The sequence below is a fragment of the Heloderma suspectum genome, chromosome 5, assembly GCF_057233095.1.
Source record: "Heloderma suspectum isolate Gila_16-S chromosome 5, 16-S_ref, whole genome shotgun sequence".
In the NCBI taxonomy this organism is placed as follows: domain Eukaryota; kingdom Metazoa; phylum Chordata; class Lepidosauria; order Squamata; family Helodermatidae; genus Heloderma; species Heloderma suspectum.
This window is the reverse complement of record NC_139462.1, coordinates 33,568,563-34,145,278: the sequence shown is the minus strand read 5'-3', so window position 1 is coordinate 34,145,278 and position 576,716 is coordinate 33,568,563. Positions and strand designations below refer to the sequence as shown.

The 576,716-nt window shown below is 44.5% G+C and overlaps 2 protein-coding genes and 1 non-coding gene across 4 annotated transcripts; 1 reads left to right on the top strand and 2 right to left on the bottom strand.

Annotated features, from left to right (window-relative positions):
- Positions 1–48,641: 48,641 nt before the first annotated feature.
- On the top strand, positions 48,642–91,437 carry SLC39A8 (solute carrier family 39 member 8). The gene is made up of 8 exons (XM_084855722.1): positions 48,642–49,079; positions 62,236–62,401; positions 66,376–66,545; positions 68,010–68,132; positions 69,201–69,368; positions 75,957–76,164; positions 76,529–76,713; positions 87,947–91,437. Exons 1-8 carry the CDS (start codon positions 48,843–48,845, stop codon positions 88,094–88,096), a joined length of 1,407 nt encoding a protein of 468 aa, XP_084711848.1. The 5' UTR covers positions 48,642–48,842; the 3' UTR covers positions 88,097–91,437.
- Positions 56,292–56,432, bottom strand: LOC146343759 (small nucleolar RNA SNORA79). The gene has a single exon (XR_014792742.1). It is a non-coding gene; the product is annotated as a small nucleolar RNA SNORA79 (small nucleolar RNA).
- A 60,671-nt stretch (positions 91,438–152,108) lies between the features above and the next one.
- Positions 152,109–429,535, bottom strand: BANK1 (B cell scaffold protein with ankyrin repeats 1). Of its 2 annotated transcripts, XM_084855721.1 has the most exons (17): positions 429,329–429,535; positions 378,807–379,205; positions 329,511–329,644; positions 326,662–326,800; positions 323,959–324,101; positions 316,492–316,618; positions 305,723–305,919; positions 212,249–212,354; positions 204,480–204,794; positions 194,332–194,589; positions 182,600–182,668; positions 169,342–169,520; positions 163,304–163,367; positions 161,600–161,629; positions 159,603–159,673; positions 156,105–156,160; positions 152,109–153,871 (listed from the first exon to the last, which is right to left on the bottom strand). In XM_084855721.1, the coding sequence occupies exons 1-16, from the start codon at positions 429,366–429,368 to the stop codon at positions 156,149–156,151; spliced, it is 2,283 nt and encodes a 760-aa protein (XP_084711847.1). In that variant the 5' UTR covers positions 429,369–429,535; the 3' UTR covers positions 152,109–153,871; positions 156,105–156,148. The 2 variants fall into 2 exon arrangements, with proteins under 2 accessions (XP_084711847.1, XP_084711846.1); XM_084855720.1 differs by lacking the exons at positions 152,109–153,871; positions 156,105–156,160; positions 159,603–159,673; ... (1 more) ...; positions 163,304–163,367; positions 169,342–169,520 and adding an exon at positions 174,195–176,278 and having other exon boundaries at positions 429,329–429,527.
- Between the last annotated feature and the right edge of the window lie 147,181 nt (positions 429,536–576,716).

Below are 576,716 nucleotides of genomic sequence, written 5' to 3'. Positions count from 1 at the left end.
TGTCTACATGTTTATTGGCACTCTTAAGAACTCTAAAAGGTTAGTGAGGCAGGACTTAACTTTGCAGAAGCCATGTTGATTCTTTTTCAGCAGGGCTTGTCCTTCTATATGCTTACTAATTTTATCTTTAATTATGCTTTCAACCAATTTACCCAGAACAGATGTTAAGCTAACTGGCCTATAATTTCCTGGATCCCTCCTGGATCCCTTTTTAAACATCGGTGTTACATTGATGTTAATATTAAATGAGTTTAAGATTGCAGCGTCTGAGTAGGAGCAGTTACTAGCTGAAGCAGGACGTTTTATGATTTTGCCTAGAGGCTTTGGAATGAGCTCTCCCCAATGTACATATTTGTGACACCATGATTCTTTTTTGGGGGGTAGTGGGGAGCGTATGGCTTACTTGTTCTAACAAGCATTTTAATGTTCTAGCTGTCGCTCTGCTGTTTTAAATTTATGGCTGCTGCAGATGGTTTCAAATGTTTTACTTCCTGATTTTCTTGTGGTTGTTTCCTTAAAAGAATTACGTATTGCTGTTTATATTGATTGCCTTGAACAAATGGAATGAAGTGGGATATACATTTGTGAACGAATAAACAAACAAATAATGAATGAATAGAGGTGATGGGCTGAAGTATGGATCTGATTTCCACATTAACGTTTCTTCTGGTTTTCTCTCTTTCCCCTCTCACACAAGTGTAATGTCATAGAATCTACAGTTTGAAGGCACCTTGGAACAGTAGAAGCTGGTGGTCCGATGTCGGTGGGGCGGTGAATCCACTCTGGGTTTCAGGCAGAACTCTAAAGGAACTATCCAAGGTGTGGAAGCCCCTTAGAGTTCTGACTGGTTCTGACTGAAACCTGGAGCAGATTCACTGCCCCACTGACATTGGAGCCACCAGCCTCCACTGCCTTGGAGGTCACCTGGTCCTGGTCCAACTCCCTGCTCAGTGCTGGAATCTTGCAAGTACAGCATTCCTGACAGATGGCTACTCAGCTTCTGCTTAATTACCTTGAGAGAAGGAGAGCCCAGCACTTCCTGAGACAGTCTGGTCCAATGTCAAACATACTTATCATTAGGAGGTTTCTCCTAGAATTTATCCAAAATTTGCTTCCTTGAAGGATCTATCCCTTGATTCTAGTCCTGCCTTTGGAGCAACAAAGAACAAGTCTGTCCCATCTTCTGTGTGACAGCCCTTCAGATATTTGAACACTGCTCTCATGTCTCCCCTTAATCTTCTGTTCTCCAGGCTAAACATACCCAGCTCTTTCCAATGTTCCCGACAGGGCTTGGTTCTCAGATCCGCTATCCTGGTTGCCTTCCTCTATGAGTTCTACAAGCATGGGGTCACCATTGAAAAAGGCTGTGTTTCTTGGGCCCGCCAGGTGTTTCATTGGTGACCTCAGAGTACGGGCAGTTTGGAACACGTGAAGTTGATCCTTCAGATAACGTGGTCCCAAACCATTTAAAGCTTTAACAGTTAGCGCCAGCACTTTAATTGGGCTCAGAAATGTGCCGGCAAGGAGTGCTGATGGCGCAGTATAGATGTAATAGGATCTGACTGCCTTGTACCCACTAGCAGAGGTGGGCAACCTCAGGCCCGGGAGCCAAATCCAGCCCTCCTGGGGTCCAAATCCATCTTTCTGAGTTTCCCAGATGGTCACTCCTCTTCCCCTGGCCACATCCCCTGTAGATCACTTGGTGGTTTTCCAGTGTTGGCATGGCCTTCCCCTCATTGTAAAAGGTTGAGCTGCATCTCCCTATGCTTACTTACCAGCAGTAAGAGCTTTAGGGCACAATCCTATGCCTGTTAAGACATGGGAACCCCTACAATTCGTGGCTGGGGCATGCTGGGAGTTGTCAGACATTTTTCTGTCTAGACATGTATAGGATTGCGCCCTGATGTGAAAACATGCTGGAATTTTTTGGGTTTTTGGCCCTGCCCCTTTGGCCCTAGTCACCACTGGAATGCGCCCCCCAAGCGCTTCTCTGACACTGAATTTGGCCCTTGGGCTGAAAGAGGCCCCCCACCCCTGGGATAGCACTTGGGTGGCCGTGTGTGCACCGGCTGAAGTCTCTGAACTGTCTTTAAAGGAAGCCCCGTGTAGATTAGTGAGGGGTAGGGTTAGTGAGGGGAAAGACCCTTGGCTTGTTTAGCCCCATGTAGATTAATGATGAAAGACCCTTGGTTAGCCCTGTGTAGATAATGAGGGATAGATTAGTGAGGGGTAGGATTAGTGAGGGGTAGATTAGTGAGGGGAAAGACCCTTGGCTTGATTAGCCCTGTGTAGATTAGTGAGGAAAGACCCTTGGTTAGCCCCGTGTAGATTATTGAGGGGGTAGATTACTGAGGGGTAGGATTAGTGAGGGGAAAGATCCTTGGCTTGATTAGCCCCATGTAGATTAGTGAGGAAAGACCCTTGGTTAGCCCTGTGTAGATTAATGATCGGTAGGATTAGTGAGGGGTAGATTAGTGAAGGGATTGTGAGGGGTAGGATTCGTGGGTGGTAGGATTAGTGAGGGGTAGGATTAGTGACGGGAAAGATCCTTGCCTTGATCAGCCCCATGTAGATTAGTGAGGAAAGACCCTTGGTTAGCCCTGTGTAGATTAGTGATGGGTAGGATTAGTGAGGGCTAGATTAGTGAAGGGATTAGGGGTAGATTAGTGAAGGGATTAGGGGTAGATTAGTGAAGGGATTGTGAGGGGTAGGATTAGTGGGAGGTAGGCTTAGTGAGGATAAGTGAGGGGTAGGATTACTGATGAGTAGATTAGTGAGGTGAAAGACCCTTGGCTTGATTAGCCCTGTGTAGATTAGTGAGGAAAGATCCTTGGTTAGCCCCGTGTAGATTATTGAGGGGGTAGATTACTGAGGGGTAGATTAGTGAGGATAAGTGAGGGGTAGGATTAGTGAGGGGTAGGATTAGTGAGGGGTAGGATCCTTGGCTTGATTAGCCCTCTGTAGATTAGTGAGGAAAGACCCTTGGTTAGCCCTGTGTAGATTAGTGATGGGTAGGATTAGTGAGGGGTAGATTAGTAAAGGGATTAGTGAGGGGTAGATTAGTGAAGGGATTGTGAGGGGTAGGATGGTGAGGAGTAGGATTAGTGAGGGTAGGTTAGTGAGGGGAAAGACCCTTGGCTTGATTAGCCCTGTGTAGATTAGTGAAGGGTAGGATCAGTGAAGGGAAAGATCCTTGGCTTGATTTGGAATGGAATTGAGTAATACTGTTTCCCCCAAAATGGGAAATAATCCCACCCCACCCCACCCCGAAGCCATTCTAGCTTCAGTCCTTTTGTACTTCTCATTGGAGTGCAACAACTGGGCTGCACCTTCCCACCCCAATGCCCCTATAAACCCGACCACTTCCCACAGCTTTCTGCTGCCTCTTCATTTCTCCCCAACCTTACCTGGCGATAGCAACAATAAATTGGTTGTTACGCACTGGGAGCAGGATCCTGGGCACGAAGAAAATAGATGGACAATAATATGGCTTGGTATAAGGCAGTTTGCTATGTTGCTGGGGATTTATGGGAAATGTAGTTCATGGGGAATGTCCTGGTAGGGACATCAGTATCCATGGGAATGACATCTCCTACATGCCCTTGAGCCCGGGATGCTGCTGTGAACCTGATGTTTCTAGGACAGGGGTGGGTAGAAAGCAGATTTGCTGAAGTTTTGGACTTCAGCTCCCAGTTCAAACAACTGTAGGTCTACCTTCTGGCCACACCCTTTTCTAGGGCATCAAGATCCACTGGTACTACATCTCCCACATGTCCTTGAGCCCGGGATGCTGCTGTGATCCTGATATTTCTTGGACATCAAGATCCACTGGAACTATGAGCATTTCTACACAAGGCTTTTATTGCATACTTGTGACTGGTCACTCATGGAAGTTTGCAGTCCTTTAGATGACATTGTCAACCTCCAGTGGTTTTTAAACTTTATCCCGCTTTTAAAAATATTAAAAATAATGCACTATTTAAATGTAAATCAACTTTAATGGCCGTGTGTAATTGTGTAGTTCTGCTATAACCACAGCCTGGGAAGAAAAAGCGAAGTGTACTGATTGGGGTGGAGGAGAAAATCACAACTGACCCCTTTCCCCGCCCTACCCCTCCTCCAGCATATCTGCCTGTTGACCTGGGCTGGGAGGAGAGTTTTCTTGGCTGGGCTACGAGAGGCTCAAAGCCAGCAGAGCTGACAGGGAGAGGAAGAAGACAGCGACCCCCCCATGTAAGCAGCTGACAGCAACTTTAGGAAGTGCCACGCTACTTTGCAGAGAGAGAGAGAGAGAGAGAGAGAGAGAGAGAGAGACTTGGATCCATCAGGAGATCGCTTTCTTGCTCTTCGCCCCAGAGGCTATGGAGAATTTGCAGCCTGTGTCAGCCTGTGTAAGGAGCCGATCTTTAATCCCGCATAGAATCCGGAAGCAGAAGCCTCAGTAAACTGCGGAATAAAAAGCCTAGTGTGGTGAAGCCCTGTATCTCCAGTGTACAATTGTGCCTGGAATGCTGCAGCAATATCACCACATCTAATAGTGGCACTGCAGCAAGGTTTCCCAGTTGTTACTGCTGCAGCTATCTGCTACGTTTGGATGGGAAAAAGGAAAGGGGCAGTTTCATCAGGGAGTGCTAGTTGTGAGTCAAGCCTGAATTTCAAAGGGGCTTTGGGCCTGACTCATAATGGTTTCAGGGAGCTTCAAACTGGATTCCCACCCACCCCAGTTCTTAGCTTTGATGCCTTCACTAAGTGAGATCACCCATGTGAATAACCTAGAAAGGGAGAAGCAGCAGCTGCTGCAGAAAACAAAGGCACCAAACAGGATTAAAATAGTATAATGTAAGTATAAGGTAAGTGGGGTCTTTTTTGGGTGGGGTGAATTTCTACACTCAGTAAAACATAGAGGAACAATAGACTGACTGTGCAAACTTAAACTTCAATTTAAAAAGGCCAGAACAAAAACTACAAAGGTTACTGAAAAAATGCATGCATATATAAGATATAAAAAAATCATAATAGAATACACCAAGGTAATGTCCAGTGATCAAACATCACATTAAAACAAGTTTAAAACATCACAATCACAATATATGAATGAAGAAAGATAGAGAAGATTACTTATTGTAAACAAACCAACATGCCTTTCAGAAAGACAGTAGGAAAGGCAGTGGCCATATGAGTGCCAGTGTGGTGTAGTGGCCAGAGTGTTGGACTGGGAGCTGGGAGATCTGGGTTCTAGTCCGCACTCGGCCATGGAAGCTCACTGGGTGACTTTGGACCAGTCACAGACTCTCAGCCCAACCTACCTTACGGGTTTGTTGTTGTGAGGATAAAATGGAGGAGGGGGAGGATTATGTATTCCGCCTTCTGTTCCTTAAAGAGGAAAAAAGGCAGGATGTAAAGGTAATAAACAAACAAACAAAACTTCTGCATAGAAGGACAGATACCAGTGTGATATGTAACTGCTGTTTGGAATTGTCTGTTGGAAGAGTCTTGACTCAGACTTGGCAGGTTTAAGCAGAAGAGCATTTATAGTATTTTTTTAACTGAATGAAGTTTTGCCCTGATAATCAGAGACTGTACAATCTGGATTAAGTCTGCTTAATCTTTAATTTGCCACTGAAGAAGATTGTAGAGTCTAAACATGTTTGGCATTCATTTATATCCGTCTGTTTAGATTGTGCATGTTGGCGTATTTACAATAAGTAATCTTCTCTGTCTTTCTTCATGTATATATTGTAATTGCCAGTGTGGCAATCCACACTGGCAATCGCAGTATGGTGTAGTGGTCAGAGTGTTGGACTGGGGCTTGGGAACATAAAAACATAAGAAGAGCCGTGCTGGATCAAATCCAAGTCCATCTAGTCCAACATTCTCTCTACTCAGTGGCCAACCAGCTGCCTATGGGAAACCCACAAGAAGGACATGAATGCAACAGCACCCTCCCACCCACATTCCCTGGCAACTGGTGTACATAGGCATACTGGAGGTAGCATATAGCTATCAGGAGTACTAGCCATTGGTAACCTTATCCTCCATGAATTCATCCAAGTGGATTTCTACCCACCAAAATGGCTCGTGTTTACCCCAAAATTAAAACTGGAGAATATTTGGCACATGTCTACTTTCCTTGAACTTTACATATGCTTTCCCCAAGTCTTTAAGGAAGCCTGTTTTGAGGAAGAGCTGAGTATTCTAGCAACAACCATTTTTATATTCAAAATTTGTTAGATAAAAAACAAACACCTCGTCAAAATACAGCCAATAAGTTCTATCTTTGAAAGCAAAAGGAGAAGGGGACGGCAGAGGATGAGATGGATAGATAGCATCACCGATGCAATGAATATGGACTTGAGCACACTCCGGGAGAGAGCGGAGGACAGGAAGGCCTGGCGTGCTATGGTCCATGGGGTCACGAAGAGTCGGACACCACTGAACGACTGAACAACAACAACAAAGTTCTATCTTTGTCAATTATACAGCATTGCCTCCTTGTAATCACAATAAACTTTAAGAATGGTTGGTCTGTCAGCAATATCTAAAGACCTATAGGAACTGCCAATCTGTGCCTACATCATCTTTGGCATATCCTTGCTTTTCTCCACTGTGATTCCCTTCCCATGTGAAAACCAATTCAGGCTATTAAAGCATGGAAATTATTTCAAGATCAAACACAGCCATGCTTTTATTTCCCATTCTGTTGCTCTGTCAGCATCTTTGGTATTATAGCTAACAGCAACTGCCGCCTCCTCTGTTGAAATATTTTTATCTAGGTCACCTTAGTCCCTGAATATACATGCTCTGAGAATACAGCTTTATTTCTATCCTGGGCAAAGACTGCCATCTAGCGTTCAGTTGCACAGATGCCATGCTGGAAATGTTGTTGTTGTTGTTGTTGTTGTTCAGTCGTTAAGTCGTGTCCGACTCTTCGTGACCCCATGGTCCATAGCACGCCAGGCCTTCCTGTCCTCCGCTCTCTCCCGGAGTGTGCTCAAGTTCATATTCATTGCATCGGTGATGCTATCCAGCCATCTCATCCTCTGCCGTCCCCTTCTCCTTTTGCCTTCAATCTTTCCCAGCATCAGGGTCTTTTCCAGTGAGTTTTCTCTTCGCATTAGGTGGCCAAAATATTTCAGCTTCAGTATCTGTCCTTCCAATGCATCAAAATAGCTTCTGGCATTTGGGATCACACTCGGCTTGGCTGAAAGCAGCATCAAGTTTTCATCAGATATCCAGCTGTTTGGGGCAATGTTCAGGAGTGCAGTGCTCGCTTGTTGTCAAGTGACAATGCTGGCAGGGGCACATTCAGTGTCAGCATGTGCTTGCATCATCCTGTGTTGATAAGGGCTCATGGAAGCTGCAAAGCTAGCTCATGAAAATGTAACAGGAGACCTAAAAAGTGAGACCTAAAAAGATGTGCTACAACTAGGGATTTATGGGGCATGCTGGGAGTTGTAGGGCTTTTTTTTCTGTCTAAACATGCATAGAATTGTACCCCTAGTGAAAGCAAATGGAACCAACTTCAAGATACAAGAGTTCTAAGAACAGACAAAACATATCACAACCCTGTTATGAACTTCACTGCCTCAAATTACAAGGGCAATTTGTTGAATGGAATGTTGTTGTTTGTTTTTACCAGTAGACCTCAGAGAGAAATGAGACAGCCTTTATTTTATTTATAGTATTTCTATACCACCTTTCTAGACCAATCATGGTACTTTACAAAAGGTGCAAAACAGAAAACCTGCTATCAAATAAAAACATTGTAAAAAGCAGTAAAAACAACATTAGAAACCATAACTATTTTAAAAGTCAAGTTAAAAATAATATGTCTTGACCCCCTTCCTGAACATAGAGACCAGAAGATATTAACAAAGCAGGAGGTAATCTTAGATGCTGCTCAAGGTCAGAAAAGAAAAGTTAATTGGAACCATATTGGGTAGGTTTACCTAGTAGATGGAGGGGATGAACTCTCAGAGAATAAGTGCCAGCTTCTGGTGGTATAAAATCCTCTTCTTCCAATGAAGGAAGTTCCATAGAATGTCCATTTCAACTAGTGTTGTGCCGAAAATTTCTCCCACATTTTTTTCGACCATTCTCATTCAATTTGATAGAAGAGAAATTGCTTTCGAAAAGAAAGTCAGTGGTGAAGAAATTTCAGAGAAATTATCATGGATTGGGTTTGGGTTTCTTGGGCTTATACTTAGGAGGTGGCTGAGGAGTGAGCACAAGTGTCCTGTTTTTCATTGTACAATCATCTCTCTGGTCGCCTGTAGCCTCCTCAGCTTCCTACACTTCAATCAAAGGCCAGTTTAAGGCACCATGAGGTAATTCCTCCCATAGGGCGTTTTCACATGAGGATGTGCAGGCAGCCCGGAAGGCTACCTGTGATTAAGTAACCTCAAAAACACCACAAAAATAAATTATAGAACATCCTGAATGAGGCAGAACAATGGAAGCCTCTTTCATGAGGGGAGAAAACTTTCAAGAAATTGGAGGAGGAATTTTGGCCGAGCAGTAACTCCACCTCCACCCTAGAACTAGACACAACACTACCCCCACCTGCATTGCGGTGGATGCAAATTGGGGGCCAGCCTGCCAAGACAGCTGATGCTGCTGCAGCACGAAACCTCACGAAACCTTTACCAAAAAAGAAAGAACTGTGCTACACCCCCTGCCAATGTGGAGCCCTACGTGAGAGAAACTGATGAGAATTTCTCCTCCTTCTGGACAAATTTGGTGAAATTGTCTCCCAGATTTCTCTGCCCACAAGTAAGGTGGAGAATTTCAAGAGGCCATTTGTGCACAGCTGTAATTTCAATTGCTACAAATTGTACCAAAGCATTAGATGAATTCAATTTCATAGCTGATAATTACATTTCATAGCTGGAGAATGTATTCAGAAGCTTTTTTAGTTGCCCTTTGCTTACAGCTTAGAACAGGAGTGCAGAACCTCTTTCAGCCTGCGGGCCAAATTCCATTTCAGAGAAGCTATAGGGGGCCACATTCCAGTGGTGTGGAATGTGCAAAGGCAAAGGGGGCAGGGCCAAAATACAAAAAATACCAGCATATTTTAGTTTAAAGCTCTTCCTGCCTTGATTTCTGAATGGGGAAAAAGCTTTGCAAAAGCCAGGAAACCACCAAACCATCAGTGATTGTGAAAAATGGGATGGGGACAGCGGCCTTCTGAAGAATTCTGGAGGGACAGATTGGGACCTCTGAAGGGTCGTTTCAGGCCCTTTGGTTTAGAAGTTGTATTGGGTCTGTAGGGGGTTATTGGTGGCTTAAAACTCATACTTTAAGTCAGGAAGCCCAAATATCGGATAGTGGCTCCAAGAAGTGCTACTTATACAAGATCAGTAGGCAAGCGGTGGTGTAAGACAGATCACTTTGAGATCATTTGGGCCTCTTTTCCTGGAATGCTTTGCTCCCCACGGGCATATTAAGACATTACATTACAGTGTAATGTGTGAATGGGACAACTTTCATTCCCTTGCCCTTTACAAAGCATTGGCACAAAGACTTTATAACCAGAAGTCCCAGTTCACCCTCTGGTATCAGGTGTGAGTCACTGGTAAAAGTGTTACAGGGCAAATCTTGTTGTAAACACATGGACTTCTGACCCAGCAGAGGTCCACCTGGTTTCCATAATTATGAGCTAAGAATAGCATATTTTTTATCGAAAAAAGTAACTAATTAATGTATTAATTGATTGATATGTCAGCTATGTATGATGCAAGAGGAGTCCTTTTTGCTGTTAGTCCTGCTGGTAGCTATGATCTGTTACCAGAAACCTGGTGGATTGTCCTAGCTGGGAGATGTGGGTATCCAGACTCCAAATTCTTACAAATTGAATGAAGTAGAATATGGGCCTTCACACTCATAGCCCAATGTATGTAGGCCTGGACCTCATGCAAATTCTAATTTTGCGGTGCACAGATTGCATGTCCCAAACTGATCCATATAAGCCTCTACACAGCATAATGTCAACCACACAAACATTAGAGGGTCCCTCAAGCAGTGCAGGTGACGGTGGAAGCCACAGTAATCTGATACAATCCCCCACCATGCAGGCAACCAAACATCTGCAGGGGGCTTATCTCTCTACAGAACCCATCTCAGAGAAATGTTGTGCGGGTAAAATGGATAACCCTACATATGCTGCCCTGAGGGACCTGGAGATACAATTGCAATAAATACGCATTTCTTTATCATGCCCTGTACAGCAAGTTCACATAAGGAAAATGAACTCCATTATGCCATTATAAATAGTTGGCTACTTTCATTTTCCCAGTGGAAAAAACATTACGAAATAGTTGGCTACCTTCCTTTTCCAAGTGGCAAGTGTTTAGCTGGCAAAGGTATTGTCCAAGAAAAAAGATAACATGAAAGAATTGGAATAGGGAAGAAAACGCTGCAGACTTCTACAGTTGGGTGATAAAGGGCAAGAAAATTATAGGGTTTAATAACCACCTGCCTGCTGAGTCTCTTGCCCTCATCTTCACTTCACTATGTCAGTAACAGACAATTAGCACTTCTCATGTTATCTTAAAGGTGTGTTTTTCTGCACCACTAGCTTCCAAGTACCCCCTTACTTTGAGTGATGTGGTAAGCCAGCCAGGATATTTAAAAACCATGATTCTCGTCATGCTTAAATATTGTTTCCATTACATGTATTTCAGTGAGGAGCAGAGAATTGCCTCATCATTGCCAGGGATTTAGACCATGATGAATGTTACCAAAGATTACCTTTAATCACAGAGTTGCATTTTTCTCCTGCTACTTTATAAAGCTCATAAAACCTTGTTTGCCTCAGTAAACACATGAATCCATAAGTGATGCAAAATTCGCAGCATTCAACATTTGCATTAGCTTTATGATGATGGTCAAACTCTATGCATGGTGGGGAACTGGAATCATGCTGGCCAACCCTAGGCTAGCATCAAGGGTAGGCATGGTTGGGCACTTGCCAAGGGCCCACACCCCAGCAGGGTCCCCCTGACAAGAGCCCCTTGGAGTTGCTCCACCACTGCAACCTTCTTGTTCACCTGCCTCTCATTCTGGCCCAGGCAATGATGGTGGTGAGAAGGAGGAGCAGGAGAGGCCACTGCCCATTTGTTCACTGGCTCTCTGCCTGTCAAGCAAGCAAATGGTACCAATGATGAGAAAGATGATGAGGAGCAATAGCAGCTGGTGACAACGGTAGTGAGAAGATGGACTCACAGAGGGGGCGGCATTGAGATGTCTTGCCTGAGGGCCCTCAAAAAACTGGAATTGTCACTGGGCCCAGGCTTCAGCAGTATGTGAACCGAGAACTACCAGAAGTACAAGCTGGGTTTCGAAGAGGCAGAGGAACTAGAGATCAAATCGCCAACATTCGCTGGATCATGGAGAAAGCAAGAGAATTCCAGAAAAATGTCTATTTCTGCTTCATTGACTACGCTAAAGCCTTTGATTGTGTGGATCACAACAAACTGTGGCAAATTCTTAAAGTGATGGGAGTACCAGGCCACCTTACCTGTCTCCTGAGAAACCTGTATGAGGGACAAGAAGCAACAGTAAGAACCGGACATGGAACAACCGATTGGTTCAAAATTGGGAAAGGAGTACGACAAGGCTGTATATTGTTGCCCTGCTTATTTAACTTATATGCAGAGTACATCATGAGAAACGCTGGGTTGGATGAATCACAAGTCGGAATTAAGATTGCCGGGAGAATTATCAACAACCTCAGATACGCAGACAATACCACCCTAATGGCAGAAAGCGAAGAGGAACTAAAGAGCCTCTTGTTGAGGGTGAAAGTGGAGAGTGCAAAAGCTGGTTTGAAACTCAACATTAAAAAAACAAAGGTCATGGCATCCGGCCCTATCACTTCCTGGCATATAGAAGGGGAAGAAATGGAAGCAGTGACAGATTTTATTTTCTTGGGCTTGAAGATCACTGCAGACGGTGACTATAGCCATGACGTTAAAAGACGCTTGCTCCTTGAGAGGAAAGCTATGGCAAACCTAGACAGCATAGTAAGAAGCAGAGACATCACCTTGCCGACAAAGGTTCGTATAATCAAAGCTATGATTTCCCCAGTAGTAACGTATGGCTGTGAGAGCTGGACTATACGGAAGACTGAGCGCCGAAGAATTGATGCTTTCAAACTGTGGTGCTGGAGAAGACTCTTATGAGTCCCCTGGACTGCAAGGAGGTCAAATCAGTCCATCCTAAAGGAAATCAACCCTGAGTGCTCATTGGAAGGACAGATACTGAAGCTGAAGCTCCAATATTTTGGCCACCTAATGCAAAGAGAAAACTCCCTGGAAAAGACCCTGATGCTGGGAAAGACTGAAGGCAAAAGAAGGGGACGGCAGAGGATGAGATGGCTAGATGGCATCACGGATGCAATGAATATGAACTTGAGCACGCTCCGGGAGAGAGTGCAGGACAGGAAGGCCTGGTGTGCTATGGTCCATGGGGTCACGAAGACTGAACAACAACCACTACCCCTCAGAACACCCACCCCATCCTGCCTTCATGTATTTGAGATGTTTTCATAGAGGCCAAAAGCCCAAATGGGGTCTACCCATGTTGGTTTCTTTTTCATATGGAAATATAATACATACTATAAACAATATAACATTCATACAAAAGACAAACATCTACATTATTTAACATTACTGCAAGGTATCATTCTAGATAGCTAGTATGTTATTAAACATCTGAGAAAGCAAAACAATTAAACAGTTTGTCAAAAATTAGTAAACTTTACCTCTTGGTCAGACTACAACAAGGGAAAACCATTAATATCTGTCAATATCCAAGTTGTATCTAGCCCTCATAAAGACAATAAAAGGGTGCCAGGGAAAAACAGGCCGTCTTTTGCCTACCATCTCTTAAACAAACATATTCAGTTAGCTTAGGGAGCAATCCTATGCATGTTTAGACAAAGAAAAGGCCTACAACTCCCAGCATGCCCCACCTTGCAATGCTGGCTGGGGCATGCTGGGAGTTGTAGGCCTTTTTTTCTGTCTAAACATGCATAGGATTGCACCCTTAGTCATCTCTGCAATCTTCCAAACTCTACACAACCATTCTTTCAACGTGGGGATAACATTACTCCTCCAGTTTCTGGCAACCAAAATCCTAGGCCGTGTTTCCACGACAACAGAAGGAGAAGCTAATGGAGGAGTACTGGATTTTTAAAAAAAGGAATCGGCTTTGCTGTGAGCAGGGTTCCACCAGCAGATTCTCCGGACCAGTCAGAATAGCTTCACAAGACATATTTCCTGGTGGGGTTGGGCTGAACGTCATCTGACTGGCAGGGGCTGCTCAACCAGTAAGGGAGGCTCCCCCCCCCCCATTTCTCCTTTCCCCTGAAAGTCCAGATGGACCTGCATTGCAGGAACAAGCCTCACTGAGCACAATATGAGTTACTTCTGAGTAGACACACATATGCTGGTGCTGGGAAAGAGGCGGCGCGGGGCGGGGGGAGAGAACACAAAGATGGAAACCAGCCCCCATTTAAACCCGCAGGACCTCATTGACCACAATGGGAGTTACTTCTGAGGAGACAGTAATGGTTGTGTTGTGGGAAAGAGAGCAGTAAATACAAAGACAGAAATGAGCCCCACTGTAACCTACGGGATATCTATAACAAAGCTGTGAAGTACTTACTTTCCAAAAATAATTAATTAAAGGGCATTCCCACCAAATATGCATAAAATTAGCTTTTGTCATTTCTTCATTGCAGAATGGGTTCCTGGGCAAATATGAACAAAAGAAGGCAGCTTAGATTTATCAAGCAGCAGCGGTGTGTGGTTGGGAAGCCACTATTTTAACATTTTCACAATGCCCAGGTGCTACACTACATCAGGGCATTGTGGGAATGTTACAGTGGTGAGTGGCTTGCAGGCACTGGCCACAACTGCAGGCAGTGCTGTGGCTGCTCGCCACTGCTGTTTGTTGCTGCTGCTGCTGCTGCTGCTGGTTGTGAAGCTGGGGGGGGGGGGGAGCTCAGCCAGTGTCAGAATTGGGCCACAGGGCCAATAGAGGGCACTTTGCTGGGGTGGTGGTGTTCACGCCCAGTCCTGGCCTTGATACTAAAAGGAATATGAATTCTGCATTGAAGGGCCCACCACAGCAAAGGCCCACCCAGTGGTAGGCTTGCCAAAGAACAGAGGGTGTCTCACTTCCTATCTTGTAGTCGCGGAAGATAGAACAATATACTGCCTGCATGTTTAAGTTTCCACTTTTCTCTGTGATGCACAGGAGAAGCAGTTGGGCTCCCCATCACTTGGAGGACCTGACATGAGCACAACTAGCTGCTCCTTCAGACTTTTGCGGAACATGTGGGGGGTGAAAGGGGCAGAGCTGGCTGAGTGTGTGGCATCAGGGTCAGAGCCAGGGTGTGTGGTTCCCTTTCCCCTCCACAAAGGAAGGCTAATGCCAGCATAGGGCTAGAATTGATAATGGATTAATTATCTATTGATAATGGATTAATAATCAAATATTAACTATTATTGGTAATAATTAATTATTATTGATAATTAATTGATAATTGATCAATTATGCCAGCATAGGGCTAGAATTGATTACAGATATGATTTTATACTTTGGAGGCAATATGTCATCTTTTACAGAGGACCATCCTCTATTTGAAGAGCTCTCCTGTCCAGTTCCATTTTAAAGATAAAGAACCATAAGAACGGTTACCCATCAATACATAGCACCTGGACAGCAGGCTGAACAGCAGGCCCACAGCTCACCGTCTTCCACACCATGATGAGATGTACTGTATTTCTATTTAAATTATAATAATTATTTCTAAATTTGCATCTATACATATGAATTAGCCTATTATGCAAATCTGTACCCTATTTTGTCCTCTATTTTTGTGATACGTTTCCTTTTTTTGGATGAGGCTTAAGTGGCCACCTTACCCAAAATTATACTGTTGGAATTCTGGTTGGGTGAACAGGAGTGGATTTTTGTGTGGAAGGACTATGAGCTCAGCTGAGTTCTGGTACTCAGAACAAATGGCTGGGCTCAGAATTCATTAATCCAATGTATTTGCCTTTGCTCCTGCCTCCAGATGGTGGATCTTGGGGTTCTAATGAAAAACAAAGTATATCACACAAGCCCAAAGTCTGCCAAGCCCCGCTCTAAAATATAGGTCTTTCTATCCATCTCAGCCTCCCCCAACCTGGTGTCTGCCATATATTTTGGACTACACACCCAGGGTCCCTGACCATTGGCCATACTGGCTGTGGCTGATGGGAGTTGAAGTCCACAACATCTGGAGAGCACCAGGTTGGGGAAGTCTGATCTAACTTTTGGGAAACTTCCTCTTTCCAGCGTGTCTGCAAGTGCTGCAAACCACTAAAGTTGCAAAGAGGCGTTCCTAGCCCAGCATCACAACCCCAAAGTTGGCAGAATATTGGCAAGTTCAAATACACATGAAGTTCTCATGCAGCCACATTTGAATCTGCACATTGAGTTCCAGAGGTGAAAGGTGTGCCTTACCAGCCCTACCTCCTCCTTCCCTGCATTTGAGACAACAGATTTAACCAGCTGAGGGTGCTTCCAGAGGAGGTGTTTATTGTGCAATCACCGTGCCTCATCCACAGAATGTTGTGGTGGGAGGATCTTGCATTTGTATTCTCCCATGTTTTCTGACCACTTCTTTCAACTTTTTTTTCTCACCATAGAAAATCCACTAAGGAGGGGAAAATGGGTTAGCTACACAATGCATTTTGCAGGGTGATGCTAGGAGCCCTTCATCTGGAAGCAATATGTCAAATAATAATTTCATGCTTCTCCATATGAGTTAATTAGTTAAGGGAGAGAAAGCCACAAGTCTCAAGATTTCCACACCCTGAACCTAGTGCCAGTTCCAGGACATGGGGAGTTTTAATATCATTGCCAGGAAATTCTTGGATTTCTTCCATGTCTAACCTTGTTGAAGGTAAATACCTTGGTGAAGCTGCCTCTATTGAGCAAGAGCTGCACACTGAGAGTTATTTCTTCACTGAGGAAATTCCTTCCACTTGGAAAGAATTGATATACTGCTTCCTTTATCTGAAATAAACTTTACTGGAAATCGTGGTGCACTCTGCGCCAGCCCTGAGCATGCAATCAGTCTACCCCCTGTTATCCAGTAAGTAGGGATGTGTGACAGTACCTTTGGACCTTTAGCACAGCAGAGGACGAGAAACTGGCGAGCAGATAATTTGCACTCTCTTCAAGGGCCAAAGCAGATGTAATAAACAGGATAAGTTAATTAATGCATCTCCATTCTTTTAAAAACTTTTTTGAGGAGAGGGGATTGGGGAAACTGGATTGGGGCCATGTTTTAGGGGAAGGGGGGTTGGGAACACATAGGCCTGCTGTTGCTCCCGAATTTGGTGGCGGCAAATGCTTTTTTGTGGGGGGAAATGGTATGTATAGTGCTACAAGGGTAAAATTTAGCTTGTTTGCAACCGATTTATTTACTTTTTTTCAGGGAGGCCCCTAGACTTATTGCAGTTGCACACCCCTGGTTTAACCTTTTCTCTTGCACTGTTTTCCCAATGAAAATCACATGCACACACACTTCTCTTTGACCTGTTAAGAAGAACACACATGTAGATGAATTTTTTTCCTAATGGAGCAAATTGCCGCTTTAGGGTGACAATTTTCATTGGAGAATCAGGGCATAGAATCATAGAATAGTAGGGTTGGAAGGGGCCTACAAGGCCATCAAGTCCAACCCCCTGCTTAATGCAGGAATCCAAGTCAGAGCATCCCTGACAGATGGCTGTCCAGCCTCATCTTGAATGCCTCCAGTGTGGGAGAGTCCACCACCTCCCTAGGTAATTGGTTCCATTGTCGTATTGCTCTAACAGTCAGGAAGTTTTTCTTGATGTTCAGCTGGAATCTGGCTTCCTGTAAATTGAGCCCATTATGCTGTGCCCTGCATTCTGGGATGATCGAGAAGAGATCCTGGCCTTCCTCTCTGTGACAACCTTTCAAGTACTTGAACAGCACTATCGTATCTCCCCTCAGTCGTCTCTTCTCAAGGCTAAACATGCCCAGTTCTTTCAGTCTCTCCTCATAGGGCTTTGTTTCCAGTCCCCTGATCATTTCTGTTGCCCTCCTCTGAACCCTCTCCAGTTTGTCTGCATCCTTCTTAAAATGTGGTGCCCAGAACTGGACACAGTATTCCAGATGAGGCCTAACCAGTGCTGAGTAGAGGGGAACTAGTACTTCCTGGGATTTGGAAGGTATGCTTCTATGAATGCAGCCCAAAAGAGCATTTGCCTTTTTTGCAGCCACATCACATTGTTGGCTCATATTCAGCTTGTGATTGGAAAGGGCAGTTGGAAAGAGTTACCCCTCTCCCACACACCACGGTCCTTATCTAGATTGCACCCTCTCCCATGACTGCTACTTGCAAATGCTTAAAGGGAACAGACCTGCATCCACATAGCTCCATCATCTTGTCAACTTTGCTCATGTGCGCGGACACAAGAATGTCATTTAGAATGGGCTGTACAGAGCATAGGAAATGTGCAATAGGGGCGGAGGCCTAGGATGCTGTCTTATACCGAGACAGAGCACTGGTCCATCTACCTAGCTATTCTCTTCACTGACTGGCCATGGCTCTGCAGGATTTCAGGCAGGGGTTCTTTCCCAGCCCTACCTGGAAATGCAGGAGGACCTTTGGCATGTAAAGTATGAGCTCTGCCACTGAGCTATGGCTCTGCCCATTAATAGGGCCTGTACATCAGGGCTGGCTTGCTGTAAGCCACCAGCAAGAGCCCTTAAAAAGTGCTTTGCATTCTTTCACTAAGAAAGAAAGAAAGAAAGAGAGAGAGAGAGAGAGAGAGAGAGAGGAGGAGGAAGAGGAGGAGGAGCAAGAAGCATTTACATACCATAGGAGGAAAGTCTGTGTCTGCGGGATTTTCCCTGTCACAAACACAGCCTGCTTGAGTGTGACACAAAAAAAACATTTCAGAGAATTGAGAGGTGATAAAAAGGGGTGCTATTTTAAGTCCCCCTGCCTGCTCAGTTCTAGCTGCAAACTAAGGCTGCATTTCCATATACACTTACTCAGGAATAAGTCCCATTAAATTCAGTGGGACTTACTTCTGAGTAAGCAGGCATACGGTCATGCTGCAAGCTACATGTTGTATTCTGCTTGATATATGAGTTTTCAGGAAGCTTTTTGATCCAGAATCCGTTCAAACAAATGATTCCATCCAAGTCATCTGTATTCATGAGCCTGAAGTTAGTTACTAGTTCCCAATTCCTTATTTGAAAGTTTAAAACACAGTTTGAAAGGGGCAGATTCCTGGTCATGGAGATGTACGATATAAAGGCCATGATGCAGATTTTATATATTATTATTTATTTATTACATTTTTATCCTGTCTTTCTTCCAGTGAGCTCAGAGCAACATATTTTATCCTCAGAACAACCCTGTGAGGTAGGAAAGGCTGTGAGACAATACCTGGTCCAAGGGCACCCAGTGAGGTTAATGGCTGAGTAGGAACTGGCACCCAGGTACCTCTGGCTCAGAACTGAGCTTCGAAATAACTATTTTGGGGAAATAGTGTAGTTACTTTTGAGCTGGTTTCTGAGCCTGGCTGGGGGAGTTCTCATCACTGATACCAATATTGGTACAGATAGCAAAGGTATACCTCTTTAACACAGGAAAAAGCAAATGTGATAGATTTCAAAAGTTTGGAAAACACTGTTCTAGATGGAATGACGAATTTGGGATTTTCTCTCACAACTTACAAAATCATCTCACTGGAAGGCAAATAAATGAAGTACAGCTGGAGTCTAGCTTGACTAAGATACTCATGCCTTCTGGTAAATCTAATTACATTTTAACAAAGGTTAAGCTAGGCCAGCATTAGATCACTGTCAGACTAAACAACCATGCAGAAGTAAAGGATAGCACTGTTTGTTTGCCAGCAGGTTATTATGACATCGTTTCCCACAATGCATTTTTCCTCTTGGGTCATGATGATGGTAGACCTAGCTCAATCCTTTAAACTGTCCATTCACATATCCATATATACATATAATCAAGGGCATTATTTTACTAAATGGTATACCTGAGATTCAAGGGCTAAACATGGGTGGCTACCAATGATGTGTTGTCATGCAGTCGCTAAGACTGCAAAGGGTGATCTGGGAAGCCTTTTGTCCAAATGCTATTATCTCAGTCATCAATTCCCTAAGTGGCCTTAGGCAAACCACTTTTTCTAGGGGTGTTTCCAGACAGAAGGCTCCTAGTACTACCCATCAAAAAGTATCTTGCAGCCCTTTTGCAGCCCTTCTGTCTTTTCTTCTCTAGCAGACTTTTCCTGGTAAGTAAAAAGATGGAAGAAGCAGTGGGAAAATACGTGAGGGTTACACATTGAAGACAATGTCATCTGCACCCATCTGCTGTAAGTTTCCATGAATGAGGCACAATAAAAGCCTTGTCAGGAAGCACCCTTAGCCTCAGCTCCCTGTCTGCAAAATGGGGATAATCATATCTGTCTAACTTAATGGTCAAGAGAGATAATACATAGCATGCAACTATATATCAAATATCCTTTGCCTAATTACAGGTGCACAAGCGGGGGATCTTTACAAGAAACACAGTGTGTGGAAAGATGGGCTTCTCTCTTCTCTCCCCAGTGTTACTGAAACCAGCTTCACATACCCTACACAGATAGAATGCTTACAAAAAAAGAAATCCCCGTTGGCACCAACGGAGACTTTTTACCTAAGCACATGGGGTGTGTGAACTTGGCTCTGATTGCTCTGGGAAAGAAGAGAGAGGTCTCTCTTCCCCACACACTGCATTTCTTCTAATGATCCCTCCATCTCATGCATCGAATTAGGTAAAGAAAAACTTGATATGTAACTGCATGCTGCATATCAAGAGAACATCTCGTTTGGCCCTGAGATATGAATGTGAAGTGTTTGTAATCTTCTAAAGCTCTATGCTAAAGCACCACCGTTTAAGTGTCTAAACTGCAGAAGAGAATATTATGATAAAAAGAATCCCATCGCTACACAAAGTGCAAACAAGATTCTAGCATGAAGGATTGGTCAGACAAGGTTTTTTTTTTTTTCAGGTGTCAATTCACCTGAAAGTAGATCTGACAGATAAGTTTCCTATCTATCTATCTATCTATCTATCTATCTATCTATCTATCTATCTATCAATCATATATCCTACTTGTATACCACTTGATATCCTAAGATCTCTAAGCAGTTTACAGAAAAAAATACATACAATACAATATAAAAACCAATGTAAAAGCAGTAAAATGTTTAAAAAATAATTTAAAAATCACAACAAGAACAGTAGAACAGAGCAGTGCATAATCAATTACAAGTTGACTATGTAATTGCATGGTCCTCTCTTCTCACACTTAGGCTGCAATCCTCTACCTTGGGTGACACCTCCTCTGTTGTCATTGAGAATGGGGGTCTCGGGGAAGGAGGGTGTCATTCTGAGGAAGAGGAAAATGATCCCTTAGAAGGGACCCATTCCTTTGAAGATGAGAAAATATCATCTCACACTGAAGATGTGTCTCCGGGGGAGGGGGGCTTGTGGTAGTGGGAGATTCGATCATTAGACACATAGACATCTGGGTTTGTGATGGGTGTGTAGACTGCACTGCCTGCCTGGAGTGAAAGTTGCAGATATCATGCACTGTCTAGATAGCCTAGTAGACAGCGCTGGGGTGGAGTCAGTTGTCGTGGCCCATGTTGGTACCAATGATGTGAGGAAATGTAGTCATTAGGTCCTGGAAGCCAAATTTAGGCTTCTAGATAGGAGATTGAAATCCAGGACCACCAAGGTGGCTTTCTGTGAAATGCTACCTGTTCCACATGCAGCTAGACAGGCTAACCTGAGGAGTCTCAATGTGTGGATGAGACGTTGGTGCAGGGAGGAGGGGTTCAGATTTGTTAGGCACTGGGAAACATTTTGGGACAAGCTGGGCCTGTACGAGAGGCATGGGCTCCACTTGAACCAAAATGGAACAAGACTGCTGGCACTAAACATAAAAAAGGTGACAGAGCAGCTTTTTAACTAAACCCTGGGGGAAAGCTGACAGAAGCTGGGAAGCATCTGGTTTGGGTCAAATCATACCTAGGGGATGAAAATGAAAATGTTTTTGATATAGTGGAACATGATAGCCAGTCAAAGAGGCCTAAGTGCCATAGCAAAAGATGCACACGCCAGAGACATCTGGGGAGGGACAACGTGTATAGATATTTCTATGCAAATGTCAGAAGCCTCCAAGCCAAAACGGGAGATTTGGAGTGCTTGGTTTTAAAGGAGAACCTGGATAGTGTGGGCATTACTGAAATCTGGTGGAATGGAGAGAACCCGTGGGATACGGTCATCTCTGAATATAAACTCTACATGAAGGATAGGGAAGGGTGTACTGGGGGAGGTGTTGCTCTGTATGTCAAAGAGGGCATAGTGTCAAGCAGACTAGAACACCTAAAAAAGGGGTAGACTCTTCCACAGAAGCACTGTGGCTGATAATAACGGGCTCCAAAACTAATCTAGTGCTAGGAATGTGCTATTGCCCCCCAGACTAGAATGCTCAGAGTGACCTTGAGATGGAAAACAAAATCAGGGATGCCTCCAAATGAGGAAGTGTTGTAATAATGGGTGACTTCAATTACCCCTACATTGACTGGATAAATGTATGTTCCAGTCTTGAGAAAGAGGTTAAATTTCCCTAAATGACTGTGCCCTAGAACAGTTGGTCATGGAACTGACTAGAGGGTAGGTGACCCTGGATTTAATCCTAAGTGGTGTCGCCCAGGACCTAGTACAAGATGTATATGTTGCTGAACCAATTGGAAAGAGTGACCACAGTGCTATTAGATTTAATATACATTTAAGTGGAGAATTGCCCAGGAAGTCCAATACAGTCACATTTGAGTTAGAAAGAGGAAGCTTCTCTAAAATGAGGGAACTGGTAAAAAGGAACTATGGGGGAGTCAAGAGGGTTAAATCTTTTCAAAATGCTTGGAGGTTATTCAAAACCACAACCATAGAAGCTCAACTAAAATGTATACCGCATTTTAGGAAAGGTAGCTGCAATATTCACTGTAGGTGGGGGAAAATGCGTTTTCCCAGCAGCAATATATTGTTCCCTGTTGTAATGCGAAATATTTTGGAGTGTCTGGCCTTGACTGGGCAATTAAGACCCATTACCTCCACAAGTCTTGATCCTGGTGGAAATGAAAACTGTTAGAACTGGTTTGCTGATATGGACTGATGCAGCTGCCTGCAATTTTGGACTCTGCTGTGGGGACTGTCATGATGAGTGACTGCACTTCAACATTTACCACTACACCACAGTCATGGCTATGTGCCACATCATGGCTATGTGCAACCTCCAGATCAGTGCCTGCTCCAAGATTTTGAAGGGCCCTTGGGCAAGACACCCTCAATGGGTCCCCTCCCTCAGTAAGTCTACCTTCTCACCACCATTGCCATCAACTGCTATCGCTCATCATCTTTCTTATAATTGCTACCACTTATCTGCTTGACAGGCATTGAGCAAGGAGGCCGTGGCATCTACTGCTCATCCTTCTCACCACCGCCATTGTCTGCACTAGAGCGAGAGGCAAGTGAACAAGCAGGTTGCAATGGTGAAGAGGAGGAGCAGCTCCAAGGGGGCTCTTGTTAGTGGGCCCCTGCTGAAGTGTGGGCCCCTGGCAAGTGCCCAACCATGCCTACCCTTGATGCTGGCCCTGCTCCAGATTTAGAGGCAAAATTTTTCTAAATACCAGTTGCTGGAGAATAACAGTGGGAGAGAGCGATTGCCTTTGAGCCATCTTTCTGGTCTTCCTGGAGGCAACCTACAAAAAAGCCCTTTCAAGCTGTATTTGTTTTGCTGTTTAAATGAGCAGCATTTGTTTGCAGATCTTTGTTTCAAGTGAAATCAGTGGAAGGATACTTGCTGAGAACTTCAGGCTATACCTGAGCTTCCTGTCAGTGGCAGGATGTTGGGGCAGATACCCAGGGCTCCCCTCAGCAGAATGAGCAGGAAGGTATCCAAGCACAGCAAGTCTGACGTAACACATTTTGAAGTAATATCCCCAGAAGACCATAAGTTAGAGTCTAAATGATCTAACTACCCTACTGGTTCCCATGGAGATATTTCATTTTCATTTCATTTATTACATTTCTATACTGCCCAATAGCCAAAGCTCTCTGGGTAGTTTACTAGATATTCAGCTTGTGAATTCAGTTTGGATCACAATTTTATGGTGGGCAAATATGTAGAACATGACCCTACCCTTTAAGCAGTGGAGGCTGGTGGCTCTGATGTCAGTGGGGCGTGAATCCACTCCAGGTTTTGGTCAGAACCAGTCAGAACTCTAAAGGAGGTATCCAAGGTGCTTTGTTTATTCCTGTTTATTTGTTTATTCCTTCATTTATTCCTAAACAAAACAAAACAAAACACCAGAACCTGCATTCTTACCTGGCTCCTGTTATCAGAGATGTATATCGCCAGTATTAATTTATGCCTTGTAGTTCTGGTTTTGCCAGCCTGTCATCAGCATTAATATGGATTGCATGCAAGATCCCTATAGGGACTGGTTCTTTAGCCATTAACCATTTTTTCCTGCCGTATATGCCAGGGTACGCCAATGAAGAGACTGGGAACTTTTCAAGTTGCTCCTGAAAATAAGTGTACCGATTTTGCATAATTTTCAGTGTTTTTGCTCAAGAGATATGATGCAACAGTGAGCACAGCTGAAAGCTCAGCAGAATATCTAGATGTATATTCTGCCTTTCCTCTGAGGACCTCACAACAGTATACATGGTTATTGTTCGTTCCATTTTATATTCACAACAACCCTGTGACATAGGTTAAGCCGATAGTGTGTGGCCCACGGTTACCCAGTGTGGTTCATGACTGACTGGGGATTGAATCTGGATCTCTAGTCCTACTCCATTACTCTAACCATTGCTCCACATGGGCTCTGATGTCTGCTGTGTTGAATTATTGTTGTTTTTAGTTTTCGAATCCATGTTGGCCACTCTGAGAGGCTACTGCCTGAAAAAAGAGAGGAGATACGACATTTTCTAAATAAAATGAATGAAGGCGTGGATGAATTCTTACCTGGGTATAGATAAAGGTTTGGGATCATTATCCTTTATTGCAGGGGTGGGCACTGTAGGACGGCCATGTGTCCTACTTTAAAAAGGCAGTCTTCTATTTGAAGTAGGGATGTACGAAAGTCACTTACCTTTCAACGAGATTTGATTCGAGGTGGGGGGGAGGTGCTCCGTCCCTCCCCCCGAAATTCTGGCTGGGGGGGGGAGGCACTCCGTCCCTCCCCCCCCGAATCCTGGCCAGCCGGGTCCGCAAATGGCGGTGGCCATAGCCGCTGCTGTTTGCGTCCCTGCAGTCAGCCGTGATAGGCTACGTAAATGTTTATGTAGCCTATCATGGCTGAGTAAAACAAAAAACAAAAAAATGCGCGTACGCAAATGGCGGTGCCCATGGGCGCTGCCATTTGCGTTCCTTATTTTGGCATGTCTAGTCTACGTAAACATTTACGTAGACTATGGCAAAAATAAGGGGAACGCAAATAGTATAGACGCTACGCTATTTGCGTTCCCCTTATTTTCGCTGTAGTCTACGTAAATGTTTACGTAGACTAGATGTGCCAAAATAAGGAATGCAAATGCATACACATACGCATTTGCATACGCGCGTTTTGTTTTGTTTTTACTCAGCCGTGATAGGCTACGTAAACATTTACGTAGCCTATCACGGTATTTTTTAAAAAGCTAGCCATGATAGGCTACGTAAATCTTTACGTAGCCTATCACGTTTTTGTTTTTTTTTACTGGAAATGGCGGAGGCAGCAGCCAGTCGGAATACTGGCCGCCGCAGCTGCCGCCGCTGAACCGCCGCCGAACCGCTGCTGGAGCCGCCACTGCCAGGAAGATTCGCCCAAGGTAAGTCCCCTCCCGGGGGGGGCGGGAGGGCAGACTGTTTCGCCACCGATTTCGGGGGGCCGAATGCACTGGCATTCGGCCTCCCCGAGATTCATGGCAAAATTCTCTGACATCCCTAATTCGAAGGCATCCTCTTTTTGAAGGGCTGTCCATTCCAAGTCCAGTTTAAAGACAAAGAGCCCTAAGAAGGGAGAGCAGAGCTCTTGAGGTTGCTGTCAGGGTGGACACTGAGCCCATAGAATCCCAGAGTAGTTCTGATTCTGAGGAAGAGCAGCTGTTCCTGGGAGAGGAGCGCGTTCATCCTTCCCAGGGCCAACAGCTGGCAGGGATTCCTCCCACCGGCATTTCTAGCATAGATAGCAGTCCCGGAAGTGAGAGAGCGCGGGAAGCAGACTTGCTGGACACGCGACGCCGACGCAGGGAGCGGCGCCAAATGGAGGGCGCGGAAAGGAGGCGTAGTGCCTGGTTGGCGCGCAAACAACGGTTGCGCCAAGAGGATCCAAGGGAAAAGGGGAGGGACTCTCCCTAGCCCATAACTTCAGGGTCTGCCAGTGATTCTCCTTCAAATGGGGACCAACTGTTCCAGCGTAGGGCATAGGTACTCTGCTGCTCATATCTAGTTGCTAACAGTAGAGTTGTTAAGTTGTAAAAGAGGAATAAAGCTTTGAAAAGAATCCCTTTGTCTGTGTCTGGACTTGGCTACTGGATTAGACTGAGAGAGGCCTCCAAGGAGCCCTTGACAGTTGCCCATCAACAGTTAGCACCTTGGCAGCAGATAGAGCAGGCACACAGATCACCTGGTCAGAGTCTTCCCCACTATGATGAGATATATTGCATTTCTATTTAAATTACAGTAATTGTTTCTAAATTTTCAACTGTAATTATGAATTAGAACACGCACATTTTATTGAAATCCATGTCCTCTTTCCCCTCCTCATTTTGATGATGGATTTTCTCTTTTTTGGCAGTGTGTAAGTGGCTACCCTAATGGGCAGACCTGAGGCTTGTGGGATCTACTTTGTTTTTGTCTTCCAAGAACCCTCAACTGGATTCTAATGCAAAAAGACATACACTTAGAATTAAAGAATTCTGAGCCCAGGAATTTGTTTTGAGTACCAGAACTGAATGGAGCTCACAATTCTTCCACACACAAAACCACTCCTGGTTACCCCCAAGCTTTCTTCAGCATTATCATAGGGTGTGGGGTCATTTTGAGCATCTCTACAACAGCCTAAAATCCCACATTTAAAATGGGGATTTCTGCTTCCATTTTAAATGCAGGATCATGACGAACTCCCTTTACACGCGCTTCCTCCCCCACTTTCCCATTATCTGAGTCTTCCATATGTTTCTTATACAGCTGCTAGATGGCACTGTGGTCTAGCTCCTCTTATTGTGCGTTTCCTTTTTTCATGAGGGAACTCAAGCGCTGTAATTTGATAGCTCGTTATCCCTGATCTTTAAAAAAAACCCCGGAATAAAGGTCATTTAGTGAGGGAGACGCCCAGGAGGTTGATGACATCATCTAAAGGACCTGCAAACTTCAACTTCTGGCTGGGACCGATGTCGCTCTGGCAGCTTCCCACGGGTCTCCGTGGGAGCTTTCTCAAACAGCTTTTTAAAAGGTTGAGAAACCTTTTCATCTCCCCCCTGGAATTGAAAGGGGGGCAAGGCAGTAGCCCTGGACAACATCTTGGGGAAAAGTAACCCCCACAAGATAGTGGGGGGGCTGGATTCCAAGATTATCTTCCCAGAGCTTTACCTACGCAAAAAGCTGTACTGAGACTCCTATTCTATAGGAGAAAACAGGGCCGACATGGTCCATAATAATATATGCTTTAAGAAATATCAACAACCTCTGAGGGATGATTTAAGAAACGTTAACAATATTTGAGAACGTCTGAGGACTTGTAAGATCTGTTTGAGAGAAACATGTCTGCGCTGAGGAGAAGAAAGGAGCTGGCATCTACTCCCCCCGCATCCTCTGTGTCAAAAGTGTCAAAAACAGAAGATATAGGGGAATTATTTATGCTGATAAAGACTTTATCTTCACAATTTATGGAACAAGTCAAAAGGTTGGATTTAATCCAAAATTCCATCACCGCCTTGCAAGGAGCTGTAGATTTAATTAATGCGTCACAGCAAAAAATGGAGACAAAAATTAATGAGCTTGAAGACCGAGTGGCAGGAAATGAAACTACGACACAAATTTGTTTTAAAAATATCTCTGATAGAATCTCTCAGCTGGAGGCCTTTGCGAAAAGATCCAATGTACGTATTATTTGGATTAAAAATCTGCCTAATGATGTAAAATTGCCTATTTTTGTGGATAAACTTTTGCATGAGATACTCCCTATTCCATCTGATTATTTACTTGAGACTGAGCAGGCATTTTGTGTGCCAAATGCTAAAGGGCCTAATTACATGATCATAGCTCAATTTGCAAAAGTCTCCACAAAGAATTATATCCTGTGTTTGGCAAGGGAGGCTGGACGCCTTTCCTGGAAACAAGATAAAGTTATGTTACTTCCAGACTACATCAAAGAGGTGGGGAATAAAAGAAGGCAATTTATCAAAGCAAAGAATATGGCAAAACAAATGAACTTATAATATTACTCAAAATATCCTGCTACACTTTGTATTGTGTCTGAAGGTCAGATGAAGAAGTTTCTAAATCATGAAATGGCGGAGGCATGGCTTAACGTAAAAATGCGTGAGAATTCTGTTACAACCCCATGAACGGGAATCTTTAAACAAGTTTTGTTAACTGTTTGTGGTTACTCTACATGATACAGGCTAATTCAGAAGATAAATGATTATATTTATATTGGTTTACTCTCATCTTTTTTTCTTGCTTTTCTTTATATTTTTTATTTTAAAATAGGTAATATATCTAGTATAAAATATATTACTGATGGTTGAAGGTTTATATTAAGTTTTATTATATATATATATATATATATATATATATAACTAATAATATAGGCTTTGGGGAATGAACTGTTTCTTTGATATAAGATTGATGATATGATATAGAAATGTAAGGCTGTTTATTAAACTGTAAGATTGTTAAGGTTATAGTTTTTAAAATAGAATGGCATCGGAGGCCGGGGGGTGTTGGAGTTTAAACTCAATTCTTTAAGAGGGAGGGAGAGGGAGAGGGGGAGGGGAGGGAAAGGGAGGGGATTTTTCTTTTTTGTTCACTTCCTTTCCTCCTCCCTTTTCCCTTTTTTTTCTCTCCCCCCCCCTCTTTTTCCTTCTCTCTTTGTTATTGTGGTGTCCTCATCAGAATATTGTACTGTTGGGAAATTGAAGTATTGATTAGGTTGATGGTAATTTTGGTATTGTTTATTTCATTTATAAAAATATATTCAAAAAAATAAATAAAGGACCTGCAAACTTCCATGAGTAACCAATTTCAATAGCAGGATAAAAACTCTGTGTGAAGAAGCCCTTTGTCACTGCCATTGTTAAAGAGTTGGGAGTCAGAAATCCTTGCCAATCTACTGCAGATCACCCAGAGATCCATCAGAGATCCAGATCTACCTTCGGTCCACTCCTTCTCTATTGCATGTGAAACCTTAGTGATGACCCACTGCAATCAATGACACTTTGTTCCCAAGCACTGTGCTTAGAGTGGTTTACAAAATAAGTAAGGTACAGTTCTTCCAAGGTATTTATGTTTGTTCAGGTGATAAAGACCTAGTGTGTTTCTATGGATATAGTAAGGTCAGAACGAACCCTTCTCTATTGTATTGAATCAATTTCCCACCTTATCTCTACTTTCTTCTGTTTGTTAATTAAACTGTAGCAAGAAACTGCAGCAAAATGAATCTTTGTATACATATGTTTACTTATCCAGTGACCATTTTCTTCCTGTATTTGATGTTTAGTGGAACGTATTAGCCCGTTAAAACACTTTTTATGCCAAAGAGAGATGCTGAAAAAAGTTAATTCAGGGTGCAGTCCTATGTATTTAGACAGGAAAATGTCTTACAATTCTTAGTATGCACCAGAATCCTGGGAGTTGTTGGACTTTTTTTCTGTCTAAACATGTATAGGATTGCACCCTAAGTGTTATATGCACAAGCCTTGGGCTCATGTGCTCTCCCTGCGTTCTCCTCTGGCTGCGAGAAGATTGGCAGCTTTTGCTGCCATTTCCAACTAACCATGTTACAAATTTCATCCAAACCAAAAAGTATGATTAGTCTTAACTAGAGTAGAAAATAAAAACAAATGACAAATCAGTTGGGATATATGCTTTTCAAAGGATACAGAACCCCAAATTAAACAGGCACATTAAAATCTGTGAAAAACCCTGACCTTACCTAACACATTTATTATGGTAGAAGTTTTCATGAGACAGAACTCACTTTGTCAGACTCATGAAGTGGTCACCTAAGGGCTCAACTAGCATGCATATATATATGGTGACCATATATATACACACACAAGAGAAAAGGAGAAGAAAAAAATGTCATATAACATTTGGGCCATATAGAGGCCCAAAGAGAGATAGCTGTAGGAGCATCACAGTATACACAAGAATACAGAATCCAATGAAATTAATAAGATCCAGTCAATGTGGGTGTGTGACCCACTCCCAGCTAGCAGTCACTGATGATAAATAGGCTCACAGCAAGCTCAAGCTGTTCTGAAACATGATTTTTAGGGAAGTATAATGATTTTGTATCATTTGTCAGTGTTCTTGCTCAAGATATATGATGCATCAGTGGGCATAGCTGAAAGCTCAGCATATCTAGATTTATTAGCTGACGCTCTAGTATGATAGAATCATTTTTGTTGTTTATGTGGTCAGTCGCTTCCGACTCTTCGTGACTTCATGGACCAACCCATGCCAGAGCTTCCTGTTGGCCGTCGCCACCCCCAGCTCCCCCAGTGATAGAATGATCGAATCATAGAATAGTAGGGTTGGAAGGGGCCTACAAGGCCATCGAGTCCAACTCCCTGCTCAATGCAGGAATCCAAGTCAGAGCATCCCTGACAGATGGCTGTCCAGCCTCGTCTTGAATGCCTCCAGCGTGGGAGAGCCCACCACCTCCCTAGGACATCGGTTCCATTGTCGTATTGCTCTAACAGTCAGGAAGTTTTTCCTGATGCTCAGCCGGAATCTGGCTTCCTGTCACTTGAGCCCCTGATTCCGTGTCCTGCACTCTGGGAGGATCGAGAAGAGATCCTGGCCTTCCTCTCTGCGACAACCTTTCAAGTACTTGAAGAGGGCTATCATGTCTCCCCTCAGTCTTCTCTTCTCAAGGCTAAACATGCCCAGTTCTTTCGGTCTCTCTTAAGAGTGTGTGTGTGTGTGTGTGTGGATATGCATGACAATCAGGAAGAAGAAACCATTTGTCAGTGTACTGTAGTCTTTGCATTGGTATCAAGGGTAGGCATGGTCAGGCCCACTGACAAGACACCCCCCCCCCCCGCCCCGGAATTGCTTCTCTTCAGCATAGCAACCTGCTTGTTCAACTGCCTCTTGCTCTGGCTAAGACAATGGTGGTGGTGAGAAGGAGGGGGAGTAGGTGCCGCTGGCTCTCTGCCTGTCAAACAAGTAAGTGGTAGCAATGATGAAAAAGAGGATGAGGAGCAAGACCAGCTGGCGACAAGGGCAGTGAGAAGATGGACTCACAGATGGAGGGGGCCTATTGAGAGTGTCTTGCTCAAGGGCCCTCAAAGACTGGAGCCAGCACTGCTTTCATTGAGAGGGTATACCTGTATGTACACCTGTATGTACGCCGTACCATTTCACGCTGTAGATAGGGCTCCACGTGATGCAATGCTTCCCTATATACAGTGAGGGCCAGAAATATTGGAACAAGGATAACTGTTTTGGCACTTGGCCTCTGTACGCCACCACATTGAAGTTGAAAGGAAACACACCCAGATGGGAGCGAAGTCAGGACTTTCAGCTGTAATTCAAGGGGTGTGACAAAAGTGGGGCACTAACCATTCAGGAAGGACAGCCAGTGGCATACACACACACCCATCGTTGGTGGCTCATAAGTAATGGAATGAATGGCTGACAAGCAGCTGCATGGCCAGGTGGGGCCTGTTTCCTGGGTACCTCATGACCAATCAAGCAGATAAAAGGCCTGGAGGTGGTTCTGAGTGTTACATTTGCATTTGGTAGCAATGCACTGGAACTCCCAACATGAGGTCCAAAGAGGTGTCCGTGCGAGTGAAGGAGGCCATCATTAGGCTGAGGAAACAACATAAACCCATCAGAGAGACAGCAAAAACAATGGGAGTGGCCAATACTACAGTTTGGAACATCCTGAAAAAGAAGGAATTAACTGGCAAGCTCAGCAACAGCAAAAGGCCTGGCAGACCACGGAAGACAACTAAAGCGGGTGACCGCAGAATTCTGCTCATGGTGAAGAGGAACCCTTTCACAACATCTAGCCAGGTCAAGAATGCTCTTGCGGAGGTAGGCATGTCATTGTCAACATCTACAGTCAAGAGACGGCTTTATGAATGTAAATACAGAGGCTTCACAACAAGGTGCAAACTACTGGTAACGCCCAAGAACAGACAGGCCAGATTAGCCTTTGCCAGCAAACACCTAAAAAAGCCTGCCCAGTTCTGGAATAAGATTCTTTGGACTGATGAAACCAACATTAACTTGGATCAGAATGATGGGAAGAGAAAAGTATGCAGAAGGAAAGGAACAGCTCATGATCCAAAGCATACTACATCATCTGTCAAACGTGGTAGAGGCAGTGTTATGGCATGGGCATGTATGGCTGCCAATGGAACCAGGTCACTGGTGTTTATTGATGACCAGATTGCTGATAAAAGCAGCAGGATAAATTCTGAAGTGTATAGGGCTATACTTTCTGCTCAAATTCAGCCGAATGCTTCCAAACTGATAGGACGCCGCTTCATATTGCAGATGGATAATGACCCAAAACATACAGCAAAAGCTACCCAAGAGTTTCTCAAGGCAAAAAAGTGGGATGTTCTTCACTGGCCAAGTCAGTCACCTGATCTCAACCCAATAGAGCATGCTTTTCACTTACTGAAGACAAGACTAAAGGCAGAAAGACCCACAAACAAGCAGCAGCTGAAGGCAGTTGCAGTAAAGGCCTGAAAAAGCATCTTGAGGGAGGAAACTCAGCATTTGGTCATATCCATGGGGTCCAGACTTCAGGCAGTCATTGACTGCAAAGGATTTTCATCCAGGTATTAAAGGCGATCCTTAAGTTTGAAATGATGTTGGTTTGTTATGTTGGTTCCATTACTTATGAGCCACCAACGATGGGTGTGTGTGTGCCACTGGCTGTCCTTCCTGAATGGTTAGTGCCCCACTTTTGTCAAACCCCTTGAATTACAGCTGAAAGTCTGGAGGCGCTCCTATCTTAAGGAGCGCCTCCAGCAACAACAGACAGGCCGCTTAACAAGATCAGCCTCAGATGGCCTTCTCTCTGTCCCATCAGCCAGGACAGCTAGACTGGTGGGGACGAAGGAGAGGGCCTTTTCTGTGGTGGCCCCCACTCTGTGGAACTCCCTCCCTAGGGAACTCCGTCATGCCCCTTCTTTAATGAGCTTCTATCGTGCATTAAAAATGTGGTTGTTCAGGCAGACATTTGGGGTGGATTAGGGTATTTTAAAAAAAAATTTATGGTAGAATTTTATTGTTTTAAATTGTTTTATGGTGTGTTGTACATCGCCCGGAGTGGCTGGGTGACCAGCCAGATGGGCGATTAATAAATTTAATAAAATAAATAAATAAAGTCCTGACTTCGCTCCCATCTGGGTGTGTTTCCTTTCAACTTCAATGTGGTGGTACACGGAGGCCAACTGCCAAAACAGTTATCTTTGTTCCAATATTTCTGGCCCTGACTGTATAGAAAAAGAGATTTTGACACATAGAAAGCTAGCATGTTAGGGAGAAAGCTAGGTTAGGATCTTCTGCCTGAAATCTAGTATTCTATGTAAAAGGATTTTTTTTAAAAAATGTGGTACAGCATTCAGTTCAGTGAGATCGCACCTGCTGCAGTCTGAACTGGTATAGTCCAAACACAGGTTTACCAACTCACTGAGTGCAAGGTCTTTGGTTCAAGACTTTGCAAATCACCAAACTAAAGATGATTTGTTTTCAAATGTCAAATATTTCCAGTTTTCATTTGTTAGGAGTGCCATTAAAAAAAATCATAAGATACCATGAATGGCTGAAGTTGAAATAATTTATATTCTCAGACAATGTTTGATACCCACAAATCTTCTCCTGTGTTGTTGGGGATGGGGTGTGTTTAATTCTCATTTATTACTTAAGATATTTTGGACCAGTTTCCACAAATTCTGTTTTAGAAAGGTGCCTTCATGTGTATTTGAATGCATCAGTTAAACATTTTCTATTGTAAATGATTGACAGGGAGACAGAGAATGCTACAATATGTGTTTCTGGGGAAGGGGGAGGTGAAGCTAAAACTTGTTTCAACTTCAGTACAGCTGAAATCTAGAGCAGGCCTTTTACTATGTTACATCAAGTAAATGGCTTGGGACCCAGACTGCTCTGTATCAGAGGAGGGAGTCAAAAGAGACAGAAGATGTGAGGGACTAGTTTTATGCGTCAAGAGGAGCTCTTGAAGTTGAAGTAACTATCTCACTAGACCAGCCTTCCCTAACATGGTGCCTTCCAGATGTTTTGGACTTCAGCTCCCATCAGCCCCAGCCAGCATGGCCAGTACTCAGGAATCCTGAGAGTTGTGGCCCAAAACATCTGGAAAGCACCAGGTTGGTTAAGGCAGCACTAGAATCTTGCAGGAAAGAGGTGCCACAGTGAACAGCAACACCTCTTTTCTCTGCTGCTGAGGATGTAGCCATGAACCCATCCTCTTCCTGATTACTCTACTGGAACCACTTCGAGATCAGGAGGGCACCTCTTTGTTGGACCACTAAATTCAGGGGCAGAAGGAGACCCCAGCCCTGTCTGAGTACCTTGGAACAGAGAACAGCCCCTTTAATCCCAAACCATTTTCCTCAAAGGAGGCAGGGCTTGGTTCACACAGCTCTCTCCAAGGCTACTTAGGATCACTGTTGGCTCCAGTCCAGTTCTGGGGCATCATTTCATGTTCCCTGGTTGTCCGTTGGTCTTGTCATGAACTGCTAGTAAGCCCCTGTAGGCTTTGTCATGGAACTGGGGGTAATGATGATCCTAATAAGTTTGAAAAGGAGCCAGGCGTTGGGCTGGATCAAATTAAATTCTTCTCTGGATCACTCCCATATATGTGATGAAGAGCAGAGGTGAGAATGCATCTTCCCGCCACCAGTGCATCTGTCCTGTCTCTGATGTCCCTGGATATCCATGCTTGGGCATAATGTTTGAAAAGTTATACACATGGAAAATCAACACATGTGGTCCAAGATTTCACATTCAACATCCTACGTAAAATACAGGAGTTGGTCATGTGATCTAGGCATACAGGCACTGGGTTTTACCCATGTATGCCTGTTTTAACATTATGGCCACATGTGTCAGAACTGCCCCAGGTGGACAGGAAAGATGGGTGAACTTCTGCTGTCCACCACGCATAAGCGAGTGATATCAATATTGGCAACCTGGTTCATTGCCTTGGTGGATGAAACTAATGGTTTGCTGATTGAGAAAGCAGAATAAAATAGAGCAGCCTTCCCCAACTTGGCACTGCATCTCCCAGTATCCTTACCCATCAGCCATGCTGGCTGGGGATGATGGGAGTTGTAGTCCAAAATCATCTGAGGGCACCAGGTTGGGGAAAGCTGGTCTCTTCTCTTCTACTTTCTACATCACAGTAGCCATGATTTAGAGAAAAATTCAAGAAAGTTTAAAATCCTTCCCCACCCCTTTTCCCCTGTTGGAACTTATCACAGTAGGGGTATGTGTGTGTATGTGTGGATTTCCTTCAGCAGTTGTTTACACATGAAGCTTGTAATTTCGCTTTCTTTGTCTATCTAAATCTTTCATTAAATATATTCTGATCTGGCGTGAAGAATTTTGTTCCTTCCTAGTTTTTCTATAGATACATTGTGATGTGTTCATTCATGGGATGGTGAACAGTGTGCAATTTAGAAATGTTTTAATGCCTGAAGGCCATGCAGACAAAGAAGCCAGATCGGTAAGGGGACATCGAGGTTTGCCAGCAATCCTTAAACATGTATCGGAAGTGTTAGGCTGAGTTCTTATAATTGGGTTTCTGAAAATTTTCATCAGGCTGGAAATGATTGTGTTTACTTGCATTCTACCTATAACTGTATTAGTTTGTAATATCTTGTGATAAAGAGGCTAATCAGGCCTTCTCTTAGCACAAATGTGTCTAGTTAATAACTGCTCACACCAGAACAACAGAAAATGCCTTTCCATGCCAGGAAAAAGAGAAAGACTGATTGAATGCATGGTGGAGATGTTAACTAGAAAACAGCAAGCATTGTCGAAATACAAATCAGGGGACATGAGACAGAATTTCTGCCCTGATAAGGTAGCTATCATTTTGGCATTTCCCTCCCCCAAGGCAGCTTTCCCACATCAGGTCAGAAGTTACTCAGCATTGTGACCATGCTTAATTATCTGCTGACACATGGTCCAGGGAAGTGCTAACAAATGAGTTTGGTGGAATATGAATGCTCCTACATCTGTGCAAGGTACTGCAGAAATACAATGGTGGGTATGATGACTTAGCAGGCATAATAAGGAAGCTACATTATTAAAATTAAGCTTTTGATGCTTAAATATTCAGCAAAGTTCAGATTCCCTATTATGGCTGCTGAGTCATAACTACTATTTCTCCCTCCCCCCCCCGCTTTTTTTAAAATGAAGATGCTTATACGGGAACTTCTGCCACTCTTGATTCAGCCTTTTAGTTTTGGTGGAAAATATTCATCGCCTAGTGAAAGAAAATAAGTGCTGCATGTATTGAAGTTACACTGGCCCTAGACAGAGCTAATGCCTAATCATGGTTCAGTGTTCTATCTGAATACATAAACAATAGTTAAGGACTGGCCACCACAGACTATGGTAGGAAATCATGATTTAAAGTGAGATTTCTAACCATAGTTTCTCTTAACCATTTGTAAGCACGCCATCTGCACTGAGCAAACCATGGTTAATGGCATTTCCCTTTTTGGCATTTTTTGCATGGTGACATGCAGTTCTTGCTGCTGTCTCCCTATAAATACTCTCTGAAGACAGGATTTAGCTCAACAAGCTTAACCATTAATGGCTGTGTTAGTACATAATGCTAAGTCATGGTTTATATTAACCATGGTTTGCTGATTTAGCCATGAATTGTCTTGCAGACAAGCAAACTGTGGCTTGTTTCCCGTATTTCCAATTTGTTTCTCTCCTGCCAATTTTGCCAGCCTTCCGAGGGGTTTCATTTTCAGACTGCTCTTGCCGAGCACCTTTGTTTCAGGACAGACAGCATCACAAATAAGCCAGGGATCTGGCTCTGGGTTTAGACAATACGAAATGCCATTGTTTAAATAAGCCAGACATCGTACGGCAACAACAAACCATGGGTTCCATTTATGTTTTATATCTGGTTAATAAACTATGGTTTGTTTGCAGGGATAAGTTCATACATAATGACAAAACAGATTTCAACAAACCACACCATGACTTAGCGCAATGTGTGAACCAGGCCTTTGTTTCATTGTATATCTAGGACATTAACCAGGACTAAGGCAACAAACTGAGGTTAGGGTTAAGGATTATGTATGCACCAGGCCACTATCTCATTCACATGGGATAAAGAACTTTAAATTCTTTCCATTAAAACCTCATTGCGCCCTTCAGTATGGAGCTGTGTGGCTCCACAGGGGCTAATAATTGACAGTCCAAGCACAGCTGTGAAGATATTTTTTAGTCTGATTATGTTGAAGATTTGCATTAGAAACTCATGAAGGAATTATATTCACTGTAGCACGTGAGCAGAGTGGAGTCAGAGCTTGAAGCACATCTGCCCTGTTTTTCTATGTGGCCCCAGTTTTAGGTTAAATCTATTCGAAGGCCAAGGAGTTGCATTCACATCAAACGCATCTTACAGGTACAGTCATTTCAGAAACACTGTCCTATTTCCAGTTCACTCAATCAATCTTTAAAATGTTTAACCTTTAAAAAAGTAGTTCATGCAAATACTTTTTAAGGACTGCACAAGAGGACAGGATTTTATTCTTTTAAATATTGCATTTTATATTTTTAACTGTTTGTATTTTAGTCTTTTAATTGTTGTAATCCTCCCAGACAATGTTGTTTATTGGGCGGCTTAAACATATAATAAATAAATAAAATAAAGTCCATGGTCCGTTGAGGCCATCCTCATTCTAGAGCAGACTTCCCCAACCTGGTAACCTCCAAATGTGTTGGACAGAAATTCCCACTGCTCCCAGTCTGCATGGAACAATGGGATATTGGAAACAGGACTCTGTTTCTGAAAATACTGTACATGTAAGACATGTTTGTCATATAACTATTGTAGTGGAAAAGGTAATCTTAACTTTGGATAGAGAGGCAAAGACATCCAGCAATGCCTCTATTGTTTTTGAATTTTTTAGCTGCAACGTTAACAGGGCAATCCTACCAGGATAGGTGGCCACCTCCGAACTTGGAGGCGACTGCCTATCCAATGCAGGGCAGGAGAAGTGTGGAGGGGATCGTCCTCTCTGCACTTCAGCCACCCTGCATTTGCAGCTAGATAGCCAATTTCGGCTGTCGAGCTGCGGGAAGACAGAGCGGGAGAAGCGGCTGCCGGACGGCACATTCGATGTGTCGCACCAGCATTTCTGCCTTCCCTGCCCTGGAACGCCCCCAGGAACGCCCTGTTTTCACCGCTCTGTGCTCCTCTTCCAAGTACAGAGCATGGGGCCATTGTGAGCTGCCTGCGAGGCAGCGTGGGGGGCAGGAGAGGTTGGTCCTCAGGGAACTGACCTTGGAGCGCGGGCTCTGAGGTCAGTTCCAGGAAACCAGCGTATCCTATGGACATCTAGCCGCTGACTAGCAGCCATAGGATTGCTCCCTTAATCGATTAGTTAATTAATTTTATTTACAACATTTATATATTGTTCCACATCTAAATGACTCCAGAATGGTGAACAATAAAACATAAAAGGAATAAAACACCATATTTTTTTTAAAAAAAACCCCACACAAACCAAAACTGACTATCAATAAAAACCATGGCTGGTCAATCAAGGAAGGCGATCGTCTTTAGGTGTCTTTAGCAGGCACTGAAGGTGTCTTTAGCAGGCACTGAAAACAACACGATGCTGGTGTCTGCCTGACCTCCAGAGGCAGGGAGTTCCACAGAAGGGGAGCCACCACACTGAAGGCTCTACTCTAATCAGGCTCTAATCAGTTAGATCAATCAATTGAAAGGTTGTCATTGATTTTTGGAAAACCTTTTTACACTGCAATCCTCTGTATGTTGACTCAGAAATAAGGCTGATTGAGTTCAATGGGACTTACTCCCAAGAAAGAGTGTATAGTATTGCAGCCTTAGGGTGCAATCCTATGCATGTTTAGACAGAAAAAAAAAGTCCTACGACTCCCAGCATTCCCCAGCCAGCATAGCAGACTGGGGAATGTGGAAGTTGTAAGGCTTTTTTTCTGTCTAAACACGCATAGGATTGCACCCTTAATGAACTAAAAAAGTGTCCAATTTGGACCAAAGGTGGTTTTTTAAATAGCATTTCTAGTACAAGTGCTTCTAATGCAGTTTCATTCTAACAAAGATTTCTTGTGGATTTTAAAAATTCATTTGTGATTGCATGAGAAGAGGAAATGGGATGGTAAGTCTTTCTTGTGATACCCACCCAGAAAGAGGTGGAACTTGCTAAACTAGAAGCAGTGGTTGGCTGAAACCTGTTGCCTTAATGCTATTATGTTGTAAGCCAAGATTCCAAGAACTGTGTCACTGTTTATCTCTACATCTAAAAGGGACGCAGGTATGCCAATTCCCTTACAGATGATTAGTCCCATTTGCTTCCATGGGATACACACCTAATTATGTGCTGTTTTGGCACAGTATCACCAAGGGTGCTTCCAGACAAGGCCTTTATTGCAAAATTGCACTGCCTCATCCAGGGAATTTTACAGGAGCCCAAACATGGTCGTCTTCCACTTGTGAGCCTCCCATGTTTTCCCTCTACTTCTTACATCTTTTTTCTTACAGCAGAAAATCCATTAAGAGAAAAAACAGAATAGCTGCGCAATGTCTTCTAACTGGTAGCACTTCCTCTGTCTGGAAGTACTCCCAGAAAAAGGATTGTGCAATTGACTTCCGGCAGGGGTGGGGAACCTCAGGCCTGTGGCCAAATCCGGCCCTCCTGGGGTCCCAATTCAGCCTTACAGGGTTCCCCAGATACCCCTTTCCCCAGGCTCCACCTCTCCCCCCCAGGTAGACAAGGTTCCAGGCTAAGCAGGAAGTCTTTAATGCTTCCTGACCAGGAGGCCCCCATGGCTGGCCTGGGTAGGCAGAGATAGGCTGCAGCCTGAGAGTAAATCACTGCTAGGAAGGTATTCAAAGCTGCTGTTCTGATCACTGGGCTTGCTGTACCGAACACCAAAGATTCCTGGTTCTAGCCATCTTGGTTCTTAACAAACACCACAGTGACTCCAACATTAGGTCAATACACCCCAATGGAACACTATAGATTTAAATCTGAGTAGAGCCAGAAACACTTGCTAAGGTGGTAGGGTGGCCACTTACAAATCTCCAAATAAAGAGGCAATGCTTATTCCCCCCCCCCCCGCCACCAAGAGGACAAAAGAAGGCAGTGATTTGCATAAAATGCACATATGCTAATTTATATGTATAGAGGCACATTTAGAAAAGACTATTATCATTTAAATAGCAATTTTGTTTAACTCACTAAAGTGAGGAAGGCCGTGACCAGGTGACCAGTGTGCCTGCCTGTTTAGCCTGCCTGTCCAGGTGCTAAGAGTTGATGCACAACAGTTTTTATGGTTCTTTTCATTGGAATTAGACAGGGCAGCCTTTCAAATCAAGGATGGTTTCAAACAGAGGACAGTTCTCTGGCAGCCCTTCAGATGGATGACTGTCCTCTGTAAAAGAAGATACACGGTTATCCCAAAAGCCTGGAGCCCAACTCATGGTTCATCTTTCCAGGCAACTTCAGCTGCTACACATGCCAAATTACACATACGGGTTTCCCCGTAGAAGACCCTGGCAAACTCCTGGTTGCCCATGGTTCTTACATTTATGGTTCATTCTGTAGTAGCCAGATGCTGATGCTGACACATGGTTAAACCAATATGTAAGAAAGCAGCAAATCAGTCTTGTGCTATGCCAGAGTCTTATTGGTTTCAAGGAACATTGTTTATCACATTCACCATAGATTTAAGGGGAAAGAGGTAAAATTTCCAGATATTTTGGGCATGTACCATAGGCAGAATTTTTAAAATTGCTCCTTGGTGAGTGGATTGATCAGATAAGCTGCATACACATCACTCAGCCTACACGACTTCTTTGGCCTTATTTGCCGCTTCCTTTCAAATAACATGCAGCTTTAAAAAAAATCTCTTAGCCATGGGGGTGAGCGGGTGAGAGAGTATCAGTCTTTGAGGAAACACTTTAGCTAGCCCACCAAACAGAAGGATTTTCATTCTGAAGAGGATTGGAAAGAGAAAATAATTCCTGCTGGAATTGCCCAGGCATTGAACTTTTCAGCATTAGGCAAATACAAGCAGACTGCACCTCTACAGCAGCAAATAGCTCATTTATTTAATGAAATGTTTAAATAGCTTTCAGAGCCAGTTGCTGATCAAATGGGAGATAGTGGAAGTAGCTATTTGACAAATAACCATCTGAGGTTGTATTCTGTCAACCTAAGGGCCCAATTCATATGTTGAAAATGAGGTAGGATTCACGTTCACTTACCACAGAAATGTCCAATCCCCCAACACATTTATAAGTGGACATGCAATTTAAGGATGATACCTATACCAACTGGACCAGTCTGTTCTTGTGGCTTTCACAGAATCACAGCGTGCGCCAGCAGTCTTCTAGTTTGGCTCAGTTTAGCTCAGCCTTCCCCAACCTGGTGCCCTCCAGATGTGTTGGACTACAACCCCCAGCATTCCTGTCCATTGGCCATGCTGGCTGGAGTATGCTGGGAGGTGTTGTAGTCCAACACATCAGGGCCCCATCTACACAGAGCTGCTTTCCAACGCGTTCCATTTAAAAGCAGATTTTCAGGAAATCGAATCAGCTCCTTTTGCAGAGCCAGTAAAGTGGTGTATACATTGACAAACCCCCACTTTTATGGGCCAAATGGCTGCTGAAACAGCATTAGTTTGGGGTTGGGTGGGCGGAGTCCCGTGAGTAGAACGGAATGCCATCAACTGTGCAGGTGCAGTGCAGCGAATGAGCGGAGGCTTGCTTCTTGCCCCTCTCCCTGCTTTGGTGCTCACTGAAGTATAATTGAAGGCAATGAATTACTTCCAAGTAGACATGTAGGAGTAAGGGTAACTTGGGGGGCACTCACCTTTTACTCATGGAACTTCTGTGCAGGTTTGTTGGTCCAGAGATTCAAAGCAAAGGAATTCTCCTGACCCTTCTCTCTGACACAACTTTTTGTTCTGCCAATCAGTGCTCCCCTCTCCCCAAACCACACTGAAGCTGCCACGACGGGGAAAATCCATCACAAAATCAGTTTGCAAAAAAGCTGGATTTATGGCATGAAAAACTGCACTAGCTACAGAGAGGGGCTTGTATCATGTGCCACGATCGTCTGGGAGGCGAATTAGGACCCATGTAGATAGGTTCCTGGAGGGCACCGGTTTGGAGAATGCTAGTTTAATAGGTCAGCCAATAAATGTTTTTTAAAAGGTGGTTACAACAGGGATGGGGAATGTATGGCCCTCCAGAGGTTGTTGGGCTGCATCTTCCATCATCTCTCACGAGCATTAGCTATGCTAGTTAGGGCTGATGGGAGTTGCAGTCCACCAACATTGATTCATTACTTTTTTTAGCTCTCTGCTCAAGCCACGGCACGGCTCAATCCACTTTCATCAGGTTTGTAGATGCAACAGCAGAGTTCAATCAGACTTAGAATACAGGACCAGTGGTATACAGCTGTCCCTTCTTACAAAACATTCCTTGCTTGACATACAGGAGATTGAAAATTTCTGCTATTATCTGCTGTTATGGTACATCTGGACATTTTCAGGTACTCTGAAGATAATGGCTATAGTTGAAAAGAATCAATCCTGCTATGCAAGAATTCACAGCTTTTTCTATGGGGATGGGGTGGGTGTTTTTTTTTTACAGCAGCGGCAGCAGCAAACCTTAAGCCTTAGGAGCCGATTCCTCAAACATGCCGAGTCCAAAGGTAAATTACATGCCACACAAGTACATGTATGGAAGCCTGTGCCTGGAACCCCCATAGGCAAAAACATGGGTTGGGGGAAGGAGCAGTGGAAATGTTGCAGGTGGAAAACAGGATAAGCATTCCCTCTTCCAGCCGCTTCTTTGCTCCAAGTTGCCCCTTCCCCAAACTGCTTTTCCTTGGAAGAGGACATTGGGGTTTTGTTTCGTTACGTGTGCTTGTGTGCAAGATATAATTTCACCCTGAGAAGAAAGCCCTGAGTGCATTGACAGATCAGTTGTATGCACGCCCTCAAGGCCCACTCTGGCATTTAATTGCTGAACATATGCCTTAAAACTGCAGAACCAGTGCTGCAAAACACCGATTCCCAGCTCAGACTTGATTTTCCAGTGGACTGAAGGCTCATACCTGCGGTTTTGCATCTTGTACTGTATTCTGAGAAATCAGGATTGACTTTTAGCCAATTTATTAAACATAGGCACTTTTCACAAGAATCTGTGCACAAGTGACTGTAGTTATTTCCATGCAGATTCAAAGAATCTCCTTTGAAGTAATGACTTGCTAGAAATGGAGGATGATCTAAAGATAGAGCATTTAAACAAGAAGGGGAAATTGAATTTGCAGAGTTGCTGGCAGCTTAACTGGCGGCATATAGCACATGTTTAAAGAATGAGTGCAGTTCTTTGGCAATCCTCTCACTGTTGCCGTTCCATCTCTTAATCTCCACCTTCATATTTTGAGGCCAGCCCCAAAAATTAAACTGCTATCTTCCTATGGATAGAGGAGAGGGCTCGGGAAAGCAAACACCTGTGGGAATGGAAGAGAACTGGTCCTGTGTATCGGGCTGAAAACACTTCAGGATCCTTGTTTAGAAAGAAGGCAAATCAGTTATTTCTCAACACAGAGGCATAACCACACACTGCTTACTATGCAATATGAGGAAAGGTAGCAGCTGATGTAGCAGGAGGAATTATAATTATTCCCTTGCCTAGTTCATTCTAGTTCTGTCTTTGGGAAGAAAAAGGAGGCTAAAACCACAGCTGGGAGGGGCAAACTGTGGCCGATCTTTGACCCTAGAAATTGCACATGGCTTGGGCTATCTGCCAGCACACAGAGGCTGAACTGCAACCTGTGTTCCTCCCTCTACAAGCCTTTATCTGTGGAAGAAACACTGGGTATTCTGAAGGACTGCAGAAGTAATCGGTGATAGAAAGAGGTGAGTAGGCCAGTAGGGCATGCTTCCCAGCCACGTACAAAGAGAGAGAGTGGCGGAATGTACTGTGAAAGCAGGTGCGAAAAAGACTAGAAACCATACACAAGTATGTTTGTGAAAGAATGTAAGTAGCATAACAAAGTAACATGATCTGTGTTGGTGTATGACAAAAAGAGAGAGATTGAATTTTTAAGATATCCCTGCTGTGAAGAATATCCTGCACTTGGCAAGCTCCTGTTTGCTCTCTCCACACGTGAAATGGTTGAGCAGCTTGAGATATAGGAGCATGCAGGATTTTCAAAAAATTATTGAGGACAGAAGGAGCAGCTTGATCATGAAAAATAAGTATTAGATGCTGCACCATCATTTTCTTTTGCCTGAACCATCGAATTTCTGGCTGTTGTGCAGATGTTAAAAAAGACAGTCCGAAACCTTGCCAGGATCAATCCTAGGGAGATACGATGGTCTTGAGAACCTTGTATTTTAAAAATAGTTTTTGAGAGTATGGCTACAGGAGAGCTTTTGGCACACTTGGTCTGGCACTTTAGTGTTAAAACAGAGCTAAGGAAAACAACATCTATGGGGAGGTGGAAAATAACATGCTGGAGTTTCTACGTGCTGATGTTACCCATCCACCTAACATATAGATTGTGCTGTGTGTGCAGCAGCGCTGGATTTCCTGCATCTCGTGTGTGGCCAAGTTAGTGGGGGCTGTGTATATGACTGCCGCACAATTTGTAAGGATCAGGTACATTGATGAGCACATCTGGAATTTTAAAAATCAATGTGCCCATGCTCTAGTAACACAATTTAGAAAGAGGGTCAACAAAGCCAGCTCCACAGTGATCAGCGATGGCCCTGCTGTTTTCCTGGCAGATTCTTTCATATTTGCATGCTCAGATGTTGACATTTCTGAACAAGAGCAAACTATTGTTTACCATCTGAAATTGAAAAGCACAAGCTGTGCCCCTCTTGCTCATTAACCCTTCAGCGTGTTTTGCATTTTTTAAAATCAAGTTTTAAAGTCCACTTAGTGTTTTAGAAGCAATGGGAGGGGTAAAAATGTGCCCAGTTCCTTTTCCTCAAAGCATGTTAGAAGATAAAAAAGGATGTCTTAAAAGGATTCCTTGAGTGGGATACCTGTGTCTGTGTTTGAGAGGGTGCAGAGTATGAAAAAGAACCTGGCAGTGGTAGACCAAGGGGTGACTGCACAGGTTTTATGTTAGGGATTAGAAAAGGGACAGAAAACAAAATGGCTGGGCTGGTATTATAATGTGTTTATATAAATCCGTGGCGCAGTTGCATTTGGGTACAATTCTGCTTATCTCATGTAAAAAAGGATATTCTATCCCTGGAAAAGGTGCAGAAGGAACTACCAAAATGATCAAGGGATTATAGGACTTTCTATATGGAGAACGTCTAATGTGTTTGGTGCTTTTTTAGTTTAGGGAAAAAAATGACAAAGGGTAGGGGTGGAACACAATAGAGGTTTATAAAATTTTGAGTTTGGAGAAGGAAGATGGAAATGTTTTGAAACTGAATGGCAGTAGATCCAGGACAGATGAAAGAAAATACTACTTCATACAAGGACACATAATTACTTTATGGAATATGCATTCAAAATCTGTAGATAATGAACATGCCTGGGATGTGTGTGTGGAGAAGGCGGCACCACTCTGAGCTTCATGTGTTCATTACAACAAGACTTTCAAATGGATACACTTAGGTCAGGGGTGGACCCTCAACATGCATTCATTGTCCATTGATTTTGAAGGTCTGAAACGGCTAAGAAGATATGGTGATGGCTGCTTGTTTAGATGACTTTAAAAGGGGATTAGAGTAGAGGTGTGAAGGCTTGGGAAAAAACCTGGAACCCCCCCCCCCCGAAAAATTAGGAGAAAATCATTTCCTTCCAATATTCTTTTCCCCCAGGTTTTTTTCTTCTAGGCCTTCACAACTCTAGATTAAAGGCAAATGAATGGAAGATAGTCCAATCAGCAGCTTCTAGGTAAGATAACCTTTGTATTCGAAGACAGTATATATCTCTGAACAGCAGATGTTGTGAGCCAAGAGCAGTGGGCTTCCTGGAAGCGTCTGGCGGGCCACTGTTGAAAACTGGATGCTGGACTAGTGACCCACCAGGGCTCTTGTTCTGTTCTTATGGCGGGACTGCAGCTGTGTTATTTTTCCCCAGCAACCTGAAGCTTGGATGTACTTGATCCAGTGTTGCAGCTAGGTAATTTTAGACTCTGGACTTAATGGTCTTATGGAAGGCCCCTATAGACGGACACATCTATTACTTCAGTTATGGAGCACTCAACTGACATTTCTCTACCCCCCTCTTTCAACTGCCACTCCATGCTTTAAAACTGCTTCTACATTCCTGATATGTTGAAACAACAGCAGAACCATTCACCAACCCTGATTAAAAACAATAGTCATGCTGTCTTGCAATTTAAACTCACTTAAATCATAGCACCATCATGACCACAGAGATAAGATGGAGTTTGTTTCTGCACTTGCCACTCTGTGGGTGGTCATGTGGGGGCAGGGGAAGATGGGCTGTGGGGCCCTGGACTTTGGCCCCAAAGTTCAGTCCTAGCTACACCCCTGACTTGATCTATAAAGCAGGGATGACCTAGCTACACCAATAAGTGGCATGTAACTCTGGGCAACCCAAGCGTGCAGTTCAGAAAGGGGCAGCCAGAGATCAGGGAAATACCGTTAATGCAGGTGTGGTAACGACACCATCAAGACTCCATGGAACTGGGTCACCCTTGGTTTATAGATCAAGAACATCCTAGCTTCAGGATGTCAAGGAAGTTACACAGCTGCCATTCCACAAAGGAACAGAAAAGCCCTCCAGGATCAGGCTGCAAGTCCATTTAGTCCAGCTAAAAGGGAAGGTAGCTCAGTGGCAGAGCACCTGCTTTGCATCCAGAAGGTCCCAGCTTCAACCCTCAGCATCTCCAGGTAGAGCTGGGAAACAGCCCGTCTGGAAACCTGGAGAGCTGCCGCCGTTTGGCATAGACCAGGGATGGGCAACTATGGCCCTCCACATGTTTTGGCCTACTACCCCCATCAGCCCTAGCCAACATAGCCAAGAATTGTAGGCAAAAACATCTGGGGAGCCACAAGTTGCTTAGCCTTGGTGTAGACAATATTGGATTAGATTGACCAATGCTCTGACTGATATTGTCGTTGTTTATTCGGTCAGTCGCTTCCGACTCTTCGTGACTCCATGGACCAGCCCACGCCAGAGCTTCCTGTCGGCCGTTGCCACCCCCAGCTCCCCCAAGGTCGAGTCCGTCACCTCCAGAATATCATCCATCCATCTTGCCCTTGGTCGGCCCCTCTTCCTTTGGCCTTCCACTTTCCCTAGCATCAGCATCTTCTCCAGGGTATCCTGTCTTCTCATGATGTGGCCAAAGTACTCTGACTGATATAAGGCAGCCTAAAAATCTTTGCTACCACAAAATGTAGTGTTGACCACCAAGTGGGACGGCTTTAAAAGGCGATTAGACAGATTCATGGAGGAGAAGGCTATCCATGGCTACTAGTCCGGATGAGTCTATATTACCTCCAGTATCACAGACAGTATGCCTCTGCACACCAGCTGCTGGGGAACATGGGTGGGAGGGTGCTAATTTGCTTATGTCCTACTTGTGGGCTTCCTGTTGGCCACTGTGGGAATAGAAGGCTGGACTAGATAGGCCTCTGGCCTGATCCAGCAGGGCTCTTCTTATGTTACCTTTTTATGTGTTCCTAGCATCCCTTTGCCCCACGGTGGCCCACTAGACACCGGCAGGAAGCCCACAAGCAGGACATGAAAGCCATCGCCTTCCTCTGCTGTTGGCCCTTATCTATTATTCAGAGATAGACTGCCTTTGAATATAGATGTTTAATTTAGCTAGCTTGCTTTAAAGCTGCCGGTAAGAGTGATCCTCCATTAAGCTGCAATCCAATGCATGCACAGCTGAGAGTAAGTGGTATTTGAACTCAACTGGGCATGCTTTTGAGGAGACCTGTATAGGACTGCACAGTTAGTCATCTCTTTTATTCAAAAACCCTTAGATAGAAACATTTTATAAAGAATAAACATTGGTCTTAAAGCAACAGTATTACAGTATGTTCTTTAGGATCATTTGAAACATCACAATTTGAGCAAGCTTTCCATTTCATCAGAACTCTTCTTCAGGCTGCATGTTGAACAGAAACAAACAAAAAAGGGAGGAGGGAAAGGATGTTGGTGAGCTTGATGTAACTATCCGTTCTCTCTCCCCATCCTCCTTTTTGTTTTTTTGCTTCACATCTAGCCCAGGGATACAGAACCTCTTTCACCCTGAGAGCCTAATTCCATTTCGGAGAAGCTTTCGGGGTCACATGGTGGGTGGGGCTGAAAGCGCCCCCCCAATACCAAAAAGCACCAGCATATTTCAGTTTTAAAAATTTACTGCCAGTAACTATGCCTTAGGAGAAGCATTTCAACCTTTCAGAACGGGGAAATCCCCTGCAAAATCTAGGAAACCATGACATGATCGGTGGTTGGGGCAAAGGGTCATGATGGGGCACCCTCCTGGGGCCTGGCTTTGGCCCCAGGGGTGAGGTTCTGCACCCCTGATCTAGCCTAAAGAAGAAGAGTCCTGCTGAGCTTGAAAGCTTGCCTACTGCTCTGTCGGGCCCCAATACGTCCCCATCAAGGTAGCGCACTACGATTACTTTTGGATTTTCTTTGTCTTTTCGTCTGATGAGCCAAGGCAGCTACCCGGAGTTTTGTGCGTGTCTCCTTCTCCTAGCAAAAGAACTGGGAAACTCCACCCCAGATCGCGGCAGCTGCCCTGTCGAGCCTTCCTCCCCATTACCAGTCCCGCTTGCCCTAATCTGCCCATTTGCCTTCCCTCTGTTGCTATCGCAGGAGGAGGCTGCGCGCTTCTGGCACCCCGTTGCCTCTGGGGAAGACGCTCTCTCCCGCGCAGCGCCGAACTTTCCCTGCCGGCTCCCGATCTGCGAAAGGTCCGCGGGAAGCGCCCCCAACCCTGCCCCTGCCCTGCCCCGGAGGGGAGGGAAGAATAAGCGCGATAGCGGCCCGCGCAAGGAGCCAGAGCGCCTGAGGACGCCGGAGGCAGCGGACCAGACTGCCTCGTCGACTCCCGCCTGCCAGGAAGGCCCAAGCGCGCCCGCACCCTCGGCTCTGGCTTAACTCTTTCGTGCCTCTCTTCGAAGCTCGTCGCCTCGTCGCCTCTTCTCGCTCCAGCGGCGGGCAGGCAGGCAGGCGGGCAGGCGAGCCGTCGAACACCTCGGATGTCTCCCCTCGGCATGGCTCGGGCGCTCCTGGCCGCCGCGTTCGCTCTGGGACTCGTTGCCGCGCTCGACCCCATCCGGGCCGACGCAGCCTTCGCTCGGGACGTCTTGGCCGCCTTCGGAGGCAACCGGAGCCTCTCCGCCGGGCACATCAACCAAATGCTGCAAAAGCTGGGAGCCGCGCACCGGCTGGGGGACGCGCTGGCCGGACCGGGGGACGCGCTGCGCTATAACCAGGTAGGCGAGCCACGTTTTTCATTCTGGCCTCCCCGCTTCCCGCAGCGCGTTAAACCTGCCGAGCCCTTGGCGTCTTGCTGGTGTTTTCTCTTCTTCCCAGTTTACAGAGAGGGGAACTGAGGCTGAGAGAGTGACTGGATTAATAACAAATAAAGATAGCCGCCCTGGTCCACGAGAAAGAAAGAATACGGCCGAAATCCACATTCTTTATTAGGACCAACCGACATGCCCGAGAGCGTGTACAAGGTTTCACGTTTTCCAAGTTGGGGAAAATATCCCTTTGGCAGAGATTTTGGATTCCATCTTTTTTGAATCCACCGAAAATGTCTTTGGCAGAGATTCTGGAATCCACCTTTTTGAGGTCAGAAAAAGTCTTGGGGGAGTTTCACTGGGTCTGCAATTCGATTAAATACATATTAATCGATGAATGGTATAAGTTTTAGCAGGGTAATCTACCAATTAAATTTCCATGTCTCGCAACAATATTTCTGTAGTAGAACTAAGGCGTCTGTTTACAAATTCAAAGGCAAAGTGCAGCACAAATATAGATCAACTGTTTTAGTTGTTCAGGTAGTTCAGTGAATTAGCACAAGCTTATTACTTATTATTTGCAATATTGCTTGCATATCAGTTCTATGGTGATGGTGGTGGGGAGATTCTATGGTGGAGCGACTGCCATATCCAAAACCTTGCTGGCTTGTTGCAGCCAGGGACGAGAGGTGTGTGAAGTGGATCATTTTTTCTATTTTTCCCCCATTCATTTTCTTCTCCTGCCCCCCACCCCCGGATTGGAACAGGACAGAATTAGGTATGTCAGCTCTAGGGCCTGTTTTGTGGGCATATCAGGTAAACAAGGGGGTTACAGGATCATGTGGTTCTACGACCTCCCTGAGACCACCCACCACACCCCAGAACATCCCACCTCTGGTGGGACATTGCAGGCGGCAGACCTTTCTGCCACTGCATCAGGAGACCTCTGGTGCCAGAAGTGCTGCTGGCAGGCCTCCTCTTCTGACAGAGCAGCACTCCCCCCACATCAGGAGGGCCCTCAGTTGCCCACCCAGGGAGCATAGGCTTGTTTCCTGACTTCTTTTTTTTTTTAGATGGTGCACGTGTCCTAGAAGAAGAGGCATCACCTCCTGTCTGTGAAATAATGGAGAATTCTTCTTTTAAGATAGGGCTTGCCATCTGCAGTATTTCTAAGCAGTTGTATGAAAAATTATATATAAAACCTGCTGCAAAATTTATCGGATGCCCTGTTTTAGTTGATTAAGGGCACAATCCTAGGGATGTTTAGACAGAAAAAAGACCCAGCATGCTTAATGTTTTAAAAATTGATTCATCCAATCCAGCCTTCCCCAACCTGATGCTCTGCAGATGTTTTGGACTACAACTCCCATCATCCATTGCCATTTGCTGTGCTGGCAGGGGCTGATGGGTGTTGTCATCCCAAATGTCCAGAGGGCACCTGTTTGGGGAAGGCTGATCTGACCAATGAATCGATTAAAATTTGCAGCCTGAATTTTCACACCTAATGCTAAAAATGCCTTTGGGGTGTTTTCCAGCTGTTGGTGGACATATGTGTTAATGAGAGTGAGACAGTGGAACATTTTAAAATTGAATGGACTTTTTCTAGCCAAGGTGGGTTTTATATTATTACAGACCTAGTAAATGAAATGAAATGAAATTACAGGACAAGGAAATTATAGACCTAGGAAATAAAGAAGCACCTTGAATGCCGTGTGTGAAAAAGTACTTTATCCCCATATTCCACTTCTTAGGGCACAAACTCAAGACTTCTTATCACCCTCATGTCCTGCTTGTGGGCTTCCCAGAGGCATTTGTTTGGCCACTGTGGGAAACAAGGACTCTGGTCTAGATAGACCTGATCAAGAAGCGCCCTTCTTATGTTCTTATTGACATCTTGAGAATCAGCGAACTAAAATGGACAGGCATGGGCGAATTTAATTCAGGGGATCATTATATCTACTACTGTGGGCAAGAATCCCTTAGAAGAAATGGAGTAGCACTCATAGTCAACAAAAGGGTGGGAAAAGCAGTACTGGGGTACAATCTCAAAAACGATAGAATGATCTCAGTACAAATCCAAGGCAACCCATTCAACATCACAGTAGTTCAAGTCTATGCCCCAACCACTGAGGCCGAAGAAGCTGAGGTTGATCGGTTCTATGAAGACCTACAACACCTTCTAGAACTAACACCAAAAAAAGATGTCCTCTTCACCATAGGGGATTGGAATGCTAAAGTAGGAAGTCAAGAAATCACTGGGATAACAGGCAAGCATGGACTTGGTGTAAAAAATGAAGCAGGACAAAGGCTGTTAGAGTTTTGCCAAGAGAACACACTGATCATAATAAACACTCTTGTCCAACAGCACAAGAGGCGACTCTACACATGGACATCACCAGATGGTCAATATCGAAATCAGATGGATTATGTCCTTTGCAGCCAAAGATGGAGAAGCTCTATACAGTCAGTAAAAACAAGGCCTGGAGCTGACTGTGGCTCAGATCATGAGCTTCTTATTGCAAAATTTCAGCTTAAATTGAAGAACGTAGGGAAAACCACTGAAACATTCAGGTATGACCTAAATGATGAATCATACCATCATAAATCCCTTATGAATATACAGTGGAGGTGAGGAATAGATTTCAGGGATTAGACCTGATAGACAGAGTGCCTGAGGAACTATGGACGGAGGTCTGTAACATTGTTCAGGAGGCAGCAACGAAATCCATCCCAAAGAAAAAGAAATGCAAGAAAGCCAAGTGGCTGTCTGATGAGGCTTTACAAGTAGCTGAGGAAAGAAGGGAAGCGAAAAGCAAGGGAGAAAGGGGAAGATATACCCAACTGAATGCAGAGTTCCAGAGAATAGCAAGGAGAGACAAGAAGGCCTTCTTAAATGAACAATGCAAAGAAATCGAGGAAAACAACAGAATGGGAAAGACTAGAGATCTCTTCAAGAAAATTGGAGATCTCAAGGGAACGTTTTGTGCAAAGACGGGCATGATAAAGGACAAAGAAGGCAGGGACCTAACAGAAGCAGATGAGATTAAGAAGAGGTGGAAAGAATACACAGAAGAACTGTACAGGAAAGATCTTAATGTCCCTGATAGCTATGATAGTGCGGTCACTGAACTTGAGCCGGACATCCTCGAGAGTGAAGTCAAGTGGGCCTTAGGAAGCATTAGTAACAACAAAGCTAGCGGAGATGACAGTATTCCAGCTGAGCTATTTAAAATCCTAGAAGATGATGCTGTTGTGCTGCACTCAATATGCCAACAAATTTGGAACGCTCAACAGTGGCCACAAGACTGGAAAAGGTCAGTTTACATTCCAATTCCAAAGAAGGGCAACGCCAAAGAGTGTTCAGACTACTGCACAATTGCGCTCATTTCACATGCCAGCAAGGTGATGCTCAAAATCTTACAAGCTAGGCTTCAGCAGCATGTGAACCAAGAACTACCGGGAAGTACAAGCTGGGTTTCGAAGAGGCAGAGGAACTAGAGATCAAATTGCCAATATTCGCTGGATCATGGAGAAAGCAAGAGAATTCCAGAAAAACGTCTGCTTCATTGACTATGCTAAAGCCTTTGATTGTGTGGATCACAACAAACTGTGGCAAATTCTTAAAGAGATGGGAGTACCAGACCACCTTACCTGTCTCCTGAGAAACCTGTATGAGGGTCAAGAAGCAACAGTAAGATCCGGACATGGAACAACCGATTGGTTCAAAATTGGGAAAGGAGTACGACAAGGCTGTATATTGTCACCTTCCTTATTTAATTTATATGCAGAGTACATCATGAGAAACGTCGGGTTGGATGAATCACAGGTCAGAATTAAGATTGCTGGGATTGCATATCAACAACCTCCGATATGCAGACGACACCACCCTAATGGCAGAAAGTGAAGAGGATCTGAAGAGCCTCTTGTTGAGGGTGAAAGTGGAGACTGCAAAAGCTGGTTTGAAACTCAACACTGAAAAAACGAAGATCATGGCATCTGGCCCCATCATTTCCTGGCATATAGAATGGGAAGAAATGGAAGCAGTGACAGATTTTACTTTCTTGGGCTTGAAGATCACCGCAGTCGGTGACTGTAGCCATGAAATTAAAAGATGCTTGCTCCTTGGGAGGAAAGCTATGGGAAACCTAGACAGCATAGTAAGAAGCAGAGGCATCACCTTGCCAACAAAGGTCTGTATAATCAAAGCTATGGTTTTCCCAGTAGCAATGTATGGCTGTGAGAGCTGGACTATAAGGAAGACTGAGCGCCGAAGAATTGATGCTTTCTAACTGTGGTGCTGAAGAAGACTCTTACGAGTCCTCTGGACTGCAAGGAGGTCAAATCAGTCCATCCTAAAGGAAATCAACCCTGAGTGCTCATTGGAAGGACAGTTACTGAAGCTGAAGCTCAAATATTTTGGCCACCTAATGCGAAGAGAAAACTCTCTGGAAAAGACTCTGATGCTGGGAAAGATTGAAGGCAAAAGGAGAAGGGGACGGCAGGGGATGAGATGGCTAGATAGCATTACCGATGCAATGAATATGAACTCGAGCACACTCCGGGAGACGGCAGAGGATGAGATGGCTAGATAGCATCACCGATGCAATGAATATGAACTTGAGCACACTCCGGGAGAGAGCGGAGGACAGGAAGGCCTGGCGTGCTATGGTCCATGGGGTCACGAAATGTCAGACACGACTTAACGACTGAACAACAACAACAACAACAACAACAAAAGCACCTGTGAACCAGTTTGCCCATCTCATCTTTAGTGTGTTTAAAGGGTAGAATTCTACCCACTCCCATTTGAATGCATGTTAATGGGTAAAACACTGCATGTTTGAACAGCCCACTGTGATTTATTTAAGCCATGGTGGGCTGCAGTGTGAGCGGGTGGACATTTTGAATATTCAGTGCCCAGCCACAGCTTGTCATGTCGTGCAAACCCGGGGACCATGGATTATGTGAGAGTTAAACAATCCAGGGTTGTTTAATACCATGGTTCACACGACATGACAAGCTGTGGGTGAGCCATGAATATGGAAATCCCGCCTGTCACACGCTGCAGCCCACCGTGGTTTAAACAGCCCCCTGTGGGCTGTTTTGATCGTGTGAACCAGGTCACCATTAACCGAGTGCTGAATTGGGTAGAGGAGCTAGTCGTGTTACTACTGCTTTAGATCTATATAGCAGGGATGGGAGACCTCTTTTAGCCTGAGAGCCAAATTAAATTTTAGGGAAGTTCTCAGGGCTATATTCCAGTGAGGGGTGTGGCCAAAGGCAAAAACAGGCTGGACCAAAAATATATAAAAAATACGAGCATATTTTGGCTTAAAACTCATACTGCTAGTAACTAAGTCTTAGGAGAGGCATTTCAACCTTTTAGAAGGGGGAGAAAACTGCACAAAGCTGGGAAACTACTCAACAATAGGTGATCCAGGGAAAGGGGGTGGGGCCAAGGGAAGGGGGCATTGCCATCTGGGGAATGCTGGAGGGCCAGATTTGGCTCCTGGCCCTGTGGTTCCCCACCCCTGCTATATAGTATTGATAGTGTTCTAGGTACTGTATACTGCAGCTTTGCTCAACCTGAGGGCCTCCAGATGTTTTGGACTTCAACTCCCAGCAGCTCCAGCCAGAATGGGCAATGGTCAGAAATGCTGGGAGTTGTAGTCCAAAACATCTGGAGGGTACTATGTTGGGGAAGGCTGTTGCAGAACACAGCTATGACCAGGATTCCTTTGCTCTAGGGGGCTTGAAATGTACATTCTGCACCCTGGACATGGAAATGGGGCAAGAGGTCAGGGTCAGAGGCTAGTAGGGAGTTAGTAGTAGTGGAAGATGTACTCTGATCGTGCGTTATTATTATTATTATTATTATTATTAATAACAACAACAACAACATTTCTTTACCGCCCCATAGCCAAAGCTCTGTGGGCGGTTTACAGAAGTAGATGAAAGGTGCTGGTGTAAGTCCACGCTGTGTTCCAATGTGTACATTGTCGATTGTGGATGTGATGGGGTGTGACAGTGACCTTGAGCTCCTGTGAGCAAGGTCTGTTTGCATAGACACTGATATGTACAGGACCCAGGTAAGAGGTTCTGTGCATGGCAGAGGACAGCATGGGAGTCTTATTCTTGTTCTCGTGCCCTGCCTCCACACTGAGGCTTGGTGTGAACTGAACCTGCAGTTGGTCAGGAATCATAATGTTTAGAGCGGAAATGGAAGCCACAAAAAGTCTAAACTAACACGTTTCTGATGGCAAGAGCTTTTATAGGCATCATCAGATACACAGAGTGAACAACAAATAGTCTTGTTGAACCTTAAAGCTGCTTCCCCCAACATGGTGCCCTCCAGATGTGTTGGACTACAACTCCCAGCACTCCCCAGCCACTGAGGTCAGAGGGAAATGGCAGTAACATGTCAGTTAGAGTTTGAAGGTATGCAAAATAAGCGCAGTGGCCCTTTTGTAACATTAGTCATAGGTGAAAATGCAATTATCGTGTTATATATACCTTCAACTTGGGATAACATAATGCAACCTGATGAGTGGGCCAGAGTACAGAAAGCTTATTCCTGCTTTCCCATCTCCAGATGTTTTTGACTTCAAATCCCATCAGCCCCAGCCAGAATAGCCTATGCTCAGGAATGCTGGGAATTGTAGTTCAATACGTCTGCAGGGTGCCAAGTTGGGGAAGGCTGCCTTATGCCATAATACATTTGTATGTCTTTTAAGTGCCACCAGATGCATTGTTGTTTGTACTGCAATATAGACTTAACATGGCTGCTCTTCTGGAAATAAAGACTGTAGGTGTTGCTTTGGAAGGTGAGATTCAATGATAAAAGAATACATCCTCTCCCACACCCCGCCCTGAAAAACAAGTGTTACAATGGAGCCTTATATGTGTCAGCTCAAAAGTGAGTCCCACTGAGTTCAGTGGAGTTTACTCCTAGGTAAGTGATTATAGGACTACAGCCTTAGACATTTATAAATGTAAATTCAAGCCACCAGTGAAAAAAGCTCGACAAGCGTAGCTCAGTTTGTCCATGGAAGAACACTCATTTTGGCTCACATGCTCACATTCCAGGACCCACGTACCAGTTAAAAGATCCCAGTGAGGGAACAGTCGATATCTTCATACACTTCAGACTATGTTTTAAAAGCCTCATCTTTGTTCTTTTCAGGATATGTGACTTTGCAAAATTCAGTAGAGCCAACAGATGGTCAAACCATCTGAAGTCACCCTGAGTAAAGAAAGGCCAGCTTTAATATTCAATGACACAAAATCTCACTGTCCGAGACTTGTGACAGAAAGGAGCACATGCTGAAAGCAAACATGCCACACAATTTTCAATAAATTCAGTTCAGATAGCTCACACACTGGATCGTGCATGGTATGTTTACTTTCATTCAGACTGGCTTTCTGTTATTTTTGGCCAGGATTTAATTTAGATGAGGCTGCCAGAGGTCTGTGTGTATGTTGCAGAAACTTGGCTGGATAAAGCTTTGGGTTCAAATTCTTTGTTCTGAATGAGCCAGTACATCTTCAGTGCTAAACCAAACAGTGCTAAATATGGCTGATCTATGCTTGGGGGTGCTTCCAGGCGATGGCTCCTAGCACTACCAGTTGGAAGACATTGTGCAGCTCTTTGGTCTTTCATTCCTTATGGTAAGAAAAAAGGCAGAAGTGGTGGGAAAACATGGGAGGATTGGAAAAGGAAAATGACGACGTCTGGATTCCCTGTAAAATTCCATGAACAAAGCAGGATGATTGAGTGATGAAAGCTTCATCTGGTCATACCCTGGATCTCCCAACATGTTTTTTAACTGCATGAAGTTTTTTGGCTGGAGCAGTGGTGGTAGGAGGGGTGTCTAACCCCTCATCATCTCCCCCCCCCCCCGTTGCTGTTTGCCTCATGGGACAAAAGGTGCTGGTACCTATATTTTTCTACCATAGGGTAAACAACAGCTTGGAGGGGGTGGATTATGACTGAGGAAAGGTTAATACCCTCTTTCCCCTGCTCAGTGTGTGTGTGTGTGTGTGTGTGTGTGTGAAATCCATGGCTGCAATTCAGTAGAAAGAAAGAAAGAGGAAGGAAGGAAGGAAGGAAGGAAGGCGAAAGGAGAGAGAAATCCAGTCACGGATTTTCTATGTAATATGTAGTTAATTGCTATGCTAAAGACCAGAGAGTTGCAGTTGATGGAGGGGAGACAGGAGGGGAGAGAAGATCATGACCACAATATGATGTGTAAAAAATAATATCAAGTATTCTGTAACTCATGCATATGACCTGTGTATAGCAACGTATTCCATCTAATTTTCTCCTGTGACATAAAAGATGGTCTTTCATCTACTGAGAAAGAACTTCCCCCATATCTGAACTGAATCTTAAATAAAGGAAGTAAGAAAACTTCCATTTAGGGTGCTTACAGCATACCCCTATACATACCTACTTGGAAGCAAGTCCCATTGCGTTCAGTGGGGCTTATTCCCAGGGAAGGGTGTATAGCAGTCTTCCCCAACTTTGTGCCTTCCAGATCTATTGGATTACAACTCCCATTATCACCAGACAACATGGCCATTGGCTAGGGATAATGGGAGCTGTAGTCAAACACATCTGGATGGAACCAGGTTGGGGAAGGCTGGTGTATATAATTTCAGCTTTATTCCTTTTTAAAGTATTGCAGAAAGGCTAGGACTTTTATTAGCTTACTGCTCTTTCTTTACCTTTGTGATCTCCACTGAACTGAACATTCCCCCTTCCATACATTTTAGGTTGTAAACCAGCCCTTTCCAACCTAGTGCCCTTCAGATGTGTTGGACTCCAACTTCCATGAGTCCCAGCCAGCATGGTCAGTAGTCAAGAATCCTGGGACTTGTAGTCCAAAACATCTGGAGGGCACCAGGTGAGAAGATGCTGCTGTAAACCATTGTTTACATAACAGGCTATGCAGCATCTGTGAAGTACAGTGGCAAGTGATGGTATCAGTATTGCTGACTCAACACATATCACTTTACATAGAAGCCATATTCCACATTAAAAAGGGCGTAGCAAACATCAGAAGGTGAGTGGCGAAAGTCAGAGCTGACATATTATGAAATATTGCTACGTAGACATAGTTAAGCAAACCATTGCTTTTGGAAATAGTCACCAGATCCGTCATATAAACATCCACCCAGCTGAATAGCAACTATCACCAGGTGAACAAAAAAGAAAACTTACTGAAAGTTGTTTTTATGTGTGGGGACAAGCAGGCTAGTAACTTTCACAGACTTAAGCTTAATTTTGCCATGTAGCAGAAGGTGGTAGTAGAATGATGAGATGGTAAAGTGGACTGTACTACTTTAGATTGCTGGGGTCAGGGAAGAGGTTTGCCATTTTTCAGGTGGCAGCAGCAGCACTGGTGAGCAGAGAGAGAGGAGGACTCCAATCAGTGCCTGGAGGGAGCTGGCATTTAAATTTCCCACAGTGCCCTTAATGTAGCACTGCTCTGAGTCACTGTGGGAAATTAAAATGGCAGCTCCCAAACTAAGCCACACAGAGCAGGGCGGGCAATGTTAGGTGTCAGTGCTGGCGGGCCTGCCAGTAAACAGCAACCCTTGCTAGTGGGCATTTGTTGTAGGTCAGGGACGGTTCACGTAGCATTTTGCAGATGTGCTGCTGATGAAAAAACCCCCTAACGTTTCTGATATTTGTCAGCAGCGTACTTATACTGAACATTTTATTTGATTTATTGACCCTCCAGTATAAGTATGATCAAGTCGGCTCACGACAATAAAATAATACAAAACTTAAAGATTAAATCAGAAATAAAATTTGTAGCAGGAGATTTGGAAACCCCATGGCCTCCTCTTAGAGACCTGACAGGCGCCTACGGTGTAGGTGTTCTGGTTAGTTAAAACTGTACCTATTCATCCAGGCAGTTCCAGACACTGACCGGCTCTGTTGAGTTTTGGATATTTTGTTGTATGTTTATTATTATTTTCTTTATTGTATCATTTTTATTTTGTATACCACCTTGTTTATGCTGATGAAATGTGGTCTTTCATGGTGGGATGTGGTCTATAAATTAAATAATGAAATAATAACGTAAACCCATGATACATCCAAGCCTTCCATGAAACCACCAATGAAAGTATAAAAAAAATCAAGATCCACAGTTGGGCAATGCTTTTATTGGGACCAACCTAAATTGCAAAAAATCCACAAAAATATGAAAGGGTTTTTTTTTTGTGGTGGAATTTTTGTTGGTCCTAATAAAGGTATTGCCAAATTGCGGGTCTTAGATTTTCCCTCCTCATGGACGAGCACAGCTATCTTTGTGTTTTGTATGTGCAATGAAAGTATGCAAATCTGATACTGGCTCATCTGCCCCAGTGTGTAATATGATTGAAACACTGAGCAAAGGCTTTATCACAGTCCAGGGACATGATAATTGCTCCTTTGTTACTTTAAAAAAAAAATTGTGAGACTTCCGTGTCAACCTACAAATAGATTTATTGAGTATGTAAATTTCCTAGTGGTTGTGTTGAACAGAGGGGCATTTCACAGATCATATTGGAGCTATTTTATAAGTCTGAGGATTCATGAAAATGACTTAATTGTATCCCAACTTTTCTCGAAGGAGCTCAAGCTGACATTATTATCATTATTCTTCTATTTATATTCTACTTTTTTGTGTAAGTACACCCAGTGGTTAACAGAGCATAAACCATAAACCAACACAATTACAGTTTATACGTTTTAATTATATTTTTAAAAATATTTTATCCCACTTTTCCATAAAATGGTCAAGGCAGTTTATGATAATGTGATTTAAAACCATATCATCAGTCATGTAATATATTATCAATGTGGTTCAGTTGCATTGTCAAATAACTAATAACTAAACAGGACAGTAAAATGGCAGCAATGAGAATGGATGAAACAGAATGGACACCTTTAGTAGAACAGATTCCACCTCCCTTCTGCAGTCCCTCACATGACACCCCACTCCAGGGGGTTGAGGGACATTCTGGAGCAGATTTGGGGGATGTAGAGGGGGAGGAGATGGAGGGGAAGCCCCACTGTGCAGGTGGATGTTTGTTCATGGGATGTTGCCTGTCGCCCATTGAACATAATGATCTTAAAGCAGCAGACTGTTAAATGTTAAAAGCTTGCTGAAATAAAAGCTTTTTTTGCAACACATCTAACAACAGAGTAGAGGAAGCCAGATGCATATCTCCAGGGATCACCTTCCAGAGTTTTGGTGCTGCCAGCAAGGGCTGCTGTAATCTCCCCCGCAACCATGCACAAGCAGCCAGGTTGTGGCTCAGTCCATGAGCACCACCAGAAAGAGGTGAAGAGAAAGAAAGAGAGGGAAAGAGAATAACAGAGAATAGGGGAAAAAGGAAATGGAATAGAAAGAGGAAGGCAAACAGACAAGAAAGAAGGAAAGATTACAGTGAAAGAACAAAACAAAAAGAGCTAGTAAGGAAGGAAAGGAAAAGAAAAAAAGAAAGAAAGAATTTGAAGGTGCCTTGAGAAAAATGTTAGAGTGAGGATTTCCCCCTCCCTAAATGTACTAATTATCCTATTTGTACAGTTCAAGGTGATGAAACTTATAAACCCCTCATGGCTTAGGATCCAGGTACCTGAAGGAACACCTGCTTCTACATCAATCTGCCTGTAGACTGCTGATGTACTCCTCCAGGTGCCCCCACTAGCAGAGGTCAGGGAATGGTCTTGTACAATAATCGGATTTATATGGCTTCAAATTTTAAATATGAAACGATATGGTAGCCATATAAATTGTGAATATGTTAGCTTTAACATTAGAACAATGGAAACGGGAGTATTTTAAACTGACACCTCAGACTTACGCAGGTGACCTAAACCTGTTTCAAAGATTACACAATTACTGCTTGAACGCTTTAAAATTATACTGAATATATTTAGAAATTTCATAATAATAAACGTGTCGAGAGTCAGGTTTTACAGGAAGAGTCTTGTTCTGTTTACATAACGCTTCAGATTAAAAACCACCAAGAGTCTTCATGAAGTCTTATTTGACTTTCTATAAATAGTGCTGTTGAAGAAATGTATTTCTTCATCAATATTTTAGTGAAACTTTGTCTCCAGGAAAACGAAATACTCAAAAGGCCTATTGATGGAAAGAGCTCAGGCTTCCAACCACAGCTTTATGGTAAACACTTGAATTTGTGTAAAATATTTCAGAACAGTATGTGACTTTGCTTCCTTCTTACTCATGAGCTTTTGGATTGCCAGGTGGTCAACCTGGTGCCCTCCATATGTTTTGGACTACAACTCCCATAAGCCCCAGCCAGCATGGCCAATAGTCAGGGATTATGGGGGATGTAGTCCCAAACATATAGAGGGCACCAGGTTGACCATCCTAATGCAATCCATGTGCAGAAATAGTTTCAAGATCTACAGGGCCAGTTGTATGTACAAAAACATCTGCTGAGCACAGGAGAAAAAAAAAAAAGACTGCATCCAGCAGTGAAATTATCCATGTGTAATTTCATGACTTCATAGGAATCCTCAAGTGGCAATGATGTGCATGCAGCCTTCTGATGTTTCTATAGCTTTTTGGACTGGGGCAATGTACTTTAGCAGGTAATGGTCTTGTGAAAGCAGGAACAAAGCATGATAGGAGAACCTGCACTAACCATGTATTCTGGTACCTTGATTCTCCACATCTCCACGCATAAGGAAAGAAGGGCAGTGTAGACTGAGATCAGGTGAAGTCTGCCTTGTAAGCATGAGATGCACTGAAATCTATTGTTGGATGTCCAAAATATTTCCCAGGCTGCTCTTAAGGTTAGTTTTAACCTTAGCTAGGGCTAGTCTGTGGTTGGCATCTAACCAAGCCTCTGTGTCCTTCCAGTTTAATTCCCCTTTGTTTTTTTTTCCTTTGTGAAGGAAGAGGAGGATGAAGATGGATCTTCTCAACCTTAGTGAAGATCTATTTCCCCTAGATGCCCTCCCAAACACCATCTTACTTCATCCAGTCAATCTAGTTTTTCTTTGAAACATGAACCATCACAGTCTTTTGCAGTGAAATCTCTCTGCTACTGGCATCTTCATTTCCTTTCTCAACACAAGCTTCTCATTCTTTTTCAGTGCATGTCCGCTGAAGACATCTTTTCTCTGCATGGAATGTCAAACAACAGCAAGATAACAGAGTCTGGCTTCTCCACAATATGTCCTGCTGTCTTCCAACAGCTGATTTTCCACCCTTGTGAAAAATCCATATCCAAAGGAAATTCCAAACCATCAACCACAGAAGGTAGTTCTCATTAATACTGGTATAGCCATGAAATTAATTTTGTCCTGCTATGTATGTATTTTCATCATTCTGTGGATCAATATTGTTCTGTACAGTGGGGCCTCATGCTGTGGTTTTTCTGGTGGGCTACCAGCTTTCACCATTGAGTACTGTTGTATGGATCAGGGGACATAGGAAGCTGCCTTATACAAGGTCAGACTAATTATTATTTAGTCCAGTATCGTCTGCTCTGGATGGAAGTGGCTCCCAAGGGTCCCGGGGAGAGGCCTTTCCCTTCACTTGCTACCTAATCCTTTTAACTGGAGATGCCAAGGATTGGACCTGGGACCTTTTACTGCAAAGCAATCTGATGCCATTACAAGAGAGTGTGGCTGCTAATTCTGCAACATGCAGACACCTGGCTGCTGAGTGCTGCTGCATAGAGGAGGGGAACCTGATGCCATTGCAGGAGGACAGACATCAGGTTGCTGCAGAAGTGTTGGAGCTGCTACTTCAGCACCTGGCTTCTGAATGGATGGCATTGCCCAGCACAGGATCCTGACATAATAACCTATAAGAAGAGCCATGCTGAATCAGACCAGATACCTGTCTAATCTAGCATTCTGTTCCCACAGTGGCCAACCAGATGCCTACGAGAAGCCCACAATTGGGAGATGAGTACAATAGCACCCTTCCGCCTGTGTTCCCCAGCAGCTGGCATACAGAGGCATACTGCCTTCAATACTGGAAATAATATAGCCATCATGACTGGTAGCCACTGATGGCCTTATTGTTCATGGCAATCAAAGTTGGTGGCTGTCCATGTTGGTGGTCATCACTACATCTTGTGGTAGCAGATTGCATAGTTTAATTATGCACTGTGTGAAGAAGTACGTCCCTTTATCTGTCCTGAGTCTCCCACCATGCAGCTTTATGGGTGACCCCAGGTTCTAGTATTATGGGAGAGGGAGAAAAATGTCTTCCTGTACACTTTCTCCACACCATCATTTTGTACATCCCTATCATGTCTCCTCTTACTCTCCTTTTTTCTAAGCAAAACGGTCCCACACCCACTTTGGGCTCTGCTACCATTCAGCAGCTGCGTTCCTGCATGTTGCTGAAGGAGCAGCATCCATGTCTCCACTGTTGCTTCATGATACCTTCCTATAACGGCATTGTATCTCCTTCCTCTATGTCTTGGTGCTCAGTGGAAGAAGGAGTACTGCCACGTGAGCTGCCATAGGTTACAAGACAATCATGTCAAAAAATGAATTGTCCTTTGGATCAAACACTGAAGGCCCAGTCTCTTCAACTCAAGCAACCAGGTGCCTGTTAGGAAGGGGAAAGAAGCCTTAAAGCAGGCCATTAACAAAGAAATAGCCCAGAAGAAAATCTCGATGGGAGATCAATTTATGCCTTGAAACATGAATATTCCAGTTCATAGACTGGCAGCATCACACTGGAGCTTGCCATAGGGTAGAATTATGTCGCTATTGTTATGAACGCACGCTTTTTTAAAATTCTGTATTCATCCAGAATAATGATTCTGTATTCAGAATTACTAATGTGGTTTAGAATCGGTTCCTTATTTGTAATGATACATTGAAAGAAGTGGAGGTGGGGGACGGGGATCAACCCTAAATACAATGACGTGGTCAATGATCTTATGTTTCTCTCACACGAGGTGAAGTCATCTTACTGGCTAATAATACACCGGATTTGTTGTGGCTTGCTGAACTATAATTGGCCTGTAATCCTAATGCATGCTGGATCTTTTCTCGTGATTCACATCCACATAGATTTCCATTATGACAATGTTCTAATTTTGAAGTGCTGTGAATCTGTCCAAAATAACAGATTCACAGGCAAAAATGTCAACTGGACACAGGTATTCATGAATGGCAGTTGTTTTATTTTGCTGGTTGGCTCTGATTAAAGTTATTAGGGTAGTTATTGATTATAGTAGTTTTCCCCAGCCCAGCCTGGTGCCCTCCAGATATTTTGGGTGTCAATTTCCATCGGCCCCAGCCAGCATAGTCAATGGTCAGGAATGCTCGGAGTTGAAATCCAAAATAACTGGAGAGGACCAGGAAGGGGACAGCTACATTATAGTTTTTCAGAAAATCAATGGTAGTTTAATGAACACTGTAGTTGCTTGTGGGGACAATGGTCATTTCTTCCCTGTCTCTGCAAAATCTGTTTGACCAGTGACCGCAGGTGGGATAGGAAAAATGAACATGGGTGCAGAAATGTAAGGACAGTGCTACTACACTGCTTCCAATAGTCTGAAAAACTATTGTTTATCAGTATTAAATTTGGATTGCATTTATTAAATCATTCACTGGAGCATCCTGGCAGTGGAGACCCTTTAAAAAAAAAAATAGATCCCCAACACTACTTGCTGTAAACAACAAGCAAGTGGTTATTACATTTTGCTAGAAAATCTTTGCACACTTGCTCCTTTTAAAGAGGCATGCACTTCATATGCCATGGAGTCCTATGCATATTTACTTGGATGAAAATCCCATTGAATTAAATGGAGCTTACTCCTCAGTAACTGCATTTTCACTCAAATAGCGTCCACTGTATCTCATGCAATTTCATTATCTCTCATGACGTCTCATGGCATTTCCTCCTGGTTTTTCGTTCATCTTTTTGAGAGCCAAACTAATTATGTAGTCATGTAGTTTGTCCACCCATGATTAAATTTTCTTTAACTCCGGGGGGTGGGGGAGGGGGTGCTAGATTGGGACTGTGGCAAGGGTGTGTGTAGCTTTAACCCTTTTCTCCACTGTGGTCCTGATTGGATCCCCCCCCATGTCTGCAATTTGCAATAGCTGGACACCTCCTGTTGGTGGTGATGGGAGTTTTCTTTCCATTGGAAATAGCAGGCATGGGTGGGTGGGTAGGAGTCTGCTCAGGACTGTGCTGGGAGCAAAGGGTTAAAGCCTCCCTCCCGACATGATATGGTACTGATGGTTTGCCTTCCCCCACACCAGCTATTGGTGAAAGAAAAATAAACTACACAGGGGTAAACGGTGTGACCAGTATCATGTTTAGTTTGGCCCTCAGCTTCTGGGTTAAGTTGTCACCATATCTATGTGTTCTAGTTTGGTCACAGTTCTTCGAACATTGTGCTGCTTCTGATTGTCCTTAGACAAATTTAGCTCTTGGGAAATGTGGTGCAATGCATGATAGCATGTGGAAAGATTTTGCTTTATATTTTAATTTGAGGTAGAACATGATGCCCTATGGTCTTAGGGTGCAAAATGTGAATATGGCTTCAGTCACAAATGTAATCCCGTTAGTATCTTGTAATAGGTGTCCTGTATTGTTTAACGCATATAATGGGGCTGTTCCTATGGCTTATAATATGTTGTTTCTAGTTGAAATTGCTGCAATAAATCCTGTTATTTTGCAATGAGAGAACTATACCAAGGGGCTATTTCTGGTCTTTTCCAGTTAGCGCATTTTAAAATAATTGGCATAAACATCATTTCCTTATCCTGGTTTATGATGTTAGTATCTCAAATCAGTCAATCCTAAAGGAAACCAACCCTGAATGCTCATTGGAAGGACAGATACTGGAGCTGAAGCTCAAATATTTTGGCCACCTAACGCGAAGAGAAAACTCCCTGGAAAAGACCCTGATGCTGGGAAAGATTGAAGGCAAAAGGAGAAGGGGACGGCAGAGGATGAGATGGCTAGATAGCATCACCGATGCAATGAATATGAACTTGAGCACACTCTGGGAGAGAGCGGAGGACAGGAAGGCCTGGCATGCTATGGTCCATGGGGTCATGAAGAGTCGGACACGACTTAACGACTGAACAACAAATCTCTAGAATATTATGTTCCGATTTCAGCCATTCTGTAACTATAGCAGTGAACTTTTTCCTGTGAGATGAGTTCACTATCAAATGAATAAACCAACAAAAAGCACTGGGCTATTTTAACATATCTAATATTTTGACATTGTTTTTCTCTCTTTACAGTCTGGGGCTACGGTTTCCTAGCTGTGACTATAATCAACTTTGCTGCACTGCTTGGATTGGTTTTAACTCCTCTTTTAAAGAAGGACTATTTCCCAAAGATTTTAACCTACTTCGTGGGCTTGGCCATTGGAACCCTCTTTTCCAATGCAATTTTTCAGCTTATTCCAGAGGTAAGGAAGAAAGTGGTGAAGAGGGAAGAAAGGTGGTAGAACTGGGAATATGATCCTACTGTAAGCTTTCCCTTGAGCAAGGCTGAAATGCACATCACCAGAAGGTTGTTTTTGAGCTATTACAATCCTGTACTGATTCCCTGTCTCCCACCCTTTCTTCAGCCATGAGCTCATTCATTAGAGTGGGGCAGTCTTGTTTAGGGATGTACAGATTGTGTAAACTCTGTTCTGCCTGTGTTTTGTGGATTGTCAGGCACCTTTCATTCTGTTGTCTACCCATTGATGGAATCAGTCTTTGTTTCCGAATTTGCGCAAATGTGCATTTGCATGAATTCGCACATGCAAAAAATGCCTGAATCCCCCCCAAATGCGCATTTTCACACTTTAGCCTATGGGGGAAGTGCACATTTTTGGCCGTTTTTAAAAAAAAATCTGTATTTTTCTATGACGACATTTGCGCAAAATTCGGGAAAGTTAGAAAACCGATCTGCAAATCTGCGGAATCTGCCTGACAGGGGGAAAGCCAGTCTGCTGCGGAATCTGTAGGTCGGATTCATGGAAATCCAAATTCATTTGGTTCCATTGCAGATTTCTCCGACATCCCTATTCACTGTTGCCCTGTTTCAGAAAGATGAATGACCTACCTCACAGGTAGTTGAAGGATGAAAAAGCTAGAGATCGGAAGGCAATTCTGTAAGTTGTTGTATACCTGCTTGCAGTGCTAGAGTGAAGTTCCTGCAGTGCCAGGGAGTGGTTTCCAATGTGATGTATGGGCACAGAAGTTAGTACCCCTCATAAACATAGATCTAATGGTAGTGAGATGGGAAGGGCTGTATCTCAGTAACAGAGCAAATGGTTTGCATACAGAAGGTCTCAGGCTCAATCCCCAGCATCTCCAGGTAGGACTGGGAAAGACTGTTATCTGAAACCTTGCAATGCAGTATTGTCCGTTTAGACAATACTGAACTAAATGGTGTTGGTGTAAGGCAGCTTCCCTGCCCCTAAGATCTATAATAGCCAAGGCATGTTTTTTCTGGATTAAAACTGGATACACACTTTATATTTACATCGGAACTGGATTACTTTTAGGGTGGTGGAAAAATAAGAATTACCCTACCCCAGCACGGTTCTGCACAAGTCACCATTTTGAGCATGCTTTTCAAATACACCAATTCATGGGCGAATGTTCTGTCTCTGGCAGGATTGATCCAAAAGTAGCAAGTTCAGAGCAGTGTCCATGCAGATATAGAGGAGGCAGCCTCCTCTGTGGGTGAGCATTCTTAATCAGCCTCATAAGCTTTTACGTATCTTTATGCTTAGATGGGGCACAGGGTGAAATCAAGCTGAATGTATTGGACAGGTTTAATTAAAAGGTGGATAATTAGAAATCTGTTATATTGTTTTCCAAACAGGGCACATAACATTTGGGGTAACCTGGATTCACTGTTCAAGTTTTCTTTCTAGGCATTTGGATTCGATCCAAAAGTAGATAACTACATTGAAAAAGCAGTAGCTGTGTTTGGTGGCTTCTACATCCTCTTCTTTGTGGAAAGAGTTCTTAAAATGATACTGAAGACCTATAGTCAAGTGAGTAGGTAGCAGAACATGAAGTAAAAAGTTGTTCAGATTTTGGCTGTTTTTCACTGTTAATGATCAGTATGCTTTTTGAACTGGACAGAATTTAAGGCTTAGAACTGAGTCTAGGATTAAACCAAGAGCCAGAGCATACAATAGATCTCCGATCCAGCCTGATGTGTGGAGGAAGGGACTGAGTCCAAGCAACTCCTTCCTCCCAACTAGCATTCAGTCTACAATGTACACATGTACACAAAGGGATGGAACTTCTGAACATGCAGTGTATAGTTCAGTGGTTAGGCGAAAATCACATGTTTGATCTACCAAATTAAAGTAGTAAATCAACCATGTGATTTCCAGCTATGTGGAAATGTACATACAAAGCTGATATTTGGACAGGCTGTCCTCATAGCTTTGAGGCTCTACATGTGGAGACGGTATGTTGGGTGAACATGGAGGAGATGTGCTCACTTGCTTCTCTCCACGCATTGGGCCGGATTGGGGAAAATATATCTTCTGATCCGCCCCTGGCTGTTATTCAATTCTGTAATCATGTAGCTTCATAAATAGATGCAACAATAATATTTCAACATCTTTTCCAAGTATTTGAATCTGAGGCACTGTCTTTGAAGTAAATGAGCTAGCATTAACAAGTGGCAGTGGAGAATAAACTGGGTGCCAAAACAGTGATTCATGACAGGGGGTCTGGATTCTCTGACTGTTACCATGATCAAAAATTAGTCTTGGTTTTCAAGAGAGGGAGCCTTAATTCATTGCTAGAACACATGCTTTGTATGCAGAAGGGCCCAGATTTCGCACCCTGGCACTTCCAGTCAGGTAGCAGGTGATGTGAAACTCCTCAGATGAGACCCTATAAAGTTGTCAGCATTCAGAGTAAACAATACTGGCCTAGAGGGACAAATATTCTGACCTGGTACAAGGCAGCTTCCTGTGTATTTATATTTCGATTACAATAGCTAGCAAACATCTCTCCTATTGCACCATAATTTATTTGGGCAACTTTTCTTCCTCTGAAAACTGAATGCTGCTTCCTGTACTGTTTCATTTGGTTCTCTTTAGATGGGTCACAGCCACTTTGAACCTGAAGAACTGAAACCTCCCCAAAGTCTTCCTTGTCCTGCTGAATCATTCAAGCCCATTAATGGAGCAATATGCTACGCAAACCCAGCCGTTGCTGAGGCTAATGGAACTCTGAATTTCGATAATGTCAGTGTGATCTCTGGACAGGTATGAACAAACATAAATCTTGCCAGTTTGCTTGTTTGTTTGTTTATTCATTCATTCATTTCATTTCTTTACCGCCCAATAGCTGAAGCTCTCTGGGCAGTTCACAAAAATTAAAACCAAAAAGCACACAGTAAAACAATATAAAATATAAAAGCATTAAAACCGCAGTATAACAATACAACCAGAATAAAACCAGAATAAAACCTAGCAGCAATGCAGAGATTTAAAATATGGATTTAAAACAGCAAACCTAAAAGACTAGAATGCTAAAATGCCTGGGAAAATAAAAAGGTCTTCACCTGGTGCCGGAAGGAATACAATGTAGGTTCCAGGCAAACCTCACTAGGGAGCTCATTCCAGAGCCGGGGTGCCACAGCAGAAAAGGCCCTCTTCCTAGTAGCCACCCTCCTCACTTCCTTTGGCAGGGGCTCATGGAGGAGGATCACTGAGGATGATCTTAAGGTCCGGGCAGGCATATATGGGAGGAGGTGATCCTTCAGATAACCTGGTCCCAAGTCGTTAAGGGCTTTGAATGTTAATACCAGCACTTTGAATCAGGCCTGGAAATGGATTGGCAGCCAGTGCAGCTGGAAAAGTACTGGAGTAATATGAGCTCGCAGGCCAGTCCCTGTTAACTATCTTGCTGCCCTATTATGGAGTAGCTGAAGTTTCTGAACAGTTTTCAAAGACAGCCCCACGTATAACGCATTGCAGTAATCCAGACGAGAAGTTATCAGAGCATGGATAACTTGTCAGGAGCACCCTAGGTGCTTCTTTAAGTCCCCTCCGAGAGCCAACTCACGACACAGACGAAAGGGATTCTTTCCAAGGCTTTATTCCTTTACAACTTAATGACTCTTTCAGATGCTAATCACTAGCGACTAAGCAAGGAAAAGCACTGGGATAGTTAGCAGAGTAGCCTAAGCTCCGGGTAAGGCAGTTGGTCCCCGTTTGAAGAGGAAGGGCGGGAACAGTCTGAACTTATGGGCTATGGAGAGGTCCTCCCTCGTACCCGGGGATCCTCGGGACGCGACTCTTGTTTTAGCACCAAGCGGGCAGAGCGCCGCCTCTCGGCGCCCTCCATCAGGTGCCGCTCCCTCCATCTCCGTCGAGCGTCCATCAAGATCCCATCCACTGCTCTCTCACTGCTAGGGTCACTATCTCTCTCAGGAATGCAGGCAGGAGGAATCTCTCCCTGCCGCTGTGCCTGTGAGAGATGAGCGAGCTCCTCTCCCATTGGTGGTTGGTCCTCCTCAGAATCAGAACTACTCTGGGCTCTACGGGCTCAGTATCCACCCTGACATAACTGTAGCTGGGCTATCTCTGTCCAGATAAGGGCGTAGTTGGTATACCAGCCTAAGCTGGTATGTACCAGTTTATGAAAGCATATCCAAGCAAGGGATGAGAATTTAACCTTTGATATATTTTTGGTATCAGGTTTAAAATCAACTTTCAGCACATAGTTCACTCCAGCACTTCAAGAAGGTTGCATGTTTGCTAACAGCTGAGAACACATTACTACATATAAAACCTTTAGCACTAAAATGTAGGTTTAATTTATTCCTTCTTAAACTGATATTTGCTTTCTTATTAGCCTTTGGTAGTTTGCAGAAGTTCTGTCCTTTTGGACTTATAAAATGGTTGATATGAAGTGTCCAATTATTGACTTCCTACATATATAAATGTGGCCTTTCTGCACATTATCTTTCAGTAAACTAGCTTTATGGCCTAGCATACACTTGACAGGGAGGTGCAACCAATTCTGGCTCACAGAATACTGTCTGTATGACACATTGGGTTAGATCCATTGAAATCAATGGGACTGAGGTTAGTCATGTCCAATCCAGACCCATGGATTTCAGTGGGTCTTCTCTAAGTATGATAATGTCTGGATCCAATCCATTTTAGGTGGATTCAATCCATCTAAAAAAATACAATGTGTTCCTACCCTTACAGCATTTGTTCTGTCTAACAGAGAGTGTTTAATCTGGTTTCGAAAGAACTGTTTGTGTGAAGAATTGCCAAAGTAGAAACCTTTTGCATGCAGCAGTTCTCACCCTCATTTCTGTTCAGTGCCAAATTGGCTGCTTCTGCCTCCCCCTGTGGGGCTTCACTTGTTGATATAAGCCAGCTCTGAGCAGGGCCAGATCCAAAAGTGGGTGGGCCCTGGCAAATGCCCAACCATGCCTCTCTCTAGAAACAATTCTGGGCCTGACCTGTTTAATGAAACAGAGACTGCAGTGCAGTAACATTAGCAATAACTCATTTATTGTCTACAAACTTGAGAACAGTTCTAACAAATTTACTAGTGCAGGATTCTCTTCTTTGTGCTTCTGTCTTTCTTTTTTAGTTTAACTTTTCCAATTAAGGCACTGGCCCAGTTCTCATGTCATAACAACCTACCATTTTTTAAAATTGTGGGTTATTGTGCTGGTGCATACTGCCCAGTTGCTCCCGCTGCAAGTGGGAGTGGCTAAACAACCCAGATATGCCCTGTCCCTGGGTTGTTTAGTGTTGTGTCTGAACTCAGACCTCTGGTTTGTCTCTCCCCCGCCAAGCCAGAGAAACAACCCCAGAACAAGCCATGGGTTCTTTCTCTGGCTTGTTGTGAGATAGATGAGCCAGGGGTCTGGGTTTGGACACAATGCTAAAACAGCAGGAGCAATCAGACAGCATGCACTAGCATGCTATCTTGCTCATGACGACCCACAATTAAAAAAAAAATGTAGGAAGTTGTGATATGCAAACCAGGCCATTCTCCCACAATCTCTACTGTGGATCACATTTCACTACATGATAACAAAAATAACAAAGCGTCTTGTGGCAACTTAAAGATTAACAAATGTATTGTGGAAAAAGCTTTCATGGACTATAGCCCACTTCATCAGATGCATGGCGTATTGTGAGAGTTTCAGGATATTACACAGTACGTGTGGTGGTGAGATTCGTAATCAGCTAGGCCAGATGAGGAGTAATGACTGGGCTGTTTGGTGGTGGAGCTGGGCTGGGATATGGGAGAATATAGTATCTTCAGTGGCTCACAACAAGGGCACCAATGCATTGACCGTAGAGCCCCCAGTTTAAGTCCTGGCTAATCCTGATAGTATAACAATTGTGTTTATCTTTAGGGACTGTAGGTAGCCTCTCCCCCTGACTTTTAGGTGCCTGAGCTGTTTGTTCAGATCCCTGTCAATGTCTTACTTAGGCACGTACACGTACATTCCAGTCATAGCTGAAGCTCCAACCTTTAACACCTCTTGTCATGTTTACAAAAAAATCATACTTGCTTAATCAAGAAGATTGCAAATTTTAATAACAAGAAGGACAACAATGTACAACCCACCCCCTTGAAAAATCTTTAGTGTTAAGAAGTTTTGCGTCACCAGTCAGAGAAAGAGGCTTTGTGTTCTAACAAATTCTTACAGGGATCCTTTGCGGTGGTTACTTAGAGCTCAGAGAGGTCAAAAAGGGCCCCAGGAAGAAACTGAATGTGTAATGCAGCAATTAAGTGTATGAAGTCTTGTAAAGTCACTTTGATGAGGAATTAGCTGCTTTTTCTTTTGAACTGCATGTGCTCTCACTCTGTCAAGTTCCTTCAAACCTGCTTCTCTGGAAATTTCACTTCCACAGATAGTATCGCTCACATGGCTTGCTTTTGTAAAGAGCATGGTTTTATGATCCATTTTAAAAGTAACTTGGATACTACTGCTTTTCTTTAGAGAACTCTGTATACATTTAGACATTTGGTAAATAATTGGGAACTGTGTAAGGAATCTTAATAAATATGTTGCAGAGCTTTCTTTTTTGGGCCCAGAGGTGGTGGGGAAGTGGAGATATTTTGCTATATCTTTTTTATGTGAAGTGTCTTGGGTCCAATGTAGAAGAGTTGTTGGCTGCATACAGCACCATCAAAAAGCCCGTATTGGCATAGCCGTTACATGTTGTCAGCTTTAGTGCAGATCTCAAAAATACCATGAAAATTACATGAGGCTAGGACAACCAGATGCAAAGGAGAACAGGGTTCCTATAGCCTAATGGTCATGTAGAAGCAGGGATTTCAGCAATGGGAATACTATGGGGTTTTGCTCTATAGATGGAGGGCTTGGAGATTGGAGCCCATCATCTATCCTAAGCCCTGGCAGGCAGAGCAAGAGGAACGACAGAGGCATTTTTTCCTCCCATTCCTGCTTTTTATCCTATTTAGCTAGACAGGCCTCTGAGCCAGTCTAGCGGACTTACTTCTCGGTAGGCAGGGACAGGAATGGAGTGGCTCATGGTTCCAGCAGATCTGTGTCTTTCCTTACCCCTTCTCTCCCCATCCACCCTCTTTTCTCCCTCCCCAACCCTTTTCCAAGATCACAGTTGTGACCTTGGAATAGGAGCCACCATGGAACTTTCTGTAGCAGCTGGGAAGGGGGAGGGGGGTTTGGGGAAAATCCATGCTTAGATTTCACCCCCCACCCCCGCAATCCAGGTCATAGCTGTATCTATGGTCTCAGGTAGGGGGAACACACCATATCCTACTGTATGGTTCCCTGGACACCCTCCCAGGGTCCATAGGATTGCTCTGTGAGTCATGTACAGTGAGAAAAGGAGCACTTGCTATAATTCTCTGTTCAGCGGAATTATTAAAGGTACAGAAGCCCTGCCCTTATTTGCATCTGCTCACTCTAATGGAACTTCTTTTCAAAGCACTGTTATTTCCCTTCTTTAATGTCAGAAAAACAAATAAGCATTGCTCAAGGGAGCCTTCAGAATTTTTCCTGAGAACATCAATACATGCAGTGCAAATTAAAAGCAAAACAGGCCATCTAAATATTTTGTTTAGAGTTCAGAATAATTTATATGAGGCAGTCCTTTCCCAATGGGGTTGACATCTCTCCTTTAGGGATGTCTCTAAGGATAAATTTGAAAGATAAAACAGAACAATGCAGTTTGTGGAAATAATTCTGGAATAATTCAGATACTGGCAAAAGCATGTATATTCCTTCCTCTCGGACACAATTGGATACATAGTTTGTGTAGGAAGAATATGTTTCATTTATTTATTATATACCGGTGTTTTATTACTTCTTCCTTTTTCATTTCATATAAGCATCACTTTCACTTTTGCCATTCTGCAGTAGAAGCTGCAGGCAGTACTTTATGATGATTGTGATATCGCTCAGCCAAAGTATTACCACCTTTTATTTTTCTCAGAGGAATGTAGACTTGGCTGATGATTCTGTGACTTGAACTTCTGAGCACAGATAATGTATATTCAAACTTGTTATGCCAGAGATAAGAATCAGGCAACTGAAAGCTTTCACTTTGCTGAGTTATAATCCGCTTTGTATTCCCAGTTACCGAGACTCTAAATTTCGTTTATTGAGTAACATTTCCCCTAATGTTTCTTTGAGTAATTTGCTTCCTTGTCTAAAGTGACGGTCTTCTTTGTAATCAGAAGAAAATACTATGTTCATGTGGAACTGAAATGAAAAGGTCTGCTCAAACCACATTCTTCAACAGGATGGATCCAGATAGCTCTTTTCCACATTTTATTATTACATTTGTTTTCTGGTCTTGCCTCCATTTTAGTTATTACATTTGTAACAATGTAATATTTCTTATATTTCCACGTTATCTTTATGAAAACCATAGATTTGATCCAGATTTAGTCATACTTGGAGTAAACTCCTCAAAATCAGTGGGAGTTAAGTTAGGTAAAGGTGTCCCCAACCAGTTGTGTCCGACTCTAGGGTGCGGTGCTCATCCCCGTTTCTAAGCCGAAGAGCCAGCGCTGTCCGAAGACACTTCCGTGGTCATGTGGCCGGCATGACTGAACACCGAGGTGCACGGAACGCTGTTACCTTTCCCGCCAAGGCGGTACCTATTTATCTACTTGCAATTTCTTGCTTTCAAACTGCTAGGTTGGCAGAAGCTGGGACTGAAGACAGGAGCTCACTCCGTCACGCAGCACTCGTGTCTCGAACTGCTGACCTGCCGACCTTCCAGTCTGCAGTTCAGCGTCTTAACCACTAAGCCACCACGGCCCCACTGGAGTTAAGTTAGTCTTGACTAATTTAAGTCCCATTGCTTTCATGGATTTTAGAAGTATTATAAAATCTCAATCCAACCCCATGTGTTAGGCAGAGAGATAAGAACTGTCCCAAGCATCCCAATAAGCTTTGTGGCCAAGCAAGAATTTGAACCCAGATTTCCCTAGCACAAGTCTAACACTCTGTCCAACACTAGTTGTACTGACTTTGAAGTCAACATGCCATGGGAATCCATGAGAAACCAGGAAGCATCTGAAGGGATCAAAGACATTATGGACTCCTACAGCAACCACATTTGGATGCTGCTGTGCAGAGACTGCAAAAAAGAGCAATTATCGGAATCCACCCACAGAGTGACTTAGGTCTTATGCTCCTATGCTTCCTATACAGTATTTGCTCTTTGGAGGGAGGAAGAGAGAGAGAGCACTTTGGGCTCTGCAGCTTTATCTTTCTGTAATTTCAGCACTTCCTAAAATACATGGAAAAATGGAATTTGCTTCCTTGCAATCGCTTAAGGCTTCATGTAACTGGTATGTTTTTATTCCTGCAGAAGGAAGAAACCCAAAGCAGCTCGTGCAAATGTTTCAAAGGACCTTCACTGTCAGAGATCGGTACAATTGCCTGGATGATCACACTTAGCGATGCTCTGCATAACTTCATTGATGGGCTCGCTATTGGTGCTTCCTTTACATTGTCCCTGCTTCAGGGAATCAGCACATCTATAGCAATCTTGTGTGAAGAGTTTCCTCATGAACTGGGTAAGATGTTTCCCCATCAAATCCAGCTGTTAATACATTCATCTAAGATAGGGGTCAGCAGCCTGGTGCCCTCCAGATGTCTGGACTATAACTTCCATAAGCCCCAGCCAGAATGGCCATTGGTCAGGGATTATGGGGGTTGTAGTCCAAAACAGCTGGAGGTCACCAGGTTGCCTACTGCTGATCTATGAGATTTCTCATCATACAAGAGCTAACACCAAAATGTTCTGTAGCATTTATAGTTTTCTTCTTACAATATTTTATATGTATTTAAATTATCGCACGCACGTGTGTGTGTGTGTTTGGGGGTGGGGATATTCATACCTATATAACTTGCTAATGATTTCCCCTTTTTCTTCTTCAGGGGATTTTGTCATACTCCTTAATGCAGGAATGAACACACGGCAGGCTCTGTTTTTCAATTTCCTATCAGCATGCTCCTGCTATGTTGGACTCGCTTTTGGCATAGTAGTGGGCAATAACTTCGCTCCAAACATCATCTTTGCAATAGCTGGAGGCATGTTCCTATACATTTCCCTGGCAGATATGGTGAGATCCCACTACATCTTACATATATTTTATATAGAAACATTGTGTTTATAGGGTTGCATTTATAAGGAAATATATTTGTGAGAGGAAGATGGAGTGGAAATCATGGGGCATACATCACTTTGTTGTTATTGTTCAGTCATTAAGTCATGCCCGACTCTTCGTGACCCCATGGACCATAGCATGCCAGGCCTTCCTGTCCTGTGCTCTCTCCCGGAGCGTGCTCAAGTCCATATTCATTGCTGCGGTGATGCTATGTAGCCATCTCATCCTCTGCTGTCCCCTTCTCCTTTTGCCTTCAATCTTTCCCAGCATCAGGGTCTTTTCCAGTGAGTTTTCTCTTCGCATTAGGTGGCCAAAATATTTGAGCTTCAGCTTCAGTATCTGTCCTTCCAGTGAGCAGTCAGGGTTGATTTCCTTTAGGATGGACTGATTTGACCTCCTTGCAGTCCAGGGGACGCGTAAGAGTCTTCTTCAGCACCAGTATACATCACTAGTATACAACAAATTCAGTCTGGGAATCCATTTCTTATAATAAGAACATCCAGAATAGTACTTGGTGCCAGTTTGGTCTAGTGTTTGCACTTTAGCTGCATATTGTTTAAACTCCATTTGAAGTTGATCTAAATCCTGCTCACAAGATTTCAGTCTGAAACTCCAGTGGCATGATCCAAATATGAGTAGCATGTATGCAAGAGATAGGGCTTATATCAGAGGTAGGCAACCTTTTTTAGGCCTGTGGGGACATTCAGAAATTTGAAAAATTGTCCTGAGCACTGCCACAAAATGGCTGCCATGGGAGGTGTGGCTCGTCACAAAGAACAAAAAACCTGCCCAAAAAACTGAGTACAAGGCAGAGGTGAGGTCTGAGCCCCAAAGCCCTAAACAGTTCTATCCATCTAAAATTATTTCTAGGCTTAAACAAAATTATTTAAGGGTGGAACTCCCTCAAGGTGGTGAGGGTTCAACTCCTTTCAACCCACAGTTTTCAACACCAAAAGACAAACTCTTTCTCACCCCCATACCTGCTAGCCAACTCATTCTCCCCATATCTTTTTCTCTCTCACTCTGGATCCCCACCCAGACACGCTCTCTCTCTCTCTTCTCCCACCCCGTTAACATTTTTAAAGTTCTTTCGTTAAATTTTTTTGTTTTTAAGTAGCAGGTAAGGCTCAGTGGGCTCTAAGCAAAGTGTCTGGGGATGCACTGGTGCCCATGGGAACCACACTGCCCACCTCCTGGCTTACACCATAGCTTTTTTCCCAGTTCTTAGAACAACAACTCTCCCCACCAAGTCAATAAAATGCATTCTGAAGCTTTGCATATTTAAACAATTTTGGAGCAACGTGGTGGTGTGCATATATACGTGGAGCTTGTGGGATGAAAAAAGTGAAGGAAAAGGGTGTGTGTACATGCATCTAGTATAGGGGGGATTTGTGGAATATATCCCAAGAGCTTAATTTTGAAAACCCCACATACCACCACAACATCTAAACAGAAGATCAATGATAGAAAAGGATGGGTAGAAAAAAATCCAATTAATGTGATGGAGAAGACCCAATGCAATTATTTGTTCAGAGATGTAATCACCTCCAAATTAGAGGAGAGATGAACAGGCCACCACTAAGGTCACTGTGTACTCAATGAGTCCTGTGATATGTTAGTGTTTTCTTACGTTGGGTGTGATGAGGTAGGTATCTCTCAGGCTAAAGTGAAAATATAGCACTGTTGATACCTATTGGGAGCTGTCTCCACCAAGGGCAAAGGACAACCTAGGAAGCTACAGCTGTTCTCTCTGCCTCCTTTTTACCCTAGACTATATTTACACTAGTGGTCTAAGCTCAGTCCTCTGAGCTTAGCTGCAGTCCTCAGAGTAGATGGTGGTGGGGGGGACGGGACTGGATTTTCCCAGCAACAATATATTGTTGTGGGCTATTCCTGTTGTGATGCAAAGTATTTTTGGGTGGCTTGGTCTTGATTGGCCAATAAGACCCATTAGCTTTACAGAAGTCTCACAAAAGATATATCTAATACCCTCCCTCCCTCCCTCTCTCTCTCTCACATACACACAGACACACACACACACACACACACACACACCCCTGCATTTTTGGCCTCTCCTTGGGTGTGTAGCTATGGTGTAACTGTCGTGATGAGTGCCTGCACATCAAAATTTACCACTACACTACTGATTTACACCCCAGTTTTTAAGCCTATTGTGACACAATAGGTGATAGGTTTCTCTGTCTACCTTTCAAATCTCTCTGTCTTTAGGTTTCTAAACCGGAACCATTCATGCTGTGTCTGAACAAAATGTAAATAATCTGTGTGAATGGTCACTACAGAATCCTGCTTTTCTGCTGAATTCCACCCTGTTCCTCTCTATCTAGAAACAGGTAGGATTTGTTAGAACTCTTGCTTCTCTTTCTTTCAGCCTCACACTTCTGTCATTTATGAGCCAAACTACTTTATTCAGGATGAGTTTTGGCTATTGGGCGGTATAGAAATGTAATGAATGAATGAATGAATGAGGTGATAGAATTCTTGATTCAGAATGCAGGAAGGAGTGATTCATATTTTTGAACGCTTCCCCACGGAAAAAGAAAAGCTTTCTGCAGATAGTAAACTAGTACTCTATGGAGAAAGATTTAGTAAAGTCCTCTGCCTGGTGTCCTTGTCTGCTACATGTAGAGAGCTTTTTATAGGGAGGAGCATTCAAAAACATCATCTCCCATTTTCATTCTGAAGTGATACACAGGGCTGGTGTTAGAGGCTGGCATTGCTGGGCACCTGTCGAGGCTCACACCCCAGTAGGCCCATGACCAATTCCCTAGCTGTTGCTGTTTACCTGCCCTGTCTGAGCACGCAAGCAGTGATAAAAATGAGGAGATGAAGCACCATCCTTCACTCGTTTTCCAGTCTCTCTCTGGGTGATTGTATGGAGTGGGCGCAGAGGAAGAGGGCAGCAGTGACAGTGGTGAGGAGGACATGGGCTCACTCAGAGCGAGAGGGAGAGGAGGCCTACTGAGGATATTTTTCCCAAAGTCCTCTAAAAACTGGAGCCAGGACCAGTGGTACAGTCTTGTATTCTACTACCTCAGTTTTCAAGCTTATTATTCACATAAGGATGGCATAAGGTGTAGATCAGTGGCAGACAACTTGTGGCCTTCTAGATGCTCTGACTTGGATTCCTGCATTGAGCAGGGGGTTGGACTCGATGGCCTTGTAGGCCCCTTCCAACCCTACTATTCTATGATTCTATGTTTTGGCCTACAATTCCCATCAGCCCTAGCCATCATAGCCAATGGTGAGAGATGATGGGAGTTGTAGACCAAAACATCTGGAGAGCCACAAGTTGCCCACTCCTGGTGTAGATAGACTAGGCCTCAAAGACAATTTACTAAGGTCTACGATGTGGAGTCCAGTTTAAATTGGTCTATATGGTGGCTGCCACATGGAGTGGAAATCTGGGTTACCTGTGAATTCTCTTTCTATTTTTTCACCTCTCTATCTATCCACTAGTAGGCAGGTCCTTTGAAGGAAGGCTCTTCTAGGGGCTGCCAGATGATGATACACTTCCCACACCTTCCCTGAAGCCACTTATTGTGGTAGAATAATATCTGAATAGATGGATTGTTAAAATAGAAATTAAGCTTTAACAGCCTATGGCAAATGTCCACGAAGACACAAAAGAATAAATCAAGAAGGAGACTTCGCTCCAAATACTGAGGCATAACAGCAGAGTGCCCAACAAACATCCCAAGAGAGGGATAGCTCCAACACCCCGAAGCCACTTTTTGGTCTCAGCCTGAGTAAGAACAATGGGTTTGATCCAGACTTAGTCATACTTAGAATAACTAACTTATCCTATTGATTTCAGTGGGTCTAGTCTTTTTTCTTCTTTTCTCTTTATCACCGTCATTTAGACCTGTTCAAGTTAAAATATACAGACAGGTATACAAATATCAAGGCACAAGCTACAATTTGTTCAACTTAACGAACACAGTCAAACAACTTAGCTCTTGTTCGCATGGCTGTTAGAAAGAAATTAGCCACCTGTTCAGTGACATGTGGGATCTTATCCGAGAGACAGTTAATTACCAATCTTTCATCTGGATGGCCTGGGAAGTTGGTCAGAAGAGGATAAATTATGTGGCATCTCAAATCAGAGTAAAAATAAGAATATAAAAGTACATGTATCAAAGTTTCAGGGATTCCTGCTTTGCGTGGACACCATCTGTTTTGAAGTGGAATTTTCAGGCATCTGCCCTGGTGCGCTACTGTTGGTAGAACCTTTAGTCTTGTGAGTATAAATGCTCTACAAGCTTGTCTATTCCTAAGGGATGTCAAATAAGAAGGTGAGATACCATAACTGAGCAGAATCCCAGGGGCCATTGGAGAACAAGTTCTGTTAGCGAGAGAGTACAGATCCTGTCTTTCAGTATCATATAATCTCTGGATCAGAAGTTTGGAGGCTTGTTGCTCAAGCATTAGAAGGGATTCAAATGAAACACAAGTTGAGCTAATTTTATGTAAAATTATATGAGACCATTTTCTAGAATGTGAGTCTGCTAGCATAGAATATACTAAACTAGATGCTGGTGAAGAACACAGACATAACCAAAGTTTTAGTGCCTGGGCCCACGCTCTGGTTTCTACACAATTAGGTAACCCCAAAATAAGATGCAAGAAAAATGCTTGGACCTCTTCCAGAGCAGAATTTGTTGATTTGATCCATACAGGCATAAGGGTCTACTCTTAAGTATTATTAAGTCTGGATCCAGCTCAGTGATTCTGTAATGTATAAAGGGACAACCATGTGGCTACCTTGCATACTTCCGCAGATTCTCAAGGAGAATCAACATAGACACAATTTAAGCTGTAGTTCTATGCACATTTACTTGGGAGTAAGCCCCATTGAACTCAGTGGGACTAACCTCTGTGTAAACATGTGTAGAGTAAATGTGCTAATTGTGTACAATGAAGTTTTTAAATCTACCATAATTTACTGAGAACAAAGCTTCGTAGTTACCTCTTTGTCTGAACTGTGATTGTTGTGTTGATTGATTGATTCAGGTGAATACAACTGTCACAGGATGGAAGGCCTGGAATCTCAAACAAAAAAGAAAAGACCTTGAATCTCAAGGGAAAGATTAGCATGCTGAAGAAGGGGCTTGACTCAGCCTCATGAATCAAGAGAGAGGTTAATCGTTCCCTTCAAGAGGGGTAAACACTAAGGAGCAGAGAGTGCTTTTGAGCCTTAAAAAAAGCCAATGGGAGTGGGTGAGCCATAGCGACAGTGTTCAGAATCTCTCCAAGATGATGTCTTGGGTTCAAAATGGAACCTGACAGGCTTTGAGCGATGTAGATAGATGTTGCACACATCCCACCAGGGCTTCTTAGTGGCAAGGACTAGTTTGTCCAATAGATTCTTTGATCTTTAGGCAATTCTGTGCAAAGCTGATCTCTAGGCAAACCTCTGCTTTTGCTCATTTAAGAAAGGGCACTCTAAGGGCACTGGTTACATGAAATGTTGCATCAAAAACATCTAAAAGGTAGTGTGCAATTCAGAGCATGACTCCATTTGTATTCATCCTCCCACAAGCTGCTGTAAGAACAGCATTAAGCATCAGAAGCTTAGAACTCACTGTCTTGTAAGGACTAAAACAGACATTGTTTTAAATGTTTGTCTAGCAGTTGCATCTTGTTTTCAGTTTTTACTCTAGAATAGGGGCAAGGGCCCCATTTGGATTTTAGAAGTGCTCCAGCCCCCAGCCTTAGGGTCCTGATCCAGATGGGGGCCCTGTTCCTGTTCTAGAGTAAAAATGAAAAGAAGATGTAGTTGCTAGCGTAATATTTAAAGTATTTACAATAATATTTGTTTTGGCCCTAAGACTCCAGGGAAATATCTGAGATAGGTTTTACTGAACGGAGTTGCAGGGTTGGCTACCTAACATCCTAAACCCCCCACACTTGAGTATTGGAAGTATTTACATAGGAAATGTCAGCAGTTCTTACTGTCATCCTGCTAGGTAGCCCTGATTATCCCCTTAATCAAAATTGGGGATGGGGTAGAGATGCAGAAAGCCATTGAGATCACAATCCTATGCATGTTCAGACAGAAAAAAGTCCTACAACTCTGAGTGTTCCCCAGCCAGCCATGGGTGGCTGGGGAATGTGGGGAGTTGTAGTACTTTTTCCTGTCTAAACATGCATAGGATTGCACCCTGCATTGTCTAAGGCCCTTGGGCCCGCCTGAATGAGCTCTTGGCCATGAATGGCCTTGCAGCTCCATCTGCTGGATGCTGGTGGGCCTGGCAAGAGAACAACAACTTGCCCACCTTTCCCATACTGTCTGTAAAACCAGGGATGGGGGAGGCTTCTCCCCTAGCCAGGGGTGATGGATCTATGATCCCAGCCAATAGCATGGGACACGCACAAGTGGGGTATCTGTGGCAGGCTTCCATGTTGCTTTCTTTTGGTGCATTGAATCAGACAGCTATTCCCAACAGAGCACTACCAGCCAGGCCGAGACATCTTAGTCTTCATCCCATCGTAGTGGTTGGCCACAACTATAACACGACTGTTGACTGCATTCCCCAGTATCTTCTCATACTGCCCTCGATGGCCTGTGTTCAGTGGCAGGTTTGACAACACAGGTGAAGGGCGAGCAAGCACAGAGGCCGCTACCAGCATGATCACATTTGTCCAAGCCCTCATATGGTAGAGAGACCTGTTGGAGGAGGGAATGTGAGAAGGCAGGTAATACCTCTACCACTCAGGTTTGACCCTCTCTGTTGGTCATTATGGGACCACAGTAGGGAAGTACGGATTTTGTTAAATCCATTCTGTCTGTGTTTCATAGATTGTCAGGTGTCTTTCATTCCATCATCTGCTCATTGATGGAATCAGTTTTTTTTTAACTTAGAATTTCATTGTACTTGAGTTAATCCACATTTGTACTAATACACACTTGCACAAATGTGCTAATCTACATTAGTTAATGTAAAGCAGTGCGAATGCTCATTAACTAATGCAGACTAGCACGTTTGCATAAGCGTGCATTAGCTTATCTGAATTAGCACAAATCCCCCCCCCCCCAGTGAGAAACAGTCCACAAGTCTGCAGAATCAGTGTGGCTCGGAAAAAACAAATCTGCTGAGGAATCTGCAGATCTAATTCATAGAAATTTGAACTAATCTGAATCCGTTGCGGATTTCTCTGACAACCCAAGACCACACCATGGGCCCCAATGCTGAGTACATTCTCCAGTGAGGGGCAGGCCATGAATCCCAAATTCCATGAGCATTCAGAGAAAAAGATCTGAGGCTGTCGATGGTACTTTACCTCAATGAACCTGGTGGTCTGCCTAAGCTATAGCCTGAAACCCCCTGGCAGCAAGTGAAGCAGCCTCAAGGCCACCCAAACCAGTCTCTTGGTGCCCCATATATGACCCATGCGGTGGTGCCCCAAAGTAGATTTGAGGGTAATCTACACAGCATGGCAGGGACTGCAACCCCCACCTCATTCAACATGAGTTCCCCTTATAGGCCATAAGGTCATAGGGCGCTCTGCTTGCTAGGCCTACTCTCATCTCTAGTTCTAGAGGAGGAAGCAAGGACAACATGAATGGATAGCAGGAAAGGTGGGCCTTACGCCCAACGAGATGGGGAGATGGGGGCAGGGCCCAAATCTGGAGGAAGAAGTATCGAGAAAGTGGCACATTCTTACAGTCTGAGGACCTAAGTTGCCAGCATAGCACAAGGTTTCTTCCTTATGAAGAAGAAATATATAGACAGGCATTCAGATAAAAGGCTTGCTTTGTTGAGGGAACAATTTCTGAGAATAACGTGATGAACCATTTCTTACAGACATATATATTCCATAATATCAGAAAATCAAGAGTCACCTTTCCAAATTTTGCTTCATAGGTAATCAGATATGTGTCAGCTGCCTGGGGAGTGGCCATGGATCATTGGTAGGGCATTGGTGGTTCACAAGAGGGCAAGCTTAGCCTCACTGTATAGGACCATTTAGGCAGAGCTATTAGCTCAGTGGTAGAGTGCATGCTTTGCCTACAAAAGGTCCCTGGTTCAATCCCTGCTGTTGTGAGATAAGGCTGGGAAATACTCCTGTTTGAAATCCTGGGCAGGTGCTGCCAGTCAGTGAAGACAGTACTGAGCTAGGTGGACCAATGCTCTGACTTGTTACAAGGTAGCTTCCTAGGTCTTTTACTTCAGATAATAAAAAATATAAGAAGAGGGTACTTGGGGCAAATTTGAAGGTGTAGTGACTCCAGCCCAAATTCATGGATTCTGGATGCCTGTTGAGCCGTAGTTGGTTTTTAACTGCCCTGAACTCAGCTGTGGGTTATATCAGTTTAAGGTCATGTCAGTAACAGGTCAGCTTTATATTGTAAAATGACAGGCTGATATTAAGTATCGATCCATGTCTGACAAGGGCAAAGCCTCATCTGTGTTCTGCTGGGTGGAAAAGAGAACCTCCGGTGTTCGGACCACTGGGACGTGACAAGTAAAAAGAATGAGTTATTTTTAAATGACGTTTTTAAAATTTGTGGAGGTGTGGTATAATAATAATAATAATAATCCTGCCCTTTCCCTTTGATGAGGGACTGCATGTAAAGGGTTCACCATGCACCAAAAACCTCTACATCGAGCCAGGGTGCATAAATGGGCCTGAGAAAATGGTTTTGCTGTGGTGAAATTAGTACGTGAGCTTGAGGGTGAACCATATTAAGCATCTACAGGGCTTGAACTAGGAAGATCACAGGTTGGGGCTAGGTGGTATTTAATGATAAGTAGCACTAATTAAGGCTTAGGACCTTCTTCAGGTATAGAAAGGAACACCGATATACAACCTCTGTTTCTACAATTGGTAGGCAACATTAAACCTCTGGATTAGCCAGGCCTGGTATAAATACTAGGAGCCTGCCTGGTTGTTTGCCTTTGGCTAGTCAAGAATAACTTCTGTACTTAAGGCTCTAGCTTCTCAGCTTTGCTAGCTCTCATCTCAAGCCTCCAGTTCCAGCAATGACCCAGGGACCCTGAGTTGGAAAGGTTTCATGCTCTTCAAGCTAGATTTGGGTATAGCTGCCCATGGTCCTGATTTGCCTCTGATAAGAAGCATCATTGTGTTTTTGTTTTTTACTCACTGCATTGTTAAGATGGATATTTTATTATATAATGAAGATGCCTTAGTTCATCACTATTCTCAGCTTTGTTGAAGATACCATGATAGGAGATCACTGCAGCAAAGGCTGTCTTCTGCCTCCATGGATTTTATTACCCCAGTGATAGAAAACTTCATTTCCCCCATGAAAATTCAATTGTGTTAGGAAGATATATCCAGGGAGCCAGTTTTTGTACTATTTTGAAAATGTTGAACTTATTCCTACCTAATCCTTGATAAGCAGCCAGCGCAGCAATTTTGTTGATCTGTATTTGTCAGCACTTTGCAGAAGCTGAAGTTTCTTCAGTGTCTTTGAATTAATTTCCAAGGAGAGTGTGTTGAAATGATGAACTGCAAAGAAGTGGTAGGGATGTGTTTACCTGCCAGCCTAGAGGTGGCTTCTGTGGGGTTTTCATTAGTTTCTTTTGTGTGTGTAGTGTAGTGTGTAGTGTATCTAGAAAACTGCATTAGTCTTGGTCACAGAATACAAAATTTCTTATAGTTTCATTAGGTTCCTGTAAATTACAATTGTTGTTTTAAATACCATATTTCCAGTTTGCATGATTTGTTCGAAGAAATAAGACAGTGTAAAAAGTGTCAGGTATTATTTATTTAGATCAGGGATGGCTAACTTGTGGGCCTCCAGATGTTCTTGGACTGCAACTCCCATCAGCCCTAGCCAGCATAGTCAGAGATAAATGACGGGAGTTGCAATCCAACAACATCTGGAGGGCCACAGTTGCCCACATCTGATTTCCATATTGTTCTTTTTTTGTTGTCTAAGAGAGGTAGGTTAAAGATGGGAAAGCCAAGTGACCCAAAGCCAAAGAGCATCATGGTGCAGTTGGGGAGATGAATTTCTGTTGTTTATTTATTGGACTTGCAACCAAAGTAACCCCAATGGTTTGGTCTGGGTACCTCTGTGTGTGTGTGTGTGTGTGTGTATAAAAACATCAGCCAGTTGAAATGAAATAAATATTTGGATTCTGCAGTAGCCAGTGTAGAAGAGGAACTTCAGGACTCTGTAGCAGGGCAAGGAAGGGAAGGGGAGGGGAGAATTTTCATCCATGCTGGTAACAAGGAGAAGGTAGCGGAGGAAGCAGGAAGTGTCTCAGTCAGCAGTGTGTAAGCATGTTGGACCCCACTAATGTCAACAGCCTGTGAAAGTGCTACTAATCAGTCAGCAAACACAGGGCCAGCCCTGCCACTAGGCAAAGTGAAGTAGTTGCCTCAGGCAAATGCTGGGAAGCAGCAGCAAGGTGTTGGAGGAGAGAATTGTAAGCCATGGGGCCTGCCTTGCACCCACTAGGCTTGCTTGCTGCCTTCTGGTGTGGTGGAGGATGCTATCTCATTGTCAGTGCTGAAGGAAGATTCAACTGGCTTTTGTACATGGAATGGGAAGGGGTGCTACCTTGTCCTTCAACTCTGGCAGCAAATTGTTTTGGGCCGACCCTGAACAAACACATACTTGCGTGGTACAGACTGAAGAATCCCCTTTCTCCGTCCCTGCCTCCCGACAGTTCTGGTTAAGGGTGGGAATTCCACTCCCGCTTGATTGTTCCACCAAGGGGCCAGTGTTTCCTACCTGCAAACCACTTTAGTGGCTGCTGCCGCTAGGCCTGCACCTCCATGCTAGCTTGACCCTGCTCATTATAAGCCAACCCAGATAAAAAAGGTCTTAATACTTTCCCCACATTCCTCAGACTAGGAGTACAAATCACTGGGAAATTCACCTGCACAAGATGGACGTAAGTCCCCGAAACGAAGAAGAGAGGCTCAGAACTGAGTAGACAGCAGAAAATACAATTCCTGATATTCATTTCTTGGTGAAGTAATGACTTGGATGCAATATCCAGGCTGGGCATAGCCCCAAATCAGTGCTTTTCTAGTAGCTTAGAAACCAAACCCAATTGTAAAGAGTAATGCAAAATAAATCAATGAATGCATTAAAAAAACGATATGCTAATGTGACATGTTCTACCACCAGATGGCAACACCTACCTAAAAATGTTTCTCTCTCTTCCTCCTCCTTCCCCCACTCCAGTTCCCAGAGTTGAATGACATGTTGCGAGAGAAAGTAACTGGAAGGAAAACTGATCTTGCCTTTTTCCTGATCCAAAATGCTGGCTTGCTCACCGGCTTTACTGCAATATTGCTGATCACTCTGTATGCAGGAGAGATTGAACTGGAATAATGTGATAATGAAGATGTGTTAATGAAGACACTTAGTAAATTAAAAATGGAAGAACTCTTGCACTCCATAAAGGGACTTGGAAGTCATAAAGGATTTGGTGCAACACCCTATTTTCATCAACCACTTGAATCAAAAAACGTTGAGTCGCTAAATTAGTTCTAGGACAGTTTCCGTCAACTTCCACATGTTATAATAATCACTTTTGCAACATTCCAGTGATGACTTAAAAGGCATGGAAGCTCCAACACACGCGGGGAAATCCTTTGCCTGCAAACTGCACTATTAATTTCAATGGAGGCTGCACATCCATTCCCATGCATCACACAGGGCGCTGGATTGGGACCTTTTTATTTTTAATTGAGAAATCACCGTGGTGCCTGTACCATTGTAAACTATCCCAGCCCTGGAGCTGGTGTAGTTTATTTCCCTCCTGTTTGAATCAGTGGGCGGGGAACTTCTTTAAACTGTTCCTGAAAACAGGGTGGGTGAAAGAAAAAGGGAGCGGGGGGCGGGGGAAACCTCCACCTTGGATTCTCCTGCCCCAAAGGATTGCTCTGCGAGGCAGTAATCCTATACACACTTACCTTGGAGTAAGTCCCATTGATCTTAATAGGACTTCTGAAATAACAAATATAGGATTGCACAGTAAGCCATATTTATGTTAGCCTGAATCATGTGCCTTCTACCTAATACCACTTACGAAGTATTCACTGCCCTCTGTCCCCTACCCCTAGTCTGGGGCGATGTTGGGAGAACAAGGAGGGCTTTGGATCCTCAGGACCCAGAGCCTCTCCCAGCATACCTCCTTTCCCCACTGTCTGATGTCAGAGCTCCGCTGTCAGAGGACCACCAGCTGTGGATCTTGCCTGTGCAGCCTCATGGAAGAAGCTTACAAAGTTGGATAACCCCTCTCTGAGGGCGGACTTCTCTCTCTGCCCATGGAGAGGGAGATCAGAATCCTGTGGCCGCTGGACCATAGGATTGCAGCTTTAGTTGACAGGATCTCCTCCTCCTCCTCCTCCATCATCACTTTATTGAAACTGTGATACAAGCAAACAGTTTCAAAATAGGTTTAGTTTTTTCCCCCTTTAGGGGAAGTAAATTTAAAATTTTTTAACTTGCTTCAGCAAGTTTGCATAAATAATGCAAAGATTCCAATTACTAATTAACACTGGATTAATTATACCACTTACTGCTTTTGATTTTTCTCTTTCAAGGGATCTGTGGGCTTATTATGGGAACTGCATTTTTTAATAAGTGAAAAATCTGATGCTAAGATGTCAAGAATTTATTATACGTATGTGTAATGCCTAAAAGACCCTTGCCTTCTAAAAAGGAGGACAAAAACCAAACATTTTAAAAGCACAATAACCATTCAAAGCTTCTGATTTGATTTTGGTTGCAAGTGTAGGGCATAATCAACCAAACAATACTCATACACAATCTCTCTTCTCAAATTTTGAAAACGTCCTGTGACACATCCCATAGAAACGGATGGAACTGGAATAGCAGCAATGGTTAGGTGAGTTGCATGCCTAGATGTGCCCTACTGGCTGTGGAAGCTGCTCTCCCATAGCAATTATGCATTAACTTCCATGGGGAGTGCAAACTGGATGGGGGACATTACACATGTAAAAGTTCCATGTATTAGAGTGGTCATGTAGCCTGGACATTCAACCTCCATTAGGGTCATGAATTAAGGTTGCCAAAATCCAATATGCAGCCTTTTCAGAATGGGAACACGTAGCTGCCTTAGACATATTCCCACTTCTGTTGGTCCCTGTAGGCAAATATTATTTACTTCGGCTGGTAATGGCTCCAGCATACCCAGAAGGTGTCTTCACTAGCCCTGCTCCCTGAAAACATTTAACCCAAGGGCATTGAAGCTGAACTCTTTGGAGTGCAAAGCACATGCTCTACCATTATGGCCCTTGCATATAATATGTGCTTAGTTCTGATATGCAGATAAATTCTAACAAGAAGAATACAGTGTATTCTTGCATTCATTTCTACACACCTGATTCTACATTTTGTGGGATATGAATCCTTGCTATAATTTAGTTTATGCCAATTTTATATTACTTGCGCTCCAAAACCTGTGCCTATGGGATTTTTGCAACACCCCCCCCCCCCAATACAGTTAGCATGATACTACAGGCAGGAATAGGAAGAAGGAAAGATGTGTCATCTTTCTCTTTCATTCCTACTGCTGTTTGAATTAAGTGTGCAATATTTATTACAGAATTATGTATGTTTTCCATGGTACTAGGAAACGTTAACTACTTCATTGCCCTGAGGATATATGGTGCTCACATTTGTCTGTCTGCTTTTTGAGTTGATATTGGGCCAATCCTCATTTATTGTTAAAACGTTTCCTGTAGAGCAATTAGATGGGTTTATTGAACATTTAAATGGCTTCATAGTTCCTTCTGACATTCTTTTAAAAAGCCAAAATGATGGACAGATTTATTTTTAATTAAGTATTTCTCATACAGAACTTACACAAGATGGGTATGTGTATACAGCACCACCAGAATACAGCAAGGCTTTCAAATTACAAGTAATCTAACGGTGCAAATCTATATGCGTCTACCCAGAAGTTAGTTCAGTGAAACTTAGGGCTCAATCCTATGCATGTTTAGACAGAAAAAAGTCCTACAACTCCAGTGACTGTGGACTGGTGAGGATGTCACAGTGTTTTAGGAAGCCAGGAACAAGTGTCAGGCCAGCACACTTGCTCCTGCTCTCGCTTCTCTTTGCTACCAGTCCTGATCTGTTAGTTTCCTCCTCTAAAATGGGGAACTCTAGTTGAATGTGGGTTTACTGTCCAGGATCTTGGTTTGATTCTAGTTTAAGATCCTGGTTAGTAAAGCAACATTCAACTGGAATTCCCCATTTCAGATGTAATGGGGAACTCTCATTTAAACAGACCAAGATTGCAGTGCCAAAGCTGGCAGGGGAGGGAAGGAGAACGAGGGGGGACCCTGATGCTTGTTCCCGGCTTCCTAACACATGAAGTGCTTCCAGATGAGGCTTTTATAGTGCAATTGCCCTGCTTCACAACATTTTAGAGGGGGTCTGCATGTTGGCATCATCCACTTGTAACCCTCCTGTGTTTTTTCTACTGACTCCTCCATCTTTTCTCTTACCACAGAAAATCCATTCAGGTGGAAAAACCAGAATAGTTGCACAATGTTGATTGTTCTAATTAGTAGTGCTAGGATCCCTTCACCTGGAAGCACCAATAGGTTTGGAAGCCACGATTTTAATGTCTGGACTGGCCCTGTATGTGTTTATCATCGATGTGTGGAAACATAAAATCCTCAAAATATGTCATCTCAATCTGTGTTAGCTTGAGGTTTTTGAGGGCCCTTGGGCAAGATGCCCTTAGTGGGCCCCCCTCACTCAGTGAGTCTAACTTCTCACTGCCATTGTTACCAACAGAGATTGCTCCTCATCTTCTTTCTCATCATTGCTACCACTTGCTTGCTTGACAGGCAGAGAGCCAGTGAACATGTAGACATTGGCATCTCACCACCACCACCACCTCTGTCGTCCAGACCAGAGCAAGAGATGGGTGAACAAGGAGGTTGTAATGGTGAAGAGGAGTAACTCCAGGGGGCTCTTGTCAGTGGGCCCCTGCTGGGGTGTGAGCCCTTGGCAGGTGCCAAACCATGCCTAGTTTGACACCAGCCCTAATCTCAATCTTGTAGTCCACTGAGATTTCCTAACAGTTCAAAAGATTTTACTGTTTTTGTTCAGCGAGGCTCATAGCAGCTTAAGCAGGAGAACAATTTCAATCACCCCGGAAAAATCATTTGCGGGGGGGGGGGGAGGCTAAACACCCTCCAGAGCAACAGTTACTATCAAAACTGGAATATTTACCCCCAGCCCTGAGGCCGTTCTAAATTTTTTTAAAGTTGGGACACGCTACCATGGATCTCTCACTTCATGTTTGTTTTGGCCCTGAAGAAGCAGCCTTGAATCAGAAAATGCACTTTCCCATTGCAGTGTCATATGTCATAGTCAATTTATTTGCATACTACATTTTCCAGAATACGTTGTGCTCAAAGCGGCTCACACAACCAGTACAATCACCATAATTACAATATATTACAATACAACATTAACTCAATTACAGTTCATTTAAAACATATCAAAATTTAAAATAAGCATATAAATGAGCGTACTTTTGATGTCCTACAGTAGCTTAGATTTCCCCAATCTAGTGCCTTCCAGGTATGCTGGATTATAACTCCTATGATACCCAGCCAGCATCGCACTGGCCATGCTGGGTGAGGATGATGGGAGTTGTGGTCCCACACATCTTGGGGACATCAGGTTGGGGAAGGCTGCAGTAGCTGAATTAGGATAGTCTGTTTTCTAGCTAGAGAGAGAGTGGCAGTACGTGGCACCGTATCAATGGGGCCATGCATGAAGCACCTGGACACAACCAGCTGAACTGGAATAGTTACTCCAAGACTGCAGTTAATGTCAGCACCCAAAAGCGGAAGCCTAGGACCCACCTCCATTTCCTAGATAAGGGAGAAAGGCTGAGTTGGCCATGTGGCTGGAACCAACAGTTGCTTTGCCAGCTAATGACTCTCAGCCAGGAGAAAAGCTTTCCCCTCATGGCCCTGTCTCCCTGTGGGGACAGCAGGGTCTTTTCCCTTATTCACCTGGAATGTCATTTCCATACCCTAATAATACTCCATATCACTGGGTAAGTCCCAGTATTGAAGGCAACTTCCAAAATTCCTTCCTGTAGATCAGAGGTGGGGGACCTGTGGGCCTCCTGATGTTGTTGGACTGCAACTTCCATCAACCCCGGCTAGCATGGCTCATGATCAGGAATGATGGGAGTTGTAGTCAAACAATGTCTGGGGGGGCACAGTTTCCCCACCCTTGCTATAAGACTTATATGCCAATAAAAATTAGCAATGCTGCTGAATTTAGTAATTAGTTGGCTTGTTGGTCAAAACTTGTCCGTTCATAATGCTCACTTTTTTTTTTTTTAGCAACCCTGGATCAGTGTATTATCAATTTGGAATTAAGTTTGGAATTGAGTGTGAGGTTTAGAGCATGCGCAGTAAAATAGTACACAGATTCCCACCCCCCGCAATTTTCAGTCATTCTACCTCCTAGACATCCCCCAAACCAAAGGAAGTCTCCTTAGCTGCTTCCCTTGTCACGGCCATCACACCTCTGACTCTGCAGGATCCATCTTCATCCCAATAATTGGTGATGGTGAGTAAACATGACATGGCATCACAGAGACAGGCCACATGAAAACAACCAATGAGAAAGAGGGCATAACATGGTGACGCATAACATCATACTGCACTATGCGATTGCAAACTACAGCCCCCAAGATGCACCTTGGTATTGTGCATGTGCAAAAAATTGAATAGACGGAACAAGATTTTGTATTAAAGGACAATTCTTGTTTCAGCTCACCTGGACAAATGTGTTAGGTTTCAAGTCAATAACGAATTAACTCGGGGTAAGTTCACCCATCACTAGTAATAACTTCCCTGCCAGCATCTGGCTGGTGATGGGTTTTGGGACTCTGATCAGGACTGGAACACTGAACTTCAGAACCCTCAAGAGCATAAGAAAAGCTCCTACTGGATGAGACCACAGACCCATTTAGTCCAGCATCCTGTTTCCCAGAGTGGCCATCGAGATGCCTCTGTGAAGCCCAGAAGCAGGTCATGAATGCAATAGCCATCTTGTGCTGTTGCTCCCCCAGCAACTGGTATCCAGTGGTATACTGTCTCTGAACCTGGAAGTTCTACATAACCATCATGACTCATAGTCATTGATGATGGATGTCTTCTCCATGTATTTGTCTAATCCTCTCTTAAAGGATTAGCTTGTGGTCATCACTGCATCTATGGCAGCAAATTCCATGAGGTAATGATGCACTTTTTGGGTGATTAAAATTACAATACCAAAGGAAAGTGGAAAGGTAACTGTGGCTGACATCCACACCAACACCTATGGAACAATCTATAGAGCTGGTGCAGTGTGGTTGCGAAGAGGCTGAAATGCAGATGAGGCTGAACTGCAGTCCCCAGTTTCAATCTTACCTCTGCACTGAACTCACTAGGTGGCCTTAGGCAAGCTACTCTCTCTCAGCCTCAATCCACCCCCCACCCCCCGTTCAGTAGGAAAGATTAGAATAATAGTAACTTAACTCACAGGGTTGTGGTACAGATTGCAGTTAGATGATGCGTGTGAAGTGGTTTAAACACTTTAATGTGCTATACCATCCTTCCCCAACCTGGTGCATTCCAGATGTGTGGGACTGCAATTCTCATAATTCCCAGCCAACATGGCTGGGGAAGGCTGTGCTATACAAATGTTAAGTATTAACCAGTGGGGGCTGGTGACTCCAGTGTCAGTGGAGTGGTGAATCCACTCCAGCTTTCAGTCAGCACTCTATAGGAGCTATGCAAGATGTGAAGCTTGGAGAGCTCCTTTAGAGTTCTGTTTCTGACTGAAACCTGGAAAGGATTTACCCCCCCACAGACATCAGAGCCACCAGCCGTCACTGGTATTAACGCCTAACACTAACTGCCAACTTCTTTCCTATTCAATAAGTCTTGATAGTAACACAGAAGCCCTAACATCTGTAAATCAGATGTTGTTGTTTACCATGGCAATCCTGCTTTCCCCCTGGTATTTCCTGACCTGTACCTGCAAGACGCAGAATCCTTTCAGATCCTTGAGAGGCAGAGAGAAGCCTGTTGGACTTTGCAAGATCAATTAACAAGCATTAATAGTTCTGTAAAACTTTAATGAGTATTGAAACTCTAATCGCTACTGTGTTGATTATATTTTCAGAACTAAAGCTTAATTCTTGTGCATGTCCATAGGTACAGGAATGCTTAATAAGTAGCTGTGTGTGGAAGAATTCATGTTTGGGGTTTAATTTTTTATTAGAATCAGTGAGAAGTCCTTGAGTGGGTACAGGATGGAGCCCTAAACTTTTCTCCCTGGAGAATATTGACAGAGGTGGTGCAGAACCATTTTGTATTGATTCTCCATTTCAGCTGCACAGTGAAGTATGACCGTGTTTACAGCAATTAGTCTCTAATTGGTCCTCCTGAAGTCACAGCCCTTTCCTGATAAAATGAGTTATGGTAGGGAGGGGAGCAGTGATGTTGGAACATGACAAATGCTGCTTCTCTTCTGAATACAGAAGAAGTTGGATACATTGTTCCCATACATATCTAGATAATGAGGCTTCTTTAGCATAAAATTTATGTAAACGTATCTGTTAGGTGGCAGGATCTTACTGACACTGATACTTAAGATTCCCAAACTAAAGCCAATGGGTACAAAATGTGCAGGGACACAATTCTGTCTCACAAAGTGCTTCACAGGATCATGTGTGAATTACAGTTCGTTCTGAATTATGGTACCCTGATCTGCAAGTATATAAATCAAAGCAGAAAGAAACAAGGTCTTCCAGTAGAGATCAGATTCATATATCGTTCAGTTGTATAATATCTGTAGTGACATCATAAGTAGTCATTTGTTCCATGGGTTGTATGTATCCACACTTATTTAGAGTAGGCCCCATTGAAATCAATGGGACATAAGCTAGTCGTTAGTAACCTAAGTCCCATTAATTCCAACAGGTCTATTCTAAGTATGACGAAGTCTGGATACAACCCTATGGGATTAGCACAGGCTCATGGCTTTCCAGTCTGAGTCACGCTCACCATCCATCACTATTAGCATCTCACCCGGTTTTGACCCCTGCACAACAGTTGCCAAGACAGGAAGGAAGGAAGAAGTGGATTCCAAAATAATGCAAACGTCAGAAGCTCATGGACGACTGGTTAGCATGGGAAAGGGAATAATAATTGGAGCTGGCCTGGGCATAGGCAGCATAATCTTTGTGTTCCAGCAGGTGCTTAGAAAAATAGGATTTAATAGGACCCTGCTTATTAAAAAGTTCTTTGATTGTGCTGATAGATCGTGCAGTTTATATATGTGCAGGCTTCACATGAAGGTGGTTGAGAGCAGGGCCAGCAGGTTCAAGCTGTCCTGAGACACAGTTGGAGCAACATAGTTGGATGCATACAACCTGTGTTGTTCCAGCAACTCTCTGGACTGAGTCTGAGGCTTTTAAGCCTGAACTCACTTAGCCCCACCCAGGGCTCAGCAGCAGGTCACCAGAGGTATTCTGGATGAGGTCTTACTCATGTGGGGAGCCATGCTCACAAGTTGCCCTTCACTCATGAGGAACTCCTTATGAGTCTGGTTTCTTTGCACCCTCGAATGCATGCTTTGCTGACAAGAGGCTACATCTTTTGGTGCTCTCTAGCACTGAGTGATTGCTTGGCCTCCTCCTTTGACTCCATGGGTGCCTCAAGGGCCATTGTTGATGAAGAGAGCTGGTGCAGAGGGTGTGAGAGGTGCCAATGAGTTTGGCAGGCTGGGCAGAGTGCAATTTGGCTGGGAAACAAGTTGTGCACTCCCTGCATGCTTTGTTTCCTAGGAGAATCGCCGAGAATCCTGCGGCATGGCAACAGTGGGGGCCATGCCATGGAGGCAGGGGACCGAATGGGAACTGCAACCCCTCTCCAGTGAGCTGTACGTTGACCATCCTTGCTTTTATCCTGTTCCCTAGAAACCTATGACTGCAGGATTCAGTGGTGGCAACCCAGAGCTAGGCTGAGCTCAATGTGACCCAAACAATCAGCTGGTTGGCATGGAGGTCTGGGAGTACTAAGGCAGAGCTAATACCTGTTTCTGGTGTACTTGTTAGAGTGCTGGAGGGTGCTGTTGCACTCATGTCCTGCTTGTAGGTTTCCTGTGGGCAGCTGGTTGGCCACTGTGTGAACAGAATGCTGGACTAGATGGACCTTTGGTCTGATCCAGCATGGCTCTTGCTGTGTTTTTATGTAATTGTGGAAAACAGAGTCAAATCCCCCTTCAGCCACAAAACTCACTCGGTGACCTTGGGCCAGTCACTGTCTCTGAGCCTAACCTACCTCACAGGGTTGTTGCAAGGATAATATGTGGAAGGGGAGAGAGGGGGAGAACCATGAGTTCCTTGGAGGAAGGATGGGGTAATGTGTAGTTAAAAGCTATTGGCTAGAGTTCAATCAAAATAGTCCCCCTCCCCCAATTTAAATCTCTATATCTTCACATCCACAAAATATCTGTCTTAGATGTTCTCTAATTTCCAACATTTGATTTTGTTTTTAAGAGTTTATAACAGTTAACAGTTAATGAATCACCACATAACACAGCGGGCTGGTTCACACATAACGACAACCCACTTTTTTTTTTTTTAAGTGGTTTGTTTTGAATGACATAGTGCGTTAGGCTAAAACACTCATGGATTTTTTTGTCTGTGGTTTGTCTAGTGTTACATGCGAACCAGGAACTGTGGCTTGTCTCTCTCCCACCCACCTGTCCCCACCAACAAGCCAGAGAAATAACCCAAGAACAAGCCACATATTCTTTCTCTGGCCTGTTGGGGAAATGACAAGCCAGAGTTCCTGATTTGCAGCATGGCACACAACCCAAGGAGCAATTGGGCAGCCTATACCAGCATGCTGCCTCATTCCTGATAACCCACAATTAAAAAAAATTCTTATGTATGAACCAGGCCACAGAATCATGACATCATCAATAAAGTCACATGGGCCTTTACAGCCAATAGGATTAAACAGCAGTGTGGGCAAATGAAGCTCAGGAGTGTGAGCGTGAAGAAGGAAATTGGCACCAAGGAGAAGAGCATAGAAACAATATGAATATGTTGATAAGTGCAAAATCATCATCATCATCAGCGAAAGCGGAGTTGCTTTTACACACATGCATTAACATGTGCATGCACACACACACACACACACACACGTTTAACTCAGTTCTAATCCAGGTCTCAAGGAAGAAAAGAGTTTTACATGAGCCAACACTTCCTTTAATTCCACAATAATGGCTAAAATTTAATCATTTAATGAAATTAAACACCCAGAACTAATGTGGGGGATAATACAGTTATAACACTTCATAACACTTTGCATAATATGTGCATCTTTAATTAAAGCTAAACTGCCCAGAGCTATATCTTGGATTCCCTGTAATATTCACTAAAGCAGATGTAAAGGAAAAGAGAGTCCATTGCGATGAATATTTTCACATTAAATAAATAAATAAATAAATCCAATCTATGCCAAAACAAGGCACAGATTGGATTTCCGAAGCTTCCAGTGGGCTTCACTCCTTGGTATAGTTATTAAACCAAACCTCTGGCATGCCAGCCAAAGCTGGCTAGAGATGATATCAAGGTGGAGGTCTTGCTATGTTTTCCTTTGCAAGGAGGGGTCTAACAGTACCCCTAAGCTGAGCAGAACATGATGCTTTAGAGCAGAGGTGGGGAATCTGTGGCCCTCCAGATGTTGCTGTACTACAGTTCCCATCATTCCTGACCATTGGCCATGCTAGCTGGGGCTGCTGGAAGTCCAACAACATCTGGAAAGTTAAAGGTTTTCCCACCCTCTGCTTTAGAGAAAACATGGCCCCATCCCAAACAGGCCAGGCCAAATCAAATCCCTGCTCAGTTAGCTCGCTCAGTAAACAGCAGCACAATCATAATCCGCATTGAGCTTTGGTGTATTGGTCCTCATCCAGCCATTATCTATTCTAGACACCTGTTCAGAACATCTATAGCCTTAGGCCTCCTAAGCTAGATGTGATGCGCAGTTGACTTTATATTTCCACATCATTTGTTAAATGTTAACCCAAAACACCCATGCTTTTTCTTCTCATGGAGAGAAAAGCAGCCCAGGGGAACCATTTTGAGTGGAACAACTGTCAGAGGAGAAATGGTTACACAGCCCCGAGACCTTAGAGTGATCATATTTCCTCTCTAACAGAAGACAGTCCTTTATTTGAAGATGTCCTTTATTTGAAGGGTTGTCCAGACCAAGTCCAGTTCAAAGATAAATTAAGGGTGAAATCCTATGCATATTTAGATGGAGAAAAGGTCTACAACATCTAAACATGCATAGGATTGCGCCCTAAGAACCATAAGAAGTCAGCAGAGCAGGAGCCTTGAAGCTGCCCATCAAGAGTTATCACCTGGACAACAGACTGAGCAGGCACTCAGGTCACCTGGAGCTGATCAACATGGAAACGGGGTTTTTGAGGCAATTGTTTAAGTATGGATTTTCATGAAATCAGGTGAGCTCCTCCTGGCGCAAACGGTAGACAGGATTGTGGTGTATACATTTAAAAAATCTGTTTGCATGGGGAGAATGAGTATTTATTTATTTACAATATTTACATACCACTCCACATCAAAGATTTCCGAGTGGTGAACAACAAGATAAAAGAATAAAACCCTATAATTAAAAGAACATATTCACAACGTAATAAACCATGGCTGGTCACTCAGGGAAGGCCTCTTTTAAAGGGGCAGGCAGTGATTGAATGCAGGGTCGAAAAAGCATCCTTTCAAAGCAGCAGAGCTGACTCCCATGCCCAAGGCAATGAGTTACTTCCAGGTAGACGTAAGCCCCCGCCCCATACAACTCTTCCCTTCTGCAAATCAGCATCACTTCCACCAGCCCACGCTGAAGCCAGCTGAGGTCACATGGACTCCTAAACTGCACTGAAAATGCTGTGACAGGAAAACCCACCACAAGCAGAGTTTTAAAAAAAACAGATTTAGGGCAAGAAAAGTTGAATTAGCTATGGGGAGGGGCATACGTCATCTGACATGACTGACTTAGGATGGAGCAGAACTGGACTAAAAGTCTGGTACAGATGAGCCCTTGGTCACAATGTTCCCCACTATGGGGAGATATATACAGTATTCTTTATTTGAATTACAGTAATTATTTCAAAGTTTGCATCTAAATTAGGAAACGCACATTGTATGTAAATCCATGTCCTCTCTCCTCATCTTTTCTGACAATGCATAAGTGGCCAGAAAAGAAGCCTTGTATGCATCATGCCTTTATTTGCTCAAACGTGTAGGTTTTGGGGGCTTGCTTTTGATTTTAAAATGTCGGGAAAAAAAAAGATACATGTGCCCTGCCTAGTTTGGGCTTAGTTTTGCCTCTAGCTTTCACAGGAATAACAATCCTGGGGTTGATAGATAAGTACAGCACATAATCCCCAATCATGGTTGGGTTTACCCAAAGCAGAAACGGGGGGTTGAAGGCACCCCACACCTCACAAGCTTCCCCATGCAGACCAACGTATAAATCTGCTTGAACTTATGAGAGAGTTGCAAAGTTTTTTTTTCTTGCTTTAGGGAAGCTCTTTCTAATAAAGCTGGAGAGCCCCTAAACAATATTGGCTGTGTACATATAGGCCCCCTATTATAGGGGCAAAGACAATTTCAAGCACAAATTACTGGGACAGTTCCTTCTGAAAAAAAGGTATAATTACCAAGTAACATCATTCCCCTAATGTCATGGTAATTATCATAATTACTTTTATTTACATACACTCAAATGCTGTGCTAAATGCTGTAATTAATGTGAGGGCCACCTTTTGGTTTGTGACATGTGAAATGAGAGATGAGTCATGGACTGTTCTCTCCTAAAGCTACTCCTTTCTCTCAAGGCAGATGAATTATTTAGCTTGAGACTCAAGATGCTGCTGGCCAGCTCATTTCAGCTGCAGAAATAAGAGCAGAAGCTCAGCAAGAAGATGCACTATGGGGGAAATTGGAAATAATCTGGGGTTTGCTTGCAGCTAGGGTTTGTAGATATTCTGCCCTAAACTGCTCCTCCAGTCCACATGCATATGCATTTCCCTTTCTGGAACATTCTTTTGGCGTACTGATGGAGTTCTGCATGCCTGAGGCTTCTGCAGAACCCTAAAGCCTTTCAGTAGCATACGGCTGCACCATTAGAATGGGAATTTTAATCCCCCCTGTTTCCCCCCTTTCATAAGATCTCTGGTAGGGTTTAACTAAAGTAGTATAAAGTGAGAAGAATCTCACTTTATGTGATCTTAAAGCATGGGATTTTAAAGAAAAGAAGGAGAAAGGTTGGGATGGCATTTAATCTGTAACTTCTCTTCCTTTGCTTAAGGGCTACCGTTATTGAGGAATTTTGTGCCAAGGGATTTAAATGTGGATGAAGGTACTCACAATGTTCTAGCAAGATTGACTATAATGCGATTTGGCTCATTCTTCCCAAATGCAATACATCCTGGATGTTAGACGCTAATATGCACTCTTAGGATGTGAGTGCAATGTCTACAAGATACAAGGAGATGACTAACAGACAGTATGATGAAAGGCTATGGGGGGGTGGGCTGGGTGGGAATGCAGTGTATTTTTCCACTGGTTTGCATTGACTCTATTTTTTTTTTTAACACTAATGAGTAAATGATAGGGTTATTTTTTTACCCAAGAAAAACCTCCATGATACACTGTTGCAGTATCTGAGCATAGTTCATATCTACCTTGCATCACATTTTCATACAATAAAGGCTGGAGTTCAGCAATAATTTTAAAGAGAGCTGAATGGTAAGAGAGAGATATCCATCAATGCCCTTGAAATATGAGCCCATTTCTTTTGTTTCATTGGGTAGGATCCAATAGGAGCTGTGGGCTTGCGGCCTGATCCACCAGCCCTGGTCCATGTGCCCCCTGCCTCGCCAGCCCAGGTCCTCACATGGCTGAGATATAGTGCTTCCGGGGGCAAGCCCCATAGTGAATGAAAATGCTGGTTTCTGGAAGGGGTGCAACTTGCCCCTTCCAGGACCCAGTGTTTTTGCTCATGTCAGGGCTTGCCCCTGGAATATTATATCGTGGCCACATGCAGTAGGGGCTGAGCATGGACCTGGACTGGTGGGGCTGGCTGTATGTGCATGGCACCTGTTGGATACAGGTGTTTGCTTTTGACAAACAGATTTTACAGGTTTGGGAATGGACAGAGGACAGTTTAAGAAAGTCGGGAATGGTGTTATACAGCCATTATTTCTACTGTTGTAAATATTCATTTCTTTGTTTCCTGATCATTGGGGACAGCTCCGTAGTGGTAGAGCAGATGCTTTGCATGCAGAATGTCTGAGGTTCATTCACAGAAGTTTACACCGAGTCCAGAGGTCGCCTTCCACTCATAACCCTCCCATGTTCCCATGTTGCTTCTTCCATCTTTTTCCTTACCACAGAAAATCTCTTAAGAAAAAAAAGATGGAATTGCTGCATGATGCATTCTGACTTGTAGGGCTAGGAGCCCTCCATCAGGGAGCATCCCGAACCAGGGACACATTTTCCCATGCCACTAAAGGGGGTGATATAGTTCACTCTACACTGTTGTAAAGAATGTACCGAACAAGTAAATACAAGTTCTTGTTGCAAATACATGATGGTATCAGCCTGTTCGTGAGAGGTTAGAGATATAATGTTTGGCATCTCCAGTTAAAAGAAGCAAGTAAAGGGAAAGACCTATGCCCAAGATCCTTAAGAGATGCTGCCAGTCAGAGTAAATAATACTGGGAAAAATGGGCAAACCCAGTTCGGATGATCATATAATGACTTAATCAAATGAGTTAAGCTTTTTGCCTGCGTACATAGTCCAGAAGTCTCCAGTTAACCATAGTTTCCCAGTTTTATCTAAATTGCAGAGCTATGGTTATCAGCTTCGGAATAAGCCAGGTTTTATGTTGGTTGAAGAGTCTGGAGTGTTCTAAAGTTGGTAACCATAGTTTCCCAGTTCAGACAAAACAAGAAGTTCATTGGTTAATTGCTTAATTAACAGGAAGTCATAGTTAATTGGAGATTTCCACACTGCATTCATGTGCACAAAGAAGGGAGGAGGGAAGCTGTTGCATGTGCAGGCCCCAAACTCATCCATATCTTGGCTTATTAAGCTAAGATATGATCATTTGTATGCAGCCAGACTGACATGGTATAAAGCAGTTCTATGTTCTTCTGGTGCAAGAGGTCTTGCCCATTTTCAAAGCACTCTGCAAAAGCCTGCAGAGCCTGTTTCACCAAAGATGACAGTGAGATGGAAAAGTGCATGCCATGGATGCCATGAGCAACTCAGGTTATCTTCAGTTCTCTGGACAAACACGTCTGTAGATCCAGACTACGAAGAACTACAAGAACTGCACAACCTATTTGACAAGAGATGATAGTGGATGAGCATACAAGAAAAGCTCTCATATCTGTTTCAGCCCCAGCATATGAAAATGAAATTGAGGTGGAAATATTCAAGTCTTAGACATTAGGGGAAAGGGATGCACATGCTTTGCATGCAGAAGGTCCCAGGTTCAATCCCCAGAATATCCAGGTAGGGCTGGAAAATGTCCTGCCTGGAACTCCAAAGAGCTGCTGCCAGTCAGTGTCGGCAATACTGGGCTAGATGGACCAATGGCCTGACTTGGTATAAGGCAGCTTCCTAAGTTCCTAGATTAAAATCTAAGAAAACAGCAGCTGCACATTCAGCTCCCACCTTCTCCACCATAACACCTAGCAAAATGTAAACATACAGTAAAATAAAAATATTCTGTACTTCATTGCCCTTTCTGCTTCATTGAATCATAGACTCATAGAATAGTAGGGTTGGAAGGGGCCTACAAGGACATCGAGTCCAACCCCCTGCTGTTATCATTTTGCCATCCTTATTTAATAGCTGAACCACCATTTCTTTCCTCTGTCTTTTCTATGCACGTAGCTGAAGAAAGCCTTTTTGTTGCTTTTAGCATCCCTCGCTAACCTCAGCTCGTTCTCAGCTTTAGCCTTCCTGATGCCATCCCTGCAATTCTGTGCTACCTGCCTGTACTCTTCCTTAGTTGCTTGGCCTTCCTTCCACTTCCTGTATGTGTCCTTTTTTGTTTTCAGGTCACCTCTAAGCTTTTTGTGAAGCCACATTGGCTTCTTCTGTTGTCTTCCACCTTTTCTTCTTGCTGGAATTGTTTGTAATTGTGCCTTGAGAATTCCCTTTTTTTAAAGCTCCCACCCATCTTGGACTCCTTTTCTCATTAGAGTTGCTTGCCATGGAACCTTACTGATCATTGTTCTGAGTTTATTAAAATCAGCTTTCCTAAAATCCAGGGTACGTATTTGACTACACTCGGCTTTTGCTTCCCTTAGAACCAAGAACTCAAGTATAACATGGTTGCTTTCCCACAGACTTCCTGTAACTGCTACTTTATCCACTAAGTGATCTCTGTTGGTTAGGATCAAGTCAAGGATAGCCAATCCTCTAGTTTCTTCCTCTACTTTCCGTAGGAGGAAGTTATCTGCCACACCAGTCAGGAATTTCCTGGAGGGGCCATATTTTGCAGAGTTTGTCTCCCAACAAATATCGGGAAATTGAAGTCCCCCATTACTACTACATCATGCTGCCTTGAAACATTGGCTATTTGCTTTTCAAAAGTTTCATCCTCATCTTCTCCTTGATTGGGTGGCCGGTAGTAGACTCCGACCACCAGGTTCCTTTTATTCTTTGCTCCATTTATCCAGATGCTCTCGATGGGGCTACCAAGCTCATCCTCCTGTATTTCTGTGCAGAGATATGTATTTTTCACATACAGTGCAACCCCACCTCCCTTTCTATTCCTCCTGTTCTTTTTGAACAAGTTATATCCTTCAGTTGCTGTATTCCAGTCATGAGAGTCATCCCACCAAATCTCAGTTATACCTATGAAGTCATAATTTCCCTCCCGTATTAAGAGTTCAAGTTCATTCTGTTTGTTTCCCATACTCTGGGCATTAGTATATAGACATTTAAGACCATGTGCTTCATGGTCTGGCTTTCTTCCTACATGTGTCTGAAGACTATTATTGGGTGCTTTTAGAGTTGTTCTCTCCGCCGCGGTGCATGAGCCTTTGTCCATTGTTACCCTCAACTTTACATCTCCCTTCCCCATAGGATTCAGTTTAAAGCCCTCCTGATGAAGTTCTTCATGCTGTGGCCAAGCATTCTTCCCATCCTTTGTGAGGTGCAACCCCGTCCCTTGCCAACAGCCCATCTTCCAGGAAGTATAGGCCGTGGTCCCAGAATCCAAATCTCTCGCGCCAGCACCACCTTCGTAGCCAGTCATTCACCCAGAGTATTTTTCTTTCTCTTTCTATCCCTCTTCTAAGTACTGGAAGGATGGATGAGAAAACTATCGGCCCCAAAGTTCTTGAGTTTCTTTCCCAAAGCTTCAAAGTCTGATGTGATTTCTTCGTAGCTCCGCTTGGTGGTATCATTTGTTCCCACATGGATGAGAAGAAAGGGATACCTGTCAGTGGGCTTTATGAGTGTAGGCAACCCTTCAGTCACATCTCTAATCCATCCTCCTGGGAGACAACATACCTGGCGAGTCCATGGGTCTTCGCGACATACTTGGGTCTCGATCCCATGCAGCAAGGAGTCTCCCACTACTACTGTTCTTCTCTTCTTCTTGTTGTAGGCCTGGGTTTCATCGCCTCTGCTTGACTGACTTTCGGCCTCTTGCTCACTCTCATGCAGGTTCCCCTGTAATTCTTCCACTGCAGGCTGTCCTCCAGTCTCATCCTCTAGTACCTGGAATCGGTTCCATAGCTCCACTGCTTCCACTGGTGCAGAGTGGCATTTAGTTCTTCTTCTCCTAACTGTCACCCTTTTTCAAGGAGTATCCTCTACTGCATTTTTCTTCACCTCAGCATTTCCCACTTTTCCTCAGCTTGTTGTTGCTCTTCAGGCTTCTGGTATTCACTTTGCTGCTGTAGTTTCACCGTTCTGTCCAAGAACTCTTCATGTTCTCTTATTCCCCAGAGGGTTGACAGTTGCCACTCCAGTCCTCTTACTTTTTCTTCCAGCAGTGTGATCAACTTGCACTTGTTGCAGGTGTAGGCCATGTTGTTCTCAGGCAAGAAAACAAACATTGCACACACCTTGCAGGTCACCACCACTGGAGTCTTGTCCTTCCATAGCCTCTTTCCCTTTTTGTTAGGGATGGCGGAGAATTCTGCCATGGATTTCAGTGAGGCCGAATGCACTGGCATTCGGCCCCCCGAAATCTGTGGTGGAACAGCCTCCCACCCCCTGCCACCCCGCGGAATCCTCCCGGAACAAAACTTACCTGGGGGTCTGGCGGCAGCGGCTGGTCTTTTGGCTGGCTGCTGTGGCCTCCATTTGCATCCTGCCAAGCTGCCATGATAGGCTACATAAGTATTTACGTAGCCTATCACGGCAAAGAGCAGGGATGCAAACGGCAGCTGCTATGCCGTTTGCATCGCTGCTGTTTCCGTGATAGGCTATGTAAGTATTTACGTAGCCTATCACGGTAAAGGCAGCCACGCAAATGGTGGCCACTATGCCATTTGCGTGGCTGCCTTTACCGTGATAGGCTACATAAATATGTAGCCTATCACGGAAAGAGCAGCGGCGCAAACGGTGTAGCAGCCGCCGTTTGCGTCCCTGCTCTTTGTCGTGATAGGCTACGTAAATAATTACGTAGCCTATCACGGTAGCCTGGCTGGATGCAAATGACAGCTGCTATGGCATCCGCCATTTGCGTCCACAGCAGCCTGGCCACGGCCGGAACTCCAGCGGACGGCCCTGGCTGGCAGCTCCGTGGAGCCACTGTGGAACGGAGCTGGCCAGGGAGGATTCCGGGGGGAGGGTGCCTCCCCCCCACTGCGGAAGCCCCACAACGGAACAAGGTAAGGGATTCGTACATCCCTACTTTTTGTGTCTAGCTTTCTGATTGTTCTAGACTAGCCTGTGCCTGCTCCTCTACTCACTAGAGGTTAAAAGCAGAGTCCCACTGGTGTGGAAGTGTGTGTTACAAGAAAAATAATTTTAAAAAAATGTTAGGGGCCTCCCCCTTGACCTCCTCTGCCGAACTCCCCTGGCCAACTCCTGTTTGCTCCCCCTGTTCGCTTGCTCTGTTTGCTCGTTCTCTGGGAGCTTGCTTGCTTCTGTAGTCCCTGGACCAGCTGGTTTTATCATATGGTTTTATCATATCAGCGGCCGTTGCAGTGCAGACAATGCATGCTGTCATGATCTCAGGACACAGGTATCGTCTTATAGATGTTGCAGAGTGGGAAGGCTGCATCACATTTACTTCAGTCCTTGGAACAGTAGAAAAGAAAGAGGAAAGAAGAGAATAAAGTGGAAACCCTCCTATAGTTCTCCCCACCACCAGCAGACACACACACACACACACACACACACACTTCAACGACATTTTTCTCTATAAATCTCCCACAAAACAGCAATAAGGGCATTTGTGCTCTTACAACTTCCTAATAAATACAATATGTAAGGAGAACAAATAATTTAGACCTTCAAGATGATGTTTATTAGCTAACTTTAACTTTCAGCCAAGTATACCTTGCTGCAGTTTTCTTATTGTGCTACAGATACAGTGCATTTTCAATTAAGCCCTCTAGTGAGTCTGCAGGTTTTTAATTATTGTGTTTGGTAAGTCTTCACTGGAACTCAGTAAAAGCAAGTTGCAATAATAAGTTTTAATTTAGCCAATCTCTCATAAGATACCTATTAATGCAGCACCTGGCCCAGGCTTCTTGATTGGTAGCTAGACTACATACATGGCAGAGATGCTACCAAAATGCCACTCCTGTGTTGAGTTCTCTGCCTCTCTGCCAAAATATGTAGGAATTCTTACTCCAGGATGTGATGTCGTCATGTTGCAAGTGTTCCCATGTTGCCAATGGTTTTGAGCAGAGGTGGGGAAACTCACAATATGCTGACATCACATTGGGATACATATTTCAACATGTTCTACAGAGCAGAAGCAGGGAGAGAACAGGGGTGCTTTTTTCCTAGCATCTCCATCATAAGCATAATGTGTCATTCTAGCCCCAGTGACTCAGAACATAATCCACCAGGAGACTGACCTGCAGAAAACCATTGAACTGAATCAAGGTGGGTTTTTATCACTAATAGGGGCTGTGTGCAGCTCCCCTGCGTGTTAAACCATTGTTCTCAGTGAAGAACCTTCAGGCTCTGGACAGATTCCACCAACCCAGGCTAACCACTGGATCCTTCTGGACAGGAAGGAGTATAAAAGAAAAAAAAAGATTGTACATAACCTCCAATAAAAGCAGACCAAGGGCTCCTTCACACAGAGCTTTTATCCTGCTATTGAGATTGCTCACACATGGACGTTTGCAGGCCCTTTAGATGACATTATCAACCTCCAGGGCGTCTCCTGCACTTGTTGTTGTTCAGTCGATAAGTCGCGTCCGACTCTTCGTGACCTCATGGACCATAGCACACCAGGCCTTCCTGTCCTCCGCTCTCTCCCAGAGTGTGCTCAAGTTCATATTCATTGCATCAGTGATGCTATCTAGCCATCTCATCCTCTGCTGTCCCTTTCTCCTTTTGCCTTCCATCTTTCCCAGCATCAGGGTCTTTTCCAGGGAGTTTTCTCTTTGCATTAGGTGGCCAAAATATTTGAGCTTCAGCTTCAGTATCTGTCCTTCCAATGAGCAGTCAGGGTTGATTTCCTTTAGGATGGACTGATTTGACCTCCTTGCAGTCCAGGGGACTCGTAAGAGTCTTCTCCAGCACCACAGTTCGAAGGCATCAATTCTTTGGCGCTCAGACTTCCTTATAGTCCAGCTCTCACAGCCATCCGTTGCTACTGGGAAAACCATAGCTTTGATTATACGAATCTTTGTCGGCAAGGTGATATCTCTGCTTCTTACTATGCTGTCTAGGTTTGCCATAGCTTTCCTCTCAAGGAGCAAGCTTCTTTTAATTTCATGGCTACAGTCACCATCTGCAGTGATCTTGGAGCCCAAGAAAATAAAATCTGTCACTGCTTCCATTTCTTCCCCTTCCATATGCCAGGAAGTGATGGGGCCAGATGCCATGATCTTCATTTTTTTTAATGTTGAGTTTCAAACCAGCTTTTGCACTCTCCACTTTCACCCTCAACAAGACGCTCTTTAGAGCCTCTTCACTTTCTGCCAATAAGGTGGTATCGTCTGCGTATCTGAGGTTGTTGATAATTCTCCAAGCAATCTTAATTCCAACCTGTGATTCATCCAACCTGGCGTTTCTCATGATGTACTCTGCATATAAGTTAAATAAGCAGGGCGACAATATGCAGCCTTGTCGTACTCCTTTCCCAATTTTGAACCAATCAGTTGTTCCATGTCCGGTTCTTATTGTTGCTTCTTGTCCCTCATACAGGTTTCTCAGGAGTCAGGTAAGGTGGTCTGGTACTCCTATCTCTTTAAGAATTTGCCAGTTTGTTGTGATCCACACAATCAAAGGCTTTAGCATAGTCAATGGAGCAGAAATAGACGTTTTTCTGGAATTCTCTCACTTTCTCCATGATCCAGCAAATGCTGGCAATTTGATCTCTAGTTCCTCTGCCTCTTCGAAACCCAGTTTGTACTTCTGGTAGTTCTCGGTTCACATACTGCTGAAGTCTAGTTTGTAGGATTTTGAGCATAACCTTGGTGGCATATGAAATGAGCGCAATTGTACGGTAGTTTGAACACTCTTTGGCATTGAAATGTAAACTGACCTTTTCCAGTCTTGTGGCCACTGTTGAGTGTTCCAAATTTGTTGGCATATTGAGTGCAGCACTTTAACAGCACCATCTTTTAGGATTTTAAATAGCTCAGCTGGACTACTGTCATCTCTGCTAGCTTTGTTGTTAGTAATGCTTCCTAAGGCCCACTTGACTTCACTCTCGAGGATGTCTGGCTCAAGTTCAGTGACTGCACTATTCCCATTCTATAGTTTTCCTCAATTTCTTTGCATTGTTCATTTAAGAAGGCCTTCTTGTCTCTCCTTGCTATTCTCTGGAACTCTGCATTCAGTTGGCTATATCTTCCCCTTTCTCCCTTGCTTTTCGCTTCCCTTCTTTCCTCAGCTACTTGTAAAGCCTCATCAGACAGCCACTTGGCTTTCTTGCATTTCTTTTTCTTTGGGATAGATTTCGTTGCTGCCTAATGAACAATGTTACAGACCTCCATACATAGTTCCTCAGGCACTCTGTCTATCAGGTCTAATCCCTTAAATCTATTCGTCACCTCCACTGTATATTCATAAGGGACATGATTTAGGTCATACCTGAATGGTTTAGTGGTTTTCCCTACGCTCTTCAATTTAAGCCGAAATTTTGCAAGAAGCAGCTCATGATCTGAGCCACAGTCAGCTCCAGGTCTTGTTTTTACTGACTGTATGGAGCGTCTCCATCTTTGGCTGCAAAGTACATAATCAATCTGATTTCAATATTGACCATTTGGTGATGTCCATGTGTAGAGTCACCTCTTGTGCTGTTGGAAAAGCGTGTTTGCTATGATCAGCGTGTTCTCTTGGCAAAATTCTATTAGCCTTTGTCCTGCTTCATTTTGTACACCAAGGCCATGCTTGCCTGTTATCCCAGTGATTTCTTGACTTCCTACTTTAGCGTTCCAATCCCCTATGATGAAGAGGACATCTTTTTTTGGTGTTAGTTCTAGAAGGTGTTGTAGGTCGAAGAGAGCTTCGGCTATTGGGCGGTATAGAAATAAATAAATAAATAAATAAATAAAATAAATAAATAGGTCTTCATAGAACCAATCAACCTCAGCTTCTTCGGCCTCAGTGGTTGGGGCATAGACTTGAATTACTGTGATGTTTAATGGGTTGCCTTGGATTCGTACTGAGATCAGTCTATCATTTTTGAGATTGTACCCCAGTACCGCTTTTCCTGCCCTTTTGTTGACTATGAGTGCTACTCCATTTCTTCTAAGGGATTCTTGCCCACAGTAGTACATATAATGGTCACCTGAATTAAATTTGCCCATGCTTGTCCATTTTAGTTCACTGATTCCCAAGATGTCGATGTTCAATCTTGCCATCTCATATTTGACCACCTCCAGCTTACCTTGAGTCATTGATCTTCATTGAATTCGCTTCTGGACCAGGAAAATTAGTGCAGGTGGTATATGCTGCATACCCAGAAATGTCTATGTGTCTGGGTCAGGAGCTGAGCTTTACTAGCATTTAACTGTTGCTTACCATTTGCAAGATCAAGGGTGACACCTGAAGCACGATCATGGCATGAATAGGGAAGCTGGAGAGATCTACTGCAGACTCCAGTGAGGCCGGATTCCCAAGAATCTGACAGGGTCCACTCACCTCTGGATGCACCGGGGCTCTGAGGAAAGCTGTGGGGCCCAAGTGGCCTGGATTTCCCCATGGCAGCCCCCCCCAAACGGACATCGGGGGTTCACCCATCCCTAGGCATGAACCTGGACAATTAGGTCAGCAGCTAGTTTTGATGGAAAGGAGTGAAAACAAGGTTAAGGATGAGATCCCATCAGCAGCTTAGGAATCTGTTTGGAATGTAGAAGCTGGACTATAGTTGAGGGGAAAGTCAAGGTATAATCAAAGAGTTTGGTTTGATCAGAAGTAAAGCAGGAAAGCCCAAGAGAAAAGATGCAGACATAAAAGTGTCTGGATCAAAGTACAAGTGAGGAAAGAGATGCAGGGGCTGCATGCAGGCACAATGTTCAGGGAAGAGGTGTCAGCTGGGCTCAAGGACCAGGCAATGGACTTCATCCTGCCCTGGAAATATATACTAAGCAGCAGTCAACAGTGGATACTCACCTATTTTTGTGGTGCAAAGTGGTGGCATTACCATATCAGAGCACCCTGCCGGATCAAGCCTGCAGGCACAGTTTATACTGTACTCCCAGTAGCTTTCCAAGGGAGTTTCCTAGTTTAAGACATCCCCAAGAACTTGTATTGCAGTTCCAAATTTTTTAAATCCCAGTTCAATTTCCATTTGGCTTGGTCACCAGATGGACTGATGTCTTAAATATATTTAGAAAAATCCTTTATTTTCTAGTACTTGAAGATGTGACTACATTGGGCAACATTGTTATTTATCATTTATATAGTATTACCAGGTCTGCACGGCTATTCTGTGTAGAAGATCATTTTCATTCCCATTGTACAGACCAGGGAACTGAATTCAGATCTCTGCTTGAGTGAAGAAGTCCAATCTTCCAAATGGACTTCCTGCCCCCAAACACTAATACAGCATATCCAAAGGCAGATTCCAACTTTCAGTGAAGCACACTTTACAGTTGTTTCATGGGATTGGCTGTACACAGGAAACCTTACACCTCAGGGAGAAGGCTTCTAATCCAGTGTGTTCAGACATTTTGACTCAGTGGTGCTTTCAAACAAGTGATCCTCCATATGCATTCTAAGGTTCTACAGTCATATGGAGGATTTCACCACATGCCTCCATCAGTGGGGTTCATCACACGGGGGCAGAAATCCTCATCAATACTGGGGCTTTCTCCATCCGGTTTCATTGCGGGATTAGATTGGGCTCCTTTACACAGTTGTTTCTATATCATTATATTCCATTCCTTATCTTTTCACAGGGTGGCTACTTTTCCACGAGAAGGCATCACACATACTGGGGGCATCATGAAATTTCTCCCTGGTTCCTGCCCCTTTCCCTCCCCTTGCAGACTACTGTTGGTATGAGTGTGATTGACACACAATGTAGGTGGACAGCAACCTCCACCAAACTGCCTGAACCCCACCCCCGCCGGCACCGGCTTCCTGGGGAACCACTGGAATGCTGGCATACTGGCATGCTAGCCATTCTATGTTGTGGAGTAAGCAGCTGAAGTCAGGGGCAAAAGTCGGTGCATTGCATTTAGTCATGGCAGGGTGGTAAACTGGCAGGTCAGTATATCGACACACCCACCACCCTGATGTCACTGCTGTCATCATCATGACTGCTCCCCCAACAAATCAAAACAACCACCCACAGCTACACACACACAGAGGTTTCTTCATGCAATGAGAGAAAAACACGGTGAGGTCATGGCGCTCCTGTTGCATGCGCTGAAAAAATACTGCATTTTTTCCATTTGAGGATAATGCTGGGCAGGCAGGGGGAAATGGCAGAAAATCTCTGGAGGATTATGACGTGTAATGGACCTGCAGGCTTCCATGAGTGGCCAATCATGAATGTGTGATAAATTGCAAGTGGAGTGTTAGAACCTGTTGGGCCAAAGTACACAATTATGCAGTAGACCAGTGATCAGTTCTCCTGACATCTTTTTATTTCATTAAAAGTAGCTGCACTGGGTCAGATTTGGACTGGAGCCACGGTGCGTGGGAGGTGGGGTTTTTTTTAACCCTCTTCCCCTGCATCACTCACAGCTCCAATCCAGGGGGGCGTCTCCACGAGTGATTTACTCCGAGCTAGCTGTGTTTGGAGTAGGGATGTCGCGAACGTTAGTTTCCTACTTCGTGTCTGAAGATCGTCTCTCTGTTCGGCTCCCCGAACTGAGGTTCATGAACCCCTCCTTGCCCGCCCCTGCTCCGCTCCATTCAAGAGATTCCCACAAAGTCTTGGGCGCTATGGCGATCCAGTTCGCCAGCTCCCCCCAGCTCTTGCCGATCGTCTGTTTGGCGAACAGCTTCGGTGGCTATCCCTTCAGTTTTGTGCATTTGCCCTTCTTTTTTTCGCATTTGCCCCTGATGTGCGCATCTGCATATATGCACAATTTTGAAGCGGAAAAAAAAAAGCGCAGCTGCCAGGGCCCTTTTGATTTTGCGCATTCAATGAATTGAGAAATGACATAGCCACAGAGAGATCCAGAAAAAGATGAGAGCAAGCGACCCCCTTCCTACCTGAATGACGGTCGTTTCATTCAGATTGAAATGGGCCATTGCCCTCAATTTCTGAGAAACAATTAGAAAGTACTATTCTTTCACAGTGGCAAGTTGAGATAGCCACCACAAGGAGATGTGCTATTATGTTGCAAATCTCTCCTAAAACTTAGAATTTAACTCCAACATTTGAGAGAATATGTTCCCAAGCAGAACAAATGGAAAGAAAAAGATAGTTCCTTCATTTATAAATCAGATGAGAGCAAGCTAGCCCAAGAGGGAAATAAATAGTTTTACTGTGTGCTTTTTGGTTGTAATTTCTGTGAACGGTGGCCCAGACAGCTTTGGCTATTGGGCGAAATAGAAATGCAATACCCAAATAAATAGATAAATACATAAATAATAAAAGGGGAAGTGTGGTCTTGGTCTCTTGGTTGTGTGGTGTCATTTTGTGTGTTTGTGTTTTGGCTTGGCCGGGGTGACCACCGGGCTGTGAGAGAACCAAAAGGACCCCCCAAGAAATATGTCCATGATGGTGATACCACTGTCACACCAGCGGCAATTATATACTCTCTCTCTCTCTCTCTCTCTCTATATATATATATATATATATGGAAAAATGGGAAGTTCCTTTTCCAGCTGCCGCAGGCATGGTGCTATACCTATGTAATCCTTTTCACCTGCTCCTTGCCAGTCATGCAGACTGGAAATGAGCACAAACCTCATTTTCAGCAATTATGCTTCCGGTATCAGTGCTGGCGAAATGTGCACATACCTGATTTTAGGTATTTCTGCTTCTTGCATTTCTGTGTGACTGTTGCAGTGTGGAAGCCATCAGAACCCCCGCCCCCCAAAACAAAGGTCACCACATCTCATAGGAAACAGCTGGAAGACTTTCATGAGTAGGAAGAATTGCCGGGCAGGGCTGGAGTTTCTTATGGCCCACTGAATGTACAGTGCATTTTTAAAAAGATCCCCCTTTTCCCTCATTTTCTCATTATGATTTAACTAGAGCTGTACATTGTGTGAGTACCATTGTGTGAGGAATGTAACCAGCAACACATCCCAATATTGATAATAAAAGACAGAAATGTGCCTTTTCTGCACAGCAAGAATTACTTCAACCCTCCTACCTCTATGTTCTGAAAAGTATTCTCCTCGCCAATAACAAATAGTGAGATTGCTGCTGGAATGGGTCTTTGGGTACCATGGCATCTCACAAACATACACATACACTCACTGCAGGCTGCCCTCACTCCCATTCCCACCACTGCCCGCCCTCAGCCAGGGAAATCATAGGAGGCCTGGAATGTCTGCCTATCCAGGCTTAGGAGGCAGAAAATGGGAAACTTCCCTGAAAGGAAATCAGAATCTGTCATTCCCTGCAGGTGAGAGAGACCATTCCCTTCCTCCTTTTCCTCAGAGAAACAAGCAAGTCCCTCTGCTCTAGCCATGCCTGTGTCTCATTCAGAAGAACCCACTAACTAAAGCGGCTGATATACTTTCTGGCACAGGATAGGCAGTATCCTAGCAGGAAGGAAGCCAGATGATGCCCAAGGGGACAGAGCACCTGAACTTTCAATGGCTGAGTAGAAGGCGACTTTCAGCAGGTATAGGTGATCATGCAAGTAACACTGCTGAAATTCCCTCTTCCACACAACTATTAAAAGTGCAGGAGCCTTGCTCTGTTTTGCATATGGCCATGTTATCCTGTAGGGCATCTACACCTAGGGATGTTAGAGAATTCCACCACGGACTCCAGTGAGGCTGGATTCTTTAGAATCCGGCTCCCTGGAGTCCGTGGTGGAACAGAGCAATCCCCACCACCACCCCGCAAAACTTCCTCGGGACGGATCTTACCTGGTGTCGGCCGTCTGGTCCATCCGCTGCCCGTGGTCTGCGGCCGCAAATGGCTGCCCCGGTCTGCGGCCGCCATTTCTATCCCTACTTTAGCTACGCCATTTGTGTCCCTGCTCTTTTCATGATAGCCTACGTAAATATATATGTAGTCTATCATGGCTAATGCAGGGACGCAAATGGTGGCCGCTACGCCATTTGCGTCCCTGCGTTAGCCATGATAGGTTATGTATATATTTATGTAGCCTATCACGAAAAGTGCAGGGACGCAAATGGCATAGCGGCCGCCATTTGTGTCCCTGCTCTTTGCTGTGATAGGCTACGTAAATACTTACATAGCCTATCATGGCTAATGCAGGGATGCAAATGGCGGCTGCTATGGCAGCCGCCATTTGCGGCCGCAGCCTGGCAGCGGATGAAGGTCCGGCTGCGGGAGGCCCCGGCCAGCGGCTCTGTGGACTTGCTGCAGAGCGGAGCTGGCCAGGGAGGATTCTGGGGGGAGGGACGGATCGCCTCCCCCCCATTGCGGACAGCCCCACCTGGAACAAGGTAAGGGATTCATACATCCCTATCTACACCAAACTTAACATTCAACATACTTGTCAAAACTTTGGTACTTTTATATTAATCCACTACAGGTTTGCTAAAAACATTGTAACTAGCAAAGTACCTTATAGCTCTTTGAGACAAGTCTTTTCTCATGCAATCACCTTATTTAGGGAATTTCAGTGGGTACAGACAACTTCCTCTTCAACTTGGACCCTCCAGTGTTTTCCCACTGCATCTTCCATCTTTTTTTCTTTCCACAAAACGTTAATTCAGGAAGAAAAGACAGAATAGCTGCACAGTTTCTTTTGACTGGTTGTGCTAGGACAATTCCACGTGGAAGCACCTCTACATTCTCTTTGTAAGGAGGAACATAGATCGTTTTGCATGGTTAAATAGGTTTCTCTCCTCTGCTTATCATTCCCTCTATCCAGTGTTCAGGCTATGAGTATTGTTGCTTATTTAATTTCATTTATTATATTTCCATACCGCCCCATAGCCAAAGCTCTCTGGGCGGTTCACAAATGTAGCCAAAATGTTTTAATGACCAAAGTATCTTGCTCATTCCCTCTGTAGGGAAGATATATTGCACTGTTTGCAAAGCTAAATAGGTTTTGGTTCCCTACCTATGATTCCTTCTATGATTTGTTCAGGCTGTGAGCAATATAGCCAAAATTGCATCACCCAGGCACAAAAGGGAGGTACAAGCAGGCTTATCTGGAGGAACCCCACAGAAGGGACCCTTCTGAGGTTTGCAGAAGTATAGAAAATATTTAGGAAGAAAGAAATTTAACTGGGGGGCACCCCCACCCCAACAGCTTAATGAGGGCTGTACATGTTCAGTGGCCATGGCATGCTGACTGACTGTTTGTGGGGAGCAGAAAATGGGGGGGGGAGTGGGTACTATCCTAAACAGGGAGCATTTCATACTGCCACTTGTACAGATAGGATGGATGACAGCACTTAAGAGGTATTTTCCCAAGGAAGCCCAGCTGGGCTGTAGCCCTGGGGGCCTGCCCCTTTCAGGGATATTCCAGGCCCCTCCCTGAATCTTCAGCTTCCATTTTAAAATGTAAGCCTTGCTCTTTTAGTTATGGAGATATGTAGGGCGTCATAACTGCATTCAGTTATGATTGAATTAATAATATGGCTTAGCTAGAGTTTTAACCTAGCTCTCTATCTAACATTCAGTCATGTTTCTATAGCCTTTTTAGAGTGTACTGAGAAGATGGGCACCTCAGAACAGCCTTTTAGCTCAGGATGTACAAATATAATCATGATACCAGCATTTTGCCCTCTCTATCTGAAAAGATTTGTGCAAAATCAGGACTGTGTACAATGCATTCCTGAAAGAAGGAAGAGTACAGGGGACCTATAGCAGTGGTCCAGTTCAGGTTGCATATGCTGGGAAAATGTGTACTTTTCATCAGGGCCAGGACAAGATGTGGTTGCCTCAATAACTATTGGGCAAGCAATCACACATAGAATGTACCTGGACTGTTCAAGGTAAGTAGGAGAAGGGGAAATTAGTGCTGTTAATTAAGGAATGGGAAGAAGTTTCCAGTGTTCCCACAAAACAAAGGCCACCCACTGTTATGATAAGACACTCCTGTATTTGGTTGGTAGTACAATAGAGAGAGCTGAGAACACTATCCTACTGCAGCTAGAAGGTTTGATCCTGGGTTGGGAGGCAGCATGAAGCTCTTTGCACGGCATTTTCTCTCTAAAGTCAACATGCTCTGAGAGGCAGTGCTTCCAACTAGCTGTATTTTTACAAGGGGCAATTCCTCCATGTTTGCATGAAGAATACACTACACAATGGAGAGTGTGTATGTGTGTATGTGGGGACATGCTACTTGAACACATGAGACGACAAGCAATACCATAGCCATAACGCAGCCTGCACATATGCTAATTGCAGAATGGGGAAACCAAAAGGGACTGCAGTTGTGTGCAGTTGTGTACTTCAAGCAGAGATATTGCTTGGTAGGAATAGAAGAGGGAAAGGCACATCTTCCATTCAGACACTGCAGCATGCCTAAATAAGTCCCCCTCCCCCCTGCCCTTTCCACAGCCAGGCATATGAATGAATCTCTGACTGACCGTAGTCGGTAGACATTCAGTTATATCCCCAGACCCCAGGCAGTCAGCTAAAGAGAATGAATGAGGTACTGAATCACCTGCCCTGGCCTGTCCTTTATCATGGAAATGCATTCTTAAAACAAGGGAGAAGTGGTCAAAGCCGCCCTCCACCTGCTTCCACAGAAGCCTTACTCTTGCAAGGGGACTTTGACTTTTTCAAATCCTTCTTCTTTTGTTATTTATTACAGTTACATGCTGCCTTTTCCCCTCCTTAAAGAACCCAAGGCGGTGTACATAATCCTCTTCCTCTCCATTTTATCCTCACAACAACAACCCTGTGAGGTCAGTTGGGCTGAGTGTTTGTGACGGGCCCAAAGTGAGTTTCCATGGCTGAGTGGGGACTAGAAGTTCTAGAACCTGGGTCTCCCGACCGCTAGTCCAACATGGTCATCTCTCTCTCTGCATCAACATCATTTCTTCCAGAGACCAGCTTTTAATTTCAGAAAGTCTTATCCTAGCTAGCAGCCTTCTTTCCAGGAAACTCATTCTGATGATGGATGGAGCTACTGCTGCTTTTTCCTCTCTGAGCTCCCTCCAAATATCCCTGATTTACCATGGGTTTGCCCCATATAGCCCAGTCCAGTGCCTGTCCCAGTGAAGCCCTATCTGCCTCCTCAAAGGCTGTTAGAGAGAGCTTACCACATCACAGTGGCACATTTTCTGAGGTTTACAAAGACTCAAATAAGTTGCCTTCTGGGGGAATTAGCAAATGTAGCCTGAAGCCTACATGTACACACACAGAGAAGGAAAAGTAGGGGTGGAGAGGAAGCTACAATTTGTAAGAGCAGCATTCTCCAAACAAAAGCATAAAGCAATAAGCCCTCTTCTGCAGACAGGACAGGAGCTTGTGCGAAAAAAATTCCCATGTCTGCTAATCTGCTATAGCGGCACTGAAGTGACCAGACCCCAGCATATAATTGTGCATGTTCTCAGACAACAAAAGACTCAAGTGCCCAGCATTAGCAAAACAAAGGATGGGAGAGTAGTAGCAGGCAGAATCAATGAGTGAGTCATCATGCTAATGGCTTACAGAATGAAAAATGGTCAGATTCATTCACTACATGGAAAGATCATTGCTCAGTTGGGAAACACGGGGGCCTGCCCAACACACATCACCAGCTTATTCTTTTTGCTTGGGGGATGGGGTGTCTCTGTCAGCAGCAGGGCAGGATCTCAATACTGTATACAAATGTTGCGCAGATGTAGCTGAATATGCGCATTTCAGAGATTTTAAAGTGAGCAAATTCAAGGCTTTGTGTACGAACTTGCCCTTTTTTGCGCAAAAGGGTTTCTGAGTTAAAACAAAACAACCCCCCCCCCCGGCAAAGCCGTAAACGGTTCGTGGGATGATCGACGGTGACCACTGATCACTTGCATGCTTCGATGAAGGGGAGGAGAGGTGAGCAGCGGGGGGTTCTCACATCTCTAGGTTGGAGGTTGTTACGGATACATGATGTTGTGGCCATCCTGCAGCCACCCTGGAGCTTATTGTGGAAAAATGCAAAAACGGTTCTTTTTAGATTACTTTTAGTCTGATTGTTTTCCTTAATTTGGCTTGTCTGCACTTCTGTTGTGGCGTGCACCACCCTCTGCATTTACTCTGGCATGATAGTCCGGCCCACGGGCGTGTATTTTACCTGGCTGTGACCGCACTGACCCCAGTCAAGGGTTGTTTCCCCAGTGTTTTCCCCACCTGTGTTTCCCCGATGTTTCTGCCATTTCAAGGCTGTTTGTCAGAGTTCTGAGCTACCTCATAGCATTTACTTCACATTGCCTACCACTAAACTCTAGTGGCTATCACTGCAAACTATAAGTGTGCTCTGGGAAGCCTGTAACTTTTTTTTTTTTTAAGTAAGGCATTAAAGCGAAATAGTACTTTGGTACACAATACCTACACCCCCTATCTCACTATTGCGCATTTGTCCAGTAATACTTATACCCCTTATCTCACTATTGCACTATTATGCGATAGTGAGATAGGGGGTATAGGAATAGCTGGACAAATGCGTGATAGTGACATTCAAAACCCCTTTATAAGTGTGATTTGTTTAATTATTTCCTTTGGGGATGGGTGATTTCTTCCATCTCACTATGCCTCTATCACGCAATTGCTCCATCATGGAATTGTTCTATCATGGAGGGAGAAAGGAGAGCCTGGATGGGGAAGGGGAGCCTCTCTTGTTGGTTGAACAGCCCCCACCAGTCTGATGATGTTTACTCCAATCCCCCCACCTCACCCAGAAGTATGTTCTATGGAGCGACTTATACTAGTGTGGTGTACTTGCTCATGGAGCCCTGCACAGACCAAAGCACATCAAAGCGGATTCCTTGAAAAAAATCCGGGTAATCCTCCATTCACTTCTCCTTCTGTTGTTGTGGACAAACCCCGCAGGTCCTCCAAACCTGAATCTGTTGTTAGCTGCAAAGGGTGGGGTGGGGGATATACATATAGTACAGGAAGTAACCAGAGAGGAAAAAGAAAAGAATGGAATTCAGTATTCTACAAAAATACTTACAGAAGTGATACATTTCTTACTAATTACACAATTACTTTTATGTCTTGGATAAAAAATTAATTGGCATCCAAAAACATCTAGGAGTGAATTTACTTCATCATTTTGATTTGATTTGTCATTTATTTAAACCAAAGTTTCATAAAAAACCTTAAGCAATTCTTATACATGCAAATAATTAAAGAAATTGGATAATTAGGGGATACATTTACAACAACGATTTATTTAAACTTTCATCTTGCAAAAACTATACTGCCTGTAGTTTATCCCAACCTGTTTAATGATTTATGCTTTGGGACTAAATTAGCGTTGAGCTTTTAATATCCCAAACTCAAATTTACACTCAGAATTCAAAAGAAGACTGCAGATTGTAGCAGCAACTGATTGTTGAAGTCACCCACAGCAAGTCCCATGCAGTAAGTAGTAGTCCCAGATAAGGATGTGCTTTTCTACCCGCTTTCAAAAAATAAACAACACACTCACTCAGTTAACTAGGACTCAGATAAGCTCATGACACTGATGCAGCTGTGCGTTCACCTGAGTGTCACATACTGTGACTAAGCACAGAGTTTTCTTTTGCATCCATTGTAGATCATAAAATGTCAGAACAGTGGCTACATTGCCTCTGTTTTTGGAAATTCTGTTGGAACTAAATAGGCATGGCGGAGAATTCCGCCATGGATATCGGTGAGGCTGAATGCCAGTGCATTCGGCCCCTTGAAGTCCATGGCAGAACAAAGCCCCCCACCCTGCAAAATGGGCCCAGAACAGAGCACCTACCTGCTGCCTTCCACACTGCATTGCGAATGGCGGCCGCGTCTGCGGCCACCATTCGCTTCTTCCATATAGCAGTGATAGGCTATGTAAATACTTACATAGCCTATCACGGCTAACACAAGGACGCCATTTGCATCCCTGTGGAAGCCGTGATAGGCTACATAAGTATTTATGTAGCTTATCACAAAAACAAAAACAAAAACCAGTGAACGCAAATGGCAGCGGCTACGGTGGCCGCCATTTGCGTTCCCTTTTTTCGCCGTGATAGGCTATGTAAATATTTACATAGCCTATCACGGCAAAACAGAGGGGCGCAAATGGCATAGTGGCTGCCATTTGCACCCCTCTGTTTTGCCATAATAGGCTACGTAAATATTTACGTAGCCTATCACGGCGGAAAAAAAAGGGAGCGCAAATGGGGCAGCCGTAGCCACTGCCATTTGCATTCGCTGGTTGTTGTTTTTTTCGTGATAGACTACGTAAATATTTACGTAGCCTATCACGGGCCGGTGTAGGGACGCAAATGGCGTCCCCTACATAGGAGGCCATTTGCGTCCGCACCAGCCTGGCAGTGGCTGGAGGCCCCGCTGCAGGTTGGCCCTACCAGTGGCTCCGCAGCCTGGCCGCGGAGCGGAGCCAGCTGGGCAGGATTCCGGGGGGAGGAACAGATTGCCTCCCCCCACCTGTGGAACCCGGCGGAGCCAGGTAAGCGGGGTTTCGTACACCCCTAGAACTAAATACATGTTAAACAGATGCATAACTTGTTGCACAAGCAATGTAGCGTATATCTTTGTTGAGTTGACAAACTATCTAATGACTGATGCATAAAGAGAAAAATAACTGTATGAGGCATATAGTGCAGACAAATGTTTCCTCAGACTGCAAATTTTGGAACAAGAAATGCAAAGCAGTAAAACCATTTTTAAAACAAATTTTAATTGGATTTTCAATATCTAAGAATAACCACAACTACAAACAGAGAACAATTTTTAAGGGCAAGTTAAAACAAGGTAGAAGAATAGCTGGTTGTTACAGAGTGCATCATCAGCAGTAAAACATCCATCCAAGCCAGCTGTTGCAGTTCTCTGAAACCTGCACAGTCCGTAAAACCTATCCACCATTACTTTAGCCTTGTCAAAATTCAAGTTCTAAGTGACATGTTCAGATCAAAAGCAAGAATGGCAAACATCGCAAACCCACAACATCCAGGGATCCGTGAAGTTGCAGAATGACAATCTTTATAATAAGCTTTCACCAAAGGGAAGATTAAAGATGGGGCTGTTACTGGGTGGGGAAACAATGACAAATGAGAGATTTTTTTTTTAAAAAAGTAACCGGGATCTATAGAACTACAGATATGACATGAACTGGCACTTGGTCCTCACAAAGAATGCATTATTGTTGTAACCGCGATCTCAGCTTCTCAGAGATGGTTTTAATCAAGGGTCCAACCTGTAGGCGGCTGTTCATATGTCCCCAAGTACACCATATGAATCTGTGGTTGTATAACATGAAATGGATCCAAACAAACCGTACAAGACTTATAGCCAAGTCTTCACCATGTTTACTTATGGATGTATGAGCATCCCAATGTTCAACCTGAAAAGGTTCAAGTTTTTGCAGGTGCTTGATTTGTGTGCTCACAAAAGCTTGAGCCTTTTGCAAGCATCTGATTCAAGCACAGCATAGAAACACAGTACTTTCAGAGACCATCAAAATACTAAACCTCTGCATGTCTACTCAGAGGTAAGCATGGGCAGCATGTCTACCCACATGTAAGCCGGACAATTTCTGCATGTCTACTCAGAAGTAAGCAGGACAAGCTTCAGAAATAAGCAGGACTTAGGGAGCAATCCTATGGCTGCTAGTCAGCTGCTAGACAGCCATAGGATATGTCTTTATCTGGCAACCTGGTTTCTGGAGAATTGACCTTCCCCCCCTCTTGCGCTGCCTTGCAGGCAGCTCAGAATGGCCCTGCTCTCTGTGCACCGAAGAAAAGCGCAGAGTGGCGAAAACAGGGTGTTCCAGGGGGTGTTCTGGGGTGGGGAAGGTGGAAATGCGGGTAGGACACATCCTTTGTGTTGTCCGGCAGCCACTTCCCCTGCTCTGCCTTCCTGTGGCTAGACAGCCAAAATTGGCTGTCTAGCTGCAAATGCAGGGTGGCTGAAGCACAGAGTGGACGATCCCCTCTGCGCTTCTCCTGCCCTGCATTGGATAGGTGGCTGCCTATCCCCATAGGATTGCATCCTGAATCACTAAGCAGCTTTGTCACCAAGCCCCACCCCTTCTCCTCAACAGGGAAAACCAGTTATCTCTGATAAGCAGCTGGTTGAAAATAAGAGTTTTCTCTGCTGAGTGTTGAAAAAGGGAGCCCCTTTTCAGTGCTTAGTAGAGAAAAGCTGTTCTCTCCTATCAGCTGCTGATCAGAGGTGAGAGAGAGCTTTTTTTCTGCTGGGAAAGGGGACAAAGCCTTGGGAAGAAGCTGGTGGGCTGGAGGTTTGCCATCCCTGATTTATGTGATGTTCACAGTGTCTGTACTTAAAAATAAATTTCAGAAATTTCAGTGGGATTTATTTCCAAGTAAGCAGGCATAGGACCACAGTTTTACTTTGGAGTACCTCCCAACTCTCACTTGAATGAATATTTTATTTTGGTCCAAGACCAGCGCATAAATAATAACAAACATACAAAATTCATGCTGTCAGACCACATAACCACAAGACAACATGATTAAAAACATACAATCCCAATATAAAAAAATTATTACAATGTTAAAATAATGTTAAAATAATATTATTTTGTCAACACCTTCCAGCAAGTGATAGCAGCTGCACAAAAACTGGCCACCTTTGCTGTTACATGGGGATTCTGATAAGATAAAAAATATGATAAATAAGATAAAACAGATCTGCCAGGGATTTGTTGTAAAATCGGGATAATAAAAGTGCATCAAAGATCACAATACAAAGAACAATAAAACAAAATGTGTCCAACTATCTCCACTTCCCTCTTTCCCAAGGGCATAAGCGTTCTTGATATGGGACCCTTGTAAATCTGCCTTCCAAGAGTGCAGATGGCAAAACGTTGAATCTGGCCAATGTAAAAGCCTTTCTGAATTTGGGAATAATCAGATTTGACAAATAATTTGCAGGCAAGAGTGCCCTCCCATTGTCCCTAAAATCAGGGTATAATATGGCCAAACCTAAAAGCTTTTGCAATTCAATATCCCAAATTCGCTGACAGATAGTAACTTTGGCTTTTTCGTATCCAAGAGCTACAAGGGCATTAGGGGAGAATCCTAGATTTTGTAAGTTCTCATTCAATGTCCTTATCCATTTTGTCTGAAAGGCATCAATTAAAGTTAATGGGGCCAATCCCACAGGAAAGAAAATCATTTTCAATCAAAGATTTATCTTATAAACCCATGCACAACCTTCTACAGAAATTTGCCCTGCTTCTAATAATAAAATTACATTGGGCACACAACTTGGGACTCCAAATATGGCTCTCAAAAATTTAGTTTGTATGATTTCAAATGGGGCATAATTATCATAAGCACATATCTGCAAACCATACAGCATCTGAGCTATGGCCTTGGCTGTAAATACCTGAATGACTGATGGGATATGCTGTCCCTCTTTGGTTTAAAAAAAAGTGGAGGAGTGCTTTTACACTCCTCTGGGCATTATCTGTAGCACTGGTTATTTGAGTTCTCCAAGAACTGGATGAATGGAAGGTTACACCCAGATATCTGTACATTGCAACCTGTTCAATAGGTGCTCATTTATCTGCCATCTGTGTTTGATTCTTCTCTTGGTGAAGACCGCAACCTTAGACTTGGTGTAATTAATTATTAGGCATTCTTTTTTGCAACAGATATTGAGTGCTCTTAGGAGGCATCTCAAGCCAACACTTGTTAGCGACAAGAGTACTGCGTTATCTGCGTAAAAAAGTATGATAGAGATCTGCTTGCCCGCTTGGGAGGGTGGGAATTTATTTCAGCTAAATCTTTCACCAAGGAGTTAATATAAAAGTTAAACAGGGTAGGAGCTAGAATACACCCCTGTTTAACTCCATTAAAAGTTGGTATGGGTCCAGATAAATGACCCGCATGACTGCATCTTATCCTCACACAGGTGTTTTCATAAAGGCTGCGGATGAGTGCTAGCAGCCGCCAATCAATATTTGTGGCCTCAAATTTTTCCCATAATCTATCCCTTGAAATGAAGTCAAAAGCTGACTTAAAATCAATGAAGACTGCATATAGAGCCCCGCTGCTGGAAGAATATTTCTCAACAAGATGTTGACGAACCAATCCTTGATCAACCGTAGATCGCCCTGACCTAAAACCAGCCTGCTCGTCCTCCAGGATATTTCCTTGCTCAAGCCAGTTCTGCAATCTTTCATTAAGATGGCTGGCATATAATTTGCTGATAATACTTAGCAGGCTAATTGGTCTATAATTTGCAGGATCTGATATTTTCCCTTTTTTATAAATTGGGACAATAATAGCAAGCACCCAGTCCTCCGGGATACATGCTGAATGATCAATGAAGGTAAATAAAGCAGCTAACACTGGGGCCCACCACTCTATATTAGCCTTCAACAATTCAGATGGAATGCTATCACCCCCCGGGGCCTTACCAGATTTGAGCTTAGAGATAAGGTTAGTAATTTCTGACATAGAAACAGGCGGCCACTCAGGAAAACTGTTTACAGTCAGGGCCAGAAATATTGGAACAAGGATAACTGTTTTGGCAGTGGGCCTCTGTATACCACCACATTGAAGTTGAAAGGAAACACACCCAGATGGGAGCGAAGTCAGGACTTTCAGCTGTAATTCAAGGGGTTTGACAGAAGTGGGGCACTAACCATTCCGGAAGGACAGCCAGTGGCATACACCCACCCCCATCGTTGGTGGCTCATAAGTAATGGAACAACCCAACATCATTTCATACTTAAGGGTCGCCTTTAATACCTGGATGAAAATCCTTTGCAGTCAACGACTGCCTGAAGTTTGGAACCCATGGACATGACCAAATGCTGAATTTCCTGCCTTGAGATGCTTTGCCAGGCCTTTCCTGCAGCTGCCCTCAGCTGCTGCTTGTTTGTGGGTCTTTCTGCCTTCAGTCTTGTCTTCAGGAAGTGAAAAGCATACTCTATTGGGTTGAGATCAGGTGACTGACTTGGCCAGTGAAGAACATCCCACTTCTTTGCCTTGAGAAACTCTTGGGTAGCTTTTGCTGTATGTTTTGGGTCATTATCCATCTGCAATATGAAGCGGCGTCCTATCAGTTTGGAAGCATTCGGCTGAATCTGAGCAGAAAGTACAACCTTATGCGCTTCAGAATTCATCCTGCTGCTTTTATCAGTAGTCTGGTCATCAATAAACACCAGTGACCCGGTTCCATTGGCAGCCATAGATGCCCATGCCATAACATTGCCTCCACCATGTTTGACAGATGATGTGGTATGCTTTGGATCATGAGCTGTTCCTTTCCTTCTCCATACTTTTCTCTTCCCATCATTCTGGTAGAAGTTAATCTTGTTTTCATCAGTCCAAAGAATCTTATTCCAGAACTGGGCAGGCTTTTTTAGGTATTTGCTGGCAAAGGCTAATCTGGCCTGTCTGTTCTTGAGCATTACCAGTGGTTTGCACCTTGTTGTGACGCCTCTGTATTTACATTCATAAAGCCGTCTCTTGACTGTAGATGTTGACAATGACATGCCTACCTCCGCAAGAGCGTTCTTGACCTGGCTAGATGTTGTGAAAGGGTTCCTCTTCACCATGAGCAGAATTCTGCGGTCATCCACTTTAGTTGTCTTCCATGGTCTGCCAGGCCTTTTGCTGTTGCTGAGCTTGCCAGTTAATTCCTTCTTTTTCAGGATGTTCCAAACTGTTGTGTTGGCCACTCTCAATGTTTTTGCTATCTCTCTGATGGGTTTATTTTGTTTCCTCAGCCTAATGATGGCCTCCTTCACTCGCATGGACACCTCTTTGGACCTCATGTTGGGGGTTCCAGTGAACAGCTACCAAATGCAAATGTAACACTCAGAACCACCTCCAGGCCTTTTATCTGTTTGACTGGTCATGGGGTACCCAGGAAACAAGCCCCACCTGGCCATGCAGCTGCTTGTCAGCCATTCGTTCCGTTACTTATGAGCCACCAACGATGGGTGTGTGTGGGTGTATGCCACTGGCTGTCCTTCTTGAATGGTTAGTGCCCCACTTTTGTCAACCCCCTTGAATTACAGCTGAAAGTCCTGACTTCGCTCCCATCTGGGTGTGTTTCCTTTCAACTTCAATGTGGTGGTGTACAGAGGCCAACTGCCAAAACAGTTATCCTTGTTCCAATATTTCTGGCCCTGACTGTATATTAGTTTGTGTCACCTGTTGGCAGTATTGACCTCTTGCATAAATATTTCTAAAGTGAGATTCCCAGACATTAACTGGAATATGATAACCCAGACAAACTGTTGTATTCTGCCAGTCCTTAGAGACAATTCTCCAAAATATAGCTGTATCATTTGTTCTTGATGCTTTTATCAAACATTGCCATGTCTTTTTCTGGGCATGTTTCTTTTTTTTTCTTTAATTAAGATTTTATAACTCCTTTTTAACACAAACCACTCTGTTGGGAGTGTTGTCAAATTCAATTCTCTGTAGGCCCTATATTTTTTGGCTAAAGGTTTTTTCATGGCAATGCATTCCTGGTCAAACCAGGGTTTAGACTTATTGGTGAAGGCATATTGCTCTTGAGGTTTTTTTTTATAATTCAAGCAGTTTTGTAGGGAGAGAATCAGGTCCTGAAACAGATCAAGAACTGTTACCAAAGAGTTTGCTGCTAAAATGGCATTGCAAAATTGGATACTGCTGTCGGAGTACAATAGCTCTCTTATGACAGTATCAAGATTGGCAGACCACTTGATATGTGAAGCTCTTACTTCAGCCTCTAGATTTAACATTGGCTCCTGTTCCGCAAAAGCAATCTGGTTATTCAGATTTAAAGATAATACCAAGGGTAGATGGTCACTCTCGATGTGCTCTCCCACCTCATAGCTGGACACCAAATTTAACAAATTATAGGAAACTAAGAAATAATCAATTGTAGCACCCAAAGCAGATAAAAAAGTAAATTCACCTTTCCTATCACCCTCTACTCCGCCATTCAAAATAACTAAATCCAACCTGTTTACCATTTCCATAAGGCAAATCCCAGCATAACTGCATCTCGTGTCTTTGGATTGTCTAAGGTAATGGGTGCGCCTCCTCTATTTCAGGTGGTAATACATGAAAATGGGCAAAATGACGAGGACTTGTATTCTCAATCTGGACATTAAAGTCCCTTGCCACAATCACGGAGGCTTCTGGATACAAGATGGACATCATATTAATATACTCCTCCAATTTTGACCAATTATCCTTAGTTGATTGTTTTTGTTGTTGTGGGGGCAAATAGACATTTATTATCAGTAGCCCCATTGATATAAGATTAATTACTAAAGAGGTGGCAAGGTGAGACAGATGGACTAGTTTAGTAATGGAGGTTCTGAGTTTAGTGGGAACCAGCAAACTCAGACCCCCTTTAGAGCATCCTCCCATGTGACTAGATACTGCTTGGAGACAGTATACAGCCAAACCATTCAGATCTAACTCCTCCCTAGCCCAGGTCTCTTGCAGTAATAAAATATCAAATTTATTAATGAAATCTATGAAAGAAGAGTCTGATACTTTACTCAACCATCCCGCAATGTTCCAGGACAGAAGTCTTAACTGAGAATTAGGTTGGCACTGTGTTTGTAGTCCAGGGTAGGTGGCAATCTGAAATTCATGGTGGTGACCTTGCTTCTCATTCGGTTTTGGGGTTTTTTTGCATTCCCCTCTCAAAAGCCCCCATCTCCTCTTCCAAATATTTGATTTTGTCCATTGTGGGACTCAACCTGCTGACATTTGATATCACTGGACAGCCAGCATTTGTCTGTTAACAGGAATTGGTATCCTCTCAGACTTGGCCAATTCCTCATCTTCTAAAAATCTCATATCAGACCAGGTGGGAAACTTTGGAATTACAGAATTTTCGTTAGCTATTGTAGAAGCTAAGTCCCTCCTAGTACATTTTTGCTCGCTTTTATTTCCTATTGGATTAATCTCTGCTACAATAAGACAGTTCTGGGTACTCCTCTCCACCTCAGGGTTCTCCTGCGCAATTCCCTTCCTTCCCTTCAGGCTATTGTTTTGTTTTGCCAGGATAAGATCCTCTCCTACCCAGTGTACACCTTTTTTTATCAATAGACCCCTCTTGTTCTGCCTGCAAATCTATTAGATGTATTCTCAGAGCCTCCAAGATCCACACAATTTCATTTTGTGCTTCTAGAGGCAGGGCACCAAAGGAGTCTAGGAGCAGTTTTTCCTCACTGGTTAACAATTTCTTCCCCTCACCCAGCAATTGCCGATCTTCTTGGGTGTTAACTTCTTGAGTACTAATATTTGCAATGCACTTCGGCCCTTGAGTCTCGAGGTTTTTATAGCTGGAGGGGACCTCCTCAGTGGTGTCCAGATCAACTAGATCTTGAGTGCTACTAGCTTCCTCAGCTCCATTACCTTATATTCGTGTGTAAGAATAGCTAACTATAGCCAGTGGGGGTGCCTGGTTCTCAAAGAATCTTAAGACTGTTATCCCCTTTTCCAAGAATATACCCTTGCCATTATACAGTTTTGGCTAAACCTTGCTCTCGAAAGGTGACCACTGCACGAGCGCAAAACTAGTTGAAGTACAGATATTCCGCATATCCCAGATGGTAAACAAGCCTGGGAACGCCCTATCTAAGATTTGTAGGAGATGTAACTTACGTTCCTTCTGTGTTAAAAACCCTTTAGGTTTAGGGTAGTTGGATAAAACTCGCTTATTACAGTTCAGTACTAAATTCCAGTTCTTGTTATTTAAAGACTTCTTCTGGCATATTTTTATTCCTGACAGCATAGGTGACCATGGATCCTGTAAGTTAGAGTCCTCGTCCTGGGCAAGTATGGATGGATGGGGCTGTAGTGAGGACTCCTCTGCATTGTGAAGCTGGGGTCTGGTGTCATCATTTTTATTTTCTTTATTCTTAATTTCCATCTTAGTTGTCTGTTCTATTATCTGTTTGGAATTATTATCTAATAATTTAAAAAGTTTCTTAAAATCCATTTCCCTAAAACAAGCCCCCTTTACGTTTTTAATATTTTTACTTTTATTTAATTTATTGCTTTCCTTCTAACCACACTTTTGCATATCCTGCTTTTCCTCACTATTAGCTTATTTGCCTGTGATTTATATTTACTAGGCGTCGTCCCTTGACTCTCCTCTTTTAGTCTGGGGGCAGCCCTTTTAAAGGCTTCCACAAGTGTAGTCAGAAGTTTATTGCATTCAGACAGGAAGAGTTTAACATGTTCAATATCCTTCATTAATAAAAAGAGCCAGCCTCCAATTGGTAGGCTGTTGGCAAACCACCCTGCGATGAAAACGCCAGCGTAAGCGGTGTCCCTCTAGGGGTCAGTAATGACCCGGTGCTTGCACAGGAGGAACCTTTCCTTTCCTTACTCTGATTGGAGGACTCTTCCTGGTTTGTTTTTTCGTCACTGCGAGCGAACTTTGAGAGTTGTCTCAGCATCAGTTTGTGCAACTGATTATTGTTTACAGATGGCTGTATTAACTCATGTAATGCTCTATTCTCAGCAGCTGCCAATTCTAATGCAAGATTTACAGATGATGTGTCCTCTTTTAGATCTTGAATGCTGACTTTAAGACATACAGACCAGTCTAAGATGGAATTTGATGTGTGTAAAGCTTCATCATCCATCCCCTTGTCTTCCTCCCTTACTGGAAAGAATTGGATAATCTTTGTTTGATTTCTTCGGCTGTTTAAAGTAGGGATGTCAGAGAATTTCGCCACAAATCTTGGGGAGGTCGAATGCCAGCGCATTCGGCCCCCCGAAATCAGTGGCGAAACGGTCTGCCCCCCCTTGCCCCTCCCCCGGGACAGGACTTACCTTGGGCGAATCCTCCTGGTGGCGGCTCGGCGGCGGGTCTTCTGACCGGCTGCCGCCGCCACCATTTCCAAGTTTAAAAAAACAAAAACAAAAAAACGTGATAGGCTATGTAAAGATCTCCATAGCCTATCACGGCTAAATTTTAAAAAACACAGTGATAGGCTACGTAAATGTTTACGTAGCCTATCACGGCTGAGTAAAAAAACAAAACAAAAAACCATGTGTATGCAAATGGCGGCGCCCACGGGCGCCGCCATTTGCGTTCCTTATTTTGGCACGTGTAGTCTACGTAAACATTTATGTAGACTATGGCGAAAATAAGGGGAACGCAAATAGCATTGCATCTACTCTATTTGTGTTCCCCTTATTTTCTCCGTAGTCTACGTAAATGTTTACGTAGCCAACGTGCCAAAATAAGGAACGCAAATGGCGGCGCCCGTGGGCGCCGCCATTTGTGTACGTGCGGTTTTTTTTTTTTTTTACTCAGCCGTGATAGGCTACGTAAACATTTACGTAGCCTATCATGGCTGACTGCAGGGACTCAAACAGCGGTGGCTACGGCTGCCGCCATTTGCGCACCCGGCCAGCCAGGATTCGGGGGGGGGGAGGGACGGAGCGCCTCCCCCCCTGGCCAGAATTTCAGGAGGGAGGGACGGAGCACCCCCCCGGCCAGAATTTCGGGGGGAGGGACAGAGCGCCCCCCCGGCTAGAATTTTGGGGGGAGGGATGGAGCGCCTCCCCCCCCACCACGAATCAATTTTGTGAGAAGGTAAGTCACTTTCGTACATTCCTAGACTTTAAAGGGACACTCTCTATAGCAGTTATGATTCCCAAAGTTCTGTATGCCTTTCTGGTAAGCACCATTTCTTTAACTATTTCCAGTGTTAAATCCAAAGCTGATGTAAACAAATAACGATTGCTGTGAGACACCACCCCCACCTGCTTGCACTCTCCTTCCTCTCCCTTCCCCCATGAAGGAGAATTGTAAAACTCACACATGCAGGGGAGCTGCTGAATCACAAGGTTCACAAGGGAAGGCCTGCTCTCCATAAAGCACAGCAGGATTCTTCCTGGATTCCCAGCTTTGTCTCCTACACAGTTTGTATTTCCGGAACCAAAATCAGCACAGCCACAGTAGTAGCCTCCTTGTTCTCTGTCTGGGTGGCTACGGGTCTTGGCAAGGGCCCTGTGAGGCAGGCCACAGTATGTTCTAACGTAATACAGGGACCGCTGGAGAAGCCTCTTGACATAGCCTCCTGTGCTACATCAAGTGCAACACTGAGGCACTGTCTCTGGCAGCCCCGCCTTAAATACCTGGTGGGCAGGGACAGAGACAAACACAGACTCAGGATCCATGGGTGGAGCAGACTCCGGCCACTCCTTCCCCCCAGACTCCTGCCAAGCTCCTTCCCACAACTCTCACTTGTAATTCTAAAGTTTGTGGGCATATTGTTTATATATGATAGAATTATTAAATGGGCAATAGCCAGAATGAAATGAAACCTCCATGTTCAGAAGCAGAGAACATTTCAGTTCTCACCAGATGTTAGAAGCAAACAGTTGGATATGGGCATCAACTGCTGTTCCTGTTTGTGAGTTTCCAAAGCTGGTTGCTGGGGAAAGAGAATGCTGGGCTAGATGGACTTTGGTACAATCCTGCAAGCCAGTTTTTATTCAACCACACATAAGCCCTTTTCAGATGACAAATCTGCCCCAGCCCAATCTTTATTATGCATTCAACTAAGCCTGGTGGAGGAGTGGTAAATTTTCAAGTGCAGGTGCTCATCATGACAGCCCCCTTGGCCACACCCCCAAGGAGAATCCCAAAGTCCAGGCAGCTGTGTTGATCTGTATCAACAAACCAATTCTAGCAGTTTTCATCTCCAGCAGGAGCATGGGTCTTAAATGCCCACGCAAGACTAAGCCAGTGCAAAAATACTTTGCATTACAGCAGAGAACTGCTGTTTCCCATTGTTTCCCATTCCCCAAAATGTTCCCATTGTTCCTGGGAAAATTAATTTTCCCCAAGCTAGTGTGAGAATTGCAGCTAAGCTCAGAGGCAACAGGGAATTCTATGGGGCTGGATGATGTCAGTGCCCCTGCTAAGAAAAAAGTGTTGGTGCTGCATATCTGCAAGCCCTGGCTCCACTGCACGCACAGTCTGGAACCCTACTGCTTCAGTTCATTGCACTGAAATGAACTGAATGCATTTTTGAAACATTAAAATTGGAATATGATTTGCTTGTTACTCAGAATCTTGGCTGGAATGATCAGGCACCTGCCAAGGCCCACACGCCAGCCAAGGGGCCCACTACAGACCCCCAGAACTCTGACCCTGCTCTTCCTCTTTGCTATGACTACCTGCTCACCTGCCTTCTTGAAGTGTGCGAGCAGTGACAAGAGCGAGGAGAAGCAAGCAGCAACAGCCTCACCCTCTCCTTCTGGGCAGTGATGCCAATTGGACCCACAGGGAGAAGGTGCGTATGGGTCCTTGAAAGGCGTGTCTCCTTCATCCAGGGGAACATGTCATTTCCCACTGCTACCATCTAAAAATAACTTAACCGCAGAAATATAGCCACAGTAAACTTTGTTGATCCTTGTTACCTCACCAGATCATTATAGTCTGCTGTTGCAGAATCAAGAACACTTCTTAGCTCGCTATGTAAGTATTCACCAGATAAGGAAGTATGGCCTGGAGTAATATTAAGTAGTTACACAACCAGGACGAATGTCTGGCTGATACTGGTAAGTACCTGCAGGACCAGGATGGAGGTTCACTGAGCAAGGTAAGTGACTGCAGGACCAGGATGGAGGTTCACTGAGCAAGGTAAGTGACTGCAGGACCAGTCTAAATGTCTGCAGGTGATACAGGTAACTATTTGCAGGACCAGGATAAATATTCACTGAGAGAGATAAGTGGATAGAGGACCCAGATAAATAGCCATGGGTGAGATGGGTCAGAATGCAGGATCAGAATGTCTTTCTACATGTTGGAGTAAGCTGCTGGTGAGTAGTGGTAGAATCAGGATAACCAATTACTGAGTTTATTTCTTTCCGTGGGTATCTGACCCTTTGCTGCTCTCTGTGCTGGAAGGTCTCTCTTAGTAATCAGGCATCTGTTTCAGTTCTTTGTCTACAAGAGTCAGCAGGTGCCTTTCCAGGTTTACTATCTTCTGGTCTTTGTGCCTTTCGGTTTGCTCTGCCCAGCTCTTCCTTATTTGGCTCTCTCCCCCACCCCCCAGCATTCAGAGTTTTCTCCTTTGCTTCTGCCCCACATCTTGCACCTCTGAGTCCTTGTCCTGATTCCCTTATGTTCTGTTCAACTAGCTTTAACTGTTGTAGGCTCTTATTACTGGGTAACTGGTGAAACCTGTGGGCCTGCATGACAACCTGTGACTGCTCCTCACAGCAAGCCAATGAGCAGGTGTGACAGTGGCAACTCAAGGAGGTGGGCCTGCTCATCTTGCCTAAACTGGAGCCAACTCTGGTCAGAATGTACAGCTTAACACTGAGTATTTTTGAGATTTCTGTTTAGGAGTACATTTTCATTGTCACATAACATCAAGCTCCCGGATAACTAATGATTTTAGAATTCGGGAAGCCTAGCAAATCTGTGACAGCCAATTTCCAAGCATATCAGCTACTGATATGCAGTTTGTAGTACACAATATGCACCAGAAATCTGTAAATACAGTGAGAAAATGACAAATGAGGGACCTTACTTAAGAGGTACCATTGGAAGCAGTGGCAGCTGGTGTCCATTGGAGTTGGTGGGGCCGGTGGAGGACAGCAGAAGATCATGCGTGGCACTCGTCAGCTGCACGTTGGAGTAAATGTACCTGTTTGTTGGGGGATCTCTCTGCCACAAGTGGGTGGGAGACCGGTGGGGGGGGGTGCTGTCCCATTTGCCCCAAATATAGTTACCTCTGGTTGGAAGGATGGGAGAGATTTGTTTCATGTAACACTACAGTCTCAAATGCAACATGAAAAAAAAATTACTCAAGCAGTCATTGTTAGCATGCTTCATAATTTGCATGATACACCAAGTGTACAAAAATATGTATAATTGAAATGAAACTTCACAAACTTGCCAACACACTCATAGCAGTAATAAAACCACTTTGCTGCAAAATAGCATTCACAAAAAATGATTGATGGCTTCTTCATAATTAAACACATACTAAGCATTCAGTGTCCACCAAGACAATTATTCAAACTTCATAACAACACATAAAGAGAAAAACCTTTGTTAATGGGCCGTGACTATCCACAGACACTCCATTACTCAATTTTATCCCTTAATTTTCAACTAAAATGAAAACAATAAAACTTAAAACATTAAAGGCTTGCAAGCATTGAACAAGAGGATGGTTGAGCCAGAAAGATCTTCTCTAATGGGTTTCTGCCCATCACATTAGTAGATTCTGAGGGGGTTTGCCATGGAGGAAGAGGCCACCGCCACTTAAAAGTGAATCATAGAGCCATAGAATCATGAAATAATAGGGTTGGAAGGGGCCTACAAGACCATCAAGTCCAACCCCCTGCTCAATGCAGGAATCCAAGTGACCTAACAGATGGGGGGTGCTGGTGCTTATCTTTACTGTTGTCGGCAGCATGAGGTGGTGGCAGAGTCACCTAGAACAGGCACTGTGTAAGCATGGCTACCAACTAGCTAGGTAAGCCCAGTGCAGGAATAGTTTGAATGATTGGGCACCCCTAGCCAGTCCGTACAATTACACAGTGCTTACTCAGATGCCCCCTACCGCGATTTGAAGCCCCAAAGAGCCTCTGCCAGTCAGTGTAGACCATCCTTCCCCAATCTGCCCTTGAGATATTTTGGGCTTCAGCTCCCAGTAGCCCCAGCCAGTATGGTGAATGGCCAGGAATGCTGGTAGTTGATGTCTAAAACATCTGGAGGTACCAGGTTGGGGAATGTGCGTGTAGACAAGACTGTGCTAGATGGACCGATGGTTTGACTCAGTACAAGGCAGTTGAGTTTCCTATATTCCTGTGATGAAAAGCTGCAACTTCCTGTTCTTGCATCATCTGCAGTAAAGTGATGGGGCCACCTTCTACAGAGAGCTTCGGCTATTGGGCGGTATAGAAATGAAATAAATAAATAAATAAAATAAATACATGCCACACTCCCTTGCTAGCTGCTGCTGATTACCATCCTTTTTTTTAATGCTCCATTTCTAACATCTCCTTCTAGACTTAGAAATGATATCCCATGCTTGTAAACTTTACAAGCATGGGATAGCATAGCATTCCAAGGTCTTGCAATTACCTTCCCAATGTAATTCCCAAAGCCTGGACCACACCAGAGTAAGCAACATGGTGTCCGTGGGCACCAATGCACCACCTGGCACCTTTCTTAATGCTCGCCAAGATGCCCTACCCCTCAAACTTTTCCTTTTTTTAAATTAACACATTTTCTTACCAGGAACTGGGATTGCTGTTAAATCGGTTTCTGCTTGTTTAGTGTGTTGAGGCTCAGTCCCCACCTCTGCCTTGTACTCAGTCTTCTGGGCAGGTTACTTGTCCTTTGTTATGCCTCCCATGGCAGCCATTTTGTGGTGGTGCCCAGGACAGCTTCCTCAAATTGTCAAATGTGCCCATGGCCCAAAAGGTTTGCCTACCCCTGGACTACGTTGTAGAATACCTTTGGGAATATTGCAACCTCATCTCTGAGTTACTGGAAGGAGGCAATGTGGCAGTTCATGGGAGTTTTGACCACAGCTAGCCTTAGGATCTCTATAGCCTACAGTGTAGTTTCCTGTGATTTTTTTCCACTTTTTCTCCTCCCCTTCCTTCCCCACCCCCCAAACTCCACCATTGCTGAGAGCACATTTTGCCCGCTGAGAATGAATGGCAAAATGTGGGAGCCTTTTTCAGGTTGGACCTTCTATGAGGTTTGCATCCCTTGGTCCTTATTCTGCTCTTCTGAATCCAGGATGCTGTAGGTTTTTGAGGGATCTAACCAGTTTGAAACTATGGGTCCTGAAGTAGGGGTGGAGTTTGGACGAATTGCTTTTCCTCCAATCCTTGTTAATCCTAATTAATCACTTATTCAGAGACTCTAAAGCCCTATTCAAGCCTGCACTTGCATGTGGCTAGGGCTTACTGGGGTATGGAGGTGGGGGCATGCATGTAAGGCTGTCCCCAGTGTCCCACTGCCCCCAGCTATCAGTTAGACCTTTGTGCATTGAGTGTGAAAGTTTGAAGAGGGTCTGTAAGCACATTCAGCTGAACACATTTTATAGAGTTCCCATGATCAGAAACCTTGATAAGGCAGGGGTTTCTAGTATACTCTGTAAAACAGCAGAACCGAATCATTCTGCAGAGTTATGGAGAAGTAATAAATTGATTGAATTTGCCTTGGGAACAAAGAACCTTTTATTTTATTTTAATAACAAAGGAATCACAATATAGTTGTTCAGTCATGTCCGACTCTTCGTGACCCCATGGACCATAGCACGCCAGGCCTTCCTGTCCTCCGCTCTCTCCCGGAGCGTGCTCAAGTCCATATTCATTGCATCAGTGATGCTATCTAGCCATCTCATCCTCTGCTGTCCCCTTCTCCTTTTGCCTTCAGTCTTTCCCAGCATCAGGGTCTTTTCCAGAGAGTTTTCTCTTCGCATTAGGTGGCCAAAATATTTGAGCTTCAGCTTCAGTATCTGTCCTTCCAATGAGCACTCAGGGTTGATTTCCTTTAGGATGGACTGATTTGACCTCCTTGCAGTCCAGGGGACTCGTAAGAGTCTTCTCCAGCACCACAGTTCGAAGGCATCAATTCTTTGGCGCTCAGACTTCCTTATAGTCCAGCTCTCACAGCCATACGTTACTACTGGGATCACAATATAGACATCACCCTAAATCATAAAACAGTGAGTGCACCAGGCATGCAGCCTGTGCAATGTACAGTTTTCAGTAGGTGAAATCTGTCTGACTATTCTAGCTTCTTTGGATTTTTGTTAGGTTTTGGATTAGCTGCATGATCTTATTTAGCACATCCAGGGGCTGATTACTACTTCAAAGGAAAATAAATTTGTCAATGAAGTTGATGCAGTCTGTAACTGGGTGCAGTACTGAGGCCTCCTCCACAAAGAGCTTTTGAAAAGAGGCAGGTTATAGCCTCCAATTTTGCACTCCAAAGCTGACATTAGGGAAATAAAGGCCCCTTACTGGCTTATATAAAATTGCCTGTTATTTCTTGGCTAGCCTCAAAATGCTCACGATTCTCATATGGCTGCTTAACAGAGCAGAACTCTGTAGTCTGGACTTTCCAGTGGCTTTGTAAGGAGCACTTGAAAGAGACTCACTCACTGTATTTGTTGTTGTTATTGTAAATTTCTGCACTCAGCCACAGGAATCAAGCTTTTTAAAAATCTTGCTTTTGCAAAATACAATGCATGCAGACAGAATTTTAAAATATCAGGATTCCATATTATTGGTTCCAGGCTGGGGTTGCTTCCACATTAGCCCTTTTCTCTAGAATTGTCACCCTTTGTCTGCTTGATTATTGCAGAGAATGCAAATGATGTTGTTGCCAAGCTGTTATTGTATGTCATTCCTGATTTGTGGCAATGTTTTTTCCTGGCTTTGTATGGCATTGCAGCCTTCCATGTGTAGACTGGCAAAGTGCCATTGAATCCCTTGAACTTCTGCCATTGCTCAAACCTTGAAAAAATTCTTCTTTCACAAGTTACAGCTCTTGTCTTCAGAGCAAGAAGATTGACCTTCAAGGAACCATCCAACTCTATCATTCAATGTGGGTGGTACTGGTTGCCAGCTGGGCGCTTGTAACTTGGAATGGTAGCTTCAGTTGCATAATTCTGTTGCATAGATTCCATGAATCTATTAGTGAACAGACAAATCTGGGACTTAGGTCCACTACTCTGCCCCTGACAGCCATCCAGCTCCAAGAGAGCAGTCAAGCTGGAAGTAACCGCAGCATAGGATGCTATACCATAATCATGTTGCCTAAATAATGCATCTTTTAAGGGCATGTACAGCTGTAGTTTCCTGATATTTTGGAGGTTAGTGGAAATTTTGGTTGGAGTTTTTGGTATTTTCAATTTTGCGAGACCAATTTGATCTGCCGGCTTCAGTGGAATGGCAGTATTTGCAATTGAAACATTTGTTGGTATCCAGGTTCGGTCCTACTACCTTGGAGTCTCCTTCGCTATTGGAAATACTTATTGAAGCTGAGCAGATGTATTGACCTACAATTCATGTTCATAAACATTTATCAATGAATAAATATGACACAAGTGGTTTACAGCAGGAATGGAACAAGGAATTGGAACATCCTATTTTGCTTAATCAATGGACTGCCATTTTGGCATCTGTATCAGACATTTCAATGGATCTTTGATTATGCCTTAGTCAGCAAAAGCTCTTGTTTCAGGACGCCACAACATCTTTTTAGTAAAGGCTTGTCCAATTCGTTGGAGGTATAATGCAGTCAATGCTTCTTTTATTCATATTTTTTGGAAATGCCCAGTGGCCACCTCCTCTTGGGAGGAAGTTATTGTACAGATAAATTTGTATTGGAAAGCTCTTAATATTTAGTGATGTAAATTTTTTTTTTAAAACTACTTACCTGCTTCTTGGAATGTAACACATGGTCAGCGTAAATGGATTTCTCTCTCCCTTTTGGTTCCTAAAAGACTGATAATATGACATTGGAAGGATAAAAGCTCACTACCTATAATGCAGTGGACTGAAGACTTAACAACTCTAGCAACATTTGAAAGAGTGGTATATACGCGTAACTTGCAAATGGACTTATAGGTGGATATTTTGTCTGCTTTTACTGAGTTTATGTGTAACTCTTCCCCCCCCCTTTTTTCCTCAAATATTGTAATGTTAGAAACTGAGGATTTTGAACATGTTGTATTTTTATTTTTATTTCATTCTATTTTTTTTTTAGGTTTTGTAATGTTTTGTTTTGTAAAAATTCACAATAATGAATTTATTATTGTTATGGGCTTTCCATGTTTAATTTCACAATAAAATACAATAAAACAATATTTTAAAAGATACATAATTTAAAGCATAAAGACATTACAACTTCATAAACAATAAAACAATATACAGTCAGGGCCAGAAATATTAGAACAAGGATAACTGTTTTGGCAGGTGGCCTCTGTACACCACCACATTGAAGTTGAAAGGAAACACACCCAGATGGGAGCGAAGTCAAGACTTTCAGCTGTAATTCAAGGGGGTTGACAAAAGTGGGGCACTAACCATTCAGGAAGGACAGCCAGTGGCATACACACACCCCCATCGTTGGTGGCTCATAAGTAATGGAACCAATGGCTGACAAGCAGCTGCATGGCCAGGTGTGGCCTGTTTCCTGGGTACCCCATGACCAATCAAGCAGATAAAAGGCATGGAGATGGTTCTGAGTGTTAACATTTGCATTTGGTAGCTGTTCACTGGAACTCCCAATATGAGGTCCAAAGAGGTGTCCATGTGAGTGAAGGAGACCATCATTAGGCTGAGGAAACAAAATGAACCCATCAGAGAGATAGCAAAAACAGTGGGAATGGCCAACACAACAGTTTGGAACATCCTGAAAAGGAAGGAATTAGCTGGCAAGCTCAGCAACAGCAAAAGGCCTGGCAGACCACGGAAGACAACTAAAGTGGATGACTACAGAGTTCTGTTCATGGTGAAGTGGAACCCTTTCACAACATCTAGCCAGGTCAAGAACGCTCTTGCGGAGGTAGGCATGTCATTGTCAACATCTACAGTCAAGAGACGGCTTTATGAATGTAAATACAGAGGCATCACAACAAGGTGCAAACCACTGGTAATGCTCAAGAACAGACAGGCCAGATTAGCCTTTGCCAGCAAACACCTAAAAAAGCCTGCCCAGTTCTGGAATAAGATTCTTTGGACTGATGAAACCAACATTAACTTGGACCAGAATGATGGGAAGAGAAAAGTATGGAGAAGGAAAGGAACAGCTCATGATCCAAAGCATACCACATCATCTGTCAAACATGGTGGAGGCAGTGTTATGGCATGGGCATCTATGGCTGCCAATGGAACTGGGTCACTGGTGTTTATTGATGACCAGACTGCTTATAAAAGCAGCAGGATGAATTCTGAAGTGTATAGGGCTATACTTTCTGCTCAGATTCAACAGAATGCTTCCAAACTGATAGGACGCCGCTTCACATTGCAGATGGATAATGACCCAAAACATACAGCAAAAGCTACCCAAGAGTTTCTCAAGGCAAAGAAGTGGGATGTTCTTCACTGGCCAAGTCAGTCACCTGATCTCAACCCAATAGAGCATGCTTTTCACTTCCTGAAGACAAGACTGAAGGCAGAAAGACCCACAAACAAGCAGCAGCTGAGGGCAGCTGCAGGAAAGGCCTGGCAAAGCATCTCGAGGGAGGAAGCTCAGCATTTGGTCATGTTCATGGGTTCCAGACTTCAGGCAGTCATTGGCTGCAAAGGATTTTCATCCATGTATTAAAGGTGATCCTTAAGTTTGAAATGATGTTGGGTTGTTCCATTACTTATGAGCCACCAACGATGTGTGTGTGTGTGTGTGTGTGTGTGTGTGCGCGCCACTGGCTGTACTTCCGGAATGGTTAGTGCCCCACTTTTGTCAAACCCCTTGAATTACAGCTGAAAGTCCTGATTTTGCTCCCATCTGGGTGTGTTTCCTTTCAACTTCAATGTGGTGGTGCCAAAACAGTTATCCTTGTTCCAATATTTCTGGCCGTGACTGTATATGTCTACTACGTATAGGATGGCACTGTTAGAGTTGGAAGGGACCTCTCCTGACCAATTGTTGTTGTTCAGTCATTCAGTCATGTCCGACTCTTCGTGACCCCATGGACCATAGCACACCAGGCCTTCCTTTCCTCCGCTCTCTCCTGGGGTGTGCTCAGGTTCATATTCATTGCATCGGTGATGCTATCTAGCCATCTCATCCTCTGCCATCCCCTTCTCCTTTTGCCTTCAATCTTTCCCAGCATCAGGGTCTCTTCCAGTGAGTTTTCTCTTTGATGGCCATCCGACTCTGCTTAAATCTCTCCAGCAGAAGAGATCCCACCACCTCCTGGGTCAATGTCCTGGTTCACATGATCACTGCAGCTCAAGAAAGCCACAGCGGCTTGTTTAAGCCATGGCACTGCACGCTATTTGCCTAATTACCCACCCAGGTGCTGCTTGTTTTGTCATCCAAAGCCAGACAACATGGCTTGTTTGAGGGAGTAGCAACTCTTAAATAACCCATGGCCTGTTGTTGGGTTCAGGTGACACAAAAAGCCATGCCTAGCTGGGAAATCAGACAAATGGCACCTGGCGTACATTGTGGCTTAAACAAGCCCCTGTGGTTTGTTGAAGCTGCAGTGATCATGCAAACCAGGTCAGTCTGTTCCACTGTTGAACAACTCTCACTATTAGGGAGTTTCTCCTAATGTTTAGCCAAAATCGGCTTCCCTGCAGTTTTCACCTATTGCTTCTAGTCCTGCCCTCTGGAGCAACAGAGAATGGGCTTGTTTGCGGATCAAGCGGTGTGCAGCCATTTTTAATATTCAAGCCACAACTGCAGCTCGTCATGTCATCAGAACCCAGTGAGAGTGGATTGTTGGTGTTGTTAACGAACCAACCACACCCCTAAAACACCACGTGGGCTCTGGGTGGTTTGTTAATCATGCCAACAAGCCACTCCCATTGGGTTCAGACAACATGACACGTCATGGTTGTGGCTTGAATATTCAAAAGCTGCCCAGCATGTGCCAGCGTTCACCGGTACACGCTGCAACCTAACATGGCTTAAATAAGCCACAGTGGGCTGCAGTGATTGTGCGAACCGGGTCTTTAAGTATGGAACAAGTCTGCTCCATATTTAAAGACAGTTAATCATGTTTCTCTTTAATCCCTCTCCTTTCCCGGCAAACCATCTCCAGTTCTTTCAGCCATTCCTTATAGGACTTCGTTTCCAAACCCCTCACCAAGGAGTTTGGAAACGAAGTCCTATAAGGAATGGCTGCAGTGATCAGTGCATGATCACTGCAGCTTCAACAAGTCAGTTTGTCAGTGGCCTTCTTAAAATGGGGTGCCCAGAACTGTTTGGTTGGAGCCCTTCAGTGACAGTCCAGAATCCTGCAGCCAAACAGTCTGGCTCATTAGTTCAAACCAATTTGTGAAGGTCAGCCTAACCTGTGATCCTGCTTCTTCCTTGGGATCATGGCCATTTTTTAGAAAAGGTTTTTATGTAAAATTATAAATGCATCTAATAAACTTCTCTCAATCGACCAACAATTTTCTCTAGTTTTACGGTGAGTGTAGGTTGCAGAGTGTCCTACGTTTTATTTATTTATTTATTTATTTATTTCCTTTCTATACCGCCCAATAGCCGAAGCTCTCTGGGCGGTTCACAAAAATTAAAACCAAACAACACACAATAAAACAATTTAAAATATACAGAACATTAAAACCACAATATAACAATACAACCACAATAAAACCTAGCAGCAGTGCAGGAGTTTAAAATACAGATTTAAAACAGCAAAGATAAAAATTTAGAAAGCTAAAATGCTAAAATGCCTGGGAAAATAAAAAGGTCTTCACCTGGCGCCGAAAGGAATACAATGTAGGCGCCAGGCGAACCTCACTAGGGAGCTCATTCCAGAGCCGGGGTGCCACAGCAGAAAAAGCCCTCCTCCTAGTAGCCACCCGCCTCTCTTCCTTTGGCAGGGGCTCACGGAGAAGGGCCGCTAATGATGATCTTAAGGTCCGGGCAGGCACATATGGGAGGTGGCGATCCTTCAGGTAACCTGGCCCCAAGCCGTTAAGGGCTTTGAATGTTAACACCAGCACTTTGAATCGGGCCCGGAAATGGACTGGCAGCCAGTGCAGCTGGAAAAGTACTGGTGTAATATGAGCTCGCAGGCCAGTCCCTGTTAACAATCTTGCTGCCCTATTTTGGACCAGCTGAAGTTTCCGGACCATTTTCAAAGGCAGTCCCACATATAACGCATTGCAGTAATCCAGACGAGAAGTTATCAGAGCATGGATAACTGTAGCAAGGCTATCTCTGTCCAGATAAGGGCGTAGTTGGTATACCAGCCTAAGCTGATAAAAAGTGCTCCGTGCCACTGAGTTCACCTGTGCCTCAAGTGACAGTTCTGGATCCAAGAGCACCCCCAAACTACGAACCTGATCCTTTAGGGGGAGTGCAACCCCCTCCAGAACTATCACCTAGCCGGGCAGACGAACCACCCACTAACAGTACCTCCGTCTTGTCTGGATTGAGTTTCAGTTTATTGGCCCTCATCCAGTCCATTACCGTGCCCAGGCACTGGTTCAGAACAGCCACTGCCTCACCTGGTTTTGATGAGAAAGAGAGGTAGAGCTGGGTGTCATCTGCATATTGATGGCACCTCAGCTCACATTTTATTATTTTATAGCCACATTTGTACTCTGTCAAAAGGATCTTTTGTGCTCAGTTCCTCCAAAGTTGTAAATATGAAGCTGGTGCTGTTCTTCTCTTATCAGACTGGTTTGCGAAATAAATTTCTGCCAAACTGAGAAAAAGTTGTTTGCCTTTGTTTGTCCTTTAAGCCTATGTAACTGGTGGTGAGTCAGGTGTTGTGGGTTTTTTTTTGGCCAGGGTGATAAACCATAGCTTTTGATACCACATCTCTATTGATATATCAACCACATCTTTCCTGTGTCTTGCCAGCGCAAGTCTGGGTGTGACAAGAATAAATAAGCTGAACTCTTTATATGATAGATTTTCATTTCCCCCTTTAAAATGTTGGATTTTGTGAGCCCGTGGATCTTTTGAGATTGGTTGTTCTGTTACCATAGTTGTTTCTGGAGAAAAATTTTCCATGAAATATTTGACCCTTGAGCATGTCTGCCACCTATGATAATAAGTGCCTTTTTCAATACAGCCTCTCCAAGGTTCAGAGGGGCATGTGACTTCATTATGCAAGAAAATGTTACAAGTGTGGTATACCACCTTTTAGACTGCATAAATCTTTTATGTCACGCTGCTGCTCTGAGTTGCAAGGCAAGTTTGTTTGTTTGTTTAGGGGAGATGTCTTTCAGAAAACATTTTGGGCCCCACAGAAACTCCCATTTCTGCACCAAAAATGTTCACAAAAATGAAAATTCATCTTGGACTTGGATTTCTGAACTTGTTTAATTTTTTTTCTAGCTACTGCTTAGGATGTATGAACTCTACGTTCTGTTGCTGGTTTACTTTATTGTGGGTTGAAAAGTAGCAATACAGTTTGTGAATTCATGCATTAATCCAGTTTATTATTACTACTTCTCTGCTCCGCTCCCAAAGGGATTCCCTTGTGGGGGAGATCAGCAATGCTGAGGAATAAATGAGCCTGTTAAATGAAGGCAGTCACCTACAACCTACTCTGAAGATGTGGGATGTTCACTTCCATCGATCTCTTGGCTTGTACTGACATCTAATGAAGTAGCCTCAAGCCTACAGATGTTTCTGTCAAAGAGCTGATATAGTGTAGTGGCTAAAATTCTGATTTATTACATGTGTATCTTATCCTATCTTACTCATAAACTTTCCTGTGCCACAATAAGTCATTTCTGTGCCAGGGGAAAGCATCCTGTTCTATGGCTCCGCAAGAGAAGCTCATAATGGCTGTGGATCTTTAATGCTGCAATCTTAGTGTCTGGGAAGGTATCCCAAGGGCCATAGAATATGTTGGATCTCCCCTACGGAGGGTAGACTGAGAGCTCTGCTCTTGGAGGGGGAGATCTGACCTAGGAATCCCCTCCCAGCTGCCATGAAAACCACCAAGGCTTGTTCTGAAATTTCAGAAATCCATCAGAGAAGGGGAAAGGAGGCATGCGAAGCTGTTAATCTGCAGGATCCACAGCTCTCCCAGTCCTCAGACACATCCCCAAACCAGTAGCAAATCTATGCTGGCATAGATTAATTCCTTCCCATTGAAACCATTGCCGTAGATTAATTCCCTTGCATTGAAACCAATGACAGGGAATCAGTAAAAAAAAACTTGGCTGGAGATGGGGGGAAAGCAAAAATGCTTCTCTTCCCTCACTTCCACCCTGGTGGCATGAGCCTGGTGGGGCTTTGAATATGGCAGTTCATCCACTTTTAGATCTTCCAAACAAAGCAGGTAGGATTGTAAAGGTACTATTGCTGACATTTCAATTTCTTATCATTCAAATAAATTGCTTCTGTTTAAAGTTGTGCAAACTCTTTCTGGCTGCTTCTGTCCAGTATCATGTCTCCAGGTCTCTTCTCCTCCATCAGCAATATTCAGTGGTTGAAAGTGTTTTACTGTGTTAGGCTGCAGGTAGAGGGACCATGAGAAGCTGGTATGGCACTTCTGTAACTGGTCAGCTGCCCTTCTTAAGCCTCTGAGCAAGCTACTATCTGGCTTTTAATTTATTCTTTTAATTATTATTCCACACTGAGAAGTAAACATTGCATAATTTAGCAACGTTCTAAGAACTATAAACAAATTGCATGATTTTAAGTGTCTTTTGCATCGCTCCCAGGTTGTGCCAGGACAGGTGCCCCTATACCACTACACTGGTTGCGCCACAGAGCTCTTAGGCAAGTCACTATCTCTCATCTTCGCCTTTAAATGGCTGTAGTAAAAATTATTGAGGAAATATGTATGTGAAGCTTTTTCAGCACTGAAACAGTGCTCTATAAATATAATTATTATTGTATTTGTTAGAGTTTTAATAATATCACAGGGCACTATGTTATTTTTGCTACAACAGATTAACATTTGCCATTTTGTCTGGACTGTAGTGAGTTCTTACAGACTGCTTGAATTCTGCTGCTATGGCTAAATGCTGTATGAAACAACAATTGGGTTCATATGATCAAGGAGGAGGAAATAAGCCACGGTGGCTTATTTCCCCCTCCACATGTGCCTGTTGCGTGCCAGGGGGGATTTGCATAATTATCCTCGCCTGCACAGCTTGTTGTGTTGTGCGAACCCAGTGAGGGTGGCTTGCTGCCATGGGTAACAAGCCACCCAGGACCCATGGGCTGTTGTAGAGTTCTGGGTGGCTTGTTATTTACAGCAACATGCCGCCCTTGCTGGGTTCACATGACACGACAAGCTGTGCTTTCGAGGGTAATTATGCAAATCCTCCTGGCATGCATGGAGGGGGAAATAAGCCCCTGTGAGCTATTTCCCCCTCTGTGATCGTGCGTGCTGGCCCACAGACAGATGACCAAACATACATGAGGGATAGAGAGTGAGGTTGAGCTTGTGGGCCCTGCCTCCCTCCTCCCATGCACATTCATCATCATCACTTCCAACAAAGCCACAATGATACAAACTCTGTATACGTAGGCTCTGGATACACAATCAGAGACTCTGCGTTTTGCAGGGTTCCTGATTCTGTGGACACATGTACAGTTTTGTACATGCATATGCTGTATTCAGAAGTTATTCTGAATGTGTGTTGTGGAGCAGGACTTGCCAGTCATGATCATCCTTCCCCTACATGTGCTCAGGCATCACAGAAATGTTATCTGGACAGGGCTAAGGATGAGGGTCAATGACTGACTGAAAACAAGGAATTGCATGCCACAATAATATGTATGTTTTAACTCTGAAGTAAGTCCCGCTGTGTTCAATGGCTCTTACTGTCTTGTAACTGTGTTTAGGATTACAGCCTAAATTGGGCTGGGGACAATCTGGTGTTAGTGCTAGACTGGTTCAGCTTTGCTAAAGGTATGATTGGTAGAGTTGATTACACAACCAAATTGTTTTGAGATGGTTGGTTGAGTGGCTCCATGCAGCAGTAGGTTTCAAATTGTTCAATCAGAATAAAAAAATGCTGGAATGACTGGGAGAAGTGTTTGTCTCCTCTTTGGCAAGCTAGCAGCAGCCCTGATTTTGGAATCTGTCAGTGCAACTTCACTGTGAGAAGCAACCTTGAAGTTTGTCAAGCTGAATACTGGTCATGATACATTAAACGGGAGAATGATCAGTCTGTGTTATGGTGGCTCTCACAGTTGTTATTAATGCCCCCTCGAGGACTGTCAGTAACAAACTCATCACCTTGCTGCTGTTTCTGTCAAGGCAGAAACCTCCTTCCTGACATCCATCTTCAGAAGCATTGACGGTTTATATCAAGGTTTAGAGTCCAATAATAAAACAAATGCAGCTACCGAGCACAGGAAAAATAGACCATATCAAAACAATTGGATCAACTTTGAGCCATTCCACATTGCTTTATTGTAGACCAACTTTGCTTAGTAGTTGCCTAAATTTGAGGATTCCGGCCACACATTTTGGAGGTACATAGCACAAATGGTCAAGCAGCGCCTGGAGGCAGACAAAACTCCACTTTACAGTAAGAACTAGAACTGTACTGAATGATTGCCCATTTCAATTTTGGGAGCAAAAGTAGTGATTTTAATTCCCCTTAACTATTTCCACCCCAAACCAAAGAAAAAACTCGGTTAACTTTTTTCAGTCCCAATAGGTAAACACTTGTGCCCCCTTTTACTGCAGTGCCTGAAAGATTGTGTAATAGGGGGCTTTTATCAGTTCTACTGAGAGTCTTCATGAAAAGCACCCAATCTGGGGTTCAGCAACTACAAAGAATTTCACATGTATAACAATACAAATGCTGCAGCGTCAACATCTGTTGCTGTTGCAATTGCATTAAACAAGTAGCATTGGAAGAGGAGCCAGTACAAACGTTTCTGGGGCCCCAGAAACACAGATACTTGGCTAAACTTCCAGATTCTTCTTGGAAGAGAACAATAAGATGGTGGTGGTAACGTATAGGACACTATTTAACCAGTCTGGAAATAGTATAGCCCCATCAACTGACTGGGGATGCTACATACATAAGCTTAGAAGAGGATTGCCTCATGTGTGAAAGTAGAGGGGAGAGGCCTCTTCAAAGATGGCACCTGCCATTAACAGTTTTAAGAAGTAGTCATATTAAAAATGATCAACTTTTTTTTTTTAATGTCAATTTAGGGTATAATCCTATGCATATTTAGACAGAAAAAGTCCTACAACTCCCAGCATTTCCCAGCATGGCTGGCTGGGGAATGCTGGGACTTGTCAGATCTTTTTCACTGTCTAAACATGCATATGATTGAGCCCTAAAAAGCATTTTAACCAATTAAACTAACTGATGAATCAGTAAAGGTTGCAGCCCTAAGTAATAAGATATATGTTTTAAACTTCAAAAGCAGATAAAGACAAAGATCTTTCCTCTCATCTATCTATTGCTGAATTACAGAACATTTCTACAAATAATCTGAAAAAAAGTAACTGATGGAAATCTTCAAAATGCTAGAAGATCACCAATCACCAAGCTCACCAATTTCAGCTTGGTGAGTGAAGGATGGTAAATTTTTATTCATGCAGCTAGATACTTATTGACCCATGCATATCTGCTGGACGGTGTTCATATTTGTCGTCTAGTCAAAGAATAGAAAACATAGCATAGTATTTAATTAACCAACAAATGGCCTTGAATCACAGATTCAGAATATTGAACTGTTGACTGAGCTCTCTCTATGAACAGCATGTAAACAACCTGGAGGCCTCCTTCTCATGCTAATGAAACACTGTTTTTTCAATTAAAAAAACACAATTGGGGGCAAATGTCAGTAAAAACTCTTTCTTAGAAGCCTCTTCTCATCAAGGGGGGTAGGGAGAAGGCCAGTCCAATGAATAAATTCCTTGTGGCTAACAGTTCAGTCAGCTATGCAGTTGTAAAATTGCTTTTAAATTACTACCTGTTATATATTACAATCTTAGTTCATCTGCCTGGATTATCTTTTGTCCTGTATTTGAAAGGTGCTTTCACAGAGTCTAGAGACAACCCATGCTATCATAATTAAGGATATCTCCTGGTATTAGGGCAACTTTCCCCAACCTGGTGCCCTGCTCCAGGTGTCCTGGACTTGAAATCCTATGAGCCCCAGCCAGCATAGCCAATAGTCAGGAATCCTGGGAATTGTGGTCCCAAACATCTGGAGCGGATCAGGTTGGGGAAGGCCCTATCAGGGTGTTAAGAAATAATACACTGCAATGGCCCAGTAGGGTTTGGGCTTTGCGTTCAAGCCTCACATCAGCATGTGGTACCAGTGGCTAGCTGCCAGGCTCTAGCAAGTCTCCCACTGATTCCTTCCTTTGGCCTCCCTTTAAGCTTTTGCTTCCCCTGGCGCTCCAGTCAGCACCATGTGGCTGAGTCTGGGAGACATTTAAATTCCCCACAATGGCCTGGAGCAATACCACAGCAGAGGCATTGTGGGAAATTGAAACCATCAGCTCCTAGCTGGTGTTGCTCACTGCTACTGCCATGGCCAGGTTAACCCACCAGAGCTTACCAACATAGAAATGGTCCCAGCCATGTTTACATAATCACAATGGACTTCTGTCTGTTGATGTTGTCACCATCAATTTATGAGATTTAGGCTGCAATCCTATACTCCCTTACCTGGGATTAAGCCCCATTAAACTCAGTGGGACCTACTTCTGAGTTAGAATGCCCGTTTGTGCATTGCCCCGAACCCTCATAAAAGGACAAGAGAGGACAAGGATTTGTATAAAATTTGCATATGCTAATTTATATGTATAGATGCAAATTTAGAAGAAATGCTACAGTTTAAATAGAAATACAACACATTTTGCCATAGTGGGGAAGGCTGTGATCATGTGATTTGTTCAGCCTGCTGTCTAGCTGCTAACTTTTGGTGGGCAACTTCAAGTCTCCTGCTGTCCCTTCTTATGGTTCTTTCTATTTAAACCAGACTTGGACCTCTTCTGGACAGCCCTTCAAATAGCAGACACCTTGTGATAGAGGATTGTCCTCTGATAGCTCTTCAAATAGGGTACTGCCCTCTCTAAAGACATGTGACCACCCTGATATGGGTACCCATGTATAGGATTGCACCATAAGCTGATTAAGGTTGCAATCCTGAACATATATATCAGGAAGCAATTCTCACTGACTTCATTCTAAATCAACACACTTATGACTGGGCTGTTTATTTTAATATTAATATCCCACCTACTAATGATTCTCGAGGCAGTTGGTAGAATCTATTTGACTGGAGCAAACTGACTGCCCAGCTGTAGCGAATGCACAGAAAAAGTTACAGATGTGGTATGGAAAAAGAGTGATATCTGAAATGGATGTATTGGGTGCTGGAAGTAGAGACTGGCATATCCTGTACCTGTTGGACTTGGGGCTATGCACTGATTCTGCCTTAACGCTGTGTCTGCTGTACAAAGATTCAAGCAATGTGAATTTACAAGGTCTCTGTGTAATAGATAGGTGCTTTATCTGAGTTGTGTTTTCCTTGGGTAATACTAACTTCTGCCCTTCATGGGGTTTTCTCATGACCCATGTGTGTAACCAAGGCTGAAATCCCATGCAGCCTTACCTGGGAACAAGCCCCACTGAACACAGCACAACTTACTTCTGAGTAAATATTCATAGAATTGGGGCTGCGCCTGTAGAATATATCACTTTGTTTATCATTTACTCTGGGAATCATATTAAACAAACAGAAAACCAAATATGGTGTGTAAACATTGTATTTTGTAATCATGCTAATAGGTGCCGATAATTAGTGCTGATTTACATGCAAACGCAGTGTACAAAGATACAGTTGGATGGTTCTTAGGAGGGGAAATTGCTAGAATTAGAACATAATCATTCCTCTTGGTGAATGGGAGATATTCTTCGAGTATGCCACACGTTACAATTTTGAATAAACAACTGGGCAACAAAGTAACGCTTATGTGTGTGTGGGAGGAGAGACTTGAACACTCCTTCTCAGGTGGGGATGCTGCCCAGAGTGCAAAAGGCTGCCCACATGAGAAGGGGAAATGTTGAAGGCTTGGGGTGGCCATAGCTGACAGCCAACCTGCTCTGCGCCGTCAGGCTCTCTTTGATGAAGAGTTCTATCCCCACCTGAGAAGGGTGACAGACATCTGAAGGTGCAGATCAGGACAGCTGACCCAGTCCATGCCTTCAGGGGTCTTTCTGGGCTGTCTCCTACTTTGAGAAGGCCACTTCCTGCCTGAGACGGGAGAGCTTTCGAGACACAGACCAGATAAGCTAACAGCTGACCCAATCTGCAGTTTCAAAAGCATTCCTAAGACAGGAAGCTGCCCAGCATAGTTTAAGAAGGAGGAGCTTAGGAAGGGCTGCTACCTAGGGAGGTGGTGGGCTCTCCCACACTGGAGGCATTCAAAGCGAGGCTGGACAGCCATTTGTCAGGGATGCTCTGACCTGGATTCCTGCATTGAGCAGGGGGTTGGACTCGATGGCCTTGTAGGCCCCTTCCAACCCTACTATTCTATGCTTCTATGATTCTATACTAACACATGGAGGAGAGGTGAGGAGAGGAGAGGGATATTGGGGAGGGGGCTGGCTGGCTGAAGTTTAATTACCTCAGTGTGCTTCTTCTCCCCTCCCATGGTCTGCATGCAAGCACATAAATTTGCAGTCTGAATTCCCTTCTACTTGGGGTTTTGGGACCCACTTTGCTTTCTTTTAAAAAATAGTTTATGCATTTCTGCCAACCCCCATATTTTCCCTGAAGTATGCTGATTGCTCCCTCTTGCATGTGGGTGGTGCTGTTTTGGCTACATAAGCAACTGCACTTACCCCCTGAAGACTGGAAATAGAGGGGATGATTATGGTTGCTTTCCAATAGCATGAATGAACCCTAATTCAGTTTCTTTCATGGTTGCATATTTACTTGAAATATTTACATCCTTCTTCTTTGTAAAATCAGGGCAGCTTCATATTTACATCTATATGAAATCATTGAAAAATACACATAAAATAATAACAATAACAAACTTTTGTGGTCATTCTCAAGGCTGCTAATTTTTATTCATATATAACTTATTCGTCTTTAAAACATAAACAACATTGCAGTGTTGCATGTTTGAATGGCTAGACAAATGCCAATAATGACTCTTTAATGCACAGAGAAAGCTGGTGGGACATGACCAGGGCAAGGGCAGTCATATGAAATGTGCATGCATCTTCTAACCATTATAATTAGCTCAACTTGGAAATTCTCCAACAGCTTCTGAGTAATTGTCAAAGTAAAACCTGAACACAAACAGCATTTTTCTTTTTCGTTTTTGCCCATTAACTTGTTTTCAAAGTCTACTGAAACAAAGGCGAGAGGAGCACTTGAACAGGACACTTCCTTATCTAGTCTTCATGGCTCAACTTGGTCCTGCTGAGTTTGCTGAAACTGGATGATGTAGACTGATGGGTGGATGGTGCAGTAAGCAGGAAAAGATGTACAAAAAAAGCTGCACTGCAGGGAATAAAGAAAGAGATATATTACTGGACAAACGTTTAGCAGGAGTATATGGAGATAAAATGAAAGATTTGTTGAACATCAGAGATGTCAGTCCTATGTGCTGTACTTTTCAGATTCGAGGGCGTGAATACGTGAATAAAGTCCATAAGGGCTCTTCATGTGAACCTCCTCATATGTTCAATGAATGTGTAACGAGGAGAGCCCCATGTCCCCCCAGTGCTGATGTGCTCTCTAGCTATGGCCTTCCAGCAACCACACATTTGGCATTAGCATGAAAAGAATTCTACACATGAATGGCTCCTCCGCCTTTTGCAAACCCTGATTGGCCAAGGTTCCCAAGCGGATGGAGGAATCCTACCCACATGCAGCCCTTCTTGCTAATGCTGAATGATTGGCTGCTGGGGGATATGCCCAGAATGCATGTTGGCATTGGGGGTGTGGCCAGTGGATATGATAAACCAGCAGCTCAAAATTTGTGAGAAGGAGATAGGATGGCAGCGATGAACTAGGCACACAACTTCTAAAAGTGTGTCTGTGTATAATTTTCCCATATGCCATCAAGTCTAATAATTCATATATCTTGGGATGTTTACATGATTTTGCAATGAATGTAGAAAATAAATAATTAGAAAAGAAGGTGGAGATAGTAGAACTAATGATTAAAAATAACACCCCTTTAGCACAATATACAGTAGGGAAGAAGAAGCATCAACAAGCTAATTTAAAAAGCAGGTGAAATTCCTTCACTAGGGAATAATGAGATGCCCCAAGTAAAAAGGTTATACTAATTAAAAATACCTCTATTAAGTTCTGCTCTAGGTGAAGATATTGGTACCAAATTGTGTAAGGCTCGGTTTTTAAGTGACAGTTAATTAATCCTGTACTGATCTGATAGTTAAATAATGTTTCTTTCATTTTCCATAAACATATTCATACCTTTGAAATTTTGGAGGATGATACCAGTTAACCAGTTGCTGGGGTGAAAACAGAACCATACAAAAGGACACACACACACACGTTGTCTAGAAGCAACAAGCAATCTCTATTGAGTCATATAGGACTATTTTCCTGAAATGAATCAGATTATAGTGCACTGGCCATATGCAGTACTGTAGGTTTCACAATATATCATGTGATTATACTACATTGGTACTGCTACCAAGGAAACTTCCAGACAGAAGGGCTTGCAAGAGTTAGGAGGTTGCACTGAATAAATGGACCACAATTCACATGGTGACAGTGTCAATGGAAACTGCTATTGATCAGGCAGAGCAATCGTATAAAGACTGGACACATGCCACCACTATACTGGTGGAATTACCCACTGTATTCAATGTGTGTCCAGAGTCAGGAAGGGAAGAGGAAAAAATACCATAGGAAAACACAAGTCACCCAGCTATTCTCATACAAGATCTGTTTTAAAAGAACTTCATTGGCTCCCTATTAAATACTGAGCCATATTCAAGGTTATGTTATTGTCATACAACGCCCTAAATAACTTGGGACCCGGATATCTAGAAGACCATCTTCACTTATATATACCCAGCTGACCTTTATGATAATCAGAGGAGGCCTTGCTGGCCATTCCGAAATTAACGAAATGTCACCATGTAATACCTCAACGGTGGGCCTTCTTGGTAGTGGCATCCATCCTTTGGAAAACCCTCCCCATGCAGTTTGGAAGGCAGAAATATGGCATGTTCTGTGGGGTGTCAGGGGAACTAGAATAGGAGAGCTTTGCATCTGGCAGACTGAAAGCCTTCCAGATTCATTCACAGTATGCACCTTTTTTGCTATTACTGTTATTGCAGCAGCACTAAAGCAACAGAGGTTTTGGTGCCTGTGAGCCTCACATGCCTCATGGGATGGCTTGTGAGGGCAGACTTCCTTCTCTCCCCATGAACCTCTTTTTTTTCATGGGCAGAGAAGGAGATCTGCTATATGTTTTGGCTCCTGGAACACATTCCCAGCTACCATAGGATTGTGGCCTTAACAAATTGATATCCCCACCTTGCCAAGAGCTTTGAAACTGCTTACAGCAGATAGTCAAAATAAAGAAAACTACTGAATATTAATTTATCCCCCCCCCACAACAACTACAACAACTCTTTCTAAAAATTGGCGTATTACTGCCTTAAACATTTCAAATATTCAACCAACATTAAATAAAATGAATAAACCTAGCATAGGTAGCTGTACAATTTCCACACTGAAACTATGCTCTTACCTCTGTTCATTATCTGCAGGCATCTGCTCTTTCCCTGGCAGGTTTCAAAGCAGAGTCTGAAATGACACGTTCCATTTGTGAATGATGTTCAGGATCTGGCAAATTATGTCTTCCCCAGTGACTTATTATTGTACTGCTCTCTAAGTGAGGATGCCTTTGACAAGTGTATAGAAATGAGCTGGTCCAGAATGAGACGGCCAGACTGATTGCAGGGGGAATCAATATGGATCATGTCCCTCCAATGTGGAAACAACTTCGCTTCATTTTGGGAGTGTGTGAGTGTGGGGGTGGGACAAAAATCTTGGGCAAATTTCAGGGGGAGTGGCAAAATTTGGTCAATGGTGAAATTCACTGCTACTACTGGAGCTCCTTGCAGCAGCCACTGGCTAGACCACAGAGGAACGAACTGCAGCTCTTGGCCTAATTTCAAAAGCCCTCTGGATGTGATCCACGCAGACCTCTGGCATGTGCAATCTGTCCCTTCTCTGGCTGCCCGATGCATGGAAAGGAAGGAGGCAGAGAGAAAAGGTGGCAGAAAGAATAAAAGGAGTAACCTCCTATGTTTGCCTCTGGGCTTGCCCAATTTCTGGATTCGGTGCCACTCACTGACGGCATGTGGCCTCCAACAGATTGCCCACAAGAGAATGAGGCCCTTGACAGATACAATGTTGCCCACCGCAGGGCTAGATTCTGCCTGCCCCCCTGGGAAAGCTCCAGGGGGCTTCTTTAGGGAAAATGTTTCTCTAGACAGCAGATGCGGAGAGAAGCTCAGAAGTACAATGTATCTCCCCATGTTGTCACCCATGAATGTAATGGCAAAACGGGCAGGGGTGTTTTGGCTCAGCACTACTCCCAGTAGGTTCTGCAGTCCCAGTTCAAAGTGCTGTTTTTGAACTTGAAAGCCCTATATAGTCTGGGATATGGACTGCTTTTCCTATATGAATCTACCTATACACTTTGGTCATCTACACATACTCTACTCCATCTTCGCTTTCCATCAGAAGTGGGTGGTTGGGATCACTCGAGTTTTGTTGTGATGCTGTGCTACCTGCAGGTGCTTCTATTGACTTTTTGGGTTTTACTTTTAAAAATATGTTCTATTGGTTGCTACTGATGATAGTGTTACATTTTTTTTTGCATTTCTTGTAAGGTGGTTTGTGACCTATTTGGGTCAAAAAGTGAGAAATTCAGGTTTACCTTTGAAGGTCCACCACGTCATGGTTTTTTTTGAGGTTCGGTGCACTGTGTACATGCAACCTAAGACTTCTAAGACGTATGATGCCTATACACAGTTCATCTTGTTCTTTTCACTCTGAGGTGGAGAAGCTGTAGCCTTCCAGATGTTGTTGGACTACAACTCCCATCATTCCTGACCATTGCCCATGTTGGCTGGGGTTGATGAGAGTTTGAGTCCAATAACATATGAAGGGCCACAGGTTCACCTCCCCCCTTTTAGCTATGTACAGATTGTTTAGACACAGTGGCAAAAATGGACAGGTATGGAATACCTGAAAAAACATATGAAGCTGCCTTATTCTGAGTGAGATGATTGGATCAACTAGCCCACTAATTGTTCTGACTGGGACCAATTCTCCCTGACCTGAAATTCTTTTGAGTGAAGATGCTAGGGATTGAATTTGAGACTTTTTTGTATGTTCCCCTCCTTGAAGATTATAGACTTTCAGGAAAACATTTCACCCACATTCAGGAATTCATTGGGTGGCCTTAGGCAAGCCACTCTCTTGTCCTCAGCAATCCCATCTGTAATATGGAGATAAAAATACTGACCTTTATCACAAGGAGGTTATAATAAATACTGAAGGTTGATCACTCAAGGGCTAGAAGTGCTTAGTCCACCTGTCCCCATCCTGGTGTCCTTACAGATGTTTTGGACGACAATTCTCAGGATTCCTGACCATTGGCCATGCTGGCTGGGGCTGCTGGGAGCTGAAGTCCAAAACACCATGTTGGGGGAGACTGAGTTAGTACACTCCATCTCACTAGGGTTGACCCCTTTTTTGGCAGATCTTTTGTGCCTTTCATAGATGCATCGATGGGCAGAAACTCAACCATACAGCTTTTCCAAGGATGGCGAGGCTGTGAGGTTGAAAGCTCCCCCTACTGATTGCCTGCTTCTCACAGAGCTATCTGAAATGCAGGAGACCTGCCAGAAAAAGGTGGTAGCCCTCCTCCTTATGGATACAAAGACAGATGTCCCTTCCTATCATGGTGGGCTCAACAGATGATTAATGAACATGTGGAACAGAAATAAGATGCGAGCAAGGAGACAAAGCTCTGTGGATCTGTAGCCAGGCAATCAGGGTAGTGCTTGTAATCATTAAACTAACAATTTTTCAAAGGAACTCAGTGCTGTTCTGAAAGGCTTTTGGATGAAGCCGAGGAAGCAATTTGGACCCAGGGAGACATTTAGGGGCAAATTTAATTAAAACCAGATACACTTTATTGTCACAAGCCCCCACTGGGTTCAGCCAGCATCATTTGCAACACTTGGTTCATACAATCTGGAATTGCTCTGATGCAGTCAGCCACTTGGCTATGGATGGTACATTAAGGGCACAATCCTATGCATGTTTAGACAGAGAAAAGGCCTGTAACTCCCAGCATTCCCCAGCCAGCAAAGCCTTTTCTCTGTCTAAACATGCACAGGGAGGAGGCGGACTAAATTGTGGATCATGCATGAGGATGCTTATATACTCTCATTTCCCTGGATCTATGTGGGGCATCATCTTAGAAGGCTCTGACAATGATCTATACAAATTCTCTGTAAATCTGAAAAGAATCTTGTGTTTTCAACTGCATGCACAGAGATCTCTGCCCACTTGTTTGGGAACCCTCAAAAAGCAGGCTTCCTGAATGCATGGAGAAAAAACCCACCATGCGTATCACTGTATACAAGAGGGGCTTTTCTACTCGCTTCTAAAGGCTTTATACCAAAATAAATGTATATTTACATTTACATTTACATTTACATATTTACATTATCAAAGACTACAAATCACATTCCTTCACTCAACTTGAGAAAGCTTCTTCTTAAACATTAAACACTTCCTAAGAAATATGGTTATTGTGCAGGGCAAATGTAGTATGGCTACAGCTTCTTTTATTCAAATGTATGGGGCAGGGGCATATGAAGGGCAAAATCTTTATAACTGTTTTCATTGTTTTACATTAACGTATAGGAAGTAAATAGTGCATTTGAAAAAGTGTCAGGAAACAGGTAACTTCAGAAAAGGTATCAGAAAAGGAGGCTGGGCCCTGGGGCAGTGGGGTTAAACTTTTCAAATTTATGTTGAGATTTTGAGATCTGGCATCAGGATGGTATTTTCCATAGTTCCTAATTGATGGAAGGTCACTTATTATGTCATTGTTTATTAAATAATAACAGCTAAGAAGGCCAATGTTTCAAAACCAGTATTTCCAAAGTTAAACTTGAAAAAAGAAAGAAATTATAAACATTTTGGAAATATTTATACATACCTGCTTTGTAAATGGATGGGTGTAGAAAATGCCCTCAGCAGTAAGATTGTCTATTCCTCTTTTCATAGAAACTGTACAAATAAATAAATACCCGTAATTGTTTGTATCAAACCCATTCTTAGCAGTCTGGTATGGAGATCTTTGTTTTACAGTAGGCCATACAATCAAGATAGACACATGTTTTAAAGCCTTACACTACCTGAGCCCAGCTTACTTGAAGGAATGCATCCTCACCTATATCCTTGTGGATACACTGAGACCGTGTCTCCATGACAACAGAAGAAGCGAATTGAGGAGTACCAGATTTTTAAAAAGGAATCAGCTTTGCTGTGCTTTGGTTCATGCAGGGCTCCACGAGTGAGTGCTTCACACCAGTAGAAATCGCTTCACAGAACATACTTCCTGGTGGGGGTGGGGGTTGGAGTGAATGTCATCTGACTGGCAGGAGCTGCTCAACCAATACGAGATGCTTCCCCCCCCTTCCTCCTTTCCTAAAACTCCAGATGCACCTGCACTTCAGGAGCAAGCCTCATTGAGCACAACAGGAGTTACTTCTGAACAGACACACACATGCTTGTGCTGGGAAAGAGGGGGACACAGGGATGGGAAACCAGCCCACTTTCTAACTGCAGGATCTCTATAATGAAGGTGTGAAGTAGTTACTTCCTAAGGCAATAAACCAAGCCACGGAGAATCACAGGTTCGGTAAAGCACTTTACAGGCTTCAGGGAATCAGTGCTTTAAACCCTCTATTCAGTTCAGGGGGATCTCTGTAAATTCTGATGTGGGCATTCAGAGGGCAAGCCTCATTCAGCACAATGGGAGTTACTTCTGAGGAGACACTAATGGGTTTGTTGTGGGAAAGAGAGCAGTAAACACAAAGACAGGAAAGGAAACCAGCCCCCATTGAAACCCGATGCTGCTCAGGATCTCTATAATGAAGGGTTGAAGTAGCTACTTCCTATGGCAATAAAGCAAACAACAGAGAATTGGAGCCTTGAGATCACGCTTTACAGCATTTAGGGGATTGGGCTTTAAACTGTGCCATTTCAATTGAGGGGAAACTCTGTAAGTTCTGATGTGGGCATTCAGGGGATAAGCGTCATTGAGCACACTGGGAGTTACTTCAGAGTAGACACTAACTGGTTTGTGCTGGGAAACACAGGGACAGGGAACACCCCTTGACCAGGGTGATAGTGAAAGGCAAACCCTTAGGCAGGGCTAGCATACCCTAGTTCAATGCAGGGGTTGGGGCACACAGCAACTATACCAGGGAGAACCCGACTTGAAGAAAAGAATCAGACTTTAACCAGTCTCAGGAAATCTGGTTTTTCTGTGATAAGCTCCAGGATGGCTGCTGGATGGGCATGGTGTCATATATCCCTAACGACCTCCAAACACAGCCAGCTCAGAGTAAATCGCTCATGGAGACACCCCCTGAGATCTTCCCAAGAGGCTGTTTTGTGATATCTGAAGTTCAGTACTAGGGCCATGATAGCAGCATCTTACTTGTTGACTTCTCTGCCATGGATGGTTTCCCTTACCACCTCCCTCTCCACTTTTAGAAGGGACATACAAATTCTTCTTTTTAACAGAGTGTTTGATTTACCAGATAGCTATTGCCTGTGCAGTTCCCCTGAGGGTTTCCATCTTTTCTCTCTCTCAGCAATGACATACAGGAGTATTCCTGTTGTCATTTGCAAAGTGGGGGAAACAAATGTTTTTACAAAGAAAAGAAAAACCCATTCCTGCCACCTTTCCTAGTAGGCTCCCACCCCCTGAAAGTTTTTGCACCATTCCTAACATTGACCAGTGGTCTTTGGTGGGTCCTTTCACCTAACCAAACCAACTCATATGGGGTGGGTATAGAAAAATCTTTGGATCAGTGTTAAAATAAATAATATTATATTTCCATCTTGTAGATTGTTACTTCCTGATAAATTATTGGAAGGGGGGAGGTATGTAATTTTATGAAATTAAGCTGAAATGTGGCTTACCATCTGGTTGGTGAACAATGGTGATTTTGTCTGTAAAGAAGAAGAAAAATGCCAAACTATGGTTATGATGTCTGGTCATGAGGTGTTCTTTTCTTTTTTGGCTGAACCTTTCCTGATTTGCCAGTTGGTGTCTGTGTTCATGACGGATATATCTAGACTGTAAGATTAGGCCTTTGTGGTGGATTTGTCTATACTAGTGTTGCACTGAATTTTTGCAGAGTTCTATTTTAGGTGTGAAAATGTCTAATCCAGTTGTGGTGGTGAGGCTGGTGCTCTTCCACAGAAATACCAGCCACCCTTTGCAAAACATCACCTTTTGCACTGAAAAATGTAGAGCTCAGTTTCTCCCCAACTCTCAGCAAGCACTCTGGCAACTGAAGGGGAGGGATACAGGCAGGTTATGCTGTGAGTCACCTCTAAAATGGCAACTACCACTTTAAAGATGAACTGCATGGCTTCCCCTCTCTTGGGGCAGAGAGCTCCCTTCCACCCTTCTCAGTGCTGCTTATCACCCTCCTGCCAGATTTCTTGTTGCAGTAGCAGAGGAGAACATGGAAGTCACTATGTCTCCCCATTTACTGAGAGTTCCTTGTTCCTCCTCTTGTTGCAAGATGAAGCCAGCTGTGTCAGTGGATGCGTGGCTGGGTGATTGGAGGGCAACACTGAGAGAACACTGGGAGGGTGTTTTCATTCACAGGTGACTGTAGCACTTCCAGAATGGATCACTGTTCCAGTAACTCAGAGGCTTCTTTCAAGGGGCTCCTATGTGAACTGCTCCCTGATGAAAATGAGGCTGGTGGAACATGAGGTAGCTCATGCTAATCATCTTCTTAGATGCTGTTTTGTGTCCCACCTCTTAGAGAGGAGAGGTTGGTGGACACTCCTAACAGGGCCTTTTGTGTAGCAGCACCCTAGTTGTGTAACTTTATCCCCAGGGAGGTTAGGCCAACTCCTCCTTAGTATCCATTACACTGCTGGTGAAGATGATATTTCTCTGCTGGGCTTTTAATAGTTAATGCTGCTCTCCATTTTTATAATCAATTCCCAGTTTTAAAACGTGACTTAGGTTGTTGTATTTTTATAAATTTTCATCTTGGTATTTTTTACTGTAAATTGTCTTGAGCATTCATTGAGTGGAGGGGGAATCCCAAAATATTCTAGATAGATAGATAGATAGATAGATAGATAGAAGAATCACTTCTGTATTTATGTATTGGTCATCCCGCCTCCCCAAAATACTGAATAGCTATTTGAAACATGTTTCCTGATTCCATTGCCTAGAATGGACTTCCCCAACCTGGTGCCCTCTGGATGTTTTAAAATACAACACCCAGCATTCCTGACCATTTGCTGGCTGAGGCTGATGAGAGTTGAAGTCCAAAACATCTGGAGGGCACCAGATTTGGCAAGGCTGGCCTAGAATGTTAATATAAATGTTACAGTTAAAAATATGAAACAATTTGTGTTTCTCCATGGCAGGGGTGGACAACTTGGGGTGGTAGTGGTTCCGGGGGACATTTTTGCCCCCCAGATCCCCCCACAGGCCACACTTCATGGGACCTTGTGGGCCCCATAAAAAACTGCTTCAGTGCTGTAAACCTATAGAAGACTTTCTGCGGGCTTCACCAAGTTTTGGCTCAGGCATTATTTAATTCTATAGTTTCCTTCTTCAGCCTACTGAAATACTAGTTAAATGTAATTTACCATACAGGCTTTCCTCCTCCGGCCTTTTTCTGATAATAGAGTCTCTGAGCTGGCGTATTTTTTCCTTAAGTAAGAAAGAAACACACAAACAACAACAAAAATCAATAGCTGCAGTTGATTGTTAAAAATTATGATTGAGTCGCTGGAGGAGTGGAGCTTTTTAGCATTCTGCACACTTAAGCTTCTTAGTACAGAAAAGTCATGTTTAAAAGACATGGGAAAAAAACTCATTTTCTGAGGAGAATCCTTGTATTTAAGTATTTGAGATATGAGGAAAGTTTTCTGTAAGAGCAAATGAAACATCACCACTGCTGCCACCCACTCTCCAAGGCTAGAGGCAATTATTATCAGTCGTACAGAGAGATGACTTGATCCTCACTGTTTTAATCAGAAGGAAGTCTTTTATAGCTACAATGGGCAGGTAGGAAGAACCTATTCTGCCAGCTTTGTATGCCCTAATCACTGCAATTGCCTTACCTGAGTAAAAATCCTTACATATTGGATCGTACAATATACCCATGAAAAATGAAGGACCCTAGATAAACTTAAAAAGCATGGCAAAGCTTAGTCTGATATGAATGTGTTGTTTAAAGTTGAGAAGATGATCGAGAAGAGATCCTGGCCTTCTTCTCTGTGACAACCTTTCAAGTTGTCACAGAGAGGAAGGCCAGGATCTCTTCTCGATCATTCCAGAGTGCAGGACACGGAATGGGCTCAAGTTACAGGAAGCCAGATTCCAGCTGAACACCAGGAAAAACTTCCTGACTGTTAAGAGCAATACGACAATGGAACCAATTACCTAGGGAGGTGGTGGGCTCTCCCACACTGGAGGCATTCAAGATGAAGCTGGACAGCCATCTGTCAGGGATGCTCTGACTTGGACTCCTGCATTGAGCAGGGGGTTGGATGCGATGGCCTTGTAGGCCCCTTCCAACCCTACTATTCTATGATTCTGTGATTCTATGATTCTATGAAAAGACCTGTTTGGTGTGAACAGATCTTAATCTGTGGTTAATGTCATATGATCTTGTGTATGAAATGCTGGGGGAAGATTCTAATGATGATGTTGGTGAATAATAATAATAATAATAATAATAATAATAAGCAGCAGCATAGTGTTTCCGAGCGCTCAGGCTAAACAGGCCCAAATTAACAACATATGTATGCATCAGTCAAGTGCATTTTTCAAGTGCATATATTGTCTCCATTGACTAAAGCGTGTTTGTGCACACTTTTCAAATGTACACATTTTTTCATGTGCATTTTTCAAATGGATGCATTTTTTAAAAACAGATTTTTGTTGTTGAGCAAATCAAATTGCAAGCTTGGAAATGTATGGACTTCAGACCGTAGATTGTGTTCAAATCTGTGTTTGGTTTTGGGAGGTGCAAATTGGATAAATTTTGGTCAAAAATGAACTGAAACTAATTTCTCACCCATCCCTACTCTTCACATGCATTATCTAGTTGTAATCCTTACAACAACCATGGTAAGATCGGGATGTGGAATGTGTGGCTCACCAGATGTTGTTGGATCAAAACTCCCACCATCCCTCATCAGTGGCTATGCTGACTAGGGCTGATGGGAGTTGTGGTCCAACAACATCCGGAAGGCCACATGTCCCCCACTCCTGGTGTGATGCAAGTCAGGATCATTATCCCTCATACTGCAGATGTGGACTGAAACTGACAGCAGCTCACCTAAGGCCATCTAGTGAATTCATGGCAGACATTCATTTTGAACTGTGGATTTCTTTACTTAAAGTTCTTAGCCACTATGTCACACCAGCTCTGTAAAAAAATGTTTTTTTTTAAATTGTAGGCCTCAATTCAGCTAAAATTTGTCATGACCAGGTCCCATTGAAATCCATAGAGCAAGTTCATCTTGCCTAGCTGAAGTCCCATTGCTTTCAGTAGGACATATTATCTATGACTAACTTTAGCTAGATTGGGCCATACAATTTAAATGAATCTTAAGGGTGCTTTGGCTGATCTGGTACAGCGGCAGTTCTGGCACAGATGCTCACAGTTAAAATCTTGTCTCACTGTGAATGTTGCCCCCTGGCTAGTCACCCCCTCTGAGCCTCAATCCCCCCATCCTAGTCTACAATACAGAGATATCAATATTGACCTATCTTACAGTGCTGTCGACATATTACAGAGATAATGGGACTGTGCACGTGACACAATAGCCCACTGTTATTTAACCCACAGTGAAGCTGCAGCACATGTGGGGTTCATGTGGCCACCATTTTGAATATGAAACTCCCACTGGGGTGTTGTCATGTTACGCAAACCTGGCCAGCATGGGTTATGTGAGGGCTAAACAACCCTCACATAACATGTGGTATGTTTTGGGTTATGCGAGGGTTGTTTGATCCTCGCATAACCCACACTTGCCGGGTTCACAAGGTACAACTACTCCTGAGTGGTGGTTGCATATGCAAGCTGTGGCCTGTGGGGACTGCAGCTCATCCAATCCTGGTCAATGTATTTGTCACAGTCCTATATAAATGACATCTGAACTGGGAGGTTGTATCTAAGAGTTCCTCTGAAGCAGGATATGAAATCAGGATCTGATGCTGGTTTCATATCTTAGTTTGGAGGGAGCCCTTAAACCACAGTTTGGACATCACAGGGAACTGTGGTTTAAGAAACCAGGATATGTTTGCTAAAGCTGGGCGCACAAGGGGAGGAGCGAGGAAGGAATGTAACACATGGGTCTGATAAACCATGGAGATTGTGATGTCTGAACCAGGCCTAAGCAGTGGCTCTTCTTTGATGGATTTCCCCCCTGCCACTTCCTGTTTGGTATGGCTTTCACTGGGGGAAACAGCCAGCTGGGAGATTCCATGGAGTTGTGGGAGTTCCAAGGCACATGGAGTTCTGCAGCCAATGGCTTCCCAATTCTCTTCAGTAAAGGGACACATGAATAGTGGTGCTACCAGGGCAAGACTTTGGGACAGAAGTTCATGGCCCTACTGAGCAGAAAGGGGGAGTCTAAAGCCCCCCCCCACTATAAGACCATTACGTCCAGAGTCTAAAATTACCTAACTGCACCACTGCATACGAAGCTGCTAGTCTAATGAAGTGAAGTGAGACGCCATTTTCATAGGGTTCTATTTGTATATTAGAGTGTACACATAATGGTTTATATTGGAAGCGTCGACACTTGGCAAGCTTGGCAGTTATGCATGCACAGTTTTCTTGCAGTCACTTGTGGGGAGAGAAAGCTCCAGAAATTCAGGGAGAGTGTATGCAGAGCTTTTGTCCTCTATAGGTGACCACGAGAATAAGGTCATTAGGATTGCATACATGGAGTTAGAAATCCTAAGATATGTAGAACTATTCCCAAGACTCAGATAGAGAAGTGGTCGAGCTACATGCTTTGCATGCGGAAGATCCCAGTTTCAAACACTGACATCTCTAATTAAAAGGAACAAGTTGCAGGTGATGAGAAAGATCTGTGCCTGAGGTCCCAGAGAGCCGCTGCCACTCAGAATACAATACTGGGTTAGATGGACAAGTAATCTGACCAGATAGAAGGCAGCTTCCTATGTTACTCACCAGGGACAGCCCAAGACATTTTGCTGCCTGAGGCAAAAGACAAGATGGCAACTCTTCCCATTCCATGTATAAAAGCCGACTGGACTAGCAGATGAATCTGTCTTCAACCTGAATCTCCCATGGAGCTGATTGGTGAGAGATTCAGGACAGATAAAAGGAAGAACTTCTTCACACAATGCAGGTGACTGGCCACAGTGTGAACAGAATGCTGGACTAGATGGGCCCTTAGTCTGATCCAGCATGGATCTTCTTATGTTCAACACTTATGATGGGAAAGCATCCTTCACTACACGAAAAAAGGGCAGAAGACAACAGAAGAAGCTAATTTGGCTTCACAAACACCTTAGAGATGACCTGAAAACAAAAAAGGACACATACAGGAAGTGGAAGGAAGGCCAAGCTACAAAGGAAGAGTGCAGGCAGGTAGCACAAAATTGTAGGGATGGCATCAGGAAGTCTAAAGCTGAGAATGAACTGAGGTTAGCGAGGGATGCTAAAAGTAACAAAAAGGGTTTCTTCAGATACATGCATAGTAAAAGACAGAGGACAGAAATGGTGGTTCAGCTACTAAATAAGGATGGCAAAATGATAACAGATGACAAGGAAAAGGCAGAAGTGTTCAATTCCTACTTTGGCTCAGTCTTCTCCCAAAAGAGGGTCTATGAGCCCCCTGGCAAAGGCGAAGTACAGGCTGAAGGGGCAGGATTGCAGCTTGAGATCCATAGGCATATGGTCAAGGAACACCTAATTACTGTGAATGAGTTCAAATCTCCAGGGCTGGATGAACTGCACCCTAGAGTAATAAAGGAACTGGCAGAAGAACTCTCAGAACCGCTATTATCTTTGAGAAATCATGGAGGATGGGTGAAGTGCCAGATGGTTGGAAAGGGTAAAAAGGAAGAACCTGGGAACTACAGACCAGTCAGTCTGACATCAATCCCTGGGAAAATTCTGGAGCAGATGATAAAGCAATCCATCTGTAAGCACCTTGAAAATAATGCAGTGATTACTCGAAGCCAACATGGATTTGTCAAGAACAAATCCTGCCAGTCGAATCTGATCTCATTTTTTGATCAGGTAACTTCCCTTGTGGACTGTGGAAAACTGTGGACATAATATACTTCAACTTCAGCAAAGCTTTTGACCCATGATATCCTGATGAGCAAACTAGCTAAAAGTGGGCTAGATGAAACAACTATCAGGTGGATCCACAGTTGGCTACAGGATCAGACTCAAAGAGTGCTTATCAATGGGACCTTCTCAAACTGGGGAGCAGTAACGAGTGGGGTACCACAGGGCTCAGTCCTGGGCCCACTGCTCTTCAACATTTTTATTAATGATTTGGAGGAGGAACTGCAGGGAATGCTGATCAAATTTGAAACAAAATTCAAAGTGATCTTGATAGGCTGGAGTGCTGAGCAGAAAACAACAGAATAACATTTAATAGGGATAAATGCCAAGTTCTGCACCTAGGAAACAGAAACCAAATGCACAGTTACAAGATGGGGAATACCTGGCTCAAAAATACTACAAGCGAGGAGGATCTTGGAATCATTGTAGATCACAAGCTGAATATGAGCCAACCATGTGATGTGGCTGCAAAAAAAGGCAAATGCTATCTTGGGCTGCATTAATAGAAGTATAGCTCCCGGGAAGTACCAGTTGCCCTCTACTCAGCACTGGTTAGGCCTCATCTGGAGTATTGTGTCCAGTTCTGGGCACCACACTTTAGAAACGATGCAGACAAGCTGGAGAGGGTTCAGAGGAGGGCAACAAAGATGATCAGGGGACTGGAAACAAAGCCCTATGAAGAGAGACTGAAAGAACTGGGCATGTTTAGCCTTGAGAAGAGAAGACTGAGGGGAGATATGATAGCGCTCTTCAAGCACTTGAAAGGTCACAGAGAGAAAGGCCAGCATCTCTTCTCCATCATCCCAGAGTGCAGGACACAGAATAATGGGCTCAAGTTACAGGAAGCCAGATTCTGGCTGAACATTAGGAAGAACATCCTGACTGTTAGAGCAATATGACAATTACCTAGGGAGGAAGTGTGCTCTCCCACACTGGAGGCATTCAAGATGAAGCTGGACAGCCATCTGTCAGGGATGCTCTCTGACTTGGATTCCTGCATTGAGCAGGGAGTTGGACTTGATGGTCTTATAGGCCCCTTCCAACCCTACTACTCTATGATTCTATGTACCTGAAGGTAGCATGGCAGGCTGCATGGCACACAGGTCTCTCTTCCAACACCTAACTGCTGCCTCCCTGCATCTCCCACCTGAGGTGACTGCTTCATTCTGCCTTATGGTAGGGCTGGCCCTTTTACACACATATGCATATCCTACACAAGTTTGATTGAAAATGTACAACTCAGGTTGAGAAAAATGCAAAACCCATCCAAACTTTAGCCATATCTTGTTGAAAATAATGGCTAGCTCATAAGCACCCACACAAATCTATAAGAATTTTTACCTGCTGGTTGGCTTCTAATCCACTTCTATGATTCTGCCATTCCTTGAATTTCTCCACTGCTTCATCCATAGAAATTGTTCCCCTCTTCACCTGCTCCTGCAATAGGATTAGTTCTTCTTGTCCCAATGGGATGCTTGGCTTGACAGTAGCATATGTAGTCCTGTCATCATAAACTCTGTCTGCATGTAGCAAATGTAAACAATTAAGACAAAGTAAAAATCATGTTCTGAATTGTATCTATTTTAATAGAAACATAGATTCTAGAAATAGAGAAAATGGGAACCCCATGAGGAATTACTGAGCACTCTTTCTCCTACCTCTTCTATCTCATAAGCCACTCTGATGTTATGGCTTATGAGAACCAGTGTGGTGTAATGCATAGCATGCCAGATTAAGGCCAGAGAGACACAAGTTCAAATCCCCACTCAGCCACAAAGCATAGTTTTGGCCAGTTGCTATCTCTCAACCTACCCTACTCCCAGGGTTGTTGTGAGGAAGAAACCGGGAGGGGAAGCCATGTATGGTGCCTTGAATTCCTTGGTGGAAAGGTGCACTATAAATGAAGTAAATGAATCATAGAGTTGGAAGAAGTCATCTTGCAGGCCATCTAATCCAACCATCTGCTCAATGCAGGAAATTGAGAGCTAGAGCATTCTCAGCAGATGCCTGTCCAAACAGTGAGCATGCCCAAGTTCCTTCTAGATAATTGGTTCCATTGTTAAACTGCTCAGATGGTCAAGGGGTATCTCCTAATGTTCAACTGAAATCTACCCACCTGAATATAAGCCCATTAGATCTAGATCTGGGGCAGTGGAGAACAAGTCTTCTGTGTGCAGCCCTTCAGGTATTCAAAGAGCACTTTCATTTCCCCCCACCCTTGGTCTTCTCTTCTACAGGCTAAATGTAGCCAGTCCCTTCAACCATTCCTCAGAGGACTAGCTTTCCATGACCCTGGCCACCTTTGTTGGCTTCCTTGGAATCTGTTCCAAGTTGTCTTCATCAGCTTTCCCAACCTGGTATCTTCCAGATCTGTTAGACTACAACTCCCATCATCCCCAGACAGCACAGTACTGCCCTTGCAGTCTAACAAATCTGGGGGGCAGCAGGTTGGGGAAGGCTGGTATAGACATCTGGAGAGCGCCAGGTTAAAGAAGTCTTACACTATTCTTAAAATGCAGAGCATAGTAAGTAAGCCCAAATGGTAAAGGTCTCAGTGATGGGAGTGATGTTGTGGCTTATGGGAACCAGTGGCTCATGGGAACCAGAGCTTTACCCTGCCTCCTCAGAGCCATCAGCCTAGAGATCATTTAGCAAGTACCCTCACTCTTCACTGGTCAGCTACACTACAAACAGCCTTTATAGTACTATCACAGCTCTGCCCACACCCCAACTAAAAGATCAGTAAGTGGTGCACATTTCCCTGGGCCCTGCCTTCTCCTTGACCTGCTAAGTATAGTGGGGATGAATCTGGTTCCCAACTGGGATATCAATAAGGTTTAAGCTCCTGGATTAAATTCTTTTTTGATTAATGAGATGAATGTTGCCCACACAGAATAGCAAGAAGCCAATATCTAGCTGCAATGGAAGTGGTAGTAGTTAGTATCTCAGTATACAAAACATTTAGATTCATGGCCATTTGCCTGATTAATTTGCTCTCCATTAAATTTAGTTGTCATTTGAGTTTCCGTTGTGAGATAGCATTGTGCCATTAACTAATTATGAAACTCAAGAGAGAAGTACTGACACATGATATTAAGGCCAGGCACTTTGGTTTGCAAAACAAGGACAGGAAATGCAGCATTGCCAAGATAGCGTCTCGCAGTGACCGAACAGTGTGTAACTTGCACTTTCCCAAAGATAAGCACTGTGTTGTACTGGATTCTCTCTATACATTCAGCAGATTCAAGCCCAATTGGCAAGTCATATACAGCTGTACAGACAAGACGCTCCATGGCTCACAGCCATGCATGCTGCAAGATGGGAGATGGTCGTAGCAAGCAGTTTAGGAGTATGAACAAATGCACTGTTGTAGCCCTAAATGGTTTGGGTCCAAGGTACCCAAGGGGTCGCTTGCTTCCATATCGGTGTGCCTGCTTTCTAAGATCCACCGGAGAGGATTTATTTTTTTATTATTAAATTTATTAATTGCCCATCTGGCTGGTCACCCAGCCACTCTGGGCGATGTACAACATACAATAAAACAGTTTAAAACAATAAAATTCTACAATAAAAACATTTTCTAAAATACCCTAACCCACCCCAAATGCCTGCCTGAACAACCACGTTTTTAATGCATGACGGAAGCTCATTAAAGAGGGGGCATGACGGAGTTCCCTAGGGAGGGAGTTCCACAGAGTGGGGGCCACCACAGAAAAGGCCCTCTCCCTCGTCCCCACCAGTCTAGCTGTCATGGCTGATGGGACAGGGAGAAGGCCATCCGAGGCTGATCTTGTTAAGTGGCCTGTCTGGTGCTGCTGGAGGCGCTCCTTAAGATAGGCTGGGCCGCAACCATATAGGGTTTTAAAGGTCAAAACCAACACCTTGAATTTGGCCCGGAAAACAACTGGTAACCAGTGCAACTCCTTCAGCACTGGAGTGATGTGATCTCGCCGGCGGCTGCCTTTAATCAGTCGAGCCACCGCGTTCTGTACCAGCTGCAGCTTCCGAACCGTCTTCAGGGGTAACCCCACGTAGAGCGCATTACAGTAGTCTAAACGAGAGGAGACCAGGGCATGTACTACCGATGGGAGCAGGTGGTCGGGAAGGAAGGGGCACAGCCGCCGTATCAGATGGAGTTGATACAGCGCTGTCCGGCTCACAGCTGACACCTGAGCCTCCATGGACAGCTGGGAGTCCAAAATGACCCCCAGGCTGCGGACCTGGTCTTTCAAGGGTAGCCGTACCCCATTCAGCACCAGGTCAACATCCCCCAGCCTCCTCTTGTCTCCCACCAAAAGTACCTCGGTCTTGTCAGGGTTCAGCTTCAGCTTATTCCTCCCCATCCAGCCACTCACCGTCTCCAGACATTTGGACAGGGATTCTATGGCCAACCTTGGTGAAGATTTGAATGAGAGGTAGAGCTGCGTGTCATCCGCATATTGATGACACTGCACCCCAAACCTCCTGATGATAGCCCCCAGCGGCTTCACATAGATGTTAAATAGCATCGGGGAGAGGATGGAACCCTGTGGCACCCCACAAGTAAGTGGCCACGGGTCCGAAACCTCCTCTCCTAGTGCTACCCTGTGGTACCTGCCAGAGAGGAAGGACCGGAACCACCGCAATACAGTGTCTCCAATGCCCAACCCCTCCAGGCGGTCCAGGAGGATACCGTGGTCAACGGTATCAAAAGCCGCTGAGAGGTCAAGGAGAACAAGGAAGGAGCATTCACCCTTATCCAGAGCCCTCCTCATATCATCCACCAAGGCGACCAAGGCCGTTTCTGTCCCATGCCCAGGCCTGAAGCCTGACTGAAATGGGTCTAGATAATCAGTTTCTTCCAAGTGTGCCTTCAACTGCACCGCCACCACCCGCTCAATCACCTTGCCCAAAAATGGCAGATTTGAGACTGGGCGAAAGTTGTTCAGAACTTGAGGCTCCAAGGAGGGCTTCTTTAACAGCGGTCTTATCACTGCCTCCTTGAGGATCTTCTCTGTGTCCCATCTGTCTCTGAGGCATGACTGGGGAAAGGACTGTAGCGGTGGCAGAGCACATACTTTGCATGTAGAAGGTCTCAGGTTCAATCCCTGGTATCTCCATGTGGGGCTAGGAAAAAAGCCTTCCTGAAGACCTGGGCAGCTGCTGCCAGTCAGTGTTCATAACACTGGGCTAGATGGACTAATGTTCTGGTATAATGCAGCTTCCTATGTTCCTGTGTTTGGGATGCAAGAAAGGACATTGTCGGTAGCAGTGCCTCGATTGCAGAACAACTGACCTTGTGATATCCCTCTGGCACTCTCACTGTTTTTCATCAGCTGGTCAAAACTATTATTATTATTATTATTGCAGGTATTTGTCCTGCTCAGTTGACTATTTTTATGTGGCGAGCCCTCTTTTTCTTTTCTTTTTTTAGCATGCACCTGTCTTTATTTTATTGATTTATATTGTTGTTTGAATTTATTGGTTTTACTTCTTGTAAGCCACCCTGAAGGGAGGGACATAAGTTCCCTTAATAAATAAGGAATAAATGAACAGCCTCTTTTATTCAGGGCATGCGAATGGGTACTCTGCGACCATATCAGTAAGACAGTACACTCCCGACCCCTGAGGATAAGGGGATCCCTCCAGTTGTGCTCCATCATTGTTCTGCCATTCCAGTAGCCCTCGGGCTCTGATCCGCTCGCATACCAGTTGCTGAGGAACAAGAGTGGGAGGTCGCTATTGCACCCATGTCCTGTTCATGGCTTCCCTTTGGCATCTGGTTCGCCACTGCGTGAGCAGATTGCTGGACTACTAGATAGGATTTTGGTCTGATCCAGCATGGCTTTTTCTTATGTTCTTATGAAAATACCTAGTTCTGGAAGTGCTCTAGATTCATTTAAAGTGCCAGTGTAATTAACATTATCATGGGCAATTTACCAGTAGACAGGAACCTCATAGCATTAAGCTGGTGATTATTAACCCTGCCTAATTTCCTGTAGAAGAACATTGTACCTCCTCCTCCACCATGGTCACACGGTACTCTTAGGTTATCACTGGGCTTTCTGTGGTCCTTTGACCAACAATATATTCTTATTTGATCCTGATTTTACAGCTTTGTACCAATGCAAAGCAGCTTTAATTAACAGATACAGTTTCACTTTTTACGGCACCTAGTGGCTACACATAACACAATGCAATGGGGAATCTGGCCGGCATATTAAAAAATACATTCATTTCAGCAGGTGATTGATGTTTAGATATTATTTGAACATGTACAGCGATAATCTTGGACATGGGTACACCAGCAGTGCTAGCACAGATATTTAACAATCTCCTGGGAAAATGTTATAATAATGCTTGAAGGTTATAGTAAATTCACTGCTCATAAAAATTGAACAAACAGGCACATAGCAATTCTTTTTTCATTGATTAAGTAGGTATTAACAGGGCCTCAAATAACACATCCTATGCATGTTTACGCAGCAGTAATTCCCATTGTGCTGAGTGGGGCTTCTTCCTTGTTAGGAGAGCATAGGACTAAAGCCTTGATCCTAAGTTGTTGCCATAGTATTTATTTATTTATTTGATTTGGAGTCTGTTTTTTTTACCAAGAAAAATGGCACTCGAGGCAGGTTACAATCATAAATAAAACTTGATTAAAACAATCATAAAACAAATGCATTAAAACTAGGGCTGTGCAGGCCCCCCCGATCCGACTTGGAAGCTGCTTTGTGGCTTTGGAGGCGGGCCCGATTTGGCTCGGGCTGATTTGCCCTTTCCCAACCTGACTTGGCCCCGAGCCCAAAGCGGGATTTGGCCATCCGAATCCCACTCCAGCCCCCCCGATGCCCCCGCGCAAACCCCCAGCTCCTTACCTGGGCTGCTACCTCTGCGTCCTCCTCCTCTGATGCCGTTTTTGCCGCCTCTGCTCCACCACTACCACTATTGCTGCCACACCCACCGTCATCACCCCCCCCCAGCTTCTGAGCCCTGGATGAGCACTGGCTCTTTTGGGTGGGAGTCGCCATTTTTTAAAATGGCAACTCCCTGCAACAAGAGCCAGTGTACATCCAGGGCTCAGAAGCTGGCCGGGGCAGGTGGTGGTGATGATGGCAGCGGTGGCAGCGATAATGGCGGCGGAGGGCAGTGATGGAGACGACAGAAGCAGCAAGTGCTGTAAGTCACCTCAGGTAAGGAGCTGGAGACACTGGTGTGGCTGGACCGAGATGCTGAAGCTCCGAAGCACATCGAGTGCTTTGAAGAACCCTCAACCCACTCTGGGTTGCTTTGTGCCCCCTCTGCTTTGCCTCAGAAGGGGTCTGAAATGGCCCGAAGCAGCCCACTTTGACTGTTCGGGCCTCTGGCCAAAAGCAGTGCACAGCCCTAATTAAAACCCAGTTAAAAACACAACAGTAACAGAATAAAAACGGCATCCAACACCAAAGGCTTGCTTGAATAAGGCAGTCTGCTGGTGGAAGGACATCAGAGAAGGAGCAAACCTAGCATCCCTTGGCAGGGAGTTCCACAGCCTGGGAGCAGCCACTGAGAAGGCCCTCTTTTGCACTGCCACCAAGCACGCTTCTGAAGGCAGTGGTCTCAGAAGAAGGGTCTCTCCTGAAGATCTTAAGACCTGACCAGGCTTGTATGGGAGAAGGCAGTCTTTCAAGCAGCCTGGTTCCAAGCCATATAAGGCTTTATAGGTCATAAACTGCACCTTGAATTCTGTCCAGAAACAGACCTGTGGCCCGTGAAGCTGTTGTAACAAGGGAGTCACATGCTCCCTGTAAGTGGTCCTGGTCAACAGTCTGGCTGCAGCATTCTGGACCAGCTGAAATTTCTGAACAGTTTTTGAAGGCACTCCCACATAGAGAATATTGTTGTTGTTCAGTCGTTAAGTCGTGTCTGTCTCTTCGTGACCCCATGGACCATAGCACAGCAGGCCTTCCTGTCCTCCAATGGAGTGTGCTCAAGTTCATGTTCATTGCATTGGTGATGCTATCTAACCATCTCATCCTCTGCCGTCCCCTTCTCCTTTTGCCTCCAATCTTTCCCAGCATCAGGGTCTTTTCCAGTGAGTCTTCTCTTTGCATTAGGTGGCCAGAATATTTGAGCTTCAGCTTCAGTATCTGTCCTTCCAATGAACAGTCAGGGTTGATTTCCTTTAGGATTGACTGACTTGACCTCCTTGCAGTCCAGGGGACTCTTAAGAGTCTTTTCCAGCACCACAGTTCGAAAGCATCAATTCTTCGGCGCTCAGCCTTCCTTATAGTCCACCTCTCACGGCCATACGTTACAACTGGGAAAAACATAGTTTTGATTATACGAACCTTTATAGAGAATATTACAGTAGTTCAAATGGGATGTAACTAAGGTGTTATGTGTGTGTGTGCGTGTGCGCGTGTACTGTGGCTTAGTTATTGTTTTGAACCTTGGCAACTCCTGTAGAGTTGCAGCAGTGGGTGGAGCTTCTGCTAAGTTCTCTGTGTGATAAATAAAGGGCAGTTGTGTTTTGAGGCCTACTGAGTCTTACAGTCATTCCCTCTACCTATACAACAATTTGTGGTGACGAAGTTGGGATACTGAGAGCTATACAGACTGCAAGGACTGTGAATCCATTTACACAGCTAACTGGTAAGCAGTCAGCTAGGCCTACTTAAGAACTTGAGCAACTCGTGTGTGTTTTAAAAAAGAGAATTAAAATAAAAATGGCTGCTTTTGGACATATCAAAGACTATCAAATGTTAGTCAACCCGCTTCCTGGGATTCTTACGCAGAATGGCTTTCATTATATCTGGAAGCAAATAAGATAGCTAATGCTGAACAAAAGCGAGCTGTGCTCTTAAATGTTGGCGGGCCACAGATATTTGCCATAAGAAGATCCCTCATTGCTCCTGCCTCACCCAAAACAAAGACATTTGATGAACTTTTACGATTATTGAAGATACATTTCTCACCAAATCCTTTAGTTATTGTGCAGAGATTTAAATGTCACAAACGAATGCAGCAACCTGGAGAGGGCATTGCCACTTACAGTATATTGCAGAACGTCATCCTTCTCAACACTGAAACTTTGGAGATTTTCTAGAGGATATCTTGTCTGTGGGGTTTATGATGAAGCACTACAATGATGCTGCCTGTTTGAGCCAAACTGGACATTTGCAATGGCTCAAGAGAAGGCATTAGCCAATGAGACTGCACCACTATATATTACAGAACTCAAGAGAGATGCAGATGATGCAAATGCCATCTGGAGCAATCAGTCTGAGAATTCTGGCAGCAAGGTCAACAGAACACAAGAAATGCAACTCTCCATAAAATTTGCAGATAGGGCCTGGCTTACCTATTCCTGCTTAGGCTGTGGAGGACCACATCAGTGCTCTCTGCACAGATCCAAGGATGGTGAGTGCAGGTTTTGCAAGAAGAAGGGTCACCTTGAGTGAGTCTGCCATTCAAAATCTGTCAGCACAAGGCCAGGGAACTATAGCAAAGAGTCACTCCACCTAGCGTTTCATGGGGTTGATTATCCACAGGATGATGAAACTCAACTGCTATATCAGGTTCAGAACATAGCAAGGAACCTCATGATTCTGTGTTGTATGCAATAGTATTCATGAATGGAAGTGCAAAGTGGAAGTGGATTCAGGGACTGGGGTATCCATAATTAACAGAGACACCTTTAAACACATATTTTCTGGGACTCTTGCTCCAAAGTTGTCAAGTCCATCATGAATTCTGTGCGATTACAATGAAAAGAAGGCAGATATCATTAGATGCTGCACTGTAGATGTACAGAATGGCTCCTTCCAAGGGAAGCTTCCACTTCTAATTGTGGAGGGGCAGAGGAAAAACCTCTTGGGGAGAAACTGGTTCTCAAAATAGGGATTAGCGTTTACGGAATTCATGCGCTTACTACAGGTTGGCTTGCAGCAATTGTTAATAAATTCCCAAGGGTATTTTCTGAAGAATTGGGAGAATACAAAGGGAAGCCAGTGTCACTCCATCTGGATCCATCTATTGCACCAATTTGCATGAAAGCCAGGAATGTGCCTTTTGCATTGTGGAAAAAAAATTGAAGAAGAGCTTGAGCATCTCATCAAACAAGGTGCGCTAGAATCAGTTACACAGACCCAGTGGGCTACACCCATTGTGCCGGTATTAAAGCCTAATGGGAAGGTGAGACTGTGTGGGGATTACAAGTGCACTGTGAATAAGGCACTTAAGCAGCATCCATACCCACTGCCTGCTGTCAATCAACTCCTTGCTGTTCTTGGTGGAGAGAAGTTCTTTGCAAAATTTGATCTGGCCCAAGCATATCAACCGTTGGTCATCGATGATTCCACAGCAGATGCCCCCCAAATAATCACTCATTGAGGGACATTCTGCGTAAAGCATCTGCAATTCGGAATTTCTGTGGCCTCTGAACTGTTCCAACAATTCATGGAAATCCATATTCTAGAATTCTAGGTGTTGTGTCATATTTTTACAATGTTCTGCTCATGAGATCAAGAGCTTGCTGAACGACTTCAAGAAGTCCTACATCATTTTGACACATATATCCATGTAAAAAAAGAGAAATGTGCGAAATTAGAACCTGCAGCGTAAAATTTTGGGGCTATTATATTGATACTTCTGGCATTCACCCCACTGATGAAAAAATACATGCAATTCACGATGCACCTGGTCGAAAAACAAAGCAAGCACTTCAAGCCTTCTTAGGACTTCTCAATTTATACCATATGTTTCTTCCACAAAAGGCTACCATTGCTGAGCCACTGCATCATTTGCTGGGAAAGGAGTTCCATGGAAACGGACCAGTGGGCATAAGAATGCTTTCCAGAATGTCAAACACTTGTTGAGTTCAAATTCTGTTCTTGTACATTATGATGAAAAAACCCGCTAATCCTTACTACTGATGCTTCTTCTTACAGGTTGATGCTGTGGTAAGCCACAAATTTTCAGATGGTACAGAGGCACCAATAGCGTATTATTCAAGGACTATGTCATCCACTGAAAGGAACTTTGCACAAATTGACAGAGAAGCCTTGGCTGTTACTGCAGGAGTCAAAAAGTTCCACAACTATCTCTATGGCCATGCTTTTGAAATACTCATGGACCACAAGCCTCTTTTAGGAATCCTCTCTCCTGGGGCCAATCTAAACAGAAATGTTTTGTGAAATGCTTTGGGCAAAATCTGAATTTTTACATAATCAAATTAGCTCTTTCAATGGTACACACAGTGCTGTATTCCTCCGCTTTTGCGGTGTATACAGGAACTGAAGCCGCATTAGTTAGGGTGGGGTGGGCAAGTCCCTCCACAAGTAGAAATGAATGTCAGCAATGGCGTAGGTGCGGGGCAGCCAATGAGCAGAGGCTTGCTCCCCCTCCCTCACATGTTCAACGAAGTGCAATGGAGGACTTGCTTACGAGTAGACATGACAAACCCCACATACCCCACATACACACACACATTTATGAGGTGGGTGGACAGGCAAGCAGGCAGCTGCCACCACCTGGAGACTGAGCAGGAGCGCAAGAGGCGCTGAGAGCAGACAGTGCAGAGCCAGCAAGGAGGGGGAGTGACTAGCACATTGTCTTTAATGTATATTAACTGCCCAATCAACAGGCTTCCCCCCCCACACACACAACAAACATGGGCTCAATGAAGTGCTTCTGAGCACATGTTCATGAAAATCATCAACCCTGGCAATCACCCTGTCTTAGCTGCACAGCTTCAAATCAACAGGCATCCACTATTTCTCAGCTGTACTCCTTCGTAGCTGCAATTTCAAAACAGCAGCTTCCCCTCCCCACTCCCTATTCCCAAGCCCAGTGAGAGGCAGTGACTGAGCCAGTGTTTCTCAGCTGTGCTCCTTCATAGCTGTACAGTTTTAAAACAGCAGGGCTGGCAAAGTGGAACTGAAGGCAATGAGTTACTTCTGGGTAGACAGGTTTACCCCTCTGCTCTCATCATGCCCCTGCCCCATGCTACTTTCCCTTCTGCCAATCAACACTGCTTACACCAGCCTGCGCTGAAGCCAGCTGAGGTCACACGGACTCCCAAACAGCACTGAAGCCGCTGTGACAGGAAAATCCAACACAAAATGAGTTTGAAAAAGAGTCAGATTTAGGACAAGGAATGCCAGGCTAGCTATGGAGAGCAGCATGCGTCATCTGACACTATTGATTTGGGGGTGGAGTAGAACCAGAGTAAAAGCCCCATGTAGAGGGGGCAGCGCTGGAGCATGGTGCTCAATGCTTATGATTGTACATTTGTCTACAAACCAGGAAAGGCAATAGCTAATCCTGATGGATTAAGTCAGGTACCACTTCAAATTCCAGATTTTGTTGTACCTTCTCCACTGGAAGTCTACATGCTAGAAGCCCTTCCTGAGTCTGACCCACCTCTTCAGGCTGATCAGGTTGCTAGGCTGACTGCTTGAGATCCTGTACTCACTCATGTTTTAAACTGGGTATGGAGGGGTGGCCAAATGAGGATCTGCCAGGGGAATTTAAGCCATGCAAACATCGTCAGCATGAGATGTCTGCCCATAAGGGATGTCTGCTATTGTCAGGGTTGGATCTGAGCCATAGAGTCCCAAAGCAGTTCTGATTCTGAGGAGGAGATCGAGTCTGTGGGAGAGGCACCCCCTCAGGTTTCAGAGGCACAGCTGGAGGGGTAGCCCCCCCCGCTCACATTCCTGGGAGCAATACTGACCCTGGCATGGAAAGGGAGGAACAACTTGAGTTTTTAGATGCGAGGTGCAGGCACAGGCAGAAGCGAGAGATTGCGGGAGCCGAGCTGAGGTGCTCAGCCCGTTTGGCTTGAGGTCAGCAGCTTGCCCTGAGGCCCCACGGGAAAGGGGGAGAATTTCCCCTCCTACTCCTTAAGTTCAGTGAGTTGCCGCGCTTTTCTCCAAATGGAGACCAACTGATGTCCTAACCCTTAGAAATCCCTGGTAGGCTGTTCCTTTGTCTTTCCTCTGAGTCTCAGGCAATTAGCATCAGTAAGCCTCATTAGGTTGAAGGAAATAAAGCTTTGGAAAGCAGCCCTTTTGTCTGACTGTTGATTCTGGCTATTGGAGGGCTCAGAAGACTATAGGGGCATTCCTGAGAGCTATGGGGAAACTGTGTTGTTATTCCAGATAAGGGTTGTCAAACCATCTTAACCTCACTGCATGCAGCTCATCCAGGGATCGTTTGTATGAAAGCATTGGCCAAGAGCTATGTCTGATGGCCAGGTATCAACTCAGATATTGAAAAAACTGTAAATGAACGCAGTACTTGTCAAGCCACTAGGCACAATCCACCAAGAGCACCGATTTTTACATGGGAAGTGACCAAGAAGCCTTGGTCAAGAATCCATATTGATTTTGCAGGGCCATTTCAAGGAAAAAACGTCTTGGTTGTGGTAGATTCTTACTTGAAGTGGCTTGAAGTAGTCTTAGCACCATCACAAACAGCCACTGCAACAATCACAGCACTGCACCACTTATTTGCAACCCATGGGTTGCCTGATACTATAGTCTCAGACAATGGTACTGCTTTTACATCTGCTGAATTTAAAACATTTGTGGACAAGAACCTTATCTGGGCTGTCACCATTGCACCTCGTCATCCCCAAGCAAAAGCCAAGCTGGTGCAAACAAGAAAAGATACCCTAAAGCAGATTGCAGGAGGAGCTTGGCCAACACGCTTTGCCAGGTTTCTCATTGCTCAGCACTTCTTGTGCAACAACAAGAGTCAGTCCTGCAGAGTTACTTACGGGGCAGTGTCTAAAAACTTGCCTTGACTGTCTCCACCCAAATTTAGCTGAAGACTTACAAAGCAAATGGGAGCAAGCTCTGGATGCTGCTTTCTCAGCTCCTACTCTCCGTTCATTTGCCCCATAACATCAGGTGCTTGCTAGGAACTATGGTGCTGGACCAAGGTGGGTTCCTTCCTCTATCATTGAAGTCACTGGACCTCTGTCCTACAAACAAGGTCCAGTATGCAGATGGGTCAGTGTGGCGTCGCCATGTTGACCAGTTGAGAAGGCATTCTGGCCAGAGTGGGTTGTCATCAGCAGAGGTAGTTGCTGAAGATCTATCTGGAACTGATGTGTTTCTCTCACCGCCAGTTGAAGTGCCAGAGCCACTAAATGATGGGAGCAATACTCCTTCCTTACCTACCGCAGTTACTGAAAGAAAGTCATCTGAACAATCTACACCTTCTAGTTGAGTGCAGAGACCGTGCTGGGAAAGAGTACCTCCTCGTTGGTTGAAAGACTATAATAGCTAACGGGGGAGGAACTGTGGCTTAGTTATTGTTTTGAACCTTGGCAGCTCCTGTAGGGTTGGGAGTAGCAGCAGTGGGTGGAGCTTCTGCCAAGTTCTGCAGTTCTGTATGTGATAAATAAAGGACAGTTGTGTTTGAGGCCTGCTGAGTCTTACAGTCATTCCTTCTACCTATGCAACATAAGGCATGCGTGACTATGGCCAGATCAGACATTTCTGGGGCTTTATGATTTATACGCAAGAGTTAAGTCCAGAAATGAGCCAGTGTCCGGCCAGTGAACAGTCTTTCTGGTCCTTATAAAAACAAAACGCATTAAAAACAGCAGAATTGTTGAGTTCCATACCTGGTTTTCTGACAGCACACAGCAGCTTCTCATCACCAGCCTTTGTTTTGGTTGCCTTTTGCTGAAAAACTACAACAAACAGCAAATTAGGAAGCTAGTAATAGCACCAGAATAACAAGAAAGGCGATTATCTTTCAGAACTCCAGTGCAAGAGTATGTGAGGCCCTTGAAAATAGAATGCAAGGAGAAAGATCTCTCACAGTGCAAATTGGTATGCTTTTGGAATACCATGGCCTCCAGGGCCACAGTCTGCTGCCTGAATTCTAAGATCATCCTCAGAGGGCCTTCCTCACCTTCCCTCACCTTCTGAAGTGATGGGTAGTGACCTATGATATGGTTTTCTCCATGGTGGCCCTCCCAGCTCTAGAATACTTTCCCCAAGGATACTTGCCTGGTGCTGACTGATGTTTTCTCCGTGACAAGTGAAGACTTTTTACCTATATACTTGGGCCTTTCAGCATGGATTGTTTTAGATCTGTTTTATTGTTGCTCATTATCTCAGTGGGAAAGGGCAAGGGCAATGCAATGCAAAACAGGAAACAGAGGTTCAAGTCCCACCACAGGAAGAGGCACACAAAGCCGAACTATTTTCTTGTTCTCTAGGAGGCCATGTGTCCTATCTAAAAGAGGACAGTCCTCTGTTTGAGAGCTGCCAGAGGACTGTCCTCTACTTTGAAGCTGTCCTTATTTGAAGGGTCTGACGTAAAGATAAAGAACCATAAGAAGGAATTGCTGGGCCTTGAAGTAGCCCATCAGACAGCAGACTGAGCAAGACACAGGTCATCTGGTCACAATCTTCCACGCCATGGTAAGATGTACTGCATTTCTATTTAAAGTATAATGATTATTTCTAAATTTGCATCTATATCTGCAAATTAGTGTCCTCTTTTTGGCAGTTCACAAATGGCCACCCTAATGAGGACTGATGGGGGTAATAATTCTAGATGGAAAAAGCGAGACACAGCTGGACCAGAAGCTTGCCCCCCCCCCCCTAGTCTAGAAAGCAACACCCTAAGGGTCAAACTACACGTTATATTACTTATTTTTATTGAGAGCCACCTTGAGCTCCATTTTTTGGCAGAAAGGCAGGATATAAATAAATAAATAAATATACTCCCGAGTGAGCATCGCCCCCCCCCCATATCCAGGGGGGGGGCAGCTTTCCTCTTTGCACTGGCACAGCCCTGTCAGGTCTGGCTCTGCACTGTGGCAAGTCACAGGTGGGGGAAAAGCCTAGTTTTGCCCTAGCAGTGAGTATGACAAGTCTAGAGGCAGAAGGAGTGCTGAAGGTCCAGAGGAGCCAGATAGGAATCAGAAGGGACTGGGGCTGGTGGCCAGAAGGCCAAGCCACTGTTCACAAGTTGTTTAGACACACAAGCTGGCTTCGCCTCAAGTATTTCATCAGGTCTGCTGTGTGCTGATTCTGTCGCTGCTGGACAGTATGAACACTGGGGTCGGCGGGTGGGTGACTTGACTCCTTTCAGGCTGGAACTGCAGCGCTTGAGCTATAAGACCTAGCCTGCCTTGTCTTTCTGAAGAACTAGCAAATGGATCTGGCTTTGCATAGATTCAGACAGCCCTTATTTGGATACAGCGAAGCCTTCAAGCAAACGCACACACAGCGGTCAGAGTTGAACACACTGTGCCTGCCCCGTCTGAGCAACGCCATGCCCACTGGCTACCCTAGGCATGGCCCCTGCCATGGTGCACCCCTGTAGCCCCCTGAGGGAGGGGTCTGTCCACTCCCTTTCCCGGGCGGCGGGGCTGCCCCACAGCAAACTGTATGGACTGACTTCTCTCTGTGTGGACTACACTGGGAAGTCTGTCCCTAGCAGGCTTCAATCACATGGGTACATTTAAATGAATTTAAATTGATTATTGTGTTTTAAAAACACCATCACCCCAAAGAGCACACCGCTGGGGTCCCCTTAGTATGCATGCCAAAGTTTCAGGTGTCTAGGTTTTATGGTCTTGGTGCTACGGTGCTGATGGACAGGCAGACAGACACACAGACAGATCCTCTTTTATTATTGTAGATTGAATGCTGGTGGTGCACGAGGTAAGGCAACGCAGACTGGCTGCTTAAGACCCCAGTTTGAGACCAATCCCGGCGCCTTACAGAGCCCTCTTGTGCACTGCTGATACAAGAACTTTGCTACAAGATGGAAAGGATTTCTGACAGCATGGAGCCCTCTGATGGTGCTGGGGGCTTGAGACCAAGTCTATGCTGCCCAGTGGGTGGAAGTCATGGCCAGGATCATTCTTAACCACTAAGGACAAGAGAATTAATAGTGTGGCCTCTACTAACAAATCACCAGAAGTGGAAATAAATTGGGTTCAGGGCAGGGATACATTCAACAATGACCCTGATTAGGAAGTACTTTAATTGATAGGCCTGGGGAATTCTGCTGAGTTTTGCAATGCTGAAGCAATTAAAAAAAAATGGAATTAGTTCTGCAGTTGTTCAAAGTCAAATTGTTAGAACCGCTTTACATTCAGCATCTTGTTGGAAATGATTTCAGCTGGCAACAAACACTCTGAGTGGGCGAGGTAAGAGGAAATAAATTATTCACTTTTTGGAACTGAATTAGGAAGACGTGTAACAAAATTGCAATACAGCAGGCACAAGGGCAGATCAAGATTTTAGGAAAAATAATGAACAAACATTTTGCAGTTTATACAACAGTTCATAAGCCAGGAAATTCACATGGCCAAAGCAGAATGATGCACCATAGTGCATGAATCTGACTGCATTAAGGCTATCCTGGGGAGATACTGTGCAATCCATTAGAGCTAATGTAACATACGTTGGCTTCAATCTCTCAAACAAGTCGAGTTTCCCCCTCAGATTTCTCATACCACATTGATGCTGTTTTTCTTGATTTGGGCCCCTTCCCCCTCCCCCATGCTTTCTCACCCCAACCCATCTAAGGAGGTCTGAGTACAGAATCTGCACTTACTGAACTTAGGACTTACTGAACCTGGAACCTCGGGTGTAAATCAGAGGCACATCTAAGTGCATTGCTTTTAATGGTCATTTGTGCATTTACAGGTGCATTTGGATGCACAACCAGGAATAGAGTGGTATAGCTAGGGATTAGGGATGTCAGAGAATTCTGCCACGGACTCCAGTGGAGGAACAGACTCCCCCGGAGTCCGTGGAGGAATGGCCTCCCCGCCCGCCACCCCATGGAATCCTCCCAGGACAGAGCCTACCTGGTGGCGGATGTGGCGGTGGCTCTGGCGGTGGCTCCAGCTTGTCTTCCGGCCGCTGCCGGGCTGCTGCAGCTGCAAATGGCGGCCGTCGTAGCGGCCACCATTTGCGTGGCTGCCTTTTGCCATGACAGGCTACATAAATACTTACGTAGCCTATCACGGCAAAGAGCAGGGGCACAACTGGCGGCTGCTACGCCATTTGAACCCCTGTTCTTTGCCGTAATAGGCTACATAAATACTTACGTAGCCTATCATGGCTTGGCAGGGATGCAAATGGCGGCCGGCATAGTGGTCGCCATTTGCAGCCGCAGCAGCCTGGCAGCGGCCAGAATTCCGGCTGCAGCCGGCCCCAGCCAGCGGCTCCACGGAGTTGCTGCAGAACGGAGCTGGCTGGGGAAGATTCCAGGGGGAGGGATGGAGTGCCTCCCTCCCACCGCAGATGCCCCGGAATGGAGCCAGGTAAGGGTTTTGTACATCCCTACTAGGGATTCATAGGTACCCTGAAGTTCGACCTGAAAAAGGTTGTGCTTTTGCAAGCATCCAGTCCAAGCACTCACAAAAGGCTCATGGGCACTTGAAATACTCTTCTCTGCCTCCCCTTCCCTTGCGTGAACAACTTTCTTAGAGCCAGGGAAAGACAGTGGTGGAAATAACTGCAGGCCCTCCAAGAGTGCATTTCTATGCCAGATATGGGACCCAGCCTATGAGTCTCATCACCGTCATGGGAAAGTGATGCTAGTAGTGTCATTTTCCCACTGAGAATTACGGGACTTGTGGTCCCAATCCCATCCCAAGCTAGGGTGGCCACTTATGAATCACTGAAAAAGAGAAAATGCATCACCAAAAAAGAGGACAAAAGGGGGTAGTGATTTGCATAACATTTGCATATGCTAGTTTATGTGTATAGATGCACATTTAGAAATAATAATTTACTTTATATATAAATTCAGTACATCTCAAAGGTGAGGAAGACTGTGACCAGGTGAGCTGTGTGCCGCCCTGCCTGTGCAGCCTGCTGTCCAGGTGCGAACCGTTGATAGGCAACAGATCTTATTGTACTTGATTGTTAAACTGGAATTGGACAGGACAGCCCTTCAAATAGAGGTCAGTCCTCTGTAAAAGAGGACACCTGGTCACCCTATGAACCTGTAGTAAAAATGTAACCTAAAAGCCATTGTATGTGTCTTAAGCAGCACGTAGTATTGTAAGAGCTGCGCATGCCTAGAATGAGCAGACAGTAACCCTAAGATAAGGTTGCTAAGCAAACCGCTGGCAACCAATCAAAAGTAACACGCTGGCTGAGGAATGCAAGCTAAGTGATAAAACTGTAGCATGGGGGTTGCCCAGGGTCGACTCTACTTTTGAGCGTGAGCTCCTTTGTCGAACTGTTTGCAAACAATAAAATCGAGTTGGACCCAGCCTGAAGTTGACTCTCCTCTTTGGGGCAAATTGGACTAGCCTCCAGGGGGCGAAACTAGCATTTTGTGCAACAAACCCAGTACAGAAAATGTGCAACCAAGGCCCCAAGAGTGCTCACTGCTGCTGCTTTTCTTCTCGCTTTTCTCAAGGTGTGGTCCTTGGAGCAGGGGAGGCTGTGGCCTGTGCTTGAAGGTTTGGGGAAAGCAGGACTCTGCACAACTTCTGTACAGCAGCTTGCAAGCAGGGCTGTGCTAGCCTTGAATCTACGCCCCTCATCTGCAGAGCTTACAGCGTCCCTAAATGTAGATATGAGATCTGAGTTCCATGGCTACAGCCATTCTGGGCCATTCCAGCAGGCTATAACAGAGGGAGATGAGAGCGAAAGCAGAGCCATTCCACCAGCCCTGCTGAAAGACTGCTTCATTTCCCCCCTCTTCCCTACCCATCTGTTTTTTCTTGTGTGCTGTTTCTTTTTAGATTGTAGGCCTGTGGGCAGGGAACCACCATCTTGTTTAAATTATTGTTTTGTAAGGTGCTCCAGGAGTCTTTTTGGCTAAGGAGCAGGATAAAAAGACTTTAAATACAATCAATAAATACAATAAATACAATAAATAAATAAAGCTTATATATCCCAGGTGGTGTGCTCTGAGTGGCTGAGAGGATTAGTCAGAGGGCATCTCTACACCAGCCTAAAATCCTGCATTTAAAATGGGGCTTTCTGCTTCCGTTTTAAATGCAGGATCACGATGATGCCCTTTTTCACATGCTTCCTTTTCCCCCTCCCCTCCCCTCCCCTCCCCTCCCCCCTCCTTCTCCATATATCTGAGTCTTCCATAGGTTTCATTGATCTCGCTCCTCTCCTTGCCGCTTTTCCTCTTTTCATGGAGGGAACTCAAGCGGAACACAATGGGGTAATTTGATAGGTCATTATCTGTACTCTATTTTAAAAAGGAACAAAGGGCATTTAGTTCAGGAGACGCCCTGGCGGGTCACGGCATCATGTAAAGAGCCCGTAAACTTCCGTGAAGGAGCACTCTCAATTGCAGGATAAAAGTTCCGTGTGAAGAAAGCCAGAATCTTTTCCTAAGTTATCACTGTGGTGGGGGCAGAGAGAAGTCAAGTGGGGACAGTCATCCTGGGTTTTCCTTTGACCCTTTTGCAATTTGGGAGGGGCTGTAGCTCAGTAGTAGAGCACCTGCATGGCTGCACCTGCTTTGCATGCAGAAGGTCCCAGGTTCAATATCCGATATCTCCAGGTAGGGCTGGAAAAATTCCTGCCTGAAAAACCCTGGAGAGCCGGTGCCAGTCAGAGTTAAAAACACAGAACATAGGAGGTTGCCTTATACCGAGTCAGACCCTTGGTCCATCAAGCCCAGTATTGTCAACACTGACTGGCAGCAGCTCTCCAGGGTTATATACAGGAACCTTTCCTACTCCTACCTGGAGATGCCAGGGATCGAACCTGGGACCTCCTGCATGCAACGCATGTGCTCTACCACTGAGCCACGGCCCCTCCCAGTCTTGACAACACTGGGCTAGATGGACCAATGGCTTGACTCACTATAAGGCAGCTTCCTATGTTCCTTTCAGAGGGGTTGTGGCTCGGCGGTAGAGCAAATGCTTGTCATGCAGAAGTTCCCAGGTTCAGTCCTCAGCAGAGCTAGTAAAACTGCTGCCTGAAACCCTAGAGAGCCATTGCTGCCAGTCAGTGTTGACAGTACTGGGCTAGATGGACCCATGGTCTGACTCAGTATACAGCAGCTTCCTATGTTCCTAATTGCGATGGTAGTCCATCATCAAAGGTGGGAATGATCCCTGAGCTAGGGTAGGAGTCCTCCTGGAACCATTTTGATGCACTGTGCATCAGTACATCATCAGGCACCTGCTTCCCTAATGCGGGAGTGATGATCATGTACTTGATTCTGTACAGAAAACATTAATAATGGCATTTGGAATGACATCTTGAAAAGGAACATTTATGATGATTTTAGTAGATAATATAGAGAAACCAAAGCAGGAAAGAGCCATTGAGGCGACATTCAGAAACGTTAACTTTGGTGAATTCAGTTCATTCTCTCTGATCTTATTTTCTCGGCTTTAACCATCTAATGTAGGATGTTGAGGCAGCAAAAGGCTGATTTGCTCCATTGGAAGCACCACCTGTTATGACAAAAGCCCTCAAATATCATTGATGACATTATATGAGTCTTGTTGACTCGAAGGAAATGCTCGCTGTGAATGAAACGACATTACGGGGAATTGTGCTTCGACTGAGAATGTGCCTGTTATCAGGCCGTCAAAATCAAACTGCAGTTCCAGCAAGAACTCAGGCTAGTGCAGTCTTCCCCAACTTGGCACCTTCCAGATAAGTTGGACCACAACTCCCATCATTCCCAGCCAGCATGTGTGATGTTAAGACATATGGTTGCAAAGAACATTACATCCCAATAAATAAAGCTGAATACCGCATTAATCGGCCTGTGACTCAGAGGCTGGGAATAATCGTTCAAACAAGAGCTCTTAGTTTTCGCTGCTTATTTTAACAGTGCAGAAATGTTAGCCACTGGGTTCCTTCTGATATGAAGCCACTCTTGCACAGTGTAGCCCCCCCACTTTACCTCACTCATCACCACCACACTCTACATTTTTCTTGCCCCCTCTGTCTAGAAATCCTCTCCCTTCATGATTCCCATTTCTTACCCCACAGTGTCGTATCATCACCTCCTCCCACTTTAAGGCTGCAATCCTATGCAGGTTTAGGCAGAAAAAAGTCGTACAACTCCCAGCATGAGCTGGCTGGGGAATGCTGGGAGTTGTAGGGCTTTTTTTCTGGCTAAACCTGCATAGGATTGTACCCTTAAGATACAAGCGCAGTTAGAAACTGTCTGGAATAAGGGTGAAAGTAGAGGTGATACTGCAAGTGTGCAAATTCCTTTGATTGACTGATTTTTGCACAGCTAACTGTGTGTGTATGTGTGTATCTATCTTTTCTTCCTGACTGATTCCCCAATGCAAATCCCCTCTTGGAGCTGCTACTAGCCACGGAGGGGGAAACATACAGGCACCCATATTGGGTCTCCCCACCCCATTGGATAATAGCTCCAAGGTGATGTGGTGGAGTAATTTGCTTCCCCCAGCCCATGATGGTTTTTGCCAACAACAACGACATAGCAAAATAGATGTTGGGAGGTGCATTGATGCACCTCTGATGCCCTGTCTAGTTTGGCTGTAAAGCTGAAATTCTGTGCAACAGTTACTTGAGTGTACGCTCTATTTAGTGGGACTCACTCCGGAGTAAATATGCACATTCCACTGAAAGCAATGGCATTGAATTGCAAGTGACATTGTCTGTTGGTAAGCAGGGTGAATCAGACAAAAGGATGGAAGCACTCCCCACAGCTGGCAGGCTTCCTCATTGGCAATCAATCATAGCCAGGATGTCGATGAGTCACCAAGCACAGAGAGACTGAAGTGAGTCCCCTCAGGCCTAAGGCATTTCTCTAAGGTCAGAGTTGAGCAACAGAACCCATCACTGTAAGCAAAACACTGCACTTGTCTGTGGTTAAACTGTACTAACATCAGTCTCCAGGGCTGATGATCCTGTGCCAGTAATGAGCACAATCTTTTCACTATATGCGAGGAAACAAAATGCTCTCATGCATTTATTTAACAGTTATTCTGACATGGTGTAATTGGAGGCATATTGAAATAACCTGGTGCAGAATATTAAAAACTCAAGGAATGGGAAGGGAGCACTCAGAGAGAGAACGCCATCTGGAATGCAGAATCATTTGGCATTGCTGTGTGGTTTCACCTTGACGAAACATCCTTATATTGCAAAGTAGTTATCCAGTATACATTGCACAAAGATTGGCAGGTGAGGAGGGGGAAAGGAGTGTCAAACAACTATTTACTTAAGGGGACAGCATGTTTTGCAATGTATTCCAGTTCCCAGATAGGATGGCAAACTGAAATGACATTCGAAAAATCTCCTTCTGCAAAAAGAGCGTACGTGTGAACCTCCTCCGTTTCCTGAACTGAGGCATTCAGTCAACCATCATCATAGTTCTTTGCAAGAATGATAACCGAGGGATAATCATCCCTCCCCTCCCTCAGATTCACAGTTGTCTCCTTGTTAAATGAGAATCTGCTTACATGTCAGATGTTTCCACTGTGGTTCTTTAGTTTAAATGAGCTGGCAGTCTCCAACATATGATCCTTAACATTGTCTAGATGGTGCTTGCGGGATATCATGACAGTTAAAATTGTATTAAACTGATGTAATTACCCTTAGATGTGCTCATGGGCCCTTTTTACATGTAAAAAAAAGAGAAATATGATTCAGCTCACTTGTTTTCTCTCTACTTTGATGATCTCTCTGTTCTAGCAAGTTCAAGGATGTAATTGCCACTGAAGCCCATAAATGCCTGGATTCTTTCTACCACTGGTTATTCTGATTTCTGGGTGGATTCCTGTAGCTGGTCTCAAGAGGATCCCAAAGCCTCTATCTCTGCTGGGGCCTGGACCAAGAGCTGGTGTGTGCTCCTCACTGGCATTTCCACAGAGAAGTAGAGACCTGTCTTTGTTTGCCTCCATTTAAGGTAGGGGAAACCAGTAATGAATTGTTAAATACAACTTCCCCGGTTATCATATGAATATTTGAAGCTGCCTTTATCAGATAAGCCACTGATCCATCGAGCTCAGTATTATCTATGGTGACTGGGAGTGGCTCTCCTGCTACCTGAGATCCTTTAACTGGAGGTATATAAGGTGCTGGGGACTATTGCACTCATGCCCCCTCTGTGGGTTTCCCAGGTAGCTAGGGATGTACGAAAGTCCCTTACCTGAACCCGAAAGTTGATTCTCCATCCTTCCCCCTGAAATTCTGGCCAGGGGGGGAGGCGCCCCGTCCCTCCCCCCCCAAATTCTGGCCGGAGGGGAGGCACCCCATCCCTCCCGCCGCGAATCCGCCGCCGTTTGCGTCCCTGCAGTCAGCCATGATAGGCTACGTAAATGTTTACGTAGCCTATCACGGCTGAGTGAAAACCAAAAACACCCCCGTGCTTACGTACGCAAATGGCGGGGCCTATGGGCGCCGCCATTTGCGTTCCTTATTTTGGCATGTGTAGTCTACGTAAACATTTACGTAGACTATGGCAAAAATAAGGGGAACGCAAATAGCTACGTTCCCCTTACGTAGGGAACGTACGTAAATACGTTCCCTACGTAAATATTTACGTAGACTACATGTGCCAAAATAAGGAATGCAAATGGTGGCGCCCATGGGCTCCTCCATTTGTGTACGTGCGGTTTTTTTTCTTTCTTTCACTCAGCCGTGATAGGCTACGTAAACGTTTATGTAGCCTATCACGGAGTTTTTTAAAAATCTAGCCGTGATAGGCTACGTAAATCTTTACGTAGCCTATCACGTTTTTTTTTTTTAACTTGGAAATGGCGGTGGCGGCGGCAGCTGGTCGGAAGACCGGCCGCCGCAGCCGCCGCTGCTGAACCACCACCGGAGCCACCACCGCCAGGGACATTCACACAAGGTAAGTCCCGTCCCGGGGGGCGGGCGGGGGGGCAGACCGTTTCTCCACCAATTTCGGGGGGCTGAATGCGCTGGCATTCGGCCTCCCCGAGATTCGTGGAGCAATTCTCTGACATCCCTACAGGTAGCTGAGAGCCAGTGTGGTGTAGTGGTGAGAGTGTTGGACTGGGAGCTGGGAGATTTGGGATCTAGTCCTCACTCGGCCATGGATGCTCACTGGGTGACTTTTGGCCAGTCACAGACTCTCAGCCCAACCTACCTCATAGGGTTGTTGTGAGGATAAAATGGAGAGGAGGACCACCATGTAAGCCTCCTTGGGATCCTTGGTGGAAAAAAGGCAGGATATAAATGAAATAAATAAATAAATAAACCAACCAAACAAACAAACAAATGTTGGACTAGGTAGGCCTTTGGTCTGACCTCCTCTTGTGTTCTGATGAGTCAAAGGTAGCAGGTCCCAAGCTCCTTAGTTCCTCTTCCACTGAGGCAGCTCTCAGACAAGTGGAGTCCTATATAACTATCGCTCCAGATTTGTTTCCTCAATCTGAGAAATTCCTCTCAGTAAGTACCTATGCAAACCCCTTTCCATTCCCTCACCTCCTCTGGAACTGGACCAGTAGACTGACTTTGAACACATTGATTTAATTATTTCAGAAAATTTCTATGATGCTTTTCATTCCTTTAAAAAAAAGACTCAACTCAACATCCACGTCTGACCCTTGTTTACTTGTGCCAGAATGAAAGCCCACATCTGCAGCCAGTCTTGGAGCTTGACCAAGGCCTAACAAGATTCTTAACAGGATTGAATCTGGGATATTCTGCACGAGGAGCATGCAGAATATCCCACTACTGGGCCTCTAAGAAATGGGCCACCTCCCTGCAAAGTGCCCCAGAAGCGCATCCTTTTCCTTCTATACTTCATCAATCTATTGTGAACCGATACTTCGGAGATTATTCCATGTAAATCAACCACCACGTTTAATTTAATCATTTATCATTTAATCATTTTCTTGATTGATTCACTAATAACTCTTTATCCATGATCAAAGCCATATTATTTCAGCATGATCTCTATTGCATTTGTCTAAGAAAGGTGTCACCAAACATGAATGAGCAAAGAATGTCAGGATGAGGTTATAAAGTATGTATCTGAAAGACATTCATCAGATATTACGGCAGGGGTGGAAAATCTCAGGCTCATGAAGGTCCCAATCCAGCCCTCTGAGGCTTCCCACAGGGCCACATCCCCATTTTCTGGCCACACCCCTTTCATCTGACCGCCAATCATTTGGGTTTTTTCCAACTTTTGCACTCCTCCCATTGCAAAAGGCTGAAATGCCTCTCCTAGGGCTTTGTTACAGGCAGTAAGAGGATTAAGCTAAAATAATTCGGTATTTTTGGTATTTTGGCCCTTTTGCCCTTGGCCCTGCCCTCCACTGGAATGCAGCTCTTGAGAGTTTTTCTGGAACTGAATTTGGCCCTCTGGCTGAAAGCGGTTTCCCATCCCATTAAGGGAACCTTCTGAAGAATGAATGCCTACAAGCATTACCTTGTGCTATGTAAGGTGTATTCTCCTCTTTCGTAGGGGCCGACAAAGGACGAGGTGCAGGGGCTGGCGGCCGGTTCATAATAAAGGATCGACCATCTTTTCTTCGCTCTCTAATTGCATTAGCAAGAATCATATCATATACGCCATCATCCAACAGAGCAGAAGTGTATGGGTCTTCGACTTCATCATCTCCTTCTTCTACTTTCTGGTCTCCATCTGTCCCTTTGGTTTCCTTTTGGTCTTTCAGAGGTTGCCATGCTGCAAAACACATACAATGGCACCTTCATTATTTAGACTCCAAGGTGAATGAAAACATTGGCAGAATATAATGCTAATATAAATGTTTGTCAAAAAACAAAAAGCCCTCTGCAGATTGCATGTTGAGAAACACACACACAAATATATCATTCTGAATCTGGTGAGTCAAATTTGTGTTTATTCTCTTAAGGCCACTATCACCTTCAGTTTCTATTGGAGACCAAATGGGTTTTTAAAACAATACAAATTCATTGTACAGATGTGTTTTGAACACTCAAAAAGTGCAATATAAATGCTAAGTGCCATCATTATGGGTTCCCTCACCATTTTTGGTGGGTTTTTAAAAATTGTGTTGGCTCTACGTAGGGATGTCGCTGGGGAATCTCTGTTTATTCAACAGAATTCTGCAGCGTGTATAACTCAGTTTGTGTTTGTGAGCTGAGCTGCAGGCTTTCCCCTGAACTCTGGGAACTTTTTTGTACATTTTTTCCAGGTTCCACAATCTGCACAAATTTCTGAGCAATTTGTGCAAATTCGGCTGTAATTTGTGCAAATTGTAGAACCTGTGGGGGAAAATGTGCAAAATGCCTGGAAAATCCACCCACTAGCCTGACGCACTGCCAGCTGAGTTGGGCACCACAGCAGAATCCGGAATGAAGTCCAGGGTGCTGAACCTAGGAAAATTAATTGAATTCCACCCTCCAAATGGATTTTTCTGGCAGCCCTAGTTCTAAGTTGTGTAACTGAATTGTATATTTCACATCAGCCTGCCCTCACACTGAGGTCATTCCAGTGGTCTTCAGCTGGGTTGAGGTGGGTGATGACTCCTGAGAGGGCCTTCTTGGTAGTAGTGCTCTGCCTATGGAATGCGCTCTCCAGCGAGGCTCACCTCGTACCTACTAGGATGTACTTTGGGCACCAGGCAATGATCTTTCTGTTCTCCCAGGCCTTGTCATCTCTGACATGACTGTTTTAATGCTGCTATTTGCTACTGTTTTATTTTTGCATGTTGCTTGATTCTTTAGATTATTTTTAATAAACATTGTTTTAACGTTGGAAGCTGCCCTGGAAATATTTATATCATATTCAGAACTATAAATGCCCATTCTTTACATTCTGAGAGGGAAGCGTTGTTTAACATATGATGATCACACCAGTGATCAGGGGCATCATTATAGGAGGCCCACCTGGGCACAGGCCCCAGATCTTTTTTGAGCTGCGCTCCAGATCTTCTGAGCTATCCTAATTGCCATTTTTTTACATTTTCCCATTGACTTGCATTGGAAAACAGAAACGGCCATAACTTTTTGAATAGGTAAGATAAATACATGCAATTTAGAGACTTGGTAGCCCCCATGGAGCTGATTGAATCTGCCCAATTTCAGGCAGTTTGGTGTAGTGACTTTTGTGCTAGTCACAGGTAAAATATGCTATTTTCAAGAAAATCTGTCAAAGCAAAGAACTATAATTTTTTTGTACTTCCACATACATGCATAGAATTTGGGGAGCTGGCAGGCCGTATGGAGCTGACTGAACCTACCAAATTTCAGACAGTTAGGTCCAGTGGCTTTTGCGCTAGCCATGTGTAAAGTTTCCTTTTCTCAAAGTCTAAAACAAAAAGTAAAAACTGTCAAGCCATCCAGGGGATTAGAGATCCCAATCAGAAGGTGTTTAAGGTGACCATTAGGAGGTCACTATCCCTAATCTGTGGAGTAGGGTTTTTTTGAGGTGCAAAAAACTTCTCCTCCTACTTTTCTGTTCATACATGCCCAATGTTGTGAGCTTGCCTGCAATGAAATTTTGAAGAGGGAGAAGGAAGGGAAAGAAAGGGCTCCATGTGAAACAGTGGTATTTCACACCACATCTGTTTTTACTGCCCCAAACTGGAACCTTTGGCTTCTGCAGAAGTTTAGGAGCTTCAAGTACAGCAAAGGATCCAATCAGCCTCCACAAACTTATTTCTCCCCCTCCACTTTTATTTCTCCTAAACAGTTGTAGGACTCAAATAATTCCAAAGGGAGGGTTAAGACTATGTGGCGTCATGATCGAGAAACTGCTGGGTTTTTTAAATAGGGTCTACAGTCTTAAAAAAACTAGAAGAAGCCCTCAGCCACCTCACCTCATACAGTTAATTTAAGTATGTGCAATCCTTACAAACCCTCCACAGCGTCCTAAATTCCTCTGAAGTACTACCTCTCTGAAAGGAGCCGCTTGGCTTAGGGAAGTCTCTCTACCCCCCCAGCCCAGTACATTTCCAATCAACACTCTTCTTTTCTTCTTCCCTCCCCTCCCCTCCCCTCCCCTCCCCTATCCTGTTCTTTCTTTCTTTCTTTCTTTCTTTCCTTCTCTTCTTTATTCCACTCAGAGGATATCTTGGGAAATTCTTAGAGAGCATTCTCTTTGGTGGGCAAGAGAAGTTCTGAACTGTATTTGACTTTATACAAACAGGCAAGAGGGGTTGCTTTTCTCCTTCTCCTCACTCAAACCTTTGAGAAAAGTGGGTTCACATGGTTGCAGAGAAACAAATCTGGGGCTGTTTTGTTTGTCAGTTGCCATTATCCAGCAATAGGAAGGGCTGTACCTTGGTGGTAGAGCACATGCTTGGCCTGCAGACAGTCCCAGGTTCAATCCCCAGCATCTCCAGGTAGGGCTAGGAGAGAATCCTGCCTGAAACCCTGGAGAGCCACTGCTGCCAGTCAGTGTCGACAGTATTGGGCTAGATGGACCCAGGGTCTGACTCAGTATAAGGCAGCTTCCTATGTTCCTATGAACAGAAAGCTTTAATAAAAAATAGGAGTTTGGGGTTTGTTTTTTAATTGGGGGGGAGAGATAAATATTGCTAATTTATGCAATCCTATGTATGCCTCGAAATCAGATTGATTATGTCCTTTGCAGTCAAAGATGGAGAAGCTCTATACAGTCAGTAAAAACAAGACCTGGAGCTGACTGTGGCTCAGATCATGAGCTTCTTGTTGCAAAATTCAGCTTAAATTGAAGAACGTAGGGAAAACCACTAAACCATTCAGGTATGACCTAAATCATATCCCTTAGGAATATACAGTGGAGTTGAGGAATAGATTTAAGGGATTAGACCTGATAGACAGAGTGCCTGAGGAACTATGGACGGAGGTCTGTAACATTGTTCAGGAGGCAGCAACGAAATCCATCCCAAAGAAAAAGGAATGCAAGAAAGCCAAGTGGCTGTCTGATGAGGCTTTACAAGTAGCTGAAGAAAGAAGGGAAGCGAAAAGCAAGGGAGGAAGGGGAAGATATATCCAACTGAATGCAGAGTTCCAGAGAATAGCAAGGAGAGACAAGAAGGCCTTCTTAAATGAACAATGCAAAGAAATCGAGGAAAACAACAGAATGGGAAAGACTAGAGATCTCTTCAAGAAAATTGGAGATCTCAAGGGAACGTTTTGTGCCAAGACGGGCATGATAAAGGACAAAGAAGGCAGGGACCTAACAGAAGCAGATGAGATTAAGAAGAGGTGGAAAGAATACACAGAAGAACTATACAGGAAAGATCTGAATGTCCCCGATAGCCATGATAGTGCGGCCACTGAACTTGAGCCGGACATCCTCGAGAGTGAAGTCAAGTGGGCCTTAGGAAGCATTAGTAACAACAAAGCTAGCGGAGATTACAGTATTCCAGCTGAGCTACTTAAAATCCTAAAAGATGATGCTGTTAAAGTGCTGCATTCAATATGCCAACAAATTTGGAACACTCAACAATGGCCGCAAGACTGGAAAAGGTCAGTTTACATTCCAATTCCAAGGAAGGACAACGCCAAAGAGTGTTCAAACTACTGCACAATTGCTCTCATTTCACATGCCAGCAAGGTGATGCTCAAAATCCTACAAGCTAGGCTTCAGCAGTATGCGAACCGAGAACTACTGGAAGTACAAGCTGGGTTTCGAAGAGGCAGAGGAACTAGAGATCAAATCGCCAACGTTCGCTGGACCATGGAGAAAGCAAGAGAATTCCAGAAAAACGTCTATTTCTGCTTCATTGACTATGCTAAAGCCTTCGATTGTGTGGATCACAACAAACTGTGGCAAATTCTTAAAGTGATGGGAGTACCAGACCACCTTACCTGTCTTCTGAGAAACCTGTACGAGGGTCAAGAAGCAACAGTAAGAACCAGACATGGAACAACCGATTGGTTCAAAATTGGGAAAGGAGTACGACAAGGCTGCATATTGTCACCCTGCTTATTTAACTTATATGCAGAGTACATCATGAGAAACGCCGGGTTGGATGAATCACAGGTCGGAATTAAGATTGCCGGGAGAATTATCAACAACCTCAGATATGCAGACAATACCACCCTAATGGCAGAAAGCGAAGAGGATCTGAAGAGCCTCTTGTTGAGGGTGAAAGAGGAGAGTGCAAAAGCTGGTTTGAAACTCAACATTAAAAAAACGGAGATCATGGCATCTGGCCCCATCACTTCCTGGCATATAGAAGGGGAAGAAATGGCAGCAGTGACAGATTTTACTTTCTTGGGCTCCAAGATCACCGCAGACGGTGACTGTAGCCATGAAATTAAAAGACGCTTGCTCCTTGAGAGGAAAGCTATGGCAAACCTGGACAGCATAGTAAGAAGCAGAGACATCACCTTGCCGACAAAGGTCCGTCTAATCAAAGCTATGGTTTTCCCAGTAGTAATGTATGGCTGTGAGAGCTGGACTGTAAGGAAGGCTGAGCGCCGAAGAATTGATGCTTTCGAACTGTGATGCTGGAGAAGACTCTTACGAGTCCCCTGGACTGCAAGGAGGTCAAATCAGTCCATCCTAAAGGAAATCAACCCTGAGTGCTCATTGGAAGGACAGATACTGAAGCTGAAGCTGAAATATTTTGGCCACCTAATGCGAAGAGAAAATTCCCTGGAAAAGACCCTGATGCTGGGAAAGACTGAAGGCAAAAGGAGAAGGGGACGACAGAGGATGAGATGGCTAGATAGCATCACCGATGCAATGAATATGAACTTGAGCACACTCTGGGAGAGAGCGCAGGACAGGAAGGCCTGGCGTGCTATCATGGTCCACGGGGTCACGAAGAGTCGGACATGACTGAACAACAAATGTATGCCTACTGAGAAATCCCATTATGTTCAATGAGGCTTACCCTCAGGAAAGTGTGCATAGGATTCCAGCACAAGTTACTTTTGCAGGGTGGTTTGCACCTTAATGTTCTGCATGTTTATTCAGAAATAAGTCCTGAGTTGTGAGCATGGTACTGCAAGCTTAATACAGTGCCTACCCAATTCTGCCTAATGAATTGCCTACCCTTTCAGCTCAGTCCTATGCATGTTTTGTCATTTGTGGGTTTGGGGTGGCTTTTTTGTTGTTGTTGCATGAATTCTAGCTTCAGTGGTCAGGGAAAGGCACTTACTACATGCTCAGGATTTCTCTATAACTTAGCCCTAGTTTTGAAAACAGACTCATTGCCGGAATCCTGGTGAAGTCTTGGCACAAGTGAAGTTATGGGGAGGAAGATACAATGAGAGCTTGTGCAGAACAAGGAGGAGGTAGAGGAGAGTTGCACAAAACAAGAGATCTATTTTTATGAAGGCCACTCTTGCACAAAAACCCTTGTGGTTATCATTCTGAAATTTTGCAGACATGATCTCCTCTGATGGAATTTTTTATCCAAGTCTTCCAAGGAATAAAAATGTTATTGGCAGTTCCCTTTAAAAGAATATCAAAATATAAACCCTGCAACTATTATTCTGACTTTGGGCTGGTATAATCCCCTTCTAGGGGGCTACTATGCCTGAAATTATCATCCAGTTCTGACCAAGAGAAAAAAGTTGCAGTTTCCCCGCCGCTATTTTCCCATAGTAGTCAACAGGAAGCAAAAAGACTCATTTTTCCAAACATTGACTCAGGTTTGGTGCTGAGCTGAAGTGGACCGACTCCAAATTGGCCCGAGCAGAAGCAGGATGTTTCCCAAACCCTGAATCGGAGTCTGAGTTGAAGTGGGGTGGGGGGGATCAGTGCACTCTTTGTATGTATGTATGTATGTATGTAATCTATACACACATGCAAGCACACTGCATGCACACACCACACACACACACACACACACACACACATATTCGACATGAAAATTTGTGTTATGGGCCTTTGCTTAAAAGGATCTTTTAAGAACCTAGCAACGCCCCTGCCAGTGATGTTCACTTGGTCATAGTGCACAGGAAAATCCGTGTTCTGGCTCATGTGGAGAGCCTCTATGGATACATGAGGCTCTCCTCTTCCGATGGTCACCCTCCATGTGTGATAAATGTGATGAGGGAAAGAGGCAGGGCTGGAGAATTCTGTCTCCTCATGCATTTGCCCTATTCAGGCTTAGAATGCCTGAATAGGGCTAACATGTGGAGTGTTTCCACCAACAACTAAAGACATAACTGGTTTACCCAGGCATTTTTCTGGCTGCTAGCATTGCCAGCTACTCTTGATTATTTTAGTGAGATATTTTGTTGTTTTATTGATTAATTTTATTGTACTTATTATGGTTTTATTTTCTGAACTTATTTTTTTAAAAGAATGAAAAGCAGTATAACCCCCCATGAAATAAATAAACAAATTTTCTGAAAACCATATTTACAAACATCTGTTTAACTAACATCACCGACTTCAGTGCAGCCACTGAAGTTTTAAGATTTGTCTCATCTGAATTAGGATTGAAGTTTAAATGCCTACTTCATGTGAGAGAGTTTCTACACAGAAAGTGTAGTGTGGAGTGCTCCTGTCAACAACTTAAGACACATTTGTTTGCTTGGATGTTTCCCTGACCATCAGCACTGCCAGTTACCCCTGATTATTTTAAAGATATATTTTATTTTACTACTGTTTTATTGTTTTGTTGATTGGTTTTATGGTATTTTATCATGGTTTAATCTTGAGAACTGCTTTGGGATTTTTTTCTTAAAGAAATGAAAACCAGTATAGAAATATTCTGAAATACATAAATGAATAAATGTTTCCATGTAATAAATATCACAAATTTCATATGTAGATTGTGATGTGTTTATCAGTGATTTGTCATCCTCTGTACTTTCTGTTTTGGAGAATTTACTCCTAATTTGTGGTTTGCAATCTGAGGATAATACTGACCTACAGTACAGGGCTATTGTGGAGATGCCTGAGGGCCCCAGAAATTTTCTGAAGATGTCTGGGTGCTGACAACAGCAATTATTATTATTATTATTTAGATTGAGTTGCCTATGCAAATATTGTTAATGCAATTATTGGCAAAAAGTATTTCTCAGTCTAAATGCTACTAAGCCCCTGTGCTTGAGAGGAGCAATAGCAAGTTATCTGTCTCTCGGGTCAAGTGATGCCAGGCGATCTGTCACCTTCTTTAAACTCTTTTCTTTGGATCCAGCTGGCAGAATCAATGCTACATCCCATCCCCACTGTTTCCTCAGCTGCCATGCTCTAAGAAACATAACAAGCTGTTCTGTTGTTGTTGTTTTTGTCCTAGCTATATTAGCTTTTTGGTCTCTGAACTTGTATAGGGGACACTCATGCCACGGAGCCAGTGTGGTGTAGTGGTCAGAGTGTTGGACTGTGACTGAGGAGATCCGTGGCCATGAAGCTCACTGGGTGACTTTGGGCCAGTCACTGACTCTCAGCCTAACCTACCTCACAGGGTTGTTGTGAGGATAATATGGAGAGGAGGAGAACTACGTGAGCTGCCATGGATCCCTTGCAAGAGTGGGGAGGGGGGAAGTGGGGTATAAATGTAATAATAGTGAATAACTATTAAATCTGTGGGAGCCTGATTTAGAAATAGTTATTATAGAAGTATTTAAAGAAACACTTTATTTACTCAGGGATATTTCCTTTATTACAATTAATTAAAGCCACTTTAAAAAATCCATTGAATTAGATAAAAACAATTTCAGTATAACGTGTTTCATATGAGGAAAAAGCTGTTTTGTTGTTGTTGCTGTTACCCCAACTATGTTAGCTTTTTGGTTTCTCAACTTCCATAGGGGGCACTCATGCCACTGGTAAATGAATCTTTCCCTGGAAGGGGGCGGGCATGATTCTAGATTGCTTTTTAGCTATTCTTCTGCAGTACCTGCAGTAAACGGCTCTCCAAAGAATGTGGAAGGATGGCTCATTACAGTTTCTCTTTGAAAAGGAACGATCATCCCCTCCCAAAGATGAAACCAACCTAATACTTCATGGAAACACAGCACAATGAAACTGAAAGATTCATACAGAAAGTGCTTCAGAGGGATTCTGCTTCATCCCCAGGATTATTAACTGGCACTGCCTAGCGTTGTTGTGTGCGTCTGCTTATGGACAAATTCATGACGCAGTAGAATTATTCATGCGTGACATAGCCCTGCGCCAATTCAGCAAGCCATTCCAGACTTTTTCCAATAATTCTTTTGATCCCTTCTCCATTGGTGAAGGCAGCTCTTGTGGGAATGGTGGCATTTCCAAGACACAACCACACAAAAGGTGGTTTGGATTTCAGACTCCACCTTGGACTTCACAAGTGCTCCAACTTGCAGGAGAGTAGTGTGTTTATCATGTGAATCACAGCCCTCTTCATTTTTCAGCACACAAAAGAGCACTATTTTTGTGGCAACACATTGAGCTACACAACAAAGTTATATCGGTTTCATACCAGTTTAATCGCTATGGCTTCCCCCCACGAATCTTGGGAATTGTAGTCTGATGAGGATATTTGGCATTGCTTTGCTATCCATGGTGAGGAGTGGGGGCAACAGCATATCGTGTATTCACATCCACCTGGCTCACCTGCCCTGACAGTGCTGTACGTTTATGCAGGGATAGGCTGAGTCTGGATATGCTATTTGTGTAATATCCAATGTGCAGCAATTGACCATATGATTCAGGCCTATGTGTGTTAGAGTCTTTCGACATGAGACATTTATTGTGTGCTTGTGATTCCTCACTCACGCTAGTTTGTGGGTGCTTTACATGACATCCTCTTCCTCCAGGGCCTCTCCCATGCTTTGAAACCATTATAGCGGGCGGTTTTCTAATGAAGAAAGTTTGGTATTTCTGTGAATGGCAGCATGAAACCCTGGTGTAGTTGTGCAATTCTGCTATACCACAGAGCCACCTAGTGGTTGTGTAATGGAACATATAGAAAGGTGGAGAAAGAAACCCCCCAGGAAAAAAAAATTATAAAAGAGCTGACCTTGACCCCACAAAGAATCCGGAAGCACAAGCCTTGGTAAAATGGTGCAGCATAGGGACTATATTACACCTGTCCTGGAAGACCTGAACTGGTTGCCAACTGTTTTCCAGGGTCAGTTCAAGTTGCTGGTCTTAACCTTTAAGAATCTGGCTATCTAAGGGACTGCCTATCTCCCTGTGAACCTGCCCAAGTCCTAAGATCTGCAGATGAGGGCCTTTTGAAGGTACCATTTCCCATAGAGGTCTGTTTGTTGGGCACCCGTAAAAGGGCTTTATAAGAAGGCGTGAATAGGATTGCATTACAAACCAGGATGGCTCACTGACAGTACATTCAAATAATGCCTTGGTGCTGTGGGCAATGAGTAATGAACATGCATAGAGGATCTGACCCTTTGGGGGCCTAATTTCAATACATATAGTTTGCATCTTACGACTACGGGGCAGGAAAAGTCATGGAGGGAACTTTAATGCTCGGCCAAATATATTATTGACATTGCCCCCCTCCCCGCAACAACACTATGTGTGGTATGTCAGTACAATTCCCATGGGTGCCTGAAATAAGTCCCATTATATAAATTGATTGTGTGTTCCCCATGCCAATGCAAGGTCATCATCTGATTCTCTTGTTTTTTAAAAAAGCATCCCACAGGTCATGTAGATAAATGTGGTGCTACCATAAACATTTTGGAAGAATGTACCTGCAGACAAGTAGAGAAGCTCATTCTGTCTTGTGGTGGTAGATTGAATTCGGGGCGGTAAAGGTGGCCTAATGGCATAGCGGACATCTTTGCTGTTTGCCTTGGAGGTCTCCTTGGCGATGTTATCATATAACCGCTCACCATGCTTACCCACGTGAAGTGGATTTCCCTCTAATTTATTTCCTTCTTCTTTTGCTTCTTTCTCTACCACTCTTTCCTGTTCATCTTCTTTCCGCTTTGCCTCATCGTCTGTTCCTCCATTCTTCTGGATTTTCAAACAGGCTGCAGCAGGCTGTTCTCTTGTGCTTGGCCTGCCTGTTAATGTTGGGAGGATATATTATTTCATTTAAAATATGCCATCTGGAAGCATTTCATATTTCGCAGATTTCTGCAGAAGTAACAGCAGCACAGCTAATAAAACTTTCATGAACTAATACAGTGGAAAGCTGTCACATCTATAACTCCCGTGAAAGAACATCTAAAATATTTATTAAATGGATGGTGGAGGCTTTCATTAGATTCTGTAACTTCACTTTGCAACATATTCAGGCATGTGATAATGTTAGACTTTCTCCAAATGACCGTGGCCACACAGCACTGCACCTCCTCCCCACCCCACAGCAATTCCTCCCAGCTCAAAAGTCCCCAGTCTGAATCCGGTGCAGCACCTATGAAGAAGCTGAGGAAACAAGCCATAACTTATGCAACCCTACAGGTTTATTTTTAATAGACTGTGGCTTGCCAGCTTATCATTTGACATTACTTCATGTGGGATAAATATTGCCATTGGGAGAAGAAATGTAAACCTCCGCAAGTACTATACTGTACGGTAGGGATGTACAGATTTTGTTAAATCTGTTCTGTTTGTGATTTGCAGATTGTCAGGCATCTTTTGTTCTATGATCCACTCACTGATAGAATCAATTTTTTAAACCAGAATTTCAATCTACTTGCGCTAATTCGCATTAACACTATTTTGCAATAACTAATGCGCATTAGCACAAGTGCACATTACCACTAATGCAAATCAGTGCAAATCACCCCCCCCCCCAGTGAAAAAACGGTCTGCAAGTCCACAGAATCCGCATGACTGAGAAAAAGCCAGTCTACTGTGGAACTCACATGTTGGATACATGGAAATCTGAACTCATTTGAATCCATTGCAGATTTCTCTGACATCCATACTGTATGGGTTATATAACGTCCTGGTACTTTGCCATGTACACACCAATTGGGCTAGGCTGGGGAAAGGAGGTCCTATAGGCAAATTGCGTCCATATACTTTGTTCATTGTCTCTATTTATTGCTAAATAATATACCGTATGCATTTGTTTGTTTGCAGTTGTACTTAACAATGTCATTGTCCAGCCTTGCCCAACCTGGCACCCTCCAGGTGTATGCAAACTACAACTCCCATCATTCCCAGCCAGCATAGTCATGCTGACTGGGATGATGGGAGCTCTAGTCCAGCACATCTGGAGGTCATGGAATCATAGAATAGTAGGGTTGGAAGGGGCCTACAAGACCATCACATCCAACCCCCTGCTCAGTGCAGGAATTCAAGTCAGAGCATCCCTGACAGATGGCTGTCCAGCCTCGTCTTGAACGCCTCCAGTGTGGGACAGCCCACCACCTCCCTAGGTAATGGGTTCCATTGTCGTATTGCTCTACCAGTCAGGAAGTTTCTCCTGATGTTCAGCCGGAATCTGGCTTCCTGTAACTTGAGCCCATTATTCCGTGCCCTGCATTCTGGGATGACTGAGAAGAGATCCTGGCCTTCCTCTCTGTGACAACCTTTCAAGTACTTGAAGAGCACTATCCTATCTCCCCTCAGTCTTCTCAAGGCTAAACATGCCCAGTTCTTTCAGTCTCTCTTCATAGGGCTTTGTTTCCAGTCCCCTGATCATCTTTGTTGCGCTCCTCTGAACCCTCTCCAGCTTGTCTGCATTCTTCTTAAAGTGCGGTGCCCAGAACTGGACACAGTACTCCAGATGAGGCCTAACCAGTGATGAGTATAGGGGAATTAGTACTTCACGGGATTTGGAAGCTATGCTTCTATGAATGCAGCCCAAAATACCATTTGCCCTTTTTGCAGCCTCATCACATTGTTGGCTCATATTCAGCTTGTGGTCTACAATGATTCCAAGATCCTTCTCGTCTGTAGTTTTGTTGAGCCATGTATCCCCCATCTTGTAACTGTGCATTTGGTTTCTTTTTCCTAGGTGCAGAACTTGGCATTTATCCCTATTAAATGTCATTCTGTTGTTTTCTGCCCAGTGCTCCAGCCTATCAAGATCACCTTGAATTTTGTTTGTGTCTTCCAAAGTATTAGCTATCCCACTAGGGACAGTGGAGAATTTCTCCACGAATCTTCGGGAGGCTGAGTGCCGACGCATTCGGCCCGCGAAAGTGTTGGGGAAATTCTCCGCCGGCCCCCCGTCCCCCCCCGGGATGGGACTTACCTTCGGTGTATGTCCCTCTCGGCGGCGGGTCCTGGCGGCGCTTCGGCGGCGTTTCGGCGGGGGCGGGGGCCGGTCTCCCGACCGGATGCCGCCGCCACCATTACAAAATAAAAAACTACAGTAAAAAAAACAAACACACACCCGTGATAGGCTACGTGACGATTTACGTAGCCTATCCCGGCTAGATTTCCAAAGTCAGCTGTGATAGGCTACGTAAATTGTCACGTAGCCTATCACGGGTGACTTTGGAAAAAAAAAAAGCGCGTACGCAAATGGCGGCGCCCCATGGGGTATGCGTTCCTTGTTTGGACAGGGGTAGTCTACGTAAAGATTTACGTAGACTATGGCGAAAATAAGGGAACGCTATTTGCGTTGCCCTTATTTTCGCCGTAGTCTACGTAAATCTTTATGTAGACTAGACGTGCCAAAATAAGGAACGCAAATGGCGGCGCCCATGGGGCGCCCCCATTTGCGTACGCGCTTTTTTTTTTCCCCCCAAAGTCACCTGTGATAGGCTATGTGACGATTTACGTAGCCTATCACGGCTGACTTTGGAAATCTAGCCATGATAGGCTACGCAAATCGTTACGTAGCCTATCACGGGTGTGTGTGTGTGTGTTTTTACTTTTTTTTTTCGCGGCTGGGGAGACAGGGTGCTCCTCCCCGGCCTGAATTTCGCCGGCGAGGGATGGGGCGCCTCCCCCCCGGCCTGAATTTTGGCAGGGCGAGGCGGGGCGCTTCCCCCCCTCGCCTGAACTTCGGGGGGAGAACCGAAGCGCCTCCCCCCCACCACGAAGCAAGCTGCGGGACAAGGTAAGTCCCTTTCGTCCATCCCTATATCCCACCCAATTCTGTGTCATCTGCAATTAATAAATAAAATTATTTTTATTTATTAATTAATAAAATAAAAACCTGATAAGCATTCCCTGCACCTCCTCCTCCAAGTCATTAATAAAAATGTTGAAGAGCACTGGGCCCAGGACTGAGCCCTGCGGTACCCCGCTCGTTACCTCTCCCCAGTTTGAGAAGATTCCATCGATAAGCCCTCTTTGAGTCTGACTCTTTAGCCAACTGTGGATCCACCTGATAGTTGTTTCATCTAGCCCACTTTAAGTTAGTTTGCTCATCAGGATATCATGGGTCGAATGTTTTGCTGAAGTCGAAGTATATTATGTCCACAGCTTTCCCACAGTCCACAAGGGAGGTTACTTGATCAAGAAATGAGATCAGATTCATCTGGCAGGATTAGTTCTTGACAAATCTATGTTGGCTTTGAGGAATCCCTGCACTGTTTTCAAGGAGCTTACAGATGGGTTGCTTTATCATCTGCTCCAGAATTTTCCCAGGGACTGATGTCAGACTGACTGGTTTGTACTTCCCAAGTTCCTCCTTTTTACCCTTTTTGAAGATAGGGACCACATTAGCCCTCCTCCAGTCATCTGGCAGTTCACCCGTCCTCCATGATTTCTCAAAGGGAATAGACAGTGGCTCTGAGAGTTCTTCTGCCAATTCCTTTATTATTCTAGGGTGTAGTTCATCTGGCCCTGGAGATTTGAACTCATTCAAAGTAATTAGGTGTTCCTTGACCATATGCCTATCAATCTCAAGCTGCAATCCTGGCCCTTCAGCCTGTACTTCACCTTTGCCAGGGGGCTCATAGACCCTCTTTCGGGAGAAGACTGAGCCAAAGTAGGAATTGAGCACTTCTGCCTTTTTTTTGTCATTTGTTATCATTTTGCCATCCTTATTTAATAGCTGAACCACCATCTCTTTCCTCTGTCTTTTACTATGCACTGTCTTTTTACTATGACAAAGGCTTTTTGTTGCTTTTAGCATCCCTTGCTAACCTCAGCTAGGGGTGAACGAAAGTCACTTACCTTTTCTCACAGCTTTTTCGCGGTGGGGGGGAGCGCTTCGCTGCTCCCCCCGCGAAGTTCAGGCCGGGGGGGGGAGGCTTCCCGCCTCGCCCGGCTGAAATTCAGGCCGGGGGGGGAGGCTTCCCGCCTCGCCCGGCCGCGAACATGAAAGTAACAACAACAACAAAAAAGTCCCCTGATAGGCTACGTGACGATTCACGTAGCCTATCACGGCTAGATCTGGAAAGTCAGCCATGATAGGCTACGTGAATCGTCACGTAGCCTATCACGGGTGACTTTAAAAAAAAAAAAAGCGCGTACGCGAATGGCGGCCCCCATAGGGAGCCGCCATTCGCGTTCCTTATTTAGTTGCTGTAGTCTACGTCAATGTTTACGTAGACTACGGCGAAAATAAGGGCAACGCAAATAGCGTTGCCCTTATTTTCGCCGTAGTCTATGTAAACATTGACGTAGACTACAGCGACCAAATAAGGAAGGGGAATGGCGGCTCCCTATGGGGGCCGCCATTATCCGTACACACTTTTTTTTTTTAAAAAAAAGTCACCCGTGATAGGCTACGTGACGATTCACGTAGCCTATCACGGCTGACTTTGCAAATCTAGCCGTGATAGGCTACGTGAATCGTCACGTAGCCTATCAGGGGACGTGTTTTTTTTTTTTTTCTTTCATTGCAATGGCGGGGGCGGCAGCTGGTCGAAAGACCGGCTGCCGCTCCCGCCCCGCTCGAACACCGGACGAACCGCCAGCCGGACCCGCCGCCGGGAGGGACATTCAGGGAAGGTAAGTCCCGTCACGGGGGGGGTGCAGGGGGCGGGGGTGGTGCGGAGGATTTCTCCCCGAAACTTGTTCGGGGGGCCGAACACGTTGGCGCTCGGCCCCCCGAAGTTTCTTTAGCCTTCCTGATGCCATCCCTGCAATTCTGTGCTACCTGCCTGTACTCTTCCTTTGTTGCTTGGCCTTCTTTCCACTTCCTATATGTGTCCTTTTTTGTTTTCAGGTCATCTCTAAGCTTTTTGTGAAGCCATATTCACTTCTTCTTTGGTCTTCCACCTTTTTTTCTTGTTGGAATTGTTTGTAATTGTGCCTTTAGAATTTTCTTTTTTAAAATCTCTCACCCATCTTGGACTCCTTTTCTCCTTCGAGTCACTTGCCATGGGACCTTACTTATCACTCGGTTGAGGAAGGCTGGATTAGTTCATTGATAATTGAACTGCCCATATCTAAGGCAGTTGCTGGAAGTTCTGGGATGTGATCAATTCACCTGGTACTGACTCCATTTGAGTGAACTGGCTAACTATGAAAAATAGCAAAACCAAGGGCCATTCTAAGGCTGCAAGACACAATAGTTGGGGAGGAGAAGGTGAGAAAACGCAACTCTGGTAGGAAAGTGTCATGTCCTGTCTATGGAGGTCCTGGCTGTTCTCTTTCCATTGGAAGCATCTGGGCAGTTAGGAACCTGGGATGGTCCAAAGAAGGGACTGCTGTCAACCTTCTCTGGCTATTGAGCCAAAGATAAACCCCTACCTTGAATGATGCAGGTGTGTTTTGGTAGCTGTGAGCCACAGGCAGTCAAGAGATAGATGTCAACAAGCTTTAAATACTCAAAGCAGCTTCTATACCAAGGCTGAGGAATTGGTGGTCTTCCAGATGTTGTAGGACCCCAATTCCCATCAGCCCCACCCAGCATGGCAGTGATCAACTCCAACAGCACCTGGAACCTAGAGGTTCTCCAGCCCTATTCTAGAACAGCATTAGGTGCTGTTGTATGCAACTAGACCAACATTAGGAGCTGTATGCCCAGCCAGTGGCTACAACTGCTATTGACTGATTTTATTTATTTATTTATTTATTTATTTTTTTTTCATTTCATTTCATTTCATTTCTATACCGCCCAATAGCCGAAGCTCTCTGGGCAGTTCACAAAAATTAAAACCAAACGGCACACAATAAAACAATTTAAAAATAATAGAACATTAAAACCACAATATAACAATACAACCACAATAAAACCCAGCAGCAGTGCAGGAATTTAAAATACAGATTTAAAACAGCAAAGCTAAATGATGGATACTTTTGCCCTGATTTCTGGGAATCACATGCTCTGAATTGTCCAACTGATACTGGTGCACCTTCTCCTGTAGATCAGAGTCAAATAAGGAACTAGAGTCTTCAAGATGCCCTCTGAAGTTCCTGCATAATATACTATAGCAGCCTTTCCCAACCTACTGCCCCCCAGATGTGTTGAACTACAACACCCATATTTATTAATTTATTTACAATATTTATATACCGCTCCACATCAGAAGATTTTGGAGCAGTGAACAACATGGTAAAAGAATAAAACAGCAGGTTAAAAGAGTTAAAACATTTTTTAAACAGCCAAACCCAATAAAGTGGAATTTAAGAAACCACGGCTGGTCATGCGAGGAAGGCCTCTTGAAATAACGATATCTTCAGGAGGTGCCGGAAGGAACACAATGTTGGCACCTGCCTGACCTCTAAAGGCAGGGAATTCCACAGGAAGGGGGCCACCACACTGAAGGCTCTTTTCCTGGTAGACTCCAGCTGGGCCATAGGTCCATGTGGAACCACCAGGAACATGCCCTCTGATGACCTCAGTGACTGGGCAGGTTGGTAAAGAAGGAGGTGCTCTCTCAGGTATCCTGGTCCCAAGTTGTTTAGGGCTTTGTACACTAGTACTAATACCTTAAACCTGGCCCGGGAGTGAATAGGCAGCCAGTGCAGTTCCCTCAGCAGAGGAGTTACACGCCGAAAAGGGGCAGCTCCTGACAGCAGCCGAGCTGCTGCATTCTACACTAGCTCCAGCTTCTGGACCAGCCTTAAGGGCAGCCCCACATAGACCACTTTGCAGTAATTGAGTCTTGTGGTTACTAATGCCTGTACCATGGTGGTCAAGCTGTTCCTGTCCAGGAGAGGCTGTAGCTGGCGAACCAGCCGAAGCTGGTAAAAGGCACTCCAAGCCACCGTGACCACTTGGACCTCCAGCAACAGTGATGGATCTAGGAGTACCCCCAGACTACGGACCTGATTTTTCAGAGGGAGTGCAACCCCATCCAGAACAGGCATTGAGCCTAGATCCTGGACCTGGGAACCACTCACCCACAAGGCTTCCATTTTGTCAGGATTCAGCTTCAGTTTATTGGCCCTCATCCAGCCCATTACTGAGCCTAGGCACTGATCCAGGACTTGCACAGCCTCTCCTGATTCAGATGTCACAGGGAGATAGAGCTGCATGTCATCAGCATAATTCCCTGCTAGCATGACCAATGGTCATACGAATAACATGCTCTAAAATGACTAAAAGTTGGTAACAAATCATAACTCCTCCTCATGGGCATACACATCATGGCATATTCATATTGTTACTGCAGGAAGATCCAACAGGAGAATCAGAAATTTCAAAACTTACGAAGTCCATTGCAGTGGGATTCTGAGCTCAGCATGATCACATAAGTGTCATCTTCAGTCTCCACTTCTTCCTCCTGACCATCACTTTCATTATTGTCGTTATTTATCTGCGGGAGAAAAGATCAAGTTCAGAGCTCAATAGCAAGAGTATCTATAAAGATTTCAATGCAGACCGATCACAGATTTGGAGGCTGGAGCCAGCCAAGCACTTATTTCTGCATAAATGGTTTCCATCTGAGAATTCTGATTGTCCTTCTCTCTAGAAATGTCCACTTACATATTCCAATTCTAGAACAGAATTCAACATACAAAGGAACTGGAAGTAAAATATAAGAGCAGAAGCCCCCCTTTCCAGTTGACTCCATATAACAAGGCTGTAAATCAGGAGAATTGAAGTCCAGGCCCAGATCTGGCCCTCCTAGGTTCCCAATCCATCCCTCTGCAGTTTCCAGGGGGCCACACCTTCTTCCCTTGGCCCCATCTCTTTTTCCCTGGCCACTGAGTGTTGGGTGGTTTCCTGGTTTTTGCACATTTTTCCCATTCTAAAAGGTTGAGGTGCTTCTCCTAAGGTTTCGTTATCGGCAGTAACAGCTTTACAGCACAAGGGAGAAATATAAGAGTTTAAGGACACAATCCCATGGATATTCAGACAGTAGTAAGTCCTAGAACTCCCAGCATTCCCCAGGCAGCTTGGCTGCCTGGGAAATGCTGGGAGTTGTAGGACTTATTGCTGTCTAAACATGCATAGAATTTCTCCCTAAGAAACTTAAGCCCTACGTTCCCTTGGGCATGTGGCACTTAGATATGCTGTTCTTTGGCTCCTGGCCAATGCACTTGAATCTAACTGTCTTCACCCTGCACCAACATCTCTCCATGGCCAGAAACAATGGGTTGTATCCAACGCTGGCCATTCGCCAGCAGAACAGAAAATACTGGTGGAACAGGTTTTCCCTCCTCCCTGCAAGTCCTCCCCCCATCTGTTCCAGAGCGTTGGGGGACCCTCCAGGGCAGATTTGAGGAGCATGGGGGGTAAAGGGGGGAGGAAATCAAGATGACTTTTTGTTGCATGAGTGGAAGTCTGCTTGCATGACATTGGGTTTAACCCAGCGTTGGCAGAGGGCCATTCTGTACCACCATGTTTCTGATTTTAGGACCAAACTACATGTGATACAAGAGATCTGGGGCAGGAGATACAGTCATGGATCTCCTGACATTTTTTCTTTTAACTCAGTGCAGGCATGCTATGCCTGGGGTTTGGGGTAGCAGCAGTTTGGACAGGTGTGTGTGTTTTGGAAAATGGCATTGGCCGAAGGGTCAAGCATCCTCTCTCCTCTGCTACCTAGGCAAATTGGCTGCCACTCCATGGCTGCATTTGAGTAAAAGTAAAAGATTTGGGTGATCTCAGCTAAAATCCTGTACATACTCAGCTGGAAGTAAACCCCACTGACCTGAATAGGCCTCACTTCTGAGAAAATATGCATAGAATTGCACTACCAGTCATGGATTTCCCATGGCATAGGTAGTTTGGCTTTTAAAAATATGCTGTGCTCTGTTTTATACAATAGATTAGCACAGCTACTGCTCTGGCTTTGTGGCTCTCTTCTCCCACTTTCTGCTGCGCTAAAGCTGCAGCTATGGGAGGCGGGGCGGGGCAGGGCGGGGCAGTGGAAAAGACAGAGATACTCAGAGCATTCTAAATTAAAAAGAAAAACTCTGTGCCAAGGTATCCCAAAGTCTGTGCTAAGAAAGTTGAATTATTTTTGACCCATAGACTAAACTTGCATGTATTTGTCTATTTTGAATAATTTACTCTTGTCTCTGCTAGTTACCAGTAGCCATTCCAGCAGGCTGTACAGAGAGGGAGTGGAAAGGAGAAGTTGGGCCATTCCACCAGACCTGCTGAAAGACTCCTTAATTATTTTCCCTTCCCATCTCTTTCCCTTTCTGTGTTGTATCTTCTTAGATTGTAAGCTGGCAGGGCAGGGACTGTCTTGTTTTGCTGATTGCATGTAAGGCGCTCCAGTGGGATACAATTCTTTAAATAAATAAATAGCAGCGGTGGGGGAGAGGAGATGCTATGCAGGCACTGATGTCCTGCCCCCTAACCACCGAGAACTTTTCTATATGAGGCATTGTGTGCACATCATTCCCTACTCATTTTTTATGGGTTCTTTAGACAAGGTTGTGTTCCTCCAGTTTTACTTCTGTGTGTAAAGAGCACTTTTGGTGAGTTTGTTTTTAGAGCAGGGAAAATACAGTATTATTTGTAAAAGTGAACGAAAATGCTTTTTTTCACTGGTGTATTTGCACTATTCTGCTATATATGCCATCTAGAGGTTATGTAGCACAAAAGCAGGGAAGGAAATGCTCTTTTTGCAGTGCTCAGATATCAATTCTGCAATCAAACCAAAAGTAGATTCAGAGCATTAACAGCCTCTTGTACACAAGCCCTGACAATCCTAGCGAGCCCTCTCTGGCTTTTGACTTTTGACCAGCCATTCCCACATCTATTTTTCAGTCATAAGGTCTAGAAACTTGCTAATTTTCAACAAAAATAAAACATGAAAATGAAAACTTGGTCTCTCTGTGCCCAACAATAAATTACTGCCCTGGCTCTATTTGCATGGATCACTCTGCTGACACACCAACCAATAGGACAGAGCCCCACTGGACAAGTACGTGGCAAATTATTTTTCACATTCACATTGAATTTTCTGTCTTTTCAATGTTTGATCTAGGTTAGCATGGTTGGCAGTGCAATACAAATTGCATCACCTTTAGTTTTTCAGTTACACTCTGCAGAGACTCTGCAAGTGCCTTTTTTTGTCTTTTCCCGTTTAACAAGGTAGTGCATCGTGTATTGCCTGGCCAGTGGCCTTTGGTTTTCAAAGAGAAGACATTTTCAAGGCCAGAATTTAAGTAGCATGTGTTGTTCCTTCCCTCCCTCCCTTGGAAATTTGCCAAATCCCAAACATCTTTTAGACATGTTGTAAGATCTTTCCATTCAGGCTGGCCTTGGCTGTCAGACTTGGATACCTGTTTTGCTTTTGAGTTGCTCCACAGCATATGAGCACAATTCTTCCCCATGTAGACAAAAACACCTGAGAAGGATAACAGTGACTTGTTTTTCTTCCTGAACTCAGCACCAGGTCATTATGGGAAATGGGAAACCTGTTAGTGTGTTTCCCATATCCCTAACCCAGGGGCAGCAGAAGCTAGATCTCCTGCTTTGGATATCAACTCCCAGAAGCCTCTGCCAGAACGGCCAATGGCCAGGAATGCTGGGAGCTGACATCCAAACTATCTGGAGATCTACCTTCTCTGTGTCTGAGAGAATGTTGAGGGGTGATCCTGAAAGAGGGAGAAAAGTGAGACTGGAATGGGTGGATCTTGAATGTTCAGGTATGGAATGATTCTGAAAGAAAGAGAACTGTGGGTTCAAAGGACTGAGTTCATGTTTTGGGGCTCAGACCCCACCTCTGCCTTGCATTCAGGTTCTTGGACACATTACTTGTATTTTAGCCTCACCGGTTTGCCATTCTGTGAAATGGGCATTTTGTGAATGGGCATGCCCTTACTTGTCCTTTGCCATGCCTCTCACGGTGTCCATTTTGTGGTGGTGCCCACAACAGTGTCTCACACCGCCAAATGTGTCCATGGGCCCTAAAAGTTGCCTACCTCAGCCTTTCCCTACCTGATGCCCTCCAGATGTGTGAGACTACAACTCCTATGGCTGGCTGGGGAATTCTGGGAGTTGTAGTCCAACACATCTGGAAGGCACCAGGTTGGGGAAGGCTGTTCTATATGCTGTGTTCATGTGCCCTACTGTGATCAATCTTCCACTGATTTAAAAAGCTGTGAGAGGGCTTGTTCTGTTGGTTAAAGGTATATTAGGAAATCCTAATTGTCCTACAGTAGGTTATATCAAATATCAAAGTATACCTCAGCAGCTGCAGTGTGTGTGAACTGGCAGGCTGCACACTGCATGGTGATTTAGTATTATATGCCTATGTGTGAGAGACAAGATACATTTATTCCCCACTTAGATATTTAGTGTCTTTGGTTGATCAGTGTGTGCACTCAGCGGACAGTTGCACATCTGAACTCCAGCTGAAATCAGTAGGCAGGTAGGTGTAACTGTGGACAGTGGTGCAGATCAGTAGTTTTAGACCCTAGTCTTATGACGGGGGACCGGGGTTATGGGGGGGGTAGTGGTTTATTTATTCATTTATTTTATTGCATTTATATCCCACCTTTTCCCCTCTTACAAGGAACCCAAGGTGGCTTACATTATCCTCCTCCTCTCCATTTTATCCTCACAACAACAACCCTGTGAGGTAGGTTGGGCTGAGAGTCTGTGACAGGCCCAAAGTCACCCAGTGAGCTTCTATGGCCGAGTGGGGCCTAGAACCCGGGCCGTATCTCTTGGCTTCCAGTCCAGCACTCTAACCACTACACCATGCTGGCGGTTTAGGCATGCATTATGATGCATATGTATCACTTCAGTTGTGAAGCACACAATTAACATTTCTCTTCCCCCCCCCCGCCCTCACTGCCATTCCATGCTTTATAACACCTTTTACGTTCCTGATATATTAGAGGAAATGACAACAAAGAACAACCCCAGACAGTTTGCCAACCCATTTTTTTTTTAAAAAATAAATACTCTGAGTATGCACTGTTTGACATTTTTAACTCACTTAACTCATGGCACGGTCATGACTGCAGGAATAAAACCAAGTTTGCTTTTGCTGCCCTGATACAAAATGCATTTACTTTGGAATAAGCACCGTTTGGCTGTAGAAAAGGATAATACATTTGTCAAGTAAACATTATAAAATGAGCATCTGTAACCGTGCGCATGCCTGGTCTGCTGTCCCCTGACTATTTCGTGGATTTTTTAAAAATAAGAATAAAGGATGCTGCGGTAATCAGCGCCTGCCCGATGGGCCCCAGCATGCCCATGATGGCTGAGGTGCTGATGCCCTCAATGGCTCCCCTCCTTGAGTGAGTCTGCCTTCTCACCACCATTGTCACTAGTTGCGATTACTCCTCCCCTTTCTCATCACTGCTATTGCTTGCTTGACAGGCAGAGAGCCAGTGAGCAAGGAGGCTGTGCCATCTCCTCCTCCTCATTCTCACCATCACTGGGCCTGAGTGAGAGGCAAGTGAGCAAGCAGGTTGCAATGATGAAGAGAGAGAGAGAGCAGAGAGCCAGTGTGGTGTAGTGGCAAGAGTGTTGGACTGGGAGCCGGGAGATCCGGGTTCTAGGCCCCACTCGGTCATGGAAGCTCACTGGGTGACTTTGGGCCAGTCACAGACTCTCAGCCCAACCCACCTCACAGGGTTGTTATTGTGAGGATAAAATGGAGAGGAGGAGGATAATGTAAGCTGCCTTGGGTTCCTTGCAAGGGGAAAAAAGATGGGTATAAGTGCAATAAATAATAATAAATAAAGAGCAGGAGCAACTCCGGGAAGCTCTTGTCAGCGGGCAGGTACCCAACCATGCCTATCCTTGACGCCGACCCTGCCTACTTGCAGCAGTGACTGTGGACTAGATTGTAGCTCTTATTGTAGTCTAGAGTTGTAGACTCTACAGTGACTGTAGTCTAGATTGTAGTCTCTTATTCCTAAATTTAGGGCCAAACAGAACATAACGGTAAACGTGGAAATAAAACTTCATCAGGGTTTAAAAAAATGTAATAGCAGGTGTGTGTCCCCCGCCATTTTCATCAAATATTTGCAGTGTGTAGGAAGGGGAGGTTTAACCCTTCCATTACCAGCTGCAATCCTGATGAAAATTGCTCTGCCACAGCGCAGCTATTAGCCTTAGGGGGAGAAAGTCTCCCATTGTTTTAAAGCAAAGCAGCAGCTGGCTCTGCAATCTCACTCAGTCCATAAACAGAAGATTCTCCATATTAAGCTAGCAATTTCTCTCTGAGATTGCTTCTTGCTATTATTGGAAAATGTCATATCTGATGCAATATATACTACCAGACACCTCTACCTATTGTCTCTTAATTCCCTCATTTTCTCTTTTTTTAAAAAATTGGGGTCTAGTTCTGCATTCATTCTTACTCATGCCATGCACAAAACAAAACATAAAAAGAAATGAGTTCAAATGACAATTTGAAACATGCGCCCACCCACCCACCCACCCACCCACTCACACGCGCGCACACGCGCACACACACACACGCACACACACTGCATGGCAAACACACCTGAACAGACCCATGGCAATTTCTATTTTGCTGTAGTTTCTTGGAGAAATATTTAGCAGCTTTTTCTAGGTTTTGAATGTTTCCATGTAGAACAGGGCTGGGCAACTTTTCTGGGTGGCCAGGTGTCCTACTTTACAGAGGGCAGTCCTCTCTTGGAAGGTGTCCTCTGTTTGAAGAGGTGTCCAGTCCAACTCTGGTTTAAAGATAAAGAACCATAAGAAAAGAGAGCAGTGCGGGCCTTGAAGTTAGCACCTTGGCAGCAGACTGAGCAGGCGCCCAGGTCATCTGGCCAGTCTTCCCCATGATAGTGAGATGTATTGTTTTTCTATTAAAATTATAGTTATTGTTTCTATATTTTCATTTTTACATATAAATTAATATATGCAAATGTTATGTGAATTGGTGCTCTCTTTTTTAGTGATGCATTTCCTCTTTTTGGGCAATGCATAAATGGCCACTCTAGCAACTTGTGGCTCTCCAGATGTTTTGGCCCACACCTCCCGTCAGCCTGAGATAGCATAGCCAATGGTGTGGGATGATGGGAGTGGTAGGCCAAAATATATGGAGAGCCACACGTTGCCCACCTTTGTTGTAGAATACAGAGGCAGATATACAACGAAATGCAATAGAAATGTTACATGGCTGCTGTGTGTATGCACTGTTGTCAGACTGTTACATTCCACAGCAACATGGACAACATACCCACATGTGCATGAGCTTTAGACACCCATGTACATGGATCTGGAAACCCTGGTTTAATCAGGGCTCCTAGATGTGTGCGTACAGGTATTTAAAGACCTGTATGTCACCCAACCTGCAGCAGGAAAAACTGGTGTTCACACAGCAATCATGTTTGCTTCATGATGTGTATGCCTGTCTGTACTTCCTACAAGGTGATACCCAAAATTTAGGAGAAGTTGCTAAAAAGAGAAAGAGAAAACAAGGCATTTCATCAAGAAAACGCAGTAAAAGCAGTCATTGCCATGGGCCTTTTCTTGGCTTCTTCACTAATGTGACATCATCATCATCACAATTATTATGCAATTAAATCTCGTGCTTAATAATACACTTTTTAATACAGCTCACTAGGTATTTAATGGTTATTCAATATAAAGACCACTGTTAGCTAGTAATATAAATCTTGTCATTTAGCATCTTCTAGTGCACTTCTGTGACATTCCTTCTAGCAATTGAGCTGAAGGCAAAGAAGCCTCCTAAGATAGTGTCACTGATTGTTAATTAAAATCAGGTACAGATATTCAGCAATGTAAATTGGTCTTGATTCCCAGAAATGAACTGCATGGGGAAATTTATTGTAAAGAAGCAGCTGTCCACAATAAGCAGTAAGTGGGTTAGAAGATCCCTTGGGGATTTATCAAGTTGACAAGCAGCTACTCAGTCAGTACACAAGCATTAAGCAATTTCTACAAGGGTACAAGAATTGGTTTTATAAACACTCTGGGCATGTACATACTACAGACGCAAGCTGGTTTAAGAGTCATTCTCTCTCCCCTTGGAATTCTGCCCCCCTGTATTGGCCCCAGGAGCGTAGCCAAGTCATTTGTAGAGTTAGAGGGGCCTAGAGATCCATAATACTTGCTTAAGTTCATTATTGTTGCAATTCCCTTGCTAGTAAGCCTCTGAGCATGTGAAGATGAGTCAAAAGGCCAATAACAGCCTTCTCAGCACATTCCTTACTAATGGGTAGGAAGCCTTATCAGGCCGTGCCAGAGAAGTGAAGCTATGTGTTTATGCTGAGCTGCAGGAGGCTGTGCTTGAGAACCACACACTTCTAGTCTATGCTGGGAATGCTAGGGGTGCTTGCTAGTGTCATGATGCCTTATTGCTAACATGTATGGTATAAAACCCATTTGACCCAATGGCTCATAGTTCAGAGAAGCTGTCTGAGCCAACCATTGAGTCCGCCTGTGTGCTGCAAGTTACCCAATAAAGTACTCCTTGTAAGTAAACCTTTGAGTCTGATTTATCACTATCTTGACACCTCTAACCTAAGAGTTCAACGCCCACGGCCAGGGCAACACTGTCCCCTCTGTGGTTCTGTGAAGGGGCTAACAGTGCAATCCTGTACATGTCTATTCAGAACTAAGCCCCAATGAGTTCAATTGCACTTACTCCCAGGTAAATGAGTATAGGATTGCAGCCTCTAACAGACGTTTCAACAGCCTACCCCTAGCAAACTATAATTCTCAGTGCTCCTTGGGGGTGGGAGAGGGGGGAGAGCCATCACAGCTCAAGTTTTACAAAACTGATCCACGTTTCCAGTAAATGTAAGGCCTTTTGCTAAAGCTATGAAAATGAGTGCAGATGATCCAGCATCAGTGCCTGAGGAATGTCCTTGACTGTGAACTTTCCCAGAAACTTCAAAAGTGAGAAATTAGGTAAGTTAGCATTAAAATGCAAACTGAACAAATTTCTTCCCCATCTTTGCATGCATCACTGCATGTAGACCTGTTTCCATACATTGATTTCCCTTGCAAGATTGGGTTGAATATCACAAACAATGCTTTTTGTTTTAGGGCCAAACTAAACATTAGAATAAATGCACAGATGCCACTGTGTCTAGTTTCACCCTTTGCTCTAGGAAACATCTAGTAGAATTTGAATCGCATTGTGATCTCATGAGACTCCATTTCCCTCTCCTTGTTTCCCATTATTGGCTGATGATGGCAGAGTGTGGAGATATATCAGGGGCCAGTTTCTCTTTTGGACACAATAACATTCTGCAACATAGTGAGGGAGAATGTTGCATGTATTTAAATCTAATTGCTCTTTGGCAACCATATGAAAATGATGTCCAGATAAAGCACTGTAGTTGATTTCCAGAGAGGGGAAAACAGCATCTGCATAGCTCTTTTCCTGTTCTGCTTCATGGATGACATAAGCATCAAAACCATTCCCAATGTTCGCGCATATGCCCTCACACTGGCGCCAGCTTGTCTGGCAAAAGGGGGGGGCATTGCAGGCGGGTGGGGAGAGAAGAGGTGGCTCTGTGCCATTGGACACCCTCCAGTGGCACCACCAGGCAGGGGAGGGGCTGGCAGAGCCCTCTTAAGCTCTGCACCCCTCCCAACCGAAGCTCTCTCGCTCTCCCACCCTCCCTCAAGCAATGTGGGTTTATTACCTGTCGCCCTTTTGGAAGCCATGTAGGAATTTTTGTCTCACAGTTCAATTGGCCTTCTACTGTGAGTCTTTTTGCCTACTTCACACTGTTATTGGGGTGGGATGCGTCCTGTAGGTGAATACGGCCTAATCTCTCACAGGTCACATTTCGGTTAGTGGCTAGGACGGGCAAAAGCAGAAAGAGATCAGGGATGGTGCGCATCATGCAGAGGCACCTTATGGTGACAGGTGACGCCTGAGGCCTCCTGAACGGGTTGTGCGGCTCGGCGAGGGGATAAGGGTTGCCTGGGAGACCAACCCTCCTCACTCACCCAGGTGTTTGGGTGGCATCGGGAAGGGGTGACAGGGGAAGGTCTACCTCCCCCAGAAGGGGCAGTCCGGAGGGGTGGTGAGATCGACGCCACCTCTCAGGCTGGGTGTGTTTCCGCCCAAGAAGTGCCAGCTAGTCGCTGGCACAGTCAGGTGCCTGTCCTAGGTACCCCTTTGCAGATATTTTCAATCAATGTGGCTGAATTTTCAACCCAAACCTTGTTCTTCATCTCTTCTTTAACCCATCTCTCCTTGCAACCCCATTCTCAAGAATGACAGCAGTGGTAGGAAGGGTTATGAGCGCAGAAGAGAAATGTTTTCCCAATACTGCACAAAAAGACAAAATGAACAATTCTTTTTATAACATAATAGAATAATGGGGAGTGCTTCCTTGACCTTTTTGGAGTTGACTGCCTGATATTGATTGAAATGAGTTTGGCAGTTTTCAGCTAAGGAAGATAAAACATTGTTTGGCTTTCTTAACTCAGAGTAATGGGAACATTTTTTTTTTAGGAACAGTTAAAAGCCCTATTCCATTACCACAAAATGTGTGAGGAGTTTATGTGGCCGCAGAGATGTAGAACTACATTATTCTACCTTCCAGGCATCTGTCCCACCCCACCCCCACAATCTGAGCCTGCTACATATCGTATGTAATGCTGGAATGGAGTATATGGGGGATTTCCTCTCCCCAGCACTGCCACCACCTATGGGGAAACTACTCCTTCACCAGGCAGTCCCACCTAAGGGGTTTCTTATTTCCAGCAAATGCTTAAATTTCAGCACCTAAAGAAATCTCTGTCACTACAACTCAAGGTTCCCCCTTTTCTGCTGCCACCAATTCACTTAGAATATTTTTTTTAAAAAAAAAAACTCCTGGTAGCTGATACAAAAGGCTTAGGTGTAAGATGGGCACCAACACTAGAGACAACTATTAAACAAGTTAAATTATTAAAGGGATATTTTGTACATAAGGGATTATTAACATTTACTTTGGGGTTTTCATAAGACTGCTTAGTGACAATTCCTAAGGACTGAAGAGACACTGTTGCTGCTTCAAGCCTCTTAGAGAACAATTCTGTGGGCATTAGACACTGTTTTGACGGCCATAGGGTTTTTCATTTTTTGGACCTCGGTTTCCAGAAACCATGCCCTGCACCCCCTCGTAGCCAGTGCAGTTCTTTCCATGCCACTGTTGTCATCTCCATGCTCACCGAAGGAGCACAGAGAGGGCAAAAAGGGGGTGGTCCTGGGGGCGGGGCGGGGAGGAGACCATGGAAGCCGCTTTAGACAGTTTCCTGTCGGGTCTCCAGGCCCCTTCCCTCCCCCTCCCCGAAGCCACGGCTAGATGCATGAAAACGTGTGTCTAGCCACAAATGCAGGGTGGCTGGAGTATGGAAGAGAGGATCCCCTCTGTGCTCCAACTGCCCTGCGTAGGATAGTCGGTATCTCAACAGGATTGTACCCTTGATGACTTCTTTTACCCCAGGCTAAATTCCCTAAACCTCCACCCCAGCCAAATACACTCACAGCCAGATCCAGCTCTTGGGTAGAGTCATCCTCCGATACCGAAGCTCCTCCTGTTGTGCTACATGCTGCTTGGACAGTCCATCTGGGCTTTAATTGCCTGCTTGAGTAACCTTTTAGCAAGATCTTAGGGCAGCTTCCTGGGACAGCACAGTCACCTCCTCCCTACTCCTGATCTTACCAGCCATGTATGGTTACCCCACAGAGACTGAGTAGCTTGACTTCCAGGCCTTAGCTATTCACTGTCCCTTCAGCTTCCTCCTAGTCCTTCTAAAACATGCCACTGAGAGCCAGTGTAGTGTAGTGGTGAGAGTGACGGACTGGGAGCCGGGAGATCCGGGTTCTAGTCCCCACTTGGCCATGGAAGCTCATTGGGTGACTTTGGGCCAGTCACAGACTCTCAGCCCAACCTACCTCACAGGGTTGTTGTTGTGAGGATACAACGGTGAGGAGGAGGATAATGTAAGCCGCCTTGAGTTCCTTGCGAGAGGGAGAAAGGCGGGGTATAAATGCAATAAATAAATAAATAAATAAATCAACCAGCAGACCTTTCCCTTCACTTTCCACAGACTAACTCCAACCGTCAACTCCTTAACTATAATCTCCCAACTGCTGTTTTTCACCTAGCTAGAATCCCCAACCAATCAGAATCAAATCCATCTGATCCAGGCTCCATTTAACAATATTCAAAGGAATTATCTCCCTCTCCCTCTTCAGAACATCACTAAGTAACGTCTTCCCCGGGACCCCGGCCTTTGACAGTAACAAAGCAAGGCCCCAGGCCTATTCACATACATTGTAGCCTCACAGATGCCACACAAGGTAAACATTACATAACAACAACAGTTATATACAGAACATTTTTCACAGGGTATAAATGCATAGAGTTTGAAAAGCATTGGCCTGAACAACCATTAACATTCAGTTGGATGCCCATCAGTCGAATGCCAATATGGTAGATAAGTGCTCAATTGCCCAGGAAATGGTTCAGAATGAAACATATAGGCTTACATCCTAAGATACCTTAAGTATGTTCACAAAATGAAAGCTTCCTGTCCTCTTCTGCCTCCTGCTGCAACCTGTCCCCCCACCCATATTTTTTTTCTAAGTTGTCATTGTAGAGCATGCCTCACCACTCACTTACCTTCCATCACCAGAAGGTCCTCACAGCTGGGTTGACCTACACATAATTTTCACTTGAGTTCTTAGCACCCATACCTACACAAAAAGCCATGCAGCTAGTGTGGTAAATATACACTTTTATTCATTAAATATCTTGTATCTCTCTATGCTGTCACCTAGCAACCAGGCATGGTGGATCCAACCATTGTGTCTGCTCTCAATTCTGTGTTAATGTTGCTAATATAACACACACTCTACAATGTAAACTATTCATCAGAGAACTTGAGGAATCAGAGGCATGGAGTGCCTTCTACCAGGTCCAGCTACCCATGTTACCTTCTTCCTGTAGCTGATATAGGTGGTGGTTGGGCACTGCTTCTAGAACTTGCCTTTTCTCCCAGGATTGATATCCAATTACCTGTTTCAATCCAACCTGCAGTAGGCTGCAGTCACTGACTTTGGGGACAGCTCTTGTTGCTGCCCCTTAAGTGGACAAATGGGTGGACTCCTCTCTGCTGGAGACAGGTTCAAAGTTCAGAGAAAGGATCTATTGCAGGGGCACAGAACCCCTTGCAGCCTGAGGGCCAAATGCCATTTCTCTGGAGCTGCATTCCAGTGCTGGGTAGGGCTGAAGTATTCCCAGCATATTTTAGCTTAAAGCTCTTACTGCCAGCAATCAAGCCGTAGTAGAGGCATTTTAGAATGGGGAAAAACTGCACAAAGGTGGGAAACCACTGAACAATTGGTGGCTGGGAGAAAGCGGTGTGAGGCCAGGATAAGGGGCACTGTAAGGATTGGGCTCGGCACCTCTGCAGAAGCATCTTGAGAGAGAATGAGAACTGACTCAGAGTCTGATGGGGGAGGGGGCAAAGTAGTGGGGTAGTTACCAAGGTTTTAGGAGACATACCAGGGGCACAGGGGAAGAGAGGAATCTGTCCAGATGCCAATTAATAAGTTGGTTCAAAGCCAAACAGAAACTTCTCCATCTGTGGGAATACAAGATCCTAAGGGGGGCGGGGAGGAGTTGGGAGTGACAGATGCCAGAATCACACATCAGGTCAAGATAGAAGAGCAATTTTGAGTAGTAAGGTGTTCTACAAGGTTAACCCATCAAAATAGGACCCTAGGAGAAGACCTCCCCTGAGGACAGATATACAAAAGCCACTCAAGTTTCATACTGTGGGCTGGTGCCAGTTTCATGCAACTTTCATAGCAACAGTGCATCCATCAAAGAGATCCCCAGGTAGTCTAAGTAGTACTGTGCAAGCTAATTAGAGATCTTAACTATAGGCTGAGGAAGTCTGCAAACTGAAGCACTGTTGATCTGACTGCTTTGCATAACAAAAGCTATTCACTAAGATATTTACTTCTTTGTTTGACTGCAAATATGCCAGGCAGTTTGGCACTCAGCAGGCATGGCCTTCTGAGGAACCCCAGAGGGCCAGATCTGACCCCTGCGAGGGCCAGATTCCCCCCCCCAAAGTTCTCCATCCTTAATCTACTGGGAAATGGGAATCTAGCCATTTGCCTATGCAGCAGACAGATGGTACCAGTCTCTGTCAGGGTGGGGAGCACAGCTCATGACTGGTGGTGTGAGGTGACACCAGTGGCTGAGGATCAGTCCTAGCATTTGCTTCCCTATTCAGGAGAAGACAAATACTGGAAGCAATCTCCTGGTGCTTATTCCTTTCTTCCAGCACTCAATATGACTGTAGACTACTTTGAATCCCCACAATGCCTTCTTAACAGCAACAAGGTGGAAACTCACCACACTTGGGAGGAAACAGATGCTGACCACTTCAGGATTTAATCAGCTGTTTGGGCTCCTCCAGGCCAGAATTTCATAACACCTGTTCCAAATACAACTGAGGTAGATTAAGAATTGGCCCTCTGTTTATTTAAATAGCATGTGTGCTGGTTTCCAAGCAGGAGATATGAAGAGTCTCTTTGTAAAGCCATAATTGCTGTGTGTCTTAGATTGCTTTGAGTTGCCTCTTTTTGCTTGCAATTAAGAAAAAGTGGCACAGGTTGACAATCATTACTACGGTGGCAATATGTTGTCAGCTAGTAGTTTGACAATTGTGGTGATTTTGCCATCCTTTGCAGACCCCAGGATATCTGGTATGAGAAAGACTTTTACCCAGCGCCCCTCACAAAATGTTGGCTGTATTAGATGGAATACAGGTAATGTAAGGCATTTTCTCAATAAGTTCAGATGACTCCAGAAACCACCATGTGGTACCCTGGGAGAGACACTGGACTTGGCTTGGATCCTAACTTCTGTTCCATGAATGAAACAGTGTTCTGTTCATGGAATGGGGCCTCCCTCCCTCCCTCCCCCTTCCCTTTGAATTCTCTGAAAATCAGTTCCTGAGGAGACCATCTGGAATAGGATGGTATGTGACATGAGGAGTTGCAACAGGGAGGGGGAATTGCTGAAAGTTGAGCCTCCTCGATCCCTCTATGCAAACAGAAATGCTGGGACAACACCTTTGGATCTAGGGCTGTGTTTTTGTACATCTACATTTCTCCACGATCATATGTAAGACTAGGAAAGGATCCTGTCTGAAACAGAGCTGCTGCTAGTCACAGTCGACAATATCGGGCGAGGAACATAGGCAGCTGCCTCATACTGAGTCAGACCATTGTTTCATCTACCCCACTGTTGACACTGACTGGCAGCGGCTCTCTGGGGTTTCAGGCAAGAATTTTTCCAGCTCTACCTGGAGATGCTGGGATTGAACCTGGGATCTTCTGCATGCAAAGCCTGTGCTCTGCCACTGAGCCACAGGCCTTCCTGTGGACCAATGGACCAAGATGGACCTATGCTCTGATTTGGTATAAGACAGCTTAGTATGTCCCATATGTATTTCTTCCTCACATTTATATCCTGTTACCAACCTTCTCTATGAAGCTCTGGGTGGTATACATTGATGGGGATTATTCTTCACAGCAGCCTATGATTGTAAGCTGCCCCAAGGGCATCGGGCAGTTGGGCTGTAAATATATTTTGTAAATAAATAAACCTATGAGGTAGGCTAAGCTGAAGAAAGAGTAAATGGCCCAAAGTTACCCAGGAAGCTTCATGGCTCATATAGGGCCATGGCCCTACATCTCCTCGTCTAAAACCACCATCTTAACTACTACACCACACTGGTTACTGTGTGCTAGAGCAGGAATGGGCAACTTTTATCACTTTGAGGGCCACATGTGGTATTGGGTGGGCAGCTGAGGGCTGCACAAATGCACACACATGTATATATCCTGCTCCAGATTGCTGGGAAGAGGAAAGGCTCCCCCCCCCATGAAATTGCTTCCCCCACATCCCAGCACACTGTTCATGCTCATGGCTATGTGTGAGGAGGCTTTAACCGCACCCCCATCCAAGCAACATTCTGCTGGGGTGGGGTGGGGTCGAGGAATAGGGAGGCATTGACCTTGAAGAATCTTGAAGAAATGGCCACTATTATGAAGCCAGGTTGCTGTGGAACAGTTGTAATCTTCCATGGACATTCCATTTACTTCATAATATCTGTCACATTTTTTTTAAAGGCCTGTATGCACTTATATTCCTCATTCTGTAATCTCAGATGCAGGATGCCAACACATAAATAGAATGCAATTAGCATCCTGTAACCAGGCAAGCTGAAAAGGAAATGGTTTGAAGTTGTGCCACAGCAATACAGAAGCAAATAAGCTCATATTTAAGACGAATAACAGTGTTTTTAGCACCGATGATCATTTCAATCATTTTAACACTAGATTCTGAAGGAAAACCCTTAGTTGTAGCTGAGCCTCCTGATAGCCCGCAGTCATGACCTTCTGCAACATTATGTTCCTCCTGCAATCTCTAGTATAATTGCCTAAACCATATGGTTTCTTTTTTTTAAAACCAGGCTGCTGGAGATAACAAATATAGGAGTTTAGTTCCCTTTCTAAGGCAATCCATCACGAGCACACATAACTTGGTTGTTGCTGTTTTTGTTGTTGCTGTTATTGTTGCTAATGCCCTTAGCATATTATGTATTATTCTGCTTGCATCACAGATTTAAGTCTATTTCATGGCAATTTTTTAATTTGTGAGAGCAAGGGGTTATTTGGTTCACATTTGCCCTACCTGTCCTCTCATTAACATGGCAGGAAACGTGCTCTCGCATATGTTGACTATTCCCAGCTTTACTATTTAATATCATAGTAGGATACAGCATGTAAGAACATAAGAGCCATGATGGATCAGACCAAGGTCCATCTAATCCAGCATTTTGTTCACACAGCGGCCAACCAGCTGCCCATGGGAGACCCACAAGTGGGACATGACTGTGATAGCATGTTCTTTGTGTTCCCCAGCAATGGGTATACATATGCAAACCGCCTCTGATACTGGAGGTAGCATATAGCCACCAGGACTAGTAGCCATTGCTAGTCTTATCCTCCTTGAATGTGTCTAACCCCCTTTTAAAGCTATTCAGATTGGTGGCCATCATTCTGTCTTGTGAATTCCATTGCAAATTCTATAGTTTAACTATGATCTGGGAAGGAGTGGGGAAGTATATTAAAATGCAGCTAATTACTTCTTCATGGAGGGCTATGCAAGGGACAAGATTCCACCCATCCACAATACCTTAGCAGCCAATTCCCCCTCCCCCCATACACACACATTTGTTGAGATCTTCAACTGAGACCTTACTCCAGCTTTCCAAACCTGGTACCCTTGTCTTTGGCTATGCTGCCCAGGGATGATGGGAGTTGTAGTTCAACACATCTGGAGGGCTTCAGGTTGGGGAAGGCTGCCCCACTCTGTATCCCTCCTTCCCTCTATTGAACATTAGGTAAGTAAGTGAATATGCAGGACAGGCCTTTTGGGGGGGCCCTTGAACCCAGGCTGTGGAATTCCCCTAGCATTCAGGAACTTCATCTGGGCCACTCCTGGCATTTTTATGCTGCGTAAATGTTTTGTTTGTTTTAGGGGTCTTTTGCGGTCCAGTAAATTTGTTTGTCTGTTATGGACCTGTTTGTTTCTGCTGGATTTATTTGATCTCTCTGCTGTGGTAGTTATTCTTTTATGATTGCTTTTATTGTACTTGGTTAGGAACATAGGAAACTGCTGTATACTGATTCAGTTGTTTCTATGTATATCTGACATTCTTGGTTGCTAGCCATTTTGGATGTTTACTTCAAACAGAAAAGTGGAACAGAAAATAAAATAAAAAATCTTATATTCTCGCCCACCCATCTTTATAGGTGGATAGTCATCCTTTATGTACTTAAATAGGGGGTTGGATCCAAAGCTAAGACAGTTGAACTCAGTCCATACAGAAATCAGTGGGACCTAATTCATCATTAACTTGTCCCACTGATTTCAATGAGCACTAAGTTCACCTAACTTAGTCTTGATCCAACCCTTACAGTGCAATCCTCCGCACATCTGCTCAGAAGTAAATCCAACTGAGTTCAGTGGAACTTACTCCCCAGTTAGTGTGTGTAGGATTGCAACCTTAGCTTATTTCCCATTAGGGATGTGCGAACTCACCCTGGTCCGAGTTCTCCAGACTCCTGCCCAGCCCCTGCCCCCCCTCACCAGTCCCCGGACTGTGCTCGAGCCCCTTCCACTCTCGGCGAGCAGCCTGCACTCACCCCAGAGCCCTTGTCGAGCTCCGTGGTTGCCATTTCTAAAAAAACTTAAATCGTGATCGCAAAAATAAAAAAAGTGTTTTTGTATGAGCGAAAATGCTCATTTTTGTGAATGTGCATATTCTCATGTGTGAAATGCACATTTTTGCAAAGGCAACATTAGTGTGTATGAAAATGCACATTTTTCATAAGATACTGATTTTTGCGCATACACGAATATGCGCATTCACAAAATGTGCATTTTTGCATGTGCGCAAATTTGCACATTTTTGTGATCGCCATTTTATTTCTCAGAAAATGACGATGGCAAAGCTTTACAAGGCTGTGGGAGTGAGTGCAGGCCATTTGCCAAATGTGGGCAGGGGGCGAGCAGGGGTAGGGGCTTGGCAAGCAGGGCTTGGCAAGCAGGGCTTGGGGGTGTGGGCAGGAGCAGGTCTGCTGGATTCCCAGACTGAATAGGGCTCCTATGCCATCCCTATTTCCCATTCATTTAATGAAGACTCAGGGTGGGCAACAAAAGTAAAAATCTGCAAAACAGAGTAAGGTTTTATCTAATTCAATGGAATCTTACCTGCCCTGTCTTGACTTAACTCTGAGATTCAAAGGCCAATCCAAAGAGGGAGGCTCCCAAAGTTCTCTCAGCAGGGTTGGACTAAATTTGTGGGGGGAGAAAGTTCATCTAGGAATGAGTGATTGTCCTCCCACTCACCTTGAGAGTGATCTGGGCTTGAACTCTTGAAAAGCCCACCTGTGTCTCCTATTTCTCCTTCCCCTTCTTCAAGGCAACCTCCCCACATCCACATACTTAAGGAAAGGTGGCATAGAGTCTTTTTCTCCTAGGAGTCTGGGACTTAACTAGAAGTCCCAGGATCCCCGGCAGGGACAGATGCTGTGTGTTACATCTGAATCACACAGAATTTTAGATTAAAAGTTTGATAACGGGTTTTTTTTGGTCTTTTTTGTTTTTAAAGAAGTATAGTAAGCTCAATCTAGGCTTCAGCAGTTTTAAATTTCAATACATAACTTCAGTTCACGTTTCTACAGCCAAATGCTTGAAATGAGGTATAGCTTCTCATCCTATGTGGCCATCTGTTTTATTGTATAGCAATTCAAATAACTGCAGATGCTTTTGCACCATTCCCTTCAGAAACAATAAAGGAAAAAATAACCTGAAATTGGCAAATTGAATTTACAGTTATATACAGAAATGCTAATACTGGGGACCATTTTTATTAAGTTAGAGAGAGAGAAAGAGAGAGAGAGTCCTTTAGTCCCTATTTGAAATACAATACTTTTCCAATGTTTGTACCATTTTATAATTTGAACACCAAATACCAAGGGATTTTCTTGGAGCAAGTCTGCATTCAGTAATGAGAATTTTCCTTAGATTCATTTTAGCTCGCTTCATCTTTGACTACAATTCTTGTTTCTGTACTTCTCATACATCCACACTTCTCTCTGTAGAGGGAAATATGCTACTGCTGTTTAGGAGGCCATATAATCACTGCAAACTTTTCAGTACTTTGTTCAGCTCCATGGCAGCAGGTTATTTTCCAATCTAGATAGTGGTGTGTATGTGTGTGTGTGCGTGCGCGCGTGCTCAGTTTGTCACATCCATTTTTACTTGGCAGAAGCACAGTTATAACTTCAGCTGTTTTTTCTTTTGAAAGGTCAGCTCTAAGCAAATCAATTTAATAAGAAGCAAAAATCAAGCCATTGTTGAAATAGCCCATGTCACAATGAGCGTATTTCCTTCAAACAGAGATTTGGTCTCCATTTGGGAAAGACCGAGGCCTCAATCAGTGCTAATTAATCTGCCAGGGAGGGAAATACTACACTCAGAACTGCCATTATGAGGAGGTTCCCTTGTTCTCTGACAGAGTAGCATGGTGGCCCTAATTGTTATAGAAGGAGGTGGAGAAAGCTGGTATGTAGTTAGACATCCTGCCTTGCAATAGGAGCCTGGAATAGATGGTTTCCAGATCTCTTCCAACACCATGGGTCCCTTCACATAGAACAGGGGTGGGGAAACTTTGGCCATCCAGATGTTGATGGACTACAGCTCTCATCAGCCCTGACCATTGCCTAAACTGGCTAGGGCCTTTGGGAGTTGAAGTCCAACAACATTTCTGGATTGCCCTGATACTTGATGGACACTGCGGCTCTCTGGGCTTTGGTCTGCCCCACCCTTCTTTGCCTCCTGGTCAGAGGGGAAGTCAGGCCTAGGACTAGGCTGAACTTCTCTCCACCCCACCCTAATTTCATGTGACTGTACCTCAAGAGAATGCATTGCCATGATGAATTAGGAAAGGGCACAACTGTTGTGTGGCCAGGTCTGTTTACTAAAGAAGGACGGATGTACTGTTTCTCCTGTCACTCACAGAACCAAATAGCATACAATTAATGTTCTATGCAGGACTATGCAAATGTGATGTCATGCAATATTTATATTGAGCCCTGCAGTGGTGTGAAAAAAGTAAATGCCACCTCCTTTGGTAAACAAGCAAGAGCACAGTGCTCGTACAAGAAAAGTTACATTATTTAGTACATGAAGCTCAGTATATATGCTTACTTATATACAGTCAGAAGATGGCATATATGGAGCTTAGCACTATGGTGTTTAGACTGGAGTTTAGCACTGTGTTGCCTTTCAGTCAGCTCCCGCCTTGTGTATTACCTGTGTTGGTGAGCAAGCATTGGGCAGTGTGAGGACCCTGGTGCGAAAGGGGCAGGTTCCTTGGGCAAATCTGGGGAGGGGAGTATTCTCTCTAGGGGTCCCAGATTACATGGCCCAGCCACTTTTAAGAAGCAAAATGCCTTGGACCAGCCTTGAGATTCTCCCTCAAGAATATGTAATGTGCCTGAATGAAATTGTGTCCAAGCAGCCTAAAGCTATTGGAGCTATAGATACTGAGAGGAAATGACTATGTAATACTAAAAGGGAGTGCACATTTTAGCATTGTTTTAATTGTGCAGACCTAGGAGGACTATGTGTGATTGTACAAAACAAAATGCATGCCTTTGAGTGATGGGGATGAGGTGGGGAAGAGTCAGAAAACCTTTCTACCATTTCTTAATTTAAGAGTAAAAGATATAATACGAAAAGAAATACAATATAATATAAAGTCTATCTGTCTATCTGTCTGTCTATCTATCTATCTATCTATCTATCTATCTATCTATCTATCTATCATCTACCTATGGTCTCTTCCAGCATGGAATTTGGCCCTCAGAATGGAAGAGGTTCAGCACACAAGCTGCATTCTAAAGCAGGGGCTGCAAATTACCAAGAGCAGCTTGCTTTTGTTTGAAATCCATGCTGGCCTTAGAAATATTTTGGACATGATCCAGCAATTGTTTAGGTTGTAGTCATTGGATGCAAGTCTATTTAGCTCCATGGGACTAAACTCAAGTATTCCAGAGATGGGGAGAGCAATCTTATGGCCCCTAGACAGAGTCTGGGGGGCCATAGGATACTTTGGCTTCCTGGATCCGAGGGCAGAAACAGCACTCAGATGTTGGACCCAGCAGTCCAAGCTCCACTCCCCTCCCCCTCACAGCTGGCATGGAGACAACCACACCAGTTGCCTCTCTGAGGCAACTTTGGAGAAGACAGAAAGGGGGCGTTCCCATGGGTGGGGAGGGAGGGGACTGGGGAAAAGGGGATATGAGATATCCCCAGCCTTCCCCAGCCTCCTTCCCTTCCTCCCCCTCCTTGCCACCTCAGCTAGATGGGCGAATACACCCATCTAGTTAAAATGCTGAGTGGGGGAGCGCAGAGGTGAAAATCGCCTCCACTGCCCCTCCTGCTCTGCATTCGATGGCTGTAAGCCTCTGAGTTTGGAGGCTTATGGCCATCCCCATAGGATTGCACCCTAAGTTTGATAAACTATTATTAAAAAAAAAACTGAAGTGGATGAACTGAGATTTCCTTTGCGGATTTACTAAGAAAGAAATAATTGTTTCTAAGACAATTTTGATTTCAAATTTATTTTGTGATTTGTGAGTGATGTAGAACACAGTAAGATAGAAGGTGATCATATGAAGAGAAAAAACATACATTAATCAATAATGTTTTTTTAACTGAGTGTTGAAAGCTAAATTGAGTTGGGGAGGGCCAAAGAACCCACCCAGGAGGTGCCCAGAGTCTGAATCCATAATAGTTCACCAAAAAGTCAATTCCACCTGAGTATTTATTTCCCAAATCGCATTTACAGGTGGACAACACTCACTGCAAGCATTTTGCTTCCTGGGGTATATCCCAGGCAGGGAAATACTGTAAAGGCAATGTAGGAAGATGCCTTTGAAAGAAGATCCACTGTCAAAATTCACTGCTGGACATGACCTTGGCTCACCCTCCCCGTGAGAGGAACATTGGCTTGCTACATTCAGCTTGCCTCAAGCACAAGAGGTGATTTAAATGGCAAGCCGAGACCATTTCAACACCAGATGTATTTATGAGACTTCTGTTTGTAGTTTCTAGGCTCTGAGGGTGATTGAATTGTATGAAGGGAAGTAGGGATGCCATGGCCTATATTATTTGATACCACTGGACCTGAAAAGGCCCCAGGTTCTTATTAGGGATGGGGAAAAATTTGTTTGGTTTGGATTTTAATGTGAACTTACCTAATTTTACACTTTTGAACCATTACGTGAACTGAAACTCAGTTACCCTTAGAAACACATACTTCTCTGACATTTGCAATAGAGCTCTCCAATAAAAAAATGTGTACATTAAAGAGAATAATATTCAAAATTATATTATGATATTAGGAAATCAATTACAAAAATGTGCATATAAGGCAAAATTGCATACAAAAATGCATGCATTAGAAGAAATACACACAAAAATGTGTACAAATTTTCATGCAAACTTAAAAAAAGAATCTCAGTGTTTGGGGCAAACCGAACTGAACACTGGAAAAGTTCTGAAAGTTCAGAACAAAAAAACCTTAAGATTGGAAAAATTAGCAACTGAAACTGAAATTGACAGTTTCATCCATTCCTTGTAACACCCTGGTTTTAAAGCGTAAAGTACTTCAAGAAGTATGATGCCAATCATATAATATTCTCAGAACCTGTTTATGCTAGACCAGCCTCTTCTACCTGATGCTGTGCAAAATGTGTTGGAAAACTCCCACCATTTCCAGTCATGCTGGCTGGGGAAGATGGGAGTTGTAGTCTAACATCTCTGGAGGGCACCAAGCAGGGGATAGCTGCAATAAATGTGCGTCCCTTCATGGCTTTTGTGTGGTCATCCAAGGCCTCATTTGCCTTCCAGGCTCCAGCGACCTCATCTAGGGAACCAACAGCAGCTGTAACTCTGCAACTGTACTTCATATGAGAAATTACAGTTAAAATCAAAGATACACAAAACTTATGAAAGATGTCAAGGGCCTGTTTCAGGATGAATTTCACCCTGCCTCATGTTTGCAGAATTAAGGCTTGAGTCAGCATGTCTCAGAATGAAATAACACATTGGAACATCACTAATCTCGCAGCATCCTACATTTCAAGAAACATTTAATTTTGCTAACTTCTCACACAGTTAATATTTAAACCCTTCTTTTTTCTTCATCTTTTGCTGCTACAAGATCATTCTTGTGAGTTGTGTGGGGTGTGTGTAATTCCAATGAAGACTTTTTTTCTCTCCCCCCGCCCCCCGTGGGGGTGTGCGTGGGATTTCACAATGAGAATGAGGAGAGGGAGGAAGCTTAAACTCTCCTCTCTTGAAGGACCACAGTCTGGATCTGAATCAGGGCCATGTGTGTTTGCAGGAGAGTGGGGGAGATAATCATGCATAGGTCAGCTATGTGTGATTAAAGGAACATTTAGTTTGGTCCTAAATGTTTGAAGAAGGGGAGTTGGATCATGTGCACTTGTATTTGCTCACTCCATTATGCATGTTCATTAGAAAGTAACCCTGTTCTTTATGCCTGAACAGGGGATATCAAGCCCCATTCTTGCTTGAAGCAGCAGTCTTTCAGCTTGGCAGCAGTTCCTGAGTGCTCAGGAGACCACACAGTGTCACAAAGATTCTTGGGCATTCCAGGAAGCATTGTCAGGCTGAAAGCCTCTGTGCAAAGGGCCCCATGATGCTGCAATGGCATGGGACACATTTTTAGGGTTAAAAAACAGAAAGAAGACCCCGCGGCTACCTTCTGCCAAACAGAACCCCTGCCCCATCCCCAGTGAGAAAATGTGATGAAATTCTCCCCTTTCCTGTGAAAGAGGCAGGAAAACAATGTCTCTTTCTCAGAGAGGGAAGAATTTCACAAAATTAGAGGGCATGGTTTGGCACGGCACTGCTTTTTGATATAGCCAGACGTAATGGTTGGACATAATGCCTAACTGTTGTCTGAATCAAAAATCCTAGATGTGCGCAAACTGCACCAGTGTTGGCTCTACTAATAGGCAAGCAGGGACCCTACCTATTCAAGGATCAGTTTATATGTAGGTAGCCTCTTTCAAACATTTCACTAAACAGGTATAGAGACAGGGGTGGGGCCAGTAGGCATGAATAAGCATGAACCGGCTCCCTCCCGTATGTGTATTCAGGTGTCTGCCTGAACAATGGGTACAACTTACTTGCTTAGTAAGTTCCCTTTAGGGTTTCCTTTCATGCTGAGAATCCTTTAGCTGCCATGTACTTACAGAATAAGATCCTCTTTGAGCATGAAATCATGCAAAGCAACCCCTCTTTTTTGAAAGAATGGTGCTATTTCTTGAATTACAAAATCATCAGACACCGAGGGTGGGATCTAGAGAACAGAATTTCTCCCCCCACACACAGCTGCAGTCCCAGAGGGTCCTATTCTCTGGGACATTTTGCCCATCTTGGGCTAGGGATGTACGGATTTTGTAAAATCCATTCTGTCTGCATTTTGTGGATTGTCAGGTGCCATTTGTTCTGTCGTCTGCTCATTGGCAGAACTGGATTTCTTTCCAATTTCCTGAATTAGCACAAATTCACAGTTGTGCAAATTTGCACTTGTGAAAATGCACAAATCCCCCCAAATGCACACATCCCCCCCATGTGCATTTTCATGCTTTAGCCTATGGGGAAATGCACATTTTTGGCAGTTTTTTACTTTATGTATTTTTCTATGACTAAATTTGTGTAAATTTCCAGAAAGTAAAAACAAAACAAAACTGGTCCATAAGTACACAGAATCTGTGTGACTCAGGATAACCTGGTCTGTTGCAGAACCAGGATTCAGATTCATAGAAATCTGAACTCATTGATTCAGTTGTGGATTTCTCCGACATCCCTATCTTGGACTACATTATTTGCCTCTGGCTTCTTTGACTGCTGCCTCTATAACCCAGGTTCAAATCCCCCCTCATCCACGAAGCTCACTCGGTGACCTTGGGCCAACCACATTCTCTCAGCTGAACCTACCTCACAGGGTTGTTGAGGAAAGGAGAATCATATGTTCTGCCTTGAGCTCCTTCAAAGAAGGGTGGGATATAAATGTAAGAATAAAATAACTAGCTCCTCCCCGGTCCCTCAAGCTTGACTCCTTGAAGAAGGGCTGATACCTGCTGGACCCTGCCACATAATTAATAATATATTTGCAAGGGACTTCCTAGCTTTTGCAAAATTCTTTCATGCTTCACCCTGAAACTATCAGGATGTGCACTGATAATTTTAAACCATGACACAGACTTTGTTTTTACAGAGGAGGCAGCAAGGCCTTGGCTAGCAATGGCTGACAACACGAGTTTGATCTTACTGATACTTTTCAAGGATGGTATTTATTTCCATACAGAACACTTAAGCTAACTAGTCATGAAATTTTAATCTCTACACTTGTAAATTAATCTTTTTGTAGATATTCTGAAGGAGAATTGCCATCGACCAGCATGATAATAATTTCTACCAGATTTTTTTTAAAATATTGCTCTAATACTTCTTTCATAATAAATAGATATATAATCCCATGGAGAACAGAATTTCAGCCTGGCCTTGTAAGAAAAAACACAAATAAAAAAGTGCCTAAGGGTGCGGTCATATGCATGTTTAGAATGCATCATGGGAGTTGTAGGACATTTTTCTGTCTAAACATGCATAGGATTGCACCCTATATCAGAATCATGGAGGCAGAACTTGCAATCCCTGCCTCTCTCAAATAGATTCTGACATCAGCTCCTGGAAAATTGTCAGCCAGATTAGAAATCAAAGCCCTGTTGTAATTATTATAACGCCGTGTTATGGGGGCTACCTGCACTGCTAAACAAGGAGAGTTATAAATTAAAAAAATGTTTAAATATAGAACACGTATCTTCTTGCCTGTGTAGATAATGAGTGCTGCATATCTTCCTTTATGTCCCCAGTGCTGTTAACTCTGAGAATGTAAGTACTGAATGTAGCTGTTTAAAGTGAATGTTTTTTCCTAAATTAATAACTATATGATTGAACAAAGCAAAAATTTCAGTCATGATTTCATGAAATTATGATGGCCAAGAGGAAATATATATTTTTGGTTTTTGCTTTGTTTTTATTCAGTTTGGTTAATGAAATACATTCAGTAGTGAGGACAAGACAGTTTACATAAATCAGGCTAAATCCATAAGGTGGTGCTATTGTATTTTTAATTATTGTTTGTATTATTTTTTATTTATTAAATTTATTAATCTGGCTGGTCATAATGTTATTATTATTATTAGCTTTACTTCAGAAAATGATGATCCTACTTCAGTGGAAGATGTGCATGCTCATTGTCGCATGAATGCTCCAGTTGCAAGAGTGCAAACTGAAGTGTCCCCTGATCTATGTAGGCAATATGGCACAATGCCTGGCCAACATACATGATTCTTTACTGGTTTGTAAAGAAACATGGTTGCTTTCTTTACTGGTTTGTAGAGAAAGCAAACTGTACTGGTTTGGGCCTTAGTTGATCTTAGTAGGTAGGATAAGGATGTTCATTATGAAAAGGGTGGGATGATATAAAATGAATGAGATAAAATGAATAAGGTGGGGTAACATAAAACAAAATAACAATATGATGCATAATAGATGGTGTACTTCTGTTATTAAACAATTATGTTTCACTGCTAGATTTGTTGGCCACAATGGGGCTGTTAACATAACACGCCAACCCACACTCAGTAGTTGAGAGTGGGTTGTTGTTGAACCGTAGGACATTTTCTGCAGGGTGGCTTATTAATCATGTAATGTGGCTGGTTAACCACCATGTACAACCCAATAACAAACCATGGGTTCTCAAGGTGGTTTGTTTGAGAAAAATAAGCCACACTGCATGGTTAACAAGCCACCCTGTGGAAAATGTCCTGGGCTCACGCTAACCCACAGTTCAGCAACAACCCACACTCAACCACTGAATATGGGTTAGCGTGTTGTGTGAACAGCCCCAATGGCTACTGATTAAAACTGCTTTTGGGCTCTGGGCATGCCCTTTTTCTCATGCAGCTCTGATAGCTCACCTGGCACCGGGTAGTGCCAGATAGAGTCTGGCACCGTCTGATACATAGTTATACAATTCAGCAAGGTTGCATGTTCCATCCAGAAAGAAAAAAAATCCAACTCTTGGAATTAAAATACATGAATCTGTGCTGGATTGCAGCCAAATTTGAATTTTATTTTCCTGGCAATTTTTAAGGCATGTTACAAAAAAAAAAACACATTTTATAGGGGATGTGTGGCTGCTTCCCACATCCTTGTCCCCCTGTCATGTGTCTCCCCAGAATGTTTGGTTAAAAAAAGAATTCTCAGAGAGCTTTTCTATGAAGTAACATAGAAACCAAACCAAATCAAATTTAAAAAATCATAAAAGGAATGCATGATATGACATCATCGTGGCCAGTGTTTCCCTACCCCCTGCAAGTAAGAGCCAATGAACTGGAGCAAAGCTGGGGAAATTATGACATCATTCTTTTAGAAAACATTACCCAGGAGACATGTGTGGGGAGGGGGTCATGGGTCAGTGGTAGCCACACATCCCTCATAACATGTACTCAGGCCCTAAGTCTACAGAATCTTACATGAGTGTATGCGTGAGCAATGGCAGAGTTCCCTCAATTTAGCCTAGAGAATGGAATGTGGGGACAACATAGTGGAAAAAATTTCTTCCAAACTGCTGCAGACAAGCAATTAACATTTTGAAGGCTGCAATCTGATTAGCACTAAATCACTGTCACATAGCCAACAAAACTGTTGAAGCTGTCAGTGGTTATAAAATGATCTAATACATTTGAAAAAACAGCACAGTATTTCACTTGTTGGTCTATGCAGCAATTAATTTCAGAAGAGACAATCTGGCCCCAGATGTAGCATAGTCAGGACCACAATACCTGACAGAATATCTCTCCCAATATGAACCTGCCCATACACTACAATCAATATCTGAGGCTCTCCTCTGAGGCTCTTCTCTGAGGGAGACTTGGAGGATGGCAATAAGGGAGAGGGGCTTCTTGGTGGTAGCCTCCCCCACGGAATGCCTGGCACCAACATTGCCATCATTTTGGCACCAGGTTAAGACTTTCCTCTACTCCCAGGCATTTGATGGCATATGATGAGGCTTTAAATGTCAGTTGTTTTACCAGGTCCTGGTATTTAGTTAGGCAAAATGGGACAATCCAGTTCCCTATTCTGCTTAGAACCCTGTATATTGTATTTATTCTAGTACTGTGCCAAAAATTTCTCTCATTTAACCATTCTCATTTGATAGAGAATTTGATAGAACAGAAATTGCTTTTGAAAAGAAATTAAAAGGAGGAGAAATTTCAGAGAAATTCTCATGGGCTGGGTCTGGGGTTCTTAGGCTTACCTTCCTTATGAGGTGGCTGAGGAGTATGCATGAGTGCCTTGTCTGTCATTGTACAGTAATCTCTGCGGCAGCATGTAGCCTCCTCAGCTTCCCACACTTCAGTTAAAGCCATCACAAGGAAGACATCATGAGTCAATTCCTCCCATGGGGCTTTTTCAGTTCAGAAAGTGCAGATGGCCTGGGAGACACCAGGCAAGCCTCTCTGGGAAGCTCATAGAAAGCTTCCTTATGCTGAGTCAGACTGTTGGCCCATCTAGCCCAGTATTGTTGACACTGACTGGCAGCAGCTCTCTAGGTTTCAGGCAGGATTCTTTCCTAGCCCTATCTAGAGATGACAGGAATTGAACCTGGATGTTCTACATGCAAAGTATGTGCTGTACCACTGAGTTACAGCCCATCCCTTGCATCTGCTCATCAGCCAACACCCAGCCACCCATCTTTATTGCTCTCCATTGCCCTGCATTGTAGGATCCTGTAAAGACCCCAGCATGGAGAATCCAATACTAAATTAGCTCTTGCCTACACACACATGCCACAATAAACTTGTTATCTCTAATATACCACATTAATCTTTGTCTTTTTCTGGCCACAGATGTAAAGCCTGGTCCTAAATGCTGCTTTAAAGGCAACGGAGGCCCCTGCACAAGTCCTTAGACTGTATGCCCTCCAAGCAGGGACTATGTGCAATCATTGTTGTTTAATGTGGAGTGCCTACTGCCCAGCTATAAATAAAATGTTACTTAGTAGTGTCCTAGGCTATAGGCACTTAGAAGCTCATCCGCTGAAGTTCCCAAGTAAAAAGTTCAAACGGCGCGTGTCAAGGGGCTTAAATGGAGAGTCTTAATCAAGCAAATGCTAAAAACGTTGTTCAAGATATCTTAATACATTTAGATTGTCCCCAAAGCTGCAATCTTTAAGACTGCTTCTGAAAGCCATACATCCTATAAGATCTCTTTCTCCCTTGTCCATTGTATCTTATGTACGACTGCTAACAGTTTTGGACAGGATGAAGTTTAAGCAACTATTTTGGTGCAAACTACATGTAATTGCATAGGGTAGCCACATACACATCCCCCCCCCTACACACACACACAGCATGTACACACACGAGGAGGAGAAGGAGGAAATGCATCACAAAAGAAGAGGAGAAATGATGACACAGATTTGCATTCAGTTTGCTCATGCTGATACACGCACGTGCACACACACACATATTCACACACAAATAATTTAGGAATAATTTCTATGGGTTGGTTCTATGACTGTTAAACCCATTTGCATCTGTAGTGTAGATGTATGCTGAGTACAGAATGCAACAAGAAGCCATCAAAAGAGCTGAAACAGGTTATATCCATTGTGTTGATATGATGTGGGAGAAACCGACAGAATTTTGCTAGAGCTATTGACCATTATGGAATGAAATGTGAGGGAACCAGCAGGTGTTACCGGGTTTGAGAGATTATATTGTTCTGTCCCACTGTAAAGAAAAGGTGGGGTTAGCCAGTGTATGAATGAGAAATGAGTAGCACCAGTATTAATACCACACAAAATAAAATAGCTAGTGTTACACTTAATAGAATAAGGAATGTGGTCAGGCTTGGTTTTGACTAGACAGATCATACACTACAAGATTACATTCTGCCTAAAAGCCTTTGCTTGGCAAATCCCATCTTAATTAAGTTTATTGATTCCAAAACAACATTCATTTGGTATGAATGGGATCCACAAAACAAGAATGTGGCATTCTGAAAGAAGCTATACGGTACATGACAAATTAATCAATGTGATAAAAAGTTATTAGAATGAAAGGAAGGGGCAGCAAGATTGGATCCTGGTCTGAGTGAACGGTTTGATACAGCTGAAGCAAATACCCATTCTTTTTGCACTCGTAGACTGGACTATGAAGTACTCCAACAAAAAGAATAGCTTTCGCTAAAAGGAAAGATGGAAAATAACAGCCTGAGCCTGGCCTTTAATTTTGCTATGACTGTTCTTTGTTAAACATATCAAGGGATAGGATGATGGCCCTTACAGCAAGGACAGACCAGGAGCCAGCACACGTTTAAATGATGACTAAATGTGTATGAAAACTTACAATATTTGGGCATAAAGTATCAAGATCTCTGGGGTATCAGAATTTTGAGGCATCTTATCCCAGATGCTTCAGACAGTGATCTTGGATCAGAGGAGATCTCTATAGATGTGGGTCAGCGGGACCCCTAGATTAAGGACAGGTGAGAATTTTATTCAGTTCGTCGAGAAATTACCAAAATTTGCAAATATTTACTTTGCAGGCCTCCCTTTGCTGCCTTCACCAGCATCCCTTACTACAGGGCTGGGTAACTTGTGGCTCTCCTGATGTTTTGGCCTACAACTCCCATCAGCCTTAGTCAGCATAGCCAATGGTGAGGGATTATGAGAGCTGTAAGCCAAAACATCTTGAGGGCCACAGCAGCAGCAGTAGGAATGGGGGTGCCTACTTGGAAACAAGCTATAGAGCACTGCAAGGATGCTGATGCAAGGGCTATATGATGCTGAAGAAGTAGGTTTGAGAAAATGACAAAATTTAAGTACATGCTAGAAGTAGATGAGAAGTAATTCACAGTTTTGTATTGCTCAGCAGGATTATTTATTATTTTATTTATTTACTTTATTTACTGATTATTTATTTACTTTCAACGCTTTTGAGGCTGCCTTTAAGAGTAGAAAGAATCCTCTCTGATTACATCCTGTTGTCCAGTTTCAGCATGATATGATTTGGAACCATTGGATCTTTTATCCACCAGTAACTTTGTCTGTGAAGTGATACTAAAATTAATGAGAGCTGTGGAAGCGAGGTTGAGGGGGTGATCTACATAAGATCAGCAGGGAAGGCTGTAACAGTGTGCATTCTGTTACAGGCAGCCATTGACTAGTAAGGAGTTGTGTTTGATCATCCTCCCCACTCGCAATAACAAAACAGAGACTTGTAGTTCAAGCTATTATATCTTTCTTATGCTAAAGGCACATCTTTCCACAATGCAGATTCAAGGAAGCTCTCAAACTGCCCCAGCCTCTAAACGACACTTCTAAGATCTCTGTTAGGGAAGACAATCCACGGGGTAGTGAAGTTGCTGACAGTTTGCCTGTGGACACTGACGGTCAAGCCTGCGTAATGGTGATGCTCCTCCCTTAGGGCAGCTCCCTTCTATGTTGGCATCTAAGAGTGGCTATCCTGGCCGAGTGTTTTAGCCCCATCCCTAACTCCGTCCACTTTCACTTGTGATGTGCTCTGGCATCTCTCAAGTCGCGCCCCTCTTCCTCTTCCTTGGAACCTTGGGTTCCCACGGTGGAGGGGGCAGGCGACAACTTGGCCTGGGCCATCTGTTTGTCAAGGCCTTGGGAAGACTCTCTCTCAGTGCCTGGGGGCTCTGGGGGAGGTTTCTCCCCTGCTCTCTGATCCAGCTGTTCCAGCTCTGATTGAGAATCGGAGTCCTCAGAAATCTCAGGGGGCCTGGGCTGAACCCTGACATAAGGAGAACATGGTGCATATGCAGAAAGGCTGCACAGATGCAAAAGTCAGGCTCAGTCTGTGCAGGCAAGAGAGCAGAAAAGGGTTCAATGTGTGCAGCTTCCCTGCCCCCTGCATCACAAAAGCACTGTCTGAACTGTGACCTTCCCCCTCCTACCTCAATGAGTTCAATCAAGTTTCAGCTTGTAATTTCAACGTTTATGAATTGCCACAAAAATGACTACATATGGGCAGCATCTGGGGAAATCTGTCACTCCAACATATAGCAGTTGTGTTATGCTAGATCAGTGGTGTAAGCGGAGTGGCAGGGCTGGACATTGCCCCATGAAATTAAACAAGTCCTCGAACTATCTTTTCTTTTTGTTGTGTGCAATGCTGAATACAAATTACATGATTTGGGTTTTTTTAGAGTACCGTGCAGAACCTCCTGGGGTCCCTATCCACCACCCCCCCAGTTTCCCAGATGGCAACGCTCCTTCTCCTGGCCCCACCCGCTTCCCCCCAGCCACTAATTATTTGGTAATTTCTTGGCTTTTGTGCAGTTTTTGCCTATTCTAAAACATTGAAATGGCTCCCCTAAGGCTTAGCTACTGGCAGTTAGAGCTTTGAGCTAAAATATGCTGGCATTTTGGCCCCACGTCTTTGTCTTAGGCTGTGCCCACCACTGGAATGCGGCCCCTGAGAGCTTCTCCAAAATGGAATTCAGCCCTTGGGCTGAAAGAGGTTCCACACCCCTGCTTTAGAGGGAAACACAGACATTATGGGGGTGACCCATACAATTCATGTTACATCTCCTCTGGACCCTTCACATGGCAACAAAATATGCTGTGACTGTTATCACAGTTTGTGGCATGCATTATATGTTCTAATGCTGTACAGGCATATTATAAGGCCACAGGGATGGGTAGAAAGCAGCCACATTGCCAGTAGGTGGGTTGTTGTAGCCACTTAATGGGAGCTGCTAGTATGGTGCATGTAGAAGCCAGCCTTCCTCAACCAGCCTTCCAGAAGTTTTGGACTACAGCCCCATCAGGCCCAGCCAGCATGGCCAATGGTCAGTGGTGATGGGAGTTATAGTCCAAAATTTCTGGAGGTCACCATATTGGGAAGGCTATCTCAGGCAGTCCTTCCCAGCTCTGCTTCCTGAGAGCCTTTGGACTGGGGATTGAATCAGGGACTTCCTGCATGCAATGTATGTGCACTACCACAGGGTACGTGGCATAGTCTCGCAACAAATATAAGTTGCATATTTCAAGCTGCCTTGTAATGTGTTTCTGACTTCCCAGTGGTTTCGTCTTTTTGAGCAATAAAGCTTATTGTAAAAGCTTATGTAGGGATGTATTGGATGAATAACAGGTCAGAATTAAGATTGCGGGGAGAATTATCAACAACCTCAGATATGCAGATGATACCACCCTAATGGCAGAAAGCGAAGAGGATCTAAAGAGCCTCTTGTTGAGGGTGAAAGTGGAGAGTGCAAAAGCTGGTTTGAAACTCAACATTAAAAAAATGAAGATCATGGCATCTGGCCCCATCACTTCCTGGCATATAGAAGGGGAAGAAATGGAAGCAGTGACAGATTTTATTTTCTTGGGCTCCAAGATCACCGCAGATGGTGACTGTAGCCATGAAATTAAAAGACGCTTGCTCCTTGGGAGGAAAGCTATGGCCAACCTAGACAGCATAGTAAGAAGCAGAGACATCACCTTGCTGGCAAAGGTCAGCATAATCAAAGCTATGGTTTTCCCTGTAGTAATGTATGGCTGTGAGAGCTGGACTATAAGGAAGGCTGAGCGCCGAAGAATTGATGCTTTCGAACTGTGGTGCTGGAGAAGACTCTTACGAGTCCCCTGGACTGCAAGGATGTCAAATCAGTCCATCCTAAAGGAAATCAACTCTGAGTGCTCATTGGAAGGACAGATACTGAAGCTCAAATATTTTGGCCACCTAATGCGAAGAGAAAACTCCCTGGAAAAGTCCCTGATGCTGGGAAGGATTGAAGGCAAAAGGAGAAGGGGATGGCAGAGGATGAGATGGCTAGATAGCATCACCGATGCAATGAATATGGACTTGAGCACACTCCGGGAGAGAGCTGAAGACAGGAAGGCCTGGTGTGCTATGGTCCACGTGGTCACGAAGACTCGGACACGACTTAACGACTGAACAACAATGGATGTATTATCAAGTAGGGATGTATGGATTTTCTAAAATCTGTTCCTTCTGTGTTTTGCAGATTGTCAAGTGCCTTTCGTTCTGTCGTGCACTTATCATGCAAATGTGCATTTTCATACTTTAGCCTACAGAGGAAATGCACATTTTCAGTTCATGTTTTTGTATTTTTTGTATTTTTCTGTGACCAAATTTGCATAAAAATCTGGAAGGTAAAAAAACCCAGTCCACAAGTCCATAGAATCCATGTGACTTGGGAAAAGCTAGTCTGCTGCAGGATCCATGAGTTGGATTCATAGAAATCTGAACTCATTTGATTCTGTTGCAGATTTCTCTGACACCCCTAAGTGCAAGTCTGCCCCAGGATTAATACATGCTGACTAGTCATTCATACAAATATATATATATATATATATATATATATATATATATAATTCTGCTTTTAGCATCTCAAATATTCATAGCCTTCAACAAGCTTTATTTTTCTGAGAAGAATGCACTTTGAGTTAAATATATTAAAAGCAGTGATGCGCCAAAATGAGGTGCTAATATTTTGTGAATATTTTAGTGTTCCCTGAAAAGCATCACCCTCTTTTATTTTTTTTTGGTAGGGGCTGAAAAGAGGTGTGAAAGTCTTTGTGGGAATGGGAAAAGAGGGAACAGAGTGGCCTTTTACTGAGGCAACTGTGCCAATGCTTTGTGTCTTGCTGTACTGTGCTACTGGGCTATGCAACTGCTACTACAGTGCTGCAAGAAATGGAGCCCCACTTGCCTTGACCACAGATTTCTTTTTTCATTGATAGCTTTGTTATCCTTTCCTTCAGCCAAAAATGCTCCCAGAGTTGCTTAGAAATAAGACATAAGACAGTCCTTGCCTGTAGCCTTATAATCTAAAAGTCACATCCCCTTGTTCTGAAGCTCCACATTACCCCGAGGAAGACTTATATCCAGATGGGTCATAGGTCACCCCACTTCAGGGGGAGCCCTCGCCATCCATTTTTTGTACCATCCCGGCCTGACTACAAAACTCTCCCATCATCTGACTCTGAGGATGACTCCCTTGCAGCTTTTCCTGTGCCTCAGCCATCCAGGAGAATGAGACTGCAAACACAGACACTATCCCTTTAAGAACTGCAGTCAGCATCCAGCAAGGATGGGGCCACTGAATGACCAGGCTCTGCCAGTCTTCCTAAGTCCTCAGATGACTGCAGTCCTTTGCTGGGACAACAGCTCCTTATGGGAGAATGCTCCAGCCAGCACCTCCTGCAGTGGGTTATCCAAGGTCCTGATGTGACTCAGAACAGGTATTGAGTGCTGTGTTATAGCCCACTTCCCCTGGGCATCTTAGTCAGGACAGTTGGAAAGGGAAAGGGGAAAAAAAGCACTAGATCCTTAGTTGCCAAGTTGAGCAGGTCATGGTGATGGATCTAACCACAGTGTAAGGGCTGCCACTTCTTCTTCCTTTCACATCCTCAGCAGTGGCAGTTGGTAGCAGGCGGAATGAGGGCTTTCAGCTGGAGCTGTATCCAGCCATGATAGAGGGGTGCATGAGTGCTGCTTTCTCTCCCTCTGATGGGCTTACATTTCCTCTTTCCCCCTCCATATAGATGTTAGAGTGTGGGCAATGTGAGGACTTCATTTGACTTCAGTGATGCCACCCTGTTGCCAAATCCTATTGGCTATGATCTTGTAGTCACCACAATAGACAGCATTTGTTTTTGTTTTTTTTAATGGTGCTGAAACAGCTGCCAGCAGGAACAATACAGGAGTGAACGTGGACAAAAACGGGGATACTTTCCAGAGGGGTTAGTGAATATTTTAGCCTCCAATGCCCTTCTCCTTTTTGTATCAAAACTGTTTGGTGCAGAATCACTAATTAAAAATGGTAGAAGTCAACATCACATGCTTGCAACAATGTAGATTGGTTGCTGTGTGTAAAGAAGCTTGCTATGTTTTGGCTTAAGATCAAGGCAATCAGCAAATGGATTTGATGTCGAGAGATTCTTTGAAGCCAAAAATTGGAAGGGCCCAGCATAAAGAACGCAAGTGTCAAAAGCACGACTGATACGAAGCCTGGCAAAATCAATAGAAAAAACTCCCACTATTAAATAGGCTATGGGTAAGGGCCTACATCAGAACATAGAAGTGACCACACAGTCATACCATTTCCTTCTCTCCTTAAAAAAATAAAAGGAATAAGCTAAATGTCTAATGTTTCCTTGCTTTAGCCAATACTGTTATTTTCAAGAATAAAATAATAAAGGGGAATAATAAAGAACTGAATGGAAAGCTTCCAAGAACATTGAATGAAAGCTGATACGATGAATGGTAATTTATTTTGCTGTACCTTGCATCAGTCTTCTATGTTTCACTGTTTTCAGGAGTTCAAAACAGAATGCACTGATGGTTCAGGCTGGAAATTGTTCTTTTGCATTTGTTTAGGCTGGTGTATTTCTAAACATAATGGGTATGACAGGAAAGGGTTTAGGGGCACATGGAGATGCCTCTGGCAGCCTGAGCAGCAGAAACTGGGGGAACATTTCAGACTTCCTTAGGGTGTAAGGGAGGTGTGAAAGATTTAGGAAGGTCTCTCAGTTCATGGATATATTCAAGGTGAAATCATGGGCAGAGTCTTTTAAAAGCATGTATTGAGGTTCTCTTTTATAATTTATCAAAACAAAACAAAACTAAGGTACCATCCAATAATTTTGTTATGAATCAAGTGCAAAGCAAAGTTGTGACAAAGCAGAGATAGAGTATTGGTTAAAATGTGGTAAAGTGCAATAAGGTTCAAGCACTTGAAAAAGTTCTTGTAAATGTGGCATTAATATAGTAAATCATATTCAGAGATTTATACTGTCACTTCAGCAAGATTGAATCTGGTCTCTGAACATGCAGAAAATAAATTCCTAGATAACTTACAGAACTGGAAGAATGAATAAATTCATCTAGGAAAGTGATTCTATTTAAGCTTTATTATCTCTTGTTGATGAAGATAATAACATAAAAGCTATATGTTAAAGTAGGAAAAGGTTCTTAATTTCACATTAACTAATGAAATGTGGAATTTTCTTTTTTATAAAAGGATCACAATTTTTATTATATTAACACTGGAGGCCTTAAAAAAAGGAATGGCTATTAAAGTTTTGGGAAATTATGAAACTGATAAAGTTAACAATTCTCAGAAGGTCTCCTTGTAACCTACAAACAGTGAATCCAACTTGGCAACCAATAATCCAGTATATAATATGGGAATATGAAACTGACACATTCCTATTTGTTTGGTGTAACTATTAGATTTTTAAAGTATCTTGGATGACTAATACATATTCTGCATTATATTTTTTCTAACAGGAGGAAAAATATAACAAACTATATGGGTGTACCACATAACAATGTTATCAACAGAATACACAACCAGGCACCCCCCCTTTTTTTGAAGCAAAGGCATGGGCTTGTACTCAGTGATGGAGTTCCTAGTTTTCATGAAGAAGGCCTGAAGTTCCATCCCACAACTCCATTTAAAAGGATTGTAACAGAGCTGGGTAGCACCAGGGCTGAGACCAAGCCATGACCAACAGGAGTAAACTAATACTGGGTTAGATGGACCAGTGGTCTAACACAGTATAAGGTAACTTCATATGAGTCTTTGCATACCTGGTGCATAGACCGATTTAACGGTCACAGTGCATAAATCAGCAAACTGGGCTGGCCAAAAACAGAGGTGTGTTTGTTCTCTCTCTCTCTCTCTCTCTCTCTGTCTGTCTCATACACACACAAACACAGACAGACAGACAGACAGACAATGGTGTCCAAACCATTGCAAGCAAACTTATTCAGACTTAGGGCGAAATCCTATGCATGTTGTAAGTCCTATGACTCCCAGTATTCCTCACCCAGCATGCTCGGAGCTGTAGGACTTTTTTCTGTCTAAACATGCATAGGGTTGCACCCTTATTCTCTTTACACTATAGCAGCTCTTATAGGTTCTGCTGTCCCAAAATGAAAGAGACAAACTGCAAGCCCTCAGATTCTATTTTGTGTCCAGTATGCAAGACGTTTCATGGGAAATTTAAACTTCCCTGACTTACTGACAAATCAAAATTTTTCTCTTGAGTGACACTGATATGCAACAGACCTATGAAGGTATACTCTTTGGGATCCAACTGTAAAGGCAAAAGCTTTTTTTTAATTGCTCCCTTATTTCAACCTTTTCAGCAGACTGTTATCTTGGAAGCAGTATTAGTCATTAACAAAATGAGATTGAAGCCTTCTCTGCATCTATAAGTGGGTTTTGTTTTCTTTTTTATCTTAATGACATTTTCCCCTCATTTAGCTGATCTAGCAGTGCGCTTGCATTTTTGAATTCAGCAGTTTTAGCACAATTCAAGGCCAACTTAAGTATGGTGCAGCTGTTACGTTCAGTGTTGTCAGAAAGCACAAGGTGGGGGCATGTGAAGGGGCAGTGGGATTGCGCCCTCTGCACCCATCGGCCCCATGTCCTCTCTCTCCTTATTTCAGCAAAAAGCCTGCTTGTGATTACAGTGCCTGCACAGGTAGAGTGGCTGTGTGCATAGGCTCTTTTAGAAGCCATGCTGAATGAGCCTAGGGAGTGCATGGGGCCAGCAGGTATGACTTTGCTACCTCCTGTGTGAATTCAATTTCAGTGCAGCATCTGCAAAGTCCTATAGTACAAGCTGTGAGAACATAAGAGCCCTGCTGGATCAGACCAAGGGTCCATCTAGTCCAGCATTCTGTTCACGCAGCGGCCAACCAGCTGCCCACGGGAAACCTATAAGCAGGACCTGAGTGCAACTGCATCCTCCTGCCCAAGTTCCCCTGCAACTTGCATACATAGGCATACTGCATCTGATACTAGTGATAGCATAGAGCCATCAAGACTAGTAGCCATTGATAGTCTTCTCCTCTGAGAATTTGTCTAACCCACTTTTACAACTACCCAAATTGGTGGCCATCACTATGCCTTGTGGTAGCGAATTCCATAGTTTAAATATGTGCTGTGTGAGGAAGTTCTTCCTTTTATCTGTCCTGAATCTCCCCCCAATCAGCTTCATGTGATAACCCCAGGTTCTAGTATTTTGAGAGAGGGAGAAAAATGTTTCCCTATCCATTTTCTCCACACCATGCATAATTTTGAGGAATGAACTAATTTGTGTTTACCTTCATTTAACAGATATGTCCCCTTGAAACATTCCTGCCAAATATCTGGTATATTTCAATTCTCCAGCATCTCAAATGCAAGCTTGTAGGCAGAGATGTTAACAGTACCAACTCCGGGTTTGGGGTGTGTGTGAATAAGATCAAGTATTATTTATTTATTTATTTATTTCATTTCATTTCTATACCGCCCAATAGCTGAAGCTCTCTGGGCGGTTCACAAAAATTAAAACCAAACAACACACAATAAAACAATTTAAAATATATAGAACATTAAAACCACAATATAACAATACAACTACAATAAAACCTAGCAGCAGTACAGGAGTTTAAAATACAGATTTAAAACAGCAAAGATAAAAATTTAGAAAGCTAAAATGCTAAAATGCCTGGGAAAATAAAAAGGTCTTCACCTGGCGCCGAAAGGAGTACAATGTAGGCGCCAGGCGAACCTCACTAGGGAGCTCATTCCAGAGCCGGGGTGCCACAGCAGAAAAAGCCCTCCTCCTAGTAGCCACCCGCTTCACTTCCTTTGGCAGGGGCTCACGGAGAAGGGCCGCTGACGATGATCTTAAGGTCCGGGCAGGCACATATGGGAGGAGGCGATCCTTCAGGTAACCTGGCCCCAAGCCGTTAAGGGCTTTGAATGTTAACACCAGCACTTTGAATCGGGCCTGGAAATGGACTGGCAGCCAGTGCAGCTGGAAAAGTACTGGCGTAATATGAGCTTGCAGCCCAGTCCCTGTTAACAATCTTGCTGCCCTATTTTGGACCAGCTGAAGTTTCCGGACCGTTTTCAAAGGCAGCCCCACGTATAACGCATTGCAGTAATCCAGATGAGAAGTTATCAGAGCATGGATAACTGTAGCTAGGCTATCTCTGTCCAGATAAGGGTGTAGTTGGTATACCAGCCTAAGCTGATAAAAAGTGCTCCGTGCCACTGAGTTCACCTGTACCTCAAGTGACAGTTCTGGATCCAAGAGCACCCCCAAACTATGAACCTGATCCTTTAGGGGGAGTGCAACCCCCTCCAGAACAGGTTGAATGTCACCTAGCCGGGCAGACGAACCACCCACTAACAGTACCTCCGTCTTGTCTGGATTGAGTTTCAGTTTATTGGTTCTCATCCAGTCCATTACCGTGCCCAGGCACTGGTTCAGAACAGCCACTGCCTCACCTGGGTTTGATGAGAAAGAGAGGTAGAGCTGGGTGTCATCCGCATATTGATGGCACCTCAGCCCACACCTCCGGATAACCTCCCCCAGCGGTTTCATGTAGATGTTAAACAGCATGGGGGATAAAATAGAGCCCTGTGGAACCCCATGGCACAATTGCCATGGCACAGAGCAATAATCCCCCAGCACCACCTTCTGGAATCGGCCATCCAAGTAGGAGCGGAACTACTGTAGTGCAGTGCCTCCAACTCCTAACCCAGACAACCTATCCAGAAGGATACCATGGCCGATGGTATCGAAAGCCGCTGAAAGGTCCAGGAGAATCAACAGGGTCGCACTCCCCCTGTCCCTCTCCCGGCAGAGGTCATCCCACAGGGTGACCAAGGCAGTTTCCGTTCCAAAACCAGGCCTGAAGCCCGATTGAAATGGATCTAGATAATCCATTTCATTCAACAGTGCCTGGAGCTGTCCTACAACCACCCGCTCAAGCACCTTGCCCAGGAAGGGGATGTTGGCCACTGGCCTATAACTGTTAACATCCTCTGGGTCCAGGTTAGGCTTTTTCAGGAGTGGTCTAATTACTGCCTCTTTTAAAGCAGCAGGCACCACTCCCTCTCTCAAGGAGGAATTTACAACCTCCTGGACCCAGCCGGACAACCCCTCCTTGTTTGATTTAATAAGCCATGAAGGGCAAGGGTCAAGCACACAAGTGGTCGATCAGACTTGGCCAAGCACCTTGTCCGCATCCTCAGGCCTCAGTAACTGAAACTCATCCAATAAAACTGGACCAGACGGTGCTCTGAACGCCTCTACCAATGGAACTGCATTAATGGTGGTGTCCAATTCATGACGAATCTGAGCGACTTTATCCTCAAAGTGCCGCGCAAACTCATCACAGTGTGCTACCGAGGGTTCCACCATCTCTCTCCCTGGCCCAGAATGTAACAGGCTGTAAACCACTCGGAAAAGCTCCGCTGGACGACACTGAGAAGATGCAATGCTGGTGGAAAAGAACTGCCTCTTTGCCACCCTCACCACCACAGAGTAGGCTCGATAGTGGGCTCTTACCTGTGTTCGGTCAGACTCAGCACGAGTTTTCCCCCACCTGCGTTCTAGCCGTCTCCCCTCTTGCTTCATTGCCCTCAGCTCAGGTGTATACCAAGGAGCTGGCCAGGCTCTGCTCAGAGGGAGAGGGCGCTTGGGCGCGATCGTGTCAACCGCCCGAGTCATCTCTGCATTCCACAGAGCGACCTGGGCTTCGACAGGAGCACCAGCCATACCAGCAGGAAAATCCCCCAGAGCCCTCTGGAATCCATTGGAATCCATTAATCTCCAGGGGCGGACCATTTTAATAGGTCCCCCACCCTTGCAGAGGGGAAAGGCCGCCAGAAGTCTAAACCTCAGCAGGAAGTGATCTGACCATGACAAAGGGACAGATGTTAATTCCTCCACTTTCAGATCACCATCCACTTGCCCAGTCAAAAAAACCAGATCAAGCGTGTGTCCTTTTATATGAGTTGGGCCGATGACATGTTGGGACAGCCCCATGGTTGTCATGGCGGCCATGAAGTCCTGAGCCGCCCCGGATACAGCGGCCTCGGCATGGAAGTTGAGATCCCCCAGGACCATCATCCTGGGGGTCCTCAACACCAAGTCCGAGACCACCTCCGTCAGTTCAGGCAGGGAGTCTGATGGGCAGCGGGGTGGGCGGTACACTTGTAAAAGTACTTGAAAGGTTGTCACAGAGAAGAAGGCGAGGATCTCTTCTCGATCATCCCACAGTGCAGGACACAGAATAATGGGCTCAAGTTACAGGAAGCCAGATTCCAGCTGAACATCAGCAAAAACGTCCTGACTGTTAGAGCAATACGACAATGGAACCAATTACCTAGGGAGGTGGTGGGCTCTCCCACACTGGAGGCATTCAAGATGAGGCTGGACAGCCATCTGTCAGGGATGCTCTGACTTGGATTCCTGCATTGAGCAGGGGGTTGGACTCGATGGCCTTGTAGGCCCCTTCCAACCCTACTATTCTATGATTCTAAGATAGCTTTAGTGACAGCTTCTCCTTCTTCCCACAGTTGCCCACTTTCTCTTCCTCTATTACACAGAGGAAAGGGGCAGGCAAGTGAGCAGGGAGAGGAACCTGCTGCTCCTTTTGTATGCTAAAGGGAAAACAGTGGGATAGCAAGTGCCAGAAGAGCAATAACAGGGCCATGGAGCTCTGATGAGCAGCAGTAGGCCCATAACCTAGGCTAATAAGACTAGCCAGAGATAGGGAGGGACAAATCTGACAGTGTTGGTTTCTCTCTGTTTCTCATTTTCCCAATCATATGTTCAGTGCATCCAAAACTTTTGAGAATTTTCCTGCTTGGTTAGTCCCAAACACTGAGTTTTTAGAAAAAGTTTGCATTAAAATTCGTATACATTCTTGTGTGCATTTCTCCCAATAAGTGCATTTTTATATGCAATTTTGCCTAATATACACATTTTTGCAAGCTATTTTCCAAATACCCTGAGGTCGGTTCCCGGAAAACAGCATATCCTATGGCCCTCTAGCTGCTGTCTAGCAGCCATAGCATAGGATTGCTCCCTCCCAGGCTTCTCTCTCATAGCAAGATGTCCTTGTCTCCTTCAGTATGTCCCTACGATTATATTCCGAACTAAAGGACCAGATGAGGGCAAGTGCCACCAAAGCAGAAAGGAGTAGCTGCTCTTGTTTTAACTGGGTGAAAATCGGGTGTATGTAGCTCAAATGAACAGTTGAATGCTTGAGAAGTGGCATAATATGTGACAAATATCAGAGATCCTTTTCAAAGGGAGACTAATTTGAGAGAAAATGGTTTCCAGATTTCAGTTGGACTGTTCAAATTAACTAGAAATGGCATAAATGGAGTAACAGTGTACAAGAGACCCTCTTTCAGTTGAGAATTGCAGGGATTTAGCCTCTTAGCTGAAACCTGCTCTACTTCCACTGAACGGCTGAAGTTAATTCACAAAACCATACTGGGTATATTAAAAAGGATGCAATTAAATATTATTACATTATACCAGGTCAGCATTGTGTCATTAATTTATAGCTTCATTACTGTAGCTATAAAGCAGAAATCTTTCTTTTTAATTAGTGCTTATGATTAAGGTTCAGCACAGCCATGGTTTTCCCTTGCATGCTATAGAGGAAATCGCCTCTCAGAATACACATAGAACAGAAAGGAGCATATTCTATTACAGATAATAACTTACTGCCCCACCCGTCCACTCATTTCAAAGCTCTACGCCAGCTCCAATGCACACAGGAAGCTTCCCGTGAGTATAGGCTTCACTTTTATTGTGATACTGCACAACCCCAAGTTTAACTTTCTCCATTTAAAATCAGCTTCAAAATACCTGCCTGCCTTTACTGCCCCCCTCCGCCCCAACACTGTACAGTAGAATTTAACGTTTTTTCACTAAAATCCCAAAGCAGAAACCACAGTGCCAATTCCTGACAAGAAAATCCAGATTGAAGTGCTACTATGAAAGACAGGAATATAAGAAATTGCCTTATACTGAGTCAGACCATTAAGAAGAGCCATGCTGGATCAGACCAAGAATCTGTCTAGTCCAGCATTCCGTTCACACAGTGGCCAACCAGCTGCTGACCAGGAACCCACAAGCAGGGCATGACCACAAGAGCACCCTCCCACCCATGTTCCCCAGCAACTGGTGTACATAGGCTCACTGCCTCTGGTACTGGAGGTAGCACATAGCCATCAGGACTAGTAGCCATCGATAGCCTTCTCCTCCATGAATTTGTCTAACACCCTTTTAAAGCCATCCAAATGGGTGGCCATCACTACATATTGTGGTGGCGAATTCCATAATTTAACTATGTGCTGCGTGAAGAAGTACCTCCTTTTATCATTGATCTACCTACCCCAGTATTGTCAACACTGACTGGCAGATGCTCTTGAGGGTTTCAGAAAGGATCCTTTCCCAGCCCTATCTGGAGAAGCCGGGGATTGAACCTGGGATCTGCTGCACATAAGGCATGAGTTCTACTATTGAGCTACGCCCCCTTCAGTGAGCTTAAGACGTTACCAGTACGATGGGCTTAATTCTTATGAACATTCTGGGGCACAAGCCTTTATTTATTTATTGGCCAAAGATCCAACATTTTTTCCTCTGTTTAACAAATCATTCAGTTTACTGCTTATGTACATGGAAGATGCCATGTACACAGAAGATGAAACTTAAAATGTGCTAGAATAAAATCACGATCCTCAAAACACTTGCATCCAGAGACCTCTGGAGACAATGGCTGGATCTACACTTACCGCCTTTTTTCGCTTCCAGTGAGGTTTCACCGCCCGCCTTTCACACTACGCAGTAGCTAGCCACCTCGAATTGGAACCGGAATTTCCCACTTCCGTGCTCCCGCTTTCAATACCCTAAATATCCTGGTATTTCTCCTTAATGTGCTCTGATTTTCCGCCTTCGCTACCATATCCAGTCGTAGTCCCCTCCCCCGCCTGTCCATATGCGGCAGTGTTTGTATTTCCCTCCTGTCCAATCACAGCTCTTGACGGCCCCATATCTTCTTCCGGCTACTGATCACATAGCTTCCTCAGCAGCCCCCATTTCCTCAGCAACAAGCAAAGGGTTGGATGTGCGTGCACTTCTCTGATCTCGGAAGCTAAGCAGGGTCAACCCCGGTGGGAAACAGGCTTCCTGCACCGAGCAGGGGGTTGTTGTATCCCTTCAAATGAGATCAAGTTTTATCCCCTCCAGTTCCACGCTCAGGATGTTTTTTAAAAGAATTCAGGCGTTATCCTTGCAGAATCGGGGCTTCTCCGTGATTTTTTTTTTTTCTAACTGAGGCATGATCTTCCAAGCTTTGAAGATCATGCCTCAATTAGAAAAAAAAAACATCACGGAGAAGCCCCAATTCTGTGGGGATAATGACTGAATTAAAAAAAAAAAATCCGGAGCAGGGGATAGGAGGGGGTAAAACTTAGTCTCATTTGAGGGGATACAACAACCCCCTGCTCAGTGCAGGAAGCCTGATTCCCAGGCGGTCACCCATCCAACTACTGACCGGGTCTGACCCAGCTTAGCATCCGAGATCAGACAAGCACACGCAGGAAAACAGCACAGTGCTTGAGTGTGAACTGAGCTTGAGCATTTGATGAAGCACTGCAACGGGGAAAATGAGTGAGTGTGAATAATCACGCTTTAATGTGAGAGCGTTTAACCCAACGGGACACTGAATTAATCGCGATGGCGGGCACAATGTATATCGGCCCAATGTGGATTAAACTCAGTTGAGGGATTTCACTTTCCCCTTCCCTGAAATGAGCTTTATACCTTTAATGCAGGGATGGGCAACATCTGTGGGCCTTGGGGCCATTTTACCCCACTCCAGAATTCATCAGCGGCTGCATCCCTGCTCCCCACTGCCATGCCACTGAATTCACTGCTGAAATTCAGGGGTGTGGAGGCAGGAAAAATCAACAACAGTGGTTTGCCACACAAATTCAGCAGTGTGGTGGCCCTGGCAAAAAGGGGCCTCTTTAACTTTGTTTTAAAGTAAACAGGCCCATTGTACCACCTCTGCTGCACTGCCGAATTTCAGCAGCAAACTGCCAATTGTTTTTGCCTCATGCCAAATTTGGCTGTGGCAGGGGGAAGTGGGGACTACCCAGAAAGGTAGGGGGTCACATGTTGCCCAGCCCTGCTGTAACAGTTGGGTGAAGCAGAAATTCAACAAGTGCATATTTTCCTGACATTTATTTTTAAAACCAATTTAAAAATATAAGTGATCATCAACAGACATTGTCCCAGTCTGTCCCTGACAGTCATTCAATGGGAGTAAAATCAACTGGGGGGTGGCAGGGCATGTCATTGCAGCTACACACTCCTTCCCTAACCTATGTGCACACATTAGAACATCTGTAACTTACATGTGGATGGCTCTCTGTACAACTGGGAATTCTGCATATCTGACAGATTCTCTTAACATAAAGGGTAAACTAATACAAATAATGCAAAGTAACTATCACACATACAATTTTGGGAAAGCAATGCTTTTCAGGTTGCTATTTAAATCTACTTCAGTCAAACCCATCCCTGCATGCAGAATTTGGGCATACTGAGTTTTTGTTAGTTGGAGATCAAGAACAATGAGACGTGTTCTGCTGCTAGCTCCCCATTCATTGTTCAGTGCTTGAAGATAAGTGCACTCTGCCAAGTTCGCTGAAAATCAAAAACCTTTTGAAGATGTGGGAAAGAAAATTAAAGGCAAACCTGGCAGATCTTAATCCCGATGGTATCCAAGTGAAATGTAGCATATTAAATCTGACTCATGCATCATTTTTGAAGCATTTTCCCCTCATTTTATTAACATTAGTTGCAATATGCTTAAGCACATTAGCCAGTACAAAGATATGTAAAATGCAAGGGAAATGGCGAGTAATGTACTGTTTCTTTTTCCTTACTGGTAACAGGTTTGGGCATTCAGCATGTCTACTTTTGTGCTGAAAGGAAACTGGCAGGAGTGTGGTTAGGTAATTTCAGAGTCTGGATTTAATGGTCTTGGGGGGGAGGGGCTCTTTTGAAGGTAATGCGCATTACTTCCTTCAAAATGTAGCAAGTCAGTCCTGCTGTGTTGGGGGGGGGGAGCTCCAGTTCATTCTGCAGAATGGGGCCCTAGAACATAAGAACATAAGAAGAGTTTGATTATGAACTGTGTGAAGAAGTACTGTGGCTTCTGCCCAAAAGTCCTGCCATGATGGCACCATTGGAAATGGGTAACAGATTCAAGAGAAAGGCTACTGCAATACATGTTTTCCTCTTATGCTATGCAGGTGCCCTGTTTAGCTTGAGCAGAATAGGCCACAAAAATAGCCCAGAAGGCCTTTGGTTTGAGAACAAGCAACAGCGTTCTTTTGTTGCCATTCTGCAGTCAAATAGCTTTCCATGCCTTTCTTCAGCTACTCTGTTGATGGGCCCTGTATACCGTTGGTCCCCTACAGACGTGGAAAGCAATCCTAGCAACCTAGCTTGTCAGAGGGGTTAGGATTAGGCAGATGTGCCATGGAGACCTCTCCTATGTCCATGGAGAGTTCTGCGGGCATGAGGCTACCGTCGAGAAGTTGTCTACTGTTGGCTGGGCAGGGTGGAGGCTGCCTTGGACCTTCCAGATTCAAAGCCCTCTCTTCTCCTGAGGGGCTTCAGGATCAGGCTTCAGGGGGAGGGGAAAAATGCTTCAGTGGGAAGGGAAAACAAAGAGAAATACTGATTGGGTTCACACGATCAGGGGCTGGCAGTGTGGCTTAATGGGCTGTCCTTTGGTTCTTGTTGACCACAGTAACAAGCCATCCTGCCTGGGTTCACATGACATGATAAGCTGCGGCGACTGACCGCCATGGCTCGAATGTTGACAACGGTGGCCAGCATACTGCAAGCCACTGTGGCTTATTTAAGCTATCCTACCGGCCACTGATTGTGCAAACTGGCCTAGAGGGATAGAAACATCCCCACCTTCTTCCATGGCTAGTGTGAGCCAGCAGGGCTATGAAACAGGCAGTAGATCCACCGTTTCACCCCCCCCCCCACAAACCCCACTTTGGATTGCATTGCTGGCCATTTTCAACCTGGCTTCCCAGCCTACCCTCTGCCTGTGCCTCTGCTTTTCTTTTCTACTAAAGTCACATAGCCCTTCCTGTTTCCAGATCCTGTAAAATTATTCTTCAACCAACCCTGATTTTCCACTTCCTCACATAAACTCCATGGTCTCTGTTTATGACTGTTCACTTTCAGAATGTTTGTGAATGTTTTATGATAACAATATGTAGCATGTATATAGAACTTTCCAGTATCCCAAGCATTCCACACACATTATCTTGTTGTAATCTTTACAGTGGCCTTGTAATATAGGACTTATTATACTCATATTGCAGATAGGAAAGCCGAGGCTCAAAGAATGGTGGTTTGTCTAAGGCCATATAGTGAGTTCATGGCAGAGGTGAGATTCAAACCAATTTGAATCTTCCTGATTTTTTAGCTCAGTCTCTAAGGGCGCAATCCTATGGCCATCTACTCAGAGACTTGATGGCCATAGGATTGGTTGGTTCCCAGAGAACAGACCTGCACCTCCTCCCATGCCACCTAGTAGGCAGCGTGGATCAGCCCTGCGCTCTGTGCTCAGAAGAGCAGTGTGGAGTGGGGAAAATGGGGCATTCCTGCGGGAGGGCTGGGGCAGGGAGGTTGGAAGTGCCAGTATGACACTTCCTGTGTGTCGTCCAGCCACCCCACCCCATCCCACCCTCCGAGGTCCCACAGCTAGACAGACAAAATTGGCTGTCTAGCCACGAAGACAGGGCGGCAGGAGCACAGAGGAGTTGCACTCCTCACCACTTCTCCCGCCCTGCAGTGGATAGGTGGTCACCCCTGGGTTCGGAGGTGGCTGTCAATCCATTGCTCTCTCCTCCTACTGTACTACATCAGCATTCCATGTCATCAGAGTAGTTGAACCAATGGTACAAATCTCACAGGTGATAGGCAACCAGGGATCAGGCAGTTTTTTACCTTTATAATTTGGGAGACCCAAGTTCCAGTATTGACTTGAATTAATCAAGATTCCCCTTGAAACCTGTATCAAAAGTCTGCTGTTTAGTATAGGCACCTTAAAAATATACAAAACTAATCTCCACATAATTAGAATACCCAGGATTCAGTTGTAATCAGCCTTGCCTTAAGCCATCATAAGAATCAATATAGTTAAAGCACGCCTTATGTAAAGCTTTGCAAGGGTTCCTTTGGGATCAGGAGATCGCTTAAAAGGCACATGATAAAGCAGCCTTGGTATTTATATAAGAAAATTTATATCTTCTCTTCCACTGTTTTTACAGTGGTCAGGGTGGCTTACAATAATTTAAAAATTCAAAATAACTAATTAGCACTACAATAACAAGAGAAGAAAGAGGAAAAAGGAGATAGATAGAGCAGATAAAACACAAGAGTTCCCTAAACTCCACAGCCTGGCAGATCAGATGCATGCTGGGATGCAAATGCCATAGCGAGGTGATGGAAGGCAAGGGCTGGGATGGCCATTTGCAGATCACCCCAAAAAGGATGATAAAAGACGACACAGATTGCATATGCTACTTTATATGTATGGATGCAAATTTAGAAATAATTACTAAAATTTAAACAGAAATGTAACACATCTCACTATTGTGGGGAAGATGGGGAGCAAGGGAAGTGTGCACCGTCTCAGTCTGCTTTCCGGGTGCTAAATGTTGATGGGCAACTTCAAAGTGGCTGCTTCTCCCCCTTTTTATGGTTCTTTGGGCAGAATCTGACAGGGTGCTTACACAGTGCCAACTCTCCTACGCCTCACCAGTTGTGTTGCACAAGCAGCCCCCACTGCTTGTGCAACAGTGATTTAGCACTTCTGGGACAACCTGAAATGAGTGGAAATGCTCATTTCTGGAAGGAGGCAGGTCGCATAAGATGGTGCTAAACTTTCTTGCATAAGTGGTGGGTCCCGCTTGCGCAAAGCAATAGGTGGGACCCACCACTTGTGCAAGGGAATCAGAGGGGCAGAAAAAATTGATGTGGGCAAAAGCGTTCCATTGGATTCTATCATTAAACCAGACTTGGACTGGACAACTCTTCAAGCAGAAGACACTTCTGCATCAAGGACTGTCTCTGCAAAGTAGGACACACAATGAAATTGGCAAGGAGATAGGTGACCAAGTGGGTCCACAATGTATACATAGCCATGGAGAAGACCCTCCCATCCCAGACAGTTGAGATGTGGAGAAAAGCCTCACCAACCTCACCAACTTGAAGAGCAGGCAACTTAGTATGGGAGGAGATGGTCCTTATCTGTCCTGGGCCCAAGCTGGATAAAACTAAGCAAATCTGGGTCTCGTCAATATTTGAAGGGGAAAACATCAAGGAACCTATGATGGGCTTGTTCTATTTTTATGCTGCATTTCAAATTTGTCCTGGAACTAAGATGGGTATATATTTCCCCATAAATCCTTGAGAGCACTGGACGTTATACACTTGCTATTGGGAGAGTATCCAACCTGTGCCAAAGACCATCACACGAAATGGCTTTCACTGATCTTTCTACAGTAGAGGTGGACAATTCTGGGAGATCTGGGGTGGGGGAGAGCATTTTTGCCTCCTTGGACCTGCCCCCATGGGCCACAGTCCACCCAAATATTAATTTCAAACATATTTTTAAGGAAGCAATGGCATCCATAGCTGCTATGGAAAGCCTAGCTTACTTGCACTATAAATTTGACCTTTTTGATGCTCCACAGTGTTACAGATGCCATTTTTCCTATTTTTCTTTTTAATTTGGGGTGCTGGAGGCAGTGGGGGGCAGTGGAGTCTTGCATGTTTGTTTATTTATTTATTAAATTTATATACTGCCCAACTATCAGATGACCTTGGAGTGATTTACAATCATAAACCCCCAAAATACCAAAATGAAAATATTAAAATATTAAAACTTTAAAATGTTAAAATGTTAAAGAACCAGCATAAAGTGAATTATCAGAGCAACAGATTAAAGATTAAATACCTGCTGGAAGAGGAATGTCTTCACCCATCATCTAAATGTATCTGGTGAAGATGCCCAGACCTGGCCTTAGGGGTCACCCAGGGCACCAAGCTGAGCTGAAGGTGGAGGGGGCGCCAAGCTGAGCTCACTGACAGTGTTTTTTGAATGTAAGGTCTGCAGTGAGCGAGGGTGGCAAAAGCAAGTGTCTCTAATCTTTTTCTCAAAGTTCTACAGGTTGTTTGGGTACTAACTACAAAAACGGTCTTCCTTCAATTTGTTTTAAAGTATGTTTCTTTTTCAGTTTCCACTTCAATGTCATTTGTGCTAGGTAAAAATCAGTGGAACACAGCTTTACTTTGAGGCAACATTATCAAGTACTCCACACTTCAAATACTGGATTGCAGGGACGTCCGCTGGGTAGCCCTGCAAAGCTGACCACAGTGGTGTGTGTGTGTGTGCCAAAGACACTTCTCACCCAGGGTGCTATTTATCCTAGGGCTGACCCTGAAGATACCGGGTGGGTCTCTCTGGGAAAGGCATTCCACAGACGGGGCCACTACAGAGAAGGCTCTTTTTCTGGTAACCACCCATCACACCATTGTGGGCAGTGGCACCCAGAGAAGAGCCTCCAAAGATGATCTTAGCAGTTGGGTGGGAACTTATGGGAGAAGGTTCTCCTTCAGGTAGTGGAGTTGCAGTGGGGAGGGTGAAGCTTAACGCTTTCCTGATCCATGGCTTCTCCACTGCAACCCCTTCTCCTAGGCTTTCCCATACAGCCAGCTCCGCATTTGCTGTGTTCCAGAGAAAAGTGGCTCTGGGAAAGGGGTGTAAGGAAAAGCCACTCGTGGGGGAAGGATTAAGCATCTCTCCCTCACCTACTTCTCCACTGTAAATTGGACTGTCCTCCAGTGACTCTGCAACCAGTGTTCTCATTCTCGTGTCTCTTGCTGAAAGTTGAGTTTGGTTCGGAGACTGTCTGCCTCTGGGCTAGGTTGTCTCCTTTTCACTTTTTCAAAGTGCTTAATGTTTCAACTTTAGTTTATAGGAAACATAAATATAATAGGTAACTATTATTCAAATCCTGCTAAGTCTCATTGTCTCATCCTGCTAACCCTCATTGGATCATGGTTGTGATCATAAATTAGATAATTGGAAGCAAGTTATATAAGGAAACTCAAGGCAAGCAGCTTTATTAAGCCACAAGGTGAGGTAGGATTATTTTTGTTTCACCAGAATATTTCAGGCCTTACAGTTTGCCTCCTTTGTATGACTTTTAATTTATACAAAAAGTGGACAAGAGAGTGAGAAGAACAAGAGATGACAGATTACTTCTGCCAAGTGTCAATTCAAATTAGATCCAGGCTGCAAGCTGAGTTTTAGCCATGAAGGATGATGCCTAAATAAGTGACCAGTTGCCACATACCTCTTTAAAATAATCATGATTTTGACATCCTGACAAAAACTTTGTCCCGCATACATCTATTAGGATAAAATATTTTCAAAGGATATTGCAAGATGGATTTTGCAAATGGATGGGCATTTCCTTCCCCAACTCAAGATCAGTAGCATAATGAAAATATAAACATTTGGGGCGGGGTGGTGGTGGAGGAGGAACAGTCAGGAACAGAGACTGGGAGATTTATCTGCTTAGGAATTCTATTTTTTGAAATTCCTAAAATAATTACATCGCTGTGTGATGACAATGAATGCACAATATGAGAATATCAGTGCCTGGTATTTTTGGATAGCTAGAATTCAAAAGGCAGTATCCAGTGGTGTCATTCTGCAAACTGAAAAAGTGCTAGCGGAGCTCTACTGAATCTTTCCATTGCACAGGCACTTGTGCATCATGCTTGTACAACCGCTTGTGCAATTATAACTCTAGTTGGATTTGCCTCTTGTGCTTAGTTCAGAACCTAGTTCATTTTGTGCTAGCAAAATGACGCAGATGGATGCTGTCAAAAAATTGGAAAATGTCTGTGCAATTTTAAATGCATTTACCCAGAAGTAATAGACAAAATGCACAATCACTGGCATCACTTGATATATCTCAGGGCCCACCCAAGATATTCTGATGTCTGAGATGAAGGACAAGATGCTAACCCCAACCATTCTCACATCCAGAAGCTGATCAGATTGGCAACTGAACCTTATGTCAATACAGGCAATAGGACAGTATGTATCCTACTGCACCCGAGCGCAGTGAACAGGGCACACAGCACACAACGACCTATCCTCTAACTAAGGATGGGTGAATCTGTCCATCTCAGATTCTCTCTGTTTTCTCATTTTTTGTAATCTTAAATTTGGTTCATCCCAGACTTTGGGAATTAAAAATAAAGTTTACATGACAAGCTGTACACAGTTTGGTGTGCGTTTCTCTCAATATATGCATTTTTGTACACAATTCTGCCTAATGTACACATTTTTTGCAAGCACTTTTCCTAATATAATGCATTTGGGGACATTAATTTCACTAATATACACATTTCTTGTATGTTTTTTTTTTAATTGGGGAACTCCACTGCAAAATTCAGAGGATAACAGAGTTTGGGTTTGAAAGTGCAAAATTAGGTAAGTTCATGTTCAAATGTAAACTGAAGAAATTTCTTCCATAGCCCTACCTGTCCACACGTCACTGATGCCCTCCAGCAAAAGTTATGACATTTGGACTGGCCTTTTCTTAAGCTTGTATTCTCACTGCCTGCTAATTATTAGTGCAGACAGTTTCACATGCAGTACTGCTTAATTAGCACAGCACAGCAAACAAAAAAGAAAAGAAAAAAGGTCTAGCTGACTTTCCTCCCTTAAAAGGGCCCCTGTTCGTTAGAGCATTAATATGGCAGTTACAAATTCATTTGTCGCAATAACTAGAATTAGGAACAGTGACAGCAAAAGGAATCGCAAGCGCCTCTGACTTGCAAAGAGAAAATACATACCTGGTAAGGCTTGCTAAAAAGTAAAAGAGGATTCAGAGGAGGCAAAAGCTATTTTGGGCTGCATTAATAGAAGTATAGCTTCCAAATCCCGGGAAGTACTAGTTCCCCTCTACTCAGCACTGGTTAGGCCTCATCTGGAGTACTGTGTCCAGTTCTGGGTGGGCACCACACTTGAAGAAGGATGCAGACAAACTGGAGAGGGTTCAGAGGAGGGCAACAAAGATGATCAGGGGACTTGAAACAAAAGAAGAGAGACTGAAAGAACTGGGCATGTTTAGCCTTGAGAAGAGAAGACTGAGGGGAGATATGATAGCGCTCTTCAAGTACTTGAAAGGCTGTCACAGAGAGGAAGGTCAGGATCTCTTCTCGATCATCCCAGAATGCAGGACATGGAATAATGGGCTCAAGTTACAGGAAGCCAGATTCTGGCTGGACATCAGGAAAAACCTCCTGACTGTTAGAGCAATGTGACAATGGAAGCAATTCCCTAGGGAGGTGGTGTGCTCTCCCACACGGGAGGCATTCAAGATGAAGCTGGACAGCCATCTGTCAGGGATGCTCTGACTTGGATTCCTGCACTGAGCAGGGGGTTGGACTTGATGGACTTATAGGCCCTTTCCAACCCTACTATTCTATGATTCTAACCTTTTAAAGTAAACCAACTGTTTTTGTATCCATTGTTTTGTGTGCATCAAATAAGCAGGAAAATGATATGAATGTGTAATCAAATACCCATTCTTTCTGCTAAAACACTTTGGGCACAACCTAGCCAATGTGGAATACTTATGAGAACCACTGATTGCAATACTTAAATCTCTGCCACTGAAATAAAAAGGGCCTTCTTTTGGAATGCGTGCTTTGATTTCAAATGGCATTTCTGTATATGTGCAATTATTGGGCAGAAACTGTGTTGCTAGAAGGCAGGATGGGAAGACATGTATGCAACCGTTCAAGTTTCAGGAGTTTATCCTCATTTGCATTTGGTCACCATATGCATATGGTTACTACATGCCTACTCAGAAGTTAGTCCTGTTGGATTCAATAGGGCTTACTTGCAGATAGGTGGGTATAGAATTTCAACCTTAAAATGGTGAACCTTAGACGGTGGGTTGGTGATCAAAAGCTTGCACAATGTCTTTAAACTACTGGCTGGTTCAACAGAAATACCATCTCAATGATTCAGCCATGTTTTAGTAGCTTAAGATTTGGTGGAGCATGCTCAATAGAAAACAATAACAACAGCTAAATAATATAATTTGCAGGAAGGAAAAAAGTTTGGTATTAAAACCAACTAATAAACCTGTGTAGGTGGGAAAGTACATTGATCATAGCTTTATAAGCAGGAGGCAGTTCACCTGTTAGTGAGGTAACCTGTGAAGCTGATGTAGCAAGTGGAGTAGGACAAACCACTGTTAATGTCCAGCTGGTAAAAATGGCACAATACGGTGATGTATTCTTTGCAACCCTGTACTACCCGGGCCCTTTCAATATTGCATTCCATCCTCAACAAGTTATTGCCTTGCAATTATCATGGCTAGGAATATTGGAGCTATGTATGTTTGAACAAATATGTTCTGCAAAAATAACCAGTGAGAGCCTGGTGTGGGTAGTAGTCAGAGGAGCCTTTCCCTGGTGCATTCCAGATATTTTGGACAGCAATTCCATCATCCCTAAGCAGGATGGCCAATCCATCTGGTGGGCACCAGGTTAGGGAAGGCTGTGGTAGAGTGTTGGGCATTTGATTGCGGAAATGTATGGACACCTTGGATAGCTCCTTTAGAGTTCTGACTCGTTCTGACTGAAACCTGGAGTGAATTCACTGCCCCACTGACATTGGAGCCACCAGCCTCCACTGTCCCATCCATTTATGCCCCCCTGAGGTCCTTGGAGGAAGGGTAGGATATAACACAAGGAATAATTAATAAATAATTAATAAAATTAAGCATCTGTTTTATTTTTAACTTTGTATAAATTAATCTTTCTCTCCCTCTCTACCTGCCGAGCATAATTGAGTCATTGAACTATCCCTCCAGTTTGTTCCAGAAATTCTACTCTTATAGAATGCTCCACAATTTAAAGTCTAATCAGACAGAAAATGGGACTGTGCTGAAAACAGGATATGTTGCGAAACCTAGTTAACTCATGGGAAAGATACCATAGAAACTCTGCAAAAACATAGTCAGTTGCCGATTATGCTGGTAATAAAAAAAAAAATGCAGCAAGTCACAGTCAGCAAATTTTCAAAATGCTAACCTGTAGAAAATGCAATATAAGCTCAATCTAATCAATAAAGCTGCAGCAGCCTCCGAATACACATTATGTAGATTGCTTTCATTCTCTGTTCTCAATGAAGAATTAAAAGGCTAGCAATATACAGGGTGTTTAGGAAGGGCAATTTGCAGCATATGACATAGACAGTCTTTTTTTGCCAGCAAATTTTCATTTGCCAAAATGAAATTATATGAAATATGATATGGCAGAAATTGTTTTTAAAATTCTTTTTGCTCCAGGTTTGAAGGGATTCTAAAGGGGCATGGACCAAGCATGGACCCTTAGTCTTCCCATAGCCAACAATGGGAGCACTTGAAGTCTCCAAAATAGCCATAGTGAGAAAAAAAAAATGCTACTTTACAATCACAGTGTTTATTTGCAGCAAAAACACAATCAAGAAAGACAGTTAGAATATACTCCAGTTAATGCCACACTCAATGTTACAGAAATCTAAAAGAAAAGTCATGCCACATGATAAAAACTATATTTTAAACAAGAACCCCTAAAAACCTCATTTAGTTGCTCGATGTCCTAGTAACTGCTTGTTGTGTTGCCTTGCCCCATCCCTTCAAAGCAACCCTAGGGATCATGCCAGCACATGTGAAGTCATGCTACTGTGCTAGCAGCAGCTGTCTGCAATAGCCAGAATCTACATGGAAGCATTGTGCAATATGGCTACCCTGAACAGAAAAAGCTAAGAAGGTGAATGATAAGATGTGGATGGGGACAAGAGTGAAGAGGACTCACGTACTATCCAAAAATCATTTCAGCCACCTCTATGTTGCTAGCTATGTCAGCTCAATACTATCCATCTGAATGTGTCACTTGTTATAAAGCAGAGATGGGGAACCTCCTCCCCATGGGCCTGATAAGGCCTGCAGGGGTTTCCCATCTGGCTGGCAGCTTCTTCTCCTGGCCCCATGTGATCTGCCAGAAAGTGAAAAGCTCTTATCCCCAAATTTAAAAAAAGGCTAACTTTTCAGTGCTTGGCAGGGGAAAGTGCTTATATCAGAACAGCTGCTGATGAGGAAGAAGAACTTTTCCCTGTGGGTCAGGGAAGGAAGCTGCTGAGTGATTCATAAGAACATAAGAAGAGCCAAGCTGGATCAGACCAAGGACCCATCTAGTCCAGCATTCCATTCACATAGTGGCCAATCAGCTGCCCACAGGACATGCGTGCAACAGCATCCTCCCTCCCATGTTCCCCAGCAACTGGTTACATAGGCATACTACCTCTGATACTGGAGGTAACATATAGCCATCAGGACTAGTAGCCATTGACAGCCTTATCCTCCAGGAATTTGTCTAACCCCTTTTAACGCCATCCAAATTGGTGGCCAACACTGTGGTAGCGAATTCTATAGTTTAACTATGTGCTGTGTGAAGAACAGAAGAAGTACTTCCTTTTATCTGTCCTGAATCTCCCACCAATTAGCTTCATGGGATGACCCTGGTGGGCTCTAATATTATGAGAGAGGGAGAAGTCCTGCTTAATTCTGAGCAGCCATGCAGAGGCTTGTCCTGCTTAATTCTGAGCAGACATGTTGCTCATGCTTACTTCTGAGTCATATAAAATGCTAGCAACAGAAATGGGTTGTGTGGATTTTTTTTTTTTTTTTAGCCCTGCCCACTTCTGCCTGTGGTCCTGGCCACCACTGGAATACAACCTCTCCAAGAGCTTCAAAGTAGAATCTGGACCTCAGGCTGAAAAAGTTTACCCACCGCTGTTATGAAGAGATCACAGCTGAAAGAAACCATAGCATCACTTACAACCTTTCAGCAGAAAACACACCATGTGGCTTTGAAAGGATACATATCTTCAGGGCAAGAATGCATGTCCAGTGGTTTTCCTCCTAACGTCATCAATCATGTGGGCTTTGGCTCAAGGCTTTGTTTTGTTTTTAATTGCAGCAGCTCAGTTTGCAAAGAACTCCGTGAAATTAAAAACATGTTTTCAGCAGCAGAGTCCTTTTTGAACTAAAGGTTAAGGCACAATTATCGAAAATGCATATGCGCCGATTTGCACGTGCGAAGGGAAGTACATTCAAAATTGCTGATGCTCTCGAAGACGTATCATTAAGGGAATGGATATGCTGAGTTGTTTTTTAAAAGCTAGAGATCAACAAGTTGACAATAGAATACTGTGGATGTTTATTACACTACGTTTCTGCTTGACAGGATGTGGGGATTCTTACTCCCTGCTTTTCCAGCCAGATATTATTTCCTCCTCCTGTCGCTGTTGTTCATCCACAATTCCCCCTCTATCCCAGCTAGCGTATTTGAGATGGGGATGAGTGGTCTGGCCATGAAATAGTCTGCTTCTGGTGTCTACAGAGGGAATGATATTCATAGAATCATAGGGTTGGAAGGGGCCTACAAGACCATTGAGTCCAACCCCCTGCTCAATGCAGGAAGCCTGATTCCCAGGCGGTCTCCCACCCAAGTACTAACTAGGGATGGCAGAGAATTCCTCCATGGATTCCAGTGAGGCTGGATTCTAAAGAATCCCCCGGAATCTGTGGCGGAACGGCCTCCCATCCCCGTCACCCCGCGGAATCCCCCCGGGACAGAACTTACCTGGGGCGGATGCGGTGGTGGCGGTGGCTGGTCTCCTGGCTGGCCGCGGCCGCGCTGCTGCAGCCGCCATTTGCGACCTTGCAGCCATGATAAGCTATGTAAGTATTTACGTAGCCTGTCACGGCAAAAAACAGGGACACAAATGGCGGCTGCTATGCCATTTGTGCCCCTGTTCTTTGCCGTGTTAGGCTACGTAAGTGTTTATGTAGCCTATCACGGTAAAGGCAGCCACGCAAATGGCGGCCGCTACAACTGCCGCCATTTGTGGCTGCAGCAGCCTGACCACGGCCGGAACTCTGGCTGTGGCTGGCCCTGGTCGCTGGCTCTGTGGATCTGCCGCGGGGTGGAGCCAGCTGGGGAGGATTTTGGGGGGGTGGACGGAGCGCCCCCCCCCACTGCAGATGCCCCTGCGCGGAGCCAGGTAAGGGATTCGTACATCCGTAGTACTAACCAGGGCTGACCCTACTTAGCTTCTGAGATCAGACGAGATCGGAAGCATCCAGCCATTCCTTCTTATATGCTCTATCTTTGCACCTGATAAAATGTTACTTTCTAACATAGTATCAATATGGGTGAGTCTCATATAGGGAAGTATGAGAATTTCATTTTTGCCCTGTTTGAAGCCCCGAATGCGACCGGAATTGTAAGCACATGTCTGCCGAAAATGTTAGCAAATTGCTGGGCATGTGTTTGCTGGTGGCTCTGATGTCTCTGAGTTTCAGTCAGAACCAGTCAGAACTCTAAAGGAACTATCCAAGGTGCTGAACCCTATCCCCCAAAATAGGTTCAGCACCTTGGAGAGCTCCTTTAGAGTTCTGACTGAAACCCAGGGTAGATTCACAGATCCATGGACATCGGAGCCACCAGCCTCCACTGCTTCATTGCATGTAATGCAAGAAGCAAACCTAAAATGAGCACCCCTTGGGGAAAGGACTGTAGTTCAGTTGTAGAACATACGGTTTGCATACAAAAGATCCCAGGTTCAATGCCTGGCATCTCAGTTAGGGCTGAGAAGATTGATGCCCCAGAGAGTCACTGGCAGTCAGTATCAACAGTAATGAACCAGTATTCATCTGACTCAGTAATAAGACAGCTTCTTATGTTACCCCAACATTTTTAGTGGAATAGTATAGGTAATGCCAAAGAAGGGATGAGTGGGAGGCAAGTGCCCCACTAAATAGCTCCCTTTGAGTGGGCCCAAACTTCATCCATGGATTTCCAACATTCATATTCCAAACCTCCCATTTCCAAAGTGAATAACGACCATGACTAGTATCTTGATTTAATTTTTGTGAACCGCCCAGAAAGTTTCGGCTATTGGGTGACATAGAAATAAATAAATAAATAAATAAATAAATAAGAAAGATTTAAAATAATAATAAAAAATGTTTAGAGCAGCCAAAACAATACTGAGCTGTGAACAATACTGAGTAATATGATGCAAAACATCACAAAAATCTGTTTTTGCAGGGAGGGTGCGCATCCAAAAGGAATGGAAAGAGCAGTTTTATTCCCTTCACAGGCTTACTCACTGTGGGCCTTGCAAATTAAACGAAGAGAATTCTGTACTGCTGTAATAGTGACATACAACATTTTTCTGCAAGGCTGATTTATTGCTTAATTAGGAAAATTGTCCTTAGGCTCTGCAACAATAGATCAACCATTAAGAAAAGACATTCCTCAAGCTGCTGAGCCTATTATGTGAAACTTAAAAGGGGAAAAAATCCATTCCTCCCTTGCATTGGGTAGTTATGTTTTATATAGGGAAATAAAGTTTTAATTTCTCACTACTGTAATGACCCTCATTATGATGAGAAAATAAGGTTAACAGGAAGGCCTGTTTATCACAGTGACACCTGGTGTCGTGGGATGCACTCTACACATTGGGTCGCATACACTCTTCCCACGAGGGGTTCTGTTAGTGGGATAGGAGCTAAACCTGTACCCTCCACATAGTGAGCTCAGCACCTGAAACAGGTAGAAGGTTTTCATCCCCCCTCAGTTTTCAGCTGGTTGACTTCATCCCATACCACTCCATAGGAAGTTGGATCCACTAAAGAAGTCATCCATCCTAATCTACACAGTCCCAGCTGTATAGCCCCATGTTCCTTTAAAACCGACATGTGTGATTATCTTTCTGTGGTTTGCAAGGATGCAAGCCTATGCATGTTTAGAAAGAAAAAAAAGTCCTACAACTCCCAGCATTCTCCAGCCAACATAGCTGACTGGGGGAAGCTCTGAGTTGTAGGGCCATTTTTCTGTCTAAACATGCATAGGATTGTGCGCTAAACGGTGTTTGGAAGCAGACAACAGTGGGGCTTCTTTTGAAATCGAAATTCTCCTTTCTGGATGACCACTGATGACACTTTTCTTAATTGCCAGAGCAGCAGAGCATTGCCTCCAAGGAAGCAAGCAAAGAGAGAGAAAAATCCCCACACCTCTCCCCTCAAGATATGCTTTATGCTCCTTCCAAAATGCATAACTAGGTGAGACCATTATATACAAACACACCGGGGCCTGCCCTAGACATTTTTTCTGCTGAGGCAAAGGACGAAATGGCGTCCCTGCCCCATTCTGTTCAGAGTCATACTAGATCAGGCCCCTTTAAGGATCAAAGTCTCGGGCAGTGTAGAGGTGGAGCTACCAGCCTAAAGGCCGCTAACTTCCTATTTGAGCATCAGTCTTGCTCTGGTGGTTGAAGAAACATACCAACACCTCTGCCCGCCTTTCAGCACCAGTATCACTAGAAGCTTTCTGTGATGTGGATTTCTTTCTGCCTGGCTTCCTGAGGAACCTGACCCCTGCTCAAGATCTGATCCATAGCAGAACCCTGAAACCCAACAGAGCATCATCAGAACCCATGGCCTGGCACAGAATGCACTTTCTCATCATTGCTACCACTTGCTTGCAGTGGTGTAGTGGATGCAGGGCTCGCAGGGACGCAGCCCTGGCACTTTTTCATTAGCAGGGCCTCTGATGTCACCTGCCACCCCCCTCAGAATTCCCCTGTTCCCCCTGAGCTTAGCTGAGATCCTCACTGTAGCTGTGGAGGGAATGAATTTTCCAAGCAACAGTATATTGTTCCATGTTGGAATGCAAAGTATTTGGGATGCCTTGGTCTGGAATGGGCAATTAAGACCTATTCGCATTACCGAAGATGTGCTCCTGGTGGAGATGAAAACTCCTAGAAGTGGTTTGTTGATATGGATCGACACAGCTGCCTGAAATTTTTGGACCGCCCTTGGAGACTGTCACAATGAGCTCTTGCATTTCCAGATTTACCACTACACCACTGCTTGCTGCCTTGGCAGGCATAGAGCCAGAGAACAACAAGACAGTGGCATCTGCTGCTGCTCCTTCTCACCACCCTCATTGTCTGGCCCAAGTGAGAGGCAGGGGAACAAGCAGCTTGCAATGGTGAAGAGGAGGAGCAAGCCTAGGGGGCTCTTGTCAGTGTGTCTTTGCTGGGGTGGGGTGGACCCTCGGCAGGTGCCTGAGCATGCCTACCCTTGATACCAGCCCTGGGGGGAGTATATCAGCATTGGGGCTAGAGGGGTGTGTGATGGGGCTGGGGAGGGCCATTCCTTTGCACCCTCTATGTGTAAATGCAATACTTCACGTGAACTCCCCTAAACTATTTTTCTGGTGAGCCAGTAACTGGGGGCTAATAGCAGTCACTCACAATGCTTTGATAAAAGAAGCAACTGGTTTGGAATCTGGCAGACTTATTCATGATCTTGGTCCCCCAGGGAAGCGCACATGTCTGAGCTGCAATGGAGTCAGATGAAGAAATAATGCCATTGCTACAAAGACAAATGAAGCCAATTATTGATCTGCACAGGCTCTGTGGCACGTTCCGTCATGACGCTATTTGGTGTGCTGCAGTCCTGACAGCTATAAATGGCTTCTTTCTTGCAGGTGGTCAGCAAGCTCTGTAATTTATCGATACAATACTAGTGTTTAAGGGACCCTAGGGAATTGGTTTTTTACCTAGATTTTCACCCCCAAATTGATTGGACTTTGTATTATCTTGGCTGGCTGGTCATTACCTGTTGGTAAATACACAACCCCGCTAAAAGGGAAGATGGAAAGCACACATTTATGTTACAGAGATTTTGAAGCAATATCAAAATTTGAGCCAGGAGCCCATGGAGTTTCTCAGATGGGAAATTACAAGCTGAAAAATGAAAACCATCTTACCCTTCCAATTATGCTACATAATCATGTGTAGATCTAGTATATGTGTAATACAACTTGTTAATGAAGTCAGAGATCACAGCATAGTCCAAGAGCCTGCTGTTACTAGTTGGATAGCGCAGGGCTAAGGAAAGCAGTATTTGGTGCTCTGCCAAGTGGCTGGAAAGAGTGGACAGTTTAGAGCCAGGATGCAAAAACTGCAACCCCTTGGCCATATGTGACCCACCAAGCCATTTCTGGTGGTCCACCAGACCCCCTTGCATCTGCTGCTGCTAAAAAAATTGTGGAGTACTACCTGGAGTTTCCCTTGTTAGCACTAGCAAGAGAATCTCTTCCCTGGAGATAAGGAAGAGTTTTCCTTGCTAACACCAAACCCTTGTTTGTGCGGGCATGTGTTCGTGTGTGTGTTCATGCGCAAGCATGTCTACATGTGCACACATGGATGTGTGCAGCCTTCTTGTGCCACTCAGTGCAGCCCTTGGGGCCAAAAAGGTTGTGCACCCCTATTTTAGAGGATTGGAAAGAAAGGGAGAAGTGAAGACCCCTTAGTGAGGAAGGTAAATTAAGACAATGAGGCAATAGACTTTGGGGACATTTAAAATCTGAATGGCCTTGCCATGCCTTTCAACTCCTTCTCTGTACAAGTCAACAACCTGTTTCGTTGGTGCATTGAGAAGATAGATTGCTTTAAATTAGCACTACAAGGTGTCTAGACCTGGTACACAATACCATTACAGGTTGCCAACTTCTGATTTCAAAAGGACTGTCTCCCTGGGTGAGGTCAGAAATGGAACCAGGACAGGCAGAACCAGGAAAAATTTGGAAGGTCAAGGACAACCCAGATTAGTAATTGACAGGTAAAGTCTGTCAGGATCTAGAATTTATTTATTTAAAAGATTTATATGCTGAATTTCCATCAAATATAGGCCTGCAAGGTAGCTCACTGCAGATAGTTAAACAATCCACTACAACAAAGGAGACTTATAAATAAACAAAACAAAAGGAGATTAAACAGCCAATAAAAACCAAATAAGTAAAACACAGAAGAAACTAATACTAGTCAGATGTTGCCAAAGGCCTGAGGAGGATGTTTCACACTCTGGTTGCCACCACAGAAAAAGCCCTGCTCCAATCACCATTCATCTCAACTCTAAAGGAGAGGGGACTTGCAACAGCACCTTGGCGGAAGATTTTAACACATGGGCAGTCCTTCAGATACCCCAGGGTCTTTTATTCAGTCTGTCATTTAAAATAATGCACTGGCTTTTCAAACCTTAATACTGATTGGACCAGAAAACACTAATTGCAATGGTGACTTAAGTAACAGAAAGACAGAGATTAATTCCAGTGGATTCCTTGCTTTAAAACAGGTTAGGATTTCCCAACATTTATGAGTTGTAGATGGAATGATCAATTTCCTAAGCTACTTGGCTATTAAAATCAGTGTTAAAGTTTTAAGACTTGCAGCTCTTTTGTGTCAAGAAGTTTCCCTCTTTTTGTTGTTGTTGTTGGCTCGTAATGTACTCATTCTTCTCCAATAAGCAATTTTCACTGGCAGCTTTGGAAAGCACAGATGGATGTTTAGTGCCACAAACTAATCAGGGCACATCTGGGAAAGCCCCAAAGTACATTCTTGGTAATTAGCATGGATGCTGCCACAACCCCAATGAATCAAAGTACTGATAAGAACTCGTGGGACTGACATTAAGCAGAGGTGCAGGAGGGTTAATAGGAAACAGTATGGCTGGACAGGGCAAAGCTTGAAAACAGAGAGAAATGTAGATATGGAGATTTTTTGTCAATAAAACTGATGGTGCTTTTGGCACATCTGCTCGAAAAGATGGTTGTGTCACTCACACTACAGACAGATGCCAAAGCATGGAGTAGCATATGAATCCTATGCTCAGTTCTGTTCACACCACTGCGGGCAGACTAATGTTACCACCTGTTCATCTGGCAGATTTGTATCATTCATGCTACCTGCTGCTGTTTCTTCAGTGCTTCCTTATTCTTTCCTACCAAGAAGTTGCCAGCCTAAGAACAGGGAGCATTTTGCTTTTGCCCTCGCTCCTAGACTTCATGGTGATCACTCATCTTTATTCTCATCATCACCTCATGGCATCAGGGGAGTTCAGACCAATCTCCTCACAAGTTAATGCAAGGTTGGGCAACTTGTGGCCATCTTGATGTTTGTTGGACTGCAACTCCCATTATCTCTCCCCATTGGTATGCTGGGTAGGGCTGATGGGAGTCCCAGTCCAATAATATCTGGAGGGCCATGAGTTGTCCGCCCTGTGTTGAAGGCATGCATGAGGGGTCTGTGGAGCTGCACAGGCTAGTCCCCAGGTGGCCTACCAGCCTTGTATTCTGACATACTGCTGTATGTATGTAGAGCTTCTGCATGCACGGGAGGTGTATCCTGAGGAACAGGAAGTAGTAACTTATTTTGCCATCCATCTGACATTTTCTGGGGAGGAAGGAAGTAGGATGCATTGACAAAGATGTTGGCCAGCAGCAGTAGGGAGTGTGATCAACACTGCCATTGGGACCAGGAGGTAGCAGCCGTGAAAAAGGGCATTGGGGAGGAGGTTTTGCTCCCCAGATACGACTAGGGAACGTCTTCGGAAGCATGTGCCTTAAAGACTCCCAGCAATATTGTGGCCTAAAGTTGCATGGGTCAAAGCCCATTTGGTCAAATGCACAAAGCACTTTGCCCTGCAGCTACTTAGGAGACAAATGCATGCCTTTAACAAAGAGGGCTCTGTGGACAGGCCGTGCAATGTTCCATGACCCCACCTGCTGGGTTCAACTCTGAAAGCTTTCCCTAGATTGGTGGACTTTGTTCATTCCCTCAGTGATCTAGGTATTATCCAAATGAACACTTGCTCTAACTTTCTACCACAATCCCAGAGTGTTGTCTTCAGAAAATGGTAAATTACCTATCTACTGCTTCACTGGATATTTAACTGGGGCTGCTAAATTGCTAAAAAGATTTTTAGTGATTAACTGCCTGTTTTAATGAACTAATGAACTAATTCTATTTACATAAAGGTACATATTGCAATCATGAATAACATACTTGTGTACAAGTTATAATTTACTACTGTCAGAAACAAATTCCAGATGTGTATCCATGTCTGTGACAGCAAGAGACACAAAAATGGATCCTGTACATTGGAGAGTAAATAATAATATATTGGTGAAAGCTTCTATGGGCAATAGTCTACCGCAGCTTTCCCCAACCTGGTGCCCTCCAGATGTGTTGGACTACAACTTCCAGAACCCCCCAGCCAGTGGAGCTGCTGCATCAGATTGTGTAACAGCATGCTCCAAACTTCAAAGTACAGATAACAGAATTGGTTTGGGAGAACTTTAAACAGTGAAAGATCAGCGACATCAAATACAAAAGTGTAACTGAAGCAGTCTTCAAACAACATGTTCAGAGGAACTTGCTATACATTGGCTGCTACCATTTACAGACTAAAATAAGTAACCAATTGCTGTTCACAGGAAGTACATTACTTTTTTTGGTCTGTAAGTGGAAGTAGATACCTGTACTTTGGACCCGGAGGGAGCAATCCTATGGCTGCTAGACAGCAGCTAGATGGCTATAGGATATGCTGTTTTCCGGGAACTGACCTCAGAATCTGCACTCTGAGGTTGGTTCCCAGAGAACTGACCTCCCCCCATGTCCATGCTGCCTTGGAGGAAGCACGGAGAAGCCCCATCCTCTGAGCTTGCAAGATAAGCATGGAGCGGCTGAAAAGGGGAAACGCTGGGGGCATTTTGGGGTGGGGAGAGAGGATCTGCCTGTACGACACATCCTATGTGTTGTACAGCAGCCTCCTCTCCCACCTGGCCCTCCCACGGCTAGACAGCTGAAAACGGCTGTCTAGCAGAAATAGCAGGCAGGAGAGGTGTGGAGGTAATGATCCCCCCCATGCTTCTCCTGCCTTGCTTTGGATAGCGGTTGCCTCCAAGTTTGGAGGAGGATGTCTGTCTAGATAGGATTGCGCCCTTAGATGTTAACTGGTGGGCTTTGGAGATGAAAACTTTAACCCATTCATTTATTTTAAAGTTTGCAGTCAGTTTATTTTAGGCTGTGCCAAAAATATCGTCTATGATCCCTCATATTTCTGGCAGCCTGTAGCCTCTTTGCCTTCCTACATTTCAGTTAAAGACCAGGAGAAGGCCTCATGAGGTAATTCCTCCCATAGGACTTTTTCAGATCAGGAAGCGCAGGCAGCCTGGGAGGCTACAGAGCAATGGAGAGATGTATAATAGAAAGATAAAACACACACAGCCCCATTGGCCACCTCGCATTGATTAGGTAAGCTCAAAAGCACCACCAAAATAAATTCAAAACACAGAATTAAATGCCCTGAGAATGGGGCAGAAAAATGGAAGCCTCTTTCATGGGGAAAGAAAACTTTGTGGGTACCTCAGCCTGGCCTTGTGGGTGCAGTGGTACCATGTTGGAGACCCCTGATCTAAATACTAGTCAATGAAGTCTTTTTGATACATACATATTTTTATATTTCATATTTTAGAGGGAAAAATACTACTAGCATCTAAATTTTTGCATGGAACTCCTAATCATGTTCCGTGGGACACCAGGGTTCAGCAGAACACTGTTTGGGAAACACTGCTATATACTAATAGTGAATACTGAGTGTCTGTCTGGGGGAGGGTATAGAAAACTCTCTATGTGGGGGGGGGGACACAGGGCAGAATGGAACAGAGTAACCTGGAAAAGGGTATGGGTGGTTATCTAGAACCCTGAACTGTACTGCACACTGCAACGTTTTGTTGCAGGACCTACTTGTTCTCTGCTCTGAATCTGGTGGTTCACATGCACATTTAGGGAATATCCTCAAGTGACTGTAGACATAGCAGGACAGCAATCCTCCAGTATGCAGACAGATTACCAGGATTGGAAGAAGGGATGTTGTGATAGCTGGACAAGATGTGAAAACCAGCTTCTGAGCAGTTTTCGCAAGGGCAGACCCCTTCCACCCCGTGCCATCTTCCCCTTTGCTTGTTGTCCAACAGCTGAGACTCCCTCCATGAAGAGTCCCATCTGAGAGTCTACTGAACTTCAGTAGGCAGGTGGGATAAAATACATACATTATGTAGAAGGACTGAGCTAAAATTGATATATTTGTTTTATTAGCTGTACATTTGAGATCCATTTTAGTCCCATTTCTTATTATTTTAATGTGTTTTTTAATGAAGTTTTGAATGCTTATTTTTAAAACTTGTATACTCCTCTGAGGCACTTAGAAAGAGCAGTCTAAAAATGTTGCAGGCATGGTTTTATCAGTTAACAAATTGTGTGTAGGGGCCATTCACACAGTGCACTTGGGGGAGTTGCTCCATGTCAGGAAATCGTTGTATGAAATGGCCCTTGGATTGCAATCTCTGTAAAAAGTCTGTACTGTAAAAAGTCTGCCTTTTGCCACAGCTATGCAAACTTTAATGTCCCCCAATGCTACTGTGCAATAATAGCTAATAGAAAAGATATGGACTCGATGGTTTTGTAGGCCCCTTCCAACCCTACTATTCTATGATTCTGTGATAGTCACAAATTGCATATAAATGTACCTGCCTCATTTGTTCTTTCTCACCACATACATGAAATCCGTAAACAAGCGGACAAGAGACATCTAAAATATTTCTAGCATCTGCTATTCTGAATGGGACCTGAATGGGTTAAAAAGGCTCACTGAACCTGTAATTTTCTTTATCTGAATTAGGCAGCTGTATAAGAAGTACAAAAAGCATGCTATGGATTTTCACCCACTCAGTGCAGACATTGCACTACACCACACTCTAATGAGTACAGCAATCATTGCACTTAAATGGCTCTTTCGCTAACCATCAGGACACCATTTTAATGACTATAACAGAGAATTGTCAATGAGCTGATTTGCATTAAGTGACTAGTAAGAGTTTTCGAAACTGTATGTCAGCTGGTATTTAGATGCCAGCAAACTGTTGTCCCTCGACCCTCACTGAACATTAACCATATAGGAATCAGCATGAGCTATTGAAAATGAAAGGGAGAGATGTCTTCAGGAGATGCAATATCCGTCTGTCCATACTGAATTTTGCCAGCCTAACAGTGCAACCTTGTGTGTGTTTATTCAGAAATAAGACCCACTCTGTTCAATGGAACTTACTTCCTAGTAAGTGTGTTTAGGATTACAGCCTAAAGAAGGGATTGTCAGGTTATACCATCACAAGTTTCACTCAAAGTGGGGGACGGTGGGGGAACTATGCAAATTTCCCCATTGCTAGAGAATGGATGGAGAACCCATGATACTTGGAGCCTGGAAAAAAACCTGGAAAAGGGCATGAGCGGTTGTCTGGAACCCTGAACAGCAGCACTGCACATTGCAACATTTTGTTGCAGGACCTACTTGTTCTTTCTGCTCTGAATCTGGTGTTTCACATGCACATTTAGGGAATATCCTCAAGTGACTGTAAACACAGCAGGACAGCAATCCCCCAGTATGCATATAGATTATCGGACTTGGAAGAAAGGATGATGTGATAGCTGGACAAGATGTGAAAACCAGCTTTTGAACAACTTTTGCAAGGGCAGAACCCTTCCACCCTGTGCCATCTTCCCCTTTACTTGTTGCCCAACAGCTGAGACTTCCTCCATGAAAGGATGATGTGATAGCTGGACAAGATGTGAAAACCAGGGAGAGCCAGGGCCTGCAGGAGAAGCCACCACCACCACCACTGGGGAAGAGGCGTGCTTGCTGCTGCTGGGCCTGCTGCTGCCGCCGCTGCCACCACCACCACCAGGCCTTCCCTGTGGACTTCTGCCTGGCAGACCGCCAGTCCCTGCAGGACCAGGCCCCCAGGTACCGAGCCAGCTGTGCTGGTCCACCTGCCCCTCTCTGGAGGGGCTACATAAGCTGGCTGGCTGAGGTGGCCTGGGAGAGCCAGGGCCTGCAGGAGAAGCCACCACCGCCAGGGAAGAGGTGTGCTTGCTGCTGCTGGGCCTCCTGCTGCTGGGCCTGCTGCCACCGCTGCCGCCACCACCACCAGGCCTTCCCAGTGGACTCCTGCCAGGCATTTTTAAGGGGATTTTAATTGTTTTGTTTGTTTGTTTTATTTTGTTGGGGGGGATTTTGTTGTGTTTTTAGGGGTGGGTAGCCTGCCTGATAGGCGGGAGCGAGGGGGCATGTGTCCACCTGATGGAGGCAGTGGGGGGAGTGTTGGGGGCCAGAACATACTGAGGCTGGGCAGCAGGTGCTGGCGGAGCGCTAGGGGCAGGCCATGCCAGGTAAGGGGAACAAGGGAGAGATGTGTAGTATCTGTCCCCTGCTCCGGGCCTGTTCAGAGCCAAAGGATGGCTGGGGGAGGCGTGACCCCATCTTCTGGCCTTCGTTTGCTGCTCTGCAATGCCAGGTCTGTTACCCAGAAAACCTCCCTCATCCATGACATGATCCTGGATGAGGGTGCAGACCTGGCATGTATTACAGAGACCTGGCTGGCCGAGGCTGCTGCTCCAACCCTTGCAGCCATGTGTCCAGCCGGATTTTTGTATGCACAGCAGCCGAGGGCTGGGGATCGGGGAGGGGGAGTGGCTGTTATCTACCAAGAGTCCTTGGTCTTCACCAGACCCCCTCTCCGGGAGACCAAGGTTGCTGAGTGCATGTACTGGAGGTTGGGCCCGAAGGGCAGTCTGCGGAATCTGCTCGTGTACCGTCCACCCTGCTGCACGACTGACTCCCTGGCCGAGGTGCTTGAGGTGGTCTCTGATGTGCGTGTACAGTCCCCTAACTTACTGGTGTAGGGGGACTTCAACGTACATTTGGAGGCCATCCTCACAGGAGCACCACAGGACTTCATGGAGACCATGGCCTCCTGGGAGCTGCACCATATTCTAACTGGGCCCACCCATGTAGCTGGTCATGCACTAGACCTTGTGTTTGTTTCTGGAGAAGCGGGGAGTGATCTGGAAGTCGGGGGTATATCCACCACCCCCTTGTCATGGTCAGATCACTATCTGGTGACGTTGGACTTCTCGGTTCCACAACCCCTCCGCAGGGGTAGAGGACCCATTAAAATGGTCCGCCCCAGGCGTCTTATGGATCCAAATGGATTCCTGAACGCGCTTGGGGATTCTCTGGGGCATGCCAACGGCCACTCGGTCGAGACCCTGGTGGATGGGTGGAATGTCGCAATCACTGGGGCATTAGATCGGGTGGCTCCAAAACGCCCTCTCCCCCTGAACAGGGCTCGGACTGCACCATGGTTCAATCCGCTGTTACGAGCTCTGAAACAGGAGGTGAGACGGCTAGAGCACCAGTGGCGGAAGTCTCGCTCCAAAGACGATCAGACACGGGCTAGAGCTGTATCTTCAGCCTATCTCGTGGCGGTGAAGGCAGCAAAAAAGGAATATTATGCTGCCTCCATCGCGTCTGCAGAGTGCTGTCCCAGGAGGCTGTTCCAAGTGGTCCGGAGCCTGGTCGGTCCTGTGGCTCCGGAACCACTGGAGCATTCTAAAGCCTCCTGTGGGGCTTTGGCAAGGCACTTTGCAGATAAAATTGATCAGATTAGGTGTGTTACTCTGCACGCTGTGGATACAGTTAGTGAGCAAGAGGCAGCCTGTGGCAAACCTGTTTTGTGGGATGGGTTCCAGCTTCTTCCTCCTGATGAAGTGGACAAGGTGCTTTCATCTGTAAGGCCAACCACCTGCTTACTTGATCCTTGCCCATCTTGGCTCATTATGAGCTGCAGAGAGAGACTGGGTGAGGGGATCAAGGCGGTGGTGAACGCCTCCCTTGAGGAGGGAGTGATGCCATCAGCCCTCAAGGAGGCAGTGATAAGACTGCTCTTAAAGAAGCCCTCCTTGGAGCCTCAAGTTCTGAACAACTTTCACCCAGTCTCAAATCTGCCATTTTTGGGCAAGGTGATGGAGCGGGTGGTGGCGGTGCTGTTGAAGGCACACTTGGAAGAAACTGATTATCTAGACCCATTTCAATCGGGCTTCAGGCCCGGGCATGGGACAGAAACGGCCTTGGTCGCCTTGGTGGATGATATGAGGAGGGCTCTGGATAGGGGTGAATGCTCCTTCCTTGTTCTCCTCGACCTCTCAGCGGCTTTTGATACCGTTGACCACGGTATCCTCCTGGACCGCCTGGAGGGGTTGGGCATTGGAGACACTGTATTGCGGTGGTTCCGGTCCTTCCTCTCCGGCAGGTACCAGAGGGTAGCACTGGGAGAGGAGGTTTCAGACCCGTGGCCACTTACTTGTGGGGTGCCACAGGGTTCCATCCTCTCCCCGATGCTATTTAACATCTATGTGAAGCCGCTGGGGGCTATCATCAGGAGGTTTGGGGTGCAGTGTCATCAATATGCGGATGACATGCAGCTCTACCTCTCATTCAAATCTTCACCAAGGTTGGCCGTAGAATCCCTGTCCAAATGTCTGGAGACGGTGAGTGGCTGGATGGGGAGGAATAAGCTGAAGCTGAACCCTGACAAGACCGAGGTACTTTTGGTGGGAGACAAGAGGAGGCTGGGGGATGTTGACCTGGTGTTGAATGGGGTACGGCTACCCTTGAAAGACCAGGTCCGCAGCCTGGGGGTCATTTTGGACTCCCAGCTGTCCATGGAGGCTCAGGTGTCAGCTGTGAGCCGGACAGCGCTGTATCAACTCCATCTGATACGGCGGCTGCGCCCCTTCCTTCCTGACCACCTGCTCCCATCGGCAGTACATGCCCTGGTCTCCTCTCGTTTAGACTACTGTAATGCACTCTACGTGGGGTTACCCTTGAAGACGGTTCGGAAGCTGCAGCTGGTACAGAACGCGGCGGCTCACCTGATTAAAGGCAGCCGCCGGCGAGATCACATCACTCCAGTGCTGAAAGAGTTGCACTGGTTACCAGTTGTTTTCCGGGCCAAATTCAAGGTGTTGGTTTTGACCTTTAAAACCCTATATGGTTCCGGCCCAGCCTATCTTAAGGAGCGCCTCCAGCAACACCAGACAGGCCACTTAACAAGATCAGCCTCGGATGGCCTTCTCTCTGTCCCATCAGCCAGGACAGCTAGACTGGTGGGGACGAGGGAGAGGGCCTTTTCTGTGGTGGCCCCCACTCTGTGGAACTCCCTCCCTAGGGAACTCCGTCATGCCCCCTCTTTAATGAGCTTCCGTCGTGCATTAAAAACGTGGTTGTTCAGGCAGGCATTTGGGGTGGGTTAGGGTATTTTAAAAAAATTTTTATGGTAGAATTTTATTGTTTTAAATTGTTTTATGGTATGTTGTACATCGCCCAGAGTGGCTGGGTGACCAGCCAGATGGGCGATTAATAAATTTAATAATAAATAATAAATAAAAAAACCAGCTTTCCTGCTAAAGATAACAGGTTGGGGCCAAAATACCAGAAGAAATGGCTACTCCCATATCGTCCAGCTTGTTCTGTAAGATCGTCTGCCAAGGTCTTTCTCTATGGACTCCTCCGTCAGAGGTACCTACAACAAGTGAGAGGGCTTTCTCAGCAGTGGCACTCCAGTTATGGAATGCCCTCCTCAAAGAGAGCCACCTGGCACCAATATTGCTATCATTTAGAAGCAATGTTTGAGTGTCTCCATTCTACCTTGCTTTTAACGAAGCCCGTAGCCATGAGACAACAACCACCACCTCATCATCAACAGACTACCAGGCAACACTGGCCCAAGTGAGGAAGTAGAGACTAGCCTAGGGAATACTGGGCTGTTCGGTATGAATGAGGATACCAGGGAGACAACTAGAGTGAGGACCCGACCTGACCAGTCATCTTGGCCCTCAGCAACCTGCCTGGGGATGGTGGCAGCACAGCACTTTGGAAGCTCACAACACCATCTCATAGTTTGTTAGCCTAGCAAGACCACTTCCCCTCTTCTCTCAACTGCTGCAGCAAAAGTATGGGAGAGATAGCACAGTTTTGAATGAAAATTGTGAGTGACATGACCGAGGTGGTAGTACCTGCCCCAGCAGTGGCCACACTCCAGCTGTTGGACTCCAGTCTGGCTGGGGCATCTGCTGCCTGGGGCCACCGAGCTAAGTGATGACGATGGAGCCGTTTGTGTGACCTCCCCCCAGGTCCTTCCTGCCACCCTGAGAACTGGTTACTGAACCTCTGTGTTTGTCTCTGATGGAGGCACTGCCCAGCCAGCTATTTAAGATCTAGAACGCCAAGCTAGCATGATGGGGAAGGGGGTAAGACACTTCCCTACTTGCTGGAGTATCACCTGCCTACCTCCCAGCATGCAATGACTGTCTTCTCCAGGCATGGTCTAGCCATATTGTAGTAGAAAGATTAAACTTTATGTTAATAAGTGGGGTGACGTTTGTGCTTTAAGGTATGATTTAAGAGGTGATATGGGAGTTCATTGTGTTTTGGGTTTTATAGTTTGGCTTAGTCTTTTAATGGTTTTTAATGGTCTTAACTGGTTCTTAATTGTATTTACTGTTCCATACATTTTTTTTTACTGCTGCTGCTATCATTTAGATGCCAGGAAAAGACATTTGTATTGATCCAGGTATTTTAACAGATGTTACAGATTAAATTGAGCATATTTTAGGGCACAATCCTATAGTCCCTTGGAGGGCATCACAGGGGCCATAGGATTTTGCAGATCTCTCTTGCTCCACAGGTAGAGAGGGAACTCCTCCCTCAGAAGTCTCCTTAGAAAGGTCCATTGCGATGCAGGAGAGGCAAAAGAGGACAGATCGGAGCATGTCCAAAGCCCTCCTCTTCCCCTGACATGCCTCAGAATGGGTGTGTATGTGAGGGAAATAATTCTGGCCCTGGGTCTGGTCTGCTTATTTCCCCTCCCATTGTGACCATCCCTCCCATACAGACAATTTCTTTTTAAGAAAGAAAACCTGCTGATGAAAGAGGCAAAAGGGGGATCCCTTCTTGCCACCCTTCTTGCATGAGCCCAGTTGGGCTTTGTAGTTGGCAGGTTGTCCACCACCGATTCTCCTTTTCCTGTCCCCATATGATTCTTCTGCCTGCCTGTTTTTAAGTTTTATCTGCTGTTTCTGTGTTTCTTATATTTGCTTTAAGCTGTGCAGGGCAGGATAAAAACTTAAAAAAACAAAGCCTAGTGATTGTTCTTGAAAACATGGATTTTATTTAGCTATCAACCTCATTAATTGCTCTAAATTTACACCATACTGAAATTGTGCAATAAGCTTTGAAGAAATTCAAGGACACGACAGGCAGATCCTGGAACAACTGATGGAGCCACATTGTCTTCTCATGGACATTAAAATCATGCACAGTGTAGCATCTTTATGAGCACTTGTAATCATATCAGCATTGGCAAAAAAAGAGAGTCCAAAATGAACAGTAATAATCATTCCAATCTTTAGAAATAAGCTTTAAGAAAGTAGTAAGCACTCTTATTTCCAGCTTCCTCAAGTGGATCCTTCATGCTACTAATTCTAGTGAATAACAGCTAACTGCAAAAGCAGTTTTGATGAATTTTGCTGTTCCTTGGAGGTGGTTGCTAGGGTAACCCTGAGAGTAGAACTTTTTTCCCAGCTCACTAGCCATTGACTGTAACCCTTTAAAATACATCCTTCTTGGGATCACTTCTAACATTGCACAAAAATTAGTCCCCTTTTATAGTATCTAGGTGCAAATTCATTTCACGTTTGAATATTGATAGAGAACTCTGACTCCAAACTCTGACTATGCATATTTAGTGTGCAGCTATCTGAGACTGTGAGAAACCCATGATTATACCTCCTCTCTGTACTGGGGGAAGGGGGGGAGTTAAAATCAGTGGAGTCTGGTGGCTCCCATTTTGGTGAATCCATTCTGGGTTTCAGTCAAAACTAGCCAGAACTCTGAAGGAGCTATCCAAGTTGCAGAACCTATTCTGGGGGTAGGTTTCAGCGCCTTGGATAGCTCCTTTAGAGGTCTGACTGAAACCCAGAATTGATCACAGCCCCACTGAAATTGGAGCCCCCAGACTCCACTGGTTAAAACGGCAAACGCGGCTCCAGGAGAGGCAAATCTGTTTGGGAGCACAGTGCTGGTGGGGTTAAACCTTACCTCCCACCATTTTCCTGGTTGAAATTGCCCACCCAAAGTTGCCCAATGAGGCAAGATATACAGGGTTGGATCCATAGAAGTATGTGCAGAGTTTTCCTGCCTCCTTTACCCACTGCGGTTCCCTGTGCCTCCAGTCCACTTCTGGGGGTCCGGAGACTCTCCAGAATGGCATGGGACAGAGTGCAAGGGACTTCAAAGGGTGAAGGGAATCAACAGAATTTGTGGAGCAGGCTTGGAATCCAACATACAGGTACAGGTGGTACATGTGTGCTTTCCCTATTGGGGAAATATTTATTATTTATTAAAGGTACTTATAAATTGCTTTTCTGTCTAAGCGACACACAGTTTGGAACAACAAATAGAGTAAACTCACAACACGTAAATGCAGAAACAAAACATTACTTAAAACAGGCCAAAAACAATTTAAAAATCCATCAACAACCTGTTGATACAGGACAGTTATTATTGCATGTCTAAAGGTCAGTAGGAATGGAGGCACCTGATCACCCTTGGAAAGGAGTTCAACATTTGCAGTGACACTACAGAAAAGGCCTAGTCTTGGATACCCTCTAACATAGTCTTTCTTGGTGGTGGCACATACAACAAGGCTCCTGAGGAAGATTTGAAATTATGGGTAAGTTCATAGTATCTCTGGAGGAGGGATTTTCCCCAACACGGTGGCCCAAATCAAGTTGGTTACTATTCTATAAATGGCTAAGTAGAGGAAGTCAAGTATTTCAAAAAAATCTGCTCCACCAACTAATACACACTTAAGAAACGGTGCGTCCAAAATGTTGGCAATGCAGGATAGAAGAGATCCCCCCCCCACTATTTGATGGAACTGCACAAAGATTAATGAGTTCCAGTTGAAAGTAATTCAAATTATTAAGAGCAGAAAAGTTTTATGTTACCATTAGATCTGCATGTTATTCTTGTTTATGCTAAAGATTGTGTCAAAATAGCTTCTCACCAATCTACTGAAAGATTGTTGTTGAGTGCACAGATCTTAACAGCTACAAAATGAAATCCCTACAGACCCCATCATGGCTTAATGAATTGTGGAATATTGCCAAATTGGGTAAATTAAAACAATTTGTTTATATTAGACAAAACTAAATCCATCTAGGGAGAAGAATTTTAAGTCACTTCATTTTTTTAAAAGAAAACTCTAGATATTTATAAACTATGTGGGCAGTCCTATGCAGGTTTAGACAGAAAAAAGCGTACAACCCCCAGCATTCCCCACCCAGCATAAGATTTTTTTCTGTCTAAACATGTATAGGATTGCACCCTAACCATCTTTCACAAACTAACAGTGGGACAGGGCATTGTGGTCTATGGGGGATATGGTTCTTCCAATGGTACTGCATTGATTGGAATTGCTGGAGCCCTTGAAATAACTACAGCTACTGTAACCTACCATGCACTATCATTCTTTAAGGGTGCAATCCTATGGCCACTACACAACGTCTAGATGGCCAAAGGATTTTTCAGTTTCTGGGAACCAAGCTCAGAGCCAGCATTCTGAGCTCAGTTCCCAGAAATCTGACTCCCCATCAGAAATCTGACTCCCCACCCCTTCCCCTACTGCCTCGTAGGAGACATGGGTCATCCCCGGCTCTGCACTTGGAAGAGCAGTGCAGAGTGGCCAAAAAGGGGCTGTTCCTGGGGGCAGGGAGGGGACCACGGAACCACGATTATGACACTTCCTTTGTGCCATCTGGCCTTCCTCCCACTCCAAGGCGCCTCAGTTAAATGGACAAAATTGGCCATCTAGCCGCAAATGTAGGGTGGCTGGAGCATGGAGGAAAAGGTCCCCCCCACGCTCCACCTGCCCTGCAGTGGATAGTCAGCCACCTCTGAGTTCAGAGGCGGCTGACTATCCCCATAGGATTGCTCCTTAAGTTTGGGTTATTAAGGTAAAAGAGGAGGAAGGGAGGGGAAAACCCACCTTGTCACTAGGGATGGGAGAACCAGTGATTTTCAAGGTCACCAAAATTCTCCAAAATTCACTCTGAAGCTCATTTTGGTTCACTCCCATTTTTGTTTTTGACCTCTTTCTCAGCTCATTCAAAAGGGAAAAGTGAGCATTTCTGTTCATATTTTTCAAAAGTGTGCCCTTTCCCCCACCAATGCGCATTTCAAAGTGCACATTTTCAAGAAATATGCGTTTTTTTGAACAGAGTTGCAAATTCGGGAATTTGCAAATATTTCTTGAAAAAAAGTGCCCCTGCATGCATTTGCATTCAGGGTTGCGAATGGGACACGATTGTATGGTGGGGATGGTTTGAGGCAGCAAGAAAGGATGGTGCAGATTGGGAGGGGTGGGGAGGAGAGCCAGAAATTTCTCTCCTGCTCGGATTTTGATCCAAGTGGAAGTCCAGAACTTAGAAAACTGACCTTTTCTTACTTCAGAGTGTGGCTCTGATACTATTTCATATCAGAAAAGTTGAGCGTTGATACTGATATCAAAAACAGCCCCTGGTTCAAAATCATTTGCATTATGCATGAAGACCAGCTTTAAAACTCTAATGGGCAATTCCTGGAAGCGGGTTAAGCAGAATCGTTCAGTTTGGCTCCAGGCCACATGGAAAGAGCAGCTCTATTATATTAGTCAAGAGAAAGGAAAACATTTTGCTGCCTTAAATGAACCAATGGAGATGACATAGATCAGCTACTTTTCTTTAGCTGGTGAACTACAATGAAATGGTAGACAGTACATTTTTGGAGGCCCGGCAGTTGTAGTCTGGCTTTATATTTGATTGCAGCCTTGCAATAAGAAGATTTCTGAGGAAGAAAGAAAAGTGGTGGCTAATTTGGAGGGACACGTGTGCCCCAAGCCAAGTCCAAAGTACTGGACTGTATTAATCAGTGTCAGACTTGGTCACTGTCACACATGCCTTTGCTACATACTTATTGGATCACTGAAATGTACACTTTGTAGGGATGACCTTGAAGAAGGTTTGGAGATACACTTGATACAGAACATGACAGCTAGAATTTTAATGGAAGCTTGGTTGTTCTAAGAATCCAAGAAGCCCCATGCTGGATCAGAGGCCTACCTGGTCCAGTATTCTGTTCCAATAGTGGCCAGCCAGATGCCTATGGGAAGCCCACAGCAGGACCTGAGTGCAATAACACCCACCTACTCACTGTTCTCCAGCAACTGGTATACAGAGGCAAACTGTCTCTGATTCTGGGTACAGCATAGAGTCATCATGACTAGTAGGCACTGATAGTCCTAATCTCTATGAAATTGTCTAATCGCCTTTTAAAGCCATCCAAGTTAGTGCCCATCACCACATCTTGTGGAAGCAAACTACATAGTTTGACTATTTGCTGTGTGAAGGAGTACTTCCTTTTGTCTGCTCTGCATGTACCACTGTTTAGCTTTTAACCCCAGTTCTGTTACTGAGAACCTATCCACTTTCCCTGTCCACTTTCTCTATACCATGCATACCTTTACACACCTCTAGGGATGTTGGAGGAATCTGCAAGAGAACCAAATGAGTTCAGATTTTCATGAACCTGACTTGTGGATTCCACAGCGGACCAGCTTCTCCCCTGCTGGGTGGATTCCATGGGTTTGCAGACCAGTTTTCTAACATTCCCTAATTTTGCACAAATGTCATTGTATAAAAATATGCAAACTAAAAAAAACCCGGCCAAAAATGCACACTCAGGTGTGCAAATGTGCATTTTGGGAAAATTTGTGAATTTTTGTACATGCAAATATGTGCAACTGCACATTTGTGCAACTGCGCATTTGTGTAGATTCAGAGACAAAAACAAATCTGATTCAGTTGATGGGTGGACAATGGAATGAAAGGTGCCCAGACAACCTGCAAATCGGGATGTCAGAGAATTTCTCCACGAATCTCGGGGAGGCCGAATGCCAGCACATTCGGCCCCCTGAAATTGGTGGAGAAACGGTCTGCCCCCCCCGGGACGGGACTTACCTTGTGCGAATGTCCCTGCTTCCCGAATGTCCCGAATGGCGGCTTCGATGGCGGTTCGGTGGTGGTTCAGCGGCGGCAGCGGCAGCGGCTGCGGCGGCCGGTCTTCCGATTGGCTGCCGCCGCCATTTCCAAGTTAAAAAAATAAAAAAACACACACGTGATAGGCTACGTAAAGATTTACGTAGCCTATCACGACTAGATTTTTAAAAAACACTGTGATAGGCTACGTAAATGTTTACGTCGCCTATCATGGCTGAGTGAAAAAAAAGCAACCCGCGCATATGCAAATGGCGGCGCCCATGGGCGCCGCCATTTGCATTCCTTATTTTGGCACATGTAGTCTACGTAAACATTTATGTAGACTACACATGCCAAAATAAGGAACGCAAATAGCCTTCCCCTTATTTTCGCCATAGTCTACGTAAATGTTTACGTAGACTACACATGCCAAAATAAGGAACGCAAATGGCGGCGCCCATGGGCGCTGCCATTTGCATACGCATGGTTTTTTTTTCACTCAGCTGTGATAGGCTATGTAACCATTTACATAGCCTATCACGGCTGACTGCAGGGACACAAACGGCGGCGGCTACGGCCGCCGCCATTTGCGTCCCGGCAGGACAGGAGGATTCGGGGACGGGGCGCCTCCCCCCTGGTCAGAATTTCAGGGGGGAGGGATGGGGCACCTCCCCCCCAGCCAGAATTTCGGGGGGAGGGACGGAGCCCCTTCCCCCCCACCGCAAATCAAGCTTTGGGTTCAGGTAAGGGACTTCCGTACATCCCTACCTGCAAAACACAGGCGGAACGAAACTGAATCCTGGCAAGAGGGAAGCCCTGTGGGTGAGTGGTTCCTGAGTCCAAGAGATAGGTTCATAGCCTGTTCTGGTTGGGGCTGCGCTCCTTCTGAAAGATCAGGTCCATAGTTTGGGGGTACTCCTAGATCCATTACTGTCACTGGAGGCCCAAGTGGCCATGGTGTCTTAGAGTGCCTTTTACCAGCTTTGGCTGGTTTGCCAACTATGGCCTCTCCTGGACAGGGAAAACTTGGCCACAGTGGTACAGGCACTAGTCACCTCAAGACTGGATTGCTGCAATGCGCTCTATGTGGGGCTGTCCTTAAGGCTGCTCTGGAAGCTGGAGGTAGTGCAGTACCCAGCAGCTTGGCTGTTTTTCGGAGCCCGTTTTCAGCATGTAGCTCCTTTGCTGAGCGAACTGCACTGGCTCCTTGTTTGCTACCGGGCCAGGTTTAAGGTTTTAGTACTAGCTTACAAACCCCTAAACAACTTGGGACCAGGATACCTGAGAGAGCACCTTCTCCCTTACCAACTGGCCCAGTCCCTGAGGTCATTGGAGGGCATGCTTCTGGTGGTTCCATGGACCTATGGCCCGATTGGAGTCCACCAGGAGAACATCCTTCAGTGTGGTGGCCCCCTTTCCTTGGAAATCCCTGCCCCTGGAGGTCAGGCAGGCACCCACACTGTTTTTTCTGGCACCTCCTGAAAATAGCACTGTTCCAGGAGGCATTCCTTAATTGACCAGCCACGGTTTTTATTGGCATTCTTTTTTTTTTTTAAAGCATAATTTTAATATGATATTTTAATCTTCTTATTCTTTTACTGTTTTATCTCTTGTGTTCACTGCTCCGAAGTCTGCTTTAGATATGGAGTGGTATACAAATAGTGTAAATAAATAAAATAACTTCTTTTAACATAATCTTGACATCCCTATACACCTCTATCAGGCCTCACCTTGATCACCTTTTTTTTTTTCTAAACTAAAAAGCCATGAACATTGTAACATTTCCTCATTGGACAGGTCCTCCAGCCAGTTCATATCAAGCCAATACTATATCATTGGCTTCTGATTTGTTTCTGAGCCCAATTCAAGGTGTTGGTTCTTACCTTTAAAGTCCTATAAGATTTAAGGCCAGGATAACCATCAACCCATTTGAACCTACCGGCATGTTGAGTTCCTTTCTTGAGGCCTTATTCTGTATCCCACCTCCATCTGAAATACATTAGGTGGTGGGTACACAAGAGGGCCCTTTCAGTTGTCCCAGCCTCTGGAACCTATTTCCATGGGGAAGACCCTTTGGGTCCTTTTCTGCCTGTTCTTAGTAGGGCTGTGCATGGACCCTCTGATCTGCTTCTGATGCAGCTTCGGATACTGAGAAGTGACCTCTATCCACTTTGGACCGATTTGGGCCCCCTCCACTTCAACTTGGATCTGAATCTGAAGCGAGATTTGTATATCTGGATCGCCCATTTGGGGTGTTTTCCCATTGACTTGCATGGGAAAACACAAATGGTCATAACTTTTTCAGTTTTTTATGATACAGGCATGAAATGTGGGGACCTTTTCACCCCCCCTGGAGAGAAGGCCACTTGCAAAATTTCAGGCAGTTTGGCCCAGTGGTTTTTGTGCTACGTGAAGTTAAATCTGATGTTTTCCACAGAAACTCTCAAAGCAAAGAGCTGTAACTTCTCGCTGTTTCCAAGCATGCACGTGACACCTTGGCCCCTCTCAGCCCCCCTCCAGGGCATCTCCCCCCACAAAGCCTGGGCTGTTTGGCCCACTGGCTTGTGTGCTAGGTGCTGGTGAAATTTGACTTTTTCCAGGAAAACTCCCAAAGCAAAGAGCCATAACTTCTCCCTGTTTCCACGGACGTGCGTGACACCTGGCCCACTCCCAGCCCCCCTTGAAGGCATTGCACCCCTGAAAGCCCAGGCAGTTTGGCCCACCAGCTTGTGTGCTAGGCGCAGGTTGAATTTGGTATTCCCAGAAACTCAGACCAAACTCAGAAGGGAAAGTGTGTTGAAGCAGAGGTCCCTAATCTCTAGTGCAGGTTTCTTTGAAGTGCAAAACAACCCTTATTCAGAAGGATCACAGACTCTGCCTCTCTATGGCTGAATATACACATTACCTGGCAGGCAAGCTGGAAGAGGTTATTTTTTTATCTGCTTTTCTTTATTTCTAGCATACACTAAATGAGTATTTTGAATGAATTTTATGCAGTGGTTGCTGGTCTGGCGCACCTAAATTTTGATTTTCTCCACAAAAACTCTCAAAGCAAAGCGCTGTAACTTCTCCCTGTTTCCACACACGCATGTGACACCTTGGCCCCTCCCAGCCACTCTCAAGGGTGTTGCACCCCCCAAAGCCCAGGCTCATATTGCACTCGATTGCTTTGCCACACAGTGGACTGTTATTGGAATAAGAAGGTAATTAATATAAACACTACGCGTCTCGTGCTTTTTTAACATTGCCTTGAGATTTGGACATATAGTGTTGGTGGAACAACAACTGAGCACGTACACACGCACAGACACAGACACACAAGAGATAAAGAAAAGCGGAACTACCTAAGCAAATGATGGGTGTCTTTAATTTATTGTTTTATATTTCATGTTCTTTTATGGAAGGCAGGGTAACTTCAAGAAATACAAGACAGCACAGGCAGTAAGATAAGAGCCTAGAGAAATATTTTTTTTAAACCCTTCTTTAATTTCTGTTTTGGGAGGATCAACACAGAGAGAAGACACAGACGGTTCACTTCAGCACAGTATGGGGGAACAAACACTACACACATAGGCTGCTATAATATGCCTTTCTTTAAGAATTTAGAAAGATAAAAGTAAATGTGTGAATACAACTTAAAAGGCGGGGGGGGGGGGACATGCCCAAAGACAGTATTTGTTTTTAAAAATTCGAAATAAGACTGAGTCTTTAAAAATCTAAAAGAGACAGAGTTGACAGACAAAAACAACAAGGAAATAGAGTGGAGAAAGTGGAATTGACAGTCAACCTTAAACAACAAATGCAGCCTTTTCCGGAGTCCAAAATCGAGATAAACAAACAAACACAGGAATGGCGGGGGAGGGAGAGCGTAGCAGCAACAACTGAGAAAAAGCTACATTAGTTTGAAAAAATATGGAAAGGAGAGATGAATCTAATCAAGTACAAACAACAAATGAGTCAGAAGTAGGAAATAGGAGAGGGCGGCTGGAAGAGGTGCTGCAAAAGACACCGTCCCAAAGGGGACGGAGTATAAAGGAATGAGGAAACGATCCCACTACAACGAAGCTGTTTCCTTTTAATTTAAATTTTGAGGAAAGCCTAATGGCAATCAAAATCAAATGAATTGAAGGAGCAACTCCTAGGAATGCACGCGCATGCATGCACACACACACACACACACACGCACAATCATCTACCCACACTAGCCCTCTCCCAAAGACACAGCTAGTGCAATAACGGAACGCAGCCTTTCACTGAAGTATATATACCTTCCTCCACCTCTCTGACTGGAGACTGCTGGTGTCGATTCTGGCTGGGAGTTTCTGTTCACCAAAGCACACTCCATCCTCCTCCTGTGCACACCTTCCCGCCTTCCCTTGCCTTCCCACCTCTGCTCACCTTCCCCCTCCCTCCCCCTCCTCCCCCTCCCCCTCCGTGTGAGCATTCAGAAGTTGATACATTTTGGAGAAAGCCTGTCTGGACTGCTCAGACATTAACTAGAGCTCTGAATATACAAGGCAAAGAGGCACTTGGGGGGGGGCGCTTCACCCTGGGGCACCTCGGTACTGCTCTGACCCACTGCGTATCATGAAGATTTTGCTGCGAATAAGCCCGCTTCACCTTGTTATTTGGCCTGCGTAACGAGGCAGTGCGCAGCCCTAGTTTTTAGATGCTAGGTCAAGAAGTTGATAGCATGCATTTGACATGAAAAATGCCTTAAATCTTGTTCAGTTCTACTCTTCTGCTCCTGCTGTTTTGATTTCTTTGCTTCTGCTGATATATACTAAATGGTACTTTGGATTTGATTACATTAAATGCTAACAATGCTTTTAATAAATAATCAATAGAAACTCTCCAGACAAGCCACAAAAATTTGCATATGTAATAAAGCATATTCTAGACTCAAGAATGGGCTACATTACATATGCAGCCTTTTCTGGCTTGTTTAGTTTCCCCTCTGGTCCACAGAGCCAGGGAGTAGCCTAGCCACAACACCATGTTGAAGATGCAGAAGAAGTAGACCTGACTCTAAGCAATATTCAGGCCACATGCCCTCTTCTTCCTTTCCAGAAATACCATAAAGCCTAGTTGCACAGTTCTGCTGGTACAGTGTAGGGATGTCGTAAGTGTCTATTTGGGGTGTCTCAGCAGGTTTCTGGCAGTTTGGCTCCCCGGATGCCAGTCTGCTAGCCCCTGCTCTTGCACGCTGAGTCAGGAAAGTGTGGTGGCCCCCTCTCCTTGCCTGAATGTTGCTCTCAGCGGCAGTGGCAGGGTGGGAGCTGAGTTCCCTCTCAGTTCCCATCCTGCCACCACCACTGAGAGCAACTGCGACCCTCTCTGTTGGTGCTCAGCAGAGAGGGACGCAGTTGCTTTCGGCAGCAGTGGTGGTGACGGCAGGATGAGAAGAAGCCCTTCCCTCTCACTTCTCATCCTGCCGCTGACACCACCAAGAGCAATTGCGCCCCTCTTTGCCAATGCTCAGCAGAGAGGGGTGCAGTTGCTATCGGTGGCGGCAGTGACAGCACTCGCCGGGCTCCTGCGAACCACCAGCTGGCTCACATCCCAGTGTGAGCCGGGGGCAGTAGGCGGGGATATGGCTAGGACGTCACAGGGCAGACTCGCACAACCCAAGTACAGTGTCTGATGTAGGGATGGCAGAGTATTCCTCCATGGACTCCAATGAGGCCGAATTCCAGTGAATTCGGCCCCCCGGAGTCCGTGGCGGAATGGAGCACCCCCCCCCCGGCAAGGTCTTGGCAGACTGGCTCCTACCTGCCTCTGGTGGGTCCAGATTATGGACAGATCACTGTGTAGGGATGTACGAAAGTCACTTACCTAGTTACCTTTTCGCAGCTTGGCTTCGCGGTGGGGGGGAGGCGCTTCGCTTTCCCCCCCGAAGTTCAGGCGAGGGGGGGGAGGTGCCCCGCCCCGCCTCGCCCGGCCGAAATTCAGGCCAGGGAGAAGCGCCCCGTCTCCCCAGACACGAAACAAAAAGTAAAAAAAAAAAAAGACCCCGTGATAGGCTACGTGACGATTTACGTAGCCTATCATGGATAGATTTCTAAAGTCAGCCGTGATAGGCTACGTAAATCGTCACGTAGCCTATCACGGGTGACTTTAGAAAAAAAGAAAGAAAGTGCGTATGCAAATGGCGGCGCCCATGGGGCGCCGCCATTTGCGTTCCTTATTTTGGCACTTCTAGTCTACGTAAAGATTTACGTAGACTACGGCGAAAATAAGGGCAACGCAAATAGCGTGCCCTTATTTTCGCCGTAGTCTACGTAAATCTTTACGTAGACTAGACGTGCCAAAATAAGTAATACAAATGGCGGCGCCCCATGGGCGCTGCCATTTGCGTACGCGCTTTTTTTTTCTTTTTCAAAGTCACCTGTGATAGGCTATGTGACGATTTACGTAGCCTATCACGGCTGACTTTGGAAATGTAGCCGTGATAGGCTACGTAAATCGTTACGTAGCCTATCACGGGTGTTTTTTTTTTTTACTTTAGTTTTTTTTTTGCAATGGCGGCGGCGGCAGCCGGTCGGGACACCGGCCGCCGCCCGTGCCCGCGCCGAACCGCCGCCAAACCGCTGCCGGGACCCGCCGCCGAGAGGGACATTCGCCGAAGGTAAGTCCTGTCCGGGGGGGGGGGGGCTGGCGGAGAATTTCCCAACCAACTTCGGGGGGCCGAATGCGTCGGCGCTCGGCCTCCCGAAGATTCGGGGAGAAATTCTCCGCCATCCCACTGTGTGAACATAATGCCAGACTGGGAAGACATTCGAGACGGACTAAAATGAGTTTGGATTTCTAAGGATCTGACCTGCGGAATCTGCTGCAGACCGACCCCCTCAGGCCGCATGGAGTCTGTGGACTTCAGTTCTTTTCCCCCCTTTTTTTTCTTTCCCAAAATTTATGCTTTTTTGGGGGGGGGTAGGAAAATACACAGGTTTCTGCTGAGACATATGCCATCCTGGAAAATATACACAGGAAGAAGGTTGAATGGAATGGGGGACAAAACACTAAATGTTACGTACTAACATAAATTATGTAAATTGTCGCAAATCCTCTTACAGAATTATTTGCGTATTTTTCCACATAACAGGAAAAGAAATTCAAATCCATCTGTGAATGGATGCCAGAAAGAATGACACCACACAATCCACGAAACACACATGGGACAGATTTCACAGAATCCAGACATCCTTATGCTGGACTAAATGGACCCTCAGTCTGATCCAGGATGGCTCTTTTTATGCTCTTTTGGTCACAACACAATGGTGCACCACCAGTGATGGGTGGACATAGCACCATCTGGTTTTGGCAGGTGCTCACCAAGCTGCTGCCACCACCTGCTTCCCCCAGACCCGCTCACAGAGCCTCCGTGCTCACCCGGACCCATGTGCTGAGTGGCGACACACACACTGCCGAGTGTCCGGCAGGCACCTGTCCCCTTACGTAAAATGGCAGCTTGCGGGGGTCCCTGTCACTGCCTGCCAGCCCCTCGTTCTCTCCTTCCTTGCAAGGAGACTGTGAGGAGTTGGTGGGCAGTGATTGGAATTCGGGGGCAGGAGTCCCTGTTGCCGCTTGCCAATCCCTCGTTCTCTCCTTCCTTGCAAGCAAGGAAGCAGAGCGTGAAGGATGGGCAGGAGGCACATGGCAGGAGTCCCTGCTGCCACCAGCACCATTGCCGCCATGCGCTAAATGACCCCTTCTCCCCCTCCTGGGCCGGAGAAAAGGAGCCATTTAGCGCACAGAGACGGTGGTGCCAGCAGAACTCTGCTGCTGCCACCTGCCAATCCTTTGTGCTCTCCTTCCTTGCTTGCAAGGAAGGGATGAGGGACTGGCAAGCAGCAATGGGGACTCCTGCCCCACTGTCCCCAGAGGTGCAAAGGGTTGAGAGGGGGCCTTTGCCATAAAAGCTGGTTTTACGTAAAAGTGGCTTTTACGAAAAAGGCCCCTTCGTGCTCTCCTTGCATGGAAGGAGCATGAGGGGCTCCCACCGCTGAGCGGCTGCACCTCTCTCTGCCAGTCTGGCCTTTACAGCATACTGAGCCCCCAGTCGGGCAAGGAGTGTGGGCCACTGTGCTTGCCTGACTCAGCTGACACTGAGGCCGGCAAGCTCAGGGGTCCGCGGACTGGCATCTGTGGGGCAGAACTGGTGGGAAACCGCTGAGCTCAAGCTCCGAAATGGACGCTCGTGACAACCCTGTGCACAGCATGAAATGGGGAACAGTTTTCTGGTGGGGTCCAAAATGCAAGCTGAACAGGGACTACTGGGGTAAAAATATGGTGGGTGCCATCAGCAGGTACTGTCCCCCCTATACACAAAGAAGTCCAATAATAACATATGTCATATCAACATTTCCAGATGACCCTGGGGAGGGGGGGGATGGTAACCCAGCTAACCACCACTGGGAAAAGTACTTTGCCATTGTTGATGACGTCAAAGTAGCAGTTGTGTCGAAAACCATGAAGAAAAGGGAACAAAATGTGCCCCCCCCTTGAGAACCTTTAGCTCATTTCTAGCACTGGAGCACTACTTGGAGAGCAGGAGCCTTGGTATGCATGCATAGATTACACCAGGGGTGGGCAGGAGGTAGTTCTCTAGACGTTTGGGACCTTAACTGCCAGAGACCCCTGCCAGCATGGGCAATGGTCAAGAGTGCTGGGTTAGGGATGTACGAAAGACCTGTAAAGCCTTTGGTTTAATCTAAGACTTTTACATCCGCAAATGGCGTAGCAGTCATCATTTGCGTCCAGAGTCACTCAGCCACAGCCAGAGGTATGGCAATGGCGGCCATATTGCTGGCGCTACGGAGCTGGCAGCAAGGAGGATCCGGCCAGGGAGGATTCCTCAGGGAGGCGGAGGTAAGTGCTCCATTCCTCCACAGACTCCAAATCGAGCCTCACTGGGGTTCGTGGAGGAATTCTCTGCCATCTCTACTGGGAGTTGAAGTCCAAAACACTTGAAGATCTACTTTTTGCCCACCCCTGGTTTATACCATTCAAGCATGTATGCCAAATGAAAATGGTGCTAATGGGCTTTTACTAAAAAAAAAAATTCAGCTTTATTGAAAACCTTTCTGGCAACAGCACAAATCTCTGCCTTTTAGTCAGAAAATTCTGGCAACCAGCCCAGAGGTCAAGAACCCAGCCAGGTCATTTTTTTCCTTTTTCTTTCCCCTGGTTGGTTGGAAACTCAACATGAACACTACAGGAAGGTACTATAAGGACAACGAGCTCTAATTGCATCAAGCATAAGAACCCAGAGAAGGCACGCACATTAAAAAACAAAAAAACCAAAACCCTGGTGTTAAGCTATACAGTCTCTGGAGAGAATTTTTAGCTTGAACTGCGAGGGAGGGAGGAAAAATGTCTCCCTGGAACTAGAGGTGATATTTAATAGGATTTTTTTCCCCAAAGAGTTCACAAGATTTTGTGTTGGGGGTGGGGGTGCGACGGCAGCTGCTGAGAACAGCTTTCTCATTGTGAACATTGTTGCTACTACAGGCTGCGGTGAAATTAAAGTAGTTTTTAAAAGAGGAAAATAAGTACCCGCCATTGCCCTGACATCAATGGTAAGCCCACTCCCATGAACACTAAGAAAATTAACACATATGCCCCCCATTGTTCTGTCCATCCCTAGGTGTAATAACTAGGGCTGGCCCTCCCATGAGGCAGTGTGCGTCCCTTACCTCAGGTGATGGAGGAGGCAAAGCTAATTGCACCACCACCACTAGGAAGGGCTTCCACAATGAGGCACCATGGTGGGTGTGCCAGAGATTTCAGCTAGGCCTGCTTTCCTGCTGCAGCAAATGCACAGCAGGAGAGCAACCGGTGGGGCTCTCCAGAGTCCCTTTGGAGTGAGAGATCGGCAGGCCTCTCCACAGCAGCCACCCACCTGGTCTCTTGCTCTGTCAAAGCCCAAATGCCTAACTCTGAGGGGTACTGAATTAGAGATGCCTGAGAGCAAGGCATTATGAGAGATGTAGCCGTGGTGACTGCCTGTACATGCCCACCCAATTTGGGTGGTTGGCGGGGCGGGGGCGGGGAGGGCAATGGCAAGGAAGTAATAGCAGTACTTTTGCTCCCACATCAGGGGGCGGGACTAGGGATGTACGGACTGTGTAAAATTTGCTCTGTCTGTGTTTCGTGGATTGTCTGCCCGCAGATGGATGTGAATATATATTTTTTGTTGTGTGGAAAAGTATGCAAATAATTATGTAAGTATATACATAATTTACCTTAGTACGTAATATTTAGCGTATTGTCCCCCATTCCATTCAACATTTCCTCAGCAGAAACTTACATATTTTCCTATGAATTATATGCATAAATTTCAGGAAAGTAAAAAAAATCATCCGGAAGTCCACAGACTCCAAACGGCCTGTGGGGGTCGCTCCTCAGCAGATTCCACAGGTCAGAGTCTTAGAAATCTGAGCTCCTTTTAGTCCGTCTCGAATTTCTCCAGCATCCCTAGGTAGGTCTGCTTCCTCTACTGCTGGTAATAACTATGACCTGGATACCTCTTCAGTTGAATTGAGGAAGGCTGCATCAATGAATAGTGGGAGACAGTGTACAAACTGCCTTTTGTGTTGATTTTTTTTTACATTTCTTCTTCTTCTTCATCATTATTATCACCATCACTACCAATTTTATATACAGAAAAGCACACCTCATTTTCAGTTTTCCAGATCTTCAGTAATCATTAAATACAAAAACATCTAGTCTACCTCAACATAATTCTTCCAAAATATAATAAAGGAACATCATTGGGGGGGGGGGATCTGTTCACATATCTATGTTATTCCTGCTATAAACCATGTTATCCATACATGCAATTTCTAAAGCTTTAAATAATCATTCTCTTACAAAGGGAGTGGAAGGATTTTTCCAAAATCTTGCCAAGAAAATTCTAGCTACCATTAGTAAGTTTATAATCATATTTTTCATAGCAGTATCTTGAAGATCTGGAATATAATTCAATAATAATGACAAAATATCCTGTAAGTCAAAACCCATTATCTGATGAATAATCTGGGAAACTAAGGTCCAATAAGTTTGTATATTAGCACATTCCCATAACATACGATAGAAATCAACGTCTACCACATTTTCAGCACTCAAATCTATCCATTTTATAAATCCTATTCATTCTTTGCAGGGTCATATATATGATATTAAACTGAACTTCCTTCAAGAAGCTACTAATTGAGAAATGTCTATTCATTTTATATATTTTGAACCAGACACTTTCATCAATGGGATATCCCAAATCTCTTCCCTATAATTTCCTATAATATTCTTTCATTTTCTTCAAAGCTCTAATAATTTGGTAAAGACTGAATAAAATTTCTTTAATTGCAATTTTGCATGAAATAAGTATTTCAAAGGAAGTTAACTGCCAAAGTTCCCTTATTTTTGAATCTTGCAAAACTAATTTAAAATATTGATACCAAGGGGCTTTCCAACCTCCCAAGTTATCTGCCAGCTGATCCTGAGAAATTATGTCAAATGCATTAATCATATCCTGTAACTTATAACAATTTCTCCCCATTGATCAAAATTACTCCCAACTGTATTACAATTCTCATGCCTAATTACTGAGATCAGAGGTGAAATTTTGGAGTGTAATTTTCATTTATAACCAAACCAAGTTTTCAAAGTCTGTCCTGGGATTACTTTTGTATTAAATGTATTGCCAGTTCTTTTTTTCAACCAAGGGGTTGCATCCAAAGTTACAGTAATTATAGTTCCTGTTTCAGCAGGTAATCTAAGCTTAACTTATTTTTTAGCAAACCAGAATTTCATCCATGATAATTGGCAGCCACAGAATAAGAGTATAAATAGCCATTTTACAGGGTTATTTTTCAACCTCCGCTATTGGAAGTAATTTTTTCCCCTCATTCCTACATTCCTGGATCACAGCAGAGCATAACTTACCCATGCTTGACCCCAAACCATATTGTTCAACATATGACAATTGGGTGGCTTCCCCACACTCCCCACGTTTTCTACTTTAGCTGCAGAGTTATGTTCTTTGTACACAAATCCCATCAGCACAATTCTAGCAGAGAAACAGCCCTTGCCTTATGCTGCCTGAGGCCAGCCTGGATGAACTCCCACAATAAGAACACATGCTGGGCAATCTGTTCTTCCCTTTTCTCCTTCTGTGACTAAAAAATGAGTATATACATCCTGGCTGCACAGTCGTAAGAAGCTCAGAAGGGGAAGTATTTCTTTGATACTGCTCCACTCATGGGGCACTCTGGGCAGTATCCAATGGTACTCCTACATAGAGTAGGCCCAAGTGAATGGGCCTAATCTAAGTAGGACTACCATTGGATAGTGCCCTCCAATTCCCGCACATACTATGGGCACAGTCCATCAAATGTTTAAGCCCTATTGACTCCAATGGGAAAAGTATGAGCACATGCTTAATTTTCCCACTGAACCCAATGGGACTTTAAAGTGCTTAACTTTGGCTGGATTTGGCCCATGATTTTTATTTTTAAAAGGAATAAATTTTTGAAAGCAATATCCAATTATGTTATGTAATGTCAGGGGTGTACAAAACAGGTTTCTTTATTTTTATGGCGACTGCTGCCATCCGTCACGTTGGCACTGCACATTCAGGGCACCCAATCTGCAAAAGTGAATATACAGTTGTTGCAAAGTGCATTCACATAACTGCTGCATGCATCACATGTGAATTATTATCCAGAATTGTTTATCTTCCCCATTCAAAAAGCACAGACGGCAATATAAACTATTGCAGAACTGAATTGTTCTTCTACTCCACACGCACAATTCAAGTTATTTCACATAGCTTGGGTAAGTGTCATTGCTGTTGTTTTTCCTTATATCTACAATTATTATATTTGCAAACCTGCTGCCTCTTCAGACATTTATCTGCAAGTTCTATCTACAACAATGAATATGCCCCCCGCCTCCCTTTTAGGAAAATCAAGGCTGTTCATAGCATCTCAAAAGACAGCAGGTGTCCTTACCTCTTTCAAAGCAAATTGACAGCACTGTGAGTTCCTAAGGAACTAGTTACACATCTTGTAATTGTAGGTGTCATGTGGAAAAGTAGATACACTTACTGACAATTCTTTAATCATCTTCCACGTTTCCTTTTGGCCATGCTTTTCTGCAAGACGTGCTGGGTTTTCTCCATACTTGTTGGTTATTTTGCAAGCCTGAATGGCCTCAGGACATTGGAGGAGTAGAGTAGCAAGCTCCTTGAATCCAAATTTAGCTGCACAGTGGAGAAGAGTAGGAAGCTCTTCCAAGTGTGAGTCTGTATTGGAAAACAAACACACACACATAGACACACACATTTTTTTTAAAAGTCTATGGGTTATATTGCTACATTGAGAGCAGGGGGAAGGTAGTGTATAAGTCAGAATGGACACCTTGAGGCCCTCCAGATGTTTTGGCATACAACTCCCATCATCTCTCATTATTGACTATGCTGGCTAAGGCTCATGGGAGTTGTAGGCCAAAACATCTTGACGGCCACAAGTTGCTCAGCCCTGGTAAAAATGATATATTGAACACTGACCTCAGGAGACCTGAGTTCTAATGTTCACTCCATCATGAAGCCCACTGGGTAATGTTAGATCCATCGTTCACTCCCTGCCTCACAGCTTTGTTGTGAGGGTAAGAAGGGAAAATCTCATGTATGCCTCACCCAGCTCTTTGGAAGACGTAAATGTAATAGTTACAGTTCAGTCAGAAATTTCAGATTTCTGTCTGTTTCCAGGTTAGCCATTTCCTTTCTTTTTATCAATTACCCTACACACACCTGTCTCACTTCCTTCACAGCATACAGCTTCTCCCAAGTCCTGATATTAAGTGTTATGAAGTTTCTTCGTGGTACTTTCTCTGACTAACCTGTTTTTAATCTTCTGCCCATTCCCTTAAGGCACGGATGGGCAACATATGGCCCTCCAGATGTTTTGGCCTACAGCTCCCATCAGCCCTAGCCAGGATAGCCAATGGTGAGGGATGATGGGAATGATAAGCCAAAACATCTGGAGTGCCACAAGTTGCCCACTCATGGTGTAAAACCTAAACCACCTGCAGATCCTTCAGATTACAAAGTCTCAATCCATTCTTCACTCTTCCTTCAGTCTTCTTACCTCTGCACTCCCTATCTCTTAATTCCTACCTTCCTGGGAACTCTTTCTAGTCTTAGACCGTCCCCTGCATGAGATTTTTAATCCCAACAAGCAGACTAACAACTTTTCCTTCTTTCACAGAAGCTGACTGCAAGCTATTATGCAAACTGTCTCAACATTCAGCTCAGCCATGATAGAATACTGATGGATTGGGGGGGGGGGGAATTAACATATACACGCAAATCCTAGAAAACATGGGCTTTAAGATCACAATGTTGGTAGTAACAGAAGAATAGTCCCATCACAGGGAGCCTATTTCCAGATTTATACAAAGCTACATATATGTGCTAACAACTGGTAGATGCCTGTGCAGGATCCCCTTCCTGCAAGATTACATCACTTGTGAACCAGGTGCATCACACAAATTCCCAACTGTGTGGGGCATTCAAGTGTGTGTGTGTGTGTGTGTGTGTGTGTGTGGCGGGGGGAGGATTGGTCATACATAGCCAGTCACGAGACTAGGTATGCTTGAAGGGGTGCAAAATAATCTTTTGTACACATTTGTAACACAAATGAATTGCACTGCAATACTAAATATGACCTTAGAGCATATTAATATTCTTAGAATGCTGCACAGACTAAAGTGCTACAAATGGTGAACAGCATTTAGAATGCTCCTACTGCAGTCTTAGCATTAAAAATCACACCTTAACATATGACCACGGTGGACGAGGCAGGCAAGTCAGGTTGGCTTTGCTGTAGCTTGTGGGGAGAGCAGAAGCTGGAAGCCTAGCTAGCCAACAGGTTCTTCCCAGAATGCTGAATGGCTCATAGAAATCCATTGCCATATTTCAAAATGGGAGTCCTCTGGACCACCTTATCTCCGGCCTCTAGACTTCTTTCTCTGGGCTGAACAGTTTAGAGCTTTATAAGAGCACATTAGTCCAGGTCCTGACCAGACCCACAGCCAGAATGTTTGTGGTGATGTGACCGCATAAGGAGGGGATTCATTTCAGAACAGCAGGAACATAATTATAAGAACATTAGGCAGCCCAATATTTAATTCTATTTTATTTTAGTGAGCAATTGTATAGAATACAGCTTGCATGCTGCTCATTAGACTCCCACAAGTCTAGGGCACTGGAGACATCTTTCAAAATGAAAGCTGAAAGTTAAGGGAGGTGGCCCAAAGGGTGCAGGGTGGCCATATGTCCTCTTTTACACAGGGCAGTCCTCTATTTGAAGGGCTGCCAGAGGACTGTATTTTATTTTAGTTGTTCAGTCGTTCAGTCATGTCTGACTCTTCATGACCCCATGGACCATAGCATGCCAGGCCTTCCTGTCCTGCGCTCTCTCCTGGAGTATGCTCAAGTCCATCTTCATTGCATCGGTGATGCTATCTAGCCATCTCATCCTCTGCCGTCCCCTTCTCCTTTTGCCTTCAATCTTTCCCAGCATCAGGGTCTTTTCCAGGGAGTTTTCTCTTCGCATTAGGTGGCCAAAATATTTGAGCTTCAGCATCTGTCCTTCCAATGAGCACTCAGGGTTGATTTCCTTCAGGATGGACTGATCTGACCTCCTTGCAGTCCAGGGGACTCGTAAGAGTCTTCTCCAGCATCACAGTTAGAAAGCATCGATTCTTCGGCGCTCAGCCTTCCTTATAGTCTAGCTCTCACAGCCACACATTACTACTGGGAAAACCATAGCTTTGATTATATGAACCTTTGTCGGCAAGGTGATGTCTCTGCTTCTTACTATGCTGTCTAGGTTTGCCACAGCTTTCCTCCCACCGAGCAAGCATCTTTTAATTTCATGGCTACAGTCACCGTCTGCGGTGATCTTGGAGCCCAAGAAAATAAAATCTGTCACTGCTTCCATTTCTTCCCCTTCTATATGCCAGGAAGTGATGGGGCCAGATGCCATGACCTTTGTTTTTTTAATGTTGAGTTTCAAACCAGCTTTTGCACTCTCCACTTTCACCCTCAACAAGGGGCTCTTTAGATCCTCTTCACTTTCTGCCATTAGGGTGGTATCATCTGCGTATCTGAGGTTGTTGATAATTCTCCTGGCAATCTTAATTCCGACCTGTGATTCATCCAACCCGGCGTTCCTCATGATGTACTGTGCATATAAATTAAATAAGCAGGGCAACAATATGCAGCCTTGTCGTAGTCCTTTCCCAATTTTGAACCAATCGGTTGTTCCATGTCTGGTTCTTACTGTTGCTTCTTGACCCTCGTACAGGTTTCTCAGGAGACAGGTAAGGTGGTCTGGTACTCCCATCTCTTTCAGAATTTGCCACAGTTTGTTGTGATCCACACAATCAAAGGCTTTAGCATAGTCAATGAAGCAGGAATAGACGTTTTTCTGGAATTCTCTTGCTTTCTCCATGATCCAGCGAATGTTGGCGATTTGATCTCTAGTTCCTCTGCCTCTTCGAAACCCCGCTTGTACTTCCGGCAGTTCTCAGTTCACATACTGCTGAAGCGTAGCTTGTAGGATTTTGAGCATCACCTTGCTGACATGTGAAATGAGTGCAATTGTACGGTAGTTTGAACACTCTTTGGCACTGCCCTTCTTTGGAATTGGAATGTAAACTGACCTTTTCCAGTCTTGTGGCCATTGCTGAGTGTTCCAAATTTGTTGGCATATTAAGTGCAGCACTTTAACAGCATCATCTTTTAGGATCTTAAATAGCTCAGCTGAAATACTGTCATCTCTGCTAGCTTTGTTGTTACTAATGCTTCCTAAGGCCCACTTGACTTCACTCTCTAGGATGTCTGGCTCAAGTTCAGTGACCGCACTATCATAGCTATCAGGGACATTCAGATCTTTCCTGTATAGTTCTTCTGTGTATTGTTTCCACCTCTTCTTAATCTCATCTGCTTCTGTTAGGTCCCTGCCTTCTTTGTCCTTTATCATGCCCGTCTTTGCACAAAACATTGCCTTGAGATCTCCGATTTTCTTGAAGAGATCTCTAGTCTTTCCCATTCTATTGTTTTCCTCGATTTCTTTGCATTGTTCATTTAAGAAGGCCTTCATGTCTCTCCTTGCTATTCTCTGGAAATCTGCATTCAGTTGGGTATATCTTCCCCTTTCTCCCTTGCTTTTCGCTTCCCTTCTTTCCTCAGCTACTTGTAAAGCCTCATCAGACAGTAGGGGTGCATGAAAGCCACTTACCTGGTCTCGCAGCTTGCTTCGCGGTGGGGGGGAGGTGCTTCGCTGCTCCCCCCGAAGTTCAGGCCGGGGTGGGAGGCTTCCCGCCTCGCCCGGCCGAACCTCAGGCCGGGGGGGGAGGCTTCCCGCCTCGCCCGGCCGAAATTCAGGCCGGGGAGGAGGCGCCTCGCCTCGCCCGGCTGCGAAATAAAAAGTTAAAAAAAAAACACGCCCCCATGATAGGCTACGTGACGATTAACGTAGCCTATCATGGCTAGATCTGCAAAGTCAGCCGTGATAGGCTACGTTAATCATCACGTAGCCTATCATGGGTGACTTAAAAAAAAAAAAAAAGCGCATACGCAAATGGCGGCCCCCATAGGGAGCCGCCATTCGCGTTCCTTATTTGGTCGCTGTAGTCTACGTAAAGGTTTACGTAGACTACGGCGAAAATAAGGGCAACGCAAATAGCGTTGCCCTTATTTTTGCCATAGTCTACGTAATCTTTACGTAGACTACAGCGACCAAATAAGGAACGTGAATGGCGGCTCCCTATGAGGGCCGCCATTATCCGTACGCAGGTTTTTTTGTTTTTTTTTTTACTTTTACTGGAATGGTGGCGCCCTCTGCCCCTGTCGAAGACCTGATGGACCGCCGCCGGGACCTACTGCCGGGAAGGACATTCGGGAAAGGTAAGTCCCGTCCCGGGGGGGGGGTGCAGGGTGCGGGGGGGTGAGGAGAATTTCTCCCCAAAACTACTTCTGGGGGCTGAACACATTGGCACTCGGCCCCCCGAAGTTTCGGGGAGAAATTTTCCCCCATCCCTATCAGACAGCCACTTTGCTTTCTTGCATTTCTTTTTCTTTGGGATGGATTTCGTTGCTGCCTCCTGAACAATGTTACGGACCTCCGTCCTTAGTTCCTCAGGCACTCTGTCTATCAGGTCTAAGCCCTTTAATCTATTCCTCACCTCCACTGTATATTCATAAGGGATATGATTTAGGTCATACCTGAATGGTTTAGTGGTTTTCCCTACGTTCTTCAATTTATGCCAAAATGTTGAAATAAGAAGCTCATGATCTGAGCCACAGTCAGCTCCAGGTCTTGTTTTTACTGACTGTATAGAGCTTCTCCATCTTTGGCTGCAAAGTACATAATCAATCTGATTTTGATACCCCATCTGGTGATGTCCATGTGGAGAGTCGCCTCTTGTGCTGTTGGAAAAGAGTGTTTGCTATGATCACCATGTTCTCTTGGCAAAACTCTATTAGCCTTTGTCCTGCTTCATTTTGTACACCAAGGCCATGCTTGCCTGTTATCCCGGTGATTTCTTGACTTCCTACTTTAGCATTCCAATCCCCTATGATGAAGAGGACATCTTTTTTGGGTGTTAGTTCTAGAAGGTGTTGTATGTCTTCATAGAACCGATCAACCCCAGCTTCTTCAGCATCAGTGGTTGGGGCATAGACTTGAATTACTGTGATGCTGAATGGTTTGCCTTGGATTCGTACTGAGATCATTTTATCATTTTTGAGATTGTACCCCAGTACTGCTTTTCCCACCCTTTTGTTGACTATGAGTGCTACTCCATTTCTTCTAAGGGATTCTTGCCCACAATAGTAGATATGATGGTCACCTGAATTAAATTCGCCCATGCTTGTCCATTTCAGTTCGCTGATTCCCAAGATGTCGATGTTCAATCTTGCCATCTCATGTTTGATCACCTCCAGCTTACCTTGATTCACTGATCTTACATTCCAGGTTCCTAAACAATATTGTTCTTTACAGCATTGGACTTTCTTTTCACCACCAGACACATCCACAGCTGAGTGTCCCTTCGGCTTTGGCTCAGCCGCTTCACTCTTTCTGGTGCTACTTGGAAATGCCCTCTGCTCTTCCCCAGTAGTATATTGGACACCTTCCGACCTGAGGAGCTCATCTTCCGGCGTCATCTCTTTTAGCCTTGTGATACGTTCCATGGGGTTTTCTTGGCAAGAATACTGGAGTGGGTTGCCATTTCCTTCTCCAGTGGACCACATTTTGTCAGAACTCTCCACCATGACCTGTCCGTCTTGGGTGGCCCTGCATGGCATAACTTATGGCTTCACTGAGTTACGCAAGCCCCTTCGCCACAACAAGGCAGTGATCCATGAAGGGGGCTTTATTTTAGAGGCACCGTCTATTTGAAGGGCTGTCCAATCAAGCCTGGTATAAAGAACCATCAGAAGGAAGACCAGAAGGGGCCTTGAAGTTGCCCATCAGTGCTTAGCACCAGGGCAGCAGGATGAGCAGGTACACAGCTCACCTGGTCACAGTAGTCTGCATTATGGTGAGATGTATTGTGTTTACATTTAAAACATGGTAATTATTTCCATATTAGCATATATACATATAAAGTAACGCATGCCAATTTGGTGCAAATCAGTGTCCTCTTTTGCCCTCTTGTTTTGGCAATGTGTTTCATCTTTTTTGACAATGCATAAGTGGCCACCCTAGATTTGGGTGAGGTTTCTTAATAGAGCATTATCCCCGAAAGCATTCCAAGGCACTGATGCCTCGTGATGGCAGACTGATGTCATTCCCCATTAAAAGCAATTGGGGAACCAAACTGCACAGCAGAGAGAAACAAAGCCAGGCCTAGTGTCCAGGTGGATAGCCAGGCTACGCTGTGTTATCATTCATTTAACATGCTGTTAGCACGCCTTTCAAATTAGCAATCATTTCTTTATAGGTACTGTTTTGTACAGGGGATAGGATTTCATAAAAGTTAATGCAGCTAATAAGTAATAAGTAGTGGGGATTCTACCATTAAAACAAAATAAACAGAAAGACAGTTCCACAGTGTAAGCAAGCCTGATATACATTTGTTATCCATGCGCTTTAAATGCACATTTGCCCTTTGTTGTCTAGTTAAGCAGAACATTCTAGTGGGGATACCCTCTAGTAATTGGACATATAACGAACTCCTTTCGATGGCACAGAATTACACTGCAGCTAAAATGTGTGAAGAATATTGGTTTGCTAAGCATCTGGGCCATTTAGGATTGCTGTAATAGTCATTGTACATTTGGGGATGAGGTTGTTAAGTAATGTTGTGAAATAGCAGGTCAAGAGCCTATATTGTCCCTTTTATTCGTCACTTGGGATGCTTATGAAGAAGGTAACCTGAAATCAATTGTTTGTTACACAGCACTTCTTGTTAGCAGCTGGAGCAGTGTCAGTGGAGAAAATGCAGCGTTCTGGCTCAGCATCATTAGGAAGACACATTTTTAAAGACAAGGGATAGTTTGCACAATGCAATCACAATAGCATGGAAGGATTGAAGTGAGAAATGTTAAGTTTTGTTCATTTCTAAAACTTCTACATTTCTAAGGCTTTATTCACACTGAGCTTCTGTCCTGTGATTGAGAGTGCTCCTTCACAGAAGTTTGCAGGCAATTTACATGACGCCATGAACCTCCAAGGGATCTCCTGCACTAAATGCCCTTTGTTCAGTTTTTAAATAGATCGTAGATAATGAGCTATCAAATTACCCTGTTGTGTTCTGCTTGAGTTCCCTCCGTGAAAAGAGGAAAAGCGCCAAGAAGAGGAGCGAGATCAATGAAAGATAATGGAAGACTCAGATTTGGGGAGAAGGAGGGGGCAAGGGGAATGGAAAAAGAAAGCGGCGGGAAAGGGAGTCGTTGTGATCCCACATTTAAAATGTAAGCAGAAAGTCCCATTTTAAATGCAGGATTTTAGGCTGGTGTAGAGATGCCCTAAATCCCAGTCCAAACTGGGTGCCTGACATAAATGTGCAATTTAAAATACAAGCATGATCCCATTTTTTTAAAAAAAACACACACACCATTGAGTAAACCTGCTACTCAAGAGACAAGAGAAGAATCAAACCCAGTTGCCAGCTCATAAAATAAAGACTGAAGTACTACTCAGATGTCATGTGTGGAGGGGAGCCGCAGAATCAAGTGCGCTGTCCCCATTTCTGATCTCCTCAAATTCATCAGCTTTTAACAGCATTGAACATATACATGTGCAACTATAGTGCACTGGGCTCCTTCTGGATGAGCGGGAACCCTGGATTCTTATGTGAAAGCCACTGGAATATTGAGAAAATGGAATTTGATTTCAGTTGCTGGTGAAAAGCATACAGGGAAGGAGCCGCCTGTAGAAAAGCCCTGCTGCCGGTGCTTCCAGAACGTACTGACCTAAAAGATGGAAAATACATCTGGGCTTCACCCATGGATCTTTAAGATCTTTGGGTATTAATAAATAATGCAACTTGACAAGTCTCTGGTTTGTATTTAGCAGACTAGTGACACAGAATAAGGCATATCTCTGGGAGCACCTTCTCGCATATGTGTGATTGAGTGATTGATTTGATCACCATCAGTGTGCATGATGTTTTGTAGTGTACAAGAGGACAGGTCCCTGCCTTGGGGAATTACAGTCTATTCGACACAGGGGCAAGGATGCATTGGGATATAAAAGCAGAGGGATAAAGGGGGCCAGACCCAGTATCCCCATACATGAAAATAAACCATGCAGGAATCACATCCCATCATCAAAATGAATGGGGAAGCTACTCATTTGGGGGAAGGGGAAGTGAGCTATCTGGTTGCATCAAATTTGTTGATGAGGGCACTGATGTATACCTACAATCAAGGATTGCATAAGAAAACAAGGCAAAGACATGGGGGGCACAATTCAGGTGCAGTTAAGCACTTTTCAGTCCCATTGCTTTCAATGGCAGAGATTTAAGTACTTGCTTAATACTCCCCTTGAAATCGTATGTGTTTAAATCTGGCTGGATACTCCCAATGGTATATGCATGGCAAACCTCACTATATCACTTCAGTGCCCAAAGTATACAGATTTTTCAAGACAAGATTTCCCAGTTTTCAAAAACCTCTCTTTTCTTTATCAATTCAGAACGAACACATGTATTTTACTTATTAAGCAGAATGTGCATTTTCTTGCTATTATCACTTAGTGAATGGACAGCCTTCATTATCCCCCTTATTCAAAGCCCATTGTAATTACAGATAATTACTACTTTTGACCTTGTAAACCCACATCATCAGTATCTGCAGAGAGAATCTGAACGCATGTACAGCAATTATCGCAACAAAAACAGAGTTCACCGCAGCAGGAGGTGCTTACAAGCTGCAATCCTTTAGAATCCAGATGATCTGGGTAAGAAGAAGCTAGCAAGGAACATCTAACTGTGGTGTGTCAGAGAATCCAATACTTTTCTTACCTTTTCCAGTCCTGTTCCCTTTACACCTCACAGAAAATGTTTACTGGGGCCAGAGAGAAGCTGCCTCTCTGTATCTTTGGTTAATTGCAGCACAGATGAAATGAACCTGCAGCCATAAATCCTTCTCAGAATTCTCTGCTGCTGAATCTGACATTGAATTTCCAGTATCAAATATTCAAAGTTGGTGTTTGACGTGCACTGACATTGGATGGTATATGCTTAGATATATCAGCAATTGTCACAACTGTATGGGAAGTGTATGGAAGAAAGGCTCCCACTGCAGAGCTCTACTTGTGAGGTGTCAGTGGTGAGAACAGATTTACCCTTACTAGGGCAATGGCCTCCAGACACTGTCCACTGTGAAACCGAACGTGCAGTGAACTCTACAGTGCTTCTTATATGTGGGAGAGTTGAAAACAAGGAGCGTAATCCATTTCCCCCATATAGCTCTAAGGCAAAGTTAGGCATCCTGGAACCCTTCAGATATTTTGAACTACAATTCCCATAATTCCTGACCATTGGCCATGCTGGCTGAAGTTTATGGGAGTTGTAGTCCAAAACATATGGAGGGTACCAGGTTGCCTACCTACCTGTACTTTAAAGTGTGATGGAACAGATGAAAATCTTTTGCCTTCCTCCCTCTGCTTGGTCAGATGTTGGCTGGGACCATCACACCTGGCCATTATTTTCAGTGGGGTGCACAAGTGCTGCTTCTAATCATCCTGTTTCTCCCCAAAGGCCACATATGAAGGCCGCTCATGGTCAAGAACACCAAAAAAAAAAGGACAGATTTTCTTAGCTCCTTATAAGGCAGTTCCTTGTAAGGGAGCTCCTTATACGCTTTACCTTATGGCTCCTTATAAGGTAGCTCCTTATAAGCTTTGAATACTGACAATCATTTTCCGACTCATTAGGAACCATCATATATTTCCTGTATTTAACAAGTGAGACTTGCAACAAAACATGGCATTGTGGGGTGCTCCTGCTCGGGATTAAAAGCAACCAGCAGTCATGCCCTTATCCCAAATCTCTGTTCCATTCTCCACTCCACACCCTATTTTCTGTGTTTTCTCCAACAGCCACTCAGTGTTCTACAGCCAATGAGCATGCTTAGTCCACACCCCCTTAGATATTTTATTAAATGTTTTCTGCTTCTGCAAACCCTGGGGGGCCCAGGCCTGCTAATATTTCCCTCTTGGGTATGGATGGTGCTGTTTTGGCTACACAAGGGCTGGTACTGAAGAGAATGAGTTCACTATTGGTATATATGATTAATGGCCAACCTATGACCTCTTTGGGTAACCAAACAATATAAAGAAAAATAAACAGTATGTACCATTCCGCTGCTGGGGATGATCCATGACGTCATTTTGGAAACGACTGCAATCATAAGAAATGACTGGACTTTTCAATAAGAATGTGAGAATGCTATCCACTTCCTCTGCTGGTGAAAACTTGGAAGCCTGTGCAAGGGGGGAGAACAAATAAGAGTAACTGGAGGACATGCACATCCATATCGTCATCCCAAACCAATAAACACAATGCAAACTTGTTTGGGGGGATTTTGCATCACTGAAATTGGAAATAGTCCATGCCTCCATTCACTTTTAAGTTGTTTTTATTTATGCAGAAATTTCTATCCAGCCCTTCCAGTGCTCAAGCACCACTCAGAGTGGCTCACAACAATTTAAAATCACAATACAATATAGCACCATACAGTCAGTAACACTGCAATGAAATATAGAGAGAATATTGGCTCCTAGGAACATAGGAAGCTGCCTTATACCAAGTCAGACGGCTGGTCCATCTAGCTCAGTATTATCTGTAGTGACTGTCAGTGGATCTCCAGAGTTTCAAACAAGGTTCTTTCTCAGCCCCTACCTGGAGATGCCTGGGACTGAATGGGAGACCTTTTGCATGCTACTCCTCTTCTCCTTAGGTGCCATGGAACTGGGATAATGTACTTTTCCAGGATTCCTGGGTTTTCCCTTAGTGTGTACGTCAAGGGCCCTCAAAATTATGGGTTGGATGCAGATTTAGCCAAAAGTAAGGTAGACCTACTGAACTCATTGGGGTTTACATTAGTCATGACTAAATCTGGATACAGTCCAATGTCTCCCAGGGCTCTTTGTACCTGGGATACTGCTGTCTATGCTGACAATAGTGTCCCAGACCCAATGATCACTGGGATATGCAGTTTACAATCTGAGCTTGAGAAAATCTTTGAGGGGAAATTCTGCTTGAGTTATAATGCAGCCAAATATTATAAACTAGACATAGAAAGCTGCTAACTTAGTCTGTTTGTCCATATAGTCCAGTATTGTTTGCGCTTAATGGCAGTGGCTTTCTGGAGTCTCAGGTATAGGATTCTGACATTACTTGCCACTCAGTCCTATTAACTGGAGTTGAAAATGATAGTCTCTGGGACCTTCTTCATGGAACCACGTGCTCTATTGAGCTATGGTTCCTTCCCAACTCTGTACTCTGAGTCAAGTAAGTACAATTTGGCAGCATCTCTAGCTCATATTTTTTCAGCTTTAGAATTCTTCTCAAATTCATAGAAAGTTCATCTCTGGTCTCTTAATTATTAATACAACAAAGAGGCGAGTACACTCTGGAAGTTCCATCTTGCTTTCACTTTATAGCAATATTCTTTTAACAGAACAATACTGTCCTTAAGAGTGTGTGTTTGAAAGGAATTTACTACTGCCCTTAACCAAGTGCTAATAATGTAATGCATCATTTTTTATTAATCCTTTTGTTATGAGTGTAATGCCTTAGGCGGCAGACATGGTAAATTTGTCACAGGAAAATGAGACTGTCTGAATTACAAATACCACTATTATTTTTGTTCTTGCTTTGCAATTACGATATAGACATGTCAAGTGCACTCAGACCGGCCACTGTGAAACAAATGATATTCCAGGTCTTTTCCTCTCCTACAATAGATGTTCTTTTCCCATTATATGACATCGACATCGACAGCCTTTGCACTGCAGAGGCTTTTGTTTGGTGTGGTTACAGCCTTGAAATATAGAAGAAGACATTTGAATGGAAATACAGAATCCTCTTAAAAGATCAAACAGCTGCAATACACACACACACACACACACACACACACACACATTCAACCCCTCAAGTGAATGCTTTTCAGTGAAAATCTTAATTGATTAATGTGATTGATTGCTCCTTGAATTTACTTGTGGATTCTTGAACATTGGGACTGCCTGCTGAGAATGGATTGTCTGTCAATTGTGATAACATTGGTATATGCAATCTGGGTACATTTCCTTATTCATTTACTGAGAATGAGCCAAATATTTTTAAGAATCTGATTAACACATCAGATCCATGCATCCATGGTCTCCTTAGTTCTCAGTTGCACAAACAGGGTGTTCATAAAAAAAAGAATCAGCCATCCTAATGATGGTGTCAAGGGTAGGGATGGTAGCACCTGGTGAGGGCCCACACCCCAACAGGGGCCCACTGACAAGAGCTCCCTGGACTTGCTCCTTCTTTTCATCATTGCAAACTGCTGGTTCCTCTTCACCATTGCAAATTGTCTCTTGCTCTGGCCCAGACAACAGTGGTGGCAAGAGAGAGAGAAACAGTAGATGCCATGGTCTGCATGCTCACTGGCTGTCTGCCTGCCAAGCAAGCAAGTGGTAGCAAGGATGGGAAAGAGGAGGAGGAGCAAGAGCAGATGGTGACCATAGTGACTCACGGAAAGAGGGGGTCCATTGAGGGTGTCTTGCCCAAGGGCCCCCAGAAACCTGGATCTGGCACTGGGCCAGTTCCATCTTGTTCTGTTTTTTTCTCTACGTCTCTCATAGGCCTCATGGTGTACACGTGTTTGGACAATTATGTTAAGATATGAAATTATTTGTCTGTGGTGTTTACACAAGGAAACCTAGTATCATTAAATAGTCAGAAACTATATCTTAAGACATCAAAGTATTTATTTTCGTGAGCCAATCATTAATTGAATGTTTAGTGAGCAAGCAAAGCAAGAAGCATCTTAAGATGCCACATGTATCAGATCCACAGCAAAGAATCATATTCTGAATTTGGTCAGATCTGAATGATATTGACCAAGAGCAAAATGATAAAAAAAAAAGTGATGAAAGAAATACTGATGAGAGAAAAAATACAGCATACTTGACAACCATAAGCCATGTGGGCACTGAGCTATGACTGTGCTGATCCCTTCCAGACCAAATGACAGACTGGTAGGATGAATGTGAGTAGCACAGCCCTAAATAGGAACTGTAGTTAAAGCTGAAGAATATAAGAACAGAAGAAGAGTTCTGGTAGATCAGAACAAAGACCTGTCCAGTCTAGCACCCTATTTCCCACAGCGACCAACCAGATGCCTCTGGGAAGCCCCAAAGCTGGACGTTCTGGCAATGGTCCTCTCCTGCTGTTGCTCCCCAGCAAGTGACATTCAGAGGCATCACTTTCTGGAAACAGCACATATATTACCATAGAGCCATCACAGTTAGTAGCCATTGATAGTCCTCTCTTCATGAATTTGTCTAGACCCCTTTTAAAGCAGTCTAGGTTATTGGCCATCACCCATCATATGATAGCAAATCCCATAGTTTAGCTATGTGCTGTTTGTAGAAGGACTTTTTTTTTTGTTTCCTGAATCTCCCACCATTCAGCTCCATTGGTTGACCCTGGTTTCTGGTATTAGGAGAGACGAAGACAAACTTCTCCCTCTCCATTTTTCCTAAATCATGTATAATTATAGACATGTCTAACATGTCCTCCCTTACTCACCTTTTCTTTAAGCCATGTGTGGGGAACCTCTTTCACCCCGAGGGCCAAATTCCATTTCAGAGCAACTCTCAGGGGGCCACATTCCAGTGGTGGGCAGATTGGCTGAAGGCAAACAGGGTGGGAATAAAGGCAAAAGGGGAGGGGCCAAAAATACCAAAGCATTGTAGCTTAAAGCTCTTACTGCCATTAACTATGCTTCAGGAGAGGCATTTCAACCTTTTAGAACAGGGGGAAAAGTGCACAAAGCCAGGAAAACACAAAACAATTGGTGGTTGGGGAAAGGGGGCATGACAATCTGGGGAACCCCAGAGGGCCAAATTAGGACCTCAGGAGGGCTGGATTTGACCCCCAGCTCTGAGGTTCCCCACCCATGCTCTAACTAATCTAGAGAGACCCAAATGTTGTAATCTACTCATGGGGGAGTTGCTCTAGCTCCCTGATAATGGTTGTTGACCCTTTCTGCTCTACAACACACAGTAGGCAATACAGTACAGTATTGCACATAGTATTCTAAGTGTGGCTGCACCATACATTTGTATAACGACATTACAGTATTGGCAATTTTATTTTTGAATCCTTTCCTAATGATCCCCAACATGTAATTTGCCTTTTTCACAGCCAGTGCACACTAGGCTGATGTTTTCATTGAGGTATCCACCACAACCCCAAGCTTTCTTTTCTGGTTGATCACCGTTAGTGTACATGTGGCTTGCCCTAACATGCATCACTTTACATTGACTTACATTGAGCCACATTTGCTATTTTAATGCCCCTTTACTCTGTTTGGAGATATCCTTTTGGAACCCTTTACAACCCCCTTGTTGATTTTATTACGCCAAATAATTTGGTGTTACTCTCAGTCTTGCCTATCTCACTGCTCACCCCTGACTCCAGATCATGTATGAACAAGTTGAAAAGCATTGGTCCCAATACAGATCCTTGGGGGACATTCCTTTATCCCTCTATTGTGAGAACTATCATCCAGAACTGTCTTTTGTCATCTAGTGGTTCAGCCACCTCTTTAGACAGTTTCCTTCTTCTTATGTATTTAAATCATTTTTATTGTTCATCTTAATGCTTTTAGCAAAATGCTCCTCAAATTCTTCTTCTTTTTTGCATTCCCTGTTGTCTGTTGACATTTTTCCCTTTGTCCAAAGTTTGTTTTTCTTTGTGTTTTCTTCATTGGACTTTTAGTGAGAAATACTGGGCCATTTTCTGAATGAAGCCTTCTTGCCTCCAATAGCTTCCTAGACTTTGCTTATACTGGTGTCCTCTTGGACTTGATGCTAATTTCCTGACCTGTGGTATATATTCTAGCTGAGCTTCTATTATTGTGAATAACACCCAGGTGTTCTGGAAATTTAAGCTTCTTGACTTTCCTTGTCAACTTTCTTTTTACCAGTGCCATCAATTTCTTATAAGTTTTTTTTCTTTTGAAGTCAAATGCATCTATTTTGAACTTCCTTAGCAATTGTCCACCTACATTTGACAGCACATGTGCTAACTCACTGTTTCTAATCACTTTAACATCATTTATGTTTTGCACCAGGCCCTGGGTGCCACTTAGGATTAACTGCACGGTCACCTCTCCTGTGGTCAGTTCTGTGACCAACTGTTCTAGGGCACAGTCATTTACAGGATCTAGAAACTTTTATCTCTTTGTTATGACCAGAACATGCATCTATCCAATCTATGTGAGGGTAACTGAAGTCACCCATTAGTACAAAATTTTTCCTTTGGATTGCTCCCTGTTTTCATTCTTCATCTCAAGATCACCCTGAGCCCAAGGAAGTGATAGCATGTCCCCAGTACTAAATTACTTTGGGGGGCTGTTATTGTGGCCCACAACAATTCTGGGGTAGAGTCTGACCTTTTAAAATGTTCTGGTTTGTTTGACTCTTTGTCCTCATAGATGTACCAAGCAACACTGCCCCAGTATGCCCTTCTCCTTCGTTCTTATAGAGTTTGTATCCAGAGATAATCATATCCCACTGGTTCTTTCTGCTCCACCAGGTTTCTGTTGTGCCCTCTTGTGTCTCCATTCTCCTTTAAAATCAAGTACTTCAACTCTCCCATCATGGATTGGAGGCTTCAAGAATTACTTTACAAACACCTATATATAGTATCTGTCTCCAAATGTCTCTAGTGTGTACATTTTCCTCTGCAGCCCTTTGGCTGCTTTCATACGCTATCATGTCCCACTGCATGCTCATTGCCTAGTTCCACCATGTCTCCAGTTGCACTATCAAAAACATTTTCACCCTCACCCCTTAGGAAGATTCATGATGAACTGGATGCTTCCCAGTGCCTATCAACTTTCCCCCAGGGGTCAGTTTAAAAGCTGCTGTTCCAACTTCTTGGTATCAGGCACTTGCAGTCTGGTTGGTTCCATTTCAGTTCAAGTGGAACTCATCCCTTTTGTGCAGGGCTGACTTATCCCAAAACATCCCCCAGTGCCTAACAAATCCAACCCCCTCCTCCCAGCACCACACCCTTATCCATGGATTGAGATCCTTCAGATCTACCGAACTGGTCCTCCACGTAAGTGATAAACTTCTGGACTGGGAGCAGGGAGAAATAAGAAAAATCCCCAGGGATCTCTGTGAAAACCATCCCCACACTGCAATTAGCAATAAGCTAAAAGATCCCACTGGTGCCAATGGAGGTCTAGTTTTCCTATCACTAAGTGCAGTGCCTGACAGCAGGGGGCAATTTTCATGGTGATTGTGGTAGGGGAGGGAAGAGAAGGGCAAAACATCCCCTGCATTTAGCATTATGAGTACTTAGGCCTTTAGCCACATAGCTCACTGGGTGATTTTGAGCCAGTCACCCTCTCTCAGCCTAACCTATTAAACAGTGTTGTTATGAGGATAAAATGGTGTGTGTGTGTGTGTACCCACTGAATCCTGCCTTGAGCTCCTGGAAAGGCAAGGCAGGGTAGCAATGTAATAAACAAACAAATGAACAGGTCTCTCGGCCTCCACTCATTGCAGAAGAATATTTCTCATTTCTGCTGTTTCTATTGAGGCTGTGATTTATATCCATTCTTAAAATGGTGGTTTCTTGTACATTTCCTTTGGAGCTGAGTCAGGAGGAATGCAACTTTCATGCACATTTAGGCGACAGGACAGACAGCAATGAATAGTAACGAAGCAATGAGGACATATTTTTACTTGCTGAAATGTCACACCTAGTCCTGTTATCAGCTGGTTACAGGGGAAGGGCTGTAGTTCAGTGGTTAAGCACATGCTTTGCATGCAGAAGGTCCCTGCCATTTCCGTGTCAAGCTGGGAAAGTCCTCTGTCTGAAAACCTGGGAGAGTATCTGCCAGTCAGAGTTAGAGATGTCCATTGCCAGGAAATCTGGCCCTTTTCCAGCTCGCTGGATTTCCACAGCACCCCCAACCCGGCTTGCATTTGTGAGCTGAGCTGCAGGTTTTTCCCGAAATCTGGGAACGTTTTATGTGTTTTTTTATTTGCATAAATACTGATTTGTGCAAATGGTAGCCTCAAGTCACATAACTTATGCAAATTTCAGCTGCAATTTGCGTAATTTACACAAACGGTCGTAATTTTCATAATTTGCACAAATTGTGCCTGAAATTTGTGCAAATTGCAGCCACAATTAACGCAAATTTCTATTTATGCAATGTTTAAAAAAAGGGAAATCCGCAAATTGGCCCAACTCAATGCAGATTGAGTTGGGCCAACTAGTGGGTAACGAGTCGAAGTCTGGGGGGCTGAGCTGATGAAAGCTTGAAAGAGCTCCACACCCTGGATGGATTCCTCCAACATCCCTAGTCAGAGTAGACATTACTGAGCTAGCTAGACCAATGGTCTGACGTGGTAAAAGGAAGCTATTTATGTTCCATGTCTCTGTGGTAACATATTGATCTATTCCTCATTGTTATTATTATTCTATCAACATACAGCATTTGTAACACGGTGCCCATTCTCTTATCTCATTGGCACATCTCTTCCCCACTCCCCGTTGTATTAACTTAATGTAGAGATCAGCTTACCTGACAAGCAAAGGCTATTGGATCAGCCACTTTCTGAAGCAATCGGTCAATCTCCCCTACTGTTGTGTAATATTCAATCTGTGTTGTAGCTTTAATGACTCCCTCACAGAAGACATTCACATTGACAAAGCCAGCAGGAAAATCTTATAAGACAAATTAAAAAGCAAAGAGGAGGAAAAAAACACACACAGAGAGGAGAGAGAAGAACCTTCATCAATACCTTCCCACCCATCAGATCCTATACATAAGATTCACATTCAGGAGACACTTCAGTTATTCAAATTATCATAAACTCTGCCTTCACTGTGTTATATACCAATAATAAAAAGGGGGAACTTAATACAATATCTTCTTTCTAGTGGTTTTGTGTATCTAATAGCTTCATTTTTAGCTGTACTTATGTGTCTGGTACAACAACACCTGCTTTGCTTGGAACATTAATCTCATAATGTTGGAAGCATGCACTAAATTTTCATATTCTGATCATGTAATATTTTGGAAGTGGAAAGTCTCCAAGCAAGTCACTTTTACTATATTGATCGAAGTGGAATATGTAAATTGGTAAATGTGTAGACTTTTACTAAACTTAGGCTGCAGTGCTATTCACAGCTACCTGGGAGCTCAGTGGAACTTAATTCTGAGTAGACATGTATAGGACTGCACTGTTAAGTGAAAATGTGTTCTAAAACATAATTATTTTATGTTTTATCAGGGATGCTTTGACTTGGATTCCTGCATTGAGCAGGGGGTTGGACTTCATGGTCTTATAGACCCCTTCCAACCCTACTATTCTATGATTCTATTTTGGGGAGATGCAACTGGACCCATTGAAAGCAGTTCATTCAGTTGACATATTCACTACTGGTCTGAACTCAGTATACCTCTGGAATTTCAGCTTAGTTACTTCTTTTTACTATTTTTACCATTTCTTTTTACCATTACTAACTTGATAAACAGACACTGGAATCGAGAAGAATCAGTAAGCCAGATGGATATGATAGCAAGCCTGGTAGTTGGCTCATGCCTAGTGTCAGTTCCAGGGGTGAGAGAAGCCCTTTTCATATGTTACCCACACACAGAAGGAATGTGCACACTAGGGGCTGGCATGGTGACAGCAGGCTCTGTCTCTGACATCCATGTGTTCCTTGTACTGTTTGAAAATACCCTTGTGCATACATCTGTACATGCAGAATATTGTTCTCCATGCGTTGCTGAACTCTGCTTTTTTCAGGATGGAAAGGAAGGACTGAATGGGGCTTATAACAGGTGTCAGAAGAATCGGGCAAGAGGGTGCAACAGATATTGAAAGGCAGAGAGCCAAAGAAAGCTAATGAGAAGGTCAGTCAAAAAAGACCTAAAGGTGGGGTGCCAATGATACACAAGAAAGCCAAAGCTGTGAGGGATGGGTGAAAAGAACATGCTAGGATGGAACAGAAAAGGATTGAAGTGTGTTGGGGTGGGAGGGACTTATGGAAGTAAAGAATGAAGTTTTGAAAATACAGAGTACACTGGGAAGTACTTATAGGCAGTCCAGTAAACTCTGTGTGTGTGCGTGTGACTTCTGGTGGTGTATTTAGGTAATTTTAAGGTGCTTCCAGACATAGGGGTCCTAGTACTAACAAACAGAAAGCATTGTGCAGGTATTCTGTGTTTTTCACCTTAAGGTTTTTTTTCCCCATGGTAAGAAAAAAGCTGGAGGCAGCTTTGGAGGAGGGTTGTCTCTTCCCCCCGCCCATAAAATTTTGTGATTAGACAGGGCTATGACACAAAAAAGTCTTTTCTGGAAGCACCCCTGGACTCTGTGCTTCATGGTCTTTATCTTCTTGAGATAGAAATGTAAATTACTTCACAAACTTCACAAGGTGATAAACCAACTCTGCCATGTTTCGGGGCCCACATCCCAGACTTCTGTCCTGAAGTCATGCCCTGATGGCACCACTGGGGAATTCTTAACAAAGTAGCAAAGAGAAAACAGAGCGTTCTGTAGGCCTTCATACCTAAAGGCGCCTCATCCAAGACCAATGGGTCCTCACAATCAACACTGATTTAGTCAACGTTGCATGTAACTTGGGATACAGAGAATCCTGGACAAGAATGTTTACTTTCATAACTGAAGTCCAGATTCTGGTAGCAGTTTCAATCTCTTTGTGTAGGGTGGGGGGTAGGGCCCTAATTGTTCAGGAAGGGAAGAGTGACTGGTGCAAAAGAACATAGAGGCTATTAAACATCAAAGGAAGAAAATGGCTGAAGATGTTCGCATAAATAATTAACGAATAGATGACCAGAAAGGGTGTGTGTGTGGTGGTGGGGCCAGCCATGCCATCTCTATGTGAAGCAACAGAACATCTTGTTAATTCATGAAGTAATAAGAGAATATGAGTTTGCACATTTTATAGCAGAAATTGATTGAGAATAGCAACCTGTGACTAATCAATGACATTTTAAAGATGGACACCTGCCACTTCATCATCTAAAAACAACCCAATAAATGCAGTTTCTCATAAGCCAGAAGCTTTTATGCTTGTGTAGTAATAAAGTAGCATCCGGCAGTCAAAACTCATGCATAAGAAATACCTAAAATTTAAGACTGGATTCTGATGGGAACTAAAAAACAACAAGGCAAATTAAGAGAGTTTCATAAGATAAGTGAAGGGAGACAATAACCCACAGGTTATATTTCAATATTCTCCTTCCCACTCTTACCTAAAGCTTTCATATACCTGACCTTCTGATTCCAAATCTCTGGGTGCATCCTAACCCATTCATTTTCTGTTACAAACTCAATCACCACTGAGTCATCAGGGACCTCATCTCTCAAAAGAATGAATATTTCTCCAGGACTCTATAAAGTAAGAATTATATCCAGTTATTCATTCATTCATTGCATTTCTATAATGTATGTATGTATTTATTATATTACATCAGGGGTCCCCAACTTTTTTGGACCTGCGGGCACATTATGGGAATTTGGGAAACTGCTGTGGGTCATTGCTTTGGCAGTGACCTTCCGCATCTATGGGTCTTGGGCTGCATCTTATTCAGCAAAAATGTTTGCTTCATATCTTTTGGACACTGCAACGTCTCTTTAATAAGGGATTGTCTAATTCAGCTAACTGCTGATGGTGCCATACAGCTAATGCTTCTTTTAAGCAGATGTTTTTGCAATGTCCCAAACTTCTTTTTGTGGGGAGGTTATTACACAGAAAAATTTTGTACTGGGACAGTCTTTAATATTCACTGATGGCCACACTCTTATGTGTGGCTTCATGAAAATTAACAAATGGTCAACATAAATGGATTCTCCGTGCCCTTTTGACAGCCAAAAGACTGATATTGCAACATTGAAAGGATAAACACTCACCTCCTATAATGCAATGGATTGAAGAACTTACAAAGTTTTCAGTATTTGAAAGGGTGGCATATAGACACCACCTTCAAATGGATACTTATTTGGATATTTGGTCCACTTTTGTTGAAACCCATGCTAGAAAGTTGAATGCATTTCATACAAATCTATGCCTGTATATTTAAAAAAAGGGGGGGGGAATTCTGGGTGCCCGTAGGTCCCACACTGGGGACCTGTGGGCACCAGGGCACCCATGGGTGCCATGTTGGGGACCCCTGCATTACATCAAAGAATGAAAACGTATAACATGTAAAGTACAGGTTTTCCTGTATGGTGCTTGGAACATTACCAGGAGATGTATTTTATCCTGATACACTACTAAAAAGACTTCATGGCTGCCATGAAATCCATGGAGCTGTCCCACAGATGTCATTGCTTCAACACATGTAGTAGGATGCACTCTTCATTTCATTTGAGTTTCTGGACTGGGTAGGAAGATGCTGATCTGGAAGAGGGGCATTTAACATCTATCCCCTTCTTGGATGACTTCCTATTGGTAGCAAGACTTTCGACACCCTTTTCCTAATGAAAAGGTGATGTAAACAACTATAGGCTGATTGTTACCATCCCTTCCTAGGCAAGGCATTTGAGCAAGTGATTGCTGGCCAACTCCAGTCACTCTTAGAAGAAATTGATTTTTGAGATTCATTTCAATCAGACTTCAGGTCTGGGTTTGGAATGGACAATGCCTTGATTGTCCTGTGGGATGACTGTAGCCAAGACAGGGACAGGAGAAGTGTGGTGCTGTTGATTCTCTTGGACCTATCAGCAGCTTTTGATACTGTCATCCATGGTATCCTTTTGGAGAGGCTGTCTGAATAGAGGGTTGGAAGCAGAGTGTTGAGTAGAGTGCTGCAATGGTTCCTAACTGGATGGTCCATTCTCTATCCCTTGGCAGTTATACTGTGGTGCTCCACAGGGCTTTCTTTCATCCCCTATGCTGTTTAACATCTAATGCCTATGCACAGTAGCAGATTTTTTTTTAAAAACCTAGCCATGATAGGCTACATAAATCTTTACATAGCCTGTCACATCTTTTTTCTTTTTTTTACAAAACTGGAAATGGCAGCGGCGGCAGCTGGTCGGAAGACCAGCCGCCGCCGCCGCTGCAGGAGCCGCCTCCGCCCCGAAGATCCGCCCCAGGTAAGTATCGTCCCGGGGGGGGGGGATCCACGGGGTGGCGGGGGGGTGGCAGGCCGTTCTGCCATGGAATTCGGGGGGCCGAATGCACTGGCATTCGGCCTCACCGAGATCCGTGGCGGAATTCTCTGTCATCCCTACTAAGGCCTGGGCCTTTTCAGTGGCGGCACCCTGACTGTGGAATTACCTCTCCAGAGGGGCTTGCCTGATTTTTTTTCACTGCCAGTTAAAGTCCTTTTATTTCCCCAAGACTTTCAGGTTTAAAATCCTTTAGTGCTTTTTAGATCTTTTGTAACAATATGATTTGCTCTTGCTGGCTTTATTATATTTGAGATGATACATTTGTGTCTTATTGCTGTGTATGGTTTTAATTTTTACCATAAAACACACCCATCAAACTTTCTTTAATGAGTGGTATATAAATGTTATAAATAAATAAACAAATAAATAAAGCCATGAAGCCATGCTTTCCTGTGCATGCTGAAAAGAACAAAGGACCAAGCTGGAACCAGCGGGATAGCTGGACCAAGCTGGAACCAGAGCGCCTGAGGAGTGGAGGGTTAGTTGCAGGTGAGAGTGGCAGACAATGGAAGGGTTAAGTAATCCTCTCCTACCCACCAATTCTGTCCTGCTTTCCATGCATTCAGATACATGAGCTACATTCTACCTTCATTCTCAGTCCCCAAACAGACATGACTCAGGAGATTCATGATCAGATCGCCTAACTTTTGTTTTTTAAAGAACTTATAAGTAGTGTCGGGGTTACAGTTTTTACTGGAGCAGCATGGGGGAAAGGAGCAGATTAACCCTTTCCTCTTGTTCCATTTTCCCAACCTAAATCCCTCTTCCTCAGCAGGGCTAATGGCGGGTGGTGGTGCAGCGGGGAAGATTCCTTTGCTTACGTATGCAGTCTCTTTTGTAAATGGAGGAAAGAGAGGGCATTAGTGCGGGATAAGAGAGGCATTTTTACCTACACTTTCTTAAAAAAAGAAAAAGTAGATCTTACCTCACAGGATATCCTTGCAGGCAACACTAAAGCAGCTGGCCTTTCCAGTGTTTCAGAGAGCCCCTTGGTTTCCACACTTGTATCTTCTAGCTTCAAACCACTTTTTAAATCCATAGACAAGGGATCATGTGGACCTGCCAAAGAAATTGTGTCCCATTGAGTTCAATGGTGCTTAGCAAGTAAGTGAGCATTGGATTGCAGCACAAGCAACAGAATTGTATATGAACAATAATAACCTTATCCTATATCCTGGGGATGAATAAAAGGTAAAAGGTGATTTGTAGGAAATCAACAAGGGTTTCAGACTCTGGACAGGTTAACAACAGCATGGCTGGCCTTGTGCTAATTGCTTATCTCCTAGCCTCAGTGTTCCTCACCAGTTAATATACATATGAATTGGTTGCCTTTGAGCAGAGGTCTTTATGCAGCTGTGCTGACCAGTTTTAGAATTTTACCTTCAAATCCCTGATCTGTAGTCATGCAGATGTAGATTTTATACTTGTCCATAGAGGTCAACCCATTCTATGACTTATAGGGCATTTCTACACCAACCTAAAATCCTGCATTTAAAACAGGGCTTTTCTGCTTCCATTTTAAATGCAGGATCACAACTGACTCCCTTTACACGCGCTTCCTTCCCCCCTCCTTCTCCCCTTATCTGAGTCTTCCATTATCTGTCATTGATCTCGCTCCTCTTCTTGCCGCTTTAACTCTTTTGACAGAGGAATCTGAAGCAGACCACAGCAGGGTATAATTTGATAGCTCATTCTCTGCGATCTATTTAAAAATGGAACAAAGGGCATTTAGTGCAGGAGGGTCATGGCATCATGTAAAGAGCCTGCAAACGTCTGTGAAGGAGCCATCTCAATCGCGGGATAAAAGCCCGGTGTGAAGGAGCCCTCAGGGCGCACAATAGGCAACTGGCTCCGGCCCCTGAGCCACCATTTTGCATCAGGAAGTTCCCCCAGCCACCATTTGTCTCCTTAGTTCCAGCTGGGTTTTAGTGGATCCCCAGAACTTGAAGTCTGCCCACCCTGGCTATATAGAAAAGGCAGCTTCCAGTATTCCATCCTGCTCTTCCAACATAGCGTCTCACTTTAGTTGACCAAGAAACAGAACTCAGGACTATAAAGGTGGCAATTGGGTTGGTTCATCATCTATATGAAGAACTGATCAATAGGAGGACAGGGTTAACTCATCAACAAACTCAAGAGAGCAGACAGAAACTAGGAAAACAGGTGTTTAAATGGAACACTATTGTTTCAAATTAGTATCAAGATGAGATCCCCAAGTCCAAAGCTAAGCTCTTAAACTGTACAACAGCCACCTCACTCTACCTTATTCCCTTTAGTGCAGGACAACCCGTATGTAAGACTATTTAATATTTCAGAGTATTTCTACTTGTAATGCTAATGATATCATTTTGGTTGCTCACAAAGCACTAGAGGAAACTTGATTATTTGATGAGGCCAAGAAAAGCTTCTTAGGTAATCCACAGAATTGTTAATTGTTGCCATTCTTATTTATTTATTTGCCTAGTTGAGAGAGGTTTATCCCACTCTTCAGATAAAAACATCCCTGGAGTGGCTAACATAATTAAAACACTAGAACAGAGCTGGTGGGCCACTTTTTGGCCCCCGAGGGCTGCATGTGGCAATGGGTGGGGCTGAATACATGCAGGCACACCCACAAACAGACACACTCACAAACACACACACACACACACACACACACACACACACACATTCAGTGTGCCGGTTGCCTACAGGGACAATTGAATGGGCAAGCGATGTTGCTTGTATAATGTTCAATACAATAAGTTAAGGTGCAGTATTTGCACACATTTGTCCATGATCACATCATGACTTTTCTTCTTCCTCTGGGAAATGTCTCCCAAAAGTCTTAGAAAGTTTTAAATGCTAAGCAGAGAGAGTGGGAGAAACACCTGTCCAGATGCACTCTTGGTGAATGTAAAGTTCTACTTAGGCCAGATCTACACCTTGTGTCATATCATTACGATCCCATCATGGTAACGCTATGTCTCTTGCGCATTTATACCTCATAGGACATACAATGACATTTGTTGTGGTATTTTGGATAACGTGGAATAAAAAGCAGGAAATAACACTACAAAAGTGGTATATCGAATGTGTAATGTGCCCCAACAGTTATCAGTGCACTTCAATACCGCTATAAAGCTGTAGTGTAGATCTAGCCCAAGATTTGAGTCAGTCTACAGGGTTGAAGTGCCACTCAGCTGATGCTCAAGGGACCTCTCCACATCATAGGGAACTCAGGGTCCACTTAGCAAACTGCTTTACTGGTAGCCACTGCAGATGGCTTTCCATAGATACTATTTTCTGACCTGTGAAGACTGTGTTTCTTTACCTCTGTATTATGCAGAGTTGTTGGAAAACCATGGTCCCTTTTCAGAATGGCATTGAAACATACCAGAGCTAAACATCTCATGACTGCCACATAGCTGAATAACTGTAGACCGGGGACAATGCATCTTATTCAGACATGTCTATGGCCTTCAGCACCATCATTTTTAAATGTAAATGAAAAAATAAAGCCATTTCTCACCTTCAGAGATGTGCTCTCCAGCAAACCCAACACATAATTGTTCAATTTTGCCACAGCTAATGTGTACAGGTTGTGCCTTGCGGGAGTAGCACTTTGAATAATGGGTGCATACACACATGTCTTTTCTTGTAGGATTCAAACATCTGAACTCATTAACAGTATCTAATGATGCTTAGACTGTGTTGAGCTGGAAACTAAACAGAAAAATCTATGGACCAATGCCCTTGGGGATTTAAGGTACTTTTGCTGAGAATTATAGTCTATCACAAAGGGTAATGCTCTGTCTGAGCCTGTTTTCTTTGGCATGTTTTTGACAAATATCTATTGCTATTCCTCACACCTAAAGAATTCATTTCAAGTTGCACTTTATATCTCAGTAATCAAAGATGAGTCCAGTATCTGTTACATACATTTACTGTAACAGTGATTCATTTAATTGGGTATTGTGCTGATGCTTTGAGTTTTATTTCAGGCTCTCTCCTTAATTCATATTACTCAGTACTTCATTTCAATCAGCCTTATGCCAAAATCATTTGGATTGTATTATGGTTTTCAATGCTACATTTTCAAATGAATTGATAAAATGACTTGAAATGCATTTCTCCCTATAAACACTGAATTTGTAATGAACCTTCTCTCCATTCCCACCAGTTCAGAAACTGAATGATTTGGCATTCCAAAGAAATGAATTAACCATGCAATCCTAGGCATGGCTACTTTGAATTAAGTCCCACTGAGTTCAATGCAGCTTACTGTATTTTTATACTGTAGTTTTAAGCTTTTATATTTTATATTGTTTTTATGCTGTGCTTTGGGGTTTTAATTTTGTGAACTGCCCAGAAAGCCTCAGCTATTGGGCGGTATAGAAATGTAATAAATAAATAAATAAATATTACTCCCAGATAAATGGGCATATAGGATTGCAGCCTTAACATGCAGCCTGTGCATAGCAAAGGATTCCACCCCTTCAGTTCTGCTTGTCATAAGCCTGCCTGGTCCTTAAGGTCTTCTGGAGAGGCCCTTCTTTTAAGATTGCCACCTCCAGAGTAGGGATGTTGGAGGAATCCAGCTGGGGTGGTGGTGGAGCTCAATGAGCTTTTGTTGGCTTGGCCCCCCTGACTCCGTTCCATCTTTTGCCAGCTGGCCCAACTTGGTGTGCAACGAGCTGGGCCAGCTGGTGGAATTTCCATAAATATTTTTTGTGTATGTAAATTTTTTTTGGCTCCAATAATTTGCACAAATTATGCAAGTTTGTGCAATTTGCAGCCAAAATTTGTGCAAATTTTGCAAATTTGCACAATCTGAGGTGGTAATTTGCACAAATCTCTATCTGTGCAAATTACGGCTGAGACCCCCACAAATGCGTTAAAAGTCCCCAGAACTCGGGGAAACTATGGGGCTCAGATTGGAAAAGCAAGCTGAGTCAGGTGTACCTCAGAAGTCCAGAGAGTTTAAAAAAAAAAAAAAAGGATTGGATTTCCCAGCGACAGACATCTCTACTTCAGAGACGCATTTGGTGGCAACTGAGAGAAGGCCTTTTTGTAGGCTGCTCCCCGTCTGTGGAACTCTCTCCAAAGGAAGGCTAGGTTTGCTCCCTCTCTGTTGTCCTTCTGCTAGCAGGCAAAGACAATTTTGTTCAAGGAGACATTTAGCCTTTATGTGGGTCTGTTGGGTGCCATTTTAAAGATTTTTTCTTTAATTGTTGTGTTTTTATTGTATTTCATGTTATTTTATTGTTTTAATCAATTTGAATTTTTCCTGACTGCCATTTTTTGGGAGAAAGATGGGGTACAAATAAAATAAAATAAAATAAAATAAATAAGCTTTCCTGGTTAGAATTTTCATATGGCTGGAATTCTTGGCACTGCTAGTTACATTTTCTTCTGAAATTCTCCCCATTTAAATTCATCTCCAGATTTTGGAATTCCAAAATCCTGCAATGTACAAAACATATGAATTAGTGATGGCAAAACAGAGTAATCATGCATTGGGTTTGCTGGAGAGCACATCCCCAAAGGTAAGAAATGGCTTCATTTTTCATTTACGTCAAGGAAGGTTGGTCATGTGAAGGCAATGGAAATATCTGAATATAATGCATTTTTCCCAGTCCACAATTTCTTAGAGGAAACCTTCTACTAAAATTCTCAATTGCTCCATTTTTCTTTCTTTCCATATTTTGTACAGAACTCTATGAACATTAGGGTGACCACTTACACATCACCAAAAAAGAGGACAACAGAGTCTCAATTATGTCTTTCTTGCTTCCTTCTAAATTCCTTGCATTTCTTCCCCAAACAAGAACCTCCAAATTCTCCTCAGTATTTTGCTTGAGGCAAAATTGTGTGAGCCCTAACTATAAGCATATATACAAGCACAAGTGTTTAGATCTGGTATCCTTAGCATTTACAGCAGGGTTGAGGGGAATTCCTGCCCGCTGGGCTAATCTGGCCTGTGCAGGTTCCCCATCTATGCTGTGAAGGTCCTCTCCCAGGCCCCACCACTCTTCCAGACCACCCCTCGCACCATCCCAGCACTAGAGGAAGGCAGGATTTCACTAGTCTGTGGAGAAGAAATCCCACTGTTATCTCTGATCACTGATCAGAGATAAGCCTGGGGATTCCCAGTGGTAGAGAAAGGCCAGTAGGAAGCCATTATCAGAGATAACAGTGGGGGTTCTTTCCCAGGGGCTGCCTTTCTCTACCACTGTGAGGGACTACCCTTTTCTCCATGCAGAGAAAGGCATGGAGCCCCTGATTGGGTTCACACAACACGCTAACCCACACTCACTGGTGGACTGTGGGTTGGTGTTGAACTGTGGGTTGTTTATTGAACCGTAGGTTAGTGCATTGCTTGATCCCAGGACATTTTCCTCGGGGTGACTTGTTAACCATGCACTGTGGCTTATTTTTCTAGAACAAGCCACCTTGAGGACCCATGGTTTGTTGCTGGGTTGTTCAGGGTGGTGAACAAGCCACCCAGCATGGTTAACAAGCCTCCCTGTGGCAAATGTCCTCAGTTCGGACAATGCACTAACCCATGGTTCAACAAACAAGCCACAGTTCAACAACAATCCACACTCAACCATTAAGTGTGGGTTAGCATGTTGTGTGAACACAACTGTCTCGCTGCATGGGGAAACATCCTTTTCTCCACATGACTAGCCTTGCCTTTCTTTCAATGGAGAAACTCCCCTATGATGTTAGGGGATTGAGTTTCAGAGGGAGGGTCCTCCCCTGACATCATATCATCCAGCCTCCAAGGTGGGGGTGGGGTTAGCTGGAAAGCACTTTGGCCCTGAGGTGTGAAACAGTTCCCCACCCCTGGTTTACAGCATCAACTTTTACAATATCTATAGCTTCCTTGTTGCACTATGACTAGATGCCCACACCCTAGAATTCTGACTTCAGCCTTTGTGCTTTCATTTGCTTATGTTCTGCTCTGAATTTCCGCCCAGAATAAATGTTTATTATTGAACAAATGTCTAATAATGATCCCGTCTCTGGTGACCCATCTGTCTTTCGCAAAGCCAGCAGCCCCAATCTTTGTTTCATTCAGAATCATTTTTAATCCCATTTTTTTTGTTCATGGTTGAGCACTTCTGATAAAATAGTATCTAATATATGTTATATTTGATCTGAACACTGTAGAAAATGTTGTGGTACTTTATTTCTAATAAGCACTGTTTCCCCAAGCCATTGTATGGCTGGGAATCAGAGGTACGCCACACTGCATCCTGGCTCTGGACAGCATCCAGCAGGTGCTATCAGCCATCCCCAACCTGGTGCCCTCCAGACGTGTTGTACTTCAACTGCCCTAATTCCCAGCCACTGAGAACTACATTTCCTGACAGGGTGGGTTGATTTAAATCAAAACAGTTTAAATCATTATTTAAATCTGCAAGAAAAAAGTGGTCGTGGCGGCTCGGAGTGCCTTCTACCAGCTTTGGCTGGTTTGCCAGCTACAGCCTGTCCTGGACAGGGACAGCTTGACCGCCGTGGTACTGGCGTTAGTAACCTCAAGGCTGGATTACTGCAATGCGCTCTATGTGGGGCTGCCCCCAAGGCTGCTCCGGAAGCTGGAGCTGGTGCAGAACGCAGCAGCTCGCCTGGTGTCGGGAGCTGCCCCCTTTCAGCGTGCAACTCCTCTGCTGGGGGAACAGCACCAGCCGACTACTTGCTACCCAGCCAGGTTTAAAGCTTTCGTAGTGTAGACAGGAGAAGTGATGGGAAAATGCTGGAAAGTGATGAGTGGACCACTCGTAAGATTTATTTATTTATTTATTCATTGCATTTATACCCCGCCTTTCTCCCTCTCGCAAGGAACTCAAGGCGGCTTACATTATCCTCCTCCTCACCGTTGTATCCTCACAACAACAACCCTGTGAGGTAGGTTGGGCTGTGAGTCTGTGACTGGCCCAAAGTCACCCAGTGAGCTTCCATGGCCAAGTGGGGACTAGAACCCGGATCTCCCGGCTCCCAGTCCATCACTCTCACCACTACACTACACTGGCTCTCCGTGTAGTGATTCCGTGAATGAAGCCAGGCGATGGCATGATAAGAGTCTCATCTGGAAGCACCCTTGGCCCCAGAAGCACTCAGCTTTGCTACATAACTCTACAGTGACATAAAACCGCATATGAGATAATGCTCACATTCATTACTGGAATTATGCCTCATACATCCCCATCACCATGATTAGTATACAGTCACTGGGTCTTTTTTCATCACTCCTAGGTCCTAACTAATCAATTGTTTTCACGTCTGCCTGTATCTTATATTTCCCCAAAGGATTCCAGAGATCATATTGTTTTCCCATTTTCCAACTTGCATGCTGACTTTTTTTCTCCCTCCAGGCCTTGCACAATTCACTTTAGTCAATCACTCAGCATTGATTTGCCAGCTCTGGTGCATTCCCCATCTATCTTTGCTTTATTGGATATATTGTTTACTTTCTTGCCATTTGTCTTGTCAGGGGCTTGTTCTATTCCTTCCAGTACTGCTGTTTCACCTTTTCATTTTGGTGTTGTACTTCTGATACAGTCAGCTTTCATTCTTGATCTATGAAGTCAAGAATAAGCCACCCTTCCTTTTAAAGGCTTCCTCTTCTACAGCCCTAAATACATACATCCATGCCATGCTAAACACATTTGCCTTCCATTCCTCCCTAAACCTAAGGTATTTCATGAAGTTCTCCTACATATACAGTATATCACTTCGCAAAGTCAACGAGTCATGTTTGTCTTGAGAACTACACATGAAGCAGAATGAAGTGGGAACAGACAGCAGAGTCTGGAAGTGGTAGAATGGACTGAGCCACTGCAGGTGAGGGTTCACAGTTTTGAATGACAACTACATAAAAATACATATATCCTGGAAATAGAAAAATAGCACCATGGGAAGAAAGCTGGGCTACAGTCTTTCTCCGTGATGCGCTACACTTCTAACTGGCTGCAGTTGGAAGTTGTATAGTCCTCTCTACCACCTCATTATGCTTCCCATGTTAGTCTAGTGTCTAATCATCCAATGCAGGGCGGGAGGAGCTATGGAGGTGATCTTCGCCTCCCTATCCTCTCGCCCTGCATTTTTCAATAGATGGGCTTTTTAGACCGTCTAGTGAGGGCACTTTGGAGGGGGTGGGGAGGAGGCTGGAGGAGGCTCAGGATAAATCATATCTTGATCTCTCCAGCCTCCTCCCCTCCCTGTCCAATGGAACACTCCCTTTCCTCCTCCTCTGAGGTCGCTTTTCCGACCTCAGTGGGCAGCTGGCAAAGTTCTTTCCATGCTGGCTGCAAGGGGGTGGGGGAGGAGGGACAGATCTCTGACTCCCCCTTCTGAGGTTGGAGCGCTGCTCCAACTTTGGGAGGGGGAATCTGAACAATCCTATGGTCTCTGGAACACTGATCTAGGGAACATAGGATTGCTCTCTAAGTTATTGAGCAGTGAAGTGGGTTGTCTCCAGTTCAAATCTTGCATCAAGCACGAATTTACAGAGTTTTCAGATTATTATTGTCACATTGATGGGGATGGAGGGAGGAAGCAGTGATGGGATGTGCAAGATGGTGTATGCTTGAGTCAATTTGGACCTAACCAATTGAACAACGATTCAGATCTGCATTATACAACATAGAAAAATGTCTCTGTGTTTGAATGGTACAATGTGCATTCAGTTCAATTGCAGATCCTCAGCATGTGAAGCACAATGATGATTTGGATGTACCTTGTAAAAACTACATATCTGCTCTTTAATATAACGATCATGAACATGCAATTCAAATATTTTTGAATGTTTATCTTGAAGACATGCCTTTTTCTTCAACCAACAATGCCCATTTTTACATTCAGGTGATTGTGATCTGCACATTTTTGTTGCCGTACCACAACTCACTTACAAAATAATATTTTCTCAGTTTCAGAACTGGGTTAGACTAACAAAGTTATGCAACATCTCTTATTCCCCAGTGAGACAAAGTTTTGTGCCAGTTAAAATTTGTACCTAATAGGCTGGCTTATCTGCCATCCTATTAGGTACAAATTCACTACCCATCAGAGACCTGTACACATAGTAAAAACATTTGAAAGGTTTGCAGTTATAAAGACTGATCTTTGTAGCAATTAATTGCCTGTCCTGATTGTCATAATGCGTCGACAAAGACAGAGGGGTACAATAACGCATGACTCCCTGACTAGCAGAAAATAATGTACTCCTAATTGTTATGCATTGACAAAGTCTGAATTGATGGTTATATTCCTCGGGGCTTATGTAAGGAGACATCCTAAAGAGCTACCACCTGCAGTGTGTAAGTTGTCCAAGGCTTTCTACCACTAGATGGAGCAGGAGAGACATCTTATTGCAAAGAGATCTGTCCCGTCATCTTCCTTCCCCCATTCCTTTGTAAAGAGATATTTCCACAAGCAGGATCACCCTGTCCATCAGGAGAAACAGGGAGATGAGCCAGTTTTGCCAGTCCAAAGAAATAGGAGGATTAGGATGCTAGCACTTTTTGTTTGAAACTACACATATATTCTGGGGCAGGGCGGGGCGGAGGGAGGAAAAGTTGAGTGATTAGCTTGCTCTCTCTTTTTGATAGTCCCAGGACTGGGTGGTGGAAGCGTGGGTAGATGAATGCAGGCATGTTGCCCTGTACTGTTCCATATTCTGAAAACATTCATTCTTTCCCTTTTAGTTTTGATAAGATGAAAATGAAGGAAATATAAACGCCTGAGAGCCCTTTTAGCACTATCTCATCGATGCCTAAGAATTCCAGACTCACCCTGCTTAAGAATCTTTTGTCAGGTGAGAGACCATGGCTTATTTACTTAGAATAATAGAATCATAGTAGGGTAGGAAGGAGCCTAAAAGTCCAACCCCCTGCTCAAAGCAGGAATCCAAGTCAGAGCATCCCTGACAGATGGCTGTCCAGCCTCGTCTTGAATGCCTCTAGCGTGGGAGAGCCCACCACCTCCCTTGGTAATTGGTTCCATTGTCGTATTGCTTGAACAGTCAGGAAGCTTTTCCTGATGTTCAGCCAGAATCTGGCTTCCTGTAACTTGAGTCCATTATTCCATGTCTTGCACTCTGGGATGATCGAGAAGAGATCCTGGCCTTCCTCTGTGACAACCTTTCAAGTACTTGAAGAGCGCTATCACATCTCCCCTCAGTCGTCTCTTCTCAAGGCTAAACATGCCCAGTTCTTTCAGCCTCTCCTCATAGGGCTTTGTTTCCAATCTCCTGATCATCTTCCTTGCCCTCCTCTGAACCCTCTCCAGTTTGTCTGCATCCTTCTTCAAGTGTGGTGCCCAGAACTGGACACAGTACTCCAGATGAGGCCTAACTAGTGCTGAGTAGAGGGGAACTAGTACTTCCCGGGATTTGGAAGCTATGCTTCTATTAATACAGCCCAAAATAGCATTTGCCTTTTTTGCAGCTACATCACATTGTTGGCTCATATTCAGCTTGTGATCGACAACAATTCCAAGATCCTTCTCGCTTGTAGTGTTGTTGAGCCACGTATCCCCCATCTTGTAACTGTGCATTTGGTTTCTTTTTCCTAGGTGCAGAACTCGGCATTTATCCCTATTACATTTCATTCTGTTTTCTGCCCAGTGCTCCAGTCTATCAAAATCACTTTGAATTTTCTTTCTTTCTTCCAGGGTATTAGCTATCCTGTCCAATTTTGTGTCATCTGCAAATCTGATAAGCATTCCCTGCACTTCCTCATACAAGCCATTAATAAAAACTTCCTCACTCTGTTATCCCTCTAAACAGAAAGAAAAACAGGGGTGGAGAAAGACCTTGAGCAAAACACCTTTTAAAAAATAATGTTTCATTCTGTGTCAAGCAAGACTGGCCTGAATGTGAATGAAAAGTGTGTGTGTGTGTGTGTGTGTGTGTGTGTGTGTAGTCCCCTTATTATACAGAATACATTTTACATTTTTAAAATTAATGTTAATGTTGTAAGCCCTGAAAGATGGCCTAGAAATATTTTTTTTTAAAAAAAATCTGAAATACTGGAATAGTATGGGATCAATCATGCTGAAGTTTTTTGGAAAAACCCGTTATACTTTCTGTAACTAAGGTTTGAAGGTAAATGCTGTAAGGTGTTAATTTGTTGGGTCCATGGTTGCTAGTGTGAAACAAAAACTGTATGGGAAAAACATACACATTTGACCTGATCTAGGGAATCTGACCCAAGTGTTGTAGCTCTGATACATGCTCAAAAATCCCCCAACCAGAACCAGATCGGCTTTCCACTCCTTTCAGTGGATGATGCCATCTACACATGCATCTCGCTCCGCCTACAGAACAGCCTCCTTTGTTGATGTGTGTGTTGCAAAGTGGCTGGCACAGCCACACAATCCTGTCCCCTGCCTCTGCTGGCCCAACTGGAAGTGAAGTCAGATGGGCTGGAAACAAAGGAGAGCAGAGGAGTATCTTGTGTTATAAGACACTGGGGGAGCTGCAGGAGAACAGGAGGGCTGGTTACCTGCAGCCTCAGATGGGAGCCCCGAGGAACAGGTGCTGTCTGTACACCAAAGTGAGGTGCCCCAAAAGAGCACTGGGGAATCTTAGGGAGAAGGGCATGGAATCCTGTCTTCCACCAGGATGACCAGAGCCTCTCTTGTCTACAGGAAGAGCGAGAGGAATTGCACTTGAGGCTCTGTGCAACTGAGAGGAAACTGACGCACAACTCTGAGGGATTACAGACAACGGAGGTCATTATAAGGGGACATGAATGAGCTATCCCACACTTTTGAGGACTCCACCCCTTTCTTGTCACATTATGGTTAAAACAAAGATCACAGTCCTAATGTTGTATCTGCACTTCCCTTGGCTACTACATTGTTGTGACAGGAAACCAGAACACACTCCTGTCATTGCAAGAATGATGGACAGGAAATGACATCATTTCAGCCAGCACACCCAGTGACATAATTTCTGCCACATGGGTCCCACTATCACCTTCCATGTCTGCAATACTGACAAGCGGCGAACTGGTATCAGCAGAAGACTGATGTGCTGTGGGCCGCGAAGAGTGAATGTGCATTCACCCCCTCAAAAAACTGCACCAACAGGTCTGCTGCAAGCAATCGTAGTGCCAGTATGTAGTGTCTTAGGAGGAGTACCAACAGCTGTGCCAGCACAACATCAAACAATACAATGTTAGTTATACATGTTACCATGACTTTATGCCAACACAAAATGCTTAGGACTGGAGTGTTAGACACATTGAAAATAGTGTGATGACAGCTTATTTGAGTTTATACAGTTGCTTTCCAGTGGCTCTGGAATTAGAATACTATGTTCCTTCTCACTTTTTGCCATGGTTCCCAGTTGTCTCTGGAGTCGCTTTGGACTTGATTCTGCTGGTGGTGGAGCACAGTTAAGTGGGCCAGTGCACACTTTGAGCGCAGACAGTTCCAGGTTCATCCCTTACCATCTCTAGTTAGAAGTATAAGGGAGTAGGTGATGTGAAAGACCAGGACCAGCTCCAGATCTGAAGGGGCTCTGGGCAAAGTTCCCTCTGGTGGTCTGTCATATCTCCTGGTTCTGAGGCTCTGCATTATCCTGAGGAGGACTCATATTCAGGTTACCACACTTCCGGGTGAGACCTTGAACCCTCTTCTATATCTTCCTGGTCTGCGGACACATTTCTCCATCATCTGACTCTAAGGAGGACTCCCCTGCAGCTTCTCCTGTCCCTCAGCGACGCAGGAGAGCGAGACTGCAGAAACAGACAGTGGCCCTTTAAGAACCATCATCCACATCCAGCAGAGGTGGAGCCCCTGAAAGACCTGACGTTGTCAGCCTTCTTAGGGTCTCAGTTGGTTGCAGTCCTTTGCTGGGACAACAGCTCCCGATGGGAGAATACTCCAGCCAGCGCTTCCTGCATTAAGCTCTCCAAGGTGCTGATGTGACTTCTGCTTTGCCTGAAATGACCCAGAACAGACAGTGAGCACTGTGTTGCAGTCTGTTTCCCATGATCCTCATGTCTAGTCAGGACATGGGTGTCACCCTCCATCAGTGGGCCCCTGTGGACCTATCTGGCAGTGGAGGGCTACACTGTTGCATGGCTGTATCTAGCTTCCTTTTAAATCTCTCACCGTACCTTGGAGCAAAGCTGTAACAGGGGCTTTGTGGGAAATATAAAAGGTGGTGGGACTTAAAGAGGAACCAGGGCAAGCATCAGCATTGGGCCTGATGGGGCCCTGCCAGGTGCCCAAGGATGCTGGCTGCTGAGTCTAGCCCTGTCACACTCCTTAGAACTGATGCCAGTCAGAATTGGCTAGATGACTTAGAATATTGGCTAGATGGGCAAACAGCCTGGCTATAGAGCACCTTCTTATGTTCCAAGCAAAGATTAAAAGAAAAAATAAATAAACACATTTAAAGCACAATTCAATAAGGAGAGTGTTTTACAGGCAGGGGCCACAACAAAAAGGGCTCTTTTATCCAGTCACCACCTGCCTAACCTCCAAAGGCAGGGGAAGTCAGAGAAGGGCTTCAGGAGATGCTTGTACCATGTGGGCAAGTTTGTGTGGGGTAGAGTGGCCTTGTGTCCTCTTTTACAGACGGCAGTTCTCTGTTTGAAACCACTCTCTTTTTGAAGTGTTGTCCAATCGAAGTCTGATATAAAGCATAAAGAACCATCAGATGGAAGAACTGGGCCTTGAAGCTGCCCATCAACAGCAACTGGACAGCATATTGAGCAAGGCACACAGGCTACCTGGTCAAGGTCTCCCTTCCACACTATGGTGAGATGTATTGTATTTCTATTTAAATTTAAATATTTCAAAATGTGCACCTATAAATACAAATTAGCATATGCTAATTTTATGCAAATTGGTACCCTCTTTTGTCCTCTTTTTTGAAGATTCATAGGTGGCCACCCTAGGTGTAGAGCATCCTTCAGATATTTTCCATTCTTCAAAGTACAAAGCAGTGAGAAATTGACCTCCTTCCCTCCCAAGTACTCTGGATATGACCAGAGGACTCAAGAGGGGAGGCAATTAGGTCTCTTGCACAAAACAAGAGACTTCTTCCCCTCTGATTGTTGTGTGGTGTGTGGGGAATTCAGAGAAGGAGATATCACCTTTTCTTACTTAGCATCTCCAGGAGGAGCAGTCATTAAATTTATGGTCACCTTGTCTGTTTTATCTGTGATAGCCTCTTTATGTGTGCAAGTCACCATCCGAAGTTGCAGTCAGCAAGACAACCAGACCCAGTTCATGATCATGCTGACACAAAACTACTTCCACATGGCCAGCTCATTGGTCACATAAGGAAGTTTTTTTTTTATCATGGCGTTAGATCCCAAGGGCATGTGTCAATAGGGATGTATGGATTTTGTAAAATCTGTTCTGTATGCACTTCACAGATTGTCAGGTGCCTTTCGTTCTGTCATCCTCTCATTGGTGGAATCAGATTTTTTTTCCCAAATTTGCAATTGTGCAACCCCCTAAAATGTACTAATCCCCCCACCCAATGCTCATTGTCATGTTTTAGCCTATGGGGAAAATGTGCGTTTTGGCCGGGTTTTTTATTTTATGTATTTTTCTACAACTAAATTTGCGTAAAATTCCAGAAAGTAAAAAAAACTGGGCAGCAAGTCCACAGAATCTGTGTGACACAAGAAAAGCCAGTCTGCTGCAGAATCCGTGAGTTGGATTCATAGAAATCTGAACTCTTTTGATTCCATTGCGGATTTCTCCAACATCCCTCTGTGTCACAGTAGCATCAGTGGCTCAATGGCGAGGAAGGCGAGTCTTGCATGGGAAGTACCATGTGATCTAGGCTAGCTACTTGATTAAAAAAGAGACATTCACATGTTAATGATACAACTTTGGTGCTAATGAGGTGGTGGTTTTGACATGCCAACTTAGGAACACAGGAAGCTACCTTATACTGAGTCAAACCATTTGTCAATTGAGCCCAGCATTGTCGACACTGACTGGGAGTGGGTCTCCATGATTTCAGGCAGGAATTTTTCCAGCTGTACTTGGAGATGCCAGGGACTGAAACTAGGACATCCTCCTTGTACACACTCTGTGTGTCATACTGCTTAACCATATCTATCTCTCTTGCTTGATCAAAGCAGTTATATTTTGAGTTCCCTAGTTATTGTTCAGTGGCAGCAAAAGCTTGGTGAGGCATTTAAGAGAAAGCTTATACATACACATATACACATACACACACACAGGGGGGGGAGAGAGAGAGATTTGTTACAGAAAAAGTGTGTTTTCTATTTAGGTTTTGATAAGAAAAGGAGTGGGAATTAAAGGAATTCTGCATCATATGTTGCTTTCTAAAGAAGCAAATTAAATGCAATAATGGAAGACATGGGTAGGTTGTTCAATAATTTATTGTCATTTTAGTTCTTTACCCATTATGGTGGGAAAATAATATTTTCTTTCTTTAAAAATTTGAAAAGTTTTGAAATTAATTGTATAATGAGATTTTTTTAAAGAGAGTAGTTACATAAAGTTTCCTTTTGAATGTTATGTACAGATGTGTTCCTTTGTAAACCCCTGATGATGCTATAGAATCCAAAAGGGAATGGGAGCATATATTTATTTATTTAAAAGTTTTTTTATACTGTCCTTCATTCTATTTAGACTTTCAGGATTGTGCTACAGTCATCACAGCATAAACTTAATTAAAATCAACAAACAAACCCCTTAGGGCACAATCCTATGCATTTTTAGACAAAAAATGTTTCTGTCTAAACATGCATAGGATTGCTCCCTTAATAATTAAAACATGCACAACCGAAAATGCCTGGGTGAAGAAAAATGCTCTTGTTGTTGTTGTTCAGTTGTTCAGTCGTGTCCGACTCTTCGTGACCTCATGGACCATAGAACGCCAGGCCTTCCTGTCCTCCGCTCTCTCCCAGAGTGTGCTCAAATTCATATTCATTGGATCGGTGATGCTATCTAGCCATCTCATCCTCTGCTGTCCCCTTCTCCTTTTGCCTTCAATCTTTCCCAGCATCAGGGTCTTTTCCAGTGACTTTTCTCTTCGCATTAGGTGGCCAAAATATTTGAGCTTCAGCTTCAGTATCTGTCCTTCCAATGACCACTCAGGGTTGATTTCCTTTAGGATGGATTGATTTGACCTCCTTGCAGTGCAGGGGACTCTTCTCCAGCACCACAGCTCGAAAGCATCAATTCTTCGGTGCTCAGCCTTCTTTATAGTCCAGCTCTCACAGCCATATGTTGCTACTGGGAAAACCATAGCTTTGATTATATGAATCTTTGTCAGCAAGGTGATGTCTCTGCTTCTTACTATGCTTTCTAGGTTTGCCATAGCTTTCCTCCCAAGGAGCAAGCGTCTTTTAATTTCATGGCTACAGTCACCGTCTGCAGTGATCTTGGAGCCCAAGAAAATAACATCTGTCACTGCTTCCATTTCTTCCCCTTCTATATGCCAGGGTGGTATCATCTGAGTATCTGAGGTTGTTGATAATTCTCCCAGCAATCTTAATTCCGACCTGTGATTCATTCAACCCGGCGTTTCTCATGATGTAGTCTGCATATAAGTTAAATAAGCAGGGCAACAATATGCAGCCTTGTCATACTCCTTTCCCAATTTTGAACCAATCGGTTGTTCCATGTCTGTTTCTGACTGTTGCTTCTTCACCCTCGTACAGGTTTCTCAGAAGATAGGTAAGGTGGTCTGGTACTCCCATCTCTTTAAGAATTTGCCACAGTTTGTTGTGATCCACACAATCAAAGTCTTTAGCGTAGTCAATGAAGCAGAAATATACTTTTTTCTGGAATTCTCTTGCTTTCTCCATAATCCAGCTAATGTTGGCGATTTGATCTCTAGTTCCTCTGCCTCTTCGAAACCCCACTTGTACTTCCGGTAGTTCAGCATACTGCTGAAGTCTAGCTTGTAGGATTTTGAGCATCACCTTGCTGGCATGTGAAATGAGCGCAATTGTACGGTAGTTTGAACACTCTTTGGCATTGCCCTTCTTTGGAATTGGAATGTAAACTGACCTTTTCTGGTCTTGTGGCCACTGTTGAGTGTTCCAAATTTGTTGGCATATTGAGTGCAGCACTTTAACAGCATCATCTTTTAGGATTTTAAATAGCTCAGCTGAAATACTGTCATCTCTGCTACCTTTGTTGTTAGTAATGCTTCCTAAGGCCCACTTGACCTCACTGTCTAGGATGTCTGGCTCAAGTTCAGTGACCGCACTATCATGGCCATCAGGGACGTTAAGATCTTTCCTGCATAGTTCTTCTGTGTATTCTTTCCACCTCTTCTTTATCTCATCTGCTTCTGTTAGGTCCCTGCCTTCTTTGTCCTTTATCATGCCCGTCTTGGCACAAAACGTTCCCTTGAGATCTCCGATTTTCTTGAAAAGATCTCTAGTCTTTCCCATTCTATAGTTTTCCTCAATTTCTTTGCATTGTTCATTTAAGAAGGCCTTCTTGTCTCTCCTTGCTATTCTCTGGAACTCTGCATTCAGTTGGCTATATCTTCCCCTTTCTCCCTTGCTTTTCGCTTCCCTTCTTTCCTCAGCTACTTGTAAAGCCTCCTCAGACAGCCACTTTGCTTTCTTGCATTTCTTTTTCTTCGGGATGGATTTAGTTGCTGCCTCCTGAACAATGTTATGGACCTCCGTCCATAGTTCCTCAGGCACTCTGTCTATCAGGTCTAATCCTTTAAATCTATTCCTCTCCTCCACTGTATATTCATAAGGGATATGATTTAGGTCATACCTGAATGGTTTAGTGGTTTTCCCTACGTTCTTCAATTTAAGCCGGAATTTTGCAAGAAGCAGCTCATGATCTGAGTAGGGTTGGCGGAGAATTTCTCCCCGAAACTTCGGGGGGCCGAGCGCCAATGTGTTCGGCCCCCCGAACAAGTTTTGGGGAGAAATTCTCGGCACCCCCCCGCATCCCGCACCCCCCCCGGGACGGGACTTACCTTTGGCGAATGTCCCGGTGGCGGGTCCGGCCGGCGGTTCGTCGGGTCTTCGTCAGGGGCGGGGGCGGCAGCCGATCTTTCGACCGGCTGCTGCCGCCGCCATTCCAATAAAAGAAAAAAAAAAAAACGCCCCCGTGATAGCCTACGTGACGATTAACGTAGCCTATCACGGCTAGATTTGCAAAGTCAGCCATGATAGGCTACGTAATCATGGTTAGATGCATCAAAACCTAAACTGTCAGGATGTTATGCAAGTCTGATTATATGATAATCAGAGGAACTTGGATGTTGCAGCTTTATGGAAAGAAAGTATTTGGGTCCCATGCCATTAAGGGCTTTGAAGTGAACAGGCAGCCTGTAAGAGCTTTTAAAATTGGTGTGATAGACCTGGACATGAAAGTCAACATTTTGGTGACTGTATTTTGCACCAGCTGAAGCTTTTGAGCCATCTTCCAGGGAGCCCCATGTGTAACACCTTACAGTGGTCCAGCTGGGAGGTTACCAGTGCATGGATCACCATAGCCAAACTATCCGTATTCAGGAAAGGTCGCACTCAGCAAATGAGCCAAAGGTGTTTCAAGGTACTTCATGCCACAGAGACATGAAGACCTGGCCTCTACTAACAAATCTGGATCTTAGAGCATCCCCAAACTGAGCACCCTATCCAAAACAGGTTGAACACCAATTTCCCAGACAATCATGTACTCACAGTGCCTCCAGCTTCCTACAATGCCTCCAACTGATGACATCTCACTTCAGATCGCCAGACTACCTCACCCAGATGCTTAAGGACATAAGGGCATACGAAAGAGCTATGCTGGATCAGACCAACGCCCCAGCATTGTGTTCCCACAGTGGCCAACCAGATAGCTATAGGAAACCCACAAGCAGGATATGAGCACAATAGCACTCTCCTGCTCTTGTTTTACAGCATCTGGTACATCCAAGCTTGTGATGTGATTCGTGGAACAAAAAAAATGTGTACATCTGAAAAATGCAATGAAAAAAGAGTCCTTTTGGAAAATGCTGACAAACATGCTTCAATCAATAAAAAACATTGCATGCATTTCAAAAATGTGTACATTTGGAAAAATGCACAACAAAATATGCATGAATTTTCAAGTGAAAATGACAACAACAACACTTGCAATCAGATATGAGCACGAACCAGAAAAAACTTCGAGGAGGAATTTAAGAACTCCAACAAGCTTGTGTTTTGCTGATTCACACATTCCTAGTCAAAACAAAGAGATGGCCACCCTAATTCAGTGCCATAAACTCGGCTGAATACAAAGAGATTCAAACCCAGACTTTTAAGGGTTAAGCACTCAAAGCCCCTCCAGCAAAGGAGATCATTACCTTGTTGTGGTGCTGGAGCTTGAGCACCTCAATGATGCCATGAGCTAAACCGTGAAGGGAGGGACATCCAAGATGGAAAGGTCATGGCAGAGAGGTCAGACTAAACACGATCCCTGGGGAAGGTAACGGCAACCCACCCCAGTATTCTAGCCGTGAAAACTAAATGGATCAGTACAACCAGACATATGTCGGTATACCATCGGAAGATGGGACTCCCAGGTCGGAAGATGGTCAAAATGTTACTGGGGAGGAACAGAGGATAAGTTCAACTAGCCCCAGATGTGATGACGCAGCTAGCTCAAAGCCGAAAGGACGGCTAGCGGCCGATGGTGCTGGTGGTGAATGACGAATCCGATGTTCTAAAGATCAACACACCATAGGAACCTGGAATGTAAGATCTATGAGCCAGGGCAAATTGGATGTGGTTATTGGGGAGATTTCAAGATTAAATATAGACATTTTGGGTGTCAGTGAATTGAAATGGACTGGAATGGGCCACTTCACATCAGATGACCACCAGATCTACTACTGTGGACAAAAGGACCACAGAAGAAATGGAGTAGCCATCATAATTAATAATAAAGTGGCTAAAGCAGTGCTTGGATACAATTCAAAAAATGACAGAATGATCTCAATTCGAATTCAGGGTAAGCCATTTAACATCACAGTGATCCAAATATACACCCCAACCACAGATGCTGAAGAAGCAGAAGTAGATCAGTTCTATGAGGATCTGCAGCACCTACTGAACAATATGCCAAAAAGAGATGTTATTTTCTTTACAGGAGAATGGAATGCTAAGGTGGGTAATCAAACGACACCTGGAATTACAGGCAAGCATGGTCTGGGAGAACAAAATGAAGCGGGACATAGGCTGATAGAATTTTGCCAAGACAACTCACTGTGCATAACAAACACTCTCTTCCAACAACCTAAAAGATGACTTTATACATGGACTTCACTAGATGGTTGACACCGAAATCAGATTGACTACATCCTTTGTAGCCAAAGGTGGTGGACATCTATGGAGTTGGTAAAAACAAGACCTGGAGCTGGCTGTAGTTCAGATCACGAACTTCTTATTGCACAATTTAGAATCAGACTAAAGAGAATAGGGAAGACCCACAGATCAGTTAGATATGAGCTCACTAATATTCCTCATGAATGTGCAGTGGAGGTGAAGAATAGATTTAAGGGACTAGATTTAGTAGATAGGGTCCCGGAAGAACTATGGACAGAAGTTCGCATTGAACATTGTTCAGGAGGCGGCAACAAAAAACATCCCAAAGAAATAGAAAACCAAGAAGGCAAGATGGCTCTCTGCTGAGACACTGGAAGTAGCCCAAGAAAGAAGGAAGGCAAAAGGCAACAGTGATAGGGGCAGATATGCCCAATTAAATGCAAAATTCCAGAGGTTAGCCAGAAGAGATAAGGAATTATTTTTAAAAAAGCAATGTGCGGAAGTGGAAGAACAGAATAGGAAGGACAAGAGACCTCGTCCAGAAAATCAGAAACATTGGAGGTAAATTCCAGGCAAAAATGGGTATGATCAAAAACAAAGATGGCAAGGACCTAACAGAAGCAGAAGAGATAACAAAAGGTGGCAAGAATATATGGAAGATCTGTAGAGGAAGCATAATAATACCGGGGATAGATTTGACGGTGTGGTCAGTGAGTTAGAGCCAGACATCCTGAAGAGTGAGGTGGAATGGGCCTTAAGAAGCATTGCTAATAACAAGCCAGCAGGAGACGATGGTTGCAAGATGATGCTGTCAAAGTGATGCATGCCATATGCCAGCAAATTTGGAAAACACAAGAATGGCCACCAGATTGGAAAAAATCAACTTATCCCCATGCCAATAAAGGGAAACACTAAAGAATGTTCAAACTATCCAACAGTGGCACTTATTTCACATGCCAGTAAGGTAATGCTCAAGATCTTGCAAGGTAGACTCCAGCAATTCATGGAACGAGAATTGCCAGGTCTACAAGCTGGGTTTAGAAAAGGCAGAGGAACTAGAGACCAAATTGCCAATATCCGCTGGATAATGGAGAAAGCCAGGGAGTGTCAGAAAAACATCTATTTCTGTTTTATTGACTATTCTAAAGCCTTTGATTGTGTGGATCATCACAAATTGTGGCAAGTTCTTGGTGGTATGGGGATACCAAGGCATCTTGTCTGCCTCCTGAGGAATCTGTCTAATGACCAAGTACCAACAGTAAAAACAGACCACGGAACAACGGACTGGTTTAAGATTGGGAAAGGAGTACGGCAGGGTTGTATACTCTCACCCTACCTATTCAACCTGCATGCAGAAGAACACATCATGCTGTGACGTGCTGAGCTTGATGAATCCAAGGCTGGAGTTAAAATTGCTGGAAGAAACATTAACAATCTCAGATATGCAGATGATAGCACTTTGATGGCTGAAAGTGAGGAGGAGCTGAGGAACCTTATGACGAAGGTGAAAGAAGAAAGTGCAAAAGCTGGGTTGCAGTTAAACATCAAAAAAACCAAGATTATGGCAACCAGCTTGATTGATAACTGGCAAATAGAGGGAGAAAACGTGGAGGCAGTGACAGACTTTGTCTTTCTAGGCGTAAAGATTACTACAGACGCCAACTGCAGCCAGGAAATCAGAAGACGTTTACTTCTTGGGAGGACAGCAATGACAAATCTTGATAAAATTGTTAAGAGCAGAGACATCACACTGACAACAAATGTCCGCATAGTGAAAGCAATGGTATTCCCCGTAGTTACCTATGGCTGCGAGAGCTGGACCATAAGGAAGGCTGAGCGAAGGAAGATAGATGCTTTTGAACTGTGGTGTTGGAGGAAAATTCTGAGAGTGCCTGGGACTGCAAGAAGATCAAACCAGTCCATACTCCAGGAAATAAAGCCAGACTGCTCACTTGAGGGAATGATATGAAAGGCAGAACTGAAGTACTTTGGCCACATAATGAGAAGACAGGATATCCTGGAGAAGGTGCTGATGCTAGGGAAAGTGGAAGGCAAAAGGAAGAGGGGCCGACCAAGGGCAAGATGGATGGATGATATTCTGGAGGTGATGGACTCGACCTTGGGGGAGCTGGGGGTGGCGACGGCCGACAGAAAGCTCTGGCATGGGCTGGTCCATGAAGTCACGAAGAGTTGGAAGTGGCTGAACGAATAAACAACAAACTCAAAGCCCTGGATAGACACATCTGCTAGTTTTGTTTTTCCTCACATTTGAATTTTTTAATCTCAAGTTCTTCCCACCCTGCTTATGAAGAAACTGGAAATTTTGGTAAGTTCTTATCAAAAAATGAACTGAATCAAAATTCTCTCCATCTGTATGTGCTGTGCATAGGGATAGACGAGCGCTCCCCCCGGTCCGGCTTCTCTGGGCACCTGCCCAGCCCCTGCCTCTGCTTCCTGGCCTCCCGGGCTGCACTTGAGCCCCCCTCCATGCTCAGTAGGCAGCCCGCAACTTACCTGGGCCCATCTGCCTCTGTCCCGATCACCATGTTTTTAAAAAACATGGCGATCAGCAGCCCATGCCCATAGAGTTATGCACAAAATCGCGCCATGAATCTAGAGTACATGGGTGATTCACAGCACTTTTTGTGTATATGCAGAAAGCACTGTCAATCGCCCATATACTCTAGATTCATGGCTAGGGCTGTACGGACTGTGTAAAATCCACTCTGTCTGTGTTTTGTGGATTGTCAGGCACCTTTTGTTCCGTCATCCACCCACAGATGGATGAGAAATTTTTTTTTCGTCATGTGGAAAAATACGCAAATAATTACGTAAATAATTACGTTAAGTATTTACATAATTTACCTCAGTATGTAACCTTTAGTGTATTGTCCCCCATTCCATTCAATGTTTCCTTAGCAGAAACTTATGTATTTTTCTATGGATTTATATACATAAATTTTGGGAAAGTATCATCTGAAAGTCCCTGGACTCCGCACAGCCTGAGGGGGGTGCTCTGCAGTAGATTCTACAGGTCAGATTCTTAGAAATCCCAGCTCATTTTAATCTGTCTCAAATTTCTCCAGCATCCCTATTCACGGAACTACTTTGCGCATAGGTCTATGGGCAGTTATGGTTAAAAAAACATAAGTCTATGGGTAAGTTGAGGGCTGCCTACTGAATTTGGGAGGGTGGTCCGGGGACCAGTGAGTCGGGGAGAGGGCTTGGCAGGTGCAGCTTGGGGGGCACGGGCGCTGGCGGTCCGACAGATTTGTGGACTGAAACGGGTGCCCACGCCATCCCTAGCTGTGCACAGCCTGCCACTAAACACACCGCAGCTGCTGAGGTATGTTTTGAACTGCCGATCACAAATGGTAGGACAAGTCAGATTTCGATGCTGATTTCAATTCAATTGAGTAATGCTGGAGGGTATGACTGCTGCTGCTCTATATTCACAATGAAAAAGAAGGGGGGGGGACTAAAGAAGTTGATGAGCTGCTGTCATGTGGCTGAACAAAGGGTAACGGCATCCGTACTCTTTCACAAGCTCTGCAGGCCTGATCACAGCAACTCTCCCTCCTGTCGAGTTCCCGCAAGCAGGCAGGGAGTTCTACTTTGCTCATGATTTAATGTATGCTGAGGCTGTCCACTATGCACTCATCAAACGGCACTGCTACCTCAAATACTGTGGAGGTCAGTAGGCTCCCCTCTGGATGCACACCACTTCCCAGTTAATGTAAACAGAGCCCCTGTAGTGGGCAGGTGATTTCACTGCATGTCTGTTAGCAGCACTCATGTGTTTGCTGGAAGTTGTGAGGCTTCCCACAGTCAGTCACATGGCAGGATTGTTTCCTGTGAATGAAAGGAGCTCTCGAGTCTTTCCGGCTCCCTGTCCAGAATTAAATAAGTGGCATGGTTACTGTGTATGAAGGTTGTGTTTTCTAACCCTTCAATGTTAAGAGTATGTAGAATGATCGTGTGCCATACTTGATGTGCACAGAATGTGTTCGATACACTGAGAGTGAAGTATGTAGTGGGGGGGGGGGGCAGAGAAAGGAAGAGGCAATTGCCCCAGGGGAGTTGTGTATGGGAGATGCAGGTGTATGAGGAGAATTTGTGTGACCTTTCATTTTCCACCACGAAGATGCTCTGTTTATATATTACTGACCACTTAGAACGTTCATGAACATTTCATGACAGCAGCTCGGCCAAGTAGCTAGCAAGTAGTTACCAGATTCCACATATCCTCTAAGTTCAATGCAATATATGAAAAATAACTAGTATTATGTCTAACTATTGTGGTGAAATTACTAATGCTTTCATCTGAACTGATCAAATTTGTATTTGAGTGCTCATGATGATTATGTTTCTGACTCTGAAGTCAGTAGCATATTATGGCCTCAGAGGGAAGGAATATATTCTTTCATAGGGTTTTACACTTGAGTCCAATATAGAATGTGTATGTGTGATCCACTAAGCAGTAATCCTGAACACCCCATGCACCAAGCCGCAGCACCTAGCTGAACATTAAGACAAGAAAACAAGGACCGCTTTGAACTCTCTAGAAAATTTCAGTTGAGGTTCAGATCACACCACAAACGGAACATCCAAAAAATTTCACACCCACCCCACTATTGTGAGGCCATGAGCCCAGAAATGAGATTCTGTGATGTCACCATACATGCATATTAATGTTACTGCACACCCAACAAATCAGATTTGGCTATGTCATGATGTCACCTTCACAAACTAGTTAGACCATCTGTCTTATAGGAATCATGAGTCACTCCACCAAGAACCATAACTCCAGCTCCGTATTTTTCATAAGATTATCTTTTACTTAGAGAAACACATGTAATCGGAAGCACACTATGAGCATTTCTACATGAGGCTTTTATTGCATGCTCATGATTTATCACTCATGGAAGTTTGCAGGTCCTTTACACATCATTGTCAACTTCCAGGGCATCTCCCATGCTTTCTGATCTTTATCCCGGTTTTTAAAAGATTGGGGATAATGCAGAAATAAATGTTAATCCACTTTAATAGCTGTGTGAAATTGCACAGTTCTGCTATAACACAGTACCATCTAGTGGCTGTATAATTAAACAGGTAGAACTTGCAGACAAAGGAAGTCCCAGAAAAAAAGCCAGTGCCAGCCTGTGTAAGGGGCTGTTCTTAATCCCACAAAGAATCTGGAAGCAGAAGCCCCAGTAAGTTGTGGGATAAAAAGCCTGGTGTGGAGAAGCCCTATGACATTTTCCTATCTTTACATTATTTATGTAAAGTCTGGGATTCAGATTAATCTGTAACAAGACAGCAATCCTAACAGCATCTGAAGGCTGTCTGTGGTGGGTTAGGATGGGATGGGAATGCTGCTCTATTGGTGGAGAAACGCTCCAATGGCAGGGCAGTATATTCAATGTAGAGGCCTTTGCTATGTCTGTGGAAGAATCCACAGGTGTTGGAGCACTACTAGCAATAGAAAGGGATGCACGAACTGTATAAAATCCACTCTGTCTGTGTTTCGCAGATTGTCACTTGTCTTTTGTTCCATTGTCCACTCACAGACGAATGCCATTTTTTTCCCGTCATGAGGAAAAATACACAAATAATTCCATAAGAGGTTTTGTAACAATTTACATAATTTACCTCAGTACATAATATTTAGCATACTGTCCCCACTCAACTTTTCCTCAGCAGAAACTTGCATATTTTTTCCTACAAATAAATATGCATAAACTTCAGGAAAATTAAAAAAAACAACAACGAAAGTCCACGGACTCCACCTGGCCTGAGGGGGTCACTCGGCAGCAGATTCTGTAGGTTGGATTCTTAGAAATCCGAGCTCGTTTTAGTCTGTCTCGAATTTCTCCAGCATCCCTAGCAGTAGATCCTGAAACGGGACATCTCAGGGATGGGTCAGGGCAGCCGTGGATTCAATGGATCCAAAGCCCCTTCACTTCCGCCAATAGGCCTCCACACCTACACCAGTCTGGAGTGGAGGACAGCCCTCTACTTGAAGGTGTCCTCTGTTTGAAGATGCCCAGTCCAAGTCTGATTTCAAGTCAAAGAAGCATGAAGAGGGAGAATAGGAGCCTTGAAGGTACCCATCAGCAGGTAGCAGCTGGCCAGCAGATTGTGCAGGCACACAGGTGACGTAGTCAGTCTTCTCCGCTATAGTGATATATATTGCATTTCTATTTACATTTTAGTTATTATTTCTAAATTTGAAAATGCAAATGTTATGGACATTTAGGGATGGATGGATCTGTCAATTTTGGTTTTTCTGTTTCTCCTTCTTCCAGTCATAGAATCATAGGGTTGGAAAGGGCCTACAAGACCATCAAGTCCAACCCCCTGCTCAGTGCAGGAAGCCTGATTCCCAGGGAGTCTCCCATCCAAGTACTAACCACCCAAACTTTAAGAATTTTTTTTAAAGTTTGCATGAAAACTCACAAACATTTTTGTGTCCATTTCTCAGAATACATGCATTTTTGCCTAATACACCCATTCTTGCAAGCAGTTTTTCTTATAAAATGCATAATCGAACATTATTTTCTCAACTATATGCGTTTTTGTAGGGTTTTTTTTAATTGGAAAACTGCATTGCAATATTTGGAAAAGTGCGGATTTTGAAGGATAATGGAATTTCAGTTTGCATAGTAGTTCGAAAGTGCGAAATTAGAAAGGGAACTGAACTAATTTCTCCTCCATCCCAAAATGGTGTCCTCTTCTTTTGGTGATATATACGTGGACACCCTACCTAAGCCCCAATGGTAAGACAACCACACAGGAGTCACAAAAACCTAGGTACCATCATATGAATTAAAAACTTATTATCCATGGATAAACATCTACTGAATTCCATTTTCTCAACACAGTCATTTCTATTTCATGTGCAATATTAGGGCATAAAGTAAACAACAAAAGTGCATTAATCTAATGGCATCTGCCAAAGGCTTAAACAAACCCTACAGCATTGGCAAATCAAATATAGACAACTCTAGTAGATAAATGTCATCAATCACATCAGGACGTTTGGCTGACTCCAAGACAAAAAGGCATCCCAATCCCTCCAAAATCCAATTAGATATGTAATGCTGAGTGCAACTGCAAGGTTCTAAAGCAATTGAAGTAATTCAGAAGTACATGAATTTGTTTATTTAGCACTGATATGAAATTTGAAATGCTGAATTGATCTAGGAAATCTGCAGAATCATGTGGTACAGTTCCTCCTGAACTGTACCACATCAGAACGCAGTTTGGAGATCCCATGTTTAATGCATCCTCAAACTGCCCCCCCCCCCAGTCTCCCTGCAGGCAAGAAACTAGTATTTCAGAGGGAAGCACTCCACACTTGCCTATGTGCATAGTTTTTTATACACAAGGAGGTGTTTTTGTGGGAAAGCAGTCAAACATGATTCGCTCTCATTTTGCTGTGGTAGCATCTAAGAAAAAAAAGCATGAATGCATGATTCTTCTGCATTGGTAAATTGACTGTTCCTCCTTGACATAATCTTCATTGGGGGCTTCAAGCTACTTCCTCCTACTCATTCAATGAACTTGTGGCAGGGTTGCAGGGACATGAAGGCTAGCCCCACCCCTTATACCAATGCACAAGATGACCACATGCCCACCATATGCACATTTGGCATGCTTGAAAAGGGGTTCTACAAATGTACTAATGTAGGCATGTAGAAATCTTCCACATGAGAAAGCATCCTGATTGGATCAGTATGCCCCATTGTGTGGAGGATCTCTACACACACACCTACATCATTATGCATGTAGAACCCCATCTTATGTGCACTGAACATGTGGATGGCAGGGTGTGTGGCTGTCAGGCATGTCAGTGGTAGGAGGTGGGGCTAACCCACCAGGCTCTGTGACCTACTCACATTTTCCTTCAATATATGGGGGTGTAGTTGTCTGAACCCCTCTATGAAGACTGTGTCAAAGAGGAATAGTCAAGTTATACATGCAGAAAATCCAAAAAGTACAGTTTTTCTTGATTCTACCATACCTGTACTAATTATGTAGTGTATAGCTCAGGGTTAGGTTAATTATGTTGTGTGTAGCTCAGGGTTACTTTTTTATTTATTCTAGTGTAGCACGGTGGTCCTGAGCCGAATTAGCATAACATGTAGTTTGGCTCAGAGTGGGACAGAATCATTTCATTTCATTTCATTCATTCATTTATTATATTTATATACTGTTCCATAGCTGAAGTTCTCTGGGCGGCTCACAAAAATTGTGTATCATGTTACAATACTCTCTCACACAAGCACATACAAAATACACCTCCATTTGCACATAGAGAATTACGCCTGTTTGACTCTTTGAGCTAATCACTCCAAGGATGTTCCTTACATGCATTTCAGATACCTGTTTCTTTTCCACTGCATCTGATGAAGTGGAGCCTAGAGTCCACAAACGCCTATGCCATAATAAATTTGCTACTCTGCTGCTTTCACTGCTAAACATGCTAACATGGCTACCCCCTTTTAAAGTCTTTTCCCTGTGTATTTTTGAGGAAGCAGAATGATAAAAAAAAGAGCACAGTATTCTATCTATTCTTTCCCCATAACTATAAGGCTCTTTGTCTCTTGATTCAAACTATGGTTTTGTACAGTCTCAAGGACCACTTCTTACTCCTGGAGCAGCCCTTTAATCAATAGATCTCTCTCACACCTCTCTTTACAGCCTGGTGAAGGATCAGGCAGTGAGAGGCCCATGATGTTACTGCATACAAAATAAGCAGGAGGTAGATAAAGAACAAGGAACTAAGACTGGGTAGGGGAGATGGAAGACTCCATCTCCCCTACTCATTAACAGGTGGCAAAATTGTGGGCATTAGGGTGAATTTCCAGGGACAGGGCAAAAGGGGTGTGCTTCCTTGGGGGAGGGAATAGTGATACTCATGCATAAGGTCATGTCAGGAGCACCCTTGCTGCCTTCTGAAATCCTCAAGTAGTCAGAATCAACACACAGATGATAGGGCTCTTTTCCAAGGCTTTATTTCCATTCAACCTAATGATGCTTACAGATGCTAATTGCATGAGCCTAATAAGGGAAACTTAAGAGAGCTGCCTACTAGAGGTTTCTAGCCTTAGTGAATCAGTTGATCTCCATTTGGAAGGTAAAGGTGGGAAACCTCTGAACTTAAGGGCTAGGAGGCAAAAGTCCACCCCTTTTCCATGGGGCATTGGGGTGCAGCTGTTGACGTCGCACCAAGCCGGCAGAGCCCCTCCTCTCAGTGCCCACCATCTCCCGCTTGTCCCTTCGCTGGCGCTTAGCGTCCTGAAGCTCCAGTTGTCTCTCCCCCTGCCTGCCAGGGTCACTACCACTCTCAGGAATGTGAGCAGGGAGGGGATCTCCCTCCGGCGCCGGTTCCTCTCCCATGGTTTCTATCTGTTCCCCAGAATCAGAACTGCTTTGGGGCTCTATGGGCTCCGATCCAACCCTGACAGGTCAGGTCAGGAGAGTGTTAGGTAGGCAGCAGGTTGGATGGTATGCTAACAGATTCTCCAATCTTCAGGTACAAATACTTAAAAAGGGGGGCAGACAGAAAGACAGGATATAGTAGCTCAAGAAATAAAGTGTTCCTCAAGAAGCAACCAGTATTTGTGTTATGGTATCTAGCACAACTCAAAGGGAGGGATGTATGTTCCTGGAGGTAGAGAAGCATAACAAACACTGGCATATCCAACACATTAATACATGTTGCAGTCTGTTTCCATGCAGTACCATTCTGTTTAGCATGTCCCTTCCTGCTACACCCTGAAACAAAATCAAATGCTCATTTTCAGGGCCAGCATCACCTGCTGGCATCCTTGGGCCACTTGCCCACTTCCAGGGAGCCATCCTCCTGGCAGGGCCCGCTGCTCATAGCTCCCTCATTAAGCATGTTCCGGTCTGGCACTCCAAGTAGCACCAGGTGCTGGCTCTAGCCATCCTTTAAATGTCCAGCAATGCCCTGACTTAGCCTTGCTCCAAGGCATTGTGGGACATTAAAACAGTGGCAAGACCCAGTTGCCGAGTGGTGGTCGGAGCCCTGCTGCCGCATCCTGGAATGCCTGCCAGGGCCCAATGACAGAAGAGGGCACCCACCTGAGGATATGATTCGCTGGACCTTCTCAAAACTGGAGCTGGCCCTGTTTATTTTCTTTCTCACAGGCTTACCAGGAATAATGGCCAGATGGAACAACAAGAAATGAGTGCTCCATTGAAACCACAGATAATTAACAGACAAACAGGCATCTGGCATGAGTTAGGTAAAACTCCAGAAACATTTTTTTAAACATGGATATGCAGCACACCAGTGTCTTAGAGCAGAATCCCATGCATGTCTAGTCAAAGGTAAGTGCCACTGACTTCAGTAGGATTTACTCTGCAGACTTAGAGTAATAGTTGTGGAATAGAAGGACTACTGAGGAAGCAATTAGTACAAACCTATATTAGAATATTCAGCGTATATTAGAATAGCCAGCAACCTCTTTGGCAGTCACTGAAAGCACTAAAATGTTATGTCAGTGTAAATTTAGTACCACAACTTTCATCTGCTCTAATATGTGGATTAGTTCTCTGGCACACAGAAAAGCTATCTCTGATGGCTTTATGCCAGCAAAATGTTCTTGTATGCAAGGGAAACTCTATGCTATTTCCATCTAGAAGAATTAGCTGATGGCATGATGTTACTCAGAAGGAACAAAAATGAAAAATCCATTTTTTCCCCATTGTTGTGCAGCATTCGTTCTCTGCTCATTTTGTGCCCATGCAATTTTGGATCTTCAAGAGAGAGAGATTATTTTGCAACAATAGCAACAACAAGAACCACACATTTCATATGAGCAAAATAATAATAAAAAAATTGGGTTGCTGGTTGATCATATGCTCATCTAGTTCACCATTTGATAGCTATATAACATATGTTTCCTGAGAACAGATTACAGCATCGTTTACACTTAATGGGAACAAATGTGCAAATTTTTATTGCGTCCATAATGTACATATTTATCTTCTCTGTGGGCCAGTATAGGGGCCTCCATATATGTTTATGCAGTTTTATTTTAACTGCTAAATTCAGGCTTCTTGCAAACGATTTTTCTGTGCTTACAGCTTGCATAACCATGCCAGAGTTTTGCTGAGTTAGCATTTGAGATCCTATTTGTATCATGACTTGAGTGCCAAGTGATCTGACTGGCTTAGTTTTCAAGCAGTACTGTGCCTCGAGCTTAGTTTTGAAACTACAGTTCAAAAGGTGTGTGTTTTATCCCATCTCTGTGCTTCTTAATCCCGCTTCCCCATAATCTCTCATCACTGTGTAATGCTTATTAACTTGACCATTTGCTGGCAACCAAGAGGCAAAAGCATCCATTCTTCTTTCAAATTAATCTTCCAATTATTTGCTCACAAACATGGGCATCTGCAGGAATATTTCCAGGGTGGATGCGGGGGCAAAGCTGTAGTGCACAGCAGTTTAGGGTTGTATTGCGTGTGTGCAGTGCACATCACTATGACAAATCTGTGTGCTTGCCTCCTGTGTGTGCTTTGTTGCTTAGTGTCACATTCCATGAAATTTGGAAGTCCAAAACATCTGGCGAGTGCCGGGTTAGGGAAGGTGGCTCTGGAGAGGAGCAGTTGAGTCTGTGGGGACTTTGTTTAGCAGCGGGAGGAGAAATGGGTCTGTTTGATCAGGGTCTAGGGTTCTACAAGAGCCTGGATGACTCACTTTACTTTTCACATTGTTGTCATCCACTTTTTGTTGTTGTTCAGTAGTTCAGTCGTGTCCGACTCTTCGTAACCCCATGGACCATAGCATGCCAGGCCTTCCTGTCCTGCGCTGTCTCCCGGAGCGTGCTCAAATCCATATTCATTGCATCAGTGATGCTATCTAGCCATCTCATCCTCTGCCGTCCCCTTCTCCTTTTGCCTTCAGTCTTTCCCAGCATCAGGGTCTTTTCCAGTGACTTTTCTCTTCGCATTAGGTGGCCAAAATATTTGAGCTGCAGCTTCAGTATCTGTCCTTCCAATGAGCACTCAGGGTTGAGTTCCTTTAGGATGGACTGATTTGACCTCCTTGCAGTCCAGGGGACTCGTAAGAGTCTTCTCCAGCACCACAGTTCGAAGGCATCAATTCTTCGTCGCTCAGCCTTCCTTATAGTCCAGCTCTCACACACAGCCATACATTACTACTGGGAAAACCATAGCTTTGATTAGACGGACCTTTGTCGGCAAGGTGATGTCTCTGCTTCTTACTATGCTGTCTAGGTTTGCCATAGCTTTCCTCCCAAGGAGCAAGCGTCTTTTAATTTCATGGCTACAGTCACCATCTGCAGTGATCTTGGAGCCCAAGAAAATAAAATCTGTCACTGCTTCCATTTCTTCCCCTTCCATATGAAGGAAGTGATGGGGCCAGATGCCATGATCTTCATTTTTTTAATGTTGAGTTTCAAACCAGCTTTTGCACTCTCCTCTTTCACCCTCAACAAGCGGCTCTTTTGTTCCTCTTCGCTTTCTGCCATTAGGGGGGTATCATCTGCATATCTGAGGTTGTTGATAATTCTCCCGAACTATCTTAATTCCGACCTGTGATTCATCCAACCCGGCGTTTCTCATGATGTACTCTGCATATAAGTTAAATAAGCAGGGTGACAATATGCAGCCTTGTCATACTCCTTTCCCAGTTTTGAACCAATCGGTTGTTCCATGTCCTGTTCTTACTGTTGCTTCTTGACCCTCGTACAAGTTTCTCAGGAGACAGGTAAGGTGGTCTGGTACCCCCATCTCTTTCAGAATTTGCCACAGTTTGTTGTGATCCACACAATCAAAGGCTTTAGCGTAGTCAATGAAGCAGAAATAGATGTTTTTCTGGAATTCTCTTGCTTTCTCCATGATCCAGCGAAAGTTGGCGATTTGATCTCTAGTTCCTCTGCCTCTTGGAAACCCAGCTTGTACTTCCGGTAGTTCTCGGTTCACATACTGCTGAAGCCTAGCTTGTAGGATTTTGAGCATCACCTTGCTGGCATGTGAAATGAGCGCAATTGTACGGTAGTTTGAACACTCTTTGGCATTGCCCTTCTTTGGAATTGGAATGTAAACTGACCTTTTCCAGTCTTGTGGCCACTGTTGAGTGTTCCAAATTTGTTGGCATATTGAGTGCAGCACTTTAACAGCATCATCTTTTAGGATTTTAAATAGCTCAGCTGGAAGACTGTCATCTCCGCTACCTTTGTTGTTAGTAATGCTTCCTAAGGCCCACTTGACTTCACTCTCTAGGATGTCCGGCTCAAGTTCAGTGACCACACTATCATGGCTATCAGGGACATAAAGATCTTTCCTGTATAGTTCTTCTGTGTATTCGTTCCACCTCTTCTTTATCTCATCTGCTTCTGTGAGGTCCCTGCCTTCTTTGTCCTTTATCATGCCCGTCTTTGCACAAAACATTGCCTTGAGATCTCCGATTTTCTTGAAGAGATCTCTAGTCTTTCCCATTCTGTTGTTTCCTTTGATTTCTTTGCATTGTTCATTTAAGAAGGCCTTCTTGTCTCTCCTTGCTATTCTCTGGAACTCTGCATTCATTTGGGTATATCTTCCCCTTTCTCCCTTGCTTTTCGCTTCCCTTCTTTGCTCAGCTACTTGTAAAGCCTCATCAGACAGCCACTTGGCTTTCTTGCATTTCTTTTTCTTTCGGATGAATTTAGTTGCTGTCTCCTGAACAATGTTATGGACATCTGTCCATAGTTCCTCAGGCACTCTGTCTATCAGGTCTAAGCCCTTAAATCTATTCCTCACCTCCACTGTATATTCATAAGGGATATGATTTAGGTCATACCTGAATGGTTTAGTGGTTTTCCCTACATTCTTCAATTTCAGCCAAAATTTTGCAAGAAGCAGCTCATGATCTGAGCCACAGTCAGCTCCAGGTCTTGTTTTGACTGACTGTATAGAGCTTCTCCATCTTTGGCTGCAAAGGACATAATCCATCTGATTTCGATATTGACCATCTGGTGATGTCCATGTGTAGAGTCGCCTCTTGTGCTGTTGGAAAAGAGTGTTTGCTATGATCAGCGTGTTATCTTGGCAAAATTCTATTAGCCTTTGTCCTGCTTCATTTTGTACACCAAGGCCATGCTTGCCTGTTATCCCAGTGATTTCTTGACTTCCTACTTTAGCATTCCAATCCCCTATGATGAAGAGGACATCTTTTTTTGGTGTTAGTTCTAGAAGGTATTGTAAGTCTTCATAGAACCGATCAACCTCAGCTTCTTTGGCCTCAGTGGTTGGGGCATAGACTTGAATTACTGTGATGTTGAATGGTTTGCCTTGGATTCATACTGAGATCATTCTATCGTTTTTAAGATTGTACCCCAGTACTGCTTTTTATACCAGCTAACAATATAACTTTTGCATGGCTTGAATTCTGAACTGCAGCAATGTTATTTTAGTATTACGTATTCTTCCATTTTGTGTATGGGTACACATTTTAAAATTCCCTGACAGCATCAGAGAATAGATCCACCATTTCTAGTAGATCTAGTGACAGTGCAGTGGCAAGGCCTAGGTACTATGTCTACCAAGATAGGTAGACCTGGCCTCTGAGAAATTTGTACACCAGGTCTGTTCCTGTGTTGTTTCTCAGGGGGTGGACCTGATGTCTGAACAATGTCTTTCCACCCATAGCTGAAACCTTCAATTCTTTCCTTTTCTCCTTTCACCTCTATAATGGCAATTGGGCCAATGGTTCATTACAAGGTGAAATATTGGGTTAATATCGGGGGTGGGGGGTGGTGACCTCCTCAGCTTGCACTCCACTGCTTGGCTCTGCTTTATAGGCAATGCATGGTAGATTCAGGTACCTTCCCAAGAGGATTATTCATTACTACAATACATGAGGAAGCATTAACTTCTGTGAATCTGCATGGCAGCCTGTCTCAGCTCCAATGCCTGCACTAAGAGAGAAACGGGGAGAGGTTCCACTTAGGCCTCCTGCAAGAGTTAAAATGGTAGGTTTTCTTAAAGCTATATACACACAAACAATCCCCTGTAGCCCATAATAAATTGCACTGCTGCAAATTATTAACAAGGCCTGAGCTAGAAAGATCACAAACCCTTGTCTTTGCTGCTACCTATAGTTTTTTGGCAGACACAATAGGGCCCAAACGCAGCTGCATTAAACTCCCGTCAAGTGGGCCTTAGGAAGCATTAGTAACAACAACGCTAGCGGAGATGACAGTATTCCAGCTGAGCTATTTAAAATCCTAAAAGATGATGCTGTTAAAGTGCTGTACTCAATATGCCAACACATTTGGAACACTCAACAGCGGCCACAAGACTGGTAAAGGTCAGTTACATTCCAATTCCAAAGAAGGGCAACGCCAAAGAGTATTCAAACTACCGTTCAATTGCGCTCATTTCACATGCCAGCAAGGTGATGCTCAAAACCCTACAAGCTAGGCTTCAGCAGCATGTGAACCGAGAACTACCGGACGTACAAGCTGGGTTTTGAAGAGGTAGAAGAACTAGAGAGCAAATCGCCAACATTCGCTGGATCATGGAGAAAGCAAGAGAATTCCAGAAAAATGTCTATTTCTGCTTCATTGACTACACTAAAGCCTTTGATTGTGTGGATCACAACAAACTGTGGCAAATTCTGAAAGAGATGGGAGTACCAGACCACCTTACCTGTCTCCTGAGAAACTTGTACGAGGGTCAAGAAGCAACAGTAAGAACAGGACATGGAACAACCGATTGGTTCAAAACTGGGAAAGGAGTATGACAAGGCTGCATATTGTCACCCTGCTTATTTAACTTATATGCAGAGTACATCATGAGGAATGCCGGGTTGGATGAATCACAGGTCGGAATTAAGATTGCCGGGAGAATTATCAACAACCTCAGATATGCAGACGATACCACCCTAATGGCAGAAAGCGAAGAGGATCTAAAGAGCCTCTTGTTGATGGTGAAAGAGGAGAGTGCAAAAGCTGGTTTGAAACTCAACATTAAAAAAACTAAGATCATGGCATCTGGCCCCATCACTTCCTGCATATAGAAGGGGAAGAAATGGAAGCAGTGACAGATTTTATTTTCTTGGGCTCCAAGATCACCACAGACGGTGACTGTAGCCATGAAATTAAAAGACGCTTGCTCCTTGGGAGGAAAGCTATGGCAAACCTAGACAGCATAGTAAGAAGCAGAGACATCACCTTGCTGACAAAGGTCCATCTAATCAAAGCTATGGTTTTCCCAGTAGCAATGTATGGCTGTGAGAGCTGGACTATAAGGCAGGCTGAGCGCCAAAGAATTGATGCCTTCGAACTGTGATGCTGGAGAAGACTCTTACGAGTTTCCTGAACTGCAAGGAGGTCAAATCAGTCAATCCTAAAGGAACTCAACCCTGAGTGCTCATTGGAAGGACAGATACTGAAGCTGCAGCTCAAATATTTTGGCCACCTAATGTGAAGAGAAAACTCCCTGGAAAAGACCCTGATGCTGGGAAAGACTGAAGGCAAAAGGAGAAAGGGATTGCAGAGGATGAGATGGCTAGATAGCATCACTGATGCAATGAATATATGAACTTGAGCACACTCCGGGAGAGAGCGGAGGACAGGAAGGCCTGGCATGCTCTGGTCCATGGGGTCACGAAGACTCGGACACGACTTAACGACTGAACAACAACTTCTAAAATGGTTGTTTTTTTATGAGGCTGCAACTACTTCATAATAGGGGGGACCCACAAAAGGCTTAACACACCCAAAAGGGTTAACACACCCAGATAGTGGGTGTGTTAACCATTGCTATTACTTCATTCATTGCCTAAAAACACTGAAAGGCAGGAGCAGGCTAGTTCCTCACAAAACAATAGGGATGTCAGAGAATGCCGCCATGGATCTCGATGAGGCCAAATGCCAGTGCATTCGGCCCCCCGAAATCCATGGGGGAATGGCCTGCCATCCCCCACCCCCCGCGGATCCCCCCTGGACGAGACTTACCTGGGGCGGATGTTCCGGACGGCGACGGCTCCAGCGGCGGCTTTGGCGGCGGCGGTGGCGGCTGGTCCTCCGACCAGCTGCCACCGCTGTCATCTGCAGTCTGGTCGCTTCTGGGGTTTTTTTTGGTTTTTTTTTACATAGATGTGATAGGCTATGTAAGGACTTACGTAGCCTATCATGTCTGGGTTTAAAAAAAAACCAAAACGCGTACGCAAATGGCGGAGGCTATGGCCGCCGCCATTTGTGTTCCTTATTTTTGGCTGTCTTAGTCTACATAAATATTTACATAGACTAAGACGGCCAAAAATAAGGAACGCAAATGGCGGCGGCCATAGCCGCCGCCATTTGCATATGCCTTTTTTTTTCTTTTTAAAACCCAGATGTGATAGGCTATGTAAAGACTTACTTAGCCTATCACGGCTGAATACAGGGACGCAAACGGCAGCGGCTACGGCAGCCGCCATTTGCATCCCTGCTAGCCAGCGGTCAGATGTCTGGCTGCTGGCAGAGCCGGCTGGCGGCTCCGCGGAATCCCCGCGGAGTGGAGCCAGCCGTCGAGGATTCCGGGGGGAGGAACGGAGTGCCTTCCCCCCCTTGCGAAAGATTCCGCGAAACGGTAAGTGACTTTCGTACATCCCTACAAAACAAATGCTCAGAATAGTGGCTGCACATTTGCCCTTACATCTTGGGTTCTTCAAGGGCTAGAGATTTGTTTTTGTATTTTTAATGAAAGCTGGGAACTGGAGATTATGGCTCATCCATGAGGGGCAACTGCACCCCTTTGCCCCTTCCTGCAGATGCTCATGCTCAGCAAGAAATGGATATTCTGGCAATAATTCTGAGTTCCAGTGTAGCATTATGCTTAAGAGTGGGATTCATGAGCGGAATACCTCTAGCTGCTGAGCGACGAACTCACTGGATGACCTTTGGCAATCTGTCCCCAGCTTTACCCCCCCCCCCCCGAAATAGAGCTGTAATAGTCCTGGTCTACCTTAGAGTTTCAAGGATTACTTAGGTAATGTAAATGAAAGGCTTAGAAAAGGCATTACTTAAAGAATGAGCATAGTTACACACACACACACACACACACACACACACTTATTAATTTCATTTAGTGAAATTATTTATTCTATCCTGCCCTGGAATGAAAGCTGACCTGAGGAATGTTGAGCTCTCATGGGCCCAGCCTCCCAACAGCCCCTGCAAAAGTAAGAAGGAAGGGACTATTGGAAGACAACACAACAGATCCTGTTTAGAGATAGGAACATAGGAAGCTGCCTCATACTGAGTCAGTCCACTGGTCCATCTACTACAGTATTGTCAACACTGACTGGCAGTGGCTTTCTATGGTTTCAGGAAGGAATTTTTCCAGCTCTATGTGGAGATGCCAGGGATCGAGCCTGGGATTGGGGGATGGCATGGGTGTCTGGTTGGGGCTTGAAGCTCCATGATTTCTCATTGGCTTAGCCTCCTGGATGCCAGTCTGCAGATCTCCATGCTTGCGCAACTTGGTGCGCACCGAGTCAGGCTGCCCGCTCCCTCTCTGAGCGGCCATTTTGCATAAAAATGGCAGGTTGGCCTTTGTTTGTAAATAACCATTTATGCAAATGGCAACTGTAAAGGTGCCATTGATGCAACTTTACAGGCGTACATAGACCATTTGCACCTGTAATGTTGCGTCAATTGGCGAGGGAGCAGGAGGCTGTGTGCCACATGCTGGGTGTGAACTGCCCAGCAGCTTGCTGCACATGGTGAGCAGGGGCGGGTGGCAAGCAGGGGTCCAGCAAGCGGCACGCGGCATGGGATGGGTGAATTTGCTGATCCCTACCTTGGACCTTCTGCATGCAAAGCATCTGCTCCACCACTGAGCTAGAGCCCCTCCTTCTTTGACTGTGCCTTTCTTATTCTTCTATTTCCTTTGTTGTGTTTTGCCCTGACTCACCCTGAATTCTGCTCAACTAGCTTTCCTGCTTTCCCTTTTGTCCATAGTTTTCCCCTCCTCCTTGCTCACATCTGACATGAGGGGAGTTCAGATGATCTCTCCCATGTGTTCAAAGAATGTGTGAGGGAGACATTATGAGTGCATGGCGGGCTGGGGGGGATCTCTGGGCACATCAGAAACAGGAGATGGGGCTAGTCTGCATGGTGCAACAACCCACTTCACACATCCCTACTTAAGAAGAGCGATCCTGGTCTAATCAGGTAAAGAATTTCTATGCACATACATCTGTATGGTAGTAAGACGTCCAAAGTAATGAACTAAACAGAAAAACGTGTTAAAAAGCTAGGTACTTAATGTCCCTAAGTCTTAGGGCCCAAGAGGTACCTGATAATTGTACTCCTCCATCAAGCTCTAGAACTAGATACTTGGAAAAATGTCAGTTCAGAAAAGAAACATCATTGCTTCTAAGTAACTACATGGGTGTATTTGTGGACGTAAATGGGCAGATGAGCCATTTTACTCTAGTGCAAAGTAACTTGAAAGCCCCCTTCCTCTTCAGAAGAAAGGGGTATAATATTTGTGAAGGGCAGGTTATCCCAAAAGACACAACAGCTGCCAAAAATAGCATCCACCTATTTGGCCCACCATAATGTTTAGAGTCCCTTTCATGGATCACTGCCTTGTTGTGGCGAAGGGGCTTGCGTAATTCAGTGAAGCCATAAGCTATGCCATGCAGGGCCACCCATGCAGGGCCAACTCTCCATGGTGGAGAGTTCTGACAAAATATGGTCCACTGGAGAAGGAAATGGCAACCCACTCCAGTATTCTTGCCAAGAAAACCCCATGGAACATATCACAAGGCTAAAAGAGATGACGCCGGAAGATGAGCCCCTCAGGTCGGAAGGTGTCCAATATACTACTGGGGAAGAGCAGAGGGAATTTCCAAGTAGTGCCAGAAAGAGTGAAGTGGCTGGGCCAAAGCCGAAAAGACACTCAGCTGTGGATGTGTCTGGTGGTGAAAAGAAAATCCAATGCTGTAAAGAACAATATCGTTTAGGAACCTGGAATGTAAGATCAATGAATCAAGGTAAGCTGGAGGTGGTCAAACATGAGATGGCAAGATTGAACATCGACATCTTGGGAATCAGCAAACTAAAATGGACAAGCATGGGCGAATTTAATTCAGGTGACCATTATAGGTCAAATCAGTCAATCCTAAAGGAAATCAACCCTGACTGCTCATTGGAAGGACAGTTACTGAAGCTGAAGCTCAAATATTTTGGCCACCTAATGCGAAGAGAAAACTCTCTGGAAAAGACCCTGATGCTGGGAAAGATTGAAGGCAAAAGGAGAAGGGGACGGCAGAGGATGAGATGGCTAGATAGCATCACCGATGCGATGCAATGAATATGGACTTGAGCACACTCCGGGAGAGAGCGCAGGACAGGAAGGCCTGGCGTGCCATGGTCCATGGGGTCACGAAGAGTCGGACACGACTGAACGACTGAACAACAACCATGTTTAGAATAACTCTCTTCATGTCATTCTCTCATGATATGTGGTGTTTCTCTGTCCTGTTCCATATTATTGGCCACCAATGGGGAGTGGAGAAACGCTATAGATCATGACATCATCAAGTTAAGTTGTATTAGATGCCTGGAGGCAATCAAACTTGCAGTTGCTGTTTTTGACAGAAACCACGTGCACTGTTTTAGTGTCAATTGATTAGGTTATCACTCTGTTCAAGGTTCTAAATCCAGTTTGGCAGCTATGACTAGGGATGGATGAACCAGCAATTCCAGTTTACCTCAGTTTCTCATTTCTCCAGTCCAAAGTTCAGTTTGTCCCAAACTTTGAGAATTTTCTTTTAAAAGGTTGCATGAGAATTCATAAGCATGTTTGTATATATTTTTCTGAATACATGCATTTTGTATGCAGTTTTGCCTAATATACACATTTTTTCCAAGCGATTTCCCTAATATAACACATTTTTGAACATACACACCCAATATACAAATTTTTGTATGCATTTTTTTGATTGGCGACCTCCACTACGAAAATCAGAGAAGTGCAAATTTTGAAGAATAACTGAGTTTTGGTTTACATAATGGTTTGGTTTACATAATAGGTAGAACAAATTTCTCCCACATCCCTAGCTATGGCACAGATGAGCTCTAAAACTGAAAGATTTTCTCCAGTCTGCTTCATGACTAGCATTGCTTAGTGAAATTGGTTTCTGGTCCATATAATTTTAATAACTGCATAAATAACTAAAAAAAACCCAAGCAGTTTGAGTGTGTTGCAGGCAGCCTGACACACCAGAGCTTCCATCACAGGCCCTCAAAGGTTCCCAGTTTGTGAGGTCATTCTGAGGTCATTTTTTTTGCATCAAAAAAGCACACAGAATATCATTTCAGCAGGTTCATTATGTATAGCCATGCATTCTGGGAAATGGGGGTTCAGTGCTTTGCAATCCTCTTCAGGCCCGATAATTCCTGTATTTCATTCTAGCATTAAACTGGGACAAATGGGCATAGTTTTCATGTCCATGCATACTAAATAGTTATGTAATGACTTTTAAGTGTTTCTTTTATACTCACAATATTTTTCCAACAAGCTTCCGATGGACAAGAAAAACCCATAATGAGAGACTATGGACTGGATGTTGCTGTACCATGCACAGTACACACTAAATGATCTTTAGGCTTACAGAATAAACACTTTGCCTATGGAGCAGGCACACTTGCCAAGTTTTAATTTTGGAAAAAAGAAGAAAAAGCCTATTTCACTCAAAGACTTGAGCCAATAGACTAACTTTTAACATCTTTAAGCAGACACCCAATGGTAGTACTAGTAAGTTTTTTTTTCCATCATAGGAGAAAATTATTTATTCACGCTTTCTTATGTTTTTGCATTATTCCAAAGCCCACCTCTTCTCTGAAGCCTTTGGCTTAAACTCTTAGTTCTAGTAATGGGGATGAATTCATAATTGAGACAGTTCAAAAGATGAATTTCCCCACTTCAAAAGCATCACTTTCAGTTAGTCCAAGAGACCTTGGATTTGGGGTGTGGCTCAAAATATATTTGTTTGTTTCATATATATTCCACTCTGTCCCATGGGCTCAGAGGTACTTATGGCAGCTTTTATAGAGGTCCATAGTTCTGTCCCCAGTAGTTACAAGATAATGGGTTGGTATATTGCAGCTCAAATATAGTTTAAAATAACTGGCCTTACCATGTTTATGTTGGAAATGCAAGCAAGAGACAAACTGTTTTTATCATCTATAATGAACTTGTCAAATCACTAAGACATATCAGTTGTATATATTAAGAGAGCAATTTACGGAATTACTGGAATACTTGTAAATTTGGAACTGTTGATACTTCTGTTGATTTATATGAAAACCATCCATAAGGGTTATCAGAACCTCCTATCTTACATAACAGCAGCAACTGTCTTATATGCCAAATACTGAAGAATGAGAAACTCACCCACAATAGAATGGGAAAACAAAATGTTTGAATGTGTAGTTATGGCCAAACTAAGTAATTATGTATGAACTAATGAAGGTAGACAAACAGGAAATTGATGAAATGCAAACTTGCAATTGTTTATCCTGTCCCCTCCCTACACACTCTGTTATTCATGAAAATCCCCATGTGAGGGCGGGGGTGTTTGAGAGCAAAAGTCTGGATGTAGGCGAGTCAGTATATGTATACACGTGTGAGTGAATGGATGAGTGTGTCAGGATGTCACCCCTGCCGCCTTCTGAAATCCCCAGGTAGCCAGAATCAACACGCAGACAATAGGGCTCTTTTCCAAGGCTTTATTCCCATTCAACCTAATGACGCTTACAGATGCTAATTGCTTGATCCTAGGAGTGAGACTTAAGAGAGCTGCCTACTGGGGGTTTCTAGCCTTAGGAATCAGTTGATCTCCGTTTGGAGGGGAAGGCAGGAAACCTCTGAACTTATGGGCTAGGAGGAGAGAGTCCACCCCTTTCCCGTGGGGCATCGGGGCGCCGCTGTTGCCATCGCGCCAAGCGGGCTAAGCGCCTCCTCTCAGCACCCACCATCTCCTGCTTGATGCTGCGCCGGAGCCTAGCATCCAGAAACTGCTGTTGCGCCTCCCTCTCCCTGCCAGGGTCACTGTCACTCTCAGGAATGTGTACCGGGAGGGGCTCTCCCCTGGCTGCACCTCTGAACAGCGTGCAGGTTCCTCTCCCATGGTTTCTACCTCTTCCTCAGAATCAGAACTGCTTTGGGGCTCTCTGGGCTCCGATCCAACCCTGACATCGTGTATGTTGGGGGGGGAGAATGAAAGAGAGTGGGGATGACTGGCATATGGGTCCCAGAAGGTTAGCCATAAGGGAATGTGGCTGTCAGGATGGAAAAGGTTCCCCACACCTGATCTACTGGAACAATAAAGCAAATTCCTCCACAACATTAGCCATGTATTTAGTCCATTGTAAAGCAACTAATGCACCTGTCTGATATAAATTATTGGCTTTAAACAATTATATCTTATAATGCTACAGAGGAAAGGAAAGGCCTTCACAAGTGAAAGGATGTGGCAAGTAGCAGCCAAATTTAAGTGCTTAAGGGCGCAATCCTATGCATGTTTTAGACAGAAATAAATTGTACAAATCCCAGCATCCCCCAACCAGCCATGGTAGGAGTTGTAGGACTTCTTTCTGTCTAAACATGCATAGGATTGCACCCTAATAGAACAGTCTTATACCTTAGAATTAAAGGTAAGTTCCAGGGGGCGTACTCCAAGGTAATTATGCATAGTGTTGGAGTCTTAGAATATCATTGAAAACAAAGATGTATGTTGGCTGGTTATGGTCCATTGACACTGAGGGCAAAGCTGTAACATTCTAAGGAGATAGGTATAAACCGACAATATAGGTATGATAACACAATGTGCCATTCTATTCTAAAGCCTATGAGTGGTGGCAGGACGTTAAATAAATATTGCAAGCATGTTGAGATAACAAGCAGAATTGCTGAGCCTCAGCTGGGTCCATTCAATAGGCAGCTGTGAAAAAGCAGACTTATTCCTAATCTAACAGCACCTCACTGCAGTATCCAAGTGGGAAAATCCTTTTATACAGTATTTATCGTATGTATATCTACCTAAATTGTGTATTATTTTGTCTCCTTACATCAAAATAAGGCTGCAATCCTGTCCCCACTTTCCTGGGAGTAAGCTCCACTGAACTCAACAGGACTTACTTCTGAGTAGAAATATATAGGATTGCACGGTTAGCAACATAACCTCGCTGCTGTGCTTATGCAGAAAAGGAGGACTGAAATTGTTTTCTCTTGATAATGTACTTTGGTCCTCTGCATTATATTACTGCATTATAGATGACACATACACACAACAGTGGCAGTTCAAAAAGTTTCTAAAGCAAGAATCTTTCTGTCCCCATTTGCCGAATGGAAATTGTAAATAATGTTGCAGAAATTATATGAAATGAAGGGAATCACTCCTGATTTCCAGAAAGTAATGCAATCCAAAACACACACTACTCTCAGAAGTGAAATTGTTTACAAACCATTAACTTCTTGATGCACAATTAATGTGCATCAACTAACAACCCCCATTAGGGTATTGTGATGGTCAATTCTCACACACATATTCTTAGTTTGTGCAGAAAAACTGAAAACGTGGTAAATTAGTGTGCATATTGTCACCCTTTGCATTTTGAGATAGATACATGAAAAGCAACATTATTAAGAAACGGTCTTTTTTCAGTTACATCTCAGTTGACCTTAAGATCACAATGGAAACACTATCTTAAAATATCTGTGGTGAACTTCTCATCGTGTGAATTTCTCAGATTTTATTTATTTATTTATTTATTTCATTTCTACACCGCCCAATAGCCGAAGCTCTCCGGGCGGCTCACAAAAACCAAAACCAAACAACACACAATAAAACAATTTAAAATATATAGAACATTAAAACCACAATATAACAATACAACCACAATAAAACCTAGCAGCAGTGCAGGAGTTTAAAATACAGATTTAAAACAGCAAAGATAAAAATTTAGAAAGCTAAAATGCCTGGGAAAATAAAAAGGTCTTCACCTGGCGCTGAAAGGAGTACAATGTAGGCGCCAGGCGAACCTCACTAGGGAGCTCATTCCAGAGCCGGGGTGCCACAACAGAAAAAGCCCTCCTCCTAGTAGCCACCCGCCTCACTTCCTTTGGCAGGGGCTCACGGAGAAGGGCCGCTGATGATGACCTTAAGGTCCGGGCAGGCACATATGGGAGGAGGCGATCCTTCAGGTAACCTGGCCCCAAGCCGTTAAGGGCTTTGAATGTTAACACCAGCACTTTGAATCGGGCCCGGAAATGGACTGACAGCCAGTGCAGCTGGAAAAGTACTGGCCTAATATGAGCTCGCAGGCCAGTCCCTGTTAACAATCTTGCTGCCCTATTTTGGACCAGCTGAAGTTTCCGGACCGTTTTCAAAGGCAGCCCCACATATAACGCATTGCAGTAATCCAGATGAGAAGTTATCAGAGCATGGATAACTGTAGCTAGGCTATCTCTGTCCAGATAAGGGCGTAGTTGGTATACCAGCCTAAGCTGATAAAAAGTGCTCCGTGCCACTGAGTTCACCTGTGCCTCAAGTGACAGTTCTGGATCCAAGAGCACCCCCAAACTACGAACCTGATCCTTTAGGGGGAGTGCAACCCCCTCCAGAACAGGTTGAATATCACCTAGCCGGGCAGACGAACCACCCACTAACAGTACCTCCGTCTTGTCTGGATTGAGTTTCAGTTTATTAGCCCTCATCCAGTCCATTACTGTGCCCAGGCAGTGGTTCAGAACAGCCACTGCCTCACCTGGTTTTGATGAAAAAGAGAGGTAGAGCTGGGTGTCATCTGCATATTGATGGCACCTCAGCCCACACCTCCGGATAACCTCCCCCAGCGGTTTCATGTAGATGTTAAACAGCATGGGGGATAATATAGAGCCCTGTGGAACCCCATGGCACAATTGCCATGGCACAGAGCAATAATCCCCCAGCACCACCTTCTGGAATCGGCCATCCAAGTAGGAGCGGAACCACTGTAGTGCAGTGCCTCCAACTCCCAACCCAGACAACCTATCCAGAAGGATACCATGGTCGATGGTATCGAAAGCCGCTGAGAGGTCCAGGAGAATCAACAGGGTCGCACTCCCCCTGTCCCTCTCCCGGCAGAGGTCATCCCACAGGGCGACCAAGGCAGTTTCCATTCCAAAACCAGGCCTGAAGCCCGATTGAAATGGATCTAGATAATCCGTTTCATTCAACAGTGCCTGGAGCTGTCCTACAACCACCCGCTCAAGCACCTTGCCCAGGAAGGGGATGTTGGCCACTGGCCTATAATTGTTAACATCCTCTGGGTCCAGGTTAGGCTTTTTCAGGAGTGGTCTAATTACTGCCTCTTTTAAAGCAGCAGGCACCACTCCCTCTCTCAAGGAGGAATTTACAACCTCCTGGACCCAGCCGGACAACCCCTCCTTGTTTGATTTAATAAGCCACGAAGGGCAAGGGTCAAGCACACAAGTGGTCGATCGGACTTGGCCAAGCACCTTGTCCGCATCCTCAGGCCTCAGTAACTGAAACTCATCCAATAAAACTGGACCAGACGGTGCTCTGAACACCTCTACCAATGGAACTGCATTAATGGTGGTGTCCAATTCATGACGAATCTGAGCGACTTTATCCTCAAAGTGCTGCGCAAACTTGTCACAGCGTGCTACCGAGGGTTCCACCGTCTCTCTCCCTGGCCCAGAATGTAACAGGCCGCGAACCACTTGGAAAAGCTCCGCTGGACGACACTGAGAAGATGCAATGCTGGTGGAAAAGAACTGCCTCTTTGCCACCCTCACCGCCACAGAGTAGGCTCGATAGTGGGCTCTTACCTGTGTTCGGTCAGACTCAGCACGAGTTTTCCCCCACCTGCGTTCTAGCCGTCTCCCCTCTTGCTTCATTGCCCTCAGCTCAGGTGTATACCAAGGAGCTGGCCGGGCTCTGCTCAGAGGGAGAGGGCGCTTGGGCGCGATCGTGTCAACCGCCCGAGTCATCTCTGCATTCCACAGAGCGACCTGGGCTTCGACAGGAGCACCAGCCATACCAGCAGGAAAATCCCCCAGAGCCCTCTGGAATCCATCGGAATCCATTAATCTCCGGGGGTGGACCATTTTAATAGGTCCCCCACCCTTGCAGAGGGGAAAGGCCGCCAGAAGTCTAAACCTCAGCAGCAAGTGATCTGACCATGACAAAGGGACAGATGTTAATTCCTCCACTTTCAGATCACCATCCACCTGCCCAGTCGAGAAAACCAGATCAAGCGTGTGTCCTTTTATATGCGTTGGGCCGATGACATGTTGGGACAGCCCCATGGTTGTCATGGCGGCCATGAAGTCCTGAGCCGCCCCGGATACAGCAGCCTCGGCATGGAAGTTGAGATCCCCCAGGACCATCATCCTGGGGGTCCTCAACACCAAGTCCGAGACCACCTCCGTCAGCTCAGGCAGGGAGTCTGATGGGCAGCGGGGTGGGCGGTACACCAACAGAATCCCTAATCTGTCCCGGGTACCCAACACAAGGTACAAACACTCAAGATTTTGGATTCTGAATGACCCACAGCCCCTTTACACATGAACCAGATGAACCATCATGAGATTACTGGGAGCAGGACCACACTACTGGACCCACCACCACCCAGACGTCCACGTGTTGGTGTGGACTGCCTGCACTGGGGAAGCCAACCATGAGTAGGCTTTCCCTATGCAGACAGTCCACACTGTGGATGTCCAGGGGTCAGAGCCAGCAGAATCCCCAATGCTGGGGATGGGCCTAGCAGTGCAACTCACTCCTCATAGTCATATATTGGCCACTTCACATGATTCATGCATGACATCTTGCTTGCGTACCAGAATTGATGCATTAGGACAGGAAGCTGAACCTCTTTCATCCTGAGGGCCGAATTCAATTTCAGAGAAGCTCTTGGGGGGCACATTCCAATGGTGGGCAAGCCAAAGGCAAGGGGGGCAAAAGTACCGGCATATTGTCACTTGAAGCTCTTTCTGGTCCTGGGGGGTCCACTGTGGGGAATTCTGCACCACGGGCCCCTGCAGATTTCCCTGGAGCCCTGGCTGCAATTTATGTAGAAGTAGGTGCTTTACAGTCAAAAATGGCATAAAATACATCAATTACAGCTGTGATTTCCCCACGATAGGCCAACGGCAGCCTCCGTTAGTCTATCGCACCTTTTATAATGCCAGAAAGCCGCCCCACAGGAAATCTGAAGGACTTGGAAGTGAGTCGAGCCGATATGTTGTGGGCTCTGCAGGCTGGATTCTTGGGAATCTAGCCTCATTGGAGCCCATAGTGGATTTTTCCAGCATCCCTACTTCCAGTAGCTAAGCCTTAGGAGAGGCATTTCAACCTTTGAGAATGGGGGAAAATCTACAAAAGCTGGGAAACCACCAAATGATCACCGTGATCGGGGGAAAGAGGCTGGGCCCTGCGGACGGTGTGTGGCCATCAGCGGAACACCAGAGGGCCAAATTTGGCCCACAAGGCTGGGGTCCAAATCCTGCATTCTCCCATGTATTACTTCCAAATTTTACATAATATGTGCACGTGCAGTTTGCCACAGCTTTCAGCTCCTCTCCTTGTAATACTGTAATAACAGGTACAATCATATCCAAGTTGCTTTTCAGATGAGGAGAATGTTGAAAACATTCCTGCTTATCGGGACAGATCATTTACCTTAGCACAAAATGACCCTTCCTTAGGAGTAAACTATTCAGAAAAGTGCTTCACTTCAGAATACACTCTCTTTTTTTAAAAAAAAAAAATATGGTAACCAATCTACCAGCTTTACCCCCCCTCCCAATATAAAAATGGAATCGAGCTCTCTCTCTGTGTGTGTGTGTGTGTGTGTGTGTGTGTGTGAGTGAGTGTGAGAGAGAGAGAGAGAGAGAGAGAAGAATATTACCTTGTTGAATAATGTCTGTAATCACTGCGAGATAGACTTCTGGATCTTGATCAGTGGTGATCAACTGATTGTTTTGGTCTATATTCAGTATCTGATAGATAATGGCTGAATTCTCAATCCCACAAAGCAAAATAACAACCCTTTCAGGAGGCTGAAGAATCTTGTCCAGAAAATGTCTTTTCCTTAGATTCAGGCGGTTTAAAAGCCCACGTGATAATATCAGCAGTTTACATCTGTAAGAGCAGAAAGGTTGCAATTCCAAGTGCTGAATGGATACTGCTTCTAGGTCGCAAAGCAAGATTCTGTCTTCTAATATAACATGCATGAGAATTGATTTTAAATACAGTGCCCACTCCTCTGCATCTTCTTCATAGATAACAAGAATGCCCTGTGTGTTTTCTGAAAGAAAGAAAGAGATTTAAACATAATTGCCACTTTCTATCAATGGTTAACAACCTCTCATGTTTTTAAAAGTTAAATACCAGGACTAGATCTACACTAGTGCTTTTTCTTGGTATTGAAGTGCACCCATAACTGTTGTATACATAACTATATATTCTGTATACTGCTATTCTAGGGTTATTTCCTGCTTTTTATTCCATATTATCCAAAATACCACAATAGATGTCATTGTCTGCCCTATGAGGTATAAATGCACAAGAGTGATATAGCACCACCATGGTGTGATTGTATTGCTATGACACCAAGTGTAGATCAAGCCCACCTGTGATTGGCACTGCAGTGTCTGGGGAGGGGAGAGGCCTTCACTTCCCAGCCTTGATCTTGGTAAAAATGCCTCTCCTAAGTAAGAGGAGTAAGCAATAAAAGCTTTAAGCTAAAATATGCTGGGTTTTTTGGTATTTTGCCCCCACTCCCTTTGCCTTTGGTTCTGCCCACCACTTCGATGCAGCCCCTGAGTATTTCTCCAAATTGAATTCAGCCCTTGGGGTGAAAAAGGTTCAGTAAAGAAACACTGGAGGTTGAAGGAGGAGTGATACTGCCAAACAATTGAGAGAGAGAGAGAGAGAGAGAGAGAGAGAGAGAGAGAGAGAGAGGACCAGCATCAATGGTAGGCATGGCTGGGCACCTGCTAAGGGCCCACACCCCTGTAGGGGCCCACTGACAAGAATCCCCTGGACTTCCTCCTCTTTTTCACCATTGCAACCTGCTTGTTCACTTACCTCTCGCTCTGGCCCAGACAATAGTGGTGGTGAGAAAGAGGAGCAGTAGATGCCAGTGCCTTAGAAGTCTTAGAAACTACTTTTACCATTTCGGAAGGAGGCAGAGGAATCCCAAAATAATCTGCATTGCCAAAGTTTATTCATTAGCGACGTGAAGCTTGCTCCAGAAATTGCTACACTTACAAGCCTCACTTCCTTCCTACTAGACAGCTTTGTAGCAGGGGGTTTTAGAACTGAAGCCCATTTATTGCCGTGGCATCACTGAAGCCTAATGGGAGGCTTCAGCCAAGCATTCACAGCTGGAACTGAAAATGAGTACTATACTTATTTGCATAAGAGTTAGCCCTGGTCTGGATTCCTTCTCTAGACTGTGCTTACCTTGGGATGTTTTCTGCTTCCTTTGTATAGGTCTACTTTGCATATAAAAATGTTAAAAGTATCATATTCAATGACAGCAGACAGGCTTAGCACTTATTTATTTATTTTGAGCCTGGCTGCATTGTGCGGAGGTAAAATGAAATGACACATGAAGTCTAATTGCACCTGTGACATGGCTACTGTAGAGAGTAAGATCCCATTAGCTGCACCAGGTCTATTGATCATTAACAATGTGTTGCAAGGCACAATATGACACAACAATGAATGTAGGTAGTCCAATTGCTCCAGGCTTATTTCTGCAGGAAGCATAATAGGAATATGTTCCAACAGCAATTGTCACACAGTACCACAGCTAGAGACAGGAAGGAAAAGCAGCTTAAAGCCATGTTTTCTAGGCTTTTTTAATGACATGAAATGCATCCTGCTCCTGGCTATAATAGTGTAATTTTACTGGGGGTGAGTGAGGTGGATTTCTGCTGATTTTTATGTAGCTATTTCAGATTCATACTACACTATTAACTGTGACTGCAGTGTAGCTTTGATGAGTTATCCTTCCTTGACTCAGTTCTGGGTTTATCTTAGGCAAGGAAACTATGATCAGTTACTTTTCTCGCGTAATATAACCAATTATTTCATTAAGATTGTTCTCAGTCATTCAGAACTTAAAACTTGTAGTCTCAGTTTTAGTACACAAGAGTGACACTGGAGCGCTAGAATGTTCACCAAGAAAAAAAATTAGTTTTCCATCATTAATCTACGCTCAATCCAGTCTCCACAAATAAATGGCCCAAGCATTAGCTGCAGGACTACTAGGCCAACAAAACCTGTACTGTTTGTTTGTCTGGATAACCAGACAAATAGTATTTGAGATTTGAAATTAAAAGAACCAGGGCCAGCCCCAGACATTTTGCTGCCTGCGGTGGACAAGAAGCCCTCCCAATTTCATGGACAAAAGCCAAAGCAATTAGCAGCTGAAGTTCGCATCAAGACTGGTGACAGGACAATGCCCTCGATTGCACCTGAGGGCAGAAGGCTAGCTTAGGGGATGTAGGGCAGCCAGCCTAGTACACACAGCTCCAACACCTCACTGCTGCTGCCTGCCAGCAACTGCTTCCTGAGGGAGATGTCCTGGTGGTGGATGATGACGTTGTGTAAAGGACCCGCAAACTGCCATGAGTGAGCAATCACAAGCACACAATGAAAGTCTTGTGTAGAAAGGCTCAACGTCTCAGGCACAGTCCGGAGTGTGTGGGCTGTGGGCTGCACCATGAGAGAGAGGAGAGACTGGCAAACCAGCTAAATTAACCTGTATTTTCCCTCCCTGTCCTATGATCCTTTCCTGGCTGCTGCCATTAAATCAGCTCTTTTTCTGCTCTGTGTGGGGGTGTTTTTTTTGGGGGGTCTCCTATAGATTAGCTTCCTGATTCAGCCAATTCACTATACTGAATTACTGTGGTAATGCAACAATCACACCCTTTGGCCACACACTACAGTGGCTACACATTCAGCATCAGTGTGGAAAGAGCCTTACACATGTACAACTAGAGCTGAGCCTAAATTTCTCAGAAGATACTCTTTCGGAGTAAATTTCTGAGATTGTTCTTGTTCTCAACAAGAACAATCGCCTTAGAAAAAGAAGTCCATTTTGCATAATTTTATCCAAATATTTTTCTGCCATTTTTCTTTGTACAGCCACCATTTCTCTCCCAAAATGCCCCAGAATGATGCTAGGTCTGAGGCATTGTGGCAACTGCAAAATGGTGACCAGGTTGCCAACACAGGGGCAGCTACTTGTAACTGCAGCTGCAGTGGGAGCAGCAGCAACAAAACAAACATCTTCAGGGGGGAAAATGGTTCTCCCCACCCATGAGAAACTTGTTTGTTGACATGGTTCATCCCCACCCCATAAACACACACACACACATACACACACACACAGACAGACTGCACTTTCTCATACAGCTCTATGTACAACCCAACCAGGGTTCTCCATCATATGAAGGAGCCATCCCAACACACCACCACTTCCACAGTAAGGCCAAGCATGCATGTGCATTGGTGCCAGGGGTGGCATGACTGGTGGTGCAATCTTGCTTGTCCCTCACACATTCACTGAATGTGTGGGAAGGGCTAGTGTGCATTACATTTAGCTGATTTGGGGCTCTTGTAGCTGCATTAAGAGGCTCCCTTGACCACAGTAACTCCAGTAACAGGGTGGGACCATAGGTGCCCATGCTGGGAACCAGACATGGAGTGCATGTTCTCCAGCCCCAGGTCCACCCAGTTGGGACCTGGGACTTGGATTTGGAGACAGGGTTTGTGCAAGAGTAGGAGCTTGCTCAGAGGCTCAGACCAGAGCTAGGACTGAAACTGAAGCTCAGATTCAAGGTCAGCAGCATAAGCCAGAAGGTAGAGGGGTGGAAGCCTAAAGTGGTGCAAGTAGTTTGATTTGTTGACCAAGCAAAGGCAGAAAGCTAGAGTCCCAGTGTTTATATCAGGCCTGGCCAATCCAGGAAACTCATGCTAAATGTGGGCCAAAAGCCTTTGCCATCAAAACTTGTTCCACAGCAACAGTGGTAGTGCCTAGCAGCTTCCAAGAGGCATTATGGGCAAAAGATGGCAGCTGTCAGCTGGTGGTCACCAGGAGTTACACAGCACACCTGGGGGTAAGTTCATCCCATCCCCCCAAATTCACCCCCATCCCCACTTGTCTCAAATGGGGACAGTAGAATGCAGGCGATAGATTGGCTCAGCCCATACTATTTGACATTGCACAGAAGAGGGCTGTCTTGCATTAACGCACCCATATAATTCCAGGTAGCTCGCTGGGCTAGTTTATAGGCTCAGGCTATACGGTTCTGAGTGGGGATGGATAAGAATTTCAGTTCAGTTTTGATGTTAATTTTCCAACATTTGCAAAGTCCTCCATATTTGGGACAAAAAGGAGATTAACACAAATCCCAAATGTGGGAGGAACCAAAACTGACAGCCTCATCCATCCAGGCCCAGGCCTTTGAGTGCTTATCTCTTAAAACCCTCAGCATGAATCCATGTGTATTCAGTCATACTAGTGCCACCTCTTTTTTCTGACATTCTCATTTTTAACAGATATATGGCAGGCAGATACATGATGTTCCTCTCAATGCTAGGAATAGCTGTACCTATTGAATTTGGCTGGTATGGGTGAGAATTTCATTTCAGTTCATTTTTGATAATAATTTGCTAAAACTCACAAAGGTCTTCATATTCAGGAGAGAAAGGATGTGAGATTTTAAAAAAATCAAATGCAGGGGAAAGTAAAATGGACAGATCTACCCATCCCTAGTTCTGAGTTCAAGTCCCAACTCTCCTGGCAACTACTCCTTACTTGAATACTAACTAGGATTTCAAATAGACCACTTAGTCTAGTGTTACTACAGGTGAATTAGATGACATATCCAGAGCACAGGCTTATCCAGTTTTCTTTGATGAGCTTCAGTTGGTACAGCTTGAGAACATTAGAATCATAGAATCATAGAATAGTAGGGTTGGAAGGGGCCTACAAGGCCATCGAGTCCAACCCCCTGCTCAATGCAGGAATTCAACTCAGACCATCCCTGACAGATGGCTGTCCAGCCTCGTCTTGAACACCTCCGGTGTGGGAGAGCCCACCACCTCCCTAGGTAATTGGTTCCATTGTCGTATTGCTCTAACAGTCAGTAAGGTTATTCTAATGTTCAGCCGGAATCTGGCTTCCTGTAACTTGAGCCCATGATTCCGTGTCCTGCACTCTGGGATGACCAAGAAGAGATCCTGGCCTTCCTCTCTGTGACAAGCTTTCAAGTACTTGAAGAGCGCTATCCTATCTCCCCTCCGTCTTCTCTTCTCAAGGCTAAACATGCCCATTTCTTTCAGTCTCTCTTCATAGGGATTTGTTTCCAGTCCCCTGATCATCTTTGTTGCTCTCCTCTGAACCCTATCCAGTTTGTCTGCATCCTTCTTAAAATGTAGTGCCCAGAACTGGACACAGTACTCCAGATAAGGCCTAACCAGTGCTGAGTAGAGGAGAACTAGTACTTCCCGGGATTTGGAAACTATGCTTCTATGAATGCAGCCCAAAATAGCATTTGCCTTTTTTGGAGCCACATCACATTGTTGGCTCATATTCAGCTTGTGATCGACAACAATTCCAAGATCCTTCTCGCTTGTAGTGTTGTTGAGCCACGTATCCCCCATCTTGTAACTGTGCACTTGGTTTCTTTTTCCTAGGTGCAGAACTTGGCATTTATCCCTATTAAATGTCATTCTGTTGTTTTCTGCCCAGCGCTCCAGTCTATCCAGATCACTTTGAATTTTGTTTCTGTCTTCCAAAATATTAGCTATCGCACCCAATTTTGTGTGATCTGCAGATTTAACCAGCATTCCCTGCACCTTCTCCTCCAAGTCATTAATACAAATGTTGAAGAGCACTGGGCCCAGGACTGAGCCCTGTGGTACCCCACTCGTTACCTCTCCCCAGTTTGAGAAGGTCCCATTGATAAGCACTCTTTGAGTCCGATTCTGTAGCCAACTGTGGATCCACCTGATTGTTGTTTCATCTAGCCCACTTTGAGCTAGTTTGCTCATCAGGATATCATGGGGCACTTTATTGAGAGCTTTGCTGAGGTCAAGGTATATTATGTTTACAGCATTCCCACAGTCCACAAGGGAGATTACTTGATAAAAAATGAGATCAGATTCATCTTAGTAAATCACAACACTTAGTGAACCACATGATTCATGATGTACATGATGTCTACAGCATTCCCACTGTCCACAAGGGAGGTTACCTGATCAAAAAATGAGATCAGATTCATCTGGCAGGACTTGTTTTTGACAAATCCATGTTGGCTTCGAGTAATCACTGCATTGTTTTCAAGGTGCTTACAGATGGATTGCTTGATCATCTGCTCCAGAATTTTCCCAGGGATTGATGTCAGACTGACTGGTCTGTAGTTCCCAGGTCCTTCCTTTTTACCCTTTTTGAAGATAGGGACAACATTAGCCCTACCCAATTCATCTGGCACTTCCCCTGTCCTCCATGATTTCTCAAAGAGAATAGACAGCGGTTCTGAGAGTTCTTCTGCCAGTTCCTTTATTTCTCTAGGATGCATTTCATCTGGCCCTGAAGATTTGAACTCATTCAAAGCAATTAGGTGTTCCTTGACCATATGCCTATCGATCTCAAGCTGCAATCCTGCCCCTTCAGCCTGTACTTCGCCTTTGCCAGGGGGGTCATAGAACCTCTTTTGGGAGAAGACTGAGCCAAAGTAGGAATTGAGCACCTCTGCCTTTTCTTTGTCATCTGTTATTGTTTTGCCATCCTTATTTAATAGCTGAACAACCATTTCTTTCCTCTGCCTTTTACTATGCATGTAGCTGAAGAAAGCCTTTTTGTTGTTTTTAGCATCCCTCGCTAACCACAGCTCGTTCTCAGCTTTAGCCTTCCTGACACCATCCCTTCAATTCTGTGCTACCTGCCTGTACTCTTCCTTTGTTACTTGACCTTCTTTCCACTTCCTATATGTGTCGTTTTTTGTTTTCAGGTCATCCTTAAGCTTTTTTGTGAAGCCACATTAGCTTCTTCTGTTGTCTTCCACCTTTTCTTCTTGTTGGAATTGTTTGTAATTCTGCCTTGAGAATTTCCTTTTTTAAAAGCTCCCACCCATCTTGGACTCCTTTTCTCGTTAGCGTTGCTTGCCATGGGACCTTACTGATCATTGTTCTGAGTTTATTAAAATCAGCTTTCCTAAAATCCAGGGTATGCGTTTGACTACACTTGGCTTTTGCTTCCCTTAGAACCAAGAACTCAAGTACAACATGGTCGCTTTCCCCCAGAGTTCCTATAACTGCTACTTTACCCACTAAGTCATCTCTGTATATTGACAAGGTGCTTGGTCAGGTTCATGCAACCACTTCCATATTGGATCCTTGCCCCTCTTGGCTTATAAAAACCAGTAGGGAGGGAACTGCCAGCTGCGCCAGGAGGGTGATTAACACCTCCTTACAAGAGGAAGTGGCCCCGGACTGCCTGAAAGAGGTGGTAGTGAGACTACTCTGGAAGAAATCCTCCCTAGACCTGGAAAATCTTGATAATTTTAGGCTGGTGGCAAATGTCCCATTCCTGGGCAAGGTCCTTAAGCAGGGGGTTGCAAGCCAGCTCCAGACACTCTTGGATGAGACCAGTTAACTGGATTCATTTCAGTTGAGGTTCAGGCCAGGTTTTGGCACAGAAACAGACCTGGTTGCCCTGTATGATGACCTATGTCGGGAGAGAGTGTGACCTTGTTGATTCTCCTTGATATCTTGGTGGCTTTTGATATCATCGACCATTGTATCCTTCTGGGATAACTGTCTGAGTTGGGAGTGGGAGGTGCTGCATTGCAGTGGTTTCACTCCTACTTGGAGGGTCGGCTCCAGAAGGTGGTGCTTGGGAACATTGCTCAGCCCCATGGATTCGCCAATATGGTCAGTTTTGTCCCCCATGCTATTTAACATCTACATGAAACTGTTGAGTGGGGTCATCCGGTGTTTTGGAGTACGTTGTCATCCATATGCTGATACACACAGCTCTACTTCTCCTTTTCATCTTCATCAGGTGTGGTTGTGGATGTGCTCCATCTGTGACTGGCTGCGACAATGGACTGAATGAGGACTAGTAAACTGAAATTCAATCCAGACGAGGCTGAGATGCTGTTAGTAGGTGGTTCTTTGGACTGGATGGAGGTGCTCAACCTGTTCTGGACGGGGTTGCACTCCCCCTGAAGGAACAGGTTTGTAGCTTGAGGGTTCTCCTGGAGCCATCTTTGTCATTTGAGGCTCAGGTGGCCTCAGTGGCACTAAGTGCCTTCAACCAACTTTGATTGGTGGTCCAGCTACACCCCTATCTGGACAGGCTTCAGTTGTCTATGCTCTGGTAACTTCCAGGTTAGACTACTATAATGCACTCTATGTGGGGCTGCCTTTAAAGATGGTTCAGAAGCTGCAGCTCATGCAAAATGCAGTGGACCAATTGATAACAGGAACAAGAACGTCCAAGCATATAAGACTGATTCTGGCCTGCTTGCACTGGCTGCCTCTGTTTCCGAGCCTGATTCAAGGTGCTGGTTTTGACCTATAAAGCGTTACATGGCTCAGGACCACAATACCTGATGGAGCACCTCTCCTGACATGAACCTACCTGTACACTACATTCAGCATCTAAGGACCTCCTCCAGGTGCTTCCTCTGAGTTAAAAGAATAGCAACAAGGGAGAGGGCCTTCTCAGAGGTGGCCCCCAATTATGGAACAATCTCCCCAATGAGGCCTGCCTGGTGCCAACACCAGGTTAAGAACTTTCTCTTCTCTCAGGCATTTGGCAGCATATGATGAGGTTAATCTAGTCCTGGATTTGTCTTCTTGTTGATTGTTTAACATTATTTTAGCTATATATTGTCTCTGTGTGTGCTGTCGCTTTACATGTTTGTCCGTAAATGGTTTTACACTTTGTACAAAGTATTTTAATGGTTTTTAATCTTTGTAAACTGTCCAGAGAGCTTCAGCTATTGTGCAGTATAGAAATTTAATAAACAAATGAAATATGTGTTTCAAGGGAGAAAGTATATATTTTTTCCATTTCTAGTAGGATTCATAATATTTCTATTTATGCATAAAACTGGAGGGTCAGGTTGGGGATTAAAATGCATACTTATTGCTTTCTACCTAGATCAAAGGTATATATGATATATGATTTTAATTTAATATGCAATACAACAATTGTATTTCAGTTTTCTGCATGACTTCTTGATTTTGAGAAAGAATGAGATAGAGGCAGTATTTCTTTGTAATGCTAGTTGGAGAAATGTTTATTGATCTGAATGTGAGAGAACTAGTGCTATTAAATTATGTAAAGTGGCATCTGAGTTTCAGGTAGGATATTAAGTGGGTATATTTGGCACTGTGCATAATTCTGTTTGACTTGTATCATTTTACTTGAGTGAGGATATTAATTTTGTTGTTGTTGACTAGAAAGGCAAGAGCTGCATTTGATACACATCAATGGGAAGCGCCTACATATATTCCTTTTCTGTTTTTTTCAAACTTTGGCAGTCATATTTCATGGCAATGAAGTCTAGATGATAGAATAATTTCTAGAATAATGCACAGCCTGAACTTCCAGTACTAAATTGAAAGTCACCAATGGCCCCGACTTTCCCTGAATACAGATGGGGCATCTCTTTCTTCCCGCATCATTATTTTTGTTCAAATTGTTTTTATATTTGCATTGTTACACAGTTTGGGAATTTTATTTACATTTAAAAACAGGTTTTAAATAGCTGTTGATACACCTAACCACCATGAATTGTGTCTACTTATCTTTTAAAACAGGGGTGCCAAACCTCTTTCAGCCCGAGGGCTGAATTCCATTTTGAGGAAGCTCTTGGGGGCACATTCCAGGGGTGAGTGGGGCCAAAGGCAAAAGGGTTGGGGCCAACATACCAAAAATACCAGCATATTTTAGCTTAAAGCTGTTACTTCTAGTAACTAAGCCTTAGGCATTTTAGTGTTTTAGAATGGGGGGTGGGGAATGCACAAAAGCCAAGAAGCCACCAAATGACCAGAACTCAGGAGAAAGGGGGTGGGGCCATTTGGAGAACCCTAGAAGGCCTTACTGGGGCCCCAAGAGGGTCAAATATGGCCCACAGAACTGAGGTTCAACACCCCTGTTTTAAATCCTGTAAACAGAGGTGGGCAACTTATGGCTTTCAGCCCAATTTCAAAAGCCCTTTGCAAGCAATCAGCTCAGACCTCTGGCAAGAATTATCTGACCCTCCCTAAGCAGCCTGGTGGGCAAGCTGGAAGAGAGAAGGAGAGACAGAGACAGAGACAGAGAGAAGGGGGCAGAAAGAGAGAGAAAGAAAGGAAAAGAAGGGGGCAGGAAGAGAGAGAGAGAGAAAGACTGGACTAGATGGACACTTGGTCTGATCCAGCATGGCTCTTCTTATGTACTTACTTGGAATGTACAGATCGAACAGGCACATAAGCCACAGTATGGTGAGATGTAGTGGATTTCTATTTAAGTTATATTTCCAGTTTTATGGCCATACCACATGTGGATTAGCATAGGAAGATGTTCTGAAAATTTTTTTATCCTCTTTTGTTTTCTTTTTTGGCAATGCATGGTGGCCCCCCATTTATGGAATGATCTCCCTGATGAGACTCACCTGGTGCCAACATTGTCATTTTTTTTGGTGCCCAGTTAAAACTACCCTCTTCTCTCAGGCATTTGGCAGCATATAGCAAGTCTTGATCAGGTCCTGGATTGTCTCTGACTGTTTCAAATTATTTTAGATATATGTTGTTGTGTGTACTATCTGTTTTATGTCCTTACATGAATGGTTTTATAGTTTATATAACGTATTTTAATGGTTTTACATTTTTGTGAACCACCCAGAGAGCTTCAGCTATGGGGCGGTATCAAAATATAATAAATGAAATGAAACTGGCTCTTTTCTGGGCTATGCATTAGTAGCTACCCATCTGCAGGGAGCCATGATATGGCTACAGTGGAAGTCAGAAGATGGGGCTTGTGGATTTCATTAAGGGCGCTCCTACCTTTATCCCCCTCACTGGAGCTCTGACCTCTGCAAGGAAGCCCTCACTGCTATTGAAATGAGAGATGACTATTGCATGTCAGCTGTAGATGTAAGTTAAGGAGAATTTTGCACCATTAAAACTTAATAGAACCTACCATGCTTTGACAAGATTAAGCTATGCTTCACCTGCTTGTACTTGGAAGCCCAGTAGAATAAAATGCATTATTAGTCCTACAGTGAGGAACAAGAGGCAATTGTATGCTGTCATCCAGAGCAGAATAGGGTTTTTTTTGACAAGGCAAAACATTCTCTAGGTTACTGGTGTGCAGCCACCCATAAAGGCGTAATATAACAGAACCACCAAATGTGTCACATCACCATTTCTCAGAAAGAAATATTGATTGTGTGGTTTTTGAGAAAATACAAGAATATTTGCTTTTGTGATGCATGCAGGGAAGGGAGGAACGGTAGGTGGGGGACTGGGGTCAGGTGAATCCCGTATCACAGAAGGATTAGAATTAGAGAGGAACGCAGGAGAAATATTCAGGGAACCATTTATCTGGATGTGTCATAGTGGCTTTTCATGGATCTTAGGAACACAGGAAGCGGCCTTATACCGAGTCAGACCGTTGGTCCATCTAGCCCAGTATTGTCGACACTGATTGGCAGCAATTCTTCTGAGTTTCAGGCGTGTGAAAGCACCAGCCTTTTAAACTAGAGGGGACATTGCCACCTTTCCTTCCACAGTCTGTTCATTGTTTTTTCTCTCCCCCCCCCCGCTATTTTTCTGCTCTTACATGCCCACTGTTGGGAGCTTGCTTGCAATGAAATTTTGAAGAGGGAGAAGGAAGAGAAGAAAGGGCTCCATGTGAAACAGTGGTATTTCACACAGCATCTGATTTTACTGCTCCAAACTGGAACCTTTGGCTTCTGCAGAAGTTTAGTAGCTTCGGTACAGCAAAGGATCCAATCAGAGTCAGACTCCACAAACTTCTTTCTCCCCCTCCACTTTAATTTCTCCTAAATAGCTGTAGGACTCAAATTATTCCGAAAGGAGGGCTAGGACTATGTGGCACCATGATCGAGGAACTGCTGGGGCTTTTGAAACTGTTTTTAAGCAGTTTTTAAAAAAGCTAGGAAAGGCCTTCAGCCTAGGGATGTCAGAGAATTCCGTGACGGATCTCGGTGAGGCCGAATGCCAGTGCATTCGGCCCCTTGAAAACCATCGTGGAACGAAGCCCCCGCCCCCCAACCCATGAAAGGTGCGCGGGACGAAGTGCCCACCGCCCCCACCCCACAAAAGGCGCGTGAAACGGAGCACTTACCTGCTCCCGTCCATGCTGCTTTGCGAATGGCAGCCGTCCTGCTGCCGCCATTCGCTTGCTCCTCTTCAGCTGTGATAGGCTACGTAAATACTTCCGTAGCCTATCATGGCTAACGCAAGGATGCCTTTTGCGTCCCTGCGGAGGCCGTGATAGGCTATATAAGTGTTTACATAGCCTATCACGGCAAGGGGAAAAAAAGCCCAGCGTACACAAATGGCGGTAGCCGCCGCCATTTGCATACGCTGGGTTCCCCCCCGCCGCCATGATAGGCTAGTAAATACTTACATAGCCTATCACGGCTCACTACAGGGACGCAAATGGCGCTGGCTACGACAGCTCAGCTCCAGCGGAGTACAGCTGGCCGGCCAGGACTCCGGGGGGAGGGATGGAGCGCCTTCCCCCACCTGCGGAACCCAGCCGAGCCAGGTAAGCGGGGTTTCGTACACCCCTACCTCAGCCACCTCACCTCATAAAGCTAATTTAGATATGTGCAATCCTTACAAACCCTCCACAGCCTCCTAAATTCCTCTGAAGTACTACCTCTCTGAAAGGAGCCACTTGGCTTAGGGAATTCTCTCTACCTCCCCCCTGCATTTCAATCACCATTCTCCTTTTCTTCTTCCCTTCCCTATCCTGTTCTTTCTTTCTCTTCCGCCCAAAGCTTATCTTGGGGAATTCTTAGAGAGAATTCTCTTTGGTGGGCAAGAGAAGTTCTGAACTGTATTTGACTTTATACAAACAGGCAAGAGGGCTTGCTTTTCTCTTTCTCCTCACTCAAACCTTTGAGAAAAGTGGGTTCACATGGTTGCAGAGAAACAAATCTGGGGCTGTTTTGTTTGTCAGTTGCCATTATCCAGCAATAGGAAGGGCTGTACCTTGGTGGTAGAGCGCATGTTTGGCCTGCAGACGGTCCCAGGTTCAATCCCCAGCATCTCCAGGTAGGGCTAGGAAAGAATCCTGCCTGAAACCCTGGAGAGCCACTGCTGCCAGTCAGTGTCGACAGTATTGGGCTAGATGGACCCAGGGTCTGACTCAGTATAAGGCAGCTTCCTATGTTCCTATGAACAGAAAGCTTTAATAAAAAATAGGAGTTTGGGGTTTGTTTTTTAATTGGGGGGGGGGAGAGATAAATATTGCTAATTTATGCAATCCTATGTATGCCTACTAAGAAGTCCCATTATGTTTAATGAGGCTTATCCTCAGGGAAGTGTGCATAGGATTCCAGCACAAGTTACTTTTGCAGGGTGGTTTACACCCTGATGTTCTTGAATGTTTACTCAGAAATAAGTCTTGAGTTGTAAGCATGGTACCGCAGGCTTAAAACAGTGCCTTCCCAATTCCAGTTTAATTAATTGACTACCCTTTCAGCAAAGTCCTATGCATGTTTTGTCACTTGTGTTTTCTTCATTTTGCATGAACTCTAGCTTCAGTAGTGAGGGAAAGGCACTTCATACATGCTCAGAGTTTCTCCATAACTTAGCTCTAGTTTTGAAAACAGACCCATTGGCTGAATCCTGGTGAGCTCTTGGCACAAATGAAGTTATGGGGAGGAAAATATAATGAGAGCTTGTGCATAACAAGGAGGAAGTAGAGGAGAGCTGCACAAAACAAGACATGTTTTTATGAAGAGTTGCTGGAGGATAATAGGATGAGGAAGGACAGTTGCATGGAGGAGAACAGAATTCGTAGGGAGAGAATGTAAGTGCTCAGTGGTGAAAGAAAAGCATTCTGCATATGCTCAGAGGCACTCTATATTTAAGAAAGTAAGAAGAGCTGTGCTGCATCAAACCAAGGTCCATGTAGTCCAGCATTCTGTTCACACAGTGACCAACCAGATGCTCATGGGAAACCCACAAGCAGGACATGAGTGCAATAGCACCTTCCCACCCATGTTCCCCTGCTGCTAACATTGGTGAAATGTAAATAAATTCTAGTAATTCTAAATTTGCATGCACGTATATCCTTCAGAAACTTTACAGGTTTCTTGCCTGGGGGACACCTCTAATGGCCTGTGCATTTTCATTCAATTTTATCCAAAAACTATGCGGGCAAGTGGGGGGAGGAGGGTGAAGGGAAAGCAAATCACTCCTTCCCCCAAATTGGAGAACTCCCCTTCCACATGAACTGCTGCACCTATCCTTCTGAAACTTTGCTGGTTTCTTACTTAGTGACACCTCTAGGCTGTCTGTAATTTTCAGAACAATGGTCCACAAGGAAAATAGGGAGATAAGTATGTCCACTTTTGGACACCTCAAAATGTCAAGGCCAACCTTGCACAAAAACCCTTGCGGCTATCATTCTGAAATTTGGCTGACTTGATTAGGGGACTGGAAACAAAGCCATACGAGGAGAGACTGAAAGAACTGAGCTTGTTTAGCCTTGAGAAGAGAAGACTGAAGGGGGATATGATAGCACTTTTCAAGTACTTGAAAGATTGTCACAGAGAGGAAGGCCAGGATCTCTTCTCGATCATCCCAGAGTGCAGGACACAGAATAATGGGCTCAAGTTACAGGAAGCCAGATTCCAGCTGAACATCAGGAAAAACTTCCTGACTGTTCGAGCAATATGACAATGGAACCAATTACCTGGGGAGGTAGTGGGCTCTTCCACATTGGAGGCATTCAAGATGAGGCTGGACAGCCACTTGCCAGGGATGCTTTGACTTGGATTCCTGCAATGAGCAGGGGGTTGGACTCATCCGACTCGATGGTCGTATAGGCCCCTTCCAACCCTACTATTCCATGATTCTATGATTCCTCTGATGGGGCAATGAATCCTGAAATTTTTATCTAATTCTTCCAAGGAATAAAAATGTTATTGGCAGTTCCCTTTAAAAGAAAATCAAACTATAAACCCTGCACCTATTTTTCTGACATTGGGCTGGTATAATCCCCTTCTAGGGGGCTACTATGCCTGAAATTAACATCCAGTTCTGACCAAGAGAAAAAAGTTGCAGTTTTCCCTCCCTATTTTCCCATGGTAGTCAAAAGGAAGCAAAAAGACTCATTTTTCCAGACCTTCACTCAGGTTTGGTGCTGAGTTGAAGTGGACCTATTCCAAATTGGCCTGAGCAGAAGCAGGATGTTTTCCAAAATGCTGAATCGGGGTCTGAGTTAAAGTGGGGGAAAGGGTCAATGCATACTACTTACAGCTGTTAACATCATTGCTGGTTACGTTGGCTTTTATTGTCGTTTTTATTGTTCTTATGTTTTTGTCACTTTTAATGTTTTAAAACATTATGTTTATGTATTTTATTGGTGTGAGCCACCTTGGGAGAGCTTCTGCCCTGAAAGATGGCCAAGAAATATTTTAAATAAAATAAAAATAAAATAAAATGTATATGTATGCAATCTATACACACAGGCAAGCATACCACATGCACACCACACACACACATGCATACACACACATATTAGAGGTGCACTTAGACTTGGACATACATGCAAATTTGTGTTATGGGCCTGTGCCCTGGCCCCCGGATCTTTTAAGAACCTAGGAATTCCCCTGCCACCTAACAGTTGGTGCTCAGAGGAAGGGGGTGGGAACATCTGGGGGACACCAGAGGGCTAAATTTGGACCACAGGAAAGCTAGATTTGGGCCCAAAACCTAAGGTTGTGCACCCCTGCCCTAGGAGTAATCTTTCAGGGACTACAAGTTCACAGTGGTTGGGTTGCATTCAGCGGTGGGCAGGGCTGGAGCCAAAAGTGGGTGGACCAGCCCTTCTCCCCTGCCCTGCCCCGCCCTGCCCCGCCCTTTCTCTTTCTGCCACCCCCTTTTCTCTCTCCCCCTCTCTTTATGACACCCCCTTCTCCCTCTTCCTCCCTACCCAGCAGGATGCCAGGGAACGACAGATCATTCTTGTCAGAGGTTGGAATGGATTTCTTGCAGAAGGCTTTTGAAATTGAACTGAGGACCTCATGCAGCCCTAAGGGCACAGGTTGCCCATCCCAGTCAATACGTTTGATCACGGATGTCTTTATAAGATCAAAGTAAGAGTTTCCCAATACAAGAACACAGCAATATCAGTGAGTTATCAGGAAGGCAGGGTTGTCCAGTACCTTGTTGATTACTGATAGCACTCTGAAGTTTTATAAGCAGACATTTAATCATCTTCATTTCCATTAGTGGCAAATTTCTTTGAAGCAATATGACTTAGACCCCAAATCATTTCACATTATCTGAAAGCACTGCTAAAGTGCTTTGTACTGAACACACTGAGAGCCAAAGCACTCATTACTTTAAAGATGTAGGTAGCAACTACATCTTTCTCTCTCTCTCTCTTCTTCTTCTTCTTCTCTAGAGTAAGCACAGGGGTCCTGATTGGGGATGGATAAGTCAGTCAGTTTCAGTTTCTCTCAGTTTCTAATTTTTCCAATCTTAAATTCAGTTTGTCTTGAACCTTTAGAATTTCTCCAGCCTAAAGTTCAATTCATCTTGAATGTTGAGAATCAATTCTTTTCTTTTTTTTAATGGCATGAAAATTCATAAGCATTTATTTATTTATTATATTTCTATACTGCCCAATAGCCAGAGCTCTGAGGTGGTTCACAACAATGAATGTACATGTTATTTATGTACACATCTCTCCTAATAGCTGCATTTTTGGATGCCTTTTTTGCCTACGAAATATACATATTTTTGCAAGCAATTTTCCTAATATAATGCATTTTAATGTTATTTCCCCTAATATATGCACTTGTTTAAAAGTATTGGAGAATTCCATTGCAAAATTCAGAGAACTGAGAATTTCAAAGGATAATTGAGTTTCAATTTGCATAGTAGTTCGAAAGTGCAAAATCAGATAAAATGGGAACAGAATGAATTTCTCCCCCATCCATAGTCCTGATTGGGCCCATAGTGTAGGGCTAGGCGGCATTAACTCTTCCTCTCCCACACTGCGGTCCCAATATATATTGCGGTCCACCTGCAATATATATTGAGAAATTCAGTGCTCTGTTGAAGCTACATCTTTGAAGTAAATCTCTCTTCAGACCTTTGCGAAGAACACACAAAGGTTGGGAGTGGAAGGGGCAGTAAGGGTGCACGCAGGGATGTTGGGGCCAGGGCAGCGTGTGCCTGCCCAGAGCCCCTACACCGTTTTTGCTTTCACATGTTTGGCTAAATGCCTGAATAGGGCTCATGTGATCACTTCTTTGTGTGAATGGGTTATCACAGATTGAACACTGCCTTCATAAACACACCGAGATTTTTCAGTAGAGTTTACATATCCACACAGTTGCCAGCCATGGAACAGCCTCACTTTCTCTCCACCTGCAAGTGACCACATGCCCTCCTGCCCTGCCCCATGTATCTGCCCATAAAATTTCTGTTCCAGCACAGTCATCCATTATCATAAAACATGCACGCTCATTAAATAACCTCACAAATGGTAGCTCTGTCACCCTTTCATCACTTCCAAGGATCTAGAAAACTAATGTGGTTATTTCAAAGTGAATTAGTGGTACGGAGAGGGAATTCTATTATCCACCAAGCAGCTAAAGAGCGGAGGCTATTCAGCCAACAGCCATCAATACTGTATGGAAGGGAACAGCTCTAGAGGACTACTAACTGCCCTCTGTTACATTCCATGAAGTGTAATAATTCATGTGCAATGTGTCCTTGGGATTATCTGCCCGTCATGCCTGCTGTGATTATTTTCAAAAAACTGATTTTTTGGTAGCATATTAAATAGAATTGGAGTCAACTTAGGACTTGTTTACAAGTGGCCAAGGCTAAGGACCCTGTTGGTAAATTTTAGTATGCATAAGGTAGTGGTGTGCGTGTGTCTTAAACCAGGGGCATCTAGCGGTCAGGCTCTGGCTCACTGCCTCCTGAACCACCACTGAACCTGGTGGTTTCCCTGCCAGCCTGGCAGACTATTCTCTGAGTGCACTATGTTGGCTGCAATACCAACTTGCCTGGTCATCTTGTCAGCTAAACCCAAGGACCATTCATGTCCATCAGAACCTATGAAGACCTAGTCTCAGAGCTTGCTCCTTTCTGTGAGAAATCTCTTTCTTGTGTGAGCACATGTCTTAAACCTGGGGCCTGATCCAGCCCAAACCCGCACTAAACAGATTCAAAGGTACCAGTATGACTGTGTGAAAGAATCATGTAGTTTATTGATGGAAAATGGATGAAGATAAGAAAAGCAAAGTGTGCATACACCCCTCAACTGGTAGATCACAATCCTCCCAACTGGTGTTGCACTGGTTCTCTGGATGCAACAGGCATCGCCCCAGGGTTTTTTTTCCTGAGCAGGTGGCATGTCTCTCCCTCTCAGGTGAGAACAGGTAGCAGGCCCATCTGCCCAGGATTTTATAGGGCTTTTCTCACTGAGTTAAAGACTGTCACAAGTCACATACACACCTCCCTCCCTTCACCAAGGAGGATAAAGTGTGTGTGTGTGTGAGGGGGGGTAATTTCTTGGCAGGAAAAAAGGTTTCTCATGGCAGAGAAAGGAAAGTTCTTATCAAAAGGAAGGTACAAACTGTGCAAGACAGCTACTATGCATTACCTAACTCTTGTTAGTAGCAAAAAACACTAGTCCTCTCTTCACTGTACAGCTATAAAAAAACAACTCTAACTTCATAATTGTTGCCAACTGCTGTGCTACTAGACGCTGCATATGACCCAGTGTAAGTTCATACTTGACTCCTCACTATTCTTCCAAAACCAAATCCAATACAGCACACTGCCTAATTTTCCTGATTTCTGCCTTGGATCTTGACTTTTGTATGATTTTGAATATGCACCTGCCGCTACTCCCTGAGATCCTTGCTTGCTGCTCTAGAGCATTAAGGAAGGTTGCCTTATACTGAGTCTGACCATTGGTCAATTAGCTCAGCGTTGTTGACACTGACTGGCAGCGGATCCCTAGGGTTTCAGGCAAGGTCCTTTCCTAGCCCTACCTGGAGATGCCAGGGACCTTTTGCATGCCAAGCATGCGCTCTACCACTGAGCTATGGCAGTTCCATAGAACTTGAGCCCTGCCTGTTTTGGACCTTACACCTGCTTCTGGCCCACATGGACTGACACCAGCGCGCCCCACCCCATCTTGGAACCCAGTTGCTGGAGCCTGACCTGTGCTGAGGCCCAACAATATGCTATCACAGAGTCCTAATCTCACCCAGTCTAACTCTTGTAGTAGGAACAGCATGCCGTATTTCTTCAGCGGTTGCCCTAGAATACTGCCACCTTGTCTCCATCCTCCAACACCATCCTCCAGCAGCCACCAGATAGTCAACAACCACATTGGCATGATCAGTGCCTCTCCTCTTTTTTCCCTACTGACAACCATCAGATGTTAATATAAATAATAAGAGAGGCTCTCAAAGGCAATTGAAGCCATGTGTATAAAATTTCTCTAAGGCTTGATTTATGTCTCTCTGCTTCCAACCTTTCCTTCCTATCTTTGTCTGCTTTCTCTCTAAAATCTCTTCCTTCGATACCTTTTCAGACAACCCTTACTGTTAAGCTGAATCATTATAATATTCATTCAGCTCTAGGGGGAAGTTGTATAAAATGACCATTTAATAGACAGAAACATTACCTTCAATGCAGGTAAATATAGGGACTGAATTCAATACATATTTCCCTCCTCTTCTTTTTATTAAAAAGAACACTTTAAGAGGTGTTGAACTGAACGTATCATTTTCTTCCATCAGTTAATTTACCTTCTGAGATAAAATAGCATTAAATGGCAGATATCTCCTGACTCGATTTGATTTTCCACACATGCAGAAAGTTTTCTATTAGATCTGTACAAGAATTATGATTAAAACTACAAACTCTTCTAGGTTCACTTCCCAGACTGAATTAAATAAAATTTTAAACCACCACCTGGAGTCTTTGTCTGAGGCTGAACACAACCTGAAGGCCAATCTTGTGGGGTATGTTTTCCGTGCTTCAGGCAGTGCAAGGAAAGGGCAGTTGGGGTTTCAAATGAAATGGTCAGCATCTCACCATGCTGCAGTCCTGATGGAAACTGACCTCGACTCTCACCTAGAACTAACAGTTAAAAATTCCCTGATGGAGCTTCGAGCCACACTATTACCATAACACATGGACAGATGCTATGACTCAAGTGTAAGCAGCTTCCTACATTCCTAACCACATCTCAGCTCCTCTTACAGGTGGCAAATATGGAAATCGGTGGGGCTGAACTTCAGTTGCTTTTAGTTAACTATCTGCAGTTTAGTTCTTATGGTACAGATATATCAGTCAGAGCAGCTTGGCTTTAGACAATACTGGGTTGAATGGTAAGCCAAAGAAGCTTATTTGAGGTACATGTCTTGCAAGGACCCCTTGCCTGCCATTATCCTGCCCTGTTATAGATGCTGCCTTGCTTGTTTATGTAAAACAGTTGTTTTTGACAGCAGTGCATGCTAGGGCTAGCCCAAGAGATGTTGCTGCCTGAGGTAGAACAGCAAATGGACCCTGACCTGCCTTAAAGTCAAGGTGCATAGTATCCTAAACCAGTCATATTATTTTGGCACTTGAGCTAGAAAATCTCACAAGCGCCTCTCCCCCTTCCTGGCAGTAAAAATACAATCATAACTAAGAATTTGTTGCCCTTTCACGACCATTAGAATTTGACGCCTGAGGCTGCCGCCTCACTATGACCAATGGTAGGGCCGGTCCTGGTGCATGCACATGTGTGGGCACACGCACTCACACTCACGAGACAGTCTCAGAGATGGTAATGGCGCAAACCTCATATAAGGCAAGGCACAGCAGTGGGGGGTGGGGTTCTAGCAGACAGTGGCTAAGTAGTTCAGAAGTAGGGATGTCCATCGCTGTGGCATCTGGCCCTTTGGGGGCTCAATGGACTCCTGCTGAGCACCCGACTCAGCTCACATTTGAAGGCTGAGCCATGGGGCTTTCCCCCAAATCCTGGAACTTTTTCTGTTTTTGTTTTTGTTTAAAATGTTTTACATAAATAGAAATGTGTGCAAATTGCAGGGCACAATTTGTATGATTTATACAAATTTTGGCCAGAATTTGCATAACGTACTCAAATTTTGGCTGCAACTTGCACAAATTACAGCCAAAATTTGTGTAAATCATGCAAATTGCACCGTGCAATTTGCACAAATTTCTATTTATGTAAAAAATTTTTTTTAACAATAGAAAAATCTGTGAGCTGGCCTGACTTGATGCAGTCAGGCCAGCTCATGGGCAAATGAGCCAATGTCTGGGGGACCAAGCTGATGAAAGCTCAGCGAGCTTCACCCCCTGAATGTATTCCTCTGAAATCCCTATTCAAAAGCTCTTGTCGGATTTTCTGTTTCATGGGCCACAATAACTTGGCCATCATTGGGCAATATGAATTTAGACTGGGGCGGAGCTCAGTTTGCTCTTCTGCTCCAGGCAGCAAATTGTTTAGTCTGGCACCCTGTTGTCTGAATACTGAAATGCAAATGACAAAGTCACAAATACACATGCTAGTCACTGTGTGGCCCATGATTACCTACCTTTTCAATATTGAATTAAGTAAAAACCCTAATACCACTGAGTATTCAGCTAAAAATTGGGCAAGTATTGTATTTGTTGTGGTTCACTAAGTGTTGTGGTTCACTAAGATGAATCTGATCTCATTTTTTGATCAAGTAACCTCCCTTGTGGACTGTGGGAATGCTGTAAACATAATATACCTCGACCTCAGCAAAGCTTTCAATAAAGTGCCCCATGATATCCTGATGAGCAAACTAGCTCAAAGTGGGCTAGATGAAATAACAATCAGGTGGATCCACATTTGGCTATAGAATTGGACTCAAAGACTGCTTATCAGTAGGATTGTCTCAAACTGGGGAGAGGTAATGAGTGGGGTACCGCAGGGCTCAGTCCTGGGCCCAGTGCTCTTCAACATTTGTATTAATGAATTGGAAGAGGAGGTGCAGGGAATGCTGATCAAATTTGCAGATGACACAAAATTGGGTGGGATAGCTAATACTTTGGAAGACAGAAACAAAATTCAAAGTGATCTTGACAGACTGGAATGCTGGGCAGAAAACAACAGAATGAAATGAAATAGGGATAAATGCCAAGTTCTGCACCTAGGAAAAAGAAACCAAATGCACAGTTACAAGATGGGGGATACGTGGCTCAATAACACTACAAGCGAGAAGGATCTTGGAATCGTTGTAGATCACAAGCTGAATATGAGCCAACAATGTGATGTGGCTCCAAAAAAGGCAAATGCTATTTTGGGCTGCATTCATAGAAGCATAGCTTCCAAATCCCGGGAAGTACTAGTTCTCCTCTACTCAGCACTGGTTAGGCCTCATCTGGAGTACTGTGTCCAGTTCTGGGCACTACATTTTAAGAAGGATGCAGACAAACTGGAAAGGGTTCAGAGGAGGGCAACAAAGATGATCAGGGGACTGGAAACAAAGCCCTATGAAGAGAGACTGAAAGAACTGGGCATGTTTAGCCTGGAGAAGAGAAGACGGAGGGGAGATAGGATAGCGCTCTTCAAGTACTTGAAAGCTTGTCACAGAGAGGAAGGCCAGGATCTCTTCTTGGTCATCCCAGAGTGCAGGACACGGAATCATGGGCTCAAGTTACAGGAAGCCAGATTCCGGCTGAACATCAGGAAAAACTTCCTGACTGTTAGAGCAATATGACAGTGGAACCAATTACCTAGGGAGGTGGTGGGCTCTCCCACACTGGAGGCATTCAGGACTAGGGATGTACGAAAGTGACTTACCTTTAACGAAATTTGATTCGAGGTGGGGGGGAGGCGCTCCGTCCCTCCCCCCCGAAATTCTGGGTGGGGGGGAGGCGCTCCATCCCTCCCCCCCGAATCCTGGCCAGCTGGGTGCGCAAATGGCAGCGGCCGTAGCCGCTGCCATTTGCGTCCCTGCAGTCAGCTGTGATAGGCTACATAAATGTTTATGTAGCCTATCACGGCTGATTTAAAAGAAAAAATAAAAACGCTCGTATGCAAATGGCGGCGCCCATGGGCGCCGCCATTTGTGTTCCTTATTTTGACATGTCTTAGTCTACGTAAACATTTACGTAGACTATGGCAAAAATAAGGGAAACGCAAATAGCATAGCGTCTATGCTATTTGAGTTCCCCTTATTTTTGCAGTCTTAGTCTACATAAATGTTTACGTAGACTTAGTCTATGTTTTTTTTCCCCCCCCCTTAAATCAGCCATGATAGGCTACGTAAATATTTATGTAGCCTATGATGGTATTTTTAAAAAATCTAGCCATGATAGGCTACGTAAATCTTTACGTAGCCTATCACGTTTTTTTTTTTTACTGGAAATGGTGGCGGGGGCAGCCGGTCGGAAGACCGGCCGCCGCTGCCGCACTGCCGCCGCACCACTGCCAGAGCCGCCGCCGCCAGGAGGATTCACCCAAGGTAAGCCCCATCCCGGGGGGGGGGGCAGGGGGGGGCAGACTGTTTCACCACCAATTTCGGGGGGCTGAATGCGCTGGCATTCGGCCTCCCCGAGATTCATGGTGAAATTCTCTGACATCCTATTCAAGACGAAGCTGGACAGCCATCTGTCAGGGATGCTCTGACTTGGATTCCTGCATTGAGCAGGGGGTTGGACTCGATGGCCTTGTAGGCCCCTTCCAACCCTACTAATCTATCATTCTATGATCTTTCTCGATCATCCCAGAGTGCAGGATATGGAATAATGTGCTCAAGTTACAGGAAGCCAGATTCCGGCTAAACATCAGGAAAAACGTCCTGACTGTTAAAGCAGTACAACAGTGGAACCGATTACCTGGGGAGGTGGTGGGCTCTCCCACACTGGAGGCATTCAAGATGAAACTGGACAGCCACTTATCAGGGATGCTCTGACTTGGATTCCTACACTGAGCAGGGGGTTGGACTCGACGGTCTTATATGCCCCTTCCAACCCAACTATTCTTTGATTCTATGATTCCTATGATTGGTTACTGTGGATTTTGTAGATGTCTACCAGAAAGCATGGTGCCTTTGGGGTGCCTCTCTTGGCTTGTGTTTGCTGGGGCTCTGCTTGACTCAAGAAAGACACTGGGAAATGCTTGGTATGAACTTTAGATTGGCCTGAATTTTTTGAGGTAAGAACGTTTCTTTATTTTGCCATCAACATCTTTGTCCTGGCTTGGTTTTGGCATTTTCTAATCTTGATCAAAATCCATCTCTACTGACATAAATTCTTGTTGTTGCCTTGTTATTCATTTGAAAAGGGCTCTTAGGTCACCTTTAATTTATCTATGACATTCAACATTTGTATGTGCTTCTGCAGGGTTTAATGTGTAAATGCAGAGCATGGGTTGCTCTAATACAGAAGCGCACTGGTTCAGTGCATTATGCAATATGCTTATCACTTTACTACTTATGCTCCTGGGGATTTTGCTGTCACAAGGTGGAGTAGATGGAAAAGGCTGGGTGCTTGATTAGGTATTTTCAAAATATAGGTGAGTGACAAAGAATCAGCAATAAATGAAGCAAATAGATAAATATATCCAAACTCAACTAAATGTAGTTTTAGCAGAAACAGATATTATTTCCGAACTAACATATATAACAGCTGCCTTGAACGTTTCTGCAGAAAATATTTTGTCCTCAGTTCAGTCATGTCAGGCTGTAGCTGATGAATTCAAGTCAAAATTAGATTTGGTCCTTCTAAAATGGGTTAATCTTGATCGGTGAACAGAACTGATTGAAAGCCTTCAACGATAAGATTACAGCACTATAGACACAGAAAGCAAGTATGAAATCTTTCACTGGAGTTTTTCATTAAAGATAGCGGGCCAGAACAGTTTGTGTAAGTCAGCAAACCCCCATTCACTTTTCAGCTGCTATAATGATTATTTCCACCAGCTGAACAACTGGCTCAATGTTCTTTGTACCATAAAACCTTGAAGCTCTGACAAATTTTATAAAATCAGTAGTAGAAGACCAATAGCAGCTCTGACTCTTATAAATGTTCTTGGATGTCCTGTTTTGTTTTCTTTATTTTCACTTGAGATCACTGGTTTAATTGTAATTTGCAACAGGCAGGTTGCTTTCTATTACACTATAATTACATACTGTAAGAAAGACATTTAAAAAAACGTTTTTAGAGCTGAAATTGTGAATGACTCAGAGGCTGAATTTGGATGTCAAAACCTAATGCCACCATGACTACGAAGCATTAAGAGCTCAGTCGACCAAGAAATGCTCCTGGGCAACTAACGTGAGAGTTGGTTAATTAAAATCCTGTTGAAATGTATGGGGCTACTCTGGAATCAATTATTTATGCATTGCAACCTCTGTATCTTTTGGAATGAAAATGCCTACACAAATATGTAGAGAGGGATTATTTGTCCATTTATTGGAGGCATGACACCAAAGGTTATGGATCTCAGTAGGAATATTCACATTTATGGGTAGACCTCAAGGTGGGCAACATGTGGTCTGTGAGCCATGTCCCACCCAACCTGTTATGCAGCCCTGACTGCCCCCTGCACCTGCTACCCAATTTGTTGTTGCCGCAGTGGCAACGTTTTAAAAAAACAGTTATTTTGCTTGAAAACAAAGCATGCGGGGAGCACGTATCTAAATCTGGAAGCAGAATCGCACTCCTGGAATCCTCCTAGGAGCACGATTTTGCTTCCAAACAAGGAGCACACTCCCTGTATGCCGTGTTTTCAAGCAAAATTGCCACTTTTTGCCAACTCCACCACTGCATTTTGGCAGCAAATTCAGTGGCTGCGGGGCAGGGGTGCGGCTCCTGATTGGGAGGCACTGCACCCCCCTAGCCCCCAACCGTTGTCCATCCCTGATGTACATTCTAAATCTTGTTTTATCTTTCCACTACAGACAGGCTAATTCTAGAAAAACTTGTAAAACAAACATATAACTAAACTGTTTCATAATGAAGTGAAGCTTCTTTGAACTGTGTTCCCTTTAGCCCCAGGCTACCAAACCATAAAGGCAACTGCTCTTCAAGGTCTCTGCGAGAGGTCTTTCCAGCATGGTCTCTTTTTCCTGGAGATCCCAGCTGGGCCGGCTCTACCATTAGGCAGAGTGGGGCAGTTACAGGTGGGAGATGTTGGAAGACAAAGGTGTGTGTCATGTGACTTACTTTGCACCTCCTAACCTATCCTGCTGCCCTCCGCTGTAGTGGAAGACACTGGCCCAGTGCTGAGGTCAGATTCACCTGCCAGTCTGGTCAACTTCTGAAAGCAAACTGTTTTGGACCAGCCCTGGATGCCAGAGACCACCCACACTTGGCAACTTGTGCATGGAGAACATGCATGTGCTCTACCGCTGAAGTTTGGCTCAGCCCCAATTAGTCTCTAATGATATTACAAAAAGATTCTAATTCAGTACGCCCTAAAGCCATGCATGAAGGGAGATAGCGTAGGCCCATTGGCAGAGGAGCGAATGGAAATAAGGAAAATTCAAATCTTTCTTCAGTGCACTCTGCAATTCACACCTGTTAAAACTCATTCAGTGGGTTGAAGAATGTGCCAGTTGTTGCTATCAGTGTGCATATGTTGTACCTGGCATGACCTAGGATCCTGTCTGATTGGATGTTTTCTCCCATTTGTCAATCCAGGCACATCTGTCCCGCCAGCATAAATATAGGGCTTGGACCCAGATTTAGTTGTGTGCAACTGGGCTGGCGGAAGCAGACCTCTCCAACCCATTGTCCCCACAGCAGCCCTTCCAGCCCCCTAAAAATGCTACAGAGAATGTCAGGTCAGGGGACCCTGCTGAATGGTGTAGGGGATCCCCCAAAATTGGGTGAAGGCATCTTCTGAGACCTGTGCCCTTCTGTCCATGGAAGGCAGATCCCAGATCCAATCATAGGAGGGTTGTTATTTTTTTAATCTCCATCTCTCAATGGACATCTGGGGAGAGATTCTGGCTTTGTTTCAGTACAAAGCTGAGATTAGATATATCTATCTAAAGCAGAACTCAGGCCCAGGGAACAATTTGGCCCTCTTGGGGTCCCAATCTGGCCCTCTTAGGTTCCTCAAATGCCACCCACTTCCCCTGATCACCAAGCATCTGGTGGTGTCCTGACTTTGGTGCGGAGCCCCTCCCCATTCTAAAAGGTTGCAGTTCTTCTCCTAAGGCTTAATTACAATAAACTGAAACTGAATCATGGCAAGATGAAAGCCCTGTGGGTGCGTGGTCCCTGAGTCAGGAGATAGGCTTATTGCCTTTTCTGGATGGGGTTGCACTCCCTCTGAAAGATCAGTAGTTTAGGGGTACTCCTAGATCCATCACTGTCGCTGGAGGCCCAAGTGTCCATGGTGGCTTGGAGTGCCTTTTACAGCTTTGACTGGTTTGCCAACTATGGCCTCTCCTGGAAAGGGATAGCTTGGTACCACAGTACCACAATGATACAGGTGCTAGTAACCTCAAGAATGGATTCCTGCAATGTGCTCTAAGAGGGGCTGCCCTCAAGGCTGCTCTGGAAGCTGGAGGTAGCGCAGAATGCTGCAGCTCAGCTGTTATTAGGAGCTGCCCTTTTCAGCATGCAACTCCTTTGCTAAGGGAACTGCTTGTTGTTCAGTCGTTCAGTCAAGTCTGACTTTTCGTGACCCCATGGACCACAGCACGCCAGGCCTTCCTGTCCTGCGCTCTCTCCCGGAGTGTGCTCAAGTCCATATTCATTGCATCAGTGATGCTATCTAGCCTTCTCGTCCTCTGCCGTCCCCTTCTCCTTTTGCCTGCAATCTTTCCCAGCATCAGGGTCTTTTCCAGTGACTTTTCTCTTCACATTAGGTGGCCAAAATATTTCAGCTTCAGTATCTGTCCTTCCAATTAGCACTCAGGGTTGATTTCCTTTAGGATAGACTGATTTGACCTCCTTGCAGTCCAGGGGGCTCGTAAAAGCCTTCTCCAGCACCACAGTTTGAAAGAATCAATTCGTCAGCGCTCAGCCTTCCTTATAGTCCAGCTCTCACAGCCATACGTTACTACTGGGAAAACCATAGCTTTGATTATATGGACTTTTGTCGGCAAGGTAATGTCTCTGCTTCTTACTATGCTGTCTAGGTTTGCCATAGCTTTCCTCCCAAGGAGCAAGTGTCTTTTAATTTCATGTCACCGCCTGCGGTGATCTTGGAGCCCAAGAAAATCAAATCTGTCACTGCTTCCATTTCTTCCCCTTCTATATGCCAGGAAGTGATGGAGCCAGATGCCATGATCTTCATTTTTTTAATGTTGAGTTTCAAACCAGCTTTTGCACTCTCCTCTTCCACCCTCAACGAGAGGCTCTTTCGATCCTCTTCACTTTCTGCCATTAGGGTGGTATCATCTGCGTATCTGAGGTTGTTGATAATTCTCCCGGCAATCTTAATTCCAACCAGTGATTCATCCATCCCGGCGTTTCTCATGATGTAGTCTGCATATAAGTTAAATAAGCAGGGCAACAATATGCAGCCTTGTCGTACTCCTTTCCCAATTTTGAACCAATTGGTTGTTCCATGTCTGGTTCTTACTGTTGCTTCTTGAACCTCGTACAGGTTTCTCAGGAGACAGGTAAGGTGGTCTGGTACTCCCATCTCTTTAAGAATTTGCAAGAGTTTGTTGTGATCCACACAATCAAAGGCTTTAGCATAGTCAATGAAGCAGAAATAGATATTTTTCTGGAATTCTCTTGCTTTCTCCATGATCCAGCGAATGTTGGCGATTTGATCTCTAGTTCCTCTGCCTCTTCAAAACCCAGCTTCTACGTCCGGTAGTTCTCGGTTCACATACTGCTGAAGCCTAGCTTGTAGGATTTTGAGCATCACCTTGCTGGCATGTGAAATGAGCGCAATTGTACGGTAGTTTGAACACTCTTTGGCATTGCCCTTCTTTGGAATTGGAATGTAAACTGATCTTTTCCAGTCTTGTGGCCACTGCTGAGTGTTCCAAATTTGTTGGCATATTGAGTGCAGCACTTTAACAGCATCATCTTTTAGGATTTTAAATAGCTCAGCTGGAAGACTGTCATCTCCGCTAGCTTTGTTGTTACTAATGCTTCCTAAGGCCCACTTGACTTCACTCTCTAGGATGCCTGGCTCAAGTTCAGTGACCACACTCTCATGCTATCAGGGACATTTAGATCTTTCCTGTAGAGTTCTTCTGTGTATTCTTTCCACCTCTTCTTAATCTCCTCTGCTTCTGTTAGGTCCCTGCCTTCTTTGTCCTTTATCATGTCCGACTTTGCACAAAGCGTTCCCTTGATATCTCCAATTTTCTTGAAGAGATCTCTAGTCTTTCCCATTCTGTTGTTTTCCTCGATTTCTTTGCATTGTTCATTTAAGAAGGCCTTTTTGTCTCTCCTTGCTATTCTCTGGAGCTCTGCATTCAGTTGGATATATCCTCCCCTTTCTCCCTTGCTATTTGCTTCCCTTCTTTCCTCAGCTACTTGTAAAGCCTCATCAGACAGCCACTTTGCTTTCTTGCATTTCTTTATCTTTGGGATGGATTTCGTTGTTGCCTCCTGAACAATGTTACGGACATTGTTTACAGAGAAAGCAAGAGAATTCCAGAAAAATGTCTATTTCTGCTTCATTGACTACACTAAAGCCTTTGATTGTGTGGATCACAACAAACTGTGGCAAATTTTGAAAGAGATGGGAGTACCAGACCACCTTACCTGTCTCCTGAGAAACCTGTATGAGGGTCAAGAAGCAACAGTAAGAACCGGACATGGAACAACCGATTGGTTCAAAATTGGGAAAGGACTACGACAAGGCTGCATATTGTCGCCCTGCTTATTTAACCATAGTTCCTCAGGCACTCTGTCTATCAGGTCTAATCCCTTAAATCTATTCCTCACCTCCACTGTATATTCATAAGGGATATGATTTAGGTCATACCTGAATGGTTTAGTGGTTTTCCCTACGTTCTTCAATTTAAGCCGGAATTTTGCAAGAAGCAGCTCATGATCGGAGCCACAGTCAGCTCCAGGTCTTGTTTTTACTGACTGTATAGAGCTTCTCCATCTTTGGCTGCAAAGGACATAATCCATCTGATTTCGATATTGACCATCTGGTGATGTCCATGTGTAGAGTCGCCTCTTGTGCTGTTGGAAAAGAGTGTTTGCTATGATCAGCGTGTTCTCTTGGCAAAACTCTATTAGCTTTTGTCCTGCTTCATTTTGTACACCAAGGCCATGCTTGCCTGTTATCCCGGTGATTTCTTGACTTCCTGCTTTAGCATTCCAATCCCCTATGATGAAGAGGACATCTTTTTTGGGTGTTAGTTCTAGAAGGTGTTGTAGGTCTTCATAGAACCGATCAAACTCAGCTTCTTCGGCCTCAGTGGTTGGGGCATAGACTTGAATTACTGTGATGTTGAATGGTTTGCCTTGGATTCGTACTGAGATCATTCTATCATTTTTGAGATTGTACCCCAGTACTGCTTTTCCCACCCTTTTGTTGACTATGGGTGCTACTCCATTTCGTCTAAGGGATTCTTGCCCACAGTAGTAGACATGAGGGTCACCTGAATTAAATTCGCCCATGCCTGTCCATTTTAGTTTGCTGAAACCCAAGATTTCAATGTTCAATCTTGCCATCTCATGTTTGACCACCACCAGCTTACCTTGATTCATTGATCTGACATTCCAGGTTCCTAAACAATATTGTTCTTTACAGCGTCAGACTTTCTTTTCACCACCAGACACATCCACAGCTGAGTGTCCTTTCGGCTTTGGCCCAGCCACTTCACTATTTCTGGCGCTACTTGGAAATTCCCTCTGCTCTTCCCCAGTAGTATATTGGACACCTTCCGACCTGAGGGGCTCATCTTCCAGCGTCATATCTTTTAGCCTTGTGATACGTTCCATGGGGTTTTCTTGGCAAGGATACTGGAGTGGGTTGCCATTTCCTTCTCCAGTGGACCACATTTTGTCAGAACTCTCTGCCATGACCTGGCCATCTTGGGTGGCCCTGCTTGGCATAGCTTATGGCTTCACTGAGTTATGCAAGCCCCTTCGTCACAACAAGGCAGTGATCCATGAAGGGGAAGGGAACTGCACTGGCTGCCTATTCACTACCAGGCCAGGTTTAAGATTTTAGTACTAGTGTGTTATTGTTTATTCGCTCAGTTGCTTCTGACTCTATGTGACTTCATGGACCAGCCCACGCCAGAGCTTCCTGTCGGCTGTCGCCACCCCTAGCTACCCCAAAGTCGAGTCCGTCACCTCCAGAATATCATCCATCCATCTTGCCCTTGGTTGGCCCCTCTTCCTTTTGCCTTCCACTTTCCCTAGCATCAGCATCTTCTCCAGGGTATCCTGTCTTCTCATTATGTGGCCAAAGGACTTCAGTTTTGCCTTTCATATCATTCCCTCAAGTGAGCAGTCTGGCTTTATTTCCTGGAGTATGGACTGGTTTGATCTTCTTGCAGTCCCAGGCACTCTCAGCATTTTCCTCCAACACCACAGTTCAAAAGCATCTATCTTCCTTCACTCAGCCTTCCTTTTTTTATTTATTACATTTATTAATTGCCCATCTGGCTGGTCACCCAGCCACTCTGGGCGATGTACAACATATAATAAAACAGTTTAAAACAATAAAATTCTACAATAAAAACATTTTCTAAAATACCCTAACCCACCCCAAATGCCTGCCTGAACAACAACGTTTTTAATGCACGGTGGAAGCTCATTAAAGAGGGGGCATGACAGAGTTCGTTAGGGAGGGAGTTCCACAGAGTGGGGGCCACCACAGAAAAGGCCCTCTCCCTCGTCCCCACCAGTCTGGCTGATGAGACAGAGAGAAGGCCATCCGAGACTGATCTTGTTAAGCGGCCTGTCTGGTGTTGCTGGAGGCGCTTCTTAACCATATAGGGTTTAAAGGTCAAAACCAACACCTTGAATTTGGCCCAGAAAACAACTGGTAACCAGTGCAACTCCTTCAGCACTGGAGTGATGTGATCTTGCCAGCGGCTGCCTTTAATCAGGTGAGCCACCACATTCAGTACCAGCTGCAGCTTCTGACCCATCTTCAAGGGTAACCCCACGTAGAGCGCATTACAGTAGTCTAAACGAGAGGAGACCAGGGCATGTACTACCGATGGGAGCAGATGGTCGGGAAGGAAGGAGCGCAGCCGCCATATCAGATGGAGTTGATACAGCGCTGTCTGGCTCACAGCTGACAAATGAGCCTCCATGGACAGCTGGGAATCCAAAATGACCCCCAGGCTGCGGACCTGGTCTTTCAAGGGTAGCCGTACCCCATTCAACACCAGGTCAACATCCCCCAGCCTCCTCTTGTCTCCCACCAAAAGTACCTGGGTCTTGTCAGGGTTCAGCTTCAGTTTATTCCTCCCCATCCAGCCACTCACCATCTCCAGACATTTGGACAGGGATACTACGGCCAACCTTGGTGAAGATTTGAACAAGAGGTAGAGCTGCGTGTCATCTGCATACTGATGACACCGCACCCCAAACCTTCACATAGATGTTAAATAGCATCGGGGAGAGGATGGAACTCTGTGGACCCCACAAGTGAGTGGCCATGGGTCTGAAACCTCCTCTCCCAGTGCTACCCTCTGGTAACTGCTGGTGAGGAAGGACTGGAACCACCGCAATACAGTGTCTCCAATGCCCAACCCCTCCAGGCAGTCCAGGAGGATACCGTGGTCAATGGTATCAAAAGCCGCTGAGAGGTTGAGGAGAACAAGGAAGGAGCATTCACCCCCATCCAGAGCCCTCCTCATATCATCCACCAAGGCGACCAAGGCCGTTTCTGTCCCATGCCCAAGCCTGAAGCCCAACTGAAATGGGTCTAGATAATTGGTTTCTTCCAAGTGTGCCTTCAATTGCATCGCCACCACCCGCTCAATCACCTTGCCCCAAAATGGCAGATTTGAGACTGGGCGAAAGTTGTTCAGAACTTGGGGATCCAAGGAGGGCTTCTTTAAGAGTGGACTTACCACTGCCTCCTTGAGGGCTGATGGCATCACTCCCTCCTCAAGGGAGGCATTCACCACCACCCTGATCCCCTTATGGTCCAGCTCTCACAGCCATAGGTTACTACGGGGAATACCATTGCTTTAACTATGCAGACCTTTGTTGTCAGTGTGATGTCTCTGACCAGGATACCTGAGACAATACCTCGTCCCTTACCAACCTGCCCAGTCACTGAGGTCATCAGAGGGCATGCTCCTGGTGGTTCCACATGGCCCAATGGCCCAACTGGACTCACCAAGAAAAGAGCCTTCAGCGTGGTGACTCCCTTTCTATGGAACTCCCTGCCCCTGGAGGTCAGGCAGGCAGCAACCCTGTGTTGTTTTTGGCACCTCCTGAAAACAGCACTGTTCCAGGAGGTAATCCTTAACTGTCCAGCCACAGTTTTTATTGGTATTATGTTTTTAGAAAGCATAATTTTAATATGGTGTTGTAATCTTTTATTCTTGTACTATTTTACCTTTTACGTTAACTGCTCTGAAATCTGTTTTTGATATGGAGTGGTATACAAATATTATAAATAAAAATAAAATTAAAAAAATACTAGCAGTAAGAGCTTTAGGCTAAAGTATGCTGGTATTTTTGGCTCTCCCCCTTTTGGCTTAGGCCCCGCCCACCACTAGAATGCAGCCTCTGAGAATTTCCCCGAAATGGAATTCAGCCCTTGGGGTGAAAGAGGTTTGACACTCCTGATGTAAGGGTAGGGATTATTTAGAACTGTTTATTTGCTTTCTGTTTGCTACCACTGTTCCTTCCACTTTCTTATATTGAACTTAAATAAACCTTTTCTTTGGATTTGGGGGTGACTGGATCATTTACCTAGGCAGTGGAATATTCTCACCCATGTGCCTAGCTGTTTGCCCACGATGCAAGCTTTTAAGGAGAAGGTGAAGGAAGGTACATTGGAACTAGGGATCCTGGAGAAATTCGAGGTGGACTAATGTGAGCTCAGAATCTAAGAATTCTCAGTTTCTAAGAATCTGACCTGCAGAATCCGCTGCGGAGCAACTCCCTAAGGCCACGCAGAGTCCGGGGACTTTGGGATGATTTTTTTTTTACTTTCCCAAAATTTACTCATATTTATTCATAGGAAAACACACATGTTTCTGCTGAGGAAAAGTTGCCAGTATGCTAAATGCTACGTAAACATTGAGGTACATTATGTAAATCGTTACGAAAACTCTTACGTAATTATTTGTGTATTTTTCTGCATGACAGAAAAAAAAATCGCATCTGTCTGTGAGCGGATGATGGAACAAAAGACGCCTGACAATCTGTGAAACACAGACAGAGCAGATTTTGCACAGAGCAGATTTTGAATGCTAATTGGACCCCCTTGCTTAGCGGAGACCAGTGGGCTTGCTAACAGTACTTCCCTACTGTTAGATTAATCCTTGCAGCTGTTAAGTGCCTCCTGCTTGAGAGTTAGGGAGAATAAGGAGATGGTGGCAGTCTACTCAAGAGTAAATTAAAGGTCGTGGACCTCAGCCTATTTCACCTTGCAGGAAGGTGGGTGGCTTCCATAGTGTTTCTAGTCATTCAAATTTTGGATTAAACATTTATACGCAGTATCTCCTTACTATTGATTTTTAATGAGGTTGTCCTGATCACATAAGCCACCATTCATATTGTGTTTTGAACAACCATATGTGCCCTGGCCGACTTATGTTCATTAATTCTATGGGCTAATCAATAATAGTATATCCTTTCAAAAGGAGGATCTTTAAAGAAAATGGCACATAGTATTTTAATGGTACCTTGAGATACTAGTCTTTTAATTTAAATGATTTTTTGATGAAGGGATCAATTTTATAAAATGCTGTCCGATAACTAATGTGTTTTTTTAATACAGTAATGAGCAGTCATTATTTGGAACTCAGCCATGTAATGAAAATACCTATTCATTACATCCAGACTAGTAATATACAGAAAATCAAAGCAGTAAACTGTAGCTATTAATAAGCCCCGATATAATATTTCAAGGCAAGTGCAACTGTTAAGCATGTGATCTGAGAGCCAAAGGGGTTGGGGTGTTTCCTTCCATCCTCAGATGTGCAACTATGCTAAACACTCTTAGCCCATATGCAAAAAGATATCTGTAATATGGCTAATTTAAAACCATGCACTAAGTCATTCAGCCAGTGGAGGCTGGGGAATCTGATGTCAGTGGGGCAGTGCATCTGCTCTGGGTTTCAGACAGAACCTGTCAGAACTCTAAGGGAGCAATCCTAAGCATGTTTAGACAGAGGACAGGCCTACAACTCCCAGCAAGGTTGGCTGGGGAATGCTGGAAGTTGTAGGCCTTTTCTCTGTCTAAACATACATAGGATGGAGCCCTAAGGGAACTATCCAAGGTGTGGAACACCTTGGATAGATCCTTTAGAGTTCTGACTGAAACCCAGGGTGGATTCACTGCCCCACTGACATCAGTCTCTTGTCCCTCTGCATAACATTTTTCAGGGAGCTATGAGGAGAAAGGGCAGTCTGCTTCCACCAGCCAAGTTACATGTACCTAAATCTGGATGCAGCCCATAATTCTATGCCTATCGCCCTACCATCTTGCTTATTTTGATCATCTAGGGCATTCTCTGGGCTTGTGCTCAAGATACAAATTTCTTTAAAGATTTAAGCATTTTAACTTGACATTTTAAAAATTGTAACTATGTTTCTGTGCTGAAAAACAATACAGAACAAGGTAAGTCTGATGTCTGTTCTGGTTATAGCATTTATCTTCATGAATGTGGAGAAAAGCAGTAACTCAAACATGGCATAACCATTAGTGAAATATTCTGTCACTGCCAATCCTGTAAATGGAAGATGGATGTCATAAAATATGAGTCATTTTGTATGCTTTAGATATACAGTGTGATCCTAAGCACATTTACATGGAAGTAAGTTGCCCTACCCCTTCATGGATCACTGCCTTGTTGTGGCAAAGGGGCTTGCATAACTCAGTGAAGCCATAAGCTATGCCGTGCAGGGCCACGCAAGATGGACAGGTCATGGTGCAGAGTTCTGACAAAATGTGGTCCACTGGAGAAGGAAATGGCAACCCACTCCAGTATTCCTGCCAAGAAAACCCCATGGAACATATCACAAAGCTAAAAGATATGACGCCGGAAGATGAGCCCCTCAGGTCGGAAGGTGTCCAATATACTACTGGGGAAGAGCAGAGGGAATTTCCAAGTAGCGCCAGAAAGAGTGAAGTGGCTGGGCCAAAGCCAAAAGGACACTCAGCTGTGGATGTGTCTGGGGGTGAAAAGAAAATCCGATGCTGTAAAGAACAGTATTGTTTAGGAACCTGGAATGTAAGATCAATGAATCAAGGTAAGCTAGAGGTGGTCAAACATGAGATGGCAAGATTGAACATCGACATCTTGGGAATCAGCGAACTAAAATGGACAGGTATGGGCGAATTTAATTCAGGTGACCATTATATCTACTACTGTGGGCAAGAATCCCTTAGAAGAAATGAAGTAGCACAAATAGTCAAGAAAAGGGTGGGAAAAGCAGTACTGGGGTACAATCTCAAAAACGATGGAATGATCTCAGTACGAATCCAAATCTATGCCCCAACCACTGAGGCCGAAGAAGCTGAGGTTGATCGGTTCTATGAAGACCTACAACACCTTCTAGAACTAACAGCAAAAAAAGATGTCCTCTTCATCATAGGGGATTGGAATGCTAAAGTAGGAAGTCAAGAAATCACTGGGATAACAGGCAAGCATGGCCTTGGTGTACAAAATGAAGCAGGACAGAGGCTAATAGGGTTTTGCCAGGAGAACACGCTGATCATAGCAAACACTCCTTTCCAACAGCATGACTCTACACCTGGACATCACCAGATGGTCAATATCGCAATCAGACTGATTATGTACTTTGCAGCCAAGGATGGAGAAGCTCTATACAGTCAGTAAAAACAAGACCTGGAGCTGACTGTGGCTCAGATCATGAGCTTCTTATTGCAAAATTTTGGCTTAAATTGAAGAACGTAGGGAAAACCACTAAATCATTCCGGTATGACCTAAATCATATCCCTTATGAATATACAGTGGAGGTGACAAATAGATTTAAGGGATTAGACCTGATAGACAGAGTGCCTGAGGAACTATGGACGGAGGTCCGTAACATTGTTCAGGAGGCAGCAATGAAATCCATCCCAAAGAAAAAGAAATGCAAGAAAGCCAAGTGGCTGTCTGATGAGGCTTTACAAGTAGCTGAGGAAAGAAGGGAAGCGAAAAGCAAGGAAGAAAGGGGAAGATATAGCCAACTGAATGCAGAGTTCCAGAGAATAGCAAGGAGAGACAAGAAGGCCTTCTTAAATGAACAATGCAAAGAAATCGAAGAAAACAACAGAATGGGAAAGACTAGAGATCTTTTCAAGAAAATCGGAGATAGCAAGGGAACATTTTGGGCAAAGATGGGCATGATAAAGGACAAAGAAGGCAGGGACCTAACAGAAGCAGAGGAGATTAAGAAGAGGTGGAAAGAATACACAGAAGAACTATACAGGAAAGATCTAAATGTCCCTGATAGCCATGACAGCGCGGTCACTGAACTTGAGCTGGACATCCTCGAGAGTGAAGTCAAGTGGGCCTTAGGAAGCATTAGTAACAACAAAGCTAGCGGAGATGACAGTCTTCCAGCTGAGCTATTTAAAATCCTAAAAGATGATGCTGTTAAAGTGCTGCACTCAATATGCCAACAAATTTGGAACACTCAACAGTGGCCACAAGACTGGAAAAGGTCAGTTTACATTCCAATTCCAAAGAAGGGCAATGCCAAAGAGTGTTCAAATTACCACACAATTGCATTCATTTCACATGCCAGCAAGGTGATGCTCAAAATCCTACAAGCTAGGCTTCAGCAGTATGTGAACAGAGAGCTACCGGAAGTACAAGCTGGGTTTCGAAGAGGCAGAGGAACTAGAGATCAAATTGCCAACATTCGCTGGATCATGGAGAAAGCAAGAGAATTCCAGAAAAACATCTATTTCTGCTTCATTGATTACGCTAAAGCCTTTGATTGTGTGGATCACAACAAATTCTTGCAAATTCTTAAAGTGATGGGAGTACCAGACCACCTTACCTGTCTCCTGAGAAACCTGTACGAGGGTCAAGAAGCAACAGTAAGAACCGGACATGGAACAACCGATTGGTTCAAAATTGGGAAAGGAGTATGACAAGGCTGCATATTGTCGCCCTGCTTATTTAACTTATATGCAGACTACATCATGAGAAATGCCGGGTTGGATGAATCACAGGTCGGAATTAAGATTGCTGGGAGAATTATCAACATCCTCAGATACGCAGATGATACCACCCTAATGGCAGAAAGTGAAGAGGATCTAAAGAGCCTCTTGTTGAGGGTGAAAGTGGAGAGTGCAAAAGCTGGTTTGAAACTCAACATTAAAAAAACGAAGATCATGGCATCTGGCCCCATCACTTCCTGGCATATAGAAGGGGAAGAAATGGAAGCAGTGACAGATTTGATTTTCTTGGGCTCCAAGATCACAGCAGACGGTGACTGTAGCCATGAAATTAAAAGCCGCTTGCTCCTTGGGAGGAAAGCTATGGCAAACCTAGACAGCATAGTAAGAAGCAGAGACATCACCTTGCCGACAAAGGTTCGTGTAATCAAAGCTATGGTTTTCCCAGTAGTAATGTATGGCTATGAGAGCTGGACTGTAAGGAAGGCTGAGCACCGAAGAATTGATGCTTTCGAGCTGTGGTGCTGGAGAAGACTCTTACGAGTCCCCTGGACTGCAAGGAGGTCAAATCAGTCCATCCTAAAGGAACTCAACCCTGAGTGCTCATTGGAAGGACAGATACTGAAGCTGAAGCTCAAATTTTTTGGCCACCTAATGTGAAGAGAAAACTCCCTGGAAAAGACCCTGATGCTGGGAAAGACTGAAGGCAAAAGGAGAAGGGGACGGCAGAGGATGGGATGGCTAGATAGCATCACCAATGCAATGAATATGAACTTGAGCACGCTCCAGGAGAGAGCGGAGGACAGGAAGGCCTGGCGTGCTCTGGTCCATGGGGTCACGAAGAGTCGGACACGACTGAACGACTAAACAACAACAACAAGTTGGCCTAAAATCACAATGACTTAGCAATGCAGCCTGAATGCGTGTTTATTCAGACATGAGTCTCACAGTGTTCCATGGAGTTTAGGGCGAAACGAAGGCCTGAATTACATGTTCTACTACTTGCATCAGTGTAGCTGAGGCTGCTATTTTTCTTTACTTTCATGTAAGTGCAGGCAGTGGATCAGGACCATGGCAACTCGGGACAGGAAGGTTTAAGCTCCCCCCCCCACTGTTTTTCCCCCTGATATCCCACCCATTGATTCCAATGGAAACTTTTCTCTCTTTTTCAATTGCCCTGCAAGTGGGTGAGTTGGTGGGGAGACTTTACGGGGAAAAAACAGGTGGGATGAAAAGGTTTAACCCTGCTCCTGGACTGCCCCAGTCCCAATCCAAATTGGGGCCACCCATGCATACACCAGTGTAAGGAAAGCTATCACACATAGCAAAACTATGCACGATTCCCAGAATGTTTGGCCTTAGTCCCTGGCAATAACTGTGCATAGGACTATGCCCTCAGAGCCAAACTACACATTATGCTAATCGTGTAAAATCTAGCTGAGGGTTAGGTTTTTCTTTACTCTAGTGTAAGTATGTGCAGCCCCACATCAGGACCAACATTCATTGGGAGGATTCAGTTGTCCCACCACCATTTCCCCCCAAAACCATAGTTGGGGAGGTGTCCCAGGAGATTGGCTGTGCCGTGGGTGATCTCCTGGGACACCTCTCTTGAGCAGCCACATACCTGCTATTAGCTATGGCTAAGTAGAGGATAGGCAGATACTCCGGAGGAGAGGTGTCCCAGGAGAACATACACCGGGCAGGTGAACTCCCAGCACACCTTCCCAGTCTCCATTATGCCTGGTTCTGAGAAAGGACCCCCTCAGAGACAGGCATTTGGGTCTGATTGGCCTTGTGAAGAGCTGCACCAGCCACTTTCTCTTGCCAGTGCAGCTCTCCAGAGAGCCCACTCTGCTGTCAGCCATCCTGGAGGTTGGCATGGGCAGGGATGGGCCCTTCTGAGCCTGTAGGCCCTCAGCAGCTACCTAGCCTTGCCAACTCCTGCCCATGCCTGAACATGGGGGTCTTCTCAACGGCTGGTCCAGAATGTGTGGTTCTCTCCAATTAACACATTGCTTGGCGACCACACTTCTAGTTGTGTCAGCCTTCCTCCCTGATCTCACTTTGGCCTCCTCTCCCAGTCCCTTCCCCACTTCCAAGCCTGATGAATAAACCCAGTTCTTCCACACCATAAATATACAATAATATTCACTTTAGGTTTCACAGTTATTCATCGATGCCAGCTGCATTCATTTAGTTTAAGGAAGCATTTTAGCCTTTTGTCCCTAGAGTCAGCATCTTAATGAAATAACTCTCTTTTTAAAGCCTTCTGTTATAACTCTTTTGCTGAAAGGGTAATTTTGATGTTTTCACTCCAGATAAAATTTTCAAGCATCCCTAATCACAAAGGAGAAAGAGAGCCAGATTCTCAGGAAACTGACCTGGTCCAAAGTCAGCTACTACATTGCCTGTCTGTCTTGCTTTTTTTTTTTTTTTAAGTTACTGAGGGGGTTAAAAGTGAAATGTGTCAAATGTGATCCGTAAATAACTTCAACTCAAATCCAGGGCTTGTATTCTCTAGTTTAAAAGGACTGCTATGGGGCAAATTGCAGGTTGTAGACCAGGGGTGACAAACTCCATGTTAGGCATAATTAGAAAAGGAACTGAGAATAGAACTGCCAATATCATACTGCCCCTATACAAATGTATGGTGCGACCCCACTTGGAATATTGTGTACAGTTCTGGTCACCACACCTAAAAAAAGATACCGTAGAGCTGGAAAAGGTGCAGAAAAGGGCAACTAAAATGATCAAGGGGCTGGAGGAACTTCCCTATGAGAGAAGGTTACAACAGCTGGGACTGTTTAGCTTGGAAAAAAAGGAGGATAAGGGGAAACATGATAGAGGTGTACAAAATTATGCACGGTGTGGAGAATGTGGATAGGGAGACATTTTTCTCCCTCTCTCAAAATACTAGAACCCAGGGTCATCCTATGAAGCTGATTGATGGGAGATTCAGGACAGATAAAAGGAAGTACTTCTTCACACAGCGCATAGTTAAACTATGGAATTCGTTACCACAAGATGTAATGATGGCCACCACTTTGGGAGGCTTTAAAAGGGGGTTGGACAAATTCCTGGAGGAAAAGGCTATCAATGGATACTTGTCTTGATGGCTATGTGTTTCCTCCAGTACCAGAAGCAGTGAGCCTATGTACACCAGTTGCTGGGCAATATGGGTGGGAGGGTGCTGTTGCACTCATGCCCTGCTTGTGGGTTCCTGCTCAACAGCTGGTAGGCAACTGTGTGAACAGAATGTTGAACTAGATGGGCCCTTGGTCTAATCCAGCAGGGCTGTTCTTATGTTCTTCAGCTGAATTCCATTTCAGAGAAGCTGTCAGGTGTCACATTCTAGTGGTGGGTGGGGCCAAAGGCAAAATGGACCCCCACCCCTGAAACCCCATTGTTACTATGCAGGTCTACTCAGAAACAAACCACAGGACACGCAGCAGGCGTGTCTACCTGGAGGTAAGCCACATTTCAAAATGCAAGCAATCCTCCCCACCCACTTCTCCACTCCAAGTCACCCCTTCTGAAGCCGCAGGTTGGTTTGTTTACCAGAGGTCTGAGCTTCGAACCATATACCAAGCCTTATGATGGTAAAAAATGTGTAAAAGGGGGAAGGCGGAAGGGTGTGATGTTGGGAAAGCTCTGCGGGGAGGATGGGGATCCTGGCAGGCTGGATTAGGCCACAGCCTGGAAGTTTCCCATCCCTGTTGTAGACTAGGGGCTTCTTCACATGGAGCTTTTATCCTGCTATTGAGATTGCTTGCTCACGGAAGTTTGTGGGTCCTTTTCATGATGTTGGCAACCTATGGGGCACATCCAGACGTATCTTACCAAACACAGGTAAGAGCCCACTATCGAGCCTACTCTGTGGCGGTGAGGGTAGCAAAGAGACAGTTCTTTTCCACCAGCATTGCATCTTCTCAGTGTCATCCAGCGGAGCTTTTCTGAGTGGTTCGCGGCCTGTTACATTCTGGGCCAGGGAGAGAGACGGTGGAACCCTCGGTAGCACGCTGTGACAAGTTTGCACAGCACTTTGAGGATAAAGTCGCTCAGATTTGTCATGAATTGGACACCACCATTAATGCAGTTCCATTGGTAGAGGCGTTCAGAGCACCGTCTGGTCCAGTTTTATTGGATGAGTTTCAGTTACTGAGGCCTGAGGATGCGGACAAGGTGCTTGGCCAAGTCCGATCGACCACTTGTGTGCTTGACCCTTGCCCTTCATGGCTTATTAAATCAAACAAGGAGGGGTTGTCCGGCTGGGTCCAGGAGGTTGTAAATTCCTCCTTGAGAGAGGGAGTGGTGCTTGCCGCTTTAAAAGACGCAGTAATTAGACCACTCCTGAAAAAGCCTAACCTGGACCCAGAGGATGTTAACAATTATAGGCCAGTGGCCAACATCCCCTTCCTGGGCAAGGTGCTTGAGCGGGTGGTTGTAGGACAGCTCCAGGCACTGTTGAATGAAACGGATTATCTAGATCCATTTCAATCGGGCTTCAGGCCTGGTTTTGGAATGGAAACTGCCTTGGTCGCCCTGTGGGATGACCTCTGCCGGGAGAGGGACAGGGGGAGTGTGACCCTGTTGATTCTCCTGGACCTCTCAGCGGCTTTCGATACCATCGACCATGGTATCCTTCTGGATAGGTTGTCTGGGTTGGGAGTTGGAGGCACTGCACTACAGGGGTTCCGCTCCTACTTGGATGGTCGATTCCAGAAGGTGGTGCTGGGGGATTATTGCTCTGTGCCATGGCAATTGTGCCATGGGGTTCCACAGGGCTCTATTTTATCCCCCATGCTGTTTAACATCTACATGAAACCGCTGGGGGAGGTTATCCGGAGGTGTGGGCTGAGGTGCCATCAATATGCGGATGACACCCAGCTCTACCTCTCTTTCTCATCAAAACCAGGTGAGGCAGTGGCTGTTCTGAATCACTGCCTGGGCACAGTAATGGACTGGATGAGGGCCAATAAACTGAAACTCAATCCAGACAAGACGGAGGTACTGTTAGTGGGTGGTTCGTCTGCCTGGCTAGGTGATATTCAACCTGTTCTGGAGGGGGTTGCACTCCCCCTAAAGGATCAGGTTCGTAGTTTGGGGGTGCTCTTGGATCCAGAACTGTCACTTGAGGTACAGGTGAACTCAGTGGCACGGAGTACTTTTCATCAGCTTAGGCTGGTATACCAACTACGCCCTTATATGGACAGAGATAGCCTAGCTACAGTTATCCATGCTCTGATAACTTCTCATCTGGATTACTGCAATGTGTTATACATGGGGCTGCCTTTGAAAATGGTCCGGAAACTTCAGCTGGTCCAAAATAGGGCAGCAAGATTGTTAACAGGGACTGGCCTGCGAGCTCATATTACACCAGTACTTTTCCAGCTGCACTGGCTGCCAGTCCATTTCCGGGCCCGATTCAAAGTGCTGGTGTTAACATTCAAAGCCCTTAACAGCTTGGGGACAGGTTACCTGAAGGATCGCCTCCTCCCATATGTGCCTGCCCGGACCTTAAGATCATCGTCAGTGGCCCTTCTCCGTGAGCCCCTGCCAAAGGAAGTGAGGCGGGTGGCTACTAGGAGGAGGGCTTTTTCTGTTGTGGCACCCCGGCTCTGGAATGAGCTCCCTAGTGAGGTTCACCTGGCACCTACATTGTATTCCTTTCGGCGCCAGGTGAAGACCTTTTTATTTTCCCAGGCATTTTAGCATTTTAGCTTTCTAAATTTTTATCTTTGCTGTTTTAAATCTGTATTTTAAACTCCTGCACTGCTGCTAGGTTTTATTGTGGTGGAATTGTTATATTGTGGTTGTATTGTTATATTGTGGTTTTAATGTTCTATATATTTTAAATTGTTTTATTGTGTGTTGTTTGGTTTTAATTTTTGTGAACCGCCCAGAGAGCTTTGGCTATTGGGCGGTATAGAAATGAAATAATAATAATAATAATAATAATAATAATAATAATAATAATTATTTCCTGGTTATTCCATCTTTAAAAGATCCGGAAATAATGAAGTATCAAATTAAGTTGGGTTGTTGCACCATTAAAACAGCCACTAGATGGTGCTGTTTCATTGAGTTCTATGGAACCTTGAAAATTAAAAACATCCCCTCTCAGCAATCACATGGTAGCCATCTGGGAGACCACTGTAAATGCAGAAAGGCTCCAGAACGGGAGGACTGCGGGGGTTTTCTTTAATGTAAAGGCAGCCCAAGTGTCACTCTCAGATTCCCCAAAGTTACTGTTTAGTCATATGTCTAGAATTCATTTGAGGGCCCTTTAAATGCTGTCCCAGTTGCATGGCAGCTGCTTTTCTGCCAACAGTTCTCACATGGCTGGGTAAACATTTAAATAGGGATGGATTAAACTCAATTTTGGTTTCACTCAGTTTTGGTTTCTCATTTTTCCAGCCTTAAGTTCGTTTTGTCCTGTTTCTACATCAGTTTGCAAATTCTTTTTAAAAATCATCACACAAAATTTTGGATGTATTTTCATGCTCATTTCTCCTAATATATACACTTTTTCCTAATATGCACATTTTTGCAAGCAAGTTACCCTAGTATAGTATGGTCATGTATGTTGTTTTTAATATTAAGTGCATTTCTGGGTGCACTTCCCCTAATATGCAGATTTTGTGCGCATTCTTTTGTTGGAGAACTGCATCACAAAATTCAGAGAAGGGCAAATATCAAAGTATAACTGTGTTTTGGTTTGCATATTGGCCCAGGAAATGCGTATGAAGTAGGTTTGCATTAATATGCAAACCAAACAAAGTGATCCCCCAGCAGGGGCCAATAACATGTGACCTAACCACAGAACTGGCATGCCAGCAGGATGGAGGTGTTCTTTCCATGTGAAAGGTGTACATGATAGGATGTCACCCATGTGGTGAAGTAATTTAAATATTACACTATCCACATGGGAACTACTTATGGAAAAACAAGTGGCTAGGGTGTCATTTAAAGGGCTCCTCACATGGACATTTTGGAGACTGAGTCACCTTAGGATGAGGTGATGGTGCCCTTGTGATGGCGCTCTTGTGATCGTTCAGACTGCAAATTATTATGTCCTCTACATTACTCTTGTGATTTTGGGGATGAGGCAAGTTTTGATTGTCACGTGTTAGGGTGTTTCCACAAGACCACCTTGGAAACATTGATCATTATAGGGTCACATAGACAGGGATGGCCTTCAGAACAAGAATATTTGATTTAGCAGTGTGGAGAACAATTGCCACTGTCAGTCACCTTCAAAGAAAAGAGCAAGTAGAAGTGGAATACTGCTGACAATCTGGCACAGCCTTGTGCAGATGTGAGTTTTCTACACTCCCGATTTTTCTTGCATTTTTTAAATCTTCTTCCAGGTAACAGACTGTGGGATGACAAGATCCTTCAGTAGAAGAGTGGATTAGAAGAGGGAGGAGGCAGAAAGCCAGGAGCCAGGATAACTGGATAGCTTGATAATGGAGGTGGAGGCCGATGGCTCCTATCATCCTCATCCTCATCATTTCTATACCGCCCCATAGCCGAAGGTCTCTGGGTGGTTTACAGAAGTCAAAACATTAAATGCAATATAAAAGCAGTCAGAACTCTAAAGGAGCTATCTAGGGTGCTGTACCCTAGCCCCAAAATAGGCTCAGCACCTTGGATAATTCCTTCAGAGTTCTGACTGGTTCTGATTGAAACCCAGAGCAGATGCACAGCCCCACTGACATCAGAGCCACCAGCCTCCATTGGGGAGGAGTGTTGGTGTTATCTGATCAAAGCAGCCTCTAAACACTCTTAGGCAGGAGTTGGATTTGAGTGAATGAGTGATGGTGGGGTGTGTGTGTGTATGTGTAACATATATGTTGTATGTGAATGTGCATGTGAGTGTGCATGTACATATGTGCAGCTCTGCCACCCTGCAGACACCTGATGCAGCCCTCAGAGTTGAAAAGGTTGTACACCCCTGTTCTTGACCAAATGCTCAAGCCATAAGGGGCCTAGGCAGCTCTCACTCGCATACCTCACCTAGGGATGTATGAGAATTTTGGTTTTGCTTGTAAAGCTTGTGAACACTCCCTGTTTGAAGCCCCAGATGTGATCGTGAGCATGAGCTTGTGTCTGCTAAAACTGTTTGCAAATTGACGTACATGTGTTCAATTTCCGCAAGTTTCCCAGTATGGATTTGCACAAATTTCCTAATTTGCTCACATGTCCTCTGTAGCCTGAATCAGCCTCGCTTTAGTCTATGGAGGAAAGTGGTGCAAATTCGGACATTTGGGGAAATGTGCCGTAGCCCGTATGTCATGTTCGATTGCTGCTAGACGTACACAATTCTCCTGTTCACACAAAGCGAGCAGTGATTGCAAATGCAAACAGGAATTGGGTGCGAGATGAGCGATGCAGAGAATCCTAGTGATCTCGAACATCGCTTGTTCAGCCATCCCTAACCTCACCGGTCCGCCATGCTCACAGGCAAAACAAGCAGTCAATTTGAGCCTTTAAAGCATTGACCAGTCTTGCACCTGGTTGCCGCAGCGATCATTTGCTCCCATATGAACATGCCCAGGCTTAAGATCTGCATGGGAGGCCTTGCTTTCCATGCCATCATCTTGGCCATTACGCAAGTGAGTGTGAGAAATAGGGCCTTCAGAGTGGTGGCATCAGGGCTCTGGAATGCCCTACCCATAGACATTTATTAGGCTTTCTCTCTGTTGATCATTAGATAAAATCTGCAATTGTTTGTAATCCAACAGGATTTTAATGTTTGGTTCTGTTGCTGTTTTTAATGATACTGCGCCCTGACCATCTCAAATGGCAAACTCCACAGTGGTACAGAGAGTAAGGTACTAGGATCCTGCTACCAGAGTCTCTAGTTTCAAAGTGACAGTACCTTATGCAGCCCACTTGAAACATATGTCTTTCCTGTGTCTGCTAGAAACAGGCTTCCACTTCCCTCAAAACAACGGCACCACTTGTTAGAATTCCACAGGTTATGCTTCCCACTTCACAGTTATAGAGAGTTCTTGAACATAATAGCTCAGCCATGGAGAGGCGTGTGCTACAAAAACGGTAGCAGTCACTTTCCATTTATGATATACATTGTTTTATATTATGACATTTGCTTAGGAGAAGAAACAGCGGGCAGAAATCTTATAAGAAGAGGGGAGGAGTAATTGCAAAAATCTTACAAGAGGGGAAGAGACATACTTTTTCTACTGTGGGAAGATAATTACAATCATATCAGTATAAAAATGTATAGCTATTAGCTTTTCAACCAAGGAATAATATCTAGAGCTGAGCTGAAAATTTTCAGAGAATGTTTTTTTCCCCTTGAGATAATTTCTGACATTCTGCAAAGGCCCCTTTGCAGAATCACCTCCAAATAGCCTCCACTGGGGGGGGGGGATTCGCCACCATTTCCCTCCCACAATGCCAGAATGACACTAGGTCCAGGGCATTGTGGAGGATGCAAAATAATAGTAGCCAGGATGCCAACTCAGTTGCTGCTGCAGCAAGGAAGAAAGGAAGGAAGGAAGGAAGCAAGCAAGCAAGCAAGCAAGCAAGCAAGGTCCTTAGCAGGAAAAGAAAGAAGCTGTGCTATCGCCACATTGAGCCTCACCCTTGAGAAACTGTTCAAGGATTTCTCCTCCTTCTGAAGAAATTTGGTGAAATGCTCCCCCTCACTTTATTTGCTCAGAATTCCAAGAGTGCATTCACACACAGTATATTTGCCTTAGGCGCTATATATAGGAATGCTGCCGAGGTTAATGCGCAATTTAAGAAATTTAAAGGTACTTTTGGTGGGAGACAAGAGGAGGCTGGGGGATGTTGACCTGGTGTTGAATGGGGTATGGCTACCCTTGAAAGACCAGGTCCGCAGCCTGGGGGTCATTTTGGACTCCCAGCTGTCCATGGAGGCTCAGGTGTCAGCTGTGAGCCCGACAGTGCTGTACTAACTCCATCTGATATGGCGGCTGTGCCCCTTCCTTCCCGACCATCTTCTCCCATTGGTAGTACATGCCCTGGTCTCCTCTCATTTAGACTACTGTAATGCGCTCTACGTGGGTTTACCCTTGAAGACAGTTTGGAAGCTGCAGCTGGTACAGAACAGAACGCGGTGGCTCGCCTGATTACAGGCAGCCTCTGGCGAGATCACATCACTCCAGTGCTGAAGGAGTTGCACTGGTTTCCAGTTGTTTTCCGAGCCATATTCAAGGTGTTGGTTTTGACCTTTAAAACCCTATATGGTTCTGGCCCAGCCTATCTTAAGGAGCACCTCCAGCAACACCAGACAGGCCGCTTAACAAGATCAGCCTCGGATGGCCTTCTCTCTGTCCCATCAGCCAGGACAGCTAGGCTGGTGGGGATGAGGGAGAGGGCCCTCTGTGGTGGCCCCCACTCTGTGGAACTCCCTCCCTAGGGAACTCCGCTATGCCCCCTCTTTAATGAGCTTCCACCACGCATTAAAAACGTGGATGTTCAGGCAGGCATTTGGGATGGGTTAGGGTATTTTTTATGATGTTTTTAATGTCGAATCTTATTGTTTTAACTGTTTTGTTGTTGTACATCGCTCAGAGTGGCTGGGTGACCAGCCAGATGGGCGATTAATAAATTAAATAAATAAATAAATAAAAATAAAAGCAAGGTAAAAAATCATGGGAATATTGTCACTTTTCCTAAATTACACTTATATTTCAGGTACTGGCTCTGTGTTCCATTTCAGAATTTTGCTTGTAAACCAGCTGCTATCAACAATTGTTTAGTTGCTTATTAAGTTTGTAATGTGTCCATATATGAATAATGCAGGCTATCTCACTTTGCAATCTTTATTCTTCTGCTATGTGAAAAACCACACCTAGGCAAACCATGAACAGTAGTGAAACTAATATTTAAACAGTGGAAGTTGAAAGAGTTTAAGCTAATTATTAGGCTTGGCTCATAGTTCTGCTAGAAAATTTACTGGTAAATGAACCAATTCTACTTTTCCAGCAAAGAGATATCAGGAAATATTGGGCAGATATTATCCCTTGGGATCAAGCCTGCCCCTCTTTTGCGCCTTCTCTTCCATCTAGATATTCTACTTTCTTCTGTTTTTCACAGCCACAGTCTCATGCCTTGCTCAGCAGTGATTTTGTCTTAAAGAATCCCTATGAGGTGGGAGTGAGGAATGGTCAGTGTACCAGTGCCTCATCTCCCAGTGTCAACACTTCATGTGTTTCTAGTTTGGCCATGAGAAGAATGGGTGGGTGGTAACTCTCAGGCAGCCAAATTAGGCCTGAGAACTTCCATAGCCGACCCATATTCTAGCATTCTCCAACCTGGTGCTCTCAAGATGTTTTGGACTTCAACTTCCATCAGCCCCACCCAGCATGGCCAATGATGAGCAATGCTGGGAGTTGTGGTCCCAAACTGGAGGGGACCAGTTTGTGGAAGGCTGTTCTTAATGCCTTTACTTTTCTTCAGCATTCTTTTACCTTACCAGAAAGTCCAGTAAGGGAGCATCCTCTCTCCCCTTGCATTCCCAATATGTAAGCTGTTTTTATTACGATTATGATTATTTGTACCTTGCCTTTCTATCAAGAAAATGGCAATCAAGGCATCTTACAATCATAGGAACTAAAATATAGATTTACAAACTTGATTATAACAAAAATAAAACAAATGCCTTAAAACCTGATTAAAAACACAACAATAACAGAATAAACATCACCCAACCCAACAGGCATTCATGACAGGGATGGGGGGCAGTGTAAGATACCATGAAGAATCATGCTGCCTGATTTGAAACAGGTTTACTTGGAAGTAAGTCCCACTGATTTCAGTGCCATTCACTTCCTGGCAAGCATTGTTCCTCCCTCCCCCATTGGCCAGTAGACAGGCCCTTCAATCCTATTGCAAATTGCAATACTAGCATCACTCACCTGAATTGCCTGCCATCATCATCCCCTTGCCGGATGACATCTTATCCCTCCCTCTCCACAGAGCTGGTGGAAGCAGAAGCAGCGTGGCAGGAGAGAGTGGGATGGCCTTGCTTCCAGGCTTTGCAACCGTCTACCAAATACGGGACACACAGGCTGAAACAATGCTGCTGCTGTCGCTGCTCATCGCCTTTACTTCCTCACCAACTCTCTCTTGGCTGGCTGCTCAAGGGGGAAGTTTACCTCACTGCAGAAGTGAAACCAGCCTCCCAGGGGCTTTGTATGCTGCCATATGCACTGTGGTTTACAGGGCTTCCTTGCACCGGCACTGAGCAAGTCAGTACCCCTATCAAGGGTGCACAGACATGTAGGTAGTGGAAGCATAATCACCATAGGTCTTTGGGCAAAACTCCACGTTATGCTGCGAGAGCAGTGACTAAACTCCTGAATTAAAGAATGCTAAATATATCTGCAGTGAGGGAGGGGCACAGAAGGTGGGTTGGGGGCATTTGACTCTTTCCATGGTGCCATTTTCTCAATCTCCAACTGCTATTTGTTCTACAGGGGAAAGAGAGATATCAGAAAGGGCAAAAGGGGAGCATTCCGGGATGGTGGTGTTGGGCTGAATCTGGGGATCTGCCAGATCCAAAACCAGCCCTGACATGTATCTTCAATGGGGTCGGAAAGTATGCCTGCCCAGGAGCTAGCATTTTCCATCCCTTTGGAACCAAGGGGAGGAAAAATCTCCCAAAGGATCATCTCCTCCCATATACACCTGCCCACACCCCAAGATCATCTTCAACAGTCCTTCTCCAGGAGCCCCTGCCAAAGGAAGTGAGCCAGGTGGCTACTAAGAAGAGGGCCTTTTATGTTGTGGCACCCCAGTTGTGGAATGAGCTTCCCAGAGAGACTTGCCTGGCTCCTACATTGTGCTCTTTTCTGTGCCAGGTGAAGACCTTTTTATTTTCCCAGGCATTTTTGTCTGTCAGCTTCTGTTTTAAATCTGGTAATGTAAAACTTTGTAGTGCTGCTAGGTTCTATTTGGTTATTATTTTTATTTTTTATACTGTAGTTTTAAACTTTTAAAAGTTTAAAATATTGTATTTTATCATCTTGTATTTTATGTTTTTAATTGTTGTGAACTGCCCAGAGAGCTTCAGCTATTGGGCAGTATAGAAATGTAATAATACATACATACATGCATACATACATCTAATTCAAACAAAAAACTGTCAAAGGAGCAGGGAATGCAGCCTCCACATCCACCCTATTGGTGAGACTGCAGCAGGGCTTTGGATTTGGCCAGCTGGACACCACGGATTCTTTCTCCCTGACCCTGTTGGATTGTTCTGCCTAATATCTGCTTCCAGGAATTGGATATCATGTGAAGTTCCTTATTGAAGTGACTTCTTCATTTGATAGAATCACTGCTGAGTGATGAAACCCATTGTTTATTTACACCAGGGGTGAGCACCTTGTGGCCTTCTAGAAGTTTTGGCCTACAACTTACATCAGCCCTAGCTCCCATAGCCAATGGTAAGGGATGATGGGAGATGACTGCCCAAACATCTGGAGGACCACAAGTTGCCCACTCCTGATTTATACAGAACAAGCATATCTAGTTTTCTTCCACGTAATGTTGGGAGGGAAGTGCTTTCCATTGCTGTGTGTGACAAAATAGTTTCATGTTATTATCTGTAGTAAGTATCTATGTCCAGTCCAGTCCAATAAAATGCAACTTTTAAGGTTTCAATGCTACATCCGCTTTCATGGGAGTAAACATAATTGAACTCAGTGGGATTTATTTCTGACTTACTAGGCATGTATAGGGTTGTGCTGTATCGGAGACTTCATGTATTCTGCAAAATTGATAGCAGCTCAAAAAGAAATATAGTCTGTCTGAGATCTTAAGAGAACTTTTAGTTTAATGTAGCAGCATTGGCTTGCCTGGCAAACAGTTTCTTCTGGTTTGCATTTCCCTCAGAGCCAAAGCCTTTCTTACAACCCAATATACTTTTCACACACACCCATACCCCCCCCAAGACTACCCCCCAAATAGAGCAAAGATATGGAGACTGACCCCCTTCATGGATCACTGCCTTGTTGTGGCGAAGGGGCTTGCGTAACTCAGTGAAGCCATAAGCTATGCCATGCAGGGCCACCCAAGACGGACAGGTCATGGCAGAGAGTTCTGACAAAATGTGGTCCACTGGAGAAGGAAATGGCAACCCACTCCAGTATTCTCGCCAAGAAAACCCCATGGAACGTATCACAAGGCTAAAAGAGATGACGCCGGAAGATGAGCCCCTCAGGTCGGAAGGTGTCCAATATACTACTGGGGAAGAGCAGAGGGTATTTCCAAGTAGCGCCAGAAAGAGTGAAGCGGCTGGGCCAAAGCCGAAAGGACACTCAGCTGTGGATGTGTCTGGTGGTGAAAAGAAAATCCGATGCTGTAAAGAACAATATTGTTTAGGAACCTGGAATGTCAGATCAATGAATCAAGGTAAGCTGGAGGTGGTCAAACATGAGATGGCAAGATTGAACATCGACATCTTGGGAATCAGCGAACTAAAATGGACAGGAATGGGCGAATTTAATTCAGGTGACCATCATATCTACTACTGTGGGCAAGAATCCCTTAGAAGAAATGGAGTAGCACTCATAGTCAACAAAAGGGTGGGAAAAGCAGTACTGGGGTACAATCTTAAAAATGATAGAATGATCTCAGAACGAATCCAAGGCAAACCATTCAATATCACAGTCATTCAAGTCTATGCCCCAACCACTGATGCCGAAGAAGCTGAGGTTGATCGGTTCTATGAAGACCTCCAACACCTTCTAGAACTAACACCAAAAAAAGATGTCCTCTTCATCATAGGGGACTGGAATGCTAAAGTAGGAAGTCAAGAAATCACCGGGATAACAGGCAGGCATGGCCTTGGTGTACAAAATGAAGCAGGACAAAAGCTAATAGAGTTTTGCCAAGAGAACACGCTGATCATAGCAAACACTCTTTTCCAACAGCACAAGAGACGACTCTACACATGGACGTCAATATCGAAATCAGTTGGATTATGTCCTTTGCAGCCAAAGATGGAGAAGCTCCATACAGTCAGTAAAAACAAGACCTGGAGCTGACTGTGGCTCAGATCATGAGCTGCTTCTTGCAAAATTTCGGCTTAAATTGAAGAACGTAGGGAAAACCACTAAACCATTCAGGTATGAACTAAATCATATCCCTTATGAATATACAGTGGAGGTGAGGAATAGATTTCAGGGATTAGACCTGATAGACAAGAGTGCCTGAGGAACTATGGACGGAGGTCCATAACATTGTTCAGGAGGCAGCAATGAAATCCATCCCAAAGAAAAAGAAATGCAAGAAAGCCAAGTGGCTGTCTGATGAGGCTTTACAAGTAGCTGAGGAAAGAAGGGAAGCAAAAAGCAAGGGAGAAAGAGGAAGATATATCCAACGCAGAGTTCCAGAGAATAGCAAGGAGAGACAAGAAGGCCTTCTTAAATGAACAATGCAAGGAAATCGAGGAAAACAACAGAATGGGAAAGACTAGAGATCTCTTCAAGAAAATTGGAGATCTCAAGGGAACGTTTTGTGCAAAGACGGGCATCATAAAGGACAAAGAAGGCAGGGACCTCACAGAAGCAGATGAGATTAAGAAGAGGTGGAAAGAATACACAGAAGAACTATACAGGAAAGATCTTAATGTCCTTGATAGCCATGATAGTAATGTCCTTGATAGCCATGATAGTGCGGTCACTGAACTTGAGCCGGACATCCTCGAGAGTGAAGTCAAGTGGGCCTTAGGAAGCATTAGTAACAACAAAGCTAGCGGAGATGACAGTCTTCCAGCTGAGCTATTTAAAATCCTAAAAGATGATGCTGTTAAAGTGCTGCATTCAATATGCCAACAAATTTGGAACACTCAGCAGTGGCCGCAAGACTGGAAAAGGTCAGTTTACATTCCAATTCCAGAGAAGGGCAACGCCAAAAGAGTGTTCAAACTACCGCACAATTGCGCTCATTTCACATGCCAGCAAGGTTATGCTCAAAATCCTACAAGCTAGGCTTCAGCAGTATGCGAACCGAGAACTACCGGAAGTACAAGCTGGGTTTCGAAGAGGCAGAGGAACTAGAGATCAAATCGCCAACATTCGCTGCATCATGGAGAAAGCAAGAGAATTCCAGAAAAATGTCTATTTCTGCTTCATTGACTACGCTAAAGCCTTTGATTGTGTGGATCACAACAAACTGTGGCAAATTCTGAAAGAGATGGGAGTACCAGACCACCTTACCTGTCTCCTGAGAAACCTGTACGAGGGTCAAGAAGCAACAGTAAGAACCGGACATGGAACAACCGATTGGTTCAAAATTGGGAAAGGAGTACGACAAGGCTGCATATTGTCACCCTGCTTATTTAACTTATATGCAGAGTACATCTTGAGAAATGCCGGGTTGGATGAATCAGAGGTCGGAATTAAGATTGCTGGGAGAATTATCAATAACCTCCGATATGCAGACGATACCACCCTAATGGCAGAAAGTGAAGAGGATCTCAAGAGCCTCTTGTTGAGGGTGAAAGAGGAGAGTGCAAAAGCTGGTTTGAAACTCAGCATTAAAAAAACGAAGATCATGGCATCTGGCCCTATCACTTCCTGGCATATAGAAGGGGAAGAATTGGAAGCAGTGACAGATTTTACTTTCTTGGGCTCCAAGATCACCACAGACGGTGACTGTAGCCATGAAATTAAAAGACACTTGCTCCTTGGGAGGAAAGCTATGGCAAACCTAGACAGCATAGTAAGAAGCAGAGACATCACCTTGCCAACAAAGGTCCATCTAATCAAAGCTATGGTTTTCCCAGTAGTAATGTATGGCTGTGAGAGCTGGACTATAAGGAAGGCTGAGCGCCAAAGAATTGATGCTTTCGAACTGTGGTACTGGAGACGACTCTTATGAGTCCCCTGGACTGCAAGGAGGTCAAATCAGTCCATCCTAAAGGAAATCACCCCTGAGTGCTCATTGGAAGGACAGATACTGAAGCTGAAGCTCAAATATTTTGGCCACCTAATGTGAAGAGAAAACTCTCTGGAAAAGACCCTGATGCTGGGAAAGACTGAAGGCAAAAGGAGAAGGGGACGGCAGAGGATGAGATGGCTAGATAGCATCACCGATGCAATGAATATGAACCTGAGCACACTCCGGGAGAGTGCGCAGGACAGGAAGGCCTGGCGTGCTATGGTCCATGGGGTCACGAAGAGTCGACACGACTGAACGACTGAACAACATGGAGACTGACAATATTATGAGTGTAGGTAATGTGACAACTACTTGCAAACATTATGGCCAAGAGACAGATTGGTTGCTACAAGGGGGGCATTTTCAATAGCCTCCATAGACTTGCTTTAATCATGATTTCTGGGCCTTATATTGATAAGGGGAAACAATACCGACATCAGTGGAAGCTCTTTAGAAGTGGCTGCAAGAAAACTGAAGAGAGCTAATAATGTAATAGTACTTTTCAAATGCTTACAGATTTCATTAATCCGAGAAATCCAACATGTTACATTATTTAACATGTTTAAAAGAGCCCAGAGACTGAATGGAACTTTGGACATGTTCCCTCTCATCGAGAAAGATCTTTATCACAGCAATACAATTTCAATGTCCTGCCTTAGAAGGTGTTCAAAATCATAATGATTTAGCACCTCCACACTATTATGCCTTAAATTAATTCTCTACCCTAAAAAGGGAATAGGCGAAATATATATTTAAGAAATCAGCATCTGGGAACATAGAAAGCTACCTTGTAGCAAGTCAGAGCATTGGCCATCTACCTCAATATTGTCAACAGTGACTCTCCTGGGCTTCAAGGGTGTTTTCCCAGTCCTACCCAGAAATGTTAGGGATTGAAACTGTGTGAAACACCCTGGATAGCTCCTTTAGAGTTCAGACAGGTTCTTACTGAAACCCAGAATGGATTTACCACCCCACTGACATCGGAGCCACCAGCCTCCACTGGCAAATAGGCATGGTAACACTGGAAGAGTAATGTTGTAGGCCTGACATCTACTTTTTGGAAGGGAACAGTTCCCCTTTGCAGAGTTAGGGCTCCTAATAGGAATATACATCTTTGCAGATGCAGCTAAGAGAATGGATACACTTAATGAACCAAGCAAATAGGCTGGGAACAATTCCAAGTAGCCAATCAAAGAACAAAAGATGAGGGAAACTAGGTACGGTTAGCAACAGGTAGGAAGAAAGGCAGAAAACAAAGTTTTGATGAGTTCAAGCAGAGTCTATCCGTAAACTACAACACGAAGGATATGCTCTGTTGCACAGTGATAAACCAGAATCTGGAAGAGGAAGTTATAGAGGTGCAAAAATGAACTGTGTAAGGAGGGTGAAACAAATTATGGGTTTATTGGAGCTTTTGGTCCAGAATTGCAAGAGTAATTGTAACACTGGTAATCTTCCCTGTCCTCAGCCTAGGAATCTTCATAAACATTTTAGATAAATAAATAGATGCAGGCATCCCAAATAAAAGGCATGGCCAATATAACATCGGAAAAACCTGCAAAGCTGCCTTAGCATTGTTCAGACCTTTGTCTGAATGCACATAGAGGTGGAGCAGGATTATGGCTGCTTGCACCCTCTGGCTGTGCCCCTAATCTCATTCACTCTCATGTCTGAATGAAGCTTATTGTGACAGAAGCTTACTCCATCTATGTAGGCCAGTCTTCCCCAACCTATTGTCCTCCAGATGTTTTGGACTACAACTCCCAGCATTCCTGACCATTGGCTATGCTGCCAGGGCTGATGGGAGTTGAAGGTGAAAAAAATCTGGAAAGCAAGAGGTTTGGGGATAGCTAAAGTAAGCTCTGACTGCATGATCAGGGACGTTGCAGTTTCAGGCCTTTGGTTTTGCAGCTGATTGGGGCCACCGTTTCCTGCTGAACTGCACCATTACAGCCCAGCCCTAAACACGTTTGCTTGGGAGCAAGTTCTCTCAATTTCAGTGGGACTTGCTTGCTTCCTTGTAGGTATTCTTAGGACTGCAGCCCTAAGTGCCATTGATTTTGGTGGGGTGTTAGCATGTCTAACTTTCTCTGGGTCGTATGTATTCTCATAGTTCATTTTAGTTTTATGACTCCAGCATCTGTTAAGTAATGGAGCTAATATCAACAGACTCAGTCTCAGACAAGTCTCAGATTACTGAGGAAAAATGACAACACAGTATCATTAGTAAGAGGCAAGCAATGTGCATAAGAAATAGAACACATCAAACATCATGGTTTCTTTCAGTAGAATTACTCTAGAATGAATAGATGGCACAGGAATCCATTGCCAATAATAATTACATTGTTAGATAACAAATTCCACTTCAGGGCACAAAAACAGGCATGCCAACTCTTTCTTTCATTCTTCCGACATAAGTTCAGTGCCTCTCTTTTGTGACCATGTGATTTCCCCACTCCCTTCTAATGGACAGTTGAGACGTTGCCTAATATTTGGAAATCTGGCACCACAGAACTCTGTTGCAGCCTTTTGAAGGGTATAACCCAGACTCAAACTATACGTAGCTAGTAGCAATGCATTTCTTTATTTCTTTACTCTAAACTAAGTGCAGGGCTCAGATCCAGCTCAGGGCTGTACAGTGAGGGGTAGGGATGATTTAATCTCTTGCTCCCCCCTGCCCACTATGGTTCCAATCCAGATTGGAGTCCCCATGCCTGTAATTTTCACTGGCCAAAAGTGATCTATTGAAAACAAATGGACCACTTTGGGGTAATTAATGCAGATGCAGGGGACCTAATTCAGATGGACTACAGCGGTAGTGGCATCTACTGCTGCTCCTTCTCACCACCTCCACTGTCTGGGCCAGAATGAGAGGCAGGTGAACAAACAGGCTGTAAAGGCAAAGAGGAGGAGCAACTCAAGGGGACTGTTGTTAGTGAGCCCCTGCTAGGGTGTGGGCCCTCGGCAAGTGCCCCACCATGCCTACTCTTGATGCTGACCCTCCTCTCTAAGAGACCTACATTGGCCAGTTAGGTACCACCAGGGGGTTTAGATAATTGACAAATCATCTTTGATCATCTTCATGGAATAGCTGTGTCGATCTTTAAAAGTATGCGCAGTCTCAATGTAGAGCCAAGCTATATGTTACTTTAAAGATGTGGCTAGCAGGTACATTTTTCTTACTTACTCTAAAGTAAGCACAGGGGTTCTGATCAGGACCCTACAGTGGTGGTGGTGGTAGGGGAGGGCTTTAAATGTTTACCCCTGCTGTGGTCTTGCTACTGTTTAGAATTTTTGGCTGGGGACTAGAAATAGGGGTGTTAGCTTGAACCCATATTTCTGTGTCCCAATCGTGTCCTGAAAGGTGAGAGAGTCCCCTGGCTCAGGCTGAGGTGGATGTAAAAGGGGTGGTGGCAGTCTCCTGAGTCATTTGTTTTCCCCTGCCTACATTGCAGGGGGTTGGGCAACCTGTTCCCTCCCCTTTACAACTTTATAAGCTTGTAAGCTTTATATGCTTTATAAGCATCTTATTGGAGGGAGAAAAGATTACATCCTATAAGGAGATCTTCTGATGTAGAAGAGACAAGAGAGAAGCGTAACATATTGATGGCTCTATTTTAGAGAAACTCTCTACGAAAAAGAATAAATGGACACAAATCTGACATCAGATGGGGGAACATTTCAACCTTCCAGGAACTTCAAAGACAGATATCAATGCAAAATTGCTGAAGCAATTCATCAAGAGATTCAGTTCTATCTCCTGTGGTTTGGACAAAGACAAAGGCTTGTTTTTTAAATCACAGTACATGTGTTAATCTACTCACCTATGCAGTGATGTCTGTGTTGTTACCCAGTTTTGTGAACAGCAACTGTTAAGGGCCCTGTCTTCATGGCTGATTTGCTGCGGATTGGGACCATTTGGTAATTATCAATGTCTATACTTCTTTCATTTCAGTTCCCTCTGACCTCACTGATCACCCACCAGTATGTGTATATAAATCTGCCAACGTGAGGTTAACATTTTATGCATCTGATGAAGTGGATAGGGCTCACAAAAGCTTATGCCATAATAAATGTGTTACTCTTTTTAAGGTGCCACAACAAACTTTGTTGTTTTTGCTGACAACCTAAGATGGCTACCCATCTGTAAAATGAGTTTTGGGTAATCCACAAATTCTGCAACAACATTAAAGATATGGTGTAGGTAAACTTAAGTAAGCAAACTAACATGTGTTTAGCTTTCCTGCACTGAGCATGTGGAAAGTCAAGAAGATGCTATGGTTTTCTTTCATGCCCTTAGTATCAACAAATATTATCATCTCTTCTGACCTTAAGTCCATACATAGCATAAGTAACATGTTTGAGATCCCAATAATCGTACACAGCTCATATAGCAAAGCCATATATTTCGTTCTCTTGAGTGACCTTAGGGAAAAAGCAAAGGTTATGACATCAGGGCTGTCCCTATCAGATGTGACAAAACCTCAGCTCAGTCATGTGACTAAAAGTCAATGTGCTGTTTTGACTGCTACTACATAGACTTGAATGTAGGTGAATGTAGGCTTTTTGCTGATCATGCAATGCAAAGAAAGACAAGACCTCCATCACAGAGACATTGTGTGGCAATCCAGGCTGTTAACTTTTCCTTCCTTTAATTTGGCTTGCTTGTCACAGAATTAGGGAGGTTTTCCTTAGCAATAAAACATATAGAAATAACTGTATCCATGAATGCTTATGCAATAATAAATTTGTTAAGATTTAAGGGGCCACAAGACTCTTTGTTGATTTTGCTGCAACAGACTAACACGGCTCCCCCTCTAGAAACTGATTTTGCTCCGAGAATCTTTTAAAATAACATTTTTTTGAGTACTTGGATTTTAATACAAAGCAGATTCACCCTGATTCTGAGCAATCAAGGTGTTCCTTACAGCAGTAGCACAGGAGTTTGCCTTTCTATGCCTTCATCCACAGTGCTGCTGAAATGTTTAAGAGCAAGTAGCATGTGGTCAGGGCCAATAGACAGGTCCTTACCACCCTATTGTTGGCCCCAGTCCTGGCTTGGGAAGGACCAAAATGATTAATCCCACTTGCATGGAGCCAGGTATTTAACTGTTACAGCAATGTCATAGGATAGAGCTACCCCCCCACACACACAGCCTCCATGCCACTGCTGAAACATGAAAAGGGCACCTGCATAAAAATACCATTGATTTCTATTGAACTTATGTAATAGTCCTAAGCCAGCTATGGGCAGACTGAGTTGACCAGTGATCACTTACCGTGCTTTTTGGCTCTGGTTTCAGTTTCCCCTATCCCTGATCCACTGACAGAAATGGCACACACAGTCTGGGAAGCTAGTTGCACCTGGGATAGGCTGGTCATGTGCCCTGCTTTCCAGAAAATAGTCATCTATTTGAAGATATCCTCTGTTTAAATGGCTGTCCAGTCCAATTTTGAAGTTACCCATCAAGAGTCAGCACCTAGACTGAGCAGGCACACAACTCACCTGGTCGCGGTCTTCCCTGTTATGGTGAGATGTATTGCATTTTATTTATATTAATGGAATTGTTTCTAAATTTGCATTTATACAAATACATCCGCATAAGCAAATTTTGTGCAAATCGGTGTCCTCTTTTCTCCACTTTTTGGTGATGTATTTCCTGTTTTTGTTGATTAATAAGTGTGGCCACCCAAGCCTATTTACATACCCATTTTTACTTGTAGTACCCAATTCAATAGGGGAAGTCCTTTGGAAAACTTGCATAACGCATTGATCTAGCTGGATTGGACAAATGTATTTAAGGCTGTGGTGGTGGTTTGGTCCCCCTCTTCTATGGAAAAAAAATGTTTGTTGTTGTTGTTGTTCAGTCGGTAAGTCGTGTCCGACTCTTCGTGACCCCATGGATCATAGCATGCCAGGCCTTCCTGTCCTCTGCTCTCTCCCGGAGTGTGCTCAAGTTCATATTCATTGCATCGGTTATGCTATCTAGCCATCTCATCCTCTGCCGTCCCCTTCTTCGTTTGCCTGCAATCTTTCCCAGCATCAAGCTATTTTCCAGAGTTTTCTCTTCGCATTAGGTAGCCAAAATATTTGAGCTTCAGCTTCAGTATCTGTCCTTCCAATGAGCAGTAAGGGTTGATTTCCTTTAGGATGGACTGATTTGACCTCCTTGCAGTCCAGGGGACTCGTAAGAGTCTTCTCCAGCACCACAGTTCGAAGGCATCAATTCTTCGGCGCTCAGCCTTCCTTATAGTCCAGCTCTCACAGCCATATGTTACTACTGGGAAAACCATAGCTTTGATTAGACGGACCTTTGTTGGCAAGGTGATGTCTCTGCTTCTTACTATGCTGTCTAGGTTTGCCATAGCTTTCCTCCCAAGGAGCAAGTGTCTTTTAATTTCATGGCTACAGTCACCGTCTGGGTGATCTTGGAGCCCAAGAAAATCAAATCGGTCACTGCTTCCATTTCTTCCCCTTCCCCTTCTATCTGGCTAGGAAGTGATGGGGCCAGATGTGCATCAATACAACAATCCGTGGGGCCCCTCCTTGAAGAACAAGCAGAGATATGATGGATTCAATGCGTGCTGTTAAGTGTTTATTACAGTCATGTTACAGAACCAGTGGCTCCCTTCACACTTACCATGTACCACCTCAATGTTCTACACCTTGTTCCAGGAGGTTGATGGAGTCTCCTGTCATTGCATCTGCTACTTCAACTGGACTTCACAGTTTTGACCTTCTCTAGCCTTGGAACACTCAGGTCAAATGGTCCTTAAGGGCCCAGTTATGGGCACTTCTCATTTATTCCGCCTCTGTCTCTCTTGCTGTCCCTAGTTCTCTGCCCAGTTCCTTTCCTCCTCCACCTTTGCCCTTTCACTCTAGTCCTCTTCACACATGCCAAATGTATGAAGTCTTGAAGTGGGGATGAGGTAACACATACTGCCCCTGCCCCCAACATCCCTGTGCATGCTAGGCCCTGCCCTTTCATTACCCAGCCTCACCACTTTGAGAAGAGAGGTGTGAAGCAGGTTTTAACCACATCCAGGTGAATGCAAGTAGAATACTCTACATGTTTAGGGAGCCTTGTGGAGTGAAAAACTTAGGGAACGAAGTGGCAGGGCCCGTGCACATGCGAACAGAGGAGACGGGGTCAATATAAATGACCGATCTCTACTTTGAGCCCTGATGTGTTCTTTGAAATGTGTGGTAGAGCTTCTCTGTTCGGCCTTTCCCCTCTTCCTGTCCCCTTTTACGACTCTTGCTCTTGTGACCTGATCCCACCCTTTTGCTAGGCCCCAGGCTACCATCCCGGGGTGGCTGCTTTTGCCCCTCAGTCCACAATTGCCTCCCAGTGTTGCTTTTTGAGTAACCATGACTGAAAAAGTCAGCTCTTGACAAAGGGGGCCAGAAGGTGCTACGGTAGGTGTTAGCAGCCCTTCACAGTTGTCAGAACCTCAGTTCTCCTATCTGGGATTCCTGCACCAGGCCTTCCACCACCACAGACTGCTAACGGCTCTTCTCCATCTGCTCCTCACTGTCCCTGTGACAATCTATGCTCCACCAATTTAAAAGCTCCTATTGTATTACATTTTATCAGGCTGATTCAAAATATACATCAGCAGCTGCAGTGTAACAACACTCGGGGACCTGTAGTATACTCTGTTCATGTGTATGCATTTAAACATACATATGCTACAGACAAGATGAGCCCAACTTGGATATTTAACTGATAGAGACAGGCAGAGGGGCTGAACTCTGAAGAAAAACTTCAGCATAATTAACGTTTTAAAAAGGCAAAAACAGGAAAGGTGATTCACTGGGGATGAACATGTAAAGAGGAACTCTCCCTGATGAACAGGGGCAGTTGAAGTATACACGTTACCAGTTGATTATGTGATGGAGAATACAGTAAGTTATATGATGGAGAACACAGTAACTAAAAATCCCAACTCTTAATTGATTCGCAGGCCTCTTCCAAATGTAGGGATGGCAGAGAATTCTGCAACGGATTCCAGTGAGGCCGGATGCTTTAGAATCAACCCCCCCGGAATCCGTGGTGGGATGGCCTCCTGCCCCCCCCCCCGCGGAAATCTCCCTGGGACGGAACTTACCTGGGGCGGATGCGGCGGTTCTGGCGGCAGCGGCAGTTCCGGCGGTGGCTCTGGCGGCTGGTCTCCTGGCTGGCCGTGGCCAGGCTGCTGAGGCCGCCATTGGCGACCTTGCAGCTGTAATAGGCTACGTAAGTATTTACGTAGCCTATCACAGCTACCCCCCCCAAAAAACAAAAAAACCAGCGTACGCAAATGGCGGCGGCTATGGCGGCCGCCATTTGCGTTCCCTATTTTTTGCCATTCTAGCCTACGTAAATATTTACGTAGGCTATTACGGTGAAAAAAAGGGGAATGCAAATAGCGTAGAGGGAGCTATTTGCGTTCCTTTTTTCCCGCTGTAATAGCCTATGTAAATATTTACGTAGGCTAGAACAGCGAAAAATAGGGAACGCAAATGGCGGCCGCCATAACTGCCATTTGCGTACGCCTTTTTTGGGAGGGGGGTTGGGTTGCCATGATAGGCTACGTAAATACTTACGTAGCCTATCAGGGCAGCCTGGCTGGACGCAAATGGCGGCTGCTACAGCAGCCGCCATTTGCGTCCGCAGCAGCCCGTCTGTGGCCGGCCCTGGCCGGCTGCTCCGTGGAGCCGCTGCGGAGCGAAGCCAGCCAGCCAGGATTCCAGTGGGGAGGACTGGATCGCCTCCCCCCCCATTGAGGATTCCGGGGGGAGTGACGGAGCGCCCCCCCACCACAAAAAATTCCGCAAAAAGGTGAGTTTCGTACATCCCTATCCAAATATTGGGTTTTACATCCTAAGAGGCAGAAGCGCCTATGCCTGTTTTCAAACCTAGTTAATATATGTTCAGTGTAGAATGGCAGGATGTAAAAGAGGACAGGGCTCCTACACCTTTAATAGTTTTATAGTTTCCTTCCACCACACAATTATTAAAGGTGCAGTAGCCCTATCTTCTTTTGCATCTAGCCATCCTAGTTCAGTAGTGCAGTTAGGTAGTTTTAGATTCTAATAGTCTTATATGCCTGTCTTCTTCTTTAGATGGTAACATACATTATTTCACTTACTTCAAAATGCTGTAATCCAGCTGTGTCTGGGGGCCCTTTTGTTCATTTTGTTGGGTGGGGCCCTGGACTTCTACCCCAAAGTCCTGCCCAGAATAAATCACATCACTGTATGCTGTCGTGGTGGATGTGCATATTGACAAGAGTTCAACTGCTGTGGTTATAGTTCTATATTCTTGTTCATTGTGTGACTGATTTGCTCCGTGTTTCTTCTGGGTGGTTTCTGACAAGTAGTGTATTATGGCTTCTCACTATATGTGTAGCTTGGTACAGCATTCTGCTTTATGGTACACAACAGTTGTAATCATCTGAAAGCAAGCAGTGCTGCAGGAGAAAAGAGAAGTGAGATGTCCTGTTAGGTGAGCAAATGCCTTCACTTCTCCTTTTTGTGGTTTAGACTCTGCTATGCATTAATACTGAGAGAACACATCAGTACTTTCAAATTGCTTTGGTCACTGTGTGGAATGATGTACATGAGGGACATCTGCCCTGAAAAAGTTGAGGTGGGATGCAAGATAGATGATGTTATGGGAATATTATCATCTATCTAGGTTTGCGTATCACTTCGTTGTTGCTTAATGCCCTTGATGGCTGGTGGCAGCTAGCTGGTGACCTTATCACATGTACTTGGGTAGGGTCTGAAGGAACCCATTTAGCAATTTGAGTGCAGCCAGTGAAGGAGGAAGAAGTTAGAGGTTTTGCAGCTAGATAGCAAGAAGCAGCTTCAGAGAGATTTGCATGCTGTTGCTTTTGGGAAATGGTTCTGCTTTAAAGACTAGCATTGTCTGTCTGGATTTCTGTCCACTCCCTCTACTCAATTTTGTATATTTGAAAATAAACATAGGAAGCTCTCTTGTATGGAGTCAGACCATGCTCTATCTGCTCAGTATTGCCTACTCTGACCAGCAGCAGATCTCTGGGGTTTTAGACAGGGATAGTTCCCAAGCTCCAGCCCTACCTGAAGATGCCAGAAATCGAACCTGGGACATTCTGCATGCAAATCATGCCCTCTGTTGCTGAGCTACAGCCCTTCCCTTAAACAAATAACACAAAAGGCATGATAAGCCTCAGGGCTCTCTCCTTCCAAAGATCCTGACCTTATAAAAGGCTACACAAAAGGAGAATGAAACAATACTATTACATTATGATAATTTTAATTTGTATCCAATAGCAGCCAAATTGCCTTTACACATGGAAAAGGAGCTAACAGTGAGCCCGAGAAGGTGAAGGAGCACATTAGGTAATTGTCCAGTTGGCTTTTACTCTTGAATCCTCCGTGCAGGAAAAAGATAAGAGAAAAGTGAATTGTAAATTCAACGTTCTCTTTGAACCTAATGCCTCAGTTCAAGGTTGGTAAAAAAAATTGACTCACATTATGGAGATATTGAATACAGTGAATTCTGAAGAACAAGGACGGTCAGCTTCTGCATATTTGCTCTTGGCTTTGAGCCTTTAGCACAGGGGTGAGTGACACACGCCCTGCAGGCTGCATGTGGGGGCTCTGGCCTTCTTTTTGCAGCCCTCGCCATTGCCCCAGCACTGCCACTGAATTTGCAGCAGCACAAAAAAAGTTCTCCCCAAAGCAGCAGTTTGTCACTAAAGGGGCAATTTTCCTTTAAAATAAGGCCCACAGGGAGCCCTCATTTTGTTTTCAAGCAAAACTGTTCTTCTGGAAGCCTCCCATGAGCTCCAGGGCTCTCCTTGTTTTAAAGGAAAATTGTGTGTGTATTGGGGTGGGGGTGGGGTTGCCATTGCCACATCACTGAAATTTCACAGGTTGGCAGCAGAGGGCAGTGCGGGGGGGGGGGCAATGAGGCCCCCTGACCAATGGAGGTTGCCCGCCCCCACTCCCCGGCTTTAGCACATATACACGTGAATCATAGTCTTGTATCTATTTCTTCGCTCATGGAGACTAGAAACTTGGATTCAACAAAGAATGCCATAATTCACACACAGGTGCATCTGCCGCTGTAAATGGATTGACATTTTTAGATCTTCTTGTGATACCTGTTTTAGCCTGTACTGCTTTTATTTGATTGCTGCTTGTAATTCACTGCTGCTTTTAATTGATGGTATCGTTATGGTGATTTTGATTTGATTTATATGGTTTTTGATTTGTGTTTTTTATTGTACGTCGCCCTGACAGCTAGCTAGAGGTATCAAAAATATATGAGAAATAAATAAATGAAATCCTTATCTCATGTCACATGAGCAACACTGTGGAGCATAAAGGCCACCTGAATTTGAAACTGCATCGCTGCAGTGTCACATCTGCACTGGAAGCTCTTCATGCAGCGTGGTTCCTCAGACAGATCAGCTTTCCACTACACTGTTTTTCTCGACACTGCAGCAACCTGTTCTTCTGTGCAACACCATGGACACAAACCACAAGAAGCAGTTGCAGATGGAGGAGCCACATATGGATGTGATTCCAAGCATAAGAGGAGTCCTGCTGGATTGAACGAAAGATCCATCTAGTCCAGCATTCTGTTTTCAGCAGTGGCTAGCCACACTTCTGCAACTGTTCAGCTTACAAAAAAGGCAAGTGAGGAGATTCAGGAGAGAGAAGAGGAAGGACATCTTCACACAGCGCATAGTTAAACTATGGGATTCTCTATCAAAAGTAGGGATGACAGAGAATTCCGCAATGGGTCTCGGGGAGGCCAAATGCCAGTGCATTCGGCCCCCCGAAATCTGTGGCGGAACGGCCTGCCCCCCCCGCAGATCCCCCCGGGACGAGACTTACCTGGGGCGGATCTTCTGGGCGGCGGCGGCTGTGGCAGTGGCTCCGGCGGCTGGTCTTCTGACCGGCCGCCGCCATTTACAGTTTTTTTTGTTTTTTGTTTACACTGACCTGATAGGCGACGTAAGTTTTTACGTAGCCTAAAACGACTGGGTAAAAAAAAAAAAAAAGGCGTACGCAAATGGCGGCGGCTACAGCCGCCGCCATTTGCGTTCCTTATTTTGGGCCGTCTTAGTCTATGGAAATAATTACGTAGACTAAGACAGCGAAAATAAGGGGAAAGCAAATAACGTCCGCTACGCTATTTGTGTTCCCCTTATTTTCGCCGACTTAATCTACGTAAATATTTACGTAGATTAAGACGTCAAAAATAAGGAACGCAAATGGCGGCGGCCATAGCTGCCTCCATTAGCGTACGCGGTTCCCCCCCCCAGAGCCGTCCGTGGCTGGAAATCCATCTGCGGATGGCTCTGGCCTGGCAGGGCCTGGCCAGCTGCTCCGCAGAGCCACTGCGGAGCACAGCCGGCCAAGGAGGATTACAGGGGGGAGGAACGGAGCGCCTCCCCCCCATCCAGGATTCCGGGGGGAGGGATGGAACGCCTCCCTCCCCATAAACATAATCCGCGAACAGGTAAGTGATTTTCGTACATCCCTAACAAGATGTAGTGATGGCCACCAACCTGGATGGCTTTAAAAAGGGATTGGATAAATTCATGGAGGAAAGGGCTATCAATGACTTATTTAAGCCACGGTGGGTTGTGGTGCCCAGAAGTGCCAGATTCCCATTTCAAGCCCCTGCCGTGGCTTCTCATGTCATCCGAACCCGGTGAGGGTGGCTTGTTTGGGTGGTTAACAAACCACCCCACCACCCTACAACAGGCCTTGGGTTCTGGGTAGTTTGTTAACTGTCCTAACAAGTCACCCTCGTCGGGTTCAGATGACATGAGAAGCCACGCCTGGCAAACGTAATTGAGTAAACTGGGGTGGCATGCACAGGGTGGTTAGCAAGCCACCATGGCTTATTATCCACCCTCATCTCATGTGAACTTGCCCAATGGCTACTAGTCCTGATAGCTATATCCAGTAACAGAGATGGTATGCCTATGTACACCAGTTGGTGGGGAACATGAGAAGAAGGGTGCAGCTGCACCCATGTCCTTCTTGTGGGTTTCCCACAGGCAGCTGGTTGGCCACTGTGAACAGAATGCTGGTGTCAGGGTGGAAACTGAGCCGATAGAACCCCAGAGCAGTTCTGATTCTGAGGAGGATCAGCAATCCATGGGAGAGGAGCCAGCTCATCCCTCACAGGCACAGCAGCTGGCAGAGATTCCTCCTGCCAGCATTCCTGAGATAGACAGTGATCCTGGAAGTGAGAAAATGCGGGAACGGGGATTGCTAGATGCTCGACGCAGACGCAGGGAGCAACGAGCGATGGAGGGTGCGGAAAGGAGGCGTAGCGCCCGTTTGGCACACAAGCAACGGCCACCTCCCATGGACCCAAGGGAAAGAGGGAGGATCTCTTCTTAGCCCATAAGTTCAGGGTCTTCAAGTGACTAGGGATGTACGAAAGGGACTTACCTTGTCCTGCAGCTTTTTTCGCGGTGGGGGGGAGGTGCTTCGCTTCTCCCCCCGAAGTTCATGTGAGCGGGGGGTGTCTTCCCGCCTCGCCCGGCTGAAATTCAGGCCGGGGGGAAGGCTTCCTGCCTCGCCCCCGGCCGAAATTCAGGCCGGGGAGAAGCGCCCCGTCTTCCTGGCCGCGAACTTCAACAGAAAAGTAAAAAAAAAAAAAAACGCCCCGTGATAGGCTATGTAACGATTTACGTAGCCTATCACGGCTAGATCTGCAAAGTCAGCCGTGATAGGCTACGTTAATCGTCACGTAGCCTATCATGGGTGACTTAAAAAAAAAAAAGCGCGTACGCAAATGGCGTCCCCCATAGGGAGCCGCCATTCGCATTCCTTATTTGGTCGCTGTAGTCTACGTAATCTTTACATAGACTACAGCGACCAAATAAGGAACGCGAATGGCGGCTCCCTATGGGGGCCGCCATTAGCCGTACGCGCTTTTTTTTTTTTTAAAGTCACCCGTGATAGGCTACGTGACGATTTACGTAGCCTATCACGGCTGACTTTGCAAATCTAGCCGTGATAGGCTATGTTAATCGTCACATAGAATTTCTCCCCGAAACTACTTCGGGGGGCCGAATACGTTGGCACTCGGCCCCCCAAAGTTTCGGCGAGAAATTCTCTGACACCCCTACAAGTGACTCTCCTTCAAACAGGGATCAACTGCCTACTCGGAGCATAGGCTACTCTGCTGTTCCTTGCTTAGTCGCTGGTGATTAGCATCTGAAAGAGTCATTAAGTTGTAAAAGGATTAAAGCCTTGAAAAGAATCCTTTCCTCTGTGTCTTGAGTTGGCTATTGGAGTCTACTGAAAGAGGCCGCTAGGGCGCTCCTGACAGCTGGGTTAGATGGACCTTTGGTCTGATCCATCAGGGCTCTTCTTATGTTCTTCAGGCAGGCCAAGGCTGTCAATACCTTTTATTTCTTAGGAGACGGCAAATGTCAGTTGTACCAGAACTCCAAGCAGAAGTAAATAAAGCCTTTCCTTCCTTTTGCAGTTCTGATAGATTTATTCAACTAGAATGGACTTCAGTTTGATGTTGGTGTTTTTATATGATAGAGCTATTTAAATGCACAGCAGCCAATTGCCACACAACAGTAGCTCGTCCACATAAGTGAGTGATTCAATGAGACAGCTGTTTCCTGGCCAAAGAGCATTTTCTAAACACATCAAAAAGTATTCTTTGTTTGTCTGGAGGTCCCTGTTATTCTTAATTGCATCTCTGATATTAATGATTGTTTGACAAGCCTTTAGACTGACAAACTACTGAACAGATGGCAATTATTTTTTAACTTTAAACATTAAAAAATAAAAAGGGTAACTTTTAATAATTTGGAAGCAGATGTCATAAAACAAAGGGGTAATTTTAAAGGGCTCATGATATTAGATATACAGCCCTCATTCTCCAGTGCAACACAAATAATAAATCCAATTTCCTTCTTTCTTTCTTTTTAAAAAGCAAGATTACGTGCACTGTTTTCTTTTTAAATTCATTTTTTAAAAATGTCTGTAATTCTAATCCAGCCTCTCAAGCTATATAGAGGGGATTCATAAAGTTACAGCCATCTTCATGTGATAAAGTTTGCTATCCCCTGTGGAGAGAGACGTACAGCACCAATTACCCCTCCATCAGTCTGCCTTAGACCAGCTGTCATTTGACTCTTCATCTCCCTGAACTGTTTCCATCAGTAGCCATTTCATCTGGCTGTATCTGAGGGAGAGGCCAGGAAGCCAAGCCCCATCTGTTGGCTCATCTCAGACCAAATGCCTTTTGGCTTTTATCTTCCCAGAACTGTCATCTGCACTGGTCATTCCACCTGCTCATGATGTCACCTTTGAGGGATGATCTACATTGCGCCCGCCATCGCAATGAATTCAGTATCCTGTCAGGTTAAACACTCTTGCATTAAAACATGATTATCCACACTCACCCATTTTCCCCGTTGTGGTACTTCATCGAATGCGTGAGCTCAGTTCACACTCGAGCGCTGTGCTGTTTTCCTGCTCTTAAAGATGGAGGCTCTCATTGGAGGATCAGAAACTCTTCCTGTTTCTGCTGATTCCATGCCCACCATGCTCACAGCTTTCATTGCCCCATGTCGTCTTCCAGCTACTGATCGCATAGCTTCCTCAGCACTAGGGATGTACGAAAGTCACTTACCTTTCTGCGGATTATGTTCATGGGGGGGGAGGCGTTCTGTCCCTCCCCCTGGAATCCTCGATGGGGGAGGCGATCCGTTCCTCCCCCCCCGGAATCCTCCTTGGCCAGCTGTGCTCCACGGCGGCTCCGTGGAGCAGCCGGCCAGGCCCAGGCCAGAGCCGTCCACAGCCGGTTTTCCGGCCACGGGGGGCTCTGGGTAAAGAAAAAAAAAAAGTATTTACGTAGGCTAAAATGGTGAATCAAAAAGGGATGCAAATAGCGCCCGCTACACTATTTGCATTCCCCTTTATTTTCACCGTAATAGTCTACGTAAATATTTACGTAGACTAAGATGGTGAAAAATAAGGAATGTAAAAAAAAGGCCGTAGCTGCCGCCATTTGCGTACGCATTTTTTTTTAACCCAGCCGTGATAGGCTACATAAAACTTTACATAGTCTATCATGTCTCTGTAACCCCCCCCCCCGACAAGACTGCAAATGGCGGCGGTGGCAGCCGGTCAGAAGACCAGCTGCCGCAGCAGCCACTGGAGCCGCCGCCACCCGGAACATCCGCCCCAGGTAAGTCTCATCCCGGGGGGGATCTGTGGGGGGGCAGGGGGTGGCAGGCTGTTCCGCCACAGATTTCGGGGGGCCGAATGCACTGACATTTGGCCTCAACGAGATCCGTGGCAGAATTCTCTGACATCCCTACTTAGCACTCAATGTTTCCTCAGCAGCAAGCAAAGAATTTTCGAATCTTTGAAATCTGAAGCTTCAAATCTCCGAATTTTCGAATCTTTGAAGATCATGCCTGAATTAGAAAAAAAAAATCGCGGAGAAGCCACGATTCTTCGAAGATAGCGCCTTAATTTTTTTTTTTTTAAAAAAACCCGAAACAGGATAGGAGGGGGTAGAACTTAGTCTCATTTGAAGGGATAGAACAACCCCCTGCTCAATGCAGGAAGCCTGATTCCCAGGAGGTTGCCCATCCAGCTACTGACCGGGGCCGACCCTGCTTAGTTTCCGAGATCAGACAAGCACGCACACATCCATCCCTTTGCTTGTTGCTGAGGAAACACTGAGTGCTGAGGAAGCTATGCGATCAGTAGCCAGAAGATGACATGGGGCCGTCAAGAGCTGTGATTGGACAGGAGGGAAATACAAACACCGCCATATATGGACAGGCAGGGGAGGGGACTACGATCAGATATGGTAGCAAAGGCAGAAAATCACAGCACATTAAGGGGAAATACCAGGATATCAGGGTATTGAAAGCAGGAGCACAGAAGTGGGAAATTCCGGTTCCAATTCAAGGCGGGAACTGCGTAGTGTGAAAGACGGGTGGTGAAACCTCATTGGAAGTGAAAAAACCGTAAGTGTAGATCGGTCCAAAGTAGCATTATGCAACAACTGGTAATTGCATTTTCTTAGGTTACTCTTCCTTCCATAAAAAACAAAACAAAGATAGCCATGCTGGTCCATAAGGAAAAAAAAAATCCCAAATCCACAGTTGAACAATAACTTTATTGGGAGCAACCAAAATCCCACAACATTGTACAAGCTTTTGAGTTCTCCAGAACTCTTCCTCAAGCTAGGGGGCACAAAAAGCAAGGGATGGGGAAAGAAACAACAATGTCCAAAAATCTGGCCAGATGTCATAGCCTGAGACTTGCAGTTTAGATAAATCCAGTCTCAAAATGATGTGCAGTCTGAATGAATTAGCTAATGGTAGCAGTTGCAGGTATCAGATTACACCTAGCAATGCGTTTTGGGATAGTTTGGGAACGGCTAATCTTCATTTTTTAAAACCCAAAGGCTGGCTGGTCTGATCTGCCTCTTGCCTTGAGTGAAACACACAGGGTCCTGAGTTGGTATACAGCAGAGAAACATGGCAGTCCTTGGCCAATTATTAATTAATAAGTAAAGGCAATAAGTAATAAGTAAAAAAAGGTCAATTAAGGCCAAATTGTGAGTATTTCCTCGTGTTTATCTGTATCATGTTTCTTGGGACCAATGGGGGATTTCCTCCTGATGCAAATCCCAGCTTCAAAGGAATGATTTTCCTCAGGACTAAAGCAGGGAAGTAAAAGGCCTGTTCAGGCACTCAAAGAAGGGTGAACAGCAACACATGAGGAGAATGAGTGCTCCCTCCCTCCCCTCCCTCCCTCCTTCCTCCCTCCTGCTTGTCACTCTTTACTCATGGAGGATGACTGCCTGCAGCAGGGAACCTCCTGTATCTGTGGTGCTCTCCACATGAGCCAGAACGCTGAAGAGCTGTGTTCTGGCTTGCATGGAGAGATACAGGAGGCTCTCCTCTTCAGAGAATCACCCTCTATGAGTATAGAGTGACAAACGCAACAAAGGAGAGGGGAGGAACTGGAGCACCCCCCTTCCTCATGTGCTGCTGTTAACTCTTTTCTGAACGCCTGAACAGGGCTTATAACTCTTTTCTCATCAAACGTCCCCTGGCAAAAGGGTGTTCCTGTGGTGCACACTCATTCTGTGCTGTGAACTAGGCATGCCACCATTTGACCCACATCCAAGAGTTTGTTTAAATCTTAATACAAAAGGAAATTGCAGATGACTGGAGTTTTCAGGGATTGCTTGCTTCGTTATACTATCTCTTTGATTTCACTTCACAAGCTTGACTGCTGAAGAGTATCAGGCAATTTGGATTGTCTTCAGCAGGAGTGGCGGAGAATTCCTCCACGGATCTCGGTGAGGCTAAATGCCAGCGCATTCGGCCCCCTGAAACCTGTGGCGGAATGAAGCCCCTCGCCCCCCCCCGCAAAAGGCACGTGAAACGGAGCACTCACCTGCTGCCGTTTGTGCTGCTCTGCGAATGGCAGCAGCATCTGCGGCCGCCATTCGCTTCACCATTTTAGCCGAGATAGGCTACGTAAATACTTACGTAGCCTATCACGGCTAATGCAGGGATGCCATAAATATTTACGTAGTCTATCTTGGCTAAAAAAGGGAATGCAAGTGGCGGCCGCCGTAGCGGCCGCCATTTGCGTTCCCTTTTTTTTTGCCGTGATAGGCTACGTAAATATTTACATAGCCTATCACAGCAAAAAAAAAAAGGGATGCAAATGGCGGTGGCTACGGCGGCCACCATTTGTGTCCCTGTGCAGCCCAGCAGCAGCCGGATGTCGCTGTGGGCTGCCCCGGCCAGCGGCTCTGCGGAGTCACCGCAGAGTGGAGCCGGCCGTTGAGGATTTCGGGGGGAGGGACAGAGTGCCTCCCCCCCTCCCCACAGATGTACGAAACAAACCAGCTAAGTTGTTTCGTACATCCCTAGTCTTCAGCGGCTGCCTTCTGAAGCCCTGAAGTGAGAAATGATCTAATAGGCGCCCACAGAATCTATCAAGCTGCATCTGCTTACAGGAGAGAAAGGAGGAAATATCCCTAAAGAAGTCTATGCAAATTTGGGAAATGACATCATTAAGAAAAGAAAGCATACAAGGGTTTTGTTTGTGGTAAGCAAGTTTTAATAGCAGATGTATGTGAAAGAAGCCTTCTTTCTCTGAATGTCAAAAAGTAGTGTCCATCACCTTGTAAAAGAGATCAAGAGATTCTGTGTGCTCAAATGTTGACAGCAGTGGCATGTAAAATAGGGTTATAGCAGCATGTCTCACCATTCTAACATTCAGTGTAGTGGCCTAGTTATCTGGGTTTATTTTAAGCACAGATGATCTTTAGTTTTTAATTAATAATACATAGCTGTAGAATCTGAAAAGGCTATCTACAATTCATATATCAGTATCTCAGAAGAAGTCATTCGCTGACTATATATTCAGATGGGGCAGGGGGGAATCCTCTTTTATTTTAAGGGTTGGTGTATATATATGTATATGTATATGCAGCATATTACAACTTTATCTCTAAAGTAGGACAGATCTACCTCCAAGTTTCATCGTGCTCAATCATGTCTGCATAGACATCGCATAGCAGTTTACAAAAGAAGTGATTTTTAAAAATGTTTAAAAATGTTTTTTAAAAATACTCCCTCTCCCCATTGGTGTTTTCACAGTGATCTGAGCAAGTTTTAAAAGACTTGATTGAAATGAATAACATGCAGCATGGAGGAGCTAGACAGAGACGTGTGAAAAGAGTGGAGGGAAATTTATCCCCCTCTCTCATAATGCAAGACCTTAGTGGTGTTGTGAACTAGGGATGCAGGGATTGCGTAAAATCTGTTCCATCTGCGTTTCACAGATTGTCAGGTGCCTATTGTTCCATTGTCCATTGCCTATCGTTCCATCAACGGAACTGGATTTTTTTTAGTTTCTGAATTTGCAGAAATCCTCATGTGCAAAAATGCACAAATTCCCACAAAATGCATAAATCCCCCCCCCCAAACATACATTTGCACACTTTAGCCTATGGGGGAGAGGCGCATTTTTGGCCATTTTTTTAAAAAAATACATATTTTTCTATGATGAAATTTGTGCAAAATTTCCAAAGGTTAGAAAAACAGTCCACAAGTCCGCAGAATCAACCCATCAGGGGAAGAGCCGGTCTGCTGCAGAATCTGTGGGTTGGATTCATGTAAATCCAAACTCATTTGGTTCTCTTGCAGATTTCTCCAACATCCCTACTGTGAACATTTTGACAAGAGAGTTTGCATAGGCAGATAACCCTTCTCAAATGTTTGTGAGAGGACTGAAACAAGCAGGGCTATGTTTGCCTTGGTCATCTGAGCCCCCTCCTTCTTCCCCTTCCCTTTCCACCAGAAACTCCTTGTCATGAGACAGCAATGGAGGTAACACCATAAGCTCCTAGGTCCCACCGGAGCATATTTTTCCATCAGCGGGGAACCACTTATGTGGATGCATTCTGGACTGGGAATACAAGTCCCAGGATCCCCATGAGAAATTGTCACTCTGTGCATAATTTCTGCAAAAGAGAAGGCTCTCTGGAAAAGCTTCACTTTCCCTCCAGGGATTCTGGGACTTGTGCTCCCAGTCCCCTGGTGGGGAAAGTTTACAGGCCTCGGAGTACGGGAATGGGGAGGCAGCAGTGGACACTTTGTGAGCATTAGCAAGCTTTGCATATATTTGATTGTAATGCTTGCAAAGACAGGACTTCCTTCAGGGTAACAGGAGGATGCTTATGCATCCCATCCAGAACATGGGGTCACCCAGTGAAATTGGTTGGCATTCATTCAGGACAAAAGAAAGTACATCTTCACAGAAAGTACAAAGCCATGGAAGCGAGGTCAATCACCATGATATGCGTACGTGAAGGATACATCCTTCGCGTACATCCTTCACGTACGCATAGCATGGTGATTGACCTCGCTTCCATGGCTTTGAAAAAGGGTTAGATAAATTCACAACGTTGTCTATATTAATAGCATATATATGGATGAATCTGTCAATTTTGGTTTCTCTCAGTTTCTCATTTCTCCAAGCCTAATTTCAATTTGTCCTGAACTCTGAGAATTTTTTCCAAGCTTAAGTTCAGTTTGTTCTGAACGCTGAGATTTTCTTTAACAGTTCATATGAAAATTCATACACATTTTTAACACATTTCTCCCCATACATACATTTTTGTATGCTGTTTTGCCTAATATAAACATTTTTGTATGCAATTTTCCTAATAGAATGCATTTTGGACATTATTTTCACTAAAATATGCACTTTTGTGGGCATTTTTCTCTAATCTACATGTTTTCATATGCATTTTGTGACTCGGGAACTCCCTTGCAAAATTTGGAGAAGAGCGAATTTCAAAGGATAAGGTGGGTTTTGGTTCGTTCAAAGGTGTGAAATTCTGTAAGTTCACATTAGAATGCAAAACTGAGTGAGTTTCTCCCCCATCAGTTGTAGCAGGCACAGGGTAACCCCAAAGTTTGCAGAAATACACAAAATATTTAGGGAAAAAAACCTTTACCCTCACCCCAGCCCCAAACAGTGTAATGATGATTGACAAGCTCTGTGGACACAGAATACTGTTGGCAGGGGAGGGAATAGAAAATCAAGTGGGAGAGGGAATGGAATGGTGTATCCTGAGCTGGAGCACTCTAGAATGCACCACTTTATTGCAGGTCCCGCTTTTCAATGTCTAATAGCCATTATAGTTAAATGGGTGGGACGCACATGTCCAAAAGCATGTATATCAGGTGCTGGGGACAAATAACTAGAGAGGTCTTAAGAACATAAGGAGAACCATGCTGGATCCAAGTGTACACAGTATTCCATGTGTGGTTGCACCACTGATTTGTATAAGGGGAGTATGATCTTGGCAGCTGGATGGGGGATCATGGGAGATATAGTCAAACATATCTGGAGGGCACCAAGTTGGGGAAGGCAGTCCTTGGAGGTGAAAATGTAACATGACATTGCTAGAAGTAATGTTGACGTAACTAGAACTGTTGTCACTATTTGTTGTTGTTGTTGTTCAGTCACTATGGGCCTCCCTTAATCCTCTGTTCAAACTTTTGAGCTATCTCAGGGAGGGGGAACTCATGGCCTTCCAGATGTCATTGGACTCTGGCTCCCAACAGCTCCAGCCAGCACTGCCATTGGTTGTGGATTATGGGAGTTGGAGTCCAACAGATCCTGAATGGCCATAGGTCCCAAATCTCTGAGATAAACCCTGAACAGTTCACTTGGGAGTGGACCTGTTTATGAAATGTTGCTCTAGAGTAGCTTGATCACTGACGATCGTGCCTCAGAGCATGGGCAAAATGCCCATCGTTTATTGCCAGTCACTGCAATGCAAAGCTTTCACACATATACATTAGCATTGGTCCTTGCATCTGCATGTTCATTTTTATGGATGTTTTTATGTGAAAGAAAATAAGGAATATTACATTTTGCATATCAGGAATATTAGTCTCAGTGAGATATTTTATTGCCCCTGCCCTCACCCCATGACTTTTTGCATGGATCATAACAATCATTAGTATGAGTAGTTTTCACATTCATCACATGGAAGAAAGGCATATTTGATTACAAGATTACGCAAAGCACTACCCAGGAATATTGAGGACAAAAGGCAGGAAGCAAAATAACGGTAATAGCTGCAATGGATCTAACACACCCTTGGTACATTCTGATTGTTTTATATGTTTCTACATATATGCATATATGACAATGGAACCCATTACCCAGGGAGGTGGTGGGCTCTCCCACGCTGGAGGCATTCAAGATGAAGCTGGACAGCCATCTGTCAGGGATGCTTTGGCTTAGATACCTGCACTGAGCATGGGGTTGGACTCGATGGCCTTGTAGGCCCCTTCCAACCCTACTATTCTATGATGCTATGCTTTCTCTCTCCTTCAGTGCTGGGCTCAGGTTTCCAAGGGCCCTTGGGCAAGACACCCTCAATGGACCCCCTCCCACAGTGAGTCCACCTTCTCACTGCCATTGCCATCAGCTGCTTTTGCTCCTCATCCTCTTTGTCATCATTGCTACTGCTCGCTCGCTCGCTTGCTTGATAGGCAGAGAGGCAGTGGCATCTGCTTCTTCTCCTTCTCGCCATCACCATGGTCTGGGCCACAGCAAGAGGCAGATGTAGAGCTGTGCACAAACAGGCTCTTGAAATTCTCCACCTTACTTGTGGGCAGAGAAATTTGGGAGACAATTTCACTGAATTTCTCCAGGGGGAGGAGAAATTCTCAACAGTTTCTCCCAGGCGGGGCTCCCCATTGGCAGTGCTTGTAGCACAGCTTATGGTAAGAGTTGGGGGGGGGGGCGTTCATGCTGCAACAGCATCAACTGTCTTGGCAGGCTGGCCCTCAGTTTGCATCCACCACAATGCTGGTGGGAGCAATGTTGTGTCCAGCTCCAGGGATGAGGTGGTGTTCATGCTCTGCCAAAATCTGTCCTCGAATATCCTGAAAAATTTTCCCCCCTCCCTCATGAAAGAGGCTTCCATTGTTCTGCCTCATTCAGGATCTTTTATAATTTATGTTTGTGGTGTTTTTGAGCTTACCTAACCACAGCTAGCCTCCCAGGCTGCCTGCACGTCCTGATCTGAAAAAGCCGCATGGGAGGAATTACTCTGTGGTGCCTTAAACTGGGCTTTGATTGAAGTGTAGGAAGCTGAGGAGGCTACAGGCAACCAGAGAGGTGATTGTACACTGAAAAACAGGACACTTCTGCTCACTCCTCAGCCCCCTCCTAAGTAAAGTAAGCCCAAGAAACTCAATCCCAACCCATGAGAATTTCTCCGACATTTCTTTACCATTGAATTTCTTTTCGAAAGCAATTTCTCTTCTGTCAAATTGAATGAGAATGGTCGGGAAAAAAAGTGGAGGAATTTTTCAGCACAGCACTAGGCAGATGAACATACAGAATGTAATGGTGAAGAGGAGCAATTCTAGGTGACTTTTGCCAGTGAGCCCTGCTGGGATGTGGGCCCTTGGCAGGTGCCCAACCATGCCAGTCCTTGATGCCAGTCCTGAGAACTTCAGAGCAACTCCAGTAAACAATTGTTGGAGAAAGATCACTAGGAATTAGCCAACCTATATGTCTTCTACGATTCCACAGAAAAACCACAGTAATATCAATTGCAAAACTGAGCTTCCTGAAAATATTAGCTTTCTTTTCTTTTTAAAGCATGTTTCTGGCCTTCATATTTGCAAAAGTATGCTTGAAAATATGTGAACGTTTTTAATATGTAAATAGCAAATGTGAGAAGGGAATCTAGATCAGGGGACCACAGTGTGTGTGGGGAGGAGTTTTGCCATCACCCCTGCCATGAGGTGATTAGGCCTGCCTGTAGCTGCTGTTTGCATCAGGACAAAAACGGCCATTAGCGCCAGTGGGAAATTCCCTTTTGATGCAAATAGCAGCCACAGGGAGGGGTGACATAGACAAAGGGTTAAAGCCCTATTCTGCTGCTGCAGTCCCAGTACAGATGGGTGAGGGAGCTGCTATTTACCTTAATTAAAAAATAATTCACCCATATGGATGTCCGTTGCTTGGAAATCCAGTTCTATTTTGGCTCGATGGAGTCCCGCGTTCTGTATAACTTGCTTTGTGTCTGCGAGCTGAGCTGTGGGCTGTTTCCCAAACTCCAGGAACTTTTTTCTGTATTGGGGGGGTGTCTGCAATTTGCACAAATTATGTCCAAATTTGTGCAGCTTACAGCAAAATTTGTGCAAATTGTGCAAATTCAGCCATACTTTGCACAAATTGCTCAGAAATGTGCACAAATTGCAGAACTCCCCACCCCAAAGCATGTGCAAAATTCCAGGAAAACTCATGAACTGGCTTGACTCACTGCAGATTGAATTGGGCACTGCAGCAGGAACTGAAATGAAGTCCAGGGGGCAAGCTTAGGAAAGCTCATTGAACTCTACCCCCAAACCAATTTCCCCAACATCGCTTTTCATCTCTTTATAAATAGGGATTGGTGAGAATTTATTTCCATTTGATTTTGATAAGGATTTGCAAAAACCTGTAACGTTATTCATATTCAGGACAAAAGGAAATTGAGATTTAAAAAATTTGAACGTGGGATAAACCAAAACTGACAGATTTGTCTATCCAGGCACAGGGTTTGAGTGCTTTTCTTTTAAAAGTCTGGCTTTGTATCCCTGTATATTCAACCATGTTAATGTTTAATTAGGGTCACCTTCTTATTGTCAGGCTCCTCATCTTTAACAGCTATATGGGAGGCAAGTACATCATGGTCATCTGTATGCTAGGAATAGTTGTACCTATTGAATTTGGTGGATGCAGATGCATTAGAAATTCAGTTCAGTTCATTTTTGCTAAAAAAAAAAAAAAGAAGAAAGAAAAGAAAAGAAAAGAAAAAATCTCGAAGTTCTTCATATTCAGGAAAAAAGAACATGAGATGTTAAAAAACTGAATGTGGGAGAAAGTGAAACTGATAGATTTACCCAACTCTACTTTTGAATTACATGAATAACATCAGATCTAGAGCTTTCTCCCATGAGGCATTTATTGTGTGCTCATGATTCCTTACTCATGGTTGTTTATAGATTCCTTAGATGATGACATGATCCCCCAGATTTGCTTCTGTTTTTCCAGAGCACTTTCTCTCTTTTTTTAAGAGCTGGGAAAATGGAATAGTATTTCTGAAAGTGAAAGAAAGGGGCATTTTCCTACTTGTGTAATTGCAATATTCCACTTTAGGACAGTGCCATCTAGAGGTTATGTGGTGGAAAAGCAGGAAAGGAAAAGCTCTTTGTGTAGAGCTTGGTTCTCAATTCTACAATGAAATTGAAAGTCAGTGGCAGCTGGTAGCTCTGATTTCAGTGGGAGTGTCAGAACCAGCCAGAACTCTAAAGGAGCTATCCAAGGTGCTGGACCCATTTTGGGGATAGGGTTCAGCACTTTGGATAGCTCCTTTAGAGTTCTGGCTAGTTTGGACTGAAACCCAGTATGGTTTGGACTGAAACCCCATCAAAATTGGCACCACCAACCTCCACTACTGAAATTAGAGACAGCGATTAACAGCCTCATGTAGAAAAGTTTGTAGTTCGATCTGCATAAGTTCTTGCCATTCACTGTAACTAGAAGAAGCAGAATAAATTATGCAAAATATCTGGTATCCAATCCTGGCCTGCACCTCAGGGCTGAAGCCTCTGACAGATTGTGGCCAGACGCTGCAATGCAAAGTAGTTGCCAGGCCATCAGGTGTGTTGCCAATGCAGTGTGGCTTGCCCAGGCAATTGGGTAACGGCGAGGAGCATGCTGTAGGACTACTGGTGTTGGAAGCCACAGCCCTGCCTCAATGGCCGCAGGACTGCATCTCTTTGGCCCACCACATCCCAGGTTTCTTGCAAGGGGAGAACCTGGAGACATTCAAAGTTTGCGCTAGCAAGGATTTAAAGCCTGAGAGGACTGGGCAGATGAAGACACTCCCACAATGGTGGTGGAAGATTGCTAGTAAAAGTGCAAAGGGCAGGATGAGGAAGAGGGGAAAGCACATACCGAACTCCCTTCCATCTGAGTCTGTGGCCCTGGAGAACACAACTAGGAGAAAGGGGAAAGGCATTATCGCTAAAGAGAACACTCAGGAACGTTTGCTTAATTTGCATAATTTATACAGCTTGCAGAATTCAGCTTTTCTTGTTGCAGAGCTCACTGTTAGACTGCACACTTTTAGACTACATGTGATTCTGGATATTCATCAACAGCGACCAGGTTCATCCGGCACCATAAACCCCCTTCATGCATTACTCATGGGAAGAGGGAGTATAATGTGATTACTGGGAACAGGGACACACTCCTGCCCCCACCCCCAGCATCTGGCATGATACCTGGGTCCAATTCCAGCTGTCCACATGTTAGTGTGGTAGTCTGCAGTAAAGGAACCTACACAGCAGCTGGGTGCCCCCAGACCTCTTGACTGCAGATGCCCATGCTAATGCATGGACATCCGTAGGATGACTCACAAGTTTAGCCCTACTCCCCAGTAATCATATGATGCCCCCTTTATGTAAGTAACACACCACAGGGGGGTATTTTTCTTACGCATTAGGGAGGACATAGTCACTTGTTGCTCCACTCACATCCTCCACTTATTTTCCGTCAAACACGAAGTATGGCTGCGAATTATGGGAACTGCAGCTTAACACATCTGGAGGGCACCAGGTTGGAAAAGGCTATTTTAAGTGGTGTGGGGTAGGGATGTCAGAGAATTCCGTGACAGATTTCAGTGAGGCCGAATGCCAGTGCATTCGGCCCCCTGAAATCCATCGTGGAATGAAGCCCCCGCCGCCCCCACCCCACAAAAGGCGCACGAAATGGAGCACTTACCTGCTCCCGTCCACGCAGCTTTGCGAATGGCGGCCATCCTGCGGCCGCCATTTGCTTCCTCCTCTTCAAGCCATGATAGGCTACATAAATACTTACGTAGCCTATCACGGCTAATGCAGGAGCCAGCTGGGCAGTATTCTGGGGGGAGGGACGGATCGCCTCCCCCCCACCGCGGATGCCCCTCAGCAGAGCAAGGTAAGGGATTCGTACATCCCTAGTGTAGGGTTCTTTTTATGGGAATAGGTGGCCGCTTCCAAACTCGGAGGTGACTTCCTATCCAATGCAGGGTGGGCAGGGCGCAGAGGGGATCTTCCCCTCCATGCTCTGGCCTCCCTGCATTTGTGGCTAGATGGCCAATTTTGGCTGTATAACCACGGGACTTTGGGGCAGAGGGGGGAGGCTGGATGATGCATAGGAAGCATCATACCAGCACTTCTGTGCTCCCTGCCCCTCCCCCAGGAATGCCCCTTTTTGCCCCACTCTGTGCTGCTCTTCTGAGCCCAGAGCCCGGGGACAATCTGTGCTGCCTACGAGGTGACAGGGGAGGGGGAGGGGAGGCAGTTTTCCAGGAACTGACCTTGAAGTGCGAGATCCAAGGTTGGTTCCCCCTAACCAAACAATCCTACAGCTGTCTAGCCACTGTCTAGTGGCCATAGGATTGCACCTAAAACTATTTCCAAGTGTAATAGACTTCAGTGCCTTTTTAAAGCACTGTGCTCCCCATCTAATAAAAGCAGCACCTTTTAATAGCAAAAACAAAAACAAGAAGGTAATTGAAAAACATATTAACTCAGAGCTTCAGTTTAATATTCTTTGGAACCTGCCATGTTTATATAATCAGATTGTTACCTGAGGCCTCCAAATCATGCACATTAGCAATCTGACTTGGTAATTTAACTCTTTAAATGTTTCACTCTTTTTAGGGGTGCAATTCTGTGCATGTTTAGACAGAAAAACATCCTACAAGTCCCAGCATTCCCCAGCCAGCACTATGTACTGGGTGACATTGAGCAAATCACTTATCTTTCAGCCTACTCTACTTCACAGGTTGTTATATAAGCATAAATGGGGTGAGGTGGCTATTGGTGGTGAATGGGTACAAGTGCTATCTTTCTTTACCACCCCCCCCAAAACACACACTCCTTAGCACTAACGTTCCATTATCCATCCCACTTTCTAAAATCTCTTTCTTTCCTTTCCACTTAGCAACAAAATACAGTTATTCTATTGCCACAAGTGTTAGTCCTACATAGATTCAGCTCCATTGTTCATCTCCTCACACTTTCTCCATCCCATGTGGGGAATCAGGAACGTTGTGTATGTTCCATGTCAAGCCTGCAGGCGACTTCTGCTGGCTCCGTATTCAGTAGGACAGAACAAAGGAAGGAGGCAAGCGTGCAACGAAACTGCCTAATAAAGAAGTTACTGCAATGTCATGCCCAGGAGCTATCAATGGGACACACAGACATGACAGGGACATAGCTGTGCCACCTCTGCAATGTTGGGGCTGAGCTTCTGAAGCAGGGAGCTTGCTCTACATGTGTAAGCTCTTCCCACATGATCTAGAACCCTGCACAATGAAGGTTCGCTATACATGCGTATCTCTAACTGCTACTATTCTTAAATTACTTACTATGGCCACAATCTAGTCAAAGATAAGCAAATTTCAGCCTCATCATTTAAACAGAGAAGTTAAGAATGAGCTTAAAACTGATGGGATTTGCATGTGTTTGACTTTGCATGACCTATATATTTTGATATTTTTTGTGTGGAGGTGTGAAGCATCTGCAGGGAAACCTGGGGATGCGGGAAACCTGGAGATTTTGGAGCATATGTTAAAACATTGGGGTGGGACTAGCTCACACATCTCCTACAATGTAGGGCCTACATTATGTTTCCTGAACAAGGGTAATGCTATGTCTGTTTTCCCAGGCCTAAATCTACTGGAAAATGGGAATGTAGCATCCAATACAGATAGTTCTGTCCTAACAAAATAATTTATTCTGAGCTGACTTGAAAATGATGTGACCTTGTTACTTTCTTGTGTGTCTCTTTTAAAGGCAGCAGTAAATAAATCTCTTACAATAAATAAAGTATCTTCTGTTTCCTGACAGCCTCCTATCTTTTCCTTCAGAGAGAGAGAGAGAGAGAGAGAGAGAGAGAGAGAGAGAGAGAAGCAAGATGCAGGAACACTGACCTGTGAGTCTTGTCCATTTGTATTTTTAAGTGTCTGTCAGCCAGGAAGCTTAGCTCTACCCTATGCAGCATGGTTCGTTTCCTTGAGTCAACTAGGACAGGAGTGGATAGAAAGTAAATCGAGGACTACTGATAGATCTCTCCATGATTTGCAGTAGATCTGACTCCCATTGTTTTAACAATAACAATCCTGTTTGTCCTTCTAAATTAAACTGCTGAAATCAAGAAAGATTGTGGGGAAATAGAAGTAGTTTGAGTACAAAAGGATTTATATGCAAATTCCAGGTCTGGTGCTGAAAGTGAATTCCTGGGCTGAGGCTGTGAGCAGAGGCACTTCGTTCAACAATTCTGTGTCTGCCTTCTTGAACCTAGTTTGCACCTGGCTCCAGTTTGTGGACTTCCAAGATCTAGTGAAAAAGAAAATAGATTCAGCAAGCCCAAAGTCTGCCCACCCCGATCTAGGGTTATTTGGCTCCGTAGACCCCTTACTGCAAATGTGCCAGCTCATAGCATCTGTCACAATGTGTTCTGGATTGTGTTCATTGATTGCTGACAGCTTTGGATGCTCTTGCCTCACAAACACAATTTGAGAGGCAAGGTGGCCTCTCAAACCTGATTATTAATCAAACTCAATGCATGGCTATGAAGTCAATAGCTATTGACTTAAATCCAAATACTGTAGCTTACCTGGACTGTATTTTTTTAGCTTTGAAGTATGTAAAATGACATCTTCTAGTAGAAAAGGGATGTGTGAAGGCTTGCCAATAACAGAAGTTGTTTCTTCAGGAAAAGGACCACAATGTTTATCTTAATGTTCACCAGGCAATCCTTGTGGGCAATCCCAACAACAGCTTATCCATTGGCTTTTGCAGAAGCAATGTTGCTTCTAGCAGATTCAATTCTAAATAATGAGATACCCATTTTCCATGAGATTTCATTTATGTCACATCCCTGTTTGTGTCTTTTGCTTTAAGGTCTTTAAAAAAAATTCTGCAAGAGTTCAATACAAAGGAGGAACTGCACTGCGTGAGCAAAGAGGAGTATAACAAGGACTCCGGATATTTGCGGCAGATAGTTTGTTTGACAATATATTTTAAACCTTACTCTACTTTTTCTCATGGGGCCAAATGACTTACATATTTTAAAAAAGATATTGGGTTGAACCCAAGATCTGCTGTCTGTTGACAGAAGGGCTCCACTCACAGAAGGTGAGCCAGCCTGATTTTCAGGGACAAACAAGCAGAAGCTTAATCCAGACAAGATGGAAGTACTTTGGATGGAGAAACCAGCAGATCTAGATAGGGGGAGTCAATGTGCACATTTAAGATTAAACTGGGGTTTTGTGGCATTTGCTGCTGTTAGATATATTAAATTATTTTAACTGGCTCATTTAAAAAAAGTCACATGCTTTTATAATTTGCTTGATTCGTTAATATTTTAATGTTTTGATATTTCATTGTTATATTTATTATTTTGGTTGTTATTTTATTGTTTTGGTGGTTTTTTTAAAATCATTGGTTAGAATCTGATTCAGTTAAAAGTGCAGTAAAATACTTTTTACTTCTGGCTGAACTGGAGGTCATAGCATCACGTGTCTCGCACGTAAAATGCAGGGCCAGCCCAAGACATTTTGCTCCCTGAGGTGACATACAAGATGGTGCCCTCCCCCCATTCCACCAACATAACCTGACTGGCAGGTGAATCTTATTCCAACACTGGTGAAAGGACAGCATCCTCCACCTCATCTGAGCAAAGAAGGGTACCTTGGGGATGTAGAAGGCACCAGGGGAGGCTGGTGGCTCCACTTTCAGTGGGGCTGTCAATCCACTCCAGGTTTCAGTCAGAACCAGCCAGAATGCTAAAGGAGCTATCCAAGGTGCCGAATCCTACCCCCAAAATAGGCTCAGTACCTTGGACATCTCCTTTAGAGTTCTGGCTGGTTCTGACTGAAAGCTGGAGTGGATTTACAGCCCCACCAAAATCAGAGCCACCAGCCTCCATTGCAAGGCACGTTACCTGGAATGTACAACCTTGTCCTCCAACAGAGGGCAATGGCCGGGGGGCGGAGAGTGGAGACTGCCGCTGCCGCTGCCCCCTCCACACCACCCAGCATCTGTCACTTGAGGCAAGCCCTGTACTTTGCCTAATGGTAGAAGATCAAACCAGTCCATACTCCAGGAAATAAAGCCAGACTGCTCACTTGAGGGAATTATATGAAAGGCAGAACTGAATTACTTTGGCCACATCATGAGAAGACAGGATACCCTGGAGAAGATGCTGATGCTAGGGAAAGTGGAAGGCAAAAGAAAGAGGGGCCGACCAAGGGCAAGGGGGATGGTTGATATTTTGGAGGTGATGGACTCGACCTTGGGGGAGCTGGGGGTGGCGACGGCTGACAGGAAGTTCTGGCGTGGGCTGGTCCATGAAGTCACAAAGAGTCGGAGGTGACTGACCGAATAAACAACAACAAGGGCCAGCTCTGAGAAAATGAAGTAGGAATAAAATTCATCTGTAATTGCCTTTCCCCACTCCCCACATTAGTGTTCAAAATCCCAAATTTTCAGCCTAACATGAATATATGTATGTATTTAATAAATATCTAAGGGACCAATCTTATGGCCCCTAGACAGTGTCTGGGAGTCCATAGAATACTATGGATTGCCAGATCCAAGGTCAGAGACAATGCTTGGACCCAGGAATCTTCACTCCCCCCACCCACTGCCCCCTCACAGCCTGTGCAGAAAGAACTGCGCCGACTGCCTCTCCAAAGTTGCAAAAGCAACCTTGGAGAGGAGGGAAACAGGGCGTTCTGATGGGCAGGGAGGGGAGGGGACTGGAAAGGCTGGCTTACACAGTATCCCCAAGCCTCTTCAGACACCTTCCCTCCCTTTCTGATACGCTCCCGCTAGATGGGCGAAACAGCCCATCTAGCTCAAATGGAGAGTGGGAAGTGCGGCAGAGGCATGCATCCTGCTCCACTGTGCCTGCTGCTCTGCACTGGATACTCGTAAGCCTCCAAATTTGGAGGCTTAAGGGCATGAAGAGTGCAATCGATCGGATTCCACCCTTAGCTGCTTTTCAAATCTGTGGTCTTCCCAAGGTGGCTTACAATATAAAAACAATAACCAACATCTCCAGTTTCGCAGGAAGCCAAGTCTTCCTTGATAATCTCACAGAACAAAGTTTTCGTAGATTTTGTAAAAAAATATTATATAATTTAAGTGGAAAGGACACTTTTGAAACCTGGGTTATTACGCAGAATCCAAGAGACCTTGCTGTGTGGGTACTCACATCGCCCCACCCTGCACGCGATAAAAAAAAGACAGCATCAAAAGCATCGGTAACAGCAGGAGCCCTGAGACAGTTCTGAAACTGCTTGCATGCACTCATTTATGTTTTAATTGCTTTGATCTTTTGAAGGGTCCATGTCAAAAGCTCAGAAGCCTGAAGAGAGCACCTATGATGCTCCGTGCATTTGGCTGCTTTAATAACACTGGAATTCATAAATATATTCTGAGCCCCTCCGTGCAAAGTTAGTCTTGACATGCTTTAATGTGGCTGTTTTTATCCCAAAGAAAGTCACTGGAATTTGCAGTTTGCACTGAATGCCCCATGTGGAAACTTGTCAGGAAACAATGAGGCTCTGAGGAGGTCTTCATAATATGCAATGGGGACTTGATGTTTTGTTTCTTTTGCATCATTTCCAGTGGTGGCTGAGAAAGCGGTTTGCTCATTATAACAGCCCATCTGTCAGTGTCTGGTGATCCAAGGAGAGAGGGAAATTCCCACCTTTAACTTTCAGGACCAGGAGGAGGTGATAGAGGCAGGGGATGCCTCAGTCCGCACCATGAAAGCACGCAATACTGCTGCTGGTTGGCTAATCTCCCTGCCAATCCATGAAACTGATTGGCAGTAGATTCAAGAGAGGCAAAAGAACATACTTCTTCACATGACTCATAATGTATTTTTGGGATCCGCTGCCGCATGATGTGGTGACAGCCAGACGTTTGGGTGGTTTCAGATGGGGATTAGATAAATACATGGAGGATGGGTGTGTCCATGGCTATTAGTCATGATGGCTACATAGAAATTTCCGGTTGCTCTGCACCAACATTAGGGAGGACTATTGGCCTCATGCCCTGGCTGTAGGCTTCCTGGAACCAACTGTTTTAACACTCGGAGAATGAGTAACTCAATAGGGCTTACTTCTTGGTAAACATGCTTAGTCACAGCCTGCAATCATGAGGGCTAGAAACTTAACTACTGTGTATAAAAAAAGAGAAAACTGTAGTTCTCCTAATTCAACTGATGTAAAAGCTTAAATTGCCACAGTGGATAAGGCATCAGTGTGTGCGCATGCATCTATATAGACACACACACACACGCACACACACACACACGCACACACACAGAGATAGATAGATAGATAGATAGATAGATAGATACACACATATATACACAAGTCATATAACTCCTATTTTCCCCATCTATCATTAGTGCTTTGATTTAAGAAGCTCTCAGGAACCATGCAGCACATCAAAGAAAATACATATAAGAGGATGAGTCATCATTTACTTGCAATAAACTAGTACAGTGTTGTACCCGTAGGCTATCGGTACACTTCCCAGGTGACCAAAGGCCTACCTTTTTAGATCCATCTTTACTATACATTGTGTGTATAATAACATCCAGCCAGCAAAAAGCCAGCTACGTGCTGTATACAAAGATACTGTACCACAATAAATCTACTGGGTATATATCAGGCCTCCCAAACATCTCCAACAAATATGGAAATATGGTTGGAATGAGAGTGTCAAGGAAAAGGACATTTGTTATACTCAAGGAAAACATGTATTAGAAGAAAAACACTGTTTGTTGCAGGAATAGCAGAAAATTGGGATTTAAATTTTTTTTTCTCCCTAACAAAATAAGGTAAGCAGAGAAATGAGTGTCCTCATTTTTTCATGAATAAAGAGGGGGAAAGATTAAGAAGCTTCTTTCTCCAGACTGGTGAAATGACATATGGTAATTTGCCATGCCTTACTAGACTAGGAAACAGCTTTTATTCTAATAAACCTCCAAGTAGTCCTATTGGAATTCTGCCAGTATTTTAATTAGTAAACCTGTCATATGTTTGGGTCATTTATGCCTGCTTTGTAGACAAGAGAAAAATGGATTTCATATTTAGCTCTCCAGCTGATGGGCGCTGCTGTGCTGCAGCCATGCTTCACACAAGCAGTCAGTAGCAACCGTCTGTTATTACTCTAAATGAAATTATTTCAGCTTGCACACTTCTTACTCATTTGCCCTTGATGTGTAATTTGGAACATTAAACACTTGAAAATGATTTGAAACATGGGTGGGGGGACAAACGGAGGGTGTGGGTGGCCTAATCCAGGAACATTGCCAGCATACAAAGACAAATCACAGCCAAGCTTGGTCAGGCAAGCAGTGGTGTAGTGGAGGCAGGGCTTGCAGGGATGCAGCCCCAACATTTTTTTTCATTAGCAGGGACTCTGATGTCACCTGCCACCCCCCTCAGAATTCCCCTGTTCCCTCTGAGCTTAGCTGCGATCCTCACTGCAGCTGTGGGGGGGACTGAATTTTCTAAGCAACAGTATATTGTTCCATGTTGGAATGCAAAGTATTTGGGATGACTTGGTCTGGAGTGGGCAATTAAGACCTATTTGCTTTACCAAAGATGTGCCCCTGGTGGAGATGAAAACTCCTAGAACTGGTTTGTTGATATTGATCAACACAGCTGCCCGAAATTTTTGGACTGCCCTTGGAGACTGTCACAGTGAGCTCCTGCATTTCCAGATTTACCACTACACCACTGTGAGTGTGTGAAGTTCAATCCAGCTAGGTGTGTGGACGTTTCTGTTAGAGGTTGAGGGGGGAGATATAATGAAGGAGCTTAGGGAAGGCTAATGGGCAATGTTGGGGCACTAAGGGAGCATACAAGGGGGCTGTTTAAATTAGAAGGGATCTGTCCATGAGGGCTGAGTTGAGAGGGTGAAGCTTCCATAGAGTATAGTATTCTGAAAACCTAAAATGTTTGTGTTTGAGTGAGTGAGTGAGTGAAAAAGATTTCAACACCTCTGCATTTTTTCTCTGACGGCCACTTGAAATACCCCTGCCTTACTCTCAGAGGCACTGTTTTTGGATCCCGGTTGAAGGCTGTATATCTTACAAGGTTGCACGATCTTAGAAGGGGGCGTGGCTGTGCGGGGGCATGGCTGTGGCTGTCACGAAGGGACCTTGCACTTCTGAATTTGCCACTACACTACTGCAGGCAAGGCTGGTGCCCAATTCAAGAGGGCCCCCGGCAAACTGGCCATCAGTGAGCCCACTCCTCTGGCATTGGCCCCACCCACCTGTGGACTTGGTAGCAGCAGTTAGTGGCACTGCAGGGAGTGACAGACAACACTGCCACAGTCTGCACCAACTGCCGCCATTTTGATGGTCCCACAATGCCTGGACAATGTGTTGCTCTGGGGCACAGGAATGTAGGGAGCTGCCTCATACTGGGTCAGACCGCTGGTCCCTCTAGCCCAGCATTGTCAGCACTGTCTGGCAGCGGCTCCCCAGGGTTTCAGGCTGGATTAAGAACACAAGAAGAGCCCTGCTGGATCAGACCAGGGGTCCATTTAGTCCAGCATTCTGTTCACACAGTGGGAAGCCCACAAGCAGGGCATGAGTGCAACAGCACCCTCCCACCCATGTTCCCCAGCAACTGGTGTACATAGGCACACTGCCTCTGATACTGGAGGTAGCATATAGCCATCAGGACCAGTAGCCATCAATAGCCTTCTCCTCCAGGAATTTGTCCAGTCCCCTTTTGAAGCCATACAAATTGGTGGCCATCACTATGTCTTGTGGTAGCAAATTCCATAGTTTAGCTATGTGCTGTATGAAGGCTTCTTTCCTAGCCCTACTTGGAGATACCACGGACTGAACCTGGACCCTCTGCATGCAGAGCATGTGCTCTACCACTGAGCTAGCACCCTTCCCAATCAGATAGGGAGCGTCAAAATAGTGGCTTCCTGCGTACCCGCACTACTACGGGAAAAATCCAAACTAGTCAGCCAGCAGGAGGGCCCAGCACAAGTGCCAGTGGAGTTCCACTAGAGCACTGGATCATCATCAGCTGCCTGATCATGCGGAATGTTTCTGCTGCCAGCCCTGTGGTCAGGGCTGTATCATTAGTAGCTGAGCTAAGTGGAGACACACAGGGCCAGACTTCATGTTTTGCTAATCACTCACAGTGTAGCTATGTATGATACTTTTCCTTCCTCTTGTGTAAGCATGCGTAGCCCCAATTTCGATTAGGACCATGGTTCTCTCAGAGGGGGAGGGGTTAAGCCTCCCCATTTTTTTTCTGAATGGGGAGGGTTTTTAAAAAACTCTCCATTGGAATCCATTTAACATTAAATAAACTAATTTATATGTATAGATGAACACTTAGAAATAATTACTATAATTTTTTAAATAGAAATATAATACATCTCACCATAGTGGAGAAAACTGTGACCAGGTCTCCTGGTTAGTCTGCTAACTGGGTGTGAATTGTTGAGGGGCAAGTTCAAGGCCCCTGCTGCTCTCTGCTCTTACAGTTCTTCAACTTTAAACCAGACTTGAACTGGACAGCCTTCAAACAGAGGATGCCTTCAAATTGAGGACTGCCCTCTGTAAGTAAGACAGATGGCCACCCTAGCGACAACACAGTACTGTGAGTACCTTTAGGTAACCGATACATCTGTCAGAAGCAGAAGTTGCTTTGTGTCACTGCCACTGTTCGTGGGCTCCTTCTGATATCATTTTCACAACACATCAACCATAGCACTGACAGGAAAGTGTAGAAGCCCACACCAGAGCGCCTGCCCATACCAGACATTCCTGTCCAGAAACTGAGGCAACACTAGTGTGGAAACCAATCATACAATGGACCCCCCCCCACCATGAACCGGGTTTTCTGATATGATTTGGTATGGGAATGAATAGCATTTCTCAGGCTGGTCTGCTTCTATCACAGTTTATGTATAATCTGGTTTTCCCTTTCTTAGACTGTTGTAATAGTTGAAACTGAGATCTTTAAAGTATGTGGCTATAGTAGCGATTTTTAAAAATTTTCTGTTGTTTTGGGTTTTTTTGTTGAAACTACCAATAAAAAATCAACAAAAAAACACTATTGTAGAAAGCAATCATACAATAGAACCTCCCCCCACCACGCACACACACACACACACACCCCATGAACTAGGTTTTCTGATACTATCCAAGGCCCCAACTACATGAATTTTTTACTCTGGGGCAGCTGCGAGCTGAGGTCTTTCAGGACAGACGATGGAGTTGCCACTTCGCAGCCATCTGTGGTTTTCTCCAGGAAAATGCAAATTTCCAAGGAGGCGTTTTGCTGCGATGTTTTTGGTTTGCTGCAAGTTTCCCGCAGTTGCGAGCTGTCTGTCCCTTCCCCAGACTAACTTTGCATTTTGAGGTGAGCATGTTGTAGGCATGCATAGTGCTTGTGTCACTCTGTAATGCCCCTTTACTCCCCCCCGTCCCTTCAGAGCTGCGCAGTTCCAGAGGCACAGAGAGGCTTTTTCAGTTATTTAATCACACTTCTGCACATTTTTGCAGCTTTGTACCTTTGCAATGGTTGTTTTTGGATTCAATGCCCAAGGGCCGGGGGGGGGGGAGTCTTGGGGGAGGACCAACGTTGCTCCGGCCACCATTTCGGAGCGATGGGTAGGCATGTACCTCCCACACCTTGGGTGAGTGTGAACCATTGCAGGAGTCTCAGGCTGGGGAACTGACAAATAGATGGTGTGGAAATGAAGGAGCACAGATCACCCACATTTTACCTAACAAGGGACAGACATACACAACAGAACCCCTAAAATACAAAACAGCCACTGAAGTGTTGCACCCCCATTCTCACGTGCCCGCACAGCTGCTCATTAATATATAATGGTAAAAAAGGGTCATGGCAGAGTCTGTTGGGGAAGCCCACAGTACATTGCAAGTGTATCGCAGCAGAAGCTAATTTGAAGCTGCAATGCTGCGCAGTTGTGATGGAGTGAAGGGTGGATGTGGTGCTGTGTAGATGGGGCCCGAGTGGTGTCGGAATGAATAGTATTTCTCAGGCTGTGAAGGTAACATCAGAAGAGTCCATCTCTCAAATTCACTCTGGCCTCAGATATAATGAAGATTTCTTTAAAATACAAAAATGGATAGAATAATTTCTGAAACAGTAATGAAAAGCAGTTACATCTGTGTGGCAAATTCCACATCCATTAAGCTGCAATATGTAAAATGCTGGTTTTAGTATTTTGAAGATACTTGAAGCCAGTATGATTTTTTTACAAAAGCTGCAAGGAACAGCTCTGAAGCCTTTCAGAATATTGGTGGTGGTGGTGGTTTTTACTGTAACAAAAGACAATATCTTTTTCTCCTTTAAAAAAACTGTTAAGAAATGTGTCATCTTGTGGGGTGCCACAGGGTTCCATCCTCTCCCCGATGCTATTTAACATCTATGTGAAGCCGCTGGGGGCTATCATCAGGAGGTTTGGGGTGCAGTGTCATCAATATGCAGATGACACGCAGCTCTACCTCTCATTCAAATCTTCACCAAGGTTGGCCGTAGAATCCCTGTCCAAATGTCTGGAGACAGTGAGTGGCTGGATGGGGAGGAATAAGCTGAAGCTGAACCCTGACAAGACGCAGGTACTTTTGGTGGGAGACAAGAGGAGGCTGGGGGATGTTGACCTGGTGTTGAATGGGGTACGGCTACCCTTGAAAGACCAGGTCCGCAGCCTGGGGGTCATTTTGGACTCCCAGCTGTCCATGGAGGCTCAGGTGTCAGCTGTGAGCCGGACAGCGCTGTATCAACTCCATCTGATACGGCGGCTGCGCCCCTTCCTTCCCGACCATCTGCTCCCATCGGTAGTACATGCCCTGGTCTCCTCTCGTTTAGACTACTGCAATGCGCTCTACGTGGGGTTACCCTTGAAGACGGTTCGGAAGCTGCAGCTGGTACAGAAGCAGCTGGTGATTAAAGGCAGCCGCCAGCGAGATCACATCACTCCAGTGCTGAAGGAGTTGCACTGGTTACCAGTTGTTTTCCGGGCCAAATTCAAGGTGTTGGTTTTGACCTTTAAAACCCTATATGGTTCCGGCCCAGCCTATCTTAAGGAGCACCTCCAGCAACACCAGACAGGCCGCTTAACAAGATCAGCCTCGGATGGCCTTCTCTCTGTCCCATCAGCCAGGACAGCTAGACTGGTGGGGACGAGGGAGAGAGCCTTTTCTGTGGTGGCCCCCACTCTGTGGAACTCCCTCCCTAGGGAACTCCGTCATGCCCCCTCTTTAATGAGCTTCCGTCGTGCATTAAAAACGTGGTTGTTCAGGCAGGCATTTGGGGTGGGTTAGGGTATTTTAAAAAAATTTTTATGGTAGAATTTTATTGTTTTAAATTGTTTTATGGTGTGTTGTACATCGCCCAGGGTGGCTGGGTGACCAGCCAGATGGGCGATTAATAAATTTAATAATAAATAAAAATAAAAATCTTCTAGATATCCTTTCTTTTGTTGATCCCAGCTTTAACATTATTAGACATATCTTGGGCTGTGAATTAAAAGAGAAAAAGGTGTGACTTTTTAGTTGTATAATTCAATATATCAATCTATACATGTTTCCTTTTTTTTCTTTTTTAAGTTTGAGGCTGTAATAGAGGTATGTGCGTGCTTGTGTGAGAGAGAGACTGAGTACAAGGCATTGGTAGGCTCTGAGCCATAACAGACTAAACAACTCCTCCAGAGTTTTCAGCACCAACAGAAACCAACTTCACAGCAAAATCTGTTACTTATTTATTCTAAGTGAAAGGGGTAGAGTTCTTCCGCAGGCCGAGAAAGGTGTTCGGGGATGCATTGGTGCCTACAGGCACTTTGCCTACTCCTCTGCTGCACATTAAGCACAATGTGTAGTTTGCTCCTAATTCATTAGAGTTATACAAGTGATTCAGATGTTACTTAAATGGCTGTTAATATTCTGGGAAAGCTGAACATTCTGGGAAGGAGAGAGGGAGTCAAGTGGCAGTTGAGACTGCCTGAGCCAACGGAGTGGCCCTTGCCATCTAAACTCTCCATCTATGGCAGCCAAACGTAATGGCTGTCAGTAGAAACATTTAGACATGGACAAGGAATTGGGTCTGACAGGTGAAGTAAGCTGTCAGAACCATCCCCATTCACGCTCGTGTCATTTAGTAGGTGTCGGTGATGGTGTGGGATGAAGCAGCAGCTTGAAGCCAGCACCCTCTCCTATCTGTCATGCCCCTGCTGGAGGAATCCTCCTCTGAGAAGGAGCTAGAACTCCCAGGGACAGATAATCCCAAGGAGCCTGGGACCCCACCACTAGTCCATCCCTGCAGAAAGAGGGAAGTTTCATCTCTGAGGAAGAGGCTGAGCAACCACCTAGCACCCAAGGGCATTGCTGCCTTGGGAGGCAGGCATATGGGGCTCCTCTAAGAAGGAGAGGTCAATTACCAAGGTGGACTCCTTGAGAAGAAGGGCCTCCTTCCAGGTAGGACTTTTGCCAGAGGGCCTGTAACACACTGCAGCTGAATCCTGCATGGGGTTCAGAAAGTTCTGGCTATATAAGTCTTCAGTTTGAGCCCAGCCAGGGCTGGAACAACAATGTTCCTCAGCTCTTGTACCTTGTGAGGGATCTTCTATACTATTGGCTCTTAGACTCCTGTTTGACTCTGCTCCTGGACTGTGTATGTTAACTTACTTCTTAACTTTGCTTTGACCTTTACTTATGTCTTTACTAGTCCTGCTTTTCCCTGATCCCATACTGGACTAGAACTTTTGTGCATAACCATTTTCTGCTTTGTTGCCTTGCCTTTTGGATTGCCCCATAATGTGATCTAATTCTGAGTCAGTCATAGTGGGACAGTTTGTTTTAGCCCCAAACTGCATTGCGGAGGCCTTGCTGCAAGAAAATTTCATATGCCTTGAGGGATCAAGTGACTCAACTCACAACACTTTCACTCCATCACCTACCCTATACTCATGGCTGCTCCCACACCAACTCAACAATGTCTGGTCCCCATGCCACTGCCCAGCACCTTCCCCCCCTCTTGAATTTCTGTTCTTCTTGCTTATTTACTGTTATCTATAGTAGAATCAGAAATACATTGGTCCCCTTAGGCATGGGCCATATGTAGCTCAGTGGTAGAGCACCTGATTTGCATGTAGAGAGTCCCAGGATCAATCTCTAGTATCTCCAGGTTGGGCTGTGATAGATTCCTGCCTGAAATTCTAGAGAGCTGCCACCACTAGTCCTACAGAGACAGTACTGAGTTAGATAAACCAGAGTGTCGGCCCAGGCGCTAAAATTCTGGTTATATCTGTATTTTTCTTCACCAGCATCTGGTTTTGTATATCTTTTGCTAACAGCCTCATATTCTAGTAAATGGTCCCATAAAATCTTACATAAAATAAGATCAATTGGTGTTTTGTGTGAATCCCCTCTACTGCTTGAGCAACGACCAGCCTCCAGACTGCTTTTCCAGCTATCATACAATATTGAAAGACATGATCTGTATTCTCTGGCTAACAAAATGTGTTCTCTATTGGCCCATGTTTCTGCCCCATTATGGTATCCCACCTTCTTATTTGACATCTCTTAGGAGTATACAAACTTGTAGAGAATGTATACTTGGAAGACTTAATGTTCTACCAACAGTAGTACTCCATGGCAGATTTTTGAAGATTCGGCTTCCAAACACATCGAGTCTATCTATCTATCTATCTATCTATCTATCTATCTATCTATCTATCTATCTATATCATCTATCTATCTATCTATCTATCTATCTATCTATCTATCTATCATTTATTTTCTATACCGCCCAATAGCCGAAGCTCTCTGGGCAGTTCACAAAAATTAAAACCAAACAACACACAATAAAACAATTTAAAATATATAGAACATTAAAACCACAATATAACAATACAACCACAATAAAACCTAGCAGCAGTGCAGGAGTTTAAAATACAGATTTAAAACAGCAAAGATAAAAATTTAGAAAGCTAAAATGCTAAAATGCCTGGGAAAATAAAAAGGTCTTCACCTGGTGCCGAAAGGAATACAATGTAGGTGCCAGGCGAACCTCACTAGGGAGCTCATTCCAGAGCCGGGGTGCCACAGCAGAAAAAGCCCTCCTCCTAGTAGCCACCCGCCTCACTTCCTTTGGCAGGGGCTCACGGAGAAGGGCCGCTGACGATGATCTTAAGGTCCAGGCAGGCACATATGGGAGGAGGCGATCCTTCAGGTAACCTGGCCCCAAGCCGTTAACGGCTTTGAATGTTAACACCAGCACTTTGAATCAGGCCCGGAAATGGACTGGCAGCCAGTGCAGCTGGAAAAGTACTGGCGTAATATGAGCTCGCAGGCCAGTCCCTGCTAACAATCTTGCTGCCCTATTTTGGACCAGCTGAAATTTCCGGACTGTTTTCAAAGGCAGCCCCACGTATAACGCATTGCAGTAATCCAGACGAGAAATTATCAGAGCATGGATAACTGTAGCTAGGCTATCTCTGTCCAGATAAGGGTGTAGTTGGTATACCAGCCTAAGCTGATAAAAAGTGCTCCATGCCGCTGAATTCACCTGTGCCTCAAGTGACAGTTCTGGATCCAAGAGCACCCCCAAACTACGAACCTGATCCTTTAGGGGGAGTGCAACCCCCTCCAGAACAGGTTGAATATCACCTAGCCGGGCAGATGAACCACCCACTAACAGTACCTCCATCTTGTCTGGATTGAGTTTCAGTTTATTGGCCCTCATCCAGTCCATTACCGTGTCCAGGCACTGATTCAGAACAGCCACTGCCTCACCTGGGTTTGATGAGAAAGACAGGTAGAGCTGGGTGTCATCCGCATATTGATGGCACCTCAGCCCACACCTCCGGATAACCTCCCCCAGCGGTTTCATGTAGATGTTAAACAGCATGGGGGATAAAATAGAGCCCTGTGGAACCCCATGGCACAATTGCCATGGCACAGAGTAACAATCCCCCAGCACCACCTTCTGGAATCGACCATCCAAGTAGGAGCGGAACCACTGTAGTGCAGTGCCTCCAACTCCTAACCCAGACAACCTATCCAGAAGGATACCATGGTCTATGCAAAATGGGAGTCCCTGAAACTCTGACACATGTACTTTTATATTGCAATTTTTACTCCAATTTGAGATGCCATATAATTTATCCTCTTTTGACCAGCTTCCCAGGCCATCCAGATGAAAGATTGGTAATCACTTATCTTTCAGACAAGAGCCCATAGGTAACTGAAAAGATGGCTAATTTCTTCCTAATTGCCATGTGAACAAGAGCCAAGTTGTTTGACTGTATTAGTTAAATTGAAAAAATTGTAGCCCGTGTTCTGATATTTGTGTACTTGTCTGTGTATTTTAACTCGAACGGGTCTAAAGGACCATAGTAAAGAGCGTTTGGTTTATTTATTACTGAGTTAGCTGGACCAATGGTCTGATATAGTGAAATGGTGTAATGCATCTTCCTATGTTCTCTTCATTACCCACCCCAAAGTTAGTTTCCCCATGGAAGAGGCATTGCAAAAAACATCCTACCTCTACCACCATTACCTGAAATACGTTTTTTTGGTCATGCTTAGCAAGACTCAAAGAAAACCTTAGAGAATGATGTTCAAAACAATCTTAACGTGTTCCATTCAAAAGCCATTCCTTCCTAATGCTGAAACATTCGACAAACCTGCCATTTTTACTCTGCTTCAGAGAAGGAGTTTTAATGAAGGAAACACTTAAACTTCAGTGCCCTGTTCAGGTCTATCCTGTTGTAGTTGAATAATTTTCAGACATACAGTTCTGCAAGACAGGATGCAACAATGGTCACAGTGAACTCTGGACATACTGTTCCCAAATGTCTCTTGGCAACCTTGAACATAAATTTGTGCAGCTCTAATAGGCCCGTTATTCCACTCTTACCCATGGAAGAATTGTCTTGTTTGAAATAGATTTTAAGGCACTTCATCTATGGGCGTCTGCTGAGATGTTTGAATGAAAATTAACAACTGTGAAATGAATAGTCAAGAATCTGTGGGCAGCTTCCTTTCTTTTTATTGTTCAAGCACTATGAATAATCGGCATACAGTAAAAACTCAGGGTGAAGGCTCATAGGATTTTAAGAAAGTTACTCTGTTCAGAAGCATACTCCAAGAAAGTTACTCTGTTCAGCAGGGTTCAACTTGAATGAGGAAACACCTGCTGTATAAGGCAGTTTATACAGGTTGGCAATCCACAGCCCAAAGACCGTGGCTGGGTTCACACAATCCCAGAAGGGAAATAGGCCATAGTGGCTTATTTTCTCTCCTTGTACATGCCGGTCATGGGGTGGGGGTAGCATAATTACCCCAACCAGCATGGCTTGTCATGTTGTGTGAATCCACCCAGGGTGGCTTGTTGCCATGGGTAAAAAGCCATCCAGAACCTATGGGCTGTTGTAGGGTTCTGGGTTGCTTGTTACCCAAGGCAACAATCCACCCTGGCCAGGGTTGCATGACATGACAAGCTGCTCTGCCAGGGATAATTAAGCCACTCCCTCTGGCATGGGACCAGCATGCACAGGGAGGGGAAATAAGCCATGGTGGCTTACTTCCCCTCTGTGATCGGGCAAACCAGGTCTGTGTGTGGTCTTCTACTGCACTCTCAATTTTATTTATTTTTTATTTATTGCATTTATACCCCGCCTTTTTTCCTCTTGCAAGGAACCCAAGGCGGCTTACATTATCCTCCTCCTCTCCATTTTATCCTCACTACAACAACCCTGTGAGGTGGGTTGGGCTGAGAGTCTGTGACTGGCCCAAAATCACCCAGTGAGCTTCCAGTTAGGGCCATTGGGGCAGGGGAAGATATTTTTGCTTTTCCCCCTCATCAGTAATCCTGATACAGTCAGGACTGCTCTTTCCTTACCACTGAGAGCATCTCTGGGGTGTGGGAGAGGCTTGCTAAGAGAAGAGGGGAAACAGCAATCTCAGCCAAGATCTCTGGGGCCTGGGAGGTTAAAACTTCTTCCATGTACCCACAGTGATCCTGATGCTGCCAAGATCTCTTGAGAAGCAGCGATCTTGGAGTGGGATGACAGAGGATTCAGGAGTGACGTAGTGGAGCTGCGGCTCGCGGGGACACAGCTCCAGCACTTTTTGATTAGCGGGGACAGTGACGTAATCTGTCACCGCAACTCAGACTTCCCTGTGCCTTCTGAGCTTAGCTGCAATCCTCACAGTAGCTGGGTTGGGGAGGGCGGGGAGAGCTGAATTTTCCCAGAAACAATATATTGTTCCCCGTTGTAATGCAAACTACTTTTGGATGGTGTGGCCTTTAACCAGCAGATTAAGCTTCACAAAAGACTGCTTCTGATAGAGATAAAAACAGCTACAACTGGTTTCTTCATATGGATCAACACAGCTGCCTGAACTGTTGGACTATCCTTTGAGGTGTGGTTATAGAGACTGTCATGATGAGTGCCTACACATCAAAATTTACTACTACACCACTGGGCTTTAACCTTCCCACCCACCCCAGCTGTCCTACCTCAGCGGGCAGGGAGGTGAGGTTTAAACCTTATCCCTGTGCGCTGAGATGGTGTGTGTGTGCATGTGTGTTCTCATGCAAGTAATGGGAGGTAAATAGGGTGTGTGTTTTTCAGTGGAGGAAGGGCTATGAACACCATTTCTCCCTCACTTTTGCCCTACCAGTACGAGCTCAGCAGAGTGTTGGATATGTTGGGTGCTCTGACTGCTCTTTGAGCTGAGAGTACTCAGGCATCAACGATAGGATTACCCAGCCCTTGTCTTATTGCTTGTAAGCTGATAGACGACACTGTTACTAGGCAGCATATAAAGACTGTTTATAATAAATGCATAGGGTTAGGCAGCTTATAATTGCTGTATTCAAGAAATCCTAACAAAACTTTTGGCTTGAGTTTATTGGACTATGGGGCAAAAGTACAGCAGAACATTTTGGGGCCCCCACGTTTGGCGCTCTTTCTGGCAGCCACCTTTTCCCCTCCCCAATTCCCCCAGAAGAAATTCTATGTCAGCTTTCCCCAGCCTGGCCCATCCACACATTTTGATCTACAATGCCCAGTGTTCCTGACCACTGACCATGCTGGCTGGGGCTGATCAGAGATGGCAATCGGGGTGGGGGGGATTTGGCTTGGGCCTATGTTTAAGAGAGCAACCTTATGGGGTGGAGGCCCAAATGATGGAGGCCCCTAAGATCAGAGGCCTCCATCCATCCTATGCCCTGATGCTGGTAGGATGGGAGGAGGGTTGTGGTGGAGGTGGGGGCTTTGCACCCTCCTTTGAAGTTGTTTTCATTAGATGAGCCTCTGAGCCTGTGTCTAACATGCTCTTGCTGCAGGGGCTTGAGACAGAAGGTGAGAAGCTGCTTGTGTTAGCAAGCTCTAAAGGAGAAAAGATTAATCTGGGAACTCCCGAAGAACAAACACCACCACATATTCCTCCTTGTCAGACTGGTAATGGTTTCATTTCCTGCATGCTGCGGTGCCAGTTCAATACTGCAAAGAGCTGTTACTTAAACACATTCCCCAAGCTCTGTCCACCTGCTTTGTTTAAATAAAAGTGCCTTGAGATCATCAAGGAAAGCATCCATGAGAATCCAGGCCCACTTCCCACTCCACCCACTGGCCTGCCCCAACCTGCCCATTTCCTCCCTCCCTGAGGTTAGAGTCCTGCAGCAGAGCTTTCTGCGGCTGCTGGTGGGGGTGGGTGGAGATCCACTGCTGTATTTGCTCCTCCAAGGCTGAAGTTCTGACTCCAGTCTCAGCAGGGGAGATCTGCTGATTCTTACGGCTTCTCAGATGCTGTCTAGGGAGCCATGGAATTGCTCTCTAAAATAGTCAGCTAAGAATAGCAGAAAGCATACAATGAAAATCACAAAAATGCAGTTAAAAATAACAGGTATAAAAACACCACTAGAAGAAACAAAACCAGCAGCATCTGTCCAACCCACAAGCTTGTGAAAACAAACAAACAAAGAAGACATTAACCAGTTTCCTCAAAAGTGAGCACGACTAGTATTTACGAGCAGGCCTGGCATTTTTGGGGGTGTGTTGGAAAATGACTCAAATGAGCAATATGTGAAGGCCATGAAAGCAGCAGAGCACGAAGTGCAGAAGGACATGACGTCAACATCTGCAGAAGTGCAGAAGGTTCCTCTGTTCTAAAACTGGATGGCATGTGATTTCCTCAGAGTTCACACCTGAAAAATAAAGGACAGCTAGAGAGAGAATCTGCTCCTTATTATTAATTTCTGTAAAAGGTTTAGGAGGGCAAAATCCACTGGGGTGGCCTTTTCACAAGTCCCACCCAGATGCAAGGAAGCTTGGCACAGACATGGTAGCACACATGAGAGTGCCCTGGCCATTTCAAGGGGACTTACATAGGAACTCTTTTGTTTTCTACTGTGCAAGTAACAACTCTCTTGTCAAGAATGAATCTGAGTGTGTGGAGATGTCTAGGAGCTCAGATTCAGAATGGGAACAGCCAGACCCAGGGGGGGCTCCCTCTTTAGGGAGCTCAGATATGGCAAGGCCTTCTTCTCAAGACCTTGGCACACAGATGGCTTGACCTGAAGGCCCCCCCCCCCATGAGAACCCAGGTCTCGGGGGAGAAGGATAGTGAGGGGCGTGACTTGAGGGATGCTAGGGTCTGTCGCAGAGTGAAGCGGGAAAAGTTAGAGGCAGAGCTCAGATGCTCCTCCAGGTTGGCTATGCATGATTGCCTACATAGGAGGGAGCCACTGTAAGGGAGGCGCATCGCCCCTAAGCTAGTCTGGCTGGGAAGTTCTTGTTCACACTGCCGGCAACTTCTCTAACTTCCACTTCAGCTCCTGTATTGGTATTCGTAATTGTGTGGAGTAGCTGTTTCCTTTGTAGCCTGAGAATTTCCTAGAATATGCATTTGTAAGGAACCTGGTCATTAACTAATAAAGTAGTGAACCTGAAGCCTGGTATCTTAGAGTGTGTTGATTGAGAAGGGAGAGGATGAAAGAACATGGCATCTCTCTTTCTCCTAATGCCACCTTCTCTGTCAATCCTTTGGGACAGATAATTACTCCCCAACTGAAATAAAACCTAAGCATATTGCTGGGCTGCCCCAAGACATGGAACTGGCCACTGTGTGAACAGAATGCTGGACTGGATAGACCCTTGGTCTGATCCAGCATGGCTCTTCTTATGTTCTAAAGTGGAACAGCAAATGACACCTCCCCACCACTCAACCCCGGTCAAGGTGTACAGTACCCAAGGCCAGCCAAACTTGGGCACCTCAGGCAGAAAACACCACAACCTCTCCCCATCCTTGGCTGAAAAAATACAATAACAATAATATAATAATTAACAATTTGATGCCCTTTAATGACACCCCAAATCAGCTACCTCAGGTGGTCACTTTATCCTGCCTCATGGCAGGGCTGGCTGTGTGCTGTCTAACTGTGTGTTCTCACGTTCATTCCTTGTTACCATTGCCTCTCATCATGGTCTGTTCACACAGCTAGACAGACATACCCAGGCAACAGAAGCTGTACTGAAGTGTTGTAATCCCCCCTGTGGTTAGAAACATGAGAGAGAGAGAGCAGGGATGAGTATGCTAGGTCCACCATCCTCATCCCCCTCCAGATGTTGGAGGGCAAACATCTGCAGCGAGGAGCCCAATGAACTCATGTTGGTGTAACCAACAATCTCTTCTCAATCTGCTTGTTGTGTATTCTAAACCAAGGATTTTAATACAGGGATTCTAGAGAAATACACAGCAAAGGAATCTGTGCAAAGGAAAATAACTTCTACCAGTCTCTTGCATAATACAATGTCTTCTTTAAGTGTGTGTGTGTGTAGATATATCTATATATAGATAGATAGATGTAGTCCTATTTAAGTACCATCACATGTAGTACTTGATAAGGTTTGTCCATTTAAGTCAGTCTTTCCTTTGCAGCTCTGCTTTTATCTTGCATCTTTGCATCACTTACTGCTTCTGCAGAACAATCTTCTTGAGAAAATCACTGCCAGTAATTTTCACACAGAAAAGAAATTTTCAAGCCCTGCTTGTACAAGTTTCATGTCTTACAGAAAGGAATTAGCTGGGCATACCTTCTTCTTTAACCACCAACTCCTTGCTGCACTGAGGGTGGAGTCTCCTTTCCTTTATATTCCTCACTCCCTGCCCGTAATGGTGGGTGACCTTCATTTCTCTACTGAGCATGGGCAGAAATGTCCTCTGGTCCACCATTCTTAAAGCAATATACACATGTGAGTTACATAGGCTCCTGTGCAATTCACACGGAGAGCCTATCCAAGTAGAGTAGGCTCTCTGCTGTCCTCTACCGCCCCTTAACATATGGAAGGTGACAGTATGGCAACTGAAATGACAACATGTCCATGCTGGGAACAGCTGCACCTGTCGAATTTGGATGTGAAGATTGGTGAGAATTTCACTTGACTTGGGAGGTTTTATAAGAGCTTCTTTAAATTCACAAACATCATAAAGCAGATAGAAACAATCTGAGATTTAAAAACAATGTGGGAGAAAGGAAAAGTGGCAGATTTGGCCATAGCCAAGTGGCATTCCAGGTGATGGATTTCTTTAGCACCCCCTTCTGTTTGTTCAACCTTGTATTGCATTTGTAGTCCATTTCACAATTTTGTTGTGTGATCTGCGTGCATGATCTATAATAGCCCTGCCAAATAAGACAATAAATTTACATGCATGGATCTGATCACATTTACGCACATATACATTGTCAGATGGGCACTGATGTTGTCCTTCTCCCTTACCAAACTGCCCTGCCACTGAGGTCATCAGAAGATATGCTTCTGGTGGTTTCACATGGACCTTTGGCCCTTTATTGACCAGTTACAGTTTTTATTGGTATTGTGTTTTTAAACAAGTGTAATTTTAATGTGGTGTTTTAAACTTTTATGCTCTTACTGTTTTATCTTTTGTGTTTACATCTCCAAAATGTGTTCCTCCTCAAACCAGTTCTATTCCAGGAAGCATTCCTTAAAATACCAGCCATGGTTTTTATTGGCATTCCTTGTTTTTATAATTTATATGGTGTTTTAATCTTTTGTCTTTTTTTACTATTGTATCTCTTATCTCTTACTGCTCCAGAATCTGTTTTAGATGGGGAGTGGTATACAAATGTTAAAAATAAATAAATAAATAAATAAATGTTATACATTTTAAAAGAATGTTAACAAAGTAATGAGTTACAGAGGTAATGAGTGAAGATTAACTGTTTGGACTATTTTGTTGAGTTGATCATTTACTAGGTAGCCTGTCCCAGGTGCCCTGAATCCAGCACCCTAGGGGTTGCCTTAGACACCTGCTCTTAAATTCAACCCCACTGGCAACTCCTGATTCCCAGCCCTATCGCTTTCTAGGCTGCCTACAGCCCAATGTCCAGAGAGATGGATCGCTCCAGTCAATTAATTGTGCACCTTTCCAAAGGGAGGCATTCTTATTAAGACTGTTTACTATGTTCTAAATATAGCTATGTTTTGTTGCATGTTCTAAACATTTCGGGAAAACATTGAAGGATTGTTCCATGCTGACCCCAATACACACATCCTTCTGTGCAGCAGCACACAAACAGCATAAAACAGCACAAAATCTGTGCCCCAAAGGGGAAGCATGTACTGAACCTCTCTTCAAAGAAAATTATAAGCTATCGATGCAAAAGGGAAACCCTCCAGGGTTGCAATATTGAAATCAAAGGGGTTTTGGCACGTGTGCTATGTACGAGAATAAAGCTAATGAGACAGACTGGGGGATGAGACGTTGTGCAAAATCTGAATTCCTGTAAACAATACAAACTAGTGCTGTGCCAAATATTTCTGTTCCTTTGTTTTTGGCAATGCAGGGATGGGGAGCAGGGTGAAATAAAGTGTCCCGTGAAAAAGTCTGAGGAGGGGAAAGAATTTTGAAGAAATTTCTCATGGGGCACGGAAACAGAGGGTTCCATTTACATTATTAAATGTACAAGGGGTCTTGTTGTACCTTTTATTTTCCTTTTACTTAAAAAAGTCCCTGCACAGCCTGGCAGCATTGTGGGTCTCTTCATAAACAGGTTTGCCACCCAGCAGCAGTTCCCGGACCACATTACGTGGTCACTGGGCATTCCAGGAAGTGCTGCCATGTTGAAGGCCTGCCTGTGAAGAAGTTTTCGCTGATGCAAGCAGGAGCTGGGCGTGGTGTGTGTTTGTGCTTTTCTAAAGTATATTAACAGCTTAGAAAAGCCCTGTTCCTCCTTGCAGCAGCGTGGAGCTCTTTGCTCAACGTGAAATCTGAACATGACATTTCAGAAAAACTGGAAACTTATGTGACCTTCCATACTATATGTTATAATGCCACCAAGGGCTATCCTGATCATTCTGCAGGACTATACATTTTGTAAATGGAGAACAGCAGCACATACCAGATGTCTTCAGACTCAACCATTATTTCTTATAACTTACAGAAACACAGAGCAACCGTCTTGGACTTGTAAGAGTAGCATGAACAACTTAACTGAGCAATTGTCCCTGGTAGATAGGCACATGTCCTGGCCTCTCGAGAGGTTATGCAGAGGTAACTGCTCCTACTGCCTTCTGCCCCAAAGTGAAAGCATTCCCTGCCATTCCTCTCACATGGCCTGCTAACACCGAGGCCTTCTGGGCTTGCCTCTTAGTGGTAGTGCATAACTCTACCCACTCCCCAAATCTGCAGAATATGCCTCATAATTCAAGGCATACTGATATGCTGCAAGACTTTAAAGTTGTAGGTAAAATGGAGATTTCTCCTCTACTTGTAAATCTGCTTTCTGAGCAAGAGCAGAAGCGTGGCCATAAATCACTGGGAAAAGCCTTCTTTTCCCATAACTAGGAGGACCACTAAAAGCAGACACCTTTCCTCTTGCAGTTTGTAGACCAGGGATAGGAAATGTTTGTGTCCCCCAGATGCTTGGATCACAATTCTCATCAGTGCCAGCCAGCAAGGCCAATGGTCCAGGATTGTGGGAGTTGTAGTCCAAAGCATCCAGAAAGCACCAGGCTGCCCACGCCTGGTATAAACCATCTCTCAGAGAAGTGCATCTTTACTTCAGCAGACAGTCTTCCTGGATCTGGCTTGAGACCACATTATATGTGACATTTATCATATAGCTTGTCCTGGCATCACAGGAGCATCCGTTGGCGAACTGAGGAGGCAGCAGCAACAGAGACAGGCCCTGTATCACAAACCAGGAGAAGCCGGACTGTAGCATGGTAGAAGGTGAGCTTTTAAAAACACACACACAAAAACACACAACAACATAAACATAAACACACAATACAGATACACTAAAATATCTCTTAAGATTGTAAGATATCTACCTTTGGCTCCCCTTACACAACAAATGCTTATTATTATTCTCTAGTTCTTATCTTAGTTGTATATCATACATTGAGTTCACAGACATTATCTCATTTCTCTCCTAATTTTAACAACAACAAAAGAATCATCTCAGATTTCAAAATCTGCATACATAGATACCATTTCCCCCTATTTCTTGTACAAATTCTATAAAAGGTTTCGAATCTAACATAAATGTAGTTGTTGACCCTTCTTTAATTATACTAGTAAGTTTTGCCATCTCTGCCAGCTCCATCATTTTCATGATCCACTTGCTCACAGTTGGTATTGTTTCATTCCTCCACTTTTGTGCATACAATAACTTTGCAGCTGGTAGAAGGTGAGCTTTAACCCTTTTGCCCTTGGGGCTGAAAAGGTCTGCATCCCTGATTTAGGAGCTATAGCAGTCAGAGTACCGGTACTTAATCTCTCAAGAAAGCAGTAATGGAGATCACACCTTGCTGGACCTCCTCACCCAGTCTGAACTCTCTAATCCCCGGTGTGTGGGGATTGTTACTTATACCTACAAGCTGTCCTCCACATCACAATTGTGTTTCCCACAGCCTGCCAAACAGCTATTTGGTGGGCTAGGGAAGTGCAATTTACATGGGTTTAACCCTCCTCTCCAGACACACCAGTCCTCCCAATGAATTTGTCTGTGTGTGCATGTGGCACTGTGTGTGTGTGCGACTGTGTATGTGCAACAGTAAGTGAAAGGTGTGTATGAGTGTGTGTGTGTGTGTGTGTGTGTGTGTAAGGGGGGAAGGGCACATGCTAGACATGCTCACTGACAACTCAGACCCCCCCCACTGCCAGCTCCACCAAATCCACTGGCATTTGGCCCCAGCCCACTGCTGCATGTGGGAAAATTGTTCCCCTTCCCCTGCATTAGATGGTGGTTAAGCATGACAACTCCTTGGAAAAGACCCTGAGGCTGGGAAAGATTGAAGGCAAAAGGAGAAGGCAGAGGATGAGATGGCTGGATAGCATCACCGATGCAATGAATACGGACTTGAGCACACTCCGGGAGAGAGCGAAGGACAGGAAAGCCTGGCGTGCTATGGTCCATGGGGTCACGAAGAGTCGGACATGACTTAACGACAACAACAACAAGAAGCATGACAATAAACAAAGTAGTTCCAGAAACAAATCTGGCATGGAAGCATAGAAAAAAGTTTAAGTTGAACTTTGTTGTAGCTTTTTAATAATATCAAGCACTTCAGGAGAAATAGCTAGTGTTATTGTATGCAAAAAAATGTATGTTTTGTCTGTGGTGCTGCAGATGTTATGTGGGAGGTGGGTAATATTATTCCAATATGTGACATATTTATAAAATATTGTGCTTCAGGCAATGTTAAAATGAACACTGGCTTTAAAATAATGACTTAACAATGTTTCTGCCATTTTTTTCCCTACACACTCTCACAGTCCTCTCAGAAAAATCCATATGTTGAGTTGAAATCAATGAACTTGTCAACATATATTTCTGAAATGATAGCAGATATGATCACCAAAAAATGTGAAGAATACCATTCATATTTTGTTATGAGATTTTTTTTATTTTTTAAAAAAGCAACTCTATTTCATTATTTTAGACACCTATCTCAGATTGTAGCTTTTCAGTCTGGAATTTGTGTAATTATCTTGATTATTTTTAAGGATAATGCCTAAGGAAGCTTACATAAAACTGATTTACTTCCCTGCTAAATGAAAAGAAAATATTGTGCCAGGCAATTTTTTTTTCTGGGGAGGGCATTCCAGAGGTTGGGTAACTCAACTGAAATGGAGTCCTGTGGACAGCCAAAGACATTTTCTTGCTGAAGGTAGAGCAGCAAATGGTGCACCACCCCACTCAAATAAAAGTCCCTAATATATATCCAAGGCTAGTCAAGTTATTTTGGCACCTCAGGCAAAAAACCCAAAACACACACAAGTACTTCTTCCACTTCTTGTCAGAAAAATACAACTACTACTGCTGCTGCTAACAATTTGCTGCTCTTTCATGGCACCCCAAATCAATGGCCTGTGGTAGCTGCTTCACTCTGCCTAATGGTAGGGCCAGCCCAATCCATATAGTCTCTGAATGCAGAGAATATTTACAGCATAGTCCCCTCAGGAATAGGCAGGTTCTCATGAGAGAGGCAGTCCTTCAGATAGCCTTCCAAATAATTCAAGGTCAAAAACTAATACTGTAAATTGGGCTGTGAAACAAACAGATAACCAATGCTGATTAAGAGTAGATGTCAGGTGGGTTTAAAGTCCACTCTTAGATATAACTTCATGCATAAATTGAAAAAAATGTGCTCTTATTTTAAAATTATTAAACTTTATACCTTGCAACTATTTTTATTTAAATGTTTTCCCCACCCTTCCTAAGAATACATGTTCTTCTGCAATTTATCATCACAACAACCCCATGAGGTAGGTTAGTCAGGAAGGCGGTGACAGGCCCAAAGTAATTCATTGAGCTTCATGGCTGAATGGGAAATTTGAACCTAAGTCTCCTGGGTTCCAGTTGAGCAACCACAATGGCACACTGCTACAATATAGGAATGGTATTAACAACCAATCTTTTAGTAAACTTTTAATAAAGGTTTGTGCCTTTGAATGTGTCATGGAAGGCTTAGAGCACAAACCCTTCAAGAAGCTAGACAATGGTCCTGTTCAGACATCATGCTTAGGCACTGTGGTTCATGTTTTCAAGTGAACCACAGTGGCTTAATGTGTCATGTCTGGGGTCAAAATCCCAACCACAATGGATAGGTAATTGTGAACTTGTTCAGAGTCCCATGTATTTGTTTCTAACACCACCCACTCAGTGGGTAGGACCAGTGAAGTGGCCAGAAATATACATCCTCATGTGGGGTAATCACTGGGCTCTAAAACAAGATGGTGGTGGTGGTGGTTCACCACAGGAAGGGCAGTCCTAAATAATGCCCTTGGATGGAGGACTTGGCACTTTAGGCCACCCCCTGTGCAAGACTGGCACAAAGAGGGTCTCTGTACTTGAGATATTGGACAATATGCTCATGCGGAGTAAATTTCCTTTCTGTTCTCACAACGGCTCTTATCACTGAGAGCTGAAGCTGAGACAATTATTTTGTCCAGGGCCAAATAACTGGGCCTGTATCACTCCATTCTAATATTATATCATCTGGCTTGTTCTTTTTCTCATCATCAGCTGAATCTGAATCCTGACTTTTGTGCATGATCTTTAACTATTTGTTGTTTCTCCGTGGATTTCTTTAAGAAGCAAATCTACTATAATAGTGCTTGTGTGTGTGTGTGTAGAAAGGCTAACAACAGAGTATTCAAAAATATATTTAAGCTAAAAAATTAGGCTTCCGCCCTCATCAGTAGCTATATATATGTGTGTGTATATATGAAAACGCTTAAAGTGGGAAAGCAAATGTTCTTAAAATACAGCTTATTCTTAGAGTACTGCTTGTGTTGATGTCATATATCAGGTGTAGGCACAACTGTGGAGGCTTGTGGCTCTGATTTCGGTGGTGCTGTGAATCCATTTTGGATTTCAGTTAGAACTCTAAAGGAACTATTTGAGGTACTGGACCCTATTGCCAAAAGAGGTTCAGCATCTTGGATAGCTCCTTTAGAGTTCTGGCTGGTTCTGACTGAAACCTGGAATGGATTCACAGCTCCACCAAAATTGGAGCCCCGAGCCTCCACTGGGGCAGATGGTAGATCTGGATCTACTGGTAGATCTCCGAGTGATCTGTACTAGATCAGCCAGGATTTACTATTCACAATGGTTTAACAATAGGTATAACCAAATGACTCTTCTTCTCCCACTAAACTGTACTGCTGAAATGAAGAAAGGATTGCGAGTTCTGTTCTGTTGTTCAAAACAAATTCCTGGGCTCAGAATGCATTGATCTGACAAAACAAAGTAGATCCCATGAGCCTGACATCTGCCCACCCCTGTCATACATACTATAAATCTGGTTCTAACCCCAAATCTCTGACCTTTTCTGGATTAGTAAAGCAGAAATACCCAAGCAATGCATCAAGGTACTGCGTGCTCCAGCTGAGTCAAAAGGACTACTGTTTATGTGTAAGCTGGGAGAAAATATAACAAACGAAAAATCTGTTTAAATGGGTCTCATTTAATCAAAACATACCAACATATCAAAATAAGATAGGGCCTTCATTTTTAGTCCAGCTTCCTACTCTTTGTGTGGGTATGCACGCACGCTCAAACAAAATCACTTATGTAAAATTTTGCCTTTGACAACATCTGAGAAATATTCCTGCTGCTCCATTATCAGACTTTCTTAGTGATCACTGAAAGCACCATTTCTGGTGCCCTGATTTACTGCAAGTGGGGCAGCTCTGATGTGGACAAGAAATTTCCCTGCCCACATGGCCTGGCCCATTTTATTTCAAGGAAGGCAGACAATCTGTGTGCTTCTGACCTCCCTTAGCTAGAATTTTATTTCCTTTTATTTTATTAAATTGGTAACTCGGCAAAAATATACGCTAATCAAAGAAATGACGTTTTCTCCAGTCATTCAGATGCACAGTAGAAAAGCTAAACTCAGACCTTCCACACATTTGTGATAGGTCAGAAGCTGTTTTTCTTGTTCTTACCACTGTAAACATTTCAGTCGTTAATACACCATTCTCAATACCAGAGCTCCAGGTATTTTATTTTATTTTAAGCGAGAGGGCCTAAGGGGCCAGAGAAGCACTACAAATTATCCAGAAGATGAATGCAGATAATAACATAATACATGTAAAGTCATTTCACTCTATTAAATATTAACAAGATAAAATTTAACGTTATAAAATTGAAAAAGACAGGCGTTGTACTTGTCAGTTACTATGCAGTAACTGTTCTAGGGATGGGGAGAAATTCGAGACAGACTAAAATGAGCTTGAATTTCTAAGAATCTGACATGCAGAATCTGCTGCGGACTGACCCCCTCAGACTACATGGAGACCATGGACTTTCGGAACTTTTCTTTTAAACTTTCCTGAAATTTACACATATCTACTCATAGGAATATACACATGTTTCTGCTGAGACTAGTAAATATTCATAGGTAAAAGATGAATGGAATGGGGGGACAATATGCTAAATGTTACATACTAAGGAAAATTATATAAATTGTTGTGAACCCTCTTGCAATATTATTTGTGCATTTTTCCACCTAACGAACAAAAATTCAATCTGTCTGTGAACAGATGATGGAACAAAAGGTGCTTAACATTCTGCGAAACACAGACGGAGCAGGTTTTACCCAATCTGTACATCTCTACTTTTCACTCACTGGTCAGAACATTGTGAGATAGGAGCAACTTTACATCTTAGGGTTAAACTGCCTGTTAAATATCTAACATGCATCCTCTCTTTGTTACTGTAAAGTAAGCATGAGCAATCCAGATTGGGACGACCATGCACAGGGAGGACAGGCTTAAACCTTTACTCTCCCAGCTGGTTGCTTTCTGACATTCACTCTCTTGCATAGGCTAATCTTCCCTCCCCAAGGCTGTGATCTCCCCCTCAAAAAATAACTGCTTGTACTATTATCAGGCTTTTTAAAGTCTAATTTGGGGGGGGGGGTTCAGGAGGGGGAGTGTTTGGTGTGTGTCTTTAAGAGATGTGCATATGGCCTGGCAATCATGTCAAGGGATGACATCCAGCAGTGGAGTGCCTCCACTTACTTTGGGATGTGGTCCCTCTCACTACTGGCATGCAGGTCCCATCATGCTTGACAAGAGCCACTCCAGCCCTCAGGCCGAAAAATGTTCCCCACCCCTGGACTGTAGTAAAATGACTACAAGTTGATTTTTGGTTAACAAAAGCTGGAATTCAGGTTTGGGTAGGTGGTGGAATATCCTTACGGGGCCAGACCCATAGGCTGCAATCCAATGCACATTTACCTTGGAGTAAGCCCCACTGAGAGGGACCGCGGTGGCTTACTGGTTAAGACGCTGAACTGCAGACCAGAAGGTCGGCAGGACAGCAGTTCGAGACCTGAGTGCCGCGTGACGGAGTGAGCTCCCGTCTTCAGTCCCAGCTTCTGCCAACCTAGCAGTTCGAAAGCAAGAAATTGCAAGTAGATAAATAGGTACTGCTTCGGCGGGAAAGGTAACAGTGTTCCATGCACCTCAGTGTTCAGTCATGCCGGCCACATGACCATGGAAGCCTCTTCGGACAGCGCTGGCTCTTCAACTTAGAAATGGAGATGAGCTCCACCCCCTATAGTCGGGCACGACTGGTTGGGGACACCTTTACCTTTTTTTAAGCCCCACTAAACTCAGTGGGATGTACTTCTGACTAAACATACACAGAACTGCACTGTTAGGGGCCCATAGGGTGTGTTTATTCCATTGCATTTGTCAAGCTGCTGTCTCCATTGAAATGTCTATATTGTTAGAGGGTGAAGTAACTTGCCTCAGACCACAAAGGGAATCCATGACTGCTGTAAAATTTGAACTGAGGATTTTATACTTAGTCACAACAATACACCATCTCCCTAGAAATTAATATCTGAAATAAGAATCAGAACTATATTTATTACACTGTTATCCTGCCCTTCTTGGTCTTATTCACTGTCCCACCCCCTCCTATTTTATCCTCACAGCAAACCCATGAGACTTAGCTGAGTGACTGTGGCTGGCCCAGGGCAGACAATGAGCTTCCTCACTGAGGGTTGCTTCACACCTTGGTTAGCTCCTTGTGAGTTCTGATTGGTTCTGACTGAAACCCTGAGCGGAATCACCGCCGCACTGATATCGGAGCCACCGGCCTCCACTGCTTTGTCCTAATCTGCCCCTCTGAGGGCCAAAACAGATGTGACTTTAAATCTGTGTTTAGCAGCCACATCTTTATTTTTCATTTTTACTCTACAGTAGGGGCTGAGCCCCTAATTCAGATCTTAAAAGGCCCCCTGAACCCCCATGTAAAGGTTCCCATCTGAATCTGGCCCCTGGCACCCAATCTAGAGTAAAAATGAAAAAACGGCATAACTGTTGGACACAGATTTAAAGTAATGCCTGTTTCAGTCCTAGTCACCCCACCATACTAGATTCCTTTTTGAAAACAGCAGCTCCACTTAAAAGCTAAGTAACATATGCAAACACATTGTTACGAAGCTGAGGAACAAATAATTTTTGAAAGTATATTTATGAATGACACTGGTACATTAAATCCTAAATAAAACGTATGTGTGAACATATGTGCATAGGATGAGCAGGAGGAAAGTCATTCCATGGAACCTGGCAAAAAAAGGAAGAAAAAGAAACAAGAATAGCCCAAAACAGCAAAATTGTCTGTTTTTCTGTGTGTCATTGTGTAAACGAATCACCCATGTTTGCACTCATGAGTTGCTTTGTAGATCCCCTACAGGAAATAAAGGCTATTTGCAGCAGTGTTCTTAGGGATTGTGCCAACCACCTGGTTACAGAAAGGGCTGCATTCATGCCTGGCCATTGAGGGATGGTGCTATTCCGGAGGCTGCTCTCTTGCTTAGCAAGCTTTATTCAACTGCCAAACTTATGCTATTCCCTGGATCCAGTCCAGGAACAGAGAGTGTTGATATGTATGAAGTAGCCAAAAAAGTAAGGAGGTACAGTCGCCTTTCTCAGTCATTAGAAGAGGGCTTCTTAGGGCCAACACAGACATTACTTTAAATCTGTCTCTAGCAGCTACATTCCCCCTCCCCTTTTCATTTTTACTCTAGTGTAGGTTCAGTGAACCCAATCTGGATTTATTTTTATTTATTTACTTAAAACATTTCTTGGCCACCTTTCTGGGCAGAAGGCCTCCCAAGGCGGCTCACAGCAATAAAATACAGAAAAACAGTTAAAATATTTAAAGCGATAAAAACATAAAAACAATAAAACCAACAATAAAAACCAACAACATAACCAGCAACAACGACAATGGCAGTAACAGCAACAATAGCAGTTCTATCAAGAGAGGGCCATGGTAAAGTAATATGTTTTTAAGGCCTTCTTAAAAGCCTGCAAAGACAGAGTATGGTGGACCTCTGCACAGGGGGCAAGGTTTTTTTAATATCCACATTGGCCCCCTGCATTTACTATTGAACAAAAATGGGGAAAAGTTGTAACTGCTAGATTTAAAGTAATATCTAGCCCTATTCAGGCATTCCTGATCTGTGTGTATTGCTGTCACTTGCTTCATCCTCCACCTTCGCAATCAACACACTCCAGGAAACAAGGCTTCAGGCTCACTACTTTATCAGTTAATGACTAGCTTTTTTACAAATGCAGATTCTAGGAAACTCTCAGGCTGCAATGAAACAGCTAATCCACACATCTTCGAATATCAATAGAGGAGCCGAGGTGGAAGATAGAGAAGTTGCCAGCAGTCTGGGCAAGAACTTCTTGGCCAGACTATCTTCGCAGGGATGCCCCTCCCTTAGGGTGGCTCCCTCCTACATTGGCTTCCAGGAGTGGCCAACCTGGTGGAGCATCTGAGCCCTGCCCCTAACATTTCCCTCTTCACTCTGTGATGGACCCTAGCGTCCCTCAAGTCATGCCCCTCGCCCTCCTCCTCTGAAATCTGGGTTCTCATGGTGGAGGAATGGGGGAGCCATTCAGGCTGAGCCATCTGTGTGCCAAGGTCTTGGGAAGAAAGTCTTGCCGTATCTGAGCTCACTGGGAGGTGGTGCAGTGCTTCCCCCTGTTCTGGCTGTTCCCATTCTGAATCTGAATCTGAGCTGCCAGACATCTCCACGTGCTCAGATTCATTCCTGACAATTGCAGGGGCGCCATGTTCAGCCCTCTGAGGCTCCCAGCCAGGCCCTCTAGGGTTCTTCAGAAGGCCATGCCCCCTTTCCTTGGCTCTGCCCCCTTCCACTTGGCCAGTAATCATCTGATGTTCTTGGCTTTTGTGCACATTCCCCCACATTTCTCCAAGGTTGAAATGCCCCTCCTAAGGCAGTACGAGCTTTACAGGCACTAAGGACTTTAAGCAAAAATACGCTGGTAAGTTGGCCCCACCCCTTTTGCCTTAAGACCCTTTTGCCTTAAGCCCCTTTGCTTTTGGCCCCACCCACCACTGGAATGCAGTTCTGAGAGCTTCTCAGAAAGTTCTGCACTCCTGGTGTATAAAAGGCATGTGAGAAAGGAGAATGCACTAGCCCCACTAGAGTAGACTGAAACGCCTTTTTTAAATGACTTACAGAGATTAGAGACAAGAGAATGATATCCCCTCTCAAATTTACTGCCTGCTATAAAGTAAGCCTAACAGCTGTACTTTTGGAATCTCATTCAGGAATTTGGTTACCTCCGAATTTGGAAACAGGATCCAAGAAGCATTTCACAGTTCAGACGCAACCAAATTGCTACATGGGAATCTCTAAAGCTAGCCTGACCTTAGCATGATTTTTTTTTTACTGCATAGTTCTTCACTGCTCCCTTATTCATATTCATGTGAGGTTCCACAACACAGCCAGTATGAGAATAGGTGAAAACGAAAAGTCTGCATCTTGTCACAGAGACATTAGGAAATGTCTTGATGATGATGTATTGTCTTTTTAAAACATAAAAAGAGAAATCATTCCAGTAAATGGTAGATTTATGCTCAATGTCTCTATGTGTTTTTAAAAGGCCAGGCAAGAACTGTATGCCCACGTTTTTCATTATTAGCTTAAAACTAGAAACAATCAAGTAAAATATAAAACTGGAATCCAGTGCAAGTTGTGTATCTTCTGGAGCAAAGTTAAAACTAGGTGTCCCCCACCCTTTTTTATTTTACTAGTGTGAAGCAGAGTGAAAATGATTTGGAGGACACCACAAAATATATTTTAATGACACCCCCTTCAAGAAGCAACTGACCATAATACAACACTGTTCTATTATTCAGAAGTGCTTACACTGGTCTGGAATAATTTACCATTTGGGGAACGTTTGTAGTAATACAACAGGAATTAAAACTGGCAGGTGACTTTGCCTGTGTGTTCTTCTGGCCCAGGTGGGGTCTCAGTCACATGGAGTTCTAGCCTGGGCAAGGAGGGAGTACTAGTCATGAGTCTGAGTTCCAGGAATGAAAGAGAGGCAACCTTACCTACAAGTTTTAATACAAGGTTCAGATTCTGGCAGTCCAAGTTCAGGTTCTGGTAAGGCACAGTCAAGTGCAGCAGAGGTCAGGTTCCAGCAAGTAAAATGACTTTTCTATATGAGGCATTTATCATGCACTCATCATTTCTTACTCATGGTTGTTTATGGGTTCTTTAGACGACATCATGACCCTCCAGTTTAGCTTCTGAGTCTAACCAGCACTTTCAGTGAGATTTTTTTGTAGTAGGGAAAATGTGGCATTTAATTGTGAAAGCACAAAGAGAGAGAAAAAAGTAAGATCTCCTCTTGTGTATTTGCACTATACCACTATACCACCTAGAGGTTATGTAGTGGAAAATCAGGAAAGGAAATGCTCCTTGTGTAGTGTGCGAATCTCAATTCTGTGACGAAACTGAAAGTAGATACATCGGATTAGCAGCCAGTTAACAGCCTTGTGTAGAAAAGCTCATAGTTCAAGCAAAGCAGGTAGCACCATGTATAGCTCCATGTGAATCCACGGGCAGGCTAAAATGTTGTTTCAGCAACAATCAGACCCAGACTGAGCCTTTAATAGAGCTGCAGCTTCATCTGGGGGGCTAGCTCTACCTCTGGTGGGCAAAGCCTCTCCAGTTAATGAGATCTAGTCTACTTCCATAGCCATTAACTCTAACAGTGCAGGGAGACTGTGGTTCTGCTGTGGCTTCTGGGCTGGAGTCTGGGGACAGCAGTGTGACCTCCTTAGTCTGGAGAGGTGCTGCTGGCAAACTGGACTCTTCTTGAGCTGGAACTTCTTGGAGATTGGAGATGTCTGTGGCCAGTTCCGAGGGCAAATTTCTCTCCCACTCTGATACTTCCTGAAAATCCAAGAGATCATCCCTTCAAGATGGGAAGTTAGGCCCTGGGATTATGGCATTTTGCCTTTTCCCAGCAGTATACAGTTTGCCAATATTAAAAAATTTGCAGGTACCATCATTGGTGACCAAGCCTCCATTTGGTTAGTGTACCACATAGGGACATCCATTGCTTGGAAATCTGGTTCTTCCTCTTTTTTTGGGCTCATTGGAGTTCTGCGGCATGTACAACTGGCTTTGTATCTGCGAGCCAAGCTGTGGGCTGTTTCCCAAACTCCAGGAACTTTTTTACACATTTTATTTGAAAGGTTCTGCAATTTGAGCAAATTATGGTCAGATTGGTGCAAATTAAAATTGAGTTTGTACAAATTATGCAAATTTGGCCATGATTTGCACAAATTGCTCAGAAATTTGTGCAAATTGCAGAACCTCCCCTACTTCCCTGTCAAAACTATATAGCATAGACTAAGTGACAGCTGGTTTCCTTTTTAAGTCGCTGTGTTTTTATGTAGATTGTCTTGTCAACCCATGCATGGAAATTGTTCTTTTGCATAAGGCTGATCACTTGGCTCCTCACTGGATGAAACGTTTTCTTATAAGGTTGCTGGAATATTTCAGATCAAGATGTACTTGGACTTAGATGTGCAAACTGGCCCAACTCGTTACAGATTGAGTCAGGCATCACAGCAGGAACCGAAACAAAGTTTGAGGGGCCAAGCCTAGGAAAACCCGTTGAACTCCATCCCCCAAAGGGATTTCTCCAACATCCCTAGTACCACCTTCTTGACTAGTAGTGATCTGATCTTCCCAGGACAGAGGTGTTTGCATGAAGCAAGCCTCAGTACTTAACCACTGTACTAAATATGCTGTGTTGCACTGTTTCGGTGCATAATCACTCTCCACTTCAATACTTTCATGTCACAGAAGTACATATTCTCAAAGGAATAGTATAATGTGAATTTGTGGAGCTATAATAACAGCCTTGTCTGACCAGCATTGTCTTCTCTCCTATTCAGAAAAAAGAAAGATCATAATGCTGGGAGCATGGGTGGGAGGGTGCTGCTGCACTCACGTCCTGCTTGTGGTTTCCTGTGAGCAGCTGGCTGGCCACTGTGTGAACAGGATCCTGGACTAGATGGACCTTGGTCTGATCCAGCAGGGCTCTTCTTATATTCTTATCATTGATCTTTCCATCTTATGTTCTTATGATCTTTCCATTCCAGATAAGAATGTTGCAGCATTACTCTGCTTCATGTATTTTTAGTATCTTAGCAACAAGTAGTCCCATGTGATTCTTACCTGCAGACTCAGACCCAGTTCTACTGGCCCTTCACTCCAACATGTCGCTGTCAATAATAACTGCTCACCAACAGCTTGACTCTCATGTTAGCCTCTATACGGTACATTGGCTATAGCCTTACATCACCACCATTCCATGGGAGTAGCATCCTCTAGATCTGCAGGGATTCTAAAGCAGCCATGACACATGGATACAGCAGGGCTGTAATCTACTGGCACTGCTTTTGGTCACAGATCCAGAGAACAAGAACAACACACTGAGTTGTGACTCAAGATATTCAAGAAGATTGCTGTTCTGGGCCAGGCCAGGCCTGGGAGAGTTCATAAGGACTGGCGTTTCTGGTTAGGCTAGAAACTGTTCTAGGGTGGATGGCAAAACTATGTCAATGGTTTGGACAATCATGAAAATTGATTTCAGGGTTAGCCCATGATGCTATATGGAATTGTAAGCACAGGTGTACAACTGGGCGCATTTTTGTGGGGAGAAATCCCTAGTGGTTTTCCACAGAAGGAAAACCATTAGGGATTGTTTTTAGGGGCATTGTTCCTGCCCCAAATTTATGTTCACCACTATGCTTTGGTTGTCTTATACCAGACATGGGGAAACTGCTCCTCCAGATAGTGTTGGACTCTAACTCCCATCATCCCTAGCCATCATGGCCACTGGTCAGGGATGATGGGAGGTGTAATCCAACTAGATCCAGAAAATAGCAGGTTCCCCATCTCTCTCTTTTTCCCTTGTCTAGATTAGATGCCATGGTATATTACAGAATCCAAAGGCCATTCCTAGATAAAATCATGCTTAAAGATGTCCAGGGAATCTGGATTCAGGAGATCTGCCACTCTCCCCCTGCCCTCCGCTATATGCACATTTATCAGAAGAGATGGAAATGAACACCACTGCCTATCAACTCCTTGTGCTGCGATTCCACTTATTTCTTTAAAAATGTTGACTTCCCAAAATATGCACCACCTGATCCACATTAGCAAAGAAGTATTTGTTAGCTGAGACATCTTTTTGCTCCCCTCCTCAATCACCCTCTCCATGATCAATTACTGATGGGAGGAGCAACCTGCACATTGCAGACTAGCTCTCCCTATAAGAGCTCAGTTTCTTGCTAGAAATCTGTCTTCATCGTGTTCGTGGCATGTTCCTGATCCCAGCACTTAATCACCACGTGTAGGAGGTGTTAAAGAGACAACAGACTTCTAGTCTAACTTCATTATTATCTGATTATCATTTGTGGAGCCCTGTAGCTACACACTCTGCTGCTGCACCGACAGTTCAAAGATGCTGTCACAGCACAAGGCCTGTCCCCAAAGGCATGTTGTCAAAGTGGGTACGGGGGTACATCAGGGCAATCGGGAGCAGGAGGAGTGGTCTTTCATGCCGGGAAACGATGTGGCACAGTTGTCAGAAAAGACTGTAGGAGAAAAAGAAGGAGGGGAGCTCATTCCAGCACGGGAAATGGTCTGAAGCACTGAGTGGGCGACGAAACTTGAAATTTTATACACTTGTGTCTGCTGTCTTATCAAGAACCAGTTGTGCTGTTGGAAGTGTATGGAATTTACAAGAATAAATGCAATCTTAAAGGGATGTCAGCATTAAATAAGACAAAGAAAGAAGCCGTGTGCCTCATATTGAACTTATAACATGCTCTAAAATTAACTGCTGTTAGACTGTGCCTGCTTTTATGTGTGATGTTAAGATGGTCTTTTCCTATGTGATGCTTTTTTACAACAACAAAAACAAAACCTATCTGAATATTCATTCAAAATTCAGGGGTTTCATTTTTAAAAACTGAATACCAAAAAGGAGGAAAATATATTAAAAAACTAGGAATATGAATGGAGAAAGATAACAGAAACTTTAAATAGCAGTGTCGCAAATGAGTAAAGGAATATAAGCAACAGTTTAGGGTTTACAGAAATAGGATATTAAATAAAAATGATCAGGCCAATTTCAAATATATAAAAATTGTTTTCTATTTTACTGGCTAGGGAATCACTCCAGTGAATGTTTTAGCAAATTCCATGAAGGGGTCCAGTTGAGTATTTACTTTTCATTTCCCAGTTGAAACAAAAAGTGAATGTGTGATTCCACCCCCACCCCCCACCCCCGTTGTTAAAAAATAACTCCATTTCTCCTAGGGCTTGGGATTCCATTGTCCGGTCAAAACAAAGTAATTAAGAAGATTAACATGACATTCCTGTTCTTGAGATATGCCTACTGTGCAGGGATAGAATTGTGCCTTTTTGCATCAGTGAAGCACGGCGCTACACGAATGGAATAATTCACACTGCCATAGCAATAGCATGGATGCTACCGCTGACACAACATCTCATGCTGGCAGAGCACTTCCAGTGCAGTGGACAAAATGTGGGCAGAACAAGACTGCCATGAAGCAAGCGCAGAACCACCATGGGGAAGCCTGGCAGGGAACACAGTTCTCATCAAGATGGGGCTATGTGGCCTTGTCCACATGGCCTTAGAGTGGAATATGGAACCATTATTCTACTGAGGACCACATTCCCTGTGATATCTGCTGCAGGTCACTTTCCAGTGTGGACACGGCCAAAGCCAAAGTGGGTGGGGCCACCCTGTTTTTCTCTCTCCGTTTTTACCACCCCATCTGTCTCTTTCAGATGCTGCCTTCTCTCTCTCTCTCTCTCTCTCTCTCTCCCTCTCCCTCTCTCTCTCTTCCAATCTGCCACTTCTTCTCCTGCCACTCTACTCCCTCTCCCTCTCCATCCAGTGGACTGCCAGGCTGGAGACAACAAATCACTCTTGCCAGGGGTCTGAACTGATGGCTTGTAGAGGGCTTCTGAAATTATGCGGAGGCTGTATTTTAGTGGATAATTGTTTTAAATGTTTAAAATGTTGGATGTTTTGATTCTGTTATAAGCCACCCTGGGTTTTTCCTTCCTTTTTTTTTTTTAGAAAGGTGCCTAAGAAATCTAATAGATGATGATGATGATATGCCACTAAGGGCTGCAGGTTGCCTATGCTTGCTTTAGATTCTATGAACTTAGAACAGATAGATTCTCTCTCTCTCTCTCTCTCTCTCTCTCTCTCTCACACACACACACACTAAGGAACTTCGTGTTTGACACACAGGTGAAAGGGCACAAGCAGCCAAGGCTCGTAACAATATGACAAGGGGATATTGCTAGAAGTTGAATTCCCAGGACCCACAGTGCTGTTTTCCACTTACTTATCAGGCAGCTTCTGGTGATGATGACCCCTCTCCCTGTGCTTCCTTCTCCCCAGATCTGCATGAAGCCACTCTGACAAACCCAATGTCAGTGACCCAATGTCACTGGATCTGTGGGGATCCAGTGCCAGGGGGCATTCCACCCACTGAAGCCCACGTCTTCACTGAAGGGACAAAGAAGGCTCCATTTGTTTCAGGATCCTACCCTTCTCTGAAATGCCATGTCACCCCCCAAAGGGGTGGGGGACCACTCAGTTTGAAAGCCACTGATTTGGGCTGGGAATTTTTCAGCCATCCCTAATATCTGTATCCATGATCCTACAGCCTAACCAAAATCTCCAAAAATAATTTTCCCCAGTCATGTTATTATTGAATCCAAGTATAATGCTTGTCTTGGATTACAAACTATTCCTTCCATTTCTCAAGATCCTATACCGTTTTGTGCCATCTCCCACATCAGCTGCGATCTTCCTTACCATCTTCGATTAGCATAAACCCACTCCATCCTAAATCAATTAAAAATATTCATTAATATTATTCCAAGTACAGCCATCAGGGGATTGGTCCACTTTGACACTTAAGTGCTGTGTGTTTGCTTTTTGAGACCATTATTAGGTGATAAATGGAAGCAAGAAATTGAATGGGGAGGGAAAAGAGGATTTCCTACATGCAGGAGATATTAATAAGAAAGATTTCAGAGATAATTCCTACATAAAAATATCTTCTCCTACACACATCTTCCATTATCAATACAGTGTGTATTTTATAGCAGTTATTTGGAAGTGCTATTTCTATTATACCATATATAATGGTATGGACATGATAGAGGTCTACAAAATTATGCATGGTGTGGAGAATGTGGACAGGGAGACATTTTACTCCCTCTCTCAAAATACTAGAACCCGGGGTCAACCCATGAAGCTGATCGGTGGGAGATTCAGGAGAGATAAAAGGAAGTATTTCTTCAAACAATGCATAGTTAAACTATGGAATGTGCTACTGCAAGATGTAATGATGGCCACCAATTTGGATGGCTTTAAAAGGGGGTTAGATAAATTCCTGGAGGAAAAGGCTATCAGTGGCTACTAGTCTTGATGGCTATGGGCTACTTCCAGTACCAGAGGCAGTGAGCCTATGTGCACCAGTTGCTGGGGAACATGGGTGGGGGGTCACTGTTATGCTCATGTGCTGTTTTTGGGTCTCCCACGGACAGCTGGTTGGCCACTGTGTGAACAGAATGCTGGACTAGATGGACCCTTGGTCTGATCCTGCATGGCTCTTATGTTCTTATGTTCTTATATTAGGGATGGGGAATTTGTGATCCTTCAGATGTTGTTAGACTGCAACTCCCATCAGTCCTAGGCAGCATAGCCAATTGTGAAGGATGATGGGAGTTGCAGTCCAACAACATCTGCTGGGGGCTACACATACACATAATACACACACACACACACACATCTGCTTTGGAGGAAAATCTCCAAAGGCGCATCCAGAAAGCCACTTTGAAGCCTTTCAGTGTAATTACATAGAAGGCTTTTTAAAATTAGGAATCAGATCCAGCTTGCAGGGAGCCCAGCTATCTTTTCCTATCCCCCACCCACCCTCTTTCAGCCTGACAGCTCTTGGGGGCCACATTCAAGTGGTGGGAGAGGCCAAGGGCAAAAGGGGTGGAGCCCCAAACCCAGAAATGCGAGCATGTTCTACCTTAAGTCTTAGAAGAAGCATTTCAACATTTTAGAATGGGGGGGGGGGAACGCACAGAAACCCAGGAAACCACCCAATGATTCATGGTCAGCGAAAGGGATGGGACCATGGGACGGAGAGATGGTCTTCTGGGGAACCTCAGAGGGCCAGATTTGGCCTCCAGGTCTGAGGTTCTGTACCCCTGCTCTAATGATAGTAACAATGTGTTCCATTCGCCTTGCCTCTCCTCCCTCCAGGACAGGACTTTTCAAAAGGAATATTTGGAACTCCACAGGGGTATGTGATTGTAATTTGCATGACACTGCAACACCCTTGTGCATTTCCTTTTCTGTGTGGACATGCTTTGTTGCTTAGAGTCATAATTCCATTTCATTTAGAAACCTCTATGGGGGAAAAAGTCCTCAGAGCCAGTGTGGCGTAGTGGCAAGAGTGTTGGACTGGGAGCCGGGAGATCCGGGTTCTGGTCCCCACTCAGCCATGGAAGCTCACTGGGTGACTTTGGGCCAGTCACACACTCAGCCCAACCTACCTCACGGGGTTGTTGTTGTGAGGATAAAATGGAGAGGAGGAGGATAATGTAAGCCGCCTTGGGTTCCTTCCAAGAGGGGAAAAGGCGGGATATAAATGCAATAATAAATAAATAAATAAATAAGATCTGGGACTTTGACAAAAGAGCTTCACACAACATGCATAAATAAGTGCAACAAAACTTATATTTGGAATAAGGAATATAAAAAAACTAAGAATAAGTGTGTGCATGTGGTGGTGGTGGTGGAGGAAACAGGTGCACACAGTACAGCAGGCCTCAGCTGACACCCTTCTTATATATACTAGATCAGATCCTAGAATAACCAAAGACAATCCTTAAACAAATAGTAATCCTTCTACCAAAGGTCTGATACAGAAAGAGCAGAAAGTAGTAGTACCTTAAACACGTGGAGAGTATTGTTCACTGCTAATTTAACCTGTCTCTTCCCACGTCTGGTAGGCCAAAGGTAGGGATGTTAGAGAATTCCACCACAGACTCCAGTGAGGCCAGATTCTTTATAATCCGCCCCCCCCGGAGTCCGTGGTGGAACAGAGCAATCCCCCCCGCCACCCCGCGAAATTTACCCGGGATGGAGCCTACCTTTGTCGGCCGTCTGCTGCCCCCTGAATGGCTGCCACAGTCTGTGGCCACCATTTCCTCTCTACTTTAGCTGTGATAGGCTACGTAAGTATTTATGTAGCCTATCACGGCTAACGCAGGGACACAAATGGTGCAGCGGCCGCCATTTGTGTCCCTGCGGTAGCCGTGATAGGCTTCATCTATATTTACGTAGCCTATCACGGCAAAAGGCAGGGACGCAAATGTCATAGCGGCCGCCATTTGCGTTCCTGCCTTTTGCCGTGATAGGCTACATAAATATATATGTAGCCTATTACGGTTATCGCAGGGACACAAATGGCAGCCGCTATGGCGGCCACCATTTGCAGCCGCAGCCCAGCAGCGGACAGAAGTCTGGCGGCAGGCAGCCCCAGCCGGTGGCTCCATGGGCTCCCCGTGGAGCGGACCTGTCCGGGTAGGATTCCGGGGGGGAGAGGGACAGATTGCCTCCCCCCCCCATGGATGGCCCCAGCAGAACGGGGTAAGTAATCCATACACCCCTAGCCACAGGCAATTAGACTAGACAAGTCAAGCAACTGGGGCAAAAGCGAAAAGCTTTTCTTTCTGAAAGCAGAAAGTCCTTCTCTGGTTTTGAGAGTCACGGAAGGGAGCTTTCGGTGTGTCTACCAAGTTTGCCTGAGTGAGCTGCTCCATTTATTGGAAGGCTGTGCAAGTGGGAAGGAAAAGAGCAAGGTGGGAATGTGGGTCTAAAGCATGGCTGACTTTTGACTTATCATATGTAAGGAGACAGAGCATTGTTTCTGTCTAGAGTGAAGAGGGATCCTGTGGCTGCTAAGAACTCGTATTTTCCAAGTGCCTTCTTGAGGACTGTAACATATACCTGTTATATTAACGTATGTGTTTGCAGTGTTAAATGTGACCCAGGTACGATAGGGTTAATACAGTGTTAGAGAGTGAGTTAAAAGGGTGTGTGTGTTGTGTGCAAGGATTCTGAGGTAATAAAAGGAATGAACTGACAGACGTCACAACTTCGAAGCTTCGAAGATCATGCCTGAATTAGAAAAAAACACACCGCGGAGAAGCCCCGATTCTGTGAGGATAACGCCTTAATTAAAAAAAAAACATCCGGAGTGGGGGATAGGAGGGGGTAAAACTTAGTCTCATTTGAAGGGATACAACACCCTGCTCAATGCAGGAAGCCTGATTCCCAGGCGGTCGCCCATCCAACTACTGACCGGGGCCGACCCCGCTTAGCATCCGAGATCAGACAAGCGCGTGCAGGAAAACAGCAGGAACACAGCACAGCGCTTGAGCGTGAACCGAGCTTGCACATTCGATGAAGCACTGCAACGGAGAAAATGGGTGAGTGTGTGAATAATCATGTTTTAATGCGAGAGTATGTAACCCAACGGGACACCGAATTCATTGCGATGGCAGGCGCTATGTAGATCGGCCCTTTGTCAAAAGCCTTTTGGAAGTCCAAATAAACAATGCTTACCAGATTGCCCCTGTCCACACATCTATTGAGACTCTCAAAGAACTCTGAAAGGTTAGTGAGACATGACTTATCTTTGCAGCGCCATGTTGATTCTTTTTCACCAAGTCTTGTCCTTCTATATGCCTACTAATTTTATCTTTAATAATGTTTTCAACCAATTTACCAAGAACAGATGTTAACCTAAGTGGCCTGTAATTTTCCAGATCCCTCCTGCATCCCTTTTTAAAAAACTGGTGTTACATTGGCCATTCTCCAGTCCACTGGTATGGCTGATCTTAGGAACATGTTACATATTTTGGTTAGAAGATCAGCAATTTTACATTTGAATTCTTTAAGAACTCCAGGATGGATACCATCTAGGCCTGGTGATTTACTCTTTTTCAACTTGTCAACTTCATCTGTTGTCACCACTGTCTGCTCAGTTCCTCAGACTCCCTTCTTCAAAACATCAGTTCAGGCACAGGTATCTGTTCTACATCTTCTGCAGTGAAGACTGCAATTCCTACCGCCATGAACCTACCCGGACACTACAATCAACATCTGAGGCCTTCCTCCAAGTGCTACCTCCAAGGGAGTCTCAGAAGGTGGCAACAAAGGAGAAGGCCTTTTCAATGGTCCCCCCCCCCCGATTATGGAATGATCTCCCCACTGAGGCCTGCCAGGCATCAACACTGTCATTTTTTCATCTCCAGGTTAAAACTGTCCTCTACTCCCAGGCATTTAATGGCATATGATGGGGCATTTATGCAAGCTCTTTGAACAGGTCTGGTATTTTATTGAAATTGTTTTTAGCTATTTAGATTGTTTTTAACTTTTGTATATTTAAATGTTTATGCTGTATTCTATCTTGTGAATTGATATGAACTGCTCAGAGAGCTTTGGCTATTGGGCAACATAGAACTGAAATGAAATGAACAATAGAAGAATCACTTGTGGAAATTTAGGCTACTGCAAATGCTTAGTTTCTCTGGCCCAAGGGGCAGCTGAACTTATTTTTTTCCACAAAGGCAACAGTTGGCTTTGGGCAATATTGCAGGACGTAATTGTGTATATGCTAATATATGAGATCCCTATTCTGTATTCTGTGATTAATTGTAAGAATTAATTAATAACAAAATGCAAGGGATAATCCTAATGTTCAACCATAATAAACTTGTTTTGGAGCTTCAGGGGGTGGACGATGGAGTAGATAGATGTAATTAGGATGTTTCTTATATTGAAGTAAAGGTCAGCAGACGACTGATATTTATACAAAAAGATCCTCAGTTATTCCTAGACAAAGGTTTAGGAGAAAATCTTATTAAAATGTATTTAATATTTGGGGAGTGAGATGATTGCAACATTCATAATATGTTATTAGCATTTGTGTCTAACATATACTGGAAGCATTCCTTCAACTGTTCTTAGCTATCATTGAATGTACTAACTCCCCAGTTCTATACAATAACTTGAAAGGTTATTCACCCCCCCCACCTCATCATTATCCATGGATCTCAGGGACAATTCATAGGATATCTCTATAGTGTATTAGCTCCCATTGTCTGGCTCCAGGTTGCTTTTATAAAGTATAGAAGATCAAATCATGCATGGTCACCCTCATCAGATTCATGTACTGGCATCAGCAGCTGGATGGGAGGGAAATTTTTCTGCAGGAAGAAACCATGTAATCAGGGCAACCATATATTATCCAACCTTCCATATGTGGTGTTGTGGACCTAGATCAGAGGGCAGCAGTTATAGGATCCTCAACATTTTTGGGTCAGTGGGCACATTTGGAAGTTTGAGATAATGTTGTGCCATGGTTGGGGGGGGGGAGCTTTGCCCATTCATAAAGTAGCTGCCATGGTGGGCATGGCTGGTCACAAAGCACTCATTTCCCAGTATGCAAAATGGTGAGGCTAAAAGGAAAGAAACTTGCCCAAGAACCTAAGCACAAGGCAGAGGTGAGGTCTGAGCTCCAAAACACGTTCTTTTAAACCCAAATAAAGATGGCGCTGGAGGGCAGAACTTCACAGCATGGCAGCCTTCCAATTAAATAAAAATAGTTTTAAAATATTAAGAAATAAAATAAAAATCAGGAGGGGCAGGGAGCCGGTGGATGCCAAGGGAGGTGTCTGTGGGCACACTGGTGACTGCGGGCACCATGTTGGAGACATGGCACAATGGCTACCACACCAGCTCCAGCATGCAACCATGTTATGCCTGCATTTGGTGGTTTTGTGCGCAAACTCAGGAGCTCAGCTCAACCCAAGTTGACCTTTCACTTTGTTGTTTGGGAGTGTCCTGTGCATGGATTCCCATTGTCTCTGTGGTTTCCTAACTTTGAAATGGGACAGCCCCCACTTGTAGATATACTGTACACATACTCGTCCATGCAGATCTTTGATCAGGGCAGATGTCTGTAGGACTGGGCCACTAACAACCCAATCCTATAGATGTCAGGAATACCCCTGCTGTCTTCTGAGCCCTCCAATAGCCAGAGTCAACAGTCAGACAAAAGGGCTGCTTTCCAAAGATTTATTTACATTCAACCTAATGAGGCTTACAGATACTAATTGCCTGAGACTCAGAGGATATTCAAAGGAACAGCCTACCAGTGTATGGATGTACGAATCCCTTACCTTGTTCTAGTGGCGGTGTCCACTGGGAGGGGAGGTGATCTGTCGCTCCCTCCGGAATCCTGCCTGGCCGGCTCTGCTCGGTGGCAAGTCTGCGGAGCCGCCGGCCAGGCCCATCCGCAGCTGGATTGCGATTCGCTGCCGGGCCGCTGTGGCATAGCTGCTGCCATTTGCGTCCCTACGTTAGGCGGTGATAGGCTACGTATATATTTATGTAGCCTAATATGGCAAAGAGCAGGGACGCAAATAGCGTAGCAGCCGCCATTTGTGTCCCTACGTTAGGCTGTGATAGGCTACGTAAATATATACATAGCCTATCACGGCTAATGCAGGGACGCAAATGGTGTAGCGGCTGCCATTTGCGTCCCTGCTCTTTGCCATAATTTTGTCGTTTATTCATTAAGTCGCTTCCGACTCTTGGTGACTTCATGGACCAGCCCATGCCAGAGTTTCCTGTCGGCTGTCGCCACCCCCAGCTCCCCCAAGGTCGAGTCTGTCACCTCCAGAATATCATCCATCCATCTTGCCCTTGGTCAGCCCCTCTTCCTTTTGCCTTCCACTTTCCCTAGCATCAGCATCTTCTCCAGGGTATCTTGTCTTCTCATTATGTGGCCAAAGTACTTCAGTTTTGCTTTTCGTATCATTCCCTCAAGTGAGCAGTCTGGCTTTATTTCCTGGAGTATGGACTGGTTTGATCTTCTTGCAGTCCAAGGCACTCTCAGCATTTTCCTCCAACACCACAATTCAAAAGCATCTATCTTCCTTCACTCAGCCTTCCTTATGGTCCAGCTCTTGCAGCCATAGGTTACTATGGGGAAGACCATTGCTTTAACTATGTGGACCTTTGTTGTCAGTGTGATGTCTCTGCTCTTCACTATTTTATCAAGATTTGTCATTGCTCTCCTCCCAAGAAGTAAATTGCTTCTGATTTCCTGGCTGCAGTCTGCAGTAATCTTTGCACCTAGAAATACAAAGTCTGTCACTGCTTCCACGTTTTCTCCCTCTATTTGCCAGTTCTCAATCAAGCTGGTTGCCATAATCTTGGTTTTTGGGGGGTTTAACTGCAACCCAGCTTTTGCACTTTCTTCTTTCACCTTCGTCACGAGGTTCCTCAGCTCCTCCTCGCTTTCAGCCTTCAAAGTGGTATCATCTGCATATCTGAGATTGTTAATGTTTCTTCCAGCAATTTTAACTCCAGCCTTGGATTCATTAAACCCAGCACGTCACAGCATGATGTATTCTGCATACAGGTTGAATAGGTAGGGTGAGAGTATACAACCCTGCTGTACTCCTTTCTCAATCTTAAACCAGTCCATCGTTCCATGGTCTGTTCTTACTGTTGCTAATTGGTCATTATTAGGGATGTATGAAAGGCACTAACCTTTCGCGGATTATGTTGATGGTGGGGGGGAGGCGCTCCATCCCTCCCCCCGGAATCCTGGACGGGGGGGAGGCTCTGTTCCTCCCCCCCCCCCGGAATCCTGGCCAGCCGGCTGTGCTCGGCAGGGATTCTGCGGAGCTGCCGGCAGGCTCCGCCAGCAGCTGGACATCCGGCTGCTGGCTAGCAGGGACGCAAATGGCGGCGGCCATAGCTGCCGCAATTTGCGTCCCTGCAGTCAGCCGTGATAGGCTACATAAATGTTTACATAGCCTATCACGGCTGACTTAAAAACAAAACAAAACAACGCGCGTACGCAAATGGCGGCGGCCATGGCCGCCACCATTTGCATACGTGCGTTGTTGTTGTTGTTTTAAGTCAGCCGTGATAGGCTATGTAAACATTTACGTAGCCTATCACGTTTTTTGTTTTTTTAAACCTAGCCATGATAGGCTACGTAAATGTTTACGTAGCCTATCACGTCTTTTTTTTTAAACTGGAAATGGTGGCGTTGGCAGCCGGTCGGAAGACCGGCCGCCGCCACTGCACCGCCACCGCTGCCGCCGCCGGAGCCACCACCACCAGGAAGATCCGCCCCAGGTAAGTCTCGTCCTGGGCGGGGAGGCGGGGGGGCAGAACATTCCGCCACCGATTTTGGGGGGCCGAATGCGCTGGCATTCACTGAGAGCCAGTGTAGTGTAGTGGTGAGAGTGATGGACTGGGAGCCAGGAGATCCGGGTTCCAGTCCCCACTTGGCCATGGAAGCTCACTGGGTGACTTTGGGCCAGTCACAGACTATCAGCCCAACCTACCTCACAGGGTTGTTGTTGTGAGGATGCAACGGAGAGGAGGAGGAGAATGTAAGCCACCTTGGGTTCCTTGAAAGAGGAAAAAAGGCGGGATATAAATGCAATAATAAATAAATAAATCCGTGGTGGAATTCTTTGACATCCCTAGTCATTATACGGATTCCTCAGGAGGCAGACAAGATGACTTGGTATCCCCATCCCACCAAGAACTTGCCACAATTTGTTATGATCCACACAGTCAAAGGCTTTAGAATAGTCAATAAAACAGAAATAGATGTTTTTCTGAAACTCCCTGGCTTTCTCCAGCAGATATTGGCAATTTGGTCTCTAGTTCCTCTGCCTTTCTAAACCCAGCTTGTACATCTGGCCATTCTCATTCCATGAATTGCTGGAGTCTACCTTGCAAGATCTTGAGCATTACCTTACTGGCATGTGAAATAAGTGCCACTGTTCGACAGTTTGAACATTCTTTAGTGTTTCCCTAGCCAATCACGGCCACTGGCAAGGACAGAAATGGCGGCTGTAACACCGGCCGCCATTTCATTCCGCAGCTCAGCAGCAGGTGGAGGCAACGACCCGGAGCAGCCACCACTGCCAGGTAGGGTCCATCCCGGGGGTTTTTTGGGGGGTGGCAGGGGGGTGTAGTTCATTCCACCATGGACTCCAGGGGGCCGGATTCTAAAGAATCTGGCCTCATTGGAGTCCATGGTGGATTTCTCTGCCATCCCTATACCGGGGGTTTCTATGAGTTAAGACATCAGTTAGTCTCTGTTTAGAAAAAAGCATGGCAACTCTCTGAACTTAAGGAGTAGGAGGGGAAATTCTCCCCCTTTCCTGTGCGGCCTCGGGGCACAGCTGCTGACGTCAAACCAACCAGGCTGAGTACCTCAGCTTGGCTCCCGCAAGCTCTTGCTTGTGCCTGCACCTCACATCTAAAAGCTCAAGTTGTCCCTCCATTTCCATGCCAGGGTCAGTATCACTCCCAGGAATGTGAGCAGGGGGGGCTCCCCCTCCAGCTGCACCCCTGAAACCTGAGAGGGTTCCTTTCCCATGGATTGTATCTCGTCCTCAGAATCAGAGCTACTTTGGGACTCTATGGGCTCAGATCCAACCCTGACATAGACATCAGCCCTCATCAAAATATGAAGGAGAAAGAACACAGGGATATTTACTTAGGAGGCATGTTCCCAGGTTTCTTATATTGTTGGATGTTCTACTCTGCTTATATGAGGAAGAGATCACAGCACAGACTAGGAAAATATGGAGCCACTGAAAAAGACATGATTGGGGGTTGGACTCGATGGTCGTGTAGGCCCCTTCCAACCTTACTATTCTATGCTTCTATGATTTCGGAGGGCTGGTCCTTTGTCCTGGTTGCGTGTAGGTTAGAAGAGACTGTGAGTCTCCCGTTTACATTGGTCTGGATAAGTTTTCTTTCAGGTTATAGATGTACGGCCCCAACATCAATTTGAAATGGATACATGAATGAATGCTATGATCTGAATGCTGCTGTCTTCTTTAGCCATGTGTGTTATATGGAAAATGCATTGAACTGCCATAATTAATGTAACCGTGCATGTAAATCTGCCACTGTTTGTTTGAGTGGAAACAATTGACAAATGCTTTTTAGGAGCATTTGATGCCAAGATCCTCTTCCCTTCCAAGTATGTGAGTGTTCATGAAAAAGAAGGAGCAAGTAGAGAAGGGATTCCAGAAGCCATGTTGGTCTGTTGCAGCCAAAACGACAGTCTGCCGGCACCTTAAAGACCAAAACACTTTTTATGGCATAAGCTTTTATGATCAAGGGTCCACTTCATTTAACAAAGTAGATTCTAGTCCACGAAAATGTATGCTACAATAAGGGTACAATCCTATACAGACTTACCTGGGAATAAGTCGCACTGAACTTAATGGGAATTACTTCTGAATAGAATTGCACTGTAAGGGAACAATCCTATTGGGATAGGCAGCCGCCTCTGAACTCGATGGTGACTGCCTATCCAATGCAGGGCAGGAGCAGCGCAGAGGGGATCTTCCCCTCCACGCTTAAGCTGCCCTGCATTCATGGCCAGACAGCTGATTTCAGCTGTCAAGCCAAAGGAAGCCAGAGCGGGGGGGGGGGGGCGGATGCCGGCCGATGCATAGGAAGCATCGGAACAGCAGTTCCACCCTCCCCACCCCACTCTGCCCCCAGGAACGCCCTGTTTTTGCCACTCCGTGCTCCTCTTATGAGCGTGGACCATGGGGCCAATCTACACTGCTACAAGGCAGCATGGGAGGGGGTGGAGGTCGGTTCTCAGGGGACTGACCTCAGAGCGTGGTCTCCAAGGTCAGTTCCCGGGAACCAAACTATCCTATGACAGTCTAGCCGCTGTCTAGCGGCCATAGGATAGTTTGCTCCCTCCATCTGTTAAGTTTTAAATTTATTTACTTCCACTTATTTATTTGAAGGATTTAAAAAAAAAATACCTCTCCCTTCAACAAATTCCCGGGACAGTTAACAAAATTAAAAACCAAATAAAACAAAGTTAAAAGAATGGAAATGACAAATACACTAAAATCAGCAAGGAGCCACAAAACTCCTTTGTTGTTTTCAGAGGTGGGAGGGTTCCCATACAGGAAACATTCAGGCAGGGAGAGGGTTAAGCGAGGTCTTTCTCGACTGAGCCCATTTCAAATCTTTGTGAGGACTCATCTGCATAGTATACCATTTCGAATGAGATGACCTGCTCTATAGGAGGCCAGTTCCTGTCCATCTCTAATAACTCAAAGACCCTGTCATACATAAAGGACACATGAGTTATCTGTTTCCCTGTTATCAAATATATTGTGCCAGAACAGAAGCTTGAGAGGACAGCAGGCGGAGAATTCAAACCATTCATTTTCTTTTCAGACTCATTTGGCATTTCTGCTATAACCCTGAGAGGTAGTTTTTAGCTTTTGATTTCATCAGGGCACTCATCTGCTTCGGGAAAGGGCAGATTCCTTCTGGGGCAAGCAGCATTCTCAAGGTATGAGACACACCACTTCGACAGCTTCCATACACCCTCCCCGTGCTGCTGGCTGCTTCTTTCCACCTCTGTTTTACACACATACATACCTATGTTAAAGTAAAAAAAAGCCCCTCTCAGTATTAAAGTAATTCAAGTCGCATGTTAAACAGCTATCATGCACAGTGTAACACACTATTTTTGGTTGCCACTTCAATAGCAATAGTGAAGTTTAAATATTATTCTTTGTGTGTTCCTTGTCTTTTTGGGTGTGTGTGCTTTATTTATCACAATTCCGACCCCCAGTGCTAAATTTTCTTACCATCCATCCCCTCTGTCATTTGTTATAATTGAAATTTGATAGTATGCAAACTGTTCCTGCACCTTTGAAATGTAACTGAAAGAACTTTAAAAGGTCCTTCATTTTTGAAGAGTTCTAAGAGTTTAGCTTCAACTGAGAATGGTGTGTGACTTAGTATGCGACTTAGCTAGTATGTGACTTGGCTGCCGCTTGGTATGAGAGTTGTTTGGAGAACAATCCTAGGGTCCCTGGAGGTGTCCCAGGGACCATAGAATTGGAGTACCCCTTCCAAAGCCATAGACACTCCTATGACCTCGAGAGGGGAACTACACAATCTGATCCCTCCCCCCGACTTTCCACCCCACTCACAGTTGCTGCAGAAAGAACTTCTGCTTTCTGAGGTCACAAAAGTGACCTTGGAGGACCTCACAGAGGTCGAAAGGGGGATGTTCGGTGGGCAGGGAGGGGAGAAGAGAGGCCAGGTTATGAAAAATCCTATTGCCTCTCCAGCCCCGGCACCAAACCTGCACAGGAAGAAGATTGAGATTGAAAGACCACTGGAAAGCATGGATGCATAGAGGTGAAGTAGGGTGGCGAGGTTAAAAAAAAAAAGAGGACAGGGCTCCTGCCCCTTTAAAAGTACAATTCTCTCTTCTACACAACTATTAAAGGTCTGGGGTCGAGGAGGAGCTGACGAGATCTGGCGCATAGAAACGACGTTGTTTTCCAGCAGCCTTGCCCCCGCCTGCTTCCTGCTTTTAACGGCAGCATCCTGGAGCAGCTGCTGGCAGTCGGGCCTCTGGGAGCCTCTCTGCCTTAAATGGACAGAGGCTGGCCTCCGTTGCCCTTTGACATGATGCCGCCTTGCTCTGCTGGGGTCAGTGGAACTTCGCCCTCTGACCCCTCCAGGGAAGCTGCAGCCAGGCACGGCTCCTCCACAGGGGGTGAGGGGGCCCGGGCTCCTTCTGCACTGGTCCCTTCCCCCGGGTCTGGAGCCTGCCATTCCCCTTCGTCCGCGGAGGAGTCTGAGGGAGGCATGACACTAAGTGAAGTTGCAAACTGGATGCCATATGTGAAATTGTAGCACATCTATACTGCTTACATGGCATGGAGGATGAGGCAGGGACCTTCCCTCAAATGTTCCATGCATTTTGCTGCGTGAGTAAATCTGTAAGCACTTAATTCTTCTTGTGAAGTGAAAGGTCTTTTTTCATCCTAGAATTATTGGAATTTGTTATTTAAAGTACCTAGCTTTAAGCCAATCTCCCCTGCTTTGGGGGATCATGGAGGGATTTTGCTGTAGCTCTCAAAAGCCCAAAAGGAATAATGTCCTTCCAGTCCCTTGTGCCTCTTGCACCAGGTAGCTTTAATGCTGAAGCTTGTGGCTCATCTTTAATATGCCTTCATGCACCCTAGAGGCTTATCTCTTGCTGTCCTCCCCCTCCTCTGCCTGTGACTCCTCTCAAGCTCTGTGTACTGTAAAGTGTCTCTTGATACGTGAAAGGAGCAGCTTTCACTTAAGCCTCATTGTTCCCCCCCCCAACCTGCATCCTCCCTGTTGACCCCAATTGAGGACAACTGCAGCTGCCAGAAGGGGCCTGTTACAGTAAGCTAGCAATGTTTGTACAGCTTGGCACGTCCTCCTGGCTATGCACAAGTCACAGTTGTCATGATTCTGTTACAGCCTGATACTGGAGAGGTTGTTTTTAAAAATCTATACTGAGTCTGACCATACATCTCCGACACTCTTAGCACTGACATTGTCCTCCAATGGCTTCCATATCAGTGCCCATGATAAGGAACAGCCCCATGGTGTGGTAGTGTCCTGCTCATTTCTCTCTTCCCCATTTTCCCTTGAGCTGGTAAACTATGATTTGGTGGTTCAAGTAAGTGCTCTTTCACCCTTCTGGTGAAGATGGATGCATCAACTGATTTCCAATCAGAGTCAGTTTCACATGTATTCATTCATAAATCTGTTCTGGCCTATTTTTCATTAATCTGCTATTATTTATTTATTTATTTATTTAAATCCATGCAGCAATTTGTATTAAAATGCATATTTTATTATATTTTTTGAATGTATCTTCTCACTAAATACACATTTCTGAAGCTATTTTCATTCTAACTACATAGTTTCTAGGCCTATCAAGCTAAAATATGTGTTTTATTAGTGTTGTGCCAAATTTTCTTCTGCATTTTTATTTTGCTATTCTCATTCAATTTTTGATAGAAAAGAAATTGCTTTTGAAAAGAAATTTGGAGGAGATGAAAATGTCAGAGGAATTCTCATGGGTTGGGTTCAGGGTTGTTGTGTTTACCTTACTTATGAGCAGCCAAGGAGTGTGTATGAGTGTCCTGTCTTTCATTGTACCATCATCTGTCCGGCAGCTTCTGGTAGCCTCCTTTGCTTCCACACTTCAATTAAAGCCCAAGGGAAGACATCATAATCCCCCCCCCCAAATAGGGCTTTTTCCGATCAGGAAGTGCAGGCAGCCTGGGAGGCTGCAGAGCAATGGAGAGTTGCATAACAGAAAGAAAAACACAGACAGCACTCTTGACCCTCTCACAGTGATTAGGTAAGGTCAAAAACACCCCCCCCCCAATTCAAAGTAAATGATAAAATGCTCTGAGAATAAGTCAGAAAAACTGAAGCTTCTTTCATGGGGGAAGAAAATGCTCAGGAACTTCAAGGGCAAATTTTGGCTCAGCACTAGCTCCACCTCTTCCCTGGAGCTAGACACAACACTCCCCCCCTCATGCCTGCATTGTGGAGGACGCAAAATGGGGGCTAAGCTGCCAGCTCAGTTGATGCTGTTGCCACTTTCAGTGGCAGCGTAACCCCCCCCCCAAAACCCTTGGGAAAAGAAAGAAAGAAAGAAAGAAAGAAAGAAAGAAAGAAACTGTGCTACAATCCCTGCCAATGGTCTTCCTTTTCCCTTTCCACTCACACTGAGCCCACAAGTTGTGACCAGTAGTGGTAAGTTTTGAAGTGCAGCCGTGCATCATGATTCTTGACAGTTCCCATTACCATGCTGCCATGGAGAGTCCAAAAATACAGGCAGCTGTGTTGATCCGTATCAACAACCCAGTTCTAGCGCTTTTCATCTCCACCGGGAGTAGGACTTTTGGAAAGCTGATGGGTCTTAATTGCCTATTCAAGACTAAGCCACCACCAAATACTTTGCATTACAACAGGGATAGCTCACAACAATATATTTTTCTGGTAAAATCCATCCCCCGCCCAGCTATTGTAAGAATTGGGGTAAGAATGTAGCTAAGCTCAGGGAGAGCAAGGAATTTTGGGGAGGGGTAGCAGATGACATCAGTATCCCTGCTGACCAAAAAGTGTTGGTGCTGTGTCCTTGTGAGCCCTGGCTCCAGTGCCCCATTGGTTGTGACCTATTAAAATAATGAAACAATGTCAGTTAATCAGCCCACAGATTGGCAGTGCAGAATAGACCAAAAAAAAAAAAAAAGCCCCCTGACTGATTGCTAGTTCTGGAAGGAGAACACAACATTCCTTATGGCAGTCAGCTAAACTTGTCTTGTCTTATGTTGGGCGGATGGGTGGGCTGCATCTTCAGCAGGTCTAGAGGCCTATGGCAAGGGACATGCTCTTTAAATAGCACAGGGAGTTCCTCCCTTCACTGGCCAGCCTGCATGAGGCTTGGAGACCCCTTTTCGTCTCTTCCTCCCAAGTGGTGAGCTTTAAGCCAATCTTCCCTGCTTTGGTGGATCATGGAGGGATTTCGCTGTAACTCTCAAAAGCCAAAAAAGGAATACTTCGCTTCCAGTTCCCCATGCTTCTTGCACTAGGCAGCTTTAATGCTGAAGCTTGGGGCTCATCTTTAACATGCTCTCATGCACAGACATTAAGGGTGCACCCCAGAGGCTCATCTCTTGCTATGAGGCAAGCAGGGAGCCCAAACAGAAATGATCAGTATAATGCTCACAGTAGTCTCTGTTTTTGGGAAAGGAGTACGACAAGGCTGCATATTGTCGCCCTGCTTATTTAACTTATATGCAGAGTACATCATGAGAAACGCCGGGTTGGATGAATCACAGGTCGGAATTAAGATTGCCGGGAGAATTATCAACAACCTCCGATATGCAGATGATACCACCCTAATGGCAGAAAGCGAAGAGGATCTCAAGAGCCTCTTGTTGAGGGTGAAAGAGGAGAGTGCAAAAGCTGGTTTGAAACTCAACATTAAAAAAACTAAGGTCATGGCATGTGGCCCCATCACTTCCTGGCATATAGAAGGGGAAGAAATGGAAGCAGTGACAGATTTTATTTTCTTGGGCTCCAAGATCACTGCAGATGGTGACTGTAGCCATGAAATTAAAAGACGCTTGCTCCTTGGGAGGAAAGCTATGGCAAACCTAGACAGCATAGTAAGAAGCAGAGACATCACCTTGCCGACAAAGGTCCGTCTAATCAAAGCTATGGTTTTCCCACTAGTAATGTATAGCTGTGAGAGCTGGACTATAAGGAAGGCTGAGCGTCGAAGAATTGATGCCTTTGAACTGTGGTGCTGGAGAAGACTCTTACAAGTCCCCTGGACTGCAAGGAGGTCAAATCAGTCAATCCTAAAGGAAATCAACCCTGACTGCTCATTGGAAGGACAGATACTGAAGCTGAAGCTCCAATATTTTGGCCACCTAATGCGAAGAGAAAACTCCCTGGAAAAGACGCTGATGCTGGGAAAGACTGAAGGCAAAAGGAGAAGGGGACAGCAGAGATGGCTAGATAGCATCACCAATGCAATGAATATGAACTTGAGCACGCTTCGGGAGAGAGCAGAGGACAGGAAGGCCTGGCGTGCTATGGTCCATGGGGTCATGAAGAGTCAGACACGACTTAATGACTGAACAACAACAACAACAAGTCTCTGTTGTATGGAGGTGAAATATGCAGCCAAAAAATGAGAGCGGAGACTTTTTGTTTTCTTGATCATTTCTCTCCCATTCTTATTTGCCTGACTCAAACAAGCAGGATTCCAGATGTGGGTGAGAGAGCATGTCAGGGGACAGGAGAGTGAAATTAATGGGCAAGAAACCCGTGGCTGCCTTATCGCCTGTGCATCAGTGAATTCAAAGGGTTAGGTGTGTGTACCAGGATGTGACCTGCCAACCCTTGTTTGAGTTCCTTATACACTTGGGCTGTACCAGGGCTCGCACATCACTGTTCCAGGTGATGTGATCCTGCGCTCCAAGTCCTGTCCCACTTTGAAGTGGACAAAAGCCCAGAATGCAAGAAGAACCTACAGGAGATGTTGGCACCAGCTTGTGAACCCAGTTTTCTCCAACAGAGAAAGACAGAGGAAGATGTGGAGGAGGGCTGAGCTAGAGAACATAGTATAGGGCTTTCATTTAAAAACAATACATTTATGTGCCACCCAACTGGCAGATGCCCTCAAGGGGGGTGGGGGAGGTGCATGGGGAAATCATAAAAAAACAAAAACAACAATTAAAAGGTAACTAAAGGAATATTATAATCAAATATAAAAATATTAAAGACATTAAGGGTGCAATCCTATGGCTACTAGTCAGTGGCTAGATGGCCATAGGATTGGTCAGTTCCTGGGAACCGACCTCCACCCCCTCCTGCGCCACCTCGTAGGCAGTGCAGATTGGCCCCATTCTCTGTGCTTGGAAGAGCAGCATTGAACGGGGGAAACAGGGCATTCCCAGGGGCAGGCCGGGGCGAGGAGGTCCGAAGTGCCAGTATGACACTTCCTATGTGTTGTCTGGCTGCCCCTTCCTGAGTTCTGAGGTCCCACGGCTAGACAGCTGACATCGGCTGTCTAGCCACAAAAGCAGGGCAGCAGGAGTGGGGAGGAGATCTGCTCCTCACCATTCCTCCTTCCCTGCACTGGATATGCAGTCACCCCTGTGTTCGGGGTTTATCACGATAGGATAAGACATGAGGGGAAGGGAGAGAACACATATCAGTAAGATAAGTGATGGCCTCCAAGTTATGGAATGATCTCCCCACTGAGGCCCGCCTGATGCCAACACTGTCATCTTTTCGGCATCCTCTACTCCCAGGCATTTAATGGCATATGATGGGCCATTTATGACAGCTGCTTTAAACAGGTCTAGTACTGAAATTGTTTGTTGAAATTGTTTTTAGGTGTTTAAATTGTTTAAAATTTTGTATGTTAAAAATGTTATATGTTTTATTATAATGTTGTATCTGAAATTTTTGTGAATTGTTGTAAACCATCCAGACAGCTTCGGCTATTGGGCGGTATAGAAAATAATTTTAGCAATAATAATTAATAATAAAGTTAACAATATCCACGGGGTGTGGTTTTTATCTTGTACACCACCTTGAAAGGGTTCCACCCTTAAAAGTGGCCTAAGAATAATTTTGGATGGATGGATGGATGGATGACAGATAGATTAATCAAAGCAACAGATTAAAGATTAAATGCCTGCAGGAAGAGGAAAATGTTAACCCAATATCTAAATGTATACAGTGAAGACACCCAACAGATCTTCCTGGGAAGAGCATTCCACCGATGGGGGGCTACTACAGAGATGGCTGTTTCCTTGGTAGCCCCCAATCACGCCACTGTTATCAAGGTGTTCCTCTTTTCTCAGGGCAAAAAAAGGATGGGGCAAACAGGGCCAGCTCCCCATTTGGGCTAAAGGTCCTCTGGTAGTGCCTCTTCTCTGCCAGAGGGTTTATCTTGTTGCAGCAGTAGGCAGTGATGGGGAAAACCACCAGGGCTCCGAGTAGCACTGGGTGGCTCGGCCTACTCACTATTTTAATTTCCCATAATTCTTCTGATACAGCATTACTCTGGGGCATTCTGGGAAATTAAAATGGCAGGTAGACCCAGCTGCCCAGAACACCAGGGTGGATTTAATTTTTAAAGTGGGGCCCAGAGCAGGAATTGGCAGTGGCCCTGGCACCTGCCCAGGGATGCCAGGCACTGACGCCAGTCCTGGGGGCAAGGCGGAGCTCCAACCCTGCAAGGAACACAATTGCTAGCATGGGGATTTTCTTCCTCTGGTTACAATCTCATTTTGTGGGGAGAGGAATTAGCTGTTTGAACTTAGGTTCATTGTCTGAACATTCCATATCTGGTACATCTAAAAATCTTATTAATGGCTGGACCTTAGTGTCCTAGTATCATAATGGGAACAATTGTGACTGCTACAATAAAGTTAGCTCCTAGTCTATGCACCAGCAACTAGGTTATCATTCATCCCGTTGTTTGTTTTCTGTTCTGAGGTTTCTTATGATTTTGGAGGCCTCCTGAAGAACCAAGTGAAGCATATTCCCTTCTCCACACAGCTGTGCCTTAATGCTTAACTGCCTCTGGAATTCATCATCTTCACCGATGTTTCGAATTACAGGTAAACACTCGAGGAAAATATCTTAGTGTTAATAAAAATGCTGCAACGCACTGTGATTGACATTTGCTTTAATGCTGCTAAAATAAAGTGAGAAATTTCTCCCCCCTCGCCCAGCCTCCTTGTCTGTGGAAGGAATATGGCTGAGGAATATGAAATCATGGATTTCCTTTCTGGAATAAAGTAAGTATCTCTACCCATCACAAAATACTTTAAAGAAATTGAGATAAGCATTAAAAATTCTTTAAAAAGCTAGAAGGATCATCTTATTTCATGGTGTGAAAAATCCTTCATTCCCCACACTGGATAACTGAGGCACTGAGGCTGTAATCCTATACACACTTACTTGGGAATAAGCTCCTTTGAACTCAGGGGGACTTACTTCTGAGTAGGGATGGATGGGTGCCCCCCCATCCAGGTTCTCCGGGCACCCGCCCAGCCCCTGCCTCCGCTCGTGCACCCCCAGACCCGTACTCAAGCCCCATGTCCGCTCACCAAGCCACCCGCGCTCACCTGGGCCCTGCCATGGACTTATACACAAACTGGTGCCGTGAATCACCCATATACGCAAGATTATGGGCGTAAATGTGCTATTTATGCCTGTAATCTTGTGTGTATGGGTGATTCACAGTGCCATTTTGCATATAAGTCTATGTGCGCATTTTTGCAATCGCCAAGTTTTTTGCCACATGACAATTGCAGCACAGGAGGACAGGGCCGGGGTGAGTGTGGGTGGCTCAGTGAGAGTGGTGGGGGGAGGGTTGAGTGGGGGCAGAGGCTTGATGGGAACAGCTCAGGGGACACAGGCATGGGTGGTCCGCTGGACTACTGGACCAAAACGGGCACCTGCGCCATCCCTTCTTCTGAGTAGACATGCCTAGGATTGCTCTGTGAGTGTCCGAAAGAAGTGATGTGCATTGCCAAGAAGCTGGATTCAGACTCCTTTTCATCAGCCAAACTTTTGTATATATGAATATGATTAAAATGGGTCAGAAAAAGAATTAAACTTCATTCCCTTTAACTAGGTAATCCCTACCTAAGTGTCTTGAGGCAAAAAAAAAAAAAAGGGGGAAAAGAAGAAAGGAGATACTGCACACTTTTACAACGTGCCATAGAAATCAACTTGGAAAGTGATTTCTAAAATGAAGGACATCTCAAGGGAAATCGAATGTGTGAACGTGTGCTACTTTACATGCTTCAGAGGCTGAGGTGCCCATCAGGCATCGATTCTCAGCTGATTTCTGCTGTCTGGTACTCCATAAGAAGAACAGGGATGTGTGAAGCAGAGAGGGCAATGAGCATCTGTGGTTTCATACGCTTCAAATAACATTTCAGATAAACATATACAGAAATAGACTCACTTAAAGGGGTATTAAAGTGGTTATGGTACTTCCATATCAACTCAGGGCACAATCCTATGCAAGTTTAGACAGAAAAAAGCCCTAGCATAGTTGGCTGGGGAATGCTGGGAGTTGTAGGACTTTTTTCTGTCTAAACATGCATAGGATTTTGTCGTAAGACATTAAGGGTGCAATCCCATAGAGACAGATGGGTGCCTCTGACTACCCCTGAAGTCGGAGGCAAGCGCCTATCCAATGCTGGGCAAAAGCAGCATGGAGGAGAGAGTTCCCTCCATGCTGCAGCCGCCCTGCACTTTGCCTTAGAAGCACATTTTTATGTGTCTAGATGCGGCTTCGGGATGGGGCAGGAATGGGGCTGGAGACCACATAGGAAGATACCTAAAGCAGCTTCTGTGGTCTCCTCCCATCCCTGCCCCCAGGAATGCCTTGTTTTCACCACTCTATGCTCTGTGTTTTGAGCATGGAGGTGGCAGCGGTGCATTCTCTCCATCCTGGCTATGAGGGGGCCGGGGCAGGAAGCACGGTTCCCCAGCTATGAGCTCGTAGTGCTGTCTATGAGCTCATAGCTGGGAAACCGAAAAATCCTCTCTCTCCCAGAAGCTGCCTATGGGCTACGTAGGATTGCTTTCTAAAACGTGGTACACAGATAGCCAGAGGCAAAGGTCTGAAAATGTTGCATCTGTATTAGAGATGTTGGAGGATGTTGATTGGTCTGCATTTTTAAGCTAACCAACCAGATTTGCACTTCTTGGATCAAAATACAGTTATCCTTTGGTTTTCGCATTTCTTCGAATTTGACAATACAGTTCTTGGCTCAAAAACGAAAATAACAAAACTAGATTAAAATGCAAACAAAATGGATATTTTAAGATAAAATGCATACATATATGTGTATTAAAATGAATATAAAAATGCATCGCTTGTGAAAAAAAAAACATTAAAATGTGATCTTGTATGTGCATGAGAGAGGTTTTTTTAAAAAATAAAAAAAACCCAATGCTGATGTGATGTGGAAATTGAACCGAACAGACTTATGAATGAACACATGAAAAACAGACATGGACCAGCAATAGACTGGTCTGCCCATGCCTACTCTGTCTGTACATGCTGGAAATTAAGGGCATAATCCTATGCATGTTTAGACAAAAATAAGTCCTATAACTCCCAGCATTGCTGGATTGTGCCCTAAATGATTAAAATGGGGAAGGAGTGGAAGCAAGAAGGCTGTTAAGGAGGGATGTCAGAGAAATCCACAATGGAATAAAATGAGTTTGGATTTCTATGAATCCAACCCATGGATTTTGCAGCAGACCGGTTTTCCTTGAGGCACATAGATTCAGGTTGTTGTTTTTTTTTACTTTCTGAAATTTTACATATTTCCTCACAGGCTAAATCATGAAAATGTGCATTTGGGGAGGATTTGCACAGTTTTCACAAGTGCGAATTTGTGTGAATTTAGGAAATAAACAACCTCGATTCCGTCAATGAATGAATGCTGAAACGAAAGGCACCTGACAGTCCATGAAATGCAGATGGAATGGATTTTAGAAAATCCACACTTCTCTACCATTAACTCAGGACCATGAGATATGCACTTGTGCTGAGTGGCTAGAGTGAGAATATTCTCAGTCTAAGAAGGTTCTGCATGCTTAAATGTGTGCTGTGCTGCCTGTGCAATCTTAAGAGCAGCCCACCAGTGGGAAGTGATTTGGCTGCACCAGCAGTCAGAGTATTCTCTCTCTCTCTCTCTCTCTCTCTCTCTCTCTCTAATAATGACTCCTTAATTATGTAAATAGTTCATAAAAGTTAAGCTGCTGATTTATTGTTGGTTTCAGAAACTCTACTATGATAGACCAGGGTGCAGAACCCTGGGACCACAGCCAAATCCAGCCCTCCAGGGTTCCTCAAGTGGCCACATCTTCCCCAAGCCCCATTCCTTTCCCCCAGCCACTGATCGTTAGGTGGTTTTCACCCATTTGTGCAGTTTTTCCCCCATTCTAAAAGGTACATACAGTTATAAATAGTAGCAGTTATCTTTATTGCATAAAACCATAGGCCATTACAATGAAACAGAGTTCTATAAAAATGGTTGTATATTACCAATATACAGAAACTCAATAACAGATAAAACCATGAAATAAAATACAGAATTGTCTCCAAACCATTAGGCATTCTAAAAAGTTTGAAATGCCTCTCCTACAGCTTAGTTACTGGTAGTAAAAGCTTTAAGCTAAAAAAAAATAAAAATGCTGGCATTTTGGTATTTTGGCCTTTCCCTATTTATTTATTTATTTACAATATGTATATACCGCTCCATATCTAGAACAGATTTCAGAGCAGTGAACACAAAAACATGAAACAGTAAAATAATAAAAAGATTAAAACACCACGTTAAAATTATACTTGTTTAAAAACACAATGCCAATAAAAACCATAACTGGTCCATTACGGAATGCCTTTTGCCTTTAGTTCTGCTGACCCCCTTTTGCCTTTCGCCTCTTCCCACCACTGGAAAGCTGCTTCAAAACAGAATTTGGCCCTTGGGCTGAAAGAGCTTCAATACCCCTTTGATGGAGGCTCATGTCATGGCAAAATACTGGCACAGAAGGTTGTGGTCACTTGAGAAATAGCTCTTAAATTTTTTGAGGTGATGACTATTTGGAGGACAAACCTATAAGAGAAACTGGAGAGATCTTCATCTAATTCTTAAACAGGAACAAGATGTGGCTGCTGACAGAGCAAGGTCTGAATCTAGGGATGGGTGAGAAATTGTTCCATCCTAATGTTTATGTGAATTTGCAATATTCAGAATATCATTCTGAAGCAATGAGCAAACCAGAACAGAGTTGCACACCAAAATTCACACTTTCCCAAATTGAGCACTACAATTCTTCTCTGAAAAAAATGCACACAAAATACATACCACAGAGTAAAGTGCTCTCAAAAATCTATGTGCTATGCAAAATTATGGACACAAATGTGCACAATAGTGAAAATAATGCACATAAATGCATTATTATAGGGGAAATAGCTTGCAAAAGGTGCATACATTAGCAAAAAGTGCACAGGAAAATGCACACATCTGTGTATATTAGAAGTGTGCACAAAAATGGATACGAATTCCTGTGCTGAATCTTTTACAATAACATTTGTACATTGATGTGGAATTAGGCCAAACCAAACATAACGTTGGAAAAATGAGAAACTGAACAGATCTGAAAGCTACAGATTCACCCATCCCTATCTGGACCAGAAATGATTGGTGGTGTTCAAAAGCTTTGGCGAACAGACACAGACAGAAACGACCAAAGAAAACACTGGTTATGGCTCATAGATCTCAAAGGCCAAGGAAGCCAACCCAGAGACCAATGGAGAATTTTTGGAGGTTTTTCCCCCTTTACTTGGAAGGGAAAGATGTGAGGACATTCTCACTTAAACACGTTTGTGCTTAAATGTATGCTGTGTGATGCGAAGAGCAGCCTGTCAGTAGGAGGTGATATAGTGGTGGCAGCAGCAGTCATAGTAATTCTCTCTGCAGTAATGGCTCCTTGCTTAGTTAATACCATTTAAGCAAGGTCCTGAATATTATTAATGCAAGAATAAAACACCTAGTGGCAGCCAGCAAGGGCATGCAGCCATGATGTCTATGACCCATGCTGGGTGCTGCTACCATCCAGCATTCATGTGCCTGCACAGTTCATGGTGCCCAAACCTCCTCCACCAGCTTGGGATGCCGTCCAGTAAAGGTTCCATGTCCCCCCATGTAGCAGTGTGAAGCAGCGGGCAGTGGTAACCTCTAAGCATATAATTAGCTGATCGTTTAACACAGGGCTTTTGGGTTGGGCAGTTTCTTTAGCTTACCAGATTTCATTTCTACTATTCATGTACACAGACTTGTCCCAAGTTGGTTCCAGATATCTACTGTAATTTTTCCAGGCTCTCACCTCTTCGTTTAACGAGATGACATCACAGGGCACATGTGATGGTGCTGCTTCAGGCAAATTTGGCGGAACATCAAATAGTGACTTACGGCGTATCTGTACTATAGATAAACTGGTTTAAAAGTCATGCTGTCTTGCCAGGGAATCCTTAAGGTTGTAGTCCTGTTGTATTGATAGTGTCATTACATAGCTTAGTCACTAAAGCCCCATTCAGGCATCTGTAATTTGGATTGAGCAAACGTCCGCAAGGAGGGACAGCGCGCTAGTCCTGTCCCCCTGTGTTGTAACATTCATAGGGATGGCGGAGAATTCTAAAGAATCCTAAAGAATCCAGCCACCCGGAGTCTGTGGCGGAACGGAAGACTTACCTCCGCCTCCCCACAGAATCCTCTTCAGCCGGATCCTCCGGCTCTGGATTGCCAGCGATATGGCCGCCATGCCATATCGCTGGCTGAAGGGGACTGACTGCGGACGCAAATGGCGTCCAGGATGCCATTTGCAGCTGTAAAGGCCTTAGTTTAAGGTAAATGCAGCCGTAAATACATTTGCGTCTGTGCTTTTCATTAACGCGATAGGCTATGCAAATATTTGCGTAGCCTATCATGTAAAAGCAGGATATCCCTGCGTCCTGCTTTTATGTGATAGGCTATGCAAATATTTGCGCAGCCTGTCGCGTTAATGAAAAGCACAGCCGCAAATGGCATCCAGGACACCATTTGCGGCCGTAAAGGTCTTAGTTTAAGATATATGAAGCCATTTAAGGCTGCATTTATCATAAACTAAGGCCTTTATGGCCGCAAATGGCATCCAGATGCCATTTGCAGCTGCAGGCAGTAGCCCCCTTCAGCCAGCGATATGGACTGGCAGGTAGGGGATTCATACATCCCTAAACATTCATTGCCCTCTATACATGGAGGGTGCTTTCTGAAGAGGAGAGCTTCTCATATCCGTGGAGGCCCTCCAACATTCTGAATCATGTGGAGAGCTTTCACAGATACAAGAGGCTCTCCTCTTCAGCAAGTCATCCTCCACATGTATTCATTGCATTTATATCCCACCTTTTTTCCTCTTGCAAGAAACCCAAGGCAGCTTACATTATCCTCCTCCTCTCCATTTTATCCTCACAACAACAACCCTGTGAGGTAGGTTGGGCTGAGAGTCTGTGATGGGCCCAAAGTCACCCAGTGAGCTTCCATGGCTGAGTCAGAACTAGAACCCGGATCTCCCAGCTCCCAGTCCAACACTCTCACCACTACACCACACTGGCTCTCACATGGAGAGGGTGATGAATGTGACAATGGGTGGGGTGGAGCTAATGCACTCTCTTTCCTCATGTATTTACTCTACCCAGATGACAAACACCTGAATAGGGCTTAGGTAGCACTGGACTTAGCTATATCTGGGGGGAGTCAGGAGTTTCCTGTTGCTGTTCTAGTATTGTTTGAGACAATAAAGTTCCTGTCTAGCTTCTAACTGATGTGTCATCTAAACTTTCCGTGCTACTCAGTTGCTAGTTCCACCCACCTAGGAATCTCTAGCAGGGAGTTCACAGCATCTCTGAGGAGGAAACTATGACAATTACATTGTTATAAAGCCAATATTATAATGTAGATATACTCAGAGTGTGCAGTTTAATTTGTCAGTTTGAAGATCTTAGTGGTAGTTGGAAGTTCTTAGTGGTGGCTCCATGATTTTGGAACTCACTTCCAAGGAGACTCACCAAGCCCTTTTCCCTCAGAATTTTTAAACATGCTCTGAAATATGTCCTGTTTTGAAGGCCTTGTAAGGGTTTTGTTTTCATGGACTCCTATTTTAAACTACTGTTGTTTTATTATATTGTTTGTTATAATTATTTTAATTGTTTTAAATTGTATTTATATCAGTTTAATAATGTATGAGGGTTTGTGAAGCCTTTTTGTTGGAGAAGTACAGGAATGAATAAATGAATGCCTGTTTTGTGTTATGTGTCAAGATACACATGTAGAAAGCAAGTGTGGTCAGGGCTGGCCCAAGACATTTGTTGCCTGAAATGAAAGACAAGATGGTGTACCCCCTTCCATGTACAAAAGCCAATTGGACTGGCAGTTGAATTTTACGTTGACACTGGGGACAAGACAGTGCCCCCCCACCCCCAATACCTGTGGGCAGAGGGCAGGCAGCATGTCATACACAGCTATTTTCTCCAGTACCTCACTGCCACTCCCTTCCTTCTAGCACATGTCGTCTGAGGAAGACGCCTCACTCTATGTAATGGCAGAGCCAAGCCTGACTATGATGTACTGGGTTGGACTTAGACTGGGAAGATCTGCGTTCAGATCCATGCAAACCCCATAAAGTTCACTGGGTGAACTTGAGCAAGTCATTCTGTCTCAGCCTAATCTACCTCACAAGCTGTTGTGAGGATACAATGGGCATTTAATCCACATCCATATAGACAACCCTGAGTTTAATGTAGAAAGGATGGGATTTTATTTATTTATTTATTTATTTATTTATTACATTTATATCCCGCCTCTCTTCCATCATGGAACTCAAGGTGTCTACATGTGGTTCCTAGGTGGTCTCCCCTCCAAGCACAGACCAGACCCAAACCTGCTTAGCTTCAGCTAGGTAGCTGTCTCATGTACCTTCAGACTATGCCCTGGGACCAATATATAAATGTCAGTTGGTGCACAATCCTATAGGGATGCCAATTAGCCTCTGAACATGGAGGCTGACAGGCATCCTATGCAGAGTAGGAGGAGCATGGAAGCAATCTTTGCCTCCATCTTCCTCCTGCTCTGCATTTTTGCTAGATAGGCTTTTTCGCTCATCTAGTTGGGGCTCTGAGGATTGGGAGGGAAAGAGGTGGGGAGGCCGGAGGATTGTTCATAAGCTGGCCTCCCCAATCCCCTCCTCTTTCCGCCCACAGAATGCCCCCCTTTACCTCATCTCAAAGGTCTCTAGCGTAGTTCTCTCAGTACTGGCTATGAGAGAGAGGGGGAGGGGCAGGGAGCCTAGACTCCTGGGTCTGAGGTCAGAGTCCAAATTATCCTATGGCCCCCCAGATGCTGTCTAGGAGGCATAAGATTGCTCCCTCCATAAATATAGGATTGGCTATATTCTTGTCTATCCCTGAAATATTATAGGCTGGTAGTTGGTGTGCTTACGACAAATTATAAAAGCAATGTCTGAAATGCTTTCTTTTTCTATAGGCTAATGTCTATTAGTTTTATGTATGATTCAAGTGTATTAACATATTAATTATTAACTCTTCATAACCTAAATACAAAATATAACTTTAATGGAAAATATTGATTCATGCAGCAAATGGGTACAACTATATAATAAACAACCCCCTCTTAGGACTGCTTAAAAATATCTTCATTGGAGGCAAATCAGATAGTCAGGTCCACTAATGGTACTAAAGGCCAAATAGTCTGACCGAATATAGAGGCCGTGATGAGTGTAATTCTGGAAGTATCATCAGTTCTCATTCCAAGGTTCACAAAAGAATGCACAACTATCATGGTGATAAAACAGGAAATTGATCACTGCTATTGTGGCTTAGTGGTTAAGACGCTGAACTGCAGACCGCAAGGTCGGCAGGACAGCAATTCGAGACCCGAGTGCTGCGTGACGGAGTGAGCTCCCGTCTTCAGTCCCAGCTCCTGCCAACCTAGCAGTTCGAAAGCAAGAAATTGCACGTAGATAAATAGGTACTGCTTCGGCGGGAAAGGTAACAATATTCCGTGCACCTCGGTGTTCAGTCATGCCGGCCACATGACCACGGAAGCATCTTCGGACAGCGCTGGGTCTTCGGCTTAGAAATGGAGATGAGCACCACACCCTAGAGTTGGACACGACTGGTTGGGGACACCTTTACCTTTTTATTAAAAGTGAATCACATTAAGTTTGGAAAATTAGGGGATGGATTCCGTTGCCAAAGGTTACAGGTATTAACACATGAAAATTAATTCAAATACCCCACAGAAGTTGAAAATTCATTTAGAAGACAAGTGAATTATGGATATTCATGAAGGTGGTTTTTAGTTTTATGCGCTATTTGGAAAGGGCATTTTTGGTTGGCCCAACTTAAAGAAAGGAGAAAGAATTAAATGTAAATCACTGTGTCGAGATCATCAATGAAAAAGGAAGCATCCAATCAAAACTACACATGCAACCTTCATCAAAAAGCATAAGAGAAGATGATGGGAGTGAACTGTAGTGATGCTGGAAAGCATGGAAAGGGGAGAGAAATCAAGGCATTACCTTGGTCTTACCACATTGTAAAGTCTCATGGAACCCAGTAGAGATAACGCATGCACAACTCTATGGCTCTACACCTTAGCTGACTCCTCAGGCATATCATCCCATGGCACTTCAATTTTCTCATTGGGATCAGTATAATCATGCACTCACTGATTTCAGCAGATCCAGTCATATGGGTAATGGGACCAAGTTCACCTAACCGCTAGCTGCTGAAATAATAATAAAAAAAACAATATTCAGTTCCTGGGTGGAGCATGTGAACAAAAACCTCTGAATGAGGGTGTGGATGGAGGTGGCTTAGAACTCTCCATAAATATAGCTGGTCAGAGCAGGGGGCTGGCTGTGTGTCCTGCTTTTTCTAGCAATTGGACCAAAAGCATAAAACTGAAATATGCTAGTTTTTGCTGGTCAGTTGGCAACCATATTAATTGCTTGTATTATAATAAGTAGAAAGAGTCCCGTTGGTCCTCTTCCTTGTTGTGATCTTATAATGGCACATACAAAAACAAAACAAAAAAGGAGTTCACAGCTGGCCATAGTAACACATGCCTTAGTTACATCCAGGTTGGATTATTACAATGTGCTCTACATGGAACTACCTTTGAAGAGTCTTCAGAAACTTCAGTTGGTCCAGGATGCAGCTGCAAGGTGGGCTGCACGCCCATGAGATTATGTTATACCGCAACAGCTGCACTGCTTGCCAATTTGCTTCCAGGCAATTACCTTCAAAGCCCTAAATGGCTTGGGTCCAGGATACATGAGGGATCACTTCCTCCTATACAGTCCTGCCCATTCAAGAGGAGAGTCCCTTCTCTGTGCTCCACCTAGGGTGGAATCACAGTTGATAGCAGGATGAAATAGGGCCTTTTCTGTGGCTGCTCCAATATTGTAGCACAGATTGCCCCATGAAGAATTGATGGCCCCTCTTTGGCTGTCTTTTGCCAGTTGGTAAAGCCATTTTTATTCCAGCAGGCTTTTGTCTGCTAAGTACCTGCTGCTTTATGTTTTATCTGTGGTCTCAGCTTTTGTTGTAGCTTAAACCATTTTTATTGTACTTTATTGTATTTTAATGTATTTTATTCACACATTTTTCATAAGCAGGACAGAAAGAACTTGAGATTAAATGAACGTGAATGTGGCAGAAAGGGAAACTGAGATAGATCCATCGCTACTTGGAAATTACATGATAATATCTGGGGAAAACACAGAAGCCCTCAGATCATTTTCTGGAACCAAACCAAGGGCTCAGAAAAATACCTGATCCCATCAGCCCTTGTGGCCCTCAAAATCCTCCCTGCAAGCTCCCAGTCCCCAAACACACTCTCCCATTCCCTTCTCTTACCTTGCAAGCTGTGGCAGGAACAGCAGAAGAGCCACATAGGGAGATGAGAGGAGGGGAGAGGAGAGGAGAGGAGAGGATAAAGGGAAATGGAAATGGAAAACCTCACGCTTCTCTCTATGCTCCCACTTCAGCTCCTACTGCCACTGTAGCATGAAGAGAAGGGAACGGAGAGTATGTTTTGGAAGGTTGGGAACTAGCAGGGAAGGTCTTCAGGGACTACAAGGGCTGGTGGGAAAGTCTTCTCTGGTTTTAGTCCAAGCCAGAGAAGAATTTGGGGGTGGGGGGCACTCCCTTGAGGCAGCTTTCTCCAGGCCCCCAAAGATTGTTTCTGAGCCCAAGCTTGGAGGACCATGTTGGCCCACCAAGTTCCTTTTCTTCCTTCTCTCTGAAAAGTGCCTGTCTGAGCTGGGCTGCTGGTGAGAGCCAGTTCCCCTACTTCTTCTTCTTAGTTACGATTCTCTCCATAGTCCATATTACTGAAGAGATATCATTTGTTGTTGTTCAGTCGTTCAGTCGTGTCCGACTCTTCGTGACCCCATGGACCATAGCATGCCAGGCCTTCCTGTCCTCCGCTCTCTCCCGGAGTGTGCTCAAGTTCATATTCATTGCATCGGTGATGCCATCTAGCCATCTCATCCTCTGCCATCCCCTTCTCCTTTTGCCTTCAATCTTTCCCAGCATCAGGGTCTTTTCCAGGGAGTTTTCTCTTCACATTAGGTGGCCAAAATATTTGAGCTTCAGCTTCAGTATCTGTCCTTCCAATGAGCACTCAGGGTTGATTTCCTTTAGGATGGACTGATTTGACCTCCTTGCAGTCCAGGGGACTCGTAAGAGTCTTCTCCAGCACCACAGTTCGAAAGCATCAATTCTTCGGTGCTCAGCCTTCATTTTAATCCAGCTCTCACAGCCATACATTGCTACTGGGAAAACCATAGCTTTGATTGTACGGACCTTTGTCGGCAATCATGAAGCACCCTTGTGCCAGTTCTGAAATTACAGAGGCGGGGGGGCAGACGACTCCCAGCACCCTGCCCTTTTTGACAGGCCCTGTAGCTACTGTTTTGAGAATGCCACAGGTGGCAAGATTTGGCAAACATTTGGTGAGTTTGTGGATTTCATTAAGCTCCCACTCTTAGGGTGGTCAGATGCAAGAGAGGACAGGGCTCCTGCACCTTTCATAGTGCAATTCCATCTTCTGCACAACTGTTAAAGGTGCAGGAGCCCTGTCTTTTTTTGTATCTGGCCATCCTAGTCTAGGGAGGCTAGATAGCTGTTCCTCTAGTCATTTCTCCACATGACCACATCACTTTTTCTTTGCCACAGTGACCACCAAACCATACGTCAACTTGATAGCAGACATGAATCAAATGAATTAGTGCATTATGTCTCCTTGCTAGTTTGTCAACACAGAAAATCACTGTTGCATTTGGCTGGCTTCTTAGCTGTTTGAGTGAAAAAAGACGGAAGGCACACACAGAAAAATCTCCTTGTTAAGGGACTCTTTGTTGACAAGACAACAGGGAAGGCTTTATTGATTCAGACAAACCTACTCTGAAGATAAATAAGGATGATGTGTTCCCCAACATTTGTCCAACGTCAAGAATTCAATGCATAACAGGCACAAAAATACTCTCTCTAACAAACACCCAAATCTAGATCCAAGGATGCAGAAGGTGTTAGATTGAAAGCTCTATTCAAAATATGCATCAGGGGCTCCCAGGATCAAGATGTGAAATATTCTAATGGAATATTCTTATGAAACACTCCTGTGTATATTTCTACAGTATCTGAGGTCACATGTATCCATAGACTCAGAATTCCATCATTTGTCTTCCAAAGACCCCCAAACCTTTTGTTTTTTAGCACAGCCACTGCAATTTATTTATTTATTTATTTATTTATTTATTTATTTATTTATTTGTGCTAGTCCTCTCCCTTTGTTTTATTCTACACTGCACAGCAGAACAATAACACATTAAATGTTCAAGATTTGACCAGGCTACTATTTTCACACTTCCATTTTTAATATTTGTACACACGCCAATATTTTAGTGAAGAAAACAGGGACACTCAGGCAACCTCACACTGCCTTGAGTCCCACAGCAATTTTCACTATTACACATTGCAGGAAGCTCTTCTCCCTTATATGTTTATATTAATTTATTTTGCAGTCGTATGTCCTACACTGGCTTCTGAAGACAGCTTCTTTGTTTAGACATGTAAGGCTGCAATCCTATGCATGTTTAGACAGAAAAAAGTCCTACAGCTCCCGGTGTGAGAGCCAGTGTGGCATAGTGGTTAGAGTGTTGGACTGGGACTTGGGAGACCTGAGTTCAAGTCCCCACTCAGCCATGAAGCTCACTGGATGACTTTGGGCCAGTCACTGACTCTCAGCCTTACTGACATCTCTAGGGATGTTGGAGAAATCTGCAATGGAATCCAATGAGTCCGAATTTCTATGAATCCAACCTGTGGATTCCACAGCAGCATGGCTTTTCCTGAGTCACACGGATTCTGCAGACTTGGGGACCTTTTTTTTTTTTCCTTTCTGGAACGTTACACAAATTTCAGTCGTAGAAAAATATGTAAAACTAAAAAAAATCATTGGGCAAAAATGCGCAAATTCCCCCATAGGCTAAAGCATGAAAATATGCATTTGGGGGAGATTTGTGCATGTGGGGGGAAGTGCATATGCATTTTCGCAAGTGCAAATTCAGGAAATTGGAAAAAATCTGATTCCGTCAACAAGTGGACAACGGAACAAAGGGCACCTGACAATCCATGAAATGAAGACGGAACAGATTTCACAAAATCCGTACATTCCTACTTCACGGGTTATTGTGAGGATAGAAACTGAGAGGAGGAGGATTATGTGAGCTGCCTTGGGTTCCTTGCAGGAAAAAAGGTGGAATATAAATATAATAAATACAATAAATAAAAACTCCCAGCTTTCCCCAGCCAACTTTGGAATGCTGGGAGTTGTACGGCTCCACATGCATAGGATTGTGCCCTAAGGATATTTAACAGATCCATATCACAAATGGATCCATCTCACAGTGGATCTGGCCAGACCTATTACAGGCTGCCTGCAGCAAGCATGTACAGTAATTATTCCCTCTGTTTCCAATGTTCAGGCTGTGGACGCCATTGCTTATGTAGGCAAAATGATACCACCCATGCACAACGGGGAGGTATCAGCAGGCGCAGGGGAACCTCGGTGTTTGCAAAAGGACAACAAATCTTTAGGAGGAAGATCTAAAATCCTAATGGGAGTGGAATAGCCCAATCAGCAGAGTGTGTTCAGAGGCCATGGAATATTGATGGTTCCGGGGGGGCGGGGGAGGGAGAGGGAGAACTGGATTGGAGGAGGAATGGAACAGAGTATCCTGGAAGGTGAATTGGCTGACTGACTGGAACAGTGAACAGGAGTATTTCATGCTGTAACATTTTACTGCAGGCCATACTTGCATTTATATCTGGATAATAGATCCTTAGTAGTTAGAACCTTAGTAAAGATCTTAAAATGCACCCCCAAATCTCCCACAAAGGCAAAGCAGGGACATAGAAGGAATTATCAGGGAATAGCAGCAAAATAAGACCAGGTCTGATATATACAGGCAATTGGGATGTATTTATCTGTCACTATTTTATTCTTTCCTATTCAAACTGTGTCTTGTGGACTCAAACTGGAGATGGAGGCCAGAAGGCTCTGGATTGCATCCACTGGAATGCAGGGAATATTGCCCAGCCAACAGGCTGCTAAGCGACTTCTGTACACGTCCTCCGAAAGTACAGGCAGTGGCTCTCTCTCCAAGACCTTTATGTGTAGCTGAATCAAGGTCCCCTGGAATTTTGGCACCCCAGGTGGTTGCCTAGTTTCCTTTTAGGGTAAAGACAAGCCTCGTTTTTCAGACAAATCCAGACATGCCTTGAATGCCACAGGTGTTTAAACAACCTCGGTGTGTGCAATTTTTAAGCGTAAATATTAAATGCAGTTAAACTGCTATTGAATTTTTAACTTTCTTTTGAATTTGTAGGTCCATTTTCCTGTTTTAATCAAAATGACCCTTATCAAAGCTATACGGATGCTTAGAACAAGGCTACATTATGCCTTCGCAGCCTATGGATAGGGTTAAACAGCTGGATCCTAGCTGCTAAAACCCAACAATATACTGAAACATTCCTACTATACTACTGATAAAAGCTCATTGGCTGGGGGTTAGGATTGGCAAAAGTACTGCAAGATCACAGACTTGGGCCTACCATAGGCCTAGTGTACACATGTAGCAGAATGAGGTTGGAATAAAGTAGTAAATCCTAAATGGATAGGACTGTATCATTTCAGACTGTGGGTGTTGAACCACATTTTGGAATGCTCTCCCCTGTTAAAGAAAAAAAATCCTTGCAAGTAGAAAACTAGCACAGCACAAAGAAGGCTGAGCTACAATCCCATTTGATGTGCTAGTTTGCTACTTGTATGGAGTTTAAAAACAATAACTCTTGGAGGAGGATTCAAACATGGTATTGCCCGCCTGTAGTCTCAACAGCATAGTCTATTTCTCATATCCTTACATTCTAGCACCTTACCCTGTGCCAACTCCATAGAACTCTGCAGGCACATCAGAGCCCTAGGGAGCTGTGGATCATGTGGGGGAGGGGGTTTGAAGCAAATTAGCTATACAGATTCCAACTGTTGTTAATGAGTCATGCTATTACAAGCTTCTAAAATTATGCATCGTGATTTCTTTTTTCAAAATGTTCCTCTCTTCCCAACCATTCCTGCTGTATCCTCTCGCTCTTGGTGTAAACCTTTCCAGCCAGCACTGCTGCCCCCTTAAAAGGTAAAATGCCAACTTTCTCTTTGATCTCAGCCTTACACTGTCCCAGAGCACCAAAATGTTGTGGCCAGAAACAAGCCCCAGCCAAAATGAAATCTGTAATTTATTATTATGAAGAAAAATCATGTATGCTCTCTCTCCCCACTTGTACACCTGTCTGATTTGTGATCTTTTTAATGTCCTAAGAGACGGCAAGGCATATTCTTGTACTCCTATATTCTCTTACCTAATGGAATAATAAGATGATCTAATGTGTGTTATGCAAGCTGTGATTGATTTGACAGACAAGTAGAATATCTCACCTCTTCTGCTTCTGCTTCTTCTGCTTCTTCTTTCCATTTACAGGAGCTGGCCAAGCAAGGCCAGCGTATAAACATTAGACAGAGTTTTCTATTCCATCTGGACTGTTTTAAATTTCAAAGCTACATGAAGGCGTTGAGAAAATCTTTAAGAAAATCAGTGAGAAATATGATCATCTGAGGCTTAAGACTCTATGTGGCAGCAAACAGCTTTGTTTTGTTAATTCGGAATGCTTCCCCATTAGAAGCAAAATAGGCGTGCATGTCCGTTTTCTTTAGATCAGGCATGCACATCCTGTGGCCAGGGATCTGCATGTGCCCCGATGGCCTTTACTGTGGTTCTCAAGGGTGCCCTGACCCCCCTGCCAAATGTTCCCCCCACAATGCACCACTGATTTCTCTGATGCCAATAATATCCACTCTCTCCTCATGAGATCCTGTACAGATTGCTCTTTCCCCACCACTGCTAGGAGAAAGGAAAGAGCCATCTCAGGATCACTGAGGGGTGTGTGTGTGTGTGTGTGTGTGTGTGTGTGTGTAGGAGGAGGAGGTGGAGGACATATGGAAGGAGGTGAAGACTTTTCCAATTGATACTTTTTTTTCTTTTTTTAACCTCCTCCCGCAGGAACAGGGTGGAATTTGGGATGAAAATGGGTGGGGGAAGCACCTCCTCGAGCACCATGTTCACAATCCAAATTGGTGTGTGTGCCCTTACACAAGAGAAAGGAAAACTATCACATATAACTACACTATGTGCAATTAGCAGAACATTTAGTTTGGCCCTCTGGCAACCAACACAGACAGGTGTTAGACTGGCGGAGGGGGAGCGCTCTGGGCTTTGGAGGGGTGCCTGTGCCAACTCTCCATTCAGCAGTTGAAACGAACAGTATGAATCGCTTTCAGTCTGGCAACACCAGGCCAGTGTGGCATTCTTTTGGTTTGGTTTGGTGTAATTCAAGTGGAAATTTACAACATATTATATGACAGGGAAAAATCAGGCATGCAAATTATGAATCAAAGTTGTGAACTGAGCTAGAAATGCAATAGAAAGGTATTTGAAAGCTGAACAAATGGAGGGGGGCCACCAAAGATATTCCTTGCATGGAGCCTCACTCAGTCTAGCATATGCCCTGGCCAGCCCTGGCATGATTTCCCCTTGCTATTCTGCTGATGTTGTCAGCTCTGACTATTCTTCTGGGTAAATACACAGAGTGGGATCAAAGGAGCTATAGCTCATCTACTTTTCTGTGTAACACCTGAGACCAATTCAGCAGCAGTAGCCACTCCATATTTCCTGAGGAGCAAGCGCTTTTAGGCTTCACAGAATCATTGCAGGTGGCCTCAGCATGTAGCCAAGTGTCGTTAACTTGATCCATTTTTTAGCAGTGATGGGATGGTGCAAAAATTCATATTTCCTAGGAGTGCATGAAAGCCACTTACCTGGTCTCACAGCTTGCTTCGCGGTGGGGGGGAGGCGCTTTGCTGCTCCCCCCGAAGTTCAGGCCGGGGGGGGAGGCTTCCCGCCTCGCCCGGTCGAAATTCAGGCCGGGGGGGAGGCTTCCCGCCTCACCCGGCCGCGAAATAAAAAGTTTTTTTTAAAAAACGCCCCTGTGATAGGCTACGTGACGATTAATGTAGCCTATCATGGCTAGATCTGCAAAGTCAGCTGTGATAGGCTATGTTAATCGTCACGTAGCCTATCACGGGGGCATTTTTTTTTTTTTTTACTTTTATTGGAATGGCAGCGGCGGCAGCCGGTCAAAAGACCGGCTGCCGCCTCTGCCCCTGTCGAAGACCTGACAAACCGCTGCCGGGACCCGCCGCCGGGAGGGACATTCAGGAAAGGTAAGTCCCATCCCGGGGGGGGTGCGGGGTGCTGGGGGGTGTGGAGAATTTCTCCCCGAAACTACTTCGGGGGGCCGAACACGTTGGCACTTGGCCCCCCAAAGTTTCGGGGAGAAATTCTCCCCCATCCCTAATATTTCCTGGTTTCTAAGTATAGTCTCAGCAGGTATGCGATCCTCGCCTTGGTACAAGACAGCACACAAGCAAGGTAAGTGGGTGAGCGGGCTGGGAGGGAGAGAGGGAGGCATGAAAGTGAATGGATGGGTTGGGTTACAGGGCCAGCATCAGCTGCCCGGACCCCAGCACCCTGACAGGGCCCATTGCTGATCCATCTGGTGGCCAGGTGTCCTCTTACAGAGGATAGTCCTCTATTTGAAGGTCTGCCAGAGGACCATCTCCTATTTGAAGGTCTAATATGTCCAGTTCTGGAGAAAAGGTAAAGAATCATCAGAACTGTTGTCCATCGACAGTTAGCCCCTGGACAGCAGGCTGAACAGACAGGCAGGTACACATAGGGATGTATGAATTGTGCTCATACCGTCCCGCTTGACTTCCGCAGTTTGCGTCCTCTGTCCCGTTCCGCTGTCCGCAAGCCCCCGAAATCCTCTGTTTTTTTTCCGCCTCGGAAGTTACGTAAATAAATCTGCAGCAAACGTCAAAAAATCCTCCATGCCCAACAGCTGCCCGTCCCATTCCGCCATTCCGCGAAAGACTATTCTTCGCAAATATTTACGTAGTTTCCGTCAGCCGGAATTGACCCTATGTAACTTCCGCCGCACTCGCCATTGTTTGTTGTGATTGCGTATGTATTTTCTCCCTAGGGGGGAATCCCCCCGTAACTTCCACTGCACTCGCCATTGTTGTGATTGCCTTGGCAGGAACTTTCCCTCTGTTTTCGTAATTGTTTACGTATTTTTTTTCATTGCCGCCCGGAATGTTTCCTCCCTCTGTGCGCTCCCCCGCTGTCTTGTTTTCTCAGACAGGGACTGTGATTTTAATAATTTATGTGTATTTGTGCTTGATGTTCCTCACGTTTACTGGTCTTGTTAACCTAACTGCCTCCCAAATAAAAAAAAATGGGGCTGCAGCTCTGCTTCCGCAAAATCTGTCATCAACTTCCTGCTAACTTCCTGAATGTCGTCTGCATCTGCGTTTGCATCTGCGTGGTGATTTGTGGGTGGAGTTCTGTTGTGTGGTGGTGGTTGTGTGTTAGTGGTGGTGCTTAGTGGATTTGCTTGTGTCAGTGTTGTTTATGTGTTGTGGTGGTTTTGTCTGGTCTGTGTGTGTGTGTGTGTGTAGTTGTGCACTGTGGTGTTTTTGTCTGGTTTGGTCTGTGTGTGTGTAGTTAAGTGGTGGTTGTGCGTGGCTGTCTGGTGTGTGTGTGTGTGTGTGTTTGTGTGTAGTAGTGTGGCTGCTCTAAAATAGCTGCACCAGTGCTTGGCAGGAGGTGGGACCATGAGGAGACCAAGGCCCTCCTCATTAACATTAGGAGCAGCGAGGCAGTGGCAGCGCTGTTTGGCAGCTGCTCCTGCCGCAATGAAGTTTATTGGGGCTGGATAAAGAGGAGGATGGAGCGAGTGGGCCACCATCAGACGATGGGACAATTGCGGTCCAAATGGAAGGTGCTGAAGCAGTCCTTCATCAGGGAGGGGATAGCTGCTGCTGAGAGGAGGGCACCGCTGTCCACCCCCCCGCCTACTACTGGCGCATCCACAGAGTGTGGGTCAAGGCAGGCCAGCCCCCATTTTCGCAGAGGCATATGCCCGGTAAGTTATATTTATCCCTTCCCATCATCAAGCTTAACTAAAAAGGAAAACAAGGATGTGTACCGAAAATGAAGCTATCTCTTTGTGGTCTCATGTGGAAACAAACAAATCCTGACATTTAGCCTGCAATCTTATGCTTGTTGAACTTGGACAGAAAAAGGTCCCATCATCTTCTGGCCACTTTGGCTGGTTGAAGAAGGGATGCTGGGAACCGCATTGCTTTTTCCTGTACAACCACATGCATAGGATTATGCGGGCCTGGCTACAACTCATATTACACGCTGACATGCAGTCCATTTCCAGGGAAATGCTGCTGCCGGTCTCTGCACAGTGCACACAGGGGGACTGGCACCAGCCCAGCAGCAACAGGACTAGCCTCTCGGTGTGTGCACGTCATCCTTCTTCATGTAGTGATTGCTAAATTTTTGCACCCACCCCACCTTTCTACCAAGACATTGGCACTCAAGTCAACTCATGAGCAAGTGTTCATCTGAGAGCTTGGAGATCTGGGTATAGTCCACTCAGCCATGGAAGCTCACTGGGTGACTTTGGCCCAGTCAGAAAGCCCCAGCCTACCTCAGTGTTGTTGTTGTGAGCGTTAAATGGAGAGGAAGAGGATAATGTGAGCCGCCTTGGGTTCCTTGCGCTAGGAAAAAAGGTGGCATTTATGCAATGCATCAATAGAATAAATAAATACCATGGCATTGCAAATGTATAAATGGGGTGACTAGAATCCTGTGCATGTTTACAGAAGTCCAACAGTTCCCATCAAGCCAAAACTGTCAGTACTGTATAATCTGCCTCCCTAATTATCACCTCATCATTAGACCTTGTGGTGGGAGGACAGAATCAGTGGTTCTTATGGTAGTGGGGATGGTGATAGACAGATCAATCAATGACTGTGGTTTTGTTCACTCACCGCATATATAAATGCATTCATTCTGTTACTGTGACATTCCACAGCTGCGCATTGTGCCTTGCTGGCGGAGGAGGCACTGAGGGCCACAGAGAGGGAGAGGAGAGAGGAGGAGGAGGAGGAGGAAGAAGAAGAGGAAGAGGAAGAGGAGGAGGAAGAGCAGCAGGAGGAGATCAAAGAGCCCCAACTGCAGCCAGAGCCAGCAGCAAGAGGAGCAGCATCTGTGGAGGAAGGCCACCCTTCTTCCACAGATGAAGCCCCTCCTCTTGTGCTCCTGAAGCGTCTCTTGACAGATGTCCAGAGGCTCAGCAGGACCTGTAAGTGGTACTATGGAATGGCACCTGAGCTAACAACTCTGCCTGCAAGATGCATATTACCATTGTGCTTTATTCTTTTCTTTCTACACACAGGTGATGACCTTCAAAGAAGGGTGGAGGCCATAGAGCGGGAACTGCATCCTCCTCCGAACTGAGGCCTGCAGCCAGCCAGTGCCCAGCCCAACGTTACAATTGTTTCTGTGTTTTGTTTTGATCTGTTATGTTTGTATATAAAGTTCTTTCTAAAAAAAAGGTAACAATTCCTTGGTTCAAGTCCACAGATATAATTTTTTAAATCTAGATCATTTTACAGAATGATCTCTGTGTTTGCTTACTGTTAACCGCAACAAGAATGATTTCCCAGCCAAACAAACCCAGCTGCTGTAAGCTTCCCTCATAGGGAGATGGTCAGTCAGCATCCCTGATGTTATGAAGTATGATTTATTTTACGTGGAGGTGCATATCACATACATGTGAACTAAACACATACCAGAGGGACCTTTTCACATAGAACTCTCGGTGCTTAGGAAAACCCAGAAGCTGGGGGAGTCCAGAGAGAGACCACAACAAGGTCTTTGAAAGCAATTCCTTGATTTATGAAAGAAGAATTTAAAATGAATTAAAAGCACACATCAAGAGAATTAGAACTATACATACATTTGAGGAATCAGAATCATACTAACATTCAGAGGGGTAAAGATACACATATACAGTCAAGAGAAGTACACTGGGATGCATAGAAAATTGTGCGTCTGTGTAGTAGGGATGTACGCTGTTGCATAGTCCTCCACACACAGTCGGGCAGCGCAACTGGACTCTGCATGTGAGTTATTATAAAGCTCTGCCACATATCGCCAGTGCTCTGGGCTCTGCCCAGGCCAGACAGGGACTGCTTCTTTGGACAAAGTTCTGAGGGACAGCTCAGTGTGACCACACTCACAATATATTCGTACATATATGATTCTGCCTCATTGTCCCTCAGAACTCTGGCTCACATTAGCAGCAGTATCATCATCCAAGGGGTCCTCCTCATCACTTGATGACTGCTCTACTCTGCTGACAGCTGGTGGTGGTGGAGGGAGGTGCTGCTCGGGAATCCATTCCCTGTTGGAGCGTATGAAGGCAAGGGTAGAGACATGTTCTGGTGTGAGTCTGCTTTGGCAGGTGGTGACAATGTTGCCAGTGGTGGAGAAAAGCTTTTCAGAGGACACACTTGAGGGAGGGCAAGATATATGCCAAATGGCGACTTTGGTCAGATTTGGCCAAACGCCACATTTTGTCTCCCAGTATAGGAGAGGATCACTCTCTGGGCTGCTCTGTGTTCCCGAGAAACTCTCTGTGGCATAAGCTTCCAGTTCCTGGATAGCACATCATAAGCTGATCCTTTCCTGGCTGCTTTGGCACATTTCCCCTGCCCGCTCCTGCTTACACCGAGCTCCACTGCCATTGAGGAGTACAGGTAGAACTTTCCACAAGATGCCCCTGTGTATGTCGTGTTGGTGGCGCAGTGGCGTCATCATCGCCCCTCCTGCTGTGGCGTCATCATCGCCCCTCCTGCTGGTGATGGTGCTACTGCTGCAGATATTATCTTCAGGGGAGATAGTAGTACTACTAGCCTCACTCTTCCCCAGCTCCTTCTTATCCACAACATCTCTCTGGCAGCACTCCATGACTTTCTCTGTCAAATAGGTTTTTAGACTTCGGAAATCAGGGTTCTGGTTTGGCAGCACCGCCCTTGTTGTGCTATCCCGGAACCGTGGTTCAAGGAATGAGGCAGCAATGTATTTCATGTCCCCCTTCATTGAAGTGATGTGTTTGTTGGTGCCCAGCTCCTGCAGAAGGAATTCAGCAAGCCTAACTGCAGGATTGGGGACTTGACTGCCTACAGCACTGGTGCGCTCACAAAGCTCAGCATGGCGTTTTCTCAGCACCCCCTCTCTAATCTTCAGCACAGGTAGAACTTGGCCCAGTGTAGTATAGTCTGCACTCAGTAGCATTGTGCATTCATCAAATATGTTTAAAATGTCCACCAGGTCTTGCATCCAGAGCCACTGATCTGGTGTGACAAAAAAATTGGAGTGGTGTTGTTTCTCAGTAATGTAGTCGTTTATAGCTGCTCTCTGCTCACAGAGTCTCTGAAACATATGCAATGCGCTGTTCCAGCGTGTGCACACATCCAAAATGAATTTGTGTTCTGGAAGGCCACGGCTACGTTGAATGGCGCCTATTGCTTCCATTGCTGAGCAGGACTGCCTGAAGTGGGTGCAAATGGATCGGGCCACCTTAAGTAGCTTGCCTATTTTAGGAGATGCGTTGCTCAATCCGGAACGCACCACAAGGTTCAAACAGTGTGCAACGCACTGAACGTGGTTTAGCCGTGCGATGCGGACTGCTTTTAGGTAGTTGGAGGCATTGACTCTTGCTACACAGCCCACTGTTAGATTTAAGGGGGCCAACCAGGACTGAACAACACCACTGATGCTACTGCTGATGTTTTCTGCTGTGTGTGTCCCTGAGAGCATTGTGAGGGCCAATGTCGCTGTTCTCCGAGTCAGTTGGCCGCTCGCACTGACAGATACCCATTGCACAGTGACACACAGATAAGACTTTATTTGATTACTTGTCCATGTGTCACTCATTAAATGTACACTTCCTCCAACTGCACATTTCAAATCCTGTTGGAGTACCCTTCTGATTTCAGAATCCAGGGCCAGAATGGCAACGCCACTAATGTAGTGACGATAGGGGACATCCCACCGAGGGCACAATCTCTTCATGAAGCGCAGGAAGACCTTGTCTTCCACCAGGGAGAAGGGAAGCATACATTTTGCAATGAGCTCTGTCAGGTCGTGATTCAACCTTTGTGCCTGGATGCTGTCAGAGGGGAATTTCTGTGTCAGCGTGAGGCATTTGTCAATTGACGCCTGCCTCTTAGCTAAGTTGCCTTCTGTGCCCTTCTCACCCGGACCACTTTGTGTGAGGTCTTTGGAAGATAAGGCAAAGAAGTGGTAATGTTCTTTTTGGATGGTTGTGGCAGGGACTTCCCATTGCTATCTTTGGGCACAAGAAGCGCATGATGCACCTCTATGTGTCGCCTCATGGCAGACGTGCCCACTCGTCCACAGCCCCCTTCTTATCCTAGCCACACACGGCTTCTACAAATAGCAGTCGTTCTCTGCATATTTGAAGAAGTGCCACACATAGGAACTCACCCTGCCACCACCATTTCTTCTTTGGGGAATGGGGGTATCGGTTTCAGATGAGGTGGCATCGGGAGCTGCACGTTTCCGCTCATCTGTGGATGGTGTTGTTGTTGGTGTTGTGATGGCGCTGACCAGCACTTAGCAGGGGATGTTTGTTCCTGAGGATTGCTCCCAAAGAACCCAGCAGGCTGGAAGTGGAACACAGAGTCAGATTCAGTCTCAGCTAGGGATGTACGAAAGTCACTTACCTTTTCGCAGCTTGGCTTTGCGGTGGGGGGGAGGCGCTTCGCTTCCCCCCCCCGAAGTTCAGACGAGGGGGGGGAGGCGCCCCACCTCACCCGGCCGAAATTCAGGCCGAGGAGAAGCGCCCCGTCTCCCCGGCCGCGAAACAAAAAGTTAAAAAAAAAGACCCCGTGATAGGCTACATGACGATTTACGTAGACTATCACGGCTAGATTTCCAAAGTCAGCCATGATAGGCTACGTAAATCATCACGTAGCCTATCATGGGTGACTTTGAAAAAAAAAAAAGGTGCCTATGGGGCGCCGCCATTTGCGTTCCTTATTTTGGCACGTCTAGTCTACGTAAAGATTTACATAGACTACGGCGAAAATAAGGGCAACGCAAATAGCGTGCCCTTATTTTCGCCGTAGTCTATGTAAATCTTTACGTAGACTAGAAGTGCCAAAATAAGGAACGCAAATGGCAGCGCCCCATGGGCGCCGCCATTTGCGTACGCCCTTTTTTTTTTCAAAGTCACCCGTGATAGGCTACGTGATGATTTACATAGCTTATCACAGCTGACTTTGGAAATCTAGCCGTGATAGGCTACGTAAATCGTTACGTAGCCTATCACAGGTGTTTGTTTGTTTTTTTACTTTAGTTTTTTTTTTTGCAATGGCGGCGGCGGCGGCAGCCAGTTGGGAGACTGGCCGCCGCCCCCGCCTGCGACGAAACACCGCCAAAATGCCACCGGGACCCGCCGCCGAGAGGGATATTCGCCGAAGGTAAGTCCCGTCCCGGGGGGGTGGGGGGCCGGCGGAGAATTTCACAACCAACTTCGGGGACCTGAATGCGTTGGCGCTCGGCCTCCCGAAGATTCGGGGAGAAATTCTCCGCCATCCCTAGTCTTAGCAGGAACATTGATACAGAAGGGCTCATCATCATCTTCGCTGTCCGGGTCACTGATGAAACTAAGTCCTCCGGCCTTTTTTTCAAAATCACATGAGCCGCTGCCCACGAGGTGATTATCAGCAGGCAGCTGTGGATCTGGTTCACCTGTCCCACTTCCGCTCTCTGATGCAGGGAGGACGGTTGTGGGCCTCTCTGTAAAGATTCAAAATAGATAGAAGCGGAGTTTCATGAGAAATGCACCTTTTACATGAGTAATAGCCAAGAGAATAAAACTGTGTACTTGTAAAAATCTATGAAACATAGCTTGGAATTGAGATCAATCAACATGAGCACTGAGAAAACAACACATGACACAAGCTGCAAAGAAAATGTACTGTACAGACTTCAAAACTTCACGAGAGTTATCTAAACATGTCCTCACTGGTAAAAGTCTGGAAAGCATGGGGGAGGAGATATCTTGCTCCCTTGCAAGGTCCACTCCTTTGCATCCACTCTATTATACCACTGTGTGAGACTCAGCACCTACAGGGCTGGCCCAAAGCGTTTTGCTTCCTCAGGCAAAGGATAAAATGGCACCCCTCCATCCTACATAGAGCGATAGCTGAATCTTACTTGAACAGCGACAATGGGAGAGCTTCTTCCACCACACCAGAGGACAACAAGCTGGCTGAGGAGGTACAAGGCAGTCTTAGGAGCACCCACAGTTCTGTGCCCCAACACCTCGCTGCTACCTAATGATAGGGCTGGTCCTGAGCACATACTTGGCAAATACCACTGCCCTTTTCCGGGGTGCATTTGTGGTCCCCCGGGAGCAGTGCCTGATTAGTCAGGCCCTGTTTTAAAAACCATCCTCAGAAATGTAATTGCTTAATCAATTCACATTGCAGCTCTAGTTAAAAGAGATCAAGGCCAAACAAGACAGCAAACTATGATGCATGGCTTTGGAAACAAAGCAAGAACAAAACACTGAGTGTTTTCCCACCGAAAAGGTGTATCGTTTGAGAAATTATTGCAGTTCTTTTAAAAAGCTGGAGTTTTCTTTAGTACTGGAGTACCATATAACATTTTAATAATATGAAATATGTTCACAGCAGTGAATATGAATGAATGTAAAACAGTCGTGTATGTTTTGTGGTGTTGAAGAAGAAGATCCCTTCCCCAAATGGTTCCCTCCAAAGGTTTTGGACTTCAACTCCCATCAGGCCCAGCCGGCATGACCAATGGTCAAAAATGCTGGGAGTTGTAGCCCAAAACATCTGGAAGGCTGCAGGTTGCAGAAGGCTAATGTAGGGACTATTCAAATATTCAAAGATATTTATTTGTATCCAGATATTTGCAAGCACCTGTGATGACAGAGTCTTACCAGATTCATCCTTTGGAATGACGTAGACATCTTGACTTTCATTCCACCACCGTAGAGTCTCCTTGGGAACATTTTCATCTGCTTTGGAGACACTGCCCTTCCGCTCACCACCCATGAACTTTCTTCCTCTTCCTCTGGAGTTGTGGCCGGCTGTGCCTGTGCCACTTTCTGTGGTGGTACTTGGTGGTGTACACTGCTTATGGTTGCGGGGTGGACTACTGCTTGGGCTGCTGTCACTGCTGGTCACACCTTGGGCTTCCTCCTCTTCCATCTCATTCTTAAAATACCGTTGAAATACAACCTCAGCGGTGTATGTTCTCACCGGGTGTCCACACCTCTTTTGAGTGCTGGATTGACTACAGGTTCCTCTTTTCTCCATGTTCATGTCTCTGGGCAGAAGGAGACATAAATGCATGTGGCAAAGCTGAAATCATGTGAACAGCCTACAATCACAGATATAGTGCAGTGTAAAAGTAGTTCCCCACTAATCCAGCCATCCAATGCTAACTAAATAGGGGCATATTGTACAGCAGATTAGGTTGAAAAGCCCAGGATGGAGGATGTAGTCCATCCATGCAGCCTGAAAAACACAAGCCTACAGTACACACAGGATGCTGGAGGATGGAGTCCTTCTTGGCAGGCCTAAACAAAGGCTGCTGGCCTGGCCACCCAGGCAAGCCCTCCCCACAACCACTCAGAAACACTAAGTACAGAGGGGCACATGGAGTTGAAAAGCACATTGATTAATCCTGGAAAGCCCAGGAGAATGGAGGATGGAGTCCTTCTCCACAACCACTCAGAAACACTAAGTACAGAGGGGCACATGGAGTTGAAAAGCACATTGATTAATCCTGGAAAGCCCAGGAGGATGGAGGATGGAGTCCTTCTCAGTAGGCCTAAACAAAGGCTGCTGGAGGATCCCAGTTCCCCCCGCCCCTCCCCACCCAAAAATCACTAAGCATAGGGGCACATTCAGGTAAAGTAAACATATGAAAAAACATACCTTCACTGTAATAAAGGTTGAACTGCAATGCCGTAGAACGGGGACACACAGAAACACACTCCTTGCAGCTGCTGGACACGGACACTCTGACTGCAGCAGCGGCGCCTCTGGTCTCTGGTCTGGACTGGAGCAACTGAGGCTGCTGGACACTCACACACCACTGTTCTATGTGTGAAGGCAGGAAAAAAGGTCAATGAGTTCCCTCCCCTCAATGACATTATCTTCCTGGGGGGGGGGCCTGGAGGGATCTTGCTCACCTGACCTCACCTGCATCTGACCTCACCTTCACAGACAATAAAAAAAAAAGATGAGGCTACGTGCACTTCATGACTCAGCCTCAGGCAGGCTATGTGCACTTCGTGACCCCGTCCCTCCCAGCGAAAGAAAGCAGCGTCATTGAAGGAAACTGCGTATTTATTAAATAGTTTCGTAAAATCCCTTTCACCGTCTATGTCTATTTCTTTCATCCAGATTTGCGAATTTTCCTTCGTAAATACTTTTGTAAAATTTTCGGCGGAGAAAAAAAAAAGGGTCCACGTGAGCTCCGCTCTGAGTAGACCGGGGCGCCCCGTTCCAGGGAGGGTTCCTCAGACCGGATGTGTCTGAATTCATTCCCATTTAACTTTCGGACGGATTTCTCTGACACCCCTAGATACACAACAGACAACTGGGCACAGCCTTCCACAGTATGGTGGAAGTCCTGTATTTCTATTGAAATTATAATAATTATTTCTACATTTCTACATACATGAGCATATGTAAATGTTACGCAAATCACAGCCCTCCTTTGTCCTCCTTTTAGGTGGTGTAGTTTCTCTTTTGGGCAATATGTAAGTGCCCACCCTATGCTGATACCTACCCTAGGTCCCATCTTTCTTTTTCTGGCCTGGCACTCTGAGCAGTGCTGCATTTTTTGATTTTCCACAATGCCCCTGAACTACCATTGCCTAGGGCATGGTGGGAACGTAAAGTGTGGCAAGACCAACCTGCCCAGCGCTGCTCAGAAAGTTGCTACCACAGCAGGTTAAGCCTGCCAGGGCTCACTGACTGAGGCCCACCAGAGACCAATTTGCCTAGGATCCCTTTCAACCTGGAGCTAGCCAAGTTGGGCAGGGTTAGAAGTACACTGGAGGGCTTTGAGAGAGGGAATGGACTCCATCACACTCCCAACTGCATCATCAGGGGCATAACAGGGTCCAATTTAGACTCATGTTTGGGCTTGGAATGAACCAAATTTGTTGTTTTCGAAGTTTGAGGGAAACAACTTTGTTTGTCCAGTCCTAATTCTGCATCTGACCAGAGACATTCTCCCCATCAGTAGCTTTTAGATGTCTGAAAGTGCAGTAACATTCCCTTACTTCCTTTTTTGAAAATACTTTTTATTCAATTTTTTTATCTTTATAAATGAAATAAACAATACCAACAACCTAATGAATAACTACAATAACTACAATTTCCCCACAATACAGTATTCTTAGGAGGACACAGCAATAATGAAGGAGGAAAAGAAAAACAAGAGAAAGAAGAAAAGGATTACATTTAAATTCCATTACACAGAAACTACAAATCCCATTCCACTTAAAAATTATACCTATAACATTGGCAATGTTACAATTCAATACAGTCTAAATAATCAACCTTACATTTCAATATCATATCATCAGTCTTATAGCAAGGAAGCAGGCCTACAATTCATTTCCAGTGACCATATATTGCCCTTCAGCTAATATATAATATTAAAGCTTAACAATTGAACCAGCCAAAAATTTTAGTAACCAATAATGATAGTAACAATAATAATAATAATAATAATAATAATAGAGATTTCAAAGGATTAATAATAATACCAACAAATCACTAATACAATTTATAATATTATATGATAATAAATCTTAAAATCAACCTTACAACAATCACTAATATATTTTGAACTAGATATATAAATGAGTGTGCACATTTCTATACACCCTTTAAGTACAGTATATCATATCCATTTTAAAAAGAAAGGATTTAAAGAAAAAAAAGAGAAAGAGGAAAAAATGAGAGAAGATAAACAAAAAGAACAGATATATATATGAGCAATTATCTCTGGCCTAGCCTAAATCTTCCAGACTAAACAAAGCCTGTTAGCAAAACATGTTTGTAGATTCCAGTTCATGGTGGTAGAGTAGAACTCTCACATACTTTTCCATTTAGCCACACCTCCGCCATTTCATGATTTAGAAACTTCTTCATCAGGCCCTCAGAAAAATGCAAAATGTAGCAGGGTATTTTAGATGATCTTCAGCAAAGGAGATCGTTACCTTGTCATGGTGCTGGAGCTTGAGCACCTCAATGATGTCATGAGCTAAACTGTGAAGGGACACCCAAGATGGGAAGGTCATGGCAGCAAGGTCAGACTAAATACGATCCCTGGGGAAGGAAACGGCAACCCACCCCAGTATTCTTGCCATGAAAACTAAATGGATCAGTACAACCAGAGATATGTCAGTATACCATCAGAAGATGGGACTTCCCGGTCAGAAGATGGTCAAAATGCTACACTGGGGAGGAACAGAGGATAAGTTCAACTATCCTCAGATGTGATGATGCAGCTAGCTCAAAGCCAAAAGGACAGCTAGCAGCCGATGGTGCTGGTGGTGAATGACAAATCCGATGTTCTAAAGAGCAACACACCATAGGAACCTGGAATGTAAGATCTATGAGCCAGTGCAGATTGGATGTGGTTATTGGGGAGATGACAAGATTAAATATAGACATTTTGGGTGTCAGTGAACTGAAATGGACTGGAATGGGCCACTTCACATCAAATGACCACCAGATCTACTACTGTGGACAAGAGGACCACAGAAGAAATGGAGTAGCCTTCGTAATTAATAATAAAGTGGCTAAAGCAGTGCTTGGATACAATCCAAAAAATGACAGAATGATCTCAATTTGAATTCAGGGTAATCCATTTAACATCACAGTGATCCAAATATACGCCCCAACCACAGATGCTGAAGAAGCAGAAGTAGATCAGTTCTATGAGGATCTGCAGCACCTACTGGATAGTACGCCAAACAAAGATGTTATTTTCATTACAGGAGACTGGAATGCTAAGGTGGGTAATCAAACGACACCTGGAATTACAGGCAAGCATGATCTGGGAGAACAAAATGAAGCAGGACATAGGCTGATAGAATTTTGCCAAGGCAACTCACTGTGCATAACAAACACTCTCTTCCAACAACCTAAGAGATGACTTTATACATGGACTTCATCAGATGGTCGACATCGAAATCAGATTGACTACATCCTTTGTAGCCAAAGGTGGCGGACAACTATGCAGTTGGTAAAAACAAGACCTGGAGCTGATTGTAGTTCAGATCACGAACTTCTTATCGCACAATTTAGAATCAGACTAAAGAAAATAGGGAAGACCCACAGATCAGTTAGATATGAGCTCACTAATATTCCTCATGAATATGCAGTGGAGGTGAAGAACAGATTTAAGGGACTAGATTTAGTAGATAGGGTCCCGGAAGAACTATGGACAGAAGTTCGCAACATTGTTCAGGAGGCGGCAACAAAAAACGTCCCAAAGAAAAAGAAAACCAAGAAGGCAAGATGGCTGTCTGCTGAGACACTGGAAGCAGCCCGAGAAAGAAGGAAAGCAAAAGGCAACAGTGATCAGGGGAGATATGCCCAATTAAATGCAAAATTCCAGAGGTTAGCCAGAAGAGATAAGGAATTATTTTTAATCAAGCAATGCGCGGAAGCGGAAGAAGATAATAGAATAGGAAGGACAAGAGACCTCTTCCAGAAAATTAGCAACATTGGAGGTAAATTCCAGGCAAAAATGGGTATGATCAAAAACAAAGATGGCAAGGACCTAACAGAAGCAGAACAGATCAAGAAAAGGTGGCAAGAATATACGGAAGATCTGTATAAGAAGTATAATAATATCGCGGATAGATTTGATGGTGTGGTCAGTGAGCTAGAGCCAGACATCCTGAAGCATGAGGTTGAATGGGCCTTAAGGAGCATTGCTAATAACAAGGCAGCAGGAGATGACGGTATTGCAGCTGAACTGTTTAAAATCTTGCAAGATGATGCTGTCAAGGTGATGCATGCCATATGCCAGCAAATTTGGAAAACACAAGAATGGCCACCAGATTGGAAAAATCAATTTCTATCCCCATACCAAAAAAGGGAAGCACCAAAGAATGTTCAAACTATCGAACAGTGGCACTTCTTTCACATGCCAGTAAGGTAATGCTCAAGATCTTCCAAGGTAGACTCCAGCAATTCATGGAACGAGAATTGCCAGGTGTACAAGCTGGGTTTAGAAAAGGCAGAGGAACTAGAGACCAAATTGCCAATATCCGCTGGATAATGGAGAAAGCCAGGGAGTTTCAGAAAAACGTCTATTTCTGTTTTATTGACTATTCTAAAGCCTTGGACTATATGGATCATCACAAACTGTGGCAAGTTCTTGGTGGTATGGGGATACCAAGTCATCTTGTCTGCCTCCTGAGGAATCTGTATAACGACCAAGTAGCAACGGTAAGAACAGACCACGGAACAACAGACTGGTTTAAGATTGGGAAAGGAGTACAGCAGTGTTGTATACTCTCACCCTACCTATTCAACCTGTACACAGAACACATCATGCTGTGACATGCTGGGCTTGATGAAGCCAAGGCTGGAGTTAAAATCGCTGGAAGAAACATTAACAATCTCAGATATGCACTTGCAGATGATACCACTTTGATGGCTGAAAGTGAGGAGGAGCTGAGGAACCTCATGACGAAGGTGAAAGAAGAAAGTGCAAAAGCTGGGTTGCAGTTAAACCTCAAAAAACCCAAGATTATAGCAACCAGCTTGATTGAGAACTGGCAAATAGAGGGAGAAAATGTGGAGGCAGTGACAGACTTTGTCTTTCTAGGCGCAAAGATTACTGCAGACGCTGACTGCAGCCAGGAAATCAGAAGACATTTACTTCTTGGGAGGAGAGCAATGACAAATCTTGATAAAATAGTTAAGAGCAGAGACATCACACTGACAACAAAGGTCTGCATATTGAAAGCAATGGTATTCCCCGTAGTAACCTATGGCTGCGAGAGCTGGACCATAAGGAAGGCTGAGCGAAGGAAGATAGATGCTTTTGAACTGTGGTGCTGGAGGAAAATTCTGAGAGTGCCTTGGACTGCAAGAAGATCAAACCAGTCCATCCTCCAGGAAATCAAGCCAGACTGCTCACTTGAGGGAATGATATTAAAGGCAAAAGTGAGGTACTTTGGCCACATAATGAGAGACAGGATACCCTGGAGAAGATGCTTATGCTAGGGAATGTGGAAGGCAAAAGGAAGAGGGGCCGACCAAGGGCAAGGTGGATGGATGATATTCTGGAGGTGACGGACTCGACCTTGGGGGAGCTGACAGGAAGCTCTGGCATGGGCTGGTCCGTGAAGTCACGAAGAGTCAGAATCGACTGTCCGAATAAACAACAACAACAAGTGATATTGTAAGTTTATTTGTTTTGCCAGATTTTTTGCCTTGGTAAATTGCCTGCTTTAACCAGCAACCTCTTTGGTGTAATCCGGAAATAGCATAACTTTATCTTGTTTCCAAAAAAGGTTTCCACCCTCTCTTGCCAAATGCAGGATATAATTTTTTGTGGAGATACTTGCAAATTGGACTATAACAGTATAACCAGTCCCTTTGGCATTTGGCACACGGAATGCCTGCTCAATATCAAATGAATAATCAGATGGCACAGGGAGTATCTCATGCAGGAACTAGGGATGTATGAAAGTCACTTACCTTTTCGAAGGGTGACATTCACGGTGGGGGGGAGGTGTGCTGTCCCTCCCCCCAAAATTCTGGCTAGGGGGGAGGCGCTCTGTCCCTCCCCCCTGAAATTCTGGCCGGGGGGGCGCTCCATCCCTCCCCCCCCGAATCCTGGCCAGCCGGCTCCACAAATGGTGGCGGCCATAGCCGCCGCCATTTGCGTCCCTGCAGTCAGCCGTGATAGGCTACGTAAATGTTTACGTAGCCTATCACATTTTTTTGTTTTGTTTTGTTTTTAACTGGAAATGGCGGTGGCAGCAGCTGGTCAGAAGACCGTCCGCCGCCGCCACTGCCGAACCACCACCGAGCTGCCGCCGAACCGCTGCCGCCAGGAAGATTTGCCGAAGGTAAGTTCCGTCCCGGGGGGGGGGGGCAGACCGTTTCGCCACCGATTTCACCCAAGATTTGTGGTGAAATTCTCTGACATCCCTAGCAGGAACTTATCTACAAAAGTAGACAAATTTACATCAGTAGATAATTTTTTAATACCAATGATTCGTACATTTGCCCTGCGTACAGAAGCCTCCAACTGAGAAATTCTGACTGAGAAATTGTTGAAAAAAGCTTGTGATGTTGTTTCATTCCCTGCCACCCAATCTTGCAGCTCGTTAATCTTCACCTCCATTTTTTGCCAAGAAGCTTTGATTAAATCCACAGCCCCTTGCAGGGCGGTGATGGAATTTTAAATAGTATCCAGTCTCTTAGCCTGTTCCGCAAATTGCAAGGACAAAGTTCTTACCAAAGCAAGTAACTCCTCTGTATTTTCACTTCTCGGAACCTTTGCCAAGGGAGGTGTGGGGGAGTAGGCGGAGAACCTTTTTTTCACCTTAAAGTAGTCATCCTTCTCTTCAAACAAATCTTGCTGGTCCTCGAATATTGTTGATATATCTTAATCCATTCCTCAAATGTTGTTGGTGTTTCTTAATCTATAAACTACAATGGAGCACGTCAGCCCTATTTTCTCTGATTTAGATAGGAGGTTCAAAACAGCTTTGAGTGATGATTTAGCTCTGGCAGACCAGCTCTGGAGTCCAGCCCTCCAGCTAATACGCAGAGATAGCTAATCTTCCAAAACTTTATCCAAAGCTCCTCCTGCCCCCCTTTTCATTCCAGGGGGGAGATGAACAGGTTTTTAAACCGTTTAAAAAGCTATTTGAGATAGCATCCCGCGGAAGCTCCGCGGCATGCTGCAAGGTCGACATTGGCTCCGGCCGGAACTCAACATTCCCTTACTTTCTGTACTGTGTTCAAGGGAGGCAGTGTGCCCAAATCTTGCAGCTGTGAAGTGTCATCCTGCACATTTTTACTCAGGAGTAAGTCCCATTGTATCCTGCAGGACTTACTCCCTGAGAAGAGTGCAGAGGACTGCAGCCTTGCTCTGTCTACATTCCCTTTTCATGGCTGGAACTTTATATACCACAAACCTCCCCCGCCCACCGACCTGCCCGGCCATTTTCTCTATAGCCTGGGATGTTGCTCAATCTTATACCAGGATCATATTCAAACTTAACTGACTGGAGGCTGATTGGGGGAGGACAGGAATTGTTGAACGCAAGCTCAGCGAGCCCCCAGAAGCTGCCTCTCCCCCTTGGCAAGAAGAGCCACTCAGTGAATAAGAGAGGCTCGTTTACTGCCCCTGCCCAGGCTCCCCCCTGCTATCGCGTCCTGAAATAAGGCTACATACTTACTTAGTACATAAGGCTACTAAAGCACATTTGTGAAGGCTAGAAACAGCGCTGTAGAGCTTTCATGAATGGGAAAGGCAGGCTAGTTACTCTGACTGGTGAAAGCAACTACTTCGCTATGCTGACTCTTCGAAAATGCGCAACTGTGGTATTCTGAATGGGAAACACAGTCTGCAGATTGTGCGCCCTACTGACAATGGGGAAAAAGAGTGACTGGGGGGAGAGCAGCTCTACCACTTGACCACTTCACTGCCAGGTCACAGCCACTTCACAGAGGCACACCCAGGTTTTAATGCAGGGGGACAGGGCACACTGTGGTGGAACCACATGGAAGTCACTTTAAGTAAAAAATACAGACTGAAAGGACTTTCTGAAAATGCAGCATTTCAACAGGGAAGCTGCTGGTTGGCTGCAGATTGGCAACAGCATAATCTGTTGCAAACAACCATGATGTGCTCTCCCTCCGCGTTAAATCAGCCATGTAGATTGCCTCCCATTTGCCACGGTCAGTCTGTTGTCCAGGTGCTGTTGATGGGCAACTTCAAGGCTTCTGCTCTCCTTTCTTCTGGTATTTTATCGTTAAACTGGACTTTATGATGGAACAGCCCTTCAAATTTAGGACTGTCATATAGGTTTTTATTTATTTAAAGCAGTTTTATCCTGCTCTTTAGCCAAAGAGATGCTTACAAGTATCGGCAAGAAGACATCCCTGCCTTCTATTCAGGCTTGGAATCTAATACACATGACACAGAAGGAAAAAGGGGATGGGGAGGAAGGAGGGGGAAAAGCAAGACTGGGGACCAGTTCTTAAAACTACAGAACTTATAATGACCACCTGGGATGGAAAGAGTTCAGGCACCCTGGGGGAATAATAAAGCATCTTTGCCTCTTTTTGCCCCTCTTTTTTTTGTTTGTGCATGTGCAATAGCAGGTATCATCTTAGAAAAGGCATTATCTCCTGTGTGAAATAAAAGGGGAAATGCCTCTTTTGATGCCTGCCATTTTCAGTTTAAAAAATAATAATACTTGCATTAAATATAACATGGGCCTAAATCCAACATGCAGTTGGCAGAAGAAAGTGGTGTGCTAGCAGAGATCCACTGCCTTTTCTCATTCCACAAGTACTAACAAACCACTTTGTAAACCTAAGCTCTGCAGCCGGTTGCACAGGCAGAACTTTAGCTGGATTCTCTCCTTGCACATAGTTCGGAAGCTGGTTTCATTCTGCTAGTGCAATGTCACTTGTGCAAGAGGAATGACACCACTGGATACAACCCATGATTTTTTTAAAATAAATCTGCTGCCAAAATACTTGAGGTAATTAAAAGTTTTTACATTGATCAATCTAACCAAGTAATGAATTAAACACTGCAGCTTTAGCAGCATAAATATAGATATATACGAACTTGGATTGGGTTACAAAAACTGTGTGAAGTTTATAATTTTATGCTTAGAAGATTCATCATTCTTAGGAATTAAGTTGTCAGACACTTGACAGGAGAATAATGATGAACTTTGCTAAGTTACCTGTAACCCTCTAAATTCTGTTTAAGCTGTACGTTCTATGCTGCAATATAACATCTGATAATCAAGTGATATACAACTCATCTATTTTCTCAAACGTATTTGTACTATGTGGACATCAATATCGACATCTTAATGAAGTCCTGTAGCAAAGCAGTCTGTCTTGCTCACAATTATTCAGCTATGGCAGTGATCTGTTGGGGCATGCACCAATTTCTCAACTGCTTTGCAGTAAGGCCTCAAGTCAGATTGAGACAAGGGTTCAAGGACAAACAACATTATAGTCCCATGTAGGAAAAAGGAAGGAGTTGGGTATGCCTTCCCTGGAGAAAGGATGATTAAGAGGTGATTTGATAGCCATATTGGAAGGGCAGCCGCATAGATGATGGCGCAAATTTGTTTTCTGTCACTCCAGAGGGCAGGACCCAAACTAACAAGTTCAAATTACAAGAAAAAGGATTTCAAAAAACAACCCAGCATGGGGGGGGGGGGAGTCCTGATGGTATTAGCTGTTTAACAGTGGAACAGACTACCTCAGAAGGCGGTGGGCTCTCCTTCATTAGAGGTTTTTAAGCAGAGGCTGCATGTCCACCTGTCAGAGATTCTGTAGTAGCAGATGTCCTCCATTGGCAGAGGGTTGAATCAGAGGATTGAATGAGATGGTCTTTGAGATGGTCTCTTTCAACTATGATTCCGTTACTACATTGGCTCCACCCACTCACTCCCTCACTAGCAGAGCCATAGAAATTATGCTTTAATTTCTCCCCATCACCATATGAAATGTAAAAGAGGCTTTGGCAGTTTTGCCCTTATCTCAAATGGGGACTCCCATGTTCAAGTGATGGCATTAGCAGATGAGACTGAACAGCTGACAGGTGTAAGACAGATGTCTGCCAAAGCCTCTATAGGAAAAGGTTAAGCAGGTTTTTGTCCATGTCTTGAGGTGAGCAGCTGAGATGAGTAATAAGGAGAGAGGGTCTTTTATTGATTGATCTTTCATTTATCTCAAGAGTTATATCCCATCTTACTGCCAATGCCTCAGGGCAGCTAATGACAATGGATAGCATCCAATGTAGTGCTCCATTAGTAGAAGGAGCTTCCATTTATGGAAGGGGTCCTTCTCTCCTTTCATGTACATCAGCCCTTTCTGTTCACGGGGTGCCTACATTGCATACAACAAGAGCTGAGATGAAATTTCTCAGAAGACATTTTGCCAAGAAAATTTCTGGTTTTCTTTTTCTCACTTCCCTAGAAAAAGAAAGCCATGTTGCAGAATTTTCTCCAAATATTCTCCACAATTTTTGTTTTTAATTTGGTGGTAGCTGCCATTTCCTCCCACAAATTGCTGGAATGATGCAAGGTCAAGATCACTGTGGATGAAGCAAGGTGATGACCAGGCTACCAACACAGTTGCTGTTGCTATAAGGGGGGCGGGGGGAGGGAGAGGCCTTATGGTACAATCCTATGCAAGTTTAGACAGAAAAAGTCTATAATTCCCAGAATGCTAGAAGTTGTAGGACTCTTTTTCTGTCTAACATATATAGGACTGCACCATTAGGAAATAAAGCACCTATATTACGACCAGTGCTAGTGGTGAGCCCCACCCCCAAGAAACTGTTGGAGAATTTCTCCCCTGAAGAAGTTATGGGCACACTTTCTCTGCCCATAAATAGGGTGGGAAATTTCTAGATACAACCCAGTAAATACGAAAATAAGAAAAAACAACAACATTAAAAACAACTAAAAACAGCAGATAAACACACAGCCAGACCAGCTGAGAAAGGCTAATTCTAGGGGAATTGAGAGAACAGGATGGCCTTTTCCAGGCACTAAAAAGGTAATAATAAAGGAACTTGGCAAACATAACTTAAGAGGGAGTACCACAGTTTTAGTGCCACCATAGAAAAAGCCTGCTTCCCAGTAGCCACCCACCCAAAAAGGTCAGAAGCTTCCAGGTTCAGGTTTCTCATTTCTAAACTTTCGTAACATCTGTGATCTTGGCAATTTCATTCCAACATCCCTCACTGTGAGCAATATCCTGCTTTTTGTTTTCACCTTTAAAAAGCAAAGTGAAGCGGTCCTATTTCCCTAGTGAGTTTTGCAAAGCATGCTGCTGCTGCTGCCGCTGCACACTTTCAGTCTCTTAACATTTGGATAGCAGGTGCCCAATGCAGCAAGGCCATCACGAGGATGCACTTGAAAACTATGTTCCCCTGTAGAAAAAATTAGGAAGACTTTTCCCAGCTGTTCCAAGACTTATAACCAGCTTTAAACAAAGGAGTTACCAGGGTCTGATTTTGTAGTGGGTAAGAGCAACATACAAGAAGGAAAAGAAGCAACGTTCACTCCCGATTTCCCTCATGAACAAATTTGGCTCACTATCCAAGCACTATCTTATATTTACTGGTTTCACACAGCTCTTGAAATCATGCCCGGGTGCCTCCAACTGGTGTTAATGCAGGGGAGATTTGCATCACCTGCAATATTTTAGATAGTAATCAATCATAAAGGTAGATGTTTTGTATGTGCTTCTGCCCAGAATGGTGGCCTGGAGATATTTTTAGTTACAAAATTAAAATGTTCCAACATTATCAGTTTGTTTTTTAAAAGTATATAACCTGTCAGGAGTTATCTTTATCCTAACACTTGGGAAGATTTCCTGTTAGAAACAGAATTCCACCAGGGGTCCGTTGTAGCTTAAAAAATACATTTAAAACTGTATCAGCTTGAAAATTGTTCAAGCATTTGTAGTCTTCCAGATATAACTGGAGATTGTTTGGTTCAACTCCTTTGTAAAATATATAATGAAATTGATCATAAGATCTGTTCTGATATTGTTGGTTGAAACATTTATTTATTAATACTAATTATAATTTGCATAAAAATACTCAATTACTAGTCCAGTGTACTGTGGTTGGTTCCTTGCACTTCCAGCGTACGGTTTGAATAAGCCTGTGAGTCAGCGTTCCACATCATCCCCAGCCAGCAGGGCAGTCCAAAACATCTGGAGGGTACCAGGTTGGGAAAGGCTGCCATAAATCACAACTATAAAATCCTAAACATGAAATAAATGAACAACTCAGTAAACTGTAAATATCATACATCATAAAAGCAATCAGTTACATGTTTTACTTCACATTTTTGACATGCCGTGACTGCTCTGTCAACAAAAGAAGCAACCTTCTATACAATGTTTTGGTTCTATTAGGACATAAGAGGATTTCTTTTGTTTTAGCTGACCAATGATCCTTTCATAAAAATAAACAGAATATATATACTTGGGAGATAGAGATATAGAGACACACAGAGACATGTTGTGTGTTTACTTTTAGGTATGGTTTGTCGTAACCCACCTTGCGCCTGTTGCAGAGTAAGTTTTGTCTGACCACACTTGAGACAGAACACAACTGCCCACTTTAAACAGGATTTTTACTTAATATTAACAGGCATCTTCTTCATACAACTAAGAATAGGCAACATACATAGGCAAAAGTGAAACAAAAACCAGCACCCTAACCCCCTACATGCATTAACCATTTAGAGAGCAATGCTATAGTTGAGTGTCCCAGGGACCATAGGAGCCTCGGAAAATGCCTTCTGAGATCAGCGACAGTGCTCCAACCTCAGAAGGGGGAGTAGATGTGCCCACCCCCGCCCCCTTGCAACCGGCATGGAAAGAACTGTTCCGGCTGCCTCTCTGAGGCTGTAAAGGAGGTGTGCTGGTGAGCGGGGAGGGAGGAGACTGGGGAGGCCATGATATGATTTCTCCTGAGCCTCCTCCAGCCTCCTTCCCTCCCCCTCCAAAGTGCCCTTGCTAGATGGGCTGAAAAGCCCATCTAGCAAAAATAAAGGAGATCGGAGGATGAGGAGGCAAAGATCACCTCCGCAGCTCCTCCTGCCCTGTTGGCTTCAGGCTGGTAGGGCATAGGAATCTTGGAAGCCTCAAAGTTCAGGGGTTTCTGAGCAGTGAGGGCACAGTACATAGGATTGTATTCTTAGTGGCTTTTCAGCCAGTTATTTTCCCTTCCATATAGTGGTTTTTAAATAACGGCTGTTACTTATTCCAATAGGGCCCACAGCATGGGGCCGGAGTCAAGGATAGGCATGGTCAGGCACCTGCCAAAGGCCCACACCCTAGCAGGGCCCCGCTGGTAACAGGCTCTTGGACTTGCCCCTCCTTTTCACCATTGCAATATGCTTGTTCAACAGTATCTCTCTCTGGCCCAAGCAACAGTGGTGGTGAGAAGGAGGAGCAGTAAATTCCTTCTTCTACACAAGGGTGCAGAAGGCTTGTTCTCTTTTGCATCTGGCCACACTAAGTCTGTTACCATATATTTTTAGAGAGCTTCGGCTATTGGGCAGTATAGAAATGAAATAAATAAAATAAATAAATAAATAAATAAATAATATTTTTAGCAAGCCTGCTTCAATCACTGCCTTTTATTTAGAGTAGTATAATATTTAACACTGTACCTCTTAAATAAAATGACCCACACACTTTGTAAAGTGTTTGTTTCCCCTGTAGATATTCAATTATTGTCCACTGTGATGGTAACCCCAATAAGCAGTAAAGAAGGAAGCCATTTTTTAATTGTGGCAGCCATTTTGTATTTCTCAAAATTCAAAAAGCACCTCAGAAAAAGGGTTTTGGGGGGGGAAACAAAATGGCAGCCACTCTGATTGCCTTCCCCCCCCCCAGAATTTCACTCCAACCGCAAAATATAGCCAAAATAAATAAGCTGATTTCAAGGTGTTAAAACAGCTGAGAAATGGTCCTTATCTGTTCCAAACAGCCCAAATGCAAGTTGACCATGAGACCCAATTGGCCTAGTCAACACCCTCTGTGAACTTGGTATGTCCTCTTGAACATGTCCCAGAATTATGTACAACGTGCAGAGTCTTTGTGGCAGAGGCAGATGAGTCAATGTGGGAAGTGTTCCCAGGTCAGTGGTGCTATGTGTAGAAATAAAGAGAAGTTGTTTCTGCTGTTTGTTTCTGTTGTTGCAGAGATAGTTGTGAAGAATAACTTGTGAGGGAATAAATAGCTTGTGAAGGAACTGTAGTAGTGCAGGAATATCTGTCATGTGCCCTTGTTCTGAGGCTCTGAAGTACCCTGAGGAAGACTCAGATTCAGACAGATCACAGGTAGCCCCACTCCAGGGGAGTCTGCAGAATCCCCTTCTCTACCTGCTTGGCCAGAGGATGTCGCTCCCCCATCCTCTGATTCTGAGGATGACTCCCCTGCAGCTTCCCCTGTTCCTGGGCCATGCAGGAGCATGAGACTACAGAAACCAACATCGTCCCTTTAAGCAGTCAGGATCCAACAGAGGTGGAGCCACGGAAAGACCAGGCTCTGCCAGCCTTCTTACAGCCTCCATTGACTGCAGTCCTTTACCAGAACAAGAAGTTGTCATGGGGGAACCTTCCAGTCACCACTTCATAGAGTGCGTACTCCAAGATCCAGCCTTGCCTGATCTGGATCCTGCCTTGCTTAGTGTGACCCAGAACAGTGAACACTGTGTGCAGACTGCTTGCTCTGGGCCTCATGCTGAGCCCAGGGAGTACACATAAAGAGACTACCCTACAAGAGCACCCCCCCCCCCAAAAAAAACCACACCTGGCATCCCAGATAGTTTTCTGGGTCATTTGCCCCTGAATCCAAACCTGATGCCATATGCTTGTGCTTTGGGGAGTGGTTGCCAGCATTTCTCTAACCCAGGGAACAGCCCTGCACTGCTTTGAGCTTGGAGTGATCCACAGGCCTTTTGGGTCTGCTCCAAACTCCCACCTTAATTTCTGTTTTCTGCTTGGGGGAACAATATGGTGCCATTGAGCAACTGAGGAGGTCTTTCCACATATCCCATTTCTCTTGGCTTCTCACATCAATGGTGAAGAGGTTCTTTGAAGCCACAGTTCTGTGTATGCTTGGAAGTAAGCCCCATTGAACACAGTGGGACTTGCTTCTGAGTGAACGTGCCTAAGACTATGGTGTAGTAGGGATGGACGAAAGGGACTTACCTCGTTCCGCAGCTTGCTTCACGGTGGGGGGGAGGCGCTTCGGTTCTCCCCCCGAAGTTCAGGCGAGGGGGGGGAGGCGCCCGCCTCGCCCGGCCGAAATTCAGGCCGGGGGGGAGGCGCCCCATCCCTTGCTGGCGAAATTCAGGCCAGGTAGGAGCGCCCTGTCTACCCGGCCGCGAAAAAAAAAGTAAAACACACACACACACACCCGTGATAGGCTACGTAACGATTTATGTAGCCTATCACGGCTAGATTTCCAAAGTCAGCCATGATAGGCTACGTAAATCGTCACGTAGCCTATCACGGGTGACTTTGGGAAAAGAAAAAAAAAAGCGCGTACGCAAATGGCGGCTTCCATGGGGACCGCCATTTGCGTTCCTTATTTTGGCACGTCTAGTCTACGTAATAATTTACGTAGACTACGGTGAAAATAAGGGCAATGCAAATAGCGTTCCCTTATTTTCGCCATAGTCTATGTAAATGTTTACATAGACGAGACGTGCCAAAATAAGGAACGCAAATGGCGGCGCCCATGGGCGCCGCCATTTGCGTACGTGCTTTTTTTTTTTCAAAGTCACCTGTGATAGGCTACGTGACGATTTACGTAGCCTATCACGGCTGACTTTGGAAATCTAGCCGTGATAGGCTACGTAAATCGTTACGTAGCCTATCACGTGTGTGTGTTTTTTTTACTTCACTTTTTTTTTTTTTGCAATGGCGGCAGTGGCAGCCGGTCGGGAGACCGGCTGCCGCCCCCGCCCCCAACAAAATGCCACCGAAATGCCGCCAGGACCCGCCACCGAGAGGGACATTCGCCGAAGGTAAGTCCCATCCCGGGGGGGGGGCGGGGGGCTGGCAGAGAATTTCCCCAACAATTTCGGGGGGGCGAATGAGTCGGCACTCGGCCTCCCGAAGATTCGTGGAGAAATTCTCTGCCAACCCTATGGGCAGTCAATGTGAAAGGGCACAAGTCACAGGACTTTGCTAGGTATATTGGGTACACACTGCTTAGGATTCTATAGGTAAAAGGATACCTCCTTTAGTCCTATCATGATGGCAGTGTTAGTGTAATAGTTCAGGAATTCTTATTTATTGTATTTATAAATCAACCTCTTTGTGTTTTTTTAAGGGCCTGAGATGATATACAATAAAAACACTATTTCCTTTTCTTGTCAGAAGTTTTGAATAGCCAAAATAGAAAAAGTGGGGAGGTTGGGACAAATAAAAGAAAGCAAAGAAAGGGAATTAATGGTCTTGTCATGAATAGAAAAAAATATAGCTTTAAGATGAATGGGCCAAATAAAGTAACATTATTAGCTTTTAAACAGGGCGTTCTGACTATTCCTATTCATTTTTCTTCAGATTGGTGTGACTATTTCATAGCATTCTTGGGTGCCGTCAAAGAAATACTTTGTTGTTGTTGTTGTTCAGTCATTAAGTCATGTCCAACTCTTCATGACCCCATGGACCATAGCACGCCAGGCCTTCCTGTCCTGAGCTCTCTCCCGGAGTGTGCTCAAGTCCATATTCATTGCATCCGTGATACTATCTAGCCATCTCATCCTCTATCGTCCCCTTCTCCTTTTGCCTTCAATCTTTCCCAGCATCAGGGTCTTTTCCAGGGAGTTTTCTCTTCGCATTAGGTGGCCAAAATATTTGAGCTTCAGCTTCAGTATCTGTCCTTCCAATGAGCAGTCAGGGTTGATTTCCTTTAGGATGGATTGATTTGACCTCCTTGCAGTCCAGGGGACTCGTAAGAGTCTTCTCCAGCACCACAGTTCGAAAGCATCGATTCTTCGGCACTCAGCCTTCCTTATAGTCCAGCTCTCACAGCCATATGTTGCTACTGGGAAAACCATAGCTTTGATTATATGAACCTTTGTCGGCAAGGTGATGTCTCTGCTTCTTACTATGCTGTCTAGGTTTGCCATAGCTTTCCTCCCAAGGAGCAAGCGTCTTTTAATTTCATGGCTACAGTCACCGTCTGTGGTGATCTTGGAGCCCAAGAAAATAAAATCTGTCACTGCTTCCATTTCTTCCCCTTCTATATGCCAGGAAGTGATGGGGCCAGATGCCATGATCTTAGTTGTTTTAATGTTGAGTTTCAAACCAGCTTTTGCACTCTCCACTTTCACCCTCAACAAGAGGCTCTTGAGATCCTCTTCACTTTCTGCCATTAGGGTGGTATCATCTGCGTATCTGAGGATGTTGATAATTCTCCCAGCAATCTTAATTCCGACCTGTGATTCATCCAACCCGGCATTTCTCATGATGTACTCTGCATATAAATTAAATAAGCAGGGCAACAATATGCAGCCTTGTCATACTCCTTTCCCAATTTTGAACCAATCGGTTGTTCCATGTCTGGTTCTTACTGTTGCTTCTTCATCATTGTACAGGTTCCTCAGGAGACAGGTAAGGTGGTCTGGTACTCCCATCTCTTTCAGAATTTGCCACAGTTTGTTGTGATCCACACAATCAAAGGCTTTAGTATAGTCAATGAAGCAGAAATAGATGTTTTTCTGAAATTCTCTTGCTTTCTCCATGATGCAGCGAATGTTGGCAATTTGATCTCTAGTTCCTCTGCCTCTTCGAAACCCCACTTGTACTTCTGGTAGTTCTCGGTTCGCATACTGCTGAAGCCTAGCTTGTAGGATTTTGAGCATCACCTTGCTGGCATGTGAAATGAGCACAATTGTACGGTAGTTTGAACACTCTTTGGCGTTGCCCTTCTTTGGAATTGGAATGTAAACTGACCCTTTCCAGTCTTGTGGCCATTGTTGAGTGTTCCAAATTTGTTGGCATATTGAGTGCAGCACTTTAGCAGCAGCATCTTTTAGGATCTTAAATAGCTCAGCTGGAATACTGTCATCTCTGCTAGCTTTGTTGTTAGTAATGCTTCCTAAGGTCTACTTGACTTCAGTCTCTAGGATGTCCGGCTCAAGCTCAGTGACCGCACTATCAAGGCTATCAGGGACATTAAGGTCTTTCCTGTGTAGTTCTTCTGTGTATTCTTTCTACCTTTTCTTAATCTCATCTTCTTCTGTTAGGTCCCTGCCTTCTTTGTCCTTTATCATGCCCGTCTTTGCACAAAACGTTCCCTTGAGATCTCCGATTTTCTTAAAGAGATCTCTAGTCTTTCCCATTCTGTTGTTTTCTTCGATTTCTTTGCATTGTTCGTTTAAGAAAGCCTTCTTGTCTCTCTTTGCTATTCTCTGGAAATCTGCATTCAGTTGGATATAACTTCCCCTTTCTCCTTTGCTTTTCGCTTCCCTTCTTTCCTCAGCTACTTGTAAAGCCTCCTCAGACAGCCACTTTGCTTTCTTGCATTTCTTTTTCTTTGGGATGGATTGAGTTGCTGCCTCCTGAACAATGTGACGGACCTCCGTCCATAGTTCCTCAGGCACTCTGTCTATCAGGTCTAATCCCTGAAATCTATTCCTCACCTCCACTGTATATTCATAAGGGATATGATTTAGGTCATACCTGAATGGTTTAGTGGTTTTCCCTACGTTCTTCAATTTCAGCTGAAATTTTGCAAGAAGCAGCTCATGATCTGAGCCACAGTCAGCTCCAGGTCTTGTTTTGACTGACTGTATAGAGCTTCTCCATCTTTGGCTGCAAAGGACATAATCCATCTGATTTCGATATTGACCATCTGGTGATGTCCATGTGTAGAGTCGCCTCTTGTGCTATTGGAAAAGAGTGTTTGCTATGATCAGCGTGTTCTCTTGGCAAAACTCTATTAGCCTTTGTCCTGCTTCATTTTGTACACCAAGGCCATGCTTGCCTGTTATCCCGGTGATTTCTTGACTTCCTACTTTAGCATTCCAATCCCCTATGATGAAGAGGACATCTTTTTTTGGTATTAGTTCTAGAAGGTGTTGTAGGTCTTCATAGAACTGATCAACCTCAGCTTCTTCGGCCTTAGTGGTTGGGGCATAGACTTGAATTACTGTGATGTTGAATGGTTTGCCTTGGATTTGTACTGAGATCATTCTATCATTTTTGAGATTGTACCCCAGTACTCCTTTTCCCACCCTTTTCTTGACTATGAGTGCTACTCCATTTCTTCTAAGGGATTCTTGCCCACAGTAGTGGATATAATGGTCACCTGAATTAAATTCACCCATGCTTGTCCATTTGAGTTCGCTGATTCCCAAGATGTCAATGTTCAGTCTTGCCATCTCATGTTTGACCACCTCCAGCTTACCTTGATTCATTAATCTGACATTCCAGGTTCCTAAACAATATTGTTCTTTACAGCATCAGACTTCCTTTTCCCACCACACGACACATCCACAGCTGAGTGTCCTTGCGGCTTTGGCCCAGCCACTTCACTCTTTCTGGCGCTACTTGGAAATTCCTTCTGCTCTTCCCCAGTAGTATATTGGACACCTTCCAACCTGAGGGGCTCATCTTCCGGCATCATCTCTTTTAGCCTTGTGATATGTTCCATGGGGTTTTCTTGGCAAGAATACTGGAGTGGGTTGCCATTTCCTTCTCCAGTGGACCACATTTTGTCAGAACTCTCTGCCATGACCTGTCTGTCTTGGGTGGCCCTGCATGGCATAGCTTATGGCTTCACTGAGTGACGCAAGCCCCTTCGCCACAACAAGGCAGTGATCCATGAAGGGGATCAGAAATCATCAGAGATCCATGAAGGAGATCAGGCTTTAAGAAATACTTACAGCCTCCATAAAAAAACCCCTTCAAATAACAGACTTGTTGCTATATATCTGGCATATTCAAAAACTGAGATACTGTTGAGTCTGACACAAAGGTTTGAGCGGCATTCACTTGACACCCTGCATAAATTGCTTGTCATGTTGCAGCTTTGTGATTAACTGAGTTGTCCCAAACTCTTGTTGATAAGGCTGGCATTGCATACCACATAGACATTTTCTTATCAGTATCCTGGTACAATGCCACCTAACAACACACAGGGAAGAAGTCTGCCTGGCCTGGCTTCACAGGAAACCCAGCAGTTGCTTAAGGCAGCAATATGTTGAGAAGTACCAGGGAAACAGCCCTGGAGAATTACATCTCAGCATCCTCTATAAAACTGATATTACTTTGGGGGTTTTGTTTTGTTTTAAAAATGCTCCTCAAAATGCTGCTGTTGAATATTAATCAGGCACTTTCTAGATATTCACATTTATTATATTTTGTGCCCCACTTCTCAGTCAAGATAGATTTCCAATTAAAATTTATGCAGAAGTACATTTCTTTGGATGCTAAGAAAAGTTCGCTTAAGGAAGTTCATAGAAAGAAGGTCTCCCATCCCCTCCTCTCTACTTCAGGCACCTAAGCGCCCACAAATAACCTCTCCAGAGGGTTGAGGCCCCTCCCAAAGAATGTGGGATGGGCTGCAGGGGCTGCTGGGAGAGGGGAGAATTGCCCCAAATTGGGCAAATCCCCCACCTGATCTGGGGTAATTAGTTCCTTCCTAGGATCCCCCATTCCCCATTGTTTGGAAAGACTCCCTGATCCTCCAGAGAGGCCTTTCAGTGGGTGCAGGCAGCTGCAGAGGAAGGGAAAGGGGCAAAACCTTCCTTTTGTGAACATCCTTACGTTAATGTATCTTTGTATCCAAGCCAATATAATTAGGGGCACATGGGTGTGGGTAATGCGGTCTCTTCTGGTCCTTGGCTCATCCAGGTTCCAGGATCTTCTCTGCAGGAGGCAGGGCCACAGATGGAATGGCAGGTAGTCTCAGGAGTTGGCTGTTGGTAAGGATGCCAACTCACAGAAGGAGCCCTTCTGATGATCTGGAAAATATTCTGCCCCCTAATAGTTGATTAAACAATTCAGGTTCCAGATTCATCCCTCCACAGACAAGGGGCAAAAAGAAACTGCATGTTTGCATATTTTAAGAACATTCCCTGAATATGTACAGTCCCTTTTAAAAGGGAGCTGCTGATAGTTATTATTATTATTATTATTATTATTATTATTATTATTATTATTATTTCTTGGCAGAATTGGATGAGAATAGCTCTAATCCTCTGTCACATTACAAGGGTTCCTGGGGCTTGATTCTCCTTTCTCACTCACTCCCCTGCTCTTTACATGCTCGTCTATTGTTACCTTCTTTGGCTACTTCTTTGTTATTGTGAAACGCCTAGAGAAATTTCTTTTATAAGGCAATTAGTTAAGTAATTAACATACCATGATGTCTTCCAGCTACTTCCTATGAAAGACACAGCCTCTCCCTCACTTTCTTTCAAGCTTCTTCTTCACCTCCATCACTTCCGCCTCAAGACTCACTCCAGCAAAGTTGGCTCACCTTACCTGCACCTCCATTGCTCTTTCAACGTGACTTGTTCATCAGTTTCTGACCTTTTCCTCACCTCTGTCTTGCCCACATTGCATGCAGCCTGATCCTATGCAGTTAGGCACACCTGCCCATTTATTTCACTGGTCTTCAGTGTGCTTTACTCTGCTTGGGATCGTGTTGTTCATGACCTACTGAGAAGTGTAACTGCTGCAATGTTTCCTCCCTGTCTTGCTATATGTGTCTTGGCAAAACTGGTGAAGCACAATATTGGTGAGCCAAAAATGCACCCTTATGTGCAGGTAGGGTCTCTGCTGGCCAATGCTAGGCACACTCGCTCCTATTGGCCAAACACTCATGACCGGGATCACAGCTTGGTCACATGAAGCAGAACATACTGTTACTCAGGGGAAAGTGTGAGCCTTATCTCCCTCACTGCAGTCCCTTCTCTGGTAGGAAGTTCACAAACAGATCACTTGGGCAATAACCATGCCCTGATGTTTGCTAAGAACATAAGAAGAGCCCTGCTGAATCAGACCAAGGGTCCATCTGGTCCAGCATTCCATTCACACAGTGGCCAACCAGCTGCTTGTGGGAAACCCACAAGCAGACATCAGTGAACCAGCACCCCCAACCCACCCATGTTCCTCAGCAGCTGGCATACATAGCCTCACTGCCTCTGGTAATGGAGGTAGCATATAGCCATCAAGGCTATTAGCCACTGATAGCCTTTTCTTCCAGGAATTTGTCTAACCCCCATTTTAAAGCCATCCAAAGCCATGCTGCCAGCATCTGATTGTCAGAGATATCCTGAACATTTGCACTTTCTGAGAATGAACATTAAAAGTTGACTGATGGAACTTACAAACATCTAAAGATGCTTGGATCTACAGATTCTGAAAAGCAAGGGATTCTCTGTAAATACAACCCTATACCCACTTACCTGGGAGTGAGCCACATGGAACTCAGTGGGATTTACTTCTGAGTAGATATGTATAGTTTGCATTGTTAGAAGGTTATGAAGGTTTTTCTTTTCTGTCTTCTTCTTTCTAGCTCTCAGGACCAAAACAGATGTCACTTTATCTCCCCCCATTTTTACTCTAGAGTAGGTGCAGGGGGACATCTGGATTAGGACCCTAGCATGGGGCATAGGGGGCCTTAGCCCCTTTCCCCTTGCTATCGGCCCAATCCAGATCGTGCACACACACGCACTCCCCCACTCTGTGCACTTGCAATTTCTATTGCAGAATAGCGAACCATTTGCTTACTGAATCACTATTTTTCAATAGAAATTGCAAGTGAAGGAAGCCCGATATTGATCAGACCCATAGTGAGTAGGGGGAAGGAGTTAAAGCCCTCCTACCTTTGCCACAGTAGGGTCCTGATCCAGATCAGGCCTCCTGCACTTACTGTAGTGTGTGTGTTTCTTTACATAAAAAGATATTTTAAATAAAATCTTATATTTTTATATATTTTATATATTTATATATATATAAAAAGACATAGCTAGAAACTGCTAGCTATGTCTTTAAAGCAATGTCTGTTTTGGCCCTCAGTGATACAGTAACAGTCTGTGAACTACACAAACAAGTCTGTTCTATTGTTCATGGCAACACCCCACTTTCATCCCAGGACATCTGGTGCACACACCCTACCCTTTCCCAGCAACCTCAGGGGGAAAAAAAACTGACCAACTTTAGTAAACAAATTAAGAAAAGAAATACGTTTTGTTCTTTCATTTCCATTACTGAAACATATTCCCGAAATATTAGCAGGCAGCATACTTTGCCAAGCAATATTGTGCCAAGAATTCCCATTACATATGAAGCTGGTATAATAGTGTAATGGCTAAGAATGTAAGCTGTGGTCCCTTGTTCAATTCTCCCCATATCTATGAATTCACTAGATGGCTTTAGTGAACCTCAACCTCCCATCTGTGATGCGAGGATAATCATACCAGCCAACTGGGCATTCTATTGATCAGTAACCGGGTTGGGGGGCATGTCTGGGGGCCAGGAAAGCAGTGGATCATTTAGATCCACAGACTTTCCCAGAACACCTCCTGGCAAGCATGTAGCATGCCTCCTTTCTCCCCATTCCAATGCTGGAATTCTAATGCCAGGAAAGAACTGCCATGGATTTTCTATGGCAGGGGGGAATCCAAGGTTGGCTATGTCTCTCTGATGGCAGACGTCCCTCTCCACCCTCTGATGGGGAGATCCAACAAATACTATGGCTCCTAGGACCCACCCAGAGACACCAGGATGGCAGCCTAAGACCAAGTATATGCAAGGCTTTGAGCACTTGACATGTTAGCAAAAATATTAAGCAAGGTTGCATATGCAAATTTCATTACATAGATACCTACCCTGTACATGCTGTCCATACTCTGGTAACTTCCAGACTGGATTACTGCACTGCATTATATGTGGGGTTGCCCTTGAAAATGGTTCAGAATGGTTCAGAGTTCTGAATGCTGCTAGAATTCTGGCTGGCTTATCTAGATCAGCCTTCCTGGAACTGGTGCCCTCCAGATGTGCTGGCTGGAAATGATGGGGTTTGCAGTCCAACACATCTGAAGAGCACCAGAAGGCTGATCTAGATGAAGCCATGTTACATTCATTTCTGAAGGAAGTACAATGGCTGCCTATTTGCTACCAAGCCTAATTCAAAGTGTGGGTGTTTACCTTTAAATGGCTTGGTGTCCAAATATCTGATGGAACACCTCTCCATCTGTAAGAAAGGTGTATTATACATCCATGATGGGGATAGCCTTCTCTGTGGCGGCATCTTAATTCTGACTGCTCTCTGGAGAGAGGTATGCCTGGCAGTGACACTGTATTCCATGCAATGCTAGGTTAAGATCTTTTTATTTGCCCAAGCATTTTAAATTACTGTATTTTCAGTTGGTTGGTAAAACCAATCAGTTTTATTTTACTGTCTGCTTTATGCTTTACTATGGCATTGTTTTTATATTTGTATGTATACTGCCCTGAAATCCATTTCTGGGTGAAAGCATGTTAAATTATTTTAAGTAAGTAAGGGTGCAATCCTATGCATTTTTAGACAGGAAAAAGTTCTACAACTTCCAGCATTCCTCAGCCAGCAAGGCTGGCTGGGGAATGCTAGGTATTGTAGGACTTCCTGTCCATCTAAATATGCATAGGATTGCACTCTCATTGAGGAATACTCTTCCTCCAGTGAGTTGAGAGCAACGTTCTGGGGTTTTATTATTAAGATGCCGAGTCCTTCTGCTTACCAGGGGGCCACAGTTTGTGGGCACATGGGGTCCTGGGGCTAGATGAAAGAGGGAGCAGTTGCCAGAGCAGGAAGAAATGACGCTGCCCAACAGGACACTGTCAGAGCCAATTGGAGCCCCAATGGCTCAGCAGTGTTAGGGCCAGAAGAGGGGGACCAGGGTGAAAGTTTTCCAGGCAGACTTCACTCTGGTCCACCTAAGGCCTTAGAAAAGAGGGGCCTCAAGAGTGCACGACCATTGCCATTGCTGACTTCCCCACCCACCCACTCCTGATAGCAACAGATCTTGCAGAGGACAGAAGTTAGTCGCTGGTTAATAAGGCTGGGAAGGAATTCTACCTGCTCCACAGGGAGGGGTGGGTGCCTTCCTCGTTACAAGATTATGTTCCTTGTAAATAAGTTGAGCAATGTGATTAGGGCATCATGTACACTTGCGTAGTCCAGTTTGCTTTATGTCACAACTATGTGGGCGTGATGGGCATTGGGCTGGATCAATTTGGGAGGGGGAGCAGGTTTGGGCTTCCTGCTCCCCCTCAGTGGGGATCCCCTGAAGCGATCTTGTGGATGTGGCATTAAGACCAGGCCACCTCAGTGGCTGCGAACCTGCCACATCCAAGGTGGCAGGAAGGGGGCTCACATTAGTGGTCTGCACCGTGGTGGGTGCCTGACCATGCTATCCACCACCACCAGTCCTGGCAGCGGGCCAGGAAGGGGAATCGGATGGTAGGCAGGCTTCACGGTAGCAGCATGCACTGTGGTGGGTTCCCTGACCCAGCCGTCTGATACCACAGTCCTGGCAGCGGGCCAGGAAAAGGAATCGGACAGCAGGCTGGCTGTCCATGACAGGATCCATACCCTATGCCACCAATCCTATTCAGGCAAAATCCAATGAGGTGGTGGCCATTTAATAACCCATCTAAGTCTGCATGTCTGTTTTGTTCCTTTCATTCGCCACACAGACCCAGTTAGACGCTGCACCACACAAATGAAGACCGTGCAAACTGAATGCATTTTTCCTATTTATGAACATTTTGCACATGATTTATTTCTTCAAGGGCGCAATCCTGTGCATGTTTAGACTGAAAAAGGTCCTACAACTCCCAGCATGCCCCAAGCAGCCATGCTGGCTGGGGCACGCTGGCAATTGCGGGACTTTTTTCTGCCTAAACATGCATAGGATTGCACCCTAAAACTGCCAAATTTAAGAGAATTTGTCAATCATTTTTACTGGCATTCTACTGATGCTCAGATATGAAGGCTATCAACATATGTGCTACTTATACAATAGATTATTCAGCAAGGAAGAACTGTGACATTCTTTTCTTTTCTTTTTTTGCACTGAAGTAAGGAAAGATTTGCCCAAGGAAATATATTCTCTACCAAGCACAGTTAAATATTGCATTCAAGAATTATGAATATAATGTACAGTATAACAGTTGAATGTATACGTGTAAATTTATGTTGCAAAACTGTTTTGAAGTTGGATGCTTTCTTAGAAGTTACATTTCTTAACAATGTATTCCCCGCTTCCCCAAAGAACACTGTAGTGTCAAGGTAAGTGATAACAACACTTCATGTAGTTAAGAGAAAGTTTCAGAAGGCATATGACATTATGTCATTCCTCAGGCATTTTGAAGCCTTTGGGTGTTTGAATTTCATTCACCTCCTGCATAGCCCAGTGGAGGCTGGGGTTCCTCTTTCAGTGGGGCTGTGAATCTATTCTGGGTTTCAGTCAGAACCACTGGCACAGCCAAAATAATGGCCATACTATTTATTACTGGGATGTGAAAAATCCAATGAAACATTTTCCTGCTCAAGCCATATACTGAATGAAACTGAATGGGAGCTCTTACTCACATGATCCCAACCACCCCAATGGGGCTTAACTCAGGAGAACTTCTTGGTGGATTGTCCCTATGA

Coding starts and splice junctions, on each gene's coding strand:
- SLC39A8 (XM_084855722.1), top strand. CDS start 48,843: ATGTCTCCCCTCGGCATGGCTCGGGCGCTCCTGGCCGCCGCGTTCGCT. Junction 62,402..66,375: donor CAAACCATCAACCACAGAAG/GTAGTTCTCATT, acceptor CTCTCTTTACAG/TCTGGGGCTACGGTTTCCTA. Junction 76,165..76,528: donor AGAGTTTCCTCATGAACTGG/GTAAGATGTTTC, acceptor TTTCTTCTTCAG/GGGATTTTGTCATACTCCTT.
- BANK1 (XM_084855720.1), bottom strand. CDS start 429,368: ATGTCATCCGGCAAGGGGATGATGATGGCAGGCAATTCAG. Junction 379,206..429,328: donor GATGATGGCAGGCAATTCAG/GTGAGTGATGCT, acceptor TCTTTCTTTCAG/AAAACACACAGGGCATTCTT. Junction 324,102..326,661: donor CAGGTATATGAAAGCTTTAG/GTAAGAGTGGGA, acceptor TTGTCTTATAAG/ATTTTCCTGCTGGCTTTGTC.